Source organism: Lasioglossum baleicum, chromosome 4 (assembly GCF_051020765.1).
Source record: "Lasioglossum baleicum chromosome 4, iyLasBale1, whole genome shotgun sequence".
NCBI classification, from domain to species: Eukaryota; Metazoa; Arthropoda; class Insecta; order Hymenoptera; family Halictidae; genus Lasioglossum; species Lasioglossum baleicum.
This window is the reverse complement of record NC_134932.1, coordinates 3,993,641-4,508,534: the sequence shown is the minus strand read 5'-3', so window position 1 is coordinate 4,508,534 and position 514,894 is coordinate 3,993,641. Positions and strand designations below refer to the sequence as shown.

Below are 514,894 nucleotides of genomic sequence, written 5' to 3'. Positions count from 1 at the left end.
ATAATAAATTTTTCAATAATTGTCACGGCGACCGACATCGATCGATATTCGGCGGAGTGGGGGGCGCCGCTCGAGCTCGGCAGATCGGCGAGAGCTCACCCTTGGTCAGTCAGTCGGGGCGGGGGAAGCGGGGTGAGCGGACGTGTTGCGTGACCAGGAGCGCCAGGAGAACCGGAGGGACCTGAGGTGGACCAGAGGTGGACTAGAGGTCATCTACAGTTACCCTGGCCTACCTTCAACTGTCAATTCAAGGAACAACGGTAAGTTTGATTACTAATATTTTTCAAAACTTCTTTTGTCTTTTTAAACTCGTCCTTCATACTTTTGACATTTCTATCGAGACTTTCAATGAAGACTATTGAGTCTTCTTCAAATTTATCAATTTTATTCTTTATAAAAATTACATTTTGAGCGTACCACTCGTATGCAGGATTATAATCGCTCTTGTGAGCTGCTTCGTTGGTTGTTTTCGCACTCGTGTGCGGGGTTATAGTTATTCTCTCAAGATAAGAGTACTTGTCCACGTCGTTGACAAAAGGAATTATTATAAACATTAATTATGTAGCTAGAATTAATAAATGTCTCATGGCATTATCTTCTATATAATAAAAATCAATTTTGAATAAATTGATGAGTGCGAATGTTCATGGTTTAAAAGTTATTCTATATTTCGAGTTTTATTGTCTATTTTTACGAAAAAATTAGATGGCAAGGTGGTCAAGCGAGTGCTCGTTAACATCATTAGAAAAAGGAATTGTTATAAACATTAAACAGCCAGATATAATAAATTTATCTGTGAATTGTATCGAATAAATTAATGCGTGCGAATGTTATGGTTTAAAAGTTATTACGTATCACGAAAACTATTAGCCACTTTGACTAAAAAATTAGGTGGTCAGATAGCCAAGGGATTGCTTGTGGACATCGCTGTCAAATAGAATTGTTATAAACATTAACCAGCTGGAAATAATAAATTTTTCAATAATTGTCACGGCGACCGACATCGATCGATATTCGGCGGAGTGGGGGGCGCCGCTCGAGCTCGGCAGATCGGCGAGAGCTCACCCGTGGTCAGTCAGTCGGGGCGGGGGAAGCGGGGTGAGCGGACGTGTTGCGTGACCAGGAGCGCCAGGAGAACCGGAGGGACCTGAGGTGGACCAGAGGTGGACTAGAGGTCATCTACAGTTACCCTGGCCTACCTTCAACTGTCAATTCAAGGAACAACGGTAAGTTTGATTACTAATATTTTTCAAAACTTCTTTTGTCTTTTTAAACTCGTCCTTCATACTTTTGACATTTCTATCGAGACTTTCAATGAAGACTATTGAGTCTTCTTCAAATTTATCAATTTTATTCTTTATAAAAATTACATTTTGAGCGTACCACTCGTATGCAGGATTATAATCGCTCTTGTGAGCTGCTTCGTTGGTTGTTTTCGCACTCGTGTGCGGGGTTATAGTTATTCTCTCAAGATAAGAGTACTTGTCCACGTCGTTGACAAAAGGAATTATTATAAACATTAATTATGTAGCTAGAATTAATAAATGTCTCATGGCATTATCTTCTATATAATAAAAATCAATTTTGAATAAATTGATGAGTGCGAATGTTCATGGTTTAAAAGTTATTCTATATTTCGAGTTTTATTGTCTATTTTTACGAAAAAATTAGATGGCAAGGTGGTCAAGCGAGTGCTCGTTAACATCATTAGAAAAAGGAATTGTTATAAACATTAAACAGCCAGATATAATAAATTTATCTGTGAATTGTATCGAATAAATTAATGCGTGCGAATGTTATGGTTTAAAAGTTATTACGTATCACGAAAACTATTAGCCACTTTGACTAAAAAATTAGGTGGTCAGATAGCCAAGGGATTGCTTGTGGACATCGCTGTCAAATAGAATTGTTATAAACATTAACCAGCTGGAAATAATAAATTTTTCAATAATTGTCACGGCGACCGACATCGATCGATATTCGGCGGAGTGGGGGGCGCCGCTCGAGCTCGGCAGATCGGCGAGAGCTCACCCTTGGTCAGTCAGTCGGGGCGGGGGAAGCGGGGTGAGCGGACGTGTTGCGTGACCAGGAGCGCCAGGAGAACCGGAGGGACCTGAGGTGGACCAGAGGTGGACTAGAGGTCATCTACAGTTACCCTGGCCTACCTTCAACTGTCAATTCAAGGAACAACGGTAAGTTTGATTACTAATATTTTTCAAAACTTCTTTTGTCTTTTTAAACTCGTCCTTCATACTTTTGACATTTCTATCGAGACTTTCAATGAAGACTATTGAGTCTTCTTCAAATTTATCAATTTTATTCTTTATAAAAATTACATTTTGAGCGTACCACTCGTATGCAGGATTATAATCGCTCTTGTGAGCTGCTTCGTTGGTTGTTTTCGCACTCGTGTGCGGGGTTATAGTTATTCTCTCAAGATAAGAGTACTTGTCCACGTCGTTGACAAAAGGAATTATTATAAACATTAATTATGTAGCTAGAATTAATAAATGTCTCATGGCATTATCTTCTATATAATAAAAATCAATTTTGAATAAATTGATGAGTGCGAATGTTCATGGTTTAAAAGTTATTCTATATTTCGAGTTTTATTGTCTATTTTTACGAAAAAATTAGATGGCAAGGTGGTCAAGCGAGTGCTCGTTAACATCATTAGAAAAAGGAATTGTTATAAACATTAAACAGCCAGATATAATAAATTTATCTGTGAATTGTATCGAATAAATTAATGCGTGCGAATGTTATGGTTTAAAAGTTATTACGTATCACGAAAACTATTAGCCACTTTGACTAAAAAATTAGGTGGTCAGATAGCCAAGGGATTGCTTGTGGACATCGCTGTCAAATAGAATTGTTATAAACATTAACCAGCTGGAAATAATAAATTTTTCAATAATTGTCACGGCGACCGACATCGATCGATATTCGGCGGAGTGGGGGGCGCCGCTCGAGCTCGGCAGATCGGCGAGAGCTCACCCGTGGTCAGTCAGTCGGGGCGGGGGAAGCGGGGTGAGCGGACGTGTTGCGTGACCAGGAGCGCCAGGAGAACCGGAGGGACCTGAGGTGGACCAGAGGTGGACTAGAGGTCATCTACAGTTACCCTGGCCTACCTTCAACTGTCAATTCAAGGAACAACGGTAAGTTTGATTACTAATATTTTTCAAAACTTCTTTTGTCTTTTTAAACTCGTCCTTCATACTTTTGACATTTCTATCGAGACTTTCAATGAAGACTATTGAGTCTTCTTCAAATTTATCAATTTTATTCTTTATAAAAATTACATTTTGAGCGTACCACTCGTATGCAGGATTATAATCGCTCTTGTGAGCTGCTTCGTTGGTTGTATTCGCACTTCTGTGCGGGGTTACAATAGCTCTCGTGAGCTGGTTCTCTGGTTGTATTCGCACTCATGTGCAGAATTATGATTGGTTTTCTGACTGTTGAATTGAATTTCCAATTGTTTGCATCGGAACTTTCACAAGTCCAGCTTCGAAACATTTTCATATCTTGTCTGAAATTGGTATTCCTCCGATCGGAGGTCCCCCAGGGGCTCACTCACGGATGGTGCCGTGAGTGAGTACGGGGTGTCGCGTCCCCGGGGTACCCGAATCGCCTATAGGCCGCACCCGTGTGCGGGGTTAGTTTGGCTCTCGTGAGCTGGTGTTAGGTTGGCTCTCGTGAGCTGGTTAGATTCGCACTCGTGTGCGGGGTTTGTTTGGCTCTCGTGAGCTGGTGTTAGGTTGGCTCTCGTGAGCTGGTTAGATTCGCACCCGTGTGCGGGGTTAGTTTGGCTCTCGTGAGCTGGTGTTAGGTTGGCTCTTGTGAGCGGGTATTAGGTTTGCACTCGTGTGCAGGGTTATGTATTGTTATGTCTAACTATATTATTAGTCTGTTTCAGCTAGAATACACCAAGAAGAAGTCATACCAAGAAGAAGACATACCAAGAAGAGGACACACCAAGAAGAGGACACACCAAGAAGAGAACACACCAAGAAGAGGACACACCAAGAAGAGGACGTACCACGAAGTTGTAGTTTTATTCGCCGAGGGAGGTCCCCCAGGGGCTCACTCACGGCCGCATCCGTGAGTGAGTACGGGGAGTCGCGTCCCCGGGGTACCCGAATCGCCGATAGGCCGCACCCGAGTAAGTCGAGTAATTATTGTCTTAAATTCACGTTACTCGTTTTCTTGATTCCGACACAGCCTTCTGCTGTGTCGGACCTTGCTTGTATGTACCAGACCGATTGGAGCCGGTATTCGGCGTCGATACATTGAGAGGGGTGGTTCATTGAGACCTGTTTACTCGTATTGCCATTCTCTCTGTTCGTAATCCTACCCACGTCACCTCAATGCATTGGGTTGTCTGGTGGCAGGTAGTTGGCAGAGAAATTCTCTGTTCGTCATCCTACCCACGTTACCTCAACGCATTGCGTTGCCTGGTGGCAGGTAGTTGGCAGAGAGATGGTATTACGTTTGAACACTTCTCACTGTCTATTTCTCTTGGTGAGGACACGTCGGGTATCGGCTCTGACCGGAGCTGCACTGCAAGCATTGTACGCGCCGCGTCACCTTCGAACCGGAGCCTTCTGCTCTGGTTCGCTATAGTTTTTTTTCTTTTAAAGAATCAGAGCCTTCTGCCTGATTCGCCTTTGATCCCCCGTGGATCGGAGACTTCTTCTCCGATTCACACCTTTTGCTCCGCGATAATTGCTCGACTTGCGTGCGTAATTTAGTATAATTCCATCGACTTGCGTGCGTTAGTTATTAAGATTGTATATCGTCGTTTTAAATATGTCGAGTAATTATTGCCTTAAATTCACTTTGCTCGTTTGCTTGATTCCGACACAGTCTTCTGCTGTGTCGGACCTTGCTTGTATGTACCAGACCGGTTGGAACCGGTATTCGGCGTCGATACATTGAGAGGGGTGGTTCATTGAGACCTGTTTACTCGTATTGCCATTCTCTCTGTTCGTAATCCTACCCACGTCACCTCAATGCATTGGGTTGTCTGGTGGCAGGTAGTTGGCAGAGAAATTCTCTGTTCGTCATCCTACCCACGTTACCTCAACGCATTGCGTTGCCTGGTGGCAGGTAGTTGGCAGAGAGATGGTATTACGTTTGAACACTTCTCACTGTCCATTTCTCTTGGTGAGGACACGTCGGGTATCGGCTCTGACCGGAGCTGCACTGCAAGCATTGTACGCGCCGCGTCACCTTCGAACCGGAGCCTTCTGCTCTGGTTCGCTTTAGTATTTTTTCTTTTAAAGAATCAGAGCCTTCTGCCTGATTCGCCTTTGATCCCCCGTGGATCGGAGACTTCTTCTCCGATTCACACCTTTTGCTCCGCGATAATTGCTCGACTTGCGTGCGTAATTTAGTATAATTCCATCGACCTGCGTGCGTTAGTTATTAAGATTGTATATCGTCGTTTTAAATATGTCGAGTAATTATTGCCTTAAATTCACTTTGCTCGTTTGCTTGATTCCGACACAGCCTTCTGCTGTGTCGGACCTTGCTTGTATGTACCAGACCGGTTGGAGCCGGTATTCGGCGTCGATACATTGAGAGGGGTGGTTCATTGAGACCTGTTTACTCGTATTGCCATTCTCTCTGTTCGTAATCCTACCCACGTTACCTCAATGCATTGCGTTGCCTGGTGGCAGGTAGTTGGCAGAGAAATTCTCTGTTCGTCATCCTACCCACGTTACCTCAATGCATTGCGTTGCCTGGTGGCAGGTAGTTGGCAGAGAGATGGTTCTACGTTTGAACACTTCTCACTGTCCATTTCTCTTGGTGAGGACACGTCGGGTATCGGCTCTGACCGGAGCTGCACTGCAAGCATTGTACGCGCCGCGTCACCTTCGAACCGGAGCCTTCTGCTCTGGTTCGCTTTAGTTTTTTTCTTTTAAAGAATCAGAGCCTTCTGCCTGATTCGCCTTTGATCCCCCGTGGATCGGAGACTTCTTCTCCGATTCACACCTTTTGCTCCACAATAATTGCTCGACTTGCGTGCGTTAGTTATTAAGATTATGTAGCGTTGTTGTAAGAAAGGGAGCCAGAAGGAATATTGCATTCGTTCTGACTTCCTTTCGGGTCTCTCGTGCAGCAACCTCCTCGTGGTGAGACCTGGGCAATCGGTATTATCCTCTATTCGTAAGAACTTTTAGTGTCTTTTGAATTAAGGATAATATCGAGCTAATAGCTGCACATTTAATAAATATGTTGATTTTTCAATAAATTCTATCCCTATACCTATTGTCTTCCATAACATTTTGCAATTTCACCTTCATTCAGATCAGAATATATGTATTATCCAAGCTGATTTGCCCCGGGCGTGAACAATGTCATATACCGTCTGGTTCTATTTAGGTAAAGAGACGGGATAGTATTTCGTCGGTGATAGTATTATAAGGTAATTACAGAATGGGTAAATACTATATCATTCTTCTTCTACTTGACGAGTATCTCGTCGTTGGTAGAACTTTTAGCGATATGGTATTTCAGATCACTGTAAGTTCCACGTTATCCCCGCGCCCGTCGCGCCCGGTTACCGGTCCCGCTGAATAACACAGGGGCTGGCAGTCTTTAATAGTATCTCGTCGGTGGTGGTGGCAACTCAGACCCGGGCGTGAGCACTCTCTTATCCTCTCTGTTCAAAGTGATGGATAGCAGATATAAAAGCGATTTAATGTAAACATTTGGAAAAATGGTGCAAACTTGTTGCATAAAGAATTATAGGGAACGACAAAACCGTGATACAAATATATCTTTTCACAAGCAAATTATTCTTACTATTCTTTTTTTAATTAACGTAAGTTGCATGGAAATAAATACATAAATGAACGAGTAATAAAATAAAATATATATGACAGTTACAGTTTCTATAAATATGTTTCTCTCTAGGACACTTTAGCTTCGTGGTACTGCGACTTCTCAACAGACTATAGTACTTTGCCCACAACCGTCATCTGATAGATGAAGTAACTTGGAACACGGCATGTTTTCTGAAGCCGGGTCACCGACGAGATACTATTAAAGACTGCCAGCCCCTGTGCTATTCAGCGAGCCCGGTAACCGGGCGCAACGGGCGCGGGGATAACGTGAAAGTTACAGTGATCTGATATACCACGTCGCTAAAAATTCGAAATAGTGCCACAATAATGCCAAAACATCGTCTGAAATATGGCGGAGAATGTAACATAATAATAATCGATATAGTTTCGTGATAATTCGCATTCTCGCCGATGCATCGCGACGAGAATCTCCTCAGTGGTCTTCTTCGCCGACAAAATGCCGTCATTGGCCTTCTGTTTCTCTGGATGGAGCCAGAATATATCCTAGAGGGCGTAAGAAACACCGAAAAATTCGGGCTAATGCTCATTTACCGGCTGAAAATAAATGTGACATTTGAAAAGTTTCTAGACAAAGTCGCGGCAAGCAGCCAGCGCTATACGAATCTCGAAACATCTCGTTGCAATGTTGGGTTTTAAATTCGGCAACTTCAAGCAAAATAAATGCCCACCACGTTTGTTAGTAGAATGAGAGCGGTCATGCAACGTTTGAAATTTTGAACGTAAAAAAGTGTGCAAATGTTGAGATCATTTGCAGAGTTTATTTTGTTTTTTATTAATTAAACTAGGAGAGTAAAACAACAACACTTTGCGAGTGATGTAAGGACTTAGCAACATTGTTCAGTGTTATGATGTTTGTTAATTAGTACCCTGTTAGTACAAACGGTAGTAGTGCGAGTTGGAACAATAAAGAGAAACAAAGAAAAACTACACGGTGTTTGAGTATTATAAATGGCCCTATTATTCACAAGCATGTGGGACTCTACAATGTTTTTGAACACCTTAACCCCAAAGTTTTACGTCGCTCTCACCGGAACGTCATCGTTGATTTCTGGATTGATTCTTATTTTCGAGTGGTGGTACTTCAGAAAATATGGTACGTCTTTCATCGAACAAGTCTCTTTAAATCATATTTCACCATGGATTGGTGGAGGTGACAATGGATCTGATGGAACTAACGCAAGTTTAAATGGCTCGAATTCGAATCAACAAAACGTTCCCGAATGTAAAGTTTGGCGAAATCCGATAAACTTGTTTAGAGGGGCCGAGTATCAAAGGTTTTATTGGGCCACTAACAAAGAACCGTTAACGTATTATGATATGAATTTATCTGCTCAAGATCATCAAACGTTCTTCACCTGCGAAGGTGATACAGGTAAAACTTTACAACCAATTATTTCCTGTAAATATTTGCAATGCTTAGGCTTGGATGAAGCTAGTAGGCTCGTTTTCTTTCCTCGTAGAATAAGAATGCAAATAAATGTTGTAGGTAAAGCTGAGTACGAAATAATGCAAACAGCTTGGAGAGAACGTAATCCGGTAGTACGAATAAAAGCGGCGCATAGTGCTCTTGATCGTAACGCTGATTGTGCTCCTGCGTACATATTGCTAGCGGAGGAGGAAGCTACTACTATCGTGGAAGCTGAAAAGATTTTGAAGCAAGCGTTGAAGGTAGCTGAAAACAATTATAGGAAATCTCAAAGTACTCAACATCAAGGAGCAATCGCGGAAGCCATTCACAGGAGGGACACGAATGTATTAATTTACATTAAACGGCGACTAGCTATGTGCGCGAGAAAGTTAGGAAAATTGAAAGAAGCTGTGAAGATATTTAGAGATTTAACGAAAGAAGTTCCACCGATTATGAATGTGTTGAACATTCACGAGAATTTAATCGAAGCTTTATTAGAAATGCAAGCTTACGCCGATGTTCAAGCAGTATTAGCAAAGTATGACGATATAAGTCTACCAAAGTCGGCAACCATTTGTTACACAGCTGCGTTGCTAAAAGCAAGAGTGGTTGCCGACAAATTCTCAACGGACATTGCTATTAAAAGGGGTTTAACTACTCCAGAAATGATAGCCATCGAGGCTATCCACAGAGCTGTCGAGTTCAATCCTCATGTACCTAAGTATTTACTAGAAATGAAGCCTTTAATTTTGCCACCGGAACATGTACTGAAGAGAGGAGATTCGGAAGCAATAGCGTACGCATTCTTTCATCTAGCTCACTGGAAACAGATGGAAGGTGCTCTAAATTTATTACACTGCACTTGGGAAGGTACATTCAGAAGATTACCTTATCCTTTAGAAAGAGGACATTTATTTTATCCATATCCGACCTGCACAGAGTGTGCCGATCGCGAACTTTTACCTTCGTTTCACGACGTGAGCGTGTATCCTAAAAAGGAGTTGCCATTTTTTATTTTATTCACAGCAGGTCTATGTTCCTTTACAGCACTCCTAGCGCTTTTAACGCATCAGTATCCCGATACCATGGGTGTAGTAGCACGATCAATGCTTGCCTGGTTTTCACATCCATTTTATTATATTTTAGACAAATTGGAAGCGATCTTGCCTTCTAATTTATTACAACAGCTCTCTAGAATATAAGAACATTTGTATGATCTCTGTAATCATAACTTATTGTGATATTTATGATACTTATGCTTTCATTGTCATATACATCAATTATTATATATGTACATCCGTACTTCCCGAATTTCTTATGACTGATATCCTAATAGGTATTTATAGAATCGATTATTTACTTAATGTTGTTAGTTAAAAGAAAGCGTTGTGTAGCGATCGATGTACAATTAATAAAAATTTGAATATCTTTGAGTTATCTTGTATTTCTGTGTACATATATTCCGACTCGATATGTCATTTAAAGTGAAAATCAGGGACACATCGCGCATACAAAAAATTCAAAATTGTTCGAGCAGTTATTGCTCCTATTCGTTCAAGAGTTTTGCCTAACGTTGCGATTACCTAAAACACCGAAAGAATATTTGGTTCTCAAGTCCCCGGTCAGGTCGTCATGGGTATATCAATCAAAAATAGGTTTGATTGGATTTCATATTTATTTAATAATTGATATTATCAGTAGCTCATAATTGGAGGCGAAAGAATCAGGCAAATCAGAGATATTAACATTTTCCATTTGTACAGAAAAAGGTGGAATTTATTATACGAAATCAATGAAACGTTTTCCTTCTTTGTAACAGTGTACAATTATTTATGACAAGCAGGAGAATTGCACGGAATAGTCACGGAACAGAAATTGGTGCAACGAGGAGCGTTACGTAAATATAAGGTATTAAAATGCAAAGTTTATTGAGCGTTATGCAATATCAATTATTCTGAATCTCTGATCCGCCATTCTATTCATGAGACGGTTATGAGACAGAAGAAAGAGAGTTTAAGACACTTGGAAGTCAGACGGCCCAAATTTCCATACATGGGCTGGCTCACGGTGACTTTGATTTTGCTTCGTACATTCATTCTCGACCGAATCTTAAATCGATAAGTGATAAAATTTGTCACTGTATATACAATACTTCTTTTTACTTTTTATAATTTACTTATTTAAACGAACATATGCTTAACGCAGAAATACCATTAAATAACTATCTTCACACAACTAAGATATCGCATTATGACTATTAATGTTGTGTATGCATGTAATAAGAACATGTAAAAACTTTCAAATTGTGATTTCCTTAAACTTTTACTAATAATAATTACTCCTTATAGCGTATCATTACAATTAAATGTATTTATAATAGTATTAATCTATAAAGTAGGAAATATTTTGAGTATTCGTCTCCTGCTAATATCTGAGCCAGTTTTTTGCACGCTTCTTCCGCACGAAGATTCTCCGCGTAGAATCTTTTAAAACACCGTGGTGATCGTTCGATCACTATTATCGTGGTGGGATCGGTTATTGCCGAAAATTAACTACGAAAGGAGTTCCACAAAAGTTCACGCAATGTATTTTTATGTACAAATTATAGATTGTCCTTTTCGTAATAGTTCAGTTTCTTTTTTTTTTGTTTGTTTGTTTGTTTGTTTTGTTTATCTCCCGGTAGATCAACGCACATAGTCACTTCACTGAGTTCGGATTCGATCGTTCCGCCATTTTCTCTACAAATAAGGCACCTTTAACAAATTACGCTGTTATAGGCTATAACGATTCTAGCAGTCCAACATTCAGTCAATGTCACGAAGTCTGCACCGACGTTAGTTAACTCGCAGTTTGCCAATAAGGCATACATAGTCATTTGAACGTATACAACAAAACCAATTATACATACTCGATATTGCTTAACGTAACAATAAAAATTTCATAAATTATTCCCTGTTTCGTTCGCTATCATTCACGGGCGTAACAAGGCATCCGAATTTCTGCGAATCATATGCACATTTACAAGCCTATCTCAATTATGCACGAGCGTGGAGTTTCTACATCTTCTTCTCTATCTTTTCTTTCTCTTATTGAAGACAACATTCAGGTTTTCGTTGAGAAACTAAGGAATAATTTAAGAGCAAGTAAAATTAATCTATCGAAAATCAGCCTATTTCCTATTCGGAATAAATCTATATTTTAGATAGCATTTCCCTATGTATCTCGATCACTATCTGCGCACCGCCATCAAATAATTCGATTCAAAGATAAATTTGTGCTTACGGAATGCTACAAAGTGTCATACGTTTCATGGAAGAAGTACCACGTTATTATCAAACTCAAAGTTCTCGCGCTCTCTCTCTCTCTCGTAAAAATCATTCTCTTTCTCACACAAGGACAAAAATGTTGATGTTGTTGTTATTAAAGGGTGCCATTTGCGAAATATTGGTACCGATCGTACAATTTAGTTGACCATGAATGGATACTAGCTTCGACCAAGTCCTCCACATGCCGGCGTAATTGATCCTCGGTCAATGTTAGGTGGAATCTGTTCTTCAATCCTTGAACAGTCGCTGCCCCGCCGCTACGAAAACATGGAAGTTGCGACCCTGCAAAAATCATTTTCATTTTAATCGATCGCATTCATCGGAACTATTCTGTTCACACGTCGAGTGCCTGCCCAGCGGTCTCAAAAGTCGTAACCGAATTTGCAACACTCGATACATTAATGCAACAGTTTCCACCTGGGAAGCGGCCAAATTTTATGATAAAAAATGAATTTGTAGTTCTCACTTTTTTGTAATAAAGTTTTTATTATTTGAAACGTGTCTATATCATTATATCTATTAAAAAATAAAAGTAGCTAAAGGTTGGAAACCGCTGCATTAATGTAAACATTCGCTTACAAATATAGACGGACAATTCGGTCTCTCATTTTCGGCAGACGCGGCATTCAACGTGTTAAATTTCACGCTGAACAAATCCTACCTGATAACATGATCTCCACAAGATTTACAAATTTCTCCATATGTTTCCGTGCCGCGATTAAACCTTGCAGAATTAGCGTTTTGAACTCTTGGAACTGTTTCGACTGACTTCCGCCCATCACCTCCACGAATTCAGGTGTCAATTTAAACGGGCTAGTCTCAAAACCCAGATTCCTCGGCGAGGTCGATAGAATAAATCCGAAATCTATGTGTATTAGATGACCATCACTGTGAAGAAGAATGTTTCCATTGTGACGATCTTTAACCTGAATCAGATAGCAGACAAGACAATACGCCGCGCAACTTTGAATGAAATTCCTCTGTGCGGTGATAAATGTGTCGGATGTAGGTGGGCCGAATTCTCGTTCAAAGTATTGCACGAGCGTTAATTGGCACTGTTTCTTCACTTGATGCAGTGATACAGTATTCAAAATTGGTTCGATCAAGCCGCTATCGTTAGACAAGCATAAAATTCTGTAAAATGAAATCCAGCATTGAACAACTCGTTTTATAGTTACGTACCTAAAAAGACGCGTGATAGATGACGAAGTCTTACTTGTAGGGTCGCACCCAAAGAGGTACCTGTTCCTCTTGCCAGATTCTTTGGAGCATCGAAAGCAATTGCGAGGCAAGCAGCTCCTGTCGAAGATCGTCACCACATTTTACAATGACGGCAAGAAGTCTCCACGATGCGAGGTGACCGTACGGACTGGAAGCCCTTATGCGACGTTGCTTTAATTCCCATGGTTCTTTCAAAACAGCCGCCGACGGATCCTCTGGATCATGATTGAAAGTTGCACTAGGCGCGGCGGCCATTTCACTCAATCGTCGCTTTATATCACCAGGTACAAATATTGGTTCTTTACTATCTGATGACTCTTGACTTAATTGGGATATCGTATCTCTATCTTTAGGCTTACGGAGTTGTAAATACTGTGTGGACAAAAATTCAAGTTGTTATCGAATTGCGTATTGCCGCTAATAACATTCTACATTGATTCAGGCATCAAGTACAGGGTGACAAGAAATAACGGAGTTAATCATTTCTTATTATTTATAATTCTGTCAAATCGACGAATTTTGAAAAACCAAATGATAACAACCATAACATAGACCTTTAGTATTCATGTATTTAAGAAGTTTCGAAGTGGCCACCGTTTGAGCCGATTCAGAGGCTCAAACGTGTTTTGAAATTTTCGATTATGGGCCGCAGCTCTTCTGGCAAAATTTCGAGACTTCTTAAATATATGAATACTAAAGGTCCATGTTATGGTTGTTATTATTTGGTTTTTCGAAATTCGTCGATTTGACAGAATTATAATAAGAAATGATTAACTCCGTTATTTCTTGTCACCCTGTACAACTGTGACATGTTGTACACGTGTATACCTGTTGAGTGATTTCGTCGTCCTCTTGGCTCCAGCAATCGTTGGGATCGTCATCGGGAAAAGTAAATGCGACTTCCGTACTTCTCACCGAGTACGGGGAAGTATTTTTAACCGGGGTTTGCCTGATCGGTGGTGGCATTGTCTGTTGTGTTTCTGTGGTGGATATGTCTGGCGGAGCGATCACAGTGGTCTGTTCGCCTCCGGTTAAATTTTCTTCGGATTTCGTGTGCCTCAATGAATGGCCCACTATCTTCGTCGGTACAGGTGACGTATATATATCTTCTACCTCTAACACTTCAACGTAAATTATGTATGGTGCCTGCAGATCATAAATCACAGTATTAGTCGGTGATCAGCAAATCTGGATTTCAACTAAGGCTACTTTATGGTCATTCACCTTATCTTTACTATTTAGGACAGCAGCGTATTGCGGTGGCACTCGTACGATATGATGTGGTACTGAACTGTGCAAAGGAAGCCACACCCTTGCAGGGAGATTCAAATTGAGAGTATTAAGCTCCGCTATTAATTGAACAGTTTTACTTTCCTTTGTTGGAATAGTTCCAAGCAATTTACCAATTGATATTAACGCTTGTATAAATTCGAGTTCTGGAGCAAGACGTGGCGCCTGTAAACACAAACAGCAGCGATTGAAATCTGTTTTTATATTCCTCGAGTTAGAACGATAGAAAGATCTCGTTTAAGAAATATCGGTATAATTACATTGCAAAAGCAGTCGGTTTTCTGTCCTCGTAAATCGTTTACCACACCTTGGCAGGAATAAAAACAGGTACAACCATTGTCAAATGCTCGACCAGAGCTCAGGTCCCCAAGACTTACTTTATTTATTGTACCTTGAAAGAAATAGCAAATCATCTAACGATACGACACAAAGATACAACAATATATAAATGAGCGTGATCTATGTACCGGAATGGCTACGACGTAATGTTTGAAATAATCCAGTGGCGTCCGACTGAGATCTTTGGTGTGTCTTTTTATTAGGAGATGTAATGCTTTGCATTGTGGTTAATGACGGTGGGGTCGGTGTCTGCAATCCAGCTACACGGTGTTTCCTATTCTCATTTCCTTTTGGCCTATTGTTTCGTTCACACACACACGCAAGATTTAGTACAGAATACTCTTACGATCTCGTGTTGCTCGCGTATCTACTACAATTGATTTCAGTTTATTCTTTACCTGAGTTCGTCTGAGAGAATAAGATTTTTTAGTTTGGTCCCATGAGACTTCTTCTTGGATGGCAAATGAGCATCAGAACTATACGCGTCTAATAGCCAGGCACATTTTAAAGAAAAGTCCGCTGACTGTCTACACCTAGTAAACAAGAAAGTTGCATGAACTTTTCAATTGATTTTTTCTCTCAATTGTTTCAAAGTGTCCATTTCTTTGTGACATTGAGATTCATTGCTAGACTGCAGATTATTATGCAAAATAAAAACTGTCTGTATTAATAGCAAGACATTTTAATGAACTGGAAGTAATACATAGCCAGATTTTTAGTTTCCTTAAATGTTTCCACAGTTCGTACTTTATCAATTTAAATGTAAATCCATAAAATCTGCAGTCTACTGATTATCAGATTTATCATGTGCAGCCTTTGTATCAACGTGTGCTTACCTATGGACAAGATATGGATACAGGACTTCTGTAACATCGTGTAGTTGTATGTACATTACAACCAGTTGTGGTAGATAGAAGTCCACATCGGGATCTGGGAAACTAAACATCTTGTTCCCTGGAAAACGATTTACATTGCATTGCTTGCAGAATATTTTCGTATAAAGAGCCGGAACAATTGTAGACAAACATTTCCAAAAATCGTGGGCTACATAAACTATTCCGTCCACATTATCATACACATAGCCGATCGCTAACTATTACGATATTGCTACAGTAATAGCATCACAAGATCTATGGTAAGGATCTGTCAGACTCTTTAACAGATGTACTACATTACGTGCTAGGAAAGTTGGCTGATCAAGGTCACTTTCCTAAACCACAGCATCACAGATCGTCTCTCATCTACTCAGTATATCTACGAACATATTTCTTTCACCTAACAATAATGTACCTCGATAAAAAATCTCTGTAGCTATTTTTACCGACTTCAAAGATCGAAAGATAAAAGTCACAGCTATGCGATCAGATGAAACTCGCAGTGCTCATGACCTTGATTAGCCAAATGGAAGGACTACGGCTTACCAAGGTAGCTCTGAACACCAGGCTCCTTAGAATTGAAAAGATAAGAAATCGCCATCGACATGTCGAAGATTTGGCTCTCGAATAGTCTGAGCAGACAGCCTTCGGATGGTTTCGGTTGCACGATCTCCTGACTCCGACAAACGACACCGGACTGTTTTTTAACGGCGGCTTCGTTGGCTTCGGACTGCACGGTCGTCCCGCAACACAGAGTTATCGCGGCGCCGGCTAGCTCGCACTGTTTATCGTTCACCGGCAGGAGTTCCAGGGGATTCTGGAAGTCCCGCTTGTTGATCGTCACCGGAATTTCGGCACAGAGTGGCGGCAGTTCCTGCGTGGTCGGCTGCTCACTGTTCGCGTTTCCGTGTTCACAGTGTTCGCCACCACGGTCACTGCCATGTTCACCACCAGTTTTCGACGGAGGTTCACTTAAATGCACCAGTTCCATCAGCGACATTGGGACCGACAACGACGACACTGAGGACACCGACACCGTCACCGGCGACACGTGACAATTGTTTTCCTCGCCGTCCACAACGTCGACGCCATCCATGTCACCCGGTTGCGACAGAGACGAGTCCAAACTCTCGCGACTGTGAAGATGGTCCACGCTGGACTCTCTAGTCGCCGCGTTCGTTGCGTCACTGGACCCGCTATCCGAGCCGCAGAGGATACCCGAGTCATCGGATCCTAAGCTCGCCAGGTCCTCGCGTTCTCGGCTGCGCACCTTGCACGCCGGCACCGCGGCCTTAGCTACCGGGGCCGGTGTCGTCTCGCATTCCGGGCTCGGCGTCACGTCCACTTCCGGGATACGCTGCAGCGCCGAGTCCAGACTTCGATTTCTGTGGTGGAGCGTCAGCGTCGTCGCGCTCGCCTGCGGAACCGGCGGCAGTAGAATACCCATTGACCTGCAAACAGCACACAGTCTCACTGATTCTCGTAGTACAAAACGCGTAGGGATCGCAATCCCGCAAACGTGGCATCCCGTGTCATTTTTTAGCCCCGCATTTCTTAAACAGGTGATGAAACGTGATTGATATTTCTAGATGTAATGTTTATACTGTAGAAATATTAATTAAGTTGATTTCATTTTTTAATTACTTCTGTACAATGCTCAAGGTTTATCAGAGCCTGATAGGCTTACAGAATAAATAGGAGGTAACAATTATAAGGTTAGCTTAGTTCTTCGCGGAAAAAACGTCGAAAAAATCGGTTTTTATTTTTTTTAACAACGGCACGCCAAACCGAAAAATCTGAAAAAATTCATAAAATAAGAATATTTTGCATTGATTGTGGGAAGCAGTATACAACATATACAGGGTGTGTCCGTTAAGTTATGTCATCATGTTTCAGGCATTTCCAGTAGTGTAGTTAAAAAATGTTTTAGACAAAAGTTTCTCAGTACTTGATGAGCTACATGTTCGCGTATTCTTCAATCTGAAAAAATACTTTTTAGATAACTTAACGGACGCAGCCTGTATAGTGATAACTAGACTGCGGATCTTTATGCAAAATAAAAAGTGTTTGTATTGATTGCAGGACTCAGGAGCCAAATAAAAATTGTATTCTTCTTTTAATTACCCTATTTAGCTGAAACTAATACATTGATGCCCTTAAATATTTTTAACATGTTCACAGCTTTAAATTGCATGTATGTACCCATTTTTGTCATAAATGCATAAAATCCGCAGTCTAGTAATAACATAAAAATTGATTTCATCCCTTAACGATTTTGTTACATTAAAAACAACATTACAAGATTCTTGAATTTTTAAAATCTTTCACTGTTTTATATTTCACCCGACCAATTTCTTCATAAAAGCATAAAGATCCGCAGTTCTGATATCCTTAGTTCTACAAATTAAAATTTCGTTTTATAATTTGAATATTATTCTGATTTTAATTCAATGGAAGCTATATTTACAGACAGCTGATTCATATAGAATTCGTTCTAAACAATTTTTACTCTTTAACTTAACTTTCTTATCTTCGTTAATAATTAAAAAACGAAGCCTTCACCAACATTTTCATGATATCATTGTTCAACTAATTACTTGGGTGTATATCAACACTAGCACTACCAAGCACTAGAAGTGCCTAATCTGCATTGATTCCGACTTCAGTGCTCCGTTAATTTCTCTTTCTACCTACGCAATTCCTCAAAAATTTGGTTTTAATGGCATCGATTTCAAGCACATAACGAACCGTAAAGCTATGGACAGAGTACGTATTTTGTCGGTGCCTGGTTTCTACCCGTATGTTTTTGCAATCGTATTCAGGGATTTCCGAGAATTATAGATAACTCAAGTGGAGGTACGGGAAACAAAATAGAATGCATATCCAGTTCTTTTGAAATAGCAACGCTGCTATTTCTCTGAAAATGGTAAACTTTACAAATGCGCTGGTTTTGTTACATTTTTCCCTTTCTCCGTAGCAAAGTCGAACGTTGGATTTTCTATGAAAGCCGAATGGAAAAATTTCCACCGGAGGTAGATGAAAATTTGTGTCGTACTTTTTCACCAAATATCGTGTCCATGTTCGGAGTCTCTTGTACTGCAACAACGTATATTGCAATCTTCAGATTAATATAACAAAATTACTCTGTTGCTTTCATATTTCGTTTAATCGCACTGTTGCCATTCGTTATGGCGTGTTGCCGTGTAGTTAGATGATACTCCTTTATCGCCGTGTTCAATGTGTTCATTATACGTATTGAAGTTTAAAATTGCTTTAACAGCCGATGCATTGAGAGCATTTGTCTGTTTTGTTCAAGACTCTAGAAAGCGAGCGAGCGCGCGCGTGTGTGCGTGAGGAACGAATGAAAACTTGCGTTTGGAGAGAACAGTTGAATGCGAGCCGCACGAGAGACGGAGAGAGAAATAACGAGAGAGAAGAGAGATAGAGGCAGGGAATTAATATACGCACGTAAAACAAAAATTTTACGGTGAGTAGGATTTTCTATTTGTTCTTTAATTACTGTTGCGTCGCTGAAACCTGAAACAACATTTCGTGTATGTTCAAGATTCCAAGACAAATAAGGGAAAGAGGATAAAGACAGATGGATGCCATCATTCAACTGGCATCCCACGCCGATGGCCAAATTCGTATCATACGAAGCAAAAACGTCAGCGTGATTCGTGTTCGCGATAAATACAAACTTAACATGTACACGAAATTATTATCGTATCTCGTTGGCCCCCCACGTCAAAAATGAAAGAAAATAAAAATATTTCACAAAATGAAAATCCATAACTGTGCAAGTATCGATCTGGTATTGCAGGCTGAATTGTCGTCGTCTTTATTGCAGCCAATGCAGATCCATGCTCTACTGTAGAATGCCTATGCTACAATGTGCTCCGCTATACAGCAGAATATTGAGCTACTCTGTGTGTATACCGGGTGACTCTAAAAATAAGAATCTCCACTGCACATCGGAGCAACGATATATGCATGCGACGAGTGCAGAGTTTTCTGTGTGCTTTGTCCGGGTAATTTTGTGCAAAATATTTTCGTATACATATATGGAATATTGTGCTACTGAGTTCTGTATAAACAATAATTCCATATGATCGCAAACAACTATGTATAAATAAAAACTGTGTTTCACTCTTATGTCGATTACCGAGTAGACATTTCCAATTTCTTTTTAAAACTCCATTATCTTCGTTGACAATAACAAAATTATTGTAGGTAATGTTCCTGAAGCATCGTTGAATATATTTTTGACGAATTGCTGACATTTTAGGGGCTAAAGGGTCCTCGGCCAATGGACAATGCGCTGGGAATAACTGCGGCAGACAGCCGCTGCGTGGGCGGGAAGTTTAATTATGAGTTCAAATCACTGTGACCTACTACTTTTACGTCAACTTTTCTGTCGATTGACCAAACTCGAGTCTGTTCTTGCTTTATACGGCAAAACAGACTCGTTCCCAGGATTGCAAGGGTGCAGATCTCGATAATGCAAAACGATGGGGTTTACGAGGCGTAATTTGCATTATTCTAGAATAAAGCTACGCACGTAGCTATTTTCATAAAGCTGCGACAGCTACATGCTGCCAAATAATGCAAATTACGCCTCGTAAACGTAGAATTAGGACTTTTGAAGACGACTGCGGTCTACATTGATCTTTCATCTAACGCTTTTGACTACTAAAACCCCCATCTTTACATTATTGATTGCATTGCAATCCTGGAAACGAATCTGCCACCTTAAGATGATTATTTTTGTCTGTAGATAAAATCCTTCGCGCCAAACCGACGAAATCTGTGTCAAAATCAAAGAACTTTCGTAGAAATGAGATAGAGCGATGAGATTTTTTTAAAATGAAAGCTGAAACTTTGCAGAATACGGGATAATTATGGAGATTGTGTTACGAACGTTTTTTAACCTTGAAAGAATTCGTTAAACTTGCACAATTTCAAGAAAATCGTGGTTTTTCCAATACCACGCGCGGAAAAAATTTTTTTTCAACGTGCGACACATCATTTCCCGTAGATTTTTTCACGCAGATTTCAAATCTGGTCTTAAAATTTGTCTACGACCTCAGGATTTTGCAAGAAATCGATTTTTGTGAACACAACTTGTGAAATCATTTTTTCGTTGAAATGATTTGGTAACCCACTAGTTAGAAGGAATATTGTATTCTCATATATGAAACATTAAAAATAATCATAATGAAGTATTTGAACGTTTACTTAAAATCTGCGTGAAAAAATCTACGGGAAATGATGTGTCGCGTGTTAAAAAAGATTTTTTTCCGCGCGTGGTATTGGAAAAACCACAATTTTCTTGAAATTGTGCAAGTTCAACGAATTCTTTCAAGGTTAAAAAACGTTCGTACCACAATCTCCATAATTATCCCGTATTCTGCAAAGTTTCAGCTTTCATTTAAAAAATATTTCATCGCTTTATCGAAAGTTCTTTGATTTTGACACAGATTTCGTCGATTTGGCCAATAGTGCGTACGTCTCGGTGGTATAGTCTCGCCGCGGAGATCATGTCGCGACTGTACAGATAGCAGAGATTAAAAATTCGCGGCTATCTGCGTCTATAAATGTCCACCGGAAGCGCGGAGCGTGGTCGTCGTTCGTTTGTTTGTTTGTTACATACCTAAAGTCCAAACTGTGATTTCGTTGGTGGGTGGTCAGCCTGTTACGGTTGTTGATCGGCGGATTCGTCCGTCCGTGCACGAGAGGAACATTACAGCTGGCTAATTTATGCCGTTTGACGTGTGCCACGCTTTCCTGGCGTGTCGGTCCACCACTAGGTGTAACAGCCACTACTTCACTCATATTAAAGTCGAACGAGCAACAGCTCGGCCAACAGTCATCTGCTGCTCATGTTGATCGTTCACCTACGGACAACCAAAGCAGCACAAATGAACAGCGACGAACAGCGACAAAGAAAAAACCGAAAGAACTTCCGCGACGCTGATCGTTATCGACCGAGCAGCGTGGACTTCGAAAAATCGCCTCGGGACAGTCGCGATAACTCGAGATTATCGGCGCAACACGCGACGCAATTATGCACTTATCAAAAATTCAACGCAAATCTATCGAGACAGGTTATCCAATGTTTCTAAATTATTTATAGACTGCGGATTTTATGCATTTATGACGAAAATGGTAAAATATTAATTTCAGCTTAATAAGACAATTAAAGGAAGAAAGAAATTTCTATTTGGCTCCTGTGTCTTGCAACCAATGCACACATTTTTTATTTTGCATAAAGGTCCGCAGTCTAATTATTTATGTAGCTGCGCAGCAGTATTTTGTAGCTGATGAAACTATAAAACGATGAAATCGTTTATTGATGTACTGTTGTTATTGAATCGCTGGTCTTTATGCAAATTATTGTTGTTAAGGATTAATGAATGGACCAACCGGATATTCGACAATTAGTTTGTCTAGATAATTTACTGGTCGTTTGATATTTATATTGCATTTATCATTGCTGCCTAGAGATTCGCAGATTACTTGTTATGCATGTTTTCAGTGATCGTAACAAGATGGTGGCTTGTGTTGACAGAAATGAACGACTTGTTGCTTGCATCTTATTGAAAGGAAAAAATTACTAGTTTTCATCGACTGTAATTCATATGACCATCTTCCTGAATGATAAATTCAGATTTGTACGACCGTTTACATCGCGCATTGTATAAATGTTATCATTAAAGCGAACGTTATCCATTGTTATGATTGAGAACCGGTGTCAGAATCGTTCAAGATTGGAGGATAAAAAATTCAACCGTTTCAATTTCGATTTGTACCAAATATGGCTAGTACTCGAAGATTAGAGTGCAGATCTTTACGCAAAATAAGAATTGTCTCTGGATTGGTCGAGAATTGGATCTGAAAAGGATCCAAAATAGGATCGAAACGTTGATTTTGTTTGACAATTAGCAAAATTGCTTTATAATTCGTAATAAACGATCGAACCGTTGCGCCGAAAGCATTTAACATTTATTAAAAATGGTCTCTGGTTGAAAATACTGTTTCGGATTATTTAAAAATCTGTTTCACACCACCTTGATAACATATTATGTCATAAATTCGTCTTAAATTCTTTTTTCACTCCTCGCTCGAGGACATTAATAGCATTGAGTTTCGGTGACAAAGCGGTTTGATAAAATAGATAAGAATTCACGATAACGCAATCTCGACATCGGGAATAGTTGAATATGTACATAGTACGAAATATGCGTCATATTTCGAATATTATGTACATACATTTACAGCTCGGATTCGCACGCTTGCTAGTGGCATTTAACCGCGCGCAGTTCGTCGTACGAACGAAACAACGATCATCCATCAGCTTGACCAATACGCTAATAAAACATTAAGTAACACATTGTAAGGAGTCAATCGTGCCACACTCGTGAACGTGTTACGATTGGGTTTCGCTCGTGACGCAAACGTCCGGAATGAAAACTAGCTCGCGAACGAACGCCAGTCCCAGCTGTACACCGAAATGTTGGAAACAGCCTAGGGCTCTCGCCGTTTACTACCGCGTGAAAATAATAATCGCGTGCGTATCGAACGTGTGCCGCGGCGATATCGAAAATTCCATAACTCATTATCTCAGCGCGACGGGCGGCAAAGCAGCGTTGTTGCGTCGGTATTGTTCAGCTGATAATACCGACCCATAAATCACCGAAGCGGCCCGTTAGACGCCGGGAAATTCTCGCCGCGAATTTTCGGAAACTACGAATACGGAAAAGAAAAAGGACAATAATATCATGTTGCACGAGAACGCGGAACGATGACCAACAAGGCAAGGCGGCACCGTGACAGCAGCGTGAAACTCGTGCTAGGTACGAGAAAGTCGAATGCCAGCCCGAACAAAGCGTACGTCAGAATTTAGCTCCCTACTCGTGGGGCCACACACGCTTGTATACAATTCCCTGCGAACATTTTTCCTCGGTCTCTTTATTTTCTTCGTTTCGAGGAAAACGAGAGTCCGGCGTTGCTCCCACCCCGTCCCGGAAAAAAGATACGTTAACCCTCCGCCGCTACATTCTTCCACCGTGAGCAAACAAGCATTTAGCAAAGTGCAACCGTTTCGTCTGTCGTTCTCACCGGATTACAACGTGATAAACCTTGCGATTATACGTAGATCGATATTGCCGCTGTCAACCCGTTTATCCAGCAAAGCGTCATTGTTTTGAAGAAATTGTCATCTCCGTCGAGGAGCCTCCGACGACTGAGGAGGTTCCAGCACAGGCGTGTCGAAACGACCCGGCGTTGTTCGGCCGAGGGTTGAAGATGATCACTTTCTAGACGGAATTGTTTCGCCGTTATCGCGACCGAAATCGCGCGGAACGTCTTCCTTTCCCGCGAGATTAATCGGCCGCTCGACGCGGGGCCGGCCTCGAGTGAAATCCCCGGGAGAGGAATAATTCAATAAAGGTGGAAAATGGAGCGAAGTCTAAGGCTGCGGTATGCCGGCTTTTTACTCTCCCTCTTTGAACTCGGGAGAGAAAGAGCGAGAGAGCGAGCGTGCGAGCGAGGAAGATAGAGTGGCGGAGAGCGAGAGAGACTCGTCCTTCCGCTCGGCTCGAACTCACACGGTGGTGGCCAGCGGTCGGCGCAGCGATGGGTGTGCCAGAAGCACAGAAACCAAGCACCACCGCCGACAGCCAATAGAATCCACACCCCCATAGATATTATGCCTCTCCCTTGTTTCATATTACTGCTCTCCGATAAAATCAATCGGACTACGGGAAATCCGTTCGCGAGCGAGCGAGCGCATCGCCGCGCCACTGCGAGCCGCGCGAATTGTCAATAACTCTTACCTCGTACTTGAATTCGTAACTTTGTTGCGATCGAGCCTGCACCATGCGTAGAGAGAGACGTTCCTCGGTTTTACCACCACAGCGCGTACAAAGTGGCACGGATGGGTAGGGTATTACGGAATAAGACGCCAGAGAAAGAGACGGTACGGGAAAAAAGACAGAGCGGGTGAGCGAGACAGAGACAGAGGCAGAAAGGAGAGAGAGAGAGACACACAGAGGACGACGATAAGCGATGACGATGATGCAGCGAACCAGCGAGTACGCGAAATGCCACTGGCGCGATAAAGATAACAAGATATCCTTTCCAATGGCAGATTCCGACTGTCACGCACCGCCTTCTTGTCCCTCGTTTTCACGCGATTTTCCACAATGACTGGCTACGCCCTGCACGTTCGCGCACAGAGTCACACTTCATCACTATTCGCTTGATCGCACCAAGATGGAACCGACACCAGCACGTTGATAGACAGGACTCTCTCTCGGCCGGGGACAAGACCGAAAACACGCACCAAAGAATCTCCGTGCCAACGCAAAAGGCGACCTCGCCAAGCTCCACTGCTTTTCGCACGACGCACTGAATACTACTATGCGCACTACTGCCAACAAAACGGATGCAAAGTCCAGGCGGCCATTGATCAGTGCCGCGGCAACTCGCACCGGGGCCCCCGGACACCTAACAACCAACACAACAAATCTTTCGCCTTTCATACACTCCGATAGTTTCACATTGTTTTCCGTTCGTTCCCCTGACTCGATCGAATCGTGCACCGTTTACACTCCCGCGATACAAATTTGATTTTCAATCGAAATCTGGCGAATTCGCCGACGTGTAAAATTTCAAAATATTACGAAATATGAAGCTGACGAGTTTAACGTTTCAACATCCCACGAGGGAAACGTGTTCCTCGCAATTATGCTGACATTAACCAGTCACCGTGAACGGGAGAATCGAATGTGTTCGCAAGTGTCGTCACTGAACGCTCGTACGTCACAGGCATGTGCGTGTGTGCACGCGTGTGGATTTAATACTGTAGCTGCTGTAGCCGCCCAGACTGACAGTAGCGGTTTGCTTCTATTTACATCGACGCACTTGTGGCCGCGACGATAATATTGCCACGAGCTGTCAGTATCGAGAAAACTGAGGCGGCGATAACGATGGAATGTAAATCGGCGCTGACGAACGTGCTCGGAACACTCTTCCCTTAACTTCTGTCATGAAAAGGACGCGTGCACGCGTGCTGATTCATGGGGCAACACGCGAGAAAGACAAAAAGAACGGTTGCCCAGAGAATCCGGACGATCGACGGACTCGTTTGTTTTTCGCTCGACGTTTAGTGAACGACTGATCTTAGGTTGGCAGCGACTAGCTCGACTGCTCGAATGGGAAAGGTCGTACAACCGTAAGTGCAGCTGAACTCGACGCACCAATCTGGAGACCAGTGTTAGGACGATTAGGAATTTGCGGCACAGATGTATCTGCATGCTATTGTGCATAAACAAGCGCCGCATTTTTCCCGTTTCAAAGATTCCACAGGATCACAAGTCTGTCCCTCTTCCATCGAAAGGCGAGGCCGTCTTTGATTCGGATTTCAATTTCAACGTCCCGCATTCTTCCGTATGGTTTGCATCTAGATTTTCTATTATTGCATTCTTTACTTTTTATTGTTGTTTAATCTCACGAATTTTATTATTGCTCTATTTCACTGTGGGCTCACTTGTATACAAACTGTGGGCCACTTTAACTTATTATGTAGTGTGTACGGATCTCAATGTATTCGTAGGTTATACAAACCTTTAAAATATATCACAATATGCGGATTAATATCATTTGATTAATGTTTAGATATGATGATTAGGCTGCGGATCTTTATGCAAAATAAAAAATGTTCGCATTGATTGCACAACACAGGAGCCAGATAAAAATTGTATTCTTCTTTTAATTATCTTATTAAACTGAAACTAATATCTTGATGTCCTTGAATATTTTTAACATGTCCACTGCTTTAAATTGCGCGTGTCCATTTTTTGTCATAAATGCATAAAATCCGCAGTCTAATGACGATGCACAAAATTAACAATTATGGCGTAGATTTAATATCCCCAAAGTTTAATAAATTGTTAACACTCAAATTGAGAAATATACAGAATATGTACACGCGGTTGATTTTTCAAAGTCCGAAAGGTTTGATTACGTAACACTGCTTTACAACAAACATTTATCTACACAGTGATATGTACTTGACAAAGTTCATTGTGTTCAAGCAAGAGGAGGACGTTTCTAATTGTTGCCTCCCACTTAAACCACATTCTTTGTTCATACAATTTGTCAACTGCACGAGATAGCGAGAAAGTTGTTCCGTTTCATAGGTCAAAGATAGGCGATGCTCTTACAAGCAAGTAAAAAGAGTCATTCCGAAGCAATTTCCACAAATTGTGGAACAGACGCGCGACTTATCGCACGCGCGCGTGCGATCAAATGAGTATGACGTCACGCAAGCCACACGAACGGCTCCGTAACGACGCGGGCCCGTTGTATCCGCGAAAACGATAATTACAGCTCTATTATAGACGAGTGCGGACTTCGGAATGTTCGTGCACTCAACGGAAACCTGTTACGGACGTTCCCGTTACGTTGAAAACATTTGCACTCGCGTTCTTCCGATGTAACTACAGTAGTGCTCGCTTAAATTTAAATAAATCCCTCTCACTCTCCCCAGACCTATCCCACTCTCCCCCCACCACTCAGTCGCTCAAGCTCATCGGAGCCTTATCTCAGCAGACAAGGAGAAAGAATAAAATTCGGTCTTTTTTGTCTTGCATTTCCAAACGTAGTACCGGTGGATTGCCGAGATTTTTCTGATTAAAATGAGTCCAAACACGACGTAAATCGGACTAGTTTTGTAAGTGACATAATTAAGAACATACGTATGATAGCTATACATACGAAGTCTGTGAAAATAGACCGATCGACGCCGTGTTTGGACTCATTTTAATTGGACGAATCTCGGCGATCCATTAGTATGTACCACTTTTGAAAAGGTCGGACACAAATGGCTGAACTTGAACTTTCTTTGTCTCGTGTCATTCCGGAGTCTCGATGCTCGACGGACTGCGTCTATATTTCGCTTTCGCACACTATCTATTCTCTTAGTTTTTCGAGCTGCGCTCGAGTCGATTCCTCGGAGAGAAATGCTACGCAAGTGTTTGACTTCCGGATCTCGAATTTCGCGAATTGAAGAGAGCACTGCATATTGTGTTCTTTTGCAACAGACCGAATGCCCGTGAATCTTGGGGTAAAAGCGCGCATGGTCGATGGTTTCCTGTAATTTCGTACGCTTTCTAACCGCACTCAAAAGCGAATAGCGCGCGTAGGTGTGCCGGACTGTCATCGACCGTCATCAACCGTGTTCGCGGCGCGCGTTATCTCGACGGCTCCGAAAATGATTTCGCTTTTACGTCGATGAGAGCATCGCTCGGCCAGTTCCCACTGGTGCATTGTTGCAGGCTGTGGTCATCGGAGAGTCGGGGGGTGTTCGTTTTCGATCGGCATCCCGAGACTTCCGTTGTATCGATGACAACCCGGCGATGACTCGCGCTGGATACTTCCTCCGATTACTCCCGGCGTTCGAAGAAGCGGCATGAGTCTGTTTTGTCTTATGCGCTTGGTATGCTAAGCTCGAGCGATCCAGATACATAAAAAACGTTACCCAACGCACTTCTAAAGAATAACAATGGAAGCGTTGCTGTGGACATTTTGTAATCCAGGAGGATGCTATCGATCGAGCCTTCTGCTCAAGCATGATTAAATATTATGCTGTGTGGGTGTGTGCTACAACTGGAAACAACAAAATGCATGACATTATAATTCCACTATCTTTCATGAAACTGCGAGATTATGAACGTCACATGTGTGAGACGGCGATAAAGAACGTGTTAGTTGGTCCAATGGGTTGAATATAATATGACATTAATTCTTCTGCTTGTTGCTTCGTGTTTTTCGCACTCCATTTTTGTCATCGATGGCATCAATTCCGCTGTTTAATAATAATTGAATCGTAAATTTATTTTGCGCAGTTTTATTTCGAATTGTTACCGAGGCTTCGAAGTTGCGAAGAAAAATCTGTCGGCAGCAGTGCAATCAATAGTGGTCTCCCGCGGTGAGTCACACAAATTACTGCTCAATTATTGGCTGGAGACGGCCGATAGTATACTCAAATTTCTATTCCGATTATTTCTCGACGGAGATCGCCTTGTTCGAACAGTTAACGAGCTCGGTATATTTTTCTAACAATAATGAATACACTTTTTATCTACTAATGTGACGCGTGAACACTGTCTATTTATACTGGTGCAGTGCACGTGGTGGATTATGTATCTTGACCATCGAGAGCGTCCCAAACGACAAGTTGTTGTTGCACGGGAACGGATTGAATCAAGAGAAACAGCGTGCGCATAACAATAGATCCGTAGGAAGCGATAATAATAAATGGAGGGTGGGAAGTGTTTGTTTCTGGGTGAAACGAAAGCCGTTCTCGTTTATTGTTAGTGCTGGCATCAACCCTGCGTGAGATATTGGCGCGACGCCCATCAGCCCGCAACAGAATTCCACAAACCACGGTTTATCGGGCGGATGATAACTGTAATTACAGGTGTCTGGTTAATTTCTGTTGCGCAATTGATTGCCCGTTGCGGAAATCGGATGGTTAAACGCCGTCGGGCGTAACGCGCGAAATACAAGACGTTCTCCATCGTCATCAAGAACGAGAGAGAGAGAGAGAGAAAGAGTTACACGATGGGGACGATCAATCAATCGAGGCAGGGAAATATCGAGAGAAGAGTCGCGAAGCTCCGTCCGGTCGCATCTGCGGGTCTTCCCCGAAGAATTAGTCACTGGAAGCGCGTCTGCTAATCGTTAAGTAGCTCGAAAGGACGCATCCCGCGATTTTGCTAATGTAAACAACGGCCGGGTTGATTCGGCTAACTATGTCCGCGCGTTCTTAACATCCCGCCACACTTTTCAAGTTCGCGTGTCAATAATCCTTGACCTATTCGACATCTATCAACGAGAACTGGGAGCACAGCGCTCGCTGAAAAACCTGCGCCCTTGCGATTACGATTTAATGCGCACCCTCGTGCCTATAACCGCTCAAACTGACCGTTTCGATCATGCTGGACACCGCATTCAAACGTTAACGGACAGACAGTTTACCAATTTAGAAAAATTGATTTCTTTTCACTGGAATCAATAGCAGCACGCGGAGAGACTATACCTTGTCCTTTGCTGTCGCACTCAAAGTTGGATGACGTATATGTTTATAAAGTGTCGAGGAAAAATTTGTAGCAGTTACGTGTGTAGATACAGCTCGTGAAATGTGCTTCTCTCGAGACAACATTTACGCAGCTGGTTGACAAGATTAAGGAAAGAGCATTAGACCGATCAACTTGAAATTTCAACTGTATCGTAATACACAGTTGAGTGTTTCTTAAAGAATTACTTTAGGCATGAACTAGTAACGAACCCTCAGGAACGAAAGCCGATTATTTTTATGTTCTTTTTTGAATAAAACGCAGTCAGACGGCAGAAGGAACTGAAAAGTGTCTGGAAAAGTGGCCCGACACCTCCATCCATGTTATCTCCGCAACGTTGCTTTACAAATGGTTGAGCTTGTACTTTTTGCGATGCAATTTTCAGCGACCATGCATCATCCGAATAAAATTTCGCTGGACACTGTCAAGCGCCATCGGGTTGCATACTGGAAACTGTTGGGGAAACGGGATATTCAAACAGCAACTTGACTGCCTATGCTGCAGGCTGGGGGCCCAACATGGCTCGTTCTGCCTCTTTCCCCTCTTCTATGGTATCTCATGGTGGCGTACGGCATGGCATACGTCTCGTCGTGAAGTATACTACATATACAGTGACCATACGGCATACGGTATATGCCCACACCCAATGATGATACGCAATCACCTTAGCAGCGGTGCTCATAACGATCGGCTCGCGTGCTATCGGTGCATTTGTCGATACCGTGCACACTGGAGAGCTTTTTTTAAACCAGTCGAGGATTTTGCGGTCGCGTTACTCGGAAAAATATTGTGACCTTTTTGCGATAGGAATTCGGTGATCTCCCGCATAACGCGATCGATCCCAATAGTAGCACAATAAAGAACCTGAAATCCGTCATTTTGACGGGACCGGCGAACCTATTATTGTTCGGACACTTCGAAACATTCGAATATACCGTACCTAGTATATTATTTTCGTTTTTCGTACTGGGCAAGTTTTAAAGTCTGGGATATGTTTTTCTGAACGTAGGAACGTTTAATATCACATAATATATTTTTATTATTCAGAAAATATAAGTACAACTTGGGAAAAACGCCGAAAAAAGCGGTTTTTATTTTTTTCAACTATGTTTGTTACTATAATTGAGCATAATACTTTTGATAATATCTCATTGCTAAATTAAATTTGGAGTAGCACCTTTTAGATTTCTATATGAAATCTCTGCATTTTCTCGATTTTTCTTCGTGTTTTTCATTTTTTACAAGCAGAGCTTGCAGCGGAAAAATCTGGAAACGATACCTACTATGTGACTTGGTATCCGAAATGTGTCAGATTTTTTTCAGAATTTTTAATTGTCGATAAATAGGGATAATGGGCCAAAAACTGGTTTCTCGATTTTTCTCGATAACTACCCTTACGGATGAGATAGGGGGCTGAAACTTAGCAGAGATGGGTTTCCTGGGTAGGCTATCGAATGGTCCAAGCTCGATTAAAATCCCGCCGGGAGCGAATTTCATCATCAAACCAATGATTCCACAAATTACTCCCGTGGTCCCCGTGGAAGTGCGTTGAACCTCGAGGAACGATGCGTTCAACTTCGCGGTGTCAGTTGGATGACCTCTCGCTGGGACACCTGAACTTTAGCGAGAAAAATAGCCTGACCATCGGACCGATAAATCCATATTGATGACGGGGCTTCTATTTCCGTGTCCGACGTTGTTCGTAGTCTGTTTCGTCGGGGTCGGTTGCCGCGGATGTCGAAACGCCGCCGCGGCGACCCTACGACACGCTGAAATCTTGCGTGTCCGCGGCTTGTCCACGTGACCTTGACCTTCTGCCACCCGGCAATTAGATTCAGGAGGTTTCTCGTTCCGCAGAATGTCAGCCCGAGCCGATGCAATCCGGGCCATAGCAGAGAGAAACCGCAAAGTGGGCTCTCTCTCGACGACGTCGCGTCCGCAAAAAGAACGTTTCGTTTCGCATTCCGCGCACGACATTCGCGCGTTTACGATCTTACGTAACGAGCCGCGAATTAAACAGACGTTTTCGTTCATTTTCTTCCGAGGCTGGCGAACAACGCAGTTTCGAGAAGCCCAATAATTTCCGTACCATTCCGTTCCTTTTTTTTTTTTACGTAACCGTTAGAGTTATCGTAGAGTATTGGCGCTGATTACGAGTCGATTATGCCGGTCGGGGTTACCTTGTGTACTCGCGGCTCGTGACCAAGTTTTTCCTTCTCCTCGCTTATTCTTCTTGGCCTGTTATCGCGAACGTTCTCCGGTACGCTGCGGTTGACCTTACTGATAACACGCAGCTGTGAATGGCTCGCGAATGTATCCGCGCTCGTCCTTCCTGATCGCTGGTCTACCCATGCGTACAATACGCCAATATTACATAAATAAAACTGATTGATCTTTCTTGCCCCCCTATTATTTTATTATATCACTTCCCTGCCGCTATTGATAGCCTAGATTCGCTAATGACACTCGACGCTCGTGGCTCGTCGCGGTTATGCGTCTTCTCGGAGAGCTGAGAGTCCGCTGGATAAACCAGTATGTTAAAATTTTCTTCTCTCAGGATATTGTCGCACTTGAAAATACATACTTGTCCAGGATGTTTATGATTGATAGACGCCGGGTTTTATGCGTTCATGACTAAAATGGATTGGTTATTCTAGAAAAATTGAACGATACTACATTATTTTCGATTTGTTAAAATTATTCGAAGACGAAATCTATTTTCGAAAAATCCGCAGATAATGAAAAACATTCTTTCAAAAGATTAATATGTTCGATCTATTGTTCGGCTCCTATAAGGAGGAACTTCTGCAGAAGTTAGCCAAGGATTAAAAGGAAGGCCCGGAGCAGAGGAGAATCGTTCCTTTCGCATCGCACTTGATTGGAAGACCTACATGGCTGGCTTCTGTTTCGCTTGTGCAAGCCGCAGACAATTTCTACACACGCGATAACGTTGTCCAAGTTCGCTCGGCGTTGGCAGGCGACACACAGTTGATCCCATATTTTGCTAAGATTTCTCCTCCTCGTTCTACTTTCGGTGCAGATGCTCCATCATAATAGTTTCTATTTTCGGTCGGAGGGTTGGCTACACGCTTTCGTAGGTGCAGATGTTCAACGCCGGGCTAAAATCGTTTCGGGGGAGAAGGTCGGCAGCGCTCTCACTCCGCTCTACGCATTTTCACGAGGTCCGCAGACAAATTGTAACGGGAAAACGTGTGGAACTCGACCGGATATCGGTCGTTACAGAAGGAATGAAACAAGAAGCAACCACTCCTGCTCATAGAGCCAGTCGATGGTCGAACCGATACCACAGCGCTTCGAATCGCCGATCTGAGTGGACAAAATTCAAAACTGACGATTTTACTACAATTGAATGGAAACCTTATTGGATTACATATGTGCTGAACGAGCATGGGTCGTGTCAACTGAAAAATAACATTTATGGTCGCCTGCTCACGTTGCAATTTATACAGAAATTCTATTACTAAGTTCACAGATTCGAAACCCTATCGAGCAAAAACTTCGGGACAGCTTCACGATTTTCTTATTGTGCTTTTTTATCCGACTTCGAAAAAGAAGGAGTTTACACAATTCTTTGGAATTCTTTGGATGGACCAATCAGGACGAAACCTTCTGCATTTTGTAGGGTATGTCTTCCGATTGGTTAAAAACAAATTTTGCATTTTTCCATTCTTTGCGGTTTGTATTGCAAATCACCAATAAGACCGAAAAACCATCCTACGGTGTTCTACAAATTCTGCTCGTTCCACTAAAAAGTGTGAAATAAATTTCATAAAAAAAATTTAAATGACTTCGAAAAGACGCACTAAAAAGAATGAAATAATTTCCATTTAATTTATGTGAATACACATACGAACTTAAATACAAAACAATCTTTCCGGAGGCGGCGCAAAATTGAAAATTTTCCACACTGGAAATTACGAAAACCCTTTAATTCTTCTACATGCTTTCACATATTAATGTGTCTTCTCTTCCCACCTACTGATTTCCAAGTCAATCAGCAACATCTGTAATGACAGATTTTTAATTTTTGCGCTGCCTCCGAAAAGATTGTATTCTATTTAAGTTCGTGTGTATATTCACATAAATTAAATGGAAATTATTTCATTCATTTTAGTGCGTTTTTTCGAAGTCGGTTTAACGTAGAATTCGCAGTCCGACAGCATATACTAGTTTCGCAATAAATATTCAAGAAAAGTTGCATTTCGTTGAACTATGGACTGTAAGAACTGGCGCGTGTCACGGTGTCGCAAAACAGAACTATAAAATGTTAGATTCGAGTCTCGGATGCGATAGCTCGCATCGTTCCTATAAGAATAAACTGACGGTAATTACAACGAGGAAACGAGAGAAGTCGCTTCTAACGGCGGAATAAAGGGAAATATTGATAGGATGGTTAGAGCTAATCGTTACGTTGAATTGTTGTACTTCGAATAATACGAGTAGCATAGTTTCCGCGACTCCGCTACCAGCATCGCAGCTCGGGGACACAATTGGAGGAGTGATGGAAATACAAAGACAAACGGTGAACTGTGTAGGGGCACTATAAGGGAGTACACGAAATTGTAAGCGCAAAAAAATGAATGAATGAACCGAACTAGTGTCGGTTAACTGTTGCCTTGAAGTACATTGAGGCTCGCCTGTTTGATAACGCTGACGGAGATATCACTATGGTCGTAGCTATGATAAGATCAAGGACAATTGACACCTCTAAAAAAAGCAATGGATTGAGTATTTCCTGATAATTTTGGTTACACTTTCGTTTCTATTTGTACAATATTGCAGTAAAACGATAAGAAGATTGGAATACTTGATCGTTTTTCAACAATGTTCCATGCGGATTATTGAAATATCTTGTGTGTGATCATTAGACTGCGGATCTTTATGCAAAATAAAAAATGTTTACATTGATTGCAAGACACAGGAGCGAAATAAAAATTTCACTCTTCTTTTAATTATCTTGTTAAGGTAAAACTAATACACTGGTGGCCTTTAATCATTTGAATACCTCCACTGTTTTAAATTGCGTGTACCCATTTTTGTCATAAATGCATAAAATCCGCAGTCTAGTGATCATCTCTAAATAAATTCTTTTTAATATCATTAAAAATCCTTGAAACTTTTACGAATAGTGAAAATCAGGTTGAGCAAGATGTTTATTTGACGTTCTTTTAGAAACATCATATCCTCTTATTATTCATGTCTTTTTAGGAACACTCTCGCTGGTACACTTTCACTGGCATCAATGTCGTGAACACGCTTATTAAAAGAGTTATTTGAGTGGTCATTAAAAATCGAAAATTATATAACACACATATGAAACACATGCGATATACAATGATATACTGCCTATCGTTATGTAAAGATTATAAAATAATTTAAGTAGCGTGATAACGTAATAAAACACCTTTTATTACTTCAGTGGACGACGATAACAATAGACGAGATTGCCAAAATCGTTTCCGGAACGCTTTCGTAAAGAAATGTAAATAAAATTGTGGATATCGGTGACAGCCGCGTCGAACAGAAAGTGTCCCAGAACAGGCTTTATCGTTTAGCTTCGAGTGGTGCGAATTCCAGGTCGTTCGTGCTCTCGAGTAACAGCGCAGCGCGAAGAAGGCGGGAATCAAGAGGTATCAGAGTTGGCTCTTATTCAATTAATCGTCTAGTCCATATGGCCGGCTCGCGGCGCATTAGTAGGCAGCTGGAAGAATGTCCCTGGAATGCGGGTGTTATTAGTTACAATTTGAATGCACACAACCGTCCCCCATTGTACATTTATCTGGCATCTTCTTTGCAAATGACGGCTAACAATGCCGTGGAAACGCATTCCATCGACTGCGCTGCACGACAGAAGTTTTCTTTACGGCATGCTCTCAAGGATATCTTGATACATCAGCTATTACTTACGTAAATGCGCTGCTAATTAACGTCGACGCTCGATTGGCGCCTCTGAGGCGCCTCCGAGGCACCGCCGAAAATTGCCGAAAGTTGACACAGTTTTCGCATCACCAAATCTGTTTTCGATCAATTGCAATTTCACTTTCTTCTTGTTGTAGGTCGGGTAACATTTCTGGCTTTTGGAGTCGAAATCCTTGAGCTTCCGCTCCACACACACACAAAAGGTTACTTCAATTATATCTAGACTAGATTAGGGCATCGAAGTTAAATGAAAATGCAGTTTCCCTTTTAATCATCTTAAAAAGTAAAAAATAATGTGACATTTTTAAATTCCTCTGGTGTAATGCTACTACAGTAACTCATTAAAATTTAATTTCACTTACTTAGTGAGAGCGAAGATCTTAGCCAATAAAATTCAACGACGAAGAGCTCTGCCTTAACAACGCGTAATTACTTCCGTTAAAATAACGTCAAAACATCAACGAGATGAAATCAGGCAAACTCCATCATTTTGAATGATCACTACTGCGAGTATATTAGACTTTATAATTTAATTAGTCAAATGTTTCCTGCACAGGCAACATTAATGCCATTATATAATAATTTCAACATTTTCGGGCTGTCTTGCTTTTTGTCTCTTAAAAAACTCGATTGCAAAAGCACGAATCCCATCCGATATCGGCGTACCGTAGGTTACGGTTGTATTGAAATTTTTTTTATGCAACACCTTCCAATCTCGAGATATACACTTGTTAGGTGTAGCGTGTGACACAAACAGAACTGGGATAACGTTACACTATACAGATATCGAATTTCCCGTTCGTTCCCACAGACTTCGTTTCCCAAGAAATTCGGTGTCGAGCTTATCTCCGAGTATTTTTCAACTATCGTTTTATAATCGTTGAATAAACGAAAACGTTCTCGAGTTCGAATGGTAATAACAATTTTTTAGTAGCCATTAACACGGTTCCTTTGGTATTAGGCGAATTATCGCTCGAGTGCGGCTCTTGTTACATTACCGAGATAAAACAGCATCGTTGGCAAAGCATACAGTATGATCCAATAACGGGACTGATAAGCCATCACCGAAAAACTGCGTCGTCTACCTGTGCACGATAAACCGAAAGCAATCTTCGAAATACATATTTCGGACTCGATATCTCGTTCGCTTTAAAATAATCGCCGATTGTCTGCGATCGATTCAAAGAAGACGATGCTATCGGCTCGATTGTTCGCTGAAAATCCTCGATCGTTATCTGGGGACAAGAAAAAAGTTTCTCTCTCGCGGTTATTTTATTTTAATTTTTCGTCGCGCCGTCAGCTAGCGAGTCACAATCACTCACGGTTCCCACACGTAGATATTACAACACTACTATACATGTAACTTTCCACGCGTATAATCTGACACTGTCTATTTGAAAATAGCTAGAATTACCTATCAACGCGGTATAAGGCTCTATGTGTACGATCAATTCACGTATCCTCGCTCATTTCGCATTTTCTACTGCGATACCGTCTCACGACCAGATCCCTCAAGGCTGACCATTCCGAGGATTAACACGTTCATTGTCAAACTTTGCATTGCAAGGACGGTGCTGCGATTAAATTCAGACATTCACGTCGCCTGCTAAAGTATACACGGTGTGTACTTTGGAGCAACTTTTATTTAGAAAAGTCAGCCTCGCTTTTATTTGTGCCTTCATTCGTCTTATACGAATTTCTTCCTCGGCTGCTGGAAAAATTAATAGATCTAACATGGAATCCATTGATGGTGCATCCTGTAATCCTGCACGTTATTATTATTATTTATTTAATGCTTTAAACCAAGTATGGTTTATGTAGCATATACAATAGATGAACATATTAACATATTACATAATAGCTCTCTTAATAATATTATACATAATAGCATCTTTTAACTTAACTTAACTTAACTTAACTTACTATATAAACTAGTTAGTTTATATAGCTTCTACTTGGTTAGATTAATTTAATGAGATTAGATTTTAATTGCACATCGCTTAATAAAATCAAAGATAATTGACATTGGTCTCTTTGAGAATGATCCAAATAAGGATCGAAATGTCGAGAAACATGTTTATATAATTGCAAATTTGCTAGTTTCTATAAATGATCGAACCTTGCGCCGAAAAGTCATTAAAGTTATTATATTCAATTTTCGATCGAGAAGAATTCACCTCTATAATTAACATTACTTTATAAAGTAATTTGATAAGGCCTTGTTGAGACATTTAAGAAATGGAGATAACCAGAAGTTTTATGTTGCAACCTAATATTCCGTCCTAAAGGAAAGGGACAATAATCAGAATTTAAGTCCGAAAGACCCGCACAACTTTACACATTTGAAAAAGACATTACGTGTCCGGTAGCTACGAGAGAACTCTACAGAACGGAGGGAACGAATGATTCCACGCAGCCAGCACATTTTCCAGTTCTTTCAGTCCATTTCCTCCACTCGTCTCTCTATCTGTCTCTCTCTTTTCCCAGCCATCCCTTTTCGACTTTTTAACGTACGTGCCTCGGTCAATAATATGATGCACGTGCGTTCATTCATAGAACGCTAACGCGGTTCCACAGCTCTGTGTACGGTTCGGTCGTAATCAAGTAAGACACGGACACCATCAGTGACAGTCTCACAGCCGAGATGACACATACTGTATGCATAGACCGATGCGAATTGCATACGGTCGCATTGCAGGCTGCACGAGTGACGTCTCATTCATTCCACCGAGTTACACACATGGCTGATAACTGTGCACCGATCGACTTCGCCTCGCTGCTAATTAGAAGTTTCTGAAACGCTGCCTCGAGGGGTACGAACCTCGTAACGACGCATTCTGCAACCGCGCCTAAGGGGAGGGCTGCCAAATGCGTTCTGGTCACCTAAATCCCGCAGATTAATCGCATATTATTGATTAAAGTAACGTACAACAAACTACGGTGATGTCTTGACACGAAACAAGCAAAGATCGAAATTGTATCGTGCTCGGTCTCATTTTCAGGGAAATCGATCCAAGAACTCAATGAAGATGAACGATCGACGGCTTGCACGAAATTGTTTGTCGACGCGGTGCTTCAGATATTCTAGAAATGTTCGCTGTTTACCTTGTAATCGGATCACGTAGGTATCGGACGCGGGGTTACTTCTAGTCAAAGCGTTTATTCTCGTGCCGTGGAACTGTGAGCTGCGGGCGAAACATTCATTATTGCGAGGTCCTCTGCATCATCTCCATATAGTGTCGTTGAGCCTAGTCGTTAATAAAAATAGTTAGTCAATTTTGCGTTAATTTTCCGGTATTAGAGCTAACCGGAACACCGGTGGGGCGGAGACGAGCGTGGCCGCAAGCATGGGAAAATTGCGCAAATGCGGGGAATGTCGACCAACCGAGAAAAAGAAAGATCTGCGTAGGCAACTAGATCGTTCACCGTCTATCGATAACCTTACGATTCTCGCCGATCGAATCGCGTTGACCTTAAAATTAAGATACACCTGCGAATTACGACTCGAAATGTCACCGTGGACTCCACGGCGTTTTCCCAATATTTTATTCACCACAATGTACCTTGCTCATGAAATATTAAAAGAAAGTGGCGAACGAGTCTCGCTGGTTCTTCGAATGTTACTTCATGCATCATGAATTTAAATGCACATAAAGTTCATGATCAATTCGCTGTCCCCTCTTACACCCCCAGCCTTTTTACATTTTATTTATTTCTTCAGCGGTGGCTGCTATACATCATGCAGCAGGGAGATTTCACAAGGAGGCCGCTCCGGCAAGGATTCCGAATTTTTTCAAAAATAATTACTGAACGGAGAATTCGGTATCTCGATGCAACGATCTTCCAGAAACGAATTCGTGGGAGTGGCCCAGGCCCATTTTGTTAATCGGTTAGGTAACGGGTAAGGTTTTATAGAACGTGGACGCAATGAAATCGATTGCTTAATTACGAGTTCGACCGTTCACTTCGGCAACGTTTTTTCCAATTCCCCTCTCGTAGAAATTTCGAACTGTCGAAATCGGGGTAGTTGCGTAACGCTTGTGTGTGTACGTATACCATATCGTAAACGAACCGTTTGCAGCTAGATTCCAACGCGTTACAATTGCACGCTCGCGAGCAATCGCTGAAATTGTTCGCGATTCCCTCTCCGTCTTGGACCGAATATCTAAATTTAATTATTCGCCTTGTAAACTTTCTACTACCGGGGAACTTTCACCGCTTATCAATATTAAGATGTTCCACTATCCTGCCGTGTATCGGAGCCTACATTCCTAATCGACGATGCATGATCGCTAGGAAGACTTCATTAGGGTTCGAACACGTTTGCAACATCTGTTGCTTACGCTCTCGCGTGTACGATGCAAAATTCTGAACAACTTTCTTTCTTCAAGCATTCTTCCGCGTGCGCGCTGCCGGATTGAAAAATAACAGTTTCTCCTGGTAGTATATTTCTGGATTTTGATCATCTTTTGTGAGACGATGGTACATGGATCCCTAATGATGTCTGCAAAATATTTGGTGTAGTTACTCAATAGTTTTAAAGATATAAACAATTGAACTTCGGAAACTTGAGCTGCAAATCATGGTATATCAGCAAGGTATGAAAGTTTAATTGTTTATATCTTTGAAACTATGTATTAAGTAACTACACCTAATATTTTGCAAACATCATTAAGGATCGATGTACCATCGTCTCGCACAAGATTATCATCAAAATCGAAGTCGGACATTTGGGGTCCTTCCCTTGTTAGAATGATTACCAATAAGCTTTACCAATATTTGAGTGAACATTGTTATCTCTAATCGAAGATCTTAATGCGGAAACCAAGCAAGTACAGACTTTCCAATAAAATTGTACTTGTACATTGAATTTAGCCCCTCTTCTCTTAACACTTTAACTACCGGAAGTCTATTAATAGGATTTTTAATAATTGTACTGTACCAAAAGAAAGCATAGAAATTTTCTTTCACATCGCAAACTTAAATGAAACTATTAGATGACGTTGTAGAGGGTGACTTGTTAGTTTACAATGAAAATTGCTATTGCTATTGATGATTCCATTAAAAAGTGTTTAGCCATGTACCATAGATTTTTCAAAATTATGCAATAATCACCGGTCGGTAATGTGTTAAATTATAGAACGACTTTGACCTCTCGACTAGCAGTATGCGCGAATACGTTTATTATACATTAGATCGTCCAAGAAAATATCGCATGATTCACCCACTATATCCTGGTGCTCTTTTTTCTGCTGACTAAGGAAAATCCAGTGTACCATGAACCGGAGAATCATCGAAGTATTTTTACTTTAGGATTTACCATTAATTCTTACGTGGCTGTGTTCTTTAACACTTTCCACGGGTTCCCGTGAAGCATTCCGGTAGTTTATTACGTTGACTCACATTGTCGAAATTTCAATTTGTGCAAGAACATTTTCGATTGCAAGGGATGAAGGTGCAACGACCCCTACGATAAAGATCATCAACAGAGACCAGCTATTTCGGGTGGTGAAACTCTAAATACAGGGTGACAAGAAATAACGGAGTTAATCATTTCTTATTATAATTCTGTCAAATTGACGAATTTCGAAGAACCAAATAATAACAACCATAACATGGACCTTTAGTATTCGTATATTTAAGAAGTTTCGAAATGGCCACCCTTTGCGCCGATACAGAGGCTCAAACGTGTCTCGAAATTTTCGGCAATGGGCCGCAGCTCTTCTGGCGTTATTCGGTACCACTCCTGGTACAGAGATTTTTTCAATGACTCCAAATTTTTATGGGGCCGAGCACAGGCCCTGGCCTCCAAAATCGACCACACGCTGTAGTCCATCGGGTTGAGATTCGGTGAGTACGGCGGCCATTCCACAGATGTGATGAAATCTGGAAAATGGGCTTTGCACCAGGAGTCCTAAGTCGTTTTCGCCCTGTGGACCGGCGCGGAATCCTGCTGTAACGTCCATTCCGGATCGCCGAGGTGCTGTTGGGCCCACAGAAGTACGACGGCTTTGAGAATGTCCCGTCGATACACTTCTTGGTTGATTTTGACCCCTTGATCCTCGAAAGCCGTAGCAAATCCCATTTTCCAGGTTTCATCACATCTGCGGAATGGCCACCGTACTCGCCGGATCTCAACTCTATGAACTCCAGCGTTTGGTCGATTTTGGAGGCCAGGGCCTGTGCTCAGCCCCATAAAAGTTTCGAGTCGCTGAAAAAATCTCTGCGCCGGGTGTGGGACCGAATGACGCCAGAAGAGCTGCGGCCCATAGCCGAAAATTTCAAAACACGTTTGAGCCTCTGAATCGGCTCAAAGGGTGGCCACTTCGAAACTTCTTAAATATATGAATACTAAAGGTCTATGTTATGGTTGTTATCATTTGGTTTTTCAAAATTCGTCAATTTGACAGAATTATAATAAGAAATGTTTAACTCCGTTATTTCTTGTCACCCTGTAAGTTCAACCGTTTAATTTTTACAAGGCAACAGGGACTGCTAAACGGTGCAGCGTAGAAATCGGATTTCCGATTGTCAATGCGATGGCGCCCGTGGCAGTGTGTGTCAACGCTCGAACGAGGACAACCGTTTGAGGAACTGTTGCAGACTGCAGTGCGGACCTTCGATCCTGTTCGTCATCCGCTGACGGATACAAAGTGCGCGACGGGGACGGCTCTTTTTTCTCTGCTATCCGTGTAACGACGCGACGCGGAGTCGTGACGACGCTACTTTCACAGAAAGCCACGGCATCATCATCATCGTTTCGCGTGTATACATTTGTCCGGGTTGAGTGGTACACCCCGTATTTTTAACCGTGTGACGTCGACGAGAGAGAGAGAGAGAGAGAGAGAGAGAAAGAGAGAGAGAGAGAGAGAGAGACAGGGAGAGAGACAGTTGGTAATGGTGTGGACGGGTGAACGGTAGATCGTAGACGTGACTGTCTGGTTACGAATAGACTTATTTCCACGGTCGCTGTCATTGGGATCGTGGCCGAGTAGCGTGGCTGCAGCTGCCTTGGCATGAATCTCTGGTCGAGAAACTAATCACGAAAATTCATTGTCCCCGTGCGGATGCGTTGTTTCCTTTTCAAAGACCGGACACGCGATACGCAAGATCCGGGGATGATTCCTTGACAAGTCTGCTCTCGTATCTCTAAGAAATCCATTAGAGTTGAACGATATTGGCAGTAGATTCTAGTTTCTTTTATATAGCAATTTCTACCCCTCGTTCTGCTATTTCTTTCATAGCTGCGCTAATTAGAACTTCCTCGATGTTAATAGTTTTCTTCAGAATACAGCGCACGTTTATGTTTCTTCTGCTCCGTCTTGTTCTTCTTCTGCTTCTTCTATGTTGTACGTCACATTGAGGTCATCAGCGTCGGTGTTACAGTAGGCCACATGTTCATCTCTTATTTAACTCTTGGGCCAACATTGAACATTTTCCATGGCGTTCAATTAATATTGTAATCGTCAGACTTTGTGGTATTTAGGGTATATTCGCATACCTGAAATGCACATCGATTTCTAACTTATGTACTCCGAACATACGCGAAAAGAAATGAATAACATCCATGTCTACAGTACTTAAGGTCTGGATGAGGTTAATAATCATTTCAAAATATCTGCAGGCCAATTATACAGAAAATACAATTTATTTCTGTTGCTCAAGCCATATGTTTTGACTTCGCGTAATCCCAAGATTAATAGTTTCATTACTTCGTTCGCTGTCGCCATTTTATCATCGCAGACGGGGCATCGTCAACGTCATATTACATCATTTATTTTATACTGCAAAAGGTCAAGTTAAAGAACATAAATATTACTTTCACTTCGCAGAATGAACAGCAAATTAAAAGCTCCATTAAAGTTTATTATCTCTTCACTGCGTCCTGTCTTTATATTCTATTACACCGTAAAAGAATACAAACTGTTGAGCCAAATGAGAACTTTTTACCACAGTTCTTCGGTAACTATTGAGTTTTATCGACTATATCGTTTGCGTGCGATTCGCAAAAACCACGTCAAAATAGGGACCATGTAATTTACATATTATGGGTCGTTTACTTGTTCGCGAAGTTGATCGCGAGCGATGCAATGAATGTGTGAACCAGACACCCGTCCAGAAACGAGAGTAGTAACCGTAAACCTATAGAACAGTCTGGTGTGGCCAATTAAGTTCTGTTCTCGGAATCAATGAGGTTCTAGCAAGGCGAAGGTGTGGACAAGACCTCTTCAACCTCGACATTGACCTCGAACCTTCATTGAACTTTCCAAACGATTTAATTCCGAAAGTCTCCGGATCAATCGGTGGAGTTGGAGCGATCGAGGATATTTTTCTAGGCAAAGGTCGTTTTCGTTTACTATCCCCTTCGACCACGAAGCGTGTTCACTATTATCCCATTAGGAGAGTGATCATGACCTACGAAAAATTCAAGGCCCGTAGTATCCATTTCATTTATCCTCTGATCTTTATTGGCACCTAATGGAGTTACTCGTTAAGGGAAAGATTTACAAGAAAATAAGTACACTAAACAAGTGATCTATCGAACCAATAAAACGCGTTTATCATTATACTATTATATCACATATCTTCGATGTGGAAATAAAACTCGTCGTATGTAAAGGAAATATTAATATAAAATGAATGTGTTTGCTTTTCTACAAGATTCGATCGTCTTCCTTGTTATAATTCTAGGTATTAAAAATTAAAAGTAAACATCGAATTTTTAAATTGATTGACGTATTTACGATGCATGCAGAGCTTGCAATCTTTACGCTTTGATTATTCAGAATGTATACATTGGAGAAGAATATTTGTAAGAAGCGCAGTACATATAATGTTCGTATTGGAAACACACCGAGCCGATTCACAAAAAAAATCGGCAATTTTGGAGTAACGTGGATCTCCGAGGTGTACGTGCAAATGACTGCCGCGACCTTGCCCCGCGCTTTCAACAGTTGAACCATCTGCATAATTTGCGTCGATCAATATTGCAGTGAATAATTGCAAGGGAATTCGTGTTTTCGCGTGCATGCGGTTTATTAAACGACCGCGACATCTTAGACCTCGGCGAATCATTAAGGGAAGCCTTTGGTGCAGTATACGGTGTATGTATATGTATATATGTATCTAGAAAATTACGAAATTGGAGAACGTTCGTGGAATGAAAACCCGTCCAGCCTTGTATCGACGAGTTTCCTGTCGGAAATGAAACGAGCCGAGCAGATATTTGATTACTCGAAAGCATGTGGACAAAATGTGCCCCGCCCTCGACGTTTCGTGAGCTAAATTGACTTGGGCGCGTCCCCGTCGCTTCTTTCGGTTTTAAACAACCTTTCCGCCGAGATTACTCGAGACGAGTTTCGTTAATTCGGCGCGAGCATGCTCGTTTCCACGTGTCACTTGCCTCTGGCAATCACAATTGTTTGTTCTACTCCGCTACATAAAAATAAACGATGACCACGCTAACGAATGATTCATATGTTACGGTATCACCGTTTAGCATATTACCAAAAGCAACTTATTTAAACCAGTTATCGTTCGTGAGTCATGAACGGTGCCGCGATATTTTTTCTCTCCTTTCACTTTCATTCCTAAAATCGCGAAATTCGGTTTAATGACGGCTACTACGCAACACCTTTTAGTATAACTGGTGGACCGCCACCACTTCTTTATAAAATACCAGTTTTATCGGATTTGTACTTTATTATTACACTCTCAAATTCGTGCCAATAAATGTCGGATCCGTTCCAGTTTCCATGAATAAATTATACGAAAATCATGACGTTGAAGTATATAAAAACTCGATCACATTGCAATTTTTCATGCCAAGAAATGCGCGTTTATTGTTTAACAATAACAGAGCGAACAATTGAAGAGGACTTATCGAGTTATCGGACGACAACTTGTCATCATTATTATGAAAATAAGATTTGGGGAATTTAAATCGCAGTATGCTGATAAGATATCGATGTAGTATTCTCGAGTCGGACACAATGGGCAAGGGATGATAAAAAGATCCGGTATTAAAAATAATTATCGTTTATATCGCAAAATGTGTTCTATACAGACAGTTTGTACACAGGAACGTTACGTTTTATCGTTTCATTCCTTTATTCTTTCCTCTATTCTTCTGACCCTTCTTGCCTTTTCTAGCATTTCTGTTTCGCTTCCGTTCCATCAACTTGCGCGCCTTGAGGACTTGCTCTGGTCGTTTTAGTTCGTTCTTTGTTTTAATCTTCTCCTTAAGTTTCTGATTATGACGTGCCCAATGTGTATTCGCAGTTGTGTGTACTGAAACGAGAACAGAGTAAGTTTTATTTTACACGGCTATAGTCAAGCATCGTGAAACTTCTTCAAATATTATTATCGCTTACGTTTCTGGATTTGCGGAGACTCTTCCTCGCTGTCGTCGTCGTTTCTAGCGTCTATTTTACTCTTGTCTTTCCAAGCTGAATAACGATTCGATTTGTAACTCGCAGGAATCCAGACTCCCGACTCGGTTCGAATTTTTTTGATCTTCCGATCCTAGAAAGGAAACGAACATGATACAAATTTTTGAATATTTTTAATAAAATTTGTCAGAAGCGTAAAACGCGTACGTTATTAACGGTGACCATTTTCTTCTTCTTCCTGTCCCATTTCTTAATTTGTGCCTGAAGACGCTGCGATTCCTCATTGTCTGCGGTTAAGTCCATCTGAACTTTGTCCGCTTCCGTATTGAAAGAATTCACTGCCAATCTACAAAACAAGATAATATAATCTGCGCACCTCCAAAGAGAAAGGATCTTTCCTACCCATCTTCAGTGTGCTTATCCGGAGCAGAATATGGGATAAAGAACTCATCGTCCTTCGTTGCAGATCGTTTTTTCTTTTTAGAAGGTTTATATAAATCATCGATATTTCTTTTTTTCGGTAACACGACTGTGTTAAATGCCGAGTTTATCTCCTCATTTGTGCTCGACGGGAGGTTTACTTTCTTAGACCGGTCTGTTTAAAGAAATCGTTTATTAAATCGAAAACTTTCATCGAACTTAAATTCTCACATTCTTAAAGGTTCTACCTTCTAAATTCTTTTTAACTTCTAATTCCTCCGCTTTTCTGTGAAAATTCATAATGCTTTCTTTATGGAACGATCGTTTTGTTTTCATTACTTGATAGTCAGTCGCGGATGCTTTTGCTCCAATTTCAAATATTGTCTGTTACAAAGAAGAATTTCACATTTAGTAATTAATAATTGCGCGAGTTGTATAAATTGTGTATACGTACTCCTTGTGGTCTATAACTAAAAATCTTTGACAATAAGTTTCTGGTGTTGGAAGAAACGTTGGAATATTCTGGTATAACACCTGCTTCGCCAATGTGCAACTCCTTCACCTTTTTAATACTGTCGGAAGAAGCTGCTGGCCGAGATCTTATATATTGTTTATACGCGTTGTCACAAACTTTCTCCATGTTTTGCTGTAAATAAAAATATTTGACTCTGTTCATTCATTTTTCACTTTATCGAGTTCACTTGATTTTTTATTTATTTATCTACGTACCAGATCCGTGGAACTATTATGCCAATTTATTAATTCGGAAAGCTCTTCCTCTATCATATCTTGTGGCATTTTGCCTACAGCACCTTCCGCGTTCTCTATGGATCCAGATGTTGGAATAATATTTAGGGGACGACCAAGGAAGAGATGTAAGTCTACCAGATAAGCATATTCATCTTGGCTTACAATGTTGTAGGCAGTTCCCGTTCGGCCAGCACGTGCACAACGGCCTGTTAACAAAATCAATCATATTTTATGCAAACTGTGCAAATAACAGAATATTAAAAATAATCTCTACTCCCTTACCTACTCTGTGTACAAACAATTTCGATTTAGCAGGGAAATTGAAATTAATTACGTTATCTAAATGTGGAATGTCTAAACCACGAGCAGCGACATCTGTTACCACAAGAACTTTAGCTTTGTTTGTTTCAAATTTGGCTGTATTTATTTTCCTAGCTGATGGATCCAAGTTTGAGTAAATGAATGTGTTAGAAATTCCTGATTTGTCCAACACCTGGTAATAAAGTATGAACATTAGAGATACCAATTTTACAAAAGATCTGTGAAAGTATAATAATTTATGTATAGATCGTATTTATACCTGGTGAATATATTCCACGTGATGCTGTGTCGCAGCAAATATTACTGTCTGAGAATCGCTTTTAATAACGTTCTTCAATAAACATAATACTACTGCTAATTTTTCCTCAGGTCTGCACACTATGAATGAAAGCGTCAATTCTTCTGGTATTTTGCTTTCTACATCTAAACGCACTAAAACAGGATCGGACAGTCCGGCTTTTGCAAAATCTACCAGAATCTTGGGAAGCGTTGCAGAAATTAGTACTGTCTGACGAGCTTCTGGTAGTCTGTTCGCAATTTCGTGAATCTGTTCCCCGAAACCCATCTCAAATAATCTGTAATACCAAAGTACAAAATGTAAGTTCGACAACTTTTTAAAAATTCATTTCGCTGTTAACGAAAACGCTCTCACCTATCAGCTTCGTCGAAAACAACATACTCGATGCTGTTCAATTGTAAATCCATCTCGATACATATATGCAAAAACCTTCCAGGTGTCGCAACCAATATATCAGGATTTCCATGAATCGCACTGAACTGATTCTCCATGCTATCGCCTCCCAAAATAACAGAAGCTTTCAAGCCTGTGAATTTTCCTATATCCTTTATGAACTTTAACGTTTGCAATGCCAGCTCGCGAGTTGGTGACAAAATCAAAGCTCTCGCACCAGCTTTCGCTTGTCTTACTTTTAATTTTTCGAACAGAGGAAGCAAAAAGCAAGCTGTCTTTCCGCTGCCTGTTCTTGCCATAGCCACTATATCGCGGCCTTCCAAAGCTAAGGGGATCGTCTGTAAAATATAATTCCATGAAACTATATTCTCGAACATAGAATATACGAAGCTTCTATTATGATCAGATCGTTTTACCTTTCGTTGAATAGGTGTTGGTATTTTGTACCCACGTTTCAGTATTCCCTTTAATACAGGATAGCTAAGAGCCATCGACTGAAACCCTCCTGATTTTTTACACGCTTTCTTTTTAATTTTTGTAATTTCTTCATCCTCATCGTTGTCACTCACTTCCTCTGGGTTTGCAAACCCCACGATATCTGTGTCTTTCATTCTGAAAATGTATAATCATCAGATTTGTCAATAGGCTTGTATACATTGTTATATTGTTTAAAAAGTAACCTAAAATCACCTGGAACGGGCACGTGGCTTTGTTGACAGTTCTTGGAAGTGACTACAAACTGCTACAGTCTTCCTGATTTAACAATTGAACACTGTTCGAAATGCTACTCAATCATTACAATTAGAAGGTTTCTGAGGATTGCAATTATTGTCATATATGATTTCAATCACATTTTATCAACATAACCACACACTCCCAGGAGCACGCAGGAGCGAAACCAATGGAAACCAAGCGAAACTGACGCAGTGTTCCCAGACGGGTCACCTTTTCTCGCGCATGGGCGTCCAAAACAGTAACGTATCTATTATAATGAGGCGATGATGTAGCAGAGCTGAGCAGAGCCCTGAGGCAGCTATGTATATCGGCGGGAATGTACCGAAACAATCTGTTCCGGACAAGAAGACTCCAGGACGTGTCCTACGAGTTACAAAATATACAGAAGTACACTTGTCATACATTCGTTTTGTCATAATCAAATCATATTAATTTCGTAAAATTCTGCGGGGCGCTCAAGGTGCCACATTTTCTCGAGAATCGTACTTTACTGAGGGTGAAAACGCCGCGCATGAGCGAAAAAAGGTGACCCGTCTGACATCACTGGATGGTGATGTAGCGTGCCCTTGCCGCGCATGGACTAGCATGGACATAGGAATTGTCCATGGAACCGCGAGACTAGAATCCGCGAAGTCGATATAGTTTAGTCGCTTTTCGTAAGGCGAGGTTTTAAAAAATGTCAGCGGAACGCATCTATATGTTTGTTAGATGTTTTGTATAAAACAGGAACTGAGCCAATAAAAACATTCTACGAACAGACAACGATCCATTCTTCTCCCCGTTTCCACGCGCAATCTATTTAGTAGTTCTGCGATCTGATAGTATCTCTCCTCTTTTTGGAAATATAACTGACAAATATTTTATGGCTATTGGATATATTCGCGAGTTTTTTTTCGTCGATCTTCGAAGATTACAGATAACTCTAAAGACTGATATACTAGATTGTGTGATAATTAAATTGTATATTATTCATTGCTGAACTAATGCTAGCGGCAACGGCCATATCGCATTGAAAAAACCGATTCTCGTCCGATCATCGAAGTTAAGCAGTGCTGAGCGTGGTCAGTACTTGGATGGGTGACCGCTTGGGAACACCACGTGCTGTTGTCACTTCTTTTTTCTTTTTTTAATGACTATTAGGTACTTTTTTCATTACTAATGACTAGACTGCGAATGTTTATGCATTTTCCAATTTTTGTAGACAAATTTTAAGAAAGTGGAATAAAATGAATTCCTATTTTTAATGGTAGTACCTTGTATAAAAACGTACACACTTCTGTTGTTTATAAAGTTTCAAAATCCAAATTCCTAAAAATGGCTCTGTACGAAGATGCGGAATAATACAGAGAATATTTCAGCACAAAAATTATCAAAAAATATTGCTTCTTCGCTTCACGAAGGTGTTGTAAGTTCATCGAGAAATCAAGCTGCTTCGTAATCTCTGTCTTTGTCTCTCCTGCGAGTGTGTCACTCTCTCTATCTTCATTCGTTGTTCACCTGTGTTCACCTCACGCCGGCAGATTCACCATTGGTTACTAGACAGTTACTAGATCAGAATTAGGGAATTTAGTGACAGACTGCTGGTGATTTAGACAGTGGAAATATTGTTTTTAGTGTATTGGTACCGCCAGGTTTCGAGCGCGTCGAATGTGGAGGGGATCGGCCATTTTTGTCGCAACCATCTTTTCGACATAATCCAACATGAAGTAAGTGAAGGTTTTGTAACGAAATAAGTATCCACCGAGTGTAGTGCGATCGTTGAAAATATTTTCAATGCGTAGAGATAGTTGCATCGCTGAAATGTCGCTAATAAATATATCGTCAATCTTTTTAGGATCGGTCTTTGCGCGTACAGTGGATATAAAATATATCCTGGCCATGGTAAAACCATGGTCAAAGTGGATGGAAAAGTAAGTTAAATATGATTTCCATATGTCTGTTATGTTGTAAAATTAAATTCTTGCCGATCGAATCGTTTGCGGTTCACGATGTTAACCTTTTGTTTACTTTTATACTCATGTGTCAACCGTAACCTCTATGATGCTTTTAGACATTCACTTTCTTGAATTCAAAATGTGAGTCTGCACATTTAATGAGGCGTAATCCAAGGAAAGTCACATGGACTGTACTCTACAGGTATTATTCGCGTTGTTTGCAAACATATATAGAAAGGTTTGCACAGAAATTGATTACAACACCTGATGTAACTTTATAGACGGAAGCACAAGAAAGGTCAGGAAGAAGAGCAGGCAAAGAAGAGGACAAGACGTACACAAAAATTCCAACGTGCTATTGTCGGCGCATCCCTCACAGATATCTTGGCTAAACGTAACATGAAACCAGAAATCCGCAAAGCCCAAAGGGACCAGGCTATTACGTACGTACACTTTGATTTCATACGTATATACATTCATTTGGTGCCTATCTATTACACGAAAAGGTTACCAGTAGACTGTGGTTCTTTATGCAAAATAATAGAAATTTAGTTTCGTCCCTATTATGTTTAGCAGGTTGAGAATAATATAATAGTGTGTTTAAATTTTTCTAATATTCTTGCTGTTTTAAATTACACCTACTTATTATAAATGCATAAAATCTGCAGTCTAAGTTATCAGTTAGACATCTGTTCCTTTGACGTGATACCTCATGACGCGTTAGATTTCAGAATGTCTTAGATCAAACGTGGACTGCTTCACCCAGAATTGTTAGTTCATATTCACGCTGTCTGGCTTTTGCGGGTTCATACAAATGCTATAGCATATTATGTGTTTTACAATTTCTATATCTATCGAATACTTCATATTTTTGTCTTGCAATTTCAGGGCTGCTAAGGAACAGAAGAAAGCAGCAAAGGCTACAAAGAAGGCTGTGGTTGCTCCCAAGACTAAGTCAGTAACCAAACACAAAGCTGCGAAAGTAACGCAAAAATCAGCGCCACGTGTTGGAGGAAAACGTTAAAATCCGAACACAACATAAATAAAATAAACTTTATATTTAAAAAATTAATTTCTCATCTTTGCCCTATTATTTTGAATTAATCGAGCGACGACAAAATTTCTACAGCCACGAATTCCTTTCATTCAACTCCATTCGAATTTTGTGTATACGTATATCCAGAATGTTTTCTCCACGCCAACTCGAAAGTGAGCCAATATGTAAATTTGTCAGAACGAGTGACAAACGCAATGACGACGTTTGTCGCAATTTATAAAATAAGCGATCGGAATCTATTCGATTAAAGCATCTTGGAAAATAACAGAATGTTGAGAATTTCATTTATTTATTTCAAAAATAATATTTCTTTATTCAGTAGGATCGTACATAGCTTAAAAGTAATAATCAGTTCTTTTTGCTCAGTTCCTTTTTCAACAATGACAGTTTAGTCAATGCTTCATCTCTCCAGGCGCGTCTCTCTTGAAGTTTGTCCAATGGACAGATTTCGTTCAACTGTTGGCTGATCTTCTCCGCCATCTCGCCTTCGAATTTCGGAGTAGGACCAAAAGTCATACTGACATCGTATATCGAGTTTTTGTATGTTTCGCAATACTTTTTCATTCCTAAAAAAAAATGATAATCGTAAAATATCTCAGGAACTTTGCTCTTCTTCGTCGACAAAATAAAATTTACCTTCAGCATTCAAATGAGCGACTTCGAAGGCACCGAGGAAAGCGTATCGCATTCCGAGACCCTCGCTCATAACTATATCTACGTCTTTCACGCTCAAAATGCCGTCAGCAACCAATCGCCATGCCTCGTTTAAAATCGCGTATCTAAACATATCGAATTTCGCTGATAAAAGTGTCAAATTTCCCTAATAAAATTGATTAGCATTCGAATATTCATACTGTATACGGTTTAGCGCGAATCCGTCAATTTCCCTGTTGAATACAACGGGTTTCTGACCGATTTCTTCCATGATGGCTTTAGTCTTCTCTGGAATTTCAGGGGATGTCCATGGTGCGGGAACAACTTCTACCATGAGTGTGTAGTACGGGGGGTTTACCTACATTGATAAAAAATAAGAACATCCGGTCATATTTTCCTCCTATGCTCGAGTCTAAATAAGAATGTCTTGTTCTGCGCATGTTGTTGCGCGTCAGCCATGAAATTCATGGCGTCAGCCAATGATCGCGTGGTCGGCGGAGTACGAGTAGGGGGATTAGCCAATGAACGAGTTCCGTTAGAGTCATATGCGCAGTAGAGTCTTAAATTCGTCGGCTAGTAAGTACACATTCTTATTTAGACTCAAGTATGCAGATTAACCTATTCGACTCGACAACGTACCGGGTGTGATACAACTACTTGTGCACGATGTTTTAATTTTTCGCTAATTAACGACGGACGGAACGTTGACGTGGAAGAGGACAGAATTACTTTGTCGTCGACCACTTTGTCCAGTTCACCGTAAAGTTTCAATTTCAATGGTAGGTTCTCAGGTACGCATTCTTGTACTAGCGTAGCTCCCTTTACAGTCTCGGCCAAATTGGATGATCCTGTTCGTAATATTTTAAGATTTAATTGAATGATGTGTAGACGCGATATGTATAATAACGGTTACATCTGTATCGAGGTCTTACGAATCATGAATGACAAGCGGACCTTTAATTAATTTGAATTGTTGGTCCGCGGTAAGTGTACCCCTTAAAAGACCGCCACCTTCAAGACGCTTCAATTGCTGCTGGATATCATCGAGAGCCTTCGTAATTTGTTCGTTTACAATGTCGTAAATAATTACTTCGTATCCTACGCTGGCAAACAGCATAGCCCAGCTGCGACCGATCAGGCCGCTAAAGAATAAATATTAAATAATTAATACATCATATATAATGAAATCGAATAAAACGAAATGAGCTGTTTCTTTGATGTGACATTACGAATCACGGTACAGTATGCTATTCTAAAGCTCAGAATCTAAACGATACTTTTGAAATAGATTGATTGATGTAATTCTCCACCGTTTATCATTAAACTTTTCCGTTGTTATCTTATCTACGGTAAACTACTTCAGGCTATCACTGGTTACACTTTTTCGGATGAACTAAATTGACTAAAAAATGGCTTACATGTAAACGTAATTCTACAAGCATTATTTCCCGTGAACAACGTCCAATAGAATCATTCGATTTGAATATCCTTGTCGGTGCAACGCTGCATTTTTTAAAATGTAAATTATCGATACATCGCAACATGAGAAGGTTCATTGATCAAAACATGAATATATACTACCAATTAACATTACGCGAATTAATATTAAAATCTTTATATTGGAGCATTCTTACTATTATTAAATAATCTAGTAGGACTCCCCGTTTAGTCGGATTGTCAAGCATAATCTATCTTTTTGATCCACTAATTATAATTAATATCCCGAGCAGCATCACTTAAGTCTGACAAAAGAAATTCACAGACTTCTTTACAACATTTGCAATTATAGTATATGTACCTATATACTTATACGTCTTTTGATTCATACTACCAATATGGTTGTACAAGTATACATATAAAATGTGCAATAAATACATAAAATGTATTTGTATCATTTATGTTTAATGAATTATCCGGATCGCGAGCCTAGACCCCTTTGAACTGGATAAACGGATATCCATTGTAATGCGTGGTTAATTCTAATAATAATAAAATATATTTTTATATGAGAGAGAAAAGAAATGATATTATTTATTTCGAACTAAATAATTGAAATATAAAAGATCAAGGTGTTTAAAAGTTGACGTTTAATAACGTTTCGTTACCTTCCAATAATACCAATTTTTTCGTTCTTTACCGACATTGTGAGGTAGTTGGAACACTAAAAAAACAAAACACGACTGTAATGCGATGTCTGACGTCTGACACTGTGTTATGCCTCGCCTTTCGAATGCACTGCATATATATAAGGCAGATTGTACCCCACTACATCCTGTTCGATCGTGTTGTAAAATATGTTGTCTTTACTCAACTGCCTCTATCGAAAAATTTGAGTACCACGATCGCTATCTTTAAACTCAATCACATCGAAAGCAATATTATCGCTTTGAAGTGCTTTATTGAGAATAAATTGTTATTAAACGATGCATATCTTATATTATTACTATTAAATACCATTTTACTGTCATACATTCGTAAGGTATACTGTCTCACATTTATGAAGAACGATATATTATAATATCATCATGACAATGTTATAAAAAATCTTATTACGCTGTAAGTTTGGTGTTGCAACTACGAACAACAAGATAGTCGATGGCGGCTCGCACTTGACGTATAAATATAAATGAAATAGATATCGATTATCGAATAAGATATCTTATGAACTTTTCAAATATATATATATGTATCCTCTTAGCGATTTCCAGTGAATCGAGGTAAATTACAAATAATAATAATTCTTTTAAATGTAGAATTTGATTTAAATATATATATATATATATATATATATATATATATACATACATATACATGTAAATAAGAGGGGAAATCTCTGGTAAATAATATATTCATTTTCTTATAAAATAGTAAAAATCGTCGTTCATATAAATGGTATTTAATTTTATCCTCCATTTCTATATGAAACTCAGAATACGGGATTTGTACAATACTCTTATTGTTTGAAACATTTACGCACGCATATGCACGGTTATGTGCTTCCACAATGATTTTTGTTTCGTAAATAGACACAGAAAGGAAGACGGAGGAGCAAAGAACAACAGAATGAAAGCAAATCGAAGCAAATCATAGAAGCAAACGAAAAATATAGTATCATAATATATATTATGACTTGTACACTTATAAGTGTAATGTAAGTGCGTGTCACGGTGTGTATTGCGGGAAACTCATCTGCAAAAGTGACTGGTATCGTTAAATGGCGCTGGATTTCCACTTCCACGGGGAAAAACCTACATCCGAACTCAAGGTTACATGCAGTTACGTCTTGTCAAGATAAGTTGCAGTTTGCAGTATTCATGTTGATTCATGTTTGGTTAGTACACGACTCATCACAGACTCATACTGCAACCAAGTACTTTATTTATTTTAGAAAGTTGACTACGATAATTTTATTTCCAATATTGTTTGTATATTAGTTTCCTTCTATCTGATATAGTGAACAGTAAAACCTATAATAATGCCAGAGGTCTTTGAAAATTATGCGGTTTACAAAAGTGCAACCGAAAACCTGGATTATATTTCTCATGGACATGGTAATTTTTTTTTATGTTCTACAAATTTTGAATTTATCGATCGTTTTTTTTTTGTAATTTTACTTTACCGATAACAGTATATCAACTTATAGAAATAACATCATGTTTTTATATTACTAATGCTGAAATGGTTGTTCAACAAGCACTGTACACGGTATTATAGAATTACATTGGAAATATTGAAACATGAAATTATTGTTAAATTTTTATACTATGCATTTTTAGCTTTTTTATTGTTAATCAAGATGTATATTTGTTTTTATTCTCAAGATATGCTAATGATGAATGGTCAAGATGCGTTTAGTCCCTTTAGTGGATCTCAAGGGACAAGTGCTGCGTCACCTTTTTCGACATCGTTGTCACCACTGTACAACATGGACGTGTCACTGGGTAGTTTCAAAGATGTCACAGGTATATATCAATATTTTTAAAAATTCAACTATTGATTCAACGGATTTGTAAATCGTAAAATCTTTTATTTGTATTTCTTCAGTTATCGGTGAGCCGTATCTTACAATTGTGGAGCAACCGATTGAAAAGTTTCGATTTCGATATAAATCAGAGATGATAGGAACACACGGAAGTTTAGTAGGAGCAAGTACTGGAAGTGGTCGCAACAAACATTTCCCAGCGGTTCAGGTATGACGTCTATGATTAATTCTTAAGAGATGAAGGATATATGTACGAATTATTTATTACGTTATTTCTCCATTTAAATGAATAACATAGTAGTATTTTTGTTAAATACACTTTTCAGTTACACAATTATCCTGCAAGTGCGAAAATACAATGCACATTAGTTACATCTGGAGAGGGTAAAAGGATACCTCATGCTCATAGATTGGTGCGTAGAGTAAATGGGGAAGATTGTGATGATCCCCATATAATCGATGTCACTCCAGAGAATAATTTTGTTGCAACGTATGTTATATTCTATTTAATTATAACTAGACTGCTGACCTTTATGCAAAATCAAAATTTTCTACATCGATTGCAAGAAGCAGAAACGAAACTGAATGTTATTTCTTCCCTTAACGATTTGAATAGAGGAAAAATCATTTATTGACATCTTCAGTTTTTAAAATTGTCCAACAATTTTGAATTTCATCTACTCAATTTTCCTATAAATGCATAAAAAGATCTGCAGTCTAATTATAACTAACGTTAGTGCACTTGTTTGTATTTCATTGTTCCTCATTTTTTATTAATTTTATAATATATAGATTTCATGGGATGGGAATTATACACACAGCAAAGAAATATGTACGAGAGGAACTGATTAAAAAAATGCGACACGAAGCAATAGAAAAGAAGAAAAGAGAATGTAGAAGCGATACCCTTACTACTCGAGAAGAAGCTCAGGTATGCTATTTTAATGTTAGTTCTATTTACTTATTCTTATACAAATCGTTTGACCGAGTGCTTAATTTTAAAGATCAAACACGATGCAGATATTTATCAAAAATGTGTGAACCTAAATAGCGTCGCACTATGCTTTCAAGCATTCGCTTTGGATGAATGCAATATCATGAGACCAATACAAAACTGTATTGTTTATTCGAAACCTATTAATAATCTGAGTAAGTAAAATATTATAATAGATATGTTAAAGCATTTTTTAAACGAAGAAATAGTTCATAACGCGTCGACATTTGTAACATATCAGAAAGTGCATTAACTGGAGAACTGAAAATATGCAGAATTGACAATCACACTGGCAGCGTCGATGGAGGAGAAGAAGTTTTTCTACTTGTCGAGAAAGTAGGGAAAAGTAAGTATACTTTCTTCTCAGTGCAAATTACAGGAAAGCTTTTTCAAATTAATACTTCTTTCATTACAGAAAACATAAAAGTCAGATTTTTTGAGGTAAACGAGGATAACTTTGAAGTTTGGAGTGACTATGGACGTTTCTCGGAATTGGATGTACATCATCAATATGCAATTGTATTTCGGTATTTCAGCAATTCAATAGATAAATTTTTCAAAAATAATTATTATTTACCTAGAATTATGTTTATTTTTACTTTTGCAGAACACCGCAATACAAAGATCTTACTATTACATCCTCGAAGGAAGTATTCCTGCAACTAGAAAGGCCAACAGACGGTGACTGTTCCGAGCCAGTAAAATTTACTTACAAACCAAGCGATAGAATTATAGGTAACTGAAATACTCGAAACGATTCGATATAATAATCTTCAAACATAATAAAAAACCTATTTAATTCACAGGAAAGAAGCGTCAAAGAATATCCAACTCTGGAAGCAGCGATTTATCGAACTTCGTATTACCTAATTTCAATGGTGAAACAGGAAATATATCAGGAATTTCAAACGGAGATAGTCGGGAACTTTCTCTGGAGATAAAAAAGTTTTTTTCACACACTGAAAACATAAACATACCTCTTGATCAACTAGATATTGATGGTAAATATAAATTATAAACATATCTTTACAAAGTGCTGCTGTTTATAATTATTATACAGTTTTATCTGGATATTTAAACAGAATATATAGCACACTTGAACACTCACGAGACTTTGGTGACCGATGGTCCATCATCTAAACAGGTACATATGTTGCTTATTATTATTATATTTTATATTTTAATATTTCATTATCAAATTATAAATGATCTATTTTGTTTTCTAGTATGAAAATGATATGATGTTTCCTAAAAATATACTCATGGAAGCTAAGAGATTAATGAAATCAGATCCAAAAACTGGTCAAACACATATACGTAAGCTACTTAAAGATCGCTCCACTTTTGGAGATTCCCCATTGCACGCAGCACTTCGGTATGGTCAACGTGACGTTGTCAAGTACATGTTAATGTTGATAAGCTCTGATAAGGATTGCAAGATACTTGTCAATGAACAGAATAGTTCTGGCAAAGTAAATGTCTTTTCCATATCTCTCTTTTTACTTTAACAAATGTTCAATTAGCTTCAAGTATTTATTATAATAATGTAATTACTTATAATGCATTCATTCGTTAGACGCCGCTGCATTATGCAGTTCTACAAAACCTTCCAGAAAGTATAGAAGCATTACTCATGCTTGGAGCTGATCCAAACCGATCAGATGAACAGGGATGTTGTCCGTTACACATTGCTGTGAAAAGTAAGTGATAAGATAAATTAATCATGTACAATGCGTCTATAAAAATGTATCATACATATTCTAGATCCTCAAGCTGGATCTTGTGTGAGAACTTTATTATCGGATAAAAGAACTAAAATGGAAATACATAATGATGCCGGATGGACACCATTGCAACTTGCTGCAGCAGCTGGTTCATACTATGCAGTATGTTTACTTGTTGAAGCTGGGGTAAATGTAAATAGTACCGATATGTCGTACGGTCGAACTGCATTACACATTGCTGTAGACGGCGGACACAAAGAAATCGTTACATATTTATTGAAAAAGGTACGACTGTCTCATTTAAGGGTTATTCCATGCCAAATCGATCACTTTTTGCAGGCACCATCGTCGATTTTGTTCTAAATGAAATATGTTATAGTCCATGTGAAATTAGGGGGGGTTTAACTCATCATTCTGCCGATTTTGAATTTTTTTAGAAATGGCAGGCCTTCGAAGTTTTCAATTTTTGCCCATTTTGGCGAAAACAGACTTATTTAACTTACGAATTTTTATCTCAGGAACTGCTTGTCCGATAGAGCTACATTTTTTTTGTTTTAATCGGGAAGGATTGGGCTATTACAAGATAATTTTTATCGAAAAAAATGTAAAAAAAGAATTTGTTTAAATTTTTCGACATTATAAAGTTGATTTTCGAGGTTGAAAATATTATTTTGTAATAGCCCAATCCTTTCCGATTGAAACAAAAAAAAATGTAGCTCAATCGAACAAACAGTTCCCGAGATAAAAATTCGTAAGTGAGGCCTGTTTTCGCCATAATGGGCGAAAATTGAAAACTTTGAAGGCCTGCCATTTCTAAAAAAATTCGAAACCGGCAGAATGATGACTTAAACCCCCCCCCCCCCCTAATTTTACATGGAATATAACATATTTCATTTAGAACAAAATCGACGGTGGTGCCTGCAAAAAGTGATCGATTTGGCATGGAATGACCCTTAAGTAAAACGAAAAAGTTATTATTAAACTTTGTAACTGATGTTAATTACATTGATTGCCATAGACAAACATTGCGATAAACAAAAGAAACTTCAGCGGAAATACTGCTTTACACTCAGCAGTTGTATATTCTGGTGCAAGAGCGAAAGAGTTGTGCGCATTGTTAATCAAATACGGAGCAGATCCGCACATTCAAAACCATAATAGAGAAACAAGCGATGTATGTACTTCTGTTAACTATATTCACTGATTGTAATTACATGTAATATTTTATTCAATACATTTACCAGGATGAAAGGAAGATGACCACACACGTAAAAGAAGAAGTTAACTCCGACAATGAAAACTCTGAAGAACTGAACGGACAATCGTCGTTTGATTTGGCGATGAATAAACCAGATGTAAGTTATTACTAATTTTGTTTCACATATACGTATGTTTTCATCGGTTATGATATTTTAAACGAAATAATTCGTCTTGTATAGATTTTGCAACTTCTTAACGGTCAAATTGATGAAGCACCAAGTGAAATGTCTACCATTTCCACTAAACAAGAAGTACAAGATGAGGACTCACAGAAGGAGTTGTTAAACAATGAGCAGAAACAACAATTGTCCGATATTCTTGATAAAACACAAGGTTGGAGAAAACTTGCCAAACATTTGAAATATGAATATTTCTTGAGGACATTACAACATACTTCGTTGAGCCCATCACTACTCTTATTAAATTACATAGACGTAAGTTATAAATTTCTTTATTGTGTTGCTATGTTATACTATTATAAATGTTATACTATATTCTTAACAAAATAAATGCTTTTTAGGTTCAGACATTGATGTCCCTAACCGACCTGGAAACGGCATTAAGAGATATCGATGAAACCAAAGCGGCGAATTACATTAATGGAATATCAATTGTACACAAGCAATCTTAATCGTGCACTATATTTCGTTGCTATTAAATTGATTAATACCATTTGTTATATATATAGTGTATATTATTACACTAAAGAATTTCTGCAGTATATGTCATTTTTGTATCTTACGATCCGTAAATAGTCCTTAAGTTATATTAGTTGTTATAAATGTATATATATTCTATATAAACGATTGACTTTCTAATAAAAGAAAACTACATCAAAATATTTTCATTAAAAAATGTTTTCCTATCTTTAGATAGGATATCTAATCTTTTCCTATCTTTAGATAGGATAATCCTACTTTTTAACTTTTAGTTAATTTGTAATCTACGCAAATGACACTGTGTAGTGTATTTAACCAAACATTGGCGTAATCTTTATTACCATTATGACCTGTCAAGGTAATTTTTTTTTTTAATTTTGATGTTCCGTTAGCCAATGTTTCTCGAATGTGTTTCGAAAATTTTTTTGTTTATCTACGGAAAAATGTACGCGCAAAAAATGATGTATGTATATATATATATATATAGTACGAATTCTATAGTGCATATAGGGAAACAGCTGTTTCGCGTATTATATTAGTAACACACCTTACTTTTCTGCGAGAAAAGTGTAAAGAAAAGTTCTTTAGCGGTAATATCTTGGTTATTAATATGTGTTTGTCAACTTTTTGTATGCAATTATCGTATCAAACGTATATATTGAAATGAATCACATATTTCCGGGGGCGGACTGTTTTCAATCTCGTGAAGAGAGACGTTATTGTGTTAATATATAATAGTATTACAGATATATACATATAAATATTGTTTTTGAAGAAGTACGTTTTATTAAACACAAAAGATGGATAAACTAAGGAGAGCACTGAGCGGCAATGATCAGTGTGACGAAGAAAGTGGTATTATTCCTCAGGTAATTAATATTATTTTCAATAATACCCGTTGCGTACGTATATTTTTATTTTGCTATTGTATACAATATTATGTTCAATGCTTGCAATTGTTAATGGAAGGTTGATGCGGACTTTACGGTAAGAGTGTAGATTTAGATTCATAAAAAATAATAAAAGTTTTTTTTGTTGTATTTTTCAACAACAATATGCTACTCCAATAGTATTGTTAACTAATTCACATTTTATTTTTAGGTTATGGACCAAACTACATTAAGTTGGTCCACTCGGATTAAAGGTTTTGCTATTTGTTTTATTATCGGTATATTGTGCTCCATCCTTGGATCGTTTGCTTTATTTTTACATAGGGGACTCACAGTATTTGCCGTATTTTATACGCTAGGGAACGTTATCTCGCTATTAAGGTAAAATTTTTCTCAAATTTTAAAAATTCTGTACATTACCCACGCAAACATATTTTTCCCTTAGAAATATCTATGGGTAGTATAATATTTTATTATTTTTATCGAAATAGAGGGAAATGACGTATTTCACAAATTTGTTTAATAACAATAGAAATTAAAATATTGATTCTACTTGTAGCACGTGCTTTTTAATGGGACCATGTAGTCAATTAAAGAAGATGTTTGCCGCAACAAGACTGGTCGCAACAATCTTAGTATTCGTGGCTCTTGGAATGACGCTTTTCGCAGCGTTACACGTAAGTATAATGAAAACAGTTCAATATACATATTATTATAATATAGTAACTACAATTGCTGTTTATATTTTTAGCTAAAAAATGCTGGATTGGCTCTTCTGTTTATAATTATCCAATCACTGGCGATGACATGGTATTCTCTGTCTTACATACCTTATGCACGCGACGCTGTCAGAAAAACTGTGGAATCTTGTATCACATGAGAGAAATCTGGAAAGCACGCAGTGAAATTCTTTACTTAAAACGGTTTATGTAGCAGAAGTTACGAACTGAACTATGAAAATAACTTAACAAAACATAATGTCAACAAACCCTATATATATATAAATAAGTATGCATTTATTTTTGAAATGCTTAACGTGTATCTGTACTTGAACGACAATACAATGATAATGTTTTTGAACGTAGATTTAATATTACAATATTAACAATTATAACAATTCTGTAACCGAACGAAGTTATACAGTTTACATAAGATTTACATATATAATGTTCCAATAATACCATTTCTTTTATAATGTTTGTTATACATAATCATTGTATGATATCAATAGTTTTGTATATTAAAATTAAATTAACCCATATTCATTCTGTCCATAATATAAATCCCTTAGTACCGAGCATTTGCATTCTTCTTACACCAGAATAAAGAGCATTGTTACCGTATTAATGTATTGTAATACAATTTCTTCTTGCATACCAGTTTCTCGTGCTCGAATTTTACGTCGGGGCAGACTCGTTTCCAGGATTGCAAAATAATGCAAGAGCGCTAGATAAGAGATCAATCAAAAGTCCTATTTTTACGTTTACGAGGTGTAATTTGTGAAAAGCTTTATGAAAATAGCTACACGCGCAGCTGTATGCTTCCGAATAGTGCAAATTACACCTCGTAAACGTAAAAATAGGACTTTTGAGGGCGATCGCGTCATAAATTGATCTTTTATCTAGCGCTTTTGACTACTGAAAAACATTCAGGAGCATCCCGCACCCTTGCAATCCTGGTAACGAGTCCCCCGCCCCTCCGATTTATGTATTTATATTGTTATTTTCTTATCGATTATATTTTTTAAATGTCTTAAATGTCTCCTGACTTCGTCCAAGTTATTTTTCAATAAAGTATTATTATTTTATATATACTATATATGTATACGTATATATATTGTGATATAAATATTTTGCTAATAATTGAAGAAAATGGTAAGGAACAAAATGAAGCTGATGTTAATGCTGTACGTTTTGCAGAATATTTTTAAAAGATGATTGACGGTAGTTAAGAAACAATTCAGTTTGAAAACTGAACGTTGAATATCAATGGACCAATCGTGTATCGTCGTCTCTTGAATCGCCAATCGTACATCAATATGGTATTTCGTCATACAAAAATGGACGTTCTAATTGGACGAAGATAAACAATAATTTCTTTCCCGTTCTCCGATCGGTAGCAACAGGTTCTAAGTACAAAGAAACTTCACCAGCAGCCATTGTACATTTGACGCGCGGGTCGCGATCAGCAGTCCATAAAGTGTCCAATAATCGTGATCTGTTCCATCAATTCTTCTATTTATTGACGTATTTGCGGTAAGCGTAACTTTGTTAGTCTGACAGTTTCTTGAAAATGTATCGTGGATTTGGCTTGCATCACACACGAAAACGTTCCGAAAAGATTGCAAATAACCGTTAGAAGACGTTCGTTCAAATTAGCGTAATATTTCGCTGTAATTTATCACATGATACACGGTGTGCTCGTTGATGTGGTTGTGCATAAGTGTAATTATTCATGCACGTGTAAACCAATAATACGAACATATTTTCACGAATATCCTTTCGCATAATAAATTAGTCAGAAGTCATCGTGAAATTTTTTTGGAGTCTTGTGTACTATTCCGTCATAATGCATCAAAAACGTTTCTCCGTTTTTTCGTGTTTTACAATGCCTTACAATTTCAAGAATTTGGTTGAACACTTTTATTGTCTTATCCAGTGGTTATTATATGCTATCGTTCTGTTACTCATGGTTTTTTTTTTCTAGAAAGTATATACACGGAATTTGTCGAGAAAATGCCTGCACCAGAAGTTGAAGGCCGTGACCGAAAGGCCAGCTTCAAATTCCATGCCAAGCACGAAGTAAGTTTGTTAAATCGTAATCATTAATTTAACATGAAATCGAATGGACTTAACGTGTACAAATGAATTTGATCGTATTATTATTCGTTATATAACTATTACAGGAGGCACGTAGAAGACGAAATGAAATATCAATAGAACTGCGGAAAGCTAGGAAAGACGATCAGTTATTCAAACGTCGTAATCTCAATATCGGGCAAGAACCAACAAGTCCGACTGGTGATGTCAATCAATCAGCTATTTCTACATCAATAGACGAGATTGTGGCTGGTATGCGATCCGAGGATGAAACGATTCTGCTTCAAGCAACGCAAGCATGCAGGAAAATGTTGAGCAGAGAGAAGAGTCCGCCTATAGATATCATGATATCACGCGGAATTGTGCCACGTTGTATCGAATTCTTGGATTATCGTCACAAGTATATATACGCCATGGAAAATTGATATTACTACTGTCTCGTGTAACAAATCATTTTATACATTCTTTAAATATTTCTAGCGCTCTATTACAATTTGAAGCAGCATGGGCTCTGACTAATGTAGCTTCCGGAACATCGGAACAAACTCATATGGTTGTCAAACATGGTGCTATACCAAAGTTGGCTGATTTACTGAAATCTACATCACCTAACGTTGCTGAACAAGCAGTGTGGGCACTTGGAAATATTGCTGGAGATGGACCTGGAGCTCGTGATCTTGTTCTCGCTTATGATGTTATGCCACGTTTATTGGAGTTAATCAAACCTGACACTTCTGTACGTAATACATACACATGTATTCAACGAAAGATAGAATCAAATTTTTTAACAGTAGTAATATAAGGTGATTTTCGATGCAGGTGACATTTACTCGCAACATCGTTTGGACACTCTCAAATCTGTGCCGTAATAAAAATCCTCCACCTCCATTTGAAATTGTACAAACTGCATTGCCAGTTTTAAACCGCTTACTTAGCAACACTGATAAGGATATACTTGGTGAGTGAGTTATACTTATTACCAAAATGTTCTAAGAAATATTCATTTCTGTAAGAAGACACTAGAGGTGTGCGAGAACCTGGCCTGATCCCGAATAAAATTATCAACACGATATTTTCGGGTTCTCGCACCCCTATAGAAGACTCGTAACTCGTAACTTTCTGTATTAAATATTCAGATGTTTTTAACATTACAATTTAATATTACAGCTGATGCTTGCTGGGCTCTTTCTTACCTCACCGATGGGCCCAATAATAAGATACAAGTCGTTGTGGACAGCGGAATTATTCCGAAACTTGTGGATTTACTTGCTTCAACCGAAGTAGTAGTTCTGACACCAGCGCTTCGTGCAGTTGGAAATATAGTTACAGGCACTGACATACAGACGGATGCGATAATAGCAGCAGGTGGTTTACAACATTTGGGAGTGTTATTGCAACATCATCGCACTAATATTGTGAAAGAAGCAGCATGGGCTATCAGCAATATTACTGCTGGTAACGTGGATCAAATCCAACATGTTATACATGCTGGTTTATTACCGCCTTTGATACATGTTTTGAAAAATGTAAGTAAACTGTGCTCCTTTTCTTATGGAAGTGATTATTAATGTTACGTTTCATTGTGCAGGGAGATTTCAAATCCCAGAAAGAGGCAGCATGGGCTGTAACCAATTTGACTTCTGGTGGATCTGTACAACAGTTAGCTCAATTGGTGCAGTTGGGTGTGCTAGTACCATTCTGCAATTTGCTAGATGCCAAAGATTGGAAGACTATACTTGTTGTTCTGGATGGTTTGACCAACATATTGAATGCAGCAATGAAAATGGGAGAAGCTGAACGTGTAGCTTATATGATAGAAGAAGTAGGTGGTCTAGACAAACTTGAAGCTCTGCAGCAACACGATGCTGAACAAGTGTATCAGAAAGCCATGGCGATGATCGATACTTTCTTCTCAGAAGAGGTAAACAATCTTACAACCTCTTACAATTCAATTAATTAAGAACAATATTTTTATACTACAAATCAACTTTGTATTTTTAGGACGCTGAAGAAGCGGGAATAGCACCTGCAGCAGATGATGGCCAGTTGGAGTTCAAACCAACTGAAGCAACGCAAAAAGGTTTCGAATTTTAGAATTTCCAGATCGTTTGTCGTTTAATATGTTAGAGTGTGTTCTTCCAGTTCGTTTTGTAAATAGATATACACTTGTTCATCATGAGAAAGATAAATATTAAAGGCAAACTACTCTTGTCTTTTTCATATTTCTTTACTGATGTTTTGCGTGCTCCATGACAAATTAAGTTCCATTTAATGTTCCTTTCTATAGATAGCTTTAAAATTGCCAATCGATTATTATTCTTTCTTTTCTCCATTCCCAGAATATTAGTTTAAGAATATCTTTATTATATCAATCATGAGCTTTGTGATTTTTGTAACAGTCATTTTCAAACAGCTTTACTGTTTCGCATTTCTTTTCTTTTAATTGACAGCTTTTACAAAATCATTTTTTTCGAATTTAGATACCGTTGAATATCATTTATTAATTGTTATCACGTTTTCTTTATTTACAAATCAAATATTATAGGCTGCATTACTTATCACATTTTGTATGTATTTTTTAATAAAACTTTGATACAAAATTTGACATGTATTCATAATACTTAATTTCCTTTTAAATAATCTTATGCATGTATAAAGTAGAGTACAATTATAAGTATACGAGTTTCGAACTTAATGTTACATCTACACACAGACTTCGAAATTATTGTAGCAACTCTATAAGAACTTAATAACTATGTTAATAAAAAAAATTAATTTAAAACATGTAGAATTTCGTTCCTTATCATGAATTAATTTACATATTATATATTCAGCCGTATTAGGCCACAAAGACTAGATGAAATTGTAACTGCGATTATTTTTTATTTCTTACTTATTAACTAATTATGAGTATTTCACATGTAGCGCACCATAGAGATTTTAGAATAAGATTTCGAATTTGCAAATCAATTGTTTATTACTATCAAACTTTTGTTCGCGTTATTGTTAAGTACTGCTACAACAGTATTAAATATTTATAAAACATTTACTAATGTCTTGCAAATTAAACTATTACAGTTCGCTTCCTATAGTTTCAACGCCCGGAATCGACAACGGAATTATAGAATCATTTCACTTATTGGCAGTTCATTTTTGTTTCGTACCTTTTAATGGTTTATCACTTTACCATTGGAGAAGCTGAACCAAAGTTTGCTTACTGTCAGCTTACTCCGTGATACGAAAGGGTCAGCAATGAAAATATAAGAACGTCAACAAAGTGTGATCATAGAGACGGAATATTGTATTCCTAACTAGAGGAGAAACATTTACCGAATACTTTCTATTTCGAATACGACTATCGATCATGAATAAAATCACTTTGATCATTTACTAAAAAGTGATAAACGAAAGCTGCTTTTTTTCTGTCAATTATTGCTTGTACAGTGCGACTTCTTTGACTTCGGTCATCTCTACTTCTCGGTGGATCTCTTAAGAATATTGACCCGAACAGCGTCGCTACAAAACAAGTGATAAATACAAATTTTCTTATCGTTGCAAGTCGTGGAATAATTTTGATACAGGGTCATTCCATGCCGAATCGATCACTTTTTGCAGACACCATCGTCGATTTTGTTCTAAATGAAATATGTTGCAGTCCATGAGAAATTAGGGGGGGGGGGTTTAAGTCATCATTTTGGCGGTTTCGAATTTCTTTAGAAATGGCAGGCCTTCAAAGTTTTCAATTTTTGCCCATTTCGACGAAAACGGGCCTCGCTTACGAATTTTTATCTCGGGAACTGTTTGTCCGATTGAGCTACATTTTTTTTTGTTTTATTCGGAAAGGATTGGGCTATTACAAGATAATTTTTTCAACCTCGAAAATCAATTTTATAATGTCGAAAACCATATTTTTTTCAAAATTGAAATCACTGCGGCCCCTCATCGAAAAAAACGTAAAAAAAGAATTTGTTTCCATTTTTCGACATTATAAAGTTGATTTTCGAGGTTGAAAAAATTATTTTGTAATAGCCCAATCCTTCCCGAATAAAACAAAAAAAAATGTAGCACAATCAGACAAACAGTTCTCGAGATAAAAATTCGTAAGCGAGGCCCGTTTTCGCCGAAATGGGCAAAAATTGAAAACTTTGAAGGCCTGCCATTTCTAAAAAAATTCGAAACCGGCAAAATGATGACTTAAACCCCCCTAATTTCTCATGGATTACAACATATTTCATTTATGTAGAACAAAATCGACGATGGCGCCTGCAAAAAGTGATCGATTCGGCATGAATGATCCTATAGTCTTACCCAGAGTTTTCGCATCCAGCTTGTTATCTTGTGTATGATTTAATAATTCTTTTAGAAAGTAACATATATAAAGGAAAACTTTCCTCCTGATTTCTGGAAGCTGCATTACAATCTGCAAAACGATTAAAACAATGACTACATGAGCTTTCCGTTTTTAAAAGAATTAAAGATGTACGAGTACGCCCAAACCCGTTTCGGGTTCTCGCACACTTCTATAAAATATGCTTTATTTATGTATGTACCTGTTTGCATTGCAAGTAATTTACTGCTGCCGATAAGCACACAGTATGCAAGTTATACGGAATTAACGGTTCAGCAGTTGACTCTAATAGTAAAAGTAATGCTTCTGCAACAGAGTGCACACTGCCAGCTTTGCAATTGTTAAGGAATCAAAACGATTTCGAAACTGTTAGAAGAGATTGTAACTTTTTAAATATTTAACTTTTATATTTCGGAAAGGATACGCATTGGATCTTGACTCCCATTATCTAACCAATCTCTTATAGCTATAATTTCGCTGTGAAGCCCAGGCGTTTCAAAAAGGCCTGCCGTTTTTATACCATGCCGATACAATCTGTCAACTAAGAACCATATCTCCTTAGGTATCTCATATGGATCTGGAGGAAGATTCTTATTATTTTCCTGTAACATTAAGATAACTATCATTAAAAACTTTTTTACTTTTTTCTTTTTCTTGCTCATGTTTCATGTAACTCCCTTACAAGTTCCATTAATCTGCCAATAGGTATCTCTCTAATCGGTACTCGAATGTGAACCAAAGCTTCTATTGACGCTCCGAAACAACTTCTTTCATAGGTCCCTGAGAAGAATTAACAATATTGCTGACTTCTTCATTTGTGTTGTTACATCATAATATTATACTACCTGTCACAGTTATAAATATATCCTTTCCACCTTCGAGGTGTAATATTAAGATATCGTACAACTTATCTTCTCCAGAATTTAATTTGCAAGCCGACCTTTTGTCCACGTATATTTCAAATCTAGCATCACATTTTTCTCCTGAAATATGTTTAAAATTAAACTATAAAATAGGTTGTGCTCTCTCATTCTAAGAATAAAAATATTTTAAAAAAGTGAATTATACCTGGTTTTATAAAACCTTTAAATGGCTCGATATCCAACCAGTCTCTGCAGTAATTAGTTTCACCTAATTTCTTTATAAATTCAAATTGCACTGGCACCTACGAGAAAATATAATTAGTTTCTCTATACTCTATATGGAATATACTGATTTATGAACAAATTATTTTACCTGGCCAGTATTTGCAATAATAAGTTCTTTGCTACTAGGCTCCAGAAATTTCAAAGTGTCAAATATTATATCGGTAGTGTCGACCATTACTTGCGGTAAAAATTCGTTTTCTAATTTGTCAAGCTTTTTCATAACTTCTTCGTGAATTTTACGATATTTTGCCATATCTATAATCCTAATCTGCAATAAATTACACATGACTAACATGGCTAACAAATATATCATAATTTTGCGGATTTAAAGATTTTTAATTACCTGAGAGTCGAATAGAGCACTGACTGGTTTGTGATCGGAGATTCTTAATTCAGGATGACTTCGATATACGATTGATGTAATCGCATCTCCTTTCCATAGTACTCGATCGCACCAAGCTGGTGATCTGCTTTTCTCGCTATGATTCATAATTTTTAATATACAGGAGGTTTTTGCAATGAACGAGGTATCTAATCAATCGCATAAGATTTCCGATCTATAACTCTCCCGCTGTTGAATTGAAGCCGCGATCAATGTGTACAGTTGGGAAATGATGTTTTGGCGTAGCTCCTACAAAGCTAGAGAGTTACAGGGGAAAGGAGAGTCGTAGCTGTAACTCATTCTGTTGGTCTGAGTTTCTGGAGGGTATTAGACGTAACGAACAAAAGCGAATGAAAGAAAACGCGGCAGAATGAGATACAGCTACGACCCTCCTTTCCCCCGTCACTCTCTAGCTTGTAGGAGCTATGCCAAAACATCATTCTACAATAGTACATATAACTACATAAAGAAACAATCGCGACGTGACTCTGAAATTACCATTTCCACTAAGCGGCATTCCCCACCTTGCGCGGACAAAATGCAACGAACGATGTTCGTGTAAAGAATGAGCATTTGATCGGGAGTGCAATGAACGTGAACCTACTGTACGTAAAATAATTAATTTTACCTAGAGTCCCAATTATCTGTGCCTAGATCGTATTTATACGTTGGCTTAAATGTAATTTCTGCTTCATGGAATCCTTGTAACACACGGCCTAATTGTCTCTGTTGACAAAGTTGATCTAAAGTCAAAAGAGGAGCATAGTTTTCGGTCTCTATGTGTTGTTTAGCAACTGCAACGTCCATTTCTGTTATTCGATAATTCAAGTCTCCCAACCAGTAAATTTGGCTATTAAGGATATTGTTCAGTTAGTATGGTAACACTAGAGTATATTCTAAAAGAAAGCACATATTTCGCTTGAATTCTTACTCGTGATCCTTAAAATTTTTTGGAGGTACATATTTTGAAAATGATAATCGTGCACATATATCTGCATAATCTTGATTACGCCTTTGGTATTCTTCACAATGCGCTGCTAAATGGGCATTAACGAAGCAGATAGATGTATTGTGAATAGAACAACTTACTGCTACACCTCCTTTATTACCCTATTCAAAAATAGTAAGTTATAGTATGGTAATTACATGAGCCATTAATATTGATAACTTGATTTTATATATAATAAAAGTATTACCATTTTACCCATAATACCAGTGCCTACAGTATCAACCGATACATCTTTTATAAATGGTATATGACTATTTAAAGCATATATGAGCAACATCATACCAACTAGTCTGACAATGGCCACTTGTTCGTATACTCCATCCGGATGAAGAGATTTCGCTACAACTTGTCTACAAAAACAATAACACTCTTAAAATATTTCATTTAATGAAATCTTCAATCATAATTTTGGTACCTCCACTCCTCTTCCCTTGGAGTATCATTAAAAAGAAATGCTTCTTTAGTTAAATCTAATTCTTGGAATCCAATTGCATATACATCTGGCGGTGTTTTGTCGCAACTCAACCATTCGTGCAGAGTAATACCATTCGGTGCTTGCCCATTTACGTTCCATGTACCAATAAATATGCTGTAGCAGACGAAATTATGAAAGTTTGAGTAACATAAGAGCAGCGGTTTCCAACCTGGGAGCCGCCAAAATAAAGAAAACTGTTTATTATTTAGAACGTGTGGAAAAATATTCTTTTTTCAGGGGGGCGTAGTAGCATAAAGATTGGAAACCGTTGCATTAGGGCAAGGTTCTCGCACACCTTTAGCAACTATGAATAAGGTAACAAACCGGAATGTTTTGCTGTATGTATAGTCGTCTTCTTTGCATGCCATCTGGTATCTTACTACCGATTCTCTGGCAGCCACTGGTGACTTACCGGAAGCAATACTTTGTCTTGTTACAACTAAAAGTGGATTCTCTATATCTACAAGCTAGAAAAGAGATTTTTCGATTAAAACTCTGTAGCGATTTAACAAGAAGCACAGCTATCTGTTTATAAAATAATGTACTAACGGGATCAGTAGCGTCTTCTACTTCCTTACTGGTAGCGTTGAGATTACGAGTACTTCCCGTTAATTTTTGGATCCATGAAAACTCTGATGCTGGATTATTCGACTTCTGATACACTGAAATCGTTGAAATGTTAACTAGAACGAAGTGTAAACATTCATTTATACATTCCAAGTTGCTCATACCTTCTATAGCCCTAAATATTTCTGATACCAAGGAACTGGTTCCTACGCCAGGCCTCATTTCGAATACTAAATGTAACTTTCTTGACGTAACGTTGAGGTACACGTCTAAACTGTCCTGTTGTTTTGCGTCTGCATCTTTAAAAAATGTTATTCAATAATTGTAACATTATTATAATTATCATTAACAAGAATAATCATTTTACATACTTATGTTGCATTTAAAATCTTGGTCGATAGGTAATACTCTTTCTATGGTGAGATCGCTGTATACTTGAGGAGGTGTTTTAGAAGTGATTAAAATCACCAAGGCATGGGTTGTTCCTTTATTAAGGAGCGCTACGATTCTAGTATGTTTAACCCAGCCCTGAATCAACGAAGCTTCTGTTGTCTATTCCAACGATTAAGGCTTTACACAGAAATATCTGATTGTTTTATACATTATAGATAGACTGCGGATGTTTATGCATTTACGAAGAAATTGGTTGGATGAAATATACAACAGTAAAAGATTAGAAAAATTTAAGGATATTGTAATGTCGTTTCCAATGTAACAAAGTCATTAAGGAATGAAATAAATTTTTATTTTATTCCTGAATCCCCCCCCCATGATCAATGCAGAGCAGTTTTATTTTGCATAAAGATCCGTAATCTAGTTATAGAAAAAGAAATAAAAGGATACAATTATTACAGTCTCTCCTGAAACGAATTTCGACTGCACTATCAACGTTTGTTCTTGCGATGACATATTTGTTCATATAATATTCTCTATTCTTCTCAATATTTTGTACAACGTTCTTATATGGCATGTGAGATCTGTTTACATAGATTATAAACTGTTATTAAGTCATATTTTGTTATATGCTACTGTAATTTTAATGTTTGCCAACAACACTTGTTTACTGACTGAATCTCACAAGAAAATAACAAGTAGTAACAATTCAACTCAGTTGTTTATACCAGCAACAATACAGTAACATCGATTAACGTCAGAAGCAACGATACTTTAATAAAATTGAACATAATTATTACTAATTGAGTTGATACGCTTCCGTCACAAATCACGTTTTTCACGTGCACAGGACGCGTCACCTTATTGCATTTGTACTTTAAAAATTAGCTGTCGATGCACTTTTGTCACACACATATATTTAGACTACTTGCTGTCACTAAGAAATGTTGTAATACTACTATCGCAACATTCCCACCGAACCATTTAATTTATCACTGAACAAATACAAGTGACAGATTACTCAAACTGACATTAGACATGATTAAACTTTTTTTTATGAGTATACGTTAAAGAAGTCAATAGTGTGTATACATAATCTCCGATAGTGTATTCGAAATGTTTATCTGTATAGGCGTGACATACATAGACGGAAACTTGACATACACGTATATTTCAAGACCTCTCTTACACAAACAGAAAAGCATAACAAACGGATTTCACATAAAAATGTGTAAATAGTCCTTATCGTTTGTTGTTATGTAAATATATAGATGTACAATTGGCTGTTTCAATATTTTCTGTTGTAAAACGCGAAGTTTATATTTACAACATATTAGCATCTTTTTTATCATTATCGAACTTCGTAAACCGATCGCGCCAAAATTTGTGAAACGTTTGATTTATAATATATGTACCCCGACAGCACAGTCTGCCCGAGCCCACCGCCGGACCCAGCTAGCCGAGCCCCAGCCCGACACGTTACGGGCTAACGCAATGCTTGGCTCAGCGTTGAGACCAAATCAGGACGATTTAGCCTGGCCCCTGTGCACAAAAGGGCGCGATTTTCACCTGCCGGGGGCTCGAGCCCAGAGCCTGACGGCCGGGCTGGGATTCAGCCTGTTTTTGAGAGGGCAGCACGGTATCACACTAATGTGGCCAATCAGTGCTTCGATTGGGCCCAACTTTTCTCGCGCATGCGCGACACAGGGCGGGTCGCATCAATGTGGCAGTACTTTGCAAATGCGTAGCAGTCTCCCTTGTTACCGACAAAAGTATAATAAGTTAATAAATAAGACCTTTGAGGGCGATTGCTGCCTAGATTGACCTTTATTTGGCGTTTTTGACTACTGAAAAAACCCGTGTTTGTATTATCACGCAATGAGAACGCGAATCCCGCACCCTTGCAATCTTGCAAATCGGCTGAATCCTAGCCCGGCCGGCAGGCCCTGGGCTCGAGCCCTCGGCAGGCGGAAAACGCGCCCTTTTGTGCACAGGGGCCAGGCTGAAACCGAGCCGGTGTGCCGTCGGGGTAAATATGCGTTACAGGAATTTAAAATTGGTTTCATCGATGTATCGGTGTTTATTATTTTATCGAACTGTTCCCGTATAATTTTTCGAACGAAATTTGAAAATGCTACAGTATTGTAATCCGAAAATAAAGGAATTTTCAATTTATCGATTTCTCTCAAATGAAAATGCTACCTTGATTTTTTATCATTTTGGGCGGGCAAATAAATTTTCCCTAGAAAGCAGGAAGTGGTGAACCCACATTACAGATTGAAAAATATACCGACTTCCTGAGGCGCCGCGAGCGAATCTTCCTTTTCTAGCGCATCCATTGACCATGCCGTTTACTGCAATGGCGGTATAGATATTTCACAAAGAAGAAAGTGGATTTTCTGTAAAGTAAGTCGATATTACTTTTTCGTTTTCTTCCTTACGTCTTTTATTTCTGTTAGTTGCGTATCGTTACGCATCCGTGTGAACACTTGTACCAAACATCTACTGTTGAAACGTTTCCAGGATGATCAGAATTTGAATGGGCAAGGTCTTAGTTGTACTTTTATAGACTACAGAATTCAGTTTCGTCCATATTGATCATTGTACTAGTCCGCGCAACTTAATCTCGCCTACAAAAAGTAAAAGAAACGCGGGTTATCTATAGCAATTATTCTTCGAAGAGTTTACCGCCTTATGAGAATAGGACGCCAAAGAATTCGCGGTAATATTTCGCGACATCTTAGGTTAGGATGAGTTTAACTATTGTTTGATCATTTTGTTTAATTTGATTCTAATTCATGGAATTGTCAACGTATACTGTTTTTAGATATTCATGTTTATTATTTATCCGTATTGTTGGTTGTAGTATTACTAGAAGATCGATAAAAATATTTTGCATATTATACCTTTAAAAGAGGATGATGGAGAACACAAAATTATTTATAATATCACGCTATCCGTTTCTGTTTGTATGAAACATTTCCTTTAATGTTTAATATCGTGTAAGTTATGTTTATTATATTATCTTACATATTATTATTGTGTTAGCAATATAACTTAAATGTTTACATAATATTGTGTGTCACATTTTTGCAACTGAACGCAAATCATTTTGATTAGTATAATTTTCACAAAACGATGTACTCATTCGAAGTACAAACAGCGCATGTGATTTCATTCTTGATTCTCTTTTCTATTGTGATTATATTTTTAGGTAATACCTGGTATTTTGTTATCTGAATGGACAATAAGGTGAATGCCTCAGAAGTAGAAAATATTTCAATGATTGGATCATCTGGAATTTTTCACCTGCCTGGAGTCCCAGAGATATCAGACGTACTAGAGTCGACCGGTCTCAGTCCGTTAACGTCTTCCTTAGATCATACTCTCACCCTTCAAGAGGATAAATTACTTTCTACTGAAGTTAATATGGGCATAGAAGACACATGGTATAAACACATCTATGGAATCTTCAATGATTATAACGATTGATTCTCAACGATTGATTTTCCTATAGGACTGAAGCAAATAGTTCAACCTCAGATTATGCCATTCCGCTTCCACCGCCACCTGGATTAGGCGATTTCACAGATATCGGCACGGACGAACTAATTGACAATAGTGGGACTGGTATAGAGCATGGTCCATTCTTACCACCTGGTACACCTGCTTTAAACAACTTGTTCTCGGAAGGTGGAGATTCTCAAGATGATTCTCCAATGGGCATGTGTCTTTATGTATTTTTATTAGAGGCGTGCGAGAACCTGACAACATTCGAGAATCTAAATATTCTTGCACAACTCTAATTTTTAACATAAACTCAATGTTTATGGTTTTAACTGGACGTTCACCTGAACATTGTATCATTTCAATTTGTATTTTCAGAGGATGTAGTATTACGCGCAGGTGTATGTGGCCTTCGTAATCTTGGTAATACTTGTTTTATGGCTGCTGGTTTGCAATGTTTAACTGCAACACCACCTGTTCTGCAACATTTTTTGGATTTGCAGCAGAGGGGGGAGAAACTTCCTCCTCCTGGGTCATTGATGGCACATTTCAGTGTACTGCTTAGTAAAATGTGGTCTGGTAGATACAGTGTTCTCAGGCCTATCGAATTTAAACAAACTTTGGGAGCGTATCATTCGCAATTTAAAGATTACCGACAGGTACATATTTATCATTGTGTTGTCTGTAAAATATCTTCCTCGCGGCACGATTGTCAAAACATATCGTTTCACAGCATGATTGCCAAGAGTTTCTTGCCCTGCTGTTGGATTCTCTGCACGAACAAATGAACACAGCAAAGGGTACAAAAAATTGTCAAACTCCCTCGTCTACAACTACTGCCAACTCGATTAACTCGGTGGAGAACTCGAACGGGAAAACAATGTCCCCAGTTACTGCCACTAGTAACGCCAATTGTAATTCAGACTTGTTAGAGATGTACGCCTGTTTACCATCACCAGAATGTCCTAATAGCCCTAACGTGACAATGGCTGGTTCACCAAGGGGTAAAGAAAATTTATAAAGGTACAGAGAAGATTATGGAAGATTTCTATAATATTAATATTATTCTTTAGACTTAGATTCATCGATAGGCGAGTTAGATAGTACTGCAAACTCACCACGAGGATCACCTTTGAACGACGTCGATGACGAAGAGACGCTCGATTCTTTCGAAACCGTTGAAACAAAATCGAACACGTTTATTCACAATAAAGTTGACGAGAAGGAGAACGAGATCGCTCCTTCGTTCAGACTGGACACGTTGATAGAATTTTCGAAAAACGTTCCCAAATACCACGGTCTTTATGATATTCATAAAGAGGCGAAAACTAGCAACGCGAATTTTTTAGTGACGCTGCAAGAATGTAATAACGAGATTCATTATGATTCACAGAAATTCCCGAAAGAGAATGTTCGTAGGATGCCTTTAGACAATTCGAATCTAATGGAGAATCACGATTTCGACAATAAAAGCGTCAGCGTTAAACGAATAAAAGAAGTTAATATTGAAAAAGTCAATTGTGGTGTGGATTATGCGTCGAGCGGCTCCGATATAGAGTACGACAATGGTTTAGAGAAGTGTAACGTGAAACGCATGCGGTTAGACGATCAAGAGAAGAATCACAAACGCGATGGCCTTGGAAGTATTAGTTCGCAATGTACACGGGTCTCTCAAAGTTACGGTAATGGAGCTATCGCCGCACAAGATGAGATTGAGGCGGATAAACATTGGGCGAATCACTTGAGGTCTAATAGGAGTATAATTGTTGACACTTTCCAGGGACAGTTTAAGAGCAAGGTAATGTCTGGACAGTCCAATATTATATTTCCCATGGAGACTATACGTTGGGGTAATGTCTTCTATAATCGGCTTTTACCGTAAAAAACGCCTCCGACAGTAAAATTCAGTAGTCAAACCTCCTTGCTTTGCGAAGCGTGAGAGGCAGGTCTCATTCTACCGATACACGTTCGCTGTACATATACAGGCTGTCCCAAAAATCTTGTACTTCCTTAGAAGAGGTGATTTCCGATTTGAAGTCATTTTTTCCTATGCGAAAATGTTCTCTGCGACTTTGTTCAGGAGTTGTTAACACTAACCGTACCGGGTACAAACTGTATCGGATATACATTGTTTGAATTTTTATAATAACACGTGCCCGAATAAAGAAATTTATTACCTAAGTGGTCATTAGACCGGTCGTGGTACGGTTAATGTAAAAAAAGCCGCGGGGATCATTTTCGCAAAGGAAAAAGTGACTTGAAATGACCTCGGGCTTCATTTCTTTCAAGGAAGCACAAGTTCGGGGCACACCTTATAATTTTTACCTCGGACGTAGAACATAAAGTCGAAATGTTATCATTCTGATACCATGTTTTGATACCATGTTTTTTCATTGTAGGTTGTATGTGCAGTATGTAAACACGTTTCAGTTACGTACGAGCCGTTCATGTATTTGTCAGTACCGTTGCCTCATGCGATGGAAAGGCAATTGAACGTGACATATGTTCCCGCGAATGGCGATCAACCAATTAAGTGTGTGGTCTCATTGAACAAGCAGTCGCGCATTGGAAAATTGAAGGACGAGCTGCTGAAAACGTTAGGCAAGGGGAATATCGCAGTGGCGAATATTGCGCTCGCAGAAGTCTTGGAGAACCATATATCAAAGATTCTGGTAAGCATAGAAAAGGAGTTCGTCCTGCATGTGGTAGCTGTGCCGATCAGTTATTTACATGTTTCCAAGATAAACTTCATTAGGAAGTTTATGTTTGTCGAGATTCAAGATCAAGTGAAATTCAAGAATTTTTATAGATATGTATGTAGGCAATGTATAGTGTTGTCACACAGTGATCCACCTAAAGGCAGCCTTCAGTTGTGACGGTACAGCAAATATATTGTATGCAATCGTCACGAGTGAAAGAGACATTTAGTTGGACCATCTTGTATGTTGAACCTCTATTTGAAAATCAAGTACAGTTTGATTTGAGATTGTGTATGAGCAAATGGTGCGTAGGTCTTAAGTTTTGTAAGAGTATGTTTTACGGAGGGTGAAGAAGACGGCTTACCATCTAGTGTCGGTAATCGTCGATACTGCCCTCCAAGAGAAATGGCTGTGGAAGAACACTCTCGTATCGCAAAGAACTAGTTACGAGGCTACATTCCATCAAACAGACGCTTCTGTCGTTCTTGTTGCACATCTTTACTTCTTGTTTGTTTGTCTTTTTTTACGTTCTCCCGATTCCTTTATCGTTTGTCGTGCATGCTCTTTGTTTCCGGCCTATGAAAATCGGCCACGATTCCTTTTCTATATTATTTTACCCTTGCACCGTAGGTATCGAGACTTACGTACCTTGCTTGCTGTAGCTTATCGCACTACACGGGAATGTCACTGTTGGATTGTACATCAAGGTTTTAAATTTAAGGATGACAATATTCTCTTGAGACACATCAATGATACGAATCGATCTATATACGCCTTTGAACTCACGGAACCTCCTGACGCGTACACTTCAGTACCAGATGGTGGTGGTGATCGTGTGGCGGAAGCTGACAGTGGAGCCTGTCAAAAGTCGGCGATTACCGGAGACGAAGTTCCGTGCACGATCTGCCTCGAAGAATTGGACGGCGATTTGAAAAGGCATAGCGGGAATAGCTGTAATTTCGTCATGTGCGATGTCTGTATCGAGGTGAGCTATAACTCTATCATACCTTACTTAACTACACGCGATGGTGATAATAATGAATGAGCATTTTCTTGCGAAAAACCCAATGATGAAAACGGCAGTTTCAATCTAGCGGTAGGGGTACACAAGCGAGGTACACAGTTACCAACTGTTTCACCCCGGGAAGGTCTGAGATTAAATCCTCGAACGTTCTAGCCGGACGGTACCATAAGGGTACGTACGGGAACCAGAAACAGCTTTACGTTACCAATTAGCCTAGGAAGCTTTGTTACAAGTTGAGGTGCTTGGAAACGGAAAGATGGAAACCCGTATGATTCGCTATTTGAGTACAATCCGCAAGCCAGAACACTCGTGTTCTGGAACTCAATTCAGACTAATCTGAGGCTGCTGTCCACTGAGGGTACTAAATACGTTAGCTTAGATTATTCGCGTAATCGAATAATAAAACTGCATATCTAATACATTTAGGAAGAGTGGAAAAGAAAGGAAATCACGGCTGATAAGTCCATTAATGGTACACGTTTCATTTTACAGAACTACTTCAAGAATCAAACAGAACCCGTTTTGTGTCCGATGTGTTCGACGTACATGACTGCGTCTTCGTTCGTTAAAATAGACCAAACGGGCCGGCCGAGGCCCGCGGTTAGAATTTTAAATGTACCATTGGTGTTGCGGCACGACACGACGAACGAAACGACGAATAACCGCAAGGGAACTAAACTGTTCGGGTACCCGCATTTAGTGAGATTACCTTCAAGGGTAAATGCGAAAGATTTGTATGATATTGTTAGGCGAAACGTTCCGCAAGAAGGGAGTTACACGCTCCATTTTGTTACAGGCCAGGTTAGAATGATCGGTTATCACATTATGAGTATCAATGAATTAATGAACGGTCGTGTAATCGTACACGTAACAGTAAGATTGAAGAATAAAAAGAATTTCTCTGCAGGGCCATCATTGTTCTCGTTGTATGTATACTGAACATTGCACGGGTTGTAGCGTGCCGGAGACTGACATGGTCGTGTTGCAAAATGGCGACACTTTGGCTGTGCGGTATACAGAACATGTTCCTAAGATCGCGCCTCCGATTGAGCATGTCAGCATTAGCAAACAGAGGCCGCATCATCCTTTGTCTTTATACGACTGTCTTCAAGCATTTAGTCAGAGGTATACCTTAGCTGTAGCTATAGTTCGCGCTTCATTGACGACCAGAGTTGAGCATTAATCGATTAAAATTTTAATCATGATTGATTGATTAATGTATACGATTAAAAAAAAGAAATCTTCGAAAAATCGGCGATTGATTCAATCGATTGATGAAGTTAATCGTCAATCGTTGATTAAATGAAGAAATCGTCGAAAAATCGGCGATTGATTCAATCGATTGATTTAATCGTCAATCGTTGATTAAAAAAAGGAAACGTCGAAAAAAAACATAAAAGCACGTAAACAGAATTTGTATTATGGACCAAATGACAATACACCTAAACTCAGTTTACATTTTTTTTCAGTATTCATACAGTTCAGTCAGCAGTTAATCATTAATCAATTATCCGATTGACGATTAATAATCGTTAATCGCAATTAACGACTAAACGACTTAAACGAGGAGATTAATTGTTAATTGCGATTAACGATTGAAGTAGAAATTTAGTCGTCAATCGTTGATTAAATTTTTGCCCAACTCTGTTGACGACTCGTTGAATGTCGCGTCGCGTGGATCACCAATGGTCGAACGTTGTGAGATTACAAAAATTAATACGCGACATTCAGCGTGTAAATTTTGTTGAGATTCTTACATTTATATCGCACAATGTTGATTTACAAATCTGTCCTCTTTCAGCGAAATGTTAGACGAACACAATCCTTGGTTTTGTCCGAAATGTGAACGAAATCAATGCGCCACGAAAACGCTCACGGTTCATAGATACCCCAAGTTCCTTATAGTTTATTTGAAACGGTACGTACAACTCTCAGTTTCATAAAGATATGAGAATTCTTCACGCATCTCTTTAACAACAATACAACGTCGTACCTTTTTCATTGACGTGCATTGCAGATTTGTGTTTTACGAGTGTGCTAGTATGAAGTTAGACGACAAAGTCACATTCCCTTTGGTTGGCTTAAGTGTGGGTCGACACTTGTACGATCTGTACGCCTGCGTCTGCCATTTTGGAGGTATATATTCTTACATATCTTTGCGTTTCATCTATCTTTGTCGTCGGAAATGGTTTCTTTACCTTTGGTATTCAGGTAAAATGATCTCATCAGAGGCACATCATTTGTCTTAACACTTTATCCACCGTAGCCTATTCATTGATGTTTCAATAATTGTGCTGTACCAAAAGAAATTAATAGATTACATTACAGGAGACGAGTAGTTGGTTTGCGATAGTAATTCCCATTGCTATTGAAAGATCTATTTCTTATTATAATTTTGTCAAATCAACGAATTTTGAAAAACCAAATGATAACAATCATAACATAGACCTTTAGTATTTATATATTTAAGAAGTTTCGAAGTGGCCACCCTTTGAGCCGATTCAGAGGCTCAAACGTGTTTTGAAATTTTCGACAATGGGCCGCAGCTATTCTGACGTCATTCGGTCCCACACCCGGCGCAGAGATTTTTTCAGCGACTCGAAACTTTTATGGGGCTGAGCACAGGCCCTGGCCTCCAAAATCGACCAAACGCTGGAGTTCATAGAGTTGAGATCCGGTGAGTACGGTGGCCATTCTGCAGATGTGATGAAATCTGGAAAATGGGATTTGCTACGGATTTCGTGGATCAAGGGGTCAAATCAACCAAGAAGTGTATCGACGGGACATTCTCGAAGCCGTCGTACTTCTGTGGGCCCAACAGCACCTCGGCGATCCGGAATGGACGTTACAGCAGGATTCCGCGCCGGCCCACAGGGCGAAAACGACTCTGGAGTGGTGCAAAGCCCATTTTCCAGGTTTCATCACATCTGTGGAATGGCCGCCGTACTCACAGAATCTCAACCCGATGGACTACAGCGTGTGGTCGATTTTGGAGGCCAGGGCCTGTGCTCGGCCCCATAAAAATTTGGAGTCATTGAAAAAATCTCTGTACCAGGAGTGGGACCGAATGGCGCCAGAAGAGCTGCGGCGCATTACCGAAAATTTCAAGACGCGTTTGAGCCTCTGTATCGGCGCAAAGGGTGGCCATTTCGAAACTTCTTAAATATATGAATACTAAAGGTCCATGTTATGGTTGTTATTATTTGGTTTTTCAAAATTCGTCAATTTGACAGAATTATAATAAGAAATGATTAACTCCGTTATTTCTTGTCACCCTGTAAACATTCCTTAGCCTAAGACTTTAAAAAATGATAAAATAGTTGCTGGTAGATAGTGCGTTAAAAATTGAAATGTTTAACACTGTGCCCCGGCAGAGTGATGTTACCGAGGTACCACAGATAGAGAAAACATATCCGCGCCGAGAAAGTTAGGCGAGTCGTTTTTGAACAAGTTTTGAAACCGTGAATGATGTTCAGGAGTATCGGCTGGACATTACACAGCTTACGCGAAGAACCCACGCACGGACATGTGGTACTATTACAACGATGAGATCACGAGCAGACAGAAGCCTCACGACGAAGATTTCAGCAACGCTTATATACTTTTTTACAGTCGGCAAGGGACCAACATAAAACCGTGCAATATATAACCAGTGCTGAATCGAAGAACCTGGAGAATCTGGGCAAGTGTTAGTGAAAAGACAGAGAAAGTGGGGAAAGGGAAGGGTTGTGGCGAGTTAATGGAACGGTTTCTCGAGTGTTCCGTCGACACGTTTACCGAACTGCACCGTATTGAATGGAAAACTGCTCAGAAATTTCATTGTCTATTTTTCCTCGTGATCTGCTCGTGGTCGGTCTCCCTTTCGTGTACCTTATTACTCTCTTGCGTTCCCCTGTTTCTCGTCATCTCGGGGCTCCTCTTCTTGCGAGCATCCCACAGACAGTGGTAGTAAAGAAAAAGAACCGTACTTGTGACTGCCGAATTAATCGTTAGCGACAGAGAGCCGTATGCGTTTCTTCCGGTGAACATTTGTTGTAAACTATGAAATATACTGTTTTTTGTAGTCATTGAAAAATCGCCAGTGACCACGCTCTATTGTGAAAAGAAAAAAAGAGAGTTTGTGTGTGTGGTACTGTTAATATATATGTTTGTATATTAACATACATATACATATAAATCTATATGCATGTATATATATATATCTGGGAGAAGGACTGAGGAATTTATTCGTACCAGCCGAGATAAACGTGTAAACGTGTGCGTCGAATTTGTACAGTAGGTGATTAAACATAGACTCCAGGATTTTGAACAGACGTTAATTTATTAGCGAATAAAAGGTGATCGTTACGACTAGAAGACACATAAAAATATGCCCGTTTAACGACAGATTGTAACCATTCACTGTATCATCGTTTTTTCCTTTTTACCCGAACGGATACAAGACTGCTAACATATACATGTGTGTATATATATATGTATATATATATCTATTTATGTACGTATATATATACATATAAATATATGTGTGTGTAGTATGTATATACATATACATATTTCTAATCTGCATGTACATTGTGTAGCAAAAAGAAACGTTGTATTTGCAGATTATTTATTAAATTAGTTTTGTTGTAATTTTATTACAAGATATTCATTTTACTTGTTTTCACCATCATTTATAATAATAATTATAATACTAATAATCATAATATGTAATACTTCGTATTCACACGCGCGTACACACACAACCCCTCCACTCCCCACACACACATACAGGGACACACGCATGCGTTATCATACATCACCATCATATCCGTTGTCAGTGTGCTGTCCATGATCTGATAACTGTATTATAACAATGTCCGTGGAGATGTTTCGTTGTAAAAACCGCGGAGATCGAATTGTTGAACATTGTTTTCCTCGGATCGTGTAAGTTTTTCTTTTTTGCGACTATTCGTTTTCTACTTAATTAGATAGCATGTACAATTTGCGAATGAACGATCGGCTATAACGTATTTTTGATCTCGAGAGATCAGTTTTACAAAACGGGTTTTTCTCGAACTATAACTACATAATAACACAAACTCGTCGGATCCCCGAAATTTTGTTCTGGCGTCATTATATAGTCTCGAATCGAATTTTCGGCTAGGCGTACAAATAGCGACGAGTGTATCTTTCAATATTAACGATACTAAAGAATGTTATTAGATGGAACTACTGTTTCTTGGAAGGCACATCTTTCAGTTGCATTTGTTTCGTTTTATTCGAAGGTGTCGGATTCAGATCTCTCACCTTTAACTCGTAAAGAAAATAAGTTCAGCCAAAAAATGTGCCCCTTGAACTGCCTCCGATTTCGTTTAATAATATTCTTTCAAACATCGTCCGCGTTCCAACAAAGTAGTTGACTCGTCGTGACTGTTTTCCTGAAACTTTTGTCGTCTGCGTCGGATATGATATATATATGTCGGTTACTCTAGAACCACTAACTGGAAAACTAATCGTACCATTTATAGCCATTGAAAATTCATCCGAAGGAAGTTGAAGTATATAGATACAAAGACGGAGACGATATGCAGAATCGAGAGAAACTAAGGCCACCGGTAGGGTAACGATTAGATACGTTAAATATGCATGTAAAAGACGATCTTTTTGGTATGTACATTAAAAAGTCTTAACTGATAACTGTCCCGCGACAAATGTTCGATCAAAATTTCTGTCCCGAACGCTCGATGCTGTCAAAAATACGTTGCAATTGTTCGCGAGCGTATATATCCGTCGCGCGCAGAAACATTTCTTTAATGATTCAACGATAACCATACGAGTAATGGTGTGTTGCTGTTAGAATATATATATATATATATATATATTTCTCAAAATTTCTCTCGATCGTTTCTTACTCTAATCTAAACGAAAGAGTACGCTCTAAGTTTTACTCTATGTTGTCGATCGAACAATGCCGTGATACCGTGAGATACCAACAGCGGAATAGATATAGTGTGTACATCAAATGTAGATCTCTCCTCCGCGGATTTTTACGCGTGATCTTCGTACAAAACCTCGCGAATCAAACAGATATTTATTTATTTACCTCGTCGGAGACTCACGTTCGAATCGAAATAAATCTCTCCGTCGACTTCATTCAATTTTTGACTATATTGAGAGAAGAAAGGTACAATCGTACGCACTATAAATTAGGGCTGTAACTTTTCCGAAGCTTCGAAGGATTCGAAGGAACGAAGGGAACTTCGAAGTTTCGAAGTCTTCCAAGTGCTCGAAATTTCAAAGTCTTCGAAACGTATGAAGTTGTAACTTATGAGTTTCATACCATGTCACGATTTTTAATAAATAATAAAAATATTAACTTTCAGTCACCGGTAACTGACACTGAACTTTCCGTTTGTTAAATTTAAAAGATTGCATTCTATTAATAAATTTCGGGATCATATCACGAATGTACTTAAAAAATAATACTTTGCAAACAAAATTTTAATGAGTTTTATTAAATTCGGTGAAATCGGATATCGCAGACTAAATGAAAAGAAAGGCAAGACAGGCTTGGCGCTTGACAAAACTCACGTATTCAGTAGGGCTGTAACTTTCCTTCGAAGGTCGAAGATTTCGAAACTTCGGAACTTCGAAGTTTCTGAAATCGAAGCTTCGAATTCTTCGACCTTCGAAGGAAAGTTACAGCTCTACTATAAATCTATATAAAACCTACGTTTCAATTACCGACACGCTGCCCTTAGCGTTAAAAGGAACAATGGTCGTGCGACGTTAATAATCGAATGTCCATTTCATGATCACACTGTATCGTTCCCGCTGATTGTACACCGATTTACCAAATGTTCGCCCTGATCTATCTAGACGTTCTGTGTTATCGTTGTCGGAACCCTTCAATGCAAGGACACTGTGAACCATACCACTGCACCGGGATGCACCAGGCCGCCGATCTCGCAATTTATTGTTCTCGTTTCCCCGTTCAGGACGAACAGCGCGTCGTTCGATGGACTAACCATATATTTCCCGAAAATGCCGCTTTGCACGATCGGCCTGTTCGGATTTCCCCATCTGGTCAAATTCGGCGGGGTTGCTTTCCCGACGCCGGTTATCATCTCCACTTTGCCTGCAAGTAGACGACCAATCATTGAAAGGGGATTCAGAGGGGAGGGACACGTTTCTCGGAATTAAGTAGATGCTTGGTTGCGGAGTGCTGTTGTTCCCTTTGGAGTAGGTAATTCGGGCAATATTACAGCGACAATGATACAGTAGACTGTAACGATACAGTAAACCCAGAGATAGTAAAGCCGGCAGAGGCATAAACACAGGCACTCTGGGGATTTAAGGTCGCCAGTTAACAAAGGGTATCGCGGCAGCCAGGAATTCATGCCTTTCGCGGTGCTATACGGGGAATCTTGCTTGCAAATTAGGTCCTCGATCGATTCACGCGGTCCCTGAAATTCTTTAACTGTAGCACAGCTAATCCCGGTTCAGCTGATAACACTGGGGAAGATACACTTGTATTTTTAACCCCTCGTCGTATGAAGATTTGAACAAAGTCTAACAAATACGAATGCCTTTCTTTTTAGACGAAATGAAATTTGATTCGCTCGTAATCAATATTTAAGCGTTCAAATAAACGTAGCCGTCCAAAAAATATAAATTTTCTTTTCTCTTCTACGATATTTTTCGGGACAGAGACGTTCTAATCACTGTAACTGTAAAGAAAATGGTACGGCAAGGGGTTAACAAACTTTTTTCCTCTTTTCGTTATAAACGTTATTACAGTAAATTTTTTGTAAACGCGAAAGGCCTCGGGGGGGATTTCTTCGCATCTATCGCATATGGGTACCTATTTTTTGGGCTTCAAAGGCCGAGCCGAACGTGGAGAAGGACAGCGCGTGTAAAGAGAGGCCACTCTTTACTTCTTTTTACTCTTCCTTGCGTTCGAAACTCTCATCATCGATTAAACCAGTAAATACAGTTGAAATTATATTCGTGTTCGGTATCATTTTGCATGAGAAAAATGCCAGCAATATATTGCTGAAAGTTCCATAAAAAAATAATGAAAAATAAAGAAGATTAAATATCGGTGTTACATTGTGATGACGCACGGGCGTTTGAACTGTGCCGGCGACTGCAACTCTCCGCGTCGCGTTAGTAGTGGTTCACACCGAACTACCGAGCCGAGATCGGATTACTAAGTTGGGGGGATATTTTTTTCGCATGTATACAAGAACATTTACTGTGATACGTTTATCACAAAACTGGCTATGCACAATTTCCAGAAAGGAATAGTAACGGTGCGATCGGGTCGGAATAAATCCAGGATTACTGGCCACGAATTCGAAGATCTGGGCTGAGTCTGTATCGGAACTGTCTGCCGTGTTTCAAAGAGGCACTTCAGAAGATCAATACATATAAAAGAGTCGAGGTACTGAGCGAGTCTCACCAGTAGAGAGATCGAGGAAAAGGATGTCCTCTTTATCGATGGACGAGGCATAAATATCGTAACCGTGGGTCGTCTGTGACGGATAAAGAGTGATGTCGCTGATGTTCAACGTCGTTTTCACGTCGAACGCGAATTTTAATCCGGTAGCTAAAACAGAAGACAATTTTCATCGTTGAAGATAACGTTTCCAGGTCTTTTAGAGAATATGAAAGAACAATAATTTGAGATTACGTGATATCTCTTGCACGACGAGCGTGACGCCCGAGCTCTGTTTGTCTAGGGTGACAAGATGTCTGGAATCTGGCGAGATCGTCGGTCTTCCTATGAGATTCGATTTATAAGCTAGAACTGTGTCAGTGAGGTAGTCCAATAACAGTTGACCAGTTGGTCGGTTGGTGATCGGCTCCTGACACTCGATTATGACAAAACCATCTAAAGAAAGACAGAAATTATGAGCACGAGTCTTTTATAGATGGCGAAACAAGAATAAACAGAATAGAAGACAGTACTCACAGAGAATCGAAAACTGAACATTCACCGGGACACAATTGTAGGAACTCAAGTCAGCGCTGCGCGTGTACTTCATGTTTTTCAGGTCCAGCTTGTACATACTTCTTTGATTCGTGTGGCTCACGTAACCGTACTTGAATGTATCTTCGATGTCCTGAAAGATCGGAGAATGTGTAGGGAGCTTCATAACAAACAGATTACAGTCAAATGCGATCAAAATGTACGATCAATTTCTAGACTGAAAGTTTCAGGACTTCGGGACAAATTAAACACAATATTGAAGATGTTTTCAATGTACCTCGAAGCAGATTAACGCGTTCGCTATGAATTTAAACGAAATTCAAATTCAAATTTAAAAGATTTTAAATAAAAATTGATAGAGACTTTGCTTTTTTGTGCTTTTGAAAGGGAAATCTGAATGATTTAATATTGAATATATAGATATTGAATATAAATCGATTTCTCTGGATGTACAGGATGATCTGTAACTGGTGGTACATCCGAGAAGGGGGTGATTAACAGATGGGAATTATAGAAATTAATGAACTATTCATTTAGATTGATTAGACACAGGGTGTCCCACGTAACACTTTTCACGATTTTTCAAGTACTCGCGATAATCTGACAAAAAAATATTTGAAACAACAGTTGATCAGTTTTCGATTGGCTATACATTGTAATTAAAAAAAGTTCGAAATTTGTTTTTGGTATTGTCAAGGCCACCTTAATTTTTTTAAATGGCACTCGGTATTTTTGACTTAACAGTATTGTAGTCCGCATCAAGATAAAAATCTGCTCTATCGCGTAGTATAGTTCGATTTTCTGCTGGATCCTTATTTTTTGAGATAAATTCAAAAATATCGTCAAAAATTGGTGAAAAAGTGGTGTCTCCGTCTTTAATGATCGTTTAAACATGTTTAAACAATCATAATGTATTAATATTGGATATCACTGTATTCGGGAAAGTCTAAGGAATCTTTTTCTGTAAAGATCAATCCAATATCTTTTATAATAACATCACAATATTTGTTCAAAGTTGAAAAATATGTCATTTTTTCAAACTCAAATTTCTCAAAAACTCTGCGTCTAGGAGAAACATTAAAGACAGATTCGGAATCGGCGCAAAAAACTCTATAGGAATTGCATAGTGAGAATCGAAATCCTTTTTGGCTGTTGGACAGTGTTATCGCACAAGCGCACTGAATTGAAAAATCGTGAAAAGTGTTACGTGGGAGACACCCTGTATGAAAATAGCTACCTGTGGCTCAGGTATGTAAATGTTTCGAATGATGTCGAACTGCGCATCGATGGGTTCAGGTCGGATAGCATGATGTTTCTTCTTCTGACTGGCATCCTCGATCACCTGCACAGTTTTCACACCGATGTCATTCTCGTCTCGCCAGTTCAAGACCCACACCTGGTCAAGAGTCGGCACGTACCAAAGCTGAACAGGATTCTTATCCGTCGGTATCACCTGCAAGACCAGAGTCGCGATAGTTTGTCCAATTAGGGTGGACTGACGAAGAACAATTATCGTTTTACTTACGTCGACCACGACCATTTGTATCTCGCTGATAACGAGCACTCGGTCTTTGTCCGGCTGGCTGACATAGACGTACCGGTTCGCAACGTTTATCGCCCGCCCCCAGGAGCAAGGGACGCTTTTCACTCCGCAAACGTGTTCCTGGAATAGAGGATTACACCGGTTTAGCAGCTCCAAAAAATTGATTTTCCTTTGCTGTAATCAATTGCAGCACCCACGGCGATTATACATATAATTTCACGTTTCGCATTGTTCAGCGTGGCTTCTTTTCAATTCAACTGTAACACTCTGCAGGCATATTATTAACTGTTTTGCGAAAATCGAAAGCGACGAGGCTGCGCTTCTTCCGTTTCGGAAAGTTCCAGGCAGCGCGGTAGCACTTCTTTAATCAATTATTAGGATGTCGCATATGAAATGTCCGATTTTTAACAGTGACGTTAAACAAACGCAGTTTTGTGTACAAATCTTATCTACAAATCATATCTACAAATTTTAAGTTTCTTGATTGTAGTAGGGTGAAAATAAGATGTTATGGTCGTTCACGTTTCTCATTTACTAGATTGTTATCTTGATTTTGTAGTTCTTTTTACCATAAACGACTAGTACGTTCATTTTCACCAAAAATCACATAATGCTATCGTCAATAAGTTATCTATAAAAAGAACACGCGACAGTCGCGTTGGTTGACGTTGAAATAAAATTTATTTAGAATAAAATTATACAATAAATATAAAAGTATAAAAGTAACACAAGCACGTGGGTGCCTTACAAGAATGACAAGAATTAATTTATTTAGACTTTGCGCGATTCTTATTATAATATGTGCTCTAATAAAGATATTTATTAAATCATTTCTTACGAGAGCATCTTTATAATTTCATTAATTGTGAAATAAAGAATCTAGAACCGGTCATTTGACCGGTCGTAGTACGTTTAGTGTTAAGGATTAGCTTTTTACCACCAAGTTTTATGTAATAAACCAGGCCTGGCTAACCCAAATGGTTTCACGGGCCACCTTGATGACGCACTTTCGGTAAACATGCTTTTAAAAAATGTAATACAAATACAAAATGAATAAAGCTTTATTGTTATACGTCGCACTTGCGCATTATAACAATGACACATGCAAATTTTCATTTATTTAATATGCTTTGTATACATACATACAACGAGAAACAAAAGTTTCAATGGAAATATAACATCGCCCGGCGGACCGCGTGTCGGCCAGGCCTGTAGTAAACCTATAGACTGTAACAGCATTTCTCGATCGAAACGTTTACCAACAGTTGCATTCTAAAGTCAGACATTTCACCCAACAACCCAATGTAATTCAAGTTTATAATTTTTTGACGATCGTTCATCACAGTCACGTTTTTATGAACGATTGGATTCATCACCGAGTGTCCGACGCAGGGCTACTAGCTCGCCGCATACATCGTTCGCCCCAACTATGCTAATGATTCTATGCGGCTGATTGATTACACCGTATCAAGGTTAGTGAACTCACCTGAGTGCCAGGAATAATGTCGGTAGACCGAATTTCGTGACGAGGTCGACATGCCGACGGTTCGTAGACCAAAATGCCCCATTCGTGGAAGGAGAAGAACCTGCGCTCCTCGCTAGCAGTCACTAGATGGGAGATAAAGGAGTTCAGTATTAATTACTCGCGGTTCTTCGGAATTCGCTGGTATCTTTATCGAACGGCTGGCAGAGTTTTTGAGAAGAAGTGACAGTGATCGAGAACGTAAATTCAGGGTTTATCGAATCTAATGCGCTTACGTCGTGGTCAATTCTAACAACGACGACGATTCAGAGCGCGATGAAAACAATGGTTAAATTGGACGAATTACGCTTTGAATTGCTTCCCCACCCACCGTACTCTCCAGATTTGGCCCCCAGCGACTACTGGCTTTTTGCAGACATGAAAAAGATGCTCCAGGGAAAGAAATTTGGCTCATACGAAGAAGTGATTGCCGAAACTGAGGCTTATTTTGAGAGCAAAGGGAAATCGTTTTACATAAAGGGCATCGAAAAGTTAGAGGAGCGTTGGAATGAATGCATCACTCGTTGAACTCGTCATCACACGTTGAAAGTCTCTCTTCAGTGCCAACTTCAGTTCCAGCTAATCCGAATACCTTGGGATTCCCGATGTAACGCGAACGCGCACGCGTTTCGTTGGCAAATCGGTCATTAAAAATCGATCATCCCTTTCGCAACAAGATGAAAATAGCACGTTTAGGACGTTTCATTGACTCACTGGGTGTCGGTTGTTCTTGAACGACCAAACTGCTAATGTCCCTGGTGACGCCACCGATGCTGCTCGCTTGGCACATGTAGGCCCCGGTGTCGGCGTAGTCGACATTCTTGATGATCAGTTTCGTACCGTTCCCGATGATCTCGTATTTGTCCGACGGATCGGAGCTCAAAGGCTGGTCGTTCTTCAGCCACTGTACTTGCGGCAGAGGCTCCCCAGCCACGTGACACTTGACGACAGCTTCCTCCTTCAAGCGTTTCGACTGGAAGCTCGGTTTTACTTCGACTTCGGGAACCGCTGCGGATAGACAACAACAGGATCGATAAAACACTGTTACAGTTTAATAAACACAGTCGAGGGAAACTTACTGTGGATGGCCAGAACGTGAGTCTGCACCACGTCCTGATTTCTAATTGCGTGACAGGTGTAATTACCGGCGTGCATCAGCTGCACTTTCGTTAGATAGAGGCTGCCGTCGTTGAAGACCCGTATCTGGCGAGGAGATGAAAGTCGTTAAGCAGGTAAAGTTTCCTTTTATGGTGGTTATCAAAGAGCGATTATTTTATTTCGAAAGTAATAAAGAGTAATTAGGCCGGCTGGTAATCGTACCTCGGGCTCGTTCAAAGTTTCCAGATCGGCCTGGTTGCGCCGCCATACTAATGGAGGCGGCGGCGTGCCGGTGACATCGCACTTGATATCAATGTTATCGCCCACTCTCGCCGCGATGTGATTCACCTCGAGAGACTTGTCGAGAGACACCACCGAAACGCCTATAAATCATCGCCCCAGGCTTAATAAACGCTCCCGACATCGTCGATAGTCATCCGCGTCGGCCATATTGCATTTGTACCGATCGTGAACAACGATAAATCCGCTCTGTTCCCATTAGACAGGAACGAAAATATACAGCGAAGGGAAATATGCCGAGGAGAAATGTCCAAAAGTTGGTGACGAATAAATAGAGGTCTGATTTGGAGCAGCGTCGACCATTTTGTATTATGCGATACCGATCACGGAAAAAGATAAAGTAGAGATCCGTGGACCCGTCGCGAGTACCCTCTCCAACTTTCGATTTAATTGTGTCAACGTCAGCGGATCTTCACCCTTTCAGCTTCACTTTGCCTCGGAAGAATAGAACGAAATCACGAGCAGGGCGAAAGATCTGGGGAATAAGGAGGATGAGATATCGCCTGGGATTTTTTTTTCGCTCGCCGGGAATATCCCGCAGTTGAAAGAGCTCCATCAGCTGGAACGTTGCGATCGAGTCCATCGTTTCGGGAAACTTATCGCACCGTTCCGTTTTTTGTTGATATGGAAACTACGGCGCCATTTGGAGATACGTCGGCATTGAAAAGTAAATGAATTTCTTATCTCGCCCGGAAACTTTCGCGGACTTTAAATATCGACATGAGGAAACGATCATTATAATACAAACATCTCGCATTTCCTGTAATAACACGATAAGAAAATGTCTAATAATAATCAAACAGATACGAGGTCGTACCAAAATGAGTTCATTAATTCGGTCGACAGAATGTTTATGTTTATGTCGTCGTTCGTGGAAATAGAACTGTACAACTAATCTCAAAACTTTCTAATTATGCTTCTTATTGGAGTGTTCGTATTTGGATTGCTAATTCGGCCGATATGTACAGGTACAGGGGTCGGTTCGTTTATCCTTAACCCTACATTTTTTAAAGGTGTTCACTTACTCTCATGTTTATCGCCCAACGGGTGTGATTCTCTCAATAGGTTTCTCTATTCTGTCCGGGCTTGGAGCTATCTCCTTATGTCTAGTACACCAATAAGGAGACGATGATTCAATCTCAGTCTCAGTCTCAGTCTCATTGTCAGTCTCAGTCTCAGTCTTAGTAAAGAATGTCCCGGGCAGCCGGACGGTTCCGACGGCAAAGCTACACTTAATAAAGCACAACATGCGTTCAGACCGGGACATTCGGTGGAGATAGCACTCCAAAAATTATTGAACGTTATTGAGAAAGCTAGAGCGCAAACAAGATATGCTGTTCGATCAGTGTGATAAAATTGGGGGGGGGGGGGTTTATATTTATATTTTATATTTATTTATACGGTTGAGAATGTTATGAAATTGCAAATTAAACATGCTGCGAGAAGCTGGTCTGACTTTGAATGATGAACAAGAGCGGAAAGAAGACGAATTATAAAAGTGAGACTAATAATCAATGATAGTTAATAAATAAAATGAATCTATATAGAATCATTCCGGTTGAAGCAGCAGAAGTGTTCGTAGTTGGGAAGACCTTTAATCAAATTTCTCGAGATTCTAAAGGGGATGACGAGGAAAAGCGATTTGCAGGCTCGCAGAAATAAGAATCAGTTTCACCGTTCTTTGTGACAGAATTGGTTAGCGTGATTCGCAAAGAAGGACGATGAACTCACTGTAGAGCTTGCTGAACGCCATGTAGAACTCGTTGACATCGAGTTTGCCGTCTCCGTCGGTGTCGTCGTAGCTGATCATGTGCCCCAGACTGCATCCTCGGCACAGCTCCTCGAGATCCTCGTTTTCCGCGATCTAGGATTCGGCAATTACCGTACACAGAGTTATGACCGTGGAATCACGAGAGAAAGAGACAGAGAGAGAGAGAGAGAGAGAGAGTAAGAAGATTATTGGCCGGGGGATGAAATAGTGGGAAACGTACCTGCTCCAGTTCATCGCGCTCCAGGTTCCCGTTGTTATTTCGATCGTAGTGAGAAAACATTATACTGACAAGATACTCCTTGCTATGGTTGTCTTGAGCCATTAATCTTGCGTGGTTGTACAGCAGCAAATTATCCTGCACCGGGGAACAAGTTGTGTTACTGGATACACGATGTACGTTTACTCAAAACTATACTCTAAGGAAGCGGATGTTATGACAACGAGGAAGCCTCGTTGCTCGCGATACCTTCATTATTTCGTATTCCTGGTTCGAGCACTCGTTGTCCGTATCCTCCTTCTCCGGGATCGAGTTATCCTTCAGGCTATTATTCTTCTGGCTCTTAGACCTCGGATAACTGACCATCTGCGACTTCGAAGACGTCCGGTTCGCGTGCTGACTCCTCCGGATGTGCGCGTTCTCGATATCTAAGACATTTTATTATACTTTCGACGAGTTCCCATTTCTTCTTTCGTATACATGTGTACAAGTACGGTAGACTCCCGTACAATGTGATCAAACAATTACAGTAAATCCTGTATAATCGCAAAAACCTCGGGGAGGTTCGTTTGCCAAGTTCGTAGACGGACATGATTGTTTACAGCTTCAAAGGCCGAGTCGAACGTAGAGAAGGACAGCGACTGCGACTCTCCGCGTCTCTTTCTTTCCCATACGCTGTCCTTCCTTGCGCCCGAAACACGTTCATCGACAATTAAACCACTAAATACAGTTGAAATTATATACTTGAAATCCTACTTGATTTCCAAATGCTATTTAATTTATTCAGTTTCAAATTGATCGCGTCGCTAGCAACCAAATCATTTTCTTCGAATTTGTATACTCACTTGAAATTATATCGTGTTTGGTATTATTTTAATCAGAAAGCTGCCACAAATATATTGACGAAAGTCTCATAAAAAAACAAATAATAATAAACAAGAATTTATATTGGTGTTACATCGCGAGGACGCACGGGCAAATGTAAACATTAAAATGTATCTGGAACTTCTCATTTATCGTCAGGAATACACTATCCAAGGAATAGTATTTTTCCAACATAAATTTCACGTCTGCAGCATGCGCCCTTCACAAAACACCCTTTTTACTCTACGTTTCCTGGGTATTAAACTTTCTATGCACCATATTCTTGCGCGAAGTTTGTACCAACAACTGTTCAAATATGAAAACGTCTCTGAAAATGTGTGCTGTTCACGAACTTGCCAGTTTCCCTACCTCGAGGTATCTTAATCGTTCGGTATACTTTCGTTAGCGAGCTCACCGTGATGCAGACACCTCATAAGTCTGCTTCTGGTCAAGGACGAGCCAGCGGTGCAGGCAGCTTTATGCAGTTCGCAGTGATTGGCATAGATTTTCCCGTTGCTGGCGCACACGGGTCGATGCCTCCGTGGACATTTCCGAGTGCAGACACAGTGGGCCACGGTACCATTCGGCGAAAGTTCGCATTCCCTCCCGGGGCCGCAGTATTTCTTCGCGCAGGGATCAACTGCGGGCAGAAAAATCGCGGAATCGTCATTCCGCCGTCGTCATAATTCTCCCTCGAGCACTTTACTACCTCCGGATTCCATTTATAGGTCTTACGTTCCGTGAACGGAATCCGGTTCCATCGAATTTACCATCCCAGAACAACCTCGTCGCTGTAAACTTGAAGAAGTTGGCCGAAAACATCATTATTTGAATCTCGTTACGCGACGTATTGTCGGGAACTACGGGCGTCTTTGTTCGCCTTTGATCACGCGTACCTATTGGGTCGTGTAATAAATTTTGTGTTTTGTTATGTAAAGTAGGTATATATCTGTGGTCGCAAGGAAAAACGCCGCATGTCACAATATGTTGTAAGCGATTCGAACATTTTGGTATATATTCCACAGTAGACGATTTTTTCACTCTTTCAAATCGCATTTCTGAGGTACAAAAATTGCTTAATTCAATGTAGTAACACTAATTAGAGCTGAATGTACCCCCACGGTAAAACCTGCAAGTCTAGCTTTCCTTCTAGCAGCAAAAACGTCGAAGCAGTTTGGTTTTTATTGTTTTTGACAATGATCTCCCACTACAAAAAATCTGAAAAAAATCGAAAGCACTGCTTTCGATGGTAGCTTATTAGGGCACTAAACAGTAAAATAGCATGTTTTCATATTTTTGACATGTTATTCGGCCGCACCCTGTATTTACATACTTTACCTAACGAAACACGAAATTGCAGGAAAAAGATAAAATACAAAAGCGCGGGAATTTATTACACAGCCCAATACATATGAACAAACATCTGAATTGTTGTTAAATTGACATTTTATAACATTTGTGTACATTTGAAGATTCGGAAGAGGATAAATTCGGGGCTTCCATTTCGTTGGGCTCCTTTTGCAGAAATCGTTAAACGGCGAATCAACAAAATGTCGGTAAACTTGCATTTTACAATGTTTCTGTAAATGTGAAGGTTTACTTTACACTGTTCCCCGTAAAGAGGATGTACGCGTCAGAAATCGTTAACGATTTATTTGTTTAAACAGAATGCTGCGGGTCTCGCTGAAAAATGCACGCGCCCGATTCATTTGTCATGGTCAATGTGTTGAATTTTCGAGTGAGCGATGACAGATAAATCGGATCGTCGGATTTGTCGTATCCGTCGCGTTATACATAAGAGAAAGAGAGAGAGAAAGAGAGAGAGGAAACATATTAAACACGCGAATCGGCGTAAATTAATACGAGCAGAGCTGTGATCGACGTTAGTCACCGTCGATTTTCCTCCGGTAAAATTCGTAACAAAGCAGCGGGTAATTATATCGTTGATGAGAATGAAACGTTGCGTATCCGTCAACCGGGTGGGGGCTCAATTATTTTCTGATAATTCCGCGTCGCTCGTGCCGATTGCAACCCGCGATTACAGTCGACGTTGCATCGATTACATTTGATTTTCAACGTCGCGTCTGCCGTATTCGCGAGGCCGTAGTCGAAGAATAAATGTGTGCTCGGCACTCGGAAACTGCTTGCCGATGACACTTCATTTTGCTAATTAATACACTGCTGAGTTGGCGCGTGCACACTTCTGCAATTATATTTATAGCGAAGGTTATCGTCTCAATGGTTCTCGCTTTTTTATGTCGATTGCATAACTCATCAGAGAAACATTTCTGCTCTGTTTGTAAACTAGCCACCGGATTATCATGAACTTCCGTGTGTTTGTTTAATAATATCGAAGGTTACTGGAAGCCAGAGAGCGTTCGCAAATATTTCGCTTGATAATTTTGTCTCGAATGGAAACGCGAAGATAAATACTTTCCGCAACGGTGTAAACAAGTTTCTCAATTTTTCCATTTTCGTTTAAGACGGATAAAAGCCTCCCCGTTTATTTGCGGAACGAATTTTCGCTGGGATAAAAAGTATGCCAACGAACCACAGATGCATTTAGATAATTATCGTAGGGAAATTGCAGTCTTTTGAAGCAACTTTATAATTTCGAATTCAATTTCTCGGCGAATATTCTGCGCGCTAAACGATTCCACCATTGTATCCAGAAATAAACTTTTGTAACGTTCAACTAAGAGCTCGACTAAAAAATTCCATGCTTCTGTGCATGAAGACAGAATAACAGTCGATTCGAACTGGCGTTCATTGTCTGTTGCAATTCTTCTCGCTACTGGCTGCCAACGATTTTATTACCATGACGAGTGGAACTCGAAAAAACAATAAAACAAAGAAACTGAGAGAACACTGCGCCAAAATAAATGCATCAGCTTTCCATTCGTAGACGATTCATGTACAACAGTCTGATAGGAGGAAGCGAAATGTGTGCTGGTCACCTAAACCGTACTCCATCGATCAATTCGTTGTTATTTATTATGAAAGTATCCTGCGATAATTACTGCATCAACAGTTTATTATGTCTTTAATGAAACCGTTCTCTCATAACATAAACAATCTCATTGTGGAAAATGCTCTGCAGTGTTGTATACATTTCGGCAGCTCCTTGGCGGTCTTGCTAGAGCTGGCGGATCTTATGTAGGTCACCGATGAACTTTGGCGGACGTCCTTCTTTTCATTTCCACCCCTCCCTGCCCTTCCCTAGATCATCTCGTCAAAGGGGCCCCTAGACGTTCTATAATATTGTCAACTCGCCCATCAATAATGTTGACGAGGAACATTGAAAGGGCATATTGATCGGTTAGAAGGGGTTCAGACGCATTGATCAATATATTGAAGCATATTGATAGAAATTTTGATTGAAATGCATTGACGGGAGCCATATTGATGCGCGCATTGACGTTTAAAGGGCTACTATAGGCTCGGATTGTAACTAGAAAGGAATTAGAATCTTACTACATTTTGGATCGAAACATGGGTTTGCGAGATTCGGCTTAATGTCCTTGTACGAGCAAATTTTGGGCTGGCTGAGGGCTCATTCGAAAGAGGAAGGTTCACCGCGTTGTGCTCTGGTCATCCCATCAGTCAAGAAAGGCTTTCAGAGACAGAAAAATACATTGAAATCTGCGGGATTTTTTCTCTCGATTTTTTCCCTACTTTGGACACTCATATTATTAGATATAAACATAATCTCGTTAACCTCGTGACCAGAGCGCAGTGCGTCTAACCTTCCTCTTTAGAATAAGCCCTCACTCAGCCCACAATTTGCTGATATGAGGACAAAAACCGTCAGCGCGCAAACCCATGTTTCGACCCATTTTTCTAGTAAGATTCTAGTTATTTTCTAGTTACAATCCGAGGCTGTAATTTCTCGCGTATGCGCGGGCGAAATTAACGTATCTATATTACGATGATGAGGTATTTAGGAGAGCCCTGAGGCAATTATATTGGCAGGAATGTACCGAAACAATCTGCTCCGGACAAAAAGACTCCAGGACATGTCCTACGAGTTACAAAATATACAGAAATACATATGTTATATACATTCATTTTTCAAAATCAAATCATACCAATTTTTTTAAAAATCTGCGGTCTGCTCAAGGTACCCCATTTTATCTACTTTACTAAATATACAGGGTCTCCCAGACCACCCGTACCACCCATTTATAATCTAGAAAATAGATTATTTTCAAAAATTCAAAGTGTTTCTTTTATAAATCAGATGCGCTCTATCAAATGGTGATATTTTTAACTTCCGGTTCCGGCCGGAAATAGGTGATTGAGACCGGAAGTTACATTTTTTAAATGGAACATGGTATTTTTTTTATTACGGATTCGGATTCTATGCGAAAAAACAAGAAACTTTTGTCTGATTGATCCTAGATCCCCTTCACCCTTCTCCCTACCCGTAGTCCTCTCCAACCTTCCTTTGGGAATCTATGGAAGACCTCAAGATATCACTCCTGATCTACAACATCGTTTGACCTACATACTCCTTCAAAAATGCATACCTAATCTTTCAAGTGCTACGATATTGGCAGCTTTCCTCTAGCTCAACCGGAAATTGCTCGCGAATGCTGAACAAAGGAATCAATGAAGTTGGTTTTTCCATCTGGCGATGTTCACGTACGATGTGCGCGATAATTTGCGTAGTTGTAATAATACTAATTTTCGGGCTGGTGTTGTACGGGATCGTCACGGCGTATAATTTATCCTGAAGAGGAACCGAATCGCGAACAGAATTGAATAAGCTTCGCGAATCGGAAGAAGAAACAACCACGAAGGTGTCCGTCGGCATTCAAATCATCGGCGCATTGATCATCACCGTCGCGGTGTGCTTTATTCTCAAGATACAATACCTGTGAAACGAATATCCGACGGAGAGATAGCGTCCCGGTATCCCAGAAACGTTTATTATTGGTACGATTATTCGAATCTCGTTACGCGACGCATTGTCCGAAACTACCGGGCCTCTTTGTCCGCCATTTTAAGCGACCGCTGAGAGTGAAAACGCCGGATCCGAGCTTAGAACGGTCCTCATTGTACGCGGTCGATTGTATAGTCAACGAACAATATAACTCAATTAGGAAATATCCGACTTGTTTCGAAGAAAAGCACCACGCGAAACGGCTTCCTCAAGCATATTCGCGTACGCGAGGCCATTAACTTTTTTTCGCACGGCTCGCGACCGCGTTACAATTCTGCTTTGAGCTTTTTATACTGCCTCCGGATCACGTTTGTAGATCTTACAGTTTGTAATCGCGATTTAGTTTCGCCGAATTTCCTGTCTAGGGACAATGTCGTCATTGTGAGCTTGAAAGGAATTGTTTAAAATCTGGAAAATAGTAAATACTGTACCGCTTAAGACATTTTGGGTCCTCGGGGAAAATTGGTATGATTTTTTAAAAAAGTATGTAGGTCGTAGAGTCAAAGGATACCTGAAATAGTGGAATTCGGTTTGGAGATTACTAAAGAGGACAGAAGGCTTAAAGCAATAAATAAATAAATAGAGAGGACAAAGAGGTTCAAGGGTTCAAGTACATGAAAAAATGTGACGAATTCAACCTCGGTGCGATATGAGGGTTAAAATCAGGAATTCTTGCGATGGATGTAATAATAACAATTCGTTCGAAGTCGACAGTTTTATTCGCAAAAGATAATAATTAGATAGCAGGCGTGCAAATTTGCAGAGAAGAGAATTTCAATTAAGTTCCTGTGGAACGGGAACTTCCCCGAAGTGTGTTGCGACTCTCGGAATTCTGTGATAAAATCAGCAACGCGGCGGTAATTATGTACAAATGTGTTATTGGTTTTCGATAAAAATGTGATCAAGTAACTTTTCGATTACTTTCCCGAGATGAAGAGTTATTATAATTGATGTTCAACATCGTGAACACATATTATCCCTCTTCATCGGCCATTTTAAGCCGAGAGTGGAAACGGATCCAAGCTTGGAGCGGTTCTCATTGTGCCCGGCAAATTGTATGCATAGTCACCGCGGACAATGACTCAATTAGGGAATACATCCGACTTGTCTTCGAAGAAAAGCATCGGGAAACAGCTTTCAGAGAGGTATTCGCGAATGCAGGGAATAAAGTTCGCGGTGGAGGTGACGTTAATGGCCGAATTTTTTCATCCCGCGCAAGGCCCTCGGGTCAAACGCGTGTAAACGCGTTCATTAATTTTTTCCGGCGTGCTGCCGCGTTTGTTGGTCCCTTTCAATTTTTAGTCTCCTCGCAGAACGGTGCTTCAGCAACGGCCGAGTCTTGTAGTTGGTGTATCCTCCTCGTAATATCCGAGCCATGTTTTTTTGCCGTACGTGGTACGAAATAACATTCTTGCTTTTAATGAAACTTTTACACGGATGTACGAAATTCGAGTTCGCGAAACTCATTCTACCATGAGAATAAATTCTGCGAGCTGGCTCGCGAGCAATGTCAATGTCTTCTTCAAATTTTCGGGGAAAGTTCGTCAGCCTTACACTTCTGCAATGACTTGTCCTCATTTTCTCGACGAATTATATTTATTGAAAAGATAGGGCAATGAAAATTAATACGGTTTCCCATATTCTTCAGACTTCCCACTTCCCATTTTACTTTTCGTCGATAACCATCAATATGATGAATGGACGGTTCGCAGGTGCACACGTTCACCGAAAAATTCTCTTTAAAATATTCAAGCACAGCAAAATGAAAATTAGATTTTGTTAAAATATCGTGATTCCGAGAATTGTGTTTATTTAAAATGAGTTTAAAATGGCTAAAATGAGACGTATTGAAACATATTTTTCCGGTGTGTAAATGATTGAAAATATTTTACGAAATAACATATTTAACGATATATATTTTACGGTTCAAAGTCAAACTGTTTTCGATGACTGTAAAATTCGATGCTCGTACGTTTGAACCGCCCTTAGAATGCGCGAACTAAATTCTGCCAACGATCGAATTACCAACTCAATTAACGACTCGATTTTTTAGTATTTTGCCTAATGGTTTCACGTTACTGCGATATTTCAATTTCGTTCGTTCTCGAAATCCATTGAAAGCAACGCAATTAAAATTTCCTACCTCCTGTGGGAATATTTAGGACCGTACAAATGAAAACCCAAACATTCTAACGCTGCACCCTTGCGCAATTCTATTTGTCTAGTGAACAATGGCTCTTTTAAAAATTTTCGTTCTACACGTTCTATGTAGCAATTAAATTTTCCTGAACAAATAAAATAACTGTTCTGCAAACCATACATTTTAGTCAATATTTGGTTTCTATATTGATTGTTGCATTGTGAAACGTTTCGTTGTGCAGGAGTGCAATCGAATCTTCGAAATTGTAACAGGAGAACGTAAAATGTTGAAACACGAGGCACTAATTACTTCTTCGTATGCTGGGGAACGTTGTCAAATGCACGCGCATTCTACTCCATGGATTAATTCGTTGTTATTTACTATGTGTGATATTTAGCGGTAAATATTGCATTAACAATTCATTGTCACCGTAACATGTTGCTAACAATAATTGTACAGTACTGTTGTAAATTGAATTAAAAATCTAACACTGCATATTTTCCATCAACTGACAAAGTCTAATGAATTCAATAAACGAATACAAATACTCTTCAATGATAATAATTATAAAAATTATACAATTATAAAAATGCCTCCAGTATATTCTCTTATATATTAATTAAATTCCTTTCATTCCTAGCACCATATATTAATATTCATTCAGAGATTAAACTAAGCATTTCATAAGGTGTCGAAAAGTTTCTCGAATGACTCTGCTTTACGCTTTCCTAAATCGCGCCGGCGTGATTTAAGCGTTTGATAAAATTTCAAGAAGCTCAAAGTTTTTCTCTCTTGAGCTAGAGCACGCCGACAAGAATTTACGTCGAGTAGAATGAGGAAAATATGCAAAAGGCTGTTAAAGTCTATGTATCGTAACAAAGTATACGGCTTGAAAGAATGCTGTACAAGATTTCGTCTAACCTGCGCCTGCATTTAAGACACTTTCAAGCTACCTTTGAAAGATCTTTGTCCTCCGTAAAGAATTTACTTTATTTTTCCTGTGTTTTATCATCCCAAATATTTCACGAGTAGGGCCGGGTAATTGTTCTAGTAATCAGCCATTTCGGCGCGCAAGATGCAAATACAAGGTGACAAGAAATAACGGAGTTAAACATTTCTTATTATAATTCTGTCAAATCGACGAATTTTGAAAAACCAAATGATAACAACCATAACATAGACCTTTAGTATTCATATATTTAAGAAGTTTCGAAGTGGCCACCCTTTGAGCCGATTCAGAGGCTCAGACGTGTTTTGAAATTTTCGGCTATGGGCCGCAGCTCTTCTGGCGTCATTCGGTCCCACACCCGGCGCAGAGATTTTTTCAGCGACTCGAAACTTTTATGGGACCTTTTAAACTTTTATGCGATTTCTTTAATAAGAAATGATTAACTCCGTTATTTCTTGTCACCCTGCAAAATAATTGCCTAAGGAAATTAGAAGTATGTATGTAGCAATTTTGCTATTTGTCAAGAGGGAAGTTCAACAGATTTCACAAAGGAGTAGGAAGTAGTTACTTGGGTATTGATATAGGCAGAGCATTCTAATTCCTTTGAGGACCCAACATTTCTCGGGCGGCGCGGCGCGATATCGGGGTTTCCGTACGTTCCGATTAATCTTCCATTGGCACTCGGGGCCACAAAGAGAGTCTTATCCGCAAATTCCACGCGGCCAGATTTAATCGTTACTTACTTTCAGGCGAGAATGACTCCTCGGGAAGCGGGGATTGATCGATCGGCGGCGATATCGTCATCGTGGGGTTGTCGCTCTTGGACGATGACGCATCGTAGCTTTCGGCCATAGTGAAGTCTCGATGCCGCCTCGAGTGCTGAAAGGAATGAAAAATGCATACGTAAGAACCGCAGACAGAGAGAGAGAGAGAGAGAGAGAGAGAGAACTGGGTTAAATCGAGAGGGTCAAGAAAAGAGAGTCAAATGGGGGGAGTGTGGCTGGGTGGTGGTGGTTTTAGCTCTGAGTAGGTTGAGGGGCGTGGATAGTTTGGGGTAGGTGTCGAGAGAATCGATGGAGACCACGATTAGGCACGGTCGTGCTTGAAAAAAAGTGCATCGTTCATGAAAATCAGAACGAGCCTCTGTGTACACCCTCGAGGGGATGTTTTTATCCTATTACCAGGGAGGGAGAAAGAAGCCGGGGCACCCGACTAAAATTGGCCCCGTCGCTGTTCACCTTTTATTAAAATTTCAGAAGTACCGTGCCGCGCGCGCGCACAAGAGATTTGATTACGAGGAATTTTTTACCGGAACGCGAATAGTTCCGTTGCGTGTTTGAGCGCTTCCCGATAACGGCCCCTTCCTATCTTCCATGGAAATTAATTTTCTTGCCAAAGAGAATCTTCGGCCCCTGGAAGCCCTCGATAGAAGCTTTTTAACTCGGCCCCGGATGAAATAGAAAATTGTTTGAGGGGATGACCGTCGGAGTTTGTCGTTCCCGGTAACGTGACGCAATAATACCGTTTACGATCGTTCACCGTTAAGGAAGCACCGCAAGACGGTGCCCGCCATCGCTTTATGACCTCTTGCGGTCGTGAATTTACCGAAATCGTAGATAAACGTAAGGTTAGTCTGTCAACGATGCTGCCATATATGTATGTGTCAGACCGAGGACTTATTGAGTGATGTGTTATAAATAGGAACGCTTGACCAATCTAACGGTTACCGATCTTACAAACTGTCGAAATCTGACGGCTCTAAATAGGAACTGATAGGAACACCCGTGTGAAGTTACGAATACACCAATGTTCGCGACGGCCTCGGTGATTCCCTTCGAAGTAGGGCGTTGCTTGTCATTGTTTTCTGACGTGGGGCCGAGACATTAAAGCGGCCGTCCTCCGTGCGGGGGATGACAAACTATCGATATTAGGGGGGTAAGAAACGCAACGCGGGGGCGAACGACCGGCCCCAAGCGGGTCGGGTTTCTATCTGTTCGATTTTTCATGGCGTGGAATGCGATAGGATATAGGTGGGGCCGGGTGTCATCAGCCTGGGGTGAAAGGGGATCGGGGGTGGTAAAAGAAAACGCGGGGAATCGGTCGCGGGTGTAGTCCGATTCGTGTGCCGCCTTGCTCCCCTAAGTTTTCGGGGTTAATATACGAAGCTGAAATATCAGAGCGACATCGGAAAATATGAGTAGTTCCAGAAGCCATTCGTTCCCGTGGCCCGCGTTATTTCACCGGCAGATTTATGGCGACACGCCGGGAGTTCCGTATCTCCATTAGCGTTCCCTGGGATTGTTCATTCGCGGAACGAGTGGTTTCAATTACTTTCGGCTACGGCTGGAACAAGTACAGCTGTTTGGAACTTCGGCAGATTATTCATTCGGTTATGGCGTTTCGAGGCGGTAGCAACGACTCTTCGAAGATCGTTCGAGGATCATCCGGCATCTGGACGTCGACTTTAGTCAAGACCGCGTCGACGGATGAATAAAGATCGCAGACTGGCTTCAAGATCGTCCGGGGAATTACAAATGGTCGAAGTGTTCTTAAGACGATTGAAAATTGTCAGGAGGATCGAGAATGGGGTGTAGCGAGGGCTGTGGAAATCCGAGGGGATCCACGAGTGGCTAAAAATCACTGTGAAACTCCCCCGGGGAGGACCATCAGGCCTCGAGAACCCGAAGAGTGGCAATTTTGTGTCCGGCTACGTTATTTATGTTCCGCAAACGAAAATAGAACCGTATTTTTCAATCTCCATGATACAAACACCGTCGCGTAATATTTTCTTTCGCGTGTTTGTATATTAAAAGAGGAATAATCAAACACTGTAACGGCGGAACGTGGCAAACTGTGTGTATTTTAAAAATTGTAACTGTTTCACGCGCAGCAAATATATACGCTAGATTTTTCACTTTTAACTCGGTCGAAACTTCAATCTACATCCTAGCGGCTACGTAATACACGGTTGAAATAAGCGGAAGGTCTAGAACGCGCAACTGCAGCAGCGACGTTAATAACGCCGACAAAGTTTTCCGTGCATCCAGTGTTCCACGTACTTACACGTATGTAGATTTAAATTATAATTACTCCGCCGGTGTCAAAGTGTATTTGATTTCGAAACCGCATATTTCGGTTTACGGCTTTGTGCCAACGATCAGCTGCGGCGGAGCGCACGCCGCACAAACGACGAATTCGTTCTGGGGAAAAAAGAAACGCGAATTCGTTTGATGCAAGAATGCATTTACACGCTCTCGCAGCGTGTTCTCGACGCCCGCGTTCGATCCAATTACGGCCGGCGATTTCGTTGGTTCCTCGACTTGCTGTATTAACGCGCGTTATTTTGCATTATCGATTGACGTTGACGGCTATCCCGTCACCCCTTGCACCGCGGCCGGGAGCGTACCGGAAGATTTTTTAACAAAGGCGAAATTAGCGGTCAATATTCTTTCAGCCCGATTGAATTTCTTCAATTTTCTCACTTGGCATTCGTTCCGACAAATTGATGCTTTCTTCACCTCCGATTCGGAGAATGTAGTGCGCAGCTTCCGTGTTAATTTATTATCACCGAAGTGGATGGAATGTTTGAACAGCTTAAATACTGAAGACTATTGAATTTTGCTTGAATAGTTTGCTTGAAAAATTAAATGAATAATCAATTATACTCGGAGTTGATGTATTATTAACTGACTGATCATACAAGTAAGGATAGTCGAAACAGCTGAACCTAGTGAAAAGCGACAGAATACGGAAAAAGAAAAAACACCAGAATGTCAGGCTTTACTGCAAGGAGACTCTTCTTTCACAGAATAGAATATCATTTGTTTCCTTTTTTTTATTTTAGCATTGAGCAGAGTTTAAATTTAAAAATCTATCATAAAATCTCATGTTTTATTTAGATGCTTAAACAGTGTTTAAATTATTTTACAACCCCATTCATGTAGGCATCATTAATGTAGATATCAATAAGAGTTTTTTTTTACATTAGAACGGATTAATCATTTTTACATTACTTCTTATGGGAGTGTTAGTTTAGCATACGTCCTATTCGGTATAAGTCCAAACATCAGGAACGGATTAAGGTCGTATACCGAGATACCACTGTATTAAAATAAAAATCTTCTGTTCAAAAAATTGCGACACACTACCAAGTCGACGTTACAAATGACTGCGAAGAAAAATCGCAAGTCCAACTTCCGGTTGTTATTTAAATAAAAAGATCGGCGTGTATCGCCCGGTATATTACGGTTCTTATCGCGATTCCGACGCCACTGTTTCTCTCCGGGACCGGAGGATAAGCCGCAGGATCCGGAAGAAACCGCGAAAGACTTTGTTTATCGTCACTTTTTCGGTGGCCCGAGTTCCTCGAAACAAACCCATCCACCCACTCTGCCTCTCTCTTCCAATCCAACTACTTCTCGCTCTGTAGTTTTTTGCCATCGTCTCCTGTCTTTCGTTTCGGCGTCCTCCCACACCGCTCCGGCAAACGGCGTCGATAGCTCCCGGTGCTTCTCCGAGGAGCAAAAAAATGCCGACAACGCGCGAGGAAAAAGGATTTCATGCTGTGCACCTGGTTGATCCATAAATCTGTCCACAGAAATATTGTGCGTTTCCGTGGCAGACGAGCAGGTAGGCACGCAGGTAGACAGACGACAGCCGAGGAACGAGATCTATTTTCCCGTATCTTTTCCCGTTTTCACCGCTTTCGTTTCGGTCCCTGTCTCTTCTACGCGACGTGTTCGAAACGTTTCAGTGCTCCTGATCGACGCGATTATGCTAAAGGATCTGCCCTGGTTCGACAGGCTGTTCTTTCTTGCATTTGCTTACGTTAATCCTGTTGTCTTCATTAATCGGAAGACATAGGAGGAGCCACATGAATATTCATTTCTTTGGTAAACTTGTAGAAACGTCGTATGCTGTAAATCTCGACATTCCGAACAACGATTTCCTATACAAGTGAAAGAGTGAGAGGATTCGAACACGTATCCCGATACAGTAAAAATGTTTGTAGGTCGACGGCGAATCACTTAACGCTATGGAATTAAACACGTTCAATCATTTTTCAATTATTCAGTCGGTGGTGCGTTCGACATAATTCTGGACGCGATCGTAATATTTGTGGAGGAACGATGATTGAGGGGGATGATTGGAAATGCGCTGGGGACACTTGAAAACCTGAAAATAATATTATTGATCAAGCCTGCTTGTATTTCCGCCAAAGGTCGAAAAAGACAGTAAAATCATTTTCAAAAACGTATCCTTATGTTACAAATAGACTGCGGATTTTATGCATTTATGACGAAAATGGGTAAGCACAATTTGAAGCAGTGAACATATTAAAAATATTTAAAGATATCAACGTGTGTGTATTGGTTCTCAGGTTAATCAGATAATTAAAAGAAGAAGGAAATTTTTATTTCACTCCTGTGTCTTGCAATCAATGCAAACATTTTTTATTTTGCATAAAGATCCGCAATATACTTCAGTGTGCACAGCGCTTGCAAAATATAAAATTAAAATTTCGTAACGTACGCGCTTGACGTTGTCAAACATCACGAGCACAAACAGCATTGGATCATCTTTCCATTAATGTCGCATTATCATTTCACGAGCTTCCGGCCAACTAATAGCATTACACGAGTGTTTAAAAAGCCATGTTAATTTCACATTGGCCGAATCAGTCGCGCGAACGAAATTAACCGTAGGATGAACACACCAAATAGTTCGACCCCGTGTTTCCGGAGGACAGAATAATGCTTTCCCGGCGGGTTTTATTTTCGGGGCGCGGGAGAGGTCTATGAATAAAATGCAGCTTGACGTTCCATTAGCCAGCGGAATGATAAGCAACACAGCGCATCAGAAATGTACATTACACGGCCGCTGCTCCGATTGCATGGCGAGCACAATAGGAATTTCACAAAGGACATCGGAAGAATTGTTGTGGACGTTGTCGGAACCATCCCCTGTAACTCGTCGCATCGGCGTAGCTCAACAATGTTCGCTCACGACAACCCCCTCTCGAGCAAGAAATGGCATAACCGGTTTTCTTCGAATGGATTCCGCCCGCACAGTGACCCACTTGCCGCGCCGGTAATAATCGATCAAACTCAAATACGATTTGCTAAAATAGCGTACATTTTCTATTAGCCGTTGTTATTCGGAACGTGACCCAGAAGCCGGGATAAACGCGGCATGCAAACCACGCATGGAAATTAATGCCGCGCGGTTCTCAAATTCTCCATCGAACGCGTAAAAAAAACCAGTTAACGCTTATCTAGCTGTGCCACGGATTCTATTAACCCTTTCTCGGGGCAGCATATTTACTATTATATGATTGATGATACTCGGAGACCGTTCTCACTGCGTTGTTTATCAATTTTTTGAAGCGCAGCCACGCTAAATGAAGTGAATTCAACGGTGACTGGAGATAAGACAGACTGGTGCCAAAGTGTTCGACGAACACGCGGTTCTACACTTTACACCTCTGATTCATCCGATCCTGCTCTTTCCAACATGCAGCAATTTACGTCCAAGCATCGAAACTCGAGGATCTCTTCAGAATTGGTGATTCAACCTGAAATTCGTCCAAGCCCGGGGATTCAAATGAGAAAATCTCTATGGTGGATTTTCGTATAATAAGTTGAAAAAATCGATATTTCCCGCATGAATCGAAAGTGCAACATTCGAAAAATATGCTGCCAGAATTTCCGTAGATGGATTCGAAGGAACAGCAAAGTTATGATGCATTCGGTACGGTACAGTGGCCCACAAAAGCGTTCGTACGCTCTTTAAACCGGAATAACTTTTTTATAATTGTGGGAATAAACTTTTTTTTTTAATTTAATAAATTTTTTAATAATTTTTGTAATTTATAGTTTCACAAAAAGATAAAACACTCCAGTGCTCTTTGTGCTATAAACTATATGGTGACTGTAGAACAACTATGTAAGCACATTAACCAGGAGATGATCTGTATCAACAAAATAATTATCATACAAAATAATTCTGTAGCTTAGAACTCGTTCAATTTTTCATGTCCTTTTGTATCGTAAACAAGTACAGGGTCTGTCCGGAAAGTAATGCGACCACAAAAAGAAAAAATCTATTAAACATGTGGGTGCAAACCTTTAAAATTCTTCAAAGTCGGATCCTTGGGCGTCGACACATTTTTTCCAGCGCGATTTCCATGCTCCGTATGCTCCCTGGAAGGCGTTTTTTGGAACCTCTCGTAGCACCCTCGTCACAGCCTCCTGGACGCGTTCCACGCTTTCAAAATGGCATCCTTTTAGCACATTTTTAATTTTTGGAAACAAGAAGAAGTCGGCGGGAGACAAGTCAGGACTGTACGGGGGTTGAAGAAGTGTTGTGATCCAACTAAGAAGTACCGTTTACTGTCTTCCCCGTAATCTACGGAAAAGTTTTGGTTGGAAGTACTCGACGAGGCTGCTACGAGGGTACTACGAGAGGCCTCAGATAACGCCTTCCAGGGAGCATTCGAAGCATAGAAATCACGCTGGAAAAAATGTGTCGACGCCCAAGGATCTGACTTTGAAGAATTTTAAAGGTTTGTACCTATATGTTTAATAGATGTTTTTTTTTTAAATGTGGTCGCATTACTTTCCGGACAGACCCTGTACTCGTGTACCGAACGTAATTGCACGCTGCCCAGCGAATGAATAAACAAATGCAACTAAGACAAACATATTTTCTTGTAGCTTAAGGGATGCAATGTATCAATCCCAAGAAATTGTATCCACGTGCAATCAAATAGTTTCTGAAAATCACTTTTACCGCTGTTGGGGGATGATTCCACGCGAATGGTGAAAGATTCTTACGCAAACGGCTTTGCGATTCGGCACTGTGTGTAAAATCAGTGACGAGTAGTGATCTGATGTGCCGTCATCGTTGCTGAAGTGCGTATGCTAGCCATTCCGCTAATGTTGACCGGAAGTGTTTGTTCTGATGCATGTGGCAGAGCACTATGCTGGACACCACTTGTCTCGTGGATCGTGTAACGCTGTGTAGTCGAACATAATTGTTGGCGTGCCAGAATTTGCCCGAGCACATAGGTGGCCGGATCGGTGCCGGCATTTGTCCCCGTGCCTCCCTCGCCGTAGGATGCGAGGATAATTCGCCGCGGCCTGAAGCGGATTTGATTGCTCGACGTCCATGATAAATGTAAATGCAAACAACCCTCGACAACTGAATTCGAGCGCGCGTGTAGCCGGGCTAATTTCCATACGAGCTTGCTCTTCTGATTTCGATCCGTGACGGATCTTCCCAGGAACTTTCGCGCGCGCGACACCCGTGTTTCATCCTCGTCCCCCTCCCCCGGCGTTTTCTGCTGTTCGCCACAAAACCAGAAGCCATTGTCGTCTAGGTTCGGCGCAGTCGCTCGGCAACCGAGAAATTCTAAAATAATTAATTGGCCCTGTTAGTCGCGACGTCGCGGTCTTTAACAAACATAAAGCGTTCCCCGGTTTGGCTCGGCATTCTATTACCTCGCGGAAGATAGCGCGGGCCAAGTGATTTTCTGCATTAAGAAGCGAAGTCGCGGCAACGGTGAACGTCGCGCGGCAGAGAACGCCGCTCCTACCTCGCTAATTAATTCGCGACCTTATCATCTAATGAATGATCTACAGATGTATCTCGAGCACTCGACGTTTACTCAGCGCTCGAACCAAGTAGTCGGAGCTTCCAGGCTTTCGCCCGGCACAATTGCGTCGATCTTTGTCAATAGAAATTATTTTCTTGCCTATTATTATAAAACTCGTTGTACTCTGTGTTCACAGTACGGTAGAAACGATTTTACTCGAAACGTACGCGCGCGAAAGGAGGGTAGGTGCGATATGCGGTATGAATTGTGTGTGTGTGCTATCAAATAATTATACATTCTTTTTTGCGATTACCGTAGCGGGGCACGGTCTAAAATTATCGAAATTTCCCATTCTTGCGGAGACAATCCTTTCTGCGATTTTCTTTCGGAGGCAAAGAAGCGTCGGCAATAAAATGGAATACAAATGTGATTAAATATCAAATCCGGGATCAAACCGCGCCGGATAAATGAGGCCAATTAAACGTCAATGCCCGTTACACGTATATGAGACGCATTAACATATAATCGGTTTTATAACGGCGATATTATTAACAGAATTGCAAGTTCCAGTACCGTGGGCGAAAGTATGGGTTTAAGATTACGTATGCACGAAAGCAAATTCACAATTCCCCTCCTATAATTGTACCACTTGGGACTGGCAATGCGATTACAGAGAGCAGTAGACTCAATTCTACTATTGTTGCAGTGGCTAGTGGCTCGGTTCTCTCTCTCTCTCTCTCTCTCTCTCTCTCTCTCTCTCTCCTTCTCTCCCTCATTCTCCCACTCTGTCTCTCTATCTCTCCCTTTCATTCGCTCATCGCTATTCCTCTGTCTCGCCACAGACGAAACTAAAACCGGGTCCAGTTTTTACAAGCTAGTATCCGCGTCACGGCGGGAATGTCAATGCGATTGTAAAGCGGTCGATAAAGCTTGTTCACGACGAAGGAATATTACATTCACGCTGAAACATCGAGTAAACAGTGGAATACCGACTACGGTGTCACAACAATAATCGCCGCTGTCGCTGGCGAGATAACGGAACGAATTTAAGGGGTGGTTCTTCTGTACACTCTCCGCAACATTTGCTGACTTTGAGAATTTCTTCTGAAAAAATCAATTGACGTCCTTCTTAACTCTGAACACCTACCACTGCCGGTCAAACGATCGGTTTTATATTTTTCATCTTACAATTAAATTGATTGATAGGCCGGTCCACAGTCGAACGCCTAAATGCGCCGAGCCAACTGAGTTGTTGGAAACGTGATTGATATTTCTAGATGTAATACTGTTTAGTTACTAAACTAGCGGGCCGTAGTTTGCCGACCCCTGCTTTAGAACTTCCATGTGAAATCTGCATTTTTTCGATTTTTGATTTTTTACAAGCAGGATTTTCACTTTAAAAATCTGAAACCACTTGCAAAGTATGTATTTGGGTTCTTGACATGTGTCAGATTTTTTTCAGAATTCACATTAACTAGAGGAAGTAGGCCAAAAACTGATTTTTCTATTTTACCCCATAACTACCCTCCGGATCGAGATACAGGGTTGAAATTTTCCACTGTGCGGCCAGGTGACGCAGGGAGAGGGTACCTGATTCCCCTGAATTCAAGTCAATTACTCTGATCTGGCGACTTTGATCGCAACACAGGCTCCGCGATGTGCTAAAACTAGTTTCGCGGGAGGCGCGAAGTAGCAGTATTTTCGCAGGAGCCTGGACAGGTGACGGGGACAGGAGTACTTACCTTATGGCCGGCGACAGGTACGAAACAGGTCGCAGCGATCGACACGAGCACCGGCAGCAGGAAACAAAAAGGCGGGAGCTGGGCTTTGCGTCTCATCTGAAACAAACAGCGTGAAGCGTTAATAGAAACGTCGCGCGATGGGGATCGATCGATTTCAATTACAGTTGCCCGCGCGACGCGACGACCGACGCGACCGTATTTTTTTCTCTCTCCTCTGCCACCTGCCGGAGGATAAAAGCGCGTTTAAGTGATCCGCGCGCGTGATTTATCGCGAGCGAGAGAGCCGCGCTGAGCGAAAGTGGGAGCGAGACGCGAGACACGGACCAGCGGGGAAAATTGCGATATTTATGTCGCGGGAATATTGAAACGGTCGGTCCGCTGGGCGTTCCGCGGCACTTGGGACCCGGTTAATATTTTACAATTTAATAGTTCCGCGATTTCGAGCCGTTTCAATGGAGGCCGCGGGGGGCCCCGTGGAGAAATAATCCGAGGGAAATCCAGAACGAGGAATAAAAAAGAACACCTCGAGAGAACCAGGGGGAAATGGGTGGTAACTTTGTTGTCTGCGGGGCCGCGCGATTTCATTTCCTTCTCACGCACGATGATAAATCCTCCCGCGGACCGGACGCGTTAATAAAACCCGACGGAGAAACGAAGTATCGGTTAATTTATCGGGACGCGAGCCGAACACGCCCGGCAAATAAATGTTGATCTACTCTTCGGGCTTTCAATTATCCGGCCAACGAGACCCCACTTCGATTAGAATCTCTTAGGATTCTCGAGAGTGCATCGCCGGATTAAACGTTTCCTTGCCAGAGCAGCGTCGACGATCTGCGAAGCCAATCCTTTTTGCCGGCTGATTTTCTCCTGCTCCAGGACACCGTTCTCGCGCGAGAACCGATGGTTTCTCGCTGTTAACCCTTTGTCGACGAGGATTTCTTATCGCGTCGCAGCTAGACTCCGTTTGGCGTTTTTCATTTTCCGACCGTTGCTCGCTGTAGACAATTTGCGTTCCTTCCGGTCGACAATGTGTTAAAATACCGAGAACGTTCTCCTCGGAGAACTAGATTGTGTGTCGCGGTGTTAAATAATGTGTTCGTCCGTTGTGTACACGTTCTGTCTACGAATTGCAACTTTTTGATTGTATTCCGATCGAAATTGAATTCTTTCCCCCCTGGGAAGGGGATTGCTGGCGGAGGGCCCAGTGCTCGCGACTCTCGTTTCACTCTTTGATATTGTTCTTCTTAAACGTAACAAATAAACAGTGATTAGGACATTATTTTTCATGTTTCCTTCGGATGCGGACGGTCAACACTCGCTCTCAGCGAATTCTCACCGACAGATTTTCGTACACCGATGGCCCGGGAATTAGAAACACAAACACGAGCCCAGGAACGTATGCCAAAATCCGCGAAATCAGGACACATTGTCGATTCAGGGCGCAGCGACGTCGGAGCGAATTTTCGAAATTGATTTTTCTCGTAGACACACGCAACCCGTTTTTGAAGGAGGATGTCTCTCTCTCTCTCTCTGTCGCTTTCTCTACGCAACACGTCCCGCACTTATTCGATGCATATGATATCAGGGCGTTAGGAATACGCTCTTGCCTTTATACGCGCGTACCCGCGATGCATATTCAAGTTAATTTCCCATTAATTACTTTAGCCTGGAAATACCTTCAGGAGTAAACAATAATTATCGGGACGGCTCATAATGCATAGGAAATTCAGCGAACTTACAAGCCCGGCCCGAGGCCAGGCACCGTGGATGCATTACAATGCACTTAAAACAGTACACGCGTTGAAATCACTTGTAAACGGATTTGCATATTTTAAATTTGACTCTTAATCGTCCTCCCGCGGCAGATTCTGTGTCAATTTTCCGAGCGTTCGCGCTCGATGCTCTTGGAATATTGTACCGCACGTTCGTGTGCGGGGCAACCTATTTTTTAAATGCGAATCGCTCGGAGATTATAGCGGAAAACAGGACGGGCGAGCTTCGAGAACGTTTCTGGGCTTGCGGGGAAGAACGCCGTTCTACTTTATTTGGAAACATAGATTTATTCGAGCGGAGTCTCCCGCGATTGCATCGCGCATTTTGCTGCAGTTTATATGCATATTGGGTTGGCGGAAAGGTTTTTTTCGTATTCGCCGGATAGATGGTCTTACCACGTTATAACTCTGTTAATATTAATCGGATCTGGCATTACTCGAGTGCGTCTGAAAGCTGATACATCATAGAGTAATTACTAGACTGCGGATTTTATGCATTTATGACAAAAATGGGTAGGTACAATTTAAAACAGTGCAGGTATTAAAACGATTTAAGGCCACCAGTATATTAGTTTCACGTTAACAAGATCGTTAAAAGAATAGTGAAATTTTTATTGGGCTCCCCTGTCTTGCAATCAATGCAAACATTTTTTATTTTGCATAAAGATCCGCAGTCTAGTAATTACAGACAAGAAATTGTGATATTCGTTGAGTTAGTCAAAAGTTATTACGTCTCGACATTGAGTGAAAACGAAGAAGAAATTCGAAAAAATAAATATATAGAAATGAACTTTTTCAAAATCACGCTTACATTAAAATGCACTAAATAGGAGAAAATATTTTTTTTAGGCATTAGTGACTATAAATAAAAGCGTGGAGCCTTTTTAGTGCATTTTAATATACGCGTGGTTTTTAAAAAGTTTTTTTTCGTCGAGAAATCACAGAAGTTCTACAGTGACGGCATCACGATTTTACCTCAAAAATGGTAAACGGTGGTCGATCAAAACGGCACATACTTGATTGAATAAACTCCATTTAAAACATGGAAAAAATGTGATTCATTTCCGCATTAAAATACGAAGAAACTTTGTCCCCAACCCAATATATTTGTCGCGACACTTATGTTTTATTCAGGGATCGTTAAATATCCACCGCCAGCAGTATTTGCTTTATACATAACATTTAATTAAATGCAACTGTTGTCCAGCGTGGAGAAAGATATTGTCAGGGAAACGTTAAGAAGGTACTTTATGAATTTACTCTCTAACAAAACTATTAGTGGTACGTTAACAAACTTTCTTGGAATATATGCATACATCCTTAGCCTGCAAGGAAATATTTTTTTTATTTGTTGGCATACTTGTTTTTATTTCAGAGATTGTTAAATAACCAACGTAGATCCGCCTCTCAGTTTTTAACACGTTCGCGAGCAGTTTGTGCAACGCGTCCTGTAATGAAATATTAAAAAAGGGTACGGTCACACAGGAAAGTTATAAAATCGCGGAATACGCCGTGCTACACGCTCTGGAATCTGACTTGCAATAAACAACAACGTGCGCAAAGTTAATTTGATTTTCTCCATGTCGAATACGAAATATGGTTATACCGGTGGGGCGGCGGACGTGTAAATGCAGAAAATTTAATTCACCGTTCTCGTTTCACCTTTAATATAAATTCCCCTGTCATTTAAAATTAATGGTATCACCTTCCATAGATTAGCTGGTATCGCGATCAGCAAAATCCCTAATTTCAGGGCTGTTTCCGCCTAAACCGGAGGGTATCGATCAGTGACATATTGGGGCGTCCTAGAAAATATTGCTCGGCTACAGGAGCTTTACTTGCTACTGATATCCTGTTGTGTTTCGGGGAAATAAAGTTGTTTGCACAGCCACGTTTGCGTTAACGATCACTGTTTTACCTTCGACTTATGACACATTTTGGCGCAGGAGTCGTAAAACTTCTACCACCCCTGGCAAACATTATTCGATCAAACAACTCCAGTGTCTATCATTGTGATTATTCATATTTCCGATGTGGTTTGCGTTAGAGCGAACGCAATGATAAAACTCGACACATACAGTGTGTCCCAAAAATATCGTACTTCAATTATCTTCGAAACAGATTAATTTTCCCCGCACTTTTTTCCACGTTTAGTGTAACGCCCATCCGTCACATGTCATAATAATGTATGCTATATAAACCAAATTAGGTTTACGGCATCAAGAAATAAATAATTAACTTATTTATAGACTGCGGATCTTTATGCAGTTTCTCATCGTTACGAGGAAAAAATAGACCAATATTTCAGCGAAAAGTTCGTGGCGGTTGCACACCTGTCTGTTTCTCGCTCGCTCGACTAAACTCGGCTTCCCACGGGTTTACCCGAATAGCGTTTCACCTCGGAGCGTGACGGATCAAACTAAAGAAGTTTTCACTTCAAGAAGCTCCGTTGTCCAAGTGGGAAGATTGTTCCCGAAATCGATATTGTTTATTTAAACGTCGTCGTGTGTGTTTGGACACTGAAGTATTATCATTATTTATTTAATGCTTTGAACCAAGTATGGTTTATGTAGCGTATACGATACATGAACATATTGACATATTACATATTAGCACCTTTTAACTTAACCTACAACTAGTTAATATAGCTTCTAATTGGTTAATTTAATGAGATTCGATTTTAATTGCACACCGCTTAATAAAATCGGAGATAATTGACAGATCTTTAATATCTGGGCCACATAAGAAACATTTCATGCAAGTCGAGAGACAGTACTTGCAATGGAGAAGAGTGATATGAATGTATCGCGTTCATCTTCATATTTGAACATTGCCAAATGACGTGATCTAGAATCTTGGGATTCAGCACCACGCTCACAAGTACTGTCTACAATAAATTTCACTCGGGCTAACGAAGCGTTTAAATCATAATTGTTAGAACGGCATCTATATATTGATAAAAGTGACAAAGGTCCAAATGATTTATGTACCATCATCTTTATGGAAAAGTCGAACGTACTCTTTACCCTTAAATAAACCTTGCTCTTTGATTAAATCGTTAGTGGATTTCCATGATTGGCTTGACACTGAAAAGTATCGAAGATATTTTAGACAACCCTATATGTATAACTTTCTTGATTTGTATCGCGAACACACATTCAAATGCCGCAGTGCATCGAATCAGTGTTTATCACATGCGGTACGTCGAGATTCAAATTTCCGGTGTCCACGGAGACGCCGCGCCGCGCCGCGCCGGGGCGATGATTATACTCGAGCAAAAAGGTCCGCGGTGTGTTTTTGTAAAAATTGCACGTTTCGGTGGCGTTCCGACCGGCGGGCAAAGGAAATTCCCGACGAAATTCAGCCGAGGCAGATGCGAGGCCCGCGAATGAACCTGTCTGGCTCAAAGGCAAAGACAGACGGCCGGCACTTTTTAATTAATGCATCCCCGCCACCGTCGCGCCGGTGTACCGACGCTTTCATTTTCCGTGCGTGATATTTGCGCCCGGTAAACGGGTCATGCGGGAGTGGGGGGGGGGCGGAGAGAGAGAGAGAGAGAGAGAGAGAGCACTTGACGAATCGCCTTTGCGATAAGGCGATTAGAACACAACCCCCCGCTGCGGACACCGTGTAAAACCCACCCCTGGAACCGTGTCACCTGTTATTGAACATCCACGCAAGCCCGATCTGTCCGCGAACGCGTTTCCATCCGATATTTCGTCGCGAAACAGACAGTGGAAAAAAGAACGAGTGACCCCGGAAAGCTTTCATTTTGTTTGTCCCCGAAACGATACTGCGTGCGCCGCATCATTCGTTTATTAACACTAAACCTACAATCACCGGTCGAAGTGACCGGTTCCATTCGATTGATTATTTTACGATTATCGATGTAATAAAAAGAACTTCATAAGGAATAATTGTATACACATCTTTAGTGTAGCATATATTACAATCCCAACACGATAGCATTTAACAAGTGTACGAAATCACATCTCTCCATCTGCCTCCAGTGCCGATTTATAAGCCTCTAAAAAACGGCTAAGTTGTTTTTTAAAAGAGTCGTTTAGTTGTTGTAAAAGGAGGTGGTGCGAGAACTTGGCTGGCGCACTACGCTGCACAAAGTCTGAATAAAATCAATCTTGTCATTTGTATAAGGGAACATGTACAGTTACTTTTAAGGCTTGGTAGGTTTACTGTTAATACCGCGACACCTGGATCAGGCATCACGCTGCGCGAAATTAAAAATCAATAGTCGCGCGGTGAGAACTTTTAACGAGTCATGTAAGGGAAGATAGTTGGTTGACATATTAGGTTATTGAATATGAAATGTCTGATATTTATTATATGATTGCAAAAATAAACATATTAACGACAAAATGGAGAATTACAACCTTGCAAATCAAGAAGTTGAAGTGAGTAATACATCGAGTAAATCTTGTGTAACTGGGTATTGTGTTGTTGAGTGGATTTGATTTTGTTTGTTGCATTGAAACGTATGGGAGCAATTTGACTAACACTGTACTGCTCTTAACGTCCGACACTAGGATTTTATCGAACAACTAGCTGTACTCGCGACTTTGTCCACGTGCAATAATAAATCCAAAAGTTATAAGCAGAAACGTGCCCGAAAGAGGGCGAAAAAGTCGTGTTTGGTTACTAATGACGTCACAACTTTTGAACGATTGGACTTCTTCGAATGCGGATTTCTCCTGAACCTTCCCGAAGAAACGCTGCGTTTAATGAGTCAAACCCCAGCTTTCTACGTTCAGCCGTTCTCAGTTGATGCCATCACAGACAGACAGACAGACAGACAGACACGATTTTATTATATGCAGGGTGAGCTGAAGGAGGCCACCTAAATATCTCCTTTATTTTTAATGGCACAAAAATATATTTTTGGCATAATTTAAATGGTATCGAAGGAGGAATATCATAGAAGAACAATTTCTATTGTCCGGTTATTTTGTCTATAAATATTGTCTATAAATAAATAAATTATTTATTTATTAATGCCGTAAACCTAGTTTGGTCTATATAGCATACATTATTATGACATTTTACAAAAAAATAGAGAAGCATATAACATATTATAGTATGTATAAAGTGGAATTATGTAGTATAAACGTTAGGCGCCAAATCCTAATCTTACATTTCTTGATAAAGTTAAAAATAAACATTAGCGCTGTAAAATTAATAGTGCAGTCTATAAATTATACATGTTTCAAGAAATCCATCTGACTGGAGAGGGATCTGACGCTTCGCGGTATCTAAAAACGGAAAGTGGGTGAATTTTCCATCTGGGACTGCGCGAGTATTAAAAACAAACCTGTGACACAGATTTGAGCAGACCGTATGAAAGATTAAACCGTTCCATCAATCTTGGACCGGCTTTTAAAACATTCCGAGCGATTTCCCGGGACGTGTTTATATAGTGCGGCCGGAGCCCCAAATGGTCCGCCTCGCGGAAAAATTGCTCTGGAATTGCATTCATACGCAATTTATCCAGCCGACCGGACCATTTATTCATATGTTTCGCGGGCTCAAGTGTCCCCAAAGACGGATCGCGTATTCGTTTTGGGTCGGCGCGGCACGCGGCGGGTTCTACTGAATTTTCCTCACGCGGGCGTGAGACCCGCAGAGCGCAACGTACGGTGAAAAATGAATTTCCCGTAACCGTATTCTCGCCGCCAACGCCGGTTGCTTTATTTGGCCTGTTTAATCCGCGGGGTGAGAACTCCTTGGAAGATAAATCCGAGGAACGGCACGTCTCCGTTCGTGCTCGTAAATCGAGGTAAAAGAGAAAGAGAGAAGAGAGAGAAAGCTACGTCGTGGTGCTCACGGCAGAGATCGCTCGGTCGTTCGGGTCTCTCCTCTCGACTTAAGGGTGCCCGCCCTTTCTGAATTCATTCGGGCTTTTCAATTGGAAGACAAATAGCGTTGATAAAGCCGGAAGTATATTGTTATTGGAGCTCGACTCGCCGCCGCGCCGCGCCGCCGGTGCTCGGCAGTATATTCGGAAACCATTTATACGGCAACGATTCGCTCGCTTTAAATCTTGTCCCCGATCCTCGCGGCTGCTTCTTATTACCTCACCCTCGTGGCTGCGGAAGAGCAGAAGCCATTTTAAAGAATAAGAACGACCGATCGATCCCCTCTTGCACGGCTTGCATGCGTCCCTCACGGTTCCAACGCGAGACCTCGGACGATGCGCGTCTACTTTGCTGGACAACATTCTAAAACGCGCACCGAAAATTAGCGGAATAATGCCTCGATGTGTCCGGAAAATATCCGATCTTCTGCTGTAGCGGGTGGAAGTATCATTGCTGGGTGATATCAATGGTGTCCCCCTTCAAAGTATTGTCCGTTGGAAGCCACGACTCTCACTTACAGTTTCCGAACATGAATGTGCACAAGTTTCTGGTAAAATTTAACGCTTCTTGTGCCTTCTCTTTTGTCTTGCTTTTCTTCCTTCTAGTTATCTTTCGTTTTCTCTTAATTCTAGTTCTTTTCTGTGCGTTTCATTAGTGTTAAGTGGTGTCAGGTTTCTTCAGTGTAAAGAAGTTAGCCTTAACTTTTAAATAAAACTGGACTTTTGTGCTGTAGACAATTAACTAACAGTGCTAGTACCATTAATTTTCATATCCTTCCACGACCCTGCTATTCCTTTACACCGTGTTTATCGTTAATAACTCTTAAAATGTCTCCGAATATGTCGCTTCAAATGGTCTCAGGAACCACCTCCTTTCAGGATTTTCACGAATTTTGGGACACCCTGCATACATAATTGCAGTTTTCACTACTTCTTCTATATTTGGATAAAACATTTCTGGCAACCCTACTTGTAAGGGGTGGCAGAACGGTTACCTAGCAGCTTCGCGAGAATAGAAACGAACGATTCCGTCCTACGCAGAATGCTCTTCAATGTAAATACATTATGGATCTCTTACCCCAGTCACTTTCAGGGGTGCCTTCTAATTTCGCCCGGCCGTGCACAACCGAATCCTTCCCGCGACTTCCCGCATCTTAGCCTCCAAAGCCCTGGGATCCCTACTCCCTCGGACGCTTAAGCGGGTCCCTCTCGGTCCATTTAGCATTCTGATTTCCGACAAGTTTTACGTGGCCACCCCATCTACGGGGAAATTGAAACGCGATTGAAAAAGTTCGTCGCGACACGATGCGACCAATTTCTTCGCGCTCGCGGTTACCGCTCGTCTCGTTTCGGTTTTCTAATTGAACTGTTCACGGCCGGTTGTTCGCCGGCGACGAAGCTCGGTACCGATGTGTTCACTGTCCCAACACAAAACCCGAGCGGTCGAGCGAGGTAGGGATGTATGTATATACTGCTCTCTACGCAAACTGCGACGAGGAACGACGTTGTCACTCTCGTTTTCTCGCGAACGCAGTTCTCTAATTGGACAACCCTCCGCGCTTTGACGTTCGTAAACAACGGCGACGAAACTTTTTTATGCAACTGAACGCAACTTGTTGGCCCAAATAAGCCGACGAACAATGGACGACCCTCTTCACAGAGAGTGTATCGGACGCGTGTATCGCTAATTCTTTCTAGTGCACTCTGTTTCTGTTCGAAACTGTTGAGTAAGACCTGTTGATTAAGAGGACCTAGTTAGGCTGTATTTTTTTTTACGTAGAAACGAACAGAAAAGGAAAATTGTACATTGGAAAATTTACATGGGAGGGGGTATAATATCCGTCTTCCTGAACGTAGCAACAGTTTGCGACACGATCGGGCGGCCTGATTGCAATTTAAGGGGAGTTGCACAATATCGCAGCACTGATTGACAGTCCTCCTGACTAGGCGCCATCTCGTCTAAACTAATTGAACTAAAATTGGCTCTAGACTGGCTCTGCATCAGAGAGGACCTCTGTCTTCATGAACGTAATATGGGGAAATCTCTGCTATGTGAATGAAATCACGCGCCTCGGCTTTTTGTCCTTATACGAGCATATTTTGAGCTGCAGAAAGGTTCATTTGATAGAGGAAGGTTCATCACGGTGCGCTCTGCTCATCATATCAGTCAAAAAAGTCTCTTTGAGACAGAAAAATACATTGAAGTCTGCGGTTATTTTTCTCGATTTTGTCTTTACTTTGGGCACTCATATTATTAGATATAAACATAATCTCGTTAAATCAATAGCAGAGCGCGCTGTATTTAACCTTCCTCTATAGAATGAGCCCTCACCCAGCCCAAAATCTGCTCAAATAAGGACAAAAAGTCGAGGCGCGCAAACCCATGTTTCGACCAAAAATCTAGTAAGACTCTAGTTCCTTTCTAGGTAAAAATCGATGCTGTTAACACCTCGATGTCGCGAGAACCGTTTCTTTTTTTCAGATCGCAGCCTACTCCACTTTCGGATGTAAGAAGGTCAACGAGAGAGCACGCGGATGGAGCTGCCGCATGATCTGCGGGGAAGTAAATCGCAGTTTCCACAATTTTCCGGAACGTACGCGTCGGGCACGGATCATTAAAAAGTTAGAAAAGCTTTTAAATATAATCCTCCCGGCCGCGCGCTCTTACGCGGGTGCGCTCGTCGTCGTCGCTCGTACAAAATCAAAAGTCTCTCGTATCGGTTGAAGAGAAAGCGAGAGGGAGAGAGAGCGCGAGAGATAAAGGGAGAGATATCGGGTATTCACGGAACGGTAACTCGATTTCCCGATCTTCGTTCTCCCTAATATTAGGGGGATAATTGGAGCGGAGTAATGGAGCAGTCAGACTTTTTGTCGCAACCCGACTAGTCGCAATTAGTGTTGCCCTTCTGACATTTCATTCGTCGGTCAAATTACAGGGCAAAGGAATCGGACGGCGGGGGGATGGAAATAGAAACTGGGTTAGGTCCGATTCGCAACGGAGTTCCCGCCGGCTTGGTGATCAACGATGATCATCATTTATTCAACGGCCGACAAAACAGTTCTGACCCGTGAACAATTCGATCGGAACCCGGTGGTCGCGTTTTCGGCTCCATTTTCCAGCAACTATTTCGGCCACCCCGGGTTCGAGGAACTACCGCACCGTTATTCGAACTATGCTTCGATAGCGGAAAAATGATGATCTGTTGAATGTATGTATTCGGACATTCAGACGAGGGAAACTTCATTCAAAAACGATTACAGAAAATATTCACGGCGAAACTCTACTATAGCTTCGCCGAAGCTTTTCCAGCAGTGAAAAGATTAATCTTTTCGGCGGTGGACTCGTCTTCAGGATTGCAAGGGTGCGGGATTGGCGTTCTCGTTTCTCGATAATACAATAATGGGGTTTTTCAGTAGTCAAAAGTCCTATTTTACTACGTTTTTATTACTTTTATTGCTTTCTTGTCTGTCTGTCTGTTCCGTACAAATTTTGCAATTGATTTTAAACTTTTCGATGAATAGCATTAGTACAATACAACAATATTTCCCGCTTGGCAACGTTGTTTACCCTGTACTAAGTTGGGGGAGATATTCTTGGTCGCATCTATCGTATAGAAATTGTTGCTCCCATAGAGGATTTACTGTATCGAGAAATGAGAAGGCGAATACCGCACCCTTGCAATCCTGGAAAAAGGAGTCTACCCCGTTAACCCCTTGCTACGATTTATTTTACGGTTTCAATGATTAAAACTTTTTTGTAGATCATAATTTCCTAGAAAAGGAGAAAAATTATATCTATTGTCTGCCAGCGTTGGGCAAAAATTATATTTAAATACAATTGCATTTAAATACATTGTCTTTAAATTGCATTTAAATACAAATTTCGAATAACGAATAAAAGATACATTTGTATTCGTTATTCGAAGGTTCGAATACAAAAGTATCTTTCATTCGACTTTTATTTAAATAATCTTGTATTCGCCGAGAATGTATTCGATGAATAATAGTTACAAATTGTATTCGAGGTGGATGTGTTCGAAGCTTTGAATACAATTTGTAACTATTATTCATCGAACACATTCTCGGCGAATACAAAATTATTTAAATAAAAATCGAATGAAAGATACTTTTTTATTCGAACCTTTTCGAATAACGAATAAAAGTTATGTATTATCTTTTATTCCTATTGGTTGGTTAATGGTTTATATTCGTTACTCCATATCGTAGTACCGAAATGGCGTTGTAGAGCCGAGGCGAGAAGTATTTAAATACTGCCCAACTCTGTTGTATGCCTATACGTGTTCTCCAATAGCTTTTTTATTTATTTTTTTTTATTCAGGCCTCATCTTCCCAGTCCGAACTAGTTCGATAAGGCAGCACAGGGACCCCCGCATTTTGCATTATGTACTACCTGTGCTACCTTATGTATCGAACTCATGCCACTCATGTTCTTGGCTGTCACGGTTCTCCGATAGCTGTACATTAACAAAACCAAATAGAATTTTATCCCGGCTTAAAGAAAATTATTAACAAACAGTTTTATCAGAATCTTCATGAGTCAGACACGATATTGTAAGACCAGGGGTTAAGAAGCTAGCGGAAGACGCGGAAGTCGGTAATTATTCGAAGAAAGAGGAACGGTGTACGGGACACCGGGTCGTGTCGAGCTGAGCTGATATTTTTTCAAGAGACGGATGTAGTGGAGGAAGCGGGTGGATAGGGACACGGGGAGCCAGAGGGACGGGAATGGTTTATTGCGTGCGGAGATAATGGGACGATGCGGGTTCCGCCCGAGTTTCCGGCCAGCAGAATCGCTTCTACGGAGCGCGGCTAGCACCGTTCGTTGTTCACCAGCTTATCACGACGATTGTTTGACGCGACAGCGGCTGTTAATAAGGAGGATCGATATCTACGGGCGAGTCACTTCGGCCGATTGTCTCGATGCGCGATGAATCACGTTCGCTCGATAAGTGCAAGGTCATGCGGGATGGACGAACTTGCGAAATGCTGCCACTAACGAATCACTCTTGCGATTAACCTTCATTCGTCCCCGAAGCTCTCAACTTAATCTATCAGAAATTAATTCGCTACCCTCGACGTAACAGCTCGTTTACAGAAAAATAAGAGAGGCGTCGTTCACTTTCAATGTGAGCTCGTAGAAACGTTATACATATGTATAGAATTGACATGAATCTACAAAAGGTATTATTCAAATTTGTAAAAAGCATTTTTTGAAATGTCCCCCTCAACCAGAGTTGTGCAGAATTACAATTGAAATACTTCAGGAATCATGCGCCTCACCCTGTATAATTGAAATACAATGTAATTCAATTGTGTAACTGAATTACGATATACTTGAATTATCACAACTCTGCCCCCAACAGATCCCTTTAGCTTCTCAAGAACGGAAATCCAATTCTAAAAAGTGTCCGAATATTAATTAGCATCGCTGTGTGCGCACATCCCGCTCGAAGCGCAAAACAAACGCGAACGCGAATGCTTCCGGGGCATGGCGCTAACTCATTTGAGCGAGCCGCATGTAGAATTTCTGCTAGATTACTCGACTTTTGCGGACAAAACGGACCTCCGGAGAACGCGTCTGCCTTGACAGGTGCTCGCTAATGGAAATGATACGGGAATGTTGCGGTAATAATTAACACGAGTATGAGATTTTCGATAAAATACCGTAGCATGCTAGGACCTTTCTGGAATTCTGCATAAATTTTCTCAGGCACCTTTAAGTATATACTTATACGTGTATTAAAAGAAACTTTTAGGTTCAAGACTAAATAATCCAAATGTTCTAAAGAAGTTAAGGCGAACTGCGACCTTGGATTTCAATTTCAGCGTGTTAATCGAGCTAACAGGTTTCCATGGAAAAGCCTAATTTCTGAAAGTCGATTCATGCAACTTTGAATACGCATAAACATCCGCGCGGTACATTTCGGGAACCGTGGCCGCCCGTTGCCGCGCTAGACATGCGATTTTAAAAATGTATCCATACGTCGGAGAGATAGAGCGCGTTCTCCCTGTTTTATATTTTAAGTTCGCGGCCCCCTGCGCGCATGTCGACCAGTTGTTGTAAAAATAGAATGAGCAGAGAAATGAGTTTTTAATGTTCGGAACGGCTCATGCGGTACTAACTTCGTAAGCACTCGCGAGAGCTTTTTGCTACGTACGAGATAGGGGTCGTGGTTGCCGCTGTATTCATGGCGTTCCGTAAAATCTGGCTATGACTTCAAGTACGAGTAATTCGCCGAATAGTTTCCCTCGCTTCACTACCTTTATGGATCATGTGTCTGCGGGTCCCGGACAAAAGCGGCTTCGCCTAGGTGCGAAGAAGAGGGTAGGTGAAACTTCATCGAATAACGTTCTTGTGGCTAACGCCGGGGAAACTAAAGTTCCAGGGAACAGAGAAACATTAATGGATCGCCACTCAAAGGAGAGTTAAGCTCCACTAAAATCTTCCATTCTTGTCAACACAGGATCTTCCGAAAAATTAGCGACCTCGAAGGGACACTTCCTTCGGTGAATGTTGCTACATTTAACGATTATCGTGATCCTTTCTGAAGGTTCTCGTATGTCTACGCTCATCATTCCTTTTCTCATTTATTTAGTAACGTCTCCGTCGTAGCTGGCAATTTTTTATACAATCTTAGTTCATTGTTTTTTGGTTTTTCTCGCGACAATGAGGGAATCAAATAATTTGCATGGTTCAGCGGTGAGATATCGTTGCGTTCGATCTAATTTATTGGGTTGGCAAGGAAGTAATTTTTTTATCCAAGCAACGAATTTTAATGACTGAGATACTCTACCTTTTGTTCGACGATCTTCTGCCAAAGAGAATAAATAAAAAACTATTTTATTGATTAAAGGCAGGGACCAAAAATAACAGTTATTCTGAAATTTTATACGATAAAAATCATTGATAAGAAGTTGATTATTATTGAAATTTAAGATAATGTACAGAAAATGATTAAAAAATATCGATTTTTACACTTTTTGGTTACAAATAACAGTTATCATTGTCCAAAAAATTGGACCCTCCTCGACAACTGATTGATAACATGTTTCGAGCGATCGAAATAAATTTGTTTCATCGAATAACTGTTACGAGCGATTGAAATGAATTTCTCCTATCGATAACTGTTATGAACGATCGAAATAAATTTCTCTCATCGACAACTGTTATGAGTAGACAGCGGAACTTCATGCAAAATAAACATTTTCTTAATATGTTCAAAATGTGTTTTGAAAATAATATAACAGTATTCCTAAATTCGTCTAATGTTTTTACTGTTTTAAATTACACCTACTCATTTTTGTCATAAACGCATAAAATCCGCAGTCTAGTTATAAGTGATCGAGAAATGAATTTCTCTCAACGATAACATTTACCAACAAGAGAACAAATTTTCCGGTACTTATAATCCTTATTTGTAACCAATACGATTTTAGTCGATGAAATACTTGTTATTCTATGACTTTTTCTCTTTTTGGTTAGAACAGTGATGGTCCCTGATTAAAGGTCATCGCTCGAATAAAGAAATTCGGTTTTATTTCACCTTAAAATACCGAAATTACTTCCTTGCCAACCCAATAGTATAACCATTGTTGATAACATCTTTTCAGACCCGTGGATTGTACCTTCGTCCATTCGGCGAAACAATTCAATTTTTTTCACCTCGGTCAAGACATAACGAGCAGTTATGTACAATGTGTACATGTTATTTGAATACACCCGTCGCGCTATTCATTTTTTGCGGAGCGCGACCGCGAACACCGCCACCGGCACAATGAATTTTATTTTTGCGGGTTTTAAATTGCCACCCGCTACCAGACGAGTCCTATTAATTGTTCTGAAAAATAATCGCTACTTTGCATCTGGGAATTGAAATGTTGTTATCGCTGGGCAATAGTGACCGCAGTGGCAATTTTTACTTTTTAATTAGCACATTTCAAATTGTTAAAGGATCATTTATAGTTACTCAGTAATTTTTGAATGGCTGGCATTTGAAAATTGAAAAATTGGTGAAATGACTATTGTAGAAAAATTGAAATGTTGAAGGTTGGATAACGTGGATCGTGTTAGCCTAGTACGCCAAGGGATAAATATTGTCTGTCGCCATTGGAGTTTCGCTTTTTAAGCAACATGGGTCGCTTCGTTGCTTGGGTAATATAGCGTGAACGTAAACGACTGGTTTTTATGGTTCCGAAGAAGAAGAAGGCATTAATCAACTATACGAGCAGCGGCTTTTTCTACTAATTAAGGAAATAATTCTTCACGCGGAGTTTTCGTGCCATAAATGTTTTATACGCGGCTCTGATTTCACTTGCAGTTTTGTAAGCGCAACGTACTTTCCAATAACTCAGCGAAGATGTTCTCCGCGAGTGTTGGAAAATATTATATAACTAGATCCGGAGATAAGGCTCGATTAACGCCGTTTTATGTTATTTTATTAGAGTGGTAAATCATAATAAAAGAAGCGTGTAGCGTAAATGTTTTATTACCTTTCTGTATGCGAAACGATCGACGATGAATTGCTATATAATTAACGTTGCGATTTTTTCATATGCCGTTCGTCTTGTCGCTTCTGATAAAGTTGTATAATCAAATAGATTTAGATGTCAGATCTTCGTGTAATATTTTTCACAATTTATTCAAGGGATGAGGAATTCATTCATATTTTGATTGTATTTTTTCATAGCGACGTGGGCAGACAAATAGTAAAAATAATCTTTGGCCCATGGTATAAATATTCATTCAGGTCTAAAAATAACGCAACTATTCTGAGGTTTGATGTTTAAATCATCGAGAATATATTGCTCATATTCCACTAACGATCGACTGCTACATTGACCACCGTGTAATTATTTTAGAACATCAAACTCAGTTTCCACACTTACCTTCATTACTCGTTCGCAGTAAAGGTTATTAATTTTGTGCCAGCGCAACGAGTCAATGTAATTTTTTATACGCGCAAAAGTTTCGCTGGTCGTTCATCGATCAGTTTACCAAGAACCGATCACTATTATATGATCATGGTTATAGTGCCGCGTAAACCACTAAACCTACCACTGTCGCGGTCAAATGACCGGGTTTATATTTTTCATCTTACAATTATCGAAATTATCAAGTTGCTTGCATGGAAATTGACTCGATAAATTTCTTTATCCAAGCACATATTGTGATAAAAATTGCACAAAATCTAGGTGTTTGAATAATTTAGCCCTCCATGGAACTCTTTAAAAATTAAATGGCGTTCTTTTAAACTAATTTTTACAAACGCTTTTTTGAACTTGGCCGTATTTTGTATGATCTCACAGTTTTTTACGGCCATAGGAACTTGGCTCCTGTTTGCAGGATGTTTTTCTTGGGATCTAAATAAACAGAGGCTCATAATTTTCACGAGCTAAAACATATCAATCGCTTTTAGTGCTCGGTAAGTTTAGCGTGAAAGGCTGGTCGAGCAATTGCACGAGCCACTGTGTATAAAAATAAAAATACACGAAGCACCCAACGCGTGCAATTTTCCTAACAAAAACCGCGTCGGATTGAAACGTCTGGTTTTCGCAGGAAGGCCTTCAATTACCCCGAAGGGTTGGAAATTTGTCCATTCCATATTGACGAGGGTAGCGGCGATGGGGTGTAGGGTTCGTTGAAAAACTATAGCGGTTCGTCCCGGTCGATGGGATCCATTCGTACCCGTGAAAGAATGGGCGTCGTGAGTCGCGTCGCTCCGCATCGATCGGGTGCAATTAGTGTAATTGCAAATTCGGTTGGCGCTTGACCTATCTTCGGCAATTAATGCATTCCAAATATCGCTGTTTCGGTGGCCCGCGGACCGTGAATAACGGTAATCGCGGCGCGGGCTCGATACGCGGTGCCGCGCGACGCAACAGAGGAGGAATTTCGATGTGTTTCTTAAACGGCTTGGGTAGGAGGTGGAAATTCTGGAACGATGGCTCGGGTAATGAGCGACACTCGACGAGCAACAGCTGCCGTCTGAAAATATTTGCATTCGCCTGGTAGCCCGACGACAGGGACTATACCCGTTTCTATATCGATATAGTATTCGAACGCGCGACGAGCCTGTTGTACGCGCGCTTCAATTACGGTAATTGCAAGTTCTGCCGTGTCGCCCAATGGCTCGTTAGAAAGTAACACAATTTAAACGGTGTCCCCCTTAATGGCTAGCCTCCTCCTCCTCCTCCTCCCCCCCCACCATCCGACGAAGACGATAATTACACGGGACGTATCGTAATTTACTTTGCCACCTCCGCCGCGCCGCATGACAAGCGAGAAACGATTCACTACCCCCAACGCACACAATACCCGGAGTCTTCGACCCTTGGTCACGCTGAACGTCCAATGACCGACCATTTAAATACACGAACGCGGACACACGAACGGCCAATACCGGATCAGGGCTTTACTGCGTCCCATCGGATTTTTCGGACGCGGATCCAGCACGGCTTTCTGCACGCGACCAGACGACACGACACGTGCTCGCAAAGCGGAATCATTTTCCAGCGTGTTTTCATCCGCTTTTAGATACCGTAGAGCCTCGGTAGTTCCACTGTCGATACTCCCATGCGAATCTCGCCAGTTGCATCTCGTTCGCACGAGGTGGGAATAGTTGTTCAGGAATACGAGCGCACGCGGCGCCTCATACAGTAAGAGAAACTATGACTCGTCTAGTCAATGAATGCCCATAAGGAGGGTGTAGAGGGAAATGGAAGGAACACAATTTTTAACTTTAGCTCTTTGTTTGGACTAGTTAGGAGGTAAACATATTAAAAGTCCCTACTCCTAGGAGGGGAGTGGCGTGCAAGGGGGCACATAGAAGGTCCCCTTTTTCGGTTTTCCGCTTATATCTCGGAAACTATGGTTCCTAGCGATAAGACCATTCTATACAAAATTAAAGCTGACAATACGTGCCATAAGATTGATTCTATTCAGTTTTTCGCTATCTCAAATAGTTTCCGAGATAGCCGCGCTCAAAGTTCACTAATTGTGCTGAAGAGTTCCTTTTCACAATTGGTGAACTCTGAGCGCGGATATCTCGGAAACTATGCGTCCTAGCGATAAGACCATTCCATACAAAATTAAAGCTGACAAAATGTGCCACAAGATTGATTTCATTCAGTTTTTCGCTATCTTGCATAGTTTCCGAGATATCCGCGCTCAAAGTTCTCTAATTGTGAAAAAAAAATTTTTGCCTTATTTGACTAGCTAACTCTTCAGCACAATTAAAAAGTATCATACGTTTTTAGGTCTGTGTCAATATGCACTGTGAAAGTTTCATCGAAATCGGTTGATGAGGGAAAAAACGACAGGCATTGAAAGATGTAAGAATTCTAAAAATCGTGGAAATCTGCCATTTTTACCATCTTTGAACGCTTGCAGCTCATTGCAACGTCGACCGATTTTTACGAAATTTTCAGAATGTGTTTAATACGCACAGATCTACAAAATGTACTTTTTAAATTTTCGATATAGGTCCACATAAAAAAGTTGAAAATGCAACTTTTAGTATTTCTTCTACAATTCCGATCAATTGCAATTTTTGAGAAAATTTCTTTTCACATCCTGCAGTAAACTAATTGCTCCAGCTTTTTTCCCCAAAAAAGTTCAAATCGTATAGTACAATATACGAGCGTCCGAATATTAATCCGAGTCACTGTAGTAGAAGTGACACATTTCATACAGCTGATAGGTCACCTCGATACTCTGGTGTTATTAGATTTCTGTAGGAGAATTCGTCAAGGATTTACGAAGGTTAACTTGGATTTTCTAAATGGAACTGTATATTTCTTATACTTATAATAGTATCAACTTATGTATTTCTGTACTCTATTCTTGGTGTTTCTTCTAGAAATACATTAAAATTCCGCACCAGCACCGAAACTTCGTTAAGAAGAAAATTCGTTTTTAGCTTTACAACTAGAGTTCCAAGATCGTTTTTAATACTACTAGAAGTTCCCGTTACGCCGGACGAAAAATAGAATCAGACGACGCTGATTAAACGCGAACGTGGAGCTTGAAATTAGTTGAAGGGAAGAAGACTGGCAGGTCGTCGATATCTTTTAAGGTAGATGGATGGGAGACCGAACTGCGCGGGGAAGAGTCGCATTTGGCTTGGGAGATTCGTCGGAAGCATTTTCGTGACTCTTCATCTCATTTCGAATGCATTCGATAACATCTTTCAGCTAAAATACAGTGTCAATCGGTGTTTCCATTTCCCAAATTCTCTCGCACAAAATCAACGAAGTGAGCTTGCATGCTTCACGTTGTGAACGATAATCTCACTTTAACACTAAAATCTACCAACGCCAGTCAACACGAACGCGTGAGTCAGTTTTTCCCGGTAGGTTTAGTGCTAAAGTGAACTACGCTTTTCAAAAGAATCAAGGGATCACCTCTGCGAACCCGAAAAATTGCTACTAGTTTACATGATCACAACTCCGGCCAAAATTGCTGTATCGATATCGTTAAACAATTGTTTGAAAGCGTGAAACCTCTAGTTTCGGATGCTCCGTTTCAAATTGTTGCTATGTTGGTTTTTTACAAAGTTATAGCGAGATAAAATATATTATTATCACTCGTGTAAAATTTCTGCGAATCACCAACTTCAAACACAGCTGCCGGAGTTATGATCATGTAAACTAGTGGCAATGTTTCGGGTTCGCAGAGGTGATCCCTTAATTTTTACCACGTTTTTATTAGCTCGCTTTCTCGTTTGTTTCTTCGTTTGTTTGTCTGTTCGGTGGCAAATTTTGCAATTGATTTCAAACTAACTTCCTGATGAGCTAGAGACTTGAAATCGGTTATTTTGAGGAGTGTATTTCCATGAACTGACCTTTACCATCGCATCGACACAGGGAACACCGAAGGGAATGATATTCTAGAAGGATCCATGGGCTTTACCCAATCATCAGATCTGACCTTCGCGCAACGAGCCGTTCAGTATGGTCCGGATAGGAAGAGGGACCGTTTTGGGCGGGTCTTTCGGGCATTATCGTTTGGCGAGCGCCGAGTAGCCACGAAACGCAGCTAGCAAGGGTGTCTCAGTTCTCTCTCGATCGCAGTTAAGTACGCGTTCCGTTTAAATGAGGCTTTAGCGAAGACAAAGGGACTGGCAAGCTAAACAGTGAGACAAAAGCGGGCGGCCGGACCGGTGAACGAAGTTTCTATTCAGGAAAACCGTGCAAAACGAGGAGCAGAATGTGCTCGTTTAATTCTCTGGTTAATTGCATCATCCTCGTCTGTTTACCGATGATTTTTGCCGGGCCGTTGGATCAGGCCTCGTCGATCACGACAACTCCTGGCAACGATGATTCCGTCAGCAACGAAAATCGTTATCCTTGCGCCAGAAACCAGACCGTTCTGCCCTGCAATTGTTCCGAAGCTTGCCGTGGACCATGTCCAAGCCGGGACGACGTTCATCATCACGACCATAATCGTAACGTGCTCGTGCAAGGTATGATTTGCTCGTGCGACCTCGGTGCACGCAGATCGCCGATGAGAGACGATTACCTGTTCACGCCCGGGGTCGGTATGCACAAATTCCACACGAGATCGGTCACGTGGAACGCAGCGAGGAAGATCTGCAACGAAGAGGGTGGTCATCTGGCTGTCATAAATTCCAAAGCCGAAGCACGCGTGAGTTCCGATCGTTTGTTTACCGACATTCCGCGCGCCGCGCGATTCATGGAACTCTCGAATTTTCGCGAAAACGCGGACCGAACTCGTGGCTTTTCTAGTTGGAGGGCAATTGAAGCAGTCGGTTATTCCGAGCCAGTTGTCAGCCGCCGCCCTGTTCATTGTTATTGTTAATTTTTATCTCGGGTCATGAATTTTGTTTTCGAAAATCTCGCCCGCCGCAATTCGAGAAACTTGAGTTTTGCCGGGAACGCGGACCGAATTCGTGTCTTGAAATATATGTAATTGTTTGTTGGCAAATATTTCGTATTTTATGACTCGTGACAAACAGAAGTGCACGAAATTGAAAACAGTCCGAGGGTAAAAAGAATTTAAGAATAATATCGGTTCCTGTTTCTCGTAATTGACGCAGACAATTATCATTTTGTATAAAGAACAGTGATTCTTCCCATCCGTACAATTTCTTTCTGCTCGTCTGTGACCGGAAGAAACCGATAGCTTTATCTTTCCCCGGTGCGAAATCTGAAAAAAGCGAATTAAAATATCCACTCTTCTACTCTTAAACATTGCCAGGTACGCAGATCCCATTTGGATCTCGACTAGAAGATTAAGGAAACGGAATGGCTCTCTTGATCCATTTTTTCGTTGAACAGATTCGTTCCAGGAAGTTGAACGATATGTAGAAGTTCTACAATACTTTAATTCGTGGATCTCGACGCAGCACGGTGTGAAAAGGGTTCGCGAAGGATTCCTTCGTAATTCAGCGTAGTCTTTCGCTGTCCCAGAAAGAATCAATCCGGAATCGAGCATATCCGGCTGAGAGAGGGTGTCTTAAACCGGTGGGTTACCGAAAATCGCGGGGCGCTTTGATTAATTTTCGGGGTCGGGGCTGAAGCGTTTCATTTTACTGGCTGGGCTCTCGGCACGGCCCGAATTAACTGTGTCAGCGATTTATATTTCGCTCTTTGAGCCATCGCAGACGCCATTAGCGCTCGCGAAACGACGGCCGTTGAAAGAGCGATTAATGGTGGCTCGATTAAAAGCGTCAGATAGTGTCACTCAGTCGACACCCTGTCTGCCTTGACTACGTTCCTACCACCACCTATATCTCTTCTTTTTTTTTCGTTCTCTCTGCTGCAGGTGTTAATGGGAATATTTAATCGAGCGGGCCTGGTGAAGGGTGCAGTGTACCCGGACGAGGCGTATATCGGTATGCACGACATCTACAAGGAGGGCGATTGGGTGACCATTCTTGGCGACACGCTCGCAAAGACAGGCTTCACCGAGTGGAGCGACAAATGGGGCGGACAGCCGGATAATGGGGGTGGACAGCAAAACTGCGGAACTTTCCTGAAGGAAGGCACGCTCGACGACGTACAATGCGAGGCGCACTTTCCCTTCTTCTGCGAGCTGCCCCTCGTCAGCTTTGCCTAACGGCTGTTAAGATCCTCGATCGCTGTGTTGCCGCCAGAACGATTCTCGTAAGATTAACGGCAAGATGTTCTACAGGGGGTTCCCCGGAAATATTGTACTTCCTTGAAACCGGCGATTCTCGAGGTCATTTCAAGTCACTTTCTCCTTTCCGAAAATCTTCCTCGCGATATATTATTTCGGTGGGTCTGTGAGACCCCACCTTACCAACGCCGGGTTAAAATCAATTGCAACATTTGTACCGAACAGACAGACAGACAAGAAAGCGAGCTAATAAAAACGTGGTAACAAACATTTTTTTGGTATCGTATGAGCCCCATTTTACCGTTCGACTTTGTCCTGCAGACATTCGACGTATCTTTTAAAACAACAAAGATATTTGAGGTGGCAACGTTAGGTGACTCACCTTGTACAGTAGTAGTTCTTTTCCACGTTCGATGCTAGCGACAAGGGATCAACGAATACTGTCTATACACGATAGAAGTGACTTCTCGGTCCCGAAGTTTTCACATACATCGAGGCATTGCTGTGCCTTATCTTTTGTTATGGTGCATAGAACCGTGCCGAAGTGTCAGTCACCGACTTCTTTGAAACTTTTCGCGAGCTAGATCGCTGAACAATATTAGTTCAGTATAGTTCCGTATGCATTGGTAGAAGCTGAGTCGAATACCCGGTGAGAGATTCGCGGCTGACACGCCCCAAGTACCACCATCAATCAGTTTTACGTATCGCGGTGCGTGTCCGCGCCCCCCCCCCCCCAAAAAAAGGCCATAATCCAGCTGACGACGATTGCGTCGTCAGAGAGAAAATTCGTTCGTGGAATAGGCTCGTTTCTTCTTTCTTTCCTCTCTTGTGCGGAGCGTAATGACCCGAAACGCAGCAATCACGTACACACGATACGGTGCAACGTACGGGAACCAAGGGAAAGAGCGTTATTTGTGGACCTTCTAACAATCGACACGCTGTTAATGCTTTCGGGTCACGATTACAGCAGTCGTAAACGGAGAAATCGTGATACTCTGTACACGGAAAGGAAGTAATACACTGAGCACATAAATTGGCCGACGAGATTGATCAGCAACAAGGTGTCGGCGAATTTCTGGAACATCTTTGTTGGGCTACGGGAGAGCACCTGTTCGGAAGCCGTGCGATCGTTGGGCCGAGCTTTCGATACAAAGATCGTGTAAAAACTTGTGGGACGATGATCTATTTCCACTTCGTGTATCGTGTCAGATCTTATAGAGATACATTTCGCAACGTGAACTAGTGTTGTATAAAACTCGAGTCTTCGAAGCTCCAGAGCTCAGTCTTAAAGACTAAGTTTCTATAGAAGAACTCTTTAAGACTGAGCTCTGGAGGTTCGACAATCATTTGCGAGTTATAATTTCAACAGACGTTTGGAAAATCGTGTAGAGACGAGCGCAGGAAGCGAGCAAACGGTGATTGCAAAATTCCAAGCGGACTAGACGGTTCCTGCCGCGACCAATAAATGGCTGCTAGCGATTCCGTGCATTCGCAGTCTATAAACTGTCGGGATTCGTTGATTTTTCGCGGCGGCTTGGCCGAGACGCGATCCATCTTCGTCGTTAACACGATTTTCCGACGGACCCTGAGAGCCATCTTTTTCCTTCTACTTCCGTTATTTGTTATTTCCCGTCACGCCACATCTTGATGCCCACTATCCCCTTCGAAGTATCTTTAATGGTGTTTCTACTTACAGGAACAGGACGGAAGCTGGCTCTTGAACGCTCCTAATGCAGTGCAAACAACTACCGGGAACAAGAGCAGACGAATGAAACCAACGGCCGCCGTATCGATTTTATTCCTGCGATTCCTATCAGTGCCATATTTCCGTCTTCCTCCATATTGTTTTGTTCTATTCTGCATTGCGAAGAAATAAAGGAAGATGAGTGAATCGAAAGATTGATAGCGGCCGCTCGAGCATGCTCTCGCTCCTCGAGTCCATTTATTTCGCGGTCAATTTATTTTCTAATTAAACTTCCCGAACAACGTTCCTCGCCGCCGTTCGACAAATATTTGATCCCTTTACTCTTCGCTGCTCCGGCGAGACATGTGTACTCGCAAGGAATGCGTGATATGGTAAAATATTGTATGAAATGATGGTAATCCATGATTTTTAACACTAAACCTACCGACCATCAGAAGCGACTGATGTGTATAGTATTATGAAAATGACAACATTTCAACGAAAAAATGATTACATTAGTTTTGTTCATAAAAATCGATTTCTTGCAAAATCCTGAGGTCGCAGACAAATTTTGAGACCAGATTTGAAATCAGCGCGAAAAAATTTACGGGAAATGATGTACAGCATGTTCAAAAAAGATTTTTAACGAATTTTCTCAAAGTTAAAAAACGTTCTTACCATAATCTCGCTATTTTTCCCATATTCTGCAATGTTTCAGCTTTAACTTAAAAAAAATTTCATCGCTCTACCTCATTTCTACCGAAAGTTCTTTGATTTTGAATCGAGTTTCGACCAAATTGCCCACTGTGCGTCGCCACGAGACGCTTGTGCGTTTTACGCCCGGTATTTAAACCCAGAAACGCCACATTCACGACCGTGTTTTTCGTTAATAACTCCTAAACAAAGCCGCGGATAACATTTTTGCAAAGGAAAATGTTGCTTCAAATGATCTAATGATCAAATGATGAACAGTAGGTCCCGCTGAAAATTCGGCTGAAATTAGGCGATAGTGAGAGTGGAAGAAGGGGAGAAGCGGTGAACGGATTCGAAACCCTGAGGGGACCAAATATCATTACATTTTTTTAAAAGTAATGGCGGTTAATTAGAAAAATCAATTTCCTCCCGATACATTGTCGATGACGACCAACATCCTCCGCAAAATACATAATAATTCACAGTATTAGAGTTGCTAAAAACCTAACCGCTCAACGGAGTATATGTATAATTGTGATATATTGTGAAGAAGAGACTGACCTTGCAGTTGGCTTATCTCTTCTAAATAAACGAACGATGACGGTCTTAGAATGTTATGTTCGAACAGGAAGTATGAAATGGATAAAGCGAAACAAGTGTCTCCCGCGATTACGCAACGATTTCAGTATACAATAAATAGAGCGGAGAGAAAACGCGGAGCAACATTTCCAGATTACAATTGTGCGCGAATGTAAGAGTGTCGTGTGTGTCTCCGAGGGCTTCGATTTTACTAGGTGCTTCTAGTTTTTCAGGTAAATGATCTACGAAACAAAAGTGCATAAGATCCGCAGTCTAATGAATAATGTATAAAGGGGACTTATCGGGGGAACATTGTGTGCGAAGGTTAATCGGTTGAAACCAATCGAGGGTGGACCACCTTCGGACCAGCAGCGCCAACGGCAGGGCGATCTAATTCAAAGGGAGACTTGGTTTGGTCCCAGTGGGACAGGAACAAGCATCAGAAGAAACGAAAGAGTACATAACAGACACGTCCCGAGTCCCAACTAAGTACACGGTCCGATTAGCGAGACTTGAACGAAGACAAAGAGACTTGAAAGCGAAACAGTGCGGCAAACTCTTCCGAATAGGTGAATAGGAGCCTTTGGCAGCAGTCGGTATAAAAGGAGCTGTGGAAATGTCGACGCCCAACTCTTTCGTCAATTGCATTATCTTGGCAGTCGGATTGTCGGTGATCTTCGAGTCACAGGTCACACTATCTGGTGGGGTACTCGACAAGTGGGAACAGTCCGGCGATCATTGGTATAAATTGCACAGCAAAGCACGATGTTGGAGAGATGCGCTAAAAATTTGTAGAGTCGAAGGCGGATACCTGGCTGTCGTGAATAACCAAACAGAAGCAGATGTAAGATTTTTAATCACCCCTTTTTAACCCGGCGGTGTCCACGTGAACTTCTGAAATGGAAATAGTATCCACGCGGGTTGTTTTATGTTTATTGCAACATCTATTTATGATATTTTTGTTAAAATAACAGTATAAAATACATACACATCGACACACCGTACACAAACTAGTTATCGGACCAGGCGTCTATGCTTTCTGTCGCATCCGCATTCATATCCGCATCAAAACATTCTCGGGATTTTTTATCTTCTTAATGTTCTTATTACATCAATACAAGCGGTATCTGCCTTTACCGGAAGAAATATGGGAAATAGATAGCACATATCTTAGCGATGGGGTCTCGCTGGACCCCCCACGTGGACACTGCCGGGTTAATCAGTGAACGTTGACTTTAATGTTGCGACCTTTCCCTAGGAGTTGATATCACGGTTTCACGATCATGGCCAAGCGATAGGTGCATGGTGTCAGGACGCTGTCTACGTCGGAATACACGACCAGTTCTGTGAAGGTGAATGGATTACCATTTTCAACGAGCCTATCGACGATGTTTTCCACGACTGGAGCAGCAAGTGGGGAAGACAGCCTGATAATTTCGGCGGCGCGCAAAACTGTGGCACTTTGTATCGAGATGGCAAGCTGAACGACGTACCTTGCACCATAAACCTTCCCTTTTTCTGCGAGAAAGATACTGAACCTGAATCTGTATAACCAAAGTATTGTTATCCTCTCTATTGTAATCACCGGTCCTATCAAGGTAGGGTGAGTGTAGACAATCTGAGTTGCGCGTACCGATGTGAGAGAACGTTCCTTTACGAGGAACCGACTTCGTTAAACTTCGTACGCGCGGCTTGAACAGCCCGTCGGACGGGCAACAAGCAATAGAACAATACACCTCGTTGGCGACACGCAAATTACAAATGAAAGGTGAGCAGCTCTAATGCCCTCAATGTATACATTATGTTTTTCAAATTTCAAACAAATCTTTAATTCGCAGTCTGCGATATCGATATCGATTCATATAATACGAAGATGTGTAACCAGAACGGTTATAAATCCCATTGATTCCTATGCGTGTCTAACCCTGCAAGACCGTCAAGGCCCACCACGTAAGGATGGATTTATAGTGGAGCAGCGAGGTGAGCTGTGCGGTGAAAAAAAAGAAAAACAAAGAAAATACATATGTATTTTTTCATTAGTATGTGTCGATATGTTGTCACGAATGTTGGTTTCCTTTCACCGCGCCGCTATCATCGATGCTCGCAGCTCCACTATAAATCCACCCTAAGAAATGTGAAGAAAACGTTATTCTCGAAAAATAAACGAAATTCTCAATGTTGTTGTGTTTTTCTATTTACTACGAACAGATATACAAAATGAGACGGAAGCACTGATAACTGCATTGCGAATGATATCCTTCCCGAGAGCGTGGCTCGTATCTCTGTTTTGGTAAATTCATTTTCTAATCACAGATGGTAGATCAGCTTTCGCAGTATTCACGATGCAATTACGCACGGGTGTGCATTCGGCGTCGCTTTAATCGGGTTTGATGTGTCGGAGGACCGAGAAGACAAGATTAGCCGATGGTCGGGAGTGAAATAGAATTAATTTCTGGAAATCCAATTGTCCATTGATAATCGGGCGCGCTCTTCGTGTGATCTCTCGCTCGGCGTGCGCTCGCTACTACTAGTTGATAAAGTGCTATCGCGAAGCCGGTTGGAGACACGACTTCAGATAATTTAGCGCGATCTTCAAGTGACAAATGATCAGCAACGGTTAATCTTAAACGGTCGAGTGATGCGACAATCGTCCTCGGCTATCCACTGTGGTTCTCACAACTGTTTCACACCAATTTCCAACCTGCTTAACCCTTTGTCCTATAATCCTCTCTGTGCTTGCTTCTTCGACCTCGAATAACTTCTCGTCAGAAGGAAAAGAAGAACATTTATGTTCATTGTCTACATCCAGAGTTGGGCAAACGCTAGTCACAATTATGATTATTGACTAGTAACTTCGTAAGGCTCTACAAAAGTGACTAATAATTAGACTGCGGATCTTTATGCAAAATAAAAATTGTCTGCATCGATTGCAAGAAATAGAAACTAAATCAAATGTTATTTCTTCCCTTAATGATTTTAATAAAGACGAAATCGTATACTGACATCTTCAATTTCGTAAATTTTCCAACAATTTTGAATTTCATCCACTCAATTTTGCTATAAATGCATAAAGATCCGCAGTCTACTAATAATTAATGTCGTAAAAAAGTAAATACTTGAGCGTGACTATGAGTAATGGCTACATAAGTATTTGAGCGTAATGACTAATGACTAAATTGTTATTAAGGATGAATATTGAATATTGACTATAATGGCATAACTAATGACTAAATACGTAATTAGAATTTCACTATGACTAACGACTAAAAATGGTTAAAAAATGACCAAACAGACAATTGAAAGAAGAAAGGAATTTCTATTTGGTTTCTGTGTATTGCAATCAATGCAAACATTTTTTATTTTGCATAAAGATCCACACTCTAGTAATCACTGTTATAAAACACGGTGGCTGATACGTTGGAAGATTCGATTCAATAATACGCGAGTTACAAACGGGCGAACCTCGTTGCGTGTCTGGAATTGTGTGAAACTTATTGCGGACCGAGCAGAATTTTCAAACTGACAAAATTAGTCATTGATATGCGGCGCACATTTTAATAGCAATTGCAGCCAGTTACCGAGGCGTTCCATTAAAATTTGGAGAACTAATAATAAACAGGTCGCCCTCGTTTATCGGCGCAAACGCCGAGAAAAAGCCTGGCCGCTCGAATTACCATTTCGATTACCATTTCTCGATAAACGCCTGTAATAAAGTGCATACATTACACAATTTTTACCATTGAACAATGTAAAAATATTTGAATCGCGTTGAGAACGTAGACAGGTGACAAAATTGTCTCGAAATTGGCAATTATAATTTATATACGTAGCATATAAAATCTATTATTTGATATAATAAATATTGCTTGTACCAGCCAAGAACAGTATCAAGATTATAAGATAATTATGGACGGGGGTTGCGTGGAATGAATTCATCGGAGGAAGGCTCTATCTGAATTTCAAACTGGAACAATATCGCGTGTCTACGAGATAATATAAAACTAAAATAAAATGGGGTAATGAGTTACGATGTTTTACTGTTCAGAACGGCTCCCGCGGCTCGAACTTTGCAAGCACCTCGGCAGAAGTTTCTGGCTACGAGGCCGGGGATTCCCAATTTGTATTCCGCGGAACACTAGGATTCGACCGATGAAATTTTCTGATTCAATTGTAATATTAGTTCTCGACTTCTATAATTTTTAACAGACGGCGAAAAGTTTCTTGATTAACGCTCACTATGCGAAACAAGCGCGCACGATTCCCATATTGTTTCGAACTCGTCGAAACTCCATTGAAAACGTTCTGTCAAAAATCCTTTATTGAGGCCAGAGTTAGGGAAAAGAGTATTTTAAATAGCAAATAGTAAATAATCCCATTTAGTCTCTGTACAACTTTGAAAATAAAATATTTTATTTGACGCAGTAATTTTTGAAGACAAAATATTTTATTTGTTGCAGTAATTTTTGAAAATAGTATTTTATTTTAGGAATATTGAAAATATTTGGACTTTGTCTTTATTCTCAATTTCAATTTTAAATATTATTGCTTAAAATAATGGTTCGCATTCAATAGATTTCCGAGTATAAATAGTTTCCTGGTGATAAGATACACTATATGTTTATCAACAAACCTCAGTAGGCACATGCTTCGAACTGAAGTGGATATATGCAGTAACAGCAGCAATCAAACAAAAAATAAAACGAAAATGTGGCAAATGATATAGTTTCTTATATTAAGTACCATTTCTTCTTTACATTGTTGCTAAAATAAGGAATATTAAATCAGTAATGCGATTTCTGAAAGTATTAGGTATAACGATGCAAAAAATAATAAATATATAGAAATATCTTACTTTGTGTTTCAGATTATTAAGCTAGAAATATTTTATTTTGTGGATGAAATTGTTAAAATAGAAATATTTTATTTTGAGGTTCAGATTGTTTAAATACATAGAAGTATGTTATTTCGAGGTTCAGATTGTTCAAATAAAATACTATCTTCTTCAAGCAAAATAAAATCTAAAATATTAAATAGTATTTCAAATATTTTTTTCGCCAAATAATGCCCACCTCTGATTGAGACCGATCTCTGTGGAGACTGTGGTGCCCGAGGTATCTTATAAAATTGCAAAATTTGTACCGAACAAACAGACAAACAGACAGACAGACAAGAAAGCGAGCTAATAAAAACGTGGTAAAAACTGTAGGTTTTGCGACGTGAAATAAATAAACAACAAATCTCCGTGGAGTCTACGAAAACTGTACGATTGAAATATCAAACGTAAAGAACGGTATGGTATGGAATGATTATTATGGAATTTTTGTGGTTGCAGGATTGCCAGTCAAAGTATCGGATGCGGTCTCCAGACGCGCAATAGTAGTTTGCGGAAGCTCCGCATAGAAGAGATGCTTCGGAACACAAAGAAAGATCCGCCATGCCGAGGACGGTCATCTGGTTATCATAAATTCCAAGTGCGAAGCTTGCGAAGTTCGAATAACTCGTTTTCCTCCGCTTTGTCTGCGATGGCGTCTCCCGCGACCGGAGAGAGTCATTATCTTTTCCGCAGCCACTCGACTCGTCATGGATTTCTATATTTTATCAAGAACTGCGGACTTGCTGAACCTCTTCCTGCTATTCTTGAGGATATTATCGTTTAAAACAATATTCACATTGTAATGATAATTCCACAAACACCCCGACTTTTAATTGCTCGATGTACAAATTTATTTGTGGCTCTTTCTGTATAAAGATCTTCATTTTCTGTACACTTGCTTTCTATGCGGATGAATTGTTTTTCAGATTGCTGGATGTTTCACACACACGTATCCATCGGATGACGTCGAAGAAGAACAAATTGTTTGTTGACTGACACTAATTAGGTATAAGCTGTTCGGTAAGCTCCCTTTGTGCTTGATAAGGATTTTCATGCAACGATTCAAGTTTACTTTTTTTGTTTAACAATCTTTCGTGTGCTCGTATGTCTTTTGTGACCGACAAAATATTTTAATGAAATGTACCATTAATTAACTTTGAGCATTACAAATTCATTTGTACAAGTTATAATTCCATGCCTTTAAACATACAGTGCATGTAGATACATGTTTCGGTGTATAGTCGGCTTCGTATTATCAAGTTTGTTCGGCGATAGAACAAGCTATTTTGGTTTAATCTCCGTAAGCTAATGCACAAAAATTGATATTTGCATAAAGATCAGCAGTACCGTCGCGATCCACGCAAGTTAAAAGGAAAACTTCGAAGGTGCTGTCGAGAAAAACCCAAGGGAAGCATAGATAACAATGAAACATCGTATATTTTCGCGCCTGAGACAGGGTTTGCTGGTACATAGACTTACCGACGAGTCCAGGCCCAGGACACTCATTTTCTCTTTATTAACTTCGCTTGCTTTAGCTAAACAACATAACACAGTGTTCGCCTGTCTCCAAGTTACGAAGACATCAAATATTTGTGTAACTTCATCCTCTATGTACTGTTAGGAGCAAAACTGATCACTAGACTGCGGATTTTATGCATTTATGACAAAAGTGGGTACGTAGAATTTAAAACAGTGGAGGTATTAGAAAGATTTAAGGCCACCAGTTTCACCTTAATAAGATAATTGAAAGAAGAATGACATTTTTATTTGGCTCCTGTGTTTTGCAATCAATGCAAACATTTTTTATTTTGCATGAAGATCCGCAGTCTACTGATCACACACACTTTCAAGCAGAATAACTTTTTTATGAACGGACCAAACACATTGGCGTACCAATATTTCCCAGTATAATTTTATGTTCAGCCACAACGTAACAAAACAGTTTCTAACGATTATTTGCACGAAACTCTTATCAACATCCACGGTTAATAATAGGAAATTTCTGGAAAATTGGAAACACACACACTCGGCGCAGAAATACTTTTCGAAGCCGTCGTACATACAGGTGTGCATTCGGTCCAATATGTCTTCGAGCAGTTAACATGGTCCCATCTGTTCGGAAGCTGTACCTGGGACGCGATACAATCTTCTGAGTGCACCAAAAAGAATTTCACGAGCCTGTCGCGTCTCTCTCTCGGCTAGTATGCAGTCTCCCGCCGTTGATACCGAATAATTTCTTCTGACCTGTAGTCGGGTGGAACAGAGTCAACGGCGGATACCGTGCTCCTCGAGAGCGGTATCTCGCGGACGAAGGAATGCTCTGCATTACAATGATCTCGCCGTCTCTCTCAGAAAAATGCCACAGTTTCGTCCTCCAGCCTCATTATCCGCTCGTCCCACTCCCAACTCGTCGTTGCACTCGGCAAAGGTACTCTCTCGAGCGAATCGTCCTCGTTAAAGCAATCGTGCATGCCAATAAAGAGTTCGTACGAGGTGTGATCACAAAGAAACCTGACTCCGTCAGTTTCCTTGCGACGGACTATGGGTCAGAATCATTGAAAATTCTACGAAATTCATCGCCCTGTTAATTATACATTATCAATTACTAGACTGCGGATTTTATGCATTTGTAACAAAAATTAATACGTACAATTTAAAGCAGTGGACATATTTAAAAAACTTGAGAACATCTACGTATTAGTTTTAGTTTGGTAAAAAAAAACTTTTTAAAAACCACGCTTATAATAAAATGCACTAAAAAGGAGAACATAATTTTTTTCCTGGTTCTCCATAAAATACCGAATCGCGAGTTTAATGATTAATAATATTTATCTCCAAAATTTTAAGCAATTAGTTCAAAATTTCTTCTGTTATAAAATTAGTGTCGGAATAGATAGAAAAATTTACTAAAAATTTAAATAAAATCATGACATTAGTGACTATAAAAATGAAAGCGTGGAGAGCCCACAAAGATTACGTCAATATAGTTTAGCGCTCCACCTTCTTATTTTTCTGTCTATTCCGACACTAATTTTATAACAGAAGAAGTTTTGAATTAATTGCTTAAAAATTTGGGGAAAACTATTATTAATAATGATTAAATGTAGTAGAGTTAAATGTAACTGGATTCGGTATTTTATGGAGAATCCAAATACTAATTAATCTTTTATTTGCAAATAAGAAATAATAGATAGATCACTTTTGGAATGATTGAAATTACTTTTATTTAAATAAAAAGTTTAGTTATTATTTGCAATTGAAATCACACGTTTATTATTTATTATTTAAATAAAAATTTGCCCAACACTGTGCATATTGGGTATCATTTTCAGATTTTTCCGTTGCAAACTCTCTGGTTGTGATACAGAAACCGTGTGTCACACCTCGTATATCAAGACGTTTTCGTACGGAATCTCGAGCACAGTCTCTGGAAGTTCGGGACCGTAGAACGGTTCAGTGCAATCTACTCGAACCGGCGCGGCGCGGCGAACGAGTTTTCCATTGGGCAAACCGTCGAATTAAAAGTGTCGCCGAATTCTATCCTCGAGTCTAACGCTGCTGGTACGGCGTACTTCCGCAATTCGATTAACCCTTTAAACCGTGGAGAGTTTAGATAAGAATCCGCAACAATGTGGCCGTTTTCCAGAGCGTGCGCGGCTATTTGCTGGCGGGTCACGCGCTCCCTCAAGAGCAGGGGGGGCTACAAATATTGTTTTATTTCTCGAGAAGAAGTTCCGAAGTCCCGCGCGAAATGATACGTGCCCGAAAACCGGACCTTGTACCAGATTGTTACCTGTTCAAGGTGCTCGGAACAACGTCTTCAACGTTGAATTACTCGTAAACCGTCGGCCTTGTACCATTATTGTCTTCAGCGTCTCGAGCTCTATCGTCATTCCGGAGCTGACTCGAACATCGTAGCGGTACTTACAATTTCTGTTCTCCCCCGTTCTCCTAACTGTTAACCCCTTCAACTATCTATTCCAATGACGCATCAAACCGAATTTTGCTCGGGTATGTGCGAAATACAGTGGTCCAGTGTTCGTACGCCTTTTAAAACGGAATAACTTTTTCATAATTGTAGCAAACGACCTGATGTTTTGTAAGCAATTAGAAGCATTGGTTTACTAAATAATGTGCAAAAAGAATTTTCCAAAAATTATAATTTACAAGGTTACATGCAAAAATAAAGAAGGCAATTTTTATAACTTTTTTATTTGTGTGTGGGCCCTTAATGAAAATTTAAAAGATGTGTTTGGTCAACTTGTTCTAACTGAAATTGGTTAATTGGTTCACGAGTTATAAACGATCGAAAGTGGTAAAAATGGCAGTTGTATGAAAACTTGTAATTCTTACCACTTTTGATTGTTTATAACTCGTAAACCAATTATGCAATTTCAATGAAATTTTCAGAGTGTATATAATGTACACAAGTTAAACTAATTTTTCTAGTCTTACAGAGAAATTGAAGTCGCGTTTGGGACAATTATAAAAAAGTTATTCTGTTCTAAAGGGCGTACGAACACTTTTGTGGGCCACAGTAAATATTTCGTGTGGCAATTGAGTGAACTGGAAGTGAAATAATAGGTAGATATTTTTCTAATATTTTTAGAGACGGTTTGCAGCATTTTCGAGAAGAAACCTGCCCTCGGTTTCCCACTCTCGGTATCCTGCGAAAATATCTTGGGTTCGAATGAATAATGTATGGTGGAAGTAGAGGCTTCGAGCTCTTTTCAAAATGAGTGCAGGTTTATTGTTGTACGATTCATTTTTAGGAAATTATATTTAGCAGTTGAATTTTCAGAGCTGTATCCGTGGATGGTTCCATCTGGAAAAACTGTTAATTGTACGAAACGTTGTTCAAAAATAAATTTGATCTCTCCGTACTTTCGTAGCTGCTGATGAATATATTCCGGCGAGAATAGGACGGTGTAATGACAAGAGACAAGGAGCTAAAATGCACCTGGTGCACTTTTTACGACATTCATTTTAGAACAATGAAACCCCACAAGGGAGGCACGCTGTTCCACGGTGCTTCGAACAGTGCGCGCTCGCTGGACAAAAACCTCGAAATTTAAGTTGTGAAAACACCGTGCTGCTTCCTTGTAAGTGAACGATAAAAAATGATTGTCCTTGCTCTGAATTTGTTTCGTATCATTCGGCACGGAGAACTTCCATAATGTCATAAACAATGAATTTTTCCAACGTTTTAATTAAAGCGTTGTTCCCCAACGAATCCAATATTCACCAACTGAATAATCACGCGCGCGCGAGAATTATGAATCTCTTATTTAGATTGTTAACAAATTAGAATTCCAGTAATGCAATACGGACGACTCCTATATAATTTCATAAACGCTGAATGTTCCCGACGTTTCAATTAAAGAACTGTTTCATAACGAATCCAATATTCATTTGTTAACATTTAGATTGTTAATGAATTAACATTTCACTGGTGTAATACAGACGACTCCTACAATCTTATAAACGCTTTAATTGAAGAATTGGTTGGAAATGTAATATCCGCTAACAGAATATTCAAGCGAATTATGTATATCTTATTTAGCTTGTTAACAAATTAGCATTCTAATGATGTATAATCTGCAAATGTCAACGAGTTCCACGATACTTCTGTCTTGTAATTATGATTTAGCTTTCAGTAAATGCAAATGATTCTGCGCAACAGTGTGCTGGACGCCCGTAATTAACTTTGCGCTAATAAAGAACAGAGTCAGTTAATCCTTTACAAAAGACAATGCGTACCGTATTCTACGAACATTTTTATAGTCGGATATTCTTTTGAGCTTGCACCTGTCTAAACATTACTTACACACACAAGACTAAAAAGCAGAAAATAATTATTTAAATAAAAACAAATTTCTCTGGAACCTTATAAATAAAGTACTGTTACACAGATTTTTAAACAACGGAAAAAATTGTTGAGTTTTGGCCACGATTTGGCGATTTCCGACCACTGTGCGACTGCGATTTTCCGCGTCGCATTAGTAGTGGTTCACACCGATATACCCGAGCCGAGATCAGATTACTACAGTGGAGGGGAAATTCTTCTCGCGTTCATCGTGTACGGCATTTTGCGTTTATAGAGGATTTACCGTATAGAGAGCTCCGTCGTCCTGCAATGAGCAGTAGGAATGATTCTCGTTTGTGAAAAGTATTCGAGTATGCTCGAGCTTACATCAGAATATCCCTTGTCCGAGGTTCCCGTAGATCCCTTGCCTTTGCGAGTCACGATCGTCAATGGCGGCGATGACTTCATCTGGTTATCCGATTAAAAGCGATACCAATTCGACGCGTCATATCGAGAACTCGGTGCAGCGGTGTATAGAAATCGCAGCCGACACTCGTCGATCCAACATACCGTGAACTAACGTGGTCCTTTCAGAAGGCTGACTCTCGGAACTCAGTTAGGGGAGCAGGAAGTGCTTCAACTCTGATCCAATTTCCGTGTGTTGCACTTTAAAAATCAGCATGCCAACGTGAACGTCTGCCCCGCTTCTAAGTAGCTAATTCGCCAGTGGCCTGTTAGCGAAAGTGTGTGCAGAAAGTTTCGCCTCCTTCGCCCGAGCCACTTTTTCTAACGAATCGAATAAACAAATCGCGTTTCGTTTCAGCAGAGAACCTGAAGCTTCATTAAACATTAAGATATTCGCGTTTATTCTTTGCTCTGCCCTCCATTCATCTTCTTTGTTCATACGACTCTTCTCGTTTCAAAACAACACGACCCTCCCTTTTCTCTCCAGCTTCTTCTGCTTCTTCTTTCCTGCAACATCACGTCTTGCCGCTCGCTGTTCCATTCGAAGTGTTTTTAATTGTGTTTCCACTCGCAGACCGGGACGAAAAATGGTTCTCGAGCCGTTCCGACGGGCTGAGAACGATCCCGGGCAAAGACCAGACAACGAAAACAACGGGAAAGGACGACCAGGCTGCACCGTTGCGAAAATCGGCGAAATCATTGCCGAAATAAATATTCCCGACTTCAAGGAAAATTGTTCAGCTGCCAGGCTGAAAAGGTAACACAGGAATCTTGGTCGGTAAAAATCGCAGTCTTATTTATCAGTTGGATAATAAATTTTTAAAATAAATAGCGAAAATGAAAATTCGCGAAATATAATTATTGGTGCTTGTAGAGAAAAGTCTCGGCTTTGGAACATATTTGCAGCGGAATAATGCAAAATAATCTGTTATTAACGTGGATGAACATACAACATCCCTTGTTTGCGATTTCCATTCACCGGGATTTTCATTAACAGAACCGATGCTAGAATAATGGAAAGATATTGTGCAAACAACCAGCATCAGTGGATTAACAACAATGCTTAAAAACAAATCGCAATAGTACAGTAAAAGTCATCGCAGGGCGGGGATGATTGATCTCGGCTCGGGAATATCCCGGATAAAACTTCTTTATTTTTCATTATTCTTTTGTGGGAGTTTTATCAACTTATTTCTGGCATTTTTCTGATTAAAATAATACCAAACATGATACAATTTCAACTTTATTTAGTGGTTTAGTCGACGGTGAAAGTTTCGAGCGCGAGAAAGGATAGCGTATGGGAAAGAAAGAGACGCGGACAGTCGTCTTCTCAGTTCAAAGGCCCGCGTGTTCCCTGTCCTTCCCTGCGCCCGAAAGTTTCATCGTCGATTAAACCACTAAACACAGTTGAAATTATGTCGTGTTTAGTCTTATTTTAATCAGAAAAATGCCAGAAATAAGTTAGTGAAAGTCCCATAAAGAAATAATGAAAAATAAAGAAGTTTTTGTACATGCATCCACCACGAGAGCCGTATTTCTTGCTGTCCTTCTCTACGTTCGGCTCTCGTTTGAACTCTCGGCGCGGTAGACGCAGTCATAAAGAAATACTGTCTGTATGCGATAGTTGTCCGTGCAGAGCACAGGCTGTTTGACAAGAATCGCGACTTTACTGTACCTCGAATTCGGATTCGAAAACGAAAATGGTTTCCAATACCTCGAAGATCCGCGGACGCGATAGTTATCGTTATGCCCGCAAGGAAAGCCCTTAGGTCTACTATGAAAAAGGAAAATTGGCCGGTATCGAGTTGTATCCCCGCAACAGCCATCAGCGTCATATTCCCGAAGAATTAAAGAGAGCGAAGCGAAAATTGAAGGCACGACGATAATAATTCGAGCATCTTTGTTCCTCGAGGGCGTCCATTTATTGCTCGGTCAATTTATTTTCTAATTAAACTTTCCGGGGGAGAAGCTTTCTAAATATTCCCGGCGATGGAATTATATATAGATGGAGTTGACGGCACTTCTGGCACCACCGGTCTATTATTTCAGAGGACCAGGGAAACGAAGTTGGCCGATAGTTCGAGCGAAATAAAATTTATTTCTCGAAAGATGTGCCGCCGATATCGCTCGGGTTAGTGATGTCGCAAACACGGTGAACAGCGACACGCTCCGAACTCCAACTATCCGTGATTTACCCCGGCAATAGTTAGCAACTACTAAAAATTTCAAAATCTGTCTCTCTCTCTCTCACACACCCATTCCCTCACACTTACTCTCTCTCTCTCTCTCTCTTTCTCACGGAAACTTTATCGGCGATAAATCAAACTTCCCCCATGAAGAATTCCGCGAAGTCGGCGAATGAAGACTGAAACTGATACGACGTATGATATATTGTCGAGATGTCGTCGTTGATCGCAGCGCAAGACTCGCAGCTGATGATGTTAGAGTTAGCCGTGGAAAATGTGAGTACCCGTGGACACATTATTATTCCCTTCGTTGCCGAGCTGGATAATTACCTTCGCCCCTTCCTCGCTCTCCTGCTTCGTACATTTCGACGCGAAAGTATTGTACAGCATGCTTCATCGTTCGTGGCGCGATCGAGGAAAAATTTAATGCTGGGTCAAACTTCGTAGTCGATTTTCTCGAAATCAAAGCATTCTATTTATAAAAAAATTAAACCGACTTCGAAAAAACGCACTAAAAAGTATGAAGTAAGTTCCAGTTAATTTATGTGAATACGCGCGAACTTAAATACAATACAATCTGTTCGGAGGCGGTGCAAAAATTAAAAATTTTCCAAATGACAGGATCCTCCTTTTTCGGAGTCGGTTAAAAAATATTGTTCCCTCTTTTCGGACTCGATTTTTTCGGCGGAATCGGCCAATGCCAAATTGCCCCACCAATTAGGAATCGTTGCAATAGCAGGGCTAGTTCGCAAAGAGGTGCACAGACGAATAATCGGGCATTTCGAGGAGCGCGCATGTTAATTGATTAAATCCGCTTGTAAAGTTAATGCGGAACGATAAATCCTCCGATACCGGACGGAAGTTTTCGGTCGTAAAAGCTGCGATGAACGTGGAACGACATCGGTAATAAAGGGAAAAGCATGAAGCACGGCGTTGCCCGTTGCAAAGTGCACTTTAGACAAGAGTCCGGCGTTAAAACTTGCCACTCTTTTTTTTTTCGAGCATTGTCTCCGACGTTGCGCTTAAAAAGAGATGTCCATTTTGAAGAGGCCAGCTCGGAACGCGACGTCGTTTTATATTATAAAGTGATATACGCCGCTTTACGAGCAAACCGGCACGAAACTTTTATGATATACGACCTGTCCATCAAACTGCGGGGAATATCGTTATTTCTCTTTATCGGATTCCGGACCGGAAGCGAACGAAGTTCCGTCGAGGGGGTGGATCACCTTGACTACCTAAAAATGCACTGTCTTCGGGAATTTTTTCTAGTATAATCAATACGTGAAAAATGCCGACTTTCTACAGTGATGTTACCGTAAATCTGAACTTCATCCTCCATTTTTTTCAGAACAAATTGTTAAAAAACGGTTGAGTTATTCGCTGTTTCCGAAACGGTGCTGAAATGAACAATTCTTTTTATTCTCAAACTAGAAGGCATGGTCTGCAACGTAGCTCAGCATTTTATTGAAATCTCAATTATTTTTTGAGTTATAGATGATTGAAGCTGATTTTTCGATTCGAACTGCCACAGGGTTTAGAAATGAATAGACTGCTGATCTTTATGCATTTATAGAAAAATTGAATAGATGAAATTGAAAATTGTTGGGAAAGAAAAATATTGAAGATGTCAATATATGATATCTCCTCTATTAAAGTCATTAAGGGAAGAAATAGCATCCAATTTGGTTTCCCTTTCTTGCAATCGATGCAGGCATTTTCTATTTTGCATAAAGATCCGCAGTCTAGAAATGAACATCTACTTTGAGAATAAATTTTGCAATTTTCAGCAATGGTGACCAGCATTGTAATAGACGCATAGAATCAGAAGTCTGCCAATGACAATTTGTTTCAGTTGTACATGCCATGGACGAGTTTATTCGACAAGGCGCTGTTGAAGAAGACAATCATAATGTTCCGCATGCTGGACGACGAGTGGGTCAGCCTGGCACCTCATCGAAGCGACTACAGATCCTATCGGGGTTCTAATTACGAGAACGAGCGATTTTACGGGGGTAAATCGGTGGTGTTCGCGATACCGGAAACGAGCCTGGAGAAGCCCGTAGAAGGGGTGGACGTGCAGATTTACGTGTACAAACAGGTGTCCAAGTTTTTCGAGCTGGAACGCCAGCAGAATTTCGGTTTCACCCTCGTCAGCGTGGACGGGCTGCTTAATGGCATTATCAAGGACCTGCGCGAGAGAAAAGAGCTTGAAGGCTACTTTTCCAGCGACCTGAACCGGGAGCCAGTATCAAGGTGAATGTATTTAAATACGCGAGCCTGGCGTTTATGCAAATGCGTTGGCGAAACGGATTACTCCGACGGCGAATGTTACCCCCGGCTCCCTTCCAACCGTGTCGGTTAATGTAATTTAAAAAACCGCTGTACCGTGCTGCCCTCCGCATTAGTCGGAAACCCGAAACCCGGTTCTGTTCATTTGTATCGGAGATCCGTCCGTTGTCTGACCCGTATCCCACGAAAATTTCTCTGACCCCACCTCCCCCCCAACGGGCCGAACAGGGAGCGAAAAAAAAGAGGAAAAATTGTGTTGCTCTGTTTCACCCCGTTTCCCTCTGTCCCGGGCCATTCGAATTGGTGAGCTAACGGATAGATTTAAAAAACAAAGTGTTTGCACGTCCCACTTTCTGTTAGATTCGCGCAAACACCCGTCCCCAACCGGCAACCTTTTTGCAAGTAAAATCTCGTTGCACTTTCGATAATGGGGAGGTACACGAATTTCCCCTCGATCGCGATATTTGATATAGGCCCGTGTCACTACTCCGTGACGAAAAGATAGCGCACCGTCTATTTTTCCTCGTTTGGTACATTGAACTGAAGAAAATGAATATTTTAACATTTCTTAACATATTCCAACATGTTCATTTGTTAACATATTTAAACATATTTAACGCATTGATTTTTATCGATTAATTCTGTTATATTTCAAGTGTTTCGTTAAGTGTGCTATCATTTTGTACCTTTATATTTTGTTAATAATTCTACTTTAAGTTCATTTCATTCATATATGTTAAGAAAGGCACACTAAAAATATGTGTATAAAAATTACAATAATTTGAAAGTGTGCTATCTTTTCGTCCCGGAGTAATTCGAATACGTTGTTGAAGAAGTTAAATTTCCATTCATGCTGCATTTTTCTATCAGGATTTAATTTATACGAATACAAGTTTTCGCGTAAAAACAATGTAAATGCACGCGCATTGTTTCGCGCTCGAAGTTAGCACAATCTTGACAACGTTGTTCTTTTGGAACGGTTCGTTTTCTTTTTCTAGCGTTCTCTCCTAATTGTAATCGGAACGGAGATGCGCTGCTTCCCAGTTTTCCAGAGTATAAGGTTCAACGTTCCAAGATAGCATTTCACAGTCTAGGGGTTCGGATTTCCACGCAGGGAACCAAAAAGTGTAAAGAAGGAGGTGGAGATGGAGAAGGAGCAAAACGAAACGATGCCGAAAGAGTCTAACGTGTCTACCAGAATAATCTCTCTTTACAGAGTTTGCTCATTTTGCTCGCTACTTAACGGAGTGTTTCCGTCTGGAACTTCAAAAACATGCCTGTACAAGGATTTATTGCGGTTCTTTCGGAACCTTGCTTTTTGAACTGTCGTACGCGATGTCTCGAGTTGCACTTCGTTGATTGACTTCAGATTTCGAGAAAAAGTAGGGACTTCGTTCCAAAAAAATGCAGCTCGTACAATTTCCAATATGTTGGCTCGAAACAAATAGACCGCATGCCCCAAGTGATGGTGAATAGGCGTGTAAAAGATCGATACCGAACGATCACTTGATTCCTTTAAAAAAAATCTTAAATAGGTTCTAAGAATGAACCAGCTCACAGCCTTAAATCTTGTCTTTGGTGTTCGTTGAAGAAGCGGCTCCTTTATGCGATTACTAACTGCCACCTTGTTAATTGCTTCCAGCATGTGAAACTTCGGCCAACAAGTTCGTTGCCGGTGTGCCGGGGTAACATAATTTAGGGGATAACGTTTTATCTTTCCCGGCCAAAGAATGGCGGAGACGCGCGTTGATACGGGTCCGCGAGAAGGCGCGCTCGTAAATCCGCTTTTCCGCGAGAACGAATTAAAGCGACCGCCTCGGGCGACGGCCACAGCGGATGCACGTTCACTGACGAACTGCCGTTCTGACAACCACCAACAGAACAACCAAATAAATGAATTCTTAAGCTAGTAGTTACTGACTGCATCCGCTTCTTTCCTTGCCAGTCACGCGAATTGAAACACTTTGATCTTGCGGAAACACGCCGAGGAGAATTGCGTAACCGTCTTCGGCCTGGAACTAGCTTTCTTTGTAGCTAATTTCATGCAAAGTTAAAAGAATATGTATTGGCTACTATCCAGAGTTGGCCAGAAATTTTATTTAAATAACAATTTCGAATGAAGTGGGTTTTTACCAAGTGAGTTTTAAGCCCACTTTATTCGAACAAAGTGACGCCTCATATTTGAACACACTGGTAAAGGTGCACATATAGCATCAGCATCACGCAAGCACTAATTAGCACCAGAATGTATTTAAGGATGTTCTGGAGGTACAATGGGAGACAAAAGTACAAGAAACTCGAAATCCATCAATATATTGGCAATGAAAGCCATTCACATTTATTTTGCATTAAAAAAGTAGATTAATTTTAAAAACTTTCGTTTAATTAGTGAATTTCATGTCATATGTATTTTTTAATCGAATTGTCTTCATATTATAAAAAATTGTAAGTGACTTTTGCGAATAATTGTACCTAAACACGACAAATAACAATGACAACACGATAAATTTCACGTTTTGTAACAGTTTATATAATTTTTTGCTCTGTAACTGTTTAGTGAATCCTAATAAATTTTGAACATAATTAATTACATAATTTTTACTGTATATATAAAAATAAACTGGAGTTTCTCGTTGTGTTTTTTCAAGGTTTAAATTGGGTTTCAAGTGGAATTTGTGAATTCTCCACATGTTAAAATGTGCAAACTTTAAGTTTAGTAAGAATTATATCTTGTCAAATTTTCAAAAATTTTGTTGCGTTTTTATATACCTCCAGAACATCCTCAAATAAAATTTTTGCCCAACTCTGATACTATCTCACTAGTATACACACATATTAGTCTAGCGAAAGGACTGTGTACATTTTGTATCGTAATAAAGGAACAGGCTGTTTAATCAATCTTTTTATATACTTATTGTACACTTACTGCCACGTAAAATCGATATATACAGCTCTTTTGAAAACAATTGTTTGATCACGTTACACGCGAGTCTACTGTACATATTTGTATACTATAAACGGCGCTTGGCGGAAATTGCTTTGGTAAAATGGCTGCCACGTGCTCCCGGTTAACATTAAACCTACCGAGCACTAAAAGCGACTGAAATATCAACTTTACAAAAATTACAAGGCTCTATTTATTTAGATTCCGTGCAATTTTTATTGCAATATCTGCCCGAGTAAACAATCTATGGAATCAATCTTCACGTAAACAACTTCATAGTTTCAATAATTGTGAAATGAAATAATTATTTAAATAAAAATACATATTTTAATAATACCACGTTTTTAAAACGGACTAAAAAGTATAAAATAATTTTTCCGAGCCCCATACAGATAGTCCTGAAAATTTGTGATTGTGAATTTTGAATAGCTATGAAAACACTTGTAAGATTTAAAATGAAAAACGTGGGGCGCAAGATAATGCATAGTAAGGAGTGTAGAAAGTATAGCTGTCGTTGTTAATATTAATTGTAATAAAATTGTTAGCGATTTAGGTGAACTATTCATGCATCAATTATCTATTGCATGCGCCGCACGTTTTTCGTTTTACATAAAACAAACCGCGCTGGGAGATGTAACGGTTAAATTTTTAATAGTTTATATCTCCTAAACGCATAGGCTTTTTAAAAATTTGTTTTTTAAATATTGCATTGTCATCCAGTTCTGAGCTATTTATGTTTAAAATTTCAAATCTCTAGCTCATCGCGAATTTAGTTTAAAATCAATCGCAAAATTTGTACCGAACAGACAGACGGACAAGAAAGCAAGCTAATAAAAACGTAGTAAAATATGAAACCGGCGTTTGACCGGCGACAGTGGCAGGTTTAGTGTTGAAGTTATCCAGCTGAATTTTTCAGGGAATTGCAGGAGAACGCGTTGCTTTCTCCGAACAAAAATAATTTCACACACAAACATGACGGTAGAACACTCCTCAAACTTTCAACAAAAAGTAACCCTTAACCGTTTTGCAGGTCGACGCGTGGCAAGTTCTTGTTGCTCGACGAGGACCATAATGAAACGACATCGAACATCGAGGTGTACGTTCGCGTCAGTTGTCTGGGCAGGTGCATCACGACGGAGACGTACGCTCCGAGAAGCATACGAAAGGCGTTCTACGCCCGAGAGGAATCCGACGACTATTACGAGTACCAATTCCGCGAGCTATCAACCGAGGACGTCGAGGCCTTTCATTGGGGCAGCGCTACAATTCTGCCGCCTCTGCATCCTGATCATCTGATATGCAACTGTCGCATCGAGGAGAAAGAAGAAGGGACGCAGACGTTGAAGAAGAAGAGGAAAGTGAAACGCGACGAGTATGCTGCTCGGCTGGCGCAGGTGCAGAGGCTGCTGGCATTGATGAAAGAAATGAGGAAGAACAGACCGGAAATTCCTGGTCACGGAGATGGACCCAAGAGCGTTTGCGCGACCATAACAGATGTATGCGGTCCATGTGTCCCTGCACCGTGTTTCGTCAACTTGTCCTCTGCTTGCCCGACCTCATGCGAACCAACCACTGTTTGCTGCGTCCCGCCGCCGTGTTGATGTTGCGGTCCCGCAGGACGAGAGAAAGTTTATGTGAAGATGTTTTGATACCAGGTAAATGAACATCGGTGCTTATGAAGTCTATCGAGACACTTTAGAAAGCGGTTTCTAGAAAGTGCTATATATGGTCGATGGCAAAAATTCAACGTGGAAAGTAGCTCGACAGGAATCCTCGCGATCAGATTTGTTTTCTGTTTTTGGGATTTTCCCGCGGTAAGAATGTCATGGTTAGCGATATGTTATATTGTACGTGATAAGGAGAACGTACGTTCGGTTGTATACTACGGTACCACCGTCCAGTTAACCGCTTACAATTAGATTAGGATAACGTTTCTCGTGCGTGAACCACTTTGGACTAACATTGGAATTGCACGTCTCTCGTTCATGGTCCGACGATTCTACTTTGATAAGGGTTTCGCGTATTGCTTACAGCTATTATTAGCTGTCAGTGATGTTTCGGATTAGTTGCAACTTTGCCGACAACTTGTCAGTTGAGAATTTCTCGAGAGATAGTTGTAATGTCGATGGAACTTTTATACACATCATGGTCAGTAATAGACAGCGGATATTTATGCATTTGTGGCGAAAATTATTAAGCGTAATTTAAAACAATAAACATATTATTAAAATGTCACATTATCTTCAACCTATTGAACATATTAAGAAAGGAAATTACTCTCTATTTCACTCTAATTTGTTGTAATCCACATGAAAATCTTTTATTTTGCATAAAGATCCGCAAGCTGCGGGTGTTTATGAAATTCTGCAATTTTTCTAGATGAATTTTAAGGAAGTGGAATCGTAGATCTGTAATAATTAACCCTCATCCGTCCCTCATTTCACGAACTGTATCTGTCCCTCGGTATCAAATTGACAGAACGATAAGAAATCGATAAAATAACAAGGTAAACAGTTATTTCTCGATGTTTTTTTATTCAAATTGATAAGTTAACATTTAGTTTCGGCCAAAAACTTACCTACAAATAACAGAACAATATAATTAATTTCATGAGGGTTGAAATCGTACTAAAATCTGTCAAATGTTATATCCTAGCATTTTTAATAAATTTTCAGAACTCGTAGATGCATAAAGATCCGCGACCTAGTCATTAAAAAGTCTACTTCTCGATAGATAAACTTATTAAAATAGAGAAACCGTGGGAGCCTGAAACAATTTACGTCTTATGCGACTCCGAGGACGTAGCAGTCAATTTGGCGAGACGTAACGTTTGATCTTAATTTAGCCGGGACGGAAAACGCTGACAACGTTTAGCAGGCGAATCCCGGGACCCCGTTCTCGTGGAAACGTTCACATAAAAATCGCAATCTGCATGAACATTTGCGAACTCTTGAGCGAACGTCGTGTCTGCCCTGAGGGTTGCGCTTTTCCATCAAGTGGTCAGTTCGCCATTTACACTCGGTCTTCCAGCGATCGGGGCGAATCTCTGTCGGGAAACCAGCCGTCCGCTGCCAGTATACGTAGCCACCAGCTCCGTGTAAGACTGAAATTTGCATGCAAAGGGAAATCGCGAAGACGTAACCGGGGAATCCTCGATGGAGGCGTTTCCTGGCGGAGTCGGCGCGGGACCGAAAGGGAGCTCTATCATTGTTCCCGTCTCGGATCATTCGGAGGTAATCAGGGGAGCCGTGTCCCGTCTTGTTTTATGATCCATTCGACCGCCGCGATTGCCCGAGTTCCCAAATTGCTGGATGAATTTTTATCTTTTTCGAAGGACTCGGGAAAGGAGCAAATCTACGAAAGAATGTTTCGTTTGAAACATTCATCACGAGCCTAACACTACAGCTACGAGCAAAACTGATCACACACACACTTTAAATAAGCATAACTTTTTTATGAATGGACCAAACGACTTCAATTTCTCTGTAAGACTAGAATTATATACGCTCCGAAAATTTTATTGAAATTGGTTAATCGGTTTGCGAGTTATAAACGATCAAAAGTGGTAAAAATGGCAATTTTTCAATATTTTTGGAATTTTACCACATTTGGTCGTTTATAACTCGTGAACCAATTAACCAATTTTAATGATATTTTCGGAGCGTATATGTATATGTAGTTAATACAAGTTGACCAATGAAGTTGACTAATGAAGTCGTAAAATTCAATTTTTACTATTGTTTTTCACAATTCCACCAAATGCATTTTTTCAACATATCTTTTAGACGTAATTCACTAAACTAATTCATCCAGCCTTACAGAGAAATTAATGTCGTTTGATGCATTAATAACAAAGTTATTCTGATTTAAATTGTAGCGTGAGGGTTGACGCCATCAATAGAGATGAAAAAAGACATTGAAATGCATCTGTACACCAAATGAACCGACTCTGAAAACACAGCAAATGCAATCTTACTGTTGTCTCCCATCGCGGTGCAGTTTCATCGTGAAAATATTTTGTTTGTTTCATTTTTCGGATAATTTCGACGTCCGTTTCTCGCCTCCGGAATGTAAGGGTAACTTATTTCGTTCTCGGAGAACGTAGACGGTGGGGAAAGGAGCAAGCAGAGCGGTTCGCGAAAATTTCCTGGAATTTCCTTCTGTGTATCATCGACACGATAGTCTCGTTTGGGAGGTGGAGGCGACTCGCATGACGAGCCATCGTCGTCTTTCGAGGAGTTTCATCCCTCTCGGGCGGCCAGTTTTTTCCGACGCATCCCGCTCGATATTCACTTCGCGCCGGAGTATTCCGATATTCCATGCAATTGAAAGCCGGCGGAGTTTTGCATTTTGATTATAGACCTCTCGTGTCCCGATCGAATCGCTCTCTCTCTCTCCCTCTCTCTCTCTCTCTTTCTCTCGTATACGGTCCACGCTCTTGGCTTTCCATTTCCAGGCGGACCAGCTATTTTATCATAGACGGCATTAGGCGGAGATTTGGATCTAGCACCGGCCGAGGATCTTCGACGGAGGACCGACTTTGCCCGCAAATGGATCTGACACCAACCATCGTGAATACATTCCCCGGTTTCAAAATTGATCATGCCCGATACACTGGGAAAACGCTTTCGAAATTTTCCAGTTACGATCCTGCGGTAAATTTGAGTTATGTGAACCAGTCCAAGAAATAAATGCATACGTTCAACTTTTAGCTCGTGAATGTTTCTTCATTCATTCCTATCGTTAATTTCAAGTACCATTTATAACGAGAAATTAATATTTGCCTATTATTTTCTGCTGTGTTATGTTTTCTGAATGTACAGTTATTCTCGTGCCAGATGCATAATGAGTTAACAATGAATTTTACTTAGATTTCTACTTCGTGGTGTATTCTAAGGTTACCCGGGAATCGGATATTATGTGGTTATAGCCGCAAGTTTTTTTACCGAAGAAGATACCGACGATCCTCGTCGTATTTTCTAACCGAACATCATCGGTGCAACACACTTGTGCCCATAATTATGAAAGTGGTCCGATTCATATGTTTCTTGTTCCGAGATGTACAAAGGAAAAAGATATTAACACTAAATGAATTCCACATAATGTTGAAATTACATTGAATAAATTTAGTTTAAAATATGTGATGTGAAATAACTGTTAAACTCATTTTTTTAAATTTTGACTTAGACCACTTTCATAATTATGGGCATATTTCTGAACAACAAAAACGTCAATCCAGTCGTCGGAAAATTGCTTCGAGCTTAACTGTGCTTAGGGTAATTGCCCTAACGCCCCACGCTACAAATGGCTTAATAATTCACGATAGAATGGTTGCTCGTACATCTGACACCAGAAGTCATTCCTCCATTCCCAAATACTACGGTTAAACGATTCAAATGTCAATATTTTATTTTAAATTTCGGTACACTTTTAATTATTATTATTTCATATTCTGCAAAGTTTCAGCTTTCATTTTTCATTTCTATCGAATGTTCTTTGATTTTTACACAGAATTCGTCGGTTTTACCCACTGTGGGATAATTCCAATTGTAATTCGAATTGTATCGTGTTTAGTGTTATTTTAACAAGAAAAATACCACGAATAGGTTGGTGAAAGTTCCACAGGAAATAAGGAAAAGTAAGAATTAGTTGTTAAATCTATGTTCCTAATAATTATCCTTTGCAACGTGTTTCACAAGGGTGCCGTTTTTATTCGAGCATGTGTCGCAAGCACTCGCAACGGTCCGTGTTTAAAAAATTCCGGGAATTCTCGTAAATTCGTGAACAAAGAGACGGCTGCGTCTTTCACGACAAAGTCATAGTTGGGAGGAAACATTCCCTGTCACGTAGCTAGTAACGTATATTAGTACAGGATGTTCCAACAATGTCGATGCAAACGGATCGATAGAATTCTCGGCAAACGAAGAAACCTACAGTGGCTCCAAAAGTATTATCACACCGATTCACAAAAAATTGTTCCCTTTTATCCGCTACATTTATGTAAAAAATAATCGTACAGTGTTGCAACTGGATTCATTCTAAAGCTTGAAGCGTCTACTTCCGCTGTGTATCATTCATTTTTTTCCGAGATGCTTTTCCACGGCGTAGCGTGTGGGGAACAGAAGACATGTTTTTCTCGGAGATGATGTAAAATTGAAACGGCTCTAAAAACTTTCGAAAATGTTTCTCGTGACTGAATTTACCATAGATATGAAGATTGAACTTTCCCCTTTACGACAACCTCTTAAAACTTGATGCACGATTTTTTTTCGGCCCTGCTATTGTACTTTGAATGGAAGACGCACCGCCGAGTTTATGACAATACTATAAGATACAGCCTGAGGGCTTTACACAACCGACACTCACTCCCCATTTTTGTTCCATAAAACATCTAAAAAAATCGTACTTCAAGTTTCGAGGGCTCGTGCTGAAAGGGACGCTTCAATCTTCAAATCTGTGGTGAAATTGTTAGAACACGCCTCAATGCAACCGCGTCGGAGTCAATGGATCGGAGCTACTGATTTTTGGCTATCACTCGATTGTTCAACTCGCATTAAAATAATTACTTGCATGTATTCTCATCTATAGCTATAGTTACATGATTATACTTCTTTCTAACACGATTAACTTCATCAATCGATTGGATCAATCGTCGATTTTTCGATGATTTCTTCTCTTAATCAACGATTGACGATTAACTTCGTCAATCGATTGAATCAATTGTCGATTTTTCAATGATTACTTTTTTAATCGTACACATTAATCAATATTTTGCTTGTCCTGTAAAATTTCAAATTTTGCAGTTGTGTCATAATACTTCCGGAGCAGCGATATGACTTTTACCATTAAGCGTTCTACTGCGAAAGTATTCAGACGTTGAATCTTGTAATTTTCAACGATTTTATAGATGTTTCGATTTTGCGAGAACGTCTTATTCTAGTCACACGAGGACTAATAGTAGATTGTGGAAGTAGAAGCTTCTCAAACATTACAACGAGTGTAGAGTTATTGTTTAAAATCGGAAATTCGGGTGGCAATGTAATATTGTAGTTTGAACCCGCTTGTCAGAGTATATTTTCTCTAAATCGTAAATGCCACGCTAATGGCTCCTGCGATTATATCGGTCGTAAATTTTTCCGTGCCTCTTCGATAGTTTTCTGTCAGCTATAAAAGTTAATTACTCATCCGGAAATTTAGAATTCATGAAATTAAAATTGCCCGAGGCTAGGCGCAGTTGCATTACAATTTCGTCGGCGGCAATTTGCCAAACGAGCGATCCTTGAACAATCCGCTGCAATTCATTGGCAGAAGCTTGCGCGAAAAGTGAAAGCGTACAGGCACACTTTCGTATTCGCATGACTTTGATAATGCAACTGTCGTAAATCATTGGCATGAAAGCGGCACGGGCCATTACGTCGTCGGATGGTTGCTGCGTTGCGTTAATGAGATTCCCGGTGGAACGCATCTCGTGTGTGATTTAAGGTAATATAGATATAGAATTCTGCGACTGATGGAGTTCTTTTCAAATGCTGTGCTATAATTTCTGCATCAAGGTGAAGGGTATCGTTGACTCGGTCGAGTGGAGATTCAATCATCGGAGATAATCAACATTTTCTCCTCGAGTCTTCCCTGACCGTTTTAATTCAACCCTGACCTTTGCTCTGGTGTGTATGTACGAGATCCATGCTGTGTGTTTCAGACATTTTGCGACAGAATTTCGTCAGAAATTCGTCTACCATGAAGTGCAATTTTTTACCTTTAATTTGAGCCCTCAAACATTAAAAAATTCCTACGGGATCTCATTCAAAGATTTACTCTAAGAAACCTCCCGAAGTCCAGTCACTTTTGATCGAGCCATTGGTGGGGTTATGGAGTTCCATTAATTTTTCAGCATGATCTTGCGATTCTTTCTAAATTTCGTGTCTCTATCATAAAGTGCATTTCTCCCCTGTTAATCTAAGCTCTAGTCCATCGAAAAATTCCTGCGGAAACACATTCCGAAGTCGATTTGAAAATTCTTCATAAAATCAAGTAGGTGGTCGTGTTTTCTCTATTTTTTCGACATGACTCGGCGATTCCTTTGAAAGCAAATATCCCTGCCTCGAATTGCAATCTTCCACTCTAGAATTTCGAACGTTCCACCATTTCATAAAAACGCCACATAAAAATCTGAAGAAATGCGTTCCCGTTATTTTTTGAAAGTGATTTGAAAAAAGTGCCCCGTAAACCCAGTGTTCGAAACGCATGCTTCGGAGAATGAAATAGAGGTTTCGCGGAAAAGCATCGCGCGTTTTCGGTTTCAGGACATTCGTCGAGAGTGTCGAGACGTGTCGGCATTGAGTATCCTCTCGAAAACCGGGATTTTCGAACACCGTCCCGATCGTTCGGTCGCGGTATCTACTTTTAAACCGCAATAAATTGAAAGCGGATGTATAAGCTGCGCCCGGCGGATTCGAAAATCCAGTGAAATCTACTTTCCGAGAGGATTCAAAAGCAACATATTACCACGGGAGAGTGGCGAAACGCTCGGAGGTGAATCAGGATGGCTCCCTTTCGAATTTTTGCAACATGCACGATGAATAAATCGTTCGCGCGTAAATTTGACTGTATTCCCCAAATTAATATGATACTTTCGACTGTGTCTTGCCAAAGACACGTGAATTTCCATGCAAATAAAAAATTTCTATCAGCTGTACAAATTTATTCGTTGCCCTCGCAGTCAATCGGTAGAAACTTTAATTTGGAACCGACCTTTTCATCCACCAAATAGAAAATCCAATAATTTACAGGATGGAGCACGGTTTTATGCATTTATGACAAAAATCTATCATTTCAAACAGCAAATACACAAGAAAATAGATTTCTATCCTACAAATCAATTTGTATACCTAACACTTCGATTACAAGAAACGAAAGTGGAATTTTCTTCTTTAATAATATTAATAAATTGGCAATGATTCATCAATATTCTTAAATTCTTATAACCTTGCCACTGTTCCAAATTGCAACAATGCCATATTTAAGTTTATGATGCTTCAATATTGCACGCCTCTGGCAGGAAGTATTTCATCACAACAGCGTCATTATATTATGATTATTCAAAAACTTCACGTGGAAGTGCATTTCCATTAACGACAAAGACACACATAATAACAAAGCTCGTTGTATCTGCTGAAAATATTCGTATAAAGATGAGCGTGCTTGCTTTTCCCAAAGGTAAAAGTAAAGTACACTACACGGAATACATCCTACAAATTTGAACAAGATTGAACGCGCAACAACAAAGATTTTTATAATTCAACTTTGAGGAATTAAATAAAAAAGAAAGCATTTTGATCTCTGGATTACGACGAGTTTTCCTGGATTACGTGTTGAAATAGAGATGCGTCGGATTTTCGCAATAAGCCAGTTGCTGCCGCCGCATTTCCTCGTTAGCACATTTTTTTTCTCGTCCGTTTGCAACAATTTTCCGTTACACCGGTCTTTAACAAGATAAATCCAAGCCACCAGCGTTGAACGGCTAGACTGTAAATTGGTCGCTAGCACACAGCCGGCGGGGATATCAAAAAATACGTTAAGCTCGCTTAACTTTGCATAACTTTGTGTTAACACGTGCTCGGCTCTACGAGTCATTTATCTGTCTGATTATTTCGGATGACGTTCTAACCAGCTCGTAACGCGATGTAAATTCGAAATTCTTGCTGTGCTTCTACCTCTTCCGTTTTACTTTTATTCGGTTGCTCGTTTGGATGCTGTTCGTGCACGCGTAATTGCGCAGGATGATACGTGGTGAAATTCAACAGACGGAAATAAGAAAACAAGCCCTTGTAAGCATACGATATCATCTTGTTTTCTGAGTTACAGGCTCTTGTACTCTCCGGTAATTCTTTTAACAAACTGAACTCCGTATTCTAAGAGACATTTGATATCCCTTCTTATTTTTGCGCGCTGAGTCCACCGTTAGAATTGTGTTTCTGCAAATAGAAGCTCTAAAACTGTTTAATGTTTCTTGTTGAAGTTGCATTCGAGTATGTTTCCCTACTTATAGGATGGCTACTGGCTTCGTGTACTATATTTTCAACCCTCCGGTGCACCAGTTGAGTCCGTGTAGAGAATTGTTATCCTTTCGATCTTGTTTGCTTCTCTCGGAATCCCTTAATAGGCTGAATAAAGTCCTTTTTTTACTTTGTATGACGAAACTTCAGCTTACCATCATATTGCTGCTATTGATCACCGTATTTACGAATATTTGTTCAATGGATGTAATCAGAGTTGGACAAAAATTTAATTGACAATTAATTAACAATTAATCTCCCAGTTTAGTCGTTAAAATTGCGTTTAACGATTAAATACTTATTAATCGTTAATTGGGAATAACGAATAAATTTCTACTTTAGTCGTTAATTGCGTTTAACGATTACAGTCCTTTCGATTGTAATCGTCAATCGGATAATTGATTAATGATTAACTGCTGAAATTTCGAAATGAAATTGACGATTAACTTCATCAATCGATTGAATCAGCCTCCGATTTTTCGATGATTTCATTTTTTAATCAACGATTGAAAATCGTCGATTTTTCAATGATTGCCTTTTTCAATCTCACACATTAATAATTCGATCTTGATTAAAATTTGAGTCGATTAATACCCAACTCTGAATACAATGTATGGTTTGATTAAATTCATAGACATAATCCTTGATCGTTAAAAATTTGTTTGACTCGATGGAAAGGTGACGCATAATTATTTCAAGTGAAAATCGTTCGCAATTTAACATCGTACTACCTACTTTCTTTTATGCAACGTATGCAAAAAAGTGAGACTTGTCTGATCGATTCTGAAACGTGTAGCACTCTCCTTTCTACTAGAAAATGAAACAACCAACACGCAGCTGTATTTGTTAATAAAAACGTGATCGAAAGATTCCCGAACTCAGTTTCCTAGTAAGAGTACCCTTCACCCGTGCACCGGAAGATTAAGCGGCAACCGGAAGTTGGTTCCGCCGTTTCGATCCGGCATATACACAAAGTACAGCAAAACTTGTAGAATTCAACCAACGGAACTATAGAACCATTGTGCACGTAGAATCCGGCTGAGAAAGATTTCAACTTTCCGGCTAGCGAAACGGAACGGAACGGAACCAGACGAAACGTCTATCCTGTGTTCACCCGGAATTTCGAGTGGTATCGGAACCAGTGAAATTTGCACGAGAGAAATTCATTAACCATTGCATGAGCTACACCTGGCGCGATCCGGCTTCCTAAATTCTAGTCTACACACCTACAATGCTCCGCACAACGATTCTTTTACGGTCACAAATTAATTATTAAACTTCGTGCCAGCTTAAAAATATATTTTCTTTGTAAAGTACGCACCCTGAAAGAAGACATGGTTAAGTATTTAAAAAGAATGAGACTTGCAAGAATTTTTACTGAAAAATTTAATGGATCTTACTCTGTAACTTGTAGTAAGTTTTTTGCTGTGAAATTTTAGAAAGTACCATTTTTTTAAAACTGTAATACCTTTAAGGGATTATGCTAAGTCGACTGTCTGAAAAGAACTTCGAACTTTCTTCTGTACAGAATTAAAGGATTTCTTTTTGAACTAAATATCTTATACATATGTATATAGGTACATATGTTGTGTAATTTGCGGGAACTTTTCGCTGCGTAATCTTAAAAAATGATGGAGTACCAGCCACTCTCTCGAAAGCTGTTATCCTAATTGCGTTGCGCGGTGAGCGCGATTTCTTCGAGCAGAATCATTCGAAATAAAAAATTAATGAACGTTCTGTAAATATGTGATTTTACCTATTGGATGGATGAACGGAGAATTTCTTTTTTTAATGACGACTCTTTCAATCCTACAAGAAAGGGTATATTTGAACGTTCTACAAGCAATTTTTTAAAAAATCATTTACTAGGACATATTAAGACAACGGATCTTTATGTAAAATAAAAATTTTCTACCTGAATTACAATAAACTGGAGTGAAATGGAAATTTATTGTCTGTCTTAATATGTTTAATAGATTAAAACTAACATATCAGTTTTTTTAAATGCTTCCAATATTTTTACTGTTTAAAATTACACCTACTCGTTTTTCTCGAATTTGCTGTTGCTTCGGCATTTTCAAAGCTTTCGTGGTAAAAAAATTACTATAAATAGTGCAATATTATACTTTCGAATAAGGTACTTGTCTAAAACCGAAGTCCATCAATGATTTCAAGAAAAAATTCTCGAAAGTCCCCTTCCTTTCAGACAGGCTTAAGTTCATAAAAGATTGTTATTTTATAAAAAAAAATATGATTATGAAATATTAAAGTGTACGAATAGAATTTTGTCAACAAAAGGTCGCTTTCTGGAGCACTCTAAGCCGACCGCGGCGGAAGTGAGATTTGCGTGGAAGTCGGAAAGCGGAATCGTTCGCTGCGAAGGATAACGCTCGCGCGGGACTAATACAGGTTCCGTCGTTCGTCTCCGGCATTGTGAACGTTTTTGACAAAATCTCGTTCCATCGTGGCCTCGGAAATAGCGACGTGGTTCCTAGGTTGCCGGGTCTCGTCGACGTTTAGATAAATAGGAGGAATCCGGAAGGAGGGTAGCACACGAGAGCAATAGTTCGGCTAGGATAACCGGGATGCGAAATGGCTTCGCTATAACAGGAAAAATTCGTGTGCTCCTTCTCTTGTGTATACCCCCGCACAAAAGTATGGTAGACACTTGCTCTTGTCATTTCATTAAATTTTCTTCCATTATTCAAAATATTTATCATGTTGTTCATCAATTTGTTTCTTTTGACACTAAACCTACCGAGCCTTAAAAGTAACTAGAACATATTCCCTTATAAAAATGACAAGATCGATTTTATTTACACTTTATGCGGCTCTGAATGCTTACTCTGCTAAGGATATCTACGGTGGCCTACAAAAGTATTAGATCTACGAAAGATATATTTTAAATTTTCATTAAGGGCCCAAATAAAAAAGTTTTAAAAAATGCCTCTTTTATTTTTGCATGTAACATTTTACATTATAATTTTTGGAAAATTTTTTCTTGCACATCATTTAGCAAACCAATGCTTCTAATTGACTATAAAAAATCAGGTCGTTTGCTACAATTATAAAAAAGTTATTCTGTTTTAAAGGACGTACGAACACTTTTGTGGGTATACAATCATTTCTTATGAAATCATTTTTATTATTTCAGTAATTGTAAAATAAAAAGATCTGGAACCGGTCATTTTGACCGGGGGTGGTAGCTTTAGTGTTAATCAATTACTAAACATTTCGATATGTATAACATATGTAAATTGGGTGACTTTCATATACACAAATTGGAAAATCGTGTACAATGATCCTGGTTATTAATTTCTTCACTATTTCACTCTGCATGCGCTAATGAGAAGACCATCCCGAACTCACCAATTTCATATAATTAAACAGGATATAATAAATAACATATATGCTTGTCATAAGATTTAAAGATAATAAAAAAAATTTGTACTTTTGGATTATCCCGTCGACCATTTTCGCCAAACACGAAATTATTATTATATTATTATTATAGTATTATTATATTATTTATTTTGGAACTTGCTTTTCATTATGATGGCGCGAGAGGTCGACAGGATAATCCCAAAGTACCAAAAAATTATGTTCCACGGATTTCATAAAAATAATAAGTCTCCACATACTTTTGAACGGGGTTATATGCGTGTATCACAGAGCAGCGTAGCATCTGCGCGTAAGCGCATAGGATATTTCAGAATTACGGACACAGTGGATGGAAGTCCCGGGAAAGGTATTTTCCTCATTATCGGGCAACCTAAAATCACTTCATACATTTCCCGGTAATTATAGAGAAACTCTTTGCCCGGTAGAAACTGATCAATCCGATTTTGTTTATAAAACGGTGCACCTTGTCGAGTAATATTATACGAGACGAGTTTTATTATACTCCGTGGAAAAATGTCAGACCCTTAACTTTGGTTAATAACGCGTAATTACAGACTACGGATCTTTGTGAAAACAAACAGAAGTTTAATTAAAATATACTCCTTCTTCCAATAGTTGTAATATGTTGATAATAATTGAATGGTGTACTGAAATTCATGTTTTCACAGTTTCGTCCTACACCTCCTAATTTTAATAAATATTTATGGCGTGAAAGTGAAGATAGAATTCGTAGAAATTATTGCATTTCCTCCAGAATACGGCATACTGTTAATTATCGCGCGAGACCGAAGTGTGGCGAGAGTTTGTCGGGAAATGAAAAAGTAATTATTACCTTGAATTCGTTGAGAAACAGGTAATCAATTTTTATTCGACTAGATCCCTTTCGATAGTTACAGTCTACTATTTTGTTACGTGATGCAACTTTTCGTAGGAGTTTCGATCGTTGTTCTTCTATTGTATTAATATTAGCAAAAGACCTGTGGAACACCATTTCTATGCAAAATCAAAATTGTCAGAATGAATTGCGTCTGTAAAGCGTCGAATAAAATGACGAAGCAGGTTCAACGAAACATGTTTTCTTAATGGTCGTTTTTAAAAACAAGAGTAGTTGCGAATCAACAACTGTTGTTGTAATTATATTGACTTTGAGTTACACGATCGGAGCGTTTGACTAGGAAGAGAGAGATTACGGTTTACGCAAGTTTACACGGTGCATTGGAATTTTGCGGAATCACGTTTGAAATTGCATTTGCGCACGGCAGTTCACGCGGCATGAATTTTTCGACGGAGCAAGCACGCGGCTTTCCATTAATGAGAACTCCTCCGCGAAACGGAGCGGCTGAAATCACATTAATTATATTAGAAATAGCGTGTTAGCAGCAGCCGTATAAGCTTTGTAACGAGTTTACCACAAGCAAGCACATAATAGATTCCGAATCACGATCGGAAGTTACCGTACGAAGAAGTCTTACGTGCGGTGCATCTCAAAGGAACCGCGCCTGCAAGTTCCAACCGTGACAAACCTCGCTGCAACATGAACCTCTCGCCTGTTCACGTGTTCACACCGACCGCCATTGTGCAAACTTTCCGCGCGAATGTCATAAAAACACACGGTCACGTGCGACAGTGTACATTTCATTTCGCAGATTTCCCGATGCAAAACAAAGAAGCTTAAAATTCGCCGATGAATTGAAAAAAACAGATATCGTCCGACAAAAATCCTACGTTCGAAACGCGTTGACCCGATTAGAGGCGGAGATCGCGCTCGTATTTTATCCAAACGAAAAAATACATAAATGCATTTCACGGTCGATAAGCTGGGCGCAGTGAGGGGCGACGAGAGTGGTTCGACAAAACGGGCTGAAAATCAATTTTTCTAGTATTGTAAATTCGAGAAATAAAATATTTGTGCTGCTTGTAAGAGGAATAATTCCCCTCCGTTTTCTTGTGAACGATGCTTGATGTCAGCAGAGTGTTGTGAATGTTGTCGAGAGCTCTCGTACAACGCAAAAACGATTTTCGTAAAATTGTAAATTCAATAAAAAAAGAATGATGTTTCACGAGAGAGGGCCGAGTGCATTACAATATGTTAAAATCCATTTTTCAATATTGGCTTTCGTTCTTTTTTTTCTGGACGATGCTTGGAATCAACAGTGTGTTGTAAATGTTGTCGAGAGCTCTTGAAAAGAACTAAAAAAAAAATAGTGATATTTCTTGACAGAGAAATAATTGTTATATAACATGGTGAATTTTTTAATATTCGCTTTCATCTTCTAACGACCGACGCAACGCTTCAGTTAGTAGAGAGTTACATGGTTCCATAATTTTAATGCTTGTAGGTCCGATGCGTAAGTAAAAGCAAATATTAGATGTCTCGTACGTAATCTCCTAGCAACTCTAGCTACTAATTAAAATTCTCTAAATAAAATCTCTAGTAAATATTCCACCATGCATGTGGAACCGAGAATTTAGTGGAAAAATCACTACATAGTGGGAGGTTCTACTTGCCATCGTGCACACGGACCATAACTTTTCGAGAAACGCCATTAAAATTTCACTTTATAACTTTCTGTTGTAACTCTCTCTCTCTTTGCTAATTAACGCATTACCGACCGCTGATTATTGCATAATTTTGAAAAATGTATGGTACATGGCTCAACACTTTTTAATGGAATCTTCAATAGCAACAGCAATTTTCATTGTGAGCTAACAAGTCACCCTCAATAAGGTCATCTAATAGTTTCATTTAAGATTGCAATGTAAAGGAAAATTTCTATGCTTTCTTTTGGTACAGCACAACTATTTCAAAGCCTATTAATAGGCTTCCGATAAATAAAGTGTTAACATGTTTGCACAAATTCTCATTATAAGACAATAAATTAATACATTAGCGAACTTTCACAGGAACGTTAACAAATTGTTGAATGAAATAAATGGTAAATGGATACCCGGTGGACTACACAAGATTTTAAAGGAGCATAAAATTTAAGGGTTGATTTACACTGTCGCATAAAAATTTGCAAGAAGCCGAAATCTGACGTCGGATAATGGAATTGTCCATAAAATTTCGTTACCGCAAGTTTTCCAAATTTCCTGCTCGATCTAATGGATCACGACCATCGTCAGCAAGCCCGGGGATAAGAAAAGACGAGAAATAGGCGAACGACGGGTTCAAGTGGCTATTTATCCGTACCGTCCCGTGTCTCTTTACCGGGTCCGCGAGCTGGTTAAATTTATAGCCACAATTCTGAGTCGGTCCCTGTGTACGACGATACATAACCCCCGGACCTGGAGGAGTACGCGAAAGGCTCCTGGGAACGAGATTACCGGAGATCAAGGGGGAAGAATAAGAAAGGAGTAGGAGCTGAAACAGACAGACACACACAGAGACCAACGCACACATATACACCCTGAATCAGAACGAGAGAGAGAGAGAAAGACAGAAAGAGAGCCAAGAGGGAGACAGAGAGAGAGAGAGAGAGGACTTGACTCTCTATCCTCCCTGCTGGTTTCCTAGTCTGGCCCACCACCTCGAAATCCATGGGATTACCGTAGTCACCTCAGCTCCCCACCGTTTCGTCCGGTGTGCGCCCTGATGGCGATTGCTCGGCGCCTAACAATGGCTACCTACCACGAGATTAGGGGGCACTTTATAAACGTGGCGGCGTGCCGCGGTCTGCCTCGATACGTTTTCGACAGGTTCGACTAAGCACTTCGTCGTCGTTGTTGTTGTCGTCGTCGTCCTCGTCGTCGTCGCGACCGTACTCGCCACGGCACCGTGTTCCACTGGGTATAACTGAAGTGGCAGCTAGCCGGCTGACAGTGTTGTTGCGCGGGTAAGTAGAGAACCCACCGACGACGCAGACTTGACGGTCCTCGATATTAGCTCGCCCCGGTGTGTGCCTCGCGGTGACATCGGCGCAGACAAGATGTATCGATTACTGATACTTAAGCACCCCGATGAGACGAGCCGGCCGACAACCGACTACCGAATCGCCGAAACGTCGATGAAACCTAGCCCGGATAGGATAAAGCCTGCTAATATGGGACGCGGGGCCTCGTAGTTTACCGATACTAAAGCAATATTTACTGGTTTTTAACCCTTCGCCACTGAGAAGTGTCGTCTTTCATTTTTAAACTTCTTATGACAAGGTAAACCTTGCTCGTTTCAGACGTGGGAACTTTTATCGGTTCTCATGCCTTTTTCAAATAGCCGTCAGGTGATTCCGCGACGCCGTTTTCGATCGTATTAATGCGTTCCCGATCGGAACGGATAAATATACACTTGAAATTACTCGCAGCGTCGGCATCGAGTAAATTCGTCGGCGAATTAGTTCATCGGCAAACTGCACGGCAGCGAGAAGGCAGAAGGTTCGAACCGAGGAGGAATATTCGTTGTCCGTGAAACAGGATCGTTACTCGTACTCGCGCTTTCAATTATCCCGAGTTTCTAATACTTTTAAGTGCGATGAATTGTTGCCCATTCCCGGGGCGAGAGACGCTGTACTTCATTAACTCGAGTTTGAACGTAATGGTTCTTGTTTCGGACTGTTTTGCCGGCCGGAATTTCTTCAGTTTCCGGTTTATTAAATATTCCATCACACCCTAACTTAATTTAAAACTATCCAGCACGCCGCCGCGGCGCGGCGAGCTCCGGCATCGCAAACAATCGAACTCGAAACTCGATTCGACCGAAAGTGGCGGGGCGCGGCACGGCGCGAGCGCACCACCAGATGGTTTATCCATTATCGGATATACACGGGATGATTAACTGACGGCGAGATGACCCTCTAATATCAGATCATTTATTCAACGTTAATAGCTATACATTACCTTATCAAATACTCCGACGAACGGGCTCGGCGTATTAGCCGTCTCGAATTAACAAGCTATACATACGTGTAATTCGGTAGGTACACCGTAATGGAGCGCATCATCTATCGATTATCGATAATTGCCAAAGACGTTAGTGTGTTTTCGACGGCGCGGTGCGCGCCGTTGGCTGGTGGGGTCTGCAGGCGCCGCTTTCGGACAATTATGTAACGACGATACACAATTAAATGCCTGTTTCGAACTATTAATTCACCGATCCCGTCACCCGACTCCAGGCAATCTGCCGCGATTCGTGATTCTGTATCACCGGCGAAAATAAATGCTCTGGTTCGTACAAATGTTAGGGGAACTGATTGCTGCAGAATAGTGCGACAGTTCTACCTCACGTAAACGTGTCGCTGCGGAAAGGAGTGAAACGTCAATTGCTGATGTAGCATAAATTAGGTACTCTTCTGTTAACACATTACCGTTCGGTGATTATTGCATAATTTCGAAAAATCTATGGTACATGGCTAAACCCTTTCTAATGGACCCTTGAATAGCAACAGCAATTTTCATTGTGAACTAACAAGTCACCCTTAATAACGTCATCTAATAGTTTCATTTAAGATTGCAATGTTAAAGAAAATTTCTATGCTTCCTTTTGACACAGCACGATTATCGAAAATCCTGTTAATAGGCTTCCGGTAGGTAAAGTGCTAAATGTCTTTAGAAATCATTTAATGGTAGTTCCTCCGGTTTTCTAATTTTTCAATCTACAAAACATTCACAGTGCTTATAATCGACACAGATCGGCAAAATGTATTTTTTAAATCTTCAATATAGATAGAAAGCAAATTTTAGTATTTATTCAACAATTCCGATCAACTGCAATTTTTTAAAAAATTTCTTTTCGCATCGTGTAGTAAACTAATTGATCTAGCTTCCCAAAAAAGTTCCACTTATATAGTACAATATCAAAATAGTTATCGTCTTTCTTTAGAGCGTCCTTAAACTTTTGTCCACTACTGTATGTCTTCTTCTTCTTTTAGAATTTACTAATTGACAGAAGGTGGCCGACAGAAATTTCAACAGAAAACGATCCAATCGCAAAATAAATACAAAAATGGAATCCCTGAGCGTGCCAGCAGAAAGAAAATTAGCCCAATTAATGTCTCTGTCACTCATTCGCTATAAAAATTCACACAACACTGAAAGTCTCGCCGAACGAAGACAGGTATAAAACCATCAGCGACACTAATAATCAACATCCGGACGGAACGGTCGGTGTATTACCATAACCAATGGTCACTATAAAAGAATCGCATTCCCTCGCAATGGGGAAATATTTTTATCGCGAGGCGTGCGGTACATAAAACTCTCGATGTTCCCGGTTTGAATGAAAGCGCGATATGGATCGTAAATACGATCCCGGGGCGCGATAAAACGGTTACGTCGAATGTTTAGATAGAATCAATAAACTTCAATCAATTTTATTAATGGTCTGTTAGCCGGCGCGATTGTAATCTTGCCTGGGTGGACGCGTGTGTGTGTGTGTGTGTGTGCACGCGGGCGTTGGACGTAGGAAATGAAATCTTCGACGGTCGGCTTTGATTTCTGTTTGGCGCGGTCTGTTGGTTTTGTTCGGGGGGCTCCATTTTCTGCGCGCTGGCAAACACTCGAAACAGAATTGGATCAGCGGGTATCAGGCCTTGGTTGTCGACTAAATGTTTGCGCCCCTATTTGATTCATTTAACGGTCGAAAAAATTCATTAGAACGTTTACACGGGAAACAATGTCGGCTCTGTTCGTTTTCGCGAATTAGCGGTCGGAAGCGAAGGCGAAAGAGAGAGAGAGAGAGGGAAAATGCTGCGAAAGGAATCGCTCTCTCTCTCTCTCTCTATCTTTCTCTCTGTGAGGAAATTACAATGTTTGTAATTGTAAAAAGATAGCAAAATCAATGTTCAAACATGTTTAAACGCGACGAAATGTCCCTAGTTGATCGATCTGTCGTCCGGAAAAATTCATTCGACCGTTTCCGCGTGGAGCGATGGTTCGCTCTGTTCATTTTCGCGAATTAGCGGTCGGAAGCGCGGCGGACAGGAAAAACAGAACGTGCGCGAAAGGGAGAGAGAAGAAAGCAAGAAAGAAACTACTCTCTTCAGGCGGTATGCTTGTCCATCAGCCGCGGCGGATCGTCGGGGAACCAAAGTTTAAAATTCTCTTTAAATTCCATTAAAGTTCGGGGAAGCGAGTTCTATCCGGGGAGGCCGATCGCGCACGATAAGGACGAAAGTGTTTCCTCCTCATCGAAGATTAATGAACCGTCCGATCAAATGATCTGTATCGCGTGCACCGCCCCTTAAAGTGTACTCCTAAGGACGTTTATTCAGCGAGAGTGCATCCGAGAGCAACCGGGTAAAACCGTGGAACGGTGAAATTTTCTATTTGCGTTTCGTGTTTCGCTCGCTCGCTCGACGACGACGACGACGACGAGGCTCGAGACCGCGAAAGTCGATTTCCCGATGACACTCCATGTCGCAGATGTTGAAAAAAGATCATCGTACCACTTCGTTCCCAGCCTGATCTCCCATTGCTCCGTTAATTCGCGACTTTCTCCCGACGCGTCCGATTTTTCGCCGGGCTTGCGGCAGACCGAGGCGAATCAATCATCGCTGGTTTTCCTTGGAAAAATTTGCTCGCGAAAAACCCGTCAGGAAGAGAGCATTTCGAAGTCGTTGACCAGTTGATTATGGCAATTAGCGTGCGATGAAACTCTGTGCAGCAGGAATCAGGCACGATTGCGTGAAAACGAAAGTGTTCCTGATCTTGAAAGATTCCCTTTTATCTCGACGGGGAATTTACGCAGATACTTTCATATTATGCGAGAGCACGTACGTTTTTCTGTCAGGAGAATCTACTTTCTACGTAATTGGGTACATGAGGTACGGATGATTTTTATCCGACTGTTTTAATAAAAAACGGGACTGTTGAATCCAGGCGAGCTCCATCGGGCAAAAAGTATTCGATGATACGGACCCAGCGTCCCAGCGTGTATCGGTGTACGTATATTCGACGGGGAAAACTTTTTCATTAACGATGGAGACAAGTGAGACGATGGATATGATGAAACACGTCGTGTGTAATAAAATTGTATATTGGAATTATACGTAGAGGTATTAAAAAATGTTCCGACGCTTTCTCGTGCCGCGCGAATTTTGTTTTTAATTTCCACGTAACAGTGCGTAGGTTATCAATATTTGCTACAATCCGTTTTTAAATATAATCTCCACATACACAGCGCATTATTTCACATATTTGATCAAAACACAAATGTACTTTTCATTTTATTATTATTTCTTTTCGAATATAATCAGTTAACTCTTCCACCATATTTGACTAATATTAACGATATCCTTAATTTTTAGTAACGGCTGAAATATAATTTCTTCAACGACCACATTTACGGTTCGTGAAAATATTTTCTGCCGGTACTGCCGCCGCGTGAAATATTTTTTCACAAATTTTTCAAACCCCACAGCCGAAGTCCAACTACAAATTACGTGGGTGAAAACTATGGAGGTTTCTGCGAGTGTAGATTTTTCCGAATTAATGTAGAAAATACGCGGATGAAAATTATTTTCGCCGGCGCGGCGGCGGCGCGGAGTGTTGATACACTCTACATCGCTAATGAGCAACGCACGGACCGCGTCGCACATATGGTATAACAGTATGAATTAACAAATATTCGAAATAATGATTTCTTAACTCGGAAATCATGATTCTCTGGATTGCAATCGTATGGTCGATGACGCGAGTTATCGGCAAGAAACTGTTAACATAGAAAAGGTCGTACTACCTCATCATAAATGTAGTAAAACTTGCTTAGTGGATTCGTGGAAATAATAACGAAAAAATACAGAAGATAAATGTGAGTTTATAATTATTCACAGCACTGTGTATGGTATAAATAATATATTTAACGAAATAAAGATAGAACTGTGGTACACTGTGGTACATTCACCAGATTCCCAAAAGCTGAAATACTATTTCTGGAGCCTAGACCCGCAGTTATGAAACCTTCTGTGGCCCGTAAGCTCCAATTTGTTTCACTGGACGTTTATCGTTTCAACGCCGGTGAGACACGGGCCGGAGATAATGGAAGGATGAAAAATTCAACGGCATCGTTACCTTGTCGCCGCTAAATATTGCAAGCCGACGTTTTGATTGGTTTTCACTGCGTCCGAAGTTTCGGGAGGTGTCGTGGCCCGTTTTAACAAGTTAGGTGCAGATTTGATTTTTATCCCGTGGACAGTGGTTGAACACTTTCGACATGGTTCCGCGATGTTTCCTCGGACTACAATTCCAGCCGCAACTCCCATTACGGCCGTCCGGTTGCACAAATCGCGAAGGCGTCATTAACAGATGAACGTAATTACAAAGCGTCACCAGCGGCGTTGTTTCATATTATCTACGGCCCTGCATCATCGTGTGTGAACTTAATGTCCGCCGTTGCACGTCGCAGGTTCAAACGAAATCACAGCTGCAACTTGCATCTCGTTATTATCTGCGTTTGCTCTTCCCACGATAGCTCTCTTCAGGAACTTAACACATTACCGACCGGTGATTATTGCTTAATTTTGAAAAATCTATGTTTCATGGCTAAACACTTTTTAATGGAACTATCAATAGTAACAGCAACTTTCATTATGAACTAACAAGACACGCTCAATAACGTCATCTAATGGTTTCATTTGAGATTGCAATGTAAAAGAAAATTTCTATGCTTTCTTTTGGTACAGCAAAATTATTGAAAATCCTATTAATAGGCTTCCGGTAGGTAAAGTGTTAAAATTCTTTTGCGTCAATTTTTTATTGGTTTGAATTGGTGAACATCAACGCTGATGACTGGGTGGATTAACGAACAGTTTCAGCTATGAGATCGATTTTGCTTTCTAGGAAAAAGTGGGGTTGTTTGTGCAACTTCTTCGAGCAGTTCTCGCAGTGTCGTGGCAATGAATAACAGGGCAGTTTGGATTAGTAACACCGTTTTGCCCGGGATTAGTGTCCGTTATCTTCGTCGCGTATTTTCTTATTCCTCTCGCGTTTCCCGTTGCTTCTCAAAATCCCATCAGTGCTTCTAGGTACTCCATCTCGTGTACTTCGGTAATCCTGATATCGTTGTAGCAGTGCAAGCTGCGACATCTATTTTATTGTTCTTTTTTATGAGCATCATGTTGATGTCATTTTTTGATTATTTTAGAATGCTGTTTTCCGTCCAGAAAATTACCAGTTGTAGATGCATTTCCTGTAAGATTCTGGGGTCACGTTCGCTCAAAAATTAACACAGCTTGGGAAAAATATCTTTTTTGTGGTGTGTCGTTTGCAGGTTCCAGCGAAAGCGGTTCTTACAAGATAGGTAGTGCCATAATAGGCGACTATACCATATTGGGCACTTTACCCTACATATAGCTCTTCTTCTTTACATAAATTGTTCGCGAGAGAGAGAGAGAGAAGTCTTGTCAATTCCTACCTCAATTCGTTCCATATCCCCACAAATGAAACACCCGATTCGCTCCCAATATCGGGCCAATAGAGAAGCAGTAATTATTCCGATGGAACTGCACGCGGATGCAGAGTATCTTCATAAATTTTGCGCTGTCACGCATCTCAACGTCGGCGACACGTTCGTCAATTTGTCGATGCGATGTCTCGGGCGTTGTGTCGGGCAAATTATCAGAGAAATGTGCGATACGGGGCCGTGAAACGTGCACGTCAAGAGATTGCATCCTGTCCGATGATACGTCGTTTTGATGGTCCATGACCTGTGCGAGAGACGGCCAGCGTTTCGCGGATCGCGAGAGCGTACGTGGCCACCCCATCTCGGGATCGACGCGCAGATTTTTACGATCCGGCACGAGGAAACGATAAGGAAATTGCCGTCGTGTCGTGTCGAAAGACGAGATTTCACGAGCGAGAGCCCGACAGGCTCGGCTTGGTGCACGGCGGGAGCACAGCACCGTAAATCACAGTTCGTCGGATTTCGAAAGATGCGAACGGCGACCGAGAAAAAAGGCAAGCTTGCGGGAACGGGACCGATTAATGAGGAAAGCGATTAGTGACGGAACACGCGCGTTTTTGTTGCTCGCCGACACGAAACACATCCGCCGATCAAACGGATTAATTTCCTGACTACGATTTGGCTAACATAACTCTCTTTCTCTGTTACGCTCGGACGGCGACGAGAGACTCATTGATCTATGCGAATCTTTTCCTCGAGAACTATTAGACTTTGCTGGGGAAATGTTCTCGCATTGAAAACAGCGTATTCTAGAGTATACCTCGTAATATTTTTATGCGGATGTGTTTACTAGTTACGAGGTTATGGTCGGTTCCCTAAAAAATTCTCAATTTTTACTTCTCAACGCTGGAACTACCGGACGAGTCAAAATGAGTTGCTCCTGATTTGTTTTTTGAGAAATATTAAAATTATAAATATGTTTCCCTGAGAAATTTTTTTAGTGAACTTCTCTATTGAAGTACACGTTTAAATAAAACTGGTACGAAATCTAAATGAATGCAATTTTGTAAATACGCAGAAATGTTTTGAACAAAAAGTCTTGCAGTTGTCTATCTCCTTCAGAGCCCGCTCTAGGGGCGCCAAAATTTAGGGGCGCCATTTTGGCTGTAATTGTAAGAAAAATATTGATGTGTTAAATACCCAACTAATATAGCTTTTATTGAAATAAACGCTTTTATTAAAATTTAAATGAAATGATTTGGTTCTTATTGAAAATAAAAAATATATACCTTTATTTAAAAAATATATATATATTCTTAAGAGGCGGCAATTTGTCTTTTTGTCCGGGGCGACGTAACCGCCTAGAGCGGACGCTGCCTCCTTCCACAAGTCACTGATTTTCCAATTTTATCTACAACGAAATGTCTTATTTCTATCTGTTTGTGCCGTAAGCATTATTATTAGACTGCGGATCTTTATGCAAATTAGAAATGTTTTGCATTGACAGTGGGAAGCAGGAATAACATAAAAATTGATTTCATCCCTTAACGACTTCGTTACATTAAAAGCAACATTACAACATCCTTGAATTTCTTAAATCCTTTACTGTTTTATATTCCTCCCAACCAATTTCTTCATAAATGCATAAAGATCCGCGGTCTAATTATTATGCTGGAATATTTTTTTAGCTTCGAGCTATTTACGAGCGTTGAGAATCGTCCTTGGGAGCTTCCCGACCGCCATTAGACAGTGACATGCTCATCGAGAGCGGTCCGTATACAGTCACACAGTCGTAAATCTAAACGTTTACGATTCGATAAAAGTTGATGCATCGTCCACACAGTACAACATATGATAACTGGAACATGAACATTTATTACCCCGCCCATACGTTTCCCTGGCATAATATCCGCTTTACAATGCAAACACGATTTACGGGAGGAGTATCTTTTAATTTAGCGGTAGCATTAATGTCCGCGGTGCTGTAAATTTCCAGCAAGAACCGCACAATTTTTTAGTATACCGATTGTGCTAACCAGCATCGTTCGCATCAGCATGCACTCACGGATAGTTGAATCTCGATAAACTAGCCTGCGGGACGTAACTGTATACCATAATGGCCACGAGTTGATTGGATGAAAGTAAATTCTCGTACTTCTGCTATCACCGTTAACTATTAACAATTTTTTAATTAGAAATTCTATTTACTCGTTTACTCGCTTTCACCGAACGGGTTGAAAAATGTGTTTCTCGAGTGAACGCTCTCTTCGAATATGTCAGTGTTGATTGGATCGATTCTAATGACTAGATCTTCAGCATGTTTCTACAACACTTACAGACAGGAGCGTACGTCCAAATAAAAGAACGAGGTGCAAGATGGCGACCCGTCCACCGTTGCGTATAGTAACACACAGTTTACCGAATATTACACACAGCTTTCCGAATCACAGTTCGTCCGGTTACGAGCTCTATCGAGAACGAGCATCGGTTAAGGGAAGAAGGAAGTTTTCCATATATCAGAGAATAGCTTGGCATACATGTGGTACACGCAGATGTCGAGCATGCAGTTTTATGCCTCGATCAGATGCAGCCACCGGCCATGGAGTTTGTATGTACGTCGTCCCCGTTATTGAATTATTAATATAAAGTCGGACATCTGGTCGGGCCATATTTCGGGTCGCGTTTCATCCGACGAAAGGCGCGGCTAATAAAATTCCCTCGAACGATCCAAAACCGGGATTTACTGGCTCGCAGCTCGATGTAACTGGATTTTTTTCATAGTTCGACAGAAGCAGGAATGTCTACACTGTTTGGTAATAACTAGACTGCGGATCTTTGTGCATTTATAGCAAAATTGAGTAGATAAAATTCAAAATTGAAGATTTCTTCTCTATTAAAATCATTAAAGAAATAAAATTCAATTTAGTTTCTATTTCTTGCGATCGATGCAGACGATTTTTATTTTACATAAACATCCGCAGTCTCGTAATAACATTGGTAATCATGGTTTAGTGCAAAGTATAGTATATAATTACAAGATTTAGACGTTCCAATTTGATACGTGATGCCAAGACTGAATATATTGGAATTCTGCGTGTGAATAAAAATTTTCTTATTCAATCTTATGATTTAACTGGTACATTATTGTTCGTTCTACATTGTAGAACTTACATATTGATCACTGGACTGCGGATCTGTATGCAAAATAAAACATGTTTGGATCGATTGCAAGACACAGGAGCCAAATAAAAATGTCATTCTTCTTTTAATTATCTTGTTAAGGTGAAACTAATACATTGATGCCCTTAAATATTTTTAATACCTCCACTCCCCCTCTTTAAATTGTACGTACCCTTTTTGTTATGAATGCATAAAATCCGCAGTCTATTTATCGCTTATTAACACTGACCGACGCGAATTTATTCAAAACCGTAGAAAACACCAGGAAACTTGTCGATAAAACAGCCTCGCAGCTCGAGCGTGATCGCTTAAGGGTGAAATTAATTTCGTTCGATTCCGGGGTGTACAAATTAAACTCCGGAACAGCAAAAAAACGACGTGGCAGACAGTAGTGGAGTGCCGTGGCGTTCGTGCTCGTGTCGATTCCGCGAAAAAATCGATCGCGTAACTGGAAAGAATTTCGGGAATCCCTGTCTAATCCCGTGAAACCGAGATTCTCGGTGCATCGAGCAGCTCCGCTCCACAGAATGCATTAAACTTTTGATCGAATTTGCGGCACACGGCCGAAGATACGCGCAAGAATATTGGAGATACCCTTCCCTGTGCATCTTCTCCTTCTCCTCCTCCAATCGTCTCCATCTTCGGCGGCCCGGCGAATTTGTTCGACTGCGATTTAACCTGTTTGTCGACTTGGAGGAGCGAGAGAGAGAGAGAGGGAGAGAATGGTAGTGATAAATCTGGCGATGCGAGAGATTAGAGATCCGAAATTCGAGGTGGGAAGCGGAACTTGCGTTGCTGAATCGAGTTAAGGGCGCGATTGTTAACACAGCCCCTGCTGTTTGATACTTTGAGCTTCCGCTTACGCGAGCTGATCAAACAGTTGAATTCTAATTACAAGACGCTCCCGGATGGCTTGGATAATCAAACTCGGATTTCTTTTCGAAGTTTTGATTTTAATCGCGGAACTCGGTTTTCTGGCTAATTACTCGGTTCTTAATTGCTTTAACACGCGTTGCACGTTCAAATGTTGTTCGGTACGATCTACGAACGTTAATGGACTTTTAGTTTTTATAGAAAAATATAAAAATCACTGCACAGAGGACTCGTACGAAACGTTAGTAAAATTTTGGGCTGCTCTTTACTTTACCGCACTCAAAGTGCCTTTCTCCTATAAATTATGATGTATTTGGTATGTAATCCAGTTCCGATCCTGTAGGAGCAATGGTTCAGGAGTTATGCTTGCATAAAGTTGAGCAATCTGCAGTGTTTTTGACAAGGTAAGGGCGCCGCCACATTCGTACTGACGGTCGCGCGCCGCACAGTGGGACCTTTCGTCCAAATCAGAGACAAAATCAAAGAACTTCCGATAGAAATGAGGTGGAGCGATGAAATTTTTTTTAGATTAAAGCTGAAACTTGGCAGAATATGGGAAAAATAGGGAGATTATGGTACGAACGTTTTATAACTTTGAGAAAATTCGTTAAACTTTCACAATTTCAAGGAAATTGCAGTTTTTTCAATACCACGTGCGAAAAATTTTTTTTTTGACATGCTACACATCATTTCCTGTAGATTTTTAGATCTCCCTATTTTTTCCATATTCTGCCATGTTTCAGCTTTAATTTTTAAAAAATTTCATCGCTCTACCTCATTTCTATCGGAAGTTCTTTGATTTTGTCTCCGATTTGGACGAAAGGTCCCACAAAAACACTGCAGATTGCTCAACTCTAAGCAAGCATAAATCCTGAACCATTGATCCTACAGGATCGAAACTTCGATCTGCAGCCGCCCCGGGTACAAATCTACTGGATTACATTCCAAATACAACATAATTTATAGGAGAAAGGCACAAATTTTGAGTCCGGTAAAGTAATGTTGTACAAGTACATTTCGTTAGTACGATTTTGTGGAACAAACTGTATACGCGAGGGTGATTGTTGTCGCTTTGCTGCCGAGCGAAATGGACTGACATAATGATTTTCTGATTAGAAAAGGAGCAGAGTGACCAGGCGAAAATGTACTGCTCAACAGTAACTCAGTACGAGGAGAAGAAAAAAGTCGATCCGAGCGGAACGGACGTGGACGTGGAACCATTTCCGGTGGCAAGAGAACAAACCCGAGTTAGTCAGCCGATAATATGGCAGAATGCGATTGCTATCATGATCCTTCATTTCCTGGCCTTTTACAGTCTCGCGACCCGCTATCGGGATGCCTGTCTTTGGACCTGGGTCTGGGGTAAGTAAAACGTCGCTCAAGTTGTTTATCCCTCGAAAATCTTGAGAAAACAATCTAGAAATTCAAGTAGACTCTGCTCGAGAAATATAGGATTTCTTAATTAAACGAAGAAGCTCTACACTGGCTTGCAAAACTGAAGAAATACTGAAAACTAAAGAAAACTGATATTCAAATTGTTATGACTCAAATTGTTATGACTGATAAAAAATTTTTTGGTGGACTAAAATCAACGCGGATTTGAAGATCGAAGCCTCTTCTTCTTTGTAACGATTTTTGAAAACTCGACGTGCAATCTTTTGGTGCCGCTTTATCGAACGTAGACTGAAAAATGTGCTGTCGGTGTTAGAGCAGCCCGGGGCGATGTAACACCGTAATAAAAAATTCAGTAGCTCACGGCTAAAATAAACTGATCCTACAATACTGCGTTCTCTCTTCGCAGGGCCGCGAGAAGTGCACTTGAATTTCCGAGATATATTTTCGCGATGTGGAAGTCGAACGAAAAGCTGACTGCCGTTCGCGTTTTACATATACGCGATGGGCTTTCAGGAAATTCGGCTCAATGTGCCGACGGTCAAATCGTCGAGAACCTTTTTCAATGTTTTTACACGACTTTCTTTTCATGAAGCCATCGCGTATGGAAACACCGCTGGCTACGGAGTAACGGCGGGGATGCATCGATTGTGGGCGCACAGATGTTACTCGGCCAAGACACCTCTGCGAGTATTTTTGGCGCTGCTGTATTGCATGATGGGACAGGTTGGCCCACCTATGTATACAATCAACGCAGATTCATATTATCCGCACATTCCGCACCAATCGGACAGAATATTTTTTCATTCGTCAAGAACAACTCTGAGATCATTTTCACGTTTCTTCTTTAAAATACTACAAATTGGAACGTCTCTAAAAAATACTGCATAATTATTTTCGTGATTGAATCTATCACGTTCTGGAAGATCGAAGCTTCCCCTTTACAACGACATCTTAGAACTTGATGTACGATTCTTTATTATTTTTTCAACAATCTGTGCATGAAGGCTAAATAGAGAGAAAGAAGGTGAAATACAAATGAAGAATTTAAAAATGGTATACATTATTTTTGACCTGTAAGAACAATTACGAATTAAAATAAATGTTCACGAAGATTTCCATATAACTTCTACTAAAGATGCTTGTTCTACCGATCGGCGTTTAACGGATAAGTCTGGTCTGATAATATGAATCGGCCTTTATCTTCGAAACTATTGTCGTTCCGAGGGAGAAACAAAGGGAATGGTGATGCGATCGATGACTTTCGTTCAATTAGACGCACTTCTACAAATGGATAAGGGATCATAGAACCCATCACAAGTTCTCGGAAACGCCCGCGGACCCGCACGACGCGACCCGAGGCTTCTTCTTCTCACACATGGGCTGGCTAATGATGAAGCGACATCCGGCTGTCAAGGAGTACGGCAGCAAAATCGATATGAGCGACATCGCGGCCGATCCTGTAATAAAATTCTTCGACCGGTGAGCTATCCTCCCTCTTTGCTAACTACGCCAACACTTTCGTTCGACAAGTGCATCGTTTAAATGCACTCGTGCCCGCGCCGATGCTTCCATGATAGAGGAATAAGGAAGAGCGGTTCTGCTTCAGATACGCCGGGTCTTACTTAGTAATTGCTGATGCGATGTCAGATGATTTTATGATTAATTCGAACCTGGAATAGAAGGCGACCTGGCTCTTCGTATAATAAACGTGGAATTTCGAAAATTGGATTCGACCATTTCTATTATTTTTGCCAGTCGAATAAATGTTATTTACGGTGTAGAAATAGTATCTCTGGCGGAAATTATTCGGGCGAAACTGTAAATATGATTGTTGTTGGTTATTTGAGCGTTCAGAGTAAAAATGGAATTGTGTATTTGTAGAAGAAATATGGCAGACTTGGCGATGTTTAAAAAACGTACCAGTCAAATAATAAATGCTTTTGTGCCCTCAGCAAATATAAATTAATTTAAGTATTAGAATGTTAGATGAGAAACTTGTTCATTGTGTATAACTCGTGAAAAAGCAAACATGTTCGTCTGTTCATTAATATTTTCAATATGTACGACAGGTTTTGTGTTATTGCTTTTGTATTTAACATTGATGGAACCATTTTCTACATGGAACGAGCGAATAATTGAAATTTGATCCACATAAGGATCGAAACGTCCAGAAGCATGTTTAATTAATTGCACATTTGCTGGTTTTCTATAAATGATCGAACCCTGCGCCGAAATCATAAAATGTATTATATATTTAATTTTCGATCGAGAAGAATTCGCCTTTAATAATTGTAATGATGGACATTTAATTTGCTCACATAAATTCTGCCAGAGGCGTGCTTATCGATGCAGTGGAATATCATAAATGATCAAAAACGTCCATTTCATCCTGACTTAAGACCCCAGATGGTTGAACTGCACAGCATGCGGGTGTATTAGTTGAGAACAACAACTACTGCAAGTATAATTAACCTGGAGGCCATTTTGAAACTAGCAGAATGGCATTGCGCAGTCCTTAAACTGTTAACTGGGCAGACGAGTTAAATCGTCATCTGTGCTTCGCCATCCTAACTGTTATCCATTTCTCGAACCATTTACAGATACTCTCGAACTCAACTATATATCCTAATTTTAAAGTTCAACCATTCACTTCATTGCTAAAAGTGGCTATTTTACATTACAAAAATAACAAGGATGTGTCTAGTCCAATTTTTACCCGCTTCTTTCATAAAGAAATTGTTGGATAATTCGTAAATGAAACATATTGGAACCCGTCATTTTGACGGGCCCCGTAGAGCTAGGAAATTCAGGTTCCGTTAACGTTCGCGTCCTTCCGCAGCCACTTCGAGGTCATTATGCTGTCGATGACTTTCATTTTGCCGACGATCGTGCCGGTGCTCTTCTGGAACGAGACGTGGTACATAAGCTCGCACGCGGTCCTGATTCGCTACGTGACGTCGCTGCACGCCACTTTCTCCGTGAACAGTTTCGCTCACATGTGGGGCAACCGACCATACAACAGGCGAGTATTATTGTCGGCGGTTCGCCGCGTGCTCCGGTCACCTCGAGCGTGGTCAAAGTTAATTAAAACTTCGACGGTCGCCCGTTTTTCAAACCTAACGACGACTTACAGGGTGACAAGAAATAACAGAGTTAAACATTTCTTATTATTATAATTCTGTCAAATCGACGAATTTTGAAAAACCAAATGATAACAACCATAACATAGACCTTTAGTATTCGTATATTTAAGAAGTTTCGAAGTGGCCACCCTTTGAGCCGATTCAGAGGCTCAAACGTGTTTTGAAATTTTCGGCTATGGACCGCAGCTCTTCTGGCGTCATTCAGTCCCACACCCGGCGCAGAGATTTTTTCAGCGACTCGAAACTTTTATGGGGCTGAGCACAGACCCTGGCCTCCAAAGTCGACCAAACGCTGGACTTCATAGAGTTGAGATCCGGTGAGAACGGCGGCCATTCCGCAGATGTGATGAAACCTGGAAAATGGGATTTGCTACGGTTTTCGTGGAACAAGGGGTCAAAATCAACCAAGAAGTGTATCGACGGGACATTCTCGAAGCCGTCGTACTTCCGTGGGCCCAACACCACCTCGGCGATCCGGAATGGACGTTACAGCAGGATTCCGCGCCGGCCCACAGGGCGAAAACGACTCAGGAGTGGTGCAAAGCACATTTTCCAGGTTTCATCACATCTGTGGAATGGCCGCCGTACTCACCGAATCTCAACCCGATGAACTACAGCGTGTGGTCGATTTTGAAGGCCAGGGCCTGTGCTCGGCCCCATAAAAATTTGGGTTGATTGAAAAAATCTCTGTACCAGGAGTGGGACCGAATGACGCCAGAAGAGCTGCGGCCCATTGCCGAAAATTTCAAGACACGTTTATACCTCTGTATCGGCTCAAAGGGTGGCCATTTCGAAACTTCTTAAATATATGAATACTAAAGGTCCATGTTATGGTTGTTATTATTTGGTTTTTCAAAATTCGTCAATTTGACAGAATTATAATAAGAAATGATTAACTCCGTTATTTCTTGTCACCCTGTATTGGCATTTTCAATTTTTGAAATTTTCCAACAATTTTCAATTTCATCTACTCAATTTTGCTATAAATGCATAAAGATTCGCAGTATAGTCATTACCTATACCCTTCAAATTCCACAATGACCTCCGTCAAAATTCGAAGACCCTTAAAGTGCTTCATTAGAGAAAAAGTTTGGGAAACTCTGCAGTACTAGCTACGGTAACCATATTTTCTTGGAGAAAATGACCATGCTCGATCACGCTTGCAGAAAGGTCAAGCCCACGGAGAACGCGGTTGTCTCTTTCTTCGCGCACGGCGAGGGTTGGCACAATTACCATCACTCGTTCCCATGGGACTACAAGGCGTCGGAATTAGGCTCGTACACTCTGAACAGCACCACCGCGTTCATCGAGCTGATGGCGTACTTTGGACTGGCGTATGACTTGAAAACTTGCAAGGGCGACCTGGTCGAAAGGACCTCCAAGAAAAAAGGGGATGGCACTGACAGTCTTTGGGGCCATCCGAGGCATAAATCTCATCAATGAGTACTAAAGGACTACTAGGTCCGGAAAGTGGCGAAGGTACCAGATATTATTACCAGAATGTATAGTATGATGAGTATGGTAATGTCGAGGTATGTGGACATTTTTGGACCAATGTTAATTATATTCTGCACAGACAGTATTCTTCGATCTCATGCCGCTAACGGTGATCGTAGAAAATGATAAAACTTCTCTATTTTTACTGATGTTTTTACGAAAATAAATGTCACTGACATGCTCGTCGCGTTTTCATGACTGAAATGCTACTCTTAACCCTTTGCAATCGAAGCAATTTGAACTCCAAAATCAAGACGTTTGTTTCAATCCAGATCATTTGGTTCTGTATAATCTTTTTTACATTGTACACATGAAATTGAACCTGTTTTCTTATACTATACAACAATTCAGCTTTTTACAATTTATAGAATACAGACAAATTGAAGAATGTTAAAACTGTTTTGAACAATGTTATGGACAATTTTTAGTGGCGCCTCAGACTCGCCATTCGAGTGCAAAGGGTTAAACTTTAAAATGCTACGCAGATTACTTTTAAAAACTTTGGAAAAAATGGTCATCGTGAGCGAGTAAGAGCTGTCGTAATCCACAGATTCCACGCGCCAGTTTAGCTTTACGGTTGTTGTTACATATTGTTTGTAGTGTATGTAGATATAAACTCATTCTGACTTTGAAATAAAATATTCACTAGAAATATTCATTGTTATTATTGACTTTATGCTAGTGTTGTATAAAGCTCGAGTCTTCGAAGCTTCAGAGCTCAGTCTTAAAGACTAAGTTTCTATAGAAGAAGATTTAGAAGAAGTCTTTAAGACTGAGCTCTGGAGCTTCGAAGACTCGAGCTTTATACAACACTACTTTATGCTCCCTATACGGTTATACACTAACAAATGTGTTGGACACATTTCCAGACACCGTCAACTGGTTTAAAACGTGCATTCGTCAACACTAAATGGTATAATGTTGCTTTGTTGTAAACTGCGAATCGAACAATTGCAAATGAAAAATCTGGAACCGTTCGTTTGACCTGCGATGGTACATTTAATGTTGAAACGATATAGCGGTTTAAACAAATGGCGATCGCAGCCATGCCGACGATAGTACATCCTCCACCGCTTGTGATGTAATTCGCAGCAAAATCGATTTACCTGAAGCATGAAATGGATTTTGCTGCGCCCTCATAATCCACGGTCATCAGGTTATCTCGGGGAATTACAATGGATTCTGTTAATTATTACGGCAGCACTCCGAAACTGGAAACTAGCCGAACATTTCCATTTTCGCGAGCCACAGTCGAAAAATACTCTGGTGGGTCTGTATACTTCAATATTTTGTAATTTGGGAGTTTGATAAGCTTGCTCTCCTCAGCGTTCCCAGGATTAAACATACAATGAACATTTGGCTATCCTTATCGTTCGAATGCCTTTCCTTGCTCACTGTATACATAATCCCCTTAACGGTACTTTGAGGTATGTGGCGCAGCAATGCTGCTGCTAATGAATAACTCGGCCACTTCAAATAACTTCGGACCTGCCAGTGCATAGGTTCTTCCTCGAGAAAATACCGCCGAGTTCGTTAGCTTAGAAATTCCTCTTGCAATACTGAGAAAAGCGTTTGTAAAAATTAGTTTAAAAGAACGCTATTTAATTTTTAAAGCGTTACATGGAGGGCTAGATTATTCAAACCTGGCCGCTACCTAACACCTTTTATGGCCATTGGTTTAAAAAGTAACGGGACGTCGACGTTTCAAACTTCAAAGGGGGGTTTCTCAAGATAAAAGTCTGCTCTATCGCGTGGTATAGTTCGATTTTCCGCTGGACCCTTATTTTTTGAGATAAATTGAAAAATATCCTCAAAAATTGGTGCAAAAGTGGTGTCTCTCCGCCTTTAGTGATTGTTTAGACATGTTTAAACATGTTTAAACAATCATAATGTATTAATATTTGATATCGCTGTATTCGGGAAAGTCTACAGAATCTTTTGCTATAAAGAACAATTCAATATCTTTTATAATAACATTTTAATTAACATTTTAATTAACAAATAATAAAGATGGCGTAACTCCGATGTGGTAATTAGTTCGATCATATTCTCGGGAAACCCGTTCCAGATCGTCACGGAAACCGATTTCCCCGCGAAGCACCGCAAGAATCCGTGTCTTTGTATTATAGATTGATCGTTTCAAGGAGAGGAATTAAACGGGCATTCGATTCCTCTGTCGAGAGTCTAATTGTATCCGTAAGACCCGCGGCCGAGTAATTATGAAAAAGAAGAGAACGCTGCCAATACCGGGAGACCGGGATCGGTCGGTCGGCGCGGGCCTCCACCGATTGGCAATGCTTCATCGCAGTAAAACCGATAAAAAGGTAATTAACTTATCACGGGAAGCTGCGGAAGTTAAACGCATTTCGTGCAGCCGACCCGTAAAAACGAAGCTAATTTAATAACTCGTATTTCATCTGTACAGCACACCCCGCGCGTACCCGGTTTTGCGCGCATGTGCCCGGTTTCAACGTCGTGTCCATTTAGCCGAAACGTACGTGTCTGCTCGGGATAGTACCGGTTCTCCGGATCACCGCGGAAAGATTAACAGACCGATTTTTCAATTTAATCCGCACCCCGGAGCTCCTAAATCAGTTAAACCTTCGGCTGAGGTGAGCCTAATCGCGTTACGACACCTTAGTTCACCGAGACACTGCTTGCACTCTGTATAATATTGCGTTGGTGCGAAAATAGTTGCGATTCTCATTCCTGAATTTTAATACTAGATCTACCGACCATCGAAAGTGACTAATTTGTATAGTATTATATAAAAATAACAAGGGATTAACCCAGCGTTAGTTAGGTGGGTTCTCACAGATCCCAGAGATGTTATATTGATTGTAACATTGTAAAGATGTTTCCTTAGTTAAGTATTTTTGAATAATAAAAATTTAATTTCGTGGATCTGCGTTTTTACTCTGATAAATTGCAAGCCTCTTAAGCAATACCTAATCTTACAAATATGAAAAAGGTATTTATTTCTATAATACAATATATTATTTCGGTCGGTCTGTGAGACCCCACCATACCAACGCCGGGTTAAATTTATTTCTATTTTGTGCGATTTTTAATATAATATATACTGTATATAAAACACCTGTACAATTTCAATAATTGTGAAATAAAAAATCTAAAATAGGTCATTTGACCCCTCGTGGTAGGTTTATGGTTAAAGTTATATGATTTGCATCATTTTTAGTTCTTTCGCAACCTCTCGAGACGTCCTTTTAGAGGACCTGCTTCGACTATAGGATTTTATGCATTTATAACAAAAATGGGTACCTACATTTTAAAGCAGTGGACAAGTAAAAAATATTTAAGGACATCAATGTGTTAGTTTCAGCTTAATATGATAACTAAAAGAAGAATACAATTTTTATTTGGCTCCTGTGTCCTGCAAACAATGCAAACATTTTTTATTTTGCATAAAGATCCGCAGTCTAATCATCATTAGTTGCAGAATGACGTCTGCGACCCTCTTCATCTTCGAGTAAATACATTTGGAATGATTGCACGAAAGACTCGTCAGACTTGCGCGCTCCAGTATCACTGGCAACTAGTAGAATTGGTCGATTATGGTCAGACCCGTTGGCCGAACGTTCGAGCGAAACAGGAAGAATGTTATTCATTCTTTGTTTGCGCTCACGTTTGTGAACATTACGCACAACCTTTTATAACATCAGAACAGAAAGTGAGCTTCTCCATCGTCCAAACAGGTGACACAGATAAGTGTCAGTATATTATACGAGGTTAGGTTTCCGTAACTTAGTATTCACAACAAGTGGAATCGGTTGGTCATAATCAGACAGAAAATATTCAATCGCGATTTAGAAAAAACGTACTTGAATTTCTCTGTAAGGCTAGAAGAATTAGTTTAGTAAATGCCATAAAAAATATGTTGAAAAAATGCATTTGGTCGGGATTGTGAAAAACAATAGTAAACATTGATTTTGACGACTTTTTTAGCTGGGCCAATATCGAAAATTTCAAAGATGTGTTTGGTCAACTTGTATAAATTATATATGCTCCGAAAATTTCATTGAAATTGGTAATTGGTAAAAATTGTAATTTTTCAATATTTTCGGCCTTACCACTTTCGATCGTTTATAACTCGTGAACCAATTAACCAATTTCAATGAAATTTTCGGAGCGTATATAATTTATTCGAGTTGACCAAACACATCTGGTAAATTTTCGTTATTGGGCCAGCTAAAAATATTATAAAAATCAATTTCTACTATTGTTTTTCACAATTTAAAAAGTTATTCTGATTTAAAGTGTGTGTGATCAGTTTTGCTCCTGACTGTATCATAGCGTTGTTTGGTAAAAGATGAAGAATCGGTACACGCGCGACCCAAGTAACCCAGACCTATCTCGTCGGGAATTTCCAGCGGCGGATTGCCCCGCTCCTAATTATCGTCGGCCGTGTTTTGCGTACGTGCCAGCACTTTCACTGGTTACCCTGCGGGACGGAGTATGAGAGGTTGTTCGCGTATCGGGACTCGTTATTCATCGAAACGACGCGAAATTAATTATCGGTACGGGAAACAACGGTAACTGAAGCTTCAACGATGCGGTAATTACGGGAGGGGCGCACACGCGCGACTCGGTGCGGAGCACGGAGAAAACGCGTAATCCGGTCTGTTTGCGATTGTTTCATATTTTTCAGATTCGTGTTCGCCGATAGATATGGCGCATACGTTCCGGGCTTTATAAACATTACGACGACCGGGAAACGTCTCTGGCATCTTTTGCTGTTGCAATATAGTACCGCGGGTGTCTAATCTAAACTTCCATTAACCATTTCTGGCATTGACATTGAATAGTTTCAAGGGAATATTCTGATGTTGCTAGTTTCTTTGTGAAATTATATATTTTTTAATAGACTTATTAACCATTTGCACTCGGAGTTATTTTAACTCGAAAATTAAACATTTGTTTGAGCCAAAATATTTCCATTCGCTATGATTTTTGAAATTTCATGGATATGCAATTGAAATAATGGGTAAACTTTACTTTACCGGAATCAAAATTTCTGCCTTTCTCCTACAAATTAGTAGATTTGTACTCGGAGCGGCACCCTCTACACCTGTCGCGTTCCACATTACACCTGTATGAAACTCTACCCACCCCCGCCTGTTTATTTTTAGGCGCACGAGGGAGAAAGAACGGCCGCTCGGCCGACTATCGCGAAGTCGCATGAAAATATATCGCTTGTTTCCACAAGTGCTATGCCGAGCGGTGCTATAACTAGCTTTCGGTATTTATAGTCGGCTCGAGCTTTGTTTTGCCAGAGCGGTAGTAGATCTCAGTTGCCGATAGGGGCGACTGACCAACGTATTTCCTCGAGCAGGCCGTTTCCTTCGCAGCGTTAGATATTTCTGGGTAATAGCCGGACGATAATGCGAATGTAAAGTTCAATTGCCGTCTGGATTTTTAATGGCTTCGGAAGGAGGAACGTACTGCCCTCCGGCAAAGGTAATTGGGTTTCCACAGGATGGTCCTGGAGTACTGAGGTCCTGAAGTGATGTGAACGAAGGACATACGCGAAGCAGAATCCTGTCTTGGTTCGTTGAGCACGTCGAATCGTTCCTGTTTTCCCGCCGTTTTATTTTTTCGTATTAATAGAAATATCGATTCGAAACCCGCCCTGCTAGTCTCACCCCGACGTTGGGGTTGGTCTAGTTCAGGAGGGTGAAAAGCGAAAACATGTAGAGGTCGATCGCTCCGGAGAATTCTCTGTTCTTTTTACCTGGGATCGCCATTATCTACTTTCGATTTTTAGACCAATCGACTTCTATTGTCGGCCGAAGTGTACCGATAGCGGTATCTCTTCCGTTTTTTTTTCGGCCGCAGTACTCGGTCCGAGTTAGTGCGTCACGTATCGGCGAAATCTAACCCTCTTGCTTCCAGCCCCAAATAGATCGGATACGCAAAAATTGCCAGGGCCGGTTTGATATTTATGTTTTCGTGAAAAAATCAAATCGGCCCGTGGCAGTCTTTTACATTACCCAATGATCGTTCTAAAATCTCGACAAAATTCAACTCGATTCGTCCGATTTTAAAAAAGCTATTCGTTTTGAAAGGGTGACCGAATATTTTTGTCCCCCGTTGTACGTGTCTTTCCAACCATTCGTGAAATTCGAACAATTTTTCCATTCTAAACTGATATTCCCCGACTCGATTAATAACCAAACAAGCTGCAAACGTTTTTTACTATTTGCCGGGTTTAACAATGCCCGTGTTCAATTTTTAAGTCAATTAACATGGCTCGTTAGGAATAGTCAATTTTTGTTCGGAACAGGAACGAATTATCCACGATGCTGAGGGCGTGTAAAACAATATTGTCTATTGTTTCCACAACACAATGACTATGATACTCAATAACTACGCTCGCTCATTATTACGTCGCATTCAAACAGATTTCTATAGTCGAGGCGGCGAAATTCAATCGTGGGAAACTGACTTGATTTCAGGACACTTCCAAATCAAATTCCGTTCGAAGACAATAAAAACGATCCTTCAGTGGTGCTTATCTCCATCACGAACAACACTTTAAAATAAATTTTCTTAATTAAATATCCTCGACACCACTGACAATGAGTGACAAACGCCTTAAAAAAGCACGCCGCGTGCTATTCGATCAATGTCCTCTGGTTTCCGATTCGCGCAGTTAATTAGTCCGGCAAATTAGCATCTGTATGGAAGTTTTGGTTAAACGGACAGATCTAAATCCAGCCGAACTCGCCGGTTTCTAATTGACACTGTGCATTTCGGCGATGTTTTCCTCAGCGATCTCAGCGGTTGCATCGATTAACGGTACGAGATAGGGAAATCAGTGTCTCGGTTTCTGGCGTCGCTCAGCCTGTTCTTGCCTCCTCGGCGACGATGTCGAGCATTTTCCTCCATGAATTTGTTATAACCATCGCAATAGAACGGATCGATAAGACACATTCTGTCTGTGCGCGGCTCTGATGTGTCTTTCGCCGTCGCCCCGAGGCGTCGGAATAAATTTGACTCGCCTGCATGCGAGAGAGTCATTCACTGATCAGATACGAGCCGGGGTAATCAGATTCCCCGCGTTTCTTTTCGTCCCGCTATTGATCACCGCGGGGGCGCGATAGCAATCGTGGTCAATTTTCCCCAAAAAACGACACACCCTTATCTTTGTTGGCTGCGAGTTACTCGTCGCGAAGAGGCCAATTTTAGCACATTTTTCATCCTATCGCATTCTATAGCAAATTACTCTTTTATTAGGCTGGAAGGAAAGTTCTTGCGGTTCTTATTATAAAACCAAAATAACGAAAACCGCAAGAACTTTCTTTACGACCTAATAGTTCCCACTCTGAAGGGGTGGAATTTTGAAAAGCTTCTGTATCCGCATTGATCGGTGGAACATGAATGTTTGCGTATTAGAAAAATTCGCTGAAAGACGAGCGAGAAAGGGCTGAAGACGATCGAATGTGCGAGAGGTCGCGAACGTCCCCGAACCGTAATTAATAAAGTACGAACGGATTACGAACGGGACGATAAATAATCGCAATAACAGGCCACTAAAAGCAGATTGGATGATCGAGGTTAAGCCGGTAAGGACCCGGGTCGGCTAGGCCGGGGGTTTTTAATTAAAAAAGAATTACGACGCCGCAACATTAGGGGCGTAGAACGCCTACGAGCGTGGCCACGGTTTCGCACGGTTTAATGCGACGCCCGCGATGCATTGCTCTGGTTATTAGACGACGGCACGTGCGCCCGGTATGCATAAATGCATCAGCCCCGGAAAGTTACGTTGGATTCGTGCGTGTACCTATCGCTCGGGACGATTTCGCGCGCGCGCCCGCGCCCGCCCACGCGAATATCTTTAAAAAACACACCTCCGCGAGACCATCAAATTAGATTCACTCAACATTGCAAGCGTTTTTCATGTTTGCTATAAAATTAAAACGTTCCCGGGGCGAACATCAAGAGGTTTCATTGGCTATTAAGATGCCGTGTATACGGGCACATGTTAATTATGTGTGCTTTACTCCCTTTGCCTTGAATGCGGCTCGTACCCTTTAGAATGCACTCTGTACACACTGGCTTATCGTCGCGAACGAGTGATGTACTAGCTTAAATAGTAATTAGTCTCTTCTGTTTGAAATTAAACCAAGAAAATTTTTGAGATAATCAGTAAAATTGCCAAAAATTAGCATTGAGAAGAAAGAAATTCGAGAGTGCAATTTCGTTGCGGACGTCAACGACCCAGGATGCCCACGGAGGGTTAATTTAACCACACCAAAGTTCTGGATTTTCGCTTTTGTTCGTTACAGTTCGCAGGAATCGCGTTCAGAAAAATTTCGAGCTCGACGTGGAATCGTCAGGAATCGATCGTCGCTCGTCGGAAGCAACAGTTCGACGGGTAATCGCCGGATCGAGGCCGCGGAGCGTGCGATTCGACGATCAAAGAAGCGGAATGGAGCGGATGTGAAACGGCGCGAGAGCTAAGTCGTGGGGGTTGGCGAGGAAGTCGCGAGCAGCCAGAGCGACATTTCCGACTCGTTTCGGTGGTCGTCGAGAGAGCGGATAAAAGCGTGGGCATTATAGATCGAGGACCGAAGGCGATCAAAAAAGCTCGCGCGTGATAATGGCAGCGGGCGAGATGTGAAAATGTGAAAAGCACCCGCGAGAGGGTGGCGACGAGCGCGCGCGATACCGAGTCGTCACGTCGCGTCGCGCTGCACGCCACGCCGGATTGCTTTCGAGCGAAAGCTTTCGGTTCGTTCGGACTTTTGCGACGACGGTGCACACGCTGCTGGCATTGTTTGGCAACCGGCTCATCGTCGAGGGCCTCTTGAAAAATCGCCGCGAACTTTGCGAGCTGCCGCGAGATCGATACCGGCGCTCTCAGCTTCGGATACATGTGTACGACCTGGGTCTAAAAAGTAATGAGACCATATTAAGTTTATTGTCGCGTACAGGTTGACCGAAATAAAATTTCTTCTTTTTCATGATCACTTGATGAACATGTTTTCCCGAGAATCTTATAGGGAGGGAATGGAGGGTATTTAAAGGATCCCTTTAAAGAAAAGTGAATTTCGTCCGACCTGTGGTCAGGTTTCTCTATTTTTCGACAGGATTTCGTGTTTCTTTTGAAATCCCAGCGCACCTAACACATTACCGACCGGTGATTATTGCATAATTTTGAAAAATCTATGGTACATGGCTCAACTCTTCTTAATGGAACCTTCAATAGCAACAGCAATTTTCATTGTGAACTAACAAGCCGCCCTCAATAACGTCATCTAATAGTTTCATTTAAGATTGCAATGTAACAGAGGATTTCTATTCTTTCTTTTGGTACAGCACAATTATTGATAATCCTATTAATAGGCTTCCGGTAGGTAAAGTGTTAACATAAATTGCCAGCTTTTCCCTTTAATTTAACCCCTGAAACGTTGAAAAATTCCTACGGGAATACATATATTCTAAAATTGTGTTAAAGTCAAAACTAGATCAACTTTGCCGCGCAACCGACGAGAATGAACGAGCTCATGAACCGATGCGATAAATTGCAACCTGGTCCGCGAAACTTAGGAACCGATGTACCGAAATACAGTCATCGCACGAACCTTCAGACTCGACGTCGACGAAGAGCGTTCCAGCGACGTCGACCCTTGTTTCGCGATCCATTGTGCCACGCGCGGATTTTACATCATTGCGATGCTGCGAGGGTGGCATTACGCCGGTGGTAGGGTATCGCGTAACGCGGCGCTCTCAGTTTTGAAAAGGTAATGCGATTCATAACGGGGGAGTCGCGATGCGTTCCCTCGGCCTCTGGCGAGACGCACCGGCGAAAATATCCGACGCTTACGACCGTTAATAATCATAAAAATGCTAATGTTAATGACGCCGAGTGGGGGTGGTACAGGGCGGCGAGGTATTAATGGAGAACGGCCGGCGGGGGACACAATAATAAGAATAATGAAAACAACGGCGACGGTAATGAGAACGATAATAGGAAGGAAAACATAGACGACGCGGACAGTATTGTAACATGTAACAATCTTTGAATTTAGAGTTTGCGATTCATTTAAGTCGCAGATTCTCACAATTTTTGCTATTTCCAATCAATTATGTACACCCACTGCAAGTAGACTGCGGATTCTAAGCATTTACAACAACAATGGGTAGAATTGAACAGTACCGCTCTACTATTTTCTACCGATTAGCATGATTAGGGAAATAGATAAGGAGAGGGTGCCATCTAAGGGGATTGTGTTTCTTTTTCTGAGCACCCAACCACAGACCCGCCGATGAATAAAAATCTCATAAGTCGCCATTAGTTCCTTTCCCACCCAAGAACATTTCGAAAACGTTTTCCCATGTTCCGTGCTCCGGATAGCTTTATCGGGATAGATTTTTCGCGCTGTATCGCGGCTCGCGAACAGGAACAGCGTCGATATCGATTAAACAAACACCGTCCCCGCGCGCGGCGTCGCGTCGCGTCGCGTCGTTGGAAAGAATCGAGAGCCCCGGCATTGTCCCGTCGTTTATTTTTATTGCATTTCATTTCACCGGGAGGAGGACTCGATCTCTACGTCCCCGTTACGTCCGTTCGCTCCCTTGAAAACCGATGATGACTCGCCGGGGCGAGAATACGCGCGGACTGTTTTCCGAATCACGACCGCTACTCGAGAGAATCCTCCCCGTCGGATATCATTCCGCCGCTCAGCGGGAATAAATCCTATCTGGCGGCGGAAGTGGATCGTTTCCGCGAACGTCGTTTCCCCTCCCTCTCGTAAAGTCGACGCGTCTTTGCGGAGGGGCAGGGGAGACCGCCACACGTTCCCATCTCTCTCTCTCTTTTTTTCCTGGGGATCGTATGGAAACTTTTACCGAAAACATTTTCTCGATGGGGAAGCCCCAGCCTCTCGCTTTGGCAACAGGAGCATCGAGATAACCATTCCGCACGATGCAAGAAACGACGGAAATGAAAACAATGGGCGGGAGACTGTCTCTTGCGACCCTGGCATCTCAAGTGACACTGGAGAATCGTCCAGGAAACGAATACACACTGTCCAGATGTGCTTGGGTCCCAGCGAAGGTGCACTCGCAGATCACTTGCCGATGAAGGGGTTGCGACGAGAGACAAGTACTGTGCAGGGATCGTAAGTTGCATCTACAGCGGAGTCGTTCTTCCCCGCTTCTTCTTTTCAATCCTACTCCTGTCGGCAACGCTACCAATTGAGACCCATGTATCCCCGTTTTGAAACTTAGCCCTCCTTCGCAATACTTCACTATATCTGCCGTTCCCTATGTCAGTTCAATGGAGTGGATAGCACAGAAATCGGGGAAAGAACGGAATGTTTGCGGGACATTTTTGAATTTTCAATTAGTGAGATTGTTGCATCCACGAGGAATTGTTTCATAAACTTATTTCTTTAAATTCTTTAATGAATATTTAATGAATTTTAATCTTTATGGAAATATTTTAAAACCCTCAGACGACCCCCTTGACAAAGCAAAATTTCGAAATAGTGGAAAAAATACTTTACTAAATGTAAAGTACCAGTGAAAGTAATATAAGTTAATTTGCTTTGCCTCAAGAGTCTATCCGCCGTGAATCGTCTTTTTGTACGTGGTATCTACTGCTTCTGAGTAATTCAAAATAATTTTAAAATGCGGAACAATTATCTTCATGATAAAAAGCGTCTCTAGTATATAATAATTAGACTGCGGATTTTATGCATTTATGACAAAAATGGGTAAGCACAGTTTAAAGCAGTGGACATATTAAGAAGATTTAAAGACATCAGCGTATTGGTTACAGCTTAATCAGATAATTAAAAGAAGAAAGAAATTTTTATTTCACTTCTGTGTCTTGCAATCAATGCAAACATTTTTTATTTTCCATAAAGATCCGCTGTCTAATAATAATACACCAACTTGAAGAAGACTTTTATCTTCTCGTAAGTTGGAGATTCAATTATCGAATTTGTTAATTTAACCAAGAAAAAAGCACATTTTTTGAGATTGTTGCATCCACGAGGAATTGCTTCATAAATTTATTTCTCCGCGTACATCTTCTAAACAGAATGGCCAAAAATTACGATAGACACAATCCCGTTGTTTTTATAAAGTACTGAAAAGTAGTCACCTTCAGTGCTCTATTAAAGTAATTATACAATTTCTGTTACTAAAGTATCTTATGGGAATAAGGTATATTCCCATCCTAAAAGTTTTACAGTAGCCTCAGCCTCTCATTCGAGAGGAGAGGAGCATCGTGAAACGGGGTAACCGTTCCGCGGTGTCTACGATCGTTCGGATAGTTTTCCGTTACGATCGGGGTGCGCGATAAAAGACAGAAGGGGTTGAAATACCGCGAGTACGAACTCCTCCGCGAGATACGTAATTTTATCGATCTCCTCTCGTCGTCGGTTCGTTTCCGCACGTACGGCGGCGATTCCGCGCGGCGCGGCGCGGCGCGGCGTCGCGACGTCGAAAGAGCGCAAAGGGACGCGCGTTCCACTCCGCGAGTGTACAAAGAAAGAAGCGGAAAAACGACGACGAGGACGACGACGACGAGAACGAGTAGAAATGAAGAAAAAGTAATTCTATTGATCCGGATACTCCGGAGTCGTGCTCTGTTCCACCGACGTGACGGATAAATCTAACATTTAGCCTCGCGTACACCAGCGCAGCATATCTACAGGTGGACAGGCGCCTGCGCGTTTTCGTAGACAGGTTTTTCGTAGATGTCACTCACACCTGCCTGACTCGGGGGTATGCAGCCCCCCCCCCCCTCCTCCCTGTCTCACTGTGTATTCATCCGGCGCGTGCTGCTTGCACTTGCAGCCACCGCCAGGACCGAGGGATTCTTCAATTCAGCCTGGATATCTCCCTCCCCACGGTCTCTCATCCCCTTTCGCGCTTGCCACCCGCGTTTTTCACGCTCGTGGCCTCGTTCACGCATCTTTTCCTACCCGTAAAAGCGATCCTCCGCTTTCAAATGCGAAAAAACCAGCCCCCCTTTCGGAAAAAACTCCGTCCCGCTGATCCGCGTTTGTTGATCTCGCTGTCGGCGTCGGGTTTTGTTGATGTTTGATCGAAAGTTAGGTCGGGGAAGGTTAGTCGTTGGTCCCCCGGCAGATTGGTATGCCGTGACGCGCTCGTTTAAACGGCGCACGGCGTATTGTTTTAACGAGAACTGACCGGAATAACGTAAACACTGAACCAACGTGAAACAATACTACTAACAAGTTCTAGGCCTAAGCGAATCGTGTCAAGAAGAACTCGATAGCGTACCGGTTGCTGGCCAGGTGTTGCACCGAACAGTTTCGCGAAGGTAAACATCAAGCTTGCCAAGTGTGGATCATTGTACATACTCACCTTTCGCGCGACTGGCTCCGTAGACTGGTTCTCGCAGCAATAGTCCTCGCGGCCACTAGCACAACCTCGTGTGTCTACACTATCCACCTGTGCTGCTCTTGTCAATGACACCGGACCCCCTTGTCCATCCTCGCATCGGTGTATCGGCACGGTTCGCGATCCGATCTAGACGTGATCCAGGCGTTTTTTCGATCTCGGACAGATGGGGTTGTTATTTTGGTTCCAGGTTGTCTGCTAGGCACCGAAACGTTCGAGCTACGTGGAGATGAAGAATCGCATGTTTTGTATCGTGTCTCGGGGGCTGTCGATCTCGCAGATCATCGCGTCATCGTTCGGGATCGAGGATCGACGCGATGAAATAGAGTATCGTGGCGATCTCGCGAGTTGACGCGTGTGTTGTTATGTACACGCGTGGTGTCGGGGTTGGTGTGTGTGTTGGGATGAAACCTACCGACCGCAGTGATAGCTTGGGGTGCACTGAGCATGAGGAGAGGGTAGGAAAGCGACGTGAACCCCGAGATAACCTAACCCGACGGTGGCAGTGGCGCAGCGTGCACATCTAAACGCGACTGCGCACCCCGCCGGTCTCGCTCAAACTTTTCCGGCGATTTAGGCAATTAGGAAGTAAAACGGGAACCGGATTAACTAATGTGCTCTCGATTCCGATCGGATCGCTGTTACTTTCTCGGCCAACACCGCCCCCTCGATACCCAATGGGATCGCTTTCTTACCCTGGATTTAACCAAACGGGATGAACGGGATTCTGCGGTCAACCGGATCCGAACTTTCACGGAGTTTTAACGCTGTGGCCCCCGGATATATCGGTGGCCGATCTGTGCACAGACCGGGGTTTGTTAACGTTCGAATCAATTAGCCGCAATGAAACGATCGGCTGTTCCGCGCTCTACCTGCTCTTGGGAACGGGAAATGGAAAGGAAGTAAAAGGATTACATGGTTTAGCCTCGAACCCCAGCCCCATTATTTCGGCTGGCCGGAATTTGTGGGCGATACGGTGCCTGAGAAATCGACGGTGAGATTTGCGGTCTAAGTGAATTGTTTGTGGAAAATTTATTATCGAGATCACTGGCTTTCTAACGTAAATGATTTGCAGAATCTATAATTTAATTGAAGTCATAAAGCTGGTTTCAAAACTTTGTGTAAATAAACATTGAACGTTTGACTTATTGTTTATTTAACCATTGTTGTTATTGTTTGTAAGAATTCAGATTTTGTAATGTTTTTAAGGTCGTTCCTGGATTATGGTTGTCTTCCATTTTGATTTTCGTTTCGGGTAAATGTTTCCCAAAGGAATTTCTGACGATTCGACAAAAATTTCCTATCAAATTTCCTATCAGTATTAACCTAATCTGGTAAGGTAGAACGTGACACTAAAATGATAAGAACTCTTTTTTCGAGTCGGCAAAAATCCCTTTGGGAAACATGTTTTATGTGCAAAATAAGGCTACATGCAGAATTTCGGATGGATCCGATTTCATTGATTTTCCGAATGTCGGTCAGTTAGCAGAAGGCCACTGAGGAGGTTCTCGTCGGGTAAGAAGTGAATATTCCGTATACCTCATTTGTATTGCCATCACCTGTGCCACCGACGAGGTACTATTAAAGACTGCTAGCCTTATGGGAGTTCGTGTCACTCGAATATTTCGGTGTTCTCTTATGCCCTCTAAGATATATTCCGACTGTAGTGAGAAACAGAAGGCTATCGACATGATCTCGTCGCGTCGGTGCTGTTAGTTTCACGTTATCCCCGCGCCTACCTAGGCCCACTTTTGGCTTCACTGAATAGCGCAGTGGCTGGAAATCTTGAATAGTACTTAGTCGATGCCAGCCCATACATGGTATCCCTACTCTGTGGTCAAACTAATAGATGGCGTTTATCAAATAGTTAGCGTTAAAGTTTCATCAGGTTTTATACATTTTTATATTGACTCAAGTTTATAAAGCCTTTTGTTCTACTTCACTTTCTTTGTTTCGAATTTGTATAATCGTTCGCACAGCGTTAAAGTACATGTATTTGAATGAAACGGATACCTATTTGATAAGACACTCTTGAGATGATTAACTAATTTAATATAGAGCCGTATTGTGTAATATTGAATCGACAAAATCAATTTAGTTAATTATGATTTATCTGTGTGATTGAAATATACTATTCGAAAAAAATTTATAGCACGTGCATTGTTGATTAGAACTTAATATAAAATCGAAGTTAACCTAGAATCGTGACAAGACTGCTGATATCTGATATATTTTAGTTCTCCTTATATGAAGATGACCGGTTACAGAATTTTTAGATTCATTCAACACATGAGGTTTGTAACACTATTATCGAGACAACAAAACGATTCAATGTTTAAAATATTTGACATTTTTTAGAAGAAACTCTTACGAATGTTGTACAGATATACGTTCAAGAGGATCTATGAGAGTAATGATCAGTCAGAAATTATTAAGGAGATATAGCTCAAATACAACAGAACATAAAACTAGATCCTGGTATTCCTTTGTAAGATGGGAATGGGGCTTACCTATCGGAACATCGTTATCTTTATGGGGAATCTTACAATGGAACCATTTAAAAAAATATCCAGACACAACTGAGAATGCCAATGTGTATGAGCCAATCAATGTTTTTGTGGTATAGTTTTTTTTTGCTAAAATAGCAGATTTATCATTTTATGTATCATTTTGTAGAACCATTATCATAAGTAGCTGAACCTTATTAATCCGATTAGATGCTTATCTCAATTTGTTTTTCTAGGTGAAATGTTCTTATTACCTGCCACTTCGGATAATAAGTAGAGTATGGGGTTGGTTAGCTAGTTTAGAGTTACCAGTTGTTTTGAGACCAACTTTATATGGATTTTACGCAAGAGCTTTTCACGCCAATCTAGATGAAATCGACGCAGACCTGTCTGATTTTCCAAGTCTTGTTGATTTCTTTGTTAGACCACTTAAAAATGGTGTCAGGCCTATCGATCATAAAACAAGTATTGTGAGTACATTCTATTTAAGTATTAACAGAGTAACATTAATGGTATCCAGCAAATTGTATACGCATTTAATTGCAGGTTTCACCTTCCGATGGAAGAGTATTACATTTCGGCCCGGTAACAGGGTGTCAAGTGGAACAAGTTAAAGGGGTAACTTACAATCTCAGACACTTTTTGGGAGACATAAGTACATTCTCCTCTGATCAACCTTTAAAGTTCACGCCGGAAGACGATGACGCTTATGTGAAATCACTTTTGAAGAATCCGAAAAATCAACTTTATCAATTAATAGTCTATCTAGCTCCTGGAGATTATCATAGATTCCACAGTTCCACCGATTGGGAGATAGAGTACCGTAGACATTTTCAAGGTATACACGGATAAAAATATTTTTCTATGAATGAAGTAACGAGGGGTCAAGTTACAGTAAGGAGCATAACTGATTCAACACACTTCGAATCAGAATAACTTTTTTATGAATCGACCAAACGACTTCAATTTCTCTGCAAGGCTAGAAGAATTAGTTTAGTAAATGACGTCTAGAAAATATTTTGGAAAAATGCATTTGGTGGGAATTGCGAGAAAAAATAGTGAAAATTGATTTTTACTACTTTTTTAGCTGGGCCAATGATGAAAATTTAAAAGATGTGTTTGGTCAACTCGTATAAATGATATACGTTCTGAAAAATTTCATTGAAATTGATCAATTGGTTTACGAGTTATAAACGATCGAAAGTGGTAAGGTCGAAAATCTTGAAAAATTGCAATTTTTACCACTTTCGATCGTTTATAACTCGTAAACCGATTCCAATGAAATTTCCAGAGCGTATATAATTTATACGAGTTGGCCAAACACATCTTTGAAATTTTCGTTATTGGCCCAGCTGAAAAAATAGTAAAAATCAATTTTTAGTATTTTTTTTCGCAATTCCGACCAAATGCATTTTTTCAAAATATTTTCCAGACGTCATTTACTAAACTAATTCTTCTAGCCTTACAGAAAAATTGAAGTCGTTTGGTCCATTCATAAAAAAGTTATTCTGATTTAGAGTGTGTTGAATCAGTTATGCTCGTTAGTGCAGCTCTTTTAACCCTTGTGTAGCCAACCAGATACCCGGGTACACCTTTACTTTTTTCTTTCAACAATTTGTTAACGTTCCTCTAAAACTGTTACGAAATTTCTCTGAATGTCCATTCCTTGCTCACTAATATATTCATTTATAGTCCTAAAATAAGAATTTATGCAAATAAATTCACGGGTAAGGGTTAAATGGACCATTGTACTTTCTCGTGCTACGTGATATTTCGTTCCACAGAAGGATGTAAAATAATTGAAAATCCGGGAGTGACATGACATCTCTTGACCTTGTTATCTCCCCTGCTACTTCATCCATAAAAAGATACTTGTAGTCTCAGTCTCTCTTGAAGTATTCCACATTGATTTAAAACGGACATAATGCAGAAATTTATTTTCTTCTTTCAGGAAAATTATTGAGCGTCAATCCAAGTGTAGCTAAATATTTACCGGACTTATTCTCGTTGAACGAACGTGTAGTATACGTGGGAAAATGGGCAGGTGGTTTTATGGCTTACACTGCTGTAGGAGCGACGAACGTGGGTTCCATAAAAGTTTATTGTGATAGAGCACTGCAGACAAATACGATTATGTGGCCGGAAGCGAAGCATTGGAACGATGCTAGCTTAGGGTGTGCGCGTGTCGGTAAAGGAGAATTATTTGGAGAGTTTAGAATGGGATCTACGGTTGTGTTGTTGTTCGAAGCTCCGAAGGATTTGCAGTTTTGCATCGAGGCAGGACAAACGATAAAGATGGGTCAAGCTGTAACTCAGTGTACCGTTGGCAACGAAGAGAAACATTCGCGTTCTTTATGACAAATAATCGATCTCGACACTCTCGACTGGAAAAATGTTTGTAGAACAGACGTATAACTGTTATACAGTAACTCGATGATCTCATACGATAGTGATACACGATAAAAGACACATCTTTGTTGGTATTGTTGTTGTCGTTGACACGTCTACACGCGAACGAAATAATTCTATCGAAGAATTAAGCTCTACGGGGGGGATTTATCAAATAAATGGCCCAACTCTCGACAAAATTAAAATCGTTTGAAAGTTTTATAGACTTTATAAATGTAAAGGAATAAAGATTCTAGATAGGTATCGTACAACACTCGATGAATCAGAATTATTTTTATCACGGATGTATATATTTATAAAGATTACTTGGAAAAAAGTGATGGTTCAACGCACTTTCGAGGCAACCACGTGCTATGTAACTATGTACTTCGATGTTCTCTCGAGGCATTTAAAGAGTGTTGCGTTCACTATTATTATCACTTGCAACGCTATACATGGTTCAATGTTGTGATACTCAGCAAACATACGTATTAAATAAGCAATACTGTAATATGTATTAAAGTGTGTGTATATATGTAGGATACTATCAAACTTTGTTAAGACAATTTTGTATATGGATCTGAGAATTATATGATGAAGAAAAGTATAAATAAATTGTATTTGTGCAAGAAAAACGACGATGGTCCTTGCATCGATATCCCGACGCCAGTGAAGTTTCTAATGGAACACGTGGAAGTGGTTTTTCACGTAATGGACTCATGACTATAATTTTTAATCGAATTACACGCGAGACTGCGTGAAAATTAGGAGGAAAAGAAATCGATCGAATTGAAGGCTTCCCTCATCTTGATTTTTTTCTCGCACGAACACCTTGTATTTTCTCGGTTTAGGTGCTTGTAAGCCTTTAAAACTGTTAGAAGCCCCTCAGCGACCGTGCATGTATTATAGTCATCAATGGGTAGCTGTTTATGAAATGCGTTTCAATTACTGGGGATTTTTGTTTTACATTTTTATTCGAACTAGAATTATACGCGTAAACATTGAGTAATCTCTGGAAATGATTATTCACGACTGTTTAAAAAAATTCAATATGTTTTTCGATCGTTATTTCGATAATAAAAGTGTGATTGGTATCTTCATATTATTGTTACTGTTAACAAATATTATATTCACATTATTTTTCTGGATGGAAACGTTGATTTTTGGATAGAATTTGCAAAATTGCTTGTGTTTTATCACTGGTCGAACCTGTGCGCCGATACCATCACACATTTATGTTTAAAAAAAGTCTCAACATATGGAAATCATGTTGTTCCATTTTCTATTACTATTTCAAAGATAATTCTACTTTTTCTTTAGCGTATAGCGGTGCTGAACAATGGAGTTTAATTACATTAATTGATAAAGAGCAACGTCGAAGCTTTAGCTCAGCGGTGTTGTAGTTTACAATAAATGTATAGTTCCCTCGTCCTAGGCGATTCGATATCGATGTTTTCAGAAAGTAGGTGAAGCTTAGGACACCTTCAGGCGCTTGACATAGTGTCGCCGAACAGCTACCGATGTAGCCTTATCGAAGGTGCTAAGAAATTAGGGTTTCTCGTGAAGAAAAATTAATACGGTCCATTAATTACAGAAATTGATCAAAAGGCGTCAATGAAAAATCGTAGAAAAGTTCACACGTGTCGATGCAAGGCGGCTCTTGCTTCAGTTGACCTTAGGGTCTTAGAAAAATGACACGAAGAATTCTATGTCCGAAGAAATGGCACCCTATATTACTCTACAGTCTGAGAGCAACTTTGCATCGCTCTAGAAATGTAAAATTTTAACGAAAAAAATTGTGGCGTTATTTTAAAACACAGATCTTCCAATCCTTGCGGTACTCGGAAGTTTCAAACTGAATCTTTCAGATTTTACGAATAATTGAAACACTTAGAAATATTTTAAGTTCATAGAAATCCCAAGGCCATTAGATAAATGCAAATAAATTTCCGAACTGTTTGCCAGACCATCACAGAACAGTTTCATTGACAATAGGCTGTTTGGTCAAGGTTCTGCAATTTCAAAGCGACACGGAATAGTGCTCAGTTTCGTAACGCTGATGTTCAATGAATAATGGTTCTACATCCCCAAAATGGTCCGAAGTAGTTCTGGAATGCAGAGACGACTACTACGATCCGAAACTACAGATATACAGCTATTAATTCAAATACTAGCAACCGATTGTACGTACCAGACAACCATGATCGATCCATGAAATTATTTCTACGACACGCAGGAATCTCGAGTGATCGGTCTAAAATTAGTTGCATAATCCTGTGCATTTTTATATTCTGATCTAATGTATGATCTAATCTATTTGCTATGTTGAAAAATACCGTGGGCGCCCCAAATGTTTGGTTTACAGAGTTACGAGTTTAATAAAGATCGCTGTCAATCCCTAAATCAATCACCTTTCTTCAGACGATTTTGAAAATATTCAACATTTTTTAAATCCATCAATTTTTCGCTATTCTTCATCGTGCTAGAGGCCGAAGTGTATAAACAAAAATTGGTAATTTGACATCGAAATGCAGCCGTTTCATAAATAATCTAGATTTTTCATTTCAGAAAGTTTTCGATTAGTCGAAAAAGCATGGAATACTTTTCAAAAAGCATATAACTCACATAATTTTCATTTTCACATCAAAAAGATCACACATGTACATCAAATACCAATAAATATATGTAGAAAATCCCAAAACAAAAGATTTGTGGAAAAATTGCCTCGAAAACCAGAACCGAATACTCCTTTAAGAACACGATAAAAATTGTCTAAGGTTGTTTCGATCATGTGTAAGTGTTCCAGGATCAGGTGAAAGAAGCTCGCAGTGGTTTTAGGGGCTCGAAGAGGGGTCGGTGGGGTCGAGGAGCGAAACACCAGCAAAATCAAAGCCGCCGTCGCGTGCCGGAATCGCGTTACATGCACGACGACGTGGTTCAGTAAGCGCCGCGACGCCCGTGGCGCACGTTGCAACGGATCGTTCGTTCGTTTCATGTCTCCATCCAGTGTGCTACAATTATTTGTTGGTACTCGTGACCGTTTACAGAAAGAAATCACCCTGCCAAGCATCGATTCGCGATCGATCGTGCAGTTGACAGACCTGCGGATCCTCGCCGGCGAAGAAATTCCTCGCGTTACTTCTCATTTTGGTTTCGCTACTTCAAGTTCGATTATGGGGCTAGATGGGTGCTGATGAACATTTTCGAGTGACCTTATCCCTTCGACGGGAACCGGATGCGGGTCCAGTTTACTGCAAGATGGAAACCTCCGCGAGATTTCGCCAACTGAAAACCGTCAAGCTGAGCTGCGAGGCGACCTATCGGCTGGACATCAGCTTCAAACCGCCGCAACTGTTGGAGTGGGTACAGTGAATAGCATAATACAATAATCATTCTCCTTTCCTTGTAAAGTGGTTCGTGTTTCCGTGCCTAATCCTTCCGGTATTTACGGAGAATTCTGCTTTTGTTTCCTGAAATTTCTGCGATCCTCCTACGCTCTTTAGCAAGATAGAAGGATAGTTGTTTTGTCAAATATATTATTTGAAAATGTATAATCTCACATTCTTTCCCCTCGGGAGATAACACGCTTTCAATTTTGCACGACATTCGCGATTTTCCCCGTAGCCTCGTGCACTTCTTTCATTTTCTCGTGAAATCCATTGTTGGCTTGGAATTTCTCGAACTCTCATACGTTTCTCGGAAATACTCGCTGAAAGGTACCAGAATAATACTTCACCAAATTAAATTGCACATTTTATCAGATGAACAAATTGTGTTTCTTCTGCAATTCTATAATTATACTTCTTAAAGAGTATCAAGATGTTTCTCGTAACAATTGTTCTCTTTAGATGGTAAAACGCCTTGAATTTTCCGCGATCATCTCGATCCTCGTGCATTTCTTTCACTTTCCTGCGAGACCCTTTGTCCTCTTGGAATTTCTCTAACCTTCGTAAGCTCTTTAGAAGATTCGCAGAAAGATACGGGAGTAATACTTCATCAAATTACGTTGTACACTTTAAATCAACAAATTGCACTCCGTTTGTAACTCCAAAATTTCAAGAAATGTGTTCTACAGCAGCACAGATCGAGATCAAGGAGAGATCATTAAGGATTTACGAGAAGAACGTGTGGGAGTTAGAATAATGGTTACAAGTTATATTACAGGGTTGCATACACGTAAAAAAAACAGTCGGAGAGCCCCAATTTTCACGACTGAAAAAGTCAATTTCGTATTTCGAATAACCATTGTTCGTAGATTGCCCCGTTTTCGAAAGAGCTCGAATTTTTAGCCGGCCACGCGTGTCATTTAATTGGACTTGGATGACACGTGCCTGGTCATTAATTGCCATTTCTGGTTGTTGCAAGCATGAACGCACGTGCTACAGAGGAATTCGTGATTTTGTCGAAACCCTATCTGGATGTAACAAACATTTTATCGCGCACTTTCGGTCACCGGTTGCATGTAGAATCATTGCGTTTCGCCTTGCACATTCTGTTCGCTGCATTTTCATTTGATCTTCGACCGAATGCAATATTCGAAAAGAAGACATTCCTATAAATGAATATTTAATAGGAAACACGGAACATTGTTTATTTGGATACGTAAGCTTTCAATTTTTCGAGAATCAACTTTGAATCTAAATGCGACGTGCATGCAACGCTGCAGTAAGTAGAAAGGGTAATCACTGAGCAGACATGTTTTACCCGAGGCCTACTCGATAGCCTCTAACATCCTTTTTCTCTATCTGATCCTTCGTGACTCGATTTATTACACGAATCTTTCATCAAGCAATTATTTTAATCTTGCTACCGCCGTAGATCACTTTTACAGTCAACTCGACGCCGAGTAACCATAAAATCTGCATTACTAACAACTTTCTTACATTTTCCTTGAATCTTTGAAGGTCTAAGGAAGTAACTCCATAAAATAAAATATGATTGCAAGACATAGGAGCCGAATAAAACATTTTTATACATCTTAATTTTGTCATTCAGCTGAAAGTAATATACTGATGCCCTTAAATCTTTTATGTCCACTGCTTTAAGTTGTATGCACCCATTTTTCTCATAAATGCATAAAGATCCGCAGTCTAGCGATAACACTTTAAATAAATGTTGACCTGGCACTTCCAGCAACATAAAACATCGAAGAACCGAAATAGGAAACACAAAACATTTTCCGCGGAGTGAGTAAGTGTTTTTGGCAGAAAACGTTCGATATTTATTGTTCAAGGGAAACTGTACCTGTCTCTGTTCGACAAGCATGCACGTCGTAGCTGCGCGAAGAGAATGATCTTTTGTTCCCCGATTTTTTCGGAGATGGAACACAGAAGTGAACTCACAGAACAATCACCGACGCACAGAACACCCTTTTTACCGAGTTTTCTGTGTGCAACCCGCGGCTGAAACACGTAACACGCGAAAAAGATTGCGCCCGTTTCGAGCGCAGGTTGAAGGACATGAATCATAGCTTGGAAACGGAATGATACATGTGTCCGTGCACCTTCGTTTAGGGTCGATCCCGAATATCGTGAGCTCGTGTTTCGTTCTGTTCGCCGGCGATCGCTGATAAACGCGCCCGTTTCGACGTTGCGCATTCGATGCCCGCGAAATCATCTGTTTAACTCACTGACACTGTGCTCGATCGCCCAGAAGATATCATCGTCCCGACAATGACGCCGCCATAGTGCGGCGCTCTTCCTGACAACAGAATTTTCATTGAAAAGTTGAACTTGATCTTTGAACTTCTGACACTGCTAAAAAATATTAAACGTTCTGTGCTCGTTTTCACCCGTATGACAATATCTCTCATTCTATACGTCATTTGACCCGCTTTATTTATTGATTTTAAGTTAGTCATCTCTAAATTTTTCCAAAAAATTGAACTTAATCTTTGAATTTCTGACACTGAGAAAAACCGACAAACGTTCTGTGCTCGTTTTGACCCGTATGACAATATCTCCTCTCATTTTATCCGACATTTGACCCGTTTTATTTATTGATTTAAACTTGGGCATCGCTAAATGTTTCCAAGCAAATTGAACTCGATCTTTGAACTTCTACGACTGATAAAAAATGTTAAATAGTCTGCCTCGTTTGGATCCCTACGTCAATATCCAACATTTAACCCTTTGTCCAAGAAAAAAGATACTGAGACGACACTAAAGATGATCATACCATAAATTATAAAATTTCATAGACAATACATGTCTGCCATAATTTACGCTATCACCAGTACGCATACAATATACAATGAAATAGCGTACTTACTATCTGAAATATTAGTTAAACCAACGTTGATTGTGCTCTACATCGAGCCCCGATAACCACGATAAAATCGCTGCTGTTTATTCAAAAGTAAATTCGAAAGTGTTAATGTAATTGAATTCGTAAATCTGTCAGGTGTGCGTGCCGCTGAATAGTAATCCGCTAATAAGTTTGCCCACAGCTTATCGTTTCTGTTTATTATAGCGCCGAATGCACGCAAATCTCGGAGATATGTTCGGAGTCGATTTTCTTGAAAGCCTCGTGACAGTAACTAAATTTGATTATGCAGTTCCCTGTTTGATGCTTCCGAAGCAATCAGACCTTTCGCTTTAATATGTCGCATGAGCTGGATGCAGCAATAACGATCTTAAATTTAGAACAGCTTAATGAAGAAATACAGTAGAAATGTAGGGAAGAGAAAAGCTTGTCGATCTAAGTAAGCGCAGGTCAACAATCATTTTTCCTGTTGAACGCCTAATTGCGAGAATCGATGGATTAGTCACTGTTTGATGATCTGGATAATCGAATAAAGTGCTTATGGGTGGAAAACCGATTTTTCACCATCACTGGAATTCCTAGAAACAAGTACGATTTATTTAACACTAAACTTACCACTTTAATTTACAGACGCGATTCAAATAAATCTTGAAAAAGATCCAAACTAGGATCGAAACGTTGATTTTGTTTGACAATTAGCAAAGTTGCTTTATAATTCGTAATAAACGATCGATCCTTTACGCTGAAAACATTAAAAAATTTATTAAACCTACCACTGCCGGTCAAAAATGTCCGGTTTCATATTTTTCGTTTCACAATTATCGAAACTATAAACTTGGTGACGTGAAAATTGATTCGATAGATCTGTTTACTCGGGCACATATTGTAATAAAAATTGCACAGAATCTAAATAAATAAATCTAAATAAATAAAGCCTTGTAATTTTTCTAAAGCCAAGACATTTTAGTCGCTTTTGGTGCTCGGTAGGTTTATTGTTAATTGTTCAGATTGTTAGAAGAGTATTTTCCATATTGTCGAAAGCTACAAAGTATTGCGTTGCAATGCGGATGCTGTTGCAGTCATCTAAATCGTTGCAGGCATTCGAGATATCTTTTTTTGTAGAATGTCTTTCTTCCGCAGTTTTCATATTTTGTATTCGATTATTAGAAACCCCATTATAAAAGCGGTGTATTCTGTTACGTGATTGGATATTGGAATACAATACCCGTTCGCGAATAATGAACATGAATAAGCCACAGACCGTTTCATAACATTGACGTAATACGTACTTATCTGTATTGAAATGAATTTGTAATTACACCGGAATTTGACTGCAGATATCTGTTGTTTAAATATAAGTTCAAGTTTACTCGCTTTATACGGTGCGATATTCAGCAGAAAATATATGTAGAAGAATATTTATGCACACGAGGTTCGGCTCTCGGGAAAATCAGCTCTGAACATCATACAAACATGTATTCGAGCTCACAATCAGTAGAAGTGGAATTTATGAACGGACATGTGTTGGCCGACCACTATTCGGCAGCACATGTTTCCATCGAATATTCGAATTCGATTTTCTCTACGACCGAAGCTCTAAAACAAAAATGAAACCTGTACTGCTGACCTAAATTTTCACAGGTAATTCCTCCGTTTGATCAACTACTTCGAAGATCATTTATTAAAACAAAGACTTCGTGTATTTTCGATTTTGTAAGTTAAAGTTGCTTTTGAAGAATTAGTCTTTTTCCGAATATTCGAAGGACTTTCTTCGAATATTCGACGGATTCCGCCAATATTTCACGTGTTTTCGATCGACAAGCTATCCACGAAGGTCAACCTTTCATCTGCGCCAGTAGCAGGATGCTTCAATATAACTGTAAGACGTATAAAGTGCGATCGTTCCCGTTTTATAAAACGTAACTTGTTTTATGGCTACGAGAAGCGATCGTTTGGGGATAGTAAAACGCTACGGCAAGCGATGAATTCGTTCCTGCTGATCAATCGCAATTTCTATGCATGAAACTTGCACGAATCGAGATATGGCGGAATTGCTCCCTTGATTTTCAAATGTCAATTGCTGGCGCGAGGCGTTCGTTGAAAATTGTTCGTGAAATGAACAAATGCTCGGAGACGAAAATGGCAATGTTTTGCCCATGATTTTCTATAATTCTATCATTGAAACAATTGGCTTGTGATAACTAAAATATGATATTAAATATTCTTGATTCAATTTTGTCGAAATTTTTTGCAAATACTGCATCGAGAGTTGTTCCCGATCTTGTTGTCGCTTCATTAGGATTATTTACCATTTCCAATCTTAATTTACTTCTAAACATTACTAGACTGCAAGAAACAAAGATTTTTGAAAATTCCTATAGGTACGTAAAGATCAAGTTCAAATATAGAAGATCTGGCAATCCTAACTGTGATTACACGGTGACAAGGAATAGCGGAGTTAATCATTTCTTACTATAATTCTGTCAAATCGACGAATTTTGAAAAACCAAATGATAACAACCATAATATAGACATTTAGTATTCACATATTTAAGAAGTTTCAAAATGGCCACCCTTTGCGTCGATTCAGAGGCTCAAACGTGTCTTGAAATTTTCGGCAATGGGCCGCAGCTCTTCTGGCGCGATACGGTCCCACACCCGGCGCAGAGATTTTTTCAGCGACTCGAAACTTTTATGGGGCTGAGCACAGGCCCTGGCCTCCAAAGTCGACCAAACGCTGGAGTTCATAGAGTTGAGATCCGGTGAGTACGGCGGCCATTCCGCAGATGTGATGAAACCTGGAAAATGGGATTTGCTACGGTTTTCGTGGATCAAGGGGTCAAAATCAACCAAGAAGCGTATCGACGGGACATTCTCGAAGCCGTTGTACCTCTGTGGTCCCAACAGCACCTCGGCGATCCGGAATGGACGTTACAGCAGGATTCCGCGCCGACCCACAGGGCGAATACGACTCAGGAGTGGTGCAAAGCACATTTTCCAGGTTTCCTCACATCTGTGGAATGGCCGCCATACTCACCGAATCTCAACCCGATGGACTACAGCGTGTGGTCGATTTTGGAGGCCAGAGCCTGTGCTCGGCCCCATAAAAACTTGGAGTCATTGAAAAAATCTCTGTACCAGGAGTGGGACCGAATAACGCCAGAAGAGCTGCGGTCCATTGCCGAAAATTTCAAGACACGTTTGAACCTCTGTATCGGCGCAAAGGGTGGCCATTTCGAAACTTCTTAAATATATGAATACTAAAGGTCCATCTTATGGTTGTTATTATTTGGTTTTTCAATATTCGTCAATTTGACAGAATTATAATAAGAAATGATTAACTCCGCTATTTCTTGTCACCGTGTATGATTGCAAGTTTATAGGAATGTATGAGGATCCTCGATCCGAGAATAACGCCGATCGAAGAGTCGCGAATCGTCGCTGACCGAACAGGAACAGGGGAAAAAAATCACCGCGAAGCGATTAATCCGAATTTATCGCATCGTAACGACGAAGAAACAGCGGAATTGTTTTCCCAGCTGTCGAACGGGCTGGCGTCGAAGCGTTCTAAACGGCACGAGCGTTTACGGTCTAAGAGGTTCGACGATAAGTCCGAGGTTCACGGATGATATCCTTTCGCGAATCGAGAATTACGAGGTGTCGCCGCGGAGGAATACTAATAGCCGTTTGTTGGCCGTAATACAGGAAATAACCACCGGGATGATGAACGCGTGCACGTTAAACGCTCGTTTCGGTCTGCTCCGCCGGTCTCCCCGGTTAGGCGATCGTTTGGCACGAGGCGACTTAGCCCTTAACCGGCGCCATAAACGCCCAGGGAGGAATATAAAAATGATAGCCCTCGAGTAATTGGGTCGACGTTTTTCGACCTCTCCCTGCCGCTCTTTCTCTCCTCGAGCAAAGTTTTTTAATCCTCCGCCCGGGCAAGATTCATGCTACCGTGACGCAAAAAATATTCTGCTCCCGCTTCTTTCGTTTACGCGCCGCTTGAAACAATTATAGTCATTCCGGGCGAGTCGTGTTAGAAACAAACCCCAACCTCTTTCGGTAATAGCACACGTTGCTTGCAAGGTTTTTAGCTCGGTTGAGATATTAGGCAATTCAAGCTAAATGAGATTGTATTTCTACACACACACACACACACACACACACACACACACACACACACACAGGCATGGGAAATTTATTGAAATTATTTTTGAGAGTAGATTGTATGTATTCCATTTGTGTATAAATAATTAATCAATGAATTCACGAAGAGAGGGCTTCGAATTAATTTGTAAACCTGATAAATTCTTTTAATTGTTTCACGCTACGAATGCATTTTTTAATGGCAAATATCCGTCGGTTTTAAACAAATTGAGCCATGAATCCTCGATTCATCCTTTTTTTCGAGCGGAACAGTAACCGGTCACAATCCTTACTCGCGCCAGTGGCTGTGGAGTGAAAATGGCGCCATGGAATAATTAATTGTGCCATTTATTAATGAAACAGACGGTGGAAAGTCGTTCTGGGTTCCTACAGTTTGCGGAATGGATCATAATTACTAAGCCAAGTATAAATGGAGATTTACCCGACTGTATGCGAATTAATTAATCGTAGGAGAATCGACAACCGTGGAGTATTTAAGCGAAATAAACCTGTTCCAGGATCATGAATGTCGACGATCCTAAAACAACAAAGTACTATGACGGATTTCGCTTCCGCCTCAAGTTATCGATTCGCTGAAAAGACTTCCCCAGAGCCCTGTGGCAATTTTATGGATATTAGTTTAGCGGTTAATGCATTAATCATCTACTTGAATTTGAATTTTAAACTGTAGACACTCTGAACGCTGAAGTAGTCAGCGGCGTTTGGCTCTGATTTATCTCCTGTGTGCTACGACTTCTTTTCCAATCTAGAAGAAAACTTCCGTATGTAATTCACTGTTCTGTTTAATCAATTAGATACTTCGAAGTTGTTGTTTTCTTTTTTTCTTTAAACAGAAAGTTACTGTCGAGAAAACTCACTTTTCTTCATAATGAATTTTGAAGTATCAAAAGAGGATCAAGTTCTTTCTGTGACAAGAAGAACTTGTACCTGGCTTTACTAATTGTAAGTCGAGAACCTTATTATGCAAATATCGAAGCCGGAACGTTAATTAAGTTAATATAACTGCAGCGAGATCTCCATTTTATCGGGTTCTGTTGAATTGGCTTTACGCAAGTGTACTCTGTATAAATATTCATGTGATTGCGGTACCTATGAAAATGGTAGTCCAATTAAAATTAACCTTTAACGCGTTCATACAAAACTTTACCTCGGTGAAAATCCACAAGCAGATTTGATCATTTCCATCAGGGGTCTTTATTTATACAGGTATACTATCTATAAAAGTGGTGAGCCAGTTTCAATTTATTTCCAACCTGTATACCTTACCCTGTTAGAAATCTACAAGCAGATTTGATAATTTCCAATTTTAAAACGTCTCTCTGTCAAGGAGTCTTCATTTATAAAATTAAACTATCTATAAAAGTGTTAAGCCAGTTTCAATTTACTTTCAAGCTGTATAAAATTTACCCTGTTAAAAATCTTCAAGCAGATTTGATAATTTCCAATTGTGAAAATAATTTACTTTCAACCTGTATAAAATTTACCCTGTTAAAAGTCTACAAGCAGATTTGATAATTTTCAATTTTGAAGACATCTCTCTGTCAATCAGGAGTGTTTCTTTATGAAGTGATAGCATCTACAAAAACGATAAGTCAATTATAATTTAAATTAAGCCATGGCTATATGTATGAAGATTTACCCTGTTGAAAGCGTACAAGCTTATTTCAAGACCTCCAGTTTTAAAATTGTGCCCGTCACTCACGAGCCTCTATTTTCTCAGACCTAAATTCACCGTAGAATATCGATGAAGACGATTTCAAAAACGTATCCGTCAGAGTGTAGCGAGCACGTCAGCGGGTAATAGATTAGGTTGCTCCACGGAACAGGTCTGTTGAGGATAGAATGTTTGCCTAAACGCTCCCGCTGGAAACGTTCGCGGTGAAAGAAGTGCGGCAATGTCTTGATATACATACATACATATGAAAGCGATGTGTACAGTATTAAACATTCAGATGTGTCGGTGGGACAACACTAATACAATGACGTAACTTCCTTATCTTTAATCAGTGCTTTGTGAAACGTTTACCACCACATTTGTCACGTTTTCCTGATTGAAAAGAAACCGAACACGGTACAATACGGTTCACGTTTAGTTGTTTAACCCTTGTGTAGTCGACCAAAATGTGTAGATTATTTAAAACCATTCTGGTTGAGTATAAATTAACATATTAGCAAGTAAAGAATGGACATTCAGAGAAATTTTGTAATATTTTTTAGAGGAACATTAACAAATTGTGGAAAGAAATACAGTAAATGGGTACCCGGTTGACTACACAAGGGTTAATTCTATGTGAATTCTCATTCACATGATTCATATACAATCAGACTCAGTGTACAAATTAGTGAAGATTGAATATAGTAAGCAAAATATCATAGAACAGTGTCAGTACAGGATTTAAGCAACATTTCAGTCCGCATCTGCGAAACAAACGTTTCGCGACTCCGGCGAAGATGACGGCTGAAAAATCGCGGCAGGTTCAATCAGATCGGCGCGGAACACGACGGAAACCGGAAATGCGCACTCGTGTAGGCGATGGGGGACAACGATTGTCTGGCCAGGTGAAAAATCGCTCGCAATTAGGAACCAGCCAGCGTAACACGTCACCCTGGGGGTAAATTGGGTTTCGGCGTGGTGAAAACAAAAGGTGCGGGGGCGAGCTCCGGAACGTTTAAACGGGGGCACACGATGAAATGTGGACACGAAAGGTGAGAGTAGACCAGGTGTTGCCACGTACCCGCAATATGCATCGCCTTGAACTGCAAAACTTACGAATCGATTACGATTTTCATTCGTTTAACCCGCGGGGAGCGAGCGCCCGGTGTCATTCCCAATGGAATTTCCATTCTGATTACCATTCGCTGGCTTTCAGAATTACGCAAACTTCCCCGCACATTTTGTGTTTCTTCGATTTACATAAAAGCAGAATGTTTCATCTGTTCCTGTCAGCTGCTTCCACAACGTTCGAAATTTTATTAATGCCTCTCTGGACAATTTCTTGCATAACTGTGATCATTTTATTATAGAACTTGAAACATGTTTATATTTACTACATGGATTATTATTGGATTGTAGCCATGAGTATTATTTTTATTAGTTGTATGTTTACTAGATTTCGTTTGAATTCTTCATTATATGATTACTAGACTGCGGATTTTATGCATTTATGAGAAAAATGGGTACGTACAATTTCAAACAGTGGACCTATGAAAAAGATTTAACCCTTTGCACTCGAATGGCGACTGTAAGGCGCCAGTAAAAATGGCCACACCATTATTCAAAACAGTTTCAATATTACTAAATTCGTCTGTTTTCTATAAATTGTGAAAAGCTCAACTGTTACATGTGAGAAAACTGGTTAAATTTCATGTGCACAATGTAAAAAAGATGACATAGAATAAAAATGTTCTGGGTCGAAAGAAATGATTTTGATTTTCGAATTAAAATTGCTTCGAGTGCAAAGGGTTAATGCCACCAGTGCATAGGTTTCACGTTAATTAGATGATTAAAAGGAGAAAGAAATTTTTATTTGGCTCCTGTGTCTTGCGATCAATGCAAACATTTTTCATTTTGCATAAAGATCCGCAGTCTAATGATTACACTGCGGATTGTATGCACGTACGATAAAAATGAGGGAATCTAAAAATACTATTATAGAATAGTACTTCGAACGCATAAAACTGATCGAAACAAGAAATGAAGGTCTGTGCAGCTTCCGTCCCTTGCAGATATTGCTGAAAATTGTATCCTTACTTTCGCAAAGATGATTTATATCTGAGAGAAGCACAAGAAAATTGATGCTTACACTCTACGTAAGAATTACTTTTAATTTGAATAGCATGATCAAGGCAATTTATAAACGGAAAGCACCTTAAAATTGTTGATCGCAGACCATGTTAAACACGACACAGTCGTTAAAATGCTTTCAGATAAGCTTCCTGTGCCCAAGGATTTGCGAAGGATTAATTATGTTATCAATAGCAAGGTACGGAAACAGCATTTCGAATATTATCAGATTGTCGAGGCGTGAATTCCGTCGGGTATCCCGGGCAGGTATTCGATTATCCAGAGAAGGTTTCGTGCAATTCACCATTTAAAAAGTTCCGAATGGAATCGGTCTGATGGGATATTTTGTGTGAGCGACGTCGACAGCTAGGTCGAAGATGATCGACGCGAGGCACGGTCGAAATAATTACTATCCTAGCATGATGTATCGCGTTTTCACGGTGAAAAGATGTCGTTACGGGATAATAGGCACGTCGGAAGACGAACGTGATCGTACACGGTCGACTGAAGTATCGACTGACGTTCCGAGCCCGCGGTTGAAAATCAACCGGTGCTCGCAACAGGAATTCAAACGAGAATTACTCGACTTGACGGTAATTGCGACACGCTGTGCGAAAATATACGCGCCACGCGCCCGGTAATGCTTAATAATTGCGCCGTAATTCGCACAGGCAACGTAAACTACGAGCACACTAATTTTTTTCCGACGACGCGACCGCTCTTGCGATTTACAGTTAAAGCTGGCTTGGCGGTTGACAAAGAAGAATAATTTAACGTAGTAAACATTTTCAATAAAACATTGAATTACTTCAGGAACGCTAAATTTTTTCTTGAACTTCTACCCACAAGCTGGATCCAATTAAACCATAAAAAGATCAAACAGAATCGTTACTGAAGTTTTGTATGCACACTTGTTTTCGACAACAATGACAGCAGAAAATAAAATATATAAAAAAAACTATTTAAGGACCACGCTTATATTAAAGTGCACTAAAAAGGAGAAAATAATTTTTTCCTGGTTCTCCATGAAATACCGAATCCAGTCAAATAATTAATAATATTTTTCCCCGAAATTTTAAGCAATTAGTTCAAAATTTCTTCCGTTATAAAATTAGTGTCGGAATAGATAAGAAAGTATAATATAAATTTAAATAAAATCATGACTAGACTGCGGATTTTATGCATTTATAACAAAAATTGGTACGTACAATTTAGAGCAGTGGACATATTTTAAAAATTTAAGAACATCAACGTATTAGTTTCAGTTCGATAAAATAATTAAAACAAGACAGAAATTTTTATGTAACCTCTCTGTGTCTTGGAATCGACGTAGACATTTTTTATTTTGCATAAAGTTCCGCAGTCTAATCATGACATTAGTGACTAGAAAAATCATATTTTTTAAAATCCGGCTGGAAACGAAAGCTTACTCGCGCCATGATGATAACAATAAGATTGAGACGACCATGTTCGTTGCCGCAAATTATTTTGCCAATTACCTGTCCGATCAATGCGAAGCATTTCCCCGATGCAACGTTACTATTTTTAAAAACCGCTTCACATCTTCTCCGTTTCGTGCCGAATTATATAGTCGAACATCAAATTTCATCGAGCGTCCTTGCGGCTCTTCCTGAACGCGGGAATAAATTAACCATCCCCGGACGCGTGACTAACAACAAAACGCGCCGACCTTTCGAACACAACAATGAGAATCCTATCGATTATTTTTATTCGGCGTGAATTAATTCTGTACGAGCGGCTCGAGGTGAATTTCGTCCTCGTTACCCTCGCGAAATCACGTAGAATTTTAACTGACCTATATAGCGGGGACTTGATTCGTCCGAATCACGCGATGCACTTTATGCGCACGTACCTCGCCTGTGCGTTTTAATTATGGCAAATTTCTTAACATTTTAATCCTACTTCGCGAGGGAAATTGTACGCTTCATTCTCTCCTCCGTTCCTTTTATTCAGATTTATTATTTTTTCCTCTTACTGCAGTGTGGATTTCATTTTTTTCAGGAGAAAAATTTAAGAGAAGAAAATGATCGAAATTTCAATGTGATCATTTCGTAATTTTTAATGTAAAGTAGCGAGTTTCAGTCCCCGATAAATTTAGCGTTCGACGAAGTGATTGGATCGGCAAATATTGTGCAATCATTGTAATCGGCCGAATCCGGTTACTAATGGCGTCCGGGAATATTCTATTTCTGCGTCCGGATAATATTATTCCACGTGCGCCGACAAAACGTATCGATCCTGCCAAAAACCGGCTAGAGTCTCGATACCCGTTGACGGCTCGTGACTTGACGTCAATAAAAATCAAGCGGAGCCACTGTGAAAGCGCTGGTAACGAAAGAGTACGTCCGGGAAGCTTATTTACGAAAGCTTCCGGACGTTATCTGCACAGGCGTCTGTTCAACTACTTTCAGCGGCTGAATAAAGCCACTCTCTGCATGGGATAAATTTAAATTCGGTACTCCAGAGGAGCCCCTTATACAACCATAAACGATTTATCACTACCGCTACATATTTAACCACCGCACGAGAATTTACGATATTCCTCATGTCCATTGTCTTTGTTTGCTGGGACGTTTTTTGAAATGGGAACGCTACCAGTCTCATTTTATAGCAATCGAAATAAGAGAAATACCTTTTTCATGATCTATAAGAGTGCTTGTGACAGAAATAAGATAAAGGCACTATTTGTTTTCATTCATTTAAATGCATAAAGATCCGCAGCCTGATATAAAAACGAAGCTTTTACTTCTTGATTAAACTCTGTACGGTTTGGTATCTCAACAGGAACGTTTTACGAACTTTGAAACCCCCGATGTAAAAGCTGCACACACTGTAAAAAATGTAAAACGACACTTGCCCACTACGTGAAAATAATTTGCATGCCCCGAGCGCTGCGGTCTTGCGCGGCATGAAGCAATTGTGGAACAGCGTTGTCGAAGAATTCCGTCGGATGAATTCAATTCCGGAGATGAGAAAATATTCTCGGGCATCATGCCGCGCATAATTTAAAGAATATAGGAAATTGAAAAAGCTTTCGGCAGACGCGATACGCATCGCGTTGTCCACAATTCCACGGTTTAAAGCGAGGACACTTCCCACGGAAAATTCCTGGCTCCCTAAAATTTCAACGTTTACGATTAGAGTTCCGCGAAATTAACCGAATATTAAATCTATAATACTTCTAAAAAATCGACCTTCCAAGATAAAATTACAAGATACCAAAATGGAAAACTCTGGTACTAAACCCGAATACGGTATCAGCACTTGATAACTATTTAGTGGATTGAAAATCGTAAAAATTTCAAATTTAATGATGCTGGAATTGTAGGTTCGGAATTTTTTATTCCAGACTTTACAGGAGAAAAATATTTTTGCTTTAATCTTCTCTCGCTCTCTGTGAAGAGCTCACAGCTTGTCCTACTTTTTATTGGCTGTTTGAAACAAGACAAAGCAGCACATAACTAAAGAGTTAAGCGTTATCGGACATGTATGTACGTATTCGTACTTTTCTCATCATTTTAATGTGTTGAATCGATCCTGCAAAAATGTTCTATATCTTCGCAACACCCTGTGTATTATGCTCGAGCTTTTGTAGTGTCGAATGTCTCGTCGATGCAGTCGTTGGATAATTTCCTGGTTATCGTATACTAAATAATTAAAAAGAATGACGCAGCTCTTCTGCAGCTGATAATTTATTTAACGAACGACGTCGTGAAACCTTGTAACGACAAATTCTCATTCCGCTCGAAAAACAGCACCTGTTATTAAAAGTTGTGTTCGATAAAGTACTTGAAAGTCTCTGTTTAATTGCAACGATACTTTGAATGATCTTTCAGATAGAAAATACTCGAAGGAAATTGATGAAAATCGTGTTTAATGAAACCATGCGAGACGAGGCAAAGGGAAATCATAGAAAGAAAGGATTGTTTGGATAACGCGTATGAAAGAACTGAATTAAGTAGGCCAGTTTTTCAACGTAACTATGTCATGCAGGAGCCGGCAAAGTGGACCATTATACATTTATAAAGTTGATGCATGGGAAAGTAGGCTCGTGTAAAGACACGCTCTATCCCCTCGCTTTCCGTTAGTGGAGTGCATGGGAAAATTATCTATTTTTCATAACTGGAACATCAGCTTTAAAAGTGCCGAGCCACTTTACAACTGTTCCGAAATCGAAAGGTATTAAGCGTAATAGCGTGGTAATACTGATCGGGCAAATCAAGTGACGCGCACTCTCCCACCAGAGAATTTTCTCTCTTTGGTAAAAATGTTTTTCACGAATAATTCTAACATCGGCTGCAATTACTCAAATGAAGTTCCTCTCGCGAACTACTTTCCCCCAAAGAACAGCAATAAACGTGTGCAGCGAAGTATGATATTACCGGTGGAGAGCAGACAAAATCCGTGGGAATAATTTGTTGAAAACAGGACCGAGTTACAAAGTTCACGAGCGATATAGCGGTCTCGACAGTGCTCGAGAGTGATCCTCGTACAGACTCCCATGAGATATCTCCGCCGAAAATATTCCGCGTACCATCTCTCCTTCATAACCGCGTTCCACACTCTAACGAGCATCTTTAACGCGGGCTTAATTTTCGAGCGGGATATAATTTCGGAGTCTTCCAAGGAAAGCGGCACGGAAGTTCCACGGTTTAATGAAACTTCGTGGAGATGCAAAGGAGCCCGACGGGCCAAACAACAAAGTACTTTTTCCAGCGGAAAAATTGCTCTGAAGAAGTCCAATCAGCGCTCGGGGCTTCCGTTTCTGATCGCGATTTTCATGCAATTACACCGCCGAAAAAATTATCCCAACCATTTTATGCAATTTGCAATTTTTGTAGACGAATTCGAAGAAACTCGAGAATCAAATGAAATACATAAAAATCATTCTAACTTCTGCTATATTTTATTAGATGATTGCATAAGTTCGTGCCCAATTTGAAAATAAAATGCAATGGTTCAATTTTAAAGAATACAACTTTATTAATCAATTGTACATATAGTCACCATTCTCTTCTAACTGTAGAAAATTAACCATTTTTTTAAATTTTAATTTCACCAATCTTTGACCAAATCTTTAAAATTTAACCATTGAATTGTATTTTCAAATTGGGCACGAGCTTGTGCAATCATCTAATATGTCCCAGCATCATTCGAAAATTTTCAAGAGCCATAATCGCATAAAGAAATAAAAATTTCAACGTGAAAAATATTCGCAGTAACGACACAAAATGATTCGTTCGTTCGTTCCGCAATCATATCAACGATTTCGAATATTCCCTGCCAGTGGTGGTACGATAAAAAAATCGAGGCCAATCCAATGCGTATTTGCAACGAGAAAAATAGTTAACGATTTCGGATTTTTCGAAGGGATTGCTATTTTTGCTCTTTGACGTGCAAAACGGTAGCAACGAGTGTTCGTTGCCAAAGGATTAACCTGTATAGTTATACAGCATTCGGTTTAGCTGACCAGTCGAGGATTTACCGATTTTTCGAGCACACCGATACACCGGAATTTCCGATCCCTTTCGGACTTAACTGCGATTAGAGTTGTATCGGGAGGCACAATGCATTCTGTGCTACGTAGGTATAGTTCTATCTGCAACGGATTTGCCCGGAGTGGATTTGTCGGCGAGCCGCCTTCTTCCTTTTTCCTTTTTCCTCGCGGTTGCTGTTTTAGTTCGTTGCGGACTTCGACCGCAGATTTGAACGCGACTAATGAACGGAGAAATCTCCACGAGGCATAGCCGACTCGCTCGATAAAGCCGTAACAACGGCCGACACGACTTGAGAGATCGAAACGAACGCTTCTGATAAGACGTTCGTTTTAAAACGAGTGAAGAATGCGCGGCTAACCATTCGCCGACGAGGTTGTAAGAATATTTTGCTTGCAGAACTAGACCACGTGTCAGAGCCTTAAATAATGAGGAAAATGAAAAGTACGTAATAATCTAGGGGAATGGACACGATTGAATTTCATGTTTACGGCCTCGGAAAATTCGAAAAATTAAAACGAAACATTTATTCTACGTGCGTGCACATGCTCAACCATAAACACAGTCGGTGGTCCACCGTCTGTCGGCGCATCAAAGAGAAATATCCACGTTGATTCGCGTTCGCATGATGTGAACGCAGCTACTAAATATCCGGCGGCGCTCCGGTAAATAGTTTACAGTGTCTTGGAGTCTTTATATTTCTGGGACGCAGAACTGGAAACTTGGTTGACATAATATGTACTCTGACAGTTTGCGATTTAACTTGATGAATCGATTTTGTGGACATTGGAATTAAATGCGGGTCTGTACTGACCCAATTAGGGCAGTTGATTAGTCGCCAGAAGCGACGCATAGTTCCAAGAATAACTCGGCCAGTTCTACGCACGGGTTTTAATAAAACATGCAATTTAGTGGACTTCACAGAAAGTGCAACCCTCGAAGCGTGTACATAGAGGAACCGTTCTATTTATCTTGATACGTGTCAGCGGTTTTCGGGGCCTTTGTTAGCACACCGCATCGCCTGGCCGAAGTGTGACTGCCGACTAGCAAGAAGTTCGATTAACGCTGTGTTTCCTTGGTTACACCGAAACCCCTTTTCGCGAGCACTCCAACGGCGGGACAACCCGGGGAAAATTTTCATCGGGCCTCCCCGAAAATGAGCTGCGATCAAATTTTACCGAGCAATTAGGCGACGGCGACGCCGTGCCTCGCTTATCCGTACTTATGGCGAGACCTAAGTGTCCGGATAATGGGACAATCGTGTTTCTTGGGACAAACTTCGTCCGATTAAGTTCGACATTAAGAGCTACACGAAGTACCTGTTAAAAATCTATCAAATAATAACCTCGAGAAAATTATTAGAAATGTCGGAATTACCTGTTTCGAATTCTTTGATTCACAATTATTGAAGTTATAGTGTTTGTAGAAAATTATCGAGCTAACGGAACAATTGATAATACAAAATCAATTAATCTCGGAATGAAAGTTTATTTGAAATTGATTGGTAATCGTAGAGTACTAGTGCACAACAGGGAAGACATACTTTCAGAATAAAGGTTCTTCCATGTCCGCGCTGCTCTGCGAACATTTTCCGGAGGCCTCTCTCTTTGATCTCGCGCCACTCAATGCCGACTATCTCTTTCTTCGTGTGCAGTTCGCGCGTGGAAAGAAAGCGCGGACTAAAAATATAAGTTCGCAAATGACTCCGTCGGGAACGGCTCTTTTCGTATTACGGGCGGCTGGCTCCTCATAATCGCGGGTGCTTCCCCTTCGTCGGGCCTGAATCCTCAAATGTAACTTCCATAATAAATGATGCTTTTCTTCTATAGAAATTCGCAAATCTGTCTTCTAATGCCCCTTCTAGATAGCTAATATACATACTAGCTAATTTAGTGATAAAACATCCTTACTTTCAATTATTATTTTACGAAAGCTGCGAGGCAACATGTTTGTCGCGCTTTCCCGTTCAAAATGATACCAACCATGCCATGATTTGGATCAAATTTGGTTTAGCAGAGCCTCTATTATCCGAACTGAAATACGAATGTTTGTTCTAGCTCAGGCCTGGCCAACACAAATGGTTTCACGGGCCAGTTTGATGACGCGTAACGTTACAGCGGGCCGCACTTTAGGTAAACATGCTTTTAAAAAATGTAATACAAATACAAAATGAAATACAAAATCAAATAGAGGTTCTGCAATACCGTGAATGAAACGAGTGAACATGATCGAGACTGCATCGTGTTTGGTCTCGTTTTAAACAGAAAAGAAATTTTATTTACTTCCAATTAAATATTCCATTTCGAAGAATTATGTTAAAATTGAAGACGTGTTTCCTTTACTAACTTTTACAAATTCGTTTGTGTTTTTTGGAGAGGAAATAATTAGCACGCTCCCGTTATATCTTAGCTTTTGTCAGCGCGTTCGCGGTTTTCGGCAGATAGCAGGCGAAGATGAAATGTACACAGTGCGCAAATGAATCTCTCCGCTTATTGTGTGCGAACGGCTTATGACCTCAATGGCAATATGTAATCATTAGAGCACCGCGCACCTGCTGGATGCACATATTGCTCGTACGATTCCTGCCGTGCGGTTCATAAAACAGCCACGTACAAACGGCAAGAATCACGTGTGCGCCGAGATAATCTACAAGAACGACAAGGAAGAATGTTGTACTGTACATAACGGGTTAGACTGTACCAAGGGGAACGTTGCAACAGAGAGATTGGTTTTCCCTGCACACGGTGCCACGGAGAAATTTCTGGACCCGAGGAAACTGATTGCTCTAGTTTCCCCTGTAATTTTGCGCGGCAGAAAAAACGAATCGGAACTCCTGTTAAACATAAACAGTTCCCGAGCACGCGCGAGACAATGTTCATATAAAAATTCTTCCTTCGGCAATTTTTCGTAAGAAAAAAGGATCTGTAACTATTGCTTTATAAATTTGAATTGTACAGAAGCCCTTGTCCAAGATCGACTCCTTATAAATAGACTGCGGATCTTTATGCAAAATAAGAAATGTCTGCGTCGATTCTAAGACACACAGATTAAATAAAAATTTCTTTCTTGTTTTAATTATTTTATTAAACTGAAACCGATACGTTGATGTTCTTAAATTTTTTAAATATGTCCACTGCTTTAAATTGTACGTACCAATTTCTGTTATAAATGCATAAAATCCGCAGACTACTTATAAATGAGAACACAGCTCTCGGAACACTTCACCGCCAGAAGTTTCGAATAAGCAGTAACCTCATGGAAATTTAAACAATCCCAGAGCGCAGGTAAAAGCAGAGGAAACTTCGATTCACGCGAGATGCAAATTATTTGTTGCTTTCAGAGTGGCGAATGTTCGAAATTCACGGGGAGCTGTGACAGAATTTTCGAGAAATTTTCGAGCGACAACATGTCCGTTTATTCGAAGAATGCGTCGAGCTGAAACGTTCAAAACCCGTTGGTTCTACTTTAAATCGAAGCCGGTAAACTCGAGAAAATTCCGGCTGGCGGTACACACAGCTTCTGTCCCGGAGGTCGCAAAGAAAGGAGTCGCATTTAAACACGCTGAATGAACGCTCTTTTTCAATGTCCAGGTTTCCTAGGCATAAAATTGCACGCTTCGCAAAGAACAGAGGACGAGAGAAAAAATCCTAAATGAAGCGAATGGACGGTGAAGTTTCGCGGAACAAAGGATCAAAACTTTTTGTGGAAAGAAGAGACGCGGTCAAGCTCGTTGTTAATACATTGCCGTTCTTAACCAAGATCAAAGATGAGAAGCTGAGAGCGTGGAACCTCGGAATCAATCAACGGATGAGATACTTTTACACAAAATAGCTACTACGAAGTGTACCTGAAACGTATGAAATAATTTCGAAAAAATAATTAATGTAATTAAATACACTAACGAGCATAACTGATAATTCAACGACTTATATGTCCCTATAATGCTAGAAGAATTAGTTTCGTAAATGACGTCTACAAAATATGTTGAAAAAATGCATTTGGGTGGGAAAAATTGATTTTTACGACTGTTTTAGCTGGGCCAATAACGAAAATTTAAAAGATGTGTTTGGCCAACTCGTATAAATTATATGAGCTCTGGAAATTTCATTGAAATTGGTTTACGAGTTATAAACGATCGAAAATGGTAAAAATTGCAATTTTTCAAGATTTTCGGCCCTACCACTTTCGATCGTTTGTAACTCGTGAACCAATTAACCAATTTCAATTAAATTTTCGGAGCGTATATAATTTATACGAGTTGACCAAACACATCTATTAAATTTTCGTTATTGGCCCAGCTAAAAAAAGTAGTGAAAATCACAATTTTTACTATTTTTTTCGCAATTCCGAACAAATGCGTTTTTTCAAAATATTTTTTGGACGTCATTTACTAAACTAATTCTTCTAGCCTTACAGAGAAATTGAAGTCGAACTTGTCAGTAGATTGTGAATTTTTTAAATATGAAATAACTGATTAGAAAAAGCAGTGTATTTGTCAAGTTGAATTTGTCAGCGGAATGGATGTACTTACAGATTTTTAATTAAACGACAAAGTTTCAACTTCTGTATCTTGTCGGGATCAATAGGAATATTGACGATGCACTACGATGCATCAAGAATAAAATCCACGGTACGATGATCATTAGAGTGGACACAGAAAGTGGAATCTGTTCGATTGGTACGGACAAAATATATAACCTGCACGCGAAACTTTGGATTGGTTAGCAAACCGCAAGAGTACTAGATGTACTTTCATATCAGTACGTCAATTCTGGGGAGGCACCGCCACTGGAAATCAACCAGGAATATCTTCATTCCTTATTTAGCAAGGTGGCGCCCGAGCTCCTGTGCGGCTCAAAGTACCGCATTTTCATTGGTCTGTCTTTTAGCTGCCAGGGGAAGCAGACAACCTTTTAATTCAACGTTCTGTGGAGCCTTGTTAGCTCAATCTCTCCCAGGGCATACCCACTTGGTCCCAATGCAGCTTCAAATACAATGGGCACTTCAATTAAAATGATGGTTGAGGAATTTATACAAATCTTGGGATCGAGGAGCCAAATCAGAATATGTAAAGGCTGTAGAACTGCGGATATAGGTTTTAAATACGTCATAGATCCTCTAAATCTCAGAGCATCCTTGGGACATCCAAACTACACAATTTTACAACACAAAAAGGAACCCTGAATCCTTTTACTTGAGTTCTTAGGTCCGAAGAACCTGCAGAAAGACAAATGGGATCCCAGTAGACATTTCATGCAAAATTATTCTAATAAGAATCTACGAACTCGCATAATCAGCGTGCACCTTACAGGAATTAGTCTAAAGGGTCGACATTACACAGAAAATTAGAATTCCATTAATTCCAGCTCGAGACTTGATTCTGCATATTCATGTTTACTATAAATGCTTAAAGTCCATGCATAATTCATCAACGAGTTCTGTTATCATGTCGAAGCCGTTGAATGGGAAAAACGCTGGTCGCGCTCCACTTTCTTTAAAGCGAACGAAATCTTGAATGGAGGCGATCGATGAGGATCGGGATCGTTGTTTCGCGCTAGATCAAAGAAAGTAGGAACGGGATCGCCTTGTTGGCGATGTTACGATACGACCGGGGCTCCGTTACATTTTTCACGAACGACGATAGAACGTATCGATCACGAAGTGTATGCCTTCAGGTATTACTCCCCGTGAACTTCTTTTCAGTTCGTTCTATCGCTGTGGATCTGTTCGGCGATTCCGTTCGAACGGTTCCGGAGATTATGATTGATCGAGACATTTTTAGGCAATTCAATTCGCCTGAAAATTAAAGTTTCTACAGTTTCGTGCGGGGTGAAAATCCTCGAAGGTCTACGTTTCTACCATTCGAATTGTACGTTCGAACTCCTGAACGCCCGGAGACCGAGACCGCAACCGCTATTTCAATTACAAGCAAAACTGCGCACAGTTTATCAGGATTTTATAAATTCGTTTCGACGAGAGTCGTATTAACTACCTGTTCTCAGAATACCTGGCCCCGTAAGCTCGCGAGAAAGTTCTTTAGCAACTTCGCTCCCAAGGTAGAGAACCATCAATTCAGCAAACTGGAATACTGACGGAAAAGTGGAGCAGGCACCGCAGAGTTCCCGAAGATTGTTATTGAACAGCTGCATTATTTTGCATAAAGATTCACAGTTTAGTGAATCGTAAAGCCAATTTATAATGTCCCTCGAAGTAACATCGTGCGAAATAACAAGAATCGGAAGGTGATAAAGAGAATGACGTTCGTCCAACTAAACAAAAGTGGATTTCAATAATACCCAGCCATTCGAACAAACTATAAATCCCGCTTTCGCGGTCCCACGGGCAGAATATTCGCGGCGGGTTGGTCTTACGTCTCTTTAATGGTTAAAAAGTGCAGCTTTTCGTTTTCTATCGACCTCGAAAATGGCCGCGTTGACCCGGGCCACGTCTGTTCGCGATTCGCCTGTGCGATGCGGCAACGGATTCGTATTTTACGGGTCTTTAAGAATTTAAATCTAAACGCGGTCGCCGCGCAGCCGTACGCGACAGAAATACGTCAACTTGTTCGGAGTAAAAGCGAGCGAGGCAAAGTCAAATAGAAAATTTGATAAACTTCCCGTCTTCGAGATGCAAATAGCCCGACTGCAGTGCAACGTATCGGCCCACGATCTCGCTGTAGCAACGAAATTGATGAACGTTCAACGAAAGTTTTATTCTACTCGAAACTCCGTGGAAAAGTAAAAGGAAAAATGGATTTCCGTAACATCTGTCGCGCAACGAAAATATATTTCTCTTGGATCCCGCAGCGGAAGAACGATGTCAGAAACGAATAGATATCCCATTAGGACAAGTGCTTTATTATCGGGTTATCCGCGAACACTTTCGCATGGTTTCGCAATTTCCTATTCTTTGGGAGAAAACATCTGGCCCGGACAAACGTATACGAAGAACCATGCAGACCGATAAATTCGCTTCCACCTAAGGAATTTTTCGAGTCGGTATATTTTTCAGGTGCTCCGTTACCATTATCATACCTCGGATGGAAGTCGAGGGAGATAGAAATTCACAGCCGGGGATATCAAACCGAAGAGAAAAATCGAGGTGAATTATTCGCTCGTTATCGGGAAGGGGACGCATAAATCAGCCGAAAAACCCGTCGAATAGGTGGCGAATCGGAATGAATCTCAAATGAAGCAATAGCTGTCAACCATCGATCCCAGAGCGAAACACAATTCGTGTGATTAAGTCGTCATTCTTTCTCCTTTAATCTGCACCTGCCTCGCGAAATTGGAGGAGCGCCCGCCGCAGTTCCGCTTAATGAGTCTTCCGCATTATCGAACGACATAATGTACCTTATCCCGGTTTGCGCGATTTCATTCGCAGCAATTTATAGTTTGCGAAGTCTTTCTGTGAGATCAGAGATTTGCTACAGTCTCTACGAAGACTATAAATTAATGATTGTGGGTCCTACTTGGGGACTGGAAGAGTCCAGAGCAAAAATTAGGGGGTTCAGACCCAGAGCGCCTGAGAACTGCTTCATCCAGATTCTAAGTTGCTGATCAACTCACATTCAGGTCTACAGCTGAGTATTAGGATCTCAATGATTCAGGAATCCTCTTCCTGCTTGCGTCTGTGATCAACTCACATTTAGGTCTACAGCTGAACGCTAAGGTCTCAATGATTCAGGAATCCTCTTCCTGCTTGCGTCTCTGAATCTGAAGGTTGGTACACTTCAATCTTCGCGATAAGCGAAGTCTCCCAATTTAGGTCACTGCTTTGGTCTACGCTTGTGAGGGTCCCTTGACAAAGATCGTTCGAGTTCTGTGTCCAAACTGAGAACTTTCATATAAAAATCTCTCGACGATTATCCAGTCCGATTAGAGCACCTTCTTTCTGGGTTATTTCCATTCCAATGGAAAAGTTCCAGTACCTGGTCTACTTTTCGCCGTTTCAACCCTACGCGGTAGACATATGTAGATCCCACAGTGCTCGATAGTAGAGAAAGAAGATGTTGTTTATTTCAAAGCAATAATTTCATGTTCCAACTTTTCTCCGCCACTCGTAATCGATACCACGGGGAAGACTGTAAGTATACTTTGAAGAAGTAATTACAAGCTTGAACTTTCTTTCCGTTCTGCAATCTAATCGATGCAGTGTCTGCGCGTGTAAGAAACAGCGTTCGAGAATGAGGACGTGTAACGTGTTTTATTATTTGTTTTCTTTCTCCTCTCGGTGAAATCGCACTCGTTTTAAACACGTGAATGATGTTCGACATTGATACGACGCGACGAGGAGTTCACCGGCGTACGTTTCTTTCGCTCCGTAAAATACTAAAAATACGCTTGAGATCAAGCCAGTGTGCATCGTGGTTACTATGCAGAAGCTATTAATATTTAGCCGACATGCTTGAGCATTTCTATATTTGCGGAACATTGTTCGTTACAAATTCATTCCGGATAAAACAGCACGAGGCGGGGATAAATCTCGATCGAGAAAGCCTGCGTTCCGGGAAAGGAATATTTTTAGAAGACGTCGCACGAAATTTACCTTGCTGTTTCTTGTGCGTGCCGTGTACTATAATCATCTGCGAGATTAGCGGTATCGAGAGGTCGATCTGGAATGCTCGAACATGCAGCGGCGAACATGGTTCATTTTTCTGTTACTGCGGGATATATTTAAAGTTGCGGACGCGATTATCACAAACGAAATTAATTTTGCCTCATTAGCATTGCGATACGAAAGTTTCGTATTTATTGCGCGGCAACGACGCCACGCGATCTAGTTGTATTTTTTTCTGGAAATGACGCCATTAATTGTAAGTGATAAAATGAAATATTCATTAGAGATTAAATTGGATCGCTCCGATATTGATAGTATAATAATGAAGCAGAGTACCTGCGGATTGAAACCATGTTTATAAAACGAAGCGACGAGGGTGAGTAAAATCGAAGTTCGACAATTTGAAAGTCGTTAAAATATTCCGAGCATTTTGTAAACGATTGGGAACGAGTTGGCATGATACGTGGCAGGTGAGCCGCACAATGGAAGCCTAAAACGAGGTTCTGAATCTTGAATACTGGCTTCCCGAAGATGCAAATGAATTCGAATCACAATTCTGTATTGTCCCCAACCGTCGCGAGCCCACTATCGATTTACGATCAAATCAGAACTGCTTCGACGCCTGTCTACAATTGAAACTAAAGACCCGACCAATTCGATTAACCGTTGCATGGACCTTCAAATTTTTTATTTGTCGCAATGTCCTCCTTTTTAATGGAGAACTCGTTGGACGCTCGTTTTTAATAAAAAATTATTCGCCCTTTTCTCTGTTCACGTCGCCGTATAAAATAGTTGAACAATGTTGTATTGTCTCGCTGTTCTGCTTTTCGTTTCGCGTACGTTCTCGAAGAGTGCTTGCGATGGAAATTCCAGAAGCTCGAAATATTGAATTAGCGATTCGTTTTGTTGAAGGTTCCGCAAAGCTATACCTCAAAAGCTACTTTCTTATTCTTTCAAAATTAGCTACGTCGTAACACGCGTTAACCGTTCAAATTATGCTCGGCCGCACTTTCCTGAACACTTATAAGACATTTATCGGCAGCTGTTTTGTTCGTAAGGCAACTCTACCTGTCACTTGTGCGACAGTCAGTCATCGAGATAACTTGGACAAGAAGATTGGCAATTTATCAACTAGAACATTCTCTAACGTTTCAATGTCACCAACTCCGACACGGATTGATCAAAACATTGAAAATTCACATTGAGATAACTTAGCAAGAAGATTGCCAATTTATCAACTACAAAATTCTCTATATTTCCCAATATTTCTTGTTATACATGACCCCTTGTATTTTAGAAACGTATAGATGTTACAAATACACCAAACTCTCACCGCCAACACCGACACAGTACGATCAAAAAATTGAAAATTCACTTAAAAAAGATTATATGAATCTAGCACAAAAGGCTAGACAAATCTGATCGCTTAGCAGAATTTTTTAAATCTTGCAGCACGAATTTTCGGATGTTTCAGGTTCCTGAGCATCGGAGGCAAGGCAGTAGAAACGATCGAGCGCGCGCGAGACGGAACAGCGTGCGCGTACAGCGCCTACCACAGCACGAAGGGTATATCAGCGAGTTCGCGCGGTCATCGGGAAGAATTGTCGATCATCATGCAGGTGTTGGGTTCCGGTTACTTGTCGACCTGCCTGCAAATCAAATACTACCGTCAGGATGACCAGAGTCATTGCGAATGGGGTGCGAGACTTCACTGCATCGAGCTGGATTGCTCGAGCATCGAGGGTAGATTGGTCACGGTCGAGGGCTGGAGGAAGCTTGACAAAGAGTCCTAGCAGTCGGTAGGTGTCAACGTCATGAAAGCCATCACCTAGCGAAACTTGGCTGAAAATTTCCGTTATCTTGTAAGGTCAATGTTTTCTCGTAATTGTAATTGGCTGGTCTGCGACGATGACGATCGTTCGCCGATCAAACGCAAAAAGCTGTTTCGAAGCAGGATTTTCAAGTGCGGTCGCGTGACAAAGAGTATAACTGGTTTGCTGACAGTTTGGAACCGCACCACGGTTTTCTCGCGTGACAAAGAGAAAGAAATTACTCGTCCGATTGTTTTATAAAGAGAGAAAAAAAAAACCGAGGAGTCTGTTAACGGAGTTTTGACCGTTCCTCTCGTGGCCGGGAACGAGTCGTGGAACAATTCGGGAATAGGGTTGTTGAACTTGTACGATAGAACACTTTTGACATCTCCCGGATTGCTGTAGGAACATCGAACGGTGGACCCGTTTTATCAACATGTAATAATCGAAAATGCAATTTCACACTCCTATTTTTCTATCTCGGAGAATACATTTGTATATATACATACATGTACGCGCGTACGAGAATTGTAAATGTATATACAAACGCTGTTGTTATGAATTGATAGAGACGATTTATCGTAAGAGAAGAGTGCGTAGCGTACCGTTCTTGAAATCGAGCAAACTCAATGTTATGTTCGTGAACTGTCGATTAACGCTTGCACCGATCGATTGTACTAGAGAGTGTTTTAGTTATCGTTTCTCGATTATATTTTCTCGTGTTAAACTAGTCGAATGAAATCTTGTGTAAATGGTGGTACGGTTGTTCCCAAAATATCTACACAATCATAGTTTCGGATACATGTGCCACGTGTTTTATCTACTGGATCGAAAACATTCTCGATGACCAACAATTCGTTTTTCGGTTTACTAATGTTGAACAACAAGGGAAAGTTGAGAAACGTTTCGAAGAAATTCATTGAGATTTGAATAGAGCGTCACGTATAAAACATACATATTCAATATATGTAGATGTTAATTAATATCGATTAAACTGAAAACCTAACAAATATATATGTATATCCATAAACTGATGAAAATGCTTGAGAATAAATTATTCGACGCGGCAAGTTAGATATTTACGGAGTATAAAGTAAAAAGTATAAAGATCTGCAGTCGTTGAAAATTGTTTATATGTAAATTGCTTCGGAGAGATACGATCTATTTCTTTAGTTTCGCGAGAAATAGTGTCTAGTAGAGGCTGCGGTAGCGTTTCCTTTCTGTTTTTTTCTCGATTGTACTTTATGATACAGAATTTTTTACAACTTAATGCACCTGGACACGAACTTTCTCTCTCTCTCTCTCTCTCTCTCTCTCTCTCTGATGAAGTAACACACGTATAATGGTTACCGCATCGTCGCACGAGGCACATGAAACTATGTATGTTACCGCATAATTAAGGCTACTGTTGTTAGACACTTGTACTTAACGCGTTTTCTTTTTCTAGAACTTCTACGACGTATTTCTATGCGCATAAAGAGAACTGCGTCGAAACTATATTTACTTCTATTTAACGAATCGATAAGTTAAGAAACCAAAAAGTCTTTTTACTCAAAACTGTTAAACCCTTCGAATAGTCGCACATACTGTATCTTGAACGTATGATTTTCAGAGAATTACTTCTTGCAACTATAAGTATTATGTATATTTACTCGTGTATGTGTACTTCTGTTCGTATAATAACTTCACGTTATAATTGAAAGCAGAGTGAACAATTATAGTTTTAAATTTCTGGTACAACGTTAAACATATTTTGTTGCACTACAACGTAATAAATTTTCTAAACCTACATGTCTTTATTTTTTTGACTTTCATGATCGATCGCTCATTAACCCTTTGCACTCGAATGGCGACTCTGAGGCGCCAGTAAAAATTGCCACACCATTATTCAAAACAGTTTTAATACTATTAAATTCGTCTGTTTTCTATAAATTGTGAAAAGCTCAACTGTTACATGAGAAAACTGGTTAAATTTCATGTGCACAATGTAAAAAAGATTACAAGGAATAAAAATGATCTGGTTTGAAAGAAATGATTTTGATTTTCGAATTAAAATTGCTTCGAGTGCAAAAGGTTAATTTAATTTATTTTCACTTTCGTTACGTTAACATTATTAACATATACAGTAACATAATTATTATGCCATGAATAAAATTTCCAAATGCATACTGCGCTTTCTAGGTTGCGGTAATTTGTTATTAAATTAAAAAAGAATTTATTAATTTAAAAAGAAAACTCTTGCAATCAGCAAACACGACCAAACAGTGCCTCTATGCTTTATATAATTGTAAACACAGATTGTTCCTATTCTTTAATCTTGTAACCGATTGATTTTTTAATAATACTGATATACGTACATACAAATGGTGTGATGGGAATGAATTATTTAACCCCGTAAGGATATCCTCGAATGTTCTGGAACATAAGCTAACGTTTATTAAATAGAGAGATGCGAAAAATATAAAATTATAATTTATACAATATCACTTCGATTTACGGTGTATATGTATTAACAAACACTTATACTGTAATACCTAACTTAACGCAGGTGGTTCGTAATTTAATAATAATGCAGCTAAAGCCTTATTAGGTATTTTCGCTAGCTGCGTCCTCATTCTTAACGCTACTTTGTTCGATTGTTTCAAGTGCATCGCAGAGTGATGAATAGCAATTGTGTAAGGAATCGGGCACCACTCCTGCTTCACAATTCCCCTAACAAGAGCAGTTATGTAACTTTCTATCAAAGACGTGTCCTCCTCGATAGGATACAAATATTCTTTCAACGGGACAACTAATTGTTCGACGGGTAATCTAATGTACCGAAGCAAACCCGCGTGCTCTGACCACAACAACTTCCTGTAATGATCGTCGTGCCTCTGTGCAATTGGCACCAACAAAGTCATAGAGAAACCGTAGTCGCCATAAGAAGTCGAGCAGAAATGTTCGCACATCGCGGTAAATAAATCGGTGAACGAATTCAATCCAGGCAGCTCCGTCGTAAAATCAAGTCTCCTATATTGACTTTTCAACAAAGTCGAAACTGCCCTGGTGAGCAAAGCCGACACGTCGTTGCTTAAATATACCGTGTCGCACAGGTAAACCAAGATCAGTCTGCTGAACCTCAAGCTCTGCGAGAGTTTATCGACCAAATCAGGTAATATCAGTTCTAAGCTCAGCACAGACAAGATCACAGACTCGTCTTCGTCGTTGCATTTATCACTGTTCCTGCATTTCGTGTAAATGTGTACCACGGGCAAATAAATCCAATCCTTTGGCATAGCCGCTTGATCCCACTCCCCATTCAGCGGTACATATCGTTCGTATATAGTCGCCACGTTGCGAGATAAATTAAGTCTGATGTCCTGCATGTTCGAATTTAAATTCAATTTTTCTAATTCGTCCGCCACGATTCCTAAACTTAATTTGTCTTCTGACAGAGCATTCCTTAACATATTCTTCACATCAGCTGCAGAATCAGCTGGCAAAACGGACACTAATTTCACCGCAATGTTCCAAATGGTATGCATTATTTTATTATCCAGTTTGTCCTTAATGAGAGAAGCTGCGCTGACTACGTTAGCCAGGAACGACAATTCGGATCTCGTGTACCATGATCTTTCCAAGCTCCAATCTGATGTTTCCAATTGCTGTAGGTATCTCTGAACTTGCGGAAGACTGAGCACGGCTCGAATTTCTTCTACGAAAGAGCGATCCACGAACACGCCTAAAGCGGTCGCGAGAAAAGGGAAACAGGATGGCTGGGACACAATAGGCTGCAATTGCCCGTCATGAGTTAGCACTCCCAGATGAGGTAGACAAGATGGCTCGCGTTCTGTAGCTGGACTACAATCGCTTAGCAAATTCGAAGTAGAGCAAAGGTTTTGAAACACTTGTGACTTGGATATAGCGAACGTTTTAACCGCAGACGTGTCGCTGACTGTTAGCAACGTTTCCGAGATCAGTTTCGTCTTGCCCCACGTCACGTTCGTCAGACACTGTAACTGTCTGCTCCATTTTGTTAATAAAATTGATGTGTTCGCCTTCAAAGGTGCCAGGCAACCAGCAACAGCTATCAAAGCCGCTGCATACTCGCAAGACAACTCCGACGCGCTTTCAATATCATGATTGCTTAAGAGAAGCTGCAACTGAGACACGAGAAGTAATTGTGCTCCGGTTAAACTATCCACCGCCTCGCTATGGAGCAACAACAGCTTCCACAATCGTAAACTTTCGATTCCGAGATTAACAGTTTCCTTTCCCGCGTCGCAACTAACGTACGACAGTACGCGTTGCATAATTTGCAGTCTATTTAATTTTAGCGCGACGGGTTTACCGCCGTAACAGAGTAGAACTCGACAAAATCTAATGGCTGCGGTAACGGGAACGCCGTATACATTGTTTACAGTGTCAACCATTGCTAACGGGTTCGCAGATATCGGTAGAAAAAATTCGATTATTGTCTCTAATAAATGTGGTGTGCTTGCAATGTTTAATGCAGTTATAGGCGAGTGTCTCGTGAGTCTTGTAAGTGTTTCTAACGCACAGATTACGGCAACAGGCGGCGGCCGCATTTCATTTAATATATATCTAATTCTTACAACTATGTCCGTTCTTAACAAAGTGGCTACTGCATCCAGTTGAGCCAACTCGTGGTCTTTTAAGTTACTCGTGTCGGGGACATCTGTATGCGGTGTCTTTAAAACAGGTTCTTTGTAATTCTTGAAACCGTATAGTCTGTCTAAGCAAATTTCGTCCGCTTCACTGTACACTAATGCTCTGAGCGCTTGCAAAGATGCTGTGACCACAGCTATCGATGTATCGTCCAAAGAAAATCTTAATAATAGCAAAAGATTCCTTTGGCTGAGCGCAGTCAGAGGTGCTGGTTGCAATGCTTTGTCGTACCAGCCCTTGCGACTTTTTTCTATTATGTTTGCTAGCGTTGTAAGAGCAATGCACCGTTGTTGTTGCGTAGCGGATCTACTTAATTGTAGTAGTTCTTGCAAGGAATATCCAGGACGTTCAGGTTCTTCCCCGTGATGATGAAGACCCTTCTCGAGTGACACACTTTCGTCCTTGTAGGGTAGCAGTAGACCTATTGAAATATATGAAAAATCAGATATCCTTCGCTTAAAATATAAATTTCGGTGAACCTGCAGAACAGCTACCTGCCGACCAATGTTCTAAATATCGATTTGTAACTACATATCCAAAAATCATCGAAATCAGAGGGTAGGTAGCTATTCTGCTTTACCCTTAAACAGGATTTACCATTGAAATCAAAGCGGGCATTATATTGTTCGTTTATAGTAGGTTCTTCTTCTTTCTGCGCTGACACATCTTCCATCCATTTCAACTTTGCAGGTTCAAGGGAGTCCATGTGTACCCAACCCATCTCTTTCGCTTGCACCATTAAGTCTATCGGTGGCTTAGGTATACTTTCAGGCTCATCCACTTGCATGGGTGCGGTGTCGTTATTTTTTAATAAACATTCATCATTTTTGCTAGATGTCTCTTCAGGTTTGTCTACTTCCATATATGTAACTTCACTACTTTTTGAGGGATCATTGTGCTCGACAGATGTCTCTTTTGTAATTAATTTTTCTTCACTCTGGGCTGAAGTTTGTTCTTTATTAATGCAACTGCATTTCTCTACTTCGTCCTTGTTTATTTTCTGCTTTTTATTTTTTCTGTTCTTCAAGAATTGGATTAATTCTGGTTTCAGAGTCATTTCGAGTTTACTCTTCTCTCTCAATATATCTTCCTGTGTCATCCGACTCAATGTTTCTTCGCTTGACCATGATCCCTCTATAATAATACTACCTTCATCGGTAGGGAGAGATACGCTGACTTCGGATTCTTCTATTTTACGTGTTGCCCGATCTTTTGATACCTGTTGTAAGAATAAGCTCCGCTTACCATCGCTCTCCTAAAAAATTATAATAATTAGAATACATGAATACCTATAGATTTACTCTGCAATATAATAATGCAACGTACCATAGACTTGGCAACAAATACTTCTGGAAACCCTTTGCCCGAATCGTTTGAAGATACCTTCTTATTAAAATGAACGTTGCTTGAATTAAACTTTTTCTCAACAATATTTCCCAATATAATATTAGATGGCATGACTGGTATATTTTGAACAGACTCCTGCTGTTTGTTCTCCTGAATTTTTTCTTGAACCACAGGGTTTATAACTTCACCCTCGCTTCGAGAAGTATAAACCCTATCATGCGTTTTAAGTTTCTTCAGCTCAGAGTACCTTGATCTAACTTTGCCAGTACTTGGTTGACTTTTGGATGGTTCAATTGTGGAACTGTCACTGCCAAAAGGTTTAGCGGAACCTCGTAAATTAATCACTTTCGCTGATGGTTGCTGTTTGTTCTTCAAAAATTCTTCTTGCATACGAAATAGTTCTTCCTCACTGTCAGTCGGCTTAGGCCGTTTTAATAGCGGAGTCCCGTCCATAGTTTTTAATTATATTAAAAATACGCGTAACAAATTGTAATGTTTATTCGTGATAATAATTTTCTTATTGACAAGCACTTTTAGGTTATAAACATTATCTACATATATAAATACGTAGAACTGTTAGTATCTGCAGGTGATTATAGATATTCAAAATTATTATTGGTACCTAAAGACGATCAGCCAAACTGTCATAATAGTGTAATGTATCCGCATAAATAAGTAATATGTATCGGTTAGTATCTAAATCGAGAATTCTTACAGAGACGAAACTACTGTCGTAACGTTTGACGTTTACAGACGTTTATGATCCCGAAATTTTAGATTTTAGATCATTTTAGATGATCTACTCACATTCACAATCAAATCCTAAGCCTGCTAAGTGCTGCTAAGCCCTAAGCCGTCAGTGATTCAAAATGCGTGTTTGAAAAATACAGAAAGGAAATCTGATAGATAGAAATGCCCGTGCTTGTGGTGCCACCTAGCGGCACCGCTCGGTAAGCGGGGTGCGACCGTCATTGCAGAAAAACATGGCGGGAACTCTTACCCGGCAAAACAATTTGAAATTGGCCAACTCCATCTATATAAACACGCACAGACACGCATAACTTTTGAATCACTGATCTCCTAGGATTGAAACCTGGATTTTTGGCATAAGAAAGAGGCCAAAATTTCTGGTTTCCGGAAATGCACAGCAGCTGCAAATAATTCGCTTGAACAGAGTATTAACTTCAATAAAAATTCAAATAAATATATACGTACTCTTGTACCGGGAACAGCGAAACCCTGGGCCCGAGGTGAACACTTTCGTAGACTCACTGGTGAGGTAATCGATACAGCTGTTAGATTTGAAGTACATCATCGTAATTATTTACAAATGGCAATTCATCCTCTTTAAAACGTATTTTTCCAATTATTAATTTAACCGGAAAACATTGCTACACGACCACTACACGACACAATACAAACTCCGGCAAGAACACGGCGCGGGCAAGAATACTTTACTCCGTTCAAGCACAGACTATCGGTACAGACACAGTGATGCCAGAAATGCGCAACATTTCACACGCATGCGCGACAAACAGTACCGTATCTATGTAAGGTAGCAGCAGGTAGCAGTGGGTAGCAGATCCAGTTATATTGGCAGGAATGTACCGGAACAATCTGTGCCGGACAAAAAGACGCCAGGACGTGTACTACGAGTTACAAAATATACACAAATACACTTTCATTTTTTAGAATCAAATCATATAAATTTTTTAAAATTCTGCGGGGTGCTCAAGGTACCCCATTTCATCGAGAATCTTATTATACTGAGGTTAATCGCCGCGCATGCGCGTGAAATGTTGCGCATTTCTAGCATCACTGTACTCTGTACCAAAGAGCTCTGTACAGACATTGCATGCAATGTATTTTGGTATTTTCCTGTCTACGATTCTGAATTACCGATTCTGTAAAAACATTGTGTATCCATATGAATGAATAGATAGTTCATTTTATAAAAATTCGAATATATATTGTTACTGTTACTACAGATCGGTTCCATCGATAAGGTATTGATATATATATATATATATATATGGTGTCTGCGAATACACGCAGAAACAATTTTTATTGAACTTTTATTGTCAAGGATAGTGGTTGTGGCTGTCTAAAAATTACATCAACATTTCCTAAAGCAAATCACAGTTCCATTGAATTAATTAATAATTATTTCATGTTTAGGCTGTTCGTTACTATTCGTATTTATATGCACGAATTGAAATCTAATCGATCAGTTTGGATACGTTGACTATGTAAGGTAGCAGTTTTGTATACCTATGTTGTATCGGACTGTACGTATCCTACTTTTATGTTAGTAAGTAGTAAGTACGCGACACGCGATTTCGATTTCGCTCGGCCTGTGAAGCTTGAACGCTTGAACTGGCTTGAACGGCGCAGCATACACTGTAACGAATTGTGACATGTTTTATTCGTGAACTAAGTCTAAATTCTTTGTCGAAATAAAATAAAGTATAGATGCATCATGGCTGATTCATCTTATGAGAAAGGACTAACCGAACTTGCGAAGATGAAGGTAATTTCTGTGTATTTTGTTGACGTCGTTCTAAACCCGGGAAGATAACCTCAACATCCTTTTCGTACACAATAAAACATTTCTGTACTTAGAATGTTGTTTATGCTCTGTACACGTAGTTATTCAAAAGTAATGTTATTAAGATTTCGTAGCAAGTGATTTTGAAGAATATAATTGTTGATTAATGTTCTAAAATAGGTTGCAGATTTGAAGATCGAATTGAAACAGAGAGGACTTCCCACTAGTGGTAATAAAACTGATTTGGTCGAAAGACTTCAATTAGCAATTCACGGTGGTATATATATTTATAAATTCGTAATTTTATATCTATAAATTAAGAATTGCGTATTGATAGAGCAATGTTTCCCTCGGTAGATTCAACTTTATGTTTGGACGAAACTGCTGAAGAGATTTTAGACGAAGACGCTGTCCTTGGCGTAAGTGCAAATAGCAGAGTTACTTAATGTCTCAAAATAATATTGCGTTTCGAAATCGGCTTTTCTACGCTATCGTTTATAGCTTAAACTTCATAGAAAAACTGATTTCGATTAGAGTACTTGTAACTTAATTTGTTTGTACGGTATAGGACGAAGAAATAGAAGAGTTATCGAGTAAACCAGATTCTCAAGAAGTTAACGAGAAAAGAAAATTATCCACGGAGAGTAACACGAGTGCAAAGAAAATAGTTCTAAACCGTAAACCAGTGATCGAAGAAACTAAAAGCGACTTGATAGAAAAAACTGAAACCGACACGAAATCTACCGAAATTGCGCCGCCTGAAAAGAAAATTATTAAACTGTCGGAGCTCGGCGTGAAAGAGGTAAAAGCAAAGATTGTAATTTAGATGGTGAACGTATTAAATGAAAATATGTTAACGCAACTTGTTCGCTTGTTCAGAGATTGGAAATGAGAGCTAAAAAGTTTGGAATGCCGCTATCGGAAGCTGCTAAAAAGGAGGCCAGATCTGCCAGATTCAGTATTAATAATCAAAACAATAAGTCTGCTGCTTCTGTAAAAACACCTGTGGTATGTATTTTCCATTAATTACAATTAGAACACCACGATGCGTGTCAAATATACAAAATTCATTCATTATACACGTTTACAGCATACAACATACGAGGTTTTAAAAAAACGAGCAGAAAGGTTCGGCATGAATGTTTCCACTTTAATGGAAAAGGTAATAAATAAGAAGAATAAAATATAAATACGCGTAACACATCCAATTACTGTTAAACACATGTGAAGTATTCGATTTTCACGAATATGCTTGATTTCAGGCCGAGCTGGAAGCCAGATTAGAAAAGAGAAAACTCAGATTTGGAAAAGTATCGTCAACCAATGATCAAGAACATCAGAATAAAGTGAAGATTGTTAAATGATATTCAGTGTTATATACCAAAACGGCAACTTAGACTGCAAACCTTATTCTAAGTTTTCTTATTTTCAGTACAATCATTGTATACACAATAAAAGAATCATCGTATTTGTTATAAAATACTTTGCGCAATGAATGCAAACGATTCTTCTTTTTTTTCTTTTTGTTTTAATGTAACGTCATGCCGACAAATTGTTGAAGCGTATCTAATCGTGTCTCGCAGGAAACAGTATAAATACACTGGATGCTCGCTGAAATTTGCTAAAAAGTTGTTAGATGTAATAAGAAGATTATAATTGGTGTTACGATGCTATTATTTCTTTTGAATTTATTCATGTCAAAATTTTCTATCGCTACGAATTCATACAGTGAAACGAAGAAAATTTTATTTCGAGCCGATGAATGATGAAATCGGACATACCGAAAAAAGAGAAAAGCATCCTACAAGATTACTTCAATATGTTGAATTTTATTATAAAATGTTTGTATTTAGGCTACAACATGTAATATAATAATTGCGTTTTGGTCTAGACCTTTACGAAAAGAAAAGCTAAACTGCACCACATTTACAGTTGTCCCGACGAGACGTTTTTCGTCAAGTTTACGTTTCAAGGAAAAACTCTTAATGCAAATGTACTATCTTTTCTTTTGTTCTTCACTTTTCTTTTTTAGTACGCGTGAGAAAAAAAGGTATACATGCGTCGATCTCGAATTTATTATACAATAGAGCTTCGAAATGTGTTCTCTATTTATTTTGCTGTCATTCGAGACGATGAAAGTCATCGTGTTGTATCACAAAACGTGTTCCGTAAGAAATACACGAATGTACATACATACAATACATATACAGCGTCTGCAAAAATTGATTCGCCGTTTTATTCTCGTTTTTTTTAAAAAGATCAGATAAAAACGAGTCGTTCGCGCCATCGCGAAGGACATCGATGACGTGTTTCCGCATTGCGTTACGTTTATGTTACACCTGTGTACACGACGATTGTACGTATTAAAAAGATCTGGTCTCACGATTGAAAACTGACGCAGCCACGAGTTTATATTCAAGAATACTTTTATAGAAATGTTTACACACGGTCGATCATACGAAGTCGCATTATTCCTTGAAGCGCACCCTAAAAGACGAACGGGCCGAGGACACAGACGATTACGTTATGTTAAAGAAGACGATAGAGATTGTACATTGAAAACGGTATAGAACCGAATGTATATCGTATAGGTGTAAAAAATAATGAAATTATAGACGTAGTAAACAAGTACAATTGTACGGCGTGTCAATTGTGTAATGATCGTTCGAAATTCGGCCCTGTTGACCCATTAACGATCAGTGATCCCGTTTCGCTGACTAAATTGCACGCGTCAAGCTTTTTCTCTCTATATGTCAATATACTTTCAATAATTTAAGAGTGGAATGAAACTGAAACAAGTCTATTTAAAATCTCGAGTCTTATTTCTGTTTAGGGTTTTTGAAACTGAACGATTGATACGCTATTTCTTGAGGAAATCCGTTTCTCTTCAAATTCGTCGCGCCACTCATAGACGATGAGGAATTCAACGAAAAATTATCGAAATAAAGAACACTGCGCGTTAATGGACGAAAAGACTGTCGACGAAGTAAAGGAAACTATTCCAAGCAGCTAATCCTAAGATAATGTATTTTCTTTTCTTTATTTATATAACTTCTATTTATATTAGGTATGCACGTATGTGTGATAACTAAACAGATACACGATCTTTCTGACGCAAAGAGACACTACCAGCTTTGCGATCCGATCGAAGAGCAGGAGGCTGTCGCGCTGTTAACAAACAAATAAATCAATCACAAAAAATGAAGTAACATTTTTCACTCGCTCGCTCACTCACTCACTCACTCTCCCCTCTCTTTTCTTATAAATATACCTAGATTTGCACGTAATCGTATCTGTTCAACGAATCACTCGAGTCGATCGAACTACCTATATACTTTTCGTTACGTTTGTTCTTTTTCATTTCTTGCAACGAATCCGCTACTTGAAATTGGACAGGATTTGCCTGGAGCGTTTCAAGCAGAGGATCCGTGAATCAAGATTTTTCAAAGCTGCGCAGCAGAGTCCGCAATGATTTATAATAACACGACACGTTCGTATATAATTAATTCTTTATACTTTATTACATATACATATATATATATATATATGTATATGTATATGTAATAAATATATATATGTGTGTATATATATATCTCTGTATATATATATATTTTTTCTTTTCCTTGAAAGCTTGAAAAGCGTCTTAAAAATAAATCTTCAGAAACATAGAAAGAAGATACGAACGATGAGATAAAGACGAAAATAACTATATATAACTATATAATTTGTAATTATGTATATATATATAAAAAGAAGAAGAAGATTTGATAGACTTTGACTCTATTCGGTTGCACATGCCTGGAAAAATCATATACAATTCTGACATAATTTACATATTATATACTTTGTAATTGCACAGCAGAACGAAATAGAATTTTTCATGGTTTCCGCAAGCACTCTCGGCCGATTAATTTTTTGACACGCTCCTTTTTCGCGCGCGTGTTTTGTCTGTCGTCTGACTTTCTTAGAATTGGACTTCGGTCTCAGCCTCCTGTTCTCCAATATAACTATATATAATATTCAATGCTCTTGTTCTCTCCTCCTCCTTAATAATATAATTAATAATCAAGTAAAATTTGTAAAATACAATATTATCGCTACCTATATCGTAAATTCTTAATCCTCTTCATTTATAAATAATTATAGTAGTAGTCTTCACACCATTTGTAAATTTATTATAATCGGATCTGCCGTGTTCATTTCATTTTCCTTCGTTTTCCTTTTGTTTCGAATTTAAATATTACATTTGTGCCCTTCGCACTAATTCACTTTATAAGTATTCCGAGTGACTGTGTCTCCGTGTGTTTAAGTGTATATATTTGTGTTCGTGGTGCTTTGTACCTGTGGTTTTTCTGTTCGTTTACACGTGTGTACGCTCTTGTACATGTATGTGTATGTTTCTCTGTGTATATATAATACATATAATATAACCTAAAGGACTTATTATATTTACATATGTACACGTAACAACGGTGCGTAGTCCGAATGTGTTAATAAGTTTTTTCCTCCTTTCAATCTCTCTCTCTCTCTCTCTCGCTCGCTTTCTCTCGATTTATTCGTCAATTACTACTAAGATCGACTTGTTTAAACAGAAAACGTTTACCCAGGAAAGGATGCTCTACGAATCTACGCCGGATTTGGAGGTCGTTCGGTTAATAAACTGTGCATTATGAATATCATTTCTGTATATGTATATCGTATTAACGGGAAGAGTCGATAATTAGTTAAAATTCTGGTCAGATCTTCGTGTAATCCTGCTTTCCGAGCATAAAACGCGACTATATCACTCTGTATCTCTGTCGTTTTGTAATCTAACTGTGTGGTCGTTATCCCGCTTCCATATAGAAACTTTAATCAAACTCGAACTAATTACAAAAAGCTTACAACTCTTAGGAAATAGGCTCCATTGTCAGCGATCACTACATTATTATTATTTTCTTCCTTTTTGTTCTCACTTGGCCAACCTTGGATTCGGTTTCCCCGCGCTCTCATTCTCTCTCAATCTCTCTCTCTCTTTTTTCTCTTAGTTCCTTTCTTTCGCCTCTAAAAGTGCAAAAATCGTAAGACAACTGTTTGCTTAAGAGGTCGAAGAGGAAGACGATACTAACATTACGCGTGTTTCTTACGTGTTAAAACGTTACTACGGTACGTTGTTAGTAGAAAATAATGCTAGAACGTACATCGTTGTTGTTAACACATTCAGCGCGATGTCGCGTCTCGTTCCAACAAATAATTCGAAAACTTTTGCCTATCGTTAATCGAGAACGCCCGTTGTTTGAAATAATATACGTAGGATGACCGACCGGCGACCCGTATCTAACTTGATCTATCGATTACAATAGGGGGATGGTCACCGGTAGGTGATTCCATTATTTATTCTTTCGATTAAGATCGTAGGACGATCGGATGGCTACCACACACATCGTTCTGAATATGTTAATATAATAATAGAAATACTCTTTATTCGTTATTTCAAACATTTCAATGCCCCGAGACACATATGTATATTATATGTATATAATATATATATATCTAATTTTTGTTTGTTTCGTTTAGGATTACGCGTTGCAGCACGCTAAACCGTAAATCCGTTTTACGTGATACATTTATACGACGTTTCTTACGTTTCGCGTTTCTCTTGTACTTGTCCCTCTCGAGCAAAAGTTGGGATCTTACCTGGGGGCCGTCGGAAAAAACACGCGGCTCTGTAGAACGCGGCGCACACGGCTAACGCGTGCTACCTAATGATTCAGGGTTGGCCAAGGTCTCACTCATGCTACGAATCAAGATCGTCCTCTCTCTGACTACTAAAGTACGATACCAAACCGCCGAACTCTCCCGAGCCTTCTTCGTCGTACTGTTTATTTCCGGGACCGGTGGCATCATTCGGATGGCCTTGTTGTTGGGGCGGTGGCGGTGCCTGCGGAGGCGGCGGCGGCGGCGGTTGGATGGGCGGTTGATTGTCCGCAGGTGACGAGAAATGATCCGCTGGATACGGGGAACTCTGATAGGCGGCCGCGTCGTCTGCCGTGGACATTGGCGGGGGCGGTGGATAGGCACCGTAATGGTAATTAGGAGGAGGCGGGGGATGATACGGTGAGAAGTTACCTGGAGGCCGATTAGGAGGTGGCGAGGGTTGTTGCATGTTATGGTTGACCGGCGACGCGTTCGAGAAGGGAGGCATCTGGTGTCTGGGACCCATGGGATTGTCCGCGAACCTGGATAATGGAGGAGGAGGTCCTCTGACGTAAGGGGGTGGTGGAGGGGGCGTAGGACCACCTTTGGCCAGAGGACTTCCGGCAGCTGGTGGGATCATCGCCGGTCCAGGCCCGAGCGGAGAACTACGATCCCTGTTGTTGATCGATATCGGTCCTCCCCCCGATGGAGACGGGTCCATAGGATGATGAGGCGTATGATACATTTGCGGACCAGGCACTCTCATCCTCATCGGTGGAGTTCCCGACCTTACAGCTGCGAAATGAGGCGGTATAGAAGTTTGCCCGGTTTGCCTGTACGGCGACGGAATTCTGCCGCGCGGCTGTATCTCGTAACCCGTTGTTCTAGGTCCACCCATCATTTGACTTCCAGCGTTTGGCCCACCAAAGTACTTGTGCCCCATCGCCGCGGCTGCGGCGGAGAACGATTGCGGGCTACTCGACACTGGCTGGGACTGGAGCATTCTGGTGATAACGGAAGACTGTTGCTGCTGCTGATTGTTCGGCGGTAACGTCGGGTAGACGGGCTGCTGCGAGGTTGGAGTAGTTTGCGAAGCAGGCGGCCCTTGCGTCGTGACTACGCCAGCAGGTGGTGTGGACGGTGCCGATCCGGATGTGCTGCTACCTGGTGTAGGAAGTATATTTGGTATATCGCCAGGTTTTATCTCCGGATTCGAGTCGGTGCCTATACCAATTAAACCAGCTTCAGCAGCAGCCTTGGCTGCTGCCTCTGCGGCTCTAGCTGCCTCCAAAGCTAGAGTCTTTTTACCCTTACCACGCCCTCTTCGTTTGGGTTTCATTGGGGACCCATCGGGATTGAAAAGTTGTCCGTCCGGTCCTGTCATCATGGGAATGTGTCCTTCGCTAGATCTCTCTGCCTCGGGCGTCATAATCGTTGACATAGTGGATACCATGGTGGGCGACATGTTACTCGTTACGTTCTGCGGCAAACTTCTCGGTAAACTGCTGGATAAACTGGTAGGTAAACTAGTTGGTAGACTAGTTGGTAAACTGGTTGATAGACTAGTTGGTAAACTAGTTGGTAAACTAGTTGATAAGCTAGTTGATAAACTAGTTGGTAAAGTAGCGGGCAAACTGGTAGGTAAAGCGGTAGGTAAAACTGTAGCGTTCAAACTAGGAGCGCCGTCCCTGCGCATTTGTTCCGCAAGGATTTCAGCTTTGCTCCGGCGACCCCTTTTCTTCTTTTTCGGTACCTCGCCGTCGGTACCTTCTGGCGCGTTTGGATCTCGTTGTCTCTCGGCCGCAAGTATTTCCAACGCCTTCAACCGCGCTTTCTCCAACTTTTTCGCCTCGCGTTCTTCTTTCTTCTTCTTTTTTGCTATTTCAATGGCAGCAAGCTCCAGTTGTCGCCGACCGTACTCTTCGTCTTCCATCATCATCTGTTCGAGTTGTTCGTCGTCTAAATCTGCCAATTCGCCAGGACCGAGTCCCGTCAGCGAACCCTCTGGAACATCCCCGCTAAAAGAACCCGCCACCGACATAGTCGTACCAGATAGTCCGACGTTTTCCGAAAGATTATCGTCTATTTTCGAATCGATATCCGCTATAGGATTGTCCATAACGTTAACCATCAGATCCTTCTCTCCGTCTTGGTCGTCTTTTCTTTGCATCATCGAGCCGACCAAAAAGTTTTGCTTTCGCGCCTTATTCTTACTACCAGGTTTAGGGCCCGGTTTCTTTCGCTGTTTCGGCGTTCCGTCGTTTATCGTTTTTCGTTTACCTCCAGGACTTTTGCTTTTCCCTGGCTTCCTGGCTTTTGGAGATTTGTTTTTTAATTTGTGACCATCTTTTTTTGGATTATATATGTCCCCTACAATATATAATACAATATTACAGTTCGGATTAAATAGTATCACCGTGAAAGCTTCAGGTTCAAACTAACGAGAACACATGCTTCTACAAGCTACCTGAATCGGAATCTTTCTCAACGTCTTCGTTTGCATCTTCGCCGTCGTTCACAACGAATTCGTCTTCACTTTCACCAGTTCTTCTCAGTGCCTTTTTCAGCTCCTGTAACGTTAGACAAGACATGTTTTTACCCTTTTACATGTCCAGATTTTTCTGCATTCAGTACGATTATATATTATTTGATTACCTCTTCGCTGTCCGACGCTATTTCCTCTTGATAATTAATTTTTCTCCCCCGAGTTCGCCTGCCTAAAATTTCTTCTTCCTCCGGCTTGTTTTCATCGGGAAGTCCACCGTATATGATCTGAAAGTGTTCGATTGAATTCGAATTAATCTGGTCAAATAAATATAAAATACCAAATGATCGCAATGCAATATATTGTACAATAGTTTACATACTTTTCTACGTATTACCGGGGAATTCTTTGGTTTCGTCGACATCTCCTGAAAGAAAAGAAGAAAATAACGAAATGAATTGAAGTATGCAAGAATAAGGGAAGATTTCGTAATAGATCTTCGCTCACTCTCTTTTTCTTCTGCTGCACGACTTCCTGGACCGGTAGAACCGTTGGTATTTCAGGCATTTCTGCGTCTCCATCCCCACACATTTTCTCGTCTTTTACTTCCTTCGTGTCCACAATCTCATTATTCTTATTCATATTTTCAACTTTGATCGAGTCTATCGTTTCCTCGGAAGCTACAGTTTTCTCACTTTCGACTTGCGATTGCGGTTCAAGCACCATCTCCTCGTTCGACTCCTCGTTGTCGCTTTGATTATCAGATTCGATGATACGTTTTCTCTTTTTTTTCTTCTTACTACTCTTGGTTTTTGGCAACGCCCTGTGTCTAGACGTAAATATGGTTCTACTCCTAAAACGAATGTACAATAAGTTCGGACCATCGATCATTATAAGCATAATAACCATGATATCTTACTTTTTCTTTCTCTGTCGCCACGAGTTGTCGCTATCTTCGTTATCAGAGTCCCAAGCAGATCGAGATTTCTTCCTCTTTGGTCTATCGCTTTCCTCGCTATCGTCGTTTACTGTGAACAATTCGTTATCCAAACACTCGTTGCCTTACATAATTCCTTACACATTATCCTTAGTTAGTTAGTTTTGAAGTTGTTGCTTTCTTTTATATATCTGTACTTACTAAAGTCCTCTTCGTAGCGCATAGTTCTGGCACGAGTACTTCTACGAACCGATCGCGAATCTCCCTTTTTCCCGCGTCGTTTCACATCAGCGAAATTACTTTCTTCGGAGGAAGAAAGATGATCATAGAAATCTTCTTCGTCATCCGAACTTGTACCTTTGAAGTCTTCGTCGCTTTCTGGATCATCGTCGCTGCTTATGTCCAGACTATTCAGTTTCCGGTGTTTCTTGCGCGACAATATTTTCCTTACTCTTCCCTTGTGCTCTTCCTCCTCGTCGTCCATACCGTCATCTCCTTCGATTTTGTATTCTTCGTCGCTGTCTTTCTCCGATTTCTGGTCAACATTGTTTTTGCTCTCTTGCGTCTCCTCCATATTTGATTCTTCTGTTTTAAAATGGAGCTGCTGAAAGATTTCATTAATTGAAGGGGAAACCTTTTCAAGCAATACGAACGGATGCACGATTAATAATTTTACCTCTGCTTCCTCTTTCTTCGCGTTTACTATAGTCGCTATGTCCTTCCCTCTTCCTTGGTTTCCGGCACCCTGGACCGCCTCCACTTCGTCCTGAATCGCGGCATTAATCATGGCGTCGTAATCGTTGAATTTATACCTGTTTGCAGATCTCCTTTCGCGTAACTGATACACAGGCTCGCTTTCTTCGCTGGACGATGTTTCCGAACTCGAAGAAGAGGAAGCGGTTGACGATTCTACACAAAATTCTCCACATGTTACATATACTCCGACAATTATGCCAAACCATAAATTAAACAACAGAACTCATACTATAAAACTTTGAAGAAAATACACGATACCATTGTCAGACTCTTGACTAGATGCTTTCGACTCTCTCTGGCGCGGCGATTCATTCTTCTGTAGAACATTGTCCAAGCTTATACCGACGAAGGCTAGTCTTTTCTTCCGTAACACTTCGTTCTCGTGTCGCTTCGCCAACTGGTCGTACGTTTTCAAACTTTCTTGCAATTTTACCACTAATAAATTCTGAAATAAACGTTACAATTGTGCGGTCAATTTCGCATAATGTAATTTACGTTGAACACGCCGATTCTAGCGAACAATTAACTTACATGTTGACACGGTGGACAGAACCAATCGCCTTCGGGTATTAGCATAAGCGCAGGCCGAAGACAAGAACAATGCCAGCCTTTGTCGCAAGAATCGCACAAAAGTATCCACTCCGGGTGATCCGCTTTGTCACATTTTTGACAAGCGTACTCGTCGTCTGCTTCTTCGACGTCGCTCTGAGCTAAAGATCCAGAGAAAAGATTCCGTCACGAAATGTTTTTGCGCAACGATCGAAACCACGGTCGTATCAAATTAATTACGGTATAATACCTTTTTGGGCAGTTCTAGCTCGTCTCAGTGGTTCGGACTCTTGATCTTTTTCAAGGTCACTTTCCGGTGAAAATTCATGGTCGCTCTTGAACAGCAAAGATCCTTCGCTCTCTATCTCTTCTTCTTCATCATCTTCCTCCTCGTTTTCGTTTTCTTCATCGCTGCTAGAACCCGAGGAACTTTGCCAAGGATTCGATTCGTTAAATTTTGACAGCGCTTTCTTCTTCTTTCTTTTTCTTCGTTTCTTCTTGGACTTTTTTTCTTTCTCTATTTCCTTTATCACAACTTCTTCCTCGCTTTCAGGCTGCAAATTATTACAATAACTTTCGTTGTTACACGATACGCTGATAAAAATAAGAAATTTGTTGAAAAAGAGAAGAAAAGAAACGAAAGAAAGGAAAGGGGAAAAGAAAATAAGAATATGTGAAAATGTACTTTTTGCTTCTTCCGTTTCTTCTTCTCGGAGGAATCTTTTTTCTCTTTTTTGTCGTCTTTCATAGTCTCTTCCTCGATTCTTCTCTTATCTGCTTCTTCCTTGATCTTCAATTGCGCTATTCTTCTAGACTGTCTGACTGGTGTCTCGTTCGGGGTTGCTCCCGACTGTACTTCGGCAATGTCTCTTCCAACCTCAAGACCCAGTACCATTTTTCCTATGAAAAAGAAAAGAATATTTGCAAATGTAGCGCCAACACGACACTGCGTTAGAGCGTCGTCGATATAACCGAGATTGAGAAGTCGTAATTGGTAAAATAATTGATGTCCGCTTACTTTTCTTTCGCTTTTTCTGCGATATCGGCGTCTGATTCAAAGAATCGTTGGTGGTCGGCGTTTCATCGAGCTGGATGACGCAGCTGCCGTCGCCGACGTCGTCGCCTCCGTCGGGCGATACCACTTCCAGTACCTGATCGGTGGTTCTTTGCGATTCGTTGTGCTTTGGTCGAGTGGAACGCGCGTTTCCCCTATAACCGCGTCTCCGTCTTCCTCTAGGACGGCCTCTCGCCTTTCGTTCGAACACAATCGAACGAGCGATACCCTGGTCGTCGCTGACATCCTTCACTTCCTGTTCCTCGAACTTTCCCGAACTATATTTCACAGTCTCGTCTTCCGAGCTTATCGTGACGACGCGACATTTCTCGACGGTTCGTCGCGATTGTCTATCAGCCGTACGTTTCTCGCGTAACCTTATCCTCTTGCTTTCCATCCCCATTTGCCTGATTTCCCTGATATCCCTAATTTCCCGGATTTCCTCGTCCTCTTGTTTTCCCGTGTCTTCCGAATTCGATTCGTGAAAACTGTTGCGCCTCTTACGAGAAACCTTTGGCGGCTCCGTAGTGTCCAACTTCCATCCATCGTAAATAAGTTCGGACACGGGTTTGACGCGTAAACCTATCCTGGGCACAGGAGGGACAACGGTGTCGTTCTCGTCTACTCTTTTCGAGGTATCCTCGTCGGTGCACGCTAAAGGATCGACTTCTTCGGGCGCGTTACTAAACAGATTATCATCGTTATCCAAGCCCATCGAGTCATCCGACACTAGAGAGATTGTTTTGATTTCGATGCTTTGTATCTCCGACTTCTCTTTCTTCTCTCCGTCCTTAACGCTGGTTTTTCCTTGATCTTCGACCGCCGCACCGTTACCCGCTGCTACGGAAACTGTGTTCGATTCGCCTTTCGTTACCTGTGCTAACCTAATGTCGGAGACAGCGACGTCCTTGTTTACTTTCACTTCGGTCACTGCCACCGAATGGACATCCACTTGTTTGTAAATACCCGTACGCTTATCCGATTGCGCTATGGAACCCGTTAAATTCTCTAATACTTGCTCGCTGGATTCTATACAGAGGGGTTTTGATTTTAACGGAGGAACATCATCAGTTTCGGAAACGTCGCGCAGTCTTTTATTAGTTTCCTTTTTCGATTCGTACTTCGCAGCAACGGTTTCCGGTGTTGACAGTTTCGTCTTCGAAATTGCCGTACCGTCGTTTTCGTTGAACGCGGTACTCGCCGAGGGAGAAACCCTCGCAACAGTTTCATTAATAGCCTGCAGAGGTTTGTCAAATTTTTCATGATTCTCCAAAGCGTTATTCAAGCTATCCGACTTCTCAGACTTCTCCGGTTTATCAGAATTCACGAATTCTAGATTATCCGTAGGCTTCAAATCTTCCGGTACAGCTGAAACACTGTTCTTGCGTATTTCAGATGAATCTATGCTCGAGGATACATTGCCGAATTTCAGTGGTGAAGTATTTGCTACCGGATGAACGGATGCATCGACTTTCGGTGATTCTTTGGTCAAGCCACTCTCGTCGTGCAAACTTCTATTGGTTTCCTTTTGTTTGTCACCGAAGTCTGGCAATTTGCGGATCCTTTTCCGCGGTTCCGATTCAGATTCAGATTCCGATTCCGATTCTGATTCCGATTCGGACTCCGACTCCGACTCGGACTCCGATTTCGCGATTTCCTCCGTGACATACTTTATTTTGTCGTTCTTAAGAAACTTGATGTCATTATCCAGACTTGTTATCAATTTTCCTTCAAGAGGTCTCAAGCTCTGCTCTTTTAAATTTTCATCGGATTCCTGATCGTTGACTAAACTAGACTCGCTAGTCTGGACGTCTTCTCTAGTCAGCTTCGGAGGTTCAATTTCATTTACAGAGTCTACCGTTATGGAATTTGTTTTTTCTTCGAGAATCAGGTTCTCCACTTTTTCTATAGCAGGAACTGAACTTTCGTTTTCTTCTAGAACGTCCACAGCATCTATCGAATTGTTGGTTTTGATTGATATCGAATCTGTACATTCTTTATTCACTTCGTTACACGTAGTTCCGGCGTCCACCTCGGGAGAAACCGTCGATGATACGTCGGTTCTCGTTAATACCGCCGCATCATCGCGTTTGTCCTCGGTTAAGTTATTTCGATTTTTAGTTTCGCTTACCGATACGACTGGTTTATCGTTCGAATCATCTTCCGCGACATTGGAATTTTCTTCTTCTTTTTCTACCGTTTCTTCGTCGATTGTTTCCTTCTCTTTGTGCTCCGGTTCTTCGATTATTATTCTTCCGTTATCCTTCTCGGACGCTTCGTTCGATGGATTCGCAGCGTCACTGTTCGGAATCGATTCTTCCTCTCGATCGCCGTCTCTTTCGATTTGCTGTTTGTTGTCAACCGCCAATTCCGACACAGGTTCCGCCAGGTTATCGAGAATCGAATTATTCTTCGTTTTAAGCGATTCGGTTCCAACAGATTCGAAAACATCGTCGCTGCCATCGTTCGAATCGCTGCTTTCGTAATTTGCAACCAAAGGTTGTTTAATTTTCGATTCCTCAGACTTCGCAGATTCCTCACCGACGACAACCGACTTGCCTTCTGCCTCTGGCTTTGTTTTACTCTCTGATGTTTCAACGTCCTCGCTTACAGTTCCATCGACAACGCTTAGTACACTTTCCTTCCGAGTTTTCTGATCGCTCTGTTCCTCGGTAGACGTCGAAACAACTTTGCAAGGATTCGCGTTATCGTTTTCTGGACTCGCGACCTGGTTTTCTACCACTGTGTCAGGAGATGTTTTCCGAACACTCGCGGAATCGGCGTTCTCCGTTTCCTCCTCTCGAGATGGCGAAGCGACATTGACGACAACATTGGCGTTTCCTTCTTCGACGGAAGATGAACGTATGTCGGACAAAGTTTCGCTCGCGGAACATACGCTTTCCTTGTCGAGGAGTTTGGTCGATTTTTGATCAGCAGAGGCACTTTGATTTTCCAATGCGGCGTCGTCATGCTCGTTCGCAGTTTCAGCCGAGTTGGATGAACTTTCATCTTTCGTATCATCGACAACAGCGCGATAGTCGTCGTTAGATTTGGATGGTTGTTTAAAGTTATTTGTGTCAGGTACTGTCGATGGTAATGCATCGGAAATAAGACACTCGTCTTTCGACTTCTCAGAATCTGCTTGCGCTTCGACACTCTGACACAGGGATATGTTTTCTACGCGACCAGCATCCGAACTACTTATCGTAGAGACTAACGTGTCTTTGTCGCATTCTCCGGCCGATTCCGAACTGGTAACAGCTGCAGAATTGTCCGCGGAATCGAGACTGGTGTTAACATCAGGCACAAATTTTTCTACGACCGAGTCAACTAACGGATTCTTTTTCGCTTCCTCGGAATTTCCAAGATCTTCGTTTTGCGCTTTGACGTCCTGCGAGACATCGCCAACGGTCTGTTTGCTCGCTGTACCACGATTAAAGCTCGCCGAATCAGTCTGATTCCTCGCAACTTCCTGTTGATCGTTGCTACTTTCCGAGAAAGTGTTCGCATCTTCACCCTGCTGTTCGCTAATCGTCTCGCCGAAGGAATCGGATCCTTTTTCGGCAGGCTGTTCCTCTAACTCCTTACCCGCGGAACTATCCACTCGATGATCAGCGGAACATTCGGGTTTGTCCACGCGAGTCGAACCAGAATCGCAATCGTTATCATTGTCGTATCCTGTTTCAAGCTGCGAACTCGAACACGAATCGTTAAGGGACGCTGAATTCGTTTTCGATTCGGAGTTTTCATCGAGCGTTTTGCAATCGATTTTCCTCTCCGAACAAGAGATCGGGGTTTCGCTAGTTTTGACAGTGTTATCTTCGACGCCCGACGTTTCATTTCGCGATTGCGATTCGACAAACGTGCTGCACTCCTCGTCCAATGTTTGACGTTGCGTCGACTCGATCGATGACTTTTCATTTGAACGATCTTGGCTCAAGTCGTTCGAATTCGAGTCGGGCTTCGAATATTTGTCCGTGTCGTGTTCGCTACTGGATATAGGATTTTGTACAGTATCGCCGATGGAGGATTTCACATTTTCTTCGGGTTTCGACATCGATTTAGACTCGATTTCGGGCTTGGATTCGAGTTCCGGCTTAGGGTCGGACTCAGGCTCGGGCTCGGACGATTTTATCGCGCAGTATTCTTCTTCCATGGAATATTTCGAAGAAACGGACTGCTCCCATGCGTCGGTTGGCCCTTCGGCCAATTCTATCCTGCTTTTATTGTCATCCTCGCACAGTTCACTGTCCGATTCGGATGTATACGATTTGATCTTCAAAGAATTATTGTTGGTCTGCGTTACGTCAAAGTCGTCCGATTTGTAGGAAGCGATCACGACATCTTCGATAGGTTTCGACGAAGAAACACACTCGTACTGCAACGTGTCCGATTTCGATTGTATAGTTGTCGAAACGGTATGATCGGATTGCGATTCGAGTGCTTCCGCTCTCGAAGTGTACGATATACAATTAGGCCCAAAAAAAAATCTTGGCGGCGACGTGGCGGGTTTACATTCATTGTCTACTTTTTCCGTTGGGAAAGCGTCCGCTGCCGCCACCGCCGCCGCCGCCTCTTGTGAAACTTTATCGTTCATCGAACGCGTCGAAAGCGTCGAAGGTGTCGCTTCCGATGTGTCCGCTTGACACGAGGATATAGACGAATCGCATTGCATCGCGGTGTCGTCTTGGCTAGTCGAATGTTGTTTCTGTCCGGTAGAATTTTCTCCGATTTCTTCTTCCGCATCCTCCTGTAATTTTGCGTTCTTGATATTTACAGAGTTTCCGTCCACATCGATGTCGACGCGTTGTCTCCCACTCGTAGAATCCTCGCATTCGGCTTCGTCTTTCTTCGATGATATGTCTTTTTCATTTGATATGATACTACTGTCGCACTCGGTTTTCTCGCTTGGTTTTCCGACGTCCCATCTCGATATCCTCTTCGCGGAACTGTTGCTGTTCTTCGGTATAATCTGAATACCCAACGTCGGCTTGAACTTTGGCTTTTCCTGCGAAGAACCAACTTGACAATTGGTCTTCACGTTAGAGATGCTGGAAAGCGACTGAGGAAAGTTTCTGTTCAACTTGATCGAAGGTTTGTTCGTCGTTACCAACGAACCGCCGGTTGTTATTTCGTTTAGAAGCCTGTCGTCGGATAATGTTTTATTGTTCGCCGACAGAGACGAGGCAGCCGAGGTAGCCGAGGAGTCAGCTTCGTTTTTTGATTCGTTGCTTTGTATATTCTTATTGTCGGCCGGGGTCGACGACGCGTCCTCGCCAGGGTTACCCGTCTGGCATTCTTCCCCGGATCCTTCGCCGTAAAAAAAAACCGTCGGTTCTTCGACCGCTTCGCCGATCCCGGGATTGACAGCGTCGCAGTCGCTGCCGGATCCTTCGCCTTGGATCATCATCAACGGTTCTTCGATGGCTTCGCCGACTTCGTCTCTCCAATTTCTGCCGATCAATGGTATTTTATCCATGGATCCTCTGATCGGTATCACGTCGGCTCTTAATCTCTTCAGCACGTCTTGTTGTATATCGTCCCCTCCTTCTATCGGACGCTTCACCGGTGCCGCGTTCATCCTCAACGACGTTATCTTGCTCGGATCCGGAAGCATCGTGTAGTTGGGTAACCTGTGGTCTTCCTTGGTCGGCAATCTTGCGGTATTGTGATACGGTGTAGAGGCCATTTCATAAGCGGGAAACGACATTTGTCGTTTACTCAAGTCTGCCACCATCGCGTGATTACGCATCATTACGGTCCGGGCATCGTACAGTGAATTCGTAACCTCTGGTTTGTTCAGCTTCTTCGTACTAAGGTCCATCTCCCTGTGTTGGAAATCTTGGGACCTGTAACCGGGGGAAGGTAAATCTATACCCTTGTGAAATTTTCGACTAGATAAATCTATTCCGGAGAAATCCATCGGCCTGTTTTGTTCGTTAGCACCTTCCCAGCCTCTGGGCGATGTGGACAAGTCCATACCTCTGTGCCCTCTGAGCGCGTTCACTTTCTCCGTTTGACTTCTCGCACAGAAATCTTGCGGTAACCTATCGTCGTCTCCGTTCGCCGTGTTTCCTCCTACGATACTACCCGATCTTGCCAAATGCTCGGCTATTTTCTCCAAAGATTTCGCGCCGCTCGGTTTCTCGAGCTTCTCCGATTGTATCCTGACGAGGTTCGCAGCCAGCTGATCGATCGGTTTCACCGATAATTTACTAAGCGTCGTTGGTATATCCGTTGATGGAAACGAGAGACTATTTTTACCGGACAACTTGTCCACCGTTGTTGGTCTCACGATTTGTTCCATTAGATCTTCGTGTTTCTTCACATTCAGTCCTGTACTCGCTGGCGCTACCCCAACAGCCAGCTTCTCTTCGTGCGATTGTTTCGTTTCAGCCATGTTTACCAACTTGAGGGGAGACGTGATAACAGGTGTTTCGATCGATTTAACAGGCAATAACTCTTCCGTATTAACTTTCGAACTGCACACCGTCGTCGCATGTTCTTCGGATTTAGTCGTAGCATTAGGTTTAGCAGTAGCAGCGGCGTCAGCGTTAGCAATAGCATTAGCATTAGAATTAGTATTCGATATATTAAAAACCGTAGTAGTCGCACTAATCGCAGTTTCTTGAGGTATGTTCGTTTCCCTTTCTTGAGACGCGGTCGATTCTTTCCCCAATATCGTATCGACTTTGCCGTTAACAACTTTCAGGGGAGACGCCGATACCGAGGATGGTGTGGCAACATTATTTGATTCCGCTACTTGATTTTCTATTATTTCCTGAGAATCGTCTTCCTCCGTGTTTTGTTTAGAACTTTCGTCGTTTGTTACCTCATTCTCGGCCTCCATTTCTTCCTCGACACGATCGACTCGGTCGGCATTACCTTGCTGCCGTTCGTCTTCACGATATCCAGCTCTAGATAGATCCTTTCCTAATTCCTTCTCGTCCGAACCTTCGACTGGAACACCATTCCCTTGTACGGTCTCATCTTCCAAACTGGGGGACGTTGTTACTTGCCCCGTGTCGATGATAGGTTTTTCAGAAATTTCTAAACTATTGCTATCCTCGTTGATCGGAATAGCTGCGATCTCGCCATTCGACAAGGTGTTTATTAGATTGACAACGCTCTCTCGATCCCTGGTGTTAACAAAACATTAACTAAGCAACTACTCTGAAATATATTTAGAAGCTGTTTCAAAGTAAAACTTACTTAGCTACCAGCTCCCAATTTTCTTCGTCTAAATCTTCCCTATACACTCTTATATTGCACTCTTCGTCGAGTTGACACCAATACGCCAAACCAGATTTATCTTTGCCCAATGGTTCCACACGTAATTCGTTAGCTGCCAGTTTATTCACCTCGTTTTTAAACTTCTGATTCAAGTCGAATTGCGTTTCCAAAAGAACCTGCAACGACAAAGACTTTTTGTGTACGGCGGGATGGGACTGTGTAAATTTTAACAGAAATTTAGTGCAAATATAATATCAATCGTTGTTTGTTCTTATTTATATATCAAACACGCTCGATTAAGCTTGTTTATACTTTGAGTAGGCGTAGTTTCACTGCGATGCGAGCCTTTTTATAGCCAAAACGTTCGAGCTCCCATCCATCCTGATTAGAATACGTATGGCAGAACTTGACCAATGCTCGTTCCCATTTTTCCGGTGACACGGTTTTACGTGTTTTGCGCAACAATTTGATGTGCAGGTCTATCAATTGTTGCGGTACTATAACAAGAACGATCAATTGTAATTGAAACGCACACATACACCGATGTATTAAACAATCATTTTTATTCGTACACATTCGGATAATAAATTTATTGGTAAATACTTGTATTGTCCTATTTAAAAAAGAAAAACATTACGTGTACGTATTTTTCAACAATTTCTTTCGCATCGTAGAAATTATTGTCGACTGGTTAGGACTTAACCAATTTAGAATATGAATAGTAATTGTCTTATTACACTAAACAGACTAATAAGTAGACTGCAGAATTCAAAAAAGGCTAGAATATAAAATTCGATAGAATTTTGTACAGTTTCCATTTGTTTTTAATCTGCAAAGGCTGTTTCCGTTAAAAATATGGATTTTATTTAATTCCACTTTCTCAAGATTTGTTGACAAAAATTGGAAAATGCAAGAACATCCGCAGTCTACTAATAAGTAAAGAAGGAAAGTGTATTTAGATTGTGGAATAAATAATGATAAAGGATATAGAGTTAACTGGAAGAATAGAGAAGAGTAAAAGACCTTAACCGTTAAAACTAAGTTCACAGTTAAAACTGCATTGGATATTTTGATGTTCTCCTGTCAAAAATGTTCTGTTTTAATAATGGTCTGGGTTATCAAACTATGTCGCGACAATGAAAATTTTTTGTTAACTATTCGAATGAAAAATAATGGTTGATTCGAAATTTCCAATGATATAAGATTATCGATGAAAATCAACAAAGAGACGCGGCTGTAAAAAATAAAGAAAATATTTCTGTAGCCGTATACGTATAAATGTATGTGTGTATATGTATATTCGAAGGACCGCCACGCGATTCATAACTGGCAATCACGTGTAACCGACATTGACAACAACGGAGGTGGCAGCACGGGAGAAAATAACAACAGAGGAGTGAGAGTAAATCGAACCCGCCTGTCAATAATATTATTGAAGCATATCGATGAATCGTAACTGTTCGGAATAATTCTACACGGTTGATTCATTAGAATTAGTTGAATCGTAACCGACAAAGAATAGAGAAGAATAAAGAACGAGAGAGAAATTGGTGAAAAATTACGAGTAGAATTCCGCTAGAAAGAAAAAGGGATAAAAACAGAGTGACGAGTAGCGTGTTTACCCCGTTGATACAGTATTCGAATGATACCGTACGGTATCGAAAAAGCTGGTCAAGTTTGGGAGAATGGGAATAAATGATAAATAAGAAGAATATATAGGATTTGAAAGGAAGGCGGATAGAAAAACGGTAATATCGCATGCGAAGCGAGACTTTTGGCCTCGCGGGGGCGGGTCAGTCATCCTCTCTCGCTCTCTCGCGCTCATTTCTACGCATACACGTATGCAGAACTCGAGTTTACTCACCATCCTGCGTGTTCTCGAGCATCTCTTGAAGGCGCGCGATATCCGGATAAATGATGCCGCAGGACTTGCCAAAGCACTCGAGGAACGAGCAGATCACAGCGAAATTTGGGTCACTCGCGCAAGAGGCTTCGTTATCGGACGCCATTTTTCCGCCGCTTCTCTCTGGGCCCGTCGCCGCTAGGCGATACACTACGCTAGGCGGCCTAACAACTCGCGTATCGCATTTTCGTGAAATCGTCTCCGCTGGTCGAGAGTCGAGAGACCGAGCGGTTACGGGGCCCCCTTTGCAATCGATAAAAACGTTGAAATACGTCTCGAAACTGATGAAACGCCGGCCTTTTAACGAACGTTTCCAAACGCCGCTTCCCGCTTCTCGTCGCTTCCCTCGTCGCTTCACTCACCAGTCACCAGTCACCAGTCACCAGTCACCAGTACCTTTCGTCCGATGTTTCTCTCTCTTTCTCGCTTGCTCTCTTACTCTCTTACTCCTTCTACCTGGTGCTCACGGCTCATGGCTCACGGCTCACACCCGCATCGAGAAACCACAAGCGGATGGCCGACGCAAACTAGCACACGCGCGCTTTTGCGTCACAGAAACAGCAGATTGAAAAAAAAAATAATAAAACAGGGCAATTGGGAAAACGAGAAGCGAGGCAAACAAACCCCGTGGACCGCGCGCAAAACCTTGTTTTTATTCTTGTTCTTGGAACTTTCACGCTTTGTTGTCGGTATTGTTTCAAGAAAACGAGAATGGGCTTTCTCACTCTCTCCTTCTAGTTCACTTCGCACTTTTCCACATATCACGATGCTCGACCGCAAACACACCGATACACAGAGCCAAGCAGAGATCGTTGCGCCTCTCGAGTACAACATACAACCACGACGACAACGACGACAATGACGCGTATAAGTGTGCGTGCATGTTCATGTTCATGTGCATGAGTGTGCGCGCGCGATGTGTCGTGTCGTGTCGTGTAGTATCGTGTATGCACGCGCGGAGGACGCGCGCGCACGCATGCACCTTCACTCGCAATAATAACGATGCACGTAATCGCGGGGTATCGCGTTCCCCGGACACGTTACTCGCACCTCGCCGTTCCGTCGGCGAGAATCCTCGTTGTTCTTGAATCACTGGCTGTAACAGGAAAAATAATCACCTCTACGCAACCACAACAACAACGAAAACCGTCCCCCTTCCTTGCACTGGTGGCGCACTGGACATCGCCTTCGGGTCCGGGCTACGAAACATTTGGGGGGTTCTCAACCTCGAGTTCTAACCACTTCTAACCGTTCCCACACCGAATTACCTACAATCTACAACTACAACGGCTTTAACCTGCATTTACCGAAGCTACTTTTTCCCACTTGTATTTACGAACATTCAAAACTACCCCCCAGCATGCTTTCGTTCATTGTACAATCGCATCCGTAAACGCTGATTCTAAAACGATTCCTCGGAATCGGAAGCATCGGAAGTAAGTTGTTAATCGATCTCACGTCGATAGTAACTATATATATGTTCATTGATTTTACAAATGTTTGCATTCGAATGATTTCGAACTTTTACAAATATTTTGTCGAATGATCGTTTCGTTGAATATATTTATTATCAAGTATATATATATGTTGGGCAGCATTGTATGTATTCTATTGTCGCAGTTTATTTGGTCTGTTTTCCATCGTATCACAAATCATTTACAACTGCGTTCGCTTCTGAACCAGACAGTACTATCTTTTGCGTAATTAGACGACACATAAAATAGGATTCCATAGAAAATTTATTTGATGTTAAATTCTATTATAATTAATAGAGAATACGAATATGAATTTACATTTTAACGTTACCAAGTCTAGCTGAATATAATCATTTTTATTGTGTTGCACATTTCTATGTATCGCAAGTTTCTCTTTGTTTTATTTGTTTTATCGCATAGCTCATTCGAAGTTTGTTCTGGCTCGAAATACCCACCGCCGCGCCGCGCCGGGGGACCGTTTCAATATAATACCAACAAGCGATCCATATATAAAGTCTGTTCGATCTATACCTTTCAATTTCGATTGTATCGAAAGAGCGCGAAAAGTTCATGACTGAACGTTGCCGAGAGCGCACGTTTCAAGATTTTCAAGGCTCCCCTGAACGACGCTCTCGCTCAATGACGTAGTTCTGCGTAGTTCCGTGGAACTTCAAATAGCGGCAACGATTCGATCGATCAGAGTCAGCTAAAGAGTATACGAATACAATTCTGTTCGACGATCGTCCTACCATCCCCAGGGACACTCGCGGTTACCAGGAAAAACGTTAACATGGACTACCCGACCGTGTGTGGAAGCGTGCAACATACAGCTGCATACAGCGCATACGCTTCGTTCCGATTTTCTCACTGTATCGTATGTATGTATATATATTCTATGTTTACGGTATATACGACACACGACAGGCTACTGTATGTATACTGTAGAGCGTATAACACGGCCGAGAACGAGGAGCCGTCTATTTTACGCCGCGCCGCTGTACATCAAACGCGCGTTAAATACGGTGACGTTTCGCGGCAGGCCGAGATTGTGCGACTGTTGCAATCGATCGCAGCAGTAAGAAACTCGAGCAAACCTCTATGCCATGTATGTATATCTAAATAGATACGTATATCGAGCATAGAGACTCCTTCTCCACACTATTATATTCTGCACAACCCGACCACGATTCGTTGTGTTCTTCGGATTCTTCACTTCCTTCCCGAACGTTCGATTAACCATTATTTTCGTGATAAGTCGTCGACATTTAGAAGAAGACAAACCGGAAATCCATCGAACCGATCGATAAGCAAACTTTTTCAAATACGAAAGTTTTCGCGAGACAGACTGTGCTGCCGCGCAGCGTGTTTCTTTGAAATCGATAACGCAGGATACATTTCCACCGTGGTTATCGATCTCGCTTTTCCTTTGCAAAATGCGTAAATTGATCGACTAACTTGCACATTTTAAGGATTACAATCCTTCTCGTTGTTACCGTGTTCTTATTAATTTACGAATTAATTGAAGTACTGGGACTGGGACTGGGGCTACACTCCTAACAAGAAATGAAAATAATAAGACAGTTGTTCTTATCATATGCCAACGTTCGTAATAACTCAAAGAATGAATATAAATATGTGTACTTACAATTAGAGCATTATTGTATGTATATATTTATAAACAACGAGTAATATACTCATACTTCACCTTTTCAGCTGGGAAACTTGATAAAATTTATTATATTATAGAAGTATTCGGATAACGGAAGGAGTTCGAACAAGACAGGTAACTTCGTATAATATTCGAAAAGTATCGCCTTCGATTAAACCGTGTAAGAATTATACAAATGATTCTCGTGAAATATAAAATGTTTATTTTCGAATGAAAGTTTTCGAACTTTGCATCCCAACAAGTTCTATCAGTATATGTATAAATGTTTGTATTTACAAGATATATTACTAGAAAAGGACTTAGCATTATGTTATTGGTTGCGTTTGATGATGTTCGATACTGTTCAATTCCCTCTCGTACTTTATACACTATACGTATCATTTCTTTTTACCTGAGTAAACTACTTTCTTTTTCTTTGATTTTGTCTGCTGTACATACATAATTCTCGTTATGTGTATTCTTAAGCTAAAAAATTCGAATACGGAGAGTTCGTTTGAATACGTAGCACCGTACATGCCATTAGATAAAACAAAAAAAAAAAGACTCGCCAGTCATTCTCTGTCACAACACGTTTCGAATGAGCTTATTATGCGTTTGGCGCACCAGAATCCTTAAAGAGATGTATTTACTTGGAATGAAATCACCTTGTTTATAAGAAACTGCGCAAAGTGTGATAACAGTATCCAAATAACGCGTGAATCTACATATCTTTCTAAATGAATTTTATTTTACACCGCTGCAAGGCTTATCTCTATTCGATCCGATCATTTGCTTTCCACATTTCGCTTTCCCGGATACGTTCTATTTATAAAAAAATATTTCTTTTTTTTCCGCCGACTCAATGGGAAAATTATTGCGTTGCGAACAATATTTTACAAACTCCTGAATCCTCGCGATTCACGATAAACTTTTTCATCGCCAAATTCCATTAACGTTTCTCCTACTACAAAATATAAACAGTTAGGAAACATTTATTATTTTTAAGCATTTCGACCATAAAATTTGAAAACTTTTATAGAAATTCTCTATCTATTTAATTTTATCTCTTCTCTCGTGTAATTCTAGTTGTTCATCGACACTGCATAATTGCTTTCTCCCCGTTATGCAACCCCTTACGATGTATATAAAAATTTACTATGTACAAAATAGATCATATACAATTTAAAAATATGTATCCTTCTATACCTAAAATCTCTTACTTTTTTTAATATGTGTTTTCTTTTCTCGTTTTGTTCTCGTTTTTCTTCTTTTGGATCAAGGTATCGTACGCAACACGTGTTCGGTATGATCGTTTTTATACAGTGTTAATAATTACTATTCGTTAATAGTAATTTATGATAAACAAAAATATTTAAATGATAAGCATTAAAATCGTGCAGTATGTCTGTGTATCAACGTCCAATCTATTTGGAGCAGGAAATTCGATTTGAACCGATTAATAATTAACGATACCGCGTACGGCGTACACAATGAAATTCCGTTGCAACTTTATGCGAGACATTATGTGGAAAGCAAATTAAGCACGTTTTGTTGTGTTTATATTATATCTTTAAAAAAAAAAAGCAGTTCCGTTTCCGTACAAGTCAGACTTAATAATTATATATATACAATAGCGGACAAAAGTTTAAGACCGCTCTAAAGAAGACGATAACTTTTTTAATATTGTACTATACGATTTGAAGTTTTTTGGGAAGCTAGAGCAATTAGTTTACTAAAGGATGTGAAAAGAAATTTTTTCAAAAATTGCAATTGATTGGAATTGTTGAATTTTTAATTTTTTTATGTGGGCCTATATTGAAAATTTTAAAAAAATTCGGTCGACGTTGCAATGAGCTACGAACGTTTAAAGATGGTAAAAATTGCTGATTTTCACGATTTATTGCCGAAAATCTTAGATCTCACAGATCTACAAAACGTATCTTTTAAATTTTCGATATAGGCCCACATAAAAAAGTTGTAAAATTCAACTTTTAGTATTTTTCCAACAATTCCGATCAATTGCAATTTTTGAAAAAATTTCTTTTCACATCCTTTAGTAAACTAATTGCTCTAGCTTCCCAAGAAAGTTCAAATCGTAGAGTACAATATTAAAAAAGTTATCGTCTTCTTTAGAGCGATCTTAAACTTTTGTCCGCTACTGTACATTCTATGCAGCTTTCAAAAAGCAGGCATATATAGTATATGTTAAATATTATAGAATCACGCCCCGTGTGAATGGAAATTTCATATTCTCCAAGATGCTCTTTACAGAAAAGAAAAATAAAGAAAATTAAGAGAAACAAGCGGTTAGTAATGAGAAGCGCGCGCGTAAGTACTATCATAGTGTTTTGCAATGATTGAAGAAAAAAAAAACAGCTTAATGCGTAGAGATGCAATTTCCAATCGAGCTCCTCGACAATCGACGGGATTGAGAATTGTATACATACATGTAAAAATGTTCTATCGTAGAAAAAGCAGGGCTCCTCGTAAGACGGGGTTTAATGCTAAAAATGTGTAATGATCAAAATCACTTGGCTGATCTTTGCGCTGTAATGTTTTTTAGTTGTTGCTTATAAATTTCTGCCTCTTCCTCTTTTTTTTGAAGCCGTTTACGGTATTCAGCAGCTTGTCTTCGTGCTTCGGCTAATTGTCTATTTAATAGAGCAATATCCATTACCGGTTCGTTTGTATCTGTGCTATCGTCTTCGATAATTTCCTCGATGTCGTCGTCCAATTGTAAAATTATTGGCTCTGTGATCTTTGTTGGTGCGCCAATGATTTTGTTCTGTCGAGATTAAAGAATGCAAATTTATTATAATAAGTAAGTATACCGTGTTCTCGTTAAAATATCAAATAAATAGATATATCATCTTCGTACCTCCGGCGATGAAATGATGTTTTTCGCCTGTGTAAGCGTCGATACGGGTGTAGTGTTAGAAATCGATGAGATGAATAGTTTACCAGCCTTATTGTCTGCAGAAGACCTCTTCAATATGTTCGGTCCTCTAGAGGTAAGAGTGGGCGTCGTGTGATTCAATATTTGATCTGCTCTGATTGCTATCACTTTCCTCGAAGTTCCTTTCTTTCCAGCTACTTGAAGCCGCTTTACTCCTATCGAAGAATTTCTTGTTAGATTCAGAGCGAGTTTTCCAGCTTCTGTGGACAAACGTATCGTCGGCATTAATAACAATGAATTTCATTGAATTACGCGACCTTGATATACTTCGTACCAGTCAAAACAACCGTTCTTCCACTTTCCATTGCGTTTTCCACGATAGAAGAATTATTATCCACAGGTATCATTGTGATCCCATGAGCTTCTAGTAACCTAAATTGTTTGTTCAGCCCCCCGACAGCTGGAACATCTTTACGTTTTCTAATGTTGTTCGGATTATTCGCGTTAGTCGTTTCATCCGCATCTTCGATTTCTCTATCTTGGTCGTCGTCGGTGTTTGGTCCAACGTGAATTTGTTGAAAAAGCATGCGCTGTTTCTTCCCGACTTAAACGAAACGTTTAACAAACGTAGATAATGTTTCGTAAATGTGAATATTTGAAAGAACAGTTTTGTAAAAATCAAGTAAAATACCATGAGTGATCTTTCTCCTGGGCTGAGACTCCTGTTGTAATAATTCGAATTTTTGTTGTTCTTCGTCTCTTTCCGATTCTAGTTGTATTAAATTATGGGTCGCTACTTCCAGTTCCGCCGTATTCGCTTGATTTTGTTGGTGAGCTCTAACACCAACGATCTCTCTCTCTTGTTGCAATATATCTACCAAATCTAATCTGTCGTGTTCCAACGCAAGACTAATCGGAGTCTTGTCAAATTTGCTAGTGGCGTTCGCGTCCGCTCCGTGTTCTAATAAAACGTGCATTACTTCTATGTGTTCCCTCTCGACTGCCCAATGCAAAGGAGTCATTTTCAACTGGAAACATTCTTTTCGTTATGCGTATTGTAAACCGGTATCGGTTATCTAATTCTTATATTAATTACCATATCTCTACTATCGACGTCCGCGCCATAATTAAGAAGTAATTGTGCCATCTGGTGATGGCCTTCGTACGCGGCCATGTGCAAAGGCGTTCTGTCTACTTTCGTTCTCGCATCCCTTGAAATTCCTGCTCTCAGCAAAACTTCTGCGGTATCGGTATGGTTATTCTGCGCAGCAAAGTGCAATGCGCTGGTACCCAGCTAACAAAAAACAATTATTATACTGTACGCTGTATATGTGTATATGGATATACAGGGTGAACCACGAATGTGACCAGCAGAGATTACTCTGTTATTAGCAGTCCGATCGAAAATGTTTTTATCAGGTATAGCGTGGTTTCAAGAGAGCTTCCACGTGATTATAGCAAATTTTCGCGAACTCTTTTTTTTCCATGATTTTACAAGGTCACCTTCAATCTTTTGCAAATACACCTACAATTTTTTACACCCATCTGTTAGAGGATTCAGGTTTTACAAAAAATTTGCTATAATTACGTGAAAGCTCTCTTGAAACCATGCTATAACTGATAAAAACATTTTCGGATCGGACTGCTAATAACAGAGTAATCTCTACTGGTCGCAATTCTTGGTTCACCCTGTATATATAATATTTATATAAATATAAATATATATACCCAGTCTGTAGTGAAAGGTGCCCCTCTGCACATAAGGTCGCGAACCGTATCGGTGTCTCCATATTTTGCGCTAAAGAGCAGTTGCTTTCCTAATTCTACTATCGATATGGCATCTTGAGATCTCACTCGATGAGACACATCAAGGATTTCGACCTGAGAAATATCATTAGTTTAGACAGCATCCTTTCAAAGTAACAAACGATATAAGGCATATTACAACGAAAGCCAGATCTACGTACAGGAATAAGGGTATCGGTGTCCAGACCCTCGATATCATTAGTACAAATACTTTCAGCTTGCATTTTCGTGTATTGAACTTAGTCCCGTTCTTTTCGGTGCACACTAAAATCAAATGATCCATAACAATTGTTATCGATTGGACTTTTTTCAAAGTAAATTGGGCTAGCTGTGACCATTCCATTTTTCACTCTGAGCAATTCCGCTGGTGTTGCTCGACCTTGAGTCACCGAAATCGAAAGTAGGTCGGAAAAATTGAAAAATCGAGTCGAATTCGTCGGTATCGACACAATCTATTCGCTTTTGCCTATCCGCTCGGAAATGCAGCGTGTGTATTTTTCGAAATTTTCCTCGGTACAGGATGTTTTTATTTTGCCATTTCAGATTGCGAGGAACTTCCTGTTCCTGTTCATTAAACGGAAGTCCCATGCCATAGGCCCCGTGTTTTGCGCTTGAAACGAATCAAACCGACGAAAAATAGCATGGAAGGATGATATACTTACGGCCAGTTCATTATTCTCGGTTTTTCGTGATTTTTCCTCTAGTTTTCCGACACGCACACTCTCTTTCAGGAATTCTTCCTCCCCACAGCCTTCTCGATTTACTGTCTTGGTAAAGTTTCATGAAAATGGCGACACCTTGGCGCCATTCCTAATACAATTTTTCTTATCGTTCGAAACAGTGTTCCATGTAAATAAGCATTGACTTTCCTGACTAAACATGTTACTGTTTTACGGAATAACGTATTTCCAGATGGAATTTCTATCGTTTTATTCGAAAACTTCTTGGATAACGATTAAATATGTTTGATCGCATGATGATTCGCAGCGCCACGTGGTGGCACATATCCGATTTAACATTCTGTATTAAATAGGTTAGGTATGCGTTGTGTGTTCAGAAAGGTTAGGTTACGGTCGAAAATTTTTCTTCTGAAGATTATATTTCGAAATAGTTACGCTACATAATTAATGTAACATTAATGCCAGAAATAACGGACAGCGTATTTGTTACGACTTCTCAAGCTTGAACATCGAATCCTTTTAAATTCGTCGAACGAATACATGTTACGGAATACAACAATTTATCGTTTAATAAAATATACATAAACAAGCGTAATCCGTGCCCCATGCCCCGTTGCCCCGTGCCAAGCAGCAAGGCATTTGTCGTTGTTTGTTGTTTATTATATGCATACACGTGCACTACACGTGTTTACGAAACAATCGAATCTTGGATTCAATCATTGCGTTTTTACGTGAATCGGTAAAGTCTTTCAATTATAAATTATTTTTTACTTTTATTTCATTTATTACGCATGGACGCTTCGGACCGATCTCAAATTTCGTGATACTAATAATGTATAAACTGACGATCTTTATGCGAAATAAAAAATGCTTGCATCGATTGCAGGATGTTGCAGGACACGCAGGAGCCAAATAAAAATGGACGTGTACGTGCGCATTTTTGTCGTATATGCATGAAATCCGCAGTCTACTCATAAATATTGGCAATAAAAGAAAAGTAATTGTTACTTTCTATTGATAGACGTCGTGAAAGTCGAAAGTTTTTCGAATTAATTTTCTCCGACATATTCGGCCTTTTTCTTTTTACAGGTGTCTATTTTCTCTGTCCATATAATATATATATTTTTAATATTCGTTCGTTTTTGTCTTTGTCTTTTTAACGGCATAAAATTATTATGTATACCTATAGCCTATAACTGCTTTCTAACAGTCTGTTTCTGTTGGAAAGAATGGAAATCATGCAAAATAGAACGGCACGATTCGTTGTCATTATTGTCGTTTCGACCAATAGCAAAATTATGTTGGCCTACCACCAATCAGACACGCATTTCTTCCACATATCTTCTTTCCAACCATGAACAGTATATGCATAATACATATATAATATATATGTGACTATTTGTTTATGTAAGTTGATGTAAGTGTAATGTAAGTAAATATCTATAAATATGCGTGTTTACATTTTATTCTTTAGCTGGCGACTGCTGGCGACGCGGCAACGACTCTGAAATTCTGATGGCATTCCTGATATTAGAATTATTTATACAGACGAAGAATAGACACGATACGAAAAGGTGGAAATTGAATAAGAACGCGACACTGTGAGGGGAAGGGGAAACTATATAAAAATATATATACGGTGCTGTGTACAGCTGTGTACGAGGTTAGGTATTAAATTCGGGCATTCACGTGTTAATATTTCGTGTCGTTTTAAATTGAAATTTCGAGATGAAGAATAAAAAAAGGTATAGTGTTCTTTCGATTAATATAAAAGTATAAAATAATATAAGTAATATGACAATATAAAAAGAAAATTTCAATATGAGTAAAGAGAATTTTCTGTTGGTGCTTCTTTATTGAACATTTGTTATTAAAAATAACCAAATAGTCGTATTGTACACTGATCGAATAAATTATGGATATATTAATGGTTTTCTTTTTAGTAAGAAATAAGGTAATTAACAATTTTACGATTTCAACTTTTTAATAGGACAAAAACATTCCAAGCGAGCAAAGAAACAGATGATTTAGAGGATGTAGATATGAACGAAGTCACAGATTCTGAAGAAGAATATCCAGAAAATGAGCGAAAATTACTCGAGAAAGTACGAAATAGACGTTCTTCGGAAAACTACGATAGCGATTACGAAGTCTACGGGTTACAAAACGAAAACGAAGATGAAGATGTTACAGAGAACGAAGATGAAGGAGATTCCATGGCATCGGATATCGAAGGATTACAAGAAGATTATGATTTACCAAACGAAAAAGCTTGGGGTAAAAAGAAAAAAGCTTATTATTCTACGGATTACGTAGATCCCGACTATGCTACGACTAGTCAGAAGGATTTAGCCGATGCAGAAATGGAAGAAGAGGAAGCTAGAAACATTCAGAAAAGATTGGCGGAACAATTAGACGATGCCGATTTTGGATTAGATTTTATACAACCGACGAAACCTAATGAAAAAGAAATCCTGGATGACACAGAGCAATTTATAAAAACTGATCTGAGTAAGCTTAGTAAAAGACAAAAACAAGCACTAATGGAAAAAGAAAGCCCAGAATTTATGGTGCTTGTAAACAACTTTAAAGGTAAAACAACTTTGATACATTTCGTGTTATTATATATTTAAATTCATCTATTTTATGATGAATATTTGTTTATGATTTAGATCGTTTAACGGAGGCGAAAGATGTATTAGGACCATTTCTGGAATTGGCTAAACTCAATTCATTTTCCAATACTCAGGCGGTATCTTTTGTAAAAACAAAGTATGATGTTTTATTGAATTACTGTATCAATATATCGTTTTATTTGATGCTGAAAGCGAAAAGACTGCCTATAAATTCTCATCCTGTTATAAAACGTTTGGCGCAATACAGCCAATTGATGACTCAGTTAGAGTCAGGACAAGGAAATCTAATAGAAGAGATCAAAGAAATATTGAAAGCTAGGAAACAAGGGAAACCGTTGTATAATATATCGGACGGTTCCGAAGTAAGAACCGACAAAACGAAAGTGTCTACTCATTTCAAAGAAAAGCTTGATCATATAAAAAAATCTGTAAATGCAAAAGTTACAAGTCAACAGTTAGCAAAATCTAAATACGACACGGGGAAGAAAGATTTTGCAGACGAGGAAGAGAACTCCGAAGATATAACCATAGAGAACGTGGACGATTTGGAAAGTCACACGAGTATGGCGGAAGAGGAAATAGAAGATACCGTAGAAAGAGAAGAGAAGGAAATAGAAGATAATAATACGAGAGATTTGGTAATCGAAAGCGAAGGCAAAAGAGGAATTACATATCAGATAGCAAAGAACAAAGGTTTAACACCGCATCGTAAAAAAGATCAACGTAATCCTAGAGTAAAACACAGAAACAAGTATCGTAAAGCGAAAATTCGACGAAAGGGAGCTGTACGTATTCGCATTCTATTTTATTCTACAATAAAGATTTCGATGAAACTAAAACTTTTTATGTTACAGGTGAGAGAAGTAAGGAAAGAAATAGTTCGATACGCGGGAGAAATATCTGGTATTAAAGCTGGTGTAAAGAAAAGTATTAAGCTAAAATAAGAACAATAAAAGAACACCTAACGTTCAAATGTGCATTGAAAATTAAAAAATTATTTTATTTACTATGAATATACAAGATATATATATATATATATATATGTATATATGTATACAAATGTAAATACAATTAAAGTCTTGTATTCCAACAATATTAATAGACTTTATTTCATTCCGTCGTAACCGTACAAATAATCGAGATCAGATTCAAGTTAACAGAAGATAACATAACTTTAGAAACGTAATTAACAAACGTTTTATTTCTTTTAGTATGTGTGACATTATGGCATTTATTGTGAACAACTGTGAACTATGTACGAGTCAAACTTGTACATATGTATACATATATACATACATGCGTACAGGCAGCAGCGTATACACATCGGTTTAACGATTTCAGAAATTTTTCAAAGAATAGCGTTTAATATTTAGAGGGTTTTAAACTTAAGATCGATACAGCCTAAACTTCCAACTTTGCCAATATATCCGACTCGCGGAATAAGTGCAATTCTTTATTATCTTCGAGCTCTACTTTAGTTCCGCCATATTCTGGCAATAAAACGGTATCGCCAACTTTGATGCTCAGAGGAACGTGTTCTCCTTTCTAAAACAAAAGTGAGAAACTATTACTATTGTTCTATTAGTAACATAATAGTTTTCTTTTATAACTGTAAATATATTCCAATACCTCGTTTCGTTGTCCGGGTCCTATCGCCACTACGGTGCCCTGTAAAACTTTTGCCTGAGCTTTCTCCGGTAGAACGATACCTCCCTTTGTTTTGGTTATAGCTTCGGCTCTTTGTATGAGCACTCTATCAAAGAGGGGTACGAGTCTCTTAATGGCATTAGCCGCAGCCTATAAACGAAAATAATTTTTAATCTTATCCGAACCGCACAGTCTAACATAGAATTCTAACAGCAATTACTTCAAGGCTATGCATAATGTAATTTTGAAGAAAATTTCGTTACGCCAATAATTTGGAATATGTTCGAATAAAAAGTTATTGATATTCGCACCACCAATTCACAAACTTGCAAGGTACGATTTCTTTAAGATTATCTGATAGAGAAAATTGATAGACAAAATTGTCTTTCACGTTTAGTCTTTCGTTTAATCGATCGGTTTATAGTCATTTTTTTCTCTGTTTACAATAACAAAAAAAAACCATTGCCGGCCTTGCGACAAAATTTGCAAGGGTCAGCATTCTTTAAATTACTGACGAAAACAAATTAGTAATGTATACTAGACATTTTGAAAATTTGAAATTTATTTGAATAATTTGTATTTGCGCAGCGTATTGTAGAATATTTCTTGCATTGAGTATATCTGTTGAAATGGTTGGTTTGAAGGTTATCTTGAAAACTATATGTAAATACAAGTATTACTAATTGACATATTATACGACATGTTCTCAATTAAGTTTTAATTAAGTTATTATAAGTTTCAAAAGTCTTACCATTCTGAATATTATATTAAGACGTTATTAAAACTCTATCCTGATATAACACAACCGGCAAGTACACTCGTGCACGTTGTGTAACGGTAACGTAACCTATATATGTAGAGAAGCGCAGCAGTTTGGAGCCTCTTTGATTTTCTCGAAATTTCCAGTCTCCCCTCTATAATCTTTCTTTGCCCCACCAAGCGTTCATTGATTTTGCGAGCGCGATGGGAACATGGGAAATGGGAACTTCGTACTCTCGCGTATAGCACGTGTTACGTAACTGTACAGCATCGAAGATGGCCGCTATATACATAGTGCTCTCGTTCTAAATGCCTTTTCGTATTTAGAGGACAATGCGAACGTGGATGTATTTACAGAGAATACTTATATATGTATTATGTATGTTACATTGAGGATATCGGAAAGACTAAAAATTGAGACAATTTGGATATTCCTGGTCAAAAATGATTTCGGCACAGCACTCGTTGCCAGACCTAAAAATCTGTACTCTATATTATAATAACTAATAATATAGTTTACAATTAGTGAAAATTGGACATTATAATACTAATAATATGTACATTTACTGAATATGTATAATGTATATCATAAAAATTGAAGTAAAGATAAATACATAGTAAATGTTTTGTTATTTCAAATGTTATATTTATATATTAGATATGTAGTAGAATTAGTGGGCATAAGCCTAATTAGTTCATCTCCGGAAAAAATATAATAAAAAAAGGACTTTGCCTATGAGTATTAGCCATTTAACATTTTACAAATATGCTATGTAAATAAATGTCTATATCTAAGTAGGTCGCGATAAGAACAAAAATAATAATTCTCTTTATAATACGTATACTAATGTATTTTCATTTCTTGTTCATAAAACACTTTGAGATCATGTTTTCTATTAAAATGATGGATAAGAGCAATCATCTGGAAATCGAGCAGCATCGAGAAGAAAACGAACTCGCCGGTTTTTCAACGAACGCGATTGGTGTGTACGAAACGATTGCATCACACGAAACGAGTTCTAATAGTACATTCTAGAAACTCGACATCCCGCAGAAAGAAGATGTATCGGCGATGTCGGTGCATGGAATGTTTTTAAACGAATAGGAATAAAAATAAATTACAAAGGTTTTATTTGATTCGTGTTGTATTCCATTCGTATAAGTATAAAATATGGATTTTTCCACGTTTCTTGATCGAAAATTTGATGGTTATGTTCGAATAAGAAGGAGAGGGAGGGGAACAGAGTTCCATGTTCCATGTGATAGCGCAAGCTCCTATTCGCTCACGGTCTTCACAGTCACAGTGTTCACACTGGTTCACACTATTCACACATCTCATTCTCGTGGGGAGACAACGTGCGGTCACGCTCAGTCACGCTGCGACGATTTTCAATTACTTTTGCAGTTGCGTTTTCTTAACCAACTCCTTTTGCTATTTCATTAGATAAAGGTAAACATATTTTAACCAAACTATCGCCGTTTATTTTACCGGAAATCTGCGTTAGCTTTATCGGTGTTGTTAACCGGCTAAATTCTACTCCGATTATTTATCGTTACAATGTCTATTTCATCATTTAATCCTCTTTTTGTTCTTCTCGTCGAGAGATCGTCTCATTTTCCTATTTGTATGTTTTTTTATAAATTCATGTTCGTATGTAATAGTATCGGCACATGTAATAGGATGAGTGTTATCATGCTATTCGCATGTATGATCACAATTGTTTTAGATCATCTTTATTTTGCTTTTAGACTTAGTTTTTAAGGCTAACAATATTTTTTTCCTCTATCGACATTCTGCTCCTCGAGTTAGCCGGTCGGGTTAGGATGTGCTGTTTGTTAGAATTTTAATAGAAAGAACGAATTTCATGAAATAGAATTAGAACGTGTATTATGACATTAATTCTTATGCAAAACGATGCTAAAAAGTATAATAATTCTCTGAAATAATCTACCTTGGAGACTCTTGGTTATCATTCACGCGGTAGTTTACATAACCACATTTGAAAAAGTAACCGTACGTCTATCGCGCACTTAAATCTTTTTCGATCATTATCGTCGTGAAATAAATTATAGGTTTTACGAATGCATGTTTAATTCTTAAAACGGCGCTTACCTGATACTTACAGAAAAATTTAACTTTTCGAAAATTCTAATTACCGGTATAGATTGAAATTGCGAAAATAATCAAGTTTTTCTTCGTATCCTTTTAGATGCACAGACTACCGACCGTGTTGCGCGGTGCGGCTTTGCGCCAATTACAAGCTCGTTCTTACGCTAAAGATGTACGTTTCGGATCGGAAGTCAGAGCACTCATGTTGCAAGGTGTGGACATTTTAGCTGATGCTGTTGCGGTAACAATGGGTCCTAAGGGTCGTAACGTTATATTGGAACAAAGCTGGGGTAGTCCGAAGATCACTAAAGACGGTGTAACCGTAGCGAAGGGAGTAGAGTTGAAAGATAAATTTCAGAATATTGGGGCAAAGTTGGTACAAGATGTGGCGAACAATACCAACGAAGAAGCAGGTGACGGCACAACGACGGCTACAGTTTTAGCAAGGGCTATCGCTAAAGAAGGCTTCGAGAAAATTAGCAAAGGCGCCAATCCTGTAGAAATAAGAAGAGGTAACGAGCAATTTTTGTACACATTCTGTCGTATTTTATATCCTAGCATTTTTTGAAAATTTTCGAAAGCTGATTTAAGAAAGAATTTAGAGAGCTACTATAAGATTTGGAGTACTGCATTCGAAGAGCAATCTTTTACTTAATTAATATTTCTTTAACATTCGTATCGCAGGCGTTATGTTAGCAGTGGACAAGGTTAAAGACGAACTGAAAGCTTTAAGCAAACCAGTCACTACGCCAGAGGAGATCGCGCAAGTCGCAACAATCTCTGCCAACGGAGACAAGGCTATCGGCAATCTTATTTCCGATGCCATGAAGAAAGTTGGAAAGGAAGGTGTTATCACAGTGAAGGACGGTAAAACGCTGCACGACGAACTCGAAGTTATAGAAGGAATGAAATTCGACAGGGGCTACATATCTCCGTACTTTATAAATTCTAGTAAAGGAGCAAAAGTTGAATTTCAAGACGCGCTTTTGCTCTTCAGCGAGAAAAAAATCTCGTCTGTACAATCTATAATTCCAGCTTTGGAATTAGCGAATTCACAGCGAAAACCATTAGTCATTATCGCTGAAGATGTTGACGGCGAAGCTTTATCGACCCTTGTGGTAAACAGATTGAAAATCGGTTTGCAAGTGGCTGCTGTTAAAGCGCCTGGTTTTGGAGACAATAGAAAAGCAACGCTTCAGGATATGGCAATTCTAACCGGTGGAATCGTTTTTGGGGACGACGCGAATCTCATCAAGTTGGAAAACGTACAAGCATGCGATTTGGGCGAAGTAGGAGAGGTAGTGATTACAAAGGACGATACGCTCTTCCTTAAAGGCAAAGGAAAAAAGAATGACATCGACCACAGGGCGGATGTAATCAGAGATCAAATAGTGAATACAACTTCAGAGTACGAAAAGGAAAAGCTGCAAGAGCGTTTGGCAAGATTAGCATCGGGAGTCGCAGTTTTGAGAGTCGGCGGTAGCAGCGAAGTGGAAGTTAACGAGAAGAAGGATCGAGTTCACGATGCTCTCAATGCTACTCGTGCTGCGGTCGAAGAAGGCATCGTTCCGGGAGGTAGATATAATGTTTCAAGTTTCTTTGCAGTTTCCTCATTTTTCTCTGTTCATATCTACTTATACAGAACCACGAATCCGTGACCTGTAGAGATTACTCTGTTACATATTAGTATGTACATAGTATGGTTTCAAGAGAGCTTTCGCGTGGTTATAGCAAATTTTTCGTCAATTCTTTCTTTTTCATAACTTCTCAAGGTCACATTCAATTTTTTGCAAATACACCTATAATTTTTTCACGCCTATTAGAGGATTTCAAGGCGAATTCGGTAAGTATGATAGCATAAAAAAGTTGCTTTTTCACGTGAAAGATTTTCGATCGGACTGCTAATAGCAGATCAATCTCGACTGGTCGCGATTCGTGGTTCACCCTGTATATATCTATCGCGTAAAATTTCGCTAGAACTAGATTGAGATCGGTTTATTTTACAGGTGGAACCGCCCTTCTGAGATGTATTCCAGTTTTGAAGAATATTAAATCGTCGAACAGTGACCAAGAAACAGGAATTAAAATTGTAGCCAACGCTTTGCGTATGCCGTGTTTACAAATTGCTCAGAATGCAGGTGTTGACGCGAGTGTAGTAGTGGCAAAAGTTAGTGAAAGTAGTTTAGGCTACGATGCTTTGAACGACGAATACGTTGATATGATCGAGAAAGGAATTATCGACCCGACAAAAGTAGTACGCACAGCACTGACCGATGCTGCGGGTGTCGCGTCGTTGCTCACAACTGCGGAAGCAGTGGTAACAGAATTGCCTAAAGAAGAACCTCAGATGCCAATGGGTGGCGGTATGGGTGGAATGGGCGGCATGGGTGGTATGGGAGGCATGGGCATGTAATGAAGCGTGATATCTCGCGTAAAGACTGAATTTTCTATTCTCATTAATATTTGGCCAATATTGCAATTCAGTCGCAATGTTAACCTCTCCGTTGTACACAGCGATTAGAGTTGCAAATACACGACCATCATTTCCAACCGCGTGATCGGAACGTTGAACGTGTTTAGTACAGTTGTACTTTGAAACGAGCGATCGAGAAACACACCGAAAACAGATTTGTTACTTACATGTTGTAATATTTGTTCCATAACCATTTATTTTTGTGTTACGCATTTATAAGCATTAGCATTTTACCAGAAGCATGTAGATTTAACAAACAAGAACGTAGAAATTTAATTGTTCTGCGGCAACTTATGTAGAACACGATACGAAAAGTATAACGACTCTTTACGTTTTAGATGATCGAATCGACAAAATTCACAGCTTTAGAAAACAGTTTTATTTTCACTAGAAAGTCACTTACCTACTTGTTTTGCGTTCAAATAATATACCAAATCGATTCGTCGTTTCGCCACTGACAAACCTTCGAGATACAACGGCAGCAAATTACTTTCTGGATTGACATAATTCAGAACACATTTTTCATCCGCGCATGGATGAAAGGAAACGCAAGTGTACAAAACACATGTATCGCAAAATAGGATAGAAAAACAAGTTCTTGTACTTTATTTGTAAATGTTACAATTTATTTTCCATTTTTTAGTCTGAATAAAAGTATGTTTCAATTATGTGATTGTGTTTCTTTAAAAACAAAAAAAAATCACTCCCCTTTTTAGGAGAAACTGTTAACTGTCTAAATCTTTGTAACATTTCACGGGAAAATCGGTTCTTTACACGTAGTTGTCAGTCAATTGTTTAGAGTTTAGCACATGCAACGTTACAAGCATTCATTATCAATAATTCTTCGGCGATCGAAAGAAAATAAATTTAGAAATAAATCTTGTTCCAGTACCAATATACTTACGAATGTATATTCATCTTTTCTCGGACATTTTTTCGATTAATTTTATAGGCTGTGCTTAAAGACCTCGATACAATTTATGTATAAAATATTGAAGTACACAAATTTGTATACAAGATATATAATTCACATACGACGGGTAATCAATTTCTTCTCACATTATGTATTTCTATGTACATAAAGCGCGATCCCGTTATCACAATATCATATTTTCATAGATCGTTAAATTAATTTAAACGGAAAACTATCAAAAGAAAGGTGTCGTCGCTTAAAGCGAGTTATTCGTAATATAAAAACTACAAGTATAACTATATTAAGAAGAAGACCCTTATACGAGGCTTCCTTGCGCAAAAATTATCCCCCCTGTTATTTTAATATACAAAAATATTCCATTATTTCCTATATTCCTTAAATTCTGTAATATTACCGATCCAGGTGTCATATTTCGATAAGCTATCGAAAAAATTGGCAAGGTAAAGTCATTGCGAATCGAAGTAAAATTATGAAGTAGATAAATTAAAAAGTAGGAAAATTGGTGTGTTAAGTGTACAAAGGTCTATTCTTTTTGGAAGTAATACACATGTTTGAAATGTCTACACATATCTGATAAAAAGCATAATTGTATGTATATCTTGCATACTAACCTAGGCTCCAATTTTCTCGATTTCATCTGCGTCTTCAGCGTTTAAGTAACGTATCTTTTTCCCAAAGTGTGCCTCTATCTCTTTGCAAATAGCCATTGCGTGCGACGAATCTACCAAATTAATAGCGATTCCAGATTTCCCGAATCGTCCCGTTCGGCCGATTCTGTGCAAGTATGTTTCGCAATCTGCTTTCCAATTTTGGTCCATAGGTAGATCAAAATTAACTACTATCGTTACTTGTTGAACATCGATGCCTGAAAGTCGAACGAATAAATTTTTAAGTATCGAATGACTCGTTTAAACGACTTGGTAATGATCAATCGAAATAAATACCTCTAGCTAAGACATTTGTCGTAATGAGAACTTTCTCAAGACCTTCTCTAAATCGATCCAAAACAGATATTCTTTGTTCGACCGTTAATTCACCAGATAAAACAGCTACAGCATGACCATCTTTTGTCATTCTTTCTGCTAACCAATTTGCCGTTTTCCTAGTCTGCGAACAGAAACAAACCGTTATTAGATTCGCGATACATTGTATAAACGGGCAAAATTTCAGTGCTGCTGTCTTACATGGCAAAAGATGATTGCTTGTCCTATTGTTATCACACCATAAATATTGGTAATAGCTGTATATTTTTCTTCCAAGTCTTTGCACTTTACATAATATTGTTCGATATTATCTAAACTCTCTTCTTCTTTCAACAATCGTATTATTAAAGGATTATTAACTATAATCTCCGCAAACTTCATGACTTCCGGTTCATATGTGGCAGAGAAGAACATCATTTGGCATTTGCGTGCAAGCTGCCTGTGCAAATAAACCATATAATGCGTAAATACGTAAATTCATAAATGCGTATAATGCAATTATGTAAATCGATCGCTTCAATTACTTGTGAATACGAATACACTGGTCTTGATGGCCTTGCGTCGCAATCATTACATCTGCTTCGTCTAAGACGAACACCGTTATCTTACTCAAACTAAAGAACTTAAATTTAATAGCCCAATCTAAAACTTTGCCTGGCGTTCCTATAATAATGTGTTCGGTGATCGTCGACCCACGACTTACTGAAATAATGAAATACATTGTATCAGAGTAAGTACAAGTATTAGTTAAAATGTAACGGTAGAATGTGTGTGTTACTTTCTTCTCCTCTGACTGCATATTTAATTTTTATTTCGTTACAAAACGCAGACATTTTCGCTGCTACTTCTCCTGTCTGTATTGCTAATTCGTAAGTTGGCGACAAACAAAGCACTTGAGGATAATTCTTAGATGTATCTACTCTGCTCAACATCGCCAATACAAATGCTGCTGTTTTGCCAGTCCCGGATTGCGACTGAGCTATCATATTTTGGGGGCTATAAACGATTTATCCAAATTTAAATTCGTTACAAACATATTACACCGAACACCGTCGACAAAGGATAAACTTACGGATCGGCGAGTAAAGTAGGTAAAGCGGTTTCTTGGATTTTTGATGGCGCGTTAAATCCCATCGCGTATACCCCTTTCAGTAAAGCTGGTTTTCTAGGGAACGTGTTATTGAAAATATATGTTTTAATATATATACGTTTAAACATAATATAAATATGTTTGAATATATTTAAAATATACGTACAGATGAAGAGCTTCAAATGTTTTAACGCTATACAGAGGCGAAGATGGGTCTTTTCTTTGAACTTCTATATCCTTTGTCGTTACTACTAAACCTTTGCGTATAATTTTTTGCAAGAACGATTTCTCTGCCGGCGAGATCTGCTCCTCCGTCCCATCTTCGCTCTTCGTCTCTGTATTGTTCGATACGTTCGATACATTTTCCACAGGTTGTTTTTCTATGTTTAAACTGGACACCTGTCGATAACGAGTAATTATAGCAAGACAAATTATTCTTTCTAGTTCGATAACGTATTGATATCCCGATACTAAGGTTTCAATGTACCCCATAACAAATAAAACACTCGTGTTTCATTGTCAATGGAAAACATGTATAAACAAAGAAATGTGAGGTTACGCTGGGGTTATATGTAAGTACGTTTGCATAGAATATTACCTTTGCGGATAGTTTGTCTTGTTCGTCCGGATATTTACCCCAGTCGACTTGAGTCGAAGCCATATTAACAGCGGTACGTGTATTTCCAGTAATTGAAGAAACAACTTGACTCTTAGGTGGAACTTGTAACTTGTAACGCCAAAATGACACACACCAACGACACCAAGCACAAGTGATGCCGCATTACCACTACCACTGATTACCACACTGTACCACACGCACAGGCACACACGCATACACCATACACACAATTCAACACAGCACATGAAAGCAGTGATTCGATTATGCCCAACATTTTTCGTACGATGGATGGCCGCTAGAGGCGCTGCGCGGAAAAACAGTAACGTATCTACTATTGGGTAGATGAAATGGGGTTCCTTGAGCACCCCGCAGAATTAAAAAAATTTATATGATTTGATTCTGAAAAATGAATGTATAACAAGTGTATTTGTGTATATTTTGTAACCCGTGGGACACGTCCTGGAATCTTTTTGTCCGGTAAGATTATTTCGATACATTCCCGCCAATATAACTGCCTCAGGGCTCTGGCCGCTCTGCTACCCAATAGTAGATACGTTACTGTTTTTCCGCGCAGCGCCTCTAGCGGCCATCCATCGTACGAAAAATGTTGGGCACAATCGAAGCCATATCGAAGCACTGCATGAAAGAATAATATATCTATTCAGCGCGCGATTGCGCATGCGTCTTTAAACAATACGTATTTTCGTCATCGTGCTCGTGCATTGGTGTGTGTAAATATGTATATATATTTACGTCTGTAACAATTGTAAAGCACGTGTCTCAATTGTTCCGATATCGAGAGGAAGGGTGGCTTTTGTTTTTAGACCGCGGATTTTTTTATGCATTTCTTGTAAAAATAAGTAATTTAACACAATAAAAGGATTACAAGAATTTATGAATGTTCATGTATTATTTTCATCTTAGCAATTGAAAAGAGTGGCAATTTTATTTGACTCATATGTTTCTTATAATTTGATTGAAACGCAGATTTCATTTTGCACAATTTTGCATAAAGATCCGCAGTCTAAATATATGATTTCGATATTTTTATGCAATTTGTTGTTGAAAAATTGTCTTATCACAATTTGTAGTCTCTGTAATGTAAAAGTATCAAAATAAAATTCGTCAAAGGTTGTCCTCTAGAGGACTCTTGTTATTGTATTCTAGGAGATAAATCGAGGAATAATAAATTTACAACTTATTACTTATGTGCTTATGTATGTTATGCATCTAACACAAAAGATTTCCTGATTCGACTCATATATCTGTTTATATACACACGTGCGCCATTATCGCACGATTCGACAATCTCTTTTGAATTTCTTTTATAGCTTACAAACTTTTCTATTGTTTATGACGACTGCTACGATAACTTTTATTACTTGTTTGAATGAATAATTGGACGTTGGCGGGAAATTCTTCACATCATGATCTGTTTTTCTTTGTTTACAATTGGAATGAAAAAGAAAGGTGATTCGGAAACTGAATGAGATGTAGAAAACATAATAATAAATAATGTCATCGATGTTTGTTGTCTATTTGAAAGTTCATTATATAAAATCGTACGAGTATGCGTATCTAAAATAATGTTAAAATTGTTACGATACATCACATTTAAAATGTAATTTATCATAACATATTATAAAAAGGTTCAATTATATAGTACTGTTAAATCTTTAAATTATAAGATTTACATTTTATTTATATCGACATGTACGCATTGCGTTTGAAATCATAATTTACCGATTTTTTTCGTTATACGTGTACATATATTATGTATGGTAAATATATATATAGTAGCCCTTAAATGTACAGCACGCTGTTGTATCTACCACGTGTATTTTTATACGAAATATACATTGCATTTGACATATGTACAAATTAAATTGTTAGGATATTTTTTACCTCTTGTTTATAAAGGTATATATTATACAATTCATTTGCAGCCAAAAATATGTTTTCCTAATCTTTGCATTACTATATATAGTCTCTCTTTCTCTCTATATAATTATATATATACACACACACATATACATATATATACTGTATATTATTTATACACATATATATGTATGTATACGTATACATTCTAAGTAAGAAGTATGTAAAATATGAAATGCACATTGAATTATACGCAGGCTGCTTCAATTAAATCGTGTGAATTGTTACTTTTAATCACAAACGTAATTATACTATGATTCTTTTTTTTTTGGTATTTGTGGTACAGGGTTGGCTAGTATATCCTTTAAGAAACTTTGACAACGGCAGCCGTGGTCTTAGTCCCGCTCGATTGCGGTACAAGGCAAACAGTTATCAGCGAGAGGTCTATCATTTTGCGCTGGTATTTCTTGTGAAACACCATGGCAGCGGATTGCGTCTTAAACACAATTGTTGCGCTACGTTCACCCATGTGTATGCTCTACAACACGAATAATACGAACAAGTAATTATTAAACTAAAAAATAGATTGTTTATTGAATATTAAAAAAAAACAGTAAGATAAACGTATTACAAAAATCTTGGTAGAGAAAGGTGGTAACATAAATTAACAATAAGCTTTGGAAAAATTCAAATGAAATAAAGCTTTTACATGTTAAGCGAAATAATACTATACACCGTAAAATATATCGCTACGCGAGTTCCGGTTTGGGTTAATGGAATCGAGAAGCGTGTACGCAAAGTAAGGCAACACATACATTGATCGATGAATAAAATAATTGTTGTTTCGTTTGCGATAACGAGTATCATTATTGGACATATAAAAGACATAAAGTATTTCAGTATACTTAAGATTGGAAGAATTTGGTCTTGATCGAGTTAAAGAAACTATGAAACTTGTAGCGCTCTATCTTTGAAATCTTGAATATAAAACGCGCGAGAGCTGCGACATCCGAATGAAATCATTTCTGCGTAAATATACTCTAAAGGAAATGAAATAATAATAGCAAACTAAATCCGGCGTAACGAGTCTGTTAAAATAATGTAAAAATGAAATTCGACGAGGTTGAAGCGCAAGTTACGACGCGTAAAAAGAAAACAACATTTCGAGATCGACAGTTAATGTTCTCATGCAAAAATAGTCACCTCAATTGTTCCAATCCCTTGACACATACGTCTAATTTGTGCCTCGGATGTGCTCGCTGCTAAATTTTCTACCTTCACGGTATTCGTTTTGATCTCTGATAACTTTTTCTGTTGAGCCAGCGTCTTTTGAAGTACGATTCTTTGATTGTTCTGGGTATTCGCAACGATCTTTTGTGCATTAACGTTCGTTGCTTCTTGCACGCTGACGATAGTCTTCTGTAGACTTATAGTTGGCTTTTGTTTGAAGATTCTCTGCGGATTGTTACCGATCCTCTGTCCGACCATTATCAATTTCTTCGATGGGTCCGACTGACTCTGACCAGCTTTTTGAGTTGTAGCCTGCATAGGACTAATTATCTTGTTTTGCAACACCACCTGACCTTTTTGCAGATTCGACACTGTTTTTTGGATAGTGGTGGCAATTTTGTGAGTATTCGACAACGATTTCTGTATCACGACACGTCGCGTACCAGATTGCATACTCAGAACTTTGGTACTGTCGTTGGCTTGGACAATCGTGTGCCCAGAGTTATTGTCCTTGGCAGAGTCTACCGACTCGTTCGGCTGTGCAGTCTGTATTGTTCTTACAATTCGTATGCACGATGGTTTCTCTACTGCAGCCTACAACAGAAATCGTAAAGATATTTCAATTTGTCGAGTCACCGAATCGCATTCGGTAATTACAAACATTATATGTATAATCCTAAAAGATCCATCCACCAACGCGATATTTCTTTCACATTCAAGAGCATCGATCATTCTACGATAGATAATCGTTGAAATTTGGAGGAAATGAAAAGGAACAAAAAGTACTTAAAAAATATATTTTTATTGAAACATGAGTAAAAAATATACAGTAACATCTATAAATATATGTACATATATGTATATATATGCACACACATACATATATACACACACACATATATACATATACATAACTTATTCGGCTCTAAATATATTTCATTTGGAATTTGTGTACTTCAATTCTGTTGGCAATGATTAATATTTAAAATTGATTAAAAATGCGACAACTCTCTTAAATATATATGTAAAATTGCAATATACGAATATATTTATGTATGTACAATGCACTCGAACAGTAATCAGTATTTTAACGTAACACGAGATGATACGAGGTATGTGCCGATACTTTTTGCACTTTCGATCAGTGTGTTAAGTATATACATTGCTTGCGAATGTTCCGAAAAGCAACAAAATGTACTATGGCGTGGAGGTAAATATACTCATCCTATTCGATGATTTATAAAATAATTACAGTCGACAAAAATTGTCGTATTCCCATTGTTTTCGTACCGCTAATACTAATAATTAAGAAAATACAGTAGTTTTATTGCTGTACCTCGGTAGCTTGTGTATTGATAGGACGACCGCGTCCTCTGCCAATACCGATATGACCTTTGTTCGTAGAAGCATCTTTTACAACTCCCATAAGTACCGACATCGGTTTCGTATCCCGTGCACTTTCGTTTGCTGGAAAAGAAATTTCTTCTATTTAGAGTGTACGATTATATGCACGATATTCGGACACTCTTAAAACCACCAAAACTTTTTTGATATTGGAATGTACGACTTGAAATTTTTGGAGAAGTTAGAACAGTTGGTTTGCTACACAACGTGAGAAAAATTTTTGAAAGAAAACTGCAAGTTGTCGGAATTGCAGAGAAAATACTAAAAGTTGTATTTTCTCTACAATTCCGACCAAATGCAATTTTTGAAAAAACTTCTTTTCACATGCCGTAGTAAACTAATTGCTCTAGCTTCCCAAAAAGGTTCAAATCGCATAGTCCAATATTTAAAAAGTTATGGTGTTTTCAAGGGTGACCGAATATTAGTGGGAGTCACTGTATTTGAGAAAATTATAAGAATAAGTGTTTATTTATTTTGCGGAAATATGTTTTGCTATTGTCAAGATACAGGTGTTTGCAAGAGTACTAAAACATATTGTAGGTAAATACGTACACGCATTGCTTTCAGTTTTAGCTTCTTCACTTTGTTTCTCCATCGCAGCCATTTTTCGCCTATTTTCCTTTTCACGTAAAATCTTTTCCCTAAGTCGCTTCTGTTCTTCCATTTTCTTTCTGTACTCCTCCATTTCCGGATCATTCTCTTCGTCCTGAAATATGTATTTTCATTTACCAGACGATACGTTATCATTCTATTTGTCCATACTCTATACGACGAAGCATCATACGCATCGTACGGTGAACAGCGTGAAATGAAGTAACATACCTTCTTCTCGGTACTCGTGGCACTTAAAGTATCTACCGTTCGCACTTCCTGAAGATTCCTATTATTAGCTTTCATACGTTTTGGACTTAGGTCGCGCAAAGGTCTATCTACCGGTTCGGAGATTCTTTTCTGTGGCAACCTGGATTTTACCAAAGCATTCGGGAGTCTGTTACCAGGTGACTTTTGCTGCGCATGGTTTTGATCGTAGCTCTCGCGGTACGTATTCGAGGAGGGTGGCCTACTCTTTGGAATATAATCGCTTCTAGGTTTCGATTGCAAATCTCTGTCCCGATAATTCTGGTGGGCTCCTCTATGATCCTAATGGACACGCATAAGAAATGAATCTGATCGAAATTACAAGTAATATCTGTGGTTGTCAGGAAGAAGAACGCCGCATGTCACGAACTTTTACTTTCGAGATGTTGCCGTTTAAAGTTCTGATCACTAATGCTTTGACATAGGACACCGGTTAAATTGCATTATTTTCTGAGTCTTTCGAATTTGTTTTCACGACTTTATTCTGGCGAATACGTAAATCCTATACTATACAGGGTGACAAGAAATAACGGAGTTAAACATTTCTTATTATAATTCTGTCAAATTGACGAATTTTGAAAAACCAAATAATAACAACCATAACCTGGACCTTTAGTATTCATATATTTAAGAAGTTTCGAAATGGCCACCCTTTGCGCCGATACAGAGGCTCAAACGTGTCTTGAAATTTTCGGCAATGGACCGCAGCTCTTCTGGCGTCATTCGGTCCCACTCTTGGTACAGAGATTTTTTCAATGACTCCAAATTTTTATGGGGCCGAGCACAGGCTCTGGCCTCCAAAATCGACCACACGCTGTAGTCCATCAGGTTGAGATTCGGTGAGTACGGCGGCCATTCCACAGATGTGATGAAACCTAGAAAATGGGCTTTGCACCACTCCTGAGTCGTTTTCGCTCTGTGGGCAGGCGCGGAATCCTGCTGTAACGTCCATTCCGGATCGCCGAGGTGCTGTTGGGCCCACAGAAGTACGACGGCTTCGAGAATGTCCCGTCGATACACTTCTTGCTTGATTTTGACCCCTTGATCCACGAAAACCGTAGCAAATCCCATTTTCCAGGTTTCATCACATCTGCGGAATGGCCGCCGTACTCACCGGATCTCAACTCTATGAACTCCAGCGTTTGGTCGATTTTGGAGGCCAGGGTCTGTGCTCAGCTCCATAAAAGTTTCGAGTCGCTGAAAAAATCTCTGCGCCGGGTGTGGGACCGAATGACGCCAGAAGAGCTGCGGCCCATAGCCGAAAATTTCAAGACACGTTTGAGCCTCTGAATCGGCTCAAAGGGTGGCCACTTCGAAACTTCTTAAATATATGAATACTAAAGGTCCATGTTATGGTTATCATTTGGTTTTTCAAAATTCCTCGATTTGACAGAATTATAATAAGAAATGTTTAACTCCGTTATTTCTTGTCACCCTGTAAAGCAATTTTTTTAAGATTGTGGCTTGCGGCGTTTGTCCTTACAATCACAGATATAATATTGTATTGTATTATCTTGCATTATGTTGCAATCATTTGTACGGATGCGTTACTTACTTCTTGGTAACTGTTTTTCGGATCCCAGTGACCCGACTTATACTTGGAGACAGCCTCGTAGCCACCATCTCGTGTGTAATTACTTTCGGCGGAATATTGTTTACCGACAGTTCCTCCACTCTGACTCTTCTGAGACTTGTTCTCTTGCCACACGTCCGAGAAGTACGCATAAGGATCCTATTTGGAATATGGAATTGATACGTGTTATTTCGTGTCCACGAAACGTGTATGTATTCGCAGAGAAATTTTTTTTCTTCTTCTTTCTTCAAAGAAAGAAAGAGATTTCTAAATACATACGTCGCTTTTGTTTTGTTGATAATTCTGTTGGTAGTGCGGAGGTCCTTGTTGCTGCGTCTGACCATAGGGATTTTGACTTTGATAAGACGATACGGATTGTGGAAAGTGACTGCTAGGAATTTGCGACGATAAAGGTGTTTGTTGTTGAGCGGAATCCCATACCAGCCTTGCTGCTTTGTGTGAGAGAGAAGATTGCTCGGTTATGGTATTGTGGTATTGCGTAGTATCGACAATAGTTGTACAGTAATGTCCGACTGTAAGTCTTGCTGAAAGCTTAACTGTATGTCGCTACGCTGCCCATTCCACTGGGCCATGAAGCTCGGCTGCCTCCAATCCAATTACAAAACTTCTTTCTTTTTTTTATGGGACTTTCAACAACCTGTTTGTGGAATTTTTATAATAAATATGATATGACTCCGATGATATTTACTTGTGTAATGAACGATGAATGTTTCGGACGCAAAGAAGAACAGCGGGAAATGCCTTGGATCTGCGTCTCTTTCTTTCCCATACGCTGCTCTTTTTTGCGTCGAAAACTTTCATCGTTCATTACACAAGCAAATATAGTTGGAATTATATCATATTTGGTATCGTTTTCATTAGAAACCTGCCACGAATAAGTTGATCAAAGTCCCATAAAAAAATAATTAAGAATAAAGACGATTTGTTATTGAATTAGTTATGTTTACATTTCTCGGCGACAGAGGCCACTCGCTTCGCCGTCCTTTTCTACGTCCGGCGCGGTCTTTGAAGTCACACAACACAGAACCGAGAAATTTCTTACAGTCGGACATCACTGTAGCAATAGAATAGCCGAAAATTTGGCTAAACAACGTTTTTCAAAGACTTACCGTCGTTGGTCGATTGAACAGCGCCCCGAAAGTGAGGATTGATTAAAATCTTGTGGCCTGGAGGTAAAGGTACATTGGGTACATTGGAGGAGGACTGTTGCGGTACCGTCAACGAATTAGTATTAAATTGGCTGGTAGGTACTTGATCGGAATAACCAGACCGCGAATCGTAAACCGGTCGATTCTCAAACTGAGCCTCTTGAAAAGTTGGTCTATTCTCGAAAGGCGGCTGATTCGATGCTTGTACGTTGGGATGATTCATAGGCGGCCCTTGGGAAGGTTGTCGTGGAAATCCTTGCAGCGGCAACGCCTGGTTTCCTTGTAACAACGCGGCAGGCGCTGAAGCGACGGATGAAGCGACCAACGGATTCAGGTTTCCAAGTAACGATCCTCCTGGATTTCCTTGCAACAAGGGACCTTGATTATTCTGCATCAGACGAGTTTGATTGTCTTGTACGCCGTGGACGTTCGAGTTCTGAAAGGGTCCTGGTTGAATTTGACCGTACGACGATTGACTCGGCGGATGATTATGGTTGTGGTTGTGGCTGTAAGGTGGTCCTTGCAGCGACCCCGGCAAGTTACCTCGTGGCCCGTAATCTAATCTCGGGCCAATGATTCGTGGGACAACTTGACCTTGAAATTGATTAGGATTGAATTGCGGCCTACTATCTACGAAATGTGTAGGACCTTGAAGCGAACCGTTCGGAGAATAATGCTGGAAGGGTTGTACTTGAGAGTTTGGTTGTTGATAAATGATCTGCTGATTTTGTACGTTGTTCGGTACTCCAAGAAGAAACGGTGGCCTGGCTTCGAGTAACGGTGGTCTGCACGCTGCTGGTGTTTGACCGTCGAAATTCATATTGCGCGCGTTGTTAAATCTAGTGGAACATTTCAGAAATATTTCAGAAACTTGAACTTACCACCTACCTATCTATCTATCTATCTGTCTATCTATTTATAGGGTAACATTGCATCTGTTGCGTCTTTGTCGCAGTCGTCAGAGTACCAAAAAAAACTAACTAAGAACAAAGATGTCTAGTCGTCAAGTACCTTGGATTAAAGTTTCCAGAATTCTGTATATTAAATCTTCCTCCGCGGCTTCCTCTTGCGCTTCGACCTCTTCCGCGGCCTCTGTAGATCATCAACTTCGATGGTTCAGATGTTACAACGTTCTCCAAACTGTCCGGAATATTGCTATTCATTTTCGGTGAAACTATAGTTCTCTCGTTTTGAAACCTGTTCCTCCTTTCCTTGGCCTCTTCGCATTCATCGTCTTCCATGCCTTGTCCAGTCGCTGCTGCATAGATCTTTGCATTTTTCTGCAGCTTCTCTCGCAAATCTCCTTTGCCGATGTTCGAAGAAGCATTAACATTATCGTTCGCCGAACGTTCATCTTTCTGACGCGATTGTTCATTTTTGTAGTTGTCGATGTCATCTTGCTCGTAATACTTCGACGGAACTTCTAGTTGATTTCCATCTTCGTAAAAATCATTGTCATTACTTCTATTCAATTCTATATTTTCATCTTCACCATCTAAGTCGTCGTCGAGTGCGTCGGTAACTCCTAAGTCCAGTACATCATCTGTCTCCTCTTCTCCCTTATAGCTATTCTGCTGCTCAGGGAATTAAATTGCCAAATATTTGTAATGAAAATATGATATTTAGCCATAGTCGTTACAATCTACTTTTAAATAACATATCGGCTGGTAGGTAAGGTGATTTCTTTCGATTCGATCCGATCCGATCCGTTTCGATCCGATCCGATCCAATCCGATTCGATCTTTGCATGAATACGAATGTTTGAAAATGAGAATTTTATGATCAGAACGACGATGCGTTGGATGATTATGATTTTCTAATGTCATGTCGCAATATTCAATTCTCATATTACTTTATATCCTTATAAAATTTATCTTTCGCTAAAGCTCACCGTTAAACACAATCACTGTGTTTCGTGCAATCAAATATTGAATGGAGATGTGTATATTCGTATCCTAGTTAATTATTTCAGATAAATCGTACGTAATGTTCGATGCTTAGTTAGGATGATCGAGTACTTCTTTCCGACCGAATAATTTCTCAATTACTTAGCTTACACTTAACAATAATTAGAATCGTTATAAAAATATATATTGTACACGTTATATCACTTTTGATTGCAGCAACATAATATATAACAGCACGTTACTTCGGATATATTTTATAAGTTACTCGCAGAATAAAAAATCTCTTGCTCTTCTCGCCGATATTTTATACAATCAAAATAGCTCGAAGTTTTTAATACTGTAATATCTCATGCTGCTGTTCATGCACTATGAAAATGAAAGTAGATATACGAGCTTACATTCTATGAAAATTAGTACAAATATCTATGGAATTGTGAACAATATTAATCTTTGTTACAATAGCATTTTATCGTTACAGACTCGAATAATATCTGTACACGGTAGACAAATGTTTTAATGAAAGAATTTGTAACGCGTCAAACCTTCTTTAAGGATTCCGCTTATCTAAGTTCTACTTTCATCCGAACGGCGTTTTATCTACTTTTAATCTACCGTTGAACGTGTAACAATTGACTTTACAAAAATAACTATGTTACAATTAGAAAGAACACGACAATTTCCAATTTCCAATTCAAATTCGAAATTTTATTCTAACGCGGTATTCAAATTCAATAGTTATTCGAAAAACTTTACACTTTCCTTCGAAACATTTGTTAATTTCATTAAAACATTTTTATGCTGCAGATCGCGGCATCCAAACACACTGTTTGAAACAATCGTGATAATTAAATATATGTACTGTGTATTACAAAGTTCGTAACATTTTCAACTATAATTGCTTGGTGTAAATACTTTACTTTAACAAAGTGATGTAAATCACTGTGGTATTTACAATTCACTTGGAATGTGGTTACAGCGACAAATAATTGAAATGATTTTTGTAAAAGGCAGGGAAAAGGAAAAGCGCATCGAAATACCGTTGTATAAATTCAACTTTGAACGATTGGAAACCACAAGATTCTTTGGTGCAAAAATTTCTTGAATTTATCGTTGATGATAATAATTTCAAACATTATCTTTTATTAGAAATGCTATAGCTAATTTAGAATAATGAAATAACATCTGCAAATAATCTATGACTAATCGTGTTTCATTTTCCCTGCTCTAGTGTTTCCTAAGATCAAGTATGTTACTTATCTTACGTATTCCACATGTTATTTCCGCATGGTATTTTCATGTTCTTTTCATACCGCGAAAAGTAAAATTACAATGAAATTCTCGCTTGTTCAACGATATCTGTTCATTTATACGCATTTGCTTTTAACCTTACATCGGATGCGTTACAACCGTGTAATATGAGCAATTTTTAAAAGACAGATTGTACGATACGTATTGTATGTAATTCTTCCATCTGTACTCTATACAATCCTTTCCAAACGCTTTATATATACACAAACGAACAATTGTTTAATTTACCAACATCATTCTTTGATAAAAAATTATACACAATGATCATTTATATGTGTACCTGTTATAACTCTCACATACAATATAAATAAAACACTACAGATCGAACAAATCTAATAGCGTTGAATTCCCATCTTGCATGCTGAAATATATCGTAGACAGACAACACGAATATAAATTACATTAGATGTAACTCGTCTAAATTACATAATCCTTTGATTTTTAGAGTAATCTGACAAAAAAAAGAGAGACAGCTAATGTAGCCTTAGATTTCTCAGAATTTGTAAAACAAGTTTACAATAATTTAATATTTCAAGTAGATAATATAACAATCAAAGTAAATGAATCGGACGATCTTTGAATTTTCATTTCAAGATAAAATGTTTCAGAAATTCGCTATCAACTTTCATCGTAGAATAATCTCGTACGATAGCTTATGATATTACAATGGTGTGCAAGTTTTTGTTTAATAACAAAATAAGTTGCAGCAGTATATGCTCACCCTCTCCAATTCATAATCATCCGCTAAAAGAGCCTCTTCCTCGTCGTTTCCAAGATCATATTCTTCGTCTCCAAGGTCTTCATCCAGTAAAGTATCGTCGCTGCACAAATAAACATTGAAATAAATAAAAAGAATAAGAGTAATAAAATTTTGTAAACTAGCGGATTTTAATGATCAAAGATTTTACAGAATTGCCATTTCGCTTAAACCATAATGGGTAAGTGAAATATTCCGCAATCATGTCGTACGTAGCTCATGAACTACCGATTCTAACTGATTCGTGTAAATGGGTTAAAGAACAGTATACAAAACATGTTATAGAGAAAAATAATGCGTTATACGCAGTATGAAGTTTTCTTAAAGTATAGATTCTCTGAAAAGAAAGTATAACCACTGAAGAAACTGATAGGAAAGTAGCGCAATTAAACGATGATTGATAAAACACAAAATATATAATACGTCATTAATAGAAGCGATGGTTACTCTAACCTTTACTCATGCAAAAGCAATGGAAGCTTGTTTAATCAACAATACAAAATCTGTAATTACGAAAAATAGCTTTACATTTATGTTGGACATTGAAACGATAAAAAGATGTTCATATTTAAAAATAATAGAAGGAAAATTTCTTACTGTTCCGACATTATACGTGCACTTTCCGATATTTTAACGAAAGTCTGCAGTCTGTGATGACTACGAGACATGCAGCGAGCTCCGTTGGATCGTATCGATGTCTCGTTGCGATATATCGTTTCCCTTTATCAAACTTCCGAATCGATTCCCAGTAGACTATATTTATTATTGTTATATAGCTGTTGTTATATAGTAGCAGAGTAAATAGGCACACCTATATAGTTTATTATTTATTCCTATAGAGTAGTTTATCATTGTTTATTATCATTATTATAGGAATTCTCGATCTTCAATCCTTTCTCTATTGCAGCCTTTGATACGAACCGCACGTAGCATACGCATTTATTAATACGAAATTTTTCGTCAGCGTGCATATTGCTCAGGAAATATACTGAAATAATCAAAACGTTGAATTGCACGAGATTTGCTACAATTATTGTCGATAGCATTTGCGGGGCGCTTTTATAGTTCGATTCGAACAATGTGAAGTGAACGCCTATACATAGGCGCCTCTCGTATCAGCGGACCGAAGTAATTGTATGTATATAAGGTAAAAGGCCATATTATGAGACAGATGCTAGAGAAGAACATGATATTTTCAATGATTTTAAATAGTTAAAAACATAAAATGCTGCGAATTTGTGCATTATTCCATTCTTTCGTGTTTTCTGAAGTACAAATAATTTTTATAATGTAATTATAACGTTAAAAAATAATTATATGATTGAAAAATAGGAGTAATGTCCATGTACGTATTATGAGACAGCTTGGATACACCATGTCCCTGGTGTCTCATACTGTATGTCCCTATTTATGGAACAGATAAAAAAATCTAAAAATCACTCTTTTTTCATATTTTAGTTTTTTATTCCTTTTTTAAATATATAATATAACAATGTATCTGAAATATTAAATAAACTGTAAAATAAAATAATAAGTATTTAAATAGATTTCTTGCTCGTTAAACCATTCTTTTAGATCTTGCCTTGTTACAGCAGCTCTACTCAAACTTAAGTGCTGTGCAGTTCTAATTGATATATTTTTATGGCGGTTTCTAAACCCTTCGTACCAGTGACGACCTGGACGGTTTTCAATAAACGGTGTTCCTCTCTTCATTGATTATATATATATTTTTGAGTACAATCTAATAGATCTGTTTTGTTAACCGGGTAGTCTCTTTCTGCTTGATACAGTATCCAGTTAACAATTTCACGTTCTTCAGCCTCTGTTAGAACAGTTGCTGGTCCAGTTTTCATTTTTTAAACATCTGAATTGTTTTTCCTTCTGGTTAAAGTGGCTACGGGAACTCCATATGCATTAGCAGCTTTCCTGAGAGAAATGCCTGTATCTAATGCTTTAATAGCATTTGTTAAACTTTCAGGAGAATAATTTATTTTCTTAATCTACTTCTTATTTGAATTGTTGTCTAATACAGTAGACTTCTTTTTGACCTTACAATTCACACTTTTCTTTATGGGATTTTTTCCAACTTCTTTCCTATCTCTCCTTTTTTTAGTTTCTCTAGTACCTGCCATACTTAATACTAAACTTAAATACTAAAAAACTGTACCTAAAACAACTTATTCTAATAAATAAATATAAATTTCAATCTACATTAAAAATATTGTATTTTACATTGACAATATTTTATAGGTTAGGTCTACAATTTTCAACTCAAAACTTTAATACGCTTATTTATACGTACGTTGGAAAGAAATAAAAGTCGAATCAGGTAATTAGTAATAGGAAAACGGTAAAAACTTACAATTAAAAACTATTTTCAAATAAATAACACAGTTACACAAACTTCAAATTGCTGTCTCATAAATCGGCACTAGGCGGGAATCAACAGGTCCATGGAACATGGGACAACCAAATTATTGTACCATAAATACGGACTTCTAAAAGGCTAGTGTACATAATATGAGACAGCTTTATAATTAATAAAATTGCGCCAGAATCCTAATCGTATTTATTTAATTACAATCTACGACTTTTCAGCTTTCGATTAAGTTATTTAACATCTTTTAAAATCATTGAAATTTGTAAATATGCTAAAAACAAAAAGCTAAGTGTATTCGTACTTCAGCTCAGAGTAAGCTAAGTAATTTTATACAAACTTGGAGAGGACACTTCAACTTCATTTTTTCATATTAAATACATTAAAACAACATTAATATTTGTACACATAGAAATTTGAAGGGTTATATTTTTATATAAATATAATTTTATTTAAATTGTGACATGCATATATTTATAATATAATCCCCTTTCATTTTTGTTTTTAATGTTTCATAAATGGGGACATTGTCTCATAATATGGCCTTTTACCTTACAGGGTGTCCCAAAATTCGTGAAAATCCCGAAAAGGGGTGGTTCCTGAGACCATTCCAAGCGACATTTTCCTTTGCAAAAATTTTATCCGCGGCTTTGTTTAGGAGTTATTAACGAAAAACACGGACCAATCAGAGCGCGACCTAGACGCGAGTTGCCACAGTCGGCCAATAGACATTTGGCGCGCCGGTACCATTTTAAACTCTATACTCTATGCCAAAGAGTTTATGTATGTAATAACAATAACAGCTGGTATTGTAATTATACTTATATGCAAATACCAGCAAATATACTCGTGTTGGTCGGTAAGACAGTCGGCTTATGTGTAAGAAGATAGTAAGATATTGAATTGAATTTAGTTTATTCTTACGACCCGTTTATTTCACTTTTTTACGTGGAATAGACAAGAATATTTCGACTGTTCTGTACGCCGTGACACATGTATTTGTGAATGTAAAATTTAGGTGAAATAGAATATAATATGTATATATATTGACTCGTGTATTCGTTTTCTTGAATGTTGGTTAATAAAGTGAATACTTGAAATGTTGGCTTTTTAAGTTTATGTATACTGTATACTATTATATATATATACTATATCCTTAGCCAATTTACAAAGAATTGAGACTTGAAATATGCATTTGTTGTGTTATAAACATTTTTCAAAGTATTCTTTGAATTTGAATACGTTGTTGCATTTCTATAGAAACGATTTGACATTATTAAAAGCACTTTTTCACGTTAAGCCAGCTGTAATCTTAGGAATAGAAACCAGTTGCGACGATACGGGTTGTGGAATTGTTGACAGTACAGGAACTGTGTTAGGTGAAGCCATTAGTTCTCAACATAATATTCATTTAAAGTAATTTAAATTGTTATTAAGTAGACTATTTGTAATATTATATATAATATTTCGCGAAAGGACTATGTCTCTTGTTTGCAATGACTATTTTATGCTTTTAGTTTCGGAGGAATTATCCCTTCGGTCGCAGGTTCGTTGCATAGAAATAATGTTACTAGAGTTTGCGAAGATGCGTTCAGGTCTGCAAACTTGAAATTACAAGACATTACCGCTGTGGCTGCGACTGTAAAACCTGGTCTACCTATGTCGCTCGATGTTGGAACAAGATTTGGAAAGTATTTAGCGAAAACTGGGAAAATACCTTTTATACCCATACATCACATGGAAGCTCATGCTTTAACAGTACGAATGTGTCACAAAGTCTGTTGAATAATATTGGCATTTCGAATCAGATTTTCAGTAAAAAACTATAGATTACAGCTGTATATTTTTGCATTCAGGTCGACTTCCCATATGTCGTTCTATTAGTTTCTGGGGGCCACTGCTTACTCGCGATCGTAGAAGATGTAAGTAAATTTTATTTACTTGGAACTACTGTGAATAACGCACCTGGAGAAGTTTTCGATAAGGTAATACTCTGTGTCTAACGGTAACTGTCCCTTGAAAATGTTATATTATCAGATATGAATTTTTATTGGAATTTCTTATTGCAAGCTTCTGTTCGTAGATCGCGCGAAGGCTCAAATTAAGAAACATTCCAGAATTTAGTACTTTAAACGGAGGTTTAGCTATAGAAACTGCAGCACGTAAAGCATCGAATGTCGATCAGTTTTCGTTTGCACCTGTAATGATGTCGCGTCGTCACGATTGCAATTTCAGTTTCGCCGGATTGTTGAGTACGTGCGCAAAGTATATCGAAAGAGAAGAGAAAGAGCACGGCATAATTGCTGATATGATAATGCCTAATGTGTACAACTTATGTGCGGCGGTTCAGTTAGCTACCGTAACGCACATTTGTCAGAGAACTCAAAGAGCATTGGAATTTGTCGAGAAAATGTCATTATTTCCCAAAGACAAACGAACTCTGGTACGTTCGTATACACCGAGAAAATTAAGTAATTCAGTTCTATACAACATTCAATTGTTTTTCTATTAATCAGGTTGTATCAGGGGGTGTAGCTTGCAACAATGTTCTAGCTAAAGGATTGGACATTACAAGCAGAAAATTGGGATACAATTTTGTAAGAACACCGCCTAAACTGTGCACAGATAATGGAATAATGATTGCATGGAACGGGATGGAAAGATGGAACGCGGATGAAGGTGTTATTAGAAACGAAAACGATATCGACAAAGTATGCGTACAAAAGAAAGCTCCGTTAGGAGAAGATTGGACGGAGAAAGTAAATGCAGCCAATGTAAAATGTGAGTGGATCAAAATAAAAAAAGAACTTAAATGATACAATGGAAAAGAGGGTTTGTACATTTTGTCGATAGAAAACGGAAGACAGAAAACAATGTTATTTTGTAACAAAATCTATTTTAAACAAATTATCAATTACGTTAGTATAGACGCGTATCGTTGCATTTCTCTTCTTAACTTTGCTTGTAAAAGATGTTCCATCGAATCGGTATTCCCCTCGTCGTACTTTGCTTCTTCATATTTATCGATAATGTTTCGCAGCTTTTCTTTAATTTCCTGCGTTTCGTTTTTATTCTTTGAAATTAACGACGTTGGTAGAATATCGTCAAATTGCAGAAAATTTTCCGATCGTATCGATTCGTCGAATTCTGATGCGATCTCCGATAAATTATTTAATTTCGATTTGATTTCATCGAAAATTTTATTCGCATCTTTGGTGTCCATTTTATTTATCAAAAGCATCGCCGGTCTTTTTAATAAATCCGGTTTATAAAGTTCAATTTCTTTGTTCAACAATAGTATAGTTTCTAAACAACTCCTATATTTGTACTTGTGAGACAACTGAAATCCCTTAATGTCCACAATGAACAATAACAGTTTTGTTCTTTCTACGTGTTTTAAAAATTGGTGACCCATTCCTTTATTTATATGGGCACCTTCGATTAAACCAGGCAAATCCGCTATGGAAATCCGCCTGTCGTCTTTGTAATTTACAATACCAATTTGCGGTCTTATCGTTGTAACTGAAAAAGCAATATGTCTTTTGTATGTAGGTTTACCATAAATTCTATAACGAATAAAACTTACATGGATAGCTAGCAATTTTTGGTTTTGCTTTGGAAACTGCATTTAAAAATGTACTTTTCCCTGCGTTAGGAAAGCCGACTAAACCAACATCCGCGATTAGTCTGAGATCAAGAATTATGGTTCGATTTTCGCCTTTAACCCCGCAGTATCCTGTATTCTCACATCCTCCTAAACCACCCTTTGCGATCAAAAGTTTTGTGTCGTTCAAATTCACTTCGCCTGGATATTTATACGTACATGTATACGTATGCGTGGAAAGTCATAGTCGATTATCGAAGAAAATATGAACAGGCATTACCAAGTTGAACGTTGTTGTCGTCGTAAACGGTAATACCGACTGGAACATGTATATTCAAATCTGTTCCGGGGGTACCAATAATTCCTCTCGACGTACTCTCACCGCCTGGTCCAGCTTTCAGTTTCAAGTTTTTTATCTTAGATTTCACCATTTCCAGAGTTAATCCTTCTTCCGATACAAGAAATACATTTCCTCCTGCACCGCCTACGCCACCGTAACGAGGAAGTCCGGAACCTCCTATTCCTCCCTTTACGTGGATGCGTAAACTGTCAATCAGTCCGCGCTGTCGAAATTTTCTTGCTAACTAAACAGGTAATACGCAACGTAATATGTAACGAACATGTTTACCAAATATCCCATTAACATTAACATGTTTACTACCTTGTTCGCATAACCTAGAATATGTGTCAAAACGACCATTTTTCTTTCTCGGTACGAAATAATTCTCGTGAAAGCGATTCGAAAAGAAATTTTTATACACTGATGATATCTGTGACTTGGTCTTTTCCTATTCGTACCCGTAACTGTGTCATAATATTCCGTGTATGAAGTCCAGTCAAGTTTCTTATGATTTCTTATTGATGATGATGATGATGATAATATAACATTTACACTGATTTACACGTACACGTGACTACACACTACACGCTTATATATGCACATGTGTAATGTATGTATACGTATACGTATCGTTAATCGAAAAGCTGATCAGATGGCGCTAGCAAATTGAACCTGATCATAACCTGATAAGCAGGGCCGGTCTTCTCGATAAAGGGGCCTGGGTGCAAGAAACCATTTGGGGCCCTAAATTTTTTGTAAAGTAAAAAAGAATTACAAACACGAACATATATTACTAATGCATGTTTATTTAATGCGTGATTTTGTTTTTGCTAATACATTAATTACTTCAGAAAAATTAGATTATTTTAGTTCTTGATCATGTTGGGGCCCTCTCAATCGCGGGGCCCCGGTGCATAGCATCCGCCGCACCCCCCAGATGGCCGGCCCTGCTGATAAGGCGCGTGACATGAAAATCATTAGATCAGAACAGTTTATATGTACCAAAATATTTCATCGTCTATATTAGCGCTAAAACTTCAGCTCGCAACTTCCTTTTTTAATAATTCGTCATTGTATAACAACACCATCCAAATAAACGTTGTGCCGTATATCGATATACACACATGTACTACATATTTGTACAACGCATAACATTTTTTCGATACCTTTAAATAATATACAATAATAGACCTATAAAATATCTTTTTTTTAGTCGCTTACTTTTGCTCGGTACAAGATAAGAAAATATTCTCATCCAATGATTACAATCTCGAGTTTAGTTTTCAGACTAAAGGGCGCCTAACTATTAAATCTCGCTTCTCCGGAATTCTGCGGGCCACATTTACAAAATTGCTGTTACCAATTTGAATGGTAACGGTGTTGTATTTATAAAATACGACAGAAGGAATCGCTTCTAATTGAAAGTGAAGCAAGAAGAAACTGTTGCTGTTTCAGCTGCGAACAGTAAGACCCCGTTCAGACACGTCGGAAACCGCGCGATTTCGATTGCTGGTCCTTGGTCCACGAGGGTCCTTCGTCCGCACGGACATATGTAAACGAATACGAAGACGCTTCAGTTCCGTGGCGGTTGATCCGCGGCGGTTGGCATCCGGGGCTGACCATTTCGGAAAATTAAAACCGCGACTGCGTTTCGTAGATGTTTCAATTGTTGCGAGTCCGATCGGTGTACATTGCCGGTAGGATGCACCGTCGGGTCAAGTGAAATCAATTGCGAAGTTTAGTAGGAATCAATTGATGCAGAAACATAAGAGATAGCGAGAAGAAGTCGAACGAGGAGGAGAGGCGGATGCATTAACGTATTTGTGTTCGTTGTTAGAGGAAACTCGGAGGCTCGTCTAACGACGTCCGCGTTAAAATTAAATCCAGCCGGAGGCCGACGAATACGTCTTGCCGACGGCAACGGCAACGGCAACGGTAACGGTGACGGCGACGGCGACGACGACGACGACGGCGACGTCGCGACGGGATGCGTCCTCTAGCTCAGTCTCAAGAGCACATCCCGGCTGTACGGGTGTTCTTCGATCTTCAATACGTTTTTTTTCTTTCTCCCTGTCCGTAGTTTTGTGCTTTCATCGTCCGAACTCATCGGTGACACGTTTTCACACGTCTCCTACTTTCGCAATCGGCGGCGAGTTGATCCGAGTTGGTCCGAGTTGGTCCGAGTTGGTGCAAACTATTTCATTCGGATAGCATCCGTTACCGAACTCTTCTTCTCTTCTCGTCTCTTCTCTCTGTTCCTTCTACCGCTTCTGCTTCGCTCGCGCACGAGGTAATTCACCAATAAATAATAAAATGAAACGACTCGCGTTTTTCTCGTAGTAAATGTCTCGCAGTAGGTGTCTCCGACCGTTGACGAAAACCCGAAGCATGTCCTGATTTTTCGCAGACGGTACTATTGGCACGAGCGATCCGATATTTCAGTTTATTCTATCTCGGAACGAATTTCGATGATCAGCGTGTTATGTATATTTCTTTTTCTCTTCCAATATTTTTCGTTGTTTCGAGCAACTTGCCGTTTCGTTAGCGACCGTATATTATTTTCGATATTATCGTAATGTCGACGTACGCGTGTTCGAAAAATTCAATTAAACGTGTGTTGCAATCGAATGGTCTCGACACGCGGCAAGCCGAACGCACGCACAATACACGGTTGGAAAATTTTCAATAAAAGTCATGTTTCGAGTGTACGCGACGCATTCGAACGAAGGTTAACTTTCGGTATCACTGATTTTCTTGAATGATCGTAGGACAAAGTTTTTGATCGGGGTGGGGAGTATGTCATCCAGTTACTAGCCTTGATCGGCTGCCAAATAATTGATAGGGAAAGCGTACTGCTGTCACATTCTCGTGCTAATTTTACGTGCAATATATCTATGACGCGCAATCGACAATTGTCATCGTTATCGCGGAACGTACCTTTAATAGCTCGCTTCAGTAATTACGAAGAAACGCAATGACTCGACCAAAGTCGAAACACGATTTTGCCTCGACAAATATCTCAAAGAATACGCGTATGTTGAGAATGATCTTCGAAAAATTTAATCGATCAAAAACCATGAGATTTCTGCATGAATTAAACGCAAAGCCAAACGATCACGACCGACGACATCGTTTGTACAATAGTTTGTAAGAATACAAACTCTTGATACTTGCGGACAGCTGCGATTTGATGTCTTCTTGAACCCAGACGAACCCAGACCTTCGTTTCGCTAAGAATATATATATCTATTAATAGAAAAAGAAAACAGGGAAAGAAGTACATCGGTATTTCTACGGATGTTCATTCGATTGCATTATATTACGTTTCATCGGCACATTTTTTTGCGTTCTTGCTGCAGATGGATCGAGACGACGAGGATTTTGGAGAGGGCTTCATCGCGGAATCTCATCCACTTAGGCCGACGCATCTTTCCGTGCCCCTCAGTGGTCGGCCCGATTCCAGAGCACCGAGTATCAGTAGCAGTGTCAGTGATCTAGATGTCCCAATTTATACGAGGGAAACCACTATACCCGTTTCGGCACGCAAAGTGAGTACACCCAGTTTACAGTTTCCGCCTGTGATCATTGAACCACGACTAATTTAGTTGCCGAAATATTTCTGCGACATTGGAATTAGTTGAAACGCGATTGGAATTGGTAGACTTCGGATAGGTAGAGTGGCAATTTTCGCCCACTGCACAGCGCTTTCGTCTGTTTTTACAAGAGTCGTTCTATTTATTTCATTAGGTTCGATAGAAGCGAAACAACTATGACAGGAAACCACTTTATTTTTAGTGGTTAGGACCACTGCCGCGTGTACAAAGTTAGCTGTACGAATACGACGCGAATGTAGCGAGTAGCGAGACGACGAGACGAGCGTCAGTGCAATATATAATACAACACACAACGATAAATACATCGAGGAAAGTAACGTATCGCGGTTTGAATGCGTCCGTAATATACTTACATACATATGTGTATGTATGTATAATATGTAAGCATAGCACAAGATTTACCGGTCTTTTTCTATCTGTTCCGGTTCGAACTGACATGGAACATTTGGGTAGAAGAACGGGTGAAGGGATGGATTCTCTAAATAGTTTTCCGAACAGGTTAAGGAACCCTAGTGATTAACGAACTAGAAACGAATTTCTATCGTCAATCGATTTTCAGAAACAATATCAAAGCGATTCTTTTAAATAGTCATTCTCGACCTTGAAAGCCTCAGATCATTGATCGATTCTCCGTAGATCTGACTATCGGCGGATATTGTTGCGTTCGGTGATACATGCTTTCCTGATCGTGCTATCTGCAGTTTCTTCGAGTGACGCAAGATGTGTTCTCGACTACCGCACGTAGACACGTATTTGACCTTAGTTAATGGATTCTAAGCATTCAATTAATATGCCCTTAGTACCTATCGGATAATTAAACGATGCTTAAACTACTCGCCATTGCAGATACGCATATCACTGTCAATTTTTTTCCGATACAATTTGCACCGTTGAAAATCTTTACTTTAACGAAAATCAATCTGAATCGCAATCATTGCAAACCTTGTATCCTTCGGAGAACCGCGATATATTCGTCTCCATCGTGAAATACCGACCCTGGCGATATTCGGTGCTCGAGGCTGAAAGAAAGGAGCATTCGGGAAAAACTATTAGACATTAATGCTACAGTATTTACACCTAGGTATATCTGCTGTGTCGTTGCTGATATATCCAACAGTATAGAGCAGCCGTAAGTAAGTAAACGTGCATAACATGGGCGTAGGTGTCATAGGACATAGGTCGAGTAATTTCGACCGATATTCGCGTACAAAAGCAAACAGAAAAGAGAAGAAAATCTTTTCATGACCCACTATTTCGAATTCATACTTTGGCAAATTTCAAAAATTGTTCTATCGATGTAGAGTGATCGTCAACAGGTGGATTTTTCCTCTTATTCGTTTTGGAACGCTGTGATGCGTCACTTATTGACCCGTGCAACGATACTCATGCTAATGTACATAGGTTCGTACCACAAAACCATAGTAAATCACCGACTAGCGTATGGTTAGATTTCTTTGCGTCGAATCGTATATGCGTTCCTTCGTAATAAACGAAAATATGCTTGAAAATAAATTCTTTGACTCGACTAGCCGTTGAAACGGCCTGTGTGTCTGAAACGATTGAGAACACTTGGTAACCTAACGCGCGATTGGTCGGATTGGAGGGCGTGCACAAGGCGCGTCACCTGTCGGTATTCTTTCTCGTTTCTCGCTTCTCGTTTCTCGATTCTCGCCTCTCGAAACGTATAATCTCGCCTGACGCAATCAAACGTGAAAATTACAGTAAAACAAAGCCAAAGCACAAAAATAAATACACCTTATTGGAAAAGCAAACATTTCGCTTTTGATCACTTGTTTACTATGGCATCTACTGCGCGACACATGAAAATATGCGAGCGTAACTGCTTACTATGAATTATAGAAATCGTGCACGTTCGTATCGATGTGTATATATGTATATGTTTGTACGTGAATACTTACACGCGCATGTATGCGTCGAGAGCCGAAGTTTAGACGCAAATATTCAATCATATTACAGCGCAGAAATTAATTATAATACACTGGTGCGTCAGCAGCGATTTGGACTCGCGTTTATTTTCAATTTCCATTACATATACTACATATATTCCACGTGTCACACGGGTCACGTGTTACGATTTCTGGTCGTTGAAAATTCCTACGTGCCTTATTAACGCATTCGAGAGATCAGCCGTTCAATTTAGACGTATACATATACGACGCATATTTTATACATATTATATAATTAAATCACTTATATATATATATTGTATTTTGTAATTACAATATTCTTTGGTGGGTTAGAGTTCATGGGCGAATATTTTTGAAACCGAAATCCGACGAACGCCGTTGCTATAAAGCGGTGGTACGTAATTTGAAATGTAAATAATTGTTTTACGACGTCATGCAGCGTGCTAAGGGAAATGACTTTGACTTTTTACGCGCGTTTACTTTTCAAAGATAAGATTTTCATACCGAGAAATCTTTATTAAGAATCTATCAATTTATTATTATTTTTCTCTTCTTTTTTTCTAATTTGGATTAGCTTTCTCCAATTTAACAATAAAATTATGTCATCGCTATTCAACGCTAGTAGCACTTGCGATGCTCGAATCTATTAATTCGTCTAATAATAGTGACAGAACCACAGTCAGCGTTATTGCCACACACACACAGGACTCTTATAAAGCGAGAAATCTGAAGTTTTACTTGCCTGGGAATCTATTGTAGAATTGAATCGCGAGAGAGAGAGAGGGAGTGAGAGAGAAACATAGAGAAAAAGGGAGGAAAGGAGAAGGAACGATTGTTGGGGGCTCGCCATCTGTCGAGCAGTGACCAGTGACGTTGCGTAGGCCGTTGGTTGTGCATCGAACGTAAAGCCATCGTCCGGATCGCCCACGCTATACTTGGCGCCATTTCTTTTTCACCTGAGATAAGATAGTCCAGTGCGTTTCGAAAGTTTCTTGGATGTTTCTTCTCCTCTCGACACACAAAACGCACTCACACACATACATACACATGCACACACCCACACACACACACACAATCTCTTTCTCTCTCTCTTTCCTTTTTATTTTTCCGTGGAAACGGATCGAACAAAATTTCACTTACTCTAAAAAATAAACTGCGGTCGTTGTCTCGTATGTCGCGGTTTTCTCGCCATGTGCTGGAAAAGAGGTTAGGATCCTACTACCATTCATTGATTACTTCGTATTTTATACGCAATGAAACAAGTCACATTTTTTTCACATTCGTCACGATCAGTGGGATATTCTTCACTCATGACGTTTCACATGTTTTTATTTGTAATCGTTTCGTCATAGATGTACTTATACAGGGTGTGACCGATCTGGTGGTGCAGGCCGCGAGCAGGTGAATGTACATAAAAAAAGTATGTTTTCGCAGGAAGTAGAATTGGTTGGTCATGAACAGACGCGACAGCCGATTCTTATCGAATGCCACGTGGACATGCTGAATTTTAAAACTTGATTTCCTCGAGGAAAGAAAAACCTTTGTACTTTTTTCCGACTTAAATTTTTCTGTAGCTTCACTTCCTTGCGGCTTGTACCACCAGATCCGCCACACTCTGTATCCATATGTATTTATACTTATACCGCTTAGAACAAAACAAATTTCGTGGACACTCAACGTTAAATGACTCAAATATCAATTTGCACAAATAGCAAACGATTTTCTCTTACTATTTTCTTCCCGCTTGTGTAAACGAGTTGTTTGTAATCGAGTTTATCGTTTGAACGATGAAGGCGAAGAATCGTTAACGTCGGGAACGTTTCCGTAACGTCTCGATCTCGCTCAGAAGTTAACCCAATATGTCTAGAAAGTGCAAACAATATCGATCTAGCGGTACGTAAACGTTTGTCCTAAATAAGAATCTGTGGAGGCGCAGGCTCGTCAAAATGAGCCGAAACTAGGAATCAGTATGCCTGCTACCGTGCGCGCGTAAACCAACGTGTACGTTTTGTTGTCTATGGTTTTGCAAAACGTAAACATTTCGGTAAACTTGGAAATCGTGCCTATTAAGAAACTGCTAGTCTACAGCAGTCTACAGTCTACGTCTGCGTCTACGGCCTACGGTATACATGTATATGTAAATGATATTTTGTGCGCGGGGAAGTACGCGTGTTGAAATTGATCTTGAAAAATACACACTTATTACGTAAAAGTTGGACCTTGTAAAACTCGAGAAGCGCCCGCACGAACGCCGACCATAGAATCGCCATAAATGTAAGAGCATTACACAATATTTGAAACGGATAACGTTTGAGGTTAATTACTTCTGAAGCGACAAGAAATTACGTATCGTCGTTACGGTCAAAGGTTGTCTCCGAAATACATATGTATGTACATATATCAGTTTTTTCGCGCGGTGCAATAGACGAGTATCTACATACACAGAAAAAGGACACCGTGTCTCCGGTGCAAACCTCGAATTTCGAATTCCACACCAAAAACGAAATTAATATTCTGTGAACGTCCGCTTTGCAACGGTACACACCATGTAATGTGTTTTAATCGCACCGAATTGCATGTGTTTCAATAATGCTTCAATATTCGAATACATCAAAATAAATATATATGTAGTAACATGACGCGATCGTCGTGGTCGTTGTCGTCATCGTTGTCGTCATCGCCATCGTCGAGTGGAACGCGAATTGTTCTCGTTCTCGCCTGAGAATTTCGGGATACGTGAGATTCTGCACGAAACACGAGTAAGGAGCGAACACCGGAAACGTTTCGTCGTTGGATAAATGCTCGTTGCCTCGTGGAAACACGAGACTGATTCGTAGAATCCTTGCGTCAGGTTCCGAGATGAAGCAATCGTAGGTACGGGATTGCGATGAAAGGTGCAAGCGAGTCGAGAGACACAAGGGTCGGTGAATTTTCGCGCTTGCGCTCAAAAATCTATCGATCAGTAAGTACACGCTCATACATAAGTACGTATTTTGCTCGTGGTTCGGTTTCTATTCGCGCGCCAACGGTCCAACGGCCTCTTTCTTCTTCTCTCTGTGGAAATCTTCTCGATCAGATGTCGATTTACAATTAGTTCGACGCGAAACCAATATGCTAACCATTGTCTGTAACACATATATCGTTGACGGTATTTGACAGCATTTACCGAAATTCTTTGAAAAAAATATCATGTACGTTCGCTACGTGTTGCTTCTGTTTGGTCTCTCGACCGCTTGATCCAGGATTCCATTTCGAAGCGTACATATACGTTAGATAGGTACATACATACATACGTTCTGGAGCGATTGTTGCTACAAGTAAGAAGTTGTCCCGGAGCGATCAGTGTCGAGGGTTGCGCTATAGCTACGTACATTGTATGTATAGTGTACAGTCATACACAGTGTATAGTGTACAGTCGGTCGGGCAAACAACGGACAATGAAGTCAGGGTAAACGTACGGTTATCTGACGGGTCCGTCGAATGAATTAAACGTTCCGCGTGAATATCAGTTAGAACGATTATTAGCATTGCCGGTACACGATATTGCAGTATTGAAGCGAAACAGCTGACGGAAAGCCAAATAATCGGAGGCTCGCAGGCCCACAGCTCACACAGCTCAGCTCACAGGTATACACGTAAACACATACTTACTTGTCATCTTTCGCACAGTGCTCGCAAAACGTAGACACACGATTCCATACACTTACCTTCGTTTCTAGTGTCCTCTGTTATCCTCATTTCGATCGATCAATCATAGACGCGCTCTTACCTGGTCCCGTAAGCTGCTTGCCACTCGTTGATTCGATGTATACATAAGTACATACAATATATACGTAACCTTATAGGATTAGTATCTTGCGGTGAGTTTTACTACGAGCGTTCGACACAAGTAAATAAGACTTTATCGGCAGCGATACAATGTTTAGTGACACATATTAATTCAATAGAATTTAGCTTCGATTATAAAATTCCTTGAAACGGGAATTCTTTCGGAAATTCGACAACTCTGGTTTTCCGATAAAGTATTAATCATTTTCTGGACTTCGTCAACGCCGCCGCTGATAGCTTTGCAACTTTTATGTACGTATCGTGGAGAATTCGAAATTTATTTTTACCCAACTATCTCGGCTCTTCGGTTCGCAACGACATCAACATGTGAAATTATCTGGGGTTACGACCGCTTCCATCCTATATTACGAATAAGGAAACTATTTTTTTCTTTGTATCGATCACAATGATAAATATCGATATGACATTTCTACGCGTGTATCATTTTGAGGGCTTTGCCGATAACCTTTCCGCGACCTTTCTTAATCATTGTCTCGCCGAGATACATACGTATCTAGGTTCGTACAATTACAATATCGGTTCATTGAAAAATAAGTTTTTTAGGAACGCAAATTAATATGTTTGCCTTCGCAGAAACGCGAAGCGAGTGCTCGCGGTCCTTTTGGACGCTGGAGCTTTTCCACATGGCGTACCGATATTATTCACGTTCGAATATTCATCATGAAACGTGTGTCTCATACGTGTGTACGAAACTCGCGATGCGATACGTATACGGAATACGGATACGTGTGCGACGCATGAATCGCGATTCGCGCGCCTCTCCGAATCTCTGTGTGGGAGAGCTCTCGGGTTTTCGTCGAACAAAACTGCTTTGTGTTGTAATAAATGAGCAAGTTGATCACGCTCTTCTCCTATTCTTTCGAAGGAGTTTTTAAGGCGAAACATTCTTTGACTTTCATTGAAAAATTTCCAACGGATACCCGAATGCCACGCGATAAACGAAAATATTTATAAATCAGATCTAAGTTAGTACAAGATTAAATATAATATATGCTTCTGTTTCTTTTTTTTTCACGCAGCGTCACGATGATAACACCGGAGGACAAGGTATCGTGTGGCGTGTGGGCTCGTGTACGAGCGCGTGTGTGCGAGCGTGTATGTGTGTATGTATGCGAGCGAGCGTGTGTGCATATACGACGAACAAATTAACAGAATTGAGATACATCGAAAATACTCACAACTAACACTTTTACTGTAGCCAAACAATGAAATTCAGGAGCAGAGCACAACGCCAGCTCCGACTATGGCACCAGAGGTAACCGAATTTAATAAAGTCATTACGAATATTGTCGGTCGGTCTTATCTTTCCACTCTACTTGTTTGCTTTTTTACACGCAGCCGACCACGCAGGAAAAACAGTGGGTGAGTACCCGACAGGTTCAAAGCAAATTCTCTGTTGTAATTTTCGGAACGAAATTTTATACGTTTCGCGCAACACACGTGTAATTGTAATACCAATTGCTTATCCGGTAATGTATCGTAATGTTTATAGACACGTTATGTTTCTATTATACATATTATACGAGTCTCATCTTACTCGTAATTTTAGGGTGGGAGCCGACGAAATCAATTGAATCGGTCTCTTTATTTTTTTGAGTTGTGTTGAAGGGGGAGTCGTCAAAGTTCCCTCCCGTCCCGTTGCTGTTTTCATTCCGGTTTTAAGATTGAAAATCTTGTAGGTTTCGTTCGGCTAAAAGCGTGACGTAGGATGTCACAGAAACGTGTAACGGAAGTTGTACCTTGGGGTAGTGGGGTGGCGGCAGTTCTTAGGTGCTCGTTCGGCGAGGAGCGTGACGGCGAGTGTCATTGAGCGGTGTGATGGATGAATATTGATAAATCGCGTTTATTATTTTTGCGTTCCGTAATTCGACGATGTCCGAACGTATCAACCCTGATTTTTTTAAATAATAAATAAACTGTGATTTTAATTGCAAATAATCACTAAACATTTTATTTAAATACAATTTTATTTCTTATTTGCAAATAAAAGATTATTTAGATTGAGATTACTTAGATTGAGGTGGAAATCAAATAAATAGCTTTTGGTCTTCTCTTATTTCTTGTATTTTGTATACACAATGAACACGTACGCTTTTTTTGTCTGGTATAGCAACCTTTTCAGGTATACGCCAGTGGTCGGACCCGTCCGGAGGGCCCCGAGCTGTCTATAAAAAAATACAATTTAAATTATTATTTGTCAATAGAAATAACTTTATTATTTTAAAGAATAATTCATTTAGACTTGGTCAAATAATACAAAATTATTTGCGTTCCGTAATTTGACGATGCCCGTATCTACAATGATTTTCAATCTTCTCATCTCTCGCGTCCTCGCGAAGACTGTCCATTTTTGTTTCTGTTCCCGTATCTTGCAGCTGGTTCAAAACCCTCCGTCGCACATCTCGTTGACCAACAAGGGCGCGTTACAAGCAATACGGTACGCGAGGCGGAGATAAATCTAATCTCTAATAAAATTCAAGCTGTAACCGTGTCGAAAGTTCGCCGATAAAAAGATCCCTGTCGGGGTCGTGACTATAAAACGCAGGAACTTGGATAAAAAACCAGATGACGGATGAAGGTTGTGCTGTTCGTTTCTCGATTTCATTTTTTATCCGTTTCGTTCGTCGCATATTTCTGACCTGCTATGTAAAATTGTTTGCACGTTTTAAGTGCGATTCGTAGTACTTACGTTGCTGCAATTAGCAATAACTATTTCATCAAGCAATTTGTTCGGATGCCATCGTCGATTTTGCGATCGACTCCGTAGTCGACTTTCAATTATGAAAGATAACGGACAGTCTTCCAGTCCCGGTGCCCGAAACCGAGTACATAGTTTCGATTCTTTCTGTATTCTCAGAATTTCGATGCTGGACGTTCGACGCCCGACGAAGTATTCGGAACTTCCTATTTGCTGGGTGACAATGATGTCGTTTCGAGTTCACCGAACTTGACGACTATCGCTGAAACTTTCTCTCCGCGATAACGAAATATCGGCTGACTCCGTTTGTTCTCGCGTATTGTTCGACAGCGTCAAAAATCGGACAACGAGCAGTAACGAGATTTCTTATAAAATTCGCGCGAGGAATAAGCGAGGCAGGCCAGACGGATAACTAAAAATACTTTTCCGCGCGTGGATGTTTCTCGTCTTTCTTGAAAATCGGTGTCCTGTCCGAGGGATTGATCGTACACGCGGTGATTCGTTGTCATTGTGTCGTGGTCGTGGTTGAAGACGTATCGGTTACCTTCGGTAACCAAACGCGCGGGAGGAAACATTATGCGTCGCTGGATTTAGGTGATACATCAAGGACGTGTAAGCAGAACGAGTACTCTGCTTCAATACTCTTAATTGTAAAATTGGTGTACGTACGGCGCATCGCCGTTAACAGGCTGCATCCGGTTCTGCGCTCCCGTTTGAGACGCTACTGGACGATAATAACGAAAAACATCTGCAGTGGTCGAACGATTTTTATGCGATCGGTGATTCCAGCATTTACATACACGGAAGCCTCGACCGTTCAAGTTCAAAGTGTCTCTTGCTCTCGGCACGACGCAAAAAATTCTTGAATACATTCGCTCCGAGGCGTCGTATGTACGTTAAATTGCTACAACTTCAAAGGAAATATATAAAGACTTTTCATCGAAACCAATCTCGAGAAGAACGCGAACGATCGTGCCGTTGGAAATAACAAATTTTCAACCCCGACGCGCACGGAACACCTGTGCAACTGTACAAAGTATGTATAATATATTCGAAACGACCTCAACAGATGTATCTTCTTAATGATATGCGACGGATGAAACATAAACTCGTTTGATTCGTTGATCGATGAAATCGAGATGGGGATAAATAGATTCTCGGAGAAACGGGGACGATCGCGAGGAAATCGAGCCGCGGCGGTGTCGTGTTTGTCACATTATCTCGCTGGAAAGACGCGCTACAATTACATTTAAATGCGCACTACGAAATTCTGTTTCTTACTTCCGACCGGTATACCATCGCCGGATAACGAATTTCGGATAGATCGGGGGTTGTTAAACTTATGTAGTCCGAGGCCCCCATCTTGAACAAGATTTTTCGCGGACCTCGTCCCAGCCCTAGGCTTTCTTCTTCTTCTTCGTGTAGGATTTTTATTAAATGGGTCATTTGAATTCGGGGGATGTAAAGTTAATGTCAAAATTGTTTCGCTGACTTCATCCCACCCCTAGGCTTTCTTCTTTGTGTAGGATTTTTATTAAACGAGTCATTTGAATTCGGGGGATGTAAAGTTAATGTCAAAATTGTTTCGCGGACCACAGTTTAACACTTTACCTACCGGAAGCCTATTAATAGGCTTTGAAATAGTTGTGCTGTACCAAAAGAAAGCATAGAAATTTTCGTGTACATTGCAATCTTAAATGAAACTGTTAGATGACGTTATTGAGGATGACTTGTTAGTTCACGACGAAAATTGCTGTTGCTATTGAAGGTTCCATTAAAAAGTGTTTAGCCATGTACCATAGATTTTTCAAAATTATGCAATAATCACCGGTCTGGGATAGATTGTTCTCGTTTCCCTTTCTTGTCCGGTACGCGATCGCTGTTTCGCTGTTTCGTGCTGCTCGGCTCGCGTTGTTTGATCACGGGGGCGTATGCAGCGACAGCAAATTGGGGCGGATAACATATCTAAATACTAAATACGTAGGTTTCGCCGGTGTAGGAAACGGTACGGAACGGAACGGAACAGAACAAAACAGAACAAAGCCCCCAAAAGAGAAAGGGTGAAGAATAAGGCATCGGCGAAGCAAGTCCGATCGTGGACAGACGGTTCCCCGCGTGGTTAGTGGATTCCTTTCTTCGTATGTACTCGCCGGGAGAAATGCAGGACTGGTGAGAGGCATGGGCTGGTGCGTGTCGGCCAATGAGGTTCGTTCGAGGGTCCCAGCAAGCGAGCTGGAGCGAGTAACGAGTAACGAGTAACGAGGAACAAAGAGGAGAGGGAGATACGGACTGGTTTCGAAAATCGGCTTTCGTCCCGCTCGCACGGGTAACGTCTTGTCAGTAGCTTACAAACGCGAGCGTGATACGGAACAATTCGGTGGTTGGTCGTTTCTCTAATCTCTTCCTCATTTCGTTGCTCTACTCTGTACATCTCTCGATTTCAATTCTTACTGTGTACTGTTCGTACGCGAGACTGCTCGCAAATTGCTTTCAAATACAAAACAGAGAGAGAGAGGGAGACCGTTCGAGTCAACGCCGAATTAACTCGTCGTTTCATCATTTCGTTGATTCGCCGAAATTATCAATCACCGGGTTCGACATGAGTCAGACTACTACAGGGTGGCTAGAGGTAAAGTCTTTTCAACCAAAACCAATTTCTAATTACTTTACCGCGTTGACGTGCAACGCTCATGTAAATATTCATTATTATGCTCGATCGAAAGTCACTTTCCAAGGATAGTCTTTATATCGGCGAACGACTGCCGCCGTGATTTCTCCCGGTATGGGTTATACCGGTCAGAGATCCATGATTTCGATTTGTATTTCGGAATGCATGAACGGGAGACCTCCATTCCGGAACGGTGAAGCGCTTCTCGGTATTCGCTATTGTACTTATTCCGTTCGCGGTTGTGAATAGTGCGCAAATATTATTAGCATACGAACGCTAACGTACAATGTGAACATTCTAGTCGTATTGTAGACCTCCGAAACACGCGAAGCCTAGTATCGATGGTCTAATTGCTGTTGAAAAAGCTTCCTCGGTTGTTCGTTATTTGCATCGATTTACATAGGTACTCTGCTTTTTCGATTCCGTGGGTAGGTGTATTCGAGCAATACAAGAGATACTATCTATGTCGATATCGCGAATAAACGTCTTTCCCTTCCTATGTACGTCACTCTTCCGTCGAAAGTGAAAGGAAATTAATTAGAGCCGATGACATTAATCCGAAACAATGTTAATTGCGTCCGGATCGCACGCCAGACGATCGATGCCGCATTAAATGTGTGCCATACCGATCGTTGGTGACATTGTCGCGAGTTATCCGTAAACCGCGCAATCGTATCATACACAGAGTTATCTTTGGTCTCCTATATCTATTCGCGCAGAGGACACATTAACGCGATCAACGAACAAAAGTAGTAATTTGCGTACAATGTATACGTTAGTCGATACGTATAGGCATTGACTATCGCGTCACTTGTACATATATGCACATACATTGGTTGTGCAGCGTTCAATTGTTTGCCTAGATTTCAAAATTCATTATTCCACGTATCTACGTAGGTATCTGTTGTTATTATCTTATTTTTTAACTCTACGCGGTAGAACAATCGGCACGGGGAATGGCCTTTTTAATGATCTGCTCGAAAGTAAAAGCGAGAAGCGATTATAGCGGGGAAACTTTCCCCCCCGATTCCATATTCTTCCTGTCGAATATTTTCACGCAGGAAACAGGCCAACGCGACGTTCGAATTCGGCGCGATAAAGTCGTTTTCAGTCCGACGCGCTTATCCTACTCCGTTTCGCCTCGCGTTGATTCATGTTCGCTCTATGGTGATATTCTACTCGGAAGAGTTGCTCAGAATCAAACAAAGAACCGCCCATCATTCTTGTTGGTTTTAACAAAGATACTGCAATCTTTCTGTGAACCGTACTTGCAACTTGCAACACACAACTTACCAGTACGTATAACCGAAGAAGAATCACAGTCGATATTCCATGTATCGCGCGCAGAGTGACGCAAACTAATAAATAATTCAAACAGCCGCTACTTTCAATATCATGCATATTAAATATATCATGCATATAGATATTTATATATACATTTACGTTGTACATATATAAATCGCAAATAAGCACGACACACTGCACGGTACACGTGGAAATTGGACTGTTTCGATTTAGATTCGGCTCAACAGTTGATGTGCTGTGCGGGAACGCGATTCTGTTCGCAGAACGAATCGGCTGAGATATCTGAAGAAACATTTCATCGTCCGAAGCTATTTTTATTTGGAAAAATACCAAGCTCGAAAAGAAGCTTGTTCCGTTATTTTCTGCCGGAAAACCCTGTTGTAATTGTAGTGGTAGTTGTAGCTGTAGCTGTAGCTGTAGCTGTAGCTGTAGCTGTAGGTAAATACTACCGTACTATGTATCGTGACCGTTGATTGCACACGAATTACAGTTTAGTCGAACGGTAAACGACTAGCTCGCTTAATTGTTCGACGAAACAAACGATCGTATAATTTCCCATAGCAGAATACATTCTAGACATAACAACCACGCAGCGCTCGTTCTGGCTAAACTCGTGGAACGGTTATAAAGTCACGTGTTTCAAAGCAGTTTGAAATCAGAGTCGACGTGTAAATCGTTCTTTTCCTTTTTAACAGAAACGAAGTCCGCGTCGTTGGTTCTATGGAAAGAGGATAATTTTCCAAAAAATTGCTTTTAGTTATCCGCCGCGACCATTAATAATCTTGGAAAGAAAAATTGGATCGTTCATTTGTTCGCGAGTTTTCGCAAGCAGCGTTATCGAGACTAAATAAAATAATTTTATAGCTGCGTGATACGATGTCCGGCAGAGACGCAAGCTGATAGGAACACGAGGCGAAAAGTGAAAAAATTATACCGATTTCTTTCGTCTCTGTCGGACAACGTGGCGCGAGTTTCGCAAGGCCGTCTGCCTTTCCAGAAAAAAAGATACTTTCCTGCGGTGGAGTTGGAATTTTTTTCGGCTGCCGAAAACGTGACAAAGTCCATACAATTATACATACAGCGATACAGAAACAGTTATACATACAGTGACTCCCACTAATATTCGGACACTCTTAAAAGCACCATAACCTTTTAAATATTGGAATATACGACTTGAAATTTTTGGAGAAGTTAGAACAATTGGTTTGCTACACAACGTGACAAAAATTTTTGAAAAAAACTGCAAGTTGTCGGAATTGCAGAGAAAATACTAAAAGTTTTATTTTTCCACTCTTTTATGTGCGCTTATATGGAAAATTTAGAAAACACGTTTTGTAAATTAAACATATTCTGAAAATTTCATCAAAATCAAACGTTTAAAGATGGTAAAAATTGCAGTCTCACGGTTTTCGGCCTCCAACTGCAGTAATTCGAAGGATTCTTACATCTTTCAATGCCTGTCGTTTTTTCCTGCATCAACCGATTTCTATGAAGCTTTCACAGTGCATACAATTGACACAGATTTACAAAACGTATTTTTAATTTTTAATAATTCCAATATAGACCCGAATATAAAAGTTGTACAATGCAACTTTTACTATTTCGTCTACAATTCCGATCAATTGCAATTTTTCAAAAATTTCTTTTCACATCCTGTAGTAAACTAATTGCTCTAGCTTTCCAAAAAAGTTCAAATCGCATAGTCCAATATTAAAAAAGTTATGGCGTTTTTAAGAGTGTCCGAATATTAGTGGGAGTCGCTGTATATTCGTAACATACACATGTTAGGAATGTTACATATACATATACTCCTAAAATATATGTTTCTACATACATGTACGCGTGTAAGTACCGACAATGTCAATGGCAGCGTATGCCGATACGCAATGTCGATGCCTCGAGACATAAACTCGATTAAACCGTCGCGTCGTGATGGAATTATCCGAGTGTACCTGAACGACAAAAAAAGAAACGAAAGAGAAGGTCTGGTACCTAATCGATTCCGCTTATCGTACGTTGAAGCGTTGAATAAAATGTTGGCGTTCGCGCGTGTCGTTGCTATAATTAGGACGCTTCGACTTGCCACGAGGCTTGTTGAGAGAGGCTCGGCGAACGCGAGCCAATCGCCGTAGTCCGCGATCGACACACCTCTGTCTCGGCCAATCGGAGCGGGAGTAGGGCCACCGATGCGGCCAGCAAGAAATTTCCCCCGTTTCGTTTTGCGAGACGTAACAAAGCTCGTTCCAGAAATGCCGTTCCAACGTGTTACCCTCGTCTCGCGGAATGGAATCCTCTTCCTGCCAAATATTATATGTATGTTGTAGTTAAGTTATCGCGAAACTTCGATTTCGAAATCTATGAAACGATGCCTCGGTGCCTTATCCTCCACACGTTTGTGTAAACACCATACACGATACTTACGCGGTACCCATGTACACGATACACGATCCTACGAAAAGTATAGTATAGTTTGTACCAGTGGCGCACCCAGGATGTAATCTTGGGGGGGCCGAGTTGAATCCAGCCCTAGATTTTGCGTGATGACCTTTTTTTTAAGCCAAAATATCTATCAACGGTACCCAGGGCTATTCCGCGATTTTAATTTTGGAAGCTGAACATCTTTTTCTTCGTGGGGGACTTGGCCCCCTGGCCCCCCCCCCTGGGTGCGCCACTGGTTTGTACAGCAAAGCCATGAGCCATGAGCTACGAGCTACGAGCCACGAGCCACAGTCACGAGCACAACGGTTCTCGGTGTCGCCGATGAATACGCTTACGAAGCAATTTCTTTCGTATTTGCTAGACGACGGTCTATTTCTGACTTTTCTTCGCTTTGGATCACGATCCGCTCGGAATACAAATAAGGGGCTCGACTTCTTGCCTTTCCGTTGGGATCGAATATTGGCGAACCGACAAACGGGTCGACCCAATTCCTTTTTTGCCGAGGAAATGGAACTTTTCTTGAGAGCATTAATGTATTTGTTTCCATAGACGTTGCAAGCATGTCCATCGGGCAATGACTCGATGCGTTGGAACTTCTGAACGTATCTTGGCCATGTTCCGAATCTGGATAAAATCGGTCGAAGACTGTCGCGAAAGTATTGTAACACGGCGAGCTCGTCGTGAGTTGCAAGTTGTGGCGATGCTCCCGCGCGGAAACGAGAGACAGGCGCCTCTAATACGTTTCCGAACATGCATATTCATGAAAAGCAGAGATCGCGCGTGTTTGATACGTTTCTAAAAGATGCTCGATAGATGTTCTCCACCTGTTCGATCATTCATTCGGATGTCGCGCAGTGAACTTTTATTGTTTGAACTTTGAGAGTAAAGTAAACGGCGAAAATGATCGATCGTCTATCGTTTTCTATCTCGTCGATCATTCGATGACTTTTTTCTTATCTCGAAACGACTGGTATTTTAGCCAACAATACCGCGTATGATCTATCGGCACCTTCCATGAGGATTTGACGCAACGTGGTCGAAGAAAACTCATTCTCGAGAAAGTATAATTTTATTCGCATGGTTCGTGCACGGTCATTCGATATAATCTTGCGATAATGGTATGTTAACACCGCCACCGGCGTGCTCTTTCTTCTAATCACAGATGCATCGCGGTTATTCTCCCACAAACGTATTTTTTCTTTTATTTTTATCGGTTATTTTACGTCGCAATTAATCCTGTTAGGATTTTTTCGAACGGGACCTACAGTTTTTATAAGGTAGGTTCCGAACCACCTTGGGCACCACAGTTTAAATGGCACATGGAATATTTCCAGACAAACGTATTTTCATACGTTGACGTAAAATAAGTATGCACGGTTAACGAGAGGGAGAGAGAGAAAGCGTACAAACTGCGCTCTGTTCGCATCATTGTGTGCGTAATCGAGATTTTGAGCTCGACGATTATGATAATTCAAAGCAATTTACGTTTTTGTACGTTCGGGTCGCGTTCAGGTGAATCGAGAAGTCGGAGAACTAACTCGAAATGGCTTGAGAAACACTGGTTCGCGAAGCCATCCTTGCAGTTGGACTGTACACTATACGCCGTATCGTGTGACGATGGTGTCTGTGTGTACAGTGTGTGTGCGTACGTGCATGCCGTGTGTGTAGAGGTGGTATAAAAATGCGTGGCGGGGGTACCGACCCGCAGAACAGTCTTTGACACGTGTTTGAACGCATCGAACGCACGTCGGCGTTTTATAGAAAAAAAAGTTTCAATTTGAGCAATTCGATCGTTGCCTTGCATCGTTCGATCGCCGTCGCCGGATACGATTCTGTTCCAAACGTCGAGACGATCCCTGTATTTCGATGACTCTAAAGACGATCAATTTGGAAATACCTGTCTTCAAAAGAGTGGTAAGAAGTCGACGAATTTCCTTCTTGTACGCGCGCGTCAACGACGAGCAGCGCCCGCTCTAGTGGTTACGTCGCACTATGGGCCAAACCGACGAAATCTGCGTCAAAATCAAAGAACTTTCGATAGAAATGAGATAGAGCGATGAAATTTTTTTCAAATGAAAGCTGAAATTTTGCAGAATATGGGATAATTATGCAGATTGTGGTACGAACGTTTTTGTAACCTTGAAAGAATTCGTTGAACTTGCACAATTTCAAGAAAACTGTGGTTTCTCCACTACCACGCGCGGAAGAAAATCTTTTTTAACATGCGACACATCATTTCCCGTAGATTTTTTCACGCTGATTTTAAGTAAACGTTCAAATACTTCATTATGATTATTTTTAATGTGCTTTATATATGAGAGTACAATATTCCTTCAAACTAGTGGGTTACCAATTCATTTCAACGAAAAAATGATTTCATAAGTTGTGTTCACAAAAATCGATTTCTTGCAAAATCCTGAGGTCGTAGACAAATTTTGAAACCAGATTCGAAATCAGCGTGAAAAAATCTACGGGAAATGATGTGTCGCACGTTAAAAAAATGTTACTCCGCGCGTGGTATTGGAAAAACCACAATTTTCTTGAAATTGTGCAAGTTTAACGAATTCTTTCAAGGTTAAAAACGCTCGTACCACAATCTCCATAATTATCCCATATTCTGCAAAGTTTCAGCTTTCATTAAAAAAAATTTCATCGCTCTATCTCATTTCTATCGAAAGTTCTTTGATTTCGACGCAGATTTCGTCGGTTTGGCCCATGGTGCGTCGCCCCGGACAAAAAAACAAATTGCTGTCCCTTAAGAATATATATATATATATTTTTAAATAAAGGTACATATCTTTTATCTTCAATAAAAATCAAATCATTTTGTTTCAATTTTAATAAAAGCAAATTTACTATTAATTGGGTATTTAACACATTGATATTTTACTCACACTGCCAGCCAAAATGGCGTCCCTAAATTTTCGCGCCCCGGACAAATGTCCGGATTGCTCCCCTCTAGAGCGGGCCCTGCGACGAGCGACCGCGGTGTTCGAAAACGAGTCCGGAACGCGTAGATTCCGCATTTCGAAACGCCACAGAGAACCGAAGAAATTCAACTCCGCGAATTCGCCAACTATTTCGTAACTTTGTGCAGATTACGACATGAATATTCAAAATGGAAAAAATACGGAAGGATTCGCGGTAAAAAACCGATTGTCGCGAGAGATTTTCCTCTATTTCGACCGGAATAAAACGAATAAATTCGCTCCAGCTGTTTCTAAAATGATATATTATTGTTCGAAGGAACTCGAAAAAATTGCCAATCCTCAAACCATGTCGCAGAAAATGAGAATTCGCGAATCGATCCTATCCTGATATTTCTAACGGCATAGATTATGTCGTCGTACTTGCCTGTCGAGGAAAAATGAGTCGTTATTTTGGAGGTGTTTCACGGTGAAGTGGGCAGGGTCGTTGTTACGCTTATCTGTGTTTTATGTAAATTCCATCGCACGATTGCCTTCCGTCTTATAAGATTAGATATATCTAATCGTTCAATCGGCGACGGAAGATAGCCGTAATATGTGTCGTTTGAATACATGATTGAAAAAAAAGGTGTGTCTCCTCATTCCCAGATTTCCGTGAGGCAACCACGAGCGAGATAGGTACTAATAACGAATTATGCATCTTGGTTGCAGGGTCTAAACGGACGGTTAGCGTTTGCTATTGCGGCTGCTGCGCTCGGATCATCTTTCCAGCATGGGTACAACACCGGTGTCGTTAACGCACCTCAGCAGGTATTTCGCAAAACGCATTGTCAATTGTCAGCGTTTCCCTGAAACTATACCGAACCACTTATTCCCTCGCCGATTCCGTTCGCGCGCGTTCATTCGCTGCTCAACCGAATCCAATCGAAACGCGTCGCCTCGCACTGAACAGCGAAACGTGAGAATGTTCATCGATTTATGATAATCCGTCGCTCCTGCTTACGAAAACGAAACGCCTTGATAATTCTGCTTGCGTCATTAACCGACCGTATACCTTTGCATAATCGCATCCGAGCGCGCGCTCGAAATTTGTTCGCGTTTCGATAGTAGCGCGTACATAGTACAATGTACGATTTACCTACGATGTACGGTCGCGGATGACATTCTCGATTACAAGTCGCTTATGTAACATCCCTTACTAGCGGGGTGTCGGTCTTTTTACGTGTTCGCATGCTACTTTAAATTGTTCATTATGTAGACCGTCACATTTCGAAATGTCAGTGATCAACGCGACAACTATTCGGTCCGCATTAGAAAAAACGCACGTGCGAATTCACTGGAAAGGAAATACCACGCTTCGAACCTAACAATTCATATTCTCCCCGCGATTGTTTCGCTGTTTAGCTATCGCGTGCACGGAATATCAATTCTCCCAGTGATTATTGGTCGATTTATTGTTGCATAATCGCAACGTCAACAACAACAACAACAACAACAACAATAATAATAAAGTTGGTGACGTTACACTTGCCGACATTGCACGCGGGATTACAGATTGCTTACGCGACGATAAAGATCATGCCGTTACTAGTTACTACTGAAGAAAATAGAACAGAGAAAGAACGTACTTAAAAGTATGCACAAAAAGTACGCACAAAAAGTATGAAATAATTTCCATTTAATTTGTGTGAATATACAAAATTGAGAATTTTCGACACTGGAAATCACGAAAATCCTTAAATTCTTCCACATGCTTTCACATATCAGTATATCTTCTCTTCCAACTAGTGTTCCTGATTTCTCAACATTTTTCGTTTCTCGAGAAATGAAAAGTAAGACTATATTTCTCGAGAATTCTCTAAAATTTTTAATAAAATAAAAAAATATTGGAAAACTTAAGATATTTGGAATATCGTTGGTAATATTTATCGAAAGCGCAAAAAAGAGATTAGATCTGGCTTTTTAAGGGTTTGAAAATCTGCTCGAGATCTCAAAGCACGTTCAGGTGCGTAAAAATTGATTTGCATAAGGAGAGAGGGACAATCTATAAAGAAAATCTATAATTTCGAAGCAAACGGATCTGTGCACAGCGTATTTGTTCCAACTTCATCTCTCGTATAATGTAGAATGTAGAGCGATAATTCGATGAAATTCGCTCGGTGTTTGCGAAGTTTTCGGCGGTCGCGAGACGAACACGCGTCGAGTTAACATTCGTGACGGTCTCTGGTGTGTGTTACAGCTTATCGAGGACTGGATCAGCGAGCTGAAAGAGAATCGTACCGGCGTACCGACCAAACAATCGGAGGTAACGATGATATGGTCGATAGCGGTGTCGATATTCTGCGTCGGTGGAATGATCGGTGGATCTCTGGTGGGTTCTATAGCCGATCGTTTCGGTCGAAAGGGTGGTCTCTTACTGAACAACGTGCTGGTCCTCCTCACAGTCATTTTCGAGGGCTCTGCCAAAGCGGCGAAGAGTTACGAGATGATCATCATCGGAAGACTTCTGATCGGTATCAACGCGGGATTGAACGCTGGTCTAGCACCCATGTATTTAGCCGAGATATCGCCTATTCATCTGAGAGGAGCCGTTGGAACGGTTTATCAATTGGTTATCACCATGTCTATTCTCGTAGCGCAGATTCTCGGGCTGGAGCAAGTGATGGGCTCGGCTGAACATTGGCCTCTTCTTTTATGCTTGACGATCGTTCCTGCGATCTTCCAAGTAGCCACGCTTCCGTTGTGCCCGGAGAGTCCGAAATACTTGTTGCTCAGTAGAGGAAAGGACATGGAAGCCCAAAGAGGTATGTTTCGCCAGTCGATCGTCGATTTCGATCAAGGTCGTCAGGTAGATTTTGTCGGTATGATGCGAGTCCTTCGAAATGCCGCCCCTTTAATGTTTTTTTTTTAACCCGACGTTAGTTAGGTGGGGCCTCACAGACCCCAGAGATTTCAGATTGATTGTAACATTGTAACAACGCGTGACAGTCGTTAAAAGTATTATTGAATAATAAAAATTTAATTTCGTGGATCTGCGTTTTTACTCTGATAAATTGCAAGTCTCTAATTAAGCAATACCTAATCTTATAAATATGAAAAAGGTATTTATTTCTATAATACAATATATTATTTCGGGGGGTCTGTGAGACCCCACCTTACCACTTACGATACATTTTCCCACCTTACCAACGCCGGGTTAAAATATCCGAATAACATAGACCAATATAGGAAAGCGTTGCGTAAAGATCTGTAATTATAATTATTGAATGGTTCCAATTGTATTTTGATATCGCTGCTTATGCCGCTTGATGCACGGCACGGCCCGATTTCGACTTTGATTCCTAGCCCTAGCCCATGTCCGAGCCAAACAAATCAGATTGGCCGTTTGTTATTAGAGCGAAACGGTTATTATCTACGGTAACAAGTACAAAGTATGCCCGTTGTTGTGTTACAGCTTTGTCCTGGCTACGCGGCACGATCGAAGTTCACGATGAGATGGAAGAAATGAGAACAGAGTATGAATCGGTGAGGATGGTGCCAAAGGTCACGCTGAGAGAGCTGTTTGTAAACTCTACTCTGAGGATCCCGCTGGTAATTGCGCTGATGGTGATGTTCGCGCAACAATTGTCCGGCATAAACGCCGTCATGTTCTTCTCGACGAAAATCTTTACGATGGCGCAACTAGACAAAACCGCGGCACAGAATGCGACGATGGGTGTCGGCGCGATGAACGTCCTCATGACTTTCATCTCCTTGATACTCGTCGAGAAGGCTGGAAGGAAAACGTTGCTCATGGTCGGCTTTACCGGAATGTTCATCGACACCGCTTTGCTCGCGGTCTGCCTCGCTTTCGCTGTAAGTATCGTTTCTCGGTTCTCGATTCGCGATTCCCAATTTTCATCTTTCGAGAATGTCGACTAGATTGTAGTCAGGGCCGCACAGTGACCGAAAAGTGACCTAACTCGATTCAAAAAAAAATAAGTTTCGATAGAAATGAGGTAGAGCGACGAATTTTTTTTAAATTAAAGCTGAAACTTTGCGGAATATGGGGAAAAATAGGGACATTACGGTACGAACAGTTTTTTAACGAATTTTCTCAACGTTAAAAAACGTTCTTCCGCCCGTGGTAACGGAGAAACCACATTTTCTTGAAATTGTGAAAGTTTAACGAATTTTCTAAAGGTTAAAAACCGTTCGTACCGTAATCTCCCTATTTTTCCCATATTCTGCAAAGTTTCAGCTTTAATTTTTAAAAAATTCATCGCTCTACCTCATTTCTATCGAAAGTTATTTTGGGCCGTCCGAGGGAACAGAAACGCTATAGTCATCGATGAAACGGATAACAAATCGGATTGTTTTATTTTTTTTACAGGACACATCCCGCACGGCAGCCTATTTCTCGATCGTGTTGGTGATCATGTTCGTGGTCCTGTTCGCGACCGGACCCGGAAGCATTCCCTGGTTCTTGGTATCCGAACTGTTCAATCAGTCTGCGAGACCCGCGGCAACCTCGGTTGCTATCGCGGTCAATTGGACTGCGAATTTCATCGTCAGTATCGGATTCCTACCGATGCAAGAGGCGATGGGTGCTTACGTATTCATAATTTTCGCGGTGCTGCAAGCATTCTTCGTTTTCTTCATCTACAAGAAGGTGCCCGAGACCAAGAACAAAACGATGGAGGAGATTAGCAGCATGTTCCGACAGAGATCTTACGAATAGAAGTAACGAGAGAACTTTGGTGCACGAGTCGCGTGTTGCGCGCGCTCGCGGAAATTCAATTATCGGGCAGTACTTTGTTTCGAAAGGAACGTCTTGAGACGCGAACGCAAACATACAAATTGAGCACCGATGTAAATTTCTTTGAAGAATCCCTGTGGCTTGACTGCAACGAGTGTGTCGTAACGTCTCTTTCAATTCGTTCATATTGCCATCGATCGTAACAATGTTTTTTAGCTACAAATCCAGAGTATTAAATATTTTTAGACGAAATGTTGTTCGGAAGGAATTTATATATTTTAACATTTTGACGAATCGAGCGGGTCAACGAAATGATTCTGTGCGTATCGTAGATGCTGTCAAGACGCGCGCATGTTTTTAAAGAAATTTCATTTTTAAGTAAACTTATATCTAGTTCCTATTATCACCGGCACAGTTAACTTATCGTAACAAACGAGGAAAATGTCGGTTCACGAACAGCAGGCTGAACGTTGCACGTCACCGTTTGTTCGATGGAACTGGTTTACTCGTTTCCCTTCAACTCTTTTCCTTTTACACTTCGAACATTGTGTGCTTTCGATGGAAAGATTTCGAGATCGTGTCGTCGTCCTCTTAGGTGTATTAGTAAATATTAAACACAGCTCAACTTTACAAAGACGAACACATACGTAATAAACTAACATACATTTACACGTACATATACATACAGATCGTAGCATGTAGTACGTAGAATATAGCATAACAGCATAATACCATAACAGCATAATAGCATGTAGGATATAGCGTATCTTTCAAGACAAATATATATATTTTGAATGTGAAGATTATCCATGACACGAGCACAATCGTCGACAAACTATTTTACGTATTTGCGGTGACGCAACCGTGTATGGAAAGAGTTAAGGAACGATATCATTTAACTGTGTTGAACAACTGTACTAAACATTATAACTCTAGTCATAAGAATACGATTTTTTTCCACTGCAGCAACATTCAAGAAAATTCTACAGTGACCAACGATTTTTATTCTGTTATTGTTTTGTTTTGTCTCTTAATATCGCGTCGTGTATTTTCCGATATACGCGAAGTCATTATTTTCTTCGGACAAGTTTAGCTCGTTACAACCGGACCTTTACCCACGTTTCATCCACGCCATTTACGCCATTTACGAATACGAAACATCCGAAACGATCAGGAGAAAAATGTGTAATTGGAAAACTTTTAAACCCGTCAGATTCATTCTAAGGAAAATGTCAATATTCTGGAACTAAAATAAATTTCTTAGCGTTCTGTTCGTTATTAACTTATAGATTTACACGAGTATATATATTTTGTTATATTGACATTTTATCGAGAAACGAGAATAATCGAAGAACGCTATAACTATTGTACATAGAGATAAACATAAAGTAACATCGTATACTATAGCAAATAATTATATTTATGTATGCATGTAATTAGTTATTGTAAAACGTTGTTGTTATATTTATTAGATATTTAACTAATGCAATGTAAACGGTAACTCGCGACCGTGTTGAAGCATCAAACGTATGCATAGTTTGGGAAAAGAGAGCGTCGTCGCGTCGTAAATTACGAATCGACGATGTAACTTTTTTTTTATTTACCATGTATACATCTCCTCGAATCCGAATAATACTCAAATATAGGTAGATTTTTAATACCAAATCGCAAGGACGACATGTTTTTTTACGGTATGCCGCTAAGAGCTACAACAACCACATACACATGTTAACTTGCTTTCGAAAAATTTCTCGTTTCCTTAGACCGATTGGATGCAGTATGGCAGCGCCGTCGCAGCGCCCACGTTGGACATTAAAAGGAAATTTGTTGACACGTACATCCAACAATTGACAGGGGAAAAAAGCAATTATTCGACAAAGTCGTTTTCCCCTCCGTTTTCAATTGATACCATTTCAAAAACCGTGATCGTGTTATGTCTTTCGAGTAAGCGACAATTTATATTACTCGTTTACTGTGGTTACGCGATTACGAGTCACAACGACACGATACTGCGACAAACCATTATTTATTTTGTTCACCAATTGCACCCAAAAATTCTTTCGTTCGGATACGTAAACTTTTCTGTAGCGTACAGCTTACAGGTTACAGCTTTACAGCTTAGAGGTAACAGTGTACACGAGTGCTTCGATTAGAAATCAACACCGACGATACAGTTGCGAATCGGATAAGAAACGTAAGATTATCATTTCGAATTGCGGTTTATCGATTTATATCGCATAAGTTTAACGCGGTACAATTATAGCATTTAGTGTTAGCTTCTTCTCTTTTGTACGCAATCCTCTGTATTGCAAATTTCTTTTCCCGTAACAGATCAACTATATATGTACATATCTGTAGAATGTAATGGAGTACCCCGTATAAAACTCGTAAGCTCAAAGATTCTCACTTCTATTACCACTATAAAAATATGGATTAAACGTGCATATTAACTAGGTGTTCATCGTTCATGTTGTTCACGCGTTACGAATTCAAACGTTGATGTTTCTTACCGCCGTTCCTCCAGAGGACTTCCGGTAGCAATATACAAATCGCCATTACCATCTAGTAGGCCCTAAATGAAATAAATCAAAATCAATGAGATGTAACTGGGAGAAAATATAAAGCTTTTTAATTAAAGTACTTATTAATATGGGTCTAGTTTTTTTGTAGAAAATTCTCGCGTTTTGAAGCAGTAAGAGAACTCACCTGAAACTGTTGAAGGAGCGTTAGAACGATGAGTTGCAATCTAAATTTCCCGCGACGTAGTTGGGCTTCCTGTGGCGCGCTAATTCAAAAAGTGCCCCATCGGCATCCTGGCGGGAGTCGCTGAGCTACGTAAGTCCGTACACCTTCTAATTACTATTTAATGTACAGTACCCCGATAATGAGTGTTATCCTGAGTTCAGGTTAATGGTCTCGTTCATGCGATGGACTGGAATCTCATGAATATTCAGCTGTATAGCACAGTGGTTAAATTTGACCTAACTCGATTCAAAATCAAAGAACTTTCGATAGAAATGAGGTAGAGCGATGAATTTTTTTAAAATTAAAGCTGAAACTCTGTAGAATATGGGAAAATAGGGAGATTACGGTACGAACAGTTTTTTAACGAATTTTCTCAACGTTAAAAAACGTTCTTCCGCCCGTGGTAACGGAGAAACCACATTTTCTTGAAATTGTGAAAGTTTAACGAATTTTCTAAAGGTTAAAAAACGTTCTTACCATAATCTCCCTATTTTTCCCACATTCTGCAAAGTTACAGCTTTAATTTAAAAAAAAATTCATCGCTCTACCTCATTTCTATCGAAAGTTCTTTGATTTTGAATAGAGTTTCAACCAAATTCCCCACTGTGCGCCGGTCCGACCAATGTCTTCTTCCACTGCATTTTTCAGGCAGAATCTTCCGGTTGAAGAGATACAGCAGAAATTACACCGGGTGGTGCTCGTAAAACCAGCCCACATGCAAAATCGACACCACGTAATTATAAAAATGATCACAAGTTAAAAGATAACCCCTATTTAAACACATTGATGGGTGGAAATGCAATAGAGTCGGTCTAGAAAACCAGTTTCTCACTTTATTTGATCATAAAACGACGTTTCGTTAAACTTCGAAATTCGTTAAAAGTATAGGAGGTTCTCGACGTAACAAACTTAACTCGTGCCAAGGGGTATGCTTCTGTTGCACGACAAATATATCTTCTTTGGTTTAGCACAGTTGTTAGTCCTTCGTGTGAACTAACGTTCCGAGGTTGACTAGTTTGAAGCATGTATTAAACTAATTCTAACACGAAGCGCAAATTAGTATGTACACAGTAAGTTCGTATTGTAATCTTAGAAGAGAGATCACTCCGGTAAAATGTGAATCGTACATTTCAATCGATGAAGATACTGAGATAAGTAACGTGCTAAACCGATTACCGGTAGATTATCAACGAGACTGTATACATATACATGAATAATTTGCTAAATAAATATCACATGATTCATATTGGCAGCAGAGGTGCACGTTACGTTCGCCTCTTTTTATAATTGCTGATACATTTCGCCCAGAAAGTTGGTTTACGTTGATTGTATACTCCACAGATCTGATCCACGGTTCGATCACGAAGCGGTGAATTAGGAGTCCATTTCAGCAGGTGCGACAGCGCCTCATTGAATTTGTGCCTTGACAAACTCATTAACGCCGACATCACACCCTCTTGTTGCTCGTCCGATACTGATTCAAAGCACAAATTCCCATTTAGCATATTCTCGACAACCTGCGATCTGGGTTAAGTGATTTCAATAAAAAGCGTACCTGCATCGGAATCGCATAAGCCGCTTAGTTGCTCGACGATACCGCCCACTTCCTTGTCGTCTTCTATAGGGAACGGGCGCATCAGAGTCCCTGCAATTATGACAAAAAACAATTAAATATCAATTCCTATTGTTACGAATGTCGAGCAGGATTAAAGGCTTGCGGTTTACTACAATTTGTCTTGTCCTTAAAACTAGGGATGCCCCAAACCCGCAGCAAGCGCAACACTATATATAATAGTTAAAGGTGTGCGAGAAGCCGAAAGTTTCCCGATAGTGAAAATAGAGAAACGTTCTCGAATCCTGAAATCTTCGAGGACCGACTCGTCTCAACCCGTTCCGACTATCGGTCTCTCGTACACCTCTGATAATAGCGAGCGAAAGCTAATTACCGAGAAGGCAGAATGCTTTGTACTCGCTGAAGCATTTGTTGTTAATTATCATGGGCAACAAGACAGGCTTAACGATATTTTTGTACGTCCACTCCGTGCCCTCCTTCTTTGCTAAGAGCATGATGGCGGCCATTACTTCGCCCTGACATTTTTCTACAACGAGAACAATGAAAATCAATTATACGTTGAAATCATTTATTCCAGTGTTTTACTTACCTTCAAAAGCATTCAACAAGTCGACTATCATATCCTTGGACAATGTTCCCGATGGATACTTGTAATATATCCTCACCAAGCTCTTCAATGCGCTCAACTTAGGATAGTCGACGGCGGTCATCGACAGGATAAGATGCGCGATACATTTTGGCAAATATTCTGCAGATTATATACAACTGTATACAACTACCCAATTATTAAATAAACTGATTCATTTATATTGACATCTGTTACGTAGATACCTTGAGTGATATCGTTAGATGGCAATACCTCTGGCCAAGAAGTGAATACTGTGTACAAAACAATGGTTGCATTAAGCCCTAAACAATAAAGCGCATCGCAACAGAATATCCTTACTCTTTCTCTGTCTTTCTGAACGCGTGCTAGAACCGTGTACATCCTAGCAAGCGACACCACAATGTATCTCTACGAATAAAAACAGATATGATTGTTAAATTCGAATTATCGAATTTTATATATAGACCGAGTCAATTCATATCATTTCAACCTACACATAGTTTCTGGTTGAACCTAAATATTTTAAACTCGATGCCGCTTTGAACTAGTTCCATGATCATCAGAAATTCTTTCTCCAAGTCGACCAATAGCGCCGTGATCCTTTGCTGCGATTTCGTCATCAAAGGCGCAGGCGGTGTGTGGGTTTTATCCAAGCTCTGTTGGTTCTCTCCTTCGTTGCTTAAAAAGTCTACGATATTTCTGAAATCGAATGACATCGATTACAAACCGTTTAATAAACTTATTTATTAATTTATTTTGATATTTTGATCCATACTTTGCCATGATTCGGGGCGTACATGTCGTTCTCAATTTCTCGAGCACGTCCTGATGCACATCACTCTTCCATTCACTATCTACAAGCCTCTGCAGTTGTTCCGTTACAAATTTATCTGAAATAGAACACGTCGCATAAATCATTTCCTCTTTAAATAATTAATTAAACTTAGAAATATTACCTGTTGTCGCGCGGACAGCTTCCAAATTTTTAAATTTCTTCTTACTGTGTAGACTTTTGAACGTATTCTCTTTGTTGAGTCGTTCCAGAATCTCAACCGGAGTATGAGAATTCAATTTGATGTCCCTATAGTAGTTCATTTCCTTCGCTTTGTATTCTCTAAGTACCCAAGGACCTTTAGAATCGAATGGCTTATTATCTTCTACAACTTCTTCGACCATAAGGAGGCTATCATTCTCCTGGCAAGACACCGATTTTGTCCATTCTTTGAGCTGATCACTTCCATTAGTCCTCAGTTCGTCATTAGACTCGTTTTTAATTTTGTCAGAGTCAGTAACTGGTTTTTTACGAACTGGAAAATTAATTTCAAATCCTTTTCTTGTTTGTTCAGATTGCAGACTTGATGTAAAGGCATCGTCTGTAGAAATTATTAACGTAGAAATGTCGTTTGTAGTATTATCGGTCCCGATAACTGGCCCGTTACGAGTTGGCAAATTAATTTCGAGTCCTTTTTCTCTTTGCTCAGATTTCTCTAATGCAGAAATATCGTTCGTACCATTACCAATCTCAGTGAGCGACTTTTTACGACATGGCAAATTAATTTCGAGTCCTTTTCTTGATTCCGCAGATTGCTCGATCAATGCAAAGATATCAAAAACGGGCTCAACGGGGATATCTTTCGGTTGTTCACTTCTCTCTTCACCAGGCATTTTATCGAGTGAATCAGGATCCGGACTCAACGGACTCGCATCTTCCACAGCTTCGCTGCTACTTTTATCTGCTAATTTTTCACTATCCTCTTTCGCTATTGTCTGAACAGGTGTTTCTTCTGTCACGATGGCCTCGTCCGCTATGCTAGGATCGGCCTCTGTTCTATTTACGATAGTGGTCTGAGGTTTCACGGTTTTATCCTCAAGATTTTTAATTAAGGAAGTTCTAGCCTGTGCACAACTGTTCAAGGAAATGTTTTCTTTCTTCGCGACCTTGGGTGTATGGGCTATCCTAGATTTCTTCTTCTTAGGAACATAATCCTTCTCAACTGTTTCGGCCTCCTGTTCCAGTTGCTTCTTCTCATCTTCTTTCCGACTCTCACAGTACGCTGCTTCTTCCGTGATGTTCAGCTTCGGGAACGTCTGATTCTTTACAGGCTTCTTTCTCAAGTTCCGAAGTTTCCTCATCAATTCCAAACGATGCTTCGGCTCCTCGAGCTCTCCAATCTTTCTCTTCCTCGTAACAGTGACGTTCTTAGAAGTGGTTTCCGAAATTTCGAGCTCTTCGCTTGTTTCCGGCGTTTCCGGTTCCTCTCGCAGAAATGATGGAAGTACCGAATTAGGTTTATCATCCTCATTCGTAGGGGACTTCTCAGTGGAGCGAGACCGATTCGATTTAAAGTTTCCAGCAAAGCTCGACGCGCTTTTCACGGCGACCTTGTTTCTAGAATTTCCACGCGTCTTTGAAACGAAACACGAGTCCAAATCCGGCTCGTATTGAACCAGCTTGCTAGACTCGACCGAGTCTGAGTGTATCCCCGAGTCGGTCTCGCCACTCATCGATTTGCTACAGTTCTTCGCCCTGTCTACAGTCTCCGGTTCGTCCACGTCCGTAGAATGACCGGAAGAATGCGTTAACGGTTTCATAACATCGTTACACGTCTCGTTCATCGTTTCCTCGCACGATGAATCATTCTGTTTATTACTAACATCCTCATTAGCAAGAGTGGTATCGAACAAATTATCGTACGAGTTCCAATCCGAGTCGTTGGCCAGTTCTTCCATATGTTCCGAGTTTTCTATTGAGACGTCGGATTTCTTAAGAAGCATAGAATGCCTGTGCTTGTGTTTCTTAGACCTCTTTCTAGCAGAGCTCTTCTTCGCTTTCTTCGAAACCGGTTCCACTTCCCATGAATTATGCTTGCAATACGTGCTTCGCAATCTTTTCGTGGGTTTCGGTCGGGATAACGTCGATTCTTTCCTAGTCTTATTTCTAGGCTTGTACACAACCACCGGCTCCTTCTCCTTGAATTGATGCATGTCTGTCATCCTCTTCCACAGCTCCATGAAATTAAATTGCATCGTGCTGTTCATGTCAAACATGTGGGGCGGAGTAGGATGACTGTGCTGACAACAGCTACTACTCTCCTGCGATTTCAGCTTCTTCATTTTCTTCCGCAGCTTCTTCGCTAGCTTGTCCATCCGGTTTTCCAGCGAGGAAATCGACGACTGCGAAGATGCGTCTATCGTTTCGCCCTCGCAGCGATCTGTTTGACTAGCCGTGGTTGTGTTCGCCAATGAGGCGCGGATCGGCGTTGATCTAATGAAAGAGGCGCTCTGATTGAACAAATTAGGCGGTTGGGAGAAATTGTGACAATGATCTATGTGATTTAACGGCATCGGTGCTGGAAAATTCGGAGAAGTAAATGCGGAACGGGTGATCTCCGTGTGGAGATGCGGTGGGGGAGTTTTTGGTAAGGCTGTTAGATTCTCGGCTTTTCTGTATCCATTGGTCACGTCTGAAACTATTGAAATTGGTAAATTAACTGTGTAAGATGTGGAATTTTATGTAATTAACGTAAATAGATTAACTCCAGTGATTACTTACCTGATCGTACTGACACAGGTTTTTTTATAGGAGACAAGATCTTTTCTAGCAACTTTGGACACGACTCCGTCATAACCTTGCAGATTTTGTCGACAGGTGTGGGTTCTATGTGGACTTCGCATTTGGCACAAAATATAGGGTACATATCGTTTACACTATAAAATTCATCCGTCATTACACATTTGTCCGAGACTTGTGACTGTTTCATTATGTCATCCTTGGTAAGTATTGTAGTCGTTCCAATGTTTCTTATTTCTATAATGAAAAGAAAAGATTTATCAATACTCTAGTCTGAGAATTGCAAAAAACATAGCTGTCTGACCCGTTTAACTTACGATTGCTGGTAGTATTGGTAGCAATATTCTTAGTGATAACATTGTTGCTATTACCACACGTGTTGGTAGCAACGTTCTTAGTGATAATATCTTTACTACTATGACAGTTGTTATTTTCTACAGGAGATTTCTTTTCCATCTTTTTAATCTTTGTTTCGTAGGTCTTCTTTATCGTTTTTAATTCTGCCTCGAGTTCTTTGATCTTCACTGGCAAAGAAAAATCACAAATGAATCGCAAAGCGACATACATAATATTTGAACACATCAAAGTACTTACTTTCGGAAGAGGAATTTTTCAAGTCGTACTGCATTATTTTATCGATACTCTGATTTTCCACATCCTTTATCTTGCATATTAGTTGCTGTATATACTGCTGGTCGGCAGCAGCTTGTACTTTGTGGTCGTTTACTTGCGTCGTCAGTGTATTGATATTCTTTTTGTACTCTGTATTTTGCTGAAAAATTCGAACAATGTAAAATAGCACGAGGGCTGCCTCAAAGGGCTACAAATTAAAACGACAAATTTCTATGTACAATTTCTAACTTGATAATCTTAGCCAACGTGGTGTTGTAACTGCAAGTGACTTTCTTTGCTTGTTTAGTCACCGAATCCAAATCAGACTTCATGCGCTCGCACTCCTTGAGTTTATCGTTGTACTGTTTAATTACCTCGCTGAGAAGATGTATTTTCATTAAACTTCCTTATCAGAATTAAGAGAGATCGTAAACGAAATATTCATTTCAAATACTCACTGAGTCTTGCAGATCTTCTTTTTCAGTAACAAATAATCCTGCGTTAAGTCTGCCGGATTGAGGTTATCGTTCTGCAACAATATAAACATTTACACTCTCTCACAAAACGGACCGGATAATATTTAAATAAACATCTGAGAATCGGTTAAAACAAAATAATTGTTATCCGGAGGACTGTAACGTAGTTTTATTATAAATCGTTGTTCAACGAACAGGTAGTATAACCTCAAAGTAACCTAACAAGTCGGTGTTATTAAATTCGATTCGAGGAGGAAGCTTTAAGAACAGAACACTTACATGAACGGGATCGTTCACCAAGAAATCCGGAAAATTCAGATCCATGTTTCCTCGAATGACAAGCAGTATTAAATATTTTCAAATCACTTATATTTTCCAACGCCGCCTGACAAACACGTTTATCCGGCGTTCGTTGAGATGTTTACAGTTCCGGTTACCAGATCGAGGAAATCGAGGGGAATACAGTTTACCCCCTCTCTGATGACCAGCCAGTCTACAGTCTACGCACTGATATCAGTGAGTCTACCAGTCTACGGCACGGGACAATTAGTGGGGGACGTTGGAGTGTACGACGCCAGTGTATTTGTGCATGGCACTGATATTAGTATCAGTGACGCATGGTGCTGGAATAGGATAGTGGAAGGGGAAAAGGAGGAGAGGAAAGAGATATCCACTTGGAAATCTTCTGGCGACACATTCCGGTTGGGGAGACAAGTCCATGAGAATGATTCCCTAGAACTTTATCGCTAAAAATCCTTACTATATTGTGATATATATATATATATATATATATATATATATATATTGTTACGTCGCAGTGTGTGTGCGTGAATTTATATCTCGTTGTGTGTTTTCATAACCGCTTCCAAACTACATATATACACGTATATGACATATATTCACGTATATTACACAGATTGGTCTCCTTACTCTTACTTCATGGTTTAGATCTGCCATACACCAGCCATACACTTATAGAGATAGACGGCACGGGCCGTACGAAACGTTGAAGCCTACAATGGCGGCAGGAGGTATCTCCATCTCACTCGCACACCGATAGTTGGTGGGGGCGCAGCGAGCCAGTCAACTCTCACTTCCTACGCATTCCCCAGTTTCATTGGGCGAATCTCTCCCCACCGATTCATCAATTAGGAAGAGAGCGCAATACCTCTTGATATTGCTTTCTCTCTCACTCTTTATACCCTGGGCCGCCATTGTAGGCTTCAACTCGCCCGTAAGACAGCTCAGTCTATCTCTATAAGTCTATGGTTTAGACAGGGATAGAACCGAAAGGGAAAGGACACAGCGCGGCGCGGCGGGACAGCAAACAGTGTCGGGAGAGTGAGACGAAACGAAACGAAACGAGACGGGACGCGACGCAACGCGACGCGGCGTGACGCGACGCGCGAGCATCAACCGGACAAAGTAACGATATGCGAGAAGAATATAGAGCAGCGGTGAGAAGAAGGCATCGTCGGTGAGGACATTGTCAAGACGCTTAATGTGCGCGGTGCGGGCGCGTGGTACGCTCGAGGCGGCCACAAATGAAGAAGAGGGAAGCCACGGCGAGGGTGGTAGAGAGGGAAGATGTCGAGTGGCTCGGCCTCAAAGCTCGTGAACGGTCAGAATAAGAAGGAGAACGTTCACGCGTACAAGTACGGGAACAGGAAGGGGAACGAGAGCGGCGCTGCTGGCAGCACTGCCTCTTCCATAGTTGTTCTCGCTGGTGATACTAGTAACGGTAACTCTACTGTTCTTGATGCCGCTGCTGGAACTCTTTCTGATGCTTCTAGCATTACCATCGCCGGCAATTTTGGTAGTGACAGTGGTAATGGTGATAGAGCCTGTTTCGCTGGTAGTTGCGGCGATAGTAATAGCGGTAGTAATAGCGATGTCTGTGTTATCGGCTTGACCGCCGGGGGCGTCGTCGGCAGCGTGGAGTACCACGACGTAAACTCTGATTTCAAGGCACCGGACAATCTCGACAATCTCCACGATCTTCGTAATCTCCGTGATCTCGAGAATCTCGAGAATCTCGATAATCTCGAGGAGTTAGAAGAAGAACTCGAGGAGGAGGAAGTGGAAGAGGAACAGGAGGAGGAGGAGGAGGAGGATCAAACCGAGACGAACGACGAAACGGAGCTGTGTGAAACCGAGTTTCAGGATCCGTACTCGGGTACGTGTATCGAAGCGCCAATCGTTAATTTGACCGCCACCACTACCAACGCTACCACCGACACCGCTACCACCACCATATTCACCATCATCGAGCACGACGATCAAACGACCACGGCCGTTTCTGCTGCTACCTCTTGCTACGAGGGAGACGAGGAAGAGGACAACGAGGAGGACGACGACAACATGGTTGCGGCGATGAACGAACACTTGTCCACCACGTCGGCCACGAGCGGCGTTAGGAGTAGCACGGTGTCGACGTCCAGCACCGCTGCCAATTCCGTTCTCAACCAAAACAACAACAATTGTTCGCGCAATGAATTCCAGAACGTCGACGAGAACGGCAAACCGGCTGCTGGAATACTCAGTTTCCCCTGTGATTTCGATCACATGTACGCCAGCATGACAGACGGCGGAGCACCGGCAGCTGCCACCGCTACCTCCGCTCTCGGTGTCAGTCCTCTTCGTGGCAACGAACCCCGTCAAAATGATTTGACGGAGGTGAAACACCTCAAGGAACTGTTGCTTCTTCATCTTGATTTGATCCAACAACAGTCCGAACAAATCGTTACCAAGGATAAACTTTTAGCAGCGCTTCGACAAGAGAACGAAACGGTACTCTCTTTCCTTTACAATGCGAAAGCTTCATCCGTTTGTTTTTTTCCTTTTTATTTTTTATTCTTCTATTATCATTACTATCATCATTTCCAATCGCGTCCTTTGTAGTGTTTAGTTTTTCATTATCGTCGACATCATTATGGTTATCATTGTTATTGTCACTCTCGTTGTCGTTGTTGTTGTCATTGTCATTATCATTATCGTTATTATTATCATTGACATCATCGTTATTTCAAGTTTTGTTTAAATTCTTACCGAACCCTTCGCGAATCGAGTTTATCGAACATTTCTTTCGAAAAGCACGCATTCCAAAATACCGCGCTTTCGTGCGCCTCTGTGTACGCATCTGCCTGCTCCTCTTGCTTTCGGTTCCGTTTTCCCGGTTCTCGGACCGGGCTTCTGTCATTGGTCAGCCAATCGTGAAGGTCAACCGCTACGTTGCCACGGGATGGCGCTGTTTTCGGAAAGAATCGTATCTTCGAAATACTGAGCACGTTACACGTTTCTGTTCGATTCTCGCGCGCAATCTGCTTTGGCTATGACGGCACCTTCACAATGGAAAATGGAAGAGTCTTTACGAGAACGGACTTTGTGAAAGAATATCATTTTAAATCGCTCGAACGCATCATTATCGTTGCCGTTTTGTCTTGCTATGCATACGTGTGATTAATTCGTGGAAACAATAATGCCTGGAATTCGGAAAGAAACCAGAATACGACCGACTTGTCGTTTGTTGACAGTAAATAAAGATGTTCGATCGAACACTATATAATTTATGCGATTGTTTATCTTCGAACACTCGCGTTAGAGTTAAATATGAGAACGAACTTGATCCGCCAAGTTATCCTACGATTCTGCTTTGTTAGGTTCAGTTGTTGTTGCTACATTATTTCAGAAATACGATGGAACACGGTGTACTATTTAATTATACGTTCTTTCTAAGCAATCACTTGTGTAGTTTTGCAACGCTTGACGTTCTTCTTTCGAACGTTATTCAGACGTAAAGTTAAAACATATATACATATATATATGTATATATATATTATCTATCCTTTAGAAGTCAGGACAATGCGACTAGTAACACTGTCAAAGCTTTATTTAGTTTTGCTAACGAGTGAATATTTATGTTATAGCTTAAACTACGTTTAGAACGTATGGACAGACGTGTGAACTTACAAAAATTGAGATCTGAAAATAATGAAAATTCCATTACATCGGAGCACATCGGAGCGTGTTCTCCTCCAAACATCAATTCCGTAAATGTGCCATCGACCAGTGAGATTCATAGGACCGTACAGGCAGAGAACAATAATTCTCAGTATAACGAAAGCTTTAAAATACGCTTGAATACTAGCGGCGGAATAACAACTGTTAAACAAGAACCGAACGATAATCAAGGCAAACTCGAGACAAAAATAGAAAGTAGTAGCGATATTAGATTAGAATGGGAAGAGAGAAAAAAGAGGAGATCGGATCCGATACCATTATCCGGCGGGAGCAAAAGGAAGAGAGGCATTTCGTGTTCGTCTACGATCAGCAATGACACTTCTTCGACGGTACAGGACAAGGCGTCGACTCACGAAACCAGTAGAAAAGTGGATAGAAAGGGCAAGCTGTTGGCAAAGAAGCAGTCCTTTCTTACAACGGAGGAACATTATTATACAGCCGTCGGAGATGCTAATTATACGTTAAGTTTAAAGGAAGCTAGTCCAGTGGAATGCGATACCTCTCTGGAAGTACCGAATTGGAGAGTGAAAATATATACGAGCTGTTACACGATGGAGGGAACTGAAAATTTAGACGACGAAATTTTTAACAAGAGGCATTTAAAGTTGGAGAACGACGAAAGGAGAAGAAAAAGATGGGACGTACAGAGGATAAGGTTTGTATTCCAGTGATCGTTGGAAATAATAATTTCATAATTTTTTATGCTTATTAGAATATTATATCGTAGCGCGCATTACGCGAAAACGATTTGTTGTTATAGAGAACAAAGGCACATAGAAAAGCTGAAACAGAGACAAGAACGTCAAAATCATCAAGCTACCTGTTACAATACAAATCATACAGGGCCCTGTCCCTCCGCAGTCGAGGAAGAAGCAGTGTCGTCGTTATGGCCTGACGTAGAACAAATACAAAGTCTTCAAGTGGATGCCCAATTACCTATTACCGCATTTGGTGCTCCTATTCCTAGTTTTACTCCAAGGTAAATAGAAAACGTATTCATTCATTTATTCATTTATTCGTACATTCGTCGATCGATTCCGCCCTACACCTTTTAGTAGACCGCATCTAGTTAATCACAATGAATTTTACGATTCCAGCGAATTTTCTTTACCTTGGTCAAACATGCCACGATCAACTAGTCGGCGTCCAAAACGATCAACAGGTAGAAGAAAAGCTACTAGGAGATAAACTTTTACGACAACAGACTCGACTACCTTTGTCTTATAATTTTTAATCTTTCTTATAGACTTGCTCCCTTATACTTCCGTTTTTTCTCTTTTCTAACATCATATTCTTTATACTACTCGAAATAGGGGCACCAAAGATATTTTTATTACCTTTTTTAAAATATAATTCAGGAAAGATAACTATAACTGATAGGAGTACCTGCCTAGGTATTTAGAAGTACCTAGGTAAAGGTGGTAACCTTTTTATTTTCTTCATAATTGCCGGTAAACCGTTTATTTACTGTTTGTATACTGATTTTGCGATTCGTTCCGTTTAAATCAGTCGGGAGATTTATTTTATTCGTACAACTATATGTACTGTCGCAATTTCATGAAAAAAACGTACGTTACTCATTTATTCGATTTTAATTAGTATTTATTATTTATGTCTGAAATCTCAATCGGAAACGTACAAATTATAATAATAATAATCATCATCTCGTCATTATCACCATCGTCATCATCGTCGTTCATCGTCATCCATCGTCATAAAACTTATACACGTTCAGATTAAACGTATTGTGTTTTGCAATTGACCGCATAAATTTTCAATTGAAATTCATATTTCGATTTAATTGGAAACGCGCATTGCAAATAGTGAGATAGTAATTCGAAAATATAATATCTGTTGCGTATGCGAACGCGAAACGATACAATTCATCTAGGATTCTTCGTAACCCCTTTTCTTTGCTCTTGAATCGATGGTCAAGGACAAAATTCGTACCTATGGAATTGTCCCACAACTATTTCCAAAAAGTACCAATGGTACAAATGTATTTATTGTATTACATATTTATTGCTAAGGACTAGAATACTCTTGGAACGGTGAAAAATATATAGTTGATAGAATAGATCCTAAAAAGTTCAAAACCATATTGAATTAGATTTTTTGCAAATCTTATTTAATATCAAACCAATTTCAAGATAGACTATATATATGTATCCAAACGTTTCAGAGAACATTAGTGTAAAGAGGGCAAATTCTTCGATTCAATATGATTTTGAAGTATCTAGAATCTTTACATTGCGATTTATGTCGATAAGTATCTCTCGTGCGTCCATCCGGTAAATTATCTCAGCTATGTTGCACCCTTTGTGGACCATTTTTGTAGTATAATAAACATAAATTGTCTAACTATCTATGGTAGGTTTAAAAAAACATTCATAAACATAACCATTGTCTTCCTGAAATATGAAAAGTGCATCGAGAAAAGGAAAACTTGTTGTAAAGTGTCTCGGAGTCGCGAAAACGCGATATCCATATCTGTTCGAAATTTTCAAATAATTCTACGATGGTTGAACCGGACGAACGTTTTCTGCATTCGATCGACACGAACGAACAAATTGATCATCCACTTTTTGTCGCGCAAATGTGCATATAAACAAAAGAAATGTATATTTATTGTACAAGTACTTGTGTATAATATGATAAAAGGTCGCAACGTGTAAAGATTGCATGTGTACGATAGTATAATATTTTAGACTGTGGTAAATTTCGGGCGAGACTTGGAACACTAAGTATATATATTTTTTTAACTCGAATTCTGAGTATAATTATTTCGGTTCAGAATACGAGTTCAGACGACCGCTCTGTGCAACAAATTTGGCTAATTACAATGGTCCGCGAATATGTTAAATGATAAGTATTACAGTTAAGGGAACACATAGCTCTTGATAAATAAGTGAAAACAAGTAATGCAAAACGACGTATATACGTCGGCCATGATGACATCATAAACCATTTATATATAGGAGACTATATGTATCTCGTTACTTGTACTATTTTATTCTTTTATATATATATACATATACGGAATATTACGAAGGAAAAGGGGTTACGACGTCCAAGTAGAAAAAAGATGCACGGCAAATGGAAGTTTAATAAATTTTTATAATTCCTTTTTATTCGAACGTTATCGTTTTTCTAACTTATTTGAAATTTATTTCAACGATCCGAGTTGACCGCTTCCGCATTGTTTGTTTGTTTAACATCTGTTTTGTAAAGATGATATATTATCATACCGACAAATTCTCAGGAGTCACGAATGTTGAAGTTATACACACATACACGTACATACATCCATACGTATATACATATATACATGTAATGTCTTTCATGATTCTTTCTCTCTTTTTGTAAATTTTACCGTTGCATTTAATTCTCTGATTCTTTGCACGTATTTCGATGAAGGTACTAATTTCAAACTATTCATCTGCTACATTTAGTTGTATTACTTTATTTTATATACTACGTGACAACTGACGAGGTACTCGATTTAACCGTCCATGAGAAGTATCAGAATTTCATGAACTGATATGCTCGACGTTGCGACACGGTGAATATAGTGATTAGAATTTGTAAATAAAGGAACATCTTTCCAGTTAAATGTTATAGTTTTGTGTTCCTGTTTTATTCGATGTAGATATAATATACATATACATCGATTAGGCACTACCGATTTACTGCATACATATACAATATCTATGTGTGTATATTATATGTGCGTGTGCGGGCATAGATATATATACACACATACGCATTAAAACGGTCCTACCTTTCTTCACGTTACAAAAATAAGTGGCACATATTTTTACCAATATTTGTTGAACAGTTTTCTGTTGTATTAAATTCCTTTTTTACTCAAACTGTAACTTTTCCATTGATTTTTATAGGTAGTCTTTTTATACGAAATTTGAAAATCTGTATATATATACATATTTATTACACATACATATATGTATATATACGTACATGCATACATAGGTAGATGCATATGTGTACGAACATATATGTATACAGTAAAATGCTCTATAAACGCAAAAAGGCTGTACACGATAAACTCAAAAAAACTATCCCCTCCACTGTAGTAATCTGATCTCGGCTCAGTGTGAACCACTATTAAAGTAATGCGATGCGGAGAATCGCAGTCGCCGGCACAGTTCAAAGGCCCGCGCTTCCTCACAATGTATGAATGTTTCGGGCGCAAGAAAGGACAGAGTGTATGGGAAAGAAGGAGAGAGTCTCAGTCGCTTGTCGCTTCGGCTGCGCGCGGTCTCTCTTTACACGCGCTGTCCTTCTCTACGTTCGGCTCGGCCTTTGAAGCTCAAAAAGATATACATATATAGTGTCTGTCTACGAATTTTGCAAACGAACCTCCCCGAGACTTCCGCGTTTGTAGAGGATTTACTGTATGTATATATGTTTATACATATATCTTCGATTTTGTGTACGTGCGCGCGTGCTCACTCGCAGGCGCGTATGCGCGTGCACAAATATAAATAATCGTATACATATATGTTTTGAAATTAATCGAATCGAGACATAATATACATATATTATTATTGGTTCCGCGTATACAGGATATTTCGTATACTTGACTGGTGAATCGAACGCGGAAAAGAGAAAATCGCTTTCATAATATAGAATACGAAAACAAACAGGAGTCGTGGAAGCATTTAACAAAAGGAAACAAATGAAATGTTTGAACGCAACAAAAGTTTTTAATACGACTAAACGATTTCGACGAATTCAGCTACACGCTTACGAAATGTTCTGTATTATGTATAGACTGAGCGTCTTTATGCATTTACAGCAAAATTGAGAAGATGAAATTCAACAATTGTTGAAAAATTTTAACAATTGAAGATGTCAATATATATATAATTTCTAACATTCGATTTAATTTCTATTTCTTGCAATCGATGCAGACAATTTTTATTTTGCATACAGATCCGCGGTCGAATTATGTATAAATACAATTTACATTTTAGGAATATGGGATACTGAATAAATAAGATTATTTCGTACAGAATAGCGAAATTTTTTGTAGAAACCGGAACCGATGAACCGTGATAGGCATATAAGTTTAATTTCGTGGGAGAACATAGTATAGGGAGTGGGGATAAATTAGAAACACTTTCTATGTACAATGGACGGCCCCGATTCATCGTACTCTTGTTTCGAGATCCACATTTGCTGGAAGGTACTCAAGCTGGCCAAGATCGAGCCACCGATCCAGACCGAGTACTTCCTTTCCGGGGGAGCGATTATCTTAATCTTCATCGTAGACGGTGCCAATGCCGTTATTTCCTTTTGCATCCTGTCCGCTATACCTGGATACATCGTGGTACCGCCCGACAACACCGAGTTGGCGTACAAATCTTTACGTATGTCGACGTCGCATTTCATGATTGAATTGTAAGTCGTCTCGTGTATTCCACACGATTCCATACCCAAGAAACTTGGCTGGAACATTGCTTCTGGACATCGGAAACGTTCGTTACCGATCGTGATCACCTGCAATTAATATTTTTTTAATCCTGTCTCTCCCTGCTACTTTTATTGCAATCATTTTTACCGAATATGCTGATCTGAGAAGTTAACACCCTTAGTTTTGGCCGGATGGTAAAACCGAGCAGGGGGTGATACTACATGTAAAAGTAAGTCGAAAAAAGGGACTAACATTTTTTCGTTTTCGAGAAAATCGAGTTAAAGTTCCGCCAGGTTCGCGTGCTTTAGTATGTGCACAAAGTAGAATTGGGTAATCATGGTCAGACCATAGACTTGTAGAAAGTCTATGGGTCAGACGCGTCAGACGATTCCTATGCAATAGCACGTGCGTATTCGCTGCATTTTCAAACTCGATTTTCTCGAAAACTTAGCGTTAAACTAAAAAGTGTTATCCTTTCTTTCGACTTATTTTTACATGTAGTATCACCCCCTGCTCGGTTGTACCACCATAGACTGCGGATCTCCACGCATTTATGGCTTATAAAAATTTTCAAAAAATGCTAGAATATAAAATTCGATGGAATTTTAGTAAAATTTTTATTTGTTTTGGATCTACAAAGTAGGATTTTATTTCATATCACTTTCTTAAAATTTGTCTAAAAAAATTGAAAATTGTTATATACAATAATATAATTGAATGGTTGTACCTGGCCATCGGGTAGTTCGTAGCTCTTTTCCAGGGCGCTCGAGCCGGCAGCTGTAGCCATTTCTTGTTGAAAATCTAAAGCAACGTAGCACAATTTTTCTTTGATGTCTCGGACAATTTCACGTTCCGCTGTCGTTGTGAAAGAATACCCTCTTTCGGTCAAAATTTTCATAAGGTAATCCGTTAAATCGCGGCCAGCTAAATCCATACGTAAAATTGCGTGCGGTAACGCGTATCCTGAATAAAGGGAAACATATATATGTATCTTTATCTCAATAGATATAGACTGGAGACATACGAAAATTGAAAATATATAAATGTGTGTATGTATATGTAAATATACAGTGGTCCACGTAACACTTTTCACGATTTTTCAAGTATACTTGCGATAATCTGACAAAAAAATATTTCGAACAAAAGTTGATCAGTTTAAAAAAAAAGTTCGAATTTTCTTTTTGACTTGACAGTATTATAGCCCATATCAAGACGAATTCAACGACCTAGTACATATAGTATATATACCATGACCTACGGATGACCTTGAAGTGCCATTTAAAAAACTAAAGGTGGCCTTGACAATAATCAGAAAAAAGTTTCGAACTTTTCTTTATTGCAACGTATATAGCCAATCGAAAACCGATCAACTTTTGTGTAGTATTTGAAAAATCGTGAAAAGTGTTACGTGGGACACCATGTATACGTAAACAAAATGTTCAATACCCTCATAAATCGGCACCGTGTGCGAAACTCCATCACCGCTGTCCAACACGATACCGGTAGTGCGTCCTGAAGCGTAAAGCGACAAAACCGCTTGTATAGCAACGTACATAGCCGGCGAATTAAATGTCTCGAACATGATTTGCGTCATCTTTTCCCGATTAGCTTTTGGGTTTAAAGGGGCTTCCGTCAAAAGTACAGGATGTTCTTCGGGAGCGATTCGTAATTCGTTGTAAAACGTATGATGCCATATTTTTTCCATGTCATCCCAATTTGTCACGATGCCATGCTCGATTGGATATTTTACTGTTAAAACGCCCCGCTTGCTTTGAGCTTCGTCTCCCACGTAACTGTCTTTTTGCCCCATACCAACCATGATACCCTGAATTATTCGCAAATGGTTATTATTACATTAAATCACATCACAACCGGTCAAATGACCGGTTTTATATTTTTTGTTTCATAATTATCGAGATTAAAATGATGATGTTTCCGTTAGAAATTATTAAATGAATTAAATGAATTTCTTCATTCAAGCGCGAGAAATCGAAATAAATTCAGGCTTGTCATTTTATGAAATAACGTCCAACATTTCACGCTCGGTACGGTTAGTGTTAAAAATGAATGTTTCGTCAGAATTTTATTTGAATTTCCTCTGAATGTTTGTCCGTGTACGATTAGTAAATTAGTCGAGCGAACATTATTTACCATGGTCGAAAACAAGTATTTTTAAAATCAAGTAACATTACAAGAAAGTTATTTAAAGACTATTGATCATTTTAAAAAGCAAGAATAAACAATATATATATACCTGGTATCGTGGCCTTCCCACAATGGAAGGGAACACTGCTCGTGGAGCATCGTCTCCTGCAAATCCTGCTTTGCACATTCCCGATCCATTATCGACTACTAAAGCAGCCACATCGTCGTCGCACATTGTAAAATGTAGTTGTATAATTTCTTCTTACGCGTAAGAAGAATAAAGGATAAAGTAAGAAGATTAAAGACTAATAGATTTTGTACTATCTTAACGGCGCGTCGACTTCTCTGATATTGTTTCTGTGAAAGAATGGAGCTGCTTTATATCGACTCCCCCTCTTCAACAATTAGTCTACCTGTGCACACTCGTGGCTTTATACTTTATACCATTGCTTATAGTCCGGTAAATTGATTTAAGCTTAAGATATAATGCAGAAAATCGTTACTATTATCATTGTTGTTTGTAAACGTTTATAATTTCTAACAAATCTTTTAGAAATTCCTCAGCAAGGTAGGGAAGTTCTATCGGTACTCTTTATATCACGCTTGTTCTACATGCTAGACAAAGAAGAGATTGATTTCAAAGTTGAGTAAATTCTTCAAACCTGTACCAACGTATATAACTGTACTAATATCGTGTCTAATACAGAAGCCAAGACGAATACCTTATAAGAGAGTTTAATTGGTTTTTAATATATGCCAATTAGGCACAGAGTTTGTATATGAAGTAGAGCATAAAATTATTTCCTTGTCTCTTTGGTTTCTGCGAGATTCTCCTAACAAGCAACTGAAAGAATACACGTTGGCATTCTTTGCTTATATTTAAGATCTTGTAATAAGCAGGATCGCTTATTATAGAAAGTGAAAACCAGCTTTAGAGTTCACTGAACACGAATGAATTTGTTCGAGTTACGAAATGTAATCTCTGCTATAAGATGTTATCGAGATAAGTATCGGAAAACAAAATGGTTTATTTATTATGGGAAATTTCGAGTGAAAATGTTCGCTATCGAAATGTTAAATCTTGTATCTTTCATCTTATTTATTACCACGACCGCAGATTTTTATTTTCTAGTGAAGCCTCGGACATCATCGAAGATTCTTCTTCGATATTTGAAAAGATTGAAGAACAAAATGTATCAACGTTTTCTTCGAGTTCGAATGTGTGTTTGCAGTTATATTTTAATTATGTAAGTTACACTGCTTACATACATATTTACAGAAAATAAATGTTTCGGGGCGCACCAAGCCTCCCAGAATTAACGCATTTTAAGAAATCACTGTTCCAGAGAATGAACACTGGCCAAGAGACTCGTTATAATCGGTGTATTACATTTCTTAATTAACTGTTCGACTAATGCTTATAATTAGGCCGTGAAACGAAGTACCTAGTTTAGACTTAATTTGCTGCGTATCCTATTTCCAACAATTTCTTAGAGTGCAAAATACATGCACGTATAGAACCGTCTACTCTTTCGAAGTGTTAGTGAAAAATCGAAGATTTTACTTACGAGATGAATAAATAAATATTTTTCCATTCTTCCTTATCCATTTCTTTTGTATCTTCTATCGTAATTTACTGTTTTACTTTTCTGCGTATATATTTACAAGTAAACTTATGTATATACAAAACTCGATAACACTTTTCGAACAAGGGATTTCTTCCTTGCGCGACAACCTTCATTTATCCCAGAGGCCGATCTCTTTCATTCTCGTTTGAAAGTATTTTTCTAGAGCGTTAGCGCATCGATAATATTCGGTGTCGGGACTATTGTACAAACGACAATTAGTGAAAATTCGAGTCATATCGGCGATAAATAATCTTCTTGTCACGTAATATCGCGCCTTTAATCGATCGGACATCGTCTTCAGATCTAAAAAAACACAAGAGTCAATTGTAGGTCTGGATTAGGTTTTCTATGATATAATATATTACACCTCGTAGACTCTCATTTCCAGGATTGCAAGGGTGCAGGATGCGCCTTCTCGTTTCTCGATAATGCAAAGTTGGGATTTTTCAGTAGCCAAAAGCGGTAGATTAAAGATCAATCAAGGCCGCAGTCGCCCTCAAAAGTCCTATTTTTACGTTCGCGAGGCGTAATTTGCATTATTCGGAAGCATACAGCTGAGCTATTTTCATAAGGCTGCGACCAGAGTTGGGCAAAAATTGTATTTAAATACAAATTTCGAATAACGAATAAAATTCGAAAAATACGAAAAAATATTCGTTATTCGAAGGTTTGAATACAAAAGTTTCTTTTATTCGACTTTTATTTAAATTATCTTGTATTCGCCGAGAATGTATTCGATGAATACAAAATTATTTAAATAAAAGTCGAATGAAAGATACTTTTTTATTCGAACCTTCGAATAACGAATAAAAGTTATGTATCTTTTATTCCAATCGGTATTTAAATAATTTTAATAGTTGGTTATTGGTTTATTCGTTACTCCATATCGTAGTACAGAGATGGCGTTGTAGAGCCGAGCAAATTACGTCTCGTAAATTTAAAAGTATGACTTTAGGGGGCGATCGTTTTCGACTACTGAAAAAAACCCCATCTTTGCATCATCGAAAAATAAGAAGGCGCATCCCGCACACTTGCAATCCTGGAAAAACTCGTCTACTCCCTCGACTATTACTTTAATCAAACTGTTCGAATATCGCTGCGTTTACACACCCATGGGATATTTGATGTGATCGTAATAATCTGGCACGTCGTTCTTGTCCACGGGTTTTAAGAATGGCCACGCTGTACTATGATTTTTCACACTGTTCAAAACGTTTTTCAACGCGTTATACAAAGAATCGGTAATGTCCAAGCATGCTTCCATTGGCTCCGGCCCTTGAGTCCCTTTAGCTACACCCCTCGTTCTCGTCTGAGCGTAACTTTTCCAACCGGTTTCACGAATACCAGGAATCGATTCGACAGGAATTCCTCTGACACCTTCTTTGAAGCATGTCAAGCCAGGATGAACCTTCTGTATCTCCTGCTGTCTTTGATGAATCAGCTTCTTAATAATTTCTTTTTGCTTCCTTATAACAGCTGTGAACTCGGTATACACGATCTTAGCGTTTAACTCGCAGTGCATTAACGTGGCACCTTCGTAATCCTTGATATATCCTTGATGCATCGATCGCGGTATCTTAATATCTTTACTGAAACCTTGCTTTTTGAAGTACCCGATGGCAAATTCATCAGCGAACGTGAGGAAATGCAATATATTATTTTTGATGTGGTAATCTTTCAGCATGTTCATCAAATGCGTACCGTAGCCTTTTACTTGTTCTTGACTCGTAACAGCACAGAACACTATCTCTGTAAACCCCTGGGTAGGAAACATTCGGAAACAAATACCGCCGATCGGTCGACCATCTTTTATCAAAGCTAGTGTTTTATGCTTTCTAGAAACAGAAGATTATTAGGATAGTCTATATCCTATAAACAAGCGTAAAGTCATTCGAAATATTCTTCAAGCCACTTACGGATCGAAAACTAATTGAGATATGTACTCTTTCGGCATTCTAGGCAATTGATGACTAAACACATTGTGCAATCCGATCAGCCAGAGCATAGTTTGCTTGGACACCGGCTGCGTTAAACTGTTCCCCACAACGTGAAATTCAATAATCTTTCTACTCTCCTCGATCTTGGCAGTTTCATCGCGGGGAACATTCGGTGGAAACACCGCATCGGGTCCGCACATGTAATTCGGATCGTTAATAGTCGCTACGATTTCAGCTACAGTTTCTTCCGGTAAATCTTCGAAAATCTCTTCGTTTCTTCTTCTTTTTACGTCCGCACGTCCTTCGGAATGCGATCGTTTCTCGTGAATCTTCTTTATACCAGGACTTATATTAATCGTCGTGTAATTATCTTTCTCGTTCGGAGTAACTGTAACCTTTTCAAATTCACCGGTTCGTCTTCCTTGATTCGGTTTCGATTCTAATGCGGTTTGTAAATAAGTAGGAGGCACTTGTTTGAAATCGGGATCCCAGATCGGCGAATTGTCGGAGTAAATTTCTGCTTCCAACATCGAGAGAAATCTGAAAACAGTACGTAGGAGTATATTTTTACTACTAAACTAACAGAAGAAACAGAAAAATATGTTTGTACATACTTGGGAAAATGCGTCAGGACTATTACTCTCTTCTCAGGTGCCAATTTATCCCGTTCACTATGACATTTGTCTAATAGTTGTCTCGAAACTGGCTTGAAGATAGCTTGAACGAACGTTCGACCGAATACCAAAGATGTATCGTAGTGTGGTAAAGAGTCACAGAACGCCGGTATGTGACAGAAAACCAACCAACGTGTATGGTTAATTTTGTAAGCGGGAGCATCCTCCACGCTGATCGTGCCTCTTCTGGCGCTTAGTGGGTCAAAGTTCCAGTGATTTAAACAATGCAAAAACATCTTGGCCATGTCGCACATCGCTTGCATGTCTCTCTGCGGCAAATGTCCGTATTTGTAAGCTACAAAATTCATTACCGCTTTCGCTATGCTCGGTCTCTCGAAGGGCGGTTGCCCCAGAGGACCTTCTATCGTAGGTTTCGTCGTAGACTGTATACATTTCCGTAAGAGTTTATACAGATAAAAGTAAACTTTCTTGGTGTCCGGATCTTCTTCTTTCTGTAATCCCAAGAAAATATTATCTGCGTCGATTACCATGCACAATAATTTGTTGATTTCCTCCTCCGACTGGTTGGTCAAGTGGGAAACATGATTTTCCAAAACGTGCGTGCAACTTTTGCAGGGATCAAAGAAATTGATGATAGGTTGTTGCGAATCCGTTTTAGGAGGTTTAATTAATAGTTGGGGGTTCTTCCAGCCTATACACTTGCAATCCTCGACTTTACACGCGCTGTACGTTGCGATCCTCAATATCTTTTTCATTTGTGGCAGATTCAACATTTGCTGCTTTCGTTGTTGTATTCTTTGAAGATTATTTTGCCGGCTACTTTGTTCCTGAGGCCTGACGGCGCTCGGTTCTCTGCTATTTCCAGGATGTTGAGATGTACTGGTTACCGACTGGTTATTTTCTTCTATGGGCTGTAGCGTTGTGCTGCGGTTCGCTTCTTCGGTTGACATAATTTTGCTAGAAAAATCATTACACGGTTATAATGAATTTTGGCTTTTACATCTACATAAAAGATTCGAAGAGAAAGAGAAGTCTCTATGAAACAATATTACAATCTGTCTTTATCAAACACAGTTTCAAAATACAGAAACGCATCAAACTTACGTTAAAAGGAATACACTGTAAACGTAAAATTTATAAACAACGATACTGTCACAGTAAAGTGTCGGTAAGAGCAATTTTACCGTGTATAATTATAAGGAAAATGTACTAAGTAAATTTTATATTTCCTTCTACGATATCAAATCTTCGATCATTGTTTACATTATTATAAACTCGTGCGAGAGGTTAGGGAACATGATTCTAAAACGCATCGCATCGGAGAATATTATCAGAGATTATACAGTGTTATACAGGGTGAACGGGTGAACGGTGAACCACGAATCGTGAGTTGTGCTGTGTGATTAGTTTATGGCAGGGTATCGCCACTCTAATAGGAGAACTGTTAGCACGAATTTAGTACTATAACACGAAATAAAGATGTCACTACTTGCAGGAGTAATTCTCAAACAGTCCGCCAGATGGAATTGATGCCAGTATTTTGGTGCACGTTGTAAACCCTGCCCTGATAGCACAGTTTGGAACTGCCACCCTGATAGCACAGTTTGGAACTGCCAGGGACAGTCCAGAGCGTGGACTGAATTTGGAGGGCAGTACGGTTCCAGACGCCGCTTATTGGCTGCTCGGAGCAACGGTTGGAGTACATCTAGAAAGAGTGTGGAGTTCATGCCACCTGGGCTTCCAGAAATGCGCATAGATGTAACAAAGTCCGCCGTCCACCGCCGTCACAGCATCTAGAGGGCAGCTTCTTCCGTCCAAATGGAAGGCAGCTCGTGGAGTCTGCGTGGAGCGGCGGATGCCGTTATACAGGGCAGCACCGTCGGTGAGGTTATGTCAGTAATGTTGGTAATGTCGGTGAAATGAATTTCTACATATTGTACAAATATGTAGCAGTCTTCCTTTTTACCGACAATTCCAAATACCGATTCTGAATGAAAACGAAATAATAAACCCGATATAAAAAAATATTAAATTTTATTTATTTCTATTATATCTATATTATTTTTCCTAGACTGCGGATCTTTGTGCAAAATAAAAATTGTCTGCATTGATCGCAAGAGAGATGGAAACTATATGTACAAATTGAATGTTACGTTCTTCCCCCCTCGCCGTAATTTTCTTTACAGTTACATTAAGAGTAAACCTACACATAAATCAATAAACCAGTAATACATTAATTATCCCCTAATACGTACAGTTACGCGAATTAATATTCGGACGATCTAAAGAAGATGATAACTTTTTTAATATTGTACTATACGATTTGAATTTTTTGGGGGAGCTGGAACAATTAGTTTACTGCAGGATGTGAAAAGAAATTTTTTCAAAAAATGCATTTGGTCGGAATTGCAGAGAAAATACTAAAAGTTACATTTTACAACTTTTTCGCGCGGGCCTATATTGAAAATTTAAAAAGTACGTTTTGTAGGCCTGCGGAAATAATGTGCACTGTGAAAGTTTCATCGAAATCGGTTGATGCGGGAAAAAACGACAGGCCTTGAAAGATGTAAGAATTCTTCGATGTAGGCTGAAAATCTGCGATTTTTACCATCTTTAAACGTTTGTAGCTCATTGCAACGTCAACCGATTTTGACGAAATTTTCAAAATATGTTTAGTCGACACAGATCTACAAAGCGTATTTTTCAATTTTTCAATATGGGCCCACATAAAAAAGTTGTAAACTGCAACTCTTAGTATTTTTTCATACAATTCCGATCAATTGCAATTTTTGAAAAAATTTCTTTTCACATCCTGTAGTAAACTAATTGCTGTAGCTCCCCAAAAAAGTTCAAATCGTTTAGTACAATATTAAAAGAGTTCTCGTCTTTTTTAGAACGTCCGAATATTAATTCGAGTAATTGCAGTTCCAGTATAGCCTTTTTCCAGGATTGCAAGGGTGCGGGATTCGCCTCTTCTCATCTCTCGATAATAATACAAACACGGGGTTTCTCACTAGTTAAAAACGCTAGATAAAAGATCGATCTAGGACACTATCTGCCTCAAAAGTCCTATTTTCCGTTTACGAGGCGAAATTTGCATTAGTCGTCACCGTAATTTGCATTATTCGGAAGCATACAAGCTATTTTCATAGCTACATGCTGCCGAATAATGCCAATTACGCCTCGTAAACGAAAAAATAGAACTTTTGAGGCAGATAGTGTCCTAGATCGATCTTTTATCTAGCGTTTTTGACTAGTGAAAAACCCCGTGTTTGTATTATTATCGAGAGATGAGAATAAGAGGCGAATCCCGCACCCTTGCAATCCTGAAAACGAGTCTACTTCCTTTTAATAAACTAAAGCAAGAATTTGAAACCAAGGAGTATGTTCGGTTGCAGGTAGCTACGGTATAAAGTTTAGTACTTTAACGGTATAAAAGGTCCAAATACATCTGGCTACATCGGCTGTGCTTCTTTCGGCTGGCTAAAAATCACTTTGTTGGGAGGTACATCTGGAAGGTCTTTAGCTGAATGTTTTATGACGGCCTCGCCTGTGAATTCGGACTCGCGCTTGTTCCTTCGCGCGGAGGGTTTTACGACGGAACATTAAGTGGCCTGTAGTTCCTTTTTCATTTGGAACAACCTAAGCATTGGAAAAACCGAAAGAATACCGGTATTATTTCGGTTTCGGTAGAAAATTGATTGTGCCGTTATTCGAAGACTTTGAATAAATCCACTATCCACAGTCCAAATTCTATCTTGAGATTAGTCTTTTTTTAATCGGAAGAACGCCACACGAAGCAGCTAGCGTCATTTACATGAAACAATTACGAAAAATAAACAAGGTCTGCAATTAACTTGTTAGTGGTTTCATGCCGATATGTCTGGCTGGCCGACGCGCGTCGGGTTACCTGGCCGTGTTTATTGCACCACTTGGCCACGGCGACCGAAGTCTTCGCCGCCCTGGCAGAAAATTATTCGAAGCTACACCGTTTCGATAGTTTCCAGATGGCTGGAAAACCCCAAGGTTTGGTTGCCACATCTGCGGTCTTGCCGAATCCCAGGGTCCGCTTCAAGCACTAGCTTAAAAGTTCCGTTCACCCCCAAATGGGACTCTCACCAACATGTTCAGTCGCGTTTTTAACACTTTTTAATGGGTTGTTAACATTTTTTTTTCTTATTAGGAATTTATTTTAGTTAGTGATCATATTCATCGATAAAAAAAGATGAGTATACGGTACTATTTATATTGAGTCCTACAAAATATTGCAATTAGAATTACGATTTCAATTATGTCTACTTGTTCTTTGGATACAGTAGAGACTCCCGTATCCGTACCCCCATTATCCGAATACATACCCTAATATAAGGACGTCCTATTGTCCGTATGTTCTGTTATCGCCGCGTCGCTCGCTGTGCCGGGATTCAAATGCGCGCCGCCTCCAGATTCCGACTTTTCGCCTCATGCTTCCGAAACTTCGGCAACGTGAAAATCGAAGGAACGCGTCGGCGTCGATCAGTCGAGCAGGTAGTTCACACAGACAGAGTAGAGGTACGCTTGTGTGTAGCGCGCAAGCAATTGAACAGGCACTCGGACGGGCTGAGTTTTCACGTTACCGAAGTTTCGAAAGCATGAGGCGAAAAGTCAGAATCTGGAGACGGCGCACAGTGTGACCTTTCGTCCAAATCGGAGACAAAATCGAAGAACTTTTGATAGAAATAAGGTAGAGCGATGAAATTTTTTAAAAATTAAAGCTGAAACATTACAGAATATGGGAAAAATAGGGAGATTATGGTAAGAACGTTTTTTAACGTTGAGAAAATTCGTTAAACTTGCACAATTTCGAGAAAATTGTGGTTTTTCCAATACCACGCGCGGAAAATTTTTTTAAAATTTTTGCTATATATCATTTCCCGTAGATTTTTTCACGCCGATTTCAAATCTGGTCTCAAAATTTGTCTATGACCTCAGGATATTGCAAAATCGATTTCTTTAAATTCTACATGTTTAACGAATTTTCTCGGTTAAAAAACGTTCGTACCATAACTTCCCTATTTTTCCCATATTCTGCAAAGTTTCAGCTTTCATTTTAAAAAAATTTCATCGCTCTACCTCATTTCTATCGAAAGTTCTTTGATTTTGAATCGAGTCTGGGCCAAATTTTCCACTGTGCGCCGACGCGACGAAATCTCTCCGTATTTAATCATTGTTTAAACATGTTTAATCAATCATAATGTATTAATATTGGATATCACTGTATTCGGGAAAGTCTACAGAATCTTTTGCCAGAAAGAACAATTCAATATCTTTTATAATAACATCACAATATTTGTTTGAAGTTGAAAAATATGTTTTTTTTTCAAAGCCTTGTTCCTGAAAAACTGTGCGTATAGGAAAAAAATTGAAAACAGATTCGGAATCAGCGCGAAAAACTCTATAAGAAGGACCCTACAGTAATTGGGGAACATAAAAAAAGTTGAAATTTGTTGGACAGTGTAATTCTACTCCATTCAATAAAAATAGATCAGTTAATGAAGCCTCGTTTCATTTAATTCATACATGTTAAGAAAGACACGCTAAAAATATGTGTATAAAGAAATGTAATTTCTAATGTTTCATAAACAGAAATTTTGTACGCAGTTCGCACGGTCTGGGATAGATACGGGCCTGAGCTGCCTCGAGGATAAAGGCCGTTACGGAGAACGAGACGTGCGGCCGGTGAAAGGAGGCGGCCTGAAAAGTCTCATCCGTGCCGACCACTGAGTTGACAATTTCAGAATTTCCAAGAACAGCAAGAAAAGAAATTCGAACCGTTTCACGATATCTAAATTGCTTTCGCTGCTTTATACCAGGGTACGCGACGAAGTAATAAAACGTCGATAAAACTGGGCAATTACTTTGACCGTCGCGAGGGCCAATAAGTCCTGGGTAGTTACCAAAACAACTCTGGATTTTCTGCACGAAATTACCTGAACCTTTTCCCAGAATGTTCATTTGACAAGCAAATTTTCACATAATCATCCATTTCATTTCCAAAGTACAGTACCAGGACCTCGACGAACCGGCTTGATCGAGAGACAAACAGCCCGGACAAATTAAGGCCCGATGGATAATTGAGACCCGAGGGAAACCACGTCTTACCCTGCCATAGTCCGGCCACTCTAGGCGACCGTGATTATCCTTACGGGCACCGTCGCGTCGGTTCTTCCACGCCATAATTAATCCTCCGGCAACACTCCCTCTCTTCCCAGTTTTCCCCGAAATTCTATACTCTATACAATTGTACTTGCAGCTTGCAGCTATTCCTTCTGACGCGATAACGGTAACGTTAGCGTATCTGCTTTATAATATTTGTCATTGTTGTAATATCCTGCAATTTCTACCATCTTTAACCCTTAGCACTCCAGTGGTGACTCGAAATCACCACTAAAAATTGCTGTCCCATTATGCAAAATATTGTTTACATTGTTAAACATGTTGGTAGCTAATCAATTACTAAACCTTTAATTATTGTATGAGGTATTACAATCAATTTCATATCCATCAAATGAAAAGAATCGTATAGAACGAAATTATTCTACCTAGAACGAGATGTTTCATTTTCGAGTTAAAACAGCTCCGAAATTAAAACAGCTGCAAATGGTTAATTATTATAACTATCTTTTAAATTTTCAATATAGGCCCCACATAAAGAAGTTGTGAAATGCAATATTTAGTACCTATTTTCTCTACAATTCCGGCCAACTGCAATTTCTGGAAAAATATCTTTAGGGTGACGGGTAATTCAGTGTCTATGATGTTTCGCGTGGTTAACAGACAACGATATAGATATTTATTAAAACAATAACACGTAACAATAACAAAACAAAACAAGATGTAGTAATAATAACAATAACGAGAAAACTAGATTATAAACGTTAATGACTATCGAGTACTAACAAAGTACAGAGATATAAATTAACGTAGCGCGGGCAACTCTAGAGCGATGCGTTCTCAACGAGTGCCACAAGCTTTTTTTCCACTGGTAAAAATCCTTTTTGGTGGGAGGATTAGCAACGTGAGAAAGACCGTTAAAATAAGGGGAGGAATTCTCCGTTCCTCAAGAGTAAGGAGAAAGTTTCCTTCCCCAAAACAATTCAAAGTCGTCGCTGCCAAGGACATTGCAACGGTTGAGTCAGGGTTCTGGTAATCGTCACTTTTACGACCGAACCCTTAACGCAACCGTCCACAGCGCGCACTTGAGAAGGATGAAATTTCCGCGTCCGGAAAGTCCCTCTTTCCAACGCGCCATGTCCACTACATATCTTTTCACATCGTGCAGTAAACTAATTTCTCCAACTTCTCACGAAAAGTCCAAATCCATATAGTCCAACATTAAAAAAGTTACAGTTACTCGAATTAATACAACCCCTGGCAGAAAGTTTCCGATCCGGAGGCATTGATACGGATTTTACAGAAAACTATTACTTTATGGAGTTGAAACTGATGGGAAATTAAAAGGGGCTTATTAAAGAATGAAGAACAACAAATTAACATAAGCTTCCATTTATTATAACAAAGAAACGAGAAAATAAACAAAATGTTACACGGGAAAAAGTTAATAGACCCATTAATAGATCTGCTGGAAGAAAGTTTCCCATTTGATTTACAGTCTCCGCGACACCAAATTTCTTCAACAATTACTGTTGGATGATTCTTATAGAGTTTTTTGCGCTGATTCCGAATCTGCCCTTAATTTTTCTCCTAGATACAAATTTCGGATCACGAATAATAGATACAAAATTTGTAATTAGTTACTCGAAGATATAGATACACAGGGGACCACCTGTAGCGGTATTTTCGAATACCTCGAAACCATTCTGCACTTCGCAATCATAACTTAAATTGTGTTTCTTTTTTTCAATTACAGAAAGTGGACAGCGAAAGTCGACAGCGCGAACTGCATCAATTCTTTAAGTTGAAAATAAATGTAGACAATTAAAAAATGTTTTTGGTTAAACTTTTCATTAAAACTCGAAGCAATAAGTATTTACCGAACAAAACGATTATAGATGCGGGATTCGATTCGGGGCCAGAAGATTCCCAGCCGTATATATGTACTTGTTTTGTTAACGGCTACCCAACCTCTAAAAAATTATTAAAAAATTAAGAACGGTTGCTTCAATAATATCCAAGTACTGAATTCTTATAAAACTGGAGTCTCTAACACTTCAATACAAAACATGCATTTTCTTGGAATTTTTGGAGGTTTTCAATTTTTTAAAACATGTTTCCGTAATCCGAAAAATCTGAAAAAATACACATTAATAATCAGGATGAGACACAACTAACGTAACAATATAAATGTGGTCAACTGAAGACTTTGATGTATGTATATACATAAAATCGGCAATTTTATGTTTTCCGATTTGTTTAAAAATCGATTTTGCAACCAAAAATTTTGAAAAAAATCTCAGTAGTGTATGCTATTCGGTAGAATATTCATGAATTTTTTCATAATTTTCTGTTGAACATGACGTGACTAAAAACAAATTTGGTTGGATACTTCTGACCATCTTTTCCGGCTATACCTTAAGAATCAACGAAAACATTATTTAAAAAATACAAAATATATTTCTTTTTACATCGTTAAAACCGATTTTTCAAAAAAAATTAGGCCTAATTTCTCTTCGATATCTCTTTTAGATCAAAAGTTATAGCAAAATGTGCGTCGCGCCGCGTGCTGTGCCCGAGATTCAAATGCGCGCCGTCTCCAGATTCCGACTTTTCGCCTCATGCTTCCGAAACTTCGGCAACGTGAAAATCGAAGGAACGCGTCGCCGACGCGTTCGGTCGAGCAGGTAGTCACACGGACATGGTAGAGGTACGTTTGTGTGTAGCGCGCGTGCAATCGAACATGCACCAACACGGTCAAGCGCGGTCGACACCGCTCACGGATACGACGATACGTCAGGGAAGGGGAAACTGCCGTTCAGTTTTCAGCAGTTTTCAGTTATTCTCTCAACTCTCAACAGTTCGCAAGTTCTCGTTCGCTTAGCTCGGTCGTAATATCTGTGGTTGTCAGGAGGACGCCGCCGCATGTCACATTGTACTTTCACTTTCGAGATATTGTCGTTTAAAGTTTTGATCACTAATGCTTTGACAAGGACATTGGTTAAATTGTATTATTTTTTCGAGCCTTTTGAATTGATTTTCGTGACGTTTTTTCTGGTAAATACCTAATCCTACACTATAAAGTTCAATAAATGCATAAACTGAAATTTTTTGAAATTGTGACATGCAGCGTTTTTCTTGACACAATCACAGATATATTTACATAGCTTCGCTCTGTGGTTACACGTTACATTCGCAGGTGCGGTCTGCGTTGCGGCATTTGACTATTTGACTATTTATTAGATTGACTTGCTTGGATTATGTGATTACGTGGATTACTTGGATTACGTGCACTACGTGGAAGGAAGGAAGAACGGAAGGTATTTGTACATATTTATATTGGTTGATCGGTTTCATTTTGCTCAAATGTCTCCCAGAATCTTCGCGTGGAAAAGCGTGAGAACGCTTGTCGGCACACCACGCGACAGTGCCATTTGCCATCACGTATGAGGTGCTACGGGGCGAGTATGTTCACTTCAATGTAGAGTCCAAAATAGTAAATTGTTTGTTTCTTTATCACTTTATCACTCTCTTTTCATTATCATTATTATCATTTATCACTTTAAACAAATCCAACACAATTCAGCTTTGGCCCATTCAGATTAGAATTAGCTTAGCAATATTCTAAATCGGCAAAATGATGGCTTAAACCAATTCAGTAAGGCAAGTATTAGGTTGACCCAAAAGTTTCTTCCGCATTGTGTTCCTTTAATGTAGCTAAATAAATACAAACAATACGATAATCTTTATGTTAATATTTTAGTACTTCTTAATATGAATTTGCATTATGTGCATGCATCGAAAAACAACTTTTGGGACAACCTAATATTTATTTAGCAATATTAAAGAAAGGCATTGCGGAAGGAACTTTTGGGACAACCTAATATTTAATCTTCTTCACTTGCTTCTCATCATCGAATTTTTTTATTTCTGGTAGTACATTCTTTTGTTTGTAGTTCAACTTTAATCGATTTTTTATAAATATCATTGCAATGTTTGAATCAGTTAGGTATATTAGTTGATGAGAAACGTCAGAAGACCTTTTGTAATTGTAGCACCAGAAATTAGAAAATTCGTTGAGATGAGCAATAAGCGAAGAAGATTAAATACTCACCTTTACTCACTGTGTAATTAAAAATCTAATTTACAGAACGGAGGATAAATATAATGTGCTATCCAGGGAAGGAGGAGAAGGAAGCTGCGGCAACCAGGGAAGAGGAAGACCTCTAATTTTTCACGTGGTACGTATATCTAATTATGCCATTCAACACACATGCATATATTGTACATTACTGATTTTCTTTGTATTTTTTAGGTATCCCACCTATGCCAGAACGTGCTACGGGCCACAAGTTTTGGGAAGCAGAGGCAACAACGTGTAATAATCACAATATACAGGGTGTTCCGTTTAAATACGAACACCTAAATATCTCTTCAGGTTATTGTGATGCAAAAAATATTTGTTACGTAATGTGCATGGTGTCAATGGACCAAATATCTGGCACACCGTGCACATTACGTAACAAATATTTTTTGCATCACAATAACCTGAAGAGATATTTAGGTGTTCGTCCAATAATAAAGCATAGTAATAATAAAAAATTATAATATTTATTATATATATATTCCTTGTGTCATTGTCCATGTGTCTTTACCAACTCCCTGCGGTGTATTAAAAAATAAGAAAAAGTAAATTTTCTTGTCCCTTGTACGACACTTTGTCTTTTTTTGCATGTTGACATTTTAATCTTAGCTTCCATCTCTTGCAATCGATGCAGAGAATTTTTATTTTGCACAGATTTTTTTTTCGTTTTCTCTCCTTGCATGTGACTGAATATTCATTCAAAAATCAGTATTGTCGGTAAAAAGGGAAACTGCTACATATTTGTACAATAGAAATCTACTTTATCGACATCTGCCACATTAGTGCGATCTGCCCTTACCGACGGCGCTGCCCTGTATAACGGCATTCGCCGCATTAATCAGTGCGACCGTGCTGCCATCTTGCGGGGAAGCGGAATCCAGGATAGAGTGGCGTTCCAGCTGGACTGCAGAAAGCTGCATTCCGCGTGGACTGGTTCCAGGTGGAGTCTACCTGTAATCGTTTTCGTCACTCCCCGTGGAGTCTGTTGTGCTATCAGGGAAACAGTTGTAAACAAAAATATACGGTTTCAATGTATTAGGTTGGAGAATCTTATTATTCCGGTCGAATAAAATTCTGGAGCCTGGAGGTGACAAACTCGTTGAATGCCGTTTCAGCATCTCTCTGGGATTTGAAGCATTTCTCACGCAAGAAGTTGTCGAGATGCTTAAAAAAGTGGTAATCGGTGGGCGAGAGATCTGGTGAGTATGGTGGATAAGATAGTTTCGTAGCCTAATTCGTTCAACTTTTGAAGGGTCGGCCGGGCGTTGTCGTGGAGAAGGATAGGACCATTTCTGCTGACCAGTGCTGGACACAAACCTTGAAGTTTCTTGTGCATTTCGTCGATTTGGTGGTGGTACTTTTCAGCTGTAATGGTTTCACCAGGATTCAGGAAGCTGTGGTGAATCAAACCGGCCACAGACCACCAAACTATCACCATGACCTTCTTTTGGTGGTCAGTCGTCGTCCTTCGTCGTAGTCTAGCCACTCAGCCGATCGTTGATTGCGCAAAGGAAGGACAGATGACCCTCGCTTTCTGCGATATGCGATATGTTATGCGATATGCGATGTGTGTTGTATGATCTCGATGTATGTTCTGCGATATGCGATGTATGTTATACAATGTTGATGTGTGTTACGAGATATAAGATGTGTGTTACGAGATGTACGATGTGTGTTACGAGATATACAATGTGTGTGATGTGTGTTATACGATCTCGATGTGTGTTACGATATATGCGATGTGTGTTACGCATCCACACACATCTTATATCTCGTAACACACATCACAGACATCGTATATGTCGTAACACACATCGTACATCTCGTAACACACATCTTATATCTCGTGTTATATGATCTCGATGTATGTTGTGCGAGTTGCGATGTGTGTTGTACGTCTCGATGTGTGTTACGAGATGTACGATGTGTGTTACGAGATATACGATGTGTGTGATGTGTGTTATACGATCTCGATGTGTGTTACGATATATACGATGTGTGTTACGCATCCACACACATCTTATATCTCGTAACACACATCGTATATATCGTAACACACATCGTATATATCGTAACACACATCACACACATCGTACATCTCGTAACACACATCTTATATCTCGTGTTATATGATCTCGATGTATGTTGTGCGAGTTGCGATGTGTGTTGTACGTCTCGATGTGTGTTACGAGATGTACGATGTGTGTTACGAGATATACGATGTGTGTGATGTGTGTTATACGATCTCGATGTGTGTTACGATATATACGATGTGTGTTACGCATCCACACACATCTTATATCTCGTAACACACATCGTATATATCGTAACACACATCACACACATCGTACATCTCGTAACACACATCTTATATCTCGTGTTATACGATCTCGATGTATGTTCTGCGAGTTGCGATGTGTGTTACGAGATGTACGATGTGTGTTACGAGATATAAGATGTGTGTTACGAGATGCACGATGTGTGTTACGAGATATACGATGTGGGTGATGTGTGTTACACGATCTCGATGTGTGTTACGATATATACGATGTGTGTTACGCATCCACACACATCTTATATCTCGTAACACACATCGTATATATCGTAACACACATCGTACATCTCGTAACACACATCTTATATCTCGTGTTATACGATCTCGATGTATGTTCTGCGAGTTGCGATGTGTGTTGTACGATCTCGATGTGTGTAACGAGATGTACGATGTGTGTTACGAGATATAAGATGTGTGTTACGAGATATAAGATGTGTGTTACGAGATGTACGATGTGTGTTACGCATCCTCACACATCTTATATCTCGTAACACACATCGTATATATCGTAACACACATCACACACATCGTACATCTCGTAACACACATCTTATATCTGGTGTTGTGTGTTACGAGATGTACGATGTGTGTGATGTGTGTTACGATATATACGATGTGTGTTACGAGATATAAGATGTGTGAGGATGCGTAACACACATCGTACATCTCGTAACACACATCTTATATCTCGTAACACACATCTTATATCTCGTAACACACATCGTACATCTCGTTACACACATCGAGATCGTACAACACACATCGCAACTCGCAGAACATACATCGAGATCGTATAACACGAGATATAAGATGTGTGTTACGAGATGTACGATGTGTGTTACGATATATACGATGTGTGTTACGAGATATAAGATGTGTGTGGATGCGTAACACACATCGTATATATCGTAACACACATCGAGATCGTGTAACACACATCACCCACATCGTATATCTCGTAACACACATCGTGCATCTCGTAACACACATCTTATATCTCGTAACACACATCGTACATCTCGTAACACACATCGCAACTCGCAGAACATACATCGAGATCGTATAACACGAGATATAAGATGTGTGTTACGAGATGTACGATGTGTGTGATGTGTGTTACGATATATACGATGTGTGTTACGAGATATAAGATGTGTGTGGATGCGTAACACACATCGTATATATCGTAACACACATCGAGATCGTGTAACACACATCACCCACATCGTATATCTCGTAACACACATCGTGCATCTCGTAACACACATCTTATATCTCGTAACACACATCGTACATCTCGTAACACACATCGCAACTCGCAGAACATACATCGAGATCTTATATCTGGTGTTATACGATCTCGATGTATGTTCTGCGAGTTGCGATGTGTGTTACGAGATGTACGATGTGTGTTACGAGATATAAGATGTGTGTTACGAGATGCACGATGTGTGTTACGAGATATACGATGTGGGTGATGTGTGTTACACGATCTCGATGTGTGTTACGATATATACGATGTGTGTTACGCATCCACACACATCTTATATCTCGTAACACACATCGTATATATCGTAACACACATCGTACATCTCGTAACACACATCTTATATCTCGTGTTATACGATCTCGATGTATGTTCTGCGAGTTGCGATGTGTGTTGTACGATCTCGATGTGTGTTACGAGATATACGATATGTGTGGATGTGTGTTATACATTATTTTGCTTTTTATTGAGCCAGTTCATTGTTAATTGCTGTGATATGCATTTGATGTATTCTCATTGTGAAAAAGTTTGTAAATAATGTTTAATTTGCAATATTTGTAATGAAACAGTGTTATCGCGCTTGATAATATGGTTTGAATTTATTAATAAGTAGAAAATTGTACATATACTTTTTGTAAGTGTTACAATATTGAATATACTGAATTTAAAATGTATTAAAATGTTTTAATTTGTTTTATTTTCAAATAAAAATTATAAATTAGCAAGGAATGGGTAGTATGGATTTAAAATTCCCGCGTTTACCCGTTAGTTATATAACACGAAATTCAGATGGCGTTCGATTTCCGTGCTAACAGAAAAATACATTGAGTGGCGATACCCTGGTTTATGGTTATACTTTCTAGTTATATTTTCTATACGCAACTTCTTGTTTAGATCAGGGTAGTACCCTGATAGCACAATTGACTCCACGGGGAGTGACGAAAACGCGCATAAGTTGACTCCACTTGGACAACCTGGAACCGTCTGGATGCAGCCCACGTGAAATGCAGCTTCTGCAGTCTAGCTGGAACGCCACTCTATCCTGGATTCCGCTTCCCCGCAAGATGGCAGCACGGTCGCACTGATTAATGCGGCGAATGCCGTTATACAGGGCAGCGCCGTCGGTAAGGGCAGATCGCACTAATGTGGCAGATGTCGATAAAGTAGATTTCTATTGTACAAATATGTAGCAGTTTCCCTTTTTACCGACAATACTGATTTTTGAATGAATATTCAGTCACATGCAAGGAGAGAAAACGAAAAAAAAATCTGTGCAAAATAAAAATTCTCTGCATCGATTGCAAGAGATGGAAGCTAAGATTAAAATGTCAACATGCAAAAAAAGACAAAGTGTCGTACAAGGGACAAGAAAATTTACTTTTTCTTATTTTTTAATACACCGCAGGGAGTTGGTAAAGACACATGGACAATGACACAAGGAATATATATATAATAAATATTATAATTTTTTATTATTACTATGCTTTATTATTGGACGAACACCTAAATATCTCTTCAGGTTATTGTGATGCAAAAAATATTTGTTCCGTAATGTGCACGGTGTGCCAGATATTTGGTCCATTGACACCATGCACATTACGTAACAAATATTTTTTGCATCACAATAACCTGAAGAGATATTTAGGTGTTCGTATTTAAACGGAACACCCTGTATATTGTGATTATTACACGTTGTTGCCTCTGCTTCCCAAAACTTGTGGCCCGTAGCACGTTCTGGCATAGGTGGGATACCTAAAAAATACAAAGAAAATCAGTAATGTACAATATATGCATGTGTGTTGAATGGCATAATTAGATATACGTACCACGTGAAAAATTAGAGGTCTTCCTCTTCCCCGGTTGCCGCAGCTTCCTTCTCCTCCTTCCCTGGATAGCACATTATATTTATCCTCCGTTCTGTAAATTAGATTTTTAATTACACAGTGAGTAAAGGTGAGTATTTAATCTTCTTCGCTTATTGCTCATCTCAACGAATTTTCTAATTTCTGGTGCTACAATTACAAAAGGTCTTCTGACGTTTTTCATCAACTAATATACCTAACTGATTCAAACATTGCAATGATATTTATAAAAAATCGATTAAAGTTGAACTACAAACAAAAGAATGTACTACCAGAAATAAAAAAATTCGATGATGAGAAGCAAGTGAAGAAGATTAAATATTAGGTTGTCCCAAAAGTTCCTTCCGCAATGCCTTTCTTTAATATTGCTAAATAAATATTAGGTTGTCCCAAAAGTTGTTTTTCGATGCATGCACATAATGCAAATTCATATTAAGAAGTACTAAAATATTAACATAAACATTATCGTATTGTTTGTATTTATTTAGCTACATTAAAGGAACACAATGCGGAAGAAACTTTTGGGTCAACCTAATACTTGCCTTACTGAATTGGTTTAAGCCATCATTTTGCCGATTTAGAATATTGCTAAGCTAATTCTAATCTGAATGGGCCAAAGCTGAATTGTGTTGGATTTGTTTAAAGTGATAAATGATAATAATGATAATGAAAAGAGAGTGATAAAGTGATAAAGAAACAAACAATTTACTATTTTGGACTCTACATTGAAGTGAACATACTCGCCCCGTAGCACCTCATACGTGATGGCAAATGGCACTGTCGCGTGGTGTGCCGACAAGCGTTCTCACGCTTTTTCACGCGAAGATTCTGGGAGACATTTGAGCAAAATGAAACCGATTAACCAATATAAATATGTACAAATACCTTCCGTTCTTCCTTCCTTCCACGTAGTGCACGTAATCCAAGTAATCCACGTAATCACATAATCCAAGCAAGTCAATCTAATAAATAGTCAAATAGTCAAATGCCGCAACGCAGACCGCACCTGCGAATGTAACGTGTAACCACAGAGCGAAGCTATGTAAATATATCTGTGATTGTGTCAAGAAAAACGCTGCATGTCACAATTTCAAAAAATTTCAGTTTATGCATTTATTGAACTTTATAGTGTAGGATTAGGTATTTACCAGAAAAAACGTCACGAAAATCAATTCAAAAGGCTCGAAAAAATAATACAATTTAACCAATGTCCTTGTCAAAGCATTAGTGATCAAAACTTTAAACGACAATATCTCGAAAGTGAAAGTACAATGTGACATGCGGCGGCGTCCTCCTGACAACCACAGATATTACGACCGAGCTAAGCGAACGAGAACTTGCGAACTGTTGAGAGTTGAGAGAATAACTGAAAACTGCTGAAAACTGAACGGCAGTTTCCCCTTCCCTGACGTATCGTCGTATCCGTGAGCGGTGTCGACCGCGCTTGACCGTGTTGGTGCATGTTCGATTGCACGCGCGCTACACACAAACGTACCTCTACCATGTCCGTGTGACTACCTGCTCGACCGAACGCGTCGGCGACGCGTTCCTTCGATTTTCACGTTGCCGAAGTTTCGGAAGCATGAGGCGAAAAGTCGGAATCTGGAGACGGCGCGCATTTGAATCTCGGGCACAGCACGCGGCGCGACGCACATTTTGCTATAACTTTTGATCTAAAAGAGATATCGAAGAGAAATTAGGCCTAATTTTTTTTGAAAAATCGGTTTTAACGATGTAAAAAGAAATATATTTTGTATTTTTTAAATAATGTTTTCGTTGATTCTTAAGGTATAGCCGGAAAAGATGGTCAGAAGTATCCAACCAAATTTGTTTTTAGTCACGTCATGTTCAACAGAAAATTATGAAAAAATTCATGAATATTCTACCGAATAGCATACACTACTGAGATTTTTTTCAAAATTTTTGGTTGCAAAATCGATTTTTAAACAAATCGGCAAACATAAAATTGCCGATTTTATGTATATACATACATCAAAGTCTTCAGTTGACCACATTTATATTGTTACGTTAGTTGTGTCTCATCCTGATTATTAATGTGTATTTTTTCAGATTTTTCGGATTACGGAAACATGTTTTAAAAAATTGAAAACCTCCAAAAATTCCAAGAAAATGCATGTTTTGTATTGAAGTGTTAGAGACTCCAGTTTTATAAGAATTCAGTACTTGGATATTATTGAAGCAACCGTTCTTAATTTTTTTATAATTTTTTAGAGGTTGGGTAGCCGTTAACAAAACAAGTACATATATACGGCTGGGAATCTTCTGGCCCCGAATCGAATCCCGCATCTATAATCGTTTTGTTCGGTAAATACTTATTGCTTCGAGTTTTAATGAAAAGTTTAACCAAAAACATTTTTTAATTGTCTACATTTATTTTCAACTTAAAGAATTGATGCAGTTCGCGCTGTCGACTTTCGCTGTCCACTTTCTGTAATTGAAAAAAAGAAACACAATTTAAGTTATGATTGCGAAGTGCAGAATGGTTTCGAGGTATTCGAAAATACCGCTACAGGTGGTCCCCTGTGTATCTATATCTTCGAGTAACTAATTACAAATTTTGTATCTATTATTCGTGATCCGAAATTTGTATCTAGGAGAAAAATTAAGGGCAGATTCGGAATCAGCGCAAAAAACTCTATAAGAATCATCCAACAGTAATTGTTGAAGAAATTTGGTGTCGCGGAGACTGTAAATCAAATGGGAAACTTTCTTCCAGCAGATTTATTAATGGGTCTATTAACTTTTTCCCGTGTAACATTTTGTTTATTTTCTCGTTTCTTTGTTATAATAAATGGAAGCTTATGTTAATTTGTTGTTCTTCATTCTTTAATAAGCCCCTTTTAATTTCCCATCAGTTTCAACTCCATAAAGTAATAGTTTTCTGTAAAATCCGTATCAATGCCTCCGGATCGGAAACTTTCTGCCAGGGGTTGTATTAATTCGAGTAACTGTAACTTTTTTAATGTTGGACTATATGGATTTGGACTTTTCGTGAGAAGTTGGAGAAATTAGTTTACTGCACGATGTGAAAAGATATGTAGTGGACATGGCGCGTTGGAAAGAGGGACTTTCCGGACGCGGAAATTTCATCCTTCTCAAGTGCGCGCTGTGGACGGTTGCGTTGAGGGTTCGGTCGTAAAAGTGACGATTACCAGAACCCTGACTCAACCGTTGCAATGTCCTTGGCAGCGACGACTTTGAATTGTTTTGGGGAAGGAAACTTTCTCCTTACTCTTGAGGAACGGAGAATTCCTCCCCTTATTTTAACGGTCTTTCTCACGTTGCTAATCCTCCCACCAAAAAGGATTTTTACCAGTGGAAAAAAAGCTTGTGGCACTCGTTGAGAACGCATCGCTCTAGAGTTGCCCGCGCTACGTTAATTTATATCTCTGTACTTTGTTAGTACTCGATAGTCATTAACGTTTATAATCTAGTTTTCTCGTTATTGTTATTATTACTACATCTTGTTTTGTTTTGTTATTGTTACGTGTTATTGTTTTAATAAATATCTATATCGTTGTCTGTTAACCACGCGAAACATCATAGACACTGAATTACCCGTCACCCTAAAGATATTTTTCCAGAAATTGCAGTTGGCCGGAATTGTAGAGAAAATAGGTACTAAATATTGCATTTCACAACTTCTTTATGTGGGGCCTATATTGAAAATTTAAAAGATAGTTATAATAATTAACCATTTGCAGCTGTTTTAATTTCGGAGCTGTTTTAACTCGAAAATGAAACATCTCGTTCTAGGTAGAATAATTTCGTTCTATACGATTCTTTTCATTTGATGGATATGAAATTGATTGTAATACCTCATACAATAATTAAAGGTTTAGTAATTGATTAGCTACCAACATGTTTAACAATGTAAACAATATTTTGCATAATGGGACAGCAATTTTTAGTGGTGATTTCGAGTCACCACTGGAGTGCTAAGGGTTAAAGATGGTAGAAATTGCAGGATATTACAACAATGACAAATATTATAAAGCAGATACGCTAACGTTACCGTTATCGCGTCAGAAGGAATAGCTGCAAGCTGCAAGTACAATTGTATAGAGTATAGAATTTCGGGGAAAACTGGGAAGAGAGGGAGGGTTGCCGGAGGATTAATTATGGCGTGGAAGAACCGACGCGACGGTGCCCGTAAGGATAATCACGGTCGCCTAGAGTGGCCGGACTATGGCAGGGTAAGACGTGGTTTCCCTCGGGTCTCAATTATCCATCGGGCCTTAATTTGTCCGGGCTGTTTGTCTCTCGATCAAGCCGGTTCGTCGAGGTCCTGGTACTGTACTTTGGAAATGAAATGGATGATTATGTGAAAATTTGCTTGTCAAATGAACATTCTGGGAAAAGGTTCAGGTAATTTCGTGCAGAAAATCCAGAGTTGTTTTGGTAACTACCCAGGACTTATTGGCCCTCGCGACGGTCAAAGTAATTGCCCAGTTTTATCGACGTTTTATTACTTCGTCGCGTACCCTGGTATAAAGCAGCGAAAGCAATTTAGATATCGTGAAACGGTTCGAATTTCTTTTCTTGCTGTTCTTGGAAATTCTGAAATTGTCAACTCAGTGGTCGGCACGGATGAGACTTTTCAGGCCGCCTCCTTTCACCGGCCGCACGTCTCGTTCTCCGTAACGGCCTTTATCCTCGAGGCAGCTCAGGCCCGTATCTATCCCAGACCGTGCGAACTGCGTACAAAATTTCTGTTTATGAAACATTAGAAATTACATTTCTTTATACACATATTTTTAGCGTGTCTTTCTTAACATGTATGAATTAAATGAAACGAGGCTTCATTAACTGATCTATTTTTATTGAATGGAGTAGAATTACACTGTCCAACAAATTTCAACTTTTTTTATGTTCCCCAATTACTGTAGGGTCCTTCTTATAGAGTTTTTCGCGCTGATTCCGAATCTGTTTTCAATTTTTTTCCTATACGCACAGTTTTTCAGGAACAAGGCTTTGAAAAAAAAACATATTTTTCAACTTCAAACAAATATTGTGATGTTATTATAAAAGATATTGAATTGTTCTTTCTGGCAAAAGATTCTGTAGACTTTCCCGAATACAGTGATATCCAATATTAATACATTATGATTGATTAAACATGTTTAAACAATGATTAAATACGGAGAGATTTCGTCGCGTCGGCGCACAGTGGAAAATTTGGCCCAGACTCGATTCAAAATCAAAGAACTTTCGATAGAAATGAGGTAGAGCGATGAAATTTTTTTAAAATGAAAGCTGAAACTTTGCAGAATATGGGAAAAATAGGGAAGTTATGGTACGAACGTTTTTTAACCGAGAAAATTCGTTAAACATGTAGAATTTAAAGAAATCGATTTTGCAATATCCTGAGGTCATAGACAAATTTTGAGACCAGATTTGAAATCGGCGTGAAAAAATCTACGGGAAATGATATATAGCAAAAATTTTAAAAAAATTTTCCGCGCGTGGTATTGGAAAAACCACAATTTTCTCGAAATTGTGCAAGTTTAACGAATTTTCTCAACGTTAAAAAACGTTCTTACCATAATCTCCCTATTTTTCCCATATTCTGTAATGTTTCAGCTTTAATTTTTAAAAAATTTCATCGCTCTACCTTATTTCTATCAAAAGTTCTTCGATTTTGTCTCCGATTTGGACGAAAGGTCACACTGTGCGCCGTCTCCAGATTCTGACTTTTCGCCTCATGCTTTCGAAACTTCGGTAACGTGAAAACTCAGCCCGTCCGAGTGCCTGTTCAATTGCTTGCGCGCTACACACAAGCGTACCTCTACTCTGTCTGTGTGAACTACCTGCTCGACTGATCGACGCCGACGCGTTCCTTCGATTTTCACGTTGCCGAAGTTTCGGAAGCATGAGGCGAAAAGTCGGAATCTGGAGGCGGCGCGCATTTGAATCCCGGCACAGCGAGCGACGCGGCGATAACAGAACATACGGACAATAGGACGTCCTTATATTAGGGTATGTATTCGGATAATGGGGGTACGGATACGGGAGTCTCTACTGTATCCAAAGAACAAGTAGACATAATTGAAATCGTAATTCTAATTGCAATATTTTGTAGGACTCAATATAAATAGTACCGTATACTCATCTTTTTTTATCGATGAATATGATCACTAACTAAAATAAATTCCTAATAAGAAAAAAAAATGTTAACAACCCATTAAAAAGTGTTAAAAACGCGACTGAACATGTTGGTGAGAGTCCCATTTGGGGGTGAACGGAACTTTTAAGCTAGTGCTTGAAGCGGACCCTGGGATTCGGCAAGACCGCAGATGTGGCAACCAAACCTTGGGGTTTTCCAGCCATCTGGAAACTATCGAAACGGTGTAGCTTCGAATAATTTTCTGCCAGGGCGGCGAAGACTTCGGTCGCCGTGGCCAAGTGGTGCAATAAACACGGCCAGGTAACCCGACGCGCGTCGGCCAGCCAGACATATCGGCATGAAACCACTAACAAGTTAATTGCAGACCTTGTTTATTTTTCGTAATTGTTTCATGTAAATGACGCTAGCTGCTTCGTGTGGCGTTCTTCCGATTAAAAAAAGACTAATCTCAAGATAGAATTTGGACTGTGGATAGTGGATTTATTCAAAGTCTTCGAATAACGGCACAATCAATTTTCTACCGAAACCGAAATAATACCGGTATTCTTTCGGTTTTTCCAATGCTTAGGTTGTTCCAAATGAAAAAGGAACTACAGGCCACTTAATGTTCCGTCGTAAAACCCTCCGCGCGAAGGAACAAGCGCGAGTCCGAATTCACAGGCGAGGCCGTCATAAAACATTCAGCTAAAGACCTTCCAGATGTACCTCCCAACAAAGTGATTTTTAGCCAGCCGAAAGAAGCACAGCCGATGTAGCCAGATGTATTTGGACCTTTTATACCGTTAAAGTACTAAACTTTATACCGTAGCTACCTGCAACCGAACATACTCCTTGGTTTCAAATTCTTGCTTTAGTTTATTAAAAGGAAGTAGACTCGTTTTCAGGATTGCAAGGGTGCGGGATTCGCCTCTTATTCTCATCTCTCGATAATAATACAAACACGGGGTTTTTCACTAGTCAAAAACGCTAGATAAAAGATCGATCTAGGACACTATCTGCCTCAAAAGTTCTATTTTTTCGTTTACGAGGCGTAATTGGCATTATTCGGCAGCATGTAGCTATGAAAATAGCTTGTATGCTTCCGAATAATGCAAATTACGGTGACGACTAATGCAAATTTCGCCTCGTAAACGGAAAATAGGACTTTTGAGGCAGATAGTGTCCTAGATCGATCTTTTATCTAGCGTTTTTAACTAGTGAGAAACCCCGTGTTTGTATTATTATCGAGAGATGAGAAGAGGCGAATCCCGCACCCTTGCAATCCTGGAAAAAGGCTATACTGGAACTGCAATTACTCGAATTAATATTCGGACGTTCTAAAAAAGACGAGAACTCTTTTAATATTGTACTAAACGATTTGAACTTTTTTGGGGAGCTACAGCAATTAGTTTACTACAGGATGTGAAAAGAAATTTTTTCAAAAATTGCAATTGATCGGAATTGTATGAAAAAATACTAAGAGTTGCAGTTTACAACTTTTTTATGTGGGCCCATATTGAAAAATTGAAAAATACGCTTTGTAGATCTGTGTCGACTAAACATATTTTGAAAATTTCGTCAAAATCGGTTGACGTTGCAATGAGCTACAAACGTTTAAAGATGGTAAAAATCGCAGATTTTCAGCCTACATCGAAGAATTCTTACATCTTTCAAGGCCTGTCGTTTTTTCCCGCATCAACCGATTTCGATGAAACTTTCACAGTGCACATTATTTCCGCAGGCCTACAAAACGTACTTTTTAAATTTTCAATATAGGCCCGCGCGAAAAAGTTGTAAAATGTAACTTTTAGTATTTTCTCTGCAATTCCGACCAAATGCATTTTTTGAAAAAATTTCTTTTCACATCCTGCAGTAAACTAATTGTTCCAGCTCCCCCAAAAAATTCAAATCGTATAGTACAATATTAAAAAAGTTATCATCTTCTTTAGATCGTCCGAATATTAATTCGCGTAACTGTACGTATTAGGGGATAATTAATGTATTACTGGTTTATTGATTTATGTGTAGGTTTACTCTTAATGTAACTGTAAAGAAAATTACGGCGAGGGGGGAAGAACGTAACATTCAATTTGTACATATAGTTTCCATCTCTCTTGCGATCAATGCAGACAATTTTTATTTTGCACAAAGATCCGCAGTCTAGGAAAAATAATATAGATATAATAGAAATAAATAAAATTTAATATTTTTTTATATCGGGTTTATTATTTCGTTTTCATTCAGAATCGGTATTTGGAATTGTCGGTAAAAAGGAAGACTGCTACATATTTGTACAATATGTAGAAATTCATTTCACCGACATTACCAACATTACTGACATAACCTCACCGACGGTGCTGCCCTGTATAACGGCATCCGCCGCTCCACGCAGACTCCACGAGCTGCCTTCCATTTGGACGGAAGAAGCTGCCCTCTAGATGCTGTGACGGCGGTGGACGGCGGACTTTGTTACATCTATGCGCATTTCTGGAAGCCCAGGTGGCATGAACTCCACACTCTTTCTAGATGTACTCCAACCGTTGCTCCGAGCAGCCAATAAGCGGCGTCTGGAACCGTACTGCCCTCCAAATTCACTCCACGCTCTGGACTGTCCCTGGCAGTTCCAAACTGTGCTATCAGGGTATTCATTCTAAATACAGTTTAGATGCGCCTGCACAGTTTTTTTTAGATGCGCTTGCGCAATTTTTGTTTAGATGCGCCCGCACAGTTTTTGTTTAGATGCGCCTGCACAGTTTTTTTTAGATGCGCTTGCGCAATTTTTGTTTAGATGCGCCTGCACAGTTTTTGTTTAGATGCGCCTGCGCAGTTTTTGTTTAGATGCGCCTGCACAGTGTTTTTTTAGATGCGCCTGCACAGTTTTTTTTTAGATGCGCCTGCGCAATTGTTGTTTAGATGCGCCTGCACAGTGTTTTTTTAGATGCGCCTGCACAGTTTTTTTTTAGATGCGCCTGCGCAATTTTTGTTTAGATGCGCCTGCACAGTTTTTGTTTAGATGCGCTTGCGCAGTTTTTTTTTAGATGCGCCTGCGCAATTTTTGTTTAGATGCGCCTGCACAGTTTTTGTTTACATGCGCTTGCGCAGTTTTTGTTTAGATGCGCCTGCACAGTTTTTTTTAGATGCGCCTGCACAGTTTCTTTTTAGATGCGCCTGCGATACTTGGTGATATTGACATTGTTGGGAACTGTTATCGTTGTGAGTAGCGGTAATAGGTTAGAATGGTAGATGAAACAACGAAGAAAACATTAAGTAACATTCCATTGTTACAAACGAAAGCAGGTCCTAGAGATGCGGATTTATGGGTGCAAAGATTAAAGGAAGAATATCAAGCATTGATTAAAGTAAATCACAGCATACGCTATAAGTACTTTCCATATGCTTAACTTGACATCCTTTCATCCAATACCTAATCTTATTTATCATAGTTTACCCTTACTTCTGTTATGAACACGTTTGCAATTGGTTCGCCGACGTATAACATTCAAAATCTTCGATGTTTGTTAACTTTATAAATGTATATATATTTATACATGTTTCAGTACGTAAAAAATAATAAAGATTCCGACAACGACTGGTTTCGTTTAGAATCGAACAAAGAAGGCACTAGATGGTTTGGAAAATGTTGGTACATTCATAATCTCTTAAAGTACGAGTTTGAGGTGGAGTTTGACGTAAGTCGTTTTTTTTTCTCTTTTTATAATATTTGTTTAGACAGTATGTTATGACAGTTATTTGAACAGTATGCATTGGTATGCATAACGCTAATGTAATTGTAGATTCCTGTTACATATCCGACGACGGCACCCGAAATCGCTTTACCAGAGTTGGATGGCAAAACTGCAAAAATGTATAGAGGTGGGAAAATTTGTCTGACGGATCATTTTAAACCGTTATGGGCGCGAAATGTGCCAAAATTTGGAATCGCTCATGCCATGGCACTTGGAGTAAATTTTGCATTTATCAGATTATTACTTTTTCACAAAATCTTACCGTTTCATACTACAAATATTTCAATTTATATTTTTAGCTAGGACCATGGATAGCGGTCGAAATTCCAGATCTTATAGAGAAAGGTGCTATAGTACATAAGGATAAAATATCACAGTCTTAATACTATTAAAGAAACTTTTTTGTTAAAGAAACTATTGTAAAATATAAATGAAATTATTCTTTTTAATTGTTGATCAAGATTAGCTTTCGCTTTAATCTTAAGGAAGGGTTTATATACTAAATGTATCTGCGTTTCTTTATAACGAGATAGAATATAAATATTTATACCTATATATATACATAAATAATCCAATTCTTTGCTTATTATTTAGATTTTTTGTTATCTTCGTCTATTCGAACTTTTTCAGTCTCTTTTATAATCTCGTCTAATCTGTATAGATCCTTCAGTGACACTTCGCCGGTACCCCTTTGTAGTGGTTTTGGTTGCGAAGGATCGGGTTTCCAGGCTACTAGGTAAATTATCTGGAACGTTGCAGGAACAAACGGCGTACCATCTTCCTTAGTTTTTCCATATAGCTCTTTATATATCGTGGAAGCAGCGAGTAGAGTGTCTTTATTTAACCGTAATTTTCGATTTCTAACTGCATTATTTTCAGCCATTCCTGCAAAATGAAATACATACTCTGAATAAGTAATCTTTAAACCGTGTTATTAAACCAGAATATCATAGACGAAGATTGTGGAATTATAAGTTGTCGGAATCGTCTTGATCTTGATTATTACATAACGATAATTAATCAATATATGTGATCCTATTTAAAGAGATATCGATGTTTTTATGAAACCTCTGAAAGTATGACCATAAAAACGAAATGATTTGTACCATAACATACGTACTTTGAAATAGAGCTATTCAGAGCCAATGTTAACTTGCAAGTTTAGCTTGCTAAGGAATTAGAAATAAAGAGATGCGTAGCACAGTGTTCATCTGCGATTCAGAGGATAAACTTTACCTTAAATTACCTTTTAAATCCCACATTAACTCGAATATGCTGGGATAACCGACAACTATTTCATCCGTATCGATAGTCAACATTGTAAAATTTGCTCTATTCAACAGAGTTCCAACATCTCTGATTTCTGCGAACGGCGAAACATGAGCCGAAATCCCACCGTCCCTTTCCGATTCTGCTAACTGTAAAGAACTCCTAGAAAGAAACAACGACGATTATGCTACCATAATATACCGTTATCTTCCATATTATTCGGACTACCTTAATTCGTATAATGTTTCTCCTCCGAACATAGCTGCTAAGAATACACCGTCGTTCTTCAAGCTTTTGTTGATATTTCTAAGACAGCCCGGCAAATTGTTCACCCAATGGAGACTCAAAGAACTAATTATCAAGTCTAGACTATCTTCCTCCCATGAAAAGTGTTCTTCGTCTAAAACCGTTTTAGTTACTTTAACTCCTTCCAAGGTTTCCGCTTGTTGTAACAAGCTCGAACACATATCCGTCAAGATCAACTCCTCCACAGATTCTGCGGAGATGTGTTTGGATACATGGCCACGACCACATCCCAGATCAAGCGCTTTTTTGAATTTTTTCTTTATATCAAATACTCTATCCGATAATCGGTAACCCACTTCGTCTTTGATGTAATCGTACAATCTTACATCGGACGCCTGTGCGGCTCGTTCTCTTTGGAGAAGCTTTGTGTTTCTATCGAAAACGTACATAACACTGTCAGGTGGTAGCGCAAAATTTCTTACGCTGCTAGCTATACGGCGAACATTCTTCATTCGAGTTTGATTCTCAAACATGTGCCGGAATATACAACATTCGAGCAACGCGTGTATTCCCGAGAGCCGATGAAAATTTGACATTTTTATGTCTGTCTTCTTCGGAACGATTACACAATCTAAACATCGGTGACAACGTGTATTTAAAGTATTTGATAAGTAAACGCTTAGTTAATAAATCGGTACCGATCTTAACGTTATAACAATGCATGCGATAAGATGCGATACGTAAATGCACATAATAAGTAAGTATTTAAATACAGTAAATACAGCAACTGCATAACCTAACCTATACGTAATATCGCCATCGCACCCCGGCAAGAATAATGACACAACTCAAACAATAACGATTGAATTGTTCTTTAAATATGCCATAATAGAAAATGCAAGTATTTATACGTATAATTAAAAGCTGCGACGTTCTATTGAAATATTGATTAAAAGCTAAAATTTACGACATTCGTTTTTTTGTTGTATTGAAATATGATTCTAAAAGCACTTTTAGTTTTTCCCGAATTTTCCATTTTTCCGTGATACTTTTCCAATTTTTCTTATCCTATAAACTAGTTCGGACTAATACGAATATTTTAAAAAAAGAATTAGCCAAATCGGCCCAGCCGTTCTCAAGTGATGCGCTCACCAACGAACAGCGTTTGATTTTTATTTATATATATATATATATATATATATATATATATTAACGTTATAATAGTCTTGGAATAGAACTAACGTTATTGTTATTTTCACAATACTTTATTGTTACACGAATATCTATTTATCATTGTTGTATCAATCTCTAACCTGTAAAAGAACATTCGATGAGAATATATAATGTATGAATTTCTGGTATGAATAACTGAATATTTTTTTACTGCAATCAAATATGTTTTCAGAGAGAAATAATAAGTTATTGTATGTTCACGTGGTACACTATACTAAATATATCTTATATATATTTAGGTAGAAGACGCGTGTAAATTGTTTAAATCTATATTCAATATCTGAAATGCACATTCAAACAAACTGGAATTTCAATGATATCTAAATAAATATGCATATGTATTTAGTGCTAATGTGGCGTTATAAATGATAAATGATATTATTCGCATAAAAAGATTTTATTCTTACTAAGATAGTCGTTAAAATTTTATGTATTTTCGGAGATTTACTTGAATAACTTAAAAGATATATTACAGGGTTAAATAAAGCGATTCTTGTTTTGGTTTCAAATAATATTACAAAATACTTTGAAAAAATATCGAAATATGTAGCGATTTAATTTACAAGGCAGGACCCACTCGGATGTATATATATGTACTTTGCGAACAAAGTTAACACACGTACGTAGAAATTTGAAAAATACATGGGTGAAGTTTTTACATAACTTGCAAATGTAAAAGCGTACAAAAAGATTTGATCGATGTACGAACGTGTATAGTGTATGCAATTAAATATGAATTTGTATAAAAATTGACAAAGCACAAGCATTCTATAATAATAAGTTTATAGCAGCAAGAAGCATTGATTTCTACATAGACTTACTTAATTTTACAAGAAAATCTAACGGATACGCTCGTAACTTACATTTCAAAATGATATACGTACTTCGCGCGAGGATGATTGAAAAATTGCACCGATTCGCGTTCGATTATACAAATCTCCGTACTAACATTTTGACGCTCGATAAAATTATTTTTTACGGCTGATTCAGCGAACTTCGATTTAATAGTATTTAATGGCATAATTAAGTACAACTATGTCAAAGTTAACAAATATTAATCGCAACACATATATATGTATGTATAGTTTGTATATATATATCTAATAATACGTAAAGTTATATATGTATGTCATCTTTGCGTGTTCTGCCTTTTAACGAATTAAAATTTACAAGTAACAAACGGTTCGTAATCCTGGGTACGTATTAAAAGAAAAGTTTTATGTAAAAAGTCAGTCCTAGATATTGCTAAAAAAATTTGTACAATTATGTAATCACAATACAAAAAGAAAAAACATATATCATTATACATATTTTAAGGTACAATATATAATATTACACCTGAAACGTAGGAGACCTTAGGGAAATTCGTTGCATATTCGAGAAAATATTTATATCGTAAGAAAGTCTTTCTACTATTGGTCCTTAAAAATAAGCATAAAAATTTATACATAAATTTGTTATCTAATCAATATTTCACGTAATACAGCTAACAGCGAGAGCTAATCGTATGAAAGCAATTATACGTATAATTGTAATATATTTTAAATAATTATATATATATTAGTGTGACCCCGCGTACTCGAATATTCTGGAATATTACTGCAATTTAATTGCCATAAAAATATCCTCCATTTTTCTATAATACATTTGTCATTTTAAAACGTCGCTAATTATTTTTAAATATTCAACTATAAAATGTCGGAATTATGATCTTTCGCTTTCTATATACGTATACGTACGCATACATACATATGTACAATATGTATGCCTGTATAGCGTACTTTTTTCCCTTCGTTTCTAGGTTTTATGAACATGTAGCGAGTAATAATCACAGTTTCTCAAAATTGAGACTGCGCACTGCATACAGATACACTGCAACTATCTCTCTTTTTTATCTTAAATATTAAAAAACGATTGGACAATTCGCAAAATGAAATTTTTACAAACAGATCATGTCACGGAAATAATATCAAAGTTTAAAACCACGTGCGATGAGAGTAACAAAGCCTCTTCTCTGCTTTCCAAAGACCACGATAGTCGGGCTGATGTTTAACGATAAATTACTTTGGCCTCAAACTACCGATAGGAGTGGGTAACGTGAAATGTGCCGGTGTTGTGACGGTTGTTGCATTACATGTGGGAATAGGTATATCGGCCATATTTGTCGTAACGTTTGTTTCACTTTTATAACGTATGTTCGTATATTCTCGACCTAAGTGAAGGGATTTCTGTAAAAGCAGACATCGAACAGAAAAATATAGATGAGTCGAGAGATTTTTGCGAATAATAACGCGAAGACAAAAGCGGTATATAAAGATGATTTCGTGTATTCACCTGTTCCGCTTGCATTCGTTGAGACACAGTTTCAATATAGTGTAACACAGCGAGATAGACAAATTTGTATTGTGCTTCAGTTTGAACCATTCCTGATCTTTGCGAACGTACTCTTTGAATCGTCCTTTGAATATCAATCTCACAATCTAAACCTGTCGATGGATAATATTAATTGCGTAAAACCTTTATAATGAAATATTATAATTAGACTGCGGATTTTTATGCATTTATAAAGAAATTGGCTGGGTGAAATATAAAACAGTGAAAGATTAGAAAAATCCAAGAATATTATTATGATGTTTTCAATGTAAAAGATCTATTAAGGGATGAAGTGAATTTTTATTTCACTCCTGCTGCCCGAAATCGTTGCAAAATATTTTTATTTTGCATCAAGATCCGCAGTCTAATTATAATATTCTATCTATTAGATATAGTATGCGATCTGTATTGAAAATTACCATGTCGTTTAATTTGATCAAGTATCATGTCGATAACTATAAATGTTCCTGTCCTACCAATTCCGGCGCTACAATGCACAAGAATTGGGCCTATGTTCTGTGTATTTTGACCAGCTGATGTAAGGGACGCGGCAATTGACTCTTGCCTCGCGTTAACGTCATGAAGAAAATTTAATACACAGCCAGGATCCGAAGGAACGCCATGATCTGGCCAGGCCTAAAAGTTGAATACAGTTCAAACAACAATTTCAAGCATAAGCACAGTAGTTACGGCAATGGCTAGATCGAAGAACGGCATTTCAGATGTGATAATAAATACTTGAAAGTGATAATGGTAAATCCTTCTAGATTCCGCAAAACACGGCTTATTTCCATGTAAAATGAATTCCCTCAACGTATAATCTGCTGTCGAAGTACGAGACAAAGCTCGTACTTTCCATTCACCACCATATTCTGCAACCTCGCCTTCTTCCGGCCAATAACGGGCGCATTTATTCTGAAATCGAATGAACGTTAAAATACATACGTAGCTAGCTTTAAGCTAGTAGAGAGCATACCTTTCCTCTTTCCATTTCTTTGGTGGTCATTACTATTACTCTGGTATTTTCTTGGTATACCATATGCCAGAAATCTGGTATTGTGTTTAGAAGACAACCTTGCGTTGCGATGTAGCATTTATTAAATACGCCGGCGTCACCGACGGCGGCGATTGCACTAGGTTGTCCGTCTCCTTCTTCGTTCTATAGAAGTAGCAAACAAACAAATTCCAATACGCATAAGCAAATCAAGATAATGAATAAAAATATTAAATCGTGCAGAGAAATTTACCTTAATGTAATTAGCATTAATATAGTCGGCTCCGAGAACATTTGGATCGACATCCTTTAGACGCACTCTCGTGTGATCGACTACAAAACAATTTTAATAAACATGTATGCGTAAGAGGAAAGAACGAATAAAATCAAATCGAAGAACAATCTTACATGGTAAGATATTTTTGTATCGATTTTTTGCACGGTTCTCGGGACGTAAACCTTCCTTTCTGGAAAATAAGTGACGACACTCCAACTGTTGTAGCGATTCAAATTCTTCCCAGAAACCAGCTTTCCCTTTATTACGCCCTATTCCAGCTTCGTTGCCGCTAGTCGCTCCGTTCCAACATAGCCATCCGTTCGAACAGCCGTTTTCTTTGTGCAATTGCCTTACTCTGCTTTCGATGCCGCTAGCATTTATACGAGTGGCATTGAAAGGTTGCCTTGACGGATAGAAAATATATATATATATGTTACGTACACACATATTTTTGCGTGCGATATGAGTTAACAAAGTTTTATAGTTCCTACCTTAAATGTACAACGCTTCCACTTGTTTCAACCATTGGATTACGTTTATAATGTTCTATCAGATCGCTTAGACTGTCGAACTTATTGCCCCCTCCGACATCGTATTTATTATCCTACAAGATTCGTCAAGTTTCAGTAAGAGTATGCCTCGAATTTCGATAATAATTTGTAATAAAAAGAAAAGCGTATTAAAGATGATATATATACGACATATAATAGAAAATATAATTAACCTGAGATCGTATTATAACGTGTGTAACACGATCGTCCGTGCGCACGGATAATACAAAGTCACCGGGTTTACTTTGGGATTCACGAACCAGAAACGATCCATTTTTACCTCGCTCCAGCATTAAACGTTCTGCTTCTTTAGCTGATAAATGGCCATGGAACCACCTTTACCCATATTTTACTATTAACACATACCATGCTATATGCGTGCATTTCGAATAATAGAAACAAGAAAGAATGTTCTGTCGCATAACAAAACTTACTATTACGATTATCACGGGAATCGATATAGCTATACCTTCTCGTATCAAATAAATACCTTTCGGTCGTTGGGTCCGCACAGTTCAAAGGATACTTCAGTTCGATTATTTCCCCATTTTTCTCGCGCAATTGTCCTCCGTTTTCCATATAAAATTGCACAAGTTCCGACAATGTCGCAAACTTCTCCCCGCCGTAAAGGTCATAAAAGTCTCCGGTGTTTTGTATTTTGATGTGAGTTACTTCGCCGTTTCGTCTTAAGTGGAAGAACAAAATATTAGCTATATCATTGTAGAACTGTGACTGGATGTCGTAAGAAGAAAATATTTTCATTTGTACAGTATAAAATATGATCTTACCTCACGGATAATGTGAAATCGCCAGGGTTTGATGAACTCGGTCGTGCCAAGAATGAACTATCGTAACCTCGTTCCATTAATAAACGCTCTGCTTCTAAACCCGAAATATTGGGATGGAACCATCTATAACAAACGTTATGCTGTTATCGTCAACGTTTCCATGGTTGCAGGAAACAACCATAAATAAATCAACGATTCAATGGATAGCTTACAAACGAATCGAACCAACATTTACTTTTGCATAAACTTAAAACGGTACAAGTGCTAAATGAAATATAATAACTAGACTGCGGATCTTTATGCGTCTATAATAAAATTGAGTAGATGAAATTCTACTGAAATTGAAGGTGTCGATAGGTACATGATTTCTCCTCTATAAAATATTTCTTGCAATCGACGCAGACAATTTTTATTTCGCATAGAGGTCCGCAGTCTAATAATAACTTACACTACAACTGAACAAGATTTGATTTCAATTACGAATTGTAACGAATTGTAACAACAATGAAGATTGAGAAAAGGATGTTTAACGATAATGTAATCGGTTTTAGACAATAGTAGGTAGACGATATGAAAATTCTGTAGAAACGATTTGCACTTTCCATTCTACGATAGAAAAATGCGCGTAGCCAATTCTGTAGAATGAAACGTGAATATTCGTCGCGAAATATCAATGACGAATACCTGAGCAAACTAGAATTATTCTGCCCATTTTTGGACATTAAAGATTCATCGGTGATAAACAATTCAAGTGCGCATACCTTACCTTCTAGTTTGACTAATCCGCGGCTAATACCGATAAATAAGTAGGCCTGTTCACCGAACGTCCGTGAATTATGATAATTATATGTTCTTTTATGCAACTATAAAAACGTGCCTCACCTGCGAGATGCCATGTCGTGGATCCAACTATGACCACCTGGATATTAATAATTCATAACGATTCATCGATACCTGCACCTATAATTCACGATTGCAATTGGTTTCGACTCAACGCTAACTACACATCGCCACTGTCTTTGACATATTCACTTTGCACGAAAACAACAAAAAAATCGAAAGCATTAAATTCTGGCAGAGGTTTTCGCGATCTGTAGAGAGGATACAATTTTCCAGAGAAGACAGATCGTTTTATAAAACTGCTTGCGGACGGGGGCCCATGAATACAATCTATGCATACATACATACATAAGTGCATGTACGTATACATAAACCCAACATACATGTATGTAGATGTATAAAATATATATATCTATATCTCGTCGGTGGTAGAATGTAGAATAATGTAGATGCAGAGAATAGTAGATGAAGGCAGAGAGGATGTCGCTAAGCAATTTCAGATGTATGGTAATATCGCATGAAGCATCCGTTCGAGCTAGTTCCCATTTATGCCACAGGCTTATATAGTAAAGGTTCTGTTTCATGCTAAAAGAAGGTGTGGGTTCTGATCCAATCTAAATCTGGCTTCACATAACATGCCGTGTTCCAAGATTGCTTCATCTATCAGATAATGGATGTGGGCAAAGTGCTATAGCTATAGTATAAATATTTATAGAAACTGTAACTGTGTGTAATATATATTTTATTTTATTAGTCGTTCATTTCTACTTTATTTTTATTACTTTAAATATGGCAAACTCATTTTGTCAATTATAATTTGGAAAGTAAATATTAATGTATATATATATTTAGATGTGGATTTGATAATATGAAATCTGTATTTATTTCCTCACAACTTACTTTATTAAAAAAAAAAAAGAATAGTTTTCTAAATGTTTACTAAATAATGCATAAATATATAACATGTATACATGTTACTGCGCAGTTTTTGTTTAGATGCGCCTGCGCATTTTTTGTTTAGATGAGCCTGCACAGTTTTCTTTTTAGATGCGCCTGCGCAGTTTTTGTTTAGATGCGCCTGCACAGTTTTTGTTTAGATGCGCCTGCGATACTATAGACGTATTATGCATATATAGAAAATATCGTAATAAAGAACTCGTCGTAATAAAAGAAATAAACTTCCTCTCTAGGTTATTGCTGCTTATGAAAAAAAAGAAATTATCAACAGCCATGGAAAATTAATGAATTTTGAAAATTCATACATACTTTCGAGAAACGACACGATCGTCAATGCCTGAGGTGTGAACAGAAAATGTGACAAATGTTAATATACATTATTATTATTATTATTAATATTTCGATCGTAGTACAAAGTTTGCGAACACAAAAACAAAATCTAAATGATTATCCTCTATGTATAATATTAAAAATTGTATTAAATTGCTTTAGTTAGGATATTAAGTTCGAACCAAGATTATATTTTGTTTTAGAGTCACCTGTGAGTACTGTCATAATTTGGCGTTTCAAGAAAATAGAGCTTATGATTTTTCCTGTATGAACCCACCGACTTATCAAGTTATCGGACTACTTTTATTTTGTTATTCGTAGATATTACGTATCGATCGATCAGCTCCTTTCAACAGTTATTACTGCGTATCCCCTTTTTTTCAAAATAATGCTAAGCCAATGAGTTAATCAACACACAGAAGTAAGTTACAAATGCTTTAATAAAAGAACCTGAACCTAATATTAAAGAGTAAGAATGTCAGAAGCTCTAGATTCTAGTAGATGCTCCATAGAGTTAACATCTTTACACCATCCGTCGAGTCTTTGAACCATTCCAACTATTTGACTACGATCCAATACACGAGGCTGTACCCACGTCATGTTCACTGTTCCCGCAACTTGATCGATAGCGCCGCGAACCAAACCTTGTGCCAGAGCTTTCATTACTAACAGTTCTACTTCGCCAAGCGGTAATCGAGTTTCTTGCGAAATTTCTGCAAATGTTAGTTGTCTGCAAGAAACAATTGCAATAGATTAATACGAATCGTTCGAGTCCAATTCTTAATATTCGTTTATAATAGCTAGACTGTGGATCTTTATGTATTTATAACTTCTGAAAGTTTTCAAAAAATACTACAATATAAGGTTCAACAGAATTTAGTACGATTTTTATTCATTTTAGTTCTAAGCACTACCACTGAAAATCAGATTTTATTCGATTCCACTTCCTTAAACTTCGTCAACAAACATTGCAAATTGCATCGACATCCGCAGTCTAGTAATAGCAATTCGGTACCGAAGTAAAAGACACAAACCTATTGTTCGCTTGCCGTTTGAACGTCATCTCCATGAGACACAACAAAGAAATTTTTTGCCTTAATTTTAATTCTTGCGCAACCAAATCGGCAACTTTACTCCATTGCGGTTTTAATCTTTCCAATGCGGCAATGTCGCCAGCATTGAAAGCTTGCAATAAATCCACCAGCCAAGAGTTCGGCGTGCCTTTTAGGGATTGTAATACGGGATGAGCTAATAACTCTCCAAGATTATAAACTCCTTCACCCAAAAGTGCAGCTAAACCAAGGAAAAATGCATGCTGTTCTTGCTCCTGTCTGCTTAACGTATCTAAATCGATACAACCCAGATATCTGAAATATAAAATCGCCGTAAAAGATTGCTCTACAACTATAATACATTCGCGCGATAAAATCATTGTAAATGGGAAAATACCTTAGGGCAGTCCGATAATATTCGGCATGTTTTCCTTGCAAGCGATAAAGACGACTGGCTAACAAATAAAATCTACCATGAACTGTGGTAACGCCGTCTGCATTCTCTAACATAGATTCTACTTCTTCTATAATTTTTTTCGCTTCCTCTTGATTATTTAATTTATCCAATAAAATTTGTCCTATGAAGACTTTACAGAGAGCTGACGCTTCATTGCTGCTTTTAACTTTAACTTCAATTTCTTTCATAAACTTGATCGCTCCTTCTTTATCTCGGAACTGTTGTATTACGTGTGATAATATTTCCACCAACGACAAGGGATTCAGTCTATGTGAATAATATATACATGTATTGTACGTAAAACTGATATACCATTGTATAAGCGAAATAGGAAAAGTGAGGTTACGATTCAACACTTTGAAGGAATATATTATGTGTGATACTTACTTATTTTCGAAGGTCGACAAAAAGTTCACGTACAACTGTATCAAATTATCTCCTTTCGCAAGGGATGGGTGTTTCACAAATGTTTCTAATTTAAGTGTAAGCTGATGCCAAAGCCTGCAAGTCACGGAACGTGACATAAATTTTCGATACTTCTGTACAAACGTAATTCATGAGATTTTATAGATACTACCTTTTAATGTATAATTCTTCGATCTGAGCCCATTCAGCGGCCAGCTCTTTGTCCGCAACATTTTGATTTTCACTTAAATATGTAATAATTTCCTCTGGTGGTACGGGTGCCGTCATCTTTAATAACAATGACTAAAGCCGAATCAGCATAGCGAAGTTAGCTACAACACATATTCTCGTACTACAGGATCGCACGAAGTTGGCCACGAATGCGCTGTACAATTTCCTACAGTCCTAAATAGAAATAGGAGCGTAGGAACGTAAAGTTTGAAATATCTGGAAATATATCAAATAATAACAATTCTATAATATAATTCTATAATTTATTTATACTTTGTTTCAAACCGTTTTCCGACCGTATTACGTTTCGAATATCACCGCTCTTTTCTAAATTTTCAATTCGTCCTCCTTGATTCTATACTCTATATATATTTATATAAGTGTAGCGTTACTATTGGGCAAGATTGGCCAACCACCTTATCAAGGAGGTACATCATTTTTGGGACACCCTGTAGATTGAAAATGTCGAGTTTACAAATACGAGAGGCTTCGAATTTCGTCAGCAGTTTCGCCTCTAGCATACTCTGTGGAGTGGAGCTACCAGTGATTATTTATTCGTCAACAGCAGGGATCAAAAACCTAACCTGACCTAACCCGAATCGGATTCGGTTATCAATAACCCGCCCTAACCCGCGTAGCTGCCGCACTGATTGATATGTATATCAGTGAGCTGCCGTAGTTTCGGTAACCGGTTACTAAATAGATGTCCAAAACCCGGTAAGAGCCACTGATATAATATAACATTGGTAAGAGCGGGTTATGGTCGGAAAGCTTGAAAACAGGGATCGTTACTGTAACCCGAATCGGTTTTAGTTCTTTGCAGTTCTTTGTAACCCATGAAAATCTGTAACTCATACTATGAGCGGGTTTTCAGCAGTGATGCCAGAAATGCGCAACATTTCACGCGCATGCGCGGCGATTAGACTCAGTTTAGTATGATTCTTGATAAAATGGGGTACCTTGAGCACCCCGCAGAATTTTAAAAAATTTATATGATTTGATCCTGAAAAATGAATGCATAACAAGTGTATTTGTGTATACTTTGTAAGTCGTAGGACACGTCCTGGAGCCTTTTTGTCCGGTACAGATTGTTTCGGTACGTTCCTGCCAATATAACTGCTTCAGGGCTCTGATACCTTATCATAAATAGATACGTTACTGTTTGTCGCGCATGTGCGCGAAATGTTGCGCATTTCTAGCATCACTGGTTTTGAGCAAAGTCTTTGGTTTTGAGTACGAAGTTTGAACTTCTTTCCTTATTTATGATTATGCTTTGGTGCCAATCAGTTGAATTTATCTTCGAATCAATTTTAAATAATACGAGGACAACTTTTATTATTGATGTAAAGAAATTTATATTTTAAGTAGGTAATTATGAAGAGTATGAATGTTGCGTGTGTAGTAACTCATTAACTAATAAGGAATTATTATATATATTATTATTAAGGCAATAATGTGTGTGTGTATGTGTGGACAAAGAATGTCTGGTATTGTGGTATTGTTGTTGGAGCGCCGATTGGCAAGAAACCTCCTCGCGACTGTACTAGCGATACACAAAGAGCTAAAAGGAAAATAAATTGATGAATTGTTTTTTGATGTTCTATTGTTATGGGCCACCATGAATGTTTCCCATTCTTATTTCACACAATGTGTTGAAGAGATCATTAGTAGCTCGCGCAGATTGTGTTCAGATAGGTTCCTTGAATCTCTCTAGATACTAACCGTTCACTCGAGGTTAGTATGAGTTACAGTTACAGTGGGTTACATTACAGTAACCTTGCTTGGTTAACCGGGTTTGGGGTTAGAATCCTTGGTCAACAGCCCCTTCAGTTACAATTCTTATTCTATCAAATGCAATGCATCCTCTTCTAAAATATGAGGAACGATATTGCCAGAAAGAAACTGTAAATTCTTCGAATATCTCACTTTGGATTAATGGATTATACATAAATACATAAATGGTTTTCAATAATGAGATACATATTTACATTTGATTTTCACCACGTAATGTATTTAAATAGAAAATCATGGTCGTTACACATGCGTAATATCGTCTTGCTTATATATTATATTTTTATTTTTGTATAGTGTACGCAGTAGATATATATATAAAGTGATCTAAATACACTCTAAAACACTCTAAAACAAGACAAAACCAAGAACGCAAAGTGTTCCGTCAATTATCTGGCATTATAAACGCAATCATCGAGATGTTGATTGTTCCCGTCTTGCATCGCAACTCGCAACTGCTCGCAACTGATCGCAACTGATCGCAACTTATGACTTACGATTGCAGAAGCAAAAGCAACGACGAGATGATCGTGTGCGGTGGCCTTAATATGTACTCTTCGATTCAAAAGACACGTTGAGGTTGAGACATGAGATGCTTGAAAGCAATGTATGCAAATGTGAACTGGTAATTCAGCAGTTTACTATACTGTCGTCCTTGTGCAGTGGGTTTCCCCGAAACTATCGAATTATGAATTCGTTAAACTGAATTAACAAAAGAAATTAAAATATAGAATAAAAGAATAATACATCAAATTCAATAATTGATGTTTGTTATTATGTTGATTGATATTTAGTAGTGATAAACTCATATCAGTGTCCATTGAAGACCAAGCAGGTGTACTTATAAGCACAAATGTTTAGAAATGAATATTCAACGAATTTTAGCAGTTATCACTGTCTCGCTAGTGTTTAATACTTGCAATGCTATTCTTGTGCAAAATCTGTTGTTCACCCCTATTGTTATCGACGCAGACTATGGAGAAGTATATAATTTTGTGATAAATACTACCGTTGAATATGTTTTTCTATACCGCACTAACAATGTAAGTATTCGTGTCCATATATTTGAAGTTTCTATCGCATTTTCTATTTCTATTTCCATATTAAACAATGCATATGTACAGGCAACTTGGATGCAAACTTCGAGGATAAATGTTGAAAGCGACGCCTCTCACAGTCGACCACTTATAGTAGTTGTACGTCAGAATAGAGAAATTCTATCGTGGCAAATACCTCTTGTAGTCAAAAGCACGTATTTTAATCAATCGACTTATAATAAAACCAGTCGAACATTGTGCTCGACGAAAGATTATCAGAGAGGACATGGAGACGAGGGAGATGAATTTATTACTGTTAGTTTATCGACAGCCAGCCACAGGAATATTTCGTTTCAGCTTAATGTGACAAAAGATTTACATTTCTACTTAAGGTATTTATTTTAGTTTAGTTGAAATCTATAGTATTAAGAAGTTTTAATAATAGCCATTTTTGTATTATCTTTTAGATCGGATGAAACAAGATCGGTAACGATTTCACCGTCCGGACCAATTTATTATGGCTACACTTTTCCAAAAGAAATAGAAAGTTCCTCTGTGATAGTCCACGTTGAATCCGAGAGTGATATTTGCATGACAGTTTCCATACAAAATACATCTGTGAGTTGGTTGCGAACTTGGGTAGACAACGTTTCGCGTTACGTTAAATTAAATAATATTTCAATAACTACTTAAACAGAAATGTTTCTCGATTTACAATGTATTTACAACGACGCTTTAACAACGGTTTTATTTGCCCGTAGTGTCCTGTATTCGATTTAGAAAGGAATATTGAATTTACGGGTGCTTGGCAAACCGTAACTCGTAAAGGTGGTATAACCGTGCCAGTGAGTATTTTTCCTAAATTCTAGAAAATATAATTAAGAATGAACTTAACTGTGATATTGGTTTTCCTAGAGAGACGCGTATCCATTGGGTTTTTTCGTCGTGTTAGTCGTAAACGGCGATGATACCGATTGTTTTGGTTCGCCTAGTATGATCTCTGTAAGAAATAAAGATGTGACGTTAAAAGTAACCAATAGTATTACCAAAGAAGATTATCTAGTCGCGTCAGGGATTGCCATTTCTATCATATTTAGTTTCTGTGTCATGTACGTTGTGGTGATTATAGTATCGAGAGTTAAAGAAGGTAGAAAGCTTGCCCAGGAAATACTGAACAATCAAGATCATGAGAACGTCGAAGAACCTTTACCGAGTCCTTCGACCGTGGAAGAGGTAATGTAATCGACATAACTTAATTTCACTTTCGCAAGAGATTATAGTATGTAAAACAATTTCAGAATCATTTAAAAATTATTTATGCTTTAGACCGGGCGTAATCAGTCTGCGATGGACGACGATTCTTCGATCGACGAAGACGACATCGATCTATTAGAAGACAGCCATTACGATAAAGATGTGATACGAACGAAACTTGTGCTCTCAGTTTGTGATTTGGCACGCAAAGATCCAAAGATCCTTCGACACAAGTCCCGATTATACTTATATTATTTAATAACGGTTGCTACGTTTTATACATTGCCGGTTGTGCAACTGGTGATAACATACCAAAACGTGCTTCACGTTACTGGGAATCAAGATATGTGTTACTATAATTTCCTCTGTGCCCATCCGCTTCAACAGTTGTCGGATTTCAATCATGTCTTCTCGAATTTTGGGTACGTTATGTTAGGTCTCTTGTTCATTTTCCTAACAAACTCTCGAGAACATAATATAATCGATAAAGAGAAAAATAAATGTTACGGTATACCCCAACATTATGGATTATTCTATGCAATGGGCACTGCGCTAATTATGGAAGGAATACTCTCGGCAAGTTACCATGTGTGTCCGAATCACAGCAATTTTCAATTTGGTAAAATGAATGTTACTTGACATTACCGCTGCGCAACAACCTTATCGTTAGATACAATATCTCCCTTTTGTTCTTTTAGATACCAGTTTTATGTACATCATAGCGGTGCTGTGCATGATTAAAATATATCAAACTCGTCATCCTGATATAAATGCACGGGCGCCGGTCACATTCGGTATTCTGGCATTTGTCATTTTCATCGGACTAGTTGGCGTCCTCAACGGATCGACGCTTTTCTGGATTATATTTACAATCGCCCATTTGTCGATTTGTTTGTTCTTGACGATCCAAATTTACTACATGGGACGATGGAGGTGGTACGGATTCAGAGGTGTTGTTATGAGGATAGTACAGGTAATCTGAAACGGTTACGCGCAGCCACAAGAGATCGTGGTTTCGGACGTGTACTGAAATACACGTGTACACAGGTAAACCGTGTAGTTCTCATTTCTAAAAAGCGGTAGATAAAATCTAGGTTGCGATCACCTTCAAAAGTCCTATTTTTACGTTTACGAGGCGTAATTTGCACTATTCGGAAGCATAGATATTTTCATACAGCTATGTACATGTTGCCGAATATGTAAATTACGCCTCGTAAACGTAAAAATAGGATTTTTGATGGCGATCGCGGCCTAGATTGATCTTTTATCTAGCGCTTTTTACTACTAAAAAGCCCCATCGCATGCATTATCGAGAAATGAGAACGCGTATCTCGCACTCTCGCAATCCTGGAAACGATCTGCGAATACAGATCCAGTCGGCGTGTTCGATCGAAAAACAATAACGCATCAGTTGTCGGATTCGAACGTGCCACGATCCTTAAATTCTTACTATGTAAATACACGATTTACGTACCACGTGTATTTATATACACGTGAAATAGGGATCTCTAATAGCAGTCGATAAACTGTCTGATTTTTTGAAGTATACGTCATTCTTACAGAACTGTAGGTACGACATACATGTAGGAATTGGACATTTGCTTCGACCGTTATATTTGGGACGATTTCTAATGCTTGTCGTGGCAAATTTATGTAACGTTGCTCTCGCGGTGTACGGGAATATAACACACGAGAAAAATTTTGCAACGTTCTTATTAGCGATACTAATGTCCAATTTAATGATGTATACTTTCTTTTACATCTTGATGAAGGTAAGCGTTAGAACAAAGCGTTCGCATACGGAGTATACCGAATGATTAACCGACTTTATGTTTCAGAAATATCATAAAGAGCGGATTCTCTTCCAACCGTTGATTTACATTATTTTATCGATTGTATTCTGGGCAGCGGCTATGTATTTTTTTATACGAAAAACAATTTCGTGGGCGCTTACTCCAGCAGCTTCACGCCTTTACAATCAACCTTGCGTGCTGCTAAACTTCTTCGATAACCATGACATCTGGCATTTCTTATCTGCTTTCGCAATGTTCTTCTCGTTTATGGTACTGCTTACTCTGGACGATGATCTTGTTGATGTACACCGAAGTCAAATACCAGTCTTTTAAAGGTAATAACACGAAAAGAAAACGTTGATTCCGTGATTAAATCTGTTTTACCTCTTTATGAGAATATGACTGCGCATATAAGTATACATTTTACCTAGTTCTTAGCGAATTAAAAATAGTATAAAATATATATTTGTATATGATCATATAGTATCTAATTTGTATTAAACGCTTTAATTCCTTTAATCACTCAGGTTCATAAAACTTTTCATTCTTTATTTCATACGATCAAACCCGATCTTTAATAAAATATTAATTCTTTAAGTGCAAAACAAGTTTCTTTTTTGATATCGTGTATTATGTCCATGAGAAGAACAGCATTCAACATTTGGTAAAACGTACCCATTGACTTTTTTCTTACCGACACAATGGAAAGATGGTGTGTGTACGATCGTGTTCCAGTTAGTCGTTCGGTAAAAGTAAACGCAACGAACAGATTTTCTTTTTCTAAAAATAAATATATATGTATATACGTATAAATATACATGTATAATAAATATATTTATTTTTATATATTATATACATACATATATACATATATGTATGTACTTATGTATGTATGGATGTGTTTGTGTGTATGTATGTATGTACGTACGTACGTATGTATGTATATATACATATAATTTCTATATTCATGAATACACTTATCGTAAACAATGGTGATAGTTCGCCATGGTTTAGGAAACGGCAGTTACACTGTCCGATACTCGATAGCAACATTATCGAACTGTATTGTACTAAGCCATACATGTTCAACTCTTTTCTTTTTACTTTCTACCATCAAGTAACACTATCGACACAAACAAGTATTAACTTTGCAAAATTACGCTATTCCCGTAGAATTTACTATTAACAAGGATGATACATAACGAGCGTCTGTACAATTAATTCTAACGGAGTTACATACACCAGGTACGTGGATAGACAAAGAATCTTGTAAATTTTATCAAAAACATTAAGACGAGGCACTTGAGTCGTTATGATGTTCTTGGGTGGTGGTTTCTAGTTGCGATAATGTCCTAAGCAATTCCGCGCGTTCGGTCGGCTGTAACCTGTGGGCGATTTCCAGGACTGCGGTTAACCTGACCTCTGGACAAGCCTCGAGAGCCTCTTTGATTCGAGACACAACCGCGTCTTGCTTCACGCAAGTAATATTTCGCGAAATAACACTGTTCTCGTTTTGGCGTTGACTCTCCAGCCAGTTGGTCGCTGCTTCGTCCTGATCCCACAAGTAACACTCTGTGGGCCCTTTGTCTTCTGTGAACCATCGCCGCAACATCGCGCCAACTTGTCGGACATCGAAACGCGGTTGCATGGACAGAACTTCTTCTTTGATTTCATCTTCCAGAAGTCTCCTTCTGAGCCGCCAATAGAGTAACCTACGGGCTTTTCGCCAAGGAACTATGTCATGAATCGCGTTCTTCTCGAACATTCTCTCCGGAGTATCATGGAGATCCGCAAAGTGCACTGCAACTTGACGGTACATCGGTTCCAGATCTTGTTCTCGTTTACTTATCTGAGACTCGATTTCTGTTCGTGCTTCTGGCGTATCTGCGTTCGATAATTTTTCCTAAAACAAGAAAACATTTATGTTTATCAAAATCCGTGTATCAAACACCACCCTGCATTCATTGTATTCGTGCGAAAGGCTATAAAGATTCACCTTGAGTTTTATAATCACCGAATCCACTCTATGCATGGTTTTAATTAAATCTTTCGACCTAAATTTGATTTCAACTATCCCTTCGGGTTCGAGGACACCAGCTCTGCTTGTATTGTCAGCAAACATTTCCATGTAACGCGGGTTTATAGTTGGATCAACTACTGCCCAGGCACCACCTCTTAATTCTCCGTTCGGTGGAATGTACACGAATACCGGTTTCGTATACTCCCGTAAACCGTCTACTATGTAAGCACCGAATTTGATGATCTGCTCGTACATATCTATAAAGAAAAGCACATTATTTCGACGGTGTAACATAAAAATGAGGAAAAAGAAATAATATACGAATCGGTAAATACCTTTCATTCCACCAGAGAATCCTCTCCAATTGGCGAAAATAAACAGTGGTATTTCCTCTTTCTTAAAATCGTTAATGGCCTGGGCAGTTTTGTACGCGCTATCGGGGAACCATACTTGTCCTGCTTGGGATATAGTTTTCGCCTCCGAGTCGAAATTAGCAGGATCAGCTGGTAGATGCAGTTCAACACACCGTGTTTCAACGGCGATAACACCGCAAGGAATTCCACCTAACCGGGCTCGTCCAGTTACCACGGTTTGAGCCCAAGGTCTCATTATTTCCTACAAATAAAATTGCGAGGTAAAAATTGATTCGCGCGTAATGGATTCTGTAATGGATGGGAGACTGTTGTAAGTAGACAGCGAATTTTATGTGCATTTATGACAAAAATTAGGTGTCGTTTAAAGCAGTTAAAACATTAGAGGAATTTCTATTGAACGTAGTAAGAGGGTAGACTCTCGTTTCCAGGATTACAAGGGTGCAGTAGTCGGACGCACTGGATAAAAGATCAATCTAGGCCGCGATCGCCCTCAAAAGTTCTATTGTTACGTTCACGAGGCGTAATTTGTATTATTCGGAAGCATAAAGCTGCGCTAGCTATTTTTATAAAGCTGCGACAACTACACGCTGCCGAATAGTAAACAAATTTTGAGGGCGATCGCAGTCTAGATTTATCTTTTATCTAGCGCTTTCGACTACTGAGAAACCCCATCGCATGCATTATCGAGAAATGAGAAGGCGCATCCCGCATCCTTGCAATCCTTTTCTCTTTTTTTTTGTTAAGGGGGAGGCTAAAACTGAGGGCGAACCCCCGTAAACACCCACCCCCGGGACGTTCAATGAACCGCCCCTCTACTAAGCAGTTGGTGCCCGAGCTTATGAAGAACCAAGGGCCTCCACTTTTCGCACTGCCCTTAGTTCTTCGTCCCTCGAGGTCCACCACCACGCCTGTTCTCGTCTTTCAGCATCCTTGCAATCCTGGAAACGAGTCTACCCTCATAAGAAAGAAAATAAGTTGTCGCGAGTTCGCTGCCTAAGTATGAATAACAATGGAAATTTTGAATTCGCACGCAACCCGACAAATGCCCCATACCTGCCAAGAACCTCGGTCGAAGAATCCACTTTCCCATGAATTTAGTTCGTTCGGTGACGGCCTGCCTTCGAGCATCCACCTAGGATCGTAGGCTGTTTTCGTGGGTACATAACCGACTTCTCTGTCAACTGGATCAGGAAGCGGCGCCGGTTGTATAGGAAGAGGCGCGCCTTTAAACTTGGGACAATAGCTCAACCACCTTAAAGCGGTTTCGACACCGTCCAAGTCTCTTTCATCGGTGGCATGCGACACGCCGTTGTAATGCATAATTTGTATCCCACCGAGTTGGTTATTACTCGCGTACACTTCGCGACCCAGCACAGTGTTCAGCGCTCTGTAACCGGTCAAGATAATATGCGAGTTCTCTATTTGAATGACTCTTTGGCCAAGACGCAGCAGGTATGCTCCGATACCGATAGCTCTACAAGATACGATAGAGATCGTAACTATTTCGTCGTACGCTCTGGACGTTTCTCCAGCGATCATACCAGCGTACTTTAAATTCTCTACGCCGAGACCGTCGTCTTTGCCGATCACGTCTGTGATCTTGTAACGAGACTCGCCTCGATCTTCGATCAACGAAGCCTTCACGGAGTTGAGCGGCGCCAACCGGGCGTAATCGTCCGTTGTCAAATAAATATATTTAAATCCTTTCTCAGGCTCATTTTCATCTTCCCAGCAGATTTTAAACAGCGCTTTCACTTCTTCCGCCAGACCGATACGCGCTCCGGAGTTCGCGGAGAAGTAGATCCTGGGGACTCCGAGTTGTCTGGCCCTTTCGGATGCTTTGCAGAACACCAAGTCTTCCTTCGGACCAAACGAACCGATCAAATAGGTCAAGTCGTTCGCTATTAGTATAACATCCCGTCCAGTTTCCGCGTATTCCGGTGTGTAGAGCTTCAATCTCCAAGCCACCATGCCAACGTTGTTTTCACCGGGAAGACGTTTCTGCTCCACCAGATTGTCACCTTCCAGGACCAATTCCATGCATTCCATCACTGGATTCGGAATGGTGATGTCGCAGTTCGACCTCTCCTCTATATACTTCTGCCAGATCTTCTCTGTTTGCTGCCTGAACATATCGGGCAGATCGTACACGTAAGTTGTGCCGGCGCTTTGAGCCTGGAACCGTTTCGCTTGAAGGTAATCTTTGGTTAAATATGGCGTGGAAATCGGCAGACCCTGCATGGGTCCCGACTTCCGGGTGTCGGAGGGTTCGAAACGAATAATACCGGTCTTTGGATCTGTCACCTCCGTGTACAGATGCAAGTCTATGCTGTAACCGCTATCGTTGGCGATGCACAGGCGTATGATGGACGCTGGCTTGCCCGGCGACGGACGAATCGCCATTTTGATCTCGGCGTGACGTACCCTCAGTTTCCATAACCGGGAACCGTACCTGAGCACCATGTCGTTCACGCTCTCCTCCATTTTCACCGGGTCCATGATCACCGTGGGGACGAAGTTCAAGAAAATGTGATTGCACTCGGTACGCTTGGCGAGCGGATGCGAGAACGCAACTTCCAGTTCGTCCATGGCCTCCAGTAAAACACGTTCACCTTCGTTTTGGAGATAGTCGAAGCTGGCCTCTTTGGTAATCAGATCGGAGTGTCTTATGATAGAACGGATGAAGAACCGGTAATCGGTGACTTGTTGTCCTTTGGCGACCTTCGCGTGACCGAGATAAAGATGCATCTTCTGGTTCGAGGTGGGCAGAGCTTCCAGGTCGTAGGTTCTCATTCGGTTCAATTCTAACTGGAACGCGCAGCCAGGCTCGAGATGCCGATAAATCTTGTCCTCCAGGAAACCGTCCCTCTGACGGAAAGTGAAGAACTTCGGGAACTGCCTCTTCTTCAGAACACAGAACGTCACTCTTCTGATTCCCCGCGAGATCAGTTCCTCTTTGTTCGCGGTGCACCAATCGCCGAACACCTGCGTCAAGGACTCGTCGTCGTGATTCTCCACGTTGTCTTGGACGGCGACGCTGAGGATATGCACCGGTTCGGCGGGCCTCTCGCCCAATTCAACCGCGCCACCGGCTTCCGCGTTGCTTATGGACACGTTTATCGACGTGCTGTGTCTGGACTCGCTGCCAGCCGCGTCTACCGCTTCCAGGACTTTGGCAGAGATCGAACCCGGCGAGGACAGGTCCTCCAACAGGTCCAGCACCTCGTCGGAATATTTTACGAATTGTTCCATGTCTTGGAAAGCTGCCATAGCTCCGATTCTGTGGTTAACCGAAGACTGACTTTGCCGATTCGGATGATTGATCGGCAACATGAACTGGAAGTGCACGAGGGGAACTTCGCCGGACAATTCCAAATGCTGCAAGCAGGTCAACTCGTAGCTGATGTACGCTCTCCGAACGTAGACCTCTAACGCGGCGTTGCAGACTGCGCGATTCGTATGGTAGAAGAAGTCGTGTAGAATATCGAAGATGGAGGTCTCGGAGAGAATCAGTTTCTGTAGATTTTCCGGGTGGAAATCGTGGCCGTACATGTCCACCGCCGATAAGAATATCGATTCCATTTGATTGTGTCGTAATTCGTAGGCGGGTTGGTGGGCAGCGATCAAGATCTGCCTGGCGCGCAACGCGACTCTGCTGTGTTCCGTACGATTCAAACTGGTCAGTTCTGTCAAGGTGCTCGACAATTCGTCCGTGAGTCCAGGCTCGTTGGCCCAGATGTGATCGATCAGCATGGTTACCAATACGTTCTTCTTGGTAACTTGATTGTGACTGAAAATCGTGGCCGTCACCGTAGCCACGTCGTCTTTGTATTCCTCTATCAAAGCCGAGACGCATTTATCGTAATGGCCTTGTTGGAATTGCGACTCGACGGTGTAGTACTGTCTGAGAAGTTCGTGAACGGCGGTCTTCATTCTTCCACGTATTCCATTCCTATATTTTTGTACTAATTGCACTATAACTTGCGTGGTCAAGAAGAAGACGTCGCGCTCGGATCGCTTCGACAGCGACGCCGCGTGTCCGTCGATCACGGCGGCGATCTGCTGACTAGGGAATTGGGCTAAAACAGAAGTGATGTTCCTCTCGTAGAGGGACATCAATTTCCTAATTTTCTTTTCGACAGAGATCGGGATTCTGCCGGATATCGAGGCGATCACCTCTTGCAGCTCGAGCAATGGCAAACTAGGATCACGCAACGAGCTCATAAACATCTCGAGAAGTTCTTGTACGCGCGGCACATGGTACGGATCGGGCAAACAATATCCACCCAAAATGTTCTCCAAACCGACTCTGTATTTCGTGTGAAGATGGTTCAACTTTTCGGAGATAGCAGGAACTTCGTTTCCCGCGAACTGACCGGTGAAGTCCTGGGCTTTGGTTACCAAAGTTGGATCGTCCAACTCCAAGTGAGCGATCAGAGTACCGGCATCGAGAACGGCGCCTGGCCTCTTCACGTAGAAAACGCTTCCAGCTTCGCTGGCGGTCACTGACATCACCATTTTCATAACCTCGATTTCCGCGTACGCCTGTCCAGCGTTCACGTGGCCACCGTCGTCGACCAGAAAGCTGACCAGCTTTCCAGCAGAAGGAGATCGCAACAGAGACGGGTCGTTGTCTTTCTCGAAGACACAGGTTTGGTTCCCTATCACGATTCTATAACGGTCGACCTCCTCTCTCATGTAAGTGGTGAAACTCGCGCCGTCCAAAGAGAGCAGTAGACCTCCGTCCGAGAGCCGATGCAATTCTATTTCTTTGTAGGAACGATTCATGATAAGGAAGTAGCTGTTCGGTCCTGATTTCGCTGCTTGTACTTTATATTTGTATCCATCGTTGATCAGCTCAACCTGGAAATTAAAGTAAACGATCGATTCGAATGCGTCGTACAACTGAATCACCGGTTAATCCTGTGCTACGTGTGCTACTTCTGTTATATTATGATTTCTTTCATTGAAAAACATGATCGATGACCTCGCGTTACGCACTGCAGGAAACTTATAAGTGGACTGTGGATCTTTATGCAAAATGAAAAATGTTTGCGAGACACGGGTGCCAAATAAAACATTTGTTCATCTTTTAATTACCTTATTAAGCAGAAACTAATACACCGATGTCCTTAAATCTTTTTAATATGACCACTGCTTTAAATTGTGTGTAGCCATTTTTACCATAAATCCATAAAATCTGCAGTCTACTGATAAGATTATTTGAAGCTGATCAAACTAAAGCAATGAAAAACGTAGTTCAAGGCGCCGCCGTCATTAATCGTAGAGGGCGCAGTATGGTGAGAACCAAATTCCTATTCTTCTATCTATTTATTATACTCGTTTTCTAGCGTTATTATTCACTCACGTCGATCACGTTCTCCAAGTCGTTACCAGCTTGTATCTGTCCCTTCTCTAATGCCGTTTGGAATCCAGTGAACGCAGCCGTGATAGTTCTATCGGCGATATGAAGAGCGCCGCAAGTTACAGCTAACAACACGTCCGGTTTATCGCTTCTAACACGCTCGGAGATTAATAGATCGAGCCAAGCCGTGTCTATGTTGTTTTGCAAGAAGGATTCTGTTTCTAGTAGTGTGATTAGATATTCAACGGTCGTTCGAAAGTCACCCCTGATGCTCAACTCCTTTAGAGCAACGACCAAATTTTCTCTGGCCTGATTACGATCCTCTCCCCATGAGAAACAGTGACCGAATTGAGAGTCTGCGAATTCGTGGAGGCCGCCGGATGCTCCCACCGAGAAGTAACCCCATACGTTCTTCGAGGACCGGAAGTTCAATTCTTGGACGGTACCGGAACTTGGTTTGAAACCTGAAGAATATATTCTTAATATAATTTATACAGTTTATAATTTGTTTAAAAGTATCGTGTAATCGATGAACCCTTCTTTATCGACTGACACTTATCCTACAACGTCTATACGTTGGTGAACATTAAATAATTGTTATTTATGCAGCTGTAACGATACGCACCTTCGTCTGGATTTTCACTAGTAATTCTCGCAGCTATTACGTGACCCCATGGCTGAGGTTTGTGCCGCGGCTGATCGAAATCGATAACACTATCACCCCACGGACTTTCACCGTAGAGGAGACGAATATCTTTGATATGATGAAGCGGCAATCCCATGGCGATTTGAAGCTGGGCAGCTGGTAGATTCACGTCGGACACCATCTCCGTGCAAGGATGCTCGACTTGCAGACGCGGGTTCAATTCTAGGAAGTAGTATCGCCCGGAAGTGTCGTAGAGATATTCGACGGTACCTGCGCTGACATATCCAACCATTTTGGCCAATCTCACGGCAGCCTGTCGCGAAAGAACATAGCGAAATGTATTTCTTTTCAATTTGAAAACAATGCTTTCCGGACACTCGAAGCGACTCGATTATTTCATCGCGATGATTTGTTCTCGGTTGTACCGCGTTCGCAATTACCTTCTCCATCTCTTCGAAGACTTCCGGCTTGGCAATCACGGCCGGCGCTTCTTCGATGATTTTCTGATGTCTTCTCTGAATGGAACAATCACGACCGAACAACGATATCGCGTTTCCATAATTATCTGCTAATAATTGCACTTCCAAGTGCCGAGCACACTTCGCCAGTTTCATAATAAATATAGGAGACCCAGGTATCTCGGTTTGTACCTGTCTGTGAACAGAATTTCGAAAGTCCGTTTGTGAACGTTTCTCGGAAGAATAAAAACAGAATGAATTCAATGATATGTTTGAATTATTAACCCCATGACGAGGATTCTGAACAGAGTCTAACAAATACGTATGTTATTAATTTCCTTCAAGCCGAGATGAAATTCTATTTTGATTTTGTTCGTGTATAGTTATTGGAGAACATGTAGGCATACAATAGATATCAATTCTCTCCGTTTTTAGAAGACTACGAACTACAAAAAAAGCTCTAATCACTGAAACCGTAAAGTAAATCGTAGGGCGAGGGGTTAATTTTCATTGCGATTTATCTAATAAAGCTATTTTGTAGCCTGCAGGTTTTTCAGTTGGCGTAACTACGTCGTATCTCGCTAGACATTCATTTACCTAAACAACGTAGGCAACTCTTCGGCGTTTTCTACTTTTCTGATGCCTTTGCCACCGCCACCTTCGCTGGCTTTCACCATCACCGGAAAGCCAATTTTATTCGCTGCCGCCAAACACTCTTCCGCCGTTGAGACGCATCCTTTCTTGAACAGTTCCGAAGATATCTTTATCTTCTTGCCGCTGTACTGAGCCTTCAATTCTGATCCTGACCACGGCAGTGTCGGTACCTCGGCGGTTTGCGCCACTATACTGGAGGCGATTTTGTCACCGAGCGCCCACATAGCTCTCTCGGACGGTCCTGAAACAAGTTTTATTTCTTTCAATTGGTTTTGATACACGATATTCCTTGGATGGACATATATTATTATTAACTAGCTGTACCCGGTCACGCGTTGCTGTGGCTCAGTCTGGTTAAATGGAAAACAAAGAAAAGAGAAAGCGCACGTTTCTAATATGTGTTATTTCACAATGCTTACGCGATTTTATAATATATTTTACCGTTTTTACCATATTTCTGCTTCTAACTTCTGTAAAACTGTTGGACTCATTTTGTAGACTTCCGCACGCTACGTAAGCCTGTTTGCCCAAAACTGATTTCCGACAAACGGTTCGAAAGTTACGGCCGAAAATACGTTATAGCAAAACTATCAACATTTTCGAGTTTATATCGTTTTTTCGTTGTTTCACAAAATTCTGATCTTACCAATGAAGCTGATGTTGTTTTTGTGAAGCAATTCCGGCAATTTTGGATTTTCCGAAGCGTGACCCCATCCAGCCCAGACTGCCTGAACTTGAAGACGAATGGCGATGTCGACGATCAACTCCACGTTGGCGTAATTGTTGTTGTTCGAGCCGCCAGGTACAGGAACGTATTGATCTGCCATTTTTATGTATTCCGCGTTCGCTTTCAGATCTTCCGGTGTGACCATCACGACGAATCGCACGGCCCGTTCGTTCTTGAACATCTCGTAGGACCAACGGCGTATCGAACGCATACATTTTACTGCCGCTATTCCGTTGTTCGCAATCAGTATCTGTCCAAACATAATTCTCCTGTAAGAGTTGGCATAATCCCCACGGTCTTCGTTTAGGAACAAAGAAACTTTCACAATTCATCAAAAAATTCAGAGAACGCCAAGGATGTCGCCGGTGAGTAATCATGGTCTTTGTTTTTTAGATAGGAAATGTGTATTTTGAGGTTCACGTTACGTTGGTTGCTGTCGAAACAGGTACGGCGGATCTAGCACTCAAGGTCATTCAAGGTCAGTCATGAGACCTTGGCCGGTTAACGTTCATTGCGAAACGGTACGGTACGGTGAATGCCGCGTAATATGTTCGAGCGAAACGGCAGATCTGCGCGTTGAATGACCTGCTTCGGCGGATTTACATTATCTTTACCCTTTGAGGAATCACTGTCGACGTATTGGCGACATCGGGATCACGACTATGTACGCGTCTACTTCCTAATAAATATGTTTCTTCTATCGATCGTATTTGCTGATAATAAATTTTTTTATGTTTTCGGCGCAACGGTTTGATCGTTTATTACGAATTATAAAGCAACCTTTTGCTAATTGTCAAACAAAAGCAACGTTTCGATCCTAGTTTGGATCTTTTTCAAGATCTATTTGAATCGCGTCTGTAAAACAGAAATATTGAATGATTGAATGTAAGAAATATTGTTCATAAAGACATACTCACTTGCTTTGGGCACATTTATCATAAATTTATATTCCCCAAAGCAAGTGAGTGTATCTTTATATGAACAATATTTCTTACATTCAATCATTCAATATTTCTGTTTTTTCAAAATTACTATAACATATTTAATTTACAGACGCGATTCAAATAAATCTTGAAAAACATCCAAACCAGGATCGAAACGTTAATTTCGTTTGACAATTAGCAAAGTTGCTTCATAATTCGTAATAAACGATCGAACCGTTGCGCCGAAAACGTTTAAAAATTTATTATCTACTTCCTAATGTTGCGAACACGCATAATTTAACTGTCTACGAAGCGCAAGATCTAATTCTTAATATCTTTATACAGGGTGTTCATTTGAAAACTTTCCAGCCGAATATCTCGAGAAGTATGAAAGATATTAAAAAAGTGTAAAACACATGTCCAAGGATTTCGAGGGGGGAAAGAGAGGCGCAGTATCAGTTGGATAGTGTTACTTGTTAGTTACTCTGAGGAAACAATACACGATTTCAGGGTTAAGTAAAAAAACTTCAGAGGGCGGCCGCCTATCTACTTGGAAAGAACTTTGTCGTTAACCTGGTATGTATTCTGGATAACGGTACTCACCTTGTTGATGACTTTGGTGCCGCCGAAACGATGAACGAACTCTTCAGGTGTGGCAATAGTGAAATCCTTCTCAAGGAGCCTACTCTGCGTCTGGATCATCACCGTGCCCTGCGACATGCTGGGCCTACGAGATCAAATTGAGAAACGCAGCTTAGTTATCACTGTACACATCGAATAAATCCTCGCTTTGTAAACGATAGATTGAAATCGCTTGAACAAGTCGTGAAATTCAAGAACATCCTTTTGTAGTCTCGGTGGTATCTCTCTTGTCTAAAATTGTATTGCTGCCTCATTCTATTGTTATTCAACTATGTGGTATTATAATTCACGCGGATTTCGTTGTAATTAAAATAGATATTGTTGCCTTCGGATACACTATTTCGTTATAAATATTCTCGCAACTCTTCTAATTCATTTTATTTGATTCTGCATCTTTCGTTTATCGTGTTCGGACTTAAAGGTAGTGTCTTATTATTTAGTATGTTATCACTAGACAGCGGATCTTTAAGCAAAATAAAAATTGTTTACCTGAATCGTAACAAAGAACATGTTCAAATTCTTCTAATGCCTTTACCGTTTTGTATTACACGTACTCATTTTTGTCATAATTGCACAAAATTCACTGTCTGTAGTTATTACAATAGAAGTTCGGGTTGAAAAGTCATTAAAAAGTTAAACGAAACATTTTCGTTTTTAATATAATCCACAGTTACGTATTTCTATTTTGAATAGAACTCCTTAGTAATCCTTAGTTAAATAGGATGATGTAGCGAACGTCTTGACAATACGTTGCGTCGTTCCGACGATATTAGGCGGGATCGAATAATTTTCTTCAGAGGAGAAGGAAGACGGAGTAGGTATGCGCGGCTGGAAGGAAATGGGAGCAATCGTTTTCCTACATTTTTCAAGGTAATTCCTGTCATCCATTAGTGGGCTACACGTGAATGACAGCGGAGAAAGTATACGAACCGTTAATTTAAGCGGCTCACGCAACGCCATTCCTACAACTCCGTAACGCTTTCTGAGCCCTCTGCGTCCGCTTTGGACGCGTACGCGTCATTGTTCCTCCGAGTTTTTCAAAATCGGTACACTTTCTGCACATTGCTAATCGTGTACTCAAATTACTTTTATTTTACGGATCACTAAACGTGACCAGTTTACATTATTTTCGAAAAGTAACAAGAATAGTGTTCATTCCGATCCGTAACGATTTTCATCGCAGTGTATGTCCAAAGAAATGGAATTATTGAATAATTCCCCATAAATGTGCCATAGTTCCGCTGTTAATTTCAGTGCTCTTTATCAAACGATGTCTCGGTGATTTGAAAAGCTTGAACTTCTTCAAAGTATCTGTTCACTGTAGTATTGCTTCACATAAAAATTGCTGACATGCCAAACATTTTTTAAATTCTTCGTTTTGTGGGGTCAACAAATAAAAGAACTGTCTGCCTTTTATGATACGAATACAATTCTTGTTTCGTTAAACGGTGTTCATTACATTATCCATTTTACTGTGGAATATATTGTAGTTTCGTTTAAATTAATTTCTACAACGGATCACTCGACAGAATCACTTCGAATTTTGAAATTATGCACACAATAGTTGATGCTTTTATAGTATAAGCTCCAACAAGGACAGGAAAAGAAGAGTTCTTTTTATATGTTATAGTTGTAGATGTTTCAACAAGAAATCGAATGTTATAAGTAGACTGCGGATCTTTATGCAAGATAAAAATTGTTTGAAAACATTTCTTTCTTCGTTTAATTATATATAATTGAACACTGAAAGCGCAATACGCTGATGTCTTTAAATCTTTTTAATATGTCCACTGCTTTAAATGGTGCTTACCCATTTTCGTCATAAATGCATAAAATCCGCAGTAATAAGTCAATATTTGGGACTGTACTGCCTCGGGTCAGAGGACGTAATTCATGGAATTTTGAGCGAAGATGCGTAAAGTTTAGCCAGTCTTCTTCGCAGTTCTCACTTTCAGACTCTCAAGGACCTGTTTAACTTGGTCGCACGAGCCGCAGCTCAGAAATTCGAAATATTGAACACGTCAACGAAATTCTAAGGAACGCGACGCGACGGTGACCCTGGTGAACGTGTAACGAATTATATGAGGAAAAGTCGGCTTTTGATACGCGTGCAAAACTTGAAAAAGTTAAAAGAAGATGCAACACCGTCGCTGAACAAGTTCTGCTATCTATCCTTTAACATAGAATAATTTATTTCAATTTGATCGAAACAATTTGTACTGTACTACTAGACGATGCGTAGATATATTTTCTTTTAAAGATCGCTTTTTTATGAATGATAAAGATGATTAGCATGTTTGCTCTTGGTCGTGCGATCTTTATTCTGTTTGAAATATCATTGAAAATCAGTAGATCATAGAAGATCGATAATACCATAATTACACGTATCAGCGAGTTGAATTCGAAATCTTATCGGAAGAACTCTAAAAGATCATTTTATCATTGCGAAAAGAAAAATTATAATTGCAGTCAACGGATCCACCAAATCTTATCGAATGAGTCTCTAATGAATCTACATTATTATTAGATAGCCGATCATTATGAAAAACAATAATGTTCTACCTGAATAGCAACAGCAACACTGCTGAAGAAAATATAAGAGTATTCTTAACACATTACCGACCGGTGATTATTGCATAATTTTGAAAAATCTATGGTACATGGCTAAACACTTTTTAATGGAACCTTCAATAGCAACAGCAATTTTCATTGTGAACTAACAAGTCACCGTCAATAACGTCATCTAATAGTTTCATTTAAGATTGCAATGTAAAAGAAAATTTCTATGCTTTCCTTCGATGCAGCACAATTATTAAAAACCCTATTAATAGGCTTCCGGTAGGTAAAGTGTTAACTTCCATGTTAACTTCTCAATATTTCCGTATGTAGCATTTAAATAGCCTCCGACCAATGAAGTATCAGATTTGCAACAATAGCGGAACAATAATCGAAGAAAACGGCGGTGAGAATGTGAAAATATATTACGTTAATCCAGTGGTCGAGTGTTGTTTGTCGCCCGACGGTTTCTCCATCGATGATAGCTGCTCCTTGGAAGCCGTTTCCGCGTGCATTTTCGATGCACCGACGCCAGCCATCAGGTTGTCCGAGGACTTCCAAATCGGGTCTTTCTCTGTGCTTTGAGCCAACACGAATCTTTTCATGCGTTTCATTCCGTTACTCCCTTCCCTGGTGTCTCCGGAACCAAAGATGTCAAGGATTCTCTAGATCAGTGATGAGCAACCTTTTCCTTTTCCAGCGGACGGAAATCGGACGACCGACAATCTGTTCGGGCGACTGGTACCTCACGGTCAACACGCTTTTACAAAATGGAAAACGCTTCGAAGACGACACAGCACGTATTTTCACGTCGCATAAAGGAAAGCACGATCGGTACGGGCTGCTCATCGCTGTTCCAGAATGATCAGCCGATGCACTAACCGATCGTGCAATTAGAGCTCTGCAAAACCGTTCACTGAATTTTCTTGTTCTCTCTCTCTCTCTCTCTCTCTCTCTCTCTCTCTCTCTCTCTCTCTCTCTCTCTCTCTCTCTCTCTCTCTCTCGAGCATGCAGCGACTTTCTCAAGGAACGTTATCGCGATCAGACTTTCCATGCGCTAATGTCTCATTTTTCTGCTTCCTCGAACACGGAGAAGGAAGTCCAAGGATCACTTTTTTCGCGTCCTTCCGCTCGATCGTTTGCGTACACGCGGAACGTAAACAACTTTTCACGCAACGAGTCGAAGGTTTTCTATGTAGTCTCGAAAATCCTGTTCCCAGGTCAATTTTCGAGCACAACAAGTGTTCCACTGGTTCTTCACGAGGCACTTACTTAGACTTGAATTCCTCGCGCGCTTCGCGCGGTTTCTTGCACGGATTCGGTGCAGCGCGACCGTGTTGGGACCATCGCGAAAACTGTGATCTCACGGCAGTGAACTTAGAAGCAATCTTACCGGACTCCTTCCTGGACACTTGTCGCAGAGCAAACCGGACCCTGCTCACTCTTTGACATATATTTAATAACTCTTCGTAAAGAGGATTTTCGCTTTCAGGAATTTCTGATATAGTACTATTCTTATCTAACAATTTTTCTTGCGAACTTCAACAGCGAATTAAACTGCAGACCATTCTACAATTACAATGTTGAAACGTTCGGAAAAGTTTGAAATCCGACACGGTTTTCTCGGACGCTGAATTATTTGTTTATCAATGAAGAAAACTGAGTTCTACTCCAAGTATCGTCTTTTTAAGAAGTTCAAGTCTCGCAGCCATAACTATGTCGCAACGAAGGAACCGGAACACTCGTTTATTACACGGGAACCTCCTGGCCAATGACTATAGGCGCAACGACATAACTGTTCATTCCGAACCCGAGGAGGTTGGAGGTTCTCGAGCAGGTCGAATGTTTGATAAATCACATGGTGTCCGCGATACAGATCTCGAGAAGCGACTCGAGAACGCGCTCGTCTAACATTCTTAGGAGGTCCGTGATCACTGACAACCAGCAAGGTGGACGATTCATTCCATCCGATCTTTTCCCCTACCTTTGTAACTCGCTACACAAGGAAGTAACGTGCTTCTGTGGCAAAGTGAACGGACATTCGAAATCCTCTTCGTGCGGTCAGCCGCACCGCGCGTCGCGCAACGTTTTGTTTTTTGACCCTTCCGTGGATCGTTTGACGCAATCGGATATTCCATGATCAACGTGATTTACAGGTAAACATTATTGTCTCGTCTCCGATATGTATCCGCCGAAACAAAAAAGATAATTACCGTTTCGCGACGCGACTGAATCCCTCGAGGTGCTCATTAGGAGACCGTCGGGGTGTTACGATCATGCTACTTCCACGGATCTCTCAGGAATACTAAAATTAGATCGATGCAGAACTCGCAAGTTATTTGTTGTGCGAGCAAATTTTACAAACAAATATTACATGGTTTCCAAAGGCATACATACATACAGACAGAGGTGGGCATTATTTGGCGAAACAAATATTTCAAATACTATTTAATATTTCAGATTTTATTTTGCTTAAAGAAAATACGCGATGCGCGTGTCGTTAGGTCCATAGGGTGTGTCTTGAGTAAGAGCTTGTCGCGAGTTTGTTAATAACTTTGTCCCCTGATCTGGCGATACTGGTCACAATAATGAAATCGGTAGTAAGCCGAGAACGAATTACGCGGAGGACGCGTAATAACATCGTATCGTTATGCAGAACTCGGTGAGCTATTATATAAACCATAAACTTTATTTTTCATCACATTCGTCGGATCGTGCGACACCCATCACTCTAACTTTTTACCTCTCCGATGGCTCTTGAGTGTAAAACTGCCATATAATGCACATGTAATTCGTGCCCAACATCTTTTGCATACCTCGGAATGACTACTGCGATTTTTTAATGATTGCAACGAATCGATACGTTTGTACGACAACATGGATCATTTTATAACAGTTTCGAACCACTTCCTCACAGCCCACTTTCTCTCATAATCCATCCTATCCCGTTTTCAACACAGTTTAAATCGAAATTTAAAGTCTATAACAAGTAGGGTAAACTGTACAATGATTGGCACCCTAGGCCAACATCGTAGTAAAAATCTTTTTGTCTTTTTTTGAAATGTTTAAGCGAGCTTAACTTGCCATGATTATAAGCCAATAGAGATTTTTCAGCAAAATCAAACAGTTCTACGAGTCGTGAATCTTTTATTATAAAATATATTCAGTGAATAACAATCGTAAGACAAATATTGCAGTCATCGGCACAGTAAGAACTAAGCGTTAAACAGGCTATTTGTTTTATAATTAAACATATACGCACTTATTACGCCTGTAGTATATGTACTTACTCGTAACGAAAATTTTAATAAAACACTATCTACACTGCACTGTGGTCATCCGTCGCTCTTGCTGGATGTACCAGCGTTGCTAACAGTCATATGTGGAACTCTGTTATGAAAACTTACAACGTTGCTTTGAAATATAAATAACAAGCAATATAAAATGATTTTCTATAGCAGGAATTCTTAATGTTTGTCGTTCAAGCCAATAACTACTGCAGTGCCAGCAATAGTACAGTTTACCCTATTTCGCGGAAAACATTTTTCGCAACATTTCAACAACTTTTGCGCAACTTTTCAACTGCACCGAGACAAGTCTCATCAAATATAGAGTTGCATTCAAGGCGACTTAATTAGTTTCTATCTTATCTTATCTAGCGTAATACCACGTTTGTCGAAATATGGTACTTCCAGCCTATAGACTAAAATGTTACTGGCAAAACGTGGTGCTAAGTCGAACGACATTAACTCCTAATCACTCGCGTGCAGTATTTACAATCTGAGACTTAAATTTAAAATTAAATTTACTGTTTCAAGATCAATATTTATTTTTAATCGAAATAATTGTTTCATCGAATGACAGTTTAATTACATTGACGTTACGTGACACGTACGTTATGTCCACGCGAACAATTAATTGTGTAGAAAGTAGAAAGTGGAGTGCGAGTACCTGGAAGTTAACATCTGCTACAAAAACGATCCATTCGATTGCTAATCGATTAGAAACATTGGTTTCATTGTGAAATATTTTGTTCGATGGTTCGAGGCAGCAGAGAATAGAGATCTCCGCATCGAGACTAAGAGGGGATGATATCCCCTTCTCTTCAGAGGTTCAGATCAGAGTATGCTAGCAGAGCCAACGTCGTTTAAAATTTTCATTTCGCACCGAACCAGCGGACTCGACGGATCTCCGGGATCTGATTAAAATTTCTGGTTACTTTCCGCTGTTCTTTTGGTACAAATTAAACAGCTCGGGCAACCGGCAGTCTACGCTTTCACTTTAAAGGATTCTAGCCTCCTTTTTTGTTTACATCCCTGAAACTTTTCGATTAGCAATAGGTTTCGGCAGAGATATTCACCTGTTGCAATAATCAGTCTCAATATGCAGGTGTAGGGTGTACAGATTCGGTTGAAATTGAAGCATGTAAGGTGCCGCAAAATTGACCTTCACCTTGAACTTTAAGGCGAAAAGGTCAACAATTTTTTTAATTGCATCGTATTTCACTCGTCTCGAGGGTCAAAAGTGCAAAAAAGGAATCAAAAAAGATTGTTGACCTTTCGACCTTAAAATTCAAGGTCCAGGTCAATTTTGAGGCATCTTGTTTAGTTCAATTTTAACCAGAGGGTGTAGAATCATCCTATGGTAGCCGCGACATATAATTTCTTTACATCCTGTACATATGTGAGCACTTTGGGGCCAAAATGTCACTTATACCGTGCGCAGACACAATTCCCGGATCTTTAACCTCTAATATGAATGGAGACAACGCTAGGCTGATCAGAAGAAACTAATTAAAAACAAGAAGGTTCGTATACGTACATCGAAAACAAAAAAGTTTCACAAAACATACTAAACGCAAAGACGTGTAGTAAAGAAAAAATCTTTCACATATTTATAGGTTCGCATTACTGTAATTGCTCAGGCTACTTTGATCCCCAAGTTCTCCGGATCTTGGATCATCGACGATTTTAATTTCAAAGTTTATCGGGTCGCTGTAGCGGCTCTCATTCGAAACTCTCCGGAAGCGAATTTCATCCCTAATTGTCTTCAGTTACCAGCGACTTTCATTTCAAAATCTTTTGACTCGTTAATGGTTTCTATCCGTTCAGATTCCTTGGGCTACTTCTAGTTTCCATCCGAAACTTTCCTCGGATGCTCCAGTTTTTCATCTCCAAAGTTGCCGCGCGCCGCTATCCTCGAGGTCACGAGTTTTGACTGCTCGAAGCCATTGAAAAGTACTTCCTCCAATGACACTAATCTATCTCAACGCTTCTTTGTCTTAATGGCCGCTTGTCGTGCGTGAAGCACCCATATATGCGATGTGGCCTGTATAAGCCACACAAGTGCTAAGAACGGTGGCAGCCATACGCTTAAATAAGTAGTTGGTTCAAAATTGAAATATGACTTGCCTGCACATGGGTTATGGGTTCTTTGGACAAATTCAAGCGCCCGATGTCTCTTTTCATTCAAACGTGTGCGATCTTGCTCGACGTGTACGTATGCGAACAATTTGATGGCGAGTTCTCATGCGATTGGATAAAACGTTGGTGAATTGTTCGCGTGAAATTCATAGGAAATGGAGCTGCTTTTTTCCGCAAGATCATAATTGCGCCGAGTAAACAGGATGTCGGAGTTTACAACTTAAGCACGATGCGTAAATTCATTTTTGATCAAGTTGCTGCCGAGTTGAAATTGTTACGCGAAGAAATTGAAACATGATATCCGGTTTCGCATCGGAAAAAGACGCGACACGAGCATGAACTTCGTCTTTGGCAAAGTAGCTCGTGAATATTCAACAATGTGCGAACAAGTCACAGATGACTGCGGTCCCGTGCACCGGTGGGACGAGAGAGGAGAGTTTTCACGATTACGCATGTTAAAAAAGGCTCGGATGGAAGCCGTGCATTCTAGACTTTGTTCGATTACAACTTCGAAGTCCACTGTCGCTCGCTATTCACGCATTCGGAAAACAAAGTCACGTAACACTACTAAGGAAGACAAGATCCATTAAAAAAGCCAACGTTGATGGGAATTCGTTTCTCAAACATTCGATTTCGAATTCATACGTTCTCGTCTGGTGACGAGAGCCGAGTCGCGATTACGCCTCTGATTTACTTAGCGAATATGTACTGCGGAATATGCATTTATATCGCGTCTTGATCTCGACTAGTGAATTAAATAATAACAGGTTTATAAATAGGGTTTTATATCATCGTCGAATCATTAAAATTCTTCAAATTTCTTATCTGTCAGTGTTCATTTGCATAAGCTTCCCGGAAGCTACTTCCACAATCTATTTATAACCTATGTATCATAAAATTCCATGTATTAATACGTATTAATACATACTTGGGAGAAGTGTTAACGAATAAGTAAGTTTTCTTCAAAATATTGGAAAAATATACACATGTATTTACCTACAATAAGACATTCTTTAGTCCGAACCGTGGAGAAATGAGTGTAGAAGAAATTTCTTTACATTTCATTTCCATTTTACTAGTTAGAAACGATAGAGTTACTCGTGTACTCGAATGATCTTCTTTCGGATGAGCTCTCGAACATACTCGTGAAAGAAAATGATGGTTCAAGGTCATGGTTTGCATGTTCAATTAAAGAATGCATTCTATTGTTTACGAGAGGCGGGCAATCTGCTTTGCAAATGAAATTAGCTGAAAATCGTTTAAAATAATTCGAACAGGCCACGTATCGGGATCGAACGTATCGAAATTGTGAACGAAAGAAAACAGAAGTAAATGATAAGTCACCTGAGCCGCTTGCGGCGTTCAACCAATCCCGGAAATTCATTCTGCTGGACCTGGTTGGAGCTGAGATCGTACCCCTCGGACGGGAAGATATCCTCGATCTCCAATTCCTCGGATGGGTCGGGTGCCCCGACCACGAAGCTTACTGGATTTTCCGACATGGTACCGGGGGACTTGACAATATCGTCCTCTCCCGATCCTTGATGGCCGGGCTCACTGTCTACGCGGTCGGTGTTACCTTCAAAACAGTCGATGTGTACGTGTCAAGAACAACTGGTTCGACTACGGCGCCCGTGGAAGTAGGTACACACACACACACACCTTCGTACACCCGGCATTTGCACAATATTTACAAGTGAGCCGCCGCGTTCTCCCCATGGTATTGTTCTTAACACGTGATTCGAATGAGCGCGCGTGTCCTCTCGCGTGTCTCTATGTATTTCCGCCATCGGCGCGGCTCGCGGCTTTAGGGCCACTCTCCAATTCGTTTCTTTAGGTGTCTCCGAATCAAGGGGGTAGACTCGTTTCCAGGATTGCAAGGCTGCGGGATGCGCCTTCTCATCTCTCGATAATGCAAAGATGGGCTTTCTCAGTAATCGAAAGCGCTAGATAAACGATCAATCTAGGCCGCAATCGCCCTCAAAAGTCCTGTTTTTACGTTTACGAGGCGTAATTTGCATTATTCGGCAGCATCTAGCTATGAGAATGGCTACATGCGCAGTTGTATGCTTCCGAATAATGCAAATTACGCCTCGTAAACGTAAAAGTAGGACTTTTGAGGGTGATCGCCGCCTAGATCGATCCTTTATCTAGCGCTTTTGACTACTGCAGGACCCGATCTTTGTATTATCGAGAAATGAGAACACGAATTCCGCACCCTTGCAATCCTGGATGAACGAGTCTACCCCCTTAAAGCACCTCTTCGGATAATTAAAGGGTCTTCCAATAAGAGCGATAGATCTTTCAATTGTCACAGCCGCCAGGCTCATTATTCAATTGTTAGTGTAACGTGTAATTTGTACTCGGTAACGTTCGGCGAAAGTCATCGTGAATAGATGCTCAGTTGTTGAACGCGTTGAAATGATTAAAATTGATCACTTTATTGAAATCGAAATTCAACGATACGATTACAGCGAGAAATGCGGCTGTCAATTGGCCTCCAAGATCTTGTGACTTGACGCCATTAGACTTCTTCTTGTGGGACCATGTTAAGTCTCTTGTTTATTCCAATAAACCACAAACCGTTAATGATCTTAAAGCAAACATAATTCGTGTTATCGGTGAGATACGACCTGATTTATATTTTCTTTTTCGTAGTCACTCCACCAAACGCAATCGTGGTGGTCATTTATATGATATCGTAGTTCATGTATAATTCCATTTCGAACGTACTTTAATTTAAAGCAATTAGTACTATCTAGATTATCTTCCATATTTTTCGTTTTACATTTCAATCCAAAGTTCTATCGCTCTTATTGAAACACTCTGTACATCGAACCCACAGACTTCGGATTTGCCGACTGTTCTCGCGGATCAAACTTTTCTGCAATTTTCATCTTTCCACTTTTAACGAGAGAGATACACATACAGTGAAACGAATTAATATTCGGACGCTCTAAAAAAGACGATAACTTTTTTAATATTGTACTATACGATTTGAACTTTCTTGGGAAGCTGGAGCAATCAGTTCACTACAGGATGTGAAAAGAAATTTTCTCAAAAATTGCGATTGATCGGAGTTGTAGAAAAAATACTAAAAGCTGCATTTTACAACTGTTTTTATGTGGACCTATATTGAAAATTTAAAAAATACTTTTTGTAGATCTGTATCAATGATATGCATTGTGAAAGTTTTATCGAAATCGGTAGATGCGGGAAAAACGACAGGCATCGAAAGATGTAAGAATCCTTACAAGGGAAGGACCCCAAGTGCCCGACTTCGATTTTGATAATTTTTTGTGAGATGATGGTATTTGGATCCCTAATTATGTATGCAAAATATTGGGTGTAGTTACTCAATAGTTTTAAAGATATAAACAATTGAACTTCGAAACCTTGAGCTGCAAATCATGGTATGTATATCAACGAGGTATAAACTTTAATTGTTTATATCTTTAAGATTATTGAGTAACTACACCTAATATTTTGCATACATAATTAGGGATCCATATACCATCATCTTACAAAAAATTATGAAAATCAAAGTTCGATACTTGGGGTCCTTCCTTTGTTAGATGCCGAAAATCGTGAAAATCTGCAATTTTTACCATTTTTAAACGTTTGCAACGTCGACCGATCTTCACGAAACTTTCAGAGTATGTTTAATTCACACAGGTCTGCAAAATGTATTTCAATAAAAATTTCTTTTCACATCCTCTAATAAACTAATTGCTCTAGCTTCCGAAAAAAGTTCAAATCGTATAGTATTATACAATATTAAAAAAGTTATCGCCTTGTTTAGAGCGTCCGAATGTTAATTCGTTTCACTGTATGTAACATGTGAAATATCACTTACATCGCGTACAGACAGTATTCTTTGATCTCGTGCCGCTGGCGTATTGGCGGGACCAGACCAATCCAACGGTAAAACTTTATTTCTAATCATTTAGTTCCCTAGCAAGGAACGTGCCGTTGAAGGGCGGTCTTTTTACGTTGCACCACTAAATGGCACGGTGATTTTGAAAACAAACGCGTGAACTTTTGCGAGAGTGGCCCCGAATTGTCGAGGCTTAACGACTTCATTAGCACGCGAAACTTCCGAACGATCCAACCGTGTAGTTCATGCCAAAACAAGCCGCATGCATCCAAGCAATTCCCTGGCAATGAGGACGATTATTCCCGATTCTTCCAGTCCACACGATTGTCGTTTGCATGGCAAACGAACCCAGCCGATGAAGTTTCGAATTCGATGAACCCGACGCGACGCGACGCAGAGAGAGCTATAAGCGGGTGATGATCGTGAGCGTAACCGTAGCCACTATACATATAGGATGTCGCCGCACGACAGATTTACATCCACGTGAAAAATGGCAGTGACGCTCCAGGACACGTTAGTCGATCGTTAATATGTAAATCCGATTACATTAACATAGGTTATTTACTAGTCGATGCGGATTGTTTGGGTACCATCAATTGTGTAACAGCCTTGTGAGGTAAGAATAACTCATGTGAATGTTACGTTATATTTTGGGTATACCAGTTCGGTTATCAGACTTCTTCCTAAATTATTTACAAACGTTAGTAACAAGAAACCAACCACCTCCATACAGAAATCTGAGCATTCCTTTGGGTTATGGGTTAAAAATAGCTCAAAATTTGGTTTTGCAGCTTACAAATAATCGTTAGATGTTGTATTAAGCGTTCAACTATTTTCCGATTGTTCTCTTTTTTTACAATACATTGGAGCTATCACTCCGAATCAATTAGAATTTGACTGTAATACATAACACTTTAGTATGCGCATAAAATCATTCTTGAAAACGTTTTGTTGCGCGGTGTGACGCGAGTTTAACCATTTCCATACCTTCGTGCGCAATCAAGAAACGGAGGATGTTATATGTATGATGTATGTTTAATCTGAACAATAACACGATGACGTAAAAAACGAGAAGTAAATCCAAAATGTCATTCTAATTTTGTTAGTCTGCTCGGCAGGATAATAAGATCCATAATGGGTATTCGATTCAGTTGTTCCAGCAAAGCGAAAAGATATAAATGTATTTGGTGTCCTCGATAAGTCAAGGCAACGGGGAACTTAAAGCAGTCGCTTATTTGTAGCAAAGGTTATATAAATCATTCTTGACGTACGATATATCTAAAAAAAGTATTGGAATTTTTTGGGAGATTAGTTTTAGCTAAATTGAGAATCTAATACAGTAGAACATTCCTAATCCGTATTAATAAAGACCCACGGCTAGAGATGGGATCTAGTACCTTGCAAACAGGTTCGAACTTTGATTGATTGAATTCGAACTCTCTATAAGTAAATATGTTTCTTCTATCGATCGTATTTGCTGTTAATAAATGTTAACCCTTAATTCCCTCCTGCTGGTCGGAGTTGACATAATTAATCTTTATTTTTCTCGTGGATCCACGATCTTATGTATAAACAAATGAAAATAAATCAAAAAGGTTGAAATCACTTTGGAAAAGTTGAATTCATATCCTGCCGCTTCGAATTGATGCAAACAATTTTTATTTTTCACAGAATTTCAGAATCGTCCGACTAAACGGCAGAAACTAAATGAAACGCAAGTTTAGTAGATTATGGATCCTGATGTATGTATGTGACGGCAACGTATAAAGTGACAAGTAACGCGCGAGGAAGGGTATTCGGTTAATACGAAGTTCTACTGCATTAATTATAATGAATTATCCCATAATTATCCGCCATCTTGTGGCGAAGCAACCTTGACAGTGCGTATATTACTTTATTGTTTTCGAGTGAACCGTATTTGGAAATATTAAAACGCTTTGCCGGGATTCGTTCTGTCTCGCGTGTTTCTAAATTTCAACGACCAGAGGATTACCATCACAATATCAGGATTACACAACGCGTTGGCCGCAGAGAGTCAATCCCGTATTTTGATAACGCTCGTTTGCATAAATCGCCTTTGATAGGCTCGAACACTAGTATCGTACTTCGATACAATACACGGTGTACTTGATTCTGTTCGCGCCGCGCTCCGGTCTGACAAGAAGAGCCGTGGCGCTGAAAGTTCAAAACGGCCACAGGCGAGCTCATATTCGTGTGACGTAATAATTTCTCAACACAACCTGCTCTAGGTTGTCGCGTTTAAAGTACATATACAGGGTGTTCAAGTGTTTCTTCTGACAAACTTTGCTAGTATTTGTTCGTATTTATCCGTGGGTATAAGTAACAAAAAAATATTAATGTTAAGAAGTTCCAACAAAAAGGTGAAACACAGTGGAAACGGTAACGGATTTATGGTTGTTACGGTACAAAGTAGGAATAGATTAACAATATAACGGTGACCGAACTGATTCAACGCCTTGAAAGATTATACTTTGTATGTATTAGCAAAAACGGCTGTCATGGACAAGTTTTGCAAATATGTATCGCTGATTGATTACCAAACAGTACAAAGACACCGTTAACGTTTTCCTCGAATTTTGCATTTCTGTTACATTCTTGATAAGATCACGAATGACCGACTATTATGTAATATTTTTCTGTTACGTATACGTACCTACAATAGATATAGATAAAATGTATGCGGCATCCAATTTAATTGACATCGTTATACCAATGTATTTTTTGAACAATACCGTAGAAATGTAGATACATTAATTTAGATCCATTCATAGGTATATTAAGAACAATAATAAATTATTTGAAAGACTTTATCTAGGATAGACACAGTTACACGCGATATGTACTTCTTTCTGGAGAGGAGACTGTGAAATTCCTCAGACGTACTTATCACATCGTAGTGATAAAAGACATGTGCGCACTGTGTTAGTTTGCTTCCGTTTCTTCAAGAAGTTATACCACAAGAGACATGCTCTAGGTGCAGACACTTACAAAGAATTAACTTGTTGCGTTTCTCAGATGTCGATATAAATGAAATATTACTTCTCATACCGATTACAGTAACTTACAATTTCAAGCAATCTTCGGAATAAAATTGACACAATGACTGCCGCTGTAATTTAGTTGATTTCAGCACATCTAAATCGATATTTTGGTAATTCGTCGACTACCGTGGCGTTCAACGTGTTAATTCCTTCAAAGCAAACGAAAGAATTGAACAGAAACGACAGGTTCGAGTGAACGAATTCTCTGTAAGGACGTTTCTTTCTGTAAAGCGTTAGAATTGTTCACAAACATCCTCCATGAAAACTCAAATTAGACTGAAGTCGATTATGTTTTTCCTGGACCACCTGACCCACACGATAGGAACCCACTGTTAGCATCGATCACGACAGAAAATTACGCGCCTGGAACGTCTCCGAAGCACCCATGGAGCAACACTCTCAGCATGCCAATCGACCATGCGATGGTGGATTTAATGAAATGAGGAATGAAATGCCCGCATTCCCTCCGTGTCAAAATCATCGACAAAAGCCGAACACTATGAATGGACGGTAGGGAGTCGGTACAAAGAAGCAACCCAGAAAAACCAAGAGCACATTCCCACCGCCGAAGTTTTCAGGTGCAGCCGTATCCCAGTGGAATTACTTTCCCAAGTTGACACAAATTTTTCCAATTGACAGCAGTATCGGTGTGTCTCGACACGACTACACCCGACAGCCTCAACGGTGAGCACTGTACAGGCGAATTTACTAAAAGTCCTTACGATGCAGGACCGTGAACGCCTGAGATCTCTGACAAGAGCCAATTGCCGAAAAACGGAGGGGGGAAAGAGAGTGAAAGACGATGAAAAGATGAATGAAATCGATGGGGCGCGGATCAACAGGCAAGCAGCGCCGAAGAAGCGAAACCAGATGAGGATACCTTGGTGTTACTCACCCTTAATCCTCTTAAGACCGCACACCAAACCAAGAGTTCGCGAAAAGTCAGACCGCCACCCTTCCTGGATCCGATCTGATAAAATCTGTCCAAGGCGAGCGTAGCAGCGTGCTAGCGCAGCAAGGGAGAAGCCGAGGAGGACGAAGAGCGAAGTGATGAACGGTCGAAGCGCTTCGGGAGTCAGTTTGGCGATCGTGATCGTGACCTTGAAAGAATTGTTCAACCGATCAGTCGGCCCGAACAGGAACGGGTCGCGAACGCGTCTGACAACGACCTCTGACCGAGTTGGTCTCGTCGATGATAGATATTCTGAACACTTCACCCTCGATATCACAAAACCGTAAGTAACTTGGCCCGGGTCTCGATAACGCCGAGAGACCGAACTCGGAAGCGCGCGGCTCGTGCTCGCCGATGATCGCCGACCGAATGGAATATTACGCGGGCCATCGAACCTTGATACTGAAACGACCATCGACGGAATGAACCGTCAAGATAATGAGCCGCGATCGAGTCGAGGGAACGAGAAAGAACATGTGTGTATCGTACACGTTGTACGATATTCACAGAAAACACGATCTAGTCTAATTTGAACGGCGCGGCGCGGCGAGAGAACATTTCGGGGAGAACGCTGATCTTGAATGCTCGTCACGCGAGCCGTTACGCGTTCGAACGATTAGGAAATTAGCAATGTACCGAGGAAAGTGTCCAGAAGCCCCCGAATCATACCAGATACGGTTTCGGTTCCTGATCCCCTCGATTCTTCGATCTTCTCCGAACTCTACGACGTCGTCCTTTGTCGTCGTCGTGTCTTTAACCCCGGACGACTCTGAAATTGTCACAAGAAAGGATTCCTAACCGGGGATAGAACACTGGTGGCCCGAGTATCCTCAAGATCTGACAGAAACACCGGGACCTCGACGATTCGCACCGGGTCTATAAGTCTTCTCTCTGTGCGCGTTTACCGCGCGTTTAGCCGCTGCTGGATTCGCGGGTCCTCATCATCGTCGCGGATGTATCAAGACGAACGTTTCACCACGAGGAGTATCAAAGGAGATACGACGACACACTGTGGCGATGGTATCGGACTCGTCACGCCGCGGACTTCGAGTACGTCTGCTGAGGAGAGGAAATCGGCGTTCGGGAAACGGCCGCGGAGTCTACCGCGAGGAACGATACGGGGAAAAAGAGACCGGACGACAGGGTTCAAGGGTCGCCGGACACACGACGACACGACTCGAACAGCACTTCTTCGTTACACCGAACTCTTTCGTGACGCCCGACGACAACCGTAGCCGTCGATAAATCGACGAGACTACGCGAAACTACCGGCGATCGACACCTTCCGCGAGTGCCTTCCAAGAGATTTTTCAAACAGTGCGCTTTCGTCTGGCCGACGCTGTCTCGTTCCTGCTCGTAGGTATAGTATCGGATTAATCATTTCGGACACGAACATTTTTTCTCGTTCCAAGCAGAAGCTTCACTCTTTCGTATCAGCTCGAGTTAACGGTCGCACGACTATTTTTCACGGAGTTGTAATAGTTTGACACTTCTATTTTAATCATATTTTTATCAAATTTGAAAGTCAATTTCTGTTACAACTGTCGTTGTCTTTTCCATTCTGATATTACGGAGTATGTTGTTCCGATTGTATCGTAACTGGCATGGCGATCAACGTGTTAAAGCAATTTATATAATAAAAATACAAACGTAAGAATACTTATGGCCAGTATTCCACGCAAGGCGGTCTCGAAATTCATCTTGCTCGCAACCTTGTTCTAAAACGAACTAGGAAACTTTCTATATCTCGCGACGAGGACGTAGCGCGTCGAATTCTCTCGGAATTTACCAAATGGTTGGCTCGACAAAGTTCGGCATGAAAATCAAATATTTCATGACTGAAAAATTGTGCTCGCATCGATTCCATTCCTGGAATGATACTATGTATACTATATTCCAGGTTCGATTTACTTGTTTCACCTTCGACGTTATTCTTATACCTTCTGTCTGTGTTTACTGTTCCGCTTTTACGCAACATTGTGCGTGGCCCCCTAATACATATACGCATATAATATGTACATATGTACTATGAACGATGAATTCTGTCATCGAGGAATCGAAATATTCAAGAATCTTCCATTTTGCCGCCGTGTTTCTATTCAAATAATTCTATGACATCGAAGTACTTTTTATCATCCTCGTGCTCGTTATCTGTGGCTACAAGAGTGACCTTAACTTTTTGTACAATATATTCATCGATACCACAATCTTGAGTGTTACTGTTTTTTCAAGAAATCCGGTATCAGGTCATGTTTATTAATATATTAACTCGATACGAATATATTACGAAGTGTCTAATCCTTTCGACAGTGCTCTTCATCGATCGAGGATTACAAATTATATCCGTGGGAAATTTCTTCGCGCCCTTCTACGGTAAACACCCCCGCAACGCGATCGAGAAGCTGTTCTAAAAAAACTGTATACATACATACATATTTATGTACTGCTCCCTCGAACAACGTGGTTTCACAATTTCCTTTGTCTTATCATTAGACTACGGATGTGTATGCATTTTCCAATTTTTGTAGACACATTTTAAGAAATTTGAACGAAATAAAATCCTACTTTTAGTGAGCACAGCCTTTGTAGATCCAAAACATATAAAACGATTACTAAATTCTAGCGAATTTGATATTCTAGCATTTTTTGTCAATTTTCAGAAGCCATAAGTGCATAAAGATCCTTGTCTACTTATCATCGATAAGGCGAGGAAGAACAAATTTGAATTTGTTCATAATAAACCGTACAGCTATGTACAGGTTTGTGTAGATATTTCAGAAACTTTTTTTCCAGTAGTTACTCGAGGAATTTTGAAATGCTTTTTTGATTTCGTATCTCGTATTTTCAAGGATTCTTTCAGTAGAGCCATTAGAGTATTACAGATATTACGAGGCTGCCGCGAGGCAAGTCGAAGATTGTCGGTTTTTGACAAAATCTACTCGACACTCTGCTACGCGGATGATACAGAACTAGACTGCGGATTTTTATGCATTTATAGGAAAATTGAGTAGATGAAATTCAAAGTTGTAGGAAAATTTTGAAAATTGAAGATGTCAATGTATGATTTCTCCTCTAATCAAATTATTAAGGGAAGAAATTACGTTCAATTTAGTTTCTATTCCTTGTAACCGAGGCAGACAATTTTTATTTTGCATAAAGATCCGCAGTTTATACAGAACTGTCAGGTTGAGGTAGCCTCGCAGTCTACGTGCGTATACATATACGCAGATACTAAATGTATCCTTTATTTCGGCCACAAATATGTTATACTTTGCACATGCATGACAACAATAGAACACACATAAATATGTGTAAATTTTTTGTGGGCGGGGGATGTGTAACTACACGGATTTCACTGCACGCGATCAGTCCACATCCCTAACCCCAGTGTTGTTCGAGAAAGCAATGCATATGTATTTTACGCGGCAGTGACTGTGCAACGAATATGTAAAACAAGCAGTGGCGCACTCAGAATTTAATCTCGGGGGGAAGGGGGGCCGAGTTGAACAGATAAAATTTTGTGGCCCGGTGCAAGAATTGCCAATGTAACATATGTACAGGGTGTCACAAAATTATATGTCGTGGACAACGTAGCGCGATTCTATACCCCCGATTTAGTCGAAAATGACGTAAGAAACTCCCCGAAAAATTGACCTTGAACGTGAAAAACAAGGTTAAAAAACCAACAATTTTTTTAAGGATTAAGATTTTTAAAATTTTTATACCAAATTTTTCTTTTAATATTTAAGATTGTAGATTTTAAAAGAAAATTTTGGTATAAAAATTTTAAAAATCCTAATCCTTAAAGAAATTCTTGGTTTTTTTACCTTGTTTTTCACATTCAAGGTCAATTTTGCGGGGGGTTTCGACTACATCGGGGGTGTAGAATTGCGCTATGGTGTCCACAACATATAATTTTGTGACACCCTGTACATAATGTGTACATATGTATAATAACATCTACATGGCATATAAGCACATGTGAAGGTCCATCCTATGCATGGACCGGCATGATTCATAATTGCCGCCAAACATTGATTTGAGAACTTATCGATTTCTGTGTTCTGATTGGCTATCGTTCGATATGCGTCGTTCCTTTGTTCTGACGTTTAGTTTAACGTCTACCGGCATGGTGTTAATTATAACAGTTTTCTCAGAAGTTCCATCATTGTTTACACATAGCAAGTATGCCAAAGTTTTATTGGTATTACCCGGTCTTGTTGAACAATTACTATAGTTCACAGTATTTTACAGACGCAAAATTTCTCTCGAAAGTGGTCCACATTTGGATCGAAACGTCGAGAACAATTCAAATTGCAAAATTGCTTAATGAGTAACATTTGATCGAACCTGTGGCGCCGAAATCATTAAATTGTTTATTTGCACTATCTACTATCGACACAAAGGAATATTCATTATGTACATAATGTTGAGTTTCACATATTACAACTAGACTGCGGATTTTATGCATTTATAACAAAAATGAGTACGCACAATTCAAAACACTGAAGGTATTAAAAAGATTTATGGCCACCAGTGTATTCGGTTCACTTTAATAAGATAATTAAAAGAAGAGTGGAATTTTTATTTGGCTGCTGTGTCTTCCAATCAATGCAAACATTTTTTATTTTGCATGAAGATCCGCAGTCTAATTATAACATATCCAAAAATCATCGAAATCGGAGAGGAAGCAGCTGTTCTACAGTCTGACCAATTTTCCAGTATTTTTCTTGAGGCAAGGGGGGGGGAAGGCCCCCGCTGACTGTCGTACAGTCTTTTTAAACAGTTTTTCGATCGCGTCGTGACCAAAGAATGATCCTGTTGAAAAATCGTGCACAGCGAGCCAATGCGACCCGACTGCAAGTTCTCTCATGCATATTGCCTCAATCTTAATTTAATCAATTCGAATCGTCACATTCGTGCGTTTGTTGTGCGTCGATGGCTATTATCGCGACGAGGAAGGACGCCGGTATCGTTCATACGTATTATGTACGTTCACGGTGACGTCTGTGCCCGCATGTGTTGTAAGAGCCAAACCACGATGTAAGTACAGGCGAGCATAGTATGCGTAACGTTACGTAATACATACATACACGGCCCGAGTCTCGTTACACAGCGAAGAGCGCACGTAAAAACGTGGAAAATAAACGATCAATCAGCAAATACATTTCTACGCGAACTTTTATCTGATCTTGTTACGTTGTTGCACACCGAGTCACCGTGTTGCTGCCCCGACAGCTGACGGCATAATCTGCTGGCGGGCACAGTTTTTATCGTGTCGATGATACGATGAAGATTCAATTAAACATTCAGGTGTTTACATGTAAGTATTCACTGCATCGAGCCGGTATTAACAAAGTTGTCGCAGTCGGGTCAACACCGCGCCGTGTTAGAGCACACGTGTGACGATTGTAACTGTGAGTTGTAACAGTACATTTGCAGGTTGTAAATCTTCCGGTAATAATGGATGCAAAGTTTGCACTGCGGTTTCCTTCACTTCGTAGAACGTCGAACGTAGATAAAAGAGTGCAACAGATATTGTTGAAGCGAATGTGTTTTGGTTCAAGAGTACATAGTTCCGAATGTACTCGATGGAAACACATTGGGGAACGGTAGAAAATATTATTGAAGTCTCCGAGTCTTCTGGCAAAAAAGTGTTGGGTCTAAAAGATAAGTAGTAATTGTAGTAAACATCCGGTATATGTTTAACAAAGCTTTGCCATTAATTCTCATGCTTTGTATCATCGTCCTCGACGAGTAGATAAAACTCTAGAAAATGGAAAAACTAGGAATAGTATGTAATACGTATTCACTTTCGAGCGATTTCGCTATGGGTGCAAACAGTGTCGCGTAAACTTCATAGCGCATGCTTTCGATAAAAATGTAAACAGTGCCTAGCCTTCGTGGACAATTCTCATTCATTAACCTACGACGAAGCGCATCTATCGATGCTATCGACAACTTTGTATGCAACAGCTAGCAAGTCGGTGGTTTCCGTCCAGCCGAATCGATAATACGACAAACCAGAGTGTTTCGTTTACTCTTGTGTACATTCAAACAAGCATATGTCCACTGGTTAGAAAGATTAGCTTTCACGCTGAAGACGGGAATGTCCGCAGAATTTCAATTTCGATTCAACGACAGTTCAAAACGGTTAGCCAATTAACATTCATTTTTGGCTGGCTGAGAGATTCGGCGTGAAGAGTGCACGATATCGTTCGATAAGGAACGTGTCCCTCGGTTATCTGTCGAAAACGAACGTTCTTGATAGTTAATCCGACGAAGAGACAGCCTGTCCTCCCTTGATCGCGGGCCGCGTGCTCGATTCGTGATTTCTGATCGTACGATACAAAGTCACACGAATCGGCATCGTCCGCGGACGTGCTCAAAAGTTATCAACAAAAACAACCGCCGCGCAATTTCACGAAACCTTCGACGATCGTTGCCCAAGATAAAGAGATCGTACCCTTTAGTTTTCGTCGCGTCAAGGTCTTTGAACCGTATCAACAGGGGCATCACGAGATCCCGCATCGTGTACTACAAAGATTACTGGAAAAAATATAATCCATTTTAACCCTTCGCACACCCGGCGCGGCGGCGTACAGTGGGGTATTTGCCCGATTTCAGCGGCCACAGCTAGTTCAAAATTCGCTCAATATTGAAACTGCTGTAACTTTGCTCAAATTTATCCAAATTTTACGAAAAAACAACCATTTTAAAGCTTGAGATTTCTACTTTTTGTACTGTGTCCCATTTTCTGCGTGGGTGGAGCCATAGAGGAGATTTCAAGGTCACCTTGATTTTTTTTAACAGAATGTCCTTTTTTTATACCGTAGATCGATGGAGTATCAAATTTTGAGTATAAAAGTGTTGACCTTCGTATGTCCTAAACCTAATAGTTTACGAGATATAGTATCCAAAGAAGAAAGAAAATTGTTTCGATAATATCTCGTTAACTATTAGATTTAAGACATATGGAGGTCAATACATTTTTACTCGGAATTCGATAGTGTATCGATTCATGATACAAAAAGTAGGTATTTCCGTTAAAAAAAATCAAGGTGACCTTGAAATCTCCTCAATGCCTCCACCCACGCAGAAAATGTTTATGTCACAACATGTTCCCCTCTATACCGTGCAAATTTTTTTCATAGCATTTTTTCATATTATTACAAACAACGGCAATATTCAAAGTGGACATAGTTATTGCCCCACCCTGTATATTATTTAAATTTCATGTGTATAATGTTTCCTTATTTTAGTGTATACTGTGTGTTTATTATTATTATTATTTAGTATTTACTTAAGTTAATACGAAGATATAGCGAATGGGAACATGCAGGATGTGAGAGATGCTGCGATTTTCGCGCGCGCACGATGACCATTTTTTCGTAAATCAACTATAAAACACGGAGTCAGTCGTAGTCAGAGCCAATTTTTCTTGCATCTTAATCAGAAAACTTCAAAGAATAAAATGGCATAGAAATGAACACCGGGACTCACCCGGAAGTATAACAATTTCATTACCAAAGTCTTAGAATCATAAAAAAGGTGACTGAATCGTTGGTTATCTTTAAATATTAGTAACTACAAAAATGTATATGGTACAAAAATGAATTTCTCTTAAAAGTATACCCTATACTTAGCTAAAAAAAAACTTCTATAAAACAAAAATCTGTATGTGTATGTAAATAAGGTAAAAATTACTGATAGGTGAATTCGTTGAGAAATGAAAGCAGGTTAACAGAAATTCAAACTTCCAACTTTCAGAGTTTAATGGATAGATGAATGGGAAAACGAATGATGGGAGATTGTTCCTCAGATATTCAACTAACTCGAGCCACAAAAATTTTACAATTTATGACAAATTTTTAAAATTGAATTTTGACCGCTGAAATCGGGCAAATACCCCACTGTGCGGCGTTGCGTCGCTGCTAGTTCGAGCGGAACGCCATTAGCTCCTAGACGAGAGATGCCGCTAGTTCCAGTGCAAATGCAGTTTTAGCAGGTGTAGCATGCAATTTAGGCTACGGTTCTCCGTGGAATATTTAACACTAACCGTAGCGAGCACAAAATGCGACTGGCATATGTATGTTCTGCTTGTTCACTGCGATAGATCATAAATCGAACTGCTTACAGTTCGTTTCTAATTCACGCTATTGTATCATCTAAATCTAAAAGACAGACTCGTCAAAAATATATTACGAAATACTCGTTACCTCTGCTATGTTATGAAGTCTCGCAACGAACTGATAAATATTATAGAATTGAAGAACAGCGCGTTAATAGAGTACTTGTACTTTCTATATCTCGTATCGTATCATCTGTTATGTGCAATACACATATCTACAACAGTTTCAATGTTTATTATCGTGCGAACAAGATTATCGTACACGCAGCATGGTCTCCTCGATAAGATCGTTGGAGCGCGTTGAAAGGCGATCGCGTGAATTGCGAGTATATTTGGCGCGAGGTAGTTTCGCAAACGGTCATAGTGTCCCTGTCAACACGTATTTTTATATCTGCTTATGGACTAACACCTTAACACTAAACCTACCACTGCCTGTGAACCGGTTTTATATTTTTCATTTCGTAATTATTGAAATTATGAAGCTGGAAATTGATTCGATAAAATTCCGTATCCAAGCACATATTGTTGTGTAAATAGAGCCTCGTCATTTTTGCAAACTAAAACATGTTAATCGCTTTCAGTGCTCGGTAGGTTCAGCGTTAACGAAACAAACGAACGCAGTTTCTCGAACTTCCGGAAGATTCCTAGAAGAACTCGACAGATTTTACTGCCGATTCAACGTCGAATACGTTGAAATTTATTTGTAACAATGCGATTAGAGACAACATTTCCAACGATTAGTTAAAAATAGTCGCGTGATCGTCGAAATCGTGAAAATCGTACGATTTGCGCGCATCGCTCATTGATAAGTGCAGTATTGTAATATTGCATAACTGACGACGCGCGTATGCGATTAATAACAACGCATGTCACGCTAGCTAGCGCTATAACGATCGAAGCAAACAAATTCTTTCGCCCGTACTAACATACATAAACGCTCGCGCGTACGCTTGCACCCGATGCTATTGGCGGACCTTCAACTCGAACTGTATTTTTCTCTTTCGAGTATGGTCGCCACAAAATCCTATTCAGTTCACCTAGCATTTTCCGAGCGTTGCAAACATTAATCGTTACGAAATACATACGCAATCACAGAAATGTAACAACCTTTATTATCCAGTTATTACGATCGCAAATTAAATCATTTAATATTTGAATACGTCGGGCATTTCATTGATTTTAATCGCGCGATCGATTCCAAGAGCATTATATTTGTTGCTACGAGATATACGCGTTTACATAAATATTCGCAATCTACGAAATAACGCTGACCGTTAGAAAAGAATACCAAATTTCGATCGTTATATAACCAAGGAGGCAAAATACAATTTTATCGAGAGAAACGCACTGAAATGATTGCACTCATTCTTGCTAATTGAATTCACGACACGGGTATTCATGTATTTCGACGTTTTTCTGTAGCGTTATACATATTACATATGCAAACGGGTAACATTCGCACAAGCTAATGGCTGCGCGATTACAAGAAGAAAAAAAGAAGATAATACAGAATATTACGCTGAATAGTCATGAGCAGCATGATTTTTTTCCATTGCGTATTATAATTATTTACGTATAGTTAGCGGTGTCGCGAACTCAATGGATTTTCACACGAGGTAATCAAAAAATTGACAGAGCGCTCTGATTGGACTGTTGGCGAGTCAGGCGACGTATGGCGCGTTACGATTGGTCCATATGAAGCGTGCGGTGTATCCAAGGAGCACGCGTTACCAACCGATGTATGTATACCGAACGTAACGAATCATAATCATAACTGGGAATACTTTTTCGCGTTGCTGTTCAAACGATTTTCTAATAGCAGGAGGGGATAGAAAGCCCATGGACCTAGGTAAAATAAAGATACTCACCGGTGACGAGTCCTACGCGGCGGAGTAGCACGCTCCTCGCTGAGGTTAGGTTCGTCTTTTCCTTCCTGTTCTGTCATTCGATATGATTCTTTTTCCCGTTTCGACGAGAAGAAACACCACCCGACACTATTTAACCCCGAGTATTCTACGGAAACGATCGAACGTAATCGATCACGACGTATTAAGCTATTGTCACCTCTTATACATGGATTTTTTTACGTCCGCTACTAAGGCAGGTGCACCATGCCGCAACATAAAGAATTCGTATACCGACCACACCACATCGTCATTGTGTTTCACTGCGATCCCGCTACGAGCAAGGTTTTATTATCGATAGAGATGTACCTTCGACTAACCCTTTCCGTACCTAGAGGTCAGGGCAAGTCAGTGCTTTCCAGGTATGGTAGTTTCGAACAGGTACACATGGTATTATCGCATTATGGATAAAATCGTGCTGAATGCAAAGATTCTCGGCCTTATTGTCATTAAAGTATGATCCTTCGCATTGTAACTGCGATTCATCTCTGTAGATAATATGTATAATCATTATGCAAGCGATAGACGCTATACAGGGTGGTTAACCTATAAATGTAGCTACCTAATATGTACATGTCTCGTTTATTTGTGACGACTACACTGCGGACGTTTACGTGGTATGAAATAAAATCCGTTTTTTAATGGGAACAGCCTTTGCAGATCCAAAACAAATATAAATCGTAAATACTGAGCTCCATCAAAGTTTATATTCCGGCATTTTTTGAAGATTTTAATTCAAGAGATCCGTAGTCTAGTCATCACAGATAAAGGAGATATTTAGGTGGCTACATTTAGGTGGACCACCCTGTATAATGATTCATGAATAGCTATTGCAGAAGTTCGATGAATGGAATTTGAAAAATTCCGTTGGAAAAACAAAATACCGCCACGTAGATGTTACTTTAACGAGAAATGGTGCAAACTATACGATACAGACTACAAACTACGGTCAATGTACGAAAGATATTCTAGATTTCTTGTATGATGTGTTCAATGACTTTATTCCGAGGAATGTATTTCTCGAAAACTCGCAAATTGCTACAGCCTACGCGAGAAACGAGTATGAAGATCGTCAGACTGCGATGAACTTACGTTTCGCAAAAAGTTGTTTGTCGTTGACTGAAGAAACGAATAATGATAGTCAAATTGACTTTGCTCATCAGAAAAATTATTTATCGCTGCAATTACAGGTACATCAATTTTCATGAAGATACTGTAAATTAATTCTCCATTTATTAAAAGAAAAATTGTCATGCATTGCAGCATAAATTACGCTCTGAAGATTGCGAAGAATTCTCAAAAATCATATTAAATGAAATACTTAGATTACAACGATTCAATGTCGAGACAAAGTTCACTGTACACTGCGATCAAAAGGTAATTTATAATAATCATATTTCATTAGACGACGATTATAAATCTTGCCAAGTGCTCGCTGGTGCACTAACAAATATAATTAAGCACAGCGTGAACCTTAAATTCAAAGAAAACTGTTTCTCTATGTTGGGAGTGAATAATTCACACGAGGTAGAGAGTACTTTTATGGCGAAGCTGTTACCGTTGATACATGAAAATTACATTTTCTCGAACGATAATTAAATAATATAATTTTATTCCATTATTGTAATGTCGTAACAATCTAAAAGAAATATAACATTATTGCTGCACCATGTTGTTTGTTTTATCGTTTACCTTTATGCCATTCCCGCATCCGTAATACATATTATACTACAATGTGGTTGGTTTTAAATCCAATACACATCCCTAATTTTATATTTTACTCAACACTAGCACGTAAGTAGTCTGAAAAATTCTATAACACAAAAGTAACTTACGTAACGAAACCGAAACCGAAAGGACACTCTGCATTTTGCAGATCCTAACCAAACTTGCTACATTCGATACGATACCGTTAAAATTAATTTATAAACTTCGACTAACAACTCTGTCTCCGAATTCCGGTAGTTGCGGCACTTAAGAGGGGGGATTCATTTCTCGATAATGCATGCGATGGGGTTTTTCAGTATATAGTCAAAAGCATATATGTAAATAGCTGCGCATGTACAGTGACTCCCACTAATATTCGGACACTCTTAAAAACACCGTATCTTTTCAAATATTGGACTATGCGATTTGAATTTTTTTGGAACACTAGAGCAATTAGTTTACTACAGGATGTGAAAAGAAATTTTTGCAAAAATTGCATTTGACCGGAATTGTAGAGGAAATACTAGATGTTGCATTTTACAACTTTTTTATGCGGGCCTATATTGAAATTTTGAAAAATATGTTTTGTAGATCTGTGTGGGTTATATACATTGTGAAAGTTTCATCGAAATCGGTTGATGCGGGGAAAAATGACAGTCATTGAAAGATGTATAAGAATTCTTAGATTTACTGCTGTTATAGGCCGAAAATCGTGAAAATCTGCAATTTTTACCATCTCATAGTAGCTCATTGCAACGTTGACCGATTTTGACGAAATTTTCAGGTCATGTTTAATTGAAACAGATCTACAAAACGTATTTTTTAAATTTTCAATATAGGCCCACATAAAAAAGTTGTAAAATGGGTCTTTTAGTATTTTCTCTACAATTCCGACCAATTGCAATTTTCGAAAAAATTTCTTTTCACATCCTGTAGTGAACTAAGTGCTCTAGCTTCCGAAAAAGTTTGAATCGTATAGTCCAATATTAAAAAGATTATCGCGTTTTTTAGAGCGTCCGAATATTAATGGGAGTCACTGTATGTAGCTATTTCCATAAAGCTGCGACAGCTACACGTAAACGTAAAAATATGACGTTTGAAGTCGATCGCGGTCTAGATTGATCTTTTATCTACCGAAACAACCCATCTTCGCATTATCGAGAAATGAGAAAGCGCATCCTGCACCGTTGCAATCCTGGGAAAATGAGTCCAGGCCCTGAAAGTGTTACGGAAAATTCGAAGTGTGTTTGATCAATTTCAAACATACGCGCCACCGGTCAACGTAACCGGCACGATCCTGCGCAAGCGTAGATGCGCGTGCGAAGCGCAGTGTTCGGTGTTCCAGCAGTCAAGACGCGAGGGTCAGGTTAGGCAGGTCGGGCTGACAGCGCGTCGAAAACAGCGTTCCGTCGTCGCTTGTAAATGAAGGTTAACTTGGTCGCGAACGCAGTGAGAACCGTGGCCAAGAACGAAGGCGATGCTACGCGAGAACTGTCAACAAGATCTCCGTATCGGTTTGGAAGTCTCGGGATGAATTAAGATCGCAGGGGACAAACATGGCTCGCGTTCCGGCAGACGTGTGTTTTTCTTCGTGGTGAACCTGCCTCTCTTGTTTCTCTCGATATATCCCCTTTGGTCTCTGTTGGTCTCTGTCTCGGTTGGGCAGGGATCCTCAACCTCGGGAGTGGTGATATACCTCACGCAAGTACGTAACGCACACCAGCAGCATTGCAACGGCGCGTCTACACGCGGCTGTAACGTATATTAATATACACACGGTAAGGGAAGAGGAGCTTCCCGCTTGTTAGTATGCAAGTGCCGTTTCGGTGTCCCTTACGTGGCCTTATTTGCACTCGCGTACAATCGGCGCGCGAAACGAATATCGAAATGACCGATCCCTCGGCAGCTCGCGTGATTTTTTCGGGCGTACCGCTTGACCAATGTAAGTACTAAATAAATAATCATCCTGGGGATCATCCGAATATCGGTGTCCCTCCTATGCTTTTCTCTCTCTCTCGCTCTCTCTTTCTCTCTCTCTCTCGTCGTGTGTACGTGCGTGCGTGCGTGCGCGTGTAACGGTGCAGTAAATGGCGGAGGATGTAAAAGGGCTCGCCGAGTCTACGATGTGCCAGCAAAGAGTTATCGGTACATTGTCGTTCCCCTGACATAACCACTCTGTTACTTTCTTCGTTCGTGGTTTCAGGTGAGAGTACGATGTTCGTAGTCGATATCCCGTCCCTGCATCAACGTTCCAATAGGTTTTTTCGTTATTGCGCTATCAACGGCCATGCGATGTAAATACGCCCCGTATCTCATTTATTTTATTCGCATTACCGCGACGCAATTTCGTGCGCAAAGTTCATTGCACCTAACCCACGATTCCTCCTCGCGGGGCACCGCGTGCAACGAATCGCCCGAGCGATTCGACGTCCTGCGGGCTGCGACACGGGCCTTATAACCTAAAAATTTCGGAATTCCTCTAGTAGAAAACCTGTTCGATCCAGGTGTTTCCGGCATTGAATCCACTCGGAGAATTCAAGCGATCGCGGTGTAGCACACTGTGTAGAAACGGAAGCTTGTTTTTACGCTTTGGTCGAGTGTCAAACATCTCGTTTACAATTACACTTGGTATATGTATGTATACACGTATTCGTGATACTCCGCAGGAGTCGCAAGTGATTTTAATTGATTGCAAGTGACTGTTGGCTCTTCGTGTTCTAGATAGACTATCGTTCGAATTATCTATTGAAATTTAAAAAATTGCTGTTTATTGAGAACTGCGTACTAAATAAACTGTCGTAGGTTCTCGGTGCGGCTCCGATTTGGATTTAACGGGGTGTGCGAGTGGGAGAAGTTCGTTGACAGAGTGTAAATAAAAGCGAATCAGTAGATAGGTGTGTAGGAACGGAAAAATGAGAATTCAGTCACGACGACGCGCGACGCAGGGGTTTGCAGCGCGTGTAACGCGATAAGGGGTTCTCGTGTGTACCGATGCTTAATTAAGTTCTCATTGTGTGGGTCGTATGCAACCGGAATAGGGAAAAACAATCCGTGCGGGTTGCAATTAAGCAGTGGACAGTGTGGACACGAGCTGCGCGTGTTGGAATATCATTGTGGTAATAACAATACGCAAGAGGGCGGGAATTCGTGGAAAGAAAAAAGGTTGCACGGCGCAGAATACGCATTCCGGTTGCACCGCGCGAAGTATGATAGTAGCCTTGGCATAGTAAAGTTATCGGAAGAGCGTAATCTTCTCCCTGCTGAAAAACCCCACCTTGACTCGCCCCTATCAAGCTAGTTAAGCTTTATCAAGCGGCGTGTCAACGACTTCGTAAAGTTATTTAGCCCGATCGCATCTGTCCGCCGCCAGATTATGCGCATCTTTGACGCGGTGTCTTCCGATCCCCCGCGCCATTGTAAAACGACCGTTGCAACAGTGACAGATTACAAGCTTGTCGGTAACGACCGTTACAGTTTCAGTTGCAGGCGATGCCCGAGTGAAAACTCAATTGTTGAAGATTGCATCAAATATTCTCAACTATCCGATTACTATTCTTATTATTTCGGTTTTTAGAATTATTACCGGTTCTAAGTCCTCGGAATAAATGGAGTATTTCACTAATACTTTGAATGTTATTAATATAACTGTCGAAAATTTTCTCCATAGTCCAAATCGAAACGTAATTCGATTACTTTATCGAAATCGATTTTATCGCATTCTAGGTTATCCATCTAATTTTGAGCAGACCAGAGCTCTATCATTTTCTGTTTTTTTTTGTTTTCTTAATAATGATCGCACTCCGGTATAGACACTTGTAGTTTTGACTCATGCGACACCGAAGCCCAAACACACTTGGATCGAATTAACTTCTAGGGATTCGAATTTATTGATCGAATTCACTATCCGAGGAGTCGTGTGAAACGAAACTATGGTTCACAGTATGAGTCATTTCGAGATTGATTGGAGACGTCCCACTACCGATTTCACCGTTTCTGTAAACATCCTTCTAAATTCTATTTCCTTGATGCAATAATGTTCTGGGACAATGCACAGGGGATGTTACACAAGTGGCTGCCTCCGGTTTTCATACAGTTTAGTACATACACATAGTCGGTCAAAAAAACTCGACAGTCCTTGAATAACTTTTTGAATACTAGATCTAAATAACAAGAACAAATGCTTGCAGATTTTTAGTGAGTTTTATCATAATATACTACATATAATAATATATGTAGTCAGTGAAACAAATTTATTCGTACAATTTCCCTCGTTAGAAATCGAAATGGATTAATTTTTCGGAGAAAGAATTATTTCGTTTATATTCCACGTCTGGTTGAACTTTTTCGGTATCAAGGGAATATTCATTAAGGTGGATAATATGCCGGGCAGTTAGAGCACGTTTCAATAGAAGCTCGTTCATTTTGCTTTCGCAAGAGCACGCTGTGTCGACACGTGACGATCCACGGCATCTTCATGCTCCAAATTAGTGCTATTGATATCCCTGGTATCTGGATAATTCATATTTTTCAGTTTCTTCAGCTGACAAATTACTGCCGACTATTTCGATCTTTCTACAGTTCGCGAGCACGTACAGATTATTATTACATAACGTTATCGAAATAGCACTCTGAACAGATCCTGCAAACCGTGGCATATATCAGAATGTTATCTGCTATCATAAATCTTACTAAATATAGAAAGTCGTCAATTAACTTTTCTCAGACACGAGTTTGCAGTATTCGATATATGAACAAATTTGTTTTCACGTTTCAGCAATTCTAAGCTTCGAGAACTGCGAATTTTATCTGCTAGTTTTATCAATTGAAATTTAAATAACACCAGTCTCTTGTTATTTTTATAAAATAATAATGTGTACCGATCTCTGTATTAGAAATGTATTTTAAAAGCATCTGCGAATCTACTTGTCGCTCGATAAAACAACAACCGCAATTTCTTTCGCAAGATGAACTCGAACGACGATCTTTACCCCGGACCGTTCCAATTAACCCGATCCAAGCACACGAGCGTTTAAGATCCTGCCGTATGGCAGCGGATGTGGCATAGGCTTTTTACTTGTGGCTTTGTTACACTTTTATTTTCGTCGTTCTCCAACCGTATACTCCGCTCCACGTTCGCGGCAGAAGTTAAACACAAAAAAAGGAAAGAAATGGAAAAAGATAGAAGGGGAAAAAATGTAAAACGACGGAGGAATGACTGTCGGTTTCGCCGGTGAATTCGCAACCGGATGCTCCTTTTACCATGAAGAACGTTTCTCCGCGAGAGAGACCGTTCGTTAATTAGCCCGCGGAACATTACCCGTGTTAATTGTAATTCCGATTCGGTCATGTTTACTTTATGATCTGCGAATTCGCACGAAAACTGATTTCAAGGTTTTACTTATGAACGATGCTTCGTGTTCTCCCTCTAGAGATTAATTGGACGTTTAACCTTCTTATCAATAAATTTGCAAGAATCGCAACAAGACCTAGATTATCCGAACCTCCGAGATGTCCGAATGCTTCAGATGTAAATAGCTCAATCTTAGGCGATCCATATGCGACGTTATTTATTATACCAATTAAAAAGAAATAGAATACAGCATTATAACTGCGAAACTGTTCTAATATTCGAACAGTCGTGTTTCCTTGTTTAGTTCACTTCTAAATTCACGTAATGTCTCTCCTGATTTAAATTGCGCCTGCTCTTTTTTGTCATAAATGCAGAACAACTTGCGGATGAATTTTTTCTCTTATAATGATTTTGGCAAAACGATGAAAATGGGAGTGCGCAGGAAGATTGACTGTCGGTTCGGTATAAAGCCAATTTTAGCATACTTGTCCGCCTTTCGAGGGTTAATGGAGCCTTGACGCCTCGATCGGAGGCGTTCATTCTTCGCCGATGATTACAATCGAGTCAATGAGACGCGCCGACACTTTACCGCGATTAAGGCTCGAAAGAGAGAGAGAGAGAGACAGAGATCATTATGGCTGCTTGCGCTCTCGTAGGCCGCGACAAGGTCGTCAGATTGGAAACAGCAAATTCACCTGACTGCCTTCGGGACGCGACAAATGCAGCGTTTTAGTCGCGAGCCGTGTTGCTTGTGTCCGTGAAACTTTCATCAGCGGCGCGCGGCGCGGCGTGGCGTCGCATCGTGTTCTCGATTTTTATGGATAAGATCGAGCCGCGGGGCTATCCGTGGAAATGAATACTGTCGTAATTTTCAATTTTCTTTGTCCGTTTACCGGTCCTGAGTACCTTCACCAACGATAATCTCGATTCCTCCCTTCGATCGGGGTATTATTGCGTTTATTGTTGGGGCAACCGCAATCCAGATTCGAATCTTAACCCAGATACTCCTGAAACTAATTTTCGCTGGCTCTTGTACATTTCCTTTCATTAAATTCGGCTGCTTTTACATCTGGACAGTGCTGAGTCGACCGAAATCGAAAATATTAAGTTGTTGCATATGAAATGTCCGGTTTTTAGCAATAACATTAAACAAACGCCATTTTGTACCCAATGAATTTTATCTACAACTTTCGAGTTTCTTGATTGTGTTACAGTAAAAATAAGTGTGTGTGTTATGGTCATTCACGTTTTCCATTTACAAGGCTGTTATCTTGATTTTGTAGTTCGTTTTTACCGTAAACGACTAGTGAGTAAATTAATCAGCACGTTTTGACCTAAAATCACATAAATGTTATTTTCCCAGACATATAAAAGGAATGCACGACAGTCGCATTGGTTGACGTTGAAGTAAACTTTATTTAATAGTGAAATTATTCATCTAAATTAAAATTGAACATGGGATATTAACGCTAAACGTACAGAGCTATAAAAGCAACAGGCACGTGGTTGCCTTATAAAAATGACAAGAATTAATTTATTCAGATTTTGCGCGGTTCTTATTATAGTATTTGCTCTAATAAAGATAATTTAATAATCATTTCTTATGAAAGCATCTTTATAATTTCATTAATTGTGGAATAAAAAAATCTAGAACCGGTCGTGGTACGTTTAGTGTTAAGGATTAGCTTTGTATGTACCTCAAAGTTTTACATGACTGTTACAGCATTTCTTGATCGAAACGTTTTATAAGAGTCGCATTCAAAAAATCGATCATTTCATATGAAAACAACCTAATAGAAATATTTTTAAGGATTATTTCCTGATTGTGTGTTACATCGATGGATTTGAAATAATTATTTATGGAGTGTACAAATTTACCTCCAGCTTTATGATCTCTTCACTGCTTCGTTTATTAATTTCTTGAGACATTTATGGAGGTACTTCATATAGAAATAAACCCGTCCCTCAATTTACGCGAATATCCGTTCCACGTGGATTTGATTTCCGCGAATAAAAAATCGTGTAAATTGAATCTGTAAACTTGATAAGGTTCCAGAGGCCACACAACTCCTGTTTTCCTTCCTTTCCGCATAAATTCAGGTAAATTTAGATAAAATTACGTAAATTTAAGTAAAAGTTCCGCGTAAATTCAGGTAAATTTGTCGCGTAAAACAAATACTCGCGTAAGATAAAAGTTATCTGCATCTGTTGCAAGAAACAAGAGCCACATGAGAATTTCTTTCTCTTTCTTCGCTAATAAATAATCCTCTCCGGAATAAGCATACGGATACTACGCGACATGTGAATATGATGTAAGGGAACAATCGCGTCGCTGCTTCCCAATGCGACAAAAATAAATGCCGGGTATTATTAGGATGCCGCGAAAGTTCTGTTGGTCGGTGAATGCCGAGCTAGAATTCAATTTTAAAAGCACTTCGCGCGTTTCGGGGATTGAATTATTCGCCAGCTGGCCCGGTTTATAACATGCGGACAGTCTTTGTTGTGGAGGCCTTTTTGGACGTTACACTATTTTCGCTTTATGTCGCAGTGGAAATCGATGAACAAAGGCTTGTTTACTCAACTATTTAGTATTTTAAAAGGATCGTTCGTATCGGAAATTATACCTCGCTGGAATATGTACGACAGGCGTTTTTATAAAATATCTGAAGTCTTAAGCCGTGCGCATATAGGCAACTAAAAAGGTAAACTTTACTTTACCGGACTCAAAAGTTGTACCTTTCTGTTCACAATAATCGATTTCTTGCAAAATCCTGAGGTCGTAGACAAATTTTGAGACCAGATTTGAAATCAGCGTGAAAAAATCTACAGGACATGATGTGCAGCATGTTAAATAAAAAATTTTTCCGCACGTGGTATTGAAAAAAGTGCAATTTTCTTGAAATTGTGAAAGTTTAACGAATTTTCTCAAGGTTATAAAACGTTCGTACCATATTCTGCCAAGTTTCAGCTTTAATTAAAAAAAAATTTCATCGCTCTACCTCATTTCTATCGAAAGTTCTTTGATTTTGTCTCCGATTTAGACGAAAGGTCCCACTGTGCGTCTGTTCTTGCTCTCCCTCCCACCAATATGGCGGCGGCCTTCCTGTCCAAAACACTGCAGATTGCTCAATTTTAAGCAAGCATAGCTCCTGAACCATTGATCCTACAGGATCGAAACTTGGATCTACAGCCGCCCCGTGTACAAATCCACTGGATTACATACCAAATACATCATAATTTATAGGAGAAAGGCACACACTTTGAGTCCGGTAAAGTAAAGAGCAGCCAACTGAAATGTCGAACAGAAAGAAAGCCGAATTAAAAATTGTAGGTTTATGGTAAGAAAATTACAAATATTACGGGTGCCATTAATCAGAGATTTAAGTAGGAAACTTAAAACTTGGATGTTTAATAGTACATCCGTTGAATCCGGTAAGAGAGACTGGATCGACGGTATAAAAGCAGTTCGTCCGCGCTTTAATCAGCGCTCTTGGAGAACATAAGTGATTCGCACGATATTTACGATCGTTTGCTATTCACGGATAGACGCGCCCGTACACACATACTTAAACACACGCACACACACATATACGCCAGTATGCCAGTTAATATTTCGCCGTTATAAAACTGGCGATAAAGACGTCTGAGCACCATGGCAAATTGTTTGCGCAGAAGAACGCGAAAGAGGAATAATGGTTCAATCGAGAGGAAAGTAAAATCCTGCCGTCATCCTGGCGCGTGGCAAACCAGGCCAAAGGCCTGGATCCTCGTCCTCCTCGTCCTCGTCCACGGAGAGGCTGCAAAGGATGCCAGGACCGGCTCAAGAGAGGCCCCGGGCGCAACGGCTTACCGACATCGAGCCACAGACTGCAAAAGTGAGTGAATCCTTCCATTATCAGTTCAATAATGTCTCGATATATGTATGTACGGACAAATTTCATTACACACGCTATTATCTGATCGTTGCCGCCGGCGTCGAACGTGGATAACGCGCTTTTGTAGTAAATAGTAAATTAGTTGTCCATGCTGAAGCTACAAGAACATTTGCTAAAAGAATTTGTTACACTTTACGAGTTCCAAAAGTTTGTCGAATTATGAACGAAATTCTTGTCACCTCTCAACAATTTATTGAGAAGGTCTCGACCGCTGATCGTCGATCTTAAAAAGACTTGCAAAGTAGAGTTTTAATAATTGGTTTACATGTATGATAGCTGAGATTGTACATGAAATTTCAACGGTATTTGACTTGCATGGAAAAGAGTATGTTCTCGTACGAATGGCTCGTCAGAGTTTGAATTATTACTGATTATGTAGGTCCAACCTATCCACTTAGATTCAGAGCAGAAATGGGAAACGCGAATTACATTAACGAAGGGTTGCGAGATCAATCTAGCCTGGGCAGACGGGAATAGCATCGATCCAAGAAGGGGAGACACGGTTCGGAATTGATTTTGAGCAATCTGGGGCGATTTGATTCAAATTGTACTAAAATAAGATCGAAATATTTCAATCAACTAATCAAATCGGGGCAATTCGAAATCTAAAGATATCAATCTGGTCCATTTAGTATTTAGAAGTACGAAAAAAATCTACTTGGAACGAACAAACGAGGAGCAGGCCTGGTCAGGGTGTTAGTTGGAGCGATTCAACGACAAGACAGGTTATTCGTAACAATTTCGGGTCACTTGATACGAATTATATCTCAAGAGGTTCAGGGGATTTGATTAGATCAACCAGGTCTGAGGAACTCTACAGGAGCCAACCTAGATCTAACAGATTTAGGTCGAGCTTCTTCAAAGGGGAGAGACCAAATCAAATCAATGCAGCGTCGTGAAAGTCAAATTAGATAAATTCAGAATTGGGATACTTCTGGCAAAGGAACCACATTAAAGGGTGCTCAGACTCGATCACGCGAATTTGACCAATCTTGGAACTGTGTACATATATGGACGTAAACGTTCCTAATCGCAAGGATACCTATTCGAATTTTCCAGAATTTTTAGGGTTGAAACCAATTTCAAAAACACTTTTTGAGAAGAAATTGAGTACCTTTTAATATCAAACGGAATCTCAACTCTTCGTTTTCACGAGATTTTGGCGAGCACTGTATAAAGCGAGAACATTCAAGCATAATTTCCCCTGTGAAAAATGAGAACTTGCTAATTAAAGCACGGCGCTTCGCACAATGTTGCGTGCCACGTCTACGCACGACGTTTAATTAAAACTGATATTACATATCAACTGGATCATATGTCTAATAATTAATTGCGACTGGTGTTATTGATTTAAAGTTACCAGGGACCATAACTGTTAGAACCAAAAAGAAGCAAAGTCATAGAAAAACAAGTATTTCATCGAATACTTCGTCAATTGTCGTGCATTAAAAGTTGAAACAGTCGCTCCATACTCGGCAGCACAGGTTGATCGCATTCTTCGCTTACCTTGATCTTCCTTTTGTTTTTGTTTTCGTTTTGTCCCTGGAGCGTACCAGCCGCCTTTCTGTTAATTACTTGCGTGACCCTCGCTTGACGTAGGTCGGAAACCGCATCATACATCATCCTTCTTCTTTTTTCCCTTTCTTTTATAATCATCCTCGAAATTGTGTCTTCGTTTAGCTTTCTCCAGAGACCGTTTACTTTCTCTTTTTGCCGAGGAATAATCATTTTCATGTATCAGACTCGCATCGTCATTTCGTTCCAGAAAATGTTTCATAAATGTTGCCGGTCCGTGTCATCATCATCATTTTCTGTAATTTGGAAGAACGGACAGAATTGAATTTACCTCGGAGAAATTGAATTTGCTGGATTCTAACACGCATCCAGCCGGCAGTTTTCTTTGTTCTTCTTTCTGAGAAATCGCGAACGCGACTCGGCTAAATTGTTTACAACACATATCGAGAGTTTCTGCAGATAAGCTGTCAACAAAGACACCCAACATTGTCTTACAGCTTCGCATGGAAACTGACAGAGAGTCCGGTTTCTTTTTGATCACGCCTCATGAATAAAAACGTTCACACGTGGCCAAAGGCGGGGACAAAGCGTGCTTGTTTTTCCGTGTTTTCGTTTCTTCTCGAAGTCGATAAGGAACCGGCGGTCTTTGCGCGTGGTTTTCGGAGGGGCAGCTAAAGCCGCATTCACGGGAGAATGCGGAAGTTGCTTCTATTTCGCTCTGGTCTCGTTCGTCCATCTCGCTAGCGTGAGAGCAAATCGATAGGCTTCGCCGCTACCGTCGTACATATACGGGGTGTCCGTAGTAATCGCGATACCATCGGGAAATTTCATTTTTGCTACACCTTCGTGATCAGGCTCGAATTCCTGCGCATCGAACCTAACTGCGCCTGATGTAGACGGCCGAAAAATCGATTTCATTTTCACATAAATGGATGGTGTATGCAACCTTTCTAAAATGTTTTTCTGAAAGCGTTTCACGAAGTTTGCAAAAATGAGACATCTCTATTGCAATTTTTGCTATCAAGCGCTGACTCGAGTTTTCTGACCTTTGGTCAGCACGAACTTACTATTTTTTTTTTATTTTTATCGAATATTCTTTAAGTAATTTATGTTCTATTGCAAAACTTTTCGCGGAATTATGGATTCTCCCTGGAAAATGTGGCACTACATCTTCAATCTTTCATCTTTCGACTTGTATGCAGATGTGAATGCATTTGTATGCAGCCGCGTAGCCAACATCCTCTCGGGGAACACTGATCAATTCAACGGAAGCTGCCTATTAGGTTGTTGCATATGAAATGTTCAATTTTTAACAGTAACGTTATACGTACATAACTTTCTTCTAACTAGATACGCATCATAATGGGAGAGGCTTAATTGCTACAGTCGCGTGCAGTTTCGAAGCAACCGCACGAACTTCGTAAACGAGTGGTACAGCTAAATAAGCGTTTCGTAATAAGTTCATCGTCCGTTATTGGGTCAACTGGATGTTGTCGCGTGACAATTGAAAATAACATAAATAGCAGAAAACAAGGGGTCATTATTCGACTACTTTCTAGAAGACGTGCCATCTTTCAGTAACGGAAGAATTTGATTAATAAAATTATAATTATTAGACTACGGACGTTCGTGCACATAAAATATGCAAAAGGCATTTGCAAATATGCACGAAAAATATGAAAACATGCACGGAAAATATGATCAGAACTAATACAAAAATATTTATACGGAAACACAATAAGTTACTAGTAATTTTTCCATGTTTGTAGCATCTTTATTGTGGCTGGAAGAGTTTCTAAATGTACTTTTATAAACGTCAAATATTGTGCAACTTTTGTCTGTTGCAAGATGTTCTGAAAATCGTTCATGATCAAAATCTTCCAATTACCTATTTACAGAAACAAATTAAAGATTGTGAATGAATAATTTTACTGTTTCCAGATGTTAAGAGAAAAGAATAGTCGAACCTCTTTATTTTGTCCAAATTTTCGGCATAAAATATTAGAGTGGAACAAAAATCTTAGCAAAATATAGCAAAATTATATAAATGAAATATTATATGTGCATATGCACATGGTAGAAAACATATGCAATATGCAAAATAATATTTGCACATCGAAATATGTATTTACATAAACATCCGCAATCTAATAATCATACTTCGGTGTAACATTGATCACTGCGGGTCCAAAAGTGATGCGATTTCAGAAAGGTTAGAAGACTTTCGGCCGTGAATAAATTTAAGAAGAATTTTGTAGACCAGTCGGGATAAATATCATACGTAGCTAGTAACGAGCGTTTCATGAATTTCACTGGCGTCCAGAACGTGTGTTGGCTCTGCGAAGCGGGCAAGAACCAGCCGACATATGCGTTCAATGCCGTTGCTAGTAGACATGGATGAAAAAAGGAGCATCCGCGAAAGAAAACACGACGCGGCGCGCCACGCCGACCTTATGAACGAGCGCGTTCCATCCGAGCCATGAGAAATACGCACTTTCAGACCGCGCGATTAATTAGAATCTTCTTACGTGTTCGCGATTAAGACATGGGCTCCGGAGCCCGTTCCATCGAATGCAAATGGAAAATTCATTAATTTGCCGTGCAAACTTTGCTTTCTTCTTCTTCTTCTTCTTCTTCTTCTCGAAAGATTTATTGCGAGGTTTTTTATGCGCTCATTAACTTACGTTTCCCTTTCAAGCTTCGTGAGCATTTCGGTATAATTTGAGAAAAGCGTTTCTGTATAATTGCTATTCGGTCATTAACGCTTGGAACGCCACTTCTCGGTCATATATTTACTACAATCTATCAAGTCAAGTGAATTTTATTAGCATCTGCGAGGTGTGAGAATGTTACAAAAATTATTGTTACGACTAACATGGTTTATAAATGTTAAATGCTTTCGACGCAACGGTTCGGTCATTTATTACTAATTATGAAGCAATTTTGAAGCAATTTAACATTTAACATTTATTAACAGCAAATACGATCGATAGAAGAAACATACTTAACATGGTTTATTCTAGTATTTTTGAGTTGTTTTGATCTTACGCGACGTTTACGGGCACTGCTATGGCACTCGACGTGTTAATAAACACGAGCTTTATTACCAGTTGGGAGGAATTTCCTTGAGCATTGTTTCTGCTCCGAAGTATTTCTGCTGAGACATGCTCTTTTAGGTGGGTTCATATGTAATTGTACTTATTTTACTCTTGTGAGTGTTTGATTCACTCGTCGAGCTGTCGCACACTGGTCCGAATCGAGAAATTTAGTGACTTTGTTATACATAACTAGACTGCGGATCTTTATGGAAAATAAAAAATGTTTGCATTGATTGCAGGGGCCACAGGAGCCAAATAAAAATTCTATTCTTCTTTTAATTATCCTATTAAGATGAGACTAATATATTAATGTCCTTAAATCTTTTTAATACCTCCACTGCTTTAAATTGTACGATTTTCTTCATTTCCGAGGTAAGCAATGTTCAATGATTAGATAACGATACGAGAAAGTTCGTTTTTAGGCAGAAGTCACTGAATTTCTCGATCCGGACCACTGCATGTCGGTGAAAGAAAGTGAGCGTACACCCACACACTTGCGGAGACAGAAGATTTACCATTATACGAGATGATTAAGTTGTTACTGCGATCCGGTAATGCGGATGAGGATGAAGGAAGATTGAACCGATAATTTAAAGTTTAAGAAGCGGTCGAATCGCATTAGCGACGAGTTCAAATAAACAGGATGCTCCTTAATAGCTTTTTTATAGTTTTTGGTATCTTGCAAACGTGCTTCTCATATTATACCTTTTAATATTGTATTCCTGTCAGGAATTTTACCGGTACAAGAAACAAAAGATCTATCTAGCATCGCGTTCGTGTTGAAATTTTGTACAAAATATGTTAAACGGAAACGGCATACCTATTGTGTGCATCTGCATATCAATCGATGCTAAATTGCTTTCGTTGCGATTCTCCCGCATTTCTCCGTGATTCACGCTATCTTCCTTAATGACCCGCCTCCATTACATTTCTTAATGAAGAGGCTCCGATACGACGCGACGATTGCGAAACGAGAGATCCGCCGAGATGAAGCGGTGTTACTTTCGTAACTAATCGTCTACAGATGAATTTTAATGGTTTTAGATCAGTTTGTCTCGAGGAAAGCTCAGCATCTCTGAGCTGGAAACTTGTATGAAATAATTTAGTTTCTCTTGTAACTTCAGTATACTTGACAGTATCTTCTTAACACTAAACCTACCATTGCCGGTCAAATGACCGGTCTTATATCTTTAATTTTATGATTATTCAAATTATGACGTTGCTTACATGGAAAGTGACTCGATAAATTTCTTTATTCAACCGCATATTGCAATAAAAATTGCCCGAAATCTAAATAAATAGAGCCTTGTCATTTTTATCAGCTAAAATATTTAAATCGCTTTCAGTGCTCGGTAGTTTTAGTGTTGATATGTAATATGTTTGCAATATTGTACTTTTTTCCTTTATCATAATTATTGCTGGGTTGCGGATTTTATGCATTTATAAGAAAGTTATGTGGGTGCTGTTTGAAAAAAGGTAGAAAGATTAAAAATATTTTAGAACATCGATATATTATTTTCCACTTGACGAAAAGGTTAAACAACGAAACAAAGTTTTATTTGGCTTCTGTCTATTGCAATTGATACGGGAAGGTTTCGTTTTGCATAAAGATCCGGAGTCTAGTTATCAACATCGGTTATTAATCCATACTCGTGTAAGGAGGACTAATATGTATGTATGTATGTATAGTAGATCCACTAGTCAGTGAATGGTCGTGAAATGGTCAGTCTGTGGTCATACTATGGTCACTTGACGGTCAATCAATGGTCAGTTGACGATTACTAGATGTTTGGAGATTGGTCAATCGATAGTCTCTCGATGGTTAACCACTGAGTGACTACTCTGTGGTTGGCAGAAGAATACTGAATCTTAATTCTACTGTAAAACGCAATCAATTCAAACTTCTCAGGAAATTCAAGAAACCTCTGTACTTTCTATTTTAAAATCTTTACTGCACATTCTACAACCCGGTAACAGTCCCAATTAAAGAAACAACTTCTCGCGAAAATAATTATTCCAAATAACAAAGTTCTATTTTATTTTCCACGTCGACTTACAAGGGAAGGGCCCCAAGTGTCCGACTTCGATTTTGATAATTTTTTGTGAGATGATCCCTAATCATGTATGCAAAATATTAGGTGTAGTTACTCAATAGTTTTAAAAATATAAACAATTAAAGTTTCATACCTTGTTGATATACATACCATGCTTTGTAGCTCAAGTTTTCGAAGTTCAATTGTTTATATCTTTAAAACTATTGCGTAACTACACCTAATATTTCGCATACATAATTAGGGATCTATATTGTACCAACATCTCGCAAAGAATTATCAAAATCGAAGTCGGACACTTGGGGTCCTTCCCTTGTTAGTGGCAAGAGATCAAAGAGTATCGTCGGTACAGAATACAAGTGACACTTCGGGCCCGAAATTTTGATAAAAAGCGTGCTTTCCACTGTCTCTGCCTTTCGGCGTTTTTACGGCGAACAATATGATCAATTTGACCCGTTTCCAGGAGTCGTTTGGTCGTTCAGTTTTCAGCGAACCAATTCGAGCGCCGCGGTTTCGTTTCTTTCCCTTTCTTAAATGCATAATTTCAAGCATAAAATCGAGCAAACGTGTCACTCGATCCGCTCGAATGATTAATAAAATGAAAGTCACCGCTTTCTCGTTGGTACCTCTAGCCAACGCCGGATTGATTAATAGAATGATTGACGATCGTTTTCCATCGAAACAGATCCATGGGCGGCCGAGCTGGTTCTAATCGCGGATGCGCTGCTCCGAGCGTTTATTCCGTCGGTTGTTAGCATACTGGCGTTGGTAAAATATTGTGGGATGGGTTTTCACGCTCGACAGGATATTCCAATCGGCCCCGGTGCGGTCCGGTCCGGCGCGCCGCTCCGATCGGAAGAAAAGAGCAGACGTAAATAATGGCGTGCGAAATTTTATGCCCGCAACCAGAAATAGAACATTTCTTGAACGGTCGCGGGCTACCGTCACGAAGAAACGGGAAAGTCTTCGGGAATGCCGACAGAAAAACATCCGTGAACATTTAATTGCCATTTTTATTTTTGACTACACGCCGACAATTTATGACCACGTGCTAAAACATCGGATACGGCGGGATGAATTGCCGATGACACGTGTGCTTGCCGGGTAACGGGAATCTAGACACACGCGCGAAAATAGATGTGTTTCTAGTAATTAGATAGGCTTTATGCATTATTTTATGCATTTATGACAAAAATGGGTACGTACAATTTAAAACAGCGGAGGTATTAGAAAGATTTAAGACCACCTGTGTATTAGTTTCACCTTAATAAGATAATTAACAGAAGAATGAAATTTTTATTTGGCTCCTGTGTCTTGCAATCAATGCAAACATTTTTTATTTTCCATAAAGATCCGCAGTCTACTTATAACAGTTGTTGATGAACAATTATTCGATGAGATAAATTTGTTTCGACCGCTCATAACAGCTATCAATGAGAGAAGTTCATTTCGATCGCTCATAACAGTTATTGATGAAGGAAATTTGTAATAGTTATTATTAAATAGTACAACTCTCAAGTGGTAGACAATCAATTATCAAAGACAGTTAACAAACAGATTTTTTGTTGTTCTTATGGTCTGTTGATTCGTTTTGTGGTACGAAACCTTCTCAATGAATTTCACAGGCTTGCTCCATCCGAGAAAGAGTAGACAACTCAATAAATAAGCAATCAAAATGAATTTTCTCATCAATAATTATTACTTTACAAGTGAAAAGAGATACGATCATCGCGCGCGATAACTATTATGAACGTTCGCGGTCGGCAAAGGATAATCTCTTTCCACGAGATATAGTAGAATTTTTGTAAATGCCCGTACAGCACGAGCACAATTAAAACGCATTTATTTGCACCGCTGCTGACGCAATAAACGCGAAGGACTGAAAAAGCAAGTCGAGTCTTTCACGAAACGGAATGCAGACAAAAGGGGGCGGCCTTTGAATTCCTACGGTCAAAGGAAGGCTGGTCCTTGTTCAGGATTATTGATTCGAGAGTGCAGCGACGAAAAAAAGGGCGGAAGCGAGAAGCATCGTCATATAGTTTTTCCGAGGCGTCATTCTAACGAGGATGGGCGCGGTTGGCCTGCGTTTCTACGTGTCTTTCGCGGATTGAATCCCCCGCCATTCGCCCCGCGTCTCCGTTATGGGGCTGCATACAGGGTGACTCGTGAAAACCGGACACAAGAACAGCGAACGCAACTTTGCCCGTGTTGCATGAATCACGCAAACGCTGGCGAAGTCAATACTAATATGTACAGAGCATTAAGGAGGTCTTCTGGTCTGAAGAGTCATTTTGTAAGTTTTGTCATTTTGGAAATTTCTGTGAAGAAATCGGACGACTGTGTTCTCTACATATTTTCTACTATTTCGACTATATGATAGAATATTTTCAAGTCAGTATCATTCAAATTCTAACTACACATACAGTTGCAAAGTTCTTGACTAAAAAACCCCCTTAAACGTCATTAACACTACACGTATTAAGGTAAAATAGAGCCCAATTTTTTTATTCAAGCAATGAACTTTAATGGATAAGATATTTTCGCTCCTGTTCGATGATCTTCTGCCAAAAAGAATACAGAAGGAAATATTTTATTGATTAAAGTTCATCGCTTGATGAACCGAAATACCGAAATTACTTTCTTGTCAACCCAATCGATAAATATGCGTAAGAATGTTCTATTGTTTTATTTTTGTGAAATTATTTCATGAAGTTCCAAGGACGTTTCATGCTAATCAAATTATTTTTTTGTACTTCCTTATTTTATAACATTCAGTCAGCTTCGCTGACTTAAGTGTTCGAATTGCGCGAGCGTTCTCCGAGAATAATAGTACGTTGTTTGCCGAAGACGATAGAAATTCATGATTCCGCGGAGTTGTGTCATAGGTGAACCTCACTGTACCGATTCCCTCATAAATAATAGAGTAGCTCCGCTATACGTAACGAGATTAGAGAATCTAAGGATCAGCGGGTTAAAACGATTCGGTAACCTTAAGATTTCTTATCCGCGCTGCCATTACCTATTGTCTCGTCGCTTTAGACGTATTTTGCCGGTTACGCAAAGGTGTTGAGCTCGTTCATTCACGTGTGTTTAGCGTATGGAGATTCCCATTTGTAATTTGTTAAAAGCATTGCACTGCGGTGCATTACTACTGCAACTGTGAAGTATCTAGAATAAAGATGACAGTGAACAGGGAGAAGAACGACACAGTTTCGGGACACAAAGGGTGAAACAGTTTTGCGCGACGTCGGTGACGAAGGTCAAAAAATACATATACGGCCAGCAAATAAAGCGTGGAAGGATTCTCGTACAATTGTGTGGTTCCCGTTTCAGTTTTTCGCGATATCGTATCGGGGAGTTCCAATTTTCGTATCCCGAATCTCAGTTTGCCGCTGGCTTCGCCCCAGTTTCCACCCTCAAGGTTGCCATTATTATTGTTTGATTGGATGCGTTACCTGAATGACCCAGTTTTTGCTAGAAACTATTTCCATCAGGCGTTATTGTGCTGCCGCGCGGGTGCCGCCTCGAAAGGCGGAAGACAGTTGCCTTCTCACATCAGCGACACAATGGACGCCCATATTCCACTTGCCTCCTTTCGTATCGACGGAGCAAATTCGCTTTTTTCCAGTCCTCGGTTATTAACTTACTTAACACCTTCGCTGGCGACGTTGCTTTCGGCAGCAGAGTCCTCGAAAGATCTTCTTAAAAGATTAAGTGTATCGCTGTAGGATATGTTCAACTAAGACAGCAATTTCGGAAAAAGATCAAGTATATCTGCATTTATTTACAAATACCAGAAGAATCTAAGAAGAATCTAATTCGGTATCACAGGCACGCAGTCTAACCTTCCGCGAACGTTGCCAACTCCGATGTTCTCCTTTTCTTTTGCATCAAAATCAAGTTCTGCGCCTGCGATGTTAACATTTCGGCATTAACGCGAATGTATGATAGATAATCCGGAAAATGATAAACGACATAGAAGTTGCAACGTAACGGAGATTGTAGCGCGAGGGGTTAAGAAAAATCGATTTTTCGGAGCGACCACATCGAGCTGGCCCTTGTAGCGGGGGGCTACCGTGGTTATAGGCTGGCGCAGCTCGAATTCGGGCGGGTAGCAGGGTCGCGGAAGGATCCTAGGGTATATCTGCGCGTAGCGAATCGGAGGCTGGCTAGTGACTTGGTGACCCAGTTTTCCGTGGAGCAGACGCGATCGCGTGGATCCGTATACGCGCGAGAGAGCGAGCGGGTAGCATCGAGTAGAGGCGGCTGGCTCGCGTCGCGGTGCAGCACCCTCCTCGCAATCCAGCGACGTTCATTCCCGGACGACGTCATCGGTGGGAGATCGCGGCGAGAGTCCTTTGGTTATCCCGTGGTCGATCTCGTGCCCCGACGTGTGACGGTCTCGTCGTCCTCGTCCTCGTCCTCGTCGTCGTCATCGTCGTCTTGGTCTGGGTCCTTGGTCGCCCTCCGTTGTCGTCGTTCACGTCCCTGGCTCTCGCGACGCCATGCGTCGCGTTGTCAGCCGCTGTGCCAGCTGTTCCAGCCGTCTCGAGGTAGTTCTTCCCGACGCTGCTTCACCCTCGACCGGGGCCCACTCTCTTCGCACACTATCCTCTCCCTTTCTCGCGTGAGATCCGCACTACACAACACCAGAGAACAACCTCTGTTCTTAATAGAGCTCGTTCGCGCGTGCCATGGGAAACGAAGCCGCAGCCGCCACCCGAGACACCGTGATCACCCAGACCTTCGGCTAACAGCCTAACCCGAGATACATACCAGGATCTCTCATGTGTTTAAGGATCTCGTATCGTTTTATCGAAATTTTCTTGGGAGGCGTTCAGGTAGTGTTCCAAATTCTCTATCGTTTATTCCCCTTTGCGTTTTGCGACTGTTTTTTCCGCTGAACACATGCATCCTCCCTGTTTTCATCTTTTCTCTCTGCCTTGTTGTATATTCTCGAACAGTTTATCCGCTCTCCCTCCCCTCTCTCTATCTCTCTATAGTTTTCTCTGTCTTGCTTCGTACCGATTGAATATTAGGATCATTTGTTTATCCCACTTTTCCCTCTGGTTTTTCTATTCCCATTTCGACTTTATTCCAGCGACCTACATGCCCGCGACGAGGTCGCGCTTAATGGACTCGTCCTGCGCGACGTGTCCTTGTTATCTTCCGTCCCTCCGGCTTTCCTCGCTCCTGGATCGTCAAATATTTAATTTCACGGCGTGCCGACTCCTTTTACGCATTCTCGCATGCATTTCCTGCCGTTTTTAAACTTCGAGCGAGTTTGTTCTTTTCTTTCGTTCGGTACACTTGGTTCTTACAATTAGTGCAACGTGTTGCCGACTTTCTGACAAATCATGAGTAGATCTCGGTAATATTTGTATTTTACGAATAGCGTATCACGTAATTAGTTCATTTAAAATTTGCTTTTCAAACGATATTCGATATCAGAGTTTCTAATGTTTACGTTCCTCATATATGTGCTATCGGAAGTTGTGGTATACTCGAACGGAACACGGTCTCTTCCTGCAAAAGTGTCTTTATGCAAAATGAAAACTTTTGAAAAAGTAGAAATTAACCCTTTGCACTCGGAGTTATTCTAATTCTGAAATATTTTCATTTTATATGGTTTTCTTAATTTGATCGATATATATATATATACACACACAAATAAAACTGACTATAATACATGGTACAGTACTTTCAGCAGTTTCTTAAAATTTGCAATACGTTTAGTAATTTACTGAATACAATTTTAATAATGCAACAAATATTTTGAACAATGGTATACGAATTATTAGCGGCGCTGATGATTTTGATAATGTTCACATTAAACTTGTAATTTCTCCTATTCGAGCTCCTCTATTAGAACGAAGAAACAATGTGATTAATTTTCCCGGTGAATAAAATTTTCTCCGCTTTTTGTGAAATTGAATTTTGCACGAGTATATATTCGTCGACTTTCCGCTCGCGTCAGAACTTTCGATACACTCTCTGCATAATAGCGGCATACTTGCATTTCATAACGGTAGAATAAAGTTTCTATTAATTTTCTGTCTTGAACTTTTCCCTTCGGAACTTTTTCCCTATCGTTGGAGAACTTGCCGGAGTTCCCCGGTACATTATCGCCGGATCAATTTTTCGCCTCGGTTCGCATGGCTTCTAGCAGTTGAACTCGCAGAGGACGATTGTTCCTGTGCCATTTTCAAACTAATTTGTGCTCGGCCGTTCTCGTGTCGAGAAGAATCGGTGGTTCGACCTCGTAAGATTTCACTATGCATCGATCATCACCTCCTGGACAACAAGTTGTCTGCGCATAACCGTTTTCATATTTCCTGCAAGCGTATTGTCTTTGTGCTCCTTTCTGTCGATCACGGATTCGTTTCCGTCCGATCGTTGTATAGTATTGTTGTAATTAATATAATCAGAGATCAACATGCATGAACGATTCCGGAACGCGTTGAAATCTGAGAAATTTGAATAAATTGGATGAACATTCAGCATTGTGTACTGTTTACCGTTCTAACATCGGTACTGTGTATATTATTGTCTATTTACAATTTGAATCGTTATGATTGATAACTGTTATGAGCGAACGAAATAAATTTCACTCATTGATAACTGTTATAAATAGACTGCGGATATTTATGCAAAATGAAAAATGTTCACATTAATTGTAGAACACAGGAGCCAAATAAAAATTGTGTTCTTCTTTTAATCATGCTATTAAGCTGAAATTAATACATTGATATCCTAATTAAATATTTTGAAGATGTCCACTGTTTTAAATTGTACTTGCCCATTTCTATCATAAATGCATAAAATCCGCAGTCTAGTTATAACAGTTAAGGTCCCTGAACAAATATAAATTAGGGATGATAAAGTGAGTGGAATGCAAGGGTAAACGTTTGTTCATACTTCGAATGTTATGCACGGACTAAAAATGCTTAGAACCTGCCTAGGACTAACCTGTTGAGCTATGTCGTACAATAATATGTTTATTCACAAATAAACATCGAATCACTCGACTATATCAATGTATATCCGAGGAAAGGGTGAAAACGATATTCTGCAAGCCGTTGTTTCGCGCAGTGGCACTCGGCTGCATCTGTTCACTATCGAGAGGGATAAACGTAGATCGTGGAAGTAGACTGCGCCCGCAGCATTCGTACTGTTTGCTCAAACGCTGCCAAAAAGTTCGTCGACCTACTAACGGGGAGAAACTGCAGCTGCTCGGACATTTTCGCCTGTTGTAAATTCCTCGATGTTTATCGATCGCGAAACGCATTAATGTCCGCACGCGTTTCCGTGTCGTCCTCGGAAAATTCGCTCGAGCGATTTCTTCCAGCTGATTTTCAATTTTGCCGCGATAGTGCCGCGCGGGCACGCGCGCACTACTTTTATGCAACCGTAATCGGTTGCCACGTCGATGATGGCACGATAAAAAAATAAAAGACAGTGATTTCGTCCCGAATATGGCAATTGCACGTGTACTCGCGGTTTCGCTTCGGGATTTCACGAAAGTTATGTACCGTATGGAAAGTTCGTGTTTTTTATTAGCACTAATAAGCAGACAATGAAAGTTTCCAACTATATGGGATAGAAGATAGGATACGACGATATCGTTTCTCAACCCTTTATATCCTGAATTGTCATTTCCCTTGTTCACTGTTAGAGTACCAGGAAAAAAATTATTTTCTCCTTTTTAGTGCATTTTAAGCCTTTGCACTCCAATGACGAGTCTGAGGTGCCAGTAAAAATTACCACACCATTATTCAAAACAGTTTTAATATTATTATAAATTCGTCTGTTTCCTATAAATTGTATATTCAACTGTTATATGAGAAAACTGGTTAAATTTGCTGTGCACAATGTAAAAAAGATTACATAGAATAAAAATGATATTGGTTGAAAGAAATATCTTCATTTTCGAATTAAAATTGCTTCGAGTGCAGGGTTGGGCTATGAAGACAAGTTTAAAATTCGATTACAAGATTTGACGCATACAACAACAAAACGGCGAGTTAATATACGCGTGGTAAAATGGAAAACGCTTTAAGTTCTGGAGTAGAAGACCGGAAGCTTTTCGAGTAGCGCAGTAGGGGTAAATCGATGGTTCTTCGAAACTATTATATACATATACTAGTAGGAGAAGGAGCGTTTTTGTTTGTTTTCTCCACTAAACTAGCGGAGGGGGTTGGGTGCAGATTATGTTCGCGGACAGAACGACGCGGCGCTGCGGTTCATTGCGCAAGTTCCGCGTATACAAGAAATTTGTGGACAAATTCGATAGCGGATTGGCAGCGAAGCGGGCTTAAAGAAGCGTAAACCAGGAGGCAGCGCGGAACGATCGTTTCCGAGCGATTGCCAGAACCAGCTGGTAGAGAACAGTGCTCGTTTATATACATATAGAAGCCGCGATATTTGCTTCGGCGCGGCGCGGCACGGCGTTGCCAAAAAATACAATGACCCAAATAAGACAAGTTGCGTCTACTCGCCCGCTCGTCGATACTCACCGCGCGGACAGCGATTCCATTCTGACTCTGTTTCCAGCGAAAAGTGAGAGCACCGTTCATGATACACGGTGACTCAGACGAGTATTCGCTCACTCTTCAACAGAGAAAACCTTCTTCAAAAGTGGACCAAACAATTGGCACATTTTTGAGAAGTTAGAGCAATTATTGGTTTACTATTTTGAAGCTCGAGAAATGCTATTACAGTCCACAGGTTTATTGTACATCATTTCATGGTGGGAAGCTGATCTTTAACCCTCATGCGTTTCTCACTTCACGAACCGAATCTGTTCCTCTGTGTCAAATTGAGAAAGTGATAAAAAAATCGACGAAATAACAAGGCAAACGGTTATTTTTCGATGTTTTTTTTTAGTCAAATTGAAGATGAGTTAACATCTACTTAGGTTTCTCGGTTATGTGCGTTCGCATTAAAAATAAATATTTAAATAAAACAAGATTTTTAATATACCACGTGTTTAAAACAGACTAAAACATATGAAATAATTTACTAACTACCTATGAAAATACTTGTAAGATTTAAAACGAAAAACGTGGGGCGCACGATAATATAGTAAGGAGTGTAGATAGTAGGTGCCGTTGGTGTTAAGGGTTAAATAAAGTTTATCTCGATGGTAATCGATGCAATTGCCATGTGTTCTTTTTATAAGAGTGGAAAAATTAAGTATATCGACGACAGCACTATGTAGTTCTTAGTTGACTTGCGATGATAATCCAGAAAATCCGTGCGATGATTCCTGGTGTGTCCAATTAGAGTTCACGAATCATCGGCATGCGGCACCGGGACAAGGAACAGGACCGGGAGGGAAAGTAGTAAAAGCACTAGCGGCTTTCGTGTTTTATTCGCCGACGTATTCATAGGTCGGGGCATTCGTGGCAGTGAGACTTAAGCTTGTTGGACAAACGAGATAATTGATAGTGCTCTTATAATTGAAAGCCTACTCCACCACTTCTGCCGACGGTTAAAGAGGAAGTCCCTTGTACGTGGCTGAAAGACCGGGCTTGACTTCCGATTTTTTTTCCCGACGCGACGCGACGAAACCCATATATCTGATTCATCGCCAACAAGTGACGCGTTCATCTTCTTAATGGATTCATTGTTGCACGCTTTACCGACGTCAAATGAATTAAATGTCGGCCGGCCGATACACTCCGAATCCTTCGCTGACGTTCCGGGTTCGATGGACTACGCTAAAATAAACAAAATCCTTAAAAATTGCAAGACACATTCATACTCAATCGCACAGACTAATGAATTAACATTTAACTAGAAACATTTGACTGTACTTCAACAGGTTCGCTACCAGCATTTGTTTCGTTGCTTATCTTCTTTGTTCGATAGTTTTATTAAATGCAACGTACCCAATTTTGAGATATTAAAACAGGTTAGCAAAAGAAAGTCACAGATCCTCCGAAAATTATGCATTCTACTGTGACTTTAAACAACGAAGTGCATAAAATTAATTTTACTGTTTTTAAGTGAACTGTCAAGATGTTAAGATTTGTATAAACATCTAGAATTCAAACTATTAGAATACGAACTATTTTTCCAGCTATAATAGTTCCTAACACATACGAACAAATATGCCACAATAAAAACAGGCTATGTGCATGATGGAAAATCAATGAAAATAGAAATTGTAATACTAAAATATTGAATTGTTACGCTTTTATCAATTAAAAGAATCAGCTCGGCGGCGCGGCGGCGCGGCGGCTGGCGCTGGGTTATTGGTTTCATTCGATCGAGGATGGCAGAGGCAGTTGATTAAGTATTAGCACAGAATGGTTACTTCAATCTACAATTTACGGATCGTTTATTCTATAAACCTGCAGAGAGAGAGAGAGAGAGAGCGAGAGCGAGAGAGAGACAGAGAGAAAACCTGCATACAGGTTAGAAACTCGCGTTCGTTTGCTCGGGGAATTACAAACTCATTTAGCAACTGGTTTAGTCGCTCACGTTACCAGTCCTTTTAGCCGGTTCATTATTCGTAGCGTTAGCATAACGCTCTTCGATTAATTTCCGAGCAAAGATAAATGGGTATCATTTATTCGATACGGGGCCGTAGGAAACGTGAAATAAAAGTAACGGGTGTCTAAATAATCGCGACTTCGAGAGAGAGAGAGAGAGAGAGAGAGAGAGAGAGAGACACACACTCTCGAGTGACCCGGTTGCGGCCGCGCAGCGCAAGTTGCGAGAAAATTGCAAAAAATGGCGTATTATTCACGGAATGGTGAACCCGTTAGTTCTGTTTGAGGCCAGGAATCGGTCGGCCAAACAATTCGGGGCTGAAAGATTGAAAGGCACGCTGGAGCCATTCGCCGAGAGAATATTTGAAAGGCGCGGTTCTGTATGCTTTTTCAGCTTGAAGATGACGATGTCCGGGCTGCCTCGGCAGACAAGGTCAATGAGTAAGCTTGCTACTTATGCGAGCACTGCTAGACAGTTGTGTGGCGGATTCGCCGCGAATTTTCTGCACAGGCGGCTCAGAACACCGACGCCCAATCATTTCTTTGATCAGTAAGAACTCGATGCGGGACACCGATTTTTTAAGGATATTTTCTGATCGTTCGATATTTTCGAAAAGTGCAGAGTAATAGTTACAGTAATAGCGGATCTTTATGCAAAATAAAAATGTTTTACCTGAATTATAACTAGACTGCGGATTTTATGCATTTATGACAAAAATGGGCACGTACAATTTAAAACAGTGAAGGTATTGTAAAGGTTTAAGTCCACCAGTGTAAGAATGAAATTTTTATATGGCTTCTGTGTCTGGCAATCAATGCAAACATTTTTTATTTTGCATAAAGATCCGCAGTCTAAGTGTAACAAACCGGAGTGAAATAGACATTTATTTTCTGTCACCATGGATGGAACGTTGAAAATAATATGACAGAATTCGCAAATTCTTCGAATGTTTTCCCTGTTTTAATTCACCTACTCATTTTTGTTATAAACGCATAAAGATCCGCTGTCTGGTAATAAATTCAACTCGGAAATGTCTCCCTTTCTTCGGTAATTTTAGTAGGTCCAAAGCAATGCACGCTCTCCAATTCTTTTGGTCTTCCTTCTATTTCAAATTACAGCTGCGCAAATGTATAAAATCCACAGTCTAACTGTCCAACTATTACAATGGTAGATACTAGATTTGTTCGATCGAATAATTATTGCCAGGGCTAGTAGCGTTAAAGAGAAATGAGAACCGCGAAACCGAGCGCGATTCGAATGATCTTATTATGTAAGTAAGGAACTCTTTAAACGAGTTTCGCTGCGTCGCGTCCGAAGCTGACAGAAAATGGTTGCAGTCTGTGAAGGCAATTGAACGAAGACGGTTCAGATGAATCATCGTCATCATCGCGTATGGAGGACTTAGCTAATGAGGATGCCGCGGGACAATTGGGGTCATCGATACGGTTCAAATTTCGGAGTCCACTCCCATTTCTCGCTGTTAGTGAATTTTCTTTCGACACTTGAAAACAAGCACACGGGTAGATTCAGTTTCATTGTTTGCTTCCAGACGAATTTTAAATCGAGGAAATATTATCGACACCGACCGAGCAACCATCAGAGCTCGAATAAAATAAACTTGGGCAAGGAAAACTATACGACGAATACTGATACTGTTTTTTATTCCAATATCTCAATTATTGGAAACTACGTTCTACTGAAAAATAAATTCCTATTTTGGTTCCTACGTCTTGCACTTAATGCAAACGATTTTTATTTTGCATAATTTACTGATAATAACTACTTAAACGGATGCAAAGGACAATAATTTGACGAATCTCGACGAGTTGGTGATTCAGAACTCTTTTATCCATGAAGAGTCTAGAAGGTTTCGTAGATATTTTAGAAACGAAATCAATTTGGTGCCAGATTGTATACTGTGAGGTATCCCGTGTAAAAAGAGTGGTTTAAAAATACGGGGCTCGATCTCGTACGTGTAAACATTTCGTCCGGCGATAAATCAACGCGTAATGGTACGGAAAACGTTTTGATGGAATTTTATTCCGAGCTACTTTCTTTATGCGAGTCGTAAACACGTTCACAGGCTTCGGATGGACCGTTTTATTAAAAACCAGGGCGCGATAACGTTGGAATAAATTCGCGTGTTTATCCTGTAGGCAGGCATGCTTTTGTGCTGAATGAGAAATCGAGGAAATAGTCTGGATTTGAAATGCGTCGATCTAATCTAATGCATCTTATCTGCCAGTTCGATTCGGTCGATTGCGATATAAATCCATGAAATTGTGTTCAAATTCATTACTGCTGATATTTCTGTTCTGCTTTTGCTTGTATTTACATATTAAGATTAATATCGAAATAACAAGTGCCCCGATAATTTGGGATCAGCGAAAATAGTAATCTTCCTTTACGACTTTAGTAAGGGAAACGAGTTTTTCTTTGAATGCGTTTTCGTGAAACCGATTCCAGGGATTATTTCTGTAATAATCGGTTTGATTACCAGATTCAATGTTTGATGGGATAACGTGAACTGATGAAGATCAATATTTCCGTTTGATACAGGGATTAGGATGTAATCGGACAGACGACTTCAGCACGCCGGTCAGCTCAGGCAGCAACATGGGCAGCATTGCACGGTTCCCGAAATTGGACGAGTGTGCTCACTTTCATTACGAGCACGTCGAACTCAGTTCCTTGGAGGTCAGTTACACATCATTATTCCGTGTCGTCGTTAAGTCTTTCAATCTACTTCCTAAACAGCTTGAGCCGTTTACGCGAGCCGTTTCACCGCTAGAACCTCCAAAGTTTTATGCTCTCCATATCCAGTGGCGGATCAAGAAAAGTAGAAAAGAAAGTTTCAAGAAAAACTCTCATTAAGTTGTACCCAGAAACGAAAAGTAATCAAAAATTCCATAGAGTGCAACTTACAAGGGAAGGACCCCAAGTGTCCGACTTCGCTTTTGATAATAATTTTTTGTGGGACGATGGTACATGTTTCCCTAATTATGTATGCAAAATATTAGGTTTAGTTAGTAAATAGTTTTAAAGATATAAACAATTAAAGTTTCATACCTTGCTGATATACTATGATTTGCAGCTCAAATTTTCGAAGTTCAATTGTTTATATCTTCAAAACTATTGAGTAACTATACCTAATATTTTGCAGACATCATTAGGGAAACATATACCGTCGTCTCACAAAAAATTATCAAAATCGAAGTCGGACACTCGGATTTAACAGTTTGTTTTTAGATTTCTTCCATTATTTTACCAGCGGACAATAAGATACAACATAATGAATGACCTTTTCTTTTTTAGCAAAGATACCTGTTAACGGTAGCCAGAGCTGTTGCACAATCTTCCAAGCTAAACATTTTCTTAATCCGCCCCTGTCTACATTCGTTTAAAATTAAACCGTGTACGACTTCTGGAGCAATGTTTCCAAATACCAGGCCCTCTCTTTCTTCTTCTAATGATTTTTATCAGTTAAGAATAATGTATGGATATTCTTAAATTTGTTTTCCTTTCTGCTGTTTTACATTCTACTTTTATACACGCGCGCATAAAATCCGTAGCTCGATAAAATGATAAGCTTGAACTTCTTAAGAAATCGGACTTGGTCAGACGAGAAATAAACAATGGAAATTGTTTAATTGCAGGTTTCACTTAGCGAAGGCACCAATGAATCCGACAGCTACGCGGTCAGAGTTACATCCGGGGACGCATGCTGGACCCTGCAACGATCCTACGATAATTTTGTTATGTTTGACAAGCAGCTGCACCGTTGTATATTCGACAGGAAATTCTCCTCCTTGACCAAGCTTCCAGACACTCGGTCGAAAAACACCTGTGATATACTGAAGGATTACCTGAATCGGTTCTCCCAGTTGAATCATGAAGGCCTAAATTGCGGCCCCGTATTGAATTGGTTGCAACTAGATAATAGAGGAAGAAGAATCCTCGTCCCAGAGTCAGATTCATGCCCTATTAACACGCCCGCAGTGGCCGCAGCTTATGCAGTTAGGCCATACGTGGCTCAGGCACCGGATGAGATATCTTTCCAGGTGAGAAAAGAGACTTTCTACAGAGATACTGCCCAAATTCACGGTCTTACCATTCTATTAGGTGTGCAAATCAGTTCGGTGCCTTTTGAGCATACTTCTGATCTTTATTTATATATAAAAAAAAGGAACACGCAAACGGAAATTGCTTGTCGAGTTACACCAAGTTCCTCGGCAAGTTTCTGTTGTGTTCGACAAGGATTTTCATTCGATAATTGCTCTAATACCTCGCCCTGCAATTTTTTCGGCATTCCACTGCGTTCTCCATCACTGAGATCGAAATTTCCACTACGAAACCTTTGGAACCACTTCTTTTGCATGTTTTATAGGTTACAGTACTCAAATTCAAAAAGAATACAGTGTCGAATGCGCTGTTTCTTAAACGCTATGGTGCAAAGTATTGTTTTTTGAGGTTCTGTACCGATTAGCGTAAATTTATGTAGGTAAGGTTGATGCTTTATAACACCAAAGCGGTGGCAGAAAATTTTTATTTGAAATGCAATCACAATTGAATGTAAAGGCACCGAACTTATTTGTACATCTAATATATTAAAACCATCTTTATCTGCAACGATAGATAACAAATTAACACTTTACATACGAGCGATTCTCTAATACGTAGTCTTTCGAAAATCAAAGATCAGCAGTCGAGAATTTCTCGATGAGAAATTGTTCAAAAGTGACAGCGATTTCATTCGTAACCAGACTGCGGTTTCCTCTCTTAATGATTTGAATCAGTTTAAAACAACAGAACACACATATTTCCATTAAGTGCGTAAAAACCGCAGTCTGTTCACAAGTCAATAAAGTTTTACAATCAACCCTCCAGTGCACGGATCGGGTCTGTGAGATCTATGAATTGAATTTGTACGGTTTCAATAGTATTTAACCCTTTGCACTCGGAGCTCCGGAAATCCGGAAAATTACGGATTTCTTCGGATCTAGAATATTTCCATTCCCTGTGATTTTAAAAAGTTTATGGATATGAAATTGGTATACTACCTCATACAATACGTCGGTACATTTAATAATGTAAACAATACTTTGAATAATGGTGCAGCAATTTTTTGTTGTGCCTCGTAGGTGACAACTGAGTGCAAAGGGTTAAATTATCTTGAAATTCCTCAATGAACTCATGGCGTTACTCGAAGCATTTTTAAACGCAGTGCAGTCATTAAAAAGCCTACTAATAGACTTCCAATAGGTAAAGTGTTAACACATTATTTACCGGCGATTGTTTCATCATTCTCGAAAGTCTATGATTCGTGGTAAGGATCTTTCAACCCTTTGAGGGCGAGGATTTTTTAAAATATTCGAAATATATTCATCGGGAAGCTAATTTCTATATAGGAGTCTGTAGTTCTGGGAAAAAGATATGAATGTGTACCGATATTTTGTTACTGCAATAATTAAATTATTTGTTTGCAACTTTAAACATTAAATAGATGGACCTGATGTCGGCAGTATGACGACATTCGTCCTCGAAGGGTTAATAGATCCTTCATCGGCAATAGCAATTTCAATCATGAACCAACGGTAGGTAAAGTGTGTAAAGATTGAATTGTGACGAATTAGATCATTTAGTTTTGTTAATTCGACTATTCTACTAATGAGTAAATTAATTATCCTTTGCATATTTTATTTATCTTATGTATATCTCTTGCATGCACGTTTTGCAGAACATGTACAGAACCAATTTAGAGAAAATGTACAGAGTGATATTATTATATATTGGGTTGGCAAATAAATTCGTTCGGTTTTTGTGATTTATTCCAATGTAAAAAACCGAACGAACTTATTTGCCAACCCAATAGTTTATAAACTATTATACTATTACACGATTATATTATTCACTTCGTAACATACTGTATCGTCTACTGAGCGTTCGCCTACTCGTTACCAACAATGCTCCAGGAAATGACAACAAATGCGGTTGCAACGCACATTAATCTGTAGCCACGTGATAATGCTATAATACGAACACTATTCCAGTACAACTAAAGCCGGCGAAGTGTTCGTAACATTAAAATAGTGTTACAATAAAGTATAGTATATTAGATTGACAACTAAATTGACGACGTTTTGTTTCGTAATTCTTTTATTGTATCATTACGACCTCATTCAGTGACCATTCCTTTTGAACTGTATATCACTGGAAAGCTCTGAATTTTGTGATTAATTTGATATAAAATACTCGTGTTCAAAAATTATATATACTGTTAGGAGCAAAATCGATTACACACACTTTAAATCAGAATAACTTTTTCATGAATCGACCAAACGACTTCAATTTCACAGTAAGGCTAGAAGAATTAGTTTAGTAAATGACGTCTAGAAAATATGTTGCAAACATGCATTTGGTCGGAATGGTGAAAAACAATAGTAAAAATTGATTTTTACGACTTTTTTTTAGATGGGCCAATAATGAAAATTTAAAAGATGTGTTTAATCAACTCGCATAAATTATATACGCTCTGAAAATTTCATTGAAATTGGTTAATTGGTTCACGTGTTATAAACGATCGAAAGTGGTAAGGCCGAAAATCTTGAAAAGTTGCAATTTTTACCAGTTTTGATCGTTTATAACTCGTAAACCAATTAACCAATTTCAATGAAATTTTCGGAGCGTATATAAGTTATACGAGTTGACCAAACACATCTTTTAAATTTTCGTTATTGGCCCAGCTAAAAATGTCTTTCACAGTTCTGACAAAATGCATTTTTCAAACATATTTCTTAGACGTCATTTGCTAAACTAATTCTTCTAGCTTTACAGAGAAATTGAAGTCGTTCGGCCCATTCATAAAGAAGTTATTCTGATTTAAAGTGTGTGTGATCAGTTTTGGTGGAGGTCGCGAAGTTAGTTGCCAGCCTAATAATATTCATTTCAAACGACTGCGTGAAACAACAATTGAAATTTTCCGTTTCTAAACGATCGTTCATCGATAAACATGTCCTTAAGATCTTAATAACCAGATAGAATTTTCAATACACTTCTTACACATCCGCTGTTTTATTTGCATATATTGCCACATTCCCGCGTGCGCTCACATGTCGGATATTCACACTTCACGCGTGTTATTTGCATATTTCGACAGATCTGAAGCGCATAAACGTCCACAGTGTAATTACAGTGGTACTCACCTAATGGTCTCTTTTCGCGCTTAGTTAGCAATCACATTCTATCCCACTATATTCGTATTTTTCTCTCACCGTAGCCTGTATTTCACTCCGAAGTTTAACGCGTGGGCAACAGGAGCGGTATGAATAACTGTTACGACCATTGGATGTGCTTCAGGTGTTTTCCTTCGACGAAACTAGGCTTGTAAATAAATAAGCTTTCTGCGTATCTCAATCGCGCCCGGCGTTTCTAGCTCTGCCATCTAAATCGGTTCGGCTAAAAGAAATCAGTCAATAATTCCTGGCAGTCCAACTAGCGATGGGTAATCGAGCTAGGCATGGTCGCAATAATGGTCGCAATATAAGGTTCCGATACTCGCGATCATTAACGACCCATGCGGTCTCAACTGAAAGAGCCTAACTCTTCTTTTCGCAAATTCTTCTTTTCGTAAAAAGTATTCGTACACCCTTTAAAATCATCTGGTCGTCTGGTACAATTATAAAAAAAGTTATTCTATTTTAAAGGGTGTACGAATACTTCTTACACTCCCTGTATCAGCTAACTTTAAGCTGGCTAAATATAGTACACCAGTATTTAAAAATTTGTTCTAATGTTTGTGCCGTTTCAAATTACACCCACTCATTTTTGTTATATTATATTTAAATGCGTCAAATCCGCAGTCTATTCGTAGGCGAGCAACATTCTATAATAAATTGCATCAAAGTAAAATTGTATCTGACGTAGAATTTTTCTGATTTTCAGGTCGGAGACATGATATCCGTAATAGATATGCCTCCCCCAGGGGAAAGCACGTGGTGGCGAGGGAAACACGGATTCGCAGTCGGATTTTTCCCGGCTGAATGTGTGGCAGTGATAGGAGACAAAGTTCCGAGACATCTGACAGTGTCGACGACAGTCAGGTCGAAGCTGCCCGTGAAGCCGGTCTTCAGGAAGCATGGGAAGCTGATCGCCTTCTTTAGATCGTTTATTCTAAATAGACCCTCTAGAAGACGGTTAAAACAATCGGGAATCTTGAAGGAGCGCGTATTTGGTTGTGACTTGGGGGAACATCTGCTAAATTCGGGTCACGATGGTACGTGGATACCTTTCCCCTTGCTAACAATGTTCTGGTATCCTTTTTTCAAATAGTAATTGACGCAGACAAGTTTTAGTTTACATAAAAATCCGCAGTCTGAATGTCACCAAATGTTATTAATAGACTGCGGATCTTTATGCATTTAGGGAGAAATTGGTTGGGAATATAAAACAGTAAAAGATTTAAACAATTCAAGAATATCGTAATGTTGCTTTCAATGTAACAAAGTCGTCAAAGGATCAAATCAATTTTTATGTCATTCCTGCTTCTCAAAATCCATGCGAAACATTTTTATTTTGCATAAAAATCCGCAGTCTAGTTATTAAACATATAAGCCAGCACTCGCAGTCTACTAATAATGTTTGCGATTGCAGTGCCCACCGTTCTAACATGTTGCACCGAGTTCATCGAGAAGCATGGCCTGGTTGATGGCATATACCGTCTGAGCGGCGTGACATCGAACATTCAGAGATTACGAAACGCGTTCGACGAGGATCGTGTCCCTGCATTGCATTCCGATGAAAGTATTTTACAAGACATCCACTCGGTGGCGTCCTTATTGAAAATGTACTTCAGAGAGCTACCGAATCCACTCTGTACATACCAGCTTTATTCTACTTTCGTTAGCGCGGTTCAGGCTAACACCGATGCGGAAAGGTTAAGGCGGATGAGGGATACCGTTAGGAAATTACCACCACCTCATTACAGGTACTTCATTTTCTATACTATCTATAGAACGCATATATTGGAAATCATTTTTGTTCGACTCTGGCCTGTGTACGAAGCGTGGAACACATTAAAATTGGTATCTCTTTTTCCAGAACATTAGAGTATCTGATGCGGCATCTAGTGCGAGTCGCAGCCCGCGGCACGGAGACTGGCATGACACCTCGGAACATCGCGATCGTGTGGGCTCCGAACCTGTTGAGGTGCAAGGAGCTGGAAGTGGGCGGCGTGGCGGCGTTACAGGGAGTCGGCGTGCAGGCGGTCGTTACGGAATTCTTAGTTTGTTACGCGGAATTAATATTCGGCGACGGTCCGGTCGGCCGGCCGAAATCGTTGGCGATTACGACACCGGCGAGATTGTTGAGCCTGGAGGAGGCTCGAAACCGTAGCCTGAGAGGCGAGCCGGATTACATAGAGGTGGGCGCCGGGCCAGCTGGAATGTCGTTGCAGTACCACACGGTGATAGAGTTGCCGCGGAAGAGAAACGGCTCGAAGCGTTCGCCCTCGTTGAACTGGAGGGCTTTGTTTGGTAGGGGTGGTCCGGGTGCCAGGGGGAAACCGAGGCAAGTTGGCACGCCACCTCAAACAGAAACGGTGCCAAGTTCCTTAAACTCCTTGCGACGATTGAGACCGGTGAAGAGCGCGGACAGTCTGGACGGCGAGGATAGCCTGGGACCTCTTCTGGGCCCGCCGCCGGCCAGGCCCTGCGGACACAGTCGTTCCGTCTCGCACGACTCGTACTTCGATCATCTGGCCGATGCGCCAAATCCCACCTCGCCTCTGGACCTCTCGGAGATACAGCTTAATTTCGATCTCGAGGAAAGGGAGATGAGGATGTTCTCCGAGGAAGAAAGCGGAGGAGTCGCGTCCGTCGAGGCGTCGCCGAGAAGACAGAGAATGGAAGGGGCGCAGAACACTGCTAACACCGGTGGTTCGAAGAGGAAAAGATCGAGATTGGAGGAAAGATTGCAATGCGACGTCGAGTTGCGCTTCATCGATAGCCAAAGTCCTGATCAGGTACTATCTTCGGACGGAGATTATTCGAACGCAGTCATTTATTGTCTCGCTGACGTACGGTGGCCCGAATTACTATTTAAACATTCTTCGTGATACGATAACTTTGTTAGCATTGAATTAACCCTCGGACTCCTGCGAGTTTGAAGCCTATAGCAGAGTCATAGAGTTCTCAACAGAGTTGACCTATAAATATTGATATTATCATGTGTTCGCAGGTGATGGTATCCGCAGACGTGCACAGTATGGACACCCCATCCCCGTTGCCCACGCCAGGGTATCTTCCGCTGTTGTCCGAGGCGTCAACGCCGCTGACACCGGCTACGCTACACGGCACACCGCACTCCGCGTCACCCATCCCAGCCAACAGTCCTAGGATAAGTTTCCGAAGCTTCACGTTACCGTTAGAGATCGACGACGATCAGAGCAACGCGAACAAGCTGAACAGAACTAGCGTGTCTTCCGATAAATCATCCGACCCTAGTCATAGGTTATCCGTAAACTTAGAGGGGCAGAGCAACGCGAAGTCCTGCGAGAGGATAATGACGTACGAGAAACGCGTCGACGGCTACGAGGGCAAAGAGTCTTCCAAGGCTCAGAAGATTACGAAGGAGTCGAACCTAGCAGTACCGGATTTAGACCAGGAGATGACACCTTGCGATAGGCTAATGTCCCACCCTAGCAACGTAGAATCGAACAAGTCAACGTCCGTCTGCAAAGACGCGGGGAATAGATCGAGCTCCTCGTATCCGACCGACGAAAGCAAATCGTCTCGCAGCGACAACCGGGACACGTTGGGCGCGCGTACGTGCAATTCGTCGAACAAATCGATCAGCTGCCAGAACGGCGACGACCTGGCTGAGAGTTCTAATGCGCACAGAAATGCATTGCAAGGGATGCCGTTGTCGAGTGCTACCGATCTCGATTCCCCGATGTCCTACGAGCAGACCATCGAGGATTTACCGGATTCCGGTTTTGTGATTTGCGACAGCAACACGGAAACGCAACAGATGGCGTCCAACACGAACGATTCCAGCGAATGGGTGATAGTCGAGAGAACCGGGTCGATCGCGACGCCCACAAGCGATTCGAGCAGTCCCAAGGATCCCCTCGATGGCACCGTGAACGCTGCCATAGCGACAGACGCGCCTCGACTGAGGTCGATGTCGGAGAACGTCTCTAGAACCTCTTTGGATCTGACGATGGGCTCAACCGTGGACACGGACACGTCTTGCATCGGCGCCAGCGACTTGACCGAGAGTCCCATCCTCCCTCAGGAGTCCGGAGACATGACCTTCGACGCAGTCGACAGAGATTTAGAGGGTGACGATGGATCTGCTCGGAGGACGTCCGTGAGTTTCAACGGACAGGGGAATTTCGGTTTGGTCGACTCCGGGAACAATTTCTGTTCGATGCACGATCAGGAGAACGGGAATCAAAAGATCTGCATCGTCGGCATGACGAACGTTCGTTCGAATCGGAAACCGAACGAGATGGACCACGAGGTTTCCACGTGTTACGCGCAATTAGACAATACAAAGGCGTTGAACAGGAACGAGAGTTCATCGAAGGAGGAGGTTCTCGGGCAGGAGACGTTCGAGAACTCGCAGGGAGGCTCGAGGAACATGGACTTCGAGCAGCAGGACATCCGGCGTTCGTTGCAGCTGCACCAGAAGTCCCAGTTCCAGAGCGATCGTTGCTCGTTCTCGAACAAGCCGAACAAGAAGGACCTCGATTTATCCCTCGCCGACAATAATAAGCCGCGTTGCCCGAACCAGAAGCCGGAAAAGTGCCAAAGTTTCGAGTACATCTCGCGCAAGGAACCAGCTCCTCTGAATAGTCAGCAGCACAAACAGTATCAGCGTACCGAGGAGAACTCGAAGTGTAACAATCTGAAGAGTACTCAGCCGCAGGAGCACATCGAGGTGATCCCTTCGGAGAACGCTGCAGAGCCCAGCGAGATAGCCCATCCTCCGGAAGGCGCGTCCGAGACGACGTCCTTGAACTCGTCCTGCACCTTCTCGAACGCGTCCTCCCCGGTGGACGATTCCATAGTCCTTCGAGACACCGCGGCGATATTGCAGGAACTGGCGTTGCAGAGATTATCCGGAGGAATGATGGGCAGCGACCTGACCATTCCTCCGAGAAGGAGATACGAAACCGAAAGCAGCAAGGATCGAAGGAGCTTCGACTCGGAAATTGGTAGGGAGATCGTCAGGGAGCGAAAAATGAGGCAGGAGTTGGATACGGCCAGAGGCAAGTCCGAGGAGTCGCCGCTGAATTCTCAGCATCTGCCGCCATGCTTGAGGGCGCGCCATGCTAGGGCTAGCAGAGCGTCCTTGAGTCGATCGTTGGACGAGGCGAAATTTAATAAAATGACCGAAAAAGCTTCTTTGCCGGTGAAACAGTCCGAAGACTCGCAGCACAGTTCCACGCCTAACGTTGGAGCTGGGACGAACATGTCCTGCAACTCTGATAAAACACACTTGAAGAATCTCAGCGGCTTGGACCTGGGCGACCCGCAATGCAGAGAGAGGATAGAAAAGTACAAAGAGGAAAGGCGGACGTTCTTGAGGGACAAGTACAGATCGGAAAGCTTTCGGGGGATATTGTCGAAGACGGAGGACGATGGGGAGCAAGCGTTTTTAGCTAGGTTAAAGCAGAGAACATCTAGACCCTCCCTTCATTGATATTAAGGATATAATATTTATGAAACGGTCGAGTTTCCCGCGCGAGAATGCCTCTATCGCACGATCACGTATTTCGACGGGTAGAGCGAACCTGGTTGAGATCGCACCGATCGCGTTTAATCCTTTGCACTCGGAGTTTAGTGTCACGATGATAATGACGACGATGGACCTCGGGGTTCGATGTTTCTTGTGGAACTCAGTATTATTATTTTCAAAGGTAAATACTCCTACCGGTAAATAGAAAAAGATATTGCGTACGAGGAAAATGAAAAGGGAAACGAATCACGATTCGATAACGATGAATGATCGTCGTTCATACCTTGCAGACTAAAGGAAAGACGTTCTATTATACATTTTTTTAAAAGATCCTCGTTCTTGGATTTCAATGCAAATGAGACCTACTTTCTCATTTTACGACGTATTTGACAGACTTTAATTGGTCAAAGCTGTAACGACAATTGTAAAAACAGACTACCATTCTAATACAACTTTTACGACTATCGTCTTGAGTCGATCGTGTGCTACTTACGAATTTTTTCATTATTGTATTAACTTTTTATTCGTTAAAATATTTTCTGTACAATTACAATTGAATAACAGAGAAAATTGTTGTTGTCTTCGTGGAAAGCAAAGCTAACACGAGTAATCTCATGCGTTGAAATGCATTTACGCAAGACTGTTTCATTGTTCGCTTCGGAGGTTTAACGCAGTTTGAATTTGTTTCGATCTTTTTTTTTTTTTAAAGAATGTTATCACGTGCGTTTAGTATTATTTATCATTTCGTTTTAAGAATTGAAGACTCCGAAACGTGTGCATTTACTTATCGTATACTATCGAATAATTAGAGAGTGCAAACGGTTAAAGCATAAAAAAAAGCTGGGCAGAGTTTAATTAGAGCTGCCAGTGTTACGACGATATTTAAGAGGATAAAAGCTGCATTCGAATGCGAGAGAACGTTCGTTTTATCGCTGTTGTTAACAGAACAGTCCGATAGCTTGAATGTTCTTAATTTATTAATGTAACGCGTACGTATAATCTGAACGAGATATATGTATATGTATTAAGGCTATTATTTCTGTTATTGTTATCGAATCTACGACGAGTGATTTTTTTTCCATTACTGTTATTGCTCCCAAAGATGTTCTTCATTAGATTTTTATGTTTGTCGGCGCTGTTCTGTTAATCGACCGGTCCGATCGATTCGAAATGTACCAGAAAGTCGTGGGTCCACGAGACGGAGAGTTCGTTGTGAAAAAACCCTTTGCACGCGAAATTTCCTTTCTTTCGCGGCCAATTTTGGTGAACTTGTTTTTCAATGTTATTTACGAAGTTAAGTTTAAAAAGAAAACGAACAAATCTATATAATACTCTGTAACGTTTAAACGAACGAAAAAAAGAAGAAGAAGAAAGAAAATTTTCGATTGACGTGCACGCGAGCGCGTCTCTCTCTCTCTCTCTCTCTCTCTGTTCGTGTGAGTGTGTATAAGAGAAAATGAGAAAAAGAGATATATATATATACATACATATATATATACATATATATATATATATACACATATATATAAATCTATATATAATATAAAGTTTATGATATTGTAATGCGTTCTCGTTTTTCTATGCGTCGTACTGTTTGCTCGAAGAATGTTATACCGTCGACTATAAAATAGAAAAATTCTATGAATCTGTTCGTTCGATTTGGTCTCGATAATGTACGTATACCGGGTGCAAAGGGTTCGAAAGGAATAGATATTAACCGCGCATGCCTTCGTAATTGATTGTAATCGAGTGATAGGTTTCACTTGAACGATAAATTCAAACTTTCGTTTTCTCGTGTAACTTTAGTTGATGCTTGTCGAACCGATACTCTCGGTAAAGAAAATACAGTGCGATCGTACGTTAGACCAGTAGTTGACATTTTGTATCGTTTTAAGCATCGCGATAAACGAATCGACAACACGAGCTTGATTTCTTGCTTGCAAATCATTAGTTTGGCCTGTGAAGAAGGATAAAAATGAATATTTCGGTTTCTGTGCTTGATAGAGTATGTAAGCGGGCGAAATTTTATCGTTTTAAGCATCGCGATAAATGAATCGACAACACGAGCTTGATTTCTTGCTTGCAAATCATTAATTTAGCCTGTGAAGAAGGATAAAAATGAATATTTCAGTTTCTGTACTTGATGGAGTGTGTAAGCTTGCGAACCTATGTATTCGTCGCTTATGGTTGCAAAAGACCCCATCTGTGTAAAGTTACGCTATTTTTGAAGGTCGCCTGTAACAAAAAACATTTCTTCTCAAGATTTTCAAGACATTTCAAGATTATTAATGATTTTTTAGCAGATTCAGATTTTTTAATACAACGTTTAGTTAGTTTCAATTTGAATGAATGTCTTAAATTTTAAACATTACGATCGATCATTTTTCAACGGCATTACACGTGTAATATCTTACTTATCGCTTTGACTGTCTCGCCAAGCAAATATAGGCTACGCTGTTCTTGGTTTCACGCTGAAAACGAATATTTCTAGAGAGATACCAAATGAAAGAAATTTAGTTAAGGCCCATGAGCTTGAAATAAGTAATTGCTGTGATAAACATTGCCTTATAAGTTGCTGTTTTGTTAAAATATAGTATTTCGACTTTGTGGGACTCTTATACGAGAGTTGGCTTGACAGTCATCCAACTTTAGTGAATTTAACAAGACATTTTATGAGAAATGTGTGTCTGTATTACCGGAAAGATATTAATTCACCAGTGATAGTTTGTTAGGATCGACAGAAAATCTGTTTTTCGAAGGTCTAATTTACGATCGCACTGTTACCGTTCGTCGATTACATTTGTTATCATTAAGAGTGTGCAGTGATTTCTATATACCCGAACAAAGCTTTCATCGTGGAGAATCGAATGACATCGTTTCAAGTGTTCTACAAATTAGCTTTATATCGCGGATAAAATCGAACGAAAGTTTTCGTGTTTATTTGCTGATAGAAAAATTATAGGAATAGTTCGCGCATACAGAATACGAACGAATACATTCTGAAGAAAAGTATCGAATGGTAATTTCGTGAAATAAGAACCCGGAATAATTGAATTTCAAATCTTTGTTAGCGAGTTGAAAACGCTTTTATGTCGTTACGAGATATTTCCGCAGACAGATAGAAATCATTCCACGCTTTTACGGCCAACGTATCTCTTAACATGATCCTTCTTTTTTACATCCCGAGCCGATCGTTCGAATTTTCGGATCTTACTATATATCTATAGTCAGATCTCTGCGCCTAGTTTTCTCGATTTTCTATGTTTCGCGTACACGTTTTCTCCTGTTTCACAGCGATCGCTTACCACAGCTAAGATGTAACGCACGTAGTTAGAAATTTATCTTTTTTTTTTAAAAAAAAGAATATGTTATACCGTTTATAGCGATTACTACCGAGAATTTACACTACTCGTTGCTGTCCGTGTTCAGTTTTTCTTCCCTTTTCGTCATTTTTATTTTTGTATTATCCCTTTCGTCTTATTTCTTCATTTACCGCAAGAGCTTCGGTAACGTTCGACGAGTTTTTCGACGAGTCTACGATTCTCGAAGATCGCGGAGGAATCGTTTTGTTTTGTTTTCTCCCTACTATTGTTTCTCTTTTTTTTTTCTTTTGTAATTCACCGTATTAAAGTAAGCATTTCGATTGTAACACGCGTCGAACAAGAATTTTCTTTGCCGGCCGGGGACTGGTCCCCGCGGCGGTCTAATCGCATTGTCTTTTGTATATGCTAATTATCGTTTAGTCGACATGTAATATATTAATTTATGTACTCTGGTTTTTTGAGTGTCGATCGACAGCGAACCTTGCATGATAATATCTCAAGACTACTTACTATATCGGAACCGGCTGTTTGCAGTGTCGCCAGGAGACGATTCAACATTCGATTTCTAATGCTCGTGCAGAAATGGTCCGCGTCCACTTGAAACAAATTCTGTTACCTTGTTGCATATTAAATGGCCGATTTCAATTGAACATTCGACATTTTGTACTAACCCGGATACGCTCAAATTTTTTACTGTGTTCTTGTTAAAATAATATTTCTCATCGATCTGCAATAATCTAACAATCTGGGACGTAATGATTCAACTTCGTGTTACTGTTGGCTGTAATAGACATAAGCTAAATAAATACAATTAATACATCGAAGTAAACTGACCACGTGTTGATCCTCTCGGAAGGATGGAAGATGTACATAACATGTATGTCAAAGTGAAATAACCAGATTGCACATAAGTTTGTCAGCAAAATATTCGTCGAATTTATTACAAGAAATCTGAATCAACCCGGATAGCACAAAGACGTCTTAAAGATGTCCCGAATGTCCTACGAACGACAAGTTAAAATTGAAGTTCAAATCGAACTTGAAATAGAAATGAAATTGAAGTTGAAATGGAAAAATTGAAATTGAAGTTGAAATGGAAAAATTGAATTTAAGAGTTGAAATTGAAATTGAAAATGAAGTTGAAATTGAAGCAAAAACACTAACTCGAACTATATATAAAAACCACACTGTTTATGGTTATAAAGACGTCTTTTTAGGACGTGAGACTTTCAGACCTAAAATAAACGTAAAATGGACGTTTTTAAACGTCGTGTGCTATCTGGGAATAACCGAAATGATTTTATGAATTCAGACATTCGACCAAACTTCTTCGGTAATCCCCTGTTTGCTATACATCGAGGTCGATCTGTGAACTTTAATTATAAGCTTTGATTGAAATTTCCATCGTTTGACGCGGAAGAATCGACGGAGCTAAAATCCATTGTCCAGTCTAATGAAATTTTTCATTTTGACAACAATGCGATGCACGGTTACATTGACTAAGAGTGCAGCTGCTAGATGCAGTAATTAAAATCGGTCATTTCTTGTGCAACATGTGTTGATGCAATATACATATAGTAGAAAAAGTTTTTACTGCGGTTTCTTCTCGTTATATTGATTATTCGTTATTTGGTCATTTTTCATTTAAATATTTTGAACCTTCGACTTGAATCTTATTTTTTCATTTCCCTGTCTGTGCGAAGTGTTCATACTCTACCGAAACCGGAAGTCGTGAACGGCACGTGAACTGCCGTTTAACACTGAACCCTATCACTGCCGGTCAAATGACCGGATTCATATTTTTCATTTCACAATTATTGAAATCATGAAGTTGCTAACGTTGAGATTGATTCGAAAATTTCTTTATCCACGCATATATCGTTATAAATATATCACAGAACCCAAATAAGTAGAGTCTTGTCATTTTTGTAACTAAAATCATTTTAATCGCTTTTAGCGCTCGGCAGGTTTAATGTTGAACAGATAGAGCCTTGTAATTTTTGTAAAGCTGAGACATTTTAATCGTTTTTAGTGCTCGGTAGGTTTAGTGTTTGAATTTTATAGTTACCGATGTGATCTATCGGTAGACTCCGGATCTCTATGCAAAATAAAACGTTTGCGCATCAATTGCAAGAAACAGGAGCAAAATATAAATTTATATTTTCCACTAAGAATTCTAATGTACTGGAAGTAATATGTATATTAATCCTCTCAAAGTCTTCGAATCTTCTCACCGTTTGAAATTGCACCTACTAATTTTCGTCACAAATGCATAGAATCCGGAGTCCATTTATCGGCAAACATGACCACATCCGCGATTCGACAACTGGGATAAAGAGAAAAGAAAAATTGAGAGATTCGAAGCTCGTACGGTTGTTTTTCCCTCGATCGCTGTCTCGGTCTCCATTTCGACCGAATCAAAACGGACACAGAAGCACCGACCACTGTGATAGCATCTCTAGAGCCCTATTAACGAACCAATTAACCATATTTATCTCGAAAGATCCGATAGAGCGTCCAGCGCGTTGTACATTTCGATCTCCGACCGACTAAGACTAAAAGCATGGAACTCGCGGGATCATCCATTTGTAATCCTGAAAATGCTCAAATCTTGATACTACCGGCACCAAAGCAAATCGCACGATACATTTTCGCCCGTTGCATCGTACGAATTTCATCCACCGGGTGACCTGAAAACAACATTGAAGAATTCGAGGACGTACTCAGAAAAATTTTTCACAATTTTTCCTCTTGGTTAAATGTTTGAATTGTTCATCGAACTGTGCGTGGCTGTGAATACAAAGGTATATGCTGGCTTAGAAATGTACAATGTCGTCCAAAAATATTTAATCGCTGATAGTATTTACGATTTAACAATAAACGGATAATAAAAATTCTGTGACTCTATTATTTCGTGATTGTTTCGTTATATTTCTTTTCACCGCTTTGATTGGATCAAAGCTCAAGTTAACGAGTCTATTGGGTTGACAGCGGAAAAAGACTGAAACAGACAAGAAACTGTTAAATGAGAAATTGCTTTAATTAAAAATGAACGACGTTGTCCTAAATAAGATGAATTTGATTTTGTTTTAACGTAGCTTATTCAGTTTGAGTATATCCTACCTATTTCACCTTTTTCAAAAGCTGAATGCTCCTTTGATTAATTCTACATACATTGTTCGTTTGTTTCGATCGATGAAAATCAATTTATTTTCAATGGGAACGTATGTATCAGGTTTCTACGAACAATTGAATTGTGAAATCCAGCAGTTTTAATCCTCAAACCTGTACAATTTATTATACATATTTGTGAGTCTGTGGAAATCCGGCAATCCTGTTTTCAGATCACCCTGTACGCGGTGTCGAACCTTCGCGATCTAATATTTTGCGTATTTTTTTGAAACTGCAATAACAAGGTAGTGTACGATACATATAACAATCGTTTTTCCGTAACCTAAAAGGAACGACCAAGTACAGACACATTACTCGAGTTCTTCGAGGTATTCAAGAGTTATTAAGAGACTGTGGATTTTATTTGCAAACTTATCCATGTTGCAACTCAATATTTAGCGATGCGTTTAATACACACTTAGTAGAAACTCGAATGAAGTTTAATTCGTTCAGGTTTTTGCTTAATCTTAAATTCATAGATTCTCTATGAAAATGTAGATTTCTGCGTAAGAATCTGCAGTCTAATTGGTACACTGCGGATTTGATGCATTCACAACGATCGGTAGACAAAATACAAAACATTGGACAGATTGAAACAGTTTAAAATATCAGTAGATTATTTCCCAAGATGTTGAAATCAGGTGAAGTATCTGCGATCGATACGGATCGTTTTCATTTCGCATGAAGATCCGCAGTCTGTCTAATCATTAGTTGGCATTTCTATCGAAATCTTTACAAGGGCGAACCGAATGTATTGGGTCGGCAAGAATTAAGAAAATAGTGTCCAATTTTTGTATTCAAGCGATGAACTTTAGCGAATAAGATATTTTCCCTTTTGTTCGATGATCTTTTGCCAAAAATTATTTCACCTTGGAGTACCGACATTTTTACGAAAGGAGCAAACAGAAAAACAAAAAGTATGAAAATAATGTTTTTTAATAAATGTTGATTGAGAAATGGTTATGAGTGAGAAGCGTCGAAGAGAATAAGAAGACGTTTAGACCTTTAGACGCAAAGTGATAATTCGTATATTAGGAGCCGACGTCAGAACGCCACGATGTAATCTCGTACGATTCGCGTTTAGCAGCGTAGTGTTAATGAATTCGGAGACAGAGAACACTTACTCCTTCGTCGAATCGACTTTTCTCGAATAGCGTTTCTCTCCTGTTCGATGTAGTCTCCGTGATTCTTCTTAAAAACGTTCGCGAGCTATTAAAAATTGTATCGAGCCGAACGTTTCCGTAGCAGACACGAGAATCACTGTGACGATTTGCGTTCGAGGACTGCGAGTTGTAGCATTAACATATTCCATGGCAAAATATGATTAAAATCCTGTAGACTGTACCCAGATAGCACATGACGTCTTCGAGACGTCCATTTTACCTTCATTTTACCTCTGAAAGTCTTACGTCCTAAAAAGACGTCTTTAAGACCATAAACAGTGTGGTTTTTATATATCCATAATCTAGCAGTATTGGTATTGGCATTATTTGTTCGAGTTATGTATAGTGTTTTTGCTTCAATTTCAACTCTTCAATTTCAACTTCAATTTCAACTCTTCAATTTCAACTTCATTTTCAACTTCAACTTCAATTTAAACTTCAATTTCATTTTTATTTCAACTTCAATTTTCCTATTTCAACTTCAATTTCAATTTTTATTATTTTTATAGTGATTTTAATTGCAATTGTTATTCTTATTACACTTTTTATGTCAATTCCACATTCGTTCTCCTAATAAAGGTATTTGTAGGTTTAACTTTAAACTCGTTTTTGTCGAAATCTATTTTTATTACTCTTCCCTTCTTTTATTTTAATTAACATTTATGCACCTTTAAGACGTCTGAATGTGTGAATATCAGAATGAATGAACTGCAGTGCTATCTTTGTGCTATCTGGGTAGAGAAATCATAAATGCTAATATATAATTTTTTTATTTTTACGAAGAACAAATTACAACACATTAATTTTGAAAATAACAATGCGCGAGCGTTTTATCGAATTAACAGGTTAATCTAAGGAAAGAGTACTGTTGTATTGTTACTTTAATTTTTAATGTGCTCGTTTATAATAGGGGCCGTGTAAGCGTCTCCATCTTTCAGCTTTGCAATGCACGCCAATGTTCTGTTGACTGTTATTTTGATTTTTTAATAAATATAATGTACATATTAAGCAATTCCATCGTTGCATTTTCGGGTGAGAACTAAGCGAAATATTACACGAATAATCTATAGGGCAAGGGAAATAAGCATGTAACAGTTTAATTCTAACAATTAAACGAATAATAATCCGACTTAAAAGCTGTTCGAATAAGCGTATACTCTCGTTCGAGAGCGAGTAATAGTTTCCTTTGTAATTGCAATTTCCATGTTTTTTAATTATACAATCAACACTCGGTTCATTTACGATCACTCGTGGGCTGCGATTGTTTTATGCAGACTTTGGTAAAGGAAGGCTTCTTCGTTGTAATATTTCTATCGAGCTGAAAAGAAAGTCGTATTGTTCTACTTTGAATTTTACACGCGTACGCGCGTTGCATAGAACTCGCAGTCTACCTTCTTATCTAGACAATAACTTTTCCTATCGCGTTTACAGTCGATGAAATCAAGTGATAAGAAAGATTATGAAACGCCGAGCAACTTGCATTCCAATCAACGACGTTCTGTTTGCGGCACCGGTGTCGAGCGATCGATATTTAAATCGATCGTTTCGAAGATCGCGGCGTTGCTTTTTCCGTTTCCATAAAAACCGTTCTTCATCGACGAGTCGTGAACGACATGCATGCACAAGTAGCGTATCCCGTTGACGGAGTAAGAGGAAGAGGAAGAAGAAACCCGTTTAGCGATAATCAGGGAAAAGTATTTAAAAGGAAAGCGGGAGAAAGAGAAACCTCGATAGTCGCTTCCCCGGATATTATCGTCGCGACGCGACGCGTGTAATAGGAATGGCCTAACCATTTAAATAATGCCTAAGTAAAGAAAAATAAATAAAGAAAGAAGAAGATGAAACGGATGAGCCGAACGTCTCGAAGGTGCATCTATTTAAGAGTACTTCTGCACAATATAATGCGCATTAACGGTACATCTATAGGATGTGTATTTTTAATAGTTTCGGATTCTCGTGATTATACAGAAAATAGGATTAATAGCCGGTAGGATGCTACGATGAACGAGCGAAGTTTAGCGCCTATTAGGATTAACTACTTCCTACGTAAAGTGGAAATTAAATGAATCGACGAGAAGTCTCTCAAACAGCCAACAGCAATCTTGTTTTCCCGAGCGTTGGACATGCACCCTTTCACACCTTTACACCTCGCATCATCCCCGCCAATCTTCACCCCCGTTGATTTATCTTTTCGTTGCGTATTCGCCACTCAAGACTGTTTCGTTGTCGAGCAAATACTACTGTTTCGTTGTCGAGCAAATACTACTGTTTTGCCTACTACCATTACGATTACGATTACAGTATATGGAAAATTATATGTAAACAAATATAAATAATATAAACATGGGAGAAATCATGCGAACCGAGTGCTTTCTTCTACCTGTCTTGTCGTTTCGACCTTTCTTTCAGATTATTACATCCTCAAATAATATTAATCATATAAAATTTCATATTAATTTAATGCTATTTGAAAACAGTATTAGATTCTACATCAAATTTCTATAAATAATATTACCCCCTCAAATATAATATTAACTATGTAAAATTTCTATAAATAATATTACCTCCTCAAATAATATTAATCATACAAAATTTCACATTAATTTAATGCTATTTTAAAACAATATTAGATTCTATATAAAATTTCTATAAATAATATTTCCCCTCCCAAATAATATTAACTATGTAAAATTTCATATTAATTTGATACTTGAGATACAGGAGAGTCGCGATCTAGCTCCCATCGCCTGTTCCGAGCAGGGACGTTTCTGGTAAAAGCTGAATCAATGAATAAACTCAAATTTGTTGAAACCGTGATATGCGAAGTTTTTCCTCGGATCCAGAGAAATGATATCGATGACAAGGATGGAGAGGTTTCCCTCGTGGCGTGGAATCAATTTCGGTGGTTTCCGTCAAGGTCTAGAGAAAGGGGCCCAAGAAAGTGTGACTGGGAGGAAGGAATAAAGGAGCACGGGGTTAGGTGAAGGAAAGAAAAACAGGATAGGAAAATAATGATGAACGGGAGATACGACAACGTGCCAGAAAGCACGGGTACGGCCTAATTAGTCCGGTTATTTAGTTAGTCTACGGAGATGCGAGAAGTTTACTCGGCTGTTCGGGTGCTAGAGCCCCACTGAAGATCCGTATCTCCAGGACGTGTTTAAAAATAATTACCGCGGAAGATTCAGCGATAGTCACGGAGTCGCCCTCACCTTTGTGCTTCCTGCCCTCTGAAGTGGCCCTCGTTGCTGCGGCATAAAGGCAGCCCCCGCCGAACCCCCTTTTCCTCGTGCTTCGTACTCGCGCGTCTCTTCCGGCACCGCTCGAGTGGTCCTCACCTTTCAACCACTCTATCACCGCGTTTAAAGAAGTAAAGACCAAAGGTCCTTTACCGTTTTAAGAGGTTAGACCGGGCTCGAATGGAGATTTATTCGAGATGACAATGTGACGGGTTCTACCCGGTTGCCTTATTAAATCGACGATATACACACCCGCCACGCCGAGGGAACCACCGCGTCCCACGTACACCAGACGACCGAGGATCGAGAGGGTATTCAATAGACACCGAATCGAGCGACAAGGATACGATAAAGAACTAAAGACCAAAGGTCTTTTACAGCCTCGGGAACGTCGCCGTCGCCGTACCCTCCCCTTCGAATCAAGAACCACGGTACAGACACTCGTATTACCAGGCCAGGGGTTCGTTTAATACCGATTCCTACATTCGACACACTATGTACGCGTATATGGTACGGTAAATGTCATTAATCCGGAGATTGTGTATGATTGCCAATTATTATTAGACTGCGGATTTTATGCATTTATAATAAAAATCGCTAAACACAATTTAAAGCAGTGGTCGTATTAAACAGATTTAAGGACATGAGTCTCAATTTATCCTATTTATCAATTTATACTAGTTGACCAAACACATCTTTTAAATTTTCGTTATTGGCCCAGCCAGAAAAATCAATTTTTACTATCGTTTTTCACAATTCCGACCAAATGCATTCTTTCAACATATTTTTCAGACGTCATTTACTAAACTAATACTTCTAGCCTTCCGGAGAAATTGCCACGCTTTTATTTGTAGTCACTAATGTCATGATTTTATTTCAATTTCTATTAAATTTTTCTATATCTATTCCAACATTAATTTTATAACGGAAGAAATTTTGAACCAATTGCTTAAAATTTCGGGGAAAAATATAAATGATCATTTCACTGGATTCGGTATTTTACGGAGAACCAGGACAAAAATTATTTTCTCCTTTTCAGTGCGTTTTAATATAAGCGTGGTTTTGAAAAAGTTTTTTTCTCATATATATTTTTTATATTCGCATGTGTTTGAAAATGTACCGACGCGATTCTCGGGATATGTCAAAGCGCCGCGTCGCGTCGCGTCGCGTCGCCGTCTTTCTCCTCTTTTTTATTATTCACGAAACGTGCTTCGAGAAATATCAATAATATGTAATTTCGCGCTCCTCTACCCTCTTTCTCGCTTTCCCCTTCCCTACCCCTTCGTCGCCCCCTATCCATTCCTTTCACGAATCCGTCTCTGTCGGTCTTTCCGATCGCCGAACCATCCTCTGCCCTCCCGGGCCGGCTCTCTTCGAGCAGCACGCTTTCACAGTGTGCAAATCGAATCAGAACGCCCCCGCAGGGTCGTCGACAATGTTATTTGTTAGCGGAAGTGTCGTAGTAACCGGAGGTTGAAATGAGGCCAGATTGCCCAGGGTGATCAAGTTAAATGGCACGTGGGCAGTAATGCCGTTCCTTCCACCACGAACATCCTCCGCTCGTCGATCCTGATCCTTCTCCAGTTCTCAAGATCTCAACAAGGGTGACTCGACTACCATTGTGTCGTTCTTCCTCTTTTTCTCCCCCTTTCCCTATTCCCCTTCTCACGTTTCCCACCACTTCTTTCTCCCTCTCTCTTTTTCTGCTTTTCGGAAGCAGAAATAACACGTGCAATTATCCTGATTCAAATTATGCGATGCGTTCCGCATCGTCCTCCTTTCTACAGCAGAAACACCGTGCAAATCCTATTTCCCTGTACAAGAAATAAGAAACATTGAGAAAGAACAACGTTCTATACAGCATGAATCGCTTAACTGTACTTCATAAATGTAATTCTTAAATTACTTATTGCTAGACTGCGGATCTTTATGCATTTATGAAGAAATTGGGTTGCGTGAAATGTATAAAACAGTAAAAGAGTTCTAAAATGTTGTAACGTTGCTTTTAATGTAACAAAATTGTTAAGGAATGAAATCAATTCTTATGTTGTTCCTGCTTCCCACAATTAATACGAAACATTTTTGATTTTCATAAAGATCCGCAGTCTACTCATTGCATTAGGTGTGCCAATTAATTCGTAACTCTCACAATTCATTAATTATGACTTCGTTTTAGATTCAAATCTCTTCTACTCGTTATGTCGAAGGTACGTTAACCCTTTTAGGACTTCCTGACATTGATAAACATACCTATGTATAATAATAACATTTTTTTCGTATATTCACTTGTAGATCATGCTCCTACAATCTTGTCGGAAAAGTAGGAAACACTCTGTATACTTAACGAACAGTTAATGTGTGCATATTGTTCATTTCTCCCACTGTTTAAGACCTTGATACGTAATGTAGTTCTCTGAGGAATATGTTACATGGGATATGAAAAATACGCTGAAGAAATGCTCGATGTAAGAGGCCTAAATTCGTGACCCAACGAAAGAGAGAGAGAGAGAGAGAGAGAGAGAGAGAGAGAGAGAGAGAGAGAGAGAGAGAGAGAGAGAGAGAGAGAGAGCGAAGGAGAGGAAAAGGAGGAAAAACAAGGAGACAACGGTATAACGTCTGATCAGAAGTGAAATGTCAAGCTAAAGAGCGGTAAAGAGGCTCAAGCGCATCGTGTTCGATGAACAGTACCCAACCGTTAGCCTAACAAGCTGTCAAGACGTCGCCGCGTGTCAATCCACGGGTCTCGGCGAACCCTCCGAATAAATCTACCCGGAGCAACCTTGCACCCCCATGCTCTACAACCGGAACAACTATTGTCTCTAAACCGCTGCTTACAAACTTCTCATCCGATCCCCCTCCCTTCAGCGCTTTAATCTCTCGATTTGCAATCTTTTACTCTTACTGTAATTACAGTAGTAATGACTAAAAGAAAGTTTTCTTGACTCGAGAGTTTTGCAACGTAAATGTGATTCGCTGGTATCGTAAAATATGAGAAACTCAAGTCGAAGAAAATATTTTGAGTCCCTTACCCGTGGCTTACAACGTTTCCATTCCGAAAAATTGACGCGAGAGAAAGTGCATTGTACTGTAAATACATGTATATGGACACGAGGCACCTGCGAATATTAGCCTATTAGTTCGGATATCGGAGTTCCTAATATATTTGAATACACAGCGAATGCTCTCGGTTATATCCGTATCGACGCTCTGAACAGTTCTGCTCGATTAGAAAGTTTCATCGACCCTTTGTGGAGACGTTCGTAGATCTTATCTGCTTGTAAAAGTAATTTGATTTGCCGGGATTACAACGCAGCCACGGGGTTCGCAGCGCTCACTATAATTCCTCCCCTTTGATCTACCTACGACATACTGTTTCGTGTTATACACTTTATGGCTCGTAATGGATTCAGTTTAACGTCCGACTTAAATTCGTAGATCAGTTACGAAGATACGAAACTGCTCCTATTAGTCGCGATTATTCTCCGTCACTCTGTTTCCCTTTGTGTTCTCTAATTCTCTACCTATGAAATTCCGTTCGAAACTACAGAAAGATCTGCCACCCGTATCCTCCGTTATTGTCATTGTACACTCGATTGTGTGTCTTAACTTTTCATTGTCATAGCAGTGTCATAACTAGAGAGAGAGACTGCGGATTTTATGAATTTATCACAAATATGGGTGGATGAAATTTAAAACGGTAAAAACATCAAGACGATTTATAAACATCCATATGTTATTTTCAATTTATTACAATCGTTAAAGATGGCAAGATGCCGGTCAAATGACCGATTTGATATTCTCCATTTCACAATTATTGAAATTATGAAGCTGCTTACATGGAACTTGATTCGGTAAATTAGTTTGTCCAAGCACATATTGTAATAAGAATTGCACGACATCTAAATAAATAGAGCCTTGCCATTTTTATGCTTTTTATGCTCGGCAGGTTTAGTGTTAAAAGTTCCTGGCGCGAATTACCGCCTTGTCGAGCCGCGTCGCGCGTCGGTCTCGGGACACATTAAACTTATTGTGCACTGTGTAAAAGCGACTGCGGATGCGTTATCATTCGGATGTGCCTGATCGTTATCCGCGTTAGTCCAAGGGTACACACCAGGGACAGCAGGTAATTCGGAGCTACCCTCCGGCGTTTATTGGACTGCCAGTATCCTACACCGCGCATATCGGTGCCGAACCCCTATGACGGAAAATAATGAAAGTAATAGGAACACGCCCACTGCATTTAGTCCGCACACCAACCCCCTTCGCTCGCCCCGTACCCCCCGCACAGTTCCCGTCGGCTTCAACCACCCACCGTTCTACCTTCTCTGTGCTCGGTCGCCGCCTTGTTCAATCTCATCCGTCCTAGGGCCTATTGGCCATTGTACCTGCCATTTCATTGTCCTTTATTTCATTATTTTTCCCGCATTCCGGCTCCCTTAAACCGGCATGGGGGCGCGAATCATCCCCCTTTATTTACAACACCGTAATAACAGACGTCTTAGCGAAATCTAATAAACGTCATAAATGCACCGCCCGTGATCTCATTAGTTCACGGGGATGCCACTTGCTTTTTCAATCCCACACCCCTTTCGAGCCACGCGGCGCGCGATCGTCGATCCTCTCGCCGCTCTTCGCAGTCGATCTTTATCCTTAAATCGGCTCGCGTTGATCTTAATTGTCCTAATCGAGAGCACGTTCATGTCGCCGAATCGTTTCAGCCTTTCATTCTTTCGAATTCTAGTTGTTGATCTTTTTCGCAAGTGCATCCAAGCCGCAGTGGGGGTATTGTAACGATACGATCGTTTCTTTTATACCATTTTACCCTTCAAGACATTTTGTGAAATAAGCAAAAGCATAGAAAAGTGGTTCTAACGGTTCGCTTATTTATTTATGAAGAAACCAGTGAAAAATTGGAAAGATCTATAAAATGATAGTGTTACGCTGTTTTCAGGTGTAAAAAGCTGTCAGGGGATGAAATGAATTTTTATTTGACTCCTGCTGCTCGCAATCGAAGTGAAAAGTTGGAGGATATCGATCTGCAATTTGCAACTTTGTAAAGTGATTAAAAAAAAAAGGTGTTCGATTTCTACGTGTCGCATCGACGAAGACAATTTCGATTTTGCGCAAACTCGATCAGCCAGCTGTTCGATGCAGTATCGAGCAATCCTAACAGTCTAACGCTGTAACAAACCGCGTCAGACGACGGAACGAGCCAGCAGGTGAATCCACGTTTTCAAGGTAAAAAGAATGGCCGTTGGCTCGTGTATCGCGTCTTAATCTTCGAATCGGAAGCTCGACGAGGTAATCCAGTGTATACGAAGTACCGAAGGATGACGAATCCCGATTTTCCTCTAAAAACACTGTCATCGTCCATACATTTGAGAATGTGCACCGTGATTTTGCCTCGATAATATGATTATAGACCTCTGCGTCTCTCTCTCTCTCTCTCTCTCTCTCTCTCTCTCTCTCTCTCTCTCCCTCCTCTCTCTCGATCTCTCTCTATCCCCTGTTACTCTTGCTTCCTCCCTTCTCTTCGCTATGTGCCTACGTATCTGTACGTGTACGTGTTCGTCTGTTGGACCGTCCTTTTCATCCACCCCCCAACGAATCTCGAGCGCCACAAGGGGGATGAGAACTCGCCGACACCTCCACCCTCTCTCTATATACGGTTCTGAACCGAGAGAGAGTAGCTACGCTCCGCTCTGATCCCTCGCAATTACTTCCCATTATCTGGGTATTAGGATTCACCCCAACTGGAAGCACGACGTGTTCCGCAGACTCCGCCTATGCCGGTGCCCGACCGAAAACGCTCTGCCCGTCATCCACCAGCATCCCCTTTCTTTGCCAGACATGATCGCGGCTCGAGACCTTCGGCAACAGGTAGCTAAAGACATCCACGAACGATCCTTCGTCCGACGAACGATTTAAATATCGATCCTTCAATCTCGCCAACCGTCGATTCCCGTTTTCGTAGACTACACTGTCCAACACCAAATTCGTTCCACAATTACTGGTCGGTGGTACTTGCAGTTTTTTCGCGCTGATTCTGAATCTGCCCTTAATTTTTCTCCCAAACGCACAGTTTTTGAGGAACATGACTTTGAACAAAAACATATTCTTCAACTTTAAACAAATATTGTGATTTTATTTCGAAAGATATTGAATTGTTCTTTACAGCAAACGATTCTGTGGACTTTCCCGAATACAGTGATATCGAATATTAATACGTTGTGATTGTTTAAACATGTTTAAATGTTTAATGTTCGCCGCGCCGTATCCCGTGGAACGCCCGTTCTAGTGGCAAGCGCCACATGTCGGGCGAAGATATTTTGCTTTCTGGTTCGAAGAAAACGTTGACGTTCCAAACTTGAAAGGGTGGTTTCTCAAGATAAAAGTCTACTCTATCGCGTGGTGTAGTTCGATTTTCCGCTGGACCCTTATTTTTCGAGATAAATTGCAAAATATCCTCAAAAATTGATGTTGAAGTGGTGTTTCTCCCCGTCATTATTAAAAGATGAAAATTATTACTTTGTTTTTTCGAAATTACGAGTTACCAGTGCCGAGTTATAACCGCCTAAGCTAACGAATTTGGCCGTATTTTGTTTGATCTCACAACTTTTTACGGCCATAATATCGTAAAAGAAGAAATTTGTATAGTCACCATTCTTTTCTAATTGTGGAAAAGAATGATGACTATAGAATTGATTAATGAAGCTGTATTCTTTAGAATTTACCCGTTGAATTGTATTCTCAAATGGGGCACGAACTTTGATAGAATAACGGTGCAATTGATTTGATCGTTGAGACGCGGTTTCCTCGTATTTTATAATTCCGCGCATGTTACAAATGCGTGAAGATCCGCAGTCTACGAATGCTATTTGCGCAAGCGTTCCAAGGAGCGTAAATCGCGAAGTATGATTCACTAATTGATCATAGATAGGGTCGTTCGGTGATGTCGGCTAGAAATTAAGCCGGGATTAACAGCCCGGGTTCTTTAGCTCATGCGCCACGTCGAGCCACGAAAATGTCCGAAACGACGAGCAGGAAATGTCACGCTGCCAATTAGTGGAATGGTAATGTTCCAGAGAGACACGCGCGTCGCTCCTGACCCGAGACGCTATCAAATGTCAATCGTGGCGCTTTAAACCATCAATTTAACCATAATGGACCTGCGGTAGCGGTCCGAAATGTGAAAACCAGTTCACTCGCGTTAGAAACTCTTTCTTCGATCGACGTAACAAACATCGAAAACGTTAATATTTTCATTGTTCCAATAACTAGACTGCGAAACTTTACGCGTTCGTGTAACAGCCTGGAACGAATTCGAAAATACAAGCTTTTTCTCACAGTTCAGTTGGCTCAGTGCGTTAGGCATTCGATTGTGGACCGGCCTATACTAGCTTCGCGCCCGTCGTAGGTCTACAAGCTTTTTCTCAGTTTATCAGAATCATTTGTGTCAAATACATAGAATGTTACTTTAGAAAATTAAAAAGCTCTTCGAAATTTTGTACCGTCGCAGACTCGCTTGTACATCGAATTGCCTATAGAATAAATGTTCGAGATAATCGTTGAATAAATAAATGGCCTGACGAGTATCGTGTTCCACCGCACCGTCTTCGTTTTATTAATCCATTATCTGAGAAATTTCGATGCCATATTCACCCATGTACTACAAAGAGACAAACTGCGATCGTTATGATGCAAATCCTGTAACAACAAACGTAAATATACATATAAAGTATTTTATCGATAATTGTCCCCAACACGGGTCTGCCCAGGGACAATTATCCGCCAGTGATACTATTCTTTGAATTTTGCCGAACGTAGAAAACGACAGTAAACATATCCCATAACAAATCTTCTTTATTTTTCATTATTTATCGATGGGACTTTGACCAAAATATTCGTGGCATTTTTCTGATGAAAATGATACAAAATATGATATAATTCCACTTATATTTACTTGGGATATTTACTTGAAGGACAGTGTATGGGAAAGAAAGTGTTTGAAAATTTCATCGTTCAGTAAACAAGTAAATATTATCGGAACAATATCATATTTGGTATCATTTTCATTAGGAAAATGCTACGAATATGTTGGTGAAAATTCCATAAATAAATAATGAAAAATAAAGAAGTTTTGTCATTGGATTAGTGTGGTCACACCGAGGTACCCGAGCCATATCGAGGCCTCTCGAGCTTCTTGGCCCCTGAAGGGCGTACAACACCCCGCAGGAGTGGGGATAGTTTTGGGACAATTGTCGGCCAGAAATTTGGGACATTTATCGATAAAATACTGTAACTTGTTTGAATAGTTACAGTCCTCTCGGGAACCGGCAAAGAGATAAACGTTGCCTTAAAATTTGTTTCGGTAATGATTGAAAATAAACGATTACACCTCCCCGACATGAATATATGGGAAGCATTTTAATGTACACAATACCATTTTCCGTGAAATAATTCGAGATTTAAAAATAAAGCGAGACCTAAAGCTTGACGGAAATTTACCGAACGATAGCTACTTCCTCGCAACACACATGCTGGCAAGTTTGTTGATCGGCGAGCAACCGCAAAGGCGCGATTAAGGAGGGCAAAGAAGTACACACCGTGTTACATCGTGTGACATTTTAATCTCAACTTGAACCACAGGCTAACTTGCTACTTCGCTATAAAAAGTGACACAAAACAGACTAGCTTTAATTACGGCATTCCGCTATAAAAAGTGTCGCAGGAGAATCGATCAGCGAGTCATTTACACGTTTACACTTTCTGCACATTGTTTTTCTCTTTTTCTTGCTCACGCCGTTCTCCATCCGTTCACCCTTCTTTTTAACACAGCATCGTTTTAGGTACGATTAGTTCGATCACAAATGTCGAACGGCACCGAGAGAGTGTGCCGTTTCTCTCACCGGTCACGGATTCGGTAAACGATCACGAAAACAAAATGGTGGAACAGTTCCTTCGCGCGATGCAACACACAGCCCGCTCGAAATTTATTGTAACGGAGGGGACACGACTTTTTTTTATCGATTTTTTCTGTTTCCCGAACATGAACGTCGCGCAAAATCGACCGTGTTTGTTCTTGCTATTATTGACTCGTTTGTATAGAATTGAACTCACTGTTACGGCGGCACAGAATCGTTCCGAGACAACCGAATTCAGAAATTACACTGCACAACGAAACCTAACGCGATTCCTAGTCGTGAAATAAACTTTACCATTTTCAAACTAATCCTGCAAACCTCGAATCCTCTGCATCCGCGTGTCCTTAAAGTTTCATTCTCGTCACTTCGCCTTCCGTTCGAGAACTGCTTATCCTTCTAAATCTAGTTACACTCGAACGTTTTAACACGAGGTGGCTTCACTGCGCAATCGACGAGAATGCATTATGTTTTTTCCAGTGTTCTGAGAACCACGCGCCGACCGGCTATGGTTATTTCAGCGATGCTGGCGTTGGATGCTTTGGCCGTGTTGCGATTGATGGGGCAGATTGACAGGATGGGGGTGCATCTGATGGAAACTCGTTGGCGAACCGACGCGTCTCGAAACGTGGATGTTGCCCGTTCTCGTCGGCGACGGAGTCTCGTCGCCGAGGACGTCGATTTCGTCGTCGTCCGAGTCCACCGGAGCGTCGCTGCTCGCTCGAGATTCCCGGCCGCCGCCGCTCAGCGAAAAATCCACCGGTCTCTCTGCGAACAGATTCAGGAAAATCTTACATACGTATAAGTATTAGGTGTCGCTTTAATTTCAACTCTTGCGATACGATTTGTCGTTCAATATTCAGTTCTTTCATTGCAATATCTTTAGTGGTTTAACCCGGCGTTAGTAAGGTGGGAAAATGTATCGTAAGTGGTAAGGTGGGGTCTCACAGACCCCCCGAAATAGTATATTGTATTATAGAAATAAATACCTTTTTCATAAATATAAGATTAGGTATTGCTTAAGAGGCTTGCAATTTATCAGATTAAAAACGCAGATCCACAAAATTAAATTTTTATTATTCAAAAATACTTACCTAATGAAACATCTTTACAATGTTACAATCAATCTAAAATCTCTGGGATCTGTGAGACCCCACGTAACTAACGCCGGGTTAAGAGTTATTGAAACGTGTCGCGTGCTTCCTCAATCGGGCCCACTGTGTGGCAGCGCGTTTCTTTCGTCGCTAGTCATCCCCGAAAGGTTGATCGTTCAAATCTTTCAAACTGCGCCTCTACCGGCAAACAATTGTTTGTCTTTCCAGGGAATTAATAACATCCATATTTAGTAATTTCGGTTCGAAATCTTGACGAGTGTGACTCGTTGTTAACTAGGAATTCAACTTACAATTAAACAACTTTGATCTGAAATTGTAACCGCCGATTATAAACTAGCATAGAACGTTAGCTGGAAAATCACAGCCACGCAGAATAGTTATTTAAATAACAGGAAACGCGTAAACAGGGAGCCGAACGAGGGAAATTTTGCCGCAGAATCGGTTAAAGCTCACAGTACGAGTTCTACGCAGTAATCGCGGATAGTTGGTAGAATTTTAATAGTTTCGTAAATGGAGCACGGAACTTTAAATTGAATCTTATTTGAAAACTTCGGGATCGATATAATCACCTGAACTTTCACGTACGATTTGAATAAATAGTTGGACATTGTCCTACCGATATGTTCTTGGTCACGATTCTAAAAATACGGTGATATTTATTGTTGTTCATAGACTGCGGATCTTTATGCAAAATAAAAATGTTCTGCATTGATTGTGGGAAGCAGGAATAGCATAAAAATTGATTTCATCCCTTAACGACTTTGTTACATTAAAGGCAACACTACAACATTATTAAATTTTGAAAATCTTTTACCCTTTTATATTTCGCCCAACCAATTTCTTCATAAATACATAAAGATCCGCTGTCTAGTTATTATTATTAGTCTATGGATTACTGCACTGCCACTGGTAGAAAGCATTCGATCAAAACGATGAATACGGCGAACTGAAATGTCATTTTAATAAAATTTATAAAACAACCCCACTATGGACAACGATAAACAATTAACAGTAGGGATGGTTCGAGTATACTTGGGAGTACTATTTTTTTCGAAGTACTTTATAGAGTTCGGATTCCATCAATCAAGATTCGAACCTGTTTGCGAGGTACTTGATCCCACCCCTAATTAACAGTTTCTTGATAAGAGTGCGACAATGGTGAAACCAAGTGCGAGAAATTGCAAATGTTGCAAGACCACTGTATTTATTTCGCCAAATACGTATTACGTAGTACTAGTCGAAACGGAACTGCCAAACGGATTGAAAATTCATTTAATTGAATTGGGTCGGATATATGCTGATATACAAGTAAGGTCCTTGACGGGCCTCGGTGGCTAGGAATCGTGAATGTAGGTCTGGCCGAGCACTTAGCCGATAATTGACTAATTTTCTCGAAGACCGAATCGAGAAGACAAGAGGTAAGACGAGGGGGTGGCGCGAGACGTCGTGGCAAGAGGGTGAAGAAGCGAAAGAGAGAGAGAGAGAGAGAGAGAGTGAGAGGGAGGAACAACGCGGAGAGAGGAACGAAGGGGTGCCGTAACTCTCCAGGGTTCCTTAGACGGTATCCGTTCGAGTCTCCAGACGACGACGGCGAGGCGGTCTCATCTTCTACGCGCTTTCCACCCCTTACAACCCCCTTCTTCTCGGCTGCCAAGGAGATGTCTACTAACTTCGTTAGCCCTTCCTACCGAACGAAGCCATCTTGGCTACCGAGACGAGGAACTTGCCGAAGGTTACGAGCAGATGCGCCGCAGCTCGGGAATTACTCGAGACCGTGTCCTCGCTGGTTACAACCGGCGATCATTTACGATGGTAGTTGAAGAAGAAGAAAGTTCAACTCCTTCGCAGCCGCGGAGAGGGAGAGCTACAATTATTTTTGTCTTTCACTCGAACGCTTTCACTGCTGTCTTATATTAGACGTCCCGTTATTCAATGGCGTTCTTCAAACCGGCACAGCTCTGTCGAATCCCGAGGAATGAATGAAGAGAGAACAGCGCGCTCGAAAACTTGCAGGAATGTTCTACTATTCTTTTAATATCCTATCATGTCGGAATCCATCATTTGTGGCACTTTTTTTCGTTACAGTTGTCGTATTTTGGTTTGAATAGAAATATTAGGTCGGAAAGAAAGTTCTTACGGTTTTAACTATAAAATATCATATACTTTGTTTATCAATGTTATTACATTCTATCATTACTAGGTTCTAGTTATTACTAGGATCTAGTTATTATGTACTAGACCGCGGATCTTTATGCAATTATGGCTTTCGAAAATGTTCAAAAATTGCTAGGACATAAAATATGACAGAATTTAGTACGAATTTAATTCATTTCGAATCTAAACAGGCTAATGCCTCGGAGAATAAGATTTTATTTGATTCGAGTTTCTCTCTCTCTCTCTCTCTCTCTCTCTTAAGATTCATTTACGAAAATTGCGAACTGCATAAACACCCGCGGTCTAGTAATAACTAATAAATGTTCTCGCATTACTTTCATTACAGAATCGGCTTGTGTATCAAGAATCAATTATTGTATTAACATATCTTTTAAGAACCCATATTTCCAACTTGAAATAAATCTCGCCGGGCGAATTTGGAAATGTCGCATTATGGTAAAAATGGTAATCGAATCACGTCGTTAAAATTTATCAGGAAAATCTGTAGTAACCCAATAGCGGCGACTGATGGGATCAAGCGATTTTCAATAAAATTCTCATTCGAAGGCCATGCTCAAAATTTAATGGTCGATTAATCCCTGAAAATACGAAGTCCGCGTAAAATGATTGTGAATACTCATCGTGTGTGTCTTGTTAATAATTCTCAAATACTTCAAATAAAAATAGCAGTCAAAAGCTGGAACGACACAATTGAGAAAGTAAAATCCCCAACTTTTAAATCTTTTCGTTATGTTTCAATTATTGGGAGTACGCAAAAGTTTCAATAGGTGTTTAAAATTCTCTTTTATTTATTTGGTTATTTGAGAAAGCGGACGATGATTTAAACGATTTAAAAGAAAGAAGCTGAAACATCCGTCTGGAATTAAGTGTTGCGTGGCCTGCGGGTTACTTTACCCTAAATCATTTTTCATGTGATCTGAAAATCGTGAAATTATTCTTATAATAAAATGACTAAAGATCGGCACGATTAATTTTTCGATCGAAGGTACTCGTCGCGATATCGTAAGCGATAACGCCGTTAAATCGGATACGAATTGCGGGGTATCGTACGGCAAAAAGCGATCATTATCCAGGCAACCGGTAGTTAATCATTCTAGTCCCAGGCGGGCTCGGTTATGGTCTGGTTAGTTAACTAAAGTTGCGTAATTTATTGTCAGCCGAATTTTGGTTGCATTATATGGTCCATTAGCATGATAACCTGGGGAACTATTTGACGTACACCGAAATTCCGACGCTGCTCGGCCGCGCTCCAATGCAAATTGATAATCACAATTACGAAGTTTATACTAATAACGATTTAATTGCGATACACAAGCCGCGATCTACTTTTCACAATTATTATTATACGTATGTATAGCGTCGTGCATCCGCTCGCTCGGTAAACGATCGAATCACCGGAAGTAAAGATGTTTGGGTTATTGATCATGCGCTCCTATATTTCTCTAATGATTTGTAGAATTTCTCTAATTAGTTTGTCCATATGGGACGTCTGGACAGACGTCGTATATGTAGTTCTGTACGCAAAAAATGAACTTTAATCAATTAAATATCTTCCAGTTTGTTCGATGATCTTTTGCCATCTTTCTGGTTGCTTCGCAATTCCGCGCTCATAAAACTACCGGTCCTAATCGGTAAAAAACTGATCCAACTGCGATTTCAGGTAATCGCACACACACACAAACACAGATCATTTCACCTAAAAATACCGAAATTACTTTCTTGCCAATTAACAGGTGAATTTTAAGCATTTGGTCAGAATTGAGAAAAACAATAGTAAATATTGATTCTCACGACTTTTTTAGCTGAGCCAATATCAAAAATTTAATAGATGTGTTTGGTCAACTCGTATAAATTATACATATACGCTCCGAAAATTTCATTGAAATTGGTTAATTGGTTTACGAGTTACAAATGATCAAAAGTGGTAAAAATTGCAATTTTTCAAGATTTTCGGCCTTACCACTTTCGGCCGTTTATAACTCGTAAACCAATTAGCCAATTTCAATGAAATTTTCAGAGCGTATATAATTTATACGAGTTGACCAAACGCATCTTTTAAATTTTCGTTATTGGCCTAGCTAGAAAACTTACTATTGATTCCGACCAAATGCATTTTTCCAACATATTTTTCATATGTCATTTACTAAATTAATTCTTCTAGCCTTACAGAGAAATTGAAGTCGTTTGATCTATTCATAAAAAAGCTATTCTGATTAAAAGTGTTCGGAACGAATGATTCCGAACAAATGATTGTGCAAGGAAAAAGATTTCGCGCGCGGAGAACCAATATGAACATTTCCGGTGGGTTTCGAAAAGTCCGTGAATCTAACGGTCAGTGTGTATGTATTGTATATACCATACGCGTTACAAAATAATGAACAGAAATATTGTAATCAATAAATGTAAATGTGAATTTTAAGCTTTCATTCGATAATGATTGTTCGGAACGAAAATCGAACGAGGAAAAAGATTTCGCGGGCGGAGAACCAGTATGAACATTTTCGGTCGGTTTTTTCTCTACCCTGTCAAAATTACAAAATATGATTTATGGATAATTGATTATGCAGGACAGATCGTGCTGTTAATCCAAGCTAATTGATGCGGAGCAACGCGCGGGGGCGCGTGAGCGCGTGTGCACGCTGTTTATCGAAAAGTCGATACACGTGTTTAGCGGTAATTACGCATTGTGACGCGGATCCGAAATTGCATAGGTTCTGCAATTGCAATTAAACGCTTGCATTACCGAGGCGACAGGCGAAAATTTTAAGCGTCATCGAGTTTATAATAGAAGGCTAACTTCCGTTTTATCAACTATTGGCTTCCTCGGAAATTACGATCGCGTGTTCCGCGTCTCTGATCGCATAACACGAAAGATTTCGTTATCATCAACTCGCGGAAGAATTTCATTATCAATCGCACGTAATATTATACGCTTGAACGTTATCGCTGCTTCGTCGCTCGCACACGTACTACGCGCAATTCTTTATTCAAATGTAAAAATGTATAACTGAAAGTTTATATGTAACATCAATTTAAAATTATACATCGAGAATGTAATACTCAATTCTATTAAACATTATAATCATTTTTAACGTAACCGAAACTGGAAGAATCGATCTTCTTCATTCACTTTTAAAAATGGCGGCGAATGTTGGCCAGCGGCGCTCGCAAAACTGACGTTAATTTCTTAAAAAGTGAGTATCAAGCGTGGCTGAGCAGAGTGAATTACTTCTATACATATGTATACGCCTAATAACTTGATCAACAAGTTCTCGTTTAATCCTCATACGTTCCTCGGGGTGAAAATTCATCGATTTACTATTCTTACATACTATAAAATTTCTGTTCGTGTTGCGAGACGTATTTCTTTAAAGTTGTTTTAAAGTGTAGAATAAAAATAGGTGAAATATTATTCTAGATTTTTATATGCAACTATTTTTGAGGAACGTGTACGAGGGTTAAGAATAAGCTTGATAACATAAAAGTAGTGCTGAAGAACGAGGTTTAGCGGGTCAGCGTTGTTATAAGCTTAGTCTGGTTAGATTATAAAAGTGAATGTACAACAAAATCATTTGTCATTTGTCAGTATTTGATTTTCTACGTAAAATTTCATCAGCGCAGAACAGAATCATATTCGTTAGACTTGTCTTGTTTTATTTTCAACTGTAAGGGGGACGTAGGAGTCCGTTTCATAGGAATCTTTTTGAACGCGCTCGGCGATGAAACTTTTTAATGCTTCGACGTGGATATTGAAAAAAGATGAAAAGAAGACGACGAACAATGTGTTTTACTCACCGGCGGGTGACGTGACGGAAACAGATTGACCGGTACACGGCTGATTGGAATTCTGATTGCTGTTGCTGCCCGCGCTGGTGCTCAATTTCCTCAATTGTTTCTTGTGCTTCATTCGTCGGTTTTGAAACCACGTTTTCACTTGGGTCTCCGAGAGGTGAAGAGCCGCCGCAAGCTCGACCCTTTCCGGCGTGCTTAGGTACCTCTGTACCTCGAATCTTGCTTCCAAACCCGCTAACTGTTGATCGCTGAACACCTAAATACGGAACAAGGGAATAGAGCCTCTAAATAGCCGCCCTCTTAATCGTATCTTCGTTTACAATGGACAATCGTTGGGCGTCGCGTGTTTGGGCATGCAAATCTCTTCGGGGACAACCAAATCAAGGATAAAAACGAAAGCTTCCAACTTTAAAATGAATCTAGGTTTATTGTTGTACCGTTTCGTTGTTTTTTCTCTTTCCCTTAGCGAAATTATCATAGCTTAACACTAAACCTACCAACACCGGTCAAAATGACCGGTTCCAAGTTTTTTATTTTACAATTAGAAAAATGATAAAACTGGTTTCATAAGATTGTATAGATATCTAGTAAAGTCTAAATAAAATCAATCTTGTCATTTTTATAAGGGAACATGTGTGTGCATGTGTGTGTACTTGTTACTTTTGAGGCTCGGTAGGTTTAGTGTTAATATTGATAATATTGGGTTGGCAAATAAGTTCGTTCAGTTTTTTACAGTGGAATAAATCACAAAAACCGAACGAACTTATTTGCCAACCCAATACTTCGAGAACAGGAAATTCAGTGTTTAAATATCTTTCTGAATACCTATACTGTACAATCTGCACGTTTTTAGTGTATTTGTTCACCGTCTCCCGAGTTTTCTGACATTCTACTGCCAAAGCATTGCGTTAATACTTCAATCTTGACATGGAGAACTAGTTTGACTTCAACGTCTGACAATTTCATTGAATCAGAAATGACCTAGCCGATTAAAATGGTCGAAACTAGCCTTAGAGGTTTTTCAATGACTGTTGAACCATTCGAAAGCTGACCAAGAAAACCCCCTCTGAATAATACTTCAGCCCTCTAGCTTATTCGATTTCGCGCTTTAAACTTCTGAAAAAAAGCTTGGCATATTTTGGATCCCAACGCGCATTTTAGAGAATTTTTTGTCGCAAACGGTAGTCGTAAAAAATGAAATTTAGCTCCCTGATGAAGTACTATAACAGGCAGTGTCGTACATTTTTCTCAGATTTTTTGTCGTGGGAGATCATTGTCAAAAACAATAAAAACCGAATTTTTTCGACGTTTCTGCTGCGAGGAGGAAAGTTACAGTTGTTGGTTTTACCGCGGGTGTGTATCAAGTAATTTCTTCCGTTATTGCATTGAAACGAGCAATTGTTTGACCTAAGAAATGTGATTCGACCCAAAATATTTGATCAATTCAGCAAATGAGGGGTTCGTTCATATATCAATGGTCACCTATAATAGACATTACTTTTATAAAAGCATTTATTGCGTTATTCAAGTATTAAACGCTATATACATATAATTTGTGCACCTTGTATATTATATTAATGTTTCGAAACTATTTAAAAGGAACGTTCATTATGGTAATGTTTAAATTGCAATTAATAGAAAGCGTAAAAAAGCAAGGATGTGATCAAAAACAAAAGGGAAAGTTTCTTCGAAAAAAATTGTAAACGAAGTATTTCCTTTGTGCAGAGAATTTTCTCAAAAATATTATAATTTGCAAAGCACGGTTCTTAAGAAAAGGAAAACGTATTATGGATGCTAATTTTTTGTACGGAATGTAGAAGAACGATGCAACATCATCTCTTTTATATGTGTCACGTAAAATTCGAATGAAGAACCACTTCATGCAACTTTTAGAACGAAAATGGTACTTCGAAGACCATTGTAGTATTCATAGTTGATCAGTCCTTGAAATCGCTATATTCCAAAACTAGATGAATCCTTATTGACGTCATGTCCTCTGTCCACAGGCACATCGATAACATTTAATTTATTTATCATTGATTTTCAAGAGAGATCATAAGCATATTTACTTTCGCGAGCATTACAACTTATTGAAGATTAATTAAATAGCTAAGACAACAAACCGTATTATTAGCGTGCAAGAGGAAGATGGCGTTATGCGCATATTGTCTCTGTGTTAACCTAGCATGCACAATGTAGCCTTCTTGGTGTATTACATAAAAATAAACAAATAGGAATAAACTGAAAATCGGATGTGGACCCTGAAGGGTTAATCAACAATAACCGTACCGGGTACAAAATGTGTCGTTTATATATATTGCTTTATAAAAATTACAAGACTAAATTTATTTAGATTTTTCACAATTTTTATAATAATACGTGCTCGAATAAAAAAATTTATTTATTAATTTCTGATGGAAGCATCTTTATAATTTCAATAATTAAAAAATAAAGAATTAGGAAGCGGTTATATGACCGGTCGTGGTACGGTTAGTGTTAAAAAAAAAAATATCGAAGACTCCATCGCTTATATTAGCTACATATCAACAGAGTTGGGCAAAATTTTATTCAAATAAAAATGTTTGCCCAACTCTGCATATCAACTAGCTTAAATCACCAGCAAGTAACCACCCCATCGATAAACCACATAGAGAAATAGGATGATCATATCCGGTGACCCACTGTTAGGCTAGTCCGAGGTGCAATACATAAATGGCTCACCGTTCGCGCTTTCCGTCGTCGGCAGTGCTTCAAGGCCGCGAGTTCACTGACTCCCGGCACAACTCCAACCCCCATCGCAGTGTTACCAAAAAGGGGGCCCAAGAAGAAGGCCGCGGTGGGTGGTGCCGATGGATAACCAGGCAGTAAACTGGCGAATTGCTGGTAATGGGGATGCTGGACCCCGTGGCTCGACGACAAGTGTTGATGATGAAGTTGATGATGCGAATGAGGGGGCACGGTGCCACGGCTGAGGATGTCCTCGATCAGGAACGATGTCCTATTGGCTGAGGTACCATTCTGACCTGGCTGGGCCTGCTGCTGCTGACAGGTCGACTGCATCTTCGCGGAACACTTGTTTTACTGTCGTCGGTGGTGGATAGTCGTTACATTCTTCAACAAACAATCCGTTCCTGTCACTCAACACGAGTCTTCCTTTTGTATACTTTCTTCACCCTTGGCCACGCAAAATTTCTGGACGCTGTAACAATCTTCTCTGACGCAGTCTTCGGATAGATGCTGTTTGGGACGAACTTATCACTGGCGTAGCAAACTGTTAACGTAAACCAACGAAGATGTCTGTTGTTCATCTAAGAGGTACCTAATCTCAAATAGTGCTTCGGGTAAGAACGAAGAAAGATCCACGCGGGTGTTTTAGATGAACAAAAAACGCCACGGATCACCCGACGAGCTAGATTAATTGACTCCGAACTATCACGTACCCCGAGTATCTACGATTATCATGTAATCCGTCGAACTCCTTCAACAATCACGCAACTTTCCCTAAGTTTCTCAAGCA

General features: G+C 39.9%; 40 protein-coding genes, 4 long non-coding RNA genes and 2 other non-coding genes across 109 annotated transcripts in view; 24 read left to right on the top strand and 22 right to left on the bottom strand.

Annotated features, from left to right (window-relative positions):
* Positions 1 to 7,457: 7,457 nt before the first annotated feature.
* LOC143207695 (protein ST7 homolog) lies at positions 7,458 to 9,716 on the top strand. Its single transcript, XM_076421438.1, has 2 exons — positions 7,458 to 8,247; positions 8,362 to 9,716. The coding sequence occupies exons 1-2, from the start codon at positions 7,824 to 7,826 to the stop codon at positions 9,483 to 9,485; spliced, it is 1,548 nt and encodes a 515-aa protein (XP_076277553.1). The 5' UTR covers positions 7,458 to 7,823; the 3' UTR covers positions 9,486 to 9,716.
* A 1,131-nt stretch (positions 9,717 to 10,847) lies between these two features.
* Positions 10,848 to 25,538, bottom strand: Fwd (phosphatidylinositol 4-kinase beta fwd). 2 transcript variants are annotated; one of them, XM_076421379.1, is made up of 12 exons: positions 24,172 to 25,538; positions 20,988 to 21,231; positions 15,881 to 16,785; positions 15,296 to 15,413; positions 14,858 to 14,992; positions 14,588 to 14,754; positions 14,381 to 14,496; positions 14,055 to 14,285; positions 13,659 to 13,976; positions 12,826 to 13,202; positions 12,271 to 12,743; positions 10,848 to 11,891 (listed from the first exon to the last, which is right to left on the bottom strand). In XM_076421379.1, exons 2-12 carry the CDS (start codon positions 21,167 to 21,169, stop codon positions 11,704 to 11,706), a joined length of 3,210 nt encoding a protein of 1,069 aa, XP_076277494.1. In that variant the 5' UTR covers positions 21,170 to 21,231; positions 24,172 to 25,538; the 3' UTR covers positions 10,848 to 11,703. The 2 variants fall into 2 exon arrangements, with proteins under 2 accessions (XP_076277494.1, XP_076277493.1); XM_076421378.1 differs by having other exon boundaries at positions 14,381 to 14,511; positions 24,172 to 25,537.
* An 8,951-nt stretch (positions 25,539 to 34,489) lies between these two features.
* On the bottom strand, positions 34,490 to 38,317 carry LOC143207735 (uncharacterized). Its single transcript, XR_013008733.1, has 3 exons — positions 35,781 to 38,317; positions 35,407 to 35,693; positions 34,490 to 35,214 (listed from the first exon to the last, which is right to left on the bottom strand). It is a non-coding gene; the product is annotated as an uncharacterized LOC143207735 (long non-coding RNA).
* A 7,123-nt stretch (positions 38,318 to 45,440) lies between these two features.
* LOC143207685 (ATP-dependent RNA helicase DDX54) lies at positions 45,441 to 49,000 on the bottom strand. The gene is made up of 12 exons (XM_076421409.1): positions 48,682 to 49,000; positions 48,408 to 48,603; positions 47,953 to 48,329; positions 47,560 to 47,875; positions 47,262 to 47,472; positions 46,959 to 47,185; positions 46,684 to 46,875; positions 46,478 to 46,613; positions 46,212 to 46,404; positions 46,017 to 46,155; positions 45,792 to 45,942; positions 45,441 to 45,708 (listed from the first exon to the last, which is right to left on the bottom strand). Exons 2-12 carry the CDS (start codon positions 48,600 to 48,602, stop codon positions 45,512 to 45,514), a joined length of 2,334 nt encoding a protein of 777 aa, XP_076277524.1. The 5' UTR covers position 48,603; positions 48,682 to 49,000; the 3' UTR covers positions 45,441 to 45,511.
* Positions 49,001 to 49,717: 717 nt separating this feature from the next.
* On the top strand, positions 49,718 to 49,836 carry LOC143208492 (5S ribosomal RNA). The gene has a single exon (XR_013008917.1). It is a non-coding gene; the product is annotated as a 5S ribosomal RNA (ribosomal RNA).
* A 511-nt stretch (positions 49,837 to 50,347) lies between these two features.
* Rpl24 (ribosomal protein L24) lies at positions 50,348 to 51,732 on the top strand. The gene is made up of 5 exons (XM_076421495.1): positions 50,348 to 50,432; positions 50,561 to 50,636; positions 50,777 to 50,862; positions 50,942 to 51,103; positions 51,549 to 51,732. Exons 1-5 carry the CDS (start codon positions 50,428 to 50,430, stop codon positions 51,682 to 51,684), a joined length of 465 nt encoding a protein of 154 aa, XP_076277610.1. The 5' UTR covers positions 50,348 to 50,427; the 3' UTR covers positions 51,685 to 51,732.
* Positions 51,344 to 51,476, top strand: LOC143208502 (small nucleolar RNA SNORA79). The gene has a single exon (XR_013008926.1). It is a non-coding gene; the product is annotated as a small nucleolar RNA SNORA79 (small nucleolar RNA).
* Positions 51,733 to 51,996: 264 nt separating the features above from the next.
* On the bottom strand, positions 51,997 to 54,631 carry Had1 (beta Hydroxy acid dehydrogenase 1). Its single transcript, XM_076421465.1, has 6 exons — positions 54,477 to 54,631; positions 53,326 to 53,513; positions 53,011 to 53,219; positions 52,572 to 52,729; positions 52,354 to 52,496; positions 51,997 to 52,283 (listed from the first exon to the last, which is right to left on the bottom strand). The coding sequence occupies exons 1-6, from the start codon at positions 54,512 to 54,514 to the stop codon at positions 52,066 to 52,068; spliced, it is 954 nt and encodes a 317-aa protein (XP_076277580.1). The 5' UTR covers positions 54,515 to 54,631; the 3' UTR covers positions 51,997 to 52,065.
* Rel (nuclear factor NF-kappa-B family member relish) lies at positions 53,009 to 61,170 on the top strand. Of its 4 annotated transcripts, none has more exons than XM_076421390.1 (20): positions 53,009 to 53,150; positions 55,398 to 55,702; positions 55,826 to 55,922; positions 56,193 to 56,333; positions 56,416 to 56,561; positions 56,680 to 56,843; positions 57,146 to 57,284; positions 57,358 to 57,502; positions 57,589 to 57,693; positions 57,763 to 57,874; positions 57,955 to 58,082; positions 58,154 to 58,348; positions 58,430 to 58,491; positions 58,574 to 58,819; positions 58,924 to 59,047; positions 59,112 to 59,356; positions 60,090 to 60,245; positions 60,316 to 60,426; positions 60,511 to 60,765; positions 60,852 to 61,170. In XM_076421390.1, exons 3-20 carry the CDS (start codon positions 55,847 to 55,849, stop codon positions 60,960 to 60,962), a joined length of 2,661 nt encoding a protein of 886 aa, XP_076277505.1. In that variant the 5' UTR covers positions 53,009 to 53,150; positions 55,398 to 55,702; positions 55,826 to 55,846; the 3' UTR covers positions 60,963 to 61,170. The 4 variants fall into 4 exon arrangements, with proteins under 4 accessions (XP_076277505.1, XP_076277507.1, XP_076277508.1 ...); XM_076421392.1 differs by having other exon boundaries at positions 55,806 to 55,922; XM_076421391.1 differs by lacking the exon at positions 53,009 to 53,150 and adding an exon at positions 53,511 to 55,088.
* Positions 61,171 to 61,479: 309 nt separating this feature from the next.
* On the top strand, positions 61,480 to 63,141 carry LOC143207726 (vesicle transport protein SFT2A). 2 transcript variants are annotated; one of them, XM_076421492.1, is made up of 5 exons: positions 61,480 to 61,859; positions 61,960 to 61,977; positions 62,092 to 62,261; positions 62,440 to 62,557; positions 62,632 to 63,141. In XM_076421492.1, the coding sequence occupies exons 1-5, from the start codon at positions 61,791 to 61,793 to the stop codon at positions 62,758 to 62,760; spliced, it is 504 nt and encodes a 167-aa protein (XP_076277607.1). In that variant the 5' UTR covers positions 61,480 to 61,790; the 3' UTR covers positions 62,761 to 63,141. The 2 variants fall into 2 exon arrangements, with proteins under 2 accessions (XP_076277607.1, XP_076277608.1); XM_076421493.1 differs by lacking the exon at positions 61,960 to 61,977 and having other exon boundaries at positions 61,482 to 61,859.
* Positions 63,142 to 63,975: 834 nt separating this feature from the next.
* On the top strand, positions 63,976 to 67,247 carry Pen (karyopherin subunit alpha). Of its 2 annotated transcripts, none has more exons than XM_076421434.1 (8): positions 63,976 to 64,135; positions 64,587 to 64,681; positions 64,786 to 65,099; positions 65,180 to 65,435; positions 65,519 to 65,657; positions 65,867 to 66,225; positions 66,288 to 66,620; positions 66,701 to 67,247. In XM_076421434.1, the coding sequence occupies exons 2-8, from the start codon at positions 64,616 to 64,618 to the stop codon at positions 66,791 to 66,793; spliced, it is 1,560 nt and encodes a 519-aa protein (XP_076277549.1). In that variant the 5' UTR covers positions 63,976 to 64,135; positions 64,587 to 64,615; the 3' UTR covers positions 66,794 to 67,247. The 2 variants fall into 2 exon arrangements, with proteins under 2 accessions (XP_076277549.1, XP_076277550.1); XM_076421435.1 differs by having other exon boundaries at positions 63,979 to 64,135; positions 64,591 to 64,681.
* Positions 67,248 to 67,752: 505 nt separating this feature from the next.
* Positions 67,753 to 75,594, bottom strand: Ocrl (Oculocerebrorenal syndrome of Lowe). 7 transcript variants are annotated; one of them, XM_076421405.1, is made up of 19 exons: positions 75,463 to 75,594; positions 73,472 to 73,605; positions 73,000 to 73,180; positions 72,793 to 72,927; positions 72,611 to 72,723; positions 72,386 to 72,528; positions 72,002 to 72,175; positions 71,774 to 71,936; positions 71,509 to 71,687; positions 71,206 to 71,427; positions 70,539 to 70,674; positions 70,284 to 70,463; positions 70,116 to 70,212; positions 69,893 to 70,030; positions 69,730 to 69,827; positions 69,472 to 69,649; positions 69,250 to 69,377; positions 69,008 to 69,119; positions 67,753 to 68,215 (listed from the first exon to the last, which is right to left on the bottom strand). In XM_076421405.1, exons 2-19 carry the CDS (start codon positions 73,535 to 73,537, stop codon positions 68,055 to 68,057), a joined length of 2,604 nt encoding a protein of 867 aa, XP_076277520.1. In that variant the 5' UTR covers positions 73,538 to 73,605; positions 75,463 to 75,594; the 3' UTR covers positions 67,753 to 68,054. The 7 variants fall into 7 exon arrangements, with proteins under 7 accessions (XP_076277520.1, XP_076277518.1, XP_076277513.1 ...); XM_076421403.1 differs by lacking the exon at positions 75,463 to 75,594 and adding an exon at positions 75,224 to 75,371; XM_076421398.1 differs by lacking the exon at positions 75,463 to 75,594 and adding an exon at positions 73,697 to 74,156.
* Positions 75,275 to 85,318, top strand: LOC143207676 (uncharacterized). 4 transcript variants are annotated; one of them, XM_076421382.1, is made up of 14 exons: positions 75,499 to 75,765; positions 75,888 to 76,023; positions 76,236 to 76,470; positions 76,539 to 76,744; positions 76,907 to 77,187; positions 77,262 to 77,532; positions 77,602 to 78,326; positions 78,928 to 79,200; positions 79,949 to 80,212; positions 80,744 to 81,052; positions 81,159 to 81,376; positions 82,053 to 82,169; positions 82,269 to 82,387; positions 83,728 to 85,318. In XM_076421382.1, the coding sequence occupies exons 3-14, from the start codon at positions 76,262 to 76,264 to the stop codon at positions 83,898 to 83,900; spliced, it is 3,165 nt and encodes a 1,054-aa protein (XP_076277497.1). In that variant the 5' UTR covers positions 75,499 to 75,765; positions 75,888 to 76,023; positions 76,236 to 76,261; the 3' UTR covers positions 83,901 to 85,318. The 4 variants fall into 4 exon arrangements, with proteins under 4 accessions (XP_076277495.1, XP_076277497.1, XP_076277498.1 ...); XM_076421380.1 differs by lacking the exons at positions 75,499 to 75,765; positions 75,888 to 76,023 and adding an exon at positions 75,275 to 75,427; XM_076421383.1 differs by lacking the exon at positions 75,888 to 76,023.
* On the bottom strand, positions 84,844 to 207,020 carry Fstl5 (follistatin-like 5). Of its 4 annotated transcripts, XM_076421387.1 has the most exons (18): positions 206,897 to 207,020; positions 206,446 to 206,700; positions 114,916 to 115,011; positions 105,321 to 105,456; positions 96,959 to 97,183; positions 95,929 to 96,107; positions 95,683 to 95,817; positions 95,423 to 95,555; positions 93,614 to 93,774; positions 93,373 to 93,496; positions 93,008 to 93,301; positions 92,258 to 92,379; positions 90,754 to 90,891; positions 90,466 to 90,681; positions 89,211 to 89,361; positions 88,929 to 89,129; positions 88,698 to 88,844; positions 84,844 to 87,371 (listed from the first exon to the last, which is right to left on the bottom strand). In XM_076421387.1, exons 3-18 carry the CDS (start codon positions 115,009 to 115,011, stop codon positions 87,142 to 87,144), a joined length of 2,688 nt encoding a protein of 895 aa, XP_076277502.1. In that variant the 5' UTR covers positions 206,446 to 206,700; positions 206,897 to 207,020; the 3' UTR covers positions 84,844 to 87,141. The 4 variants fall into 4 exon arrangements, with proteins under 4 accessions (XP_076277502.1, XP_076277501.1, XP_076277504.1 ...); XM_076421386.1 differs by having other exon boundaries at positions 206,446 to 206,942; XM_076421389.1 differs by lacking the exons at positions 206,446 to 206,700; positions 206,897 to 207,020 and adding an exon at positions 176,288 to 176,454.
* Positions 135,602 to 142,813, top strand: LOC143208479 (uncharacterized). Its single transcript, XM_076422949.1, has 4 exons — positions 135,602 to 136,222; positions 137,363 to 137,650; positions 141,211 to 141,477; positions 141,892 to 142,813. Exons 1-4 carry the CDS (start codon positions 135,785 to 135,787, stop codon positions 142,183 to 142,185), a joined length of 1,287 nt encoding a protein of 428 aa, XP_076279064.1. The 5' UTR covers positions 135,602 to 135,784; the 3' UTR covers positions 142,186 to 142,813.
* On the top strand, positions 155,802 to 163,911 carry LOC143207711 (uncharacterized). The gene is made up of 4 exons (XM_076421464.1): positions 155,802 to 156,219; positions 160,230 to 160,854; positions 162,230 to 162,432; positions 163,656 to 163,911. The coding sequence occupies exons 1-2, from the start codon at positions 155,825 to 155,827 to the stop codon at positions 160,798 to 160,800; spliced, it is 966 nt and encodes a 321-aa protein (XP_076277579.1). The 5' UTR covers positions 155,802 to 155,824; the 3' UTR covers positions 160,801 to 160,854; positions 162,230 to 162,432; positions 163,656 to 163,911.
* On the top strand, positions 176,327 to 193,722 carry LOC143207710 (acyl-CoA Delta-9 desaturase). Of its 2 annotated transcripts, none has more exons than XM_076421463.1 (6): positions 176,327 to 176,492; positions 188,164 to 188,404; positions 189,030 to 189,160; positions 189,711 to 189,916; positions 191,277 to 191,459; positions 192,747 to 193,722. In XM_076421463.1, exons 2-6 carry the CDS (start codon positions 188,185 to 188,187, stop codon positions 193,021 to 193,023), a joined length of 1,017 nt encoding a protein of 338 aa, XP_076277578.1. In that variant the 5' UTR covers positions 176,327 to 176,492; positions 188,164 to 188,184; the 3' UTR covers positions 193,024 to 193,722. The 2 variants fall into 2 exon arrangements, with proteins under 2 accessions (XP_076277578.1, XP_076277577.1); XM_076421462.1 differs by having other exon boundaries at positions 188,159 to 188,404.
* A 1,258-nt stretch (positions 207,021 to 208,278) lies between the features above and the next one.
* Pisd (phosphatidylserine decarboxylase) lies at positions 208,279 to 211,991 on the top strand. Of its 4 annotated transcripts, none has more exons than XM_076421453.1 (6): positions 208,279 to 208,369; positions 208,719 to 208,775; positions 208,840 to 209,101; positions 209,225 to 209,458; positions 209,535 to 209,826; positions 210,940 to 211,991. In XM_076421453.1, exons 2-6 carry the CDS (start codon positions 208,729 to 208,731, stop codon positions 211,344 to 211,346), a joined length of 1,242 nt encoding a protein of 413 aa, XP_076277568.1. In that variant the 5' UTR covers positions 208,279 to 208,369; positions 208,719 to 208,728; the 3' UTR covers positions 211,347 to 211,991. The 4 variants fall into 4 exon arrangements, with proteins under 4 accessions (XP_076277568.1, XP_076277570.1, XP_076277569.1 ...); XM_076421455.1 differs by having other exon boundaries at positions 208,294 to 208,369; positions 208,866 to 209,101; XM_076421452.1 differs by having other exon boundaries at positions 208,316 to 208,347.
* A 2,313-nt stretch (positions 211,992 to 214,304) lies between these two features.
* LOC143207727 (CB1 cannabinoid receptor-interacting protein 1) lies at positions 214,305 to 244,291 on the top strand. 2 transcript variants are annotated; one of them, XM_076421494.1, is made up of 2 exons: positions 214,305 to 214,735; positions 241,144 to 244,291. In XM_076421494.1, exons 1-2 carry the CDS (start codon positions 214,560 to 214,562, stop codon positions 241,460 to 241,462), a joined length of 495 nt encoding a protein of 164 aa, XP_076277609.1. In that variant the 5' UTR covers positions 214,305 to 214,559; the 3' UTR covers positions 241,463 to 244,291. The 2 variants fall into 2 exon arrangements, 1 of the variants encoding a protein (XP_076277609.1); XR_013008718.1 differs by lacking the exon at positions 214,305 to 214,735 and adding an exon at positions 214,746 to 233,242 and having other exon boundaries at positions 241,144 to 241,276.
* On the bottom strand, positions 243,894 to 248,632 carry LOC143207670 (RNA polymerase II-associated protein 1). The gene is made up of 3 exons (XM_076421354.1): positions 247,478 to 248,632; positions 246,749 to 247,406; positions 243,894 to 246,572 (listed from the first exon to the last, which is right to left on the bottom strand). The coding sequence occupies exons 1-3, from the start codon at positions 247,949 to 247,951 to the stop codon at positions 244,015 to 244,017; spliced, it is 3,690 nt and encodes a 1,229-aa protein (XP_076277469.1). The 5' UTR covers positions 247,952 to 248,632; the 3' UTR covers positions 243,894 to 244,014.
* Positions 248,633 to 249,586: 954 nt separating this feature from the next.
* LOC143207723 (SAP domain-containing ribonucleoprotein) lies at positions 249,587 to 251,526 on the top strand. Of its 2 annotated transcripts, none has more exons than XM_076421487.1 (7): positions 249,587 to 250,028; positions 250,227 to 250,323; positions 250,404 to 250,465; positions 250,615 to 250,848; positions 250,926 to 251,054; positions 251,137 to 251,208; positions 251,309 to 251,526. In XM_076421487.1, exons 1-7 carry the CDS (start codon positions 249,978 to 249,980, stop codon positions 251,408 to 251,410), a joined length of 747 nt encoding a protein of 248 aa, XP_076277602.1. In that variant the 5' UTR covers positions 249,587 to 249,977; the 3' UTR covers positions 251,411 to 251,526. The 2 variants fall into 2 exon arrangements, with proteins under 2 accessions (XP_076277602.1, XP_076277603.1); XM_076421488.1 differs by lacking the exon at positions 249,587 to 250,028 and adding an exon at positions 250,107 to 250,157.
* Positions 251,527 to 253,062: 1,536 nt separating this feature from the next.
* Positions 253,063 to 271,807, bottom strand: LOC143207665 (uncharacterized). Of its 3 annotated transcripts, XM_076421337.1 has the most exons (17): positions 270,601 to 271,806; positions 269,049 to 269,233; positions 268,716 to 268,912; positions 261,468 to 268,642; positions 261,135 to 261,349; positions 260,700 to 261,003; positions 260,432 to 260,610; positions 260,159 to 260,345; positions 259,821 to 260,053; positions 259,346 to 259,748; positions 259,127 to 259,235; positions 258,715 to 259,060; positions 258,590 to 258,634; positions 258,378 to 258,494; positions 258,190 to 258,292; positions 257,037 to 258,092; positions 253,063 to 256,886 (listed from the first exon to the last, which is right to left on the bottom strand). In XM_076421337.1, exons 1-17 carry the CDS (start codon positions 270,743 to 270,745, stop codon positions 255,823 to 255,825), a joined length of 12,063 nt encoding a protein of 4,020 aa, XP_076277452.1. In that variant the 5' UTR covers positions 270,746 to 271,806; the 3' UTR covers positions 253,063 to 255,822. The 3 variants fall into 3 exon arrangements, with proteins under 3 accessions (XP_076277452.1, XP_076277451.1, XP_076277450.1); XM_076421336.1 differs by having other exon boundaries at positions 253,063 to 258,092; positions 259,346 to 259,745; positions 270,601 to 271,807; XM_076421335.1 differs by having other exon boundaries at positions 253,063 to 258,092; positions 270,601 to 270,758.
* Positions 271,808 to 272,854: 1,047 nt separating this feature from the next.
* LOC143207731 (uncharacterized) lies at positions 272,855 to 280,890 on the top strand. Its single transcript, XR_013008720.1, has 2 exons — positions 272,855 to 272,992; positions 280,619 to 280,890. It is a non-coding gene; the product is annotated as an uncharacterized LOC143207731 (long non-coding RNA).
* Atac3 (Ada2a-containing complex component 3) lies at positions 273,963 to 279,487 on the bottom strand. 2 transcript variants are annotated; one of them, XM_076421437.1, is made up of 8 exons: positions 279,127 to 279,487; positions 278,626 to 278,728; positions 278,387 to 278,539; positions 277,755 to 277,952; positions 277,350 to 277,686; positions 276,993 to 277,262; positions 276,641 to 276,873; positions 273,963 to 276,547 (listed from the first exon to the last, which is right to left on the bottom strand). In XM_076421437.1, exons 2-8 carry the CDS (start codon positions 278,686 to 278,688, stop codon positions 276,290 to 276,292), a joined length of 1,512 nt encoding a protein of 503 aa, XP_076277552.1. In that variant the 5' UTR covers positions 278,689 to 278,728; positions 279,127 to 279,487; the 3' UTR covers positions 273,963 to 276,289. The 2 variants fall into 2 exon arrangements, with proteins under 2 accessions (XP_076277552.1, XP_076277551.1); XM_076421436.1 differs by having other exon boundaries at positions 276,641 to 276,918; positions 279,127 to 279,485.
* On the top strand, positions 280,750 to 282,777 carry Sas10 (UTP3 small subunit processome component Sas10). The gene is made up of 4 exons (XM_076421442.1): positions 280,750 to 280,889; positions 281,135 to 281,736; positions 281,817 to 282,565; positions 282,635 to 282,777. Exons 1-4 carry the CDS (start codon positions 280,873 to 280,875, stop codon positions 282,722 to 282,724), a joined length of 1,458 nt encoding a protein of 485 aa, XP_076277557.1. The 5' UTR covers positions 280,750 to 280,872; the 3' UTR covers positions 282,725 to 282,777.
* Positions 282,756 to 284,451, bottom strand: LOC143207729 (10 kDa heat shock protein, mitochondrial). The gene is made up of 3 exons (XM_076421496.1): positions 284,179 to 284,451; positions 283,410 to 283,577; positions 282,756 to 283,325 (listed from the first exon to the last, which is right to left on the bottom strand). The coding sequence occupies exons 1-3, from the start codon at positions 284,179 to 284,181 to the stop codon at positions 283,182 to 283,184; spliced, it is 315 nt and encodes a 104-aa protein (XP_076277611.1). The 5' UTR covers positions 284,182 to 284,451; the 3' UTR covers positions 282,756 to 283,181.
* Positions 284,452 to 285,245: 794 nt separating this feature from the next.
* On the top strand, positions 285,246 to 289,437 carry LOC143207689 (heat shock protein 60A). 2 transcript variants are annotated; one of them, XM_076421416.1, is made up of 4 exons: positions 285,246 to 285,636; positions 286,397 to 286,808; positions 286,981 to 287,871; positions 288,303 to 289,437. In XM_076421416.1, the coding sequence occupies exons 2-4, from the start codon at positions 286,397 to 286,399 to the stop codon at positions 288,707 to 288,709; spliced, it is 1,710 nt and encodes a 569-aa protein (XP_076277531.1). In that variant the 5' UTR covers positions 285,246 to 285,636; the 3' UTR covers positions 288,710 to 289,437. The 2 variants fall into 2 exon arrangements, with proteins under 2 accessions (XP_076277531.1, XP_076277532.1); XM_076421417.1 differs by lacking the exon at positions 285,246 to 285,636 and adding an exon at positions 285,993 to 286,200.
* A 369-nt stretch (positions 289,438 to 289,806) lies between these two features.
* Positions 289,807 to 292,630, bottom strand: Dbp80 (putative ATP-dependent RNA helicase Dbp80). Its single transcript, XM_076421443.1, has 9 exons — positions 292,375 to 292,630; positions 291,943 to 292,175; positions 291,759 to 291,851; positions 291,465 to 291,682; positions 291,211 to 291,388; positions 290,888 to 291,125; positions 290,648 to 290,810; positions 290,315 to 290,568; positions 289,807 to 290,123 (listed from the first exon to the last, which is right to left on the bottom strand). Exons 1-8 carry the CDS (start codon positions 292,435 to 292,437, stop codon positions 290,315 to 290,317), a joined length of 1,440 nt encoding a protein of 479 aa, XP_076277558.1. The 5' UTR covers positions 292,438 to 292,630; the 3' UTR covers positions 289,807 to 290,123.
* A 1,963-nt stretch (positions 292,631 to 294,593) lies between these two features.
* LOC143207672 (uncharacterized) lies at positions 294,594 to 305,241 on the bottom strand. 3 transcript variants are annotated; one of them, XM_076421361.1, is made up of 12 exons: positions 305,080 to 305,241; positions 304,447 to 304,546; positions 301,522 to 302,084; positions 301,171 to 301,349; positions 300,472 to 301,104; positions 299,621 to 299,793; positions 299,324 to 299,500; positions 297,733 to 298,050; positions 297,463 to 297,616; positions 296,843 to 296,973; positions 295,480 to 296,100; positions 294,594 to 294,814 (listed from the first exon to the last, which is right to left on the bottom strand). In XM_076421361.1, exons 1-12 carry the CDS (start codon positions 305,148 to 305,150, stop codon positions 294,641 to 294,643), a joined length of 3,294 nt encoding a protein of 1,097 aa, XP_076277476.1. In that variant the 5' UTR covers positions 305,151 to 305,241; the 3' UTR covers positions 294,594 to 294,640. The 3 variants fall into 3 exon arrangements, with proteins under 3 accessions (XP_076277476.1, XP_076277474.1, XP_076277475.1); XM_076421359.1 differs by having other exon boundaries at positions 300,472 to 301,349; positions 305,080 to 305,239; XM_076421360.1 differs by having other exon boundaries at positions 299,621 to 299,790; positions 300,472 to 301,349; positions 305,080 to 305,239.
* Positions 305,242 to 307,648: 2,407 nt separating this feature from the next.
* On the top strand, positions 307,649 to 310,747 carry Tcs4 (Threonyl-carbamoyl synthesis 4). Its single transcript, XM_076421451.1, has 5 exons — positions 307,649 to 308,275; positions 308,377 to 308,635; positions 308,716 to 308,844; positions 308,943 to 309,302; positions 309,376 to 310,747. Exons 1-5 carry the CDS (start codon positions 308,049 to 308,051, stop codon positions 309,673 to 309,675), a joined length of 1,275 nt encoding a protein of 424 aa, XP_076277566.1. The 5' UTR covers positions 307,649 to 308,048; the 3' UTR covers positions 309,676 to 310,747.
* On the top strand, positions 309,499 to 339,617 carry LOC143207690 (solute carrier family 2, facilitated glucose transporter member 1). Of its 13 annotated transcripts, none has more exons than XM_076421419.1 (9): positions 317,339 to 317,551; positions 319,895 to 319,972; positions 321,214 to 321,241; positions 321,393 to 321,449; positions 321,533 to 321,556; positions 332,943 to 333,041; positions 334,471 to 335,035; positions 335,686 to 336,086; positions 336,604 to 339,617. In XM_076421419.1, the coding sequence occupies exons 1-9, from the start codon at positions 317,517 to 317,519 to the stop codon at positions 336,949 to 336,951; spliced, it is 1,635 nt and encodes a 544-aa protein (XP_076277534.1). In that variant the 5' UTR covers positions 317,339 to 317,516; the 3' UTR covers positions 336,952 to 339,617. The 13 variants fall into 13 exon arrangements, with proteins under 13 accessions (XP_076277536.1, XP_076277546.1, XP_076277535.1 ...); XM_076421425.1 differs by lacking the exon at positions 317,339 to 317,551 and adding an exon at positions 318,550 to 318,619; XM_076421422.1 differs by lacking the exons at positions 317,339 to 317,551; positions 319,895 to 319,972 and adding an exon at positions 314,169 to 314,351.
* On the bottom strand, positions 309,736 to 311,463 carry LOC143207705 (GTP-binding protein 10 homolog). The gene is made up of 4 exons (XM_076421456.1): positions 311,125 to 311,463; positions 310,744 to 311,047; positions 310,446 to 310,664; positions 309,736 to 310,381 (listed from the first exon to the last, which is right to left on the bottom strand). The coding sequence occupies exons 1-4, from the start codon at positions 311,161 to 311,163 to the stop codon at positions 309,774 to 309,776; spliced, it is 1,170 nt and encodes a 389-aa protein (XP_076277571.1). The 5' UTR covers positions 311,164 to 311,463; the 3' UTR covers positions 309,736 to 309,773.
* A 570-nt stretch (positions 339,618 to 340,187) lies between the features above and the next one.
* LOC143207668 (uncharacterized) lies at positions 340,188 to 347,257 on the bottom strand. Of its 3 annotated transcripts, XM_076421351.1 has the most exons (14): positions 346,833 to 347,256; positions 346,536 to 346,606; positions 346,317 to 346,455; positions 346,060 to 346,237; positions 345,783 to 345,989; positions 345,448 to 345,702; positions 342,851 to 345,364; positions 342,670 to 342,784; positions 342,389 to 342,593; positions 342,119 to 342,302; positions 341,877 to 342,035; positions 341,661 to 341,813; positions 341,270 to 341,359; positions 340,189 to 341,188 (listed from the first exon to the last, which is right to left on the bottom strand). In XM_076421351.1, the coding sequence occupies exons 1-14, from the start codon at positions 346,875 to 346,877 to the stop codon at positions 340,980 to 340,982; spliced, it is 4,524 nt and encodes a 1,507-aa protein (XP_076277466.1). In that variant the 5' UTR covers positions 346,878 to 347,256; the 3' UTR covers positions 340,189 to 340,979. The 3 variants fall into 3 exon arrangements, with proteins under 3 accessions (XP_076277467.1, XP_076277466.1, XP_076277468.1); XM_076421353.1 differs by lacking the exons at positions 340,189 to 341,188; positions 341,270 to 341,359; positions 341,661 to 341,813 and having other exon boundaries at positions 342,119 to 342,166; positions 342,234 to 342,302; positions 346,833 to 347,257; XM_076421352.1 differs by lacking the exons at positions 346,317 to 346,455; positions 346,536 to 346,606; positions 346,833 to 347,256 and having other exon boundaries at positions 340,188 to 341,188; positions 345,783 to 345,984; positions 346,060 to 346,197.
* Positions 347,258 to 347,816: 559 nt separating this feature from the next.
* LOC143207686 (uncharacterized) lies at positions 347,817 to 354,191 on the top strand. Of its 2 annotated transcripts, none has more exons than XM_076421411.1 (4): positions 347,817 to 349,343; positions 350,480 to 351,228; positions 351,301 to 351,552; positions 351,671 to 354,191. In XM_076421411.1, the coding sequence occupies exons 1-4, from the start codon at positions 348,141 to 348,143 to the stop codon at positions 351,759 to 351,761; spliced, it is 2,295 nt and encodes a 764-aa protein (XP_076277526.1). In that variant the 5' UTR covers positions 347,817 to 348,140; the 3' UTR covers positions 351,762 to 354,191. The 2 variants fall into 2 exon arrangements, with proteins under 2 accessions (XP_076277526.1, XP_076277527.1); XM_076421412.1 differs by having other exon boundaries at positions 347,819 to 349,343; positions 351,334 to 351,552.
* On the bottom strand, positions 353,793 to 359,860 carry LOC143207708 (actin, clone 403). The gene is made up of 5 exons (XM_076421460.1): positions 359,724 to 359,860; positions 358,265 to 358,512; positions 357,457 to 357,835; positions 356,738 to 356,973; positions 353,793 to 356,096 (listed from the first exon to the last, which is right to left on the bottom strand). The coding sequence occupies exons 2-5, from the start codon at positions 358,388 to 358,390 to the stop codon at positions 355,707 to 355,709; spliced, it is 1,131 nt and encodes a 376-aa protein (XP_076277575.1). The 5' UTR covers positions 358,391 to 358,512; positions 359,724 to 359,860; the 3' UTR covers positions 353,793 to 355,706.
* On the bottom strand, positions 359,724 to 377,153 carry Gcn5 (Gcn5 acetyltransferase). Of its 4 annotated transcripts, none has more exons than XM_076421397.1 (5): positions 377,138 to 377,153; positions 362,335 to 363,312; positions 361,700 to 362,260; positions 360,894 to 361,618; positions 359,724 to 360,086 (listed from the first exon to the last, which is right to left on the bottom strand). In XM_076421397.1, exons 2-5 carry the CDS (start codon positions 363,303 to 363,305, stop codon positions 359,893 to 359,895), a joined length of 2,451 nt encoding a protein of 816 aa, XP_076277512.1. In that variant the 5' UTR covers positions 363,306 to 363,312; positions 377,138 to 377,153; the 3' UTR covers positions 359,724 to 359,892. The 4 variants fall into 4 exon arrangements, with proteins under 4 accessions (XP_076277512.1, XP_076277511.1, XP_076277509.1 ...); XM_076421396.1 differs by lacking the exon at positions 377,138 to 377,153 and adding an exon at positions 377,111 to 377,131; XM_076421394.1 differs by lacking the exon at positions 377,138 to 377,153 and adding an exon at positions 363,946 to 364,551.
* LOC143207734 (uncharacterized) lies at positions 363,981 to 374,387 on the top strand. 3 transcript variants are annotated; one of them, XR_013008732.1, is made up of 5 exons: positions 363,981 to 364,237; positions 370,265 to 371,828; positions 372,659 to 372,749; positions 372,824 to 373,835; positions 373,905 to 374,387. It is a non-coding gene; the product is annotated as an uncharacterized LOC143207734 (long non-coding RNA). The 3 variants fall into 3 exon arrangements; XR_013008731.1 differs by having other exon boundaries at positions 372,824 to 373,851; positions 373,905 to 374,386; XR_013008730.1 differs by lacking the exons at positions 363,981 to 364,237; positions 373,905 to 374,387 and having other exon boundaries at positions 371,263 to 371,565; positions 371,708 to 371,828; positions 372,824 to 373,349.
* Positions 377,154 to 377,610: 457 nt separating the features above from the next.
* On the bottom strand, positions 377,611 to 379,562 carry LOC143207733 (uncharacterized). Its single transcript, XR_013008729.1, has 4 exons — positions 379,265 to 379,562; positions 379,002 to 379,122; positions 378,081 to 378,171; positions 377,611 to 378,006 (listed from the first exon to the last, which is right to left on the bottom strand). It is a non-coding gene; the product is annotated as an uncharacterized LOC143207733 (long non-coding RNA).
* Positions 379,563 to 386,442: 6,880 nt separating this feature from the next.
* LOC143207707 (arginine-hydroxylase NDUFAF5, mitochondrial) lies at positions 386,443 to 390,639 on the bottom strand. The gene is made up of 4 exons (XM_076421458.1): positions 390,306 to 390,639; positions 389,487 to 390,135; positions 389,236 to 389,420; positions 386,443 to 388,874 (listed from the first exon to the last, which is right to left on the bottom strand). Exons 1-4 carry the CDS (start codon positions 390,322 to 390,324, stop codon positions 388,576 to 388,578), a joined length of 1,152 nt encoding a protein of 383 aa, XP_076277573.1. The 5' UTR covers positions 390,325 to 390,639; the 3' UTR covers positions 386,443 to 388,575.
* On the top strand, positions 387,393 to 388,575 carry Ufc1 (Ubiquitin-fold modifier conjugating enzyme 1). The gene is made up of 4 exons (XM_076421491.1): positions 387,393 to 387,602; positions 387,801 to 387,932; positions 388,038 to 388,205; positions 388,289 to 388,575. Exons 1-4 carry the CDS (start codon positions 387,480 to 387,482, stop codon positions 388,370 to 388,372), a joined length of 507 nt encoding a protein of 168 aa, XP_076277606.1. The 5' UTR covers positions 387,393 to 387,479; the 3' UTR covers positions 388,373 to 388,575.
* Positions 390,640 to 391,173: 534 nt separating the features above from the next.
* Positions 391,174 to 396,956, bottom strand: LOC143207688 (tyrosine-protein phosphatase non-receptor type 11). 2 transcript variants are annotated; one of them, XM_076421415.1, is made up of 13 exons: positions 396,603 to 396,956; positions 396,487 to 396,532; positions 395,721 to 395,843; positions 395,423 to 395,617; positions 395,106 to 395,268; positions 394,873 to 394,985; positions 394,513 to 394,784; positions 394,358 to 394,437; positions 394,087 to 394,269; positions 393,849 to 394,025; positions 393,530 to 393,746; positions 393,072 to 393,223; positions 391,174 to 392,965 (listed from the first exon to the last, which is right to left on the bottom strand). In XM_076421415.1, exons 3-13 carry the CDS (start codon positions 395,795 to 395,797, stop codon positions 392,798 to 392,800), a joined length of 1,797 nt encoding a protein of 598 aa, XP_076277530.1. In that variant the 5' UTR covers positions 395,798 to 395,843; positions 396,487 to 396,532; positions 396,603 to 396,956; the 3' UTR covers positions 391,174 to 392,797. The 2 variants fall into 2 exon arrangements, with proteins under 2 accessions (XP_076277530.1, XP_076277529.1); XM_076421414.1 differs by lacking the exon at positions 396,487 to 396,532 and having other exon boundaries at positions 396,603 to 396,955.
* Positions 396,957 to 397,882: 926 nt separating this feature from the next.
* On the bottom strand, positions 397,883 to 400,094 carry Rpn9 (regulatory particle non-ATPase 9). Its single transcript, XM_076421457.1, has 5 exons — positions 399,934 to 400,094; positions 399,744 to 399,857; positions 399,297 to 399,623; positions 398,882 to 399,214; positions 397,883 to 398,577 (listed from the first exon to the last, which is right to left on the bottom strand). The coding sequence occupies exons 1-5, from the start codon at positions 400,047 to 400,049 to the stop codon at positions 398,310 to 398,312; spliced, it is 1,158 nt and encodes a 385-aa protein (XP_076277572.1). The 5' UTR covers positions 400,050 to 400,094; the 3' UTR covers positions 397,883 to 398,309.
* A 418-nt stretch (positions 400,095 to 400,512) lies between these two features.
* LOC143207684 (SID1 transmembrane family member 1) lies at positions 400,513 to 414,928 on the top strand. 3 transcript variants are annotated; one of them, XM_076421407.1, is made up of 10 exons: positions 400,513 to 400,709; positions 402,289 to 402,826; positions 402,908 to 403,212; positions 403,288 to 403,438; positions 403,582 to 403,665; positions 403,736 to 404,053; positions 404,147 to 404,693; positions 404,773 to 405,047; positions 405,637 to 405,846; positions 405,913 to 414,928. In XM_076421407.1, exons 2-10 carry the CDS (start codon positions 402,647 to 402,649, stop codon positions 406,198 to 406,200), a joined length of 2,358 nt encoding a protein of 785 aa, XP_076277522.1. In that variant the 5' UTR covers positions 400,513 to 400,709; positions 402,289 to 402,646; the 3' UTR covers positions 406,201 to 414,928. The 3 variants fall into 3 exon arrangements, with proteins under 3 accessions (XP_076277522.1, XP_076277523.1, XP_076277521.1); XM_076421408.1 differs by lacking the exon at positions 400,513 to 400,709 and adding an exon at positions 400,802 to 401,726; XM_076421406.1 differs by lacking the exon at positions 400,513 to 400,709 and adding an exon at positions 401,743 to 401,996 and having other exon boundaries at positions 402,081 to 402,826.
* Acc (acetyl-CoA carboxylase) lies at positions 406,242 to 443,796 on the bottom strand. Of its 7 annotated transcripts, none has more exons than XM_076421343.1 (13): positions 434,183 to 434,852; positions 433,490 to 433,694; positions 427,000 to 427,234; positions 417,638 to 417,761; positions 416,031 to 416,361; positions 415,328 to 415,625; positions 414,713 to 414,926; positions 414,252 to 414,585; positions 413,630 to 414,090; positions 409,315 to 413,124; positions 408,223 to 408,502; positions 407,864 to 408,144; positions 406,242 to 407,770 (listed from the first exon to the last, which is right to left on the bottom strand). In XM_076421343.1, exons 3-13 carry the CDS (start codon positions 427,155 to 427,157, stop codon positions 407,156 to 407,158), a joined length of 6,906 nt encoding a protein of 2,301 aa, XP_076277458.1. In that variant the 5' UTR covers positions 427,158 to 427,234; positions 433,490 to 433,694; positions 434,183 to 434,852; the 3' UTR covers positions 406,242 to 407,155. The 7 variants fall into 7 exon arrangements, with proteins under 7 accessions (XP_076277458.1, XP_076277456.1, XP_076277453.1 ...); XM_076421341.1 differs by having other exon boundaries at positions 434,216 to 434,852; XM_076421338.1 differs by lacking the exon at positions 434,183 to 434,852 and adding an exon at positions 433,764 to 434,162.
* A 2,827-nt stretch (positions 443,797 to 446,623) lies between these two features.
* On the top strand, positions 446,624 to 484,847 carry Cdgapr (GTPase-activating protein CdGAPr). Of its 5 annotated transcripts, none has more exons than XM_076421347.1 (8): positions 446,624 to 446,993; positions 454,311 to 454,513; positions 474,297 to 474,434; positions 475,394 to 475,798; positions 479,679 to 480,009; positions 480,387 to 480,720; positions 480,834 to 481,755; positions 481,971 to 484,847. In XM_076421347.1, the coding sequence occupies exons 2-8, from the start codon at positions 454,445 to 454,447 to the stop codon at positions 484,440 to 484,442; spliced, it is 4,671 nt and encodes a 1,556-aa protein (XP_076277462.1). In that variant the 5' UTR covers positions 446,624 to 446,993; positions 454,311 to 454,444; the 3' UTR covers positions 484,443 to 484,847. The 5 variants fall into 5 exon arrangements, with proteins under 5 accessions (XP_076277462.1, XP_076277461.1, XP_076277463.1 ...); XM_076421346.1 differs by having other exon boundaries at positions 446,624 to 447,230; XM_076421348.1 differs by lacking the exon at positions 446,624 to 446,993 and adding an exon at positions 447,247 to 447,491.
* A 1,652-nt stretch (positions 484,848 to 486,499) lies between these two features.
* Bsh (brain-specific homeobox) overlaps positions 486,500 to 514,894 on the bottom strand; it is a 29,142-nt gene continuing 747 nt past the window's right edge. Inside the window, exons 1-3 of the mRNA XM_076421476.1 lie at positions 514,099 to 514,894; positions 511,381 to 511,633; positions 486,500 to 505,063 (exon numbers count right to left, since the gene is read on the bottom strand). The exon at positions 514,099 to 514,894 is cut by the window's right edge and continues 747 nt beyond it. Of these exons, the coding sequence (XP_076277591.1) occupies positions 504,813 to 505,063; positions 511,381 to 511,633; positions 514,099 to 514,437 (843 nt within the window). The 5' untranslated portion in view covers positions 514,438 to 514,894 and the 3' untranslated portion in view covers positions 486,500 to 504,812. The remainder of the gene's footprint in view (positions 505,064 to 511,380; positions 511,634 to 514,098) is intronic.

Coding starts and splice junctions, on each gene's coding strand:
- LOC143207695 (XM_076421438.1), top strand. CDS start 7,824: ATGGCCCTATTATTCACAAGCATGTGGGACTCTACAATGTTTTTGAAC. Junction 8,248..8,361: donor CACCTGCGAAGGTGATACAG/GTAAAACTTTAC, acceptor TAAATGTTGTAG/GTAAAGCTGAGTACGAAATA.
- Fwd (XM_076421378.1), bottom strand. CDS start 21,169: ATGAGTGAAGTAGTGGCTGTTACACCTAGTGGTGGACCGACACGCCAG. Junction 14,286..14,380: donor AAACCGACTGCTTTTGCAAT/GTAATTATACCG, acceptor TTGTGTTTACAG/GCGCCACGTCTTGCTCCAGA. Junction 13,977..14,054: donor TCCTAAATAGTAAAGATAAG/GTGAATGACCAT, acceptor TATGATCTGCAG/GCACCATACATAATTTACGT.
- LOC143207685 (XM_076421409.1), bottom strand. CDS start 48,602: ATGAAAGACACAGATATCGTGGGGTTTGCAAACCCAGAGGAAGTGAGT. Junction 48,330..48,407: donor CAACACCTATTCAACGAAAG/GTAAAACGATCT, acceptor TATATTTTACAG/ACGATCCCCTTAGCTTTGGA. Junction 46,156..46,211: donor GATAAGCACACTGAAGATGG/GTAGGAAAGATC, acceptor CTTGTTTTGTAG/ATTGGCAGTGAATTCTTTCA.
- Rpl24 (XM_076421495.1), top strand. Junction 50,637..50,776: donor TGGTCAAAGTGGATGGAAAA/GTAAGTTAAATA, acceptor TGATGCTTTTAG/ACATTCACTTTCTTGAATTC. Junction 50,863..50,941: donor ACATGGACTGTACTCTACAG/GTATTATTCGCG, acceptor GTAACTTTATAG/ACGGAAGCACAAGAAAGGTC.
- Had1 (XM_076421465.1), bottom strand. CDS start 54,514: ATGTCGGTAAAGAACGAAAAAATTGGTATTATTGGAAG. Junction 53,220..53,325: donor ACAATTCAAATTAATTAAAG/GTCCGCTTGTCA, acceptor TATTACGAACAG/GATCATCCAATTTGGCCGAG. Junction 52,497..52,571: donor TTCGCGCTAAACCGTATACA/GTATGAATATTC, acceptor CGATATGTTTAG/ATACGCGATTTTAAACGAGG.
- Rel (XM_076421390.1), top strand. CDS start 55,847: ATGCCAGAGGTCTTTGAAAATTATGCGGTTTACAAAAGTGCAACCGAA. Junction 57,875..57,954: donor CAATATGCAATTGTATTTCG/GTATTTCAGCAA, acceptor TTACTTTTGCAG/AACACCGCAATACAAAGATC. Junction 60,246..60,315: donor ATAATAGAGAAACAAGCGAT/GTATGTACTTCT, acceptor TACATTTACCAG/GATGAAAGGAAGATGACCAC.
- LOC143207726 (XM_076421492.1), top strand. CDS start 61,791: ATGGATAAACTAAGGAGAGCACTGAGCGGCAATGATCAGTGTGACGAA. Junction 62,262..62,439: donor AACGTTATCTCGCTATTAAG/GTAAAATTTTTC, acceptor TTCTACTTGTAG/CACGTGCTTTTTAATGGGAC. Junction 62,558..62,631: donor CGCTTTTCGCAGCGTTACAC/GTAAGTATAATG, acceptor TTATATTTTTAG/CTAAAAAATGCTGGATTGGC.
- Pen (XM_076421434.1), top strand. CDS start 64,616: ATGCCTGCACCAGAAGTTGAAGGCCGTGACCGAAAGGCCAGCTTCAAA. Junction 65,658..65,866: donor CACTGATAAGGATATACTTG/GTGAGTGAGTTA, acceptor TTAATATTACAG/CTGATGCTTGCTGGGCTCTT. Junction 66,226..66,287: donor TGATACATGTTTTGAAAAAT/GTAAGTAAACTG, acceptor TTCATTGTGCAG/GGAGATTTCAAATCCCAGAA.
- Ocrl (XM_076421405.1), bottom strand. CDS start 73,537: ATGTCATCGCAAGAACAAACGTTGATAGTGCAGTCGAAATTCGTTTCA. Junction 72,529..72,610: donor TAGAAGACGCTACTGATCCC/GTTAGTACATTA, acceptor TCTCTTTTCTAG/CTTGTAGATATAGAGAATCC. Junction 72,176..72,385: donor ACATACAGCAAAACATTCCG/GTTTGTTACCTT, acceptor CGTCTGCTACAG/CATATTTATTGGTACATGGA.
- LOC143207676 (XM_076421380.1), top strand. CDS start 76,262: ATGGACAATAAGGTGAATGCCTCAGAAGTAGAAAATATTTCAATGATT. Junction 80,213..80,743: donor TGTGCGATGTCTGTATCGAG/GTGAGCTATAAC, acceptor TTCATTTTACAG/AACTACTTCAAGAATCAAAC. Junction 81,053..81,158: donor TCCATTTTGTTACAGGCCAG/GTTAGAATGATC, acceptor ATTTCTCTGCAG/GGCCATCATTGTTCTCGTTG.
- Fstl5 (XM_076421387.1), bottom strand. CDS start 115,011: ATGAGACGCAAAGCCCAGCTCCCGCCTTTTTGTTTCCTGCTGCCGGTG. Junction 96,108..96,958: donor TATGAGGTGTCTGCATCACG/GTGAGCTCGCTA, acceptor AAAATGTCTTAG/ATATCGAGAACGCGCACATC. Junction 92,380..93,007: donor TCAAGAACAACCGACACCCA/GTGAGTCAATGA, acceptor TCTCCCATCTAG/TGACTGCTAGCGAGGAGCGC.
- LOC143208479 (XM_076422949.1), top strand. CDS start 135,785: ATGTGCTCGTTTAATTCTCTGGTTAATTGCATCATCCTCGTCTGTTTA. Junction 136,223..137,362: donor ATTCCAAAGCCGAAGCACGC/GTGAGTTCCGAT, acceptor TCTCTGCTGCAG/GTGTTAATGGGAATATTTAA. Junction 141,478..141,891: donor ATAACCAAACAGAAGCAGAT/GTAAGATTTTTA, acceptor ACCTTTCCCTAG/GAGTTGATATCACGGTTTCA.
- LOC143207711 (XM_076421464.1), top strand. CDS start 155,825: ATGCCATGGACGAGTTTATTCGACAAGGCGCTGTTGAAGAAGACAATC. Junction 156,220..160,229: donor AACCGGGAGCCAGTATCAAG/GTGAATGTATTT, acceptor ACCGTTTTGCAG/GTCGACGCGTGGCAAGTTCT.
- LOC143207710 (XM_076421463.1), top strand. CDS start 188,185: ATGTACTGCTCAACAGTAACTCAGTACGAGGAGAAGAAAAAAGTCGAT. Junction 189,917..191,276: donor GTAATAAAATTCTTCGACCG/GTGAGCTATCCT, acceptor GTCCTTCCGCAG/CCACTTCGAGGTCATTATGC. Junction 191,460..192,746: donor GGCAACCGACCATACAACAG/GCGAGTATTATT, acceptor TCACGCTTGCAG/AAAGGTCAAGCCCACGGAGA.
- Pisd (XM_076421452.1), top strand. Junction 208,776..208,839: donor AGATTCATTCAACACATGAG/GTTTGTAACACT, acceptor GACATTTTTTAG/AAGAAACTCTTACGAATGTT. Junction 209,102..209,224: donor AGCCAATCAATGTTTTTGTG/GTATAGTTTTTT, acceptor TTGTTTTTCTAG/GTGAAATGTTCTTATTACCT.
- LOC143207727 (XM_076421494.1), top strand. CDS start 214,560: ATGGGTGCTGATGAACATTTTCGAGTGACCTTATCCCTTCGACGGGAA. Junction 214,736..241,143: donor AAACCGCCGCAACTGTTGGA/GTGGGTACAGTG, acceptor CGGATGTTTCAG/GTTCCTGAGCATCGGAGGCA.
- LOC143207670 (XM_076421354.1), bottom strand. CDS start 247,951: ATGGACGGGACTCCGCTATTAAAACGGCCTAAGCCGACTGACAGTGAG. Junction 247,407..247,477: donor TATTTGTTGCCAAGTCTATG/GTACGTTGCATT, acceptor ATAATTTTTTAG/GAGAGCGATGGTAAGCGGAG. Junction 246,573..246,748: donor TGCCCGCTTTGATTTCAATG/GTAAATCCTGTT, acceptor ATATTTCAATAG/GTCTACTGCTACCCTACAAG.
- LOC143207723 (XM_076421487.1), top strand. CDS start 249,978: ATGGCTGATTCATCTTATGAGAAAGGACTAACCGAACTTGCGAAGATG. Junction 250,029..250,226: donor CCGAACTTGCGAAGATGAAG/GTAATTTCTGTG, acceptor GTTCTAAAATAG/GTTGCAGATTTGAAGATCGA. Junction 250,324..250,403: donor TCAATTAGCAATTCACGGTG/GTATATATATTT, acceptor TTCCCTCGGTAG/ATTCAACTTTATGTTTGGAC.
- LOC143207665 (XM_076421335.1), bottom strand. CDS start 270,745: ATGGCGTCCGATAACGAAGCCTCTTGCGCGAGTGACCCAAATTTCGCT. Junction 261,350..261,467: donor GCAGAAAAAGCGAAAGAAAA/GTAAGCGGACAT, acceptor TCTTTTTCATAG/GAAAAATGGTACTGGGTCTT. Junction 260,054..260,158: donor TAGTCAAGAGTCTGACAATG/GTATCGTGTATT, acceptor AATTTTGTGTAG/AATCGTCAACCGCTTCCTCT.
- Atac3 (XM_076421436.1), bottom strand. CDS start 278,688: ATGCAAGCTGAAAGTATTTGTACTAATGATATCGAGGGTCTGGACACC. Junction 277,953..278,386: donor CACCTTTCACTACAGACTGG/GTATATATATTT, acceptor GTTTTTTGTTAG/CTGGGTACCAGCGCATTGCA. Junction 276,548..276,640: donor ACATCATTTCATCGCCGGAG/GTACGAAGATGA, acceptor TAATCTCGACAG/AACAAAATCATTGGCGCACC.
- Sas10 (XM_076421442.1), top strand. Junction 281,737..281,816: donor GCTTGTAAACAACTTTAAAG/GTAAAACAACTT, acceptor TTTATGATTTAG/ATCGTTTAACGGAGGCGAAA. Junction 282,566..282,634: donor AAATTCGACGAAAGGGAGCT/GTACGTATTCGC, acceptor TTTATGTTACAG/GTGAGAGAAGTAAGGAAAGA.
- LOC143207729 (XM_076421496.1), bottom strand. Junction 283,326..283,409: donor GACCCGGACAACGAAACGAG/GTATTGGAATAT, acceptor CTTTTGTTTTAG/AAAGGAGAACACGTTCCTCT.
- LOC143207689 (XM_076421416.1), top strand. CDS start 286,397: ATGCACAGACTACCGACCGTGTTGCGCGGTGCGGCTTTGCGCCAATTA. Junction 286,809..286,980: donor TCCTGTAGAAATAAGAAGAG/GTAACGAGCAAT, acceptor TTCGTATCGCAG/GCGTTATGTTAGCAGTGGAC. Junction 287,872..288,302: donor AGAAGGCATCGTTCCGGGAG/GTAGATATAATG, acceptor TTTATTTTACAG/GTGGAACCGCCCTTCTGAGA.
- Dbp80 (XM_076421443.1), bottom strand. CDS start 292,437: ATGGCTTCGACTCAAGTCGACTGGGGTAAATATCCGGACGAACAAGAC. Junction 291,683..291,758: donor CCTACTTTACTCGCCGATCC/GTAAGTTTATCC, acceptor AATCGTTTATAG/CCCCCAAAATATGATAGCTC. Junction 291,126..291,210: donor CAGTGTATTCGTATTCACAA/GTAATTGAAGCG, acceptor TTATTTGCACAG/GCAGCTTGCACGCAAATGCC.
- LOC143207672 (XM_076421359.1), bottom strand. CDS start 305,150: ATGTCTCGTAGTCATCACAGACTGCAGACTTTCGTTAAAATATCGGAA. Junction 304,547..305,079: donor GCACGTATAATGTCGGAACA/GTAAGAAATTTT, acceptor TTATTTGTGCAG/CGACGATACTTTACTGGATG. Junction 297,617..297,732: donor CCACGAGTACCGAGAAGAAG/GTATGTTACTTC, acceptor TACATATTTCAG/GACGAAGAGAATGATCCGGA.
- Tcs4 (XM_076421451.1), top strand. CDS start 308,049: ATGCATTTGTTGTGTTATAAACATTTTTCAAAGTATTCTTTGAATTTG. Junction 308,276..308,376: donor CAACATAATATTCATTTAAA/GTAATTTAAATT, acceptor TTATGCTTTTAG/TTTCGGAGGAATTATCCCTT. Junction 308,845..308,942: donor CTGGAGAAGTTTTCGATAAG/GTAATACTCTGT, acceptor TTCTGTTCGTAG/ATCGCGCGAAGGCTCAAATT.
- LOC143207705 (XM_076421456.1), bottom strand. CDS start 311,163: ATGGTCGTTTTGACACATATTCTAGGTTATGCGAACAAG. Junction 311,048..311,124: donor TTCTAGGTTATGCGAACAAG/GTAGTAAACATG, acceptor TTACCTGTTTAG/TTAGCAAGAAAATTTCGACA. Junction 310,665..310,743: donor CGACAACAACGTTCAACTTG/GTAATGCCTGTT, acceptor ATAAATATCCAG/GCGAAGTGAATTTGAACGAC.
- LOC143207690 (XM_076421419.1), top strand. CDS start 317,517: ATGTCGCGGTTTTCTCGCCATGTGCTGGAAAAGAG. Junction 321,450..321,532: donor CTCCGACTATGGCACCAGAG/GTAACCGAATTT, acceptor TTTTACACGCAG/CCGACCACGCAGGAAAAACA. Junction 321,557..332,942: donor CCACGCAGGAAAAACAGTGG/GTGAGTACCCGA, acceptor TCTTGGTTGCAG/GGTCTAAACGGACGGTTAGC.
- LOC143207668 (XM_076421351.1), bottom strand. CDS start 346,877: ATGGATCTGAATTTTCCGGATTTCTTGGTGAACGATCCCGTTCAT. Junction 346,607..346,832: donor TGGTGAACGATCCCGTTCAT/GTAAGTGTTCTG, acceptor ATATTGTTGCAG/AACGATAACCTCAATCCGGC. Junction 345,990..346,059: donor GAAAAATTCCTCTTCCGAAA/GTAAGTACTTTG, acceptor TTTCTTTGCCAG/TGAAGATCAAAGAACTCGAG.
- LOC143207686 (XM_076421411.1), top strand. CDS start 348,141: ATGTCGAGTGGCTCGGCCTCAAAGCTCGTGAACGGTCAGAATAAGAAG. Junction 349,344..350,479: donor TTCGACAAGAGAACGAAACG/GTACTCTCTTTC, acceptor TTTATGTTATAG/CTTAAACTACGTTTAGAACG. Junction 351,229..351,300: donor TGGGACGTACAGAGGATAAG/GTTTGTATTCCA, acceptor ATTATATCGTAG/CGCGCATTACGCGAAAACGA.
- LOC143207708 (XM_076421460.1), bottom strand. CDS start 358,390: ATGTGCGACGACGATGTGGCTGCTTTAGTAGTCGATAATGGATCGGGA. Junction 357,836..358,264: donor TGGGAAGGCCACGATACCAG/GTATATATATAT, acceptor CGAATAATTCAG/GGTATCATGGTTGGTATGGG. Junction 356,097..356,737: donor ACGAACTACCCGATGGCCAG/GTACAACCATTC, acceptor TATTAATTGCAG/GTGATCACGATCGGTAACGA.
- Gcn5 (XM_076421394.1), bottom strand. CDS start 364,109: ATGCGCATTTCTGGAAGCCCAGGTGGCATGAACTCCACACTCTTTCTA. Junction 363,313..363,945: donor TTCCAAACTGTGCTATCAGG/GTGGCAGTTCCA, acceptor TGATTTTTCTAG/CAAAATTATGTCAACCGAAG. Junction 361,619..361,699: donor TCTCAATTAGTTTTCGATCC/GTAAGTGGCTTG, acceptor TTCTGTTTCTAG/AAAGCATAAAACACTAGCTT.
- Ufc1 (XM_076421491.1), top strand. CDS start 387,480: ATGGTAGATGAAACAACGAAGAAAACATTAAGTAACATTCCATTGTTA. Junction 387,603..387,800: donor AATATCAAGCATTGATTAAA/GTAAATCACAGC, acceptor TACATGTTTCAG/TACGTAAAAAATAATAAAGA. Junction 387,933..388,037: donor AGTTTGAGGTGGAGTTTGAC/GTAAGTCGTTTT, acceptor ATGTAATTGTAG/ATTCCTGTTACATATCCGAC.
- LOC143207707 (XM_076421458.1), bottom strand. Junction 389,421..389,486: donor GAAACATTATACGAATTAAG/GTAGTCCGAATA, acceptor GTTTCTTTCTAG/GAGTTCTTTACAGTTAGCAG. Junction 388,875..389,235: donor GTTAATGTGGGATTTAAAAG/GTAATTTAAGGT, acceptor TTCATTTTGCAG/GAATGGCTGAAAATAATGCA.
- LOC143207688 (XM_076421414.1), bottom strand. Junction 394,986..395,105: donor ACGTTATAATACGATCTCAG/GTTAATTATATT, acceptor CGAATCTTGTAG/GATAATAAATACGATGTCGG. Junction 394,026..394,086: donor AAGAAATGGAAAGAGGAAAG/GTATGCTCTCTA, acceptor ATTCGATTTCAG/AATAAATGCGCCCGTTATTG.
- Rpn9 (XM_076421457.1), bottom strand. CDS start 400,049: ATGACGGCACCCGTACCACCAGAGGAAATTATTACATATTTAAGTGAA. Junction 399,858..399,933: donor GAAGAATTATACATTAAAAG/GTAGTATCTATA, acceptor CGTGACTTGCAG/GCTTTGGCATCAGCTTACAC. Junction 398,578..398,881: donor AAACGGCAAGCGAACAATAG/GTTTGTGTCTTT, acceptor TGTTTCTTGCAG/ACAACTAACATTTGCAGAAA.
- LOC143207684 (XM_076421407.1), top strand. CDS start 402,647: ATGAATATTCAACGAATTTTAGCAGTTATCACTGTCTCGCTAGTGTTT. Junction 402,827..402,907: donor TTCTATACCGCACTAACAAT/GTAAGTATTCGT, acceptor GCATATGTACAG/GCAACTTGGATGCAAACTTC. Junction 403,439..403,581: donor TTTCCATACAAAATACATCT/GTGAGTTGGTTG, acceptor ATTTGCCCGTAG/TGTCCTGTATTCGATTTAGA.
- Acc (XM_076421338.1), bottom strand. CDS start 433,961: ATGGTCGTTTCAGTATCAAGGTTCGATGGCCCGCGTAATATTCCATTC. Junction 416,362..417,637: donor GCACCAAAGTCATCAACAAG/GTGAGTACCGTT, acceptor ATGTTTGGACAG/ATACTGATTGCGAACAACGG. Junction 414,091..414,251: donor TAGTGAAAATCCAGACGAAG/GTGCGTATCGTT, acceptor TATATTCTTCAG/GTTTCAAACCAAGTTCCGGT.
- Cdgapr (XM_076421347.1), top strand. CDS start 454,445: ATGCCAGGACCGGCTCAAGAGAGGCCCCGGGCGCAACGGCTTACCGAC. Junction 474,435..475,393: donor TCGAACTCAGTTCCTTGGAG/GTCAGTTACACA, acceptor GTTTAATTGCAG/GTTTCACTTAGCGAAGGCAC. Junction 480,010..480,386: donor GCTAAATTCGGGTCACGATG/GTACGTGGATAC, acceptor TTGCGATTGCAG/TGCCCACCGTTCTAACATGT.